Source organism: Microchirus variegatus (assembly GCF_963457635.1).
Source record: "Microchirus variegatus genome assembly, chromosome: 6".
NCBI classification, from domain to species: Eukaryota; Metazoa; Chordata; class Actinopteri; order Pleuronectiformes; family Soleidae; genus Microchirus; species Microchirus variegatus.
Window position 1 is genome coordinate 6116872 of NC_139807.1, and position 503063 is coordinate 6619934.

General features: G+C 40.6%; 7 protein-coding genes across 8 annotated transcripts; 2 read left to right on the forward strand and 5 right to left on the reverse strand.

The window, feature by feature from the left end:
* Positions 1-3715: 3715 nt before the first annotated feature.
* Positions 3716-10678, reverse strand: aurkb (aurora kinase B). 2 transcript variants are annotated; one of them, XM_083891258.1, is made up of 10 exons: positions 10572-10678; positions 10369-10444; positions 5842-5880; positions 5644-5725; positions 5520-5562; positions 5229-5417; positions 4639-4777; positions 4374-4522; positions 4096-4270; positions 3716-3967 (listed from the first exon to the last, which is right to left on the reverse strand). In XM_083891258.1, exons 1-10 carry the CDS (start codon positions 10670-10672, stop codon positions 3794-3796), a joined length of 1167 nt encoding a protein of 388 aa, XP_083747384.1. In that variant the 5' UTR covers positions 10673-10678; the 3' UTR covers positions 3716-3793. The 2 variants fall into 2 exon arrangements, with proteins under 2 accessions (XP_083747384.1, XP_083747383.1); XM_083891257.1 differs by lacking the exons at positions 3716-3967; positions 4096-4270; positions 4374-4522; ... (3 more) ...; positions 5644-5725; positions 5842-5880 and adding an exon at positions 7610-9712.
* A 310-nt stretch (positions 10679-10988) lies between these two features.
* cops6 (COP9 signalosome subunit 6) lies at positions 10989-14686 on the forward strand. Its single transcript, XM_083891642.1, has 10 exons — positions 10989-11037; positions 11867-11988; positions 12074-12205; positions 12329-12417; positions 12588-12650; positions 12743-12790; positions 12901-13015; positions 13109-13201; positions 13699-13799; positions 14286-14686. Exons 1-10 carry the CDS (start codon positions 10991-10993, stop codon positions 14424-14426), a joined length of 951 nt encoding a protein of 316 aa, XP_083747768.1. The 5' UTR covers positions 10989-10990; the 3' UTR covers positions 14427-14686.
* Positions 14687-20649: 5963 nt separating this feature from the next.
* mcm7 (minichromosome maintenance complex component 7) lies at positions 20650-30559 on the reverse strand. The gene is made up of 15 exons (XM_083890926.1): positions 30458-30559; positions 27636-27715; positions 26473-26637; positions 26232-26356; positions 25394-25574; positions 25176-25313; positions 24937-25086; positions 24727-24841; positions 24507-24638; positions 24226-24309; positions 23450-23661; positions 23094-23359; positions 22813-22981; positions 21568-21677; positions 20650-21122 (listed from the first exon to the last, which is right to left on the reverse strand). The coding sequence occupies exons 1-15, from the start codon at positions 30486-30488 to the stop codon at positions 20897-20899; spliced, it is 2184 nt and encodes a 727-aa protein (XP_083747052.1). The 5' UTR covers positions 30489-30559; the 3' UTR covers positions 20650-20896.
* Positions 30560-31876: 1317 nt separating this feature from the next.
* Positions 31877-47101, reverse strand: stag3 (STAG3 cohesin complex component; the record flags this gene model as incomplete). The annotated part of the gene is made up of 31 exons (XM_083891408.1): positions 31877-31927; positions 32289-32382; positions 32480-32581; positions 32978-33182; positions 34131-34303; positions 34837-34959; positions 35311-35444; positions 35577-35678; positions 36282-36415; positions 36520-36688; positions 36960-37052; positions 37625-37705; positions 37923-38010; positions 38107-38174; positions 38424-38624; positions 39327-39419; positions 39579-39671; positions 40336-40439; positions 40618-40720; positions 40820-40916; positions 41300-41407; positions 42315-42394; positions 42823-42921; positions 43225-43422; positions 43890-44041; positions 44583-44781; positions 45103-45179; positions 45484-45580; positions 46271-46492; positions 46767-46863; positions 47073-47101. 31 exons carry the CDS (start codon positions 47099-47101, stop codon positions 31877-31879), a joined length of 3666 nt encoding a protein of 1221 aa, XP_083747534.1.
* Positions 47102-49432: 2331 nt separating this feature from the next.
* On the forward strand, positions 49433-60864 carry gpc2 (glypican 2; the record flags this gene model as incomplete). Its single annotated transcript, XM_083891045.1, has 11 exons — positions 49433-49610; positions 51924-52082; positions 52936-53070; positions 55296-55471; positions 55573-55653; positions 56090-56255; positions 56869-56999; positions 58125-58271; positions 58780-58916; positions 59283-59455; positions 60587-60864. The coding sequence occupies 11 exons, from the start codon at positions 49433-49435 to the stop codon at positions 60862-60864; spliced, it is 1761 nt and encodes a 586-aa protein (XP_083747171.1).
* Positions 60865-63682: 2818 nt separating this feature from the next.
* On the reverse strand, positions 63683-71825 carry LOC310928768 (integrin alpha-6-like; the record flags this gene model as incomplete). Its single annotated transcript, XM_083891409.1, has 25 exons — positions 63683-63769; positions 64167-64292; positions 64373-64477; positions 64600-64710; positions 64798-64899; positions 64985-65161; positions 65266-65368; positions 65457-65531; positions 65604-65683; positions 65764-65847; positions 66806-66962; positions 67060-67181; positions 67265-67411; positions 67518-67663; positions 68362-68426; positions 68530-68619; positions 69209-69336; positions 69423-69511; positions 69593-69789; positions 69892-70105; positions 70235-70354; positions 70436-70697; positions 70800-70879; positions 71452-71573; positions 71656-71825. 25 exons carry the CDS (start codon positions 71823-71825, stop codon positions 63683-63685), a joined length of 3159 nt encoding a protein of 1052 aa, XP_083747535.1.
* A 98851-nt stretch (positions 71826-170676) lies between these two features.
* On the reverse strand, positions 170677-429216 carry slit3 (slit homolog 3; the record flags this gene model as incomplete). Its single annotated transcript, XM_083891564.1, has 38 exons — positions 170677-170930; positions 171021-171226; positions 172317-172474; positions 172865-173025; positions 173480-173634; positions 185499-185629; positions 186926-187166; positions 187607-187744; positions 188172-188265; positions 190065-190204; positions 195025-195122; positions 197343-197467; positions 198318-198398; positions 198481-198563; positions 198672-198743; positions 201249-201320; positions 202444-202515; positions 202663-202731; positions 204756-204888; positions 208242-208405; positions 211621-211764; positions 213975-214118; positions 215262-215336; positions 217277-217427; positions 221581-221744; positions 222077-222220; positions 225106-225177; positions 226172-226243; positions 227234-227305; positions 231423-231567; positions 232895-233058; positions 236439-236510; positions 263233-263304; positions 280256-280327; positions 400450-400521; positions 405711-405782; positions 412003-412074; positions 429026-429216. The coding sequence occupies 38 exons, from the start codon at positions 429214-429216 to the stop codon at positions 170677-170679; spliced, it is 4617 nt and encodes a 1538-aa protein (XP_083747690.1).
* Between the last annotated feature and the right edge of the window lie 73847 nt (positions 429217-503063).

Genomic DNA, 503063 nt, shown 5'->3' on the forward strand with positions numbered 1-503063 from the left:
TGTATGTGCTGCAGATCAGATAATTCACTGTAACTCAACTGTAACCATTTAACTTTGAATATTTTGATCAAGTTAATTCACTTAAATAAACAAACAAAAAAAAATTATATTTCATGTGACTGCTATTTCAAGTTGTGATTACATCATTAAAACACCCACTTGTTTGATTGGTGGACAAAAGAAACAAAGACATATATATTTTTAAAGATTTATTTAAAACAGACCACAAAAAGTGCAACAAATATAACAAAAATAGAGTTTTCACAAAACTATTTAAAGTAAACATACTTCAATAAACGACATTGGGGCAACAACTAAACTAAACTTTACAATGAAATCAACTATTTACAATAAATATAGAGAGAAATACAAGTAAAATAACACAAGTTATCAACCATAAAACAACAATTCACAGCAAAGAAAACACACTAATTCTCTGATAAAACTATTTCAAAATATTTACAATATAACCATTGGATGGAATTAAGTGTATTTTCATGTTGCCATTGCATATTAATGAAATAAAAGAACATAAAAATATAGAAATAGAATATAAAAATGAAAAAAAAGACCATTAACCCTTACTCCCTTTACACACACAGTGTAATTATGATTTTGTGAGAAAACTATTTTACACTAAATAAAAGTCAGTCTACAGAGACGAAAAAAGTGTTTCATTGAACATTGCTAAATTAGTACAAGTGCTAACTTGGTTTAACACACGTACAAGTCAGCTTGGCCCCAACATTGACAACATTAACGTGAGCAAACGCCAACAAACAACACCATGACAGTCACATCATTTAACACAACGGCTGAAATGACTTCTCTTTGTAACTTTTTATTATGTACAGTCGTGTAGTTAGCGTGTAAATACTCACCATGTTGCTTCGTGTCCGCCGTACTGTAAAATGACGTTAGCAGCATCGCTCGGCAAACATCGTTACTTCCGGTCACGTCACTCGGCAGTCCAACATTTCTCCGCCCTGATTGGTCCAATGTTGAAGCAGGGCGACGGTGATTGGCAGGAGAATGTTTGAGCGGCGCTTCTGATTGGCCCTCACAGTCCAACATTCAGCAATGTTAGACGGCCGAGTCGTCGGATGCGTCTGTCTGCGAGGGGGAAGAAGGGGGAAGAGGAAAAGAGAAGAAAAAAAGAAAAAATTGGAAAATATCACCATCTCGTCAACATGTAACGTATTTCCAGCTGTTTTAACACAATTTTGGAACTTTTTATATTTTGAAGTGTTTTAGATTTGCCACGGCCGGGATTCGTACCATCTGTGGAGGGCAGTCACACTGTAACTGGGAAATACATCAAAATGCAAATAAATCATTCAAATAACTGGTTTGAAGATTTGTACTTTACAGAAGTTCTTAGTTACAGTCTGCAAATGAAGATAATGTTGTTGTTCTTTGATAAATGCAGAACGTTTTCTTGTAAAAACACAATTTGCATTTGTATGTGCTGCAGATCAGATAATTCACTGTAACTCAACTGTAACCATTTGACTGTTACTTTGAATATTTTCATCAAGTTAATTCACTCAAATAAACAAAAAAAATAATTATATTCCATGTAACTGTTATTTCATGTTGTGATCACATCATTAAAACACCCACTTGTTTGATTGATGGACAAAAGAAACAAAGACATATATATTTTTAAAGATTTACTTAGAACAGACCACAAAAGTACAAAAATATAACAAAAAAATTGAGTTTTCACACAACTATTTACAGTGATCTTACATTGGGGCAACAACTAAACTAAACTTTAAAATGAAATCAACTATTTACAATAAATATACAGAGAAAAGTAAAATAACACAAGATATCAACCATAAAAACAACAATTCACAGCAAAGTAAACACACTAATACTCTGATAAAAACTATTTCAAAATATTAACAATATAACTATTGGATGGAATTAAGTTTATTTTCATGTTATCATTGTATATTAATGAAATAAAAGAACATAAAAATATAGAAATAGCGGCTGAAATTTCCTCTCTTCGTGACTTTTTATTATGTACAGTCGTGTAGTTAGCGTGTAAATACTCACCATGTTGCTTCGTGTCCGGCGTACTGTAAAATGACGTTAGCATCGCTCGGCACACATCGTTACTTCCGGTCGCGTCACTTGGCTGTCCAACATTCCTCCGCCCTGATTGGTCGAATGTTGGAGCAGGCGCTTCTGATTGGCCCTCACAGTCCAACATTCAGCAAAACATCCCTTCTTCCACCACGGATAGGCTATCAGATAACACACACGTTCATTTTGAAGAAATACAAGTCAGATTTTTGTTGTTACGTCGTTAAACACGAAACATAGCTTTTACCGTGCGAACGAAAAGATGATGGCAGCGGTGGGATTCGAACCCACGCCTCCGAAGAGACTGGAGCCTTAATCCAGCGCCTTAGACCGCTCGGCCACGCTACCGTGAGGCCCTGTGGAAGCAAGCATCTAATATATGCTCATACTACAACTCAAATAAAACTGGTCTTTGTAGGAAAATTACAGACCACCCTAGATATGCTCAGCTTCTTCAATTTCTCGTTGATTTACCGTCATATTGTTTAGAGTTGGAAGAAGTTCACAAATGAAACTGTTTTCCAGCTAAACCTTTTCAAAATGGCTGCAAAGGGACCCATTGTTTACAAGCAATACCAGGGTCTCTGCAGGTTTCAACACGTCTTTTTAAGAATTTTTTAAGACCATAAAGAATAAAATTTAAGACCAATTTCACATCAATAATGGCATGCACAAAACACCAGCTAGTGGTGCTCGATAAATACTCACCAGGCAGCACAGGTGGCCTACTTGTAGTTGTTATGTTATCGCATCCTCAAAAATCTAAACATTTCAAAGCGAGACTGAAGGTTGAACATTAATAGATTTTTTAAGACAATTCAAATTTTATTGAAGGCCTTTTAGGAGATTTTAGACATTTTAAGGCGTTTAATTCAAATTATTGGATTTTTTAAGACCCCGCGGATACCCTGAGTACCCAATATATGTTTTGCAGTTCACTTACAGGTAATGAGAAATACAATCAATATGACCTGCTGATGTTGGCACGATTGGCTGTGCAGCAGGGGCTGGTTTACATATTTCAGAAACTGCTGCTCTTCTGGGATTTTCACACACATCCAGTCTATGGTTTAGGGAGAATGGCCCGAAAAAGAGAAATTATCCATCGAGTGGCAGTTCTCCGGAAATGCCTCCTTGGTCAGAGACCAGCCAGACAAAACATCAGTCCGTGAAGCAGTTACAATAAAGGTACACATAATCATAATACCTCAAGACTTGGCCAGTGAGTATATATGTATCCATTAAAATTTTGACAAATCCTTTAATAGCATTTATTAGAATATTGAAGCAAGGACTTGAGGTCAAATAGGAAATAGACTTTCAACCACACCCCTCAAAACCAAAAACATCACTGTTACTATTTGAGAATATATTCAACTTGAGGCAGTCTAATGATACTTAGATTTGGAGCACCATCAGATACAGAATAACAAAACAGACAGTTTACCATCTTTAAAAGTCAGAGAAGAAATAACAATAAAATGACAAACAATTCTAAGCAAAGTACTCGACATTGAAAATAACGCCACACTGTACAACATAAAAAGAGTGGGTACACATGGATACCTAAAATTGTGCCAGTATAATGGAGGTGCAAACCACGTGGCAGTGAAGCAAAATCATGCTGGCCCAGTGTCTCTTGTGGAGAATATAAAAGACCCATTACGAGGGAGGTAAAAGGGCTAAACGGGTGGTTTCAGTGTTTCTTGGTAGGGTAGCTTGGGGGTAGGAGTCGGTGAGAGTTAGCACGCACCCACGGATGGTCCATGACACTCTGTAATGAGAGGCGATCGATGGGGTTGTGGCGGAGCAGCTTGGTGATCAGGTCCCGAGCACCATCTGAGACGATCTTTGGGAACTTCAAATCCACCTGTAAATGGAAAGATGACATTTATTGAATTAAACATATTTAACACTAAAATAAAGTACACTTAAAGTACATTTTTTCTAGATTCTACTTTGGAAATGCTCACAAACCAAAGGGGAAAAAAAACAAACCTTCATGATTCTTTTGTATGTATCAGAATGGCTGGCAGTTTCAAACGGTGGGTTGCCAACTAGGCATTCATAGCAGAGGACCCCAATGCACCACAGGTCCACCTTCTCACTGTGGGTATGCCCCTCAATCATCTCTGGAGGGAGGTAGTCCAGTGTCCCGCACATGGTGCGACGTCTAAGAAGATTTAAAACAAAGTGGGTAAAGACACAGTGATGAACAGACTTACAGGATATTGCAGATTTGTACAGACGACGGAGCAGTGACAATGGTTTCTCACCTTAAAGAAGGTGCATGAACAGACCAACCAAAGTCAGCAATTTTTAGCTCTCCACGATAGCCAAGAAGCAGATTCTCTGGCTTGATGTCACGATGAATCACTTTTCTCTCATGGCAGTACAACAGAGCATCAGATATCTCCTCCATGTACTGCAAATTAAGTTTAAAAAGGACTTAGCACAGAGTTATAACGGAAAAATGCAATACAATACAAGCCAATACAAGCCACGTGTTGACTTGTTTAACACATTAGTTTGAACTCTTACTGTGGCAGTACGTTGGTCATCAAATCGTCCACATCGCTGTAGCTCTTTGTACATTTCCCCACGGGGAGCATATTCAAGTACTAGGAACACTCTCTTGCGGTCATGGAAATAATTGTAGAAGCACAGGATGTTGGGATGTCTGAAAAGAAAAGTGATTTAATTTTAAATTGGCCAGTTGTCGACAGCATTTCCAGTCAAAGTGTGTTCATAGAACAACTTTAAAATCCCAATAACAGTAGTTTTATTTTTAAATTCAACCGTTTTATTATATCTGTGAAAATGGAAAACATTAGTATTATAATCCAGCTATGTTACAAAGTTTCAGTGACTGTTTCAATTTGTAATTTGCAGTTAACTTAATTAAACAGCTATAAGCAGCTGATGACCGAATGCAACTATTAAGATATACATTATTTTAAATTTAAGTAAGACTTTATTTCCAAGGTTTCATTTGTGATCATTATTATAGTAATTTGACTGTGTGCTTTATGAAACTGTTCAAGATTGTGAACATGAGTGACTTACAAATAGAATCTATGTGACAAGCAGCTGAACACAACACACAAGAGATGATAACAATTTAAACTCACTTGAGATGTGCCTGAATCTCAATCTCCCTCCTGAGCTGATGCTCCACACCTTCCTTTTCCATCTGTGACTTGAATAACACCTTCAGTGCAACGATGGTCTGTAGCTTTTTTACTTTTGCAAGGTAGACATTACCAAACTTGCCCTTCCCCAGTGGTCGACCGATGTCAAAGTCATCAATGGTGATTTTCCTGAAGAAAGAGCAAAGACAAACATTCTCCTGTTTAACAGTGAACTAACATGGCATGCAAAAAAAAAAAAGATCTCAAGACGCAACTTGCTATTACACCTACTTTGGTAAGCTTGAGTATGAAGGAACACCTTCTCTCCATGGGCCTAAAAAAATGGAAATACAGTGAGAACAGGGAGACTTCATAGGGCTTGAATGTCATTTGTATGCTAGCAGAAAGTGGTTACCTGTGACAGAACTTTTGTCCATTTCTCCTCTTGGCTTCACCAGAACACGCTGTGGTCCTCCCAACAAACTTGGGGTTGCAAACTGTTAGTGAGAAGCAAAAAACACAAATATGCAGCTCTTAAGTGGTTTACTGACACAAATGAATCAATAAAACAGCCAATGATAGCGAAACATGTTCAACAACTTCAGACACTTACCGGTCTTTGGAAAACCCGAGGCTCAAAATTTTCCTTATTCTGTAGAGAAATAAAAGCACATAGGTCACGTCTGGTTTAAGGTTAATTTCAGCGACTGCGACTCTCGTCACTCAGCCTTACATTAGTTGTGTTATTTGTTTTGTACCACACTCAGGAGTAATTGCCCAGTGTGGGAACTGATAGAGTTCCTCTATCTATCCATCTTTCTATCAATGATGTTGACGAAAACACAGTAGGTGCTCCAGTGAGTTCTCGTTGGTGTTTTACAGCAGGTGGCGTTAGTACTGAAACTACTGTTTCATTCCTGCCTCCTTCTACTCCTGGCTGTACACACCTTGAAAAAACTCTAGATGGCACACTTTCTCAACGTTTTAATATGTTACTGTTTATTTGCTCTATAGAACAAAGAAATCATTAAAACTGAATAATGTTGGCTTGTAGACAAAACAAGACATTTGAGAACATAATTTACATGTTTGGAAAAAAGCTATAAACATTTTGCGGACCAAACAAGTAATTGAGAAAATAATCGACAAATTAATCAATTATAAAAATAATGGTACGTTGCAGGCCACAAAACCTTTATGTGCAATAGTCGACACAACGAGCCTTATCACCACCGCAGTCACAAAATAGTAAACCACAACAGTATTTTCTTTTATCAAAAAGTCGTTCTCAAATACAGCAAATCACTGTAAATGGAAGCCAAACCAAATGACAGTGAAATCGCCTTTGTGGCACAACGTGAAATCCCTCGCGGCGCCAGTACCACTCATTTCACAAGACATGTTCGAATTTACGTCCAATGAAAGTTACATGGCGTTAAAATTCAAATGTGAAATGTTCCCCTTTAACCTATTTGGTCGTGTACGCACATTAAATCATGTTTGTTGCCGTCTTAACTCAAGTTAACAACAATACAACGGTGTGCTACCTGTTAGCTATCTCGGTGAAGCTAGGACATGTAGCAGACTATCCCAACGTTAGCCACGAAAGCAACAATTGAGAGGAGCAGTTTTGTGTTGTCTATTGTCACCCACTTCACCATTGCTAACAAACAAAAACACATTCAATACTGTATTACCTGCATCGTTATGAAGATATTTAGCGTTAAATTTCCAAACGCGTAGAGTGCAGCCTTTACCAGCCTTGTTCCACTTCCTCAGCCGCCAACGTTTTCAAAATGCCACCCTCGACGAATGTAATTGGTCGGCTTGCTTCGCACAGAAGGCTCCCATTGGCCAGAGCAGCTGCAAGACGACGCGCGTTATTGGTCAATACCGACGTCACTCAGACATGGACCCGCCTTTTTTTCTTGTTTTCTTTTTCGTCAATTTATTGAATGTTTACGTTAGCTGTGGCTTCGCCAAGTTTTTATTTTTTATTTTTAATAAAACTGAATTAATGTTTATGTTCCTGATGTCGTCACTCTTGTGAGATTTCTTTTCCTATAGATATATAGACAGACAGACAGACAGACAGACAGATAGATAGACAGATAGATAGATAGATAGATAGATAGATAGATAGATAGATAGATAGATAGATAGATAGATAGATAGATAGATAGATAGATAGATAGATAGATAGATAGATAGATAGAGACTAAAGTCAGTCAGTTTGGTTGAAAAAAAAGATTTTTAATGATGTTTAGTATATTATGCAATCCATTTGAATTACAATATACAAGAGGAATAATACAACCTTCTTTGTTTGTTGAAAATATATTTATTTAAAACAGTTTCTTCTTTAAAAATTCTACCTTCTTCATATCTTGCCTTGGGGATGTACAGCGATGACTTCCTTTCCTTTATTCTTCATACAATCAACAGATATCTACAATTTACATTTCTCATTTAATTATTTCTAAATAGCATGTAAAGCATACTGTTTTTTTTCTGTATCACCAAAACCAAACACCTGCTTGTGACAATTTAACTGTTTTTCTTAACATACATAAGAGAACAGGAAACAGCTGCATCATTGCCAGCAGTTAGTTTCAAACCTATACCTTTGTAGCCGACACCTGCTTTTGTATTTACAGTGTGGCAATGACAGTTCAATATTGTGTTGATGTGACTGAGTTTAAAAGGGTATGCAAAAAAAGAAGAAAAAAAAAAAAACTTAAACCTTAAAACTTCCATATCAGTTTACAAGTTCTTGGCTTTTTCATATGAGCAATTTGTTTAAAAGTAATCAAAAGACACTGGGCAACAACACTGACAATATCACTGACATCATGTTTTTGTTATAAATAAAAACAAAAAACGTTTTTAAAAGAGCCTGATTTAAGTTCATAATGTCTCATAATTGATAATTATTTGATGCAGTTGGGGAGAGAGACAGACAGGCCTGTAAAGTCCAAATCCCAATAAAGTTCTGAAATTGCTGTGTGAAAATCTTAGTTGGCAATGACAGAAAGCAGTCAGCAAACACAGCACATTGCAGTTTGCCGTGTATGGGTCAGTGTAGCTTTACACCAGTCAGGTGCTGACCAATGTCCACTACAATAAGCACCTTAAATTGGAATGTGAGCACCAGAACAGGGTTACGGATCACTCGAAGCAGATGGCCTTGTTTTACATCATGTGGGCATTCAGATGTGTTTAACGCATCTATCTGCAGAAAATATGGTAGCAGGATGCACTATAGGAGGAAAACAAGCATACCTTGTAAGCCAATGCTGGATAGGTAAACTTATTTGTATGAAACAATAAAAAAAACTAATTATTAAAACAGTAATGATGTGTAAAATTACAGGCTTGTGAGAGTGAGAATCTCTTTTCAGTCTAACCGTAGCTACATATTTTTTCTACAGTAGTGGAGTTGTCATTCAGTCTGCATTAATCTGAACAGAGCAGTTGGTGAAAACTAGAACGCAGGATGGTAACAGGACAGCCAGTGAGCGACGCAGACTAGGAATGGGATCCAGTGTCTCATTGTCATCGTCGCCGTTATCTCCTGCTTCAGCAGCTTCCTCACCATTCTGCTCCTCTTCAGCATCACCCTCCCCTTCCACTACTGGAGGACACTGACGAGGCTGGAAGACCACGTCCAAAAACTCTAACTGACGGAGTCCACGGAGAAGCCGGCAGCTTCGGACAATCTGCATCTCGCTGAGGGTGCAGGCCCACAGGCACAGTTGCTTCAGGTCCTTCAGACGGCTGGCACAAAGTAAACCTGGCCCCACCTCTTTACCACCCAGGCTCAGTTCCTCCAGTCCAAGCCAACCTGCCCCCAGACCCAGGGAGGCCATCTGTAACTGGTAGCCCTGCCGGCCAGTGATGCCTATTTCCAAAAACTTAAGCTTGGAAAGCCCTTCCACACCACCGACACCCTCTTTGGCAGCACAGCTCCTGAGCCCATTGGCTGTCACACGAAAGGTGTCACGCAGCTCTAGTCGACTGAGTCTCTCCCATGATGTCAGACTCTGCAGGTGCTGGTCCGTGAAAGAGGGCACATTGTTAAGCACTAAGGTCTGAATAGGAATTCCTGATGGAGAGCTAAGCTGTTTTCTTTTCTGACCCCGCCCTTGATGTTGAGCACCAACACTAGATGTGGCTTCTGCTCTTTCTTGAGCAGGTGAAGTGGGCAGTGTTTGGTTGAAAAAGCCACGTGGAAGCTCACAACCACACAGTTCCAACACCTGCAAAGATGAAGGTAGGAGCTGGGAACTGGACAGAGTTCTCAGGTCTGTGTGCAGAAGATAGAGCTTACTCAAGCGAGGGCACTTTGTGGACAAAGCTTTCAGCCAAGACTCAGAGAGAAAGGTGCCACCTCGGGCAGAGAGCAGCAAACCACGCAAACGTAGGCACCTGAGTCCACATCCCAGGTACTGACGCAGCAGGACCCAAAGTATGCGGGATGTCACCTTGCACACAGTAGAAGGTCCGTGAATGTGTGCGTGTGTTGGGAGTGGATGAAAGGAGGCAAAACAAAGAGTTTCTGTCAATAACTTCACAGACACACAAAACCCATATACAACAGTGTTTACTTCAAAGAACTCATGGCAAAATCAGTTCTCAAAAATTATGAATAAAAGTACCCTTCAAATTAAAACATTAACTATTTAAAAGAAAAAATAGATATGAATAGAAAAATAGATAATGGTGGATTTCCCCAACAGTACTTATTTACATGCTGCAGTACACAGTGTACTGTATTTATGTGTTAAAATGTTGACCATTTTAGATCAACAAGATCAACTGGAAACTAGTACAATAGCTGGATAATTTGATTGAGCACTGCTTTCGTAAGACGTATGTAATCTCCTAGTCAATAAAGGTGATCAAAACAAAATGTGAATTTGTAGACTGGTCGATGTTAGAGTCAAACTTTAACTTATTACTTCAAGACTCCTGGTTTTGCTTTTTTATGTTGTCAGATAATCTTTATTTCATGTATAAAAGTATATTTTGAAGTAATGTATTTACTGTGGACGTGTTGTGTAATTTGGAGAACACCGGTACACTAGGTAAAGATACATTAATTACAAAAATGGACAAAGGCACGCTGTCAGTAACTTACTCCTTTCCATGCGGTCAGATCGACAAACCTCCACAATCTCTGATCTTTAACAAGGCGTTTCCACCTCTTACATACTCTGAAAAACACCGTGAAATGAATCAGACAACTTAATCGTGTGACTTGTCAGAACAAAGGCAAATGTGGCAGATTTCTGTTTCACAGGGCGATTAACAGTGACAGCAAAAGTTGGATTACTCTCTTACCTTCCAGCTCTGACGAGCTCGCGTACGCTCAGAAACGAGAGCACGTCGATTAAAATGTTTTCAGGAAAATAGTCCAAATCGCAGGCTTTAAATTCTTCCATTTTGTAAACAAAACTCTTCAAACCTTCGACACGGACCGATATCCGGACGTACAGGAGTTGCGCCCAAGCCAGCGATCCCCCGGAAACAGATGCACATTGACTGTAGGACCTAGCGTTAATATTACGGTTCACTCAAAAACGCTTCTCTATTAACAACGTGACGTGTCTTGAAAAAAAAACAGTAATTAATTATGGGGAGCACTCGACAAAAACAGTAAGTATGTGATAACGGTTATTTTAAAACATCCTTATGTGGCGACGTTGCCGCCGTAACGTTAGGTCAACAGTCCACTGCGCCTGCGCGGTTTACCGGACAAGATGGCGACCAGCAATGGTGGAGGAATGGAAGTGGATGGGGCAGGCGAGTATTTCATACGTATTTCACTGATTCTGCCGGCTATTCACACCATCCTGTGTGCAGCCCGTGTCATGTATAATATATTCGTCTAATCAGTGGCGGTTAGAGACGATTTATGTTAGGTGGCAGGTCGCGGGCGGGCGAATACAGGCGGATTAACGTAAAGTACATCTCATGTGAAAGGTGTCAACAAATCAATCACTTTGAATGTTTCATCACGTTTCCTCTCATCTCCACTTGAGCGTGTAGGTTTAATGAAACACTTCTTACAGCCTGGCTATAGAACAACACCCCGGTGTCAAAGTTAGGCTGGCTTAAGACGCCTCATGTCTATGAGATACAATATTATACCAGCCTATCTGCATTATGTAGTGTTCAAATATCCCCAGACACGTTTTAAGACATTTAAATAAATCGGCTTTGATCAATACGGTTGGGAAGGTTCACAAAAAAACCGACAGATATAAATATACATTTTTAGCACCTTTAAAAAGTCCACAATCTGCTTAAATAGTGTTTGAATGAAGTTAAGACACTGCTCAAACCATTACAGCTAAAGGAAGTTGGAAGACGCAGTTTCCCACAAGTCAAAACACTAGTGGTGATTTGTTTCTGAATCACCAACCAAACTACTAACTATGTCTTGATTGGACCGTCTGTCTGAAATTGTATTCAAACTCTTATCTAATTTTTGATCTAAGCTAAGTTGAGTTGCTGGGGCCAGCTGTTTTATGGCATCTTAATCTTTAAAATGAATATTGTATTATAATATTTGCTATAGAGTAAAAAGAAAACAAACAATCCTTGCTTGTGTGTGTGACTCTGATTGTAGCCAGCCCCAGTGTTATGGCCTCAGGAGTCACTGGGAGCGTTTCCGTGGCCTTACATCCTCTGGTTATTCTCAACATATCCGACCACTGGATACGTATCCGCTCACAGGAGGGACGGCCGATGCAGGGTACGTCTGCGTTCTACTCATCTTAATATTGTGTTGTGATTGAGAGTATTAAAATAAGATAGTTGTTGTTTTCTCTCCTGTTTAGTGATTGGAGCCCTGATTGGGAAACAGGAGGGTAGAAACATTGAGGTGATGAATTCTTTTGAGTTGCTATCTCACACCATAGACGAACGGGTGTTAATTGACAAGGAGTATTACTACACCAAGGAAGAACAATGTAAGTGGTAAAATGTATGATAAATTGTTTTTCTGAAATGCAGTGCAGCCAGTTTTTTTTTCATCCTTCCAAGAGAGCAGATGTCTATATAATGCCTCTGTAACCTCTCATCATCTTTCTCAGTCAAACAGGTTTTCAAAGAGATGGAGTTCTTGGGTTGGTACACCACAGGCGGTCCACCTGACCAATCAGATATCCACATTCATAAGCAGGTAAATGTACAGTAAATCTAAATGTCCTCACCTCCTTGGATATTGTCACATACTGGCATAAGACTGCTGTGCACAACCAGTCTGAAACCTAAATAAAGAGACAGACATGTTTATCAACTTTAAATTTGCATTGTACCTGTTTTTACTTTTGTTTCCCCTTCCTCCCCCAGGTGTGTGAGATCATCGAGAGTCCTCTCTTCCTCAAACTCAATCCAATGACCAAACACACAGATGTGAGTCGCTCTAAATTTTCATGATAGTTACACATTTAAACACAACTGCTCTAGTCTAAACCTATTTTGTGTGTGTGTGGGTTTTTTTTCAGCTTCCTGTTAGTGTTTATGAGTCTGTGATTGACATCATCAATGGCGAGGTACTGTTCATGTATTCAATCATTTGCATATGTTTTCCTGCGTAGAGCCGATTTCCCCTCAGCAATTATCTTCATCTTGTTTGTTTTCTGTTTTTTTTTTTTGTTCCTAGGCAACCATGTTGTTTGCCGAGCTGACATACACGCTGGCCACAGAGGAAGCGGAGAGAATCGGTGTCGACCACGTAGCTCGAATGACTGCCACTGGCACAGGAGAAAACTCCACAGGTCTGTGATCCTCAGATTCCTCACTATCACCGAACATGAATTCTGTTTAAACAAAGTTTTTTTAACGTTGTCGTTTTTTCTGTCTCGTGTCAGTTGCTGAACACCTCATAGCTCAACACAGTGCGATAAAGATGCTCCACAGCCGGGTGAAGATCATTCTAGAGTACGTCAAAGCGGTGGAAACAGGTGAGAGGAACTCACATGGCTTTTTAATGATGCAGTGAGAGCGAAGAACAAGAATGTGGAATTAAGGGTGGAAAACAGCTGTTTTTAAATTATACGTTCCCCTTACTTGTACGCCATTGAGGGCCCCTCGAATACTCATCCATAATTACAGGTGCCTGTTTGATAGCATCTTGACAGTATCATCTCCCCTCACTGGTTAGTCTATAAAATATGCTATGGCCAATAAGTCACACACCTGTATCTGTTGTTGGGACCGCCTTTAGCTTTGATTATGACATGCATTACCACTAACGGTGCTTTGATAAGTTTATGCAATGTAATTTACATTTTTTGGGCACATGATGTCACAAGATCTGACCAAGTGAAGCTAGCCCAGATCATAACACTGCCCTGCAGGCTTGTACTCTAGTTACTAAGCAAACTATTATGAATATCTGGCTTTGTGTACATTAAACATCTCTCTCTCTTGCATCTGTATCTACATTCACGTACTGCAGGAGAGGTGCCATTCAACCATGAGATCCTTCGAGAAGCAAACGCCCTCTGCCACAGACTTCCGGTCCTCAGCACCATAAAGTTCAAAACTGACTTCTATGATGTAAGCAAGCTTTGTTCACTCCCACCTCACACTGTAATCAATTGATGAAAACCACAATATTTTAAATTGTAGGACAAAATGGAACATCAGTCAGTCCAAAAAAAAAGTCCTAAACCAACAAGGCAGTGGTCCATCTAAATCCAAATTGCAAAAGCGACAAGACAATATTATAGGAGGAAATTTGGGGTTGAAATTGATGTTTGAATAAAGTATTTATCTTTTCTATTGATAGGCCGTGACAAAAAGGCAAGTCTTAAAATAATTTATAGTTGTAGCAGACCAGTTTGTTCCAGATTTGTGGATCATAGAAAATAAAACCCTGTGCTTCCATGTTTTGTTTTAACCCTGTGAACAGAAAGAAACTGATTCCAGACAAAAAAAATAGTATACTTTATGAAATAAATCATCTCTGTTGTCGTCGACTATAAAAGTGTGATTGCTAAACAGATGCTTTCTTTAACTATGCCTCTGGTTTCTCCTCTGCAGCAATGTAATGACGTGGGCCTCATGGCCTACTTAGGAACTATCACCAAGACGTGCAACAGTATGAACCAGTTCATCAACAAGTTCAACGTCCTGTACGACAGACAGGGCATCGGCCGGAGGATGAGAGGACTCTTCTTTTGAGCTGGCGGTCAGCTGAGCCAGAGACAAACAAGCACTGCAGTTTCTTTTTCTCTCGGTTTGGTCTTTTGTTTTTTTTTTGGTTTGTTTTGTATTTTGGTTAGCTGAGACAACATTCTATCAACAGTAGCTTTTCAAACCCAGTGTTCACTTTGAACCTCCCCTTTGTGCATCAACGAGCACTTGATTTACACCAGTCAGTAAGAGATATGTACAAAATTACTCGACAGAAAGGAATCCACTGCACATCATCGTTATTATTATTTTACCCTGTTTGTTTTATCGTTTCATGTTTCTGTATGTAATAAATGATCTGCTGATTTTCTTCATGGGACTTCCAAGTGATTCTTCTTCCTCCACTTTTAAATGAATGCATCAGCAATGACTTTACAATAACGGCACAGGGATGCTTCCGCTAGGTTAAAAAGTCAGAACTGCACTTTTCAAACAAGCCTATGAAAGTCAGCTATGTGGAGCTTAAGGTTTATTGTCAGGTGTGTTTTTAGTTAAATCATCTTTTGAAGGCTGTTCCTGCTGTTCCGTTGCCCTGGGCAATGAGGGGTTATAGCTGCAGAGTTGGAGGTCTAACTTGAGTCAGCATTTATGTTAACTAGACAACAATCCTCTGCTTTATTAGTCTGCGTTATCCTCACATGTGGCAACACCCTCTTTTTTTGTATTTTTTACACCGTTGTGGAAGTATAATCAAAGTCCAAATACAAATCATTTCAGTTTTGTCACATTTTATTAGTAATTACTCAAAAACATTTGCATTACATGCTTGTGTTGACTCTTTTTTTACATGTTGACAGTGATGTTGAATACAGTACGTCAGGGATTTAATTCACCGTTGCAGCTTATCAATGCTTTTACAGGCTGTTTTCAGCAAAAAATGAAAAACCAAGATGTTTCCAATTGAAGTTACCTCTAAGTTTTAAAAGAAACACGTGACACGCCCCACACTTTTTACTGTTTTTACTGACTGGCCTCCTCAGGCTCTTCAGCAGGATCCTCAGGTACTGGGTACTTGAAGCGGATCGGGTCGTACAGCTCGTCCCTGGGGTCGTACTGCAGCGGGTAATAAAGATAAGGGTAGTGGGCTGGTTTTTTTGCCATGGGTACTGGAGGTTCTGGTTCCAAGGGTTCCTCCTCTTCCTCCTCCTCCACCACAGGGGGTGGTGGGACCACAACCTGTCCTTTGACAGGCTGGGGTGGGTGGTCAATCAGGCAGTCGGGGTCCCAGTAAGGGTCACAGTCGTACTCCATGGCCTTGAAGCTATGGATGGGGAGAGGAGGGTACTTGACGTAAACCGGTGGAGGTGGACCGGACTTCATTGACGGAGGTGGACCGGACTTCATTGATGGAGGTGGGCCGGACTTCATTGACGGAGGTGGACCAGACTTCATTGATGGAGGAGGGCCGGACTTCATTGACGGAGGTGGACCAGACTTCATTGATGGAGGTGGAGGTGGGCCAGACTTCATTGATGGAGGAGGGCCGGACTTCATTGATGGAGGTGGGCCAGACTTCATTGACGGAGGTGGGCCAGATTTCATTGACGGATAGGGATAAGGTTTAGGCAGTGCAGCATTATGCGGGGTGCAGTGGGGGTTAATGCGGGGGTCGCAGAGCACTGGCACCGCGCCGCTGGGCAGGTAGACGATGTGAGGCTTGCACAGCGGGTCGTGTTTGTTGCACAAGTACATCACATCAGCCTGGGAAATAGATGGCGCAGCAGGGGGAGGAGGAGGAGGGGTTTCCTTTGGGACCCCTTTCACTGGAGAAGGGATGGGTTTGCAATTCTCGTCTTTAGCCGGGTCACACGTGACCATTGGCAATCCCAGTTTGTTCTGATAATAGGCGGCGTTGGGGCCGTAGGCGTTTTCCAGTTGCCTCATCTGCTGGTAGAGCATCCGCAGTTTGTCAATCTCGTAGATCTGAACGGTGGAACAAACAGAGGACAGATGTGACTGAAGGGAAAACAAGTGGATTCAGTTTGTAGTGTGTACAATCATTCTTCTTTGCCAACAAGGATTAAAGTCTGTACTAAGAACTGTATTATTTACATATTTTCAGTAGGCAGGGAATGACCTTGATGTATACACTACAGTAAAATATCTTATCACTGATAAACGTAGTGATGACGAAGATATGTACAGACTGTTACAAGTTAGTGCATCCAAGGTTTATTAAGAGACATCTCTCTATATCACACATTTGTTTCAAAAAACATCTACACATTTTGATGAATCTTGTTCCTAAACATGATGCATGGTTTTTGGTCGCGTCTAAAATCAGATTCAGATTCAGAAATGTTATTAGTCGCAGCAGATCTCTCACTTTATAAATACTGTATTATCATGAATTTCTTTGTGCTTTTGGAATCTTTTATGTATTCCTTTTGTATTTCCTGTGCATTGTTTCTCATTTTTTATTTATATATACAGTAAGTCCATAATAATCGAGTTGAATTCTTACCCCCTCAGTGTGTCCAATGCTGCTGTAGTATCTGTAATAAGCCTGGAAGTCTGGGTTTGCTCGGTACCATTTAGGGTCCGCGCTGCGTTTGGGTCTGGAGTGAGTCAAGAAGTCGTTCGCCGTTTCCGGGTCATATTTAAGGTGACTGACAGGAACCATTTCTGTGGGAAAAAAAAAAAAAGTAGTTGATAAATATGTTACTTTTGGGGGGAAAAATTGAATTAAGAAGTGACTGAATTTGTGTGCACTTACCGTCCTGCTTGAGTGAATTCAGTAATGATTTGGCCTCCAACAGATCTGCAAGAAGAGAAAACAAATAATTTGTCAGCTGTTAATGTCCTGAAATAATTGACACATTTGTGTTTAAGCAGGCTTGCAATAAAGAATCGGAAACTGACCTGGGAGCAGTGTCAGGCAGCAGAGAGCGCCCCCCAGCCATAATGTCAAAATCATTTTTGATAAAATACTGCAAGATTAAAGGTGAGAAAAGTCAGCTTCAAATCATGAAGTTTCAATTTCAGTCAAATAAATCAACCAAATTCTAATAAGTTTGAAATAAGAGTTAAAATAAAACTAGACAATTACACACAGGCACATATTTATGTAAGGATTACACACATTTTAATGCAAAGAAACACTGTTAAATTATAAATGATTAGAATTATACTGTATGAATAATCGCAAAGACATTTTAAAAAGGTAAACACCAAAAACTATGAAATACACTGTAAAAACAGCCCTGCTATAAAGGAGCCAAATATTCTTAAATTGGTTAAAAAATAATTGTCGTTTTCAGACAAATAATCTGTCAATGGTGTAAGAAAATGTTGCTTGGCTCAAAATCTTAAAATGAGCTTAAATCAGCTGTAATATTACTTCAAATTTGGAGAAAAAATGGTCAACAACTGGACAGAATTTAATAAAGTTGTATACGTTTATTACAGAAAAGACATTGTGTCATGTACTGTAAGAAATATTTTCTGCAAATTACTGGTAAATAAAGCTTACATTCAGCTTTTTAGGCAACTTTAGGTTTAAAAACAAACAAACAGCAATTTCCCTGATTTTACCTTCTTTCTTTCTTGTATATTATAATACAAAGTAGAGCTATAAGTCTTAAACTCACCTGGCTCAGGAGGCCGTCTTCTCTGCACCCAAGATGTCCAGTAGTGGTTTAAATACACAACTCTGAGTCAGTCTCACTCAAACAGAATCATCTTCCGTCCAATGAGATCTCACTCACGTCCACAGCAGCAAACTCCTGTCTCCACCTCTCTCTCTCTCTCTCTTTCCTTCTCTTTAATACCATTTAATGAGGTGCTTTTGCCGCCAATTAAGATTAAAACAGCCGCTGGACTTGAGCAGTGAAACCGTAAAAAGGGACAGACTTCAAATGGAAATTCCTCATTAAGTCTGCGAGGAAAGCGTCGCCTGCTGGGACGACTGCAACCGTGGAGAAAATGCTGCCGACGTGCACAATATTCCGGGCCAAGAAAATAAAAAATCACGGATGACAACTCGTGGACCCTTTAAATTACCTTTATTATGTCTCGCACAATAAAGGTGCCCTTAGCCCCTAAAGGTGGTTATTATATATATATATATATTTTTTTTACCCAGAGAACATCTGCTTTCTTATGGACTCTGACTTTTCTGTCTTGACACGCTTGTGATCAAAATCGTGCTTGGAAGTCGTCAAACACTCTTTAAGGGTGATGCCATAAAAAATATAGTTTAAAAAAAAAACTACACAGGGATGGGACGATACCGATCTGATATTACAAACTCGAGTATCTACTGATGCCGAGATTAGTCCGTTTATGAACTTACGAAGCTGTTAACAGGAAAAAAAAAAGAAATAAACAGCCCAAACATGACTCAGCTAACATTATTTTGCTGGTTTGCATAGTGAAACAGGCGATATACAGTATATCGTTACTGGATTTTACAATTTTATCGGTCCGATAACCTGACTGATACCGATAATGTCATACTCCTAATAAATTTTCAGAATCTTTATTTATTCCCCTGTTGGCAATTATTTCTCTGCATTTAACCCATCCTTCCTAGAAGGAGCAGTGGGCAGCGACAATGAGCAGCACCCAGGGAGCAATGGAGGTTGGGTAACTTGCTCAGGGTTACCCCAGCCCTTTGGCCTGGTGGGAACTCAAACCGGCAACTCTCCCGTTACAAGCCAAGTTCCCTTTCCACTTGGCCACCCAAAAAAAAAGAATAAAAAAATACTCCTCCAAGTCTGCACAGCATTCTCTTTAACGCCACTTCAATTATTTCAACATATTTATGCAATACAGTTAAAATGGGTAGATTAAATGAGGAGTTATGCTTTCAAGTGTTAACTTTTGAACTACAAAAAAAAGAATTAAAAAAATACTCCTCCAAGTTTGCACAGCATTCTCTTTAACACCACTTCAATTAGCCTTCAACTTAACCAGTTCTTCAGAAATGAGGTTCTGCCTCAATAGAAGGTTTGGTTTTTGAAGAAATCAAACACACATCCTTTGTGAGTCACTCACTCATAGACAATGCATTCTCACTACAAAAACCCTAAAACCAGGTTTTAATGCTGAAAATGCCTGTGAAAGTTATCTGTAGCAAAAACCAAAATGTCCTCACAAAGATAGGTTTGCTTAGCAATTGGTCCACACAGCCTACTAAAGACACACACATCTACATGCCTTTACTGCATTGTGGGGACCAGGTTCAGGACCGGGCATAATGTCCCAACAAGGAAAAATGTCCCGACAAAAGGTGTTTAGCCAAGGGGGTGGTCCACACAAGCATAGAAAGACAAGAGAACACACACACACACACACACACACACACACACACACACACACACACACACATTAATGGCGTCTGGTATCTGCGTTTCTAATAAAGCTCAACACTTTCTCCTTTGCATTTCAGACACAAAATACTAAAGAGACAAATCTTTGGTTTGAAAAAGCGTCTGCACTTCACTTTTGCAGCTTAACGTTTCCTTATTTTACAAGCAACGTGTGTTAAAGGTGGATTTTGAGAGCTACACTTACTCCACAGAGCAGCTCCAGTAACATACCAGAGCTCTGTTTCAGTGAGTAGGTGCAACTTTTAACAAAGTCTAAGACTCGGTGAAACTTGAGATGGGAAAAGGAGTTTTTGGTGGTAAAAGAGAAAAGTTTCACACAGTTTCAACACATTTATGCAATACAGTTAAAATGGGTAGAGTTATGTAATAGGAGTTATGCGTTCAAGTGTTAACTTTTGAACTACAAAGTTAACATACAAAAGAAATGGCACTGAGCTGCCTTGGCGGAGTTCTGCGCTCTCCGAGTGCTTTTCTAGTACTTTTTTTATTACTTGGAAATGTTGGTTTTCATTTCAAAGTAATAATGATAATAAAAAAAGAAAAGAAAAGATTATTGATTGATTATTCTTAAAGAACATGATGGTAAGAACAGGTCTTGGATAGCAACGTATAATCCAGGCACAATAGGGTGTTTAAACTCGATAAGGACACATGAAAACAGTTGAGCAGCACATTCATCATATTCACCGACTGGTTAAACTTATCTTTTTCCCCCCAGTAAATCAACTTTAACCGAGACATTTGTTCACGTATTATACAGTTTTCTGTGCAGACGGGAGACAAAAATCGACCAAATACAGCTTCGTAATGAACCACCAATTTATTATAACTATTGTCACAACACAAGGCTCAACGATACTTTCCCTTGCCCTATTTTAATTTCTTAATATAAAATGTACAGGAATGCTCAATATCAGCTTTAAGCTCTTAACTGCCACATCCAGAATCCATAAGTTCCGGCACATATTTACAAGTGTTTCACTGGCGAACAGGAAATCTTAATCATAAAACACTTAACGATCTTCGACAGCAAAAAATAGCCACGCTTAAAAAGTCTGCAGAAAAAGCCACAGCTGAGTTTTTGCCCTCAGGTGGAAATGCAAGCGCGTATGAAGACGTGTTCCTTCAGACAAAAGTGACGCGTGTGCGCGCCTGGTTGACCTGCCACACGTTCAGCTCCTCGTACTCCTCCAGAGCCTCCTGGAACTGGGCGGGGGTGAAGCCGCGAGAGACGCAGCGCTGCTCCGCCTCGGCCATGCGGACCACGCCGCCGGCCCCGCCGCGGCCAGACACGCCCTCTGTGGCGAGCTCGCGCACCAGCGAGAAGATGACGTCGGAGGGACGCTGAGCCCTGTTTGCAGGAAAGGTGGAGGGTTTAGACTTTAATGTTCACAAATGCAGAGATTATCATCAAGTGTTGAACAAATTCCAGCAGTCAAGCCAACAAATGTGACGAAAAGAGATTAAAAAACATCAATGGCTTGAGATTTTAAGTCTAATGTAAAAACTTGGATCGCTCCAGATTAGATCGTTATATAAAACCCCCCCAGTAGTTTTTAACCCTTGCACTTTATGGTAAAGGGGCGTGAGTGCGTCTGCAGTCTCAACGTCTATGAAGGTAGCGCCATAAACCCCCCCTCAGTTTAAGTTTAACAGCTTCCTGCAGGATATGCAGCTCCTGTTACTGTATATGAGAGACTCGTTAAAGCGGAGAGGCGTCCGGTCACTTATGATGCCGACATCATCGCGTCATTAAGATTAAGAGTCCCGACGCTGCGGCGTGAGCGAACACAAACCTGGTGCTGCTGGATTTGTCGGCTTGCAGCGAGTCCTTGGACATCTCCATGAGTCTCATTGCCTCGTTGACATCCTCCTTCTCCACGGTGTCCATCATGCGAAGACGAGCCTGGAGGACGGGACACCGAGAGAGGAGGAGTCAATACTCTCCAAGTAAAAACGTACACTTGAAAAAAAAAACAGTTTGATGGCAGTTTCCATCTCCATTAAGTAGGTTGCGCTGTGCCGGCACTGTCAGACCGAGACAAGTGCAATGCTCTCTGGGATGGTCAGCAATTGCCCAAGTCTCCGCCTCTCAACACCAGCTAATCTCTCTACACGTTGACATGAGAACAGATGAAAATGCTCACGATGCACATGTGAAAATGGTTAAGTGAACACCCACTTTAAAAAGAACAGATTCAGGGACTTTCTTTACAAAGGCCGCCATCTTGTGCCACCATGTTTCTCCGGCAGCTCCAATAGACAAGAGAATGGGTTCTGCATTTTGAAGCTGACCAAGTGAACAACATTCTGTTTATGGTTTGTGAAGAAAACTGGAGTGAGAGTGAGGATTGAGCCTGAACATACTTTACAGAGCTAAATTTCACACATTGAAGACAGCTCTGCTCATGGTCAGTTTTGCATGGGTTTGCACAGCTGCACCTAATGCACAAGGCTGACTGCCCACCCTGCAAAGCTGGTCAGGAGCAGAAAGACCACTTGAAGGTTGAACACATTGCTGAAGTTGCAGTTCCTCTCACACACAGGTACACAGCTGAGGGGAGTAGTTCGCCCCCTTGTGGAAGACTTGTGGAGCACATTGCCGAGCCTGTCTGCCTGAAGTGCTGGTTTTGCAGTAGGTGGGTGACTGCTACCTGCACAAACAGCACTTTTGGCAACCAGGGGCCAAAAACATCATCCACTAATGCTCTAATCATTTCATTTTTCTCTTTGCAGCGACTCACTTTGCAGAGACAGACTAAAGCAATACAGTGCTTTCATTAATACGAGCGTGTATCCCTCTGGTGAAGATTAATGTGTTTTCGGTGCAGACTGTTTTCGTCCAGCGTGAGAAAGAAGTGCTCACATTGCAGTAGGCCAGGTTATCATCACTACCTGCACTGTAAGCACTTTACCCCACACAGGACCGCTGAGGGCTCGCAGGAGGACGAACACAATTAGCTCTTAATTTTTCATGTCAATGGCACAAAACACACAAGTCCCTGTGTGGAGACCTGGAGGAGTTCACGGTCAGTTCTCACCAGAGCAGTGGACAGACGCAGGATGGAGAGGAGGGTACGGGCAGACGTAAAAGTGGTGTCTTTGCTGACTCGGGCCTCTTTCCTCATCTCCACATAAGCAGCGGTGATGTAATCGGACAGCACCTCTGGAACCACAGGCTGCCGCTTCTTACACACAGCGATGTAGCGTCTGAGGAGGGACATAATCCGTTATATCATTCCTAGCGTTGTTTTTTTTTTCATACAGCATCATACAGCAGTTAAGTGAGAGAGGTTGTTGCAGATTAAATGCACATCGTCACCTCATCAGCTTCATGTCGATGGGGGTAAAGTGCGTGGGCGGCTGGCGGCAGTGCTGGTGGACGTAGGTAATGTGCTGGGCCAGACGCAGGTCAGCGTCGGCATCCGGTTTGTCCTGGATCAGCCAGAGGAGATCGAAACGGGAGAGCAGAGCGGCCGGCAGCTGGATGTTCTGCTCGATGGTCTTACGGGGGTTGTAGCGGCCGTAGGCGGGGTTAGCCGCGGCCAAAATGGAGCAACGGGCGTTGAGGGAGGTCATGATGCCCGCCTGGCGAGAGGAGCGACAGGTCAACATACGGCTCGCGAATGTTGCGTTTCAATTTATCAACCACCAGTTGGGAGTCGTGCTCCCGCTTACCTTGGCGATAGAGATGGTCTGCTGCTCCATCACCTCGTGGATGGCTGTGCGGTCGGCGTCGGCCATCTTGTCGAACTCGTCGATGCAGCAAACGCCCTGGTCAGCCAGCACCAAGGCTCCGCCCTCCAGGGTCATTTCTCCAGTTAGGGGGTCACGCATCACTGCCGCTGTCAGACCGACACCTGAAGATCCACGGCCTGTCGTGTACTGACCTGAAAGACACAAGATGATTTTAATGGTATACATTTAGTTTAGAAACGTTTTCTTTAAAACTTAAAAGGTTAAAGGTCCCATACTATGCAAAATCAACTTTTTAATCATTTAAATCCTTGCAGATGCAGTCATGTTTTTGTAGTCCTCCTCAGTCCAAGTACAGGAAATAAAACACGCGATATTGATTCCGCGCTCCTTGGAACGTCACAATGAGCTAAATTCCTGGAATTGTTGTTTCGCGGAGCTCCGCTTTGTCCATAAAAAAATGCGAGAGTGCTGGCGAGGGCAACGGCATCCGAAAACCGGAAGTGGGAGAAAAGTTCTATGCTTGGCTCCACAGTGCAGCACAGAGTTCTACACAAACTACCAGCCTCAGAGGATTTATCTGTCCAGTGGATACATGTTACATATGACAGCAATCTCACAGACATGTTCATTAGGACACCAGGGAACTAGGTTAACTTGGAGAAATAGGATATAATATGGGACCTTTATTACTTGTCATCTCTAATGGAAAGAAAATGCTCGAGAGGATAAAACCCACAAATTGGGACTGTACTCACTTCGAGGAGCCAGGCGGTCGATATAAGACAGCAGCTGAGACTTTGCGACTCCTGGATCTCCCATCAAGCAGACGTTTATGTTGCCTTAAAAAGGGAAAACAGGATGAGTGTTACAGCTATTACAACATTTTAATTGGGAAAATTAGATGTTTGGATGAATAATCATTTCTCAAGCATCCAAGATGAGGGATTTTGATTAAGATTTAACTGTAACAATCCCCACTCAGATTAACCAAAACTGTTAATTAGAAAGAGTTTAAACGGATCATGCAGATGCTCACCTCTGATTTTCATGCCTTTAGGCGCCTGTTCCACTCCACCAACCAGCAGCAGCAGAAGAGCCTTTTTCACATCTTCATGTCCATAAATCTCTGGTGCGATGGACCCGGATAGTTTCTCATAAAATCCTTCATCTGTAATAAAGAGCATTGTCATGTAAAGTCGATACGCACGAGGACAGTATTTGAGGTTTTAGGGTTTAATTTAGGCGGCGACTCCTACCTGTGATGCCACGCAGCTCTTCCTCCGTCAGCTCGTCGTTACCGAGCTCGTCGTCCTCCGTCTTGTTCATGAGCGTGATGCTGTGGGCCTCCATGTAGGTTTCTGACAGAAGACCCTAAAACGAATAAAAGAAGAAGATCTTAATAAAAAAGGGGAGTCCCAGAATTAGACAATCCTGAAGTCCCTCTGTTGATGTCAAAAACCACTTACCTGAACAGTTTGACTGAACCCTGTGCGCAGCAGCGGGAGAAAGACTCCTGTGATGGCAACATGGTCTCCAGGCTGGGCCAGTCTTGTGTTTTCTCCTCTGGCATAAATGGACATGCTCCTTGGAATATTGCCAACAGGCACCTGGTCGCTCTACAGAGAAGATGACAGAATACGCTGATAAGAAAGAAGTGACATGCCCTGTTGTACGGCAACAAGTTTTAAAGCATATAGTTCCTTACATGTTCTTGAATACGAAGATCCTGGAATTTCACAAACTTGGAGCCTCTGGTCTGCAAGTACAGACGACCTCCAGATTTGTTGGTGACACACTCTTGACTGGGACACATGATGAGAGGCATGAAGGTGGAAGACTGGATCTGAAGGAAAAGGAATAATAACCATGAAGCTTTTGTTGAGCATTTTTTAAAGGGTCCAAATTCATTCGATCAAGTCTTACTGGTTGATAGGTCTCAGCACCACACTGGTCACACGTGTAGGTCGCTACGGCCATCATCGGTTTGACCTCCGTGGCGCGGGTGACGATGCCTCGAACGTTCACCAGGTGCCCGATGCTGTCAGCTCGTATGTCGCGCACCACCTTAGGTTTGGAGGTGGTGGGAGACTTGAAGTACAGCTCACTGTGGACGGAAGAGAAAGACCATGAGCACCCGCAAAGGAAAACTTTACATAATTATTACACAAAACATAACAAGACAGTGGTCTCAAACGTACGGCCCCCAGATCAATTGCATGTGGCCTGCCAGTGAATATCAACTGACAAGTTTGGAGCTGAAAACAATTACTAAATTAATCATTAACTATTTTGATAATCAGTTCGAAGCTTTTTGCATTATTAAAACAAGACTTCTGATTGTTTTAACTTTGTAAATGTGAATATTTTCTTTGCTCCATATAACACAGAAATAATTAAAACTGAATAATTTTGGTTTGTGGGCAAAACAAGACATTTGAGGACATCATTTTCAGGATTGACAAACATTTTATGGACCAAATAATTAATAAGAGAAAATAATCGACAGATTAATCGATAATGAAAATGATCCTTGGTTGCGTTTATAGTCAACTTTTTTCATTCCATATCAAAACAATCACTTTTAATGCGAAATATCATCATAAATATTATTTCCATGTCTTTTTCTCCAAATGTAGCCCTTCTCTGGCCCTCGACTGACCAAACTAGACACTCTGTGGCCCCCAGGTCATTCCAGTTTGAGACCCCTGACTTAAGAGTCAGCTGGCACACAAACGGCCACATATGTTGAAATAGAACTTACAATCTCCTCATGAGTTCAGGTGGATACTGGTTACGAGGGTCTCGGGTGTCGGCGGGGTCGCGACCCCTCTGTTCCATCATCAGCCTGTGCTCAATGTACACGTCCAGGGAATCTTTGGCCACAGTCTGAATAGATTTTTTTCATTTTAATTAACTTTTTGATGGTATTCATGACTGAATATTATGTTCAAATATCAAACACTCCGTACAGGACCAGCAGTGCAAATACCGTATATACGTACATCTCTCTCTTTGTACTCCGGCAGCAGCTCGTGGATGGCGTCGGCAAACAAGCCCGTGTAACGTTTGGCGTTTTCACAGATGCTCTCGACGAGCTCAGGGTCTTCCTCGGCCACGTCGTCCAGGTCCACAAAGACAGACACCTGCTCCCGGTGAGCCAGCGCCACCTGTGCACACAGACAGGTCATTAGATGAGCCACTTTCCAATTACAGGATGTGTGATGTCTGCACAGACACTGTTTGACAACAACAACATAGATAGCGCTACACTGGGCAGACTGAGACACTGAGCATAGGTAAACGGTGTACATATGTTCACCATTTTAATATGAATTACACTTCTCAATCTGTAATATAATCAAAGGTTCTGCTTTTTATATGGAATTTATAGTATGATATTTTAAATTCCATTGCACCACTGCTAAACCCATAAAACCAAAACCTTTAGTATTGGGTTGAACAAATGGCCATTTTGAAATCACTCAAAATAACAAAATAAGCAAATTGCAGAAATCTGTCAGTTTAAAAAAGTTAAATAAATACAGCTATACATAAACATACATTTAAGTTTTAATCCTTAGAGTATTGCAAGATAAGACGGAGCAAAGATAAAATATAAATAAACATGCATTTTCACATCTATGAATGCACAATATAGAATAATATTGACAATAAGATTGTAAAAAGTAAAAACAGAATATATACAGTAGGGACTTGATATTTACAGTATAAACATGTATATTGCAAATTACATGTGTCATTTTGCAATTCTCCAACTTCTTTTAAAATCACAATTGTGAAGTTTAAACTGAAATTGTAGTTTCAATTTTTGCCAGAAAAAATGCAATTAGATTTTTTTTACACAAATCATTCAGCTACATTTTGTACCAAATAATTTCCTTTCCCTTTCTAAAGAAAAAAACTAAACATTTCAGCCTCCTGAAGTCATCACATTCAGTGAAAAACATGAATTATACACATATAAAAATCACAATACTTGGACTCAAATAAAACTAATACAATTTTAAGACAAATTAACCGTGCCCCAGTATTTATCTAAACAAATTGATCATTTAAAAATGTAATAATACAAACACCCAGTGCCCAAAGCAATAACTATGAAAGCGACGCCCATTCGAGTAACACATTTGTTTACTGCACTTACAAGCTGAACTCCATATTTGAACACCTTCTTCCCGTTGTCATCCTCTGAGTAAAACTCCTGCAGGAACCTTTTGCATTTCTCTGCAAAAACAGAAACACACATTAAGTTTTATTACGGACACCACAGGGGAAAAACAACAACAACAACAAAAACAGGCCACTTGGTGGAGATAACCAGCTCCATGGCCACACAAAGAAACCTCTATTCTATAAGAAATAATAATAATTAAATGTGGATTTAAAAGCAGTTGTTGATCAACAAGCGCAGCAGCAGTAGTTGTAGTAGTAGTAGTGATGATGGGCCTCAGATTGGGAGCTAATCTGTTGCCCTGCGACGACCCCCTTTGTTGAGTAACATGGCATCCTGTAATCTCGATGAGTCACTACTCCTGAGCGAAGCGTGAAATGCCACTGTTGTATCTGCGTAAAGCACATTTTTAATCCTCGAGCGCGTCCACTGTCACAGTTTAAAGGTAGAAATTAGCGAGAGATAACGCAGCTGTGCGCTTCGCGTCCAAAGAACGTAAATAACAAACAACATGCGCGCGCTCAGTTCAGTGTCCATTTTTTTCTCCCCTTTAAACGAAAACATCCTGCACTTCTCGAAAAAAAAAAAAAAAAAAAAGAAGCCACAAACAACTGCGGAAAATATCCCAATTCCGCGCTTTAAACAAGCGAAACTGTGACAAAACACGACGGTAAAAGCGCCGCACTTACTTTGACGGAGGAGCGGAAAAGCAGCAGATGTGTTTTGTTGTTTCTCTGTTCGAGGATGTTTTTGTAAACAAAGCAGCACATGGCTTTGTGCCTCGTCACGCGCATATCACTCCGCCGGGCGCTTCCGCTCAGAACAATATAGTCCCCGTGACTGCCGTTTCAGCCATCTTGTCACGTCGTTAAATCGACAATTTAGTGTTTGAAAAACACAACTTAACCGAATTTAAACATTAAAAAAACCCTCTGTAATTAAAAAAATGGGGACGACAATAACTGTGACACTAACCCGCCAACTGAAACAAACAAAGCGTCATTCTAACTGCGACGAACACGTAAAACAGTCGAATAATTCGTTTGTTTTTATGACAATAAAATGCAATAAAACCGATAAAGTGATAATTTGTTTTCCTTTTTGTTACAGGACTAAACTATAAACCAAAAAGCAAACATTCTTACAAATGTAAGGGGAAAAACAACCAAAAGATAATATTATTATTATGCAACACTTTAATAGTTTATTTTATAAACTATTGTTATAATAATTGATTACCAAATCAATTGAAATGTATTAAATTTGAATAGTTTCTTTGTGTTCCTCCGTTTTCTAAAAAAAATAAAATTTAAAGATGTCAGAAGTTTGGGAACAGTGAATTTTTTATTTATTCTTTACTCATATTTCTGTGCAGATTAAATAACCACTAGGATAATTTTGGGGGAAATTATCAGAGTAATCGATGATGGTGAGAATCATTATAGAGTTTATAAACAGACTGTCAACATGGCATAAAAAAGATGATTTCCCAGAGCCTGGACTGAGCAATAACTCAATATATATTGTGATAATGGTGTACACAATGTGTTGTGTTGCCACAATGGCTGTGAATGTTTTGCCTACAATCAACAGTTCCGTCAAAATTCACTCAGTGGCAAAACAATTTAATAACTATATTTGATGTAGATAATGAATGTTAAAAGGCCTGATTTGAAATGTTTGGCCTCATCACTCAGCCCTTACCAGTGCACTTAAACATGAACACAGTTAACAACTTATATGCAGGTTTCTCGTTGTTCCTCAACCCTTTTTCGTTATGCAATATTTATATGTACAAATAATGATGTAATCTGCATGCTCTTTTGCCCTGATCAGATCAATAAAAACACCCCAAATCATCTGTAGATCTACAGGCAGTCACACAGTAAATCACATTTCACTAAACACTAAACTTCAGTTTGGTGAAAGAAGAACTCATTTGTTGTCACTTGAAACATCTGAATCAAATGTATGCAAGTTATTTAGCAGACAAGACAACTGGCTGGGGCATCATGTTGGACAACATGTACCGTAATTACCATAATAAGGTGTCCTGGGTAACTTGGAAAACACGCTCAAATAGTGTTGTGTAGCTCCATGAGTGTAAATATTTACTTTGACTGTACACATGGACACATCTTTAGACATACTTAAATTTTTTTTATATATATATATTTGTTATTGCATGATGAGTTATGAGCTGTTGGTCATGTGTGTGAGTAAACACGGTATAGTAATGTGGATACTATGTGTGTATGTGTTTCTCTCTCTGTGTGTGTGTGCGTGTCAAAGATAGATTTTAGAATAGTTAAAACAGTCAATAACAAACACTTGTGAGCCTCAGGAGTGACTCATAGACTCAGACATGTGCTTGAACTGGCGCCTGCTCCTTTGTTTAAGCTGATCCATCCGGGTCATTGTGTCGTCAACAGCCTCACACACACACACACATACACACACTTAAGAGTTACCTACACAAACTAGTCCCCAACAAGTTAACTAGCGATGATGAGGAAAAAGTTTGCACAACCGTCAACAGTTAAGTTAAGTGACCACATTTGCATGCACACTGTGACTCTGAGCATAAGTATGGCCTGTGTTAGCAGAGTCTGTTATCAAGGAGGGAAAAGAAAGTGAGGATAAAACACACACACGAGTGACTGGATGTCAGATTATTAAGCTGCACCAGACACACATTATAGTAACGCTTATACCACTACACTCAGAATAGTTTGAATGACTTTTGAGCTCAACCTGTTGCTGCCTTGTCGTCACACAGTGAGCACATTTCTTACCTTTCTCTGCGGCGTAATCCTTACGAGCCATGGCTGCACACAGCGAACCTCAAAGCGGGAGAATCCGAGAGTCTTACGGGCAGCAGGGGGGAACAAAAGTACGGTTTTAAACTCGCGCTTTGTTCAGGTTTACAACGTAAGCGTTCATTCACTCGGCGTCTTCGCTGCTCGCTGGTGCTGCGTGTGCCCGTGTGTGTGCAAGAAGTGGCGCGAGTCTGACGTCTGCGGCGGCCAATCGCGTCGCTGCTTTCCGCGCGGGGAGGCGGGATTTCGCGGTGGCGCGAAAGCTGTGGGCGACGCTGGGTCACGTGTCTCAGCAAACTTCCGCCCTGTTTGCAAGGAATGGCGCGAAACGGGATGATTGGATTCTCCACAACTGAGTGACCCCGGGGTGAACCGGGGAGAGGAAGAGGAGGGGTCCCCGACACTTAAAGGTCCAGTGCGGGAAGTTATTTTAATTTGGAAGATAGTGAAGATAAAAATAATCATACTTTTATACGAGTCCACATTCTGTTGTTTTCACGAGTTTAACTTTAAATGGTTTTCTTTAAAAACCTTGCATTCACACATTCCATTTTATAGAATCAGACATATTGTCATATAATTTAAATGACCATATTTAATTTATGATCATTTCAACTTCACATATTTTGTTAATTTTGAATCCCTGAGTGGCATCTTAATTCGAAGGGAGCAAATGTGACACATCCAGTTTCTCCTGGGATTAATAATCTACTCTGATTCCGACTAACTGGTAGAGGGAGAAGAGTTACTAATGTCATCCACACACACGCACACGTTTAAACAGCTATTCTTTTTAAACTTAACCAGTAAATGCTTAATAACTTGAACTACAATTCATACCATAGCACTAAACTTAACCAGTTCCTTAGAAATTAGGTTCTCTGTCATTTGGTCTCCAATGATGACGACTGGTCTAGACAAGGTCTGTTTATGCCAGAAAACACACACCTACTCACATCCTGGCAAGTATGCTATGAACTGCATTTATCTCACTAATTTGTGCCATTTAAATTCCTCTTTATCTTAGATCAAAAAATTACACATACTCAACTGCATATTTTTTTTAATAAACTTCAAATTAACAAGACCCCAAAAGAACAGGTGCCACAAGATGAGATACTTTCAAATGTTTCCATCAGACAGTGATTGAACAAAAAAAAACCAACATTGTCTTTTTAAGCACTTGGAATAATACTAAAAGTTCAAATTCAGAACCAACTGTACTCTAAACAAAACAAAAACATCTTCTAACAGAAATCTCTGACCTAAAACTGATCTGATCAGTGAAAACTCAGACGTCGCTCTAACACTCAGGAGACTAAAATGTACTCAAACACGATGTTGAACAGATGTATTATCCAAAACCAGCGGGCGATGATCCAGGTCTTTGTGCCTTCAATCGAAGAGTTCATCAAGGGCACTGATTGAGGTGTGACGTGTTGAAGGCTGCAGAACAAAAAAAATAATGAGAGTTTTGACTTGTTATATTCATTTTTTAATCCTGACATAAGAAAAATATTTTATCTGATAAAAAACACCCATACAAACTGCTTTCCCCTGTATTTTATTCATTATACTTAGCTGGTAGAAGTGCTGCTGTTATGTATCACCAATGGGTCTGATGTCAAAAGTATGTGTTTTGGTCTGCATTATATTTATAGTTCAGGTAACCTGGTTTAAAATGGCTGGCTATTTAAACTGAGATTTAAAGCTGATGGATCAATTATAAATGCACAAAGAACACTATACCAGATATAAATGAGTGTGTACTTTGACCAATATGCGACACAATGTTTTTCTTTGTTACCAGTGCATATGAAGATTGATGGTCAGAGTCACTTTCGTACTCCTCGATCTCAGCCTCCTCTCTCTCCGCTTCATCATCCTCGATCAGAGACAGCCTGGGAATCACACCCGACCATGTTATCTATATGTGGCTGACGAGAGTCAGTGTAGCTATCATGACATGAGACAAGACGACATAGATTTGTGTCTTACAGGTCGATGTGGGGCATCGGGTCTGGCTGATTCAAAATGGGGTCAGTCTCGTCGGAGGTAAAACTGCTTCGTTTGACTGGCTTCACCTTTCGCATGTGGGACCTGGAGAACAGCAGCAGGTCAATTAACAGCTAATATATCTGCATTGACTGTGTCCGAGCATGCGTTAGGACTCTTATTTTTACAGAAAGAAACATCAGGAGGACCTTTCAAAAATCATATTATTAAAATGATTCTGCAGCTGCAACATGAAGATGAATTTGCTTTGTCAAAGATGTAATACATAACATGTTTTTATTCAAATATCAAAAAATATGCATTTTGTTGAGCAAAATTAAATTAATTAAGACTCTTTAATCAATTTTTTAAAAATCATTCCAAAAGGCCGCTGCATGACTTTGTCGTCGCAGGCATTTGCAGGTTCCTGGCTGTAAATTCCATCCTCTGGAATAGAGATGTCGACAGTGCAGATGTGCTGACGATTAAAACTCAACATACCCTGCAGAGAGCTCATCCTCAGACTCCAGCTCAGTTATACCACTGCTGACATCGGACTTTGTTGCCGTGTGCGCCCTGGTGGGCAGCTGCCTGGTGGTCAGCTGCCTGGTCGGCTGTTTGAGCATAGTTGAGGTCATGGCCGGAGTGGGAATGTCACTGTGGAGACTGCTGCTGTCCAGAAATGATCCTTTGGCACTGCTGGACACTGAATGTGAAGGACAGGTGTCACAACACAAGGTTTCTATGATATTTGGATAAGATCCAGCCAAGTGTTTCACAATTAGAGCTTCATTTCCCAAGCAAAAGAAAGTAAGTGATTTGAATCATAAGCCAAGAGGAAAAAACAAAATCTCAAACACTCACCACATTTTTGCCTATGGAACATGAGAATTTGAAGTTTAATCTCTGTTAAATATTACAGTGAAAACATTTGGTCTAAATTGTCTGTATTTTATCATTAACAAGTATCAATTTCAACATTTTGCAAGTACTGTATTAAGATGCAAGCAGGCACTGGGAACCCAGGTCCCTTAATTAAATATTCCTTTAGCTTTAATATAGTTTAATTGTTTGAAACAGATTTACCTGCACTCATGCAGGCAACTCACTCTACTCAATAAAAAAAAAAAAAAAAAAATCATACGGTCTTCACACGGACCCTAATTTAAACCTCGCACATTGCTAATGAGAGGAAAGCTGCCATTAACAAACTCATGTGAAGTTGTATTTCACTTGAGGGCCATTCAGTGAAATTCATTTTAATTGAAAGAAGGATTGATGATTGGATGTAGACGCTAGGCGAGACTCCTCGCCGCCAACATTAGGTTATTATTCTATATAGCTACAAGTCTTTCAACAGAGAGCTGGTCAGGGCTGCCTGTACACGAGTATACCAGGGACCTCATAGGATTATTTCTTATTACTTTCTTGTACAATTAAACAAAAGTCATAAAATGATTCACTCAATAAAGAAAATGATCTTTGGCTGAGGAATAGATATAGAGGACTCTCTCCTAGATTTGACCTCATTTCAATAAGGATATCAAAGACAATTTTCACATCATTACCACATCATTACTCTTGCAGTATTAAAATATTACTGGTAACATGTATTGTGTTTTCTCCGTCTTCTCACAATTTGAGCCTGTCTCACCTCGAGAGGTCGTCCTCTTGCGTTTAGCCACAGGAGTCTCAATCGAGGAGACAGCGTCACTTTTCTCCTGCTCTCTCGGCCTTGTAGAGCGAGCCTCCAAAGACCGCTGATACACACCGACTGACGGCCAGGAGAGGGCAGCACGGGGACACACTGATTTCAAATATGCAGCCCTGGGAGGAGACGACACAGGGACGAAGACAAAGACCAAAGAAATCTTTGTCTTTCAAGATTCTGTATATTTTGATGTGGTATACACATGAATAAACAACTAACCTATAGTAAGAATACTCCAGTTAACTGTCATGGTGCATATATAACAACATTCAGGGCAAGGGTTTAAACAGAGCTCCATATATTCATTACAATAATGAAAACACAAACATTACTTCATGACATAATTAAGCTTAAAAAAGAAAGCTTATGTTACACAATAGCTGGGTTAACCCACCGTTTAGAATATTAATTAAATGGGGCTTAATTCAACCTTTGAAACAGGTTTTGCTTTTGGTTGATTCTCACAAAATACTGAAAGTTTCCATAAAGGCAGAGAATTAACTTTCTTTGCAGTTGTGTAATAACTTAATGTACCTCAGTGATTCTGGAGAAAATGAACACGCCTACCTTTATTGAATAATTCTAACAGAAAAAGTCAGTTAAGACATTGACACTGGATTCAACAAATGTGTGTGTTTTAGTTTCTCACAGCATGGTACGGTCCTGAGGCAGCAGCTTAAAACTGAACTCGCTCAGGATCTCCAAGAAGAGCACTTTCTCCATCTGCTCCTCTTCCTCCTGTTGGTCTCGGAATGAAAAGTCTATACCGTCCCTGAGAGCAAACAAAGGCTAATCTTGAATGTATATAAAAAAACATATTCAGGAACACACGTTAAATAAAATATTTAGCAATAGCTAGATGTTTCATTTACGGAGCAACTTTAACACAAATAAGCTTTTCCTTGAATGGATATTAAGTGACATGCTATACCATCCAAGGTGTTTGAAGCTGCACTCACAGCATCCTCTGCTGGACAACTTAGTCATATACTTCAAACAACTCTCATGCACTTGTAGGCTGTTCATTTTAAAAATATCATCCCCCAAAATGTCAAAGGAATAACCGAATGGGTTCACGAGTAAAACGGAAGAAGTACGTGTCATTGACATGTGTTATACTGACTTGTGTAGAGCCACCATTGGTTTGCGGACACGTTGAAGATCGATGCCAAAGCTCATGGCGAGCCTCTTCGCCAAGTCTCTAATCTCTATGAGATCCTGCGAGCTGTATAGCTCCGTAAGCATCTCTGAGAGCAGCTGAATACACACGACACACAAAACTTTATGCAACTCATGTACATACCGTTTTACCTGTTTGGACAGGGTTAAAAATACTTATTTTTGGCTTTTATTAAAAAAAAAAAAAAAAAAAAAAAATGAGTTGCACACCTGCTGCAGGCTCAGACAGACGGTCTTGGCGCTCTGTACGGGATTGATGAGCTTGCTCTTACTCACAGTCTCTTTTATGATGTCACCAAAGTCTTTAAAGTGCTGGAGGAAATCGGAAAAGACAGTGAGAAAAGAAACGTTTGTGTTTTAACATCACAGTCTCAGTGTCTAAAAATGCTAAATATGATACACTTTGTTCATCTGTGCATAATTTTTTGCCACTGCGCTGACTCATTCTTAGCACCTCCCTGGTTGTAAAACAGATCCTCTCACCCTCCTCCACTCTCTGTCGCAGATTCTCCACTATTCATTTTCTCCATTCGATGAACAAAACAAAATGTTATTTCTCCAAATAAAATGACAGTCAAACTGAAACTCTTAACTATCTGTACATAATTGTGGCACACAGCCAGATGATGGGCTATTGAACCTAACAATCCCCTTAAGCCTTTGGCTGTGTTTCGATTACCAGGATTAAGTGACTCTTTCCTTAGATTCAATTACATTTTCTGAAGATAATGTGACTCAAATCAGATTTTGTCAGGGCTGTGAGGACACAGAAATCTGATCACAATTTCCATTTTCAATCTAGATCTGAATCTCACTCATAAATTTGCAACACTAGCATCCATTTCTGAATTCTCAATAAAGCTACTTTTGTCAGTGGCTGGTAATCCGAACATTATTCTCTGTGTCCACCTCTACCTTGCTGTAATGCTTGAAGACGTCGGTGGCGGCAGTGAGGTCCAGCACCCCATAGATGACCAGCTTACAGTAGCCAGCCAGCTGATTGCGTTTCCTTTGGAGAAGGGTTATTTTCATCTCTTCCTCACCCTCGACTACAGAGAAGAGCCAGAAAAAAGGACAGAAAATCGGTATATCAGAATATGTAGAATGTAACAAAAGAAAGACAGTAGCGGCATGTGATGTCACACAGACTTACAGCTGATCTCGTCATCGCCAGAGTCAGTGAAGATGAAGTCAAGTAAGAAAGCAGCCATCTCAGAGCGCAGGGAATTGGAGGGAACGTGCACCAGTGTTTGGAGAGCAGGTTCAGAGCGGACTGAACTTGTACTGTACAACAGCAGCAGGTCACACAGTAGCTCGAATGCCTGCGAATGGAAAGACAGACCATCCACAATGTACTGGCTCTCAGTGAAGATTTCAATCAACGTGATATTAATGCTAATGTTACAGTTATTTGTGAACACATGTTAAAGACATTATAGCCAGTCTCATTGACTATTACAGGTTTAAGCTAAATTTCCTTCACTGTTTCACTTTATCCTTTCACACACAGAAGATTAAAGATTTGAAACATGACTAGACACCAACCAAGTCAGCTAAATTAAGCTCATGGATATTTGAGTAACACAAAATTACCTGATCTCTGATTTCAGTTTGGGTCAGAGACAAACATGTCTGACAGACTCTGCAGAACAAACGCACATCACTCTTCAAATTCCTCAGTTCAGCCTGGAACATAAAGTAACAGGAGCGCAAAGAGCACAGATTAAGATACAATCACTTCATCAGGTGCAATGTGCTAGTACCAGTTTGGACAGAACTGCCTTAATTCTTCGTGGCATAGATTCAACAAGGTGCTGGATTATGTGGATTTTTGAGACCTTGGTCCATACTGACATGATATAATTACACAGTTTTGCTGCAGATTCATGAGAATTTCCCATTCCACCACATCGCAAACTAGCTGAGGAGGGTCATTGAGTCATTGTTAAAGAAAAACACGAGAAACAGACATTAAAAGAGCGGAACCAGGAAATAAATATGCGAGTGTCTTCACAAACTTGGATGCAAATAAACAGATTGCCATGTTAAAAGCCTGCTGTCAGTGCATCTGGTGGACAACACAGGACAGAAGAGCTTCACAACCACACAGGATGGGCCAACAACATGGGTCGGGCTGTGATGTGACATTGGAGTATTATTCGGCCAATTAACAGCATGAAAAGCAGACAGAAGGTCAAACCATTTCAAAACAAAGCAACATGTTTTTTTTCTTTTATGACAACAGATGCATTGTCTACCTCAGCTGGCTTGGAGTTCACTGCATTGACTTTGGCCCACATCAAGTGGAAAGCTGCACACCTCAGAGCCGACACCAGGAGCTGAAATTAAACGGAAATATGTTGAAAAATCTGCTACTGAAGAGACGTTGCTGCAACCTGACAGTTATTGTCCTAAACCTTGATTAAATAATTGAAAATACCTTGATCAAAACAACCTGCTCAAACATGTGGCTCAAATTTTAAAAATGCCTTTCTCCAGGATTTCTCCAGGGTTTGAGACAACGTAAGATAAGGCATTAATTATCACGACACAAACCTCTGTGTCAAGATCTCTGGACTCCAGCTTGCTCTTCAGCAGTTCAACACACTTGTCAAAGAGCTTCCAGCCTGTTGGGTCTTTGGCACTGGATGAGCACACACAGGACACACAGATATAACTTCAGTGTAAAAAAAAAAAAAAAAGAATAGAGACTTTGTGTTTTATAAGAATGTACACGTACCCGCTCAAAGCAGCGATCCTTTTCAAGGCAGTGGCTGCATTGTATGCATCATTGTCATCTGCAGTGCCCTAGGTGCACAAACACAGGCTATTATTAGATACTAAGATTTTTTTTTAATATACTTTATGACAGCAATAAAAGTAATGTTTGGAGTCTTTGAAAAACTTGCAATCCTATGTTTCTTCGTGTTCAGTAAACTACAATTACACAATACATCATTTGGAGTTCATTTTGACAAACCTGGAGCATGTGTGCCTGCATTTACATACAATACGTGCCATATCTGTCCATGTGTAAACATTGACAATGTCACCCACCTGCTGCAGGTCACTTAAGTACGTGTTGAAGCACTCAGTCAGGTCGTCCAATAGCTGGCTGAAGGCCAAGTGCGCTCGGGAGGAGAATGTGTACGCGTCGGAGCAAAGCGCGATGGCCAGGTTGGTGCAAGCCTCCAAAACAGCGGCGTCCGTGTGCTTCTCCACTATACCACATACCTGGGACAACAGCTGGTCCAGATGCTGAACAGCGAAGAGGAGGGAAGAACGGAGGAAAAAGAAGATAAGTAAAATAGTATTTTATCCTTGTTAATTTATAGTGCCAACTCACTCCAGAACCAGTAATGCGTTTTCATATTTGAGTACTTTAAGAGCTCTGCGTCTCGTATAAGTGGGTGAGACTATGTGGGTGCACATTTTTTTGTCGCATTAAAATTAGCCACTCTTTTATACTGTTGGCCCACCTCGCTGCTGTAATGCATGCATACCCACTGTGCACTTTAACACCACTTGCTCGCTTACATTGTCTCTAAAACCTCTTGTGGTGATGGTTTTCCCCCATGAGACATGAGAACAAAGTGTGTATTCATTTTAATTCATTTACACTCCCTGCTGGTTTTCCATTATGAGCCTGCCACACCAGCAACGCTTCATCATCTGCCACAGGTGAGCTCATTACAAATTCACTTCAAAAAGAGAGGAAATTAAAGTGCGTATATGAGGACAAGGTGAAAAGTTCTTATGCCAATAAAAAAACAACTGCATTGATGATTATTTAGCAGTTATTTATGCTTCTTAAATGTGTATATGTGTATTGAATATCTTTGGGTATTGTGGACAAAACATAACATTTTGGGATGTTGTCACTTCAATGTTTAGGAAACAAACATTTAACACAATTTTCTGCATTTCATAAACTAAACTAATTGTCTGCAGTGCTCCTACCTTCTCCAGCCACTGAGCGCTGTTATACATGTCCAGGTTGAAGTAGAGGGGAGCTTTGAGAAGGGCGGCCATCTTCCCACCATCTGCAGAGTACTGAAGGTCCGGGAGGGAAGGAGGAGATTGTACAAGCTCACTGTTATTTAATTATAAAACATGAATGTACATAAACACTTCAAAATATTTATCCTCAAAGAAGAAATAACTGCTTAAACATTTAGCATATTGTAACTGAACATTAGTCATGCGCAGTACCTTAGCCAGCAGTGACGACAGTAAAGGGATGAAGTGTGTGGTGATTCTTCTCCGGTCTTTCTCCTGGGTCTTCTTGTCCTTCATACTAATGATCTAAGCACACAGGGGAGCAGTCAAGACTTATATAAGCACATGTATAAGTGCATGTACAAGTGCATGTAAATATTTAAAATGCATTTGTTCTAAATATCTGTTAATGCATTCATATGCAGCTGTATATATAGTATTTTTATTATCCTTAATTATACAGCTAGATATTCACTTTACAGTATTATTAGATGCTGGTGGAAATATAATTGGTTAACGGGTCTTATAATTCCAGCATTTATTGGCAGAAATAAAAACATTTGAGTGCTCAATGCCATAATATGCGCTCCCTGCAAGGGCTACGCTTTTCAGAGGCCACCATCGTACGCTGCCATGCTGGCTCGTATTAAATGAGCTGTAACAGAATATATGCAACAATGATTCAGTCTGTTTCTAAATGAGATCTGACCTAAGACTGAGGTAATGGAGCATCAAATTAAGGAAACACTTCCACACATACTGGATAATCCTGGATCATTGTGGCTTATCTCCTCATTTCTTTTTGGTGCTGCAGATTTTAATAGTTGCAGCTTTTAAACTACGACTTTGATTGATTTATAAAACAAATATATATAACAAAAAGAATGACAGCATCAGCTGTATTAGTGTCCGTCAGCTCTGTGTGTGTGTGTGTGTGTGTGTGTGTGTGTGTGTGTGTGTGGGTCACCACCTTCTTGCCCTGAGTTCTCCCAACAGGTGGGGTTGCCTGTGCTGCCTGTCTCATGGCACACATCATAACCTCAATGAGAGCCCCCTCCTCCTCATCCATCAGCACTAACAACACAGAGTCAGGAGTAGAACTGAGTGGCTGAGGGTTGAAACGACACACAGCAGGAGCACAGAAGAAGGAGCAGACACTCGAAGCAGGAGCAAACTTGACATTTTATTTGCACTGTGATTGGAAAGATTTATCACTTAGACTGTGTGCACAGTCTAATTTGATTCCTCTCACCAGTCTCATGTAGCAAGTATGTTGTCATGGTGTCCCAGTCTCTCAGCTCAGATCCTGCCACACCCCACAGACTGTCCACCAGGTAAGCACCATGCTCATGAAACTACCAAAGAACAAATTAACGGATTCAACCCAACTATACACAAAGATATTCATCACATTGTTAAATTATTGAAAAAGACAAAGAGAGAGACAGACATACCTCACTCTGAATGTAGAAGGAGATGAGAATTTGAAAGAAGGCTGCATTGTCACTTTTTTTATTCCCCTGATTCTTACTGGAAACCACACTTTTCAGTCTGACACACACACACACATGAAAAACGATTAAATTAAAGTAACCAAAGATAAAGAACTGAGTAATTATAGATTAGATCAACGTATTGATTCGGCATGCAGGAAGAAATAAAATGCTTAATTACAAAGAAATAACTACCATATGCATTGCCATACAGTTAACACTGCTTGTTCATGTACAAAACAGTGACTGTTTGCTTAGGAATAATCATGTTTTACTTTAAACTGTCCTCAAAATCACTGCAAGTAATTATTTTCCTCTTGGTAGAAAAAGGAATGAATAACTGTTTGTCATGTTCATAGTGAGTCACACACACACGCACGCACACACACACACACACAAAGCAACACATTAGTCTGTGGCAAAGGAAGGAGGAAGATGTACTTGTTGTAGAGAAAAACGCCAGCTGCAGACGCCAGGCCTCGATGTGAGGCGTAAACCAGGGGATAGATGTGGGCGCACTCCTCCTCTGTCAGGGCTTCCTCTGTCCTCCTGCAAAACATAGAAACGCATTCAAGGTCGTCAGATTTTCCCATTAAAAACCAAGGTGAAAACCATTTTGCAAAGCCATGTTAAGAAAGCAGCCCAGTTAGACAATCAGGAAAGGGAGTGTGTATTTCATTTTTTAAAAAGGGAGCTTACTATAGAAATTAAGAGGAACAATGTTCTCTCTGGTATGTGAAGGCCACCAATTCCCAGAGGGATGAAAGAAGTCATCCTCCATTCAATACAATCTGCAGCCTTAGGATGTCACTAATTCTTCCACACTAACATTCTGTATTGATATTTGTTCAGTCCCCGGCTCCTGTAGGCTACATGCCGATGTGTCCCTGAGCAATCCCAAATTTCTACTAGCAGGTATGAGGCAGAAGGTGAACAAGGCATGACAGAAAAAGCAGTCCACTGACACTCACCAGGCACTACATTAGATACATTAAATTAACTGCTTGTTCACACAAATATAAAATTAGCCAATCGAATGGCAGAAACTAAACGCATTTAGGCATGTAGACTTGGTCAAAGTGACACACAATCTATCTCTAGGTTTCACAAAGAATGGTCTGAAAAAGAGAAAATATACAGTCAGCTGCAGCTCTCTGGGTGAAAATCCACTGTCGATGTCAGAGATTAGAAAATGTAACAGATAACCACTCCTTAAAACCAAGGTATGAAAAAAGATCATCCTTGAACGCACCACATCAGGTACCAATCCTGCTTTCACTAGGTGTCCTGTGTACCTAATTAAATGACCAGTGAGTATAGTTGCACTGTATGAATGTGTGTATAAAGAGAAAAAAATGGCTAGATGTTTTAATCCACTAAAATTAAATATCTGCACTGTATGTTGACAAACAATGGCATTGGAAAAACCACCAGAATCGGAAAAACAATTCCTCACTGTTGGATCAGCATCAACAAATTGACCACTTCCACTGCCACCTCTGGGTCTTTGTCCATCACCATGCTGAGCATCCGGTCCTAAACAAACATTAAAATTAGTAGAGGCGCACACACATATCAGACAAATGCAGGATCAGGCACGCAGACAAACAAGGCATAAACAGGACTTGCATAAATGTACCCACATATTCACAAACACCCAAACCCAATGATTAGCCACAAAGCTGCAGCATTAAAAACATTTATCTGCTGCGGCACATGTGGCTTAAAAGGGGTGTTTTGTGTTTGAGAAGTGCTTATTACCATCGGTAACTGGCAGCAATTAAAATACCCAGACAAAGGAAGACATTCTAACACCAAAAAAAAGACAGACAGGCAGACAAAAAAATAAATACGCTGAAACAATACATTAAAAAAAAAAAGACTGAAGGAGACAGATGGGGGGTAAAAAAGGGAGAAAACAGGAATTAAATGAGGTGCGAGTCCAGTCCAGTGGGATGTCTCACTTTAAATCTGCTGGTGAAAAGCTCCAGGCGGCCAATGAATCCCTTCTCTTGGTACAGAGGCTGCAGGGCACGCACACAATGCAGACGCACTGGACTTTGCTGAGGTAAAAAAAAGAGGAGAGTTCTGTTGCAGTTTCTCTTTGATTGCATACAGACTAATTCTCAAGTGTGTTAGCAGTGAAAATTACTCTTTGAGCAAGTGTGGGTATAATCCTTGAGTCTGTGTGCAGATATTCTACTAATGTTTGGTATAACTGGAGCATTAACAATTCCCTGTGCTCCGCAGTCCTCGTCACTGGCCTGAAGTAAAGTACAGACGTATGCCGTCTCTGAGATACATGGTAATGCATATTTCATTTTGTAATTCATTTTCAACCGTGTAGTCTTATGTGTGTTTTCAACCTTATCATGCAGGGTCCACCCCAGGTATTTGAGACAACCATCATTCAGGAATTGTTCGGGATCCGTCTTCAGCCACACACCCAACTCGTCGACGCACGCCATCCGGATCTCAGGAAGTCGGTCCCGGTAGCGATGCACAAACACTCCGCGGAAGGCGACGTTCATCATAGAGGAAAGCTCCTCTCTTTTCACCAGCAGCTGGGACACAAATCATAAATGATTAAATCAGCAACTTAGTCAGACAAAATCAAGTACATGTCTTTAACACTCTCTGCAGTACAGTGGTTTACCCGGGGCAATATTTGACTTACGAGGTGTATTATTGCCATTACTAGAACCTCTTTTAAAAAGGTACTAGAAAAGAGATCTATTAAATATGTACACATTCAACCACTAGTACACACATTTTTGCCCATGCCACATTCAAAGCCACTGAAATCACCTTTCTTCCCCAGTTGAACAAGAGTACATAATGAAATGGCCATGAGTGTATTACAGTTTAAATAATTTAACCGCTCTGCTCCTCTGCAATGTTCTTTTTATAACTTCACATGAAAAACAACATCATCCACAATTTCCCCATTAGGTCTATGTCAATTCATCTCCTTAATGTCCTGACACAAAATGAGTGCACTGATGCTTGTGGGTGTATATGTAGGTGTCACCTCAGCGATGGTGGCCTGCAGCTCTTCCAGTCTGGCAGTGGCTTTGTTATTCGCCCTCTTGCCGTTTTCCACGTCGTAACGCCGCTGGGTGGTCTGCATCTGAACAGACACCGTCACAGCTACTTCCACCACACCAGTCATCAGCTTCATGGCTAATTTAAAATAAAGATAGCAGTGGACATGGTCAATTGGGAGACTATAGTATCTAGTGGAAACATAAAAAATGTTCTTGGAAAAAGCAGACCGTCTCTTTTAATAGCCAGTTTACACTAATTAGGTTCACCAGTTTTACAAAAGATTTTACAGTTTTAATTATGCTGCACTCACATGTGCAGTCACATTTACACAAAGACCTAATTGTACTAATCACATTATGGATTAACTGTTGCATTTAATTCTGTAGCTTGGATGAGAGACGGGAACAAATTATGAGGTTAAGCAGGGTGTGTAGAAGACAAAACGAAACAACAAAAGAAAGCTGTGTAGCAGAAGTACGTTGTGGGAAAAACAAAAGAACCTGTCTAGCAAATAAAACATGTGTCAGCTGAATGGAGCAATTTATTCTGAGGCCCAGAAAAGCAGAAAAAAGGCTCTGGTGTCTCAAGCATGGAGTGTATGCGTTTTCACTATTTTCACCACCATTTTAGAAGTGTCACTCATTTACATACCCATTTGCTTTACCAATGTGCTTACCAAGCAAGGTGCTGGTGTGTCTGAAGGCTCGGACCTGGGAGTCTGAGAGGCCAGTGAGCAGGGACAGGAGAGAGTTGAAGAGGTATTCATCGTAAAGGATGCTGTTCCGACAGGAGTGCACCAGAACCCGAGCAAACTCACACAGACCATATTTGAAAAGCTTCAGCTGCGGAGAGCTCAGAGGATAGTCCACTGAATCCTAGAGGAATATGACAAACAAAACAAAAGGCGTCAGCATCCAACTCCGTGCTTAGTGCAATTATGTCAATCAGAGGCCTGTGGTTTGTTCTGCTAAAGACAAATATGCTAGAAGCAAAACAAAGTGATTAACACATTAACGAGTCAATTTATCAGCATCAGATCTTAATTAGCATGTTCCATCATGCTGTACTACAACCGGAGAATCATAATCTCCTGATGTGGGATAATGAAGTAATTTGAGTTTCTCAGTTAATTCAAAAATTATCATCTAAACAAATATGAACTATTCCTACAATAAATACAGTATTAATTTCCTCACCTCATTGAACTCTTTTGTTAGTCTGCTGATGATCTCAGCATTCTGCATGCTGTCAAGCATCTCTCTACTAACAACACCTGAACAAAACAACGTCAGGTTTACATGAGCATACAAGAACAGTAAAGCTGGTTCTTGCACTTAACCCAAAATCATGTCATCACATTGTATGGTTTCTTTCTGTTTTAATTCCACCCACACACAATAGCGATATACTGTGTTGTCAGGGGCAGGATTAACACAGCATCGTTGCATCGATAGCATGCCAGGAGATCAATATCAGACTGCTGATCATTGCCTGAGCTGAAATTGGAAAGATAATCTGTTGACCTTTGACCCACAGCCCCCCCCGCCCCCCAACCCACTTCCCTCTTGACTGCTGACCTTTGCATCCACAGGACTGAACAATGAAGTTGATGAGCACCAGCAGCCCCACCTCACGGCTTCGCTTGTAGCTGTCCAGCCATTCATCCACCACCGCCTTGAGATTGACAAGGAGACAAGAGACAATGATGCAGTCGCATCAAACGCTACAGGCGCTTCAAACACGACATTACAGACTTCAGGCTTAATTTTCATACCTATCACTTGTAGTCTTTGTTTTATTTGTAACATGTGAGTGAATAATCCCCGTCTTTTATATTTTATGGCCTTCCAGTTTGATTCACCAACTCTTTTACATCATCGTTTTGTCAACCGTTGCACTGCTATACATACAAACACACTCCTTCAATACATCTGTTGTGTTTATAATAATGCATGTGAAAGAATAATGAAAACAGGCCTGAAGCTAGAATTAACATCTGATTTGTTGTTGCTCTACACCGTTTTGTTTAATTCAAGATCTATCGGCTGGGGTTACACTTTTCTAGTCCTCCCCAGAAAAGACTGGATGCAGGACAATAGTTGGGATGGACGCGTGCCGTCAATCATTGACTACACAACCCAATGTGAGCACTCCTTCCTCTTTGCGTATCAAAGGCAATTCTGTAGGGTCACATCAGTCAGCCAAACTGACAACACATGATAATCTCCCTCACTGTCAGCTCTATAGAGGCTCGATTCTCCTTTCACAACACCTTCCTCCTTCAGCACCTCCCTCTTTTCATGCATTTATCTCTCCAAACCATTCCCCCTCTTCCTTCAATGTTCAGCTGAGGGTTTTGCTCACCACCATGGCACTCTTTCCAAAGCAGACTGCGTCATAGAGGTCCTTCGCTGTAATGCCATGGTTTCCCTCATTCTCTCTTGATGCAGGTCTGGGGGAGACTGGCCTGGATGTCCCCTGAGACCTCTGCTGCCTAGGGGAGGGGTCGACAGTCGCGGGGCTGGACCTATTATGGGGGCTCGAGGTCACCCTTGATGCAGCTTTACGCCTAGTTCTCTTGGGTGGCTTGAGATGAAAAGAGGGATGGGAGGGCAGCTCAGCGGGAGATTTAAAGTGAATTGATGCAGTCAAACAAATCAATGGCAGCTACAGCACAAAAGGTGTAGAATTTAACAAAACACCAACTTCACTGTTACAATACTTACGCCTTCTGACTCATTCACAATAACTGAGAGACACTGTGGCTAGCAATGATAAAACTGGGCAAAAGAATCAGAAACTACATCTACTTTCTGGACAGAAATCTAAATGTGAGCCATTTAAATAAAAGATAATTCACCTGTGGTCCTGGTACGGCCCGTTTTTTCCGCTTCTTGGCGTTAATCGAGGTCTCATAATCACTGCCAGAGTCTGTGAAATCATCCAGCTCCTCAACACTATGAAACAATGAAAGACCAGCATTAACAAATCATCATTATCTTTAATGGTGATTATGTATGCAGCCACAATAAAAAGTGGCTTCAATTTGAGTATTAGTTGGGCTTTGAAATAACATATATTTTATTGAAGTATTTATTATAATGTGAACAAACTACCAACTGGTGTCTTGAAAGTTGAGCTAAAACAGTGAGAACGATAACTTTACCTTTCCAGATCTGAGTATTCAGAGGCCATTTGAGTGAGAAAGGCTGAATGATGACTTTGAACCACTGCCTTAGCCGCACTTTGCTAGCACTGTTTCACACACACACATACATACAGACACGTTAGCATCAAAACTAGCTAGCGCCTAGCATAAACGGGTTACTGACACAGTCGTATTTTAAACGTGTAAAATCGACAAACGACAACATACGTCTGACAGGCATGTGTGACACGCTTATGAAACATATATACGAACCGAAATATTTGATTAAAAACAAAACTTTGCACGATAATGGATCTTATAGTTAGCCGTGTCATAGCACTCGATCCTTAACATCCTAAGGGGCCTTTAAGTACGCTTTAAAGACAATTAATATTCAGTAATCATTATCAGCACACCAATTATACAACCGCCCGCTTACAGTTAAATTATTAATATGTATGTACCTTCCTTTATTGTTGGTTTATCGGTGCTTTTTTTGCTTTCTTCGACACCCGGTCAGAGACAAGTGCGCAAAAGTTTTTTTCCTAAGTCATTCCGGACGTTGATTGGTCGTTTCCGTGGCGCATTCGATGACTTATGGTAATTTACTACACACAGTTCACCGAAGTCCAATTACATTAGCGTGTAGTTAATGCGTGTACATATTATGGCATGTGGTTTTAACATTTAAACGGTAGGCATGACATTCAGTACAAAAATATCTGCAACGCCACTCTTACAAGTCAAAACACAGTTTAAGATAACTGTAATTCGTGTTTTTACGAGTCAAAATGACGTCACGTTTGCCATTCATGTGTACGGGGTTTGTAGATATCGCTCATTCCAGTTCCAGGCATATATATATATATATACATCATTACGACCAGTCATAATTCAAGTTCATGTCTTTATTTATCCTCAGTTGAAGATATCTACTTTTTAGATATCTTGAATTAAGTTTCAGATGCATCTTGAATTAAGTTTCAGATGCTAGTCCTACTAACGTTGTAGATATATATAACGACAAACCCCGCACACATGAATGACAAATGTGACGTCATTGAGACTAGTAAAAAACTGATTTGCATAAAGTGTCATTTCGATTAATACTAATGACGTCACAGATATATGTAACGGTAATTCCAGATAGTCAAACTTGGCGATACAATGTTGAAAAGGTACAAGACCGTACCACACCTTTATTATATTATTTTTCCTGACTCTTCCTCTGCATAATGTCTTTATTGAAGTCTGTCTGCCGACTGTCTGTCCAGTTTTTAGGACCCTGGGGTGTTTGTCTCAGCTGCTGTCCGCCCTCCTCACCCTCTCTCTCCCCCTTGATGGTCCATTGTTCTGTGCTTACGAGTTCTGACCGGAGTCAAACCGGACGGAGTGACGCTCACCATTTCCGGTTGCATCCTACAAAAGTAAAACCTGGTCTTTGTTTCACAGCGTTTCATGTTGATGTGCGTGTTTTGAGAGATGGAAATACTCACATCTAACAAACAAGGCATTGGTCCAGGTGTTTTGAATTGCAATTGCAAAAAAGTTGACTTTATTTCTAGAGCACATTTAAAAATAACCATCGTTGACCAAAGTGAGTTGAAGACACAGCAACAAGGCATAAAACATAAAAGTCAAATAGAAAAATAAAGAAATAATAATACAATATTAAAAAATATAGATTGAAGCAACACACCGAGTTTATTTTTGGGGTAATGGTGAATGAGGAAAATAATCCATATTTCATGTAATTGACTTGAAAATGCTAGTCCCAGGGATTTATTTTGAAGTCTGCACCTTTCCATTTCATTTCAGGATCCCATGATTTATAACAATCTCATTTAATATTCTTTCTTTGTATTAAGTAATATATTTTGTTAGCACCAGTTATTTTTTCTTATATATATATATATATATGCAAATTATGTTTTTCTTGTCTGGATAAAATAGCCTGCTCTTATTTTTTAAAACAGCCACATTTCCGGTATGTCTTCCTCCAATTTCCGTTACCTTGACGGAGTTGGGCTATGGTTGGAGGATGCTGAGGAACGGGAGTGTCCCATTCATGCTCCCCTCACACTTACACACAACAGCGGCTCCCAGTGAGGACATTAACTGCACACTGTAGATGGAAACCGATGAGATATAAAAACCGAATGCAGTTTAATCTGCTAGTTTCCGACAAAATTATGTTTTTATTTTTTAAAGGATGACTATCTAGGACAGGATTACTCTTTTTTTCCCCACTTTTGCGCTCATCGTTTAAACCGGTCGGTCAGTCACTCACACACCCATTCATTCATTAATAAGCTGCGTGTGAGTCACACTGAAACCAACCCCCCCTCCACTGCTGGATGTTTTTGGGGAGTTTGGAGATGGATACCCGGCTACCTTTCTCCAGGTACCCGTTGCTGGTGGTTCTCTGCGCGGTCACTGTCCTGCTGGGAACCCGGAGCCCGGCGGCTGCTGCGGGGAGGAGCTGCGCCGACACCCGGCAGGTGTACGCGGAGAAGGGCTACGGCATCAGCACCGCACCGCTGACTCAGATCTCCGGTAAGACGCATGAACCATAAGCATGAAATAACCGGACAGTTGATGAAACTCATGCACATCAGAAGCCCCATCGTTACATTTACATATAAATATGAATATTATTCAAGTTTATTAAAACACAAAGATGCATGTCACAACAGTCAGCAAGGGATGGTACAATACACGATATTATCGTGTTTACAGATTTTAAAAAATCGTTAAAATTCCACGTGAATTAAGTGATATTGCTGTTTTGCTCACCAACATACAGTTGTAGTGATTTATTTTGAAGTGCCACAAGGGGGAGCTTTTTACCATACTGGTTGCATTTTTAGTTTCTTGAAATTTTAAAAACATGAAACTTTTAATTAAAACATTTTATAATTATGACATGTATTTTTTTTTGTAATGATAATGACAATTTAGTAAGAACCTTGCAACACGTTTCTAATGACATTTGTCAACCTGTACACAATGAAAGTAGATTATATGTATAATGTATATAACATTATGCAGTCATCATGTCAACATTTAAGCAAAAAAATATTTCAATATCGCAGAAACTCTACAAACCATGACAGGAAAGTCAAATCTAAACCAACAAGGTGGCTCAAAAACTCAATATTTACCATAAAACACACGCTGTAGGGAGATAATGGTGTGTGTTCCTTAATAGAAACAGTGCAGCGTGCTTTAAAACAAATTACACCACCCCCCCTTCCTCCCCTCTGTGCTGTTTAAATAGGATGATTAAGGGGATGAGCAAATTGCCAACACCGTTGCAACAAAGAACCTCGCCCCTAATTAGACTTTACCGACTGGCCCTCTGAGTGAAATCTCTGCATATATATATGTATATATATGTATACACACACCCACAGGCTCTGCTCGCTGGTGATAATCTTATCTGCTCAATGAAAAGATAACATGTGGATTACAGAGAGTTGGGTTGATTGAGGAAAAAAATAAGTTTTGGTAACCGGGGAGGAAGAGGAAGGAAAAGAAGAGTAGATCCTGGAAGGGAATTTTGATAAAATATGAATGAATGACTGACCATGTGAGCAAGTGACGGAGACACAGTGAAGATGTAACCCACTTCTTCAGAGGTTTTATGTAAAAGGTGATGATGTGTGTGTGTGTTATAAACCTGCAGCTTTTAGTTGTCAAAGGAACGCATTTAAATACTACTTCAAGTTAAATTAGCTGTGTGGGTAAAGAGGAAAGTGCAATATTGATTGATTTTATTTTAGTGTGTGTGTGTGTGTGTGTGTGTGTATGTCACTGCCTCAGTCTTGGCTCACTGTCCCGTGGGCCAGAGGAGCAGATGGCTGGGAGAGTAAGGGATGAAGAAAGGCAGTTTAGAAATGGAAATAGAGGGATGAGAGAGGGGTAATAGTGAGACACACAGAGAGAACAAAAGAGGCGGAGAGGAACGTCAGCGTGGGTGGAGTTGGGAATGAGGTTTTCAACTGCATTAATTACAGTTATATTCTTTTTTGTTTTTTTTAGATGTTAAAAATTACAGAAACATAAGATTCAAACCTTTTTTGATGGTGGTTATGCTATTTCCCCCTCCTGGTTGTCATTTGCATATCATTACCTCTGACATATCAAAGAGCCAACCTGAGCGGACAAAGAGAGACAGATTGAAACTGAATAATTCATGCAAGGAAATTACAATTTTCTATCACACGTTTGTCTTTAACAAGATTTCCCTATAGTAACAAAGTGATTTATAAGTGGAGGAATTGGCTCTTTCACTAAAAAATATCTGGTAATAGAGAGACTGATGTTATTGGTTCACTTTAAAGGGATTTTTTTTGTTTTTTGTTGTTGTTTTTTTTGAAGTGGGGTTGTATGAGGTACTTCAGCATCTTACATTCAGCTGACTGTGCTCTCCAGGGACAGGCAGGTGTAAGTGGGAAAACAAGGCTGCACACAGGGAAAAAAAAAGAAAACAACACACATTTAACCATTGAACAAGTGTCTAGCCTAATAAAAGCTGCATCAGGTGAAGTGTTTGTTAAAGTGGATGCGTGTCGCTTTATAAACTGCACAACAATGTCCTTAAAAAATAGATAAATTATGTTGCAGGATGATCTACTGCTGCCTTGCTTGGGAAGTTTGTGTTATTGCTTATTTGTATTATTACACAAGGAATCTCCCTTGTTCTTTGAATAGTGCTTTGTGTGGCACCTCTAATGTTGAAATACAGCCCACAAGTGCTTTACATACGGCGCTGATTCAAAGCAGAAGCACATACGTTTTATATCAATTATCACATAATTAATGATCGGTCCTAACCTCTCTTTTGTTGGCCTCTCTTGGTTTCAGGTGAGCACCTGCGGCTCTGCCCTCTGGACTACACCTGCTGCTCCAGCCAGATGGAGGAGACGTTGGCCCTCCAGAGCGAGAGGGACTTCCTCAAAGCCATCGAGGACAACAGCCAGTTCCTTTTGACCACCTTCAGCCAGAGACACCGCAGGTTTGACGGTGAGAGGCCGACTCTGAAGCCGGCGGATCTGTCGGTCACATTCACAGTCATTTGAAACGGCTCCACACGAGTGAGGAAAACTTGAGATTGCTCTTCGACCGTCAGATTACTGCGATGATTGAAGTCAGTGTCGGAAAGGTGCAACAGTCCCAGAGATTATGAGATTAAATACGCCTTGGTTTAGCCTTTGAGATTAAATATATTTCTCCAGAGAGATCTGGCATGCTCTCGATTGATTGCAGCAGAGGCCAAGATATCCTGACACTAGAAATCTGATATTTCCCATAATGAAACTCACGTCATAGCTTCCTATTTATTTTTTTAACTCCACATTTCCAGTGAGCATCACGTTTTATGCTATAAAACTGATGTTAGACTTTACAAAATGTGTACATTACAATAGTAAGACCATCCGTGTTCTATAAACTTCATGTGTACATTTGTGTCAGGCAGGTTTAGTGATTATTATAAAGCATTTAGTCCATATTTCTCAGATTCTATATGTATCGCTGCAGGTTTTTCAAGTTTTTCTCTCCCCCTCCTACCTGCTGTGACCCTTTTCACTCCTCAGCCGTTTACATAACGCATGTGATGAATCATTCAATAACGCCTAAGGAGTGGGAGACTTCTTATGAGTCTTAAAGATGGATTTTTCTTTAAAAATAAGTAGACATTGTTGCACTCATTTGCTGGTGTGCGTGATCTGATGTAACTGTCCTTATGAGCTGTGAATCTGTGGTGTGGCGACGCGAGTGCCTACGTAGAAACCTGGCCAAGATATTACACGAAAACAGGTGGGTGCCAAGATATGTAATCTGCCTTGTCGTCTACCTCTCTTCTGACTCACTGCAGAGTTCTTCAGAGAACTTATAGAGCTGTCGGAGAAGTCTATGAACCAGATGTTCACCAAGACCTACGGACGGCTCTTCACCCAGAATGCGCACGTCTTCCAGGAGCTGTTTGTGGAGCTGCGGCGATATTACTCTGGTTAGTTCAGTGGCCTGAGACCCACCTCAGCTGCTCTTACACAGGAGATGTATTTAAAAAAAATATATGCATATTCATTGCAAAGTGGTAACTGCTGGTTGGATGTTGTCAGTGAAATGAGTAGCCAGATGGTTTAGTGGTCTCAGATGCTCACCGTGTAATTACAATGTTGACAATTCCAGCTGGGGACCTTTTTTGGCACGTCTCCTCCGTGCTCTCTTCCTCTGTTGTTTTGTCAGTAAAACCGTTCGTCCAAAATCCAGTGTTGAAATCACTGGATCGGATATGGGAAGAATAAAAATTTAAAATCTGATACAATACAAACATCCTTTATATCACATTCATACATCACAATTGTAAACAAGACAATCAGAGATGGCAGACTTCATCCCATTCAAGCAACGAGCCTCTGGCGCCCTCTGTTGGTCATAGTGGCTAGTGCAGCAAGTGCGGAAACACAAACCGCAAAAGGGTTTTAGCTGAGTCATGTTTGGGCTGTTTGTTTCATCTTTTTTGGGAGAACAATATTTGTTACACAGTTGGAGAATGATGTCTTGGGAATGACTCAGCACAAATGCATTGCTCACAGCTTCATACGTTCACAAATTATCTATAATGACGGTATCGGACTAATATCAGTATCGGTAAATACTCGAATTTGTGATATCGTATCGGTATCACATCCCTAGTTGAAATTAGCTAAGCATTAATGTCTGAAATATAGAAGAATAAACACGTTTATACGTTTATTGCACTACTACTAAGTTTAAAGGTGCATTATGTAATAAATCTAAAGCAACTGGCCATACAATCCTCCTAATATGTCACAGAGACTAAGGAATAATGTTCATATAACAAACTGAACTCACCAACAACAACAGTACAGACAAAATATTTGCATTAAAAAAACAATTTTACAGACTGCAAATCATGTTTATGTTTAAAAATCATGTTTTTGGCATGTGGCGCCACCTACCGCCCTCTACCAATCATTGCAGTCAGAGTCTCAGCTGCCGAGCAACCATGGGTTGCCAGTTACGTCAGAAAACGAAACTTCAAAGACCTCGGTATTTTGAATTTGAATGTAGTAACCGTTTTTGGCCACATTCCCACATATGGCACCTTTAAATGAAATGCTAATAACCACATTTCAGAGGCGGAAAAGCAGCACGAGTGCTGTGCTATTGATTATGTGCACCGCACCTTTATCATTAAAAGAACGAATGAATAAATGCAGATTGAATAAATGCTTGTTGTAGAGTCCTGAAGATTACGCTTTGCTTCAGCAGCTCAGTAGTAAAAAACACACAGCAGCTCGGGACAGCGTTGTCGATGCTTCGATGCGTAACGAAATAATCCGACTGGAGGAAAAAAAAAAACGCAGAGGGAGAGAACTAACATCACACGGATGCCAGACTGTTTCTATTTCAGTTCGTATTTGCTCTGGTTTGGCTCGACAGCCTCTCGCTGGCGAGTCTATCTGCAGGCTGTCGCTTGCTTAGTCATTCTGTCTTTGTCTGCCAAACAGCACGGATGGCTAATTCGGGCACCGTGTAGTAGACTACAGATTGGAGAGTTGCATATTCCGTCTATGTCCTTCCAGTTGTCGGATTAACAGGAAGAAATAATAGTGCAACGCACGCACACAAACACAGGATTCATTTTCCCCCCGCTTAAATTGTATTTGATGGAAGTGTTTCGCACCAGCAGTTTTAGGCAGACAAATTAAACTGTGTAAAGATAAAGAAACTCAAACTCAAAGCTTAAAATTCCCTCACGACTGGAGTAAAAACCTTTCTGTGTCTAATATCGTATAAAAAATGTCAGGCAAATTTTCCCTCTTGAATGAATTGCATGTAACGTGATCATACAGGAGGCACAGAATGAGAATAATGCTTAACCTGAGCGTAGGTTTATTTATCACGGTCTTTCTCCTCAAATTAATCCTGTTTTACAAATTGTAATTTGCACAAAAAAATGCAGGCCACAGTGTGTGGATTGTTTACTGAGCTCAGCAGTACGGTTGATGTTGTCGTTTCATGTGGATTAGTCCATTATATGGGCCCCTGGGGCCTCGTAGTAGCACACTACGAACGGATTTGGTGTTTAAATGAAAATTCAGTCCTCTGGAGCAACATTCTGTTCAGCCTTTCTGCTAATTACAAACTCACCATTTAGAAGAACACCACGTCGTCAGCTGTTCATTGTCGCTCTCTTGTCCACAGGGGGCAGTGTGAGTCTGACAGAGGTTCTGTCAGACTTCTGGTCCAGGCTGGTGGAGCGGGTCTTCTCTCTGGTCAACCCCCAGTATCACTTCAGCGACGACTACTTGGAGTGTGTCAGCAAGCACGCCGAACAGCTGCAGCCGTTTGGAGACGTGCCGCGCAAACTGCGCGTACAAGTGTGTGCCCCCCACCCCCCCCCCCATCCCCCATCCCCCATCCCAGATTCATAAATCCACATAGTGTCGATCCACTTGTGACTGATCTTATTTCTGTTCAGGTGACAAGGGCTTTCATTGCAGCGAGAGCACTATCTCAGGGCCTGGCCACTGGTCGGGACATTGTGAATAAAGCAACAAAGGTGAGTGGTTCTTGTCGAGCTGGTTGCATTTTATATTATTAAAGGTGCATTATGTAATAAATCTAAAGCAACTGGCCATTAAATCCTCCTAATATGTCACAGAAACTCAGGAATAATGTTTATATAACAAACTGAACTCACCAACAACAACAGTACAGCCAAAATATTTGCATTAAAAAAAATATTTTACAGACTGCAAATCAGGTTTATGTTTTGAAATCATGTTTTGGCATGTGGCGCCACCTACCGCCATCTAAAGTCATTGCAGTCAGTAGAGTCTCAGCGGGTTGCCAGTTACTTCAGAAAAACGAAACCTAAAAGACCTCGGTATTTTGAATTTGAATGTAGTAACCGTGTTTGGCCACATTCTTACATATGGCACCTTTAATGTTAGTACAGTGATCTCTTACCCATCCTTTGTGCTTTGTTTTCACAGTTGACTGCAGATTCAGAGTGCGTGCGTGGCCTGATGCGTCAGTGGTACTGCCCCCTGTGCCGCGGCATGCCCTCCCTGCGGCCCTGCCGCTCCCTGTGCCTTAACGTAATGAAGGGCTGCTTAGCCAATCAGGCCGACCTGGACAACGAGTGGAATAATTTCATTGGTTAGTAAAAGTTGAAGGATGAAGACCTTTATACCAGTTCAGAAAAAGAAAAATAAGTCCAAATTATATTCAGCTGCTCTCTGAATTATTAACATATTAAGCTCAGCGTACCCTAAAAGTAGAATCCTTTTATTACACATCTGTCACTCTTTTACTTTACCACTTCCTCCCCCCCCCAATGAATTCCCCCTCCATTAATCATTCATGCTTCTCGGCTCCTTCCCAATTGATCTGTCTTCCTGTGTTCCGCATCACCTTTCATCAAACCCACACATTCCCTGCATTTTCCTTCGTTTCATGTGCAGTGGTTGCTCTCCACCTTTCATCGCTCCATCCATATGCGCAGCACCCAAACCCATTTACCCTCATGTACCCTTTTCTCCCACCACCGTTCTTCTTTCCATTTCTTTCTTCTAAATTAAATGTAAATGACATCTCTTCAGCTGGTTTGCCACCAAGAGACTCCAGACTCTTTCTTGATGTTAATCCAGATCTACAATATGCCGCAGACAGGGTGTTCTTTTCTTGCTTGAATATCGTAGCAGTGAGCATTTGGACATGACCCGATCGTCTTTATTTCCGTCTCTCTCTCTCTCTCTCTGTCCTTTATCAGATGCTCTTTACCAGGTGTCAGAGAAGCTGGAGGGGCCTTTCAACATGGAGCTCGCAGCCGACTCCATCTCTGTGAAGGTGTCAGAGGCCATCATGCACATGCAGGAAAACAGTGTCACCATCTCCACCAAGGTAAACAAATACATATGTATATACATATTTATACATATAGTGATTTTCTGTTGCTTTTCCAAACTTTTTGAATTTGGCTGTGGCACTGACTGCATAAAAAAACAATTATCGACCATACATATACATACATATATACATATATACACATATATATACATACATATATATACACATACATACATACATACATATATATATATATATATACACACATATACATAATACATATGTACACATACATTTATATACACGTATATGTATATATACGCATACATATACATATATACATATACATATATACATATACACATATATATACATATACATATATATATATATACATATATATATATACATATATGTATATATATATATATACATATATGTATATACATATATGTATATATATATATACATATATGTATATATATAAAGTGATTTTCTGCTGCTTTTCCAATCTTTTTGAATTTGGCTGTGACACTGACTGCATAACTAAAACCAATTATAAACCACATTTTTAAAACATCACTCCCAGAAGTCAAAGCCTTCATTTTGATTATAGTAAAAATTCGAAATGGTCCTAATGAGACAACATGCAGACAGAAAATGACAGAACGAAGAGCACGACTGCCTCGCAGGAGGATTAAAACATGGCAGGGTTCCTAGGAGCTAATCCGCCACAGAGACACCCACGTCTCCGTGGAAAAAGAAAAAGCTCCTGAAGCACTGCTAAAAGGAACACGGGGCTCTCTTATTAGCATTGTGGTTTTTTGTTATTTTCCACGACTATTATGAGGCTACGGTGCTGAGCGTTGACCCTGATGTATTGCAAATTTCATGGTTTCTTTATTGACGTTAACACAAGTTTTACATGGTTGCAAGAGAGGAAAAGGACACATGAGCTCTTCTCTGTTCTCCAGTTTCCTCCCACAGGCCCAAAAACATAAAGATTTTGGGATTGCACACTCTAAATCAACTGCAGTGTGAGGGTGAATGGGTGAAAGGGTTGTGTGTCTACATAGACACACAACCCTTATGTGGAGAATAAAGCAGTAGAAGATGGATGGATGCAGATGAAGGATATCACTTATGACACTGGTGTTGTTTTTGTTGTGTTTACCTCAGGTGTTCCAGGGTTGCGGAAGCCCCAGACCGGCTCAAGGACGATCTAAACGCTCTCCCAAAGAGACCGGAGGAAACAGGAGGCCTTTCCGCACTTACAGCCCTGAAGAGAAACCCACCACAGCTGCAGGCACCAACCTGGACCGCCTGGTAAGACAGAGACATGCTCTGTTTTAGCTGCTTTTCCATTGCTTTAAAATAAAAGTCAATTTACAATTTAATAGTATAAACGGTGATCGTTTCCACACCACTGAATGTAATTTGTCTTATGTGTGAGTATCTTGGAACAATGATAAAAAGACACATACTGGAACACTGTCTGGACTCTGTACTCTCATATTATTTGAAACCACAGCGATCAGAGCCCAGACTGTGTTCCTTTGAGCCTGCAAGACGCGCTCCAAAATAAACCACACTGAGAGCAGAGGCGAGAAGAAAATTGATAGCTGGTATTTCTATCTATTCATAAGACATAAAAGACGTGCGTTTGAAAAAACTGACCCCAAAAAAACGGTGTCAGGTCAGCTTTTGACTGTGTCCAACGTCAGCACTGCTGCTCCCGTATGCTTCTTCTCTTCAGCGCCGACCAAACAAGGATATTTTTTCGAAAAACCGCTCTCTGAGTCACCGCCAGTTTCCTTTCCGCCTCCGCACACAGGTTACCGAGCTGAAGGAGCGACTGCGGCCGATGCACGGCTTCTGGGTGTCCCTCCCACACACCACCTGCAACGATGAGAAGCTTGCTGCCGACGTCACTAATGAAGACCGCTGCTGGAACGGACAGACCCGTGGGAGGTGAGTGAGATAAGAGCAGAGATGCAGGGAGGGAGGGGCTCTGCAGAGGCGGAGGTGGAGTTAGTGTAGGTACAGAGGTGGCAGGATGTTACAGATAGAACGGAGATTGCTTCATTTTGCCACCGCCAATCACCCACATGCTCTCTGTGAAGGTCTTGCTTGTGTTATATGATACAGACATTTATCCATATCAGTTTATCTGGCTGATTTAGAAACAGTGCAGCATTATCCTGTGTCTGTTTTAACCAGAATACAATTTTTTTAATGACTATACTTATCATGTGAGATAAGATGGTACAGCTTATATAGCCAAAATTTGAATCAACAAGTTAACAGCCCTGGTTGTGTGTGCCCGCGTTTGCTCAGGTATCTCCCAGATGTGACCGGCGATGGGCTCGTCAGCCAGATCAACAACCCCGAGGTGGAGGTGGACATCGCCAGGCCAGATGTGAGGACCAGGCAGCTCATCATGGAGCTCAGGGTGGTGATCAACAAACTGAGACATGCTCAGAGCGGACAAGACATTGACTTCATGGACAGTGAGTGTTCTCTGTTCTTGACAGTCAATATCTATGTGTACATAGATATTGACTACACTTTAAGTGTTAGTGCTGGAGAATTACACCTCCACTCAACCATCCTTTTCAGCAGCACATCAGGGAATTACAGTAGCCTTCAAATGCCTGAACGGATGGAACATTTTTATTTTTTTTATTTTAAAGTGATTATACACAACACAACATTTCTGCCCAGAAATCGTCATAAATGGAATTTAGCTAGCGTGGGATCATGGGAATCGTTCAGATCCTCCGTGGGTTGGCTCTTTACGGGGAGAGTTTCATTGGCAGAGTGTGAAGTAGTCGTCAGGGAAAAATACACACAATGAAATGAAAAGAACTAGTACAGTAGTACCAAATATGTCCTTTCTCACTCCTAATCCTAAAGTTATAGCAAAAATAGTAAAGGGGATGTTGTCATAAAGGCTATTTTTGGATTTAAAGAATTTCGCAAATGTTTTGGCTAATACAAGCACACTGTTCAACAAATAATGTAACATTATTCTTGTTGTTTTGAGATATTTGAATTCAGAACTATGGCTGGGCACTAGGATAACGCATGACGCGTTTCCACAAAAAGACGCGCCGTTTAGACGTTTACCAGTTAGCTCCGTTAGCTGCATTAGCTTGTTTAGCGCCGGTTAGCGTGCCTACGGTCGAACTGGAGCGGTCTGTTTCTTAAACGAAAAGAGCAGCGCTACAAATAACCAGCGTACTTGTGTACTGCCTATGTTTTTAAAGTTTAACGTTACTTTAGAGACTAATTTTAACAACCTGGTAATCACATAAACGTAACGTGACGTCACGTGCGTCTTTTTCCTGTCAGTTGTTGTGCGTTAACGTTGTCAACAGCCGTTAACGCGCCCAGCACTATTCAGAACTATTCCATATTATGTCTTTAAGCGGGGTTTCTCAATCCTGGGGATCAACTCCGCTGCATGTTTTAGAAGTGTCCAACACACCTGACCATTTGAATCAGGTGTGTTGGAGCAAGGACACTTCCAAAACATGCAGCGGAGTGGGTCCCCAGGATCAGGATTGCGAAAACCCTGTCTTTAAGAACATGCCATTTCCAAGCTGTACGTTCCACAAATATGTTCTCCCTTGTTCCAGGTGAGGAAGGCAGTGGCTCAGGGGGTGGAGATTACGGTGAAAGGTACAATGACGATTGGCCAGGCTACGGGCCTTATTCTCCCCCCTACAACAACAAACCCTCTCACACGCCGGCCTCCAACCCCGCGAAGCCACCTCGAGTCAGGGAGAAAAGCGGATCCAAGAAGAACAGAAAAACCGGAATGGTTCATTCAGCAGCAGCGAGCCCACTCACCTTCTCCCTGGTTCCATTGTTGTCTTTGCCTATCGTGGTCACCGTTGCCCCCATGTGGAGATAGCTGGTTATTACAGCGTGGAGTTGGGGGGGGAGGTGTTCCGTCATGCTAGTCTTACTGTAAGCACATTATCAAGAAGAAGAAGAAAAACCATCCATTAATTACACCAGCAGAGAGGGAAATAAAGATAAAACAGGTTAATTTAGCAATAATCAAAAACCTGTTTACAGCACAAAAGAAATCACTCAAAATGAATATTTTTCTTACTGGCCCCCGAGCCACAAAAGAGTAATTACCAGACACACATGATTACAGCCAACAATCGATAAGTACTGCCCTGTTTTTAGTGCCAGCCACTCGTGTGATGTTTGGGTCCCGTGTGAAGCACATATTTACTCCTGGGAAGCTCAGTAATGCGACAGAAAACGAATTAGCGACGTGTTTTGGGGTCCTGGAGCCGACGGTTCTCATGGGTTAATGGTCTGTGAGAGAGAGATTAGTCATGTTGATTAATTACTGTGTGGTTTCAGTGAACAGCTGGAACAGTGGGGGTGATTTTTATTTGCCGCGTTTGTCACAGAGTTCATGTAAAATGGTTTCATTTGGGTCTCGTTCCGGTTCATTTTGTTCCGTTTTGGCTCTAGTGGGTTTTTTAGTGAGATGTAACTTAATCACTTCACGTCTGCGTTTTGCTTGGAATGTAAACAAAAAAGAAACGGCGGCATCATTTCTGAAACACGGGACGCATTTTGAATGTGAAAAGTAACGTATAATTTAATAATAGTTTAATTTATTTGTAATATATTTCACTCTTCTTGTTTTATTTACTTGAGGCAAAGAGTGTTGTCATCTTCTAAAAGAAGTGTTTTTCTTTAACTTCCTCTGGTTTCTGTGGGTTTATTTATTGATGCTTTTGTAAACCAATCATTTAAAAACAATATTACACTAATTGCATTAATTATGATGTGAATTTGAATTTCCCCAGTGTTAGCCAGAGATTGTTGGTGTGTGAATGTGTTTGTATGTATGTACAGTATGAATGTGTGTTTGTTCACTGTTTGTTACATGTTGTGTTTTCATGTTATAGCTCTGAGGTTTTGGTAAGATTATGCTGGGGATGTTTTTAATGGTGTGCTTTTATACATATTTTTCCTGAAAGCAACAAAAGACGATGAAAAGTGCGAGTGGAAAAATTGGATTTGAATTGAAAGTTCTGTGAAGAATTTTCATAGACTGAATGTGTTTTGATAAGATTTTTGAGCAAGTTGTGTGCTGAGTTTAAAGTAATTTGACATTTTGTGGAAGTGCTTCATTTAAAGGTGCAGTGTGTATAATTCCAACATTTATTGGTGAAGTCGCAGCTTCACCTTTCCCTTCCAAGTGTGTAAGAAAACCTATTAAGCGCCCAGTTTGCGCCAAAATTCAAATTCATACAATCAGGTGATACACTTATGAAAAGTTAGGATTAAAAATATCTTCACCTAAATGTTACACACTGGACCTTTAACTGATTGTACCAGCAGTTTAATGCCACTCTTTGTGTCTATGAGGCTTTTCCAAAGCAGCTGGTTTGTTGATCTTGGCATAAAAGCTGTAAATACCAAAAAAAAGAAAGAATGAAAAAAACAGCTTGCTTACCAGCACCTTAAAGTTTAAACATAGTTTTTTCTTTGCATGTGCCCCACGTGCTAAACCACATAATATGGAAATTATGCAGCACATCGGTGGCAAAAGATTCCTCAGCTGCCAGTTTCACAGATTTTAAGATGGTTTGGTTCCATTATTCTCCACCAGACTATAGTTCTCTGTTTTAAACTGAATATTTTGAGGTTATTGTGGACATAATTACCACTGGGAAGCACACAAACAAGACAGCTGCTATTTTGGAGCAGAATTTTGACTTTTTTTCTCCACAAAATACTGGCTTTTTTCACCTCAGAATTCTGTTGTTTTTTTCCTCTCAAAATTCTGCCTTTTTCTCCACAGAATTCTGACTTTATTCTCAAAATTTGGACCTTTTTTCCCCAGAATCTCTTTTTAAAGAAGCCTTAACACAATTCAGAATTGACAAATTCAAGTATCCTGTCAAGATTTCTGACTTTGATCTCAGAAAAAAAGCTAGATTCTGACCCCCCCCCCTCTGAATTCTGTCTTTTTTTAATATAAAAAATTCTGACTTTTTTATTTTTTTAATTTTGTTTCCCAAAAAAATAATATGTGGCCCTAATGAAGCCCCACAGATGGGCAGTCAAATAATGTCTTGATGCCGTAGAAGCACACTTTTCTGTTGAACGAGTTAAATTGGCTAATGTCATGCCTCTTATTGCTCACTACACAGATCATCTTTTAAATGATCAAGTTGTTAAAAGTGGATTTCTCATTTCTAAATGAAACCCTTTCAAAGAAGATGGTAGGGATCTTGTACATAACTTCACACTGTATTATTTTGGACAACTACAACTGAGAGAAAAGTGTCATAGTATTTAAAAAACAACAACAACAGTATTGTAATCATAATTATGTGCTAATGATGATCAGCAGTCAGATTACACCACATTTTGCAATGAACTGTTCTTTAGTACAAACATTCTCTCGTCATTCCTGACTCGCACATTCCTTCATTGTGAAAGTATCAGCATGTTTTCATGTTGCTGTAACGACTTTTTGGTATCAAACGAGTGATATTTTCTGCTTCATTAAAAAAAAAGAAAAGAAAGAAAATGACTTTTTTCATGTGCCTTTTGCTTTCCTTCATATGTATAAAAAAAAATACACAAGTTATATATTTTTTCCCTAAATTCCATATCCAAATCCACATAAAAAAACAGATTAATGGACTGACATGGTATGAGGCATCATTGTGCCTGTATAGTTTCTCCTTTCAGCTGTTCAGAGGTACAGTCTCTGTGTTTGGATCTTCATTGTGAGAGGACTTCTTGTTTCGTGCCAGAGAGCGGATGTATTCATTCTGACAAGAACAGGAAAATAAGCACAAGTTATTTTCACCTCAATTTTTTCCACATAGAATTTATTATTATAACCTTATTTAAAACAGGGAGGCTCGTGACTCTCTGTTGGATGATTTCAACATGTAAAACAACAAAATAGCTCACAATTTCAAAATAAAGGCCATCGATGAAAAATATGTGTATTATTCACCAAATTAGTTGTAACTTTGAAACATAACGTAAAAATATAAAGCTGAAAGTGTGTGTACTATGATCATTGTTTTAAATGGACTTATTGGATTCTTATATGCAGTACCTTACTGTTATAACTTTGTTTGATTTTGCGGTTGAGTGATGATTCCCTCCATAAGTTATTAGCATGGTTAGGTTAAAAAAAGAGTTAAAGGTAAATTTTACCTTCCACATCAAGTAGGCAAAAACCACCAGCAACAGAAGCAAAGCAACAACTGTCAGCAAGATTATCCACCAGGCAACTTTGACCAGATATTCCACCTTTTTCTCGAAAAACACGGTCAGTTTTACCTGTGGACAAATATGGTTTTCTGTATTATTTTGCAATTCAAATTACTTTCTATAAGAAACAACTCTTTTTTGGTGGTTACCGTCGTCCCAGGCTTCTCTCGTTTGAGTCCAATGTTCTCTGGAGACTTGGTTAATTTAAGGGTTGCATCGAGAACAATGTCCAGATAGTTCAAAGAGCTGTAATCCTACATTGGACAGAGAAAGATAAATTAATAGGTTGTTTTTAGGTTAAAGGATAAAACAATAAGTTGCTAAATTGATTGGAAAGCATCTCAACAAATAAGAAAGCTCATTTTAGGCAGCAGACCTCAGTTAAAGTGGTGTTCCAGAGGTATGAATGCAGGACCACCACTGCATTACTGTCTAAATCCGGCAGAGGGCAGTGTATCTCCACACAATTCAGTCCATCTGAGCAGGTCTGAGGAGAAGAAAACTCACATTCTTCTTAACTGATTTCAAAGTGTGTGTTTTTAAACGGTTCGTATCTTTCAAATAAATGCCTTACCAACGTTTTATATTTCCTTGTTGGAAGAATTGAGAGCCCATCGTCAGTGGAGAGGGCCTCGGGTTCAGCTTCACGCCTTTTCCTTGATGAGTGGTGCCAACCCTTGATGTCAAACATCATCAAGTTACACGGAGTCAAATGCATTTTTAATGATAAAACTTTACAAAAAGTTAGTGGTATTTATTACCTTAATGTGTTTAAGTGGGTTGACTTCATTCGCCGGTGAGCAAAAGACGGACTGCACACCTTCTCCAGTGACGTGAGACAAGTACAGAAGCCATTTTCCTACCGAGTTCTCCTTTGGCCAGTTGATGATAAGTGACACATTAGCGAAAGATTTCAGTGGTCTGCCCAGATTTGTGATCTATAAAAAAACAAAAAAAACAAAAACAAATAAAATGGTTTTGTAAACCGTGGTTGTGTAAAAAAAAGAAGCAGTTTTTGCAAGGTTGCAACATGACATCTCACCTTAAATTCATACAGAATCCGGGAACCAATTTCTTCCATCGAGTTTATGGCACTTTCCCCTTTAAAGTTTTCGGTATGTACCACCTGAGATGGTCTGGCTTGTCTTGGAAAAAAAAAGGAAAGAAAATATTATTTTTTTTCTCCACACAAAAGGAGAACAATATGACACAAAAACAGAAACCCCTACTGACCCATACACTTGCAGTTCCAGCTCAAAAACCACTTTGGCGGAAGCTTCAACTGGCTGAATTGTCTGCTCACTTGTCCTACATCACAAAAGTCACCATTACGATCTTGATTTGTGATGAATAACGGGCACGAGTTGTTGTTTCACTTACGTTTCCAGTTGCAACGTGACGTTGACGTATTTCGTACTCAGTGAAATGCTGGACGTCGCGAGAATGACGTAAAAAGTCAGCTGAAGGGAGCGGCAACAGTCACCAGCCGACACGCGCAGATGAAGACACAGACGTGTAGAGAAAAAAGTGAAAAACTCACCTCAGCGTCTCTTTGAAGTGGGTTTCCCAGCTCACAGTCTATTAATGTTCCTTTGTCGTTGGCTGTACAAGTCACTTGTGTTTCCTATATGGACGCAAACATACACATCAGCTTACAGTGGGGTACAAAAAGGACAAATCACTGTCCTGTGAAAAAACGATTTTTAAAAATGAGTTTACATTCTGTATATGTAATTTAAACATATACACAACTTTAGGTGAAATTATGTTTATTTGGTAGAAATTGAATATAAAGTAATAATATCAATTTAATAATATCACCACATGATGGTCTCGGGGGTCGCTGGTGCCAATCCCAGCTGACATAAGGCATAAGGACAGGTCGCCAGTCCATCATAGGTCCCCATAGAGACTGTCCACTAAGTGTCCAATTAGCCATATCCTCAAATCTGCATGTTTTTCATTACCCCAGAATAAGCCCATTCAATCCAATCCAACTTTATTCATAAAGCACTTTAAAAACAACAAGCTGAAACAAAGTGCTGTGAGATAATTAAAATATAGAAACATAATACCTAAAAGAACCAACAAATAACAACAAAATGCTGTAGAAAATATTACAAATATAAGATTGGACCTCCATGTTTTAAAGGTGCATTATGTAATAAAGTTTAAGCAACTGGCCATAAAATCCTCCTAATATGTCACAGAGACTCAGGAATAATGTTCATATAACAAACTGAACTCACCAACAACAACAGTACAGACTGCAAATCATTTTTTATGTTTTGAAATCATGTTTTGGCAAGTGGCGCCACCTATCGCCGTCTACCAATCATTGCAGTCAGTAGAGTCTCAGCTGCCGAGCAACCATGGGTTGCCAGTTACGTCAGAAAACGAAACCTAAAAGACCTCGGTATTTTGAATTTGAATGTAGTAACCGTTTTTGGCCACATTCTTATATATGGCACCTTCAACAACAGCCAAATAATGAACAAACTATGAATATCTTTGCTACTTCCACTACTTTCCACATCTTTACCTTTAATTCCTGAAAAAACTGTTTTCCTTCATGTACTCACTGCAGGGGTGTTGTGGATAATGGAGGAGTAGCGAAGAGTGTCTGGAAGCATGATGACCGAGTGACTCTGGTGTGCGTCGTCCCCGTTTCTGTTTGTCACAGTTACTTCTAAGGCTAGATCTTCCTCAGAGGGAGTGATGACAGGTACACCATCCTCACTGCAGACGTAACATAATCCCAGATCAGTATTCACTTTGGGATTACAAACGTTTCGATATTCAACACGTGTATTGAATTTCATTGTTTTTACCATACCTGGCTAATGGCGTGAAGACGTTCTGCTCATTGTGTGTTTTTCTGGAGCAGAACTTATACTGTAACTCTAGGTTACTTTGGCAAACGTTGTCACTGCCACAGCCTTTATTTACTAAGACGATCTGTAAAAGAGTTATATAATGAGACACAATTTCCAAAATTCTACGATGACAAAGTAAAACAACAGAGGGACATGCGTCAGTACCTGTGAGACCGTGGTCCTCTGCTGGTAGAGGTTGAGGACAGGAGTGACACTGGGCAGATCTGCACTTGCCCTGGATGTCTCACTGGAGCTCCGCAGAGACACAGTGATGGAGACGGGGACGCTGTGCAGCCTGTCCTTGATATCACGCTGAAACAGAATTTCATCATGTATAAATGTGTGCTATCCCAACAGTTGGACCCAGAAACTGATGAAGCTAAATTAATAAATTTTTACAATAACAGAATAACAATACCACAAGACGTAGTTTGGTGTCAATACAGATTTCTCTCCCTTGTCCTGTCAGCTCCAGTTGTCCTCGAGATGAACCCAGAAGATTGACTCGTGCAGGAAGCCTCTTTTTTTTCCTCTCAGCGTCGCCCACAACGGTGTAGTTAAGCGCTACAGAGAAAACATGTGAGATTATTAGTACAACAGATTCAACGTCAGTCTGATTATTACTTCTCTACATTCTGTTTCTGCTCTTATGACCACAATGTCGAAAGACAAAATATCTTGCGCACACACACGTCTGATAGTTTTGCTTGACAGAGCCCATTTTCAGATGAAGGATGCAGCATATAAATATTATGACACCCTTTTTGTTCACAAAGACCTTTGTAAATAGAAAGTCTCCTCTAGCACAGTTTTAGGGCGCATTCACACCAGTATAGGTCCATTTGGTTTGGTTCATACTGCACTTTTGGAAGTGGAGCAAACCTCCTGGACAGATATTTGGGGCTTTATTGCACGAAATGAGCACTGGAGGAACAAAGGCATGAGGAAGAAGGAAACCCGGCCAGGACTGAAAACAGAAATCCATCCCCGTCAGCCGGCTTGTTCACCACAAAAACATGTATGCAGTCCTGAGGTTTCTATTTTTACTTTGGTGTTCAAACCTAATAGTTTTTTTTGCACAAGAGGCAGCAGGTGAGGAAGTGAGATATCCTCGCTTCCTCTCTTAGGTTTGCTGGATAGTCTGTCGTTATTCCACCAGCTATGAAAAAGTTTCTCTGTAGGTTTGAACTTGAGTTTGAAATGCACATGTTATATGACACCAAATGTAAAAGGTGAAAAGAGCAGACGGAATGAAAACTCACTCAGTTTGGGGTTGAACGATGGTGGATGTGCTGTGTAGGTAAAGCAGGCGTGGGCTGCAAAATGACTTCACAGACATCATGTGTTGAGAGACACTGGATCAAAGACCTGTAAGCCTGCTCGTAGATCAGGTTATATACAGTTTAATTGGGTGTTTTTGTACATCTTACCATGTGCTTGTATCACATTGTTCCTTTGTGATGTCTATTTTACTTGGCGTCACCTGTAGAGTGCTGTGAATAGTGACCACTGGTCTTGCTCTGCAAGAGGGACAGCAAAAATGACAGTAGGTTAAAAAAAATTCACTGGTTTGAATTATGATAAAGAATCAGTTGTGTGAAACATGAGAAAGTATAAAAATCATGTAGCCCTTTCAGAACAGTAAAGGGGGTAAAGATATATTTATTTAAATAGGTAACAAGCCAAAATTAAAGGACTAATAAACCCATAACTCTGGTTTATGTGAATGGTAAATGTTAAGTATTTATATAGTGCTATTAGTCTACTCCTAGTCTTGATGACCAAAAGTAAACTAAAATGTTTACATTCACCGAGCACACCTTGTATGTGCTTTATGAATGTATGAACAGCTATCATTCATTCACATGATGCCAGCATAGCCATGAGTAACAACATGGGAGTCAAGTGTCTTGCAGAGGGACAAGGAACTGAGAACACAACCTTCCAATTGAAATAGAGCTAGTTTTTCCACTTATCCACAGCCGCCCAAGTATTTCAGAAAAGTTCTATGTTTTACATAATTTTTCAAAAAAAAACTTGATTTGAATTAGCAGCTGCTAAAATACTAAGAATATAAATGTTGTGTTTGTGCCATAGCTGTAAATTTACCTGAAAACAAAAACAGAATCCGAGAGAGCTCCGACGGCCAGATCAGGATACTCATTGTCGTCCACGTCCAAGTTTCCAGACAGAGAATATCCAAACAAATTCATGTTTTTGGATTTTGACAATAGGACCTGAAAAATGAATAATAATCAAAATATAATAATAATAAAGGGATTCGAACTTTGACAATTTGGCATCTTTACACACACAACCTCACCTGTGCAGGTTTTTTGTTGATACCATCAGAGGAGCCACAGTAAATATAAACCCGACCAGAACCATCGTATGGAGCTCCAACAGCAATATCTGTCAGCAAAGTATAGCATTAGGACATTAGGGAATTTAGAGTATCCGTGAATGATAATTCATACGTTAAACTGTGACAACCTCCATAACCGTCTCGATTGGTGTCTCCTATGTTTTCCACTGCAAGGCCGAACATGGAGTCGCTGTGTCCAAGAAGCTGCGTTGGAACAACGTCCTCCCATTGTCTTCCTTGCTTGTTGATATAGACGTAGACCGCTCCTCCAACCAAACCGTCTTTGACAAAGAACTGCGGTGCTCCCACAGCAAGATCCTCCCAGCTAAGAACACAAGGCCACATGAATTATTGTATAGAGAAAGAGGGGAATATCATTGCATCGTCTGCAAACCGTGAGATTTCTCGGTAGATTTGTTAAACCCACCCATCACCATTGAAATCCACCACTGCCACATCGTAGCCAAAGGAGGAGGCTAAGCCTGGACCAGAGAGGACGACTTCCACAGACAAATTTCTCCGAGCCACAGGATCTGCCTTGAGAAATGCCACCTGGCCGCTGTAGCCTCCTCTGGGTGCCCCTGATACAATTGTCAGCTCACCCTTTCTGATCAGGGCCATGCCAGAGTCAATGGAGAATCCTGGACAGCACAACTAAAATTATACTTCATATTTAGAACTCATCGAGTTCTATAGATTTGGTTGACAAAGCAGAATAGAATTTTACCACAATTTAACAGCTTGACAAGATGTTCATACTAGAAACTGACCAAGGTAGCTGTTCGACTGCAGAGGAATGAGCTGTGGGTTCAGCAGGTCTATATCTCCGGTTTCACGTGGATCTTCACCCAAGATGTCCAGGTTGTTCAAGAGTTCCATTCTCACCATTCCTGCAAACAAACAGGAAAAAACATAATTCAAGAAAACCATTTTGTTCCAAAAAACAAGCTCATTTCAAGCGTTTATTCTACCTTTCCAGCTATAAGCACCAGTTGCCCCAAACAACAGCGATTTGTTGTCCTTGGCAAAAGCTGCTCCGTGACCCTGCTGACAGTACGCAAACCAGTCGTGGTTCTTGGGACGTCTGGCGAGGTGCTCTGCATCACATACAACCCTCCTCCACGTTCTCTCTTCCTTTCCGACCTTCAGGTCTTCTCCTAAGAGGTAGCACTGACCTGTCAGCAGGTGAGGGACATCACTTGGGCTCCACTGTTGGTAGCGATGAGCACAGGTCTGAAGATGAAGGAGGAGGAAATTACAAAAACTGTCGACGGATTGGATCCATTTTGATCTTATTCTTTCACTGTAGAGTTTTTTTTCTTTTCGCTTGCTTACCATTACGTTTTTACCCGGACCTTGGCTCGTTACTCTGATTCCCATCCACTGACCATTTATGTCTTTACTATGGAGGAACTCTGGAAAAATAAACAGCCTGAGGTGTTATCGTGTTGACACAATGGAAGAGAATAACAACCATTTCTCAGATCTTTCATTTAAAATTCTACTCTGATAAATGCATGCAACGAATTTGGTGAAACGCAAATAAGACCAAAAGCCACTGACTTTGATGTAGGGTACCAACAAATCTCTTGTAATACCCCTGCTTAAAGTATCATGATGCATTGTTCAAGTGCTGCAGTAAATGTTCTCATTCAGTCCAATGACTCTCAGTCTAGGAATAAAAGAAAAAATAACCTGCAGCAAATCTGAACTGCCTCTCATTACATGTTTTTATAAAATGTTGGGTACCTAGACTTTTTTGCACAGTACAGATAATCACTTTCATCGCCATCTGTGACTAAAGGACCTAGAACTAAGGACCAAATAATAACTTACGTTTAAGCCTTATCATGCATTTTGTATGTACATACATATAAAATTACAACTACACATTTTCATAAAATAGCAGTAAACTACTACAAGAGTAAATGTTCTTTATTTCCCACCATTGATCCTATTAGTTTAAGTAGAAAACTTGTGCACAAACCTTCACTGTTAAACTCAATGGGCTGACAGCGCTCAGTCTTTGTAGACAGATCACATTGGTAAACAACGCCCGTAACGTTTACCTGGTTCTGGTGTTTTGATCGAGGAGCACCGACCAGCAGTCTGCAGGGAGACACCTCCGGTGATAAGACACAGACTCTTAAAACGTCTGCTTTAAATAACGTATAATAGCGTTTTCACTCACAGGTTCTTCCTGACAGGACTCAGCTGCTGGTGAAGGGCTACAGAGAATCCAAACAGACTTCCCCGATCTCCATTTCTCTGCAGCACATTCTGAGTATCCAGGTTGAATGCTGCAACACTCAGGGCCAGGAAGTGACTCCACAGATGCACCATGTGCCAGTGCTTTGCCATGATTAAAAATATGGACATCGGCTGTGTCTTACACCGTGTCCAGGTGTTGCCGTGAGCACAGAGGGAATGTAAGGCCTTTATATAAAAGGGAATGGCCCCGGCAAACAGGTGCTAACTGGTTCACACACACACACACAGGGTGTGGTGGTGACAGAGACGGTGATTTATCACCAACTCCACTGGACTTCTCAACTTTTATGAGGTTAGAGCTAGTTAATATTAACCAGCTCCTGCTCTGACGAATGTTAGAACGTGAGACACACTGACAGAGCAGAGTGTGTTGATAATTGACAATCCTAGCTGAATAGTTATACAATTACCGTACATAATGTTGCCTTGTTTCATTCACACAGGACCTTGTAAAAGCACATTTTTGTTCCATTACTTTCCGAGGAACTGTATTCTGACATTTTTCATTTTCATCCAGGGGACAAACCTGAGGGAAATTTTAGGAGACTATATCTGTTCTTTGAGTATTTGTTGAGGGTTAAATAGGGACGCCATACCTGGTGCTAATTGCAACTTGATCACATTTAAGGTGGTTTGACTTTAAGGTGGACTGATTGAAAACTGAATATTAACATGTCATGGGGTGTTTGGGATTGGAAAATAAAGACATGATGGGTGTTTTGACATCCATGTGGTGTTCCAGTTAACGAACTCGAAAGCTATCACGATTAAAGTAATTTTATTTATTTGAATTTGTTTCTATTTCAGTTTTCAAACTATTTAAAAGTGACTGCGGTTGCTTTGCATGGGGTTGAGTGGTGGAAAATAGATGTGCACTGATGTGTTTGTGAGCAGTGCAAGTAGAGGAAGGCAGACCTCAGAACTGACCATAGTTCTGCTAAATTTAGCCAGCAGAGACTTCTTGTAAGCAGTTGCATATCCTGTTGATGTTAAAGTCACATACATTCTGAGTAAAAATAGCCGGTGGTCTTTCAGAAGCGAGGCAACAGCCAACCGCAGCGTACATCTCACATCTGACTGTTTGTTGTTTCTCTGAAATGTTCATTATGTGGTACATTCACTCGTCTGTGAAACAACAAAAAAAAGTGCAAAGGTGTGATAGGTGTTATACTGGGCTACTGGTTCACTCCAACTCACACACGGTTACATAATTCACTCAGCATGTTGAATATTCCTCCGTACAACTTCACAAACAGGAGGATTTTCCACTGATTTTTCATCCATCGAGTTGGTCGTTTGAAACTGCAACCATCGAAGTTTGGTAATCGGTGGCACATGGTTTTGTATTTTCAGAGAAAAGACAAGCTCTATCTATGAAGTGTCTTGCTACTCACAGGGTTGCTGAGATTGGAAGGTGACACATTTGCTCTGAAGTGGTAAGACATCAGAACACAGTTTCGGCTGCATGTCGTAGCGTCGTTTGAGGAGCAGGAAGAATTATGTAGGCCGTTTCCACGTTCTCTACTGTGCTGTCAAAGGAAACGTGATAGAGACAATGTTCGACACAGAAACAAACACTGCTTCTACAACAAAAACCCCCACTCAGTTGTTAGTTAGAACATTATGAAGATCATTTGAGTGCACATGAACGTGCAAATAAAAAGTTTGCATTAATGTGACCCTTCCATATCAACCTGTTCTCATAAACTTCCGCTCCGTCACGTCCCTCAGCATCGTCTCACAGGCTACCCTTCTGTGTCTGAAAAAGGAAAACATATACTGTATTATTTATAATTATGTTTGATCTAGTATGTGATCGTGGATATGCTGATGATATTAATAGAATAAAAGTATTTTCTGGGTGTGAGCCAACAGTGAATATCCACTAAGCCTAACCGTGGTTTTCAGTCGAGTCAAACCCGGTTTGTCTCTTTCAGACGTGGAAGAGTCAGTACCTTGTGCGTCTGTCAGGTGACGCCGAGGGACATGACGCAACATCTCCAGAAAGGGTTGTCCAAGTCGGCTCCTTCCCCCTTCATCGTCCTCCGTTCTTAACGCACTTCTTTTGACAACAAGCAGAGTCACCCCATGGTGGCTAATAGTCGGAAGTCGGAATTTTCAAGTACCTGGTAGGAAAAAACTTTGACATAGGATTCCAAGATGGCTGCCAACTCCCTTTGGCAATAAAAAGGCTGCCTTACTTTTACTGAATGGCACGTCTGTCTCGTTTTACATTTAGTTAGTCACACGTAGAAGGGTTCCATTTGTATCTGTGGACACGTTTGTGTGCAAAATACCATGTGAAGTGTTATTGTATTTTCTTGTTTATATACAATTTAGAAACATTAAGTAGAATTGGTGTTTCCATTGTAGCCTGAGGGTCAATTTAGTTTTTAGTTAAACTTCCACCAATGCCACTCAGTTACCCACAGTGTCTAAGGTAAAGTGTCAATCAAAATGATTTCCACTCTGTGCTATAACCCACATCCCCAGAAGATAACATCAAAACATGCCCTTTACTTTTTGAGTTTGGCATATAAAGCAGACAAAAACTGAACAAACTTTTGCCAGAATACAAAACAAAAAATAAACAAATAAATAAAAAACAAAACAAACAATAAAAGCGCCAGTGAAAAAAAATTAACAGTAAATGAGACAAAGCAAACACAGTAAAACAGGATGTGTAAGGCCAGCCAATCACCGCGATCACTACTGTATACTGTATCACACTTGTTTTAAAAAAAAACAAAAAAAAACGTCCCTTTCAGGTGGGAAGACACCAGTTGAGCAAAAGACTGCAAATGTACCACAATGATCCAAGGACTGACTGCTTTGATTCTTCTAACTGCAGTGTGTGAGTGTCACAATTCGAATTATTATAGGTTACTTTTTTTTTTAATCCTGTCATATTGTAACTCTCTGTTTATCTTTTTCCCCCTTTAGCTCTGACTCAAACTGCAGAGGTTCCACAGCAAATGTCTTTGGTCATGGCTGAAGTCGGCGGTAACTTGAACTTGACATGTCGCGTCTCCAGTGAAGAGCTCTTTTTGTTTTTCTGGTATAAGGTGAAATTTGGATATATGATCCAAACTGTTGCTAAAGGAACTGAACTTGATGGGCAGTTTAACAACCCGAGATTCAAATTCATACAAAATGGGGATCTACACACACTGACGATAGGAAATGTAAGCAAAGAAGATGAAGCAACATACTACTGTCAATCAGGAGAGCCCTACATGATTCCATCATTTAATGGCACAATTCTGGCAGTGAATGGTAATTAATAACTACTGATTTTATCTTCTTATATCCATAACGCAATATACAGAATTATTAAAGTGAATTCCCTCTGGTGCTCTTTTGTGAACCGCACAGATCATACAAATCTGGAGAAACAAATCTATGTGAAACAAAGTCCAGAGTCTGAGTCAGTGGACCTGGGACACTCGGTCACTCTCCAGTGTTCACTTCTCTTCACAAACAAAGAAAACGCAGTCCAGTGTCCAGGTGAACACGACGTGCACTGGTTCAAAAACGGATCAGGAGGATCAAACCCTGGCGTCCTCTACACAGAGAGCAGCAGGAGGAATAAACCAGAGGAGAAGACATGTATCTACAGTCTGTCCAAGACCATACACAACTCCGCTGACACTGGGGATTACTACTGCGCTGTGGTCACATGTGGACAGATTCTATTTGGTGAAGGAACCAAAGTGGAGACAAGTAAGTTTTTAAATTGTAATCTTATCATATATTTATATTATTCTTATCTTATATATAATCATATTCTGTAGAATATAGATCTGTATTGTGCAAAAATGTACCCCTAAAAATCATTCAGTGATGAAATTCCAATTTTGTTCATCACTTTCTCACAAGTGTCTTACCGAGAGAGATGTCCTTAATTAAGGAAAGTAATTTTCATTAAAATATTTTCATTCAAATGCAAGATAATGTCACGTCAATCATGTTTATAAGCAACACATTAGGCTGAAATAAATATAGTAGGACATTTTTTTTAATAATATCACAAACAGGGAGGAAACGGGTGTAATTTACATGGATTATATTTAAATTATAGACTTGAAGATTTTATAAAGATTAATATTTCTGTCATTTAGTTGACTCAGTTCGGACATGTACGTGGCGTGAAACAATTGTAAATTCTCTTCGAAATGTCGTTTTGTTTTTCCAGAACGGTCAGCGCTGGTCATTGTGCTCTGGACACTGGTGTCCTGCTGTTTCCTTGTGATTGCGGCTCTAATTCTCTGCAGAAAGAGAAAGCCTGTCTGTGAACATTGCAAAGGTAAAGAGGTCATTTATTCATCACGCAAGCAAGATTTTAACGGCAGTTTTTGTAGTGCTATTTATTTATGCCTTCAATCAATTTAAATCTGCATCTGCATGACTGCATGTTGTTTCAGAGAATAACGGAAATACAGTGATTGAGAGGTAAAAGAGTTTAGATGTAGCGACAGACTCGTTCTTAGACACAAAGTTTCTATAGACAATATTTTAATGATAATAATTAAAAATAGTTTATTGTTTGTTAAATGTATGCATAGTTGTCCAACAGTGTTAAGCACACTTTTGGTGAGAAACACAGGAGAACCAGAATGTGACATATAGACATCGTTTGCTATGAATTGGGAAAAAAATTAATATCTATACATTTGTACACATATACATACATTTGCAGAATAATTTGATGATTTTCTTATTGCAGATCTGCTGCAGCAAAACACGGGATGTGTCGAGAAAATATAGTGTTTGAGAAAAGGGCTATCAAATATTCAAATTCTACAGTTCTTTCACGGGGCTACAACATATTCTCACATTCTCTGCTGTCCCCATTCACAACAAAACGATGACTAAATAAATCCAGTTCTATTTCAACACGCAACATACGGCTGCTGCAGCAGACATTTGGATGGCTCTAATAGCCAGATATGTTAAACTGATTTCATGAGCCCCCCTAACTACTATTGTGTGGTGTATTTACAGCCATTTTGTACCACTGTCAACGGTAGCGTTGTGTAATTTAACAAATCTTCAGTGAAGACCTACATTTTTTTATGCAGCAACCCTACCCATCAACCGTTTCCTCGACTTCAAAGGACACTACGTTCACTTCGGTTCATTTCCTGGAGACTTACTCTCATCTTACGCACATCTACGACTGAAAACATACAACATGAAAACTGTACAAACAAAACAGAAAACTGTAATTAAGTAACCTTTTCCTGTTCTGTTACACATTATGATACATCATAAATTAAATAGTCTTGCAATGACGAGAGTATCTCAGAATCACTGTATCGTCATGCCATCGTTATCAAGGAAAAAATTGTATTGTAGGGGAGTTGTGTGTCCTCCTTTTTTGGTGCTATGCAAATATGAGTAATACCTGGAACACACACATTTGCGCTTCATTCCCTCATAGACCTAATAAATTCCTTAGTCCGTTACCTTAACCATCACACTAAATGCCTAACCCTAACCTTCATCCTTACCTTAACCTTAACCCCATTCTAACCCTAAAACCTGGTTTTAACATCCAAAAAGCCCTTTACCAAAGTGAGGACCAGCTGAAATATCATCAAAACGTCCAAGGACCAGGCCATAAAATCTTCCTAATATGTCACAGAGACTCAGGAATAATGTTCATATAACATACTGAACTCACCAACAACAACAGTACAGCCAAAATATCTGTATTAAAAAAAATATTTTGCAGACTGCAAATCATGTTTTGCCATGTGGCGCCACCTACCGCCGTCTACCAATCATTGCAGTCAGTAGAGTCTCAGCTGCAGAGAAATCACGGGTTGCCAGTTACGTCAGAAAACGAAAACCTAAAAGACCTCTGTATTTTGAATTTGAGTGTAGTAACCGTTTTTGGCCACATTCTTACATATGGCACCTTTAAATCTGCCAATGAGCACATTTCAAAGACACAAAATGACTGAGTGATGGGTTTCACAGGGACGATCAGACACTGACCAGTGTTAGAATTATTATTGTTTTCCTGTACTGTTCACACAGTGTGTTTTGAGGCCTACGCTCACTGTGTTTCTGAACACTCAGTCATTTTATTGACCATCGCTTCTCAAACTTTCTACACAGGCAGTGGCTTCTTATAGACGACAACCCATCGTGACCAAATTCACAACATTGAGACAAAAGCAGATTTGCATATACTGTAATATGTGCTGCCAATTATGCAACACCTACTTTACTTGAAAAAGATAAACCTGACTTTTTGAGCAAACAGCTGCAAAAGCTGTGGATCCTGACAGTTTATTGGAATGAGTGTTATTTCAAGAACAAGGAAGTGTGGAGTGTGACGATGCAGATGATGAAACAGTTGTTGTGATTGGAGCCAGTGTTGGAACTGCGACATCTAGTGGCGTCATTGTTGTACAACTTGTTGCTCACGCTTAACTGTTGTGTTTTATTTTATGAACAGAAGACATAGCTGCCTCCAACCTCGCTCGGTATGTCAGATCATCTGAGGATCAACCAAATGATGAGGTAAATATTCAATGAATGTGATTAAAGAGCAGGTTTGCAACAATGGAGCTTTTGGCTTTGGTTTTGGTGAAGAATAGATGAACAAGACTTGTCTTTTTTATTCATTTCTTTTCACTTTTCACTCATAAATTGATTAAGTGTCCTGGTCAAGAGAGGAAGCAGTACAAAACATACGTTACGGCATAGATAAAGTTTAAAGTTAAATGTAAAAACTTTTAGATGTGGTTTCAGAGTTTTCATGTCTAACCTTTAATTGTTGTATTGCAGGATGGTGACGCAGTGGAAGTGAACTACGCAGCGCTGGAGTTCACCCCGAGCAAAGCTAAAAGATGCAAGAATAACAGAGATTTCCCACAGGAGTGTATATACTCAGGAAAGGGAGACGATGAGTGAAGTGTAGAAAATCACTGAATGTACTCACATCAAATTATTTTGTTGGAGCATAATCATTTATGTTTTAATAAATGAAATGGACAGCTTTTTGTTGTAATTTCATTGTTAATTATACAGATCATGGATGTGTCCTATTTGAACCAAGAATATTTATTTCATAGGTGATTTAAGCTTATTACCTCAAACATATAATGTAAAAAAATAAAGTCAAATGATCTTTCTAGTCATTAAAAAAGTGAAAAACAATGCTATATGTTGTGGGTTTTTTTTGCATTTCCATTAGCGATAGTACCTGGTACGTTTTTTAGTACCTGCTCCGGTGAGGTTCCAATCAAGCTTATGCGATACTATGCGTGATGTGGTCAGACTGCTGGCCACTGATTGGTCAGAGTGCCTTCACAGGAAGAGACACTGCTTTGCTTTATCAGTCTGACGGCCCATGACGAACAACCGCGTTTGTGCAAACTTCCACGGAGGCCTCTCAGTTGGCCACAGTGTCTAAAGTAAAGCGCACATCAGCACTAAAATAATTTCCACTCTGTGCTATAACCCACATCCCCAGAAGATTAGATCAACATCCTTTACTTTTTGAGTTCGTCAGAGAACGCAGACAAAATCTGAACAAACTTTTGTCAGAATAAAAAACAAACAATGAGAAAAAAAACACACACAAACAATAAAAGCGTCAGTGGAAAAAAACTAACAGTAAATGAGACAAGATGCAAACACAGGAAGTGTAACGCTAGCCAATCACCACGATTTCCACTGTACTCACACTTAAATAAAAAATTTGAAAAAAAAAAAGGTGGGACGACATCAGTCGAACAAAAGACTTCAAATGTACCACAATGATCCAAGGACTGGCTGCTTTGATTCTTCTAACTGCAGTGTGTGAGTGTCACAATTTGAATTATTATAGTTTTTTGTTTTTTATAATCCTGTCATATTGTAACTCTCCGTTTATCTTTTTTTCCCCTTTAGCTCTGACTCAAACTGCAGAGGTTCCACAGCAAATGTCTTTGGTCATGGCTGAAGTCGGCGGTAACTTGAACTTGACATGTCGCGTCTCCATTGAAGAGCAATTTTTGTTTTTCTGGTATAAGGTGAAATTTGGATATATGATCCAAACTGTTGCTAAAGGAGATGGACTTGTTGGGCAGTTTAACAACTCAAGATTCAAATTCATAAAAAAGGGTGATCTATACACACTGACGATAGGAAATGTAAGCAAAGAAGATGAAGCGACATACTACTGTCAAGCAGGAGAGCCCTACGTGACTCCATTATTTACTGGCACAATTCTGGCGGTGAACGGTAATTAAAAAATAAATGTTGATTTTATCGTCTTATATCCATAACATAATATACACAATTTATTACAGTGAATTCCCTCTGGTGCTCTTTTGTCAACCGCACAGATCATAAAAATCTGGAGAAACAAATCTATGTGAAACAAAGTCCAGAGTCTGAGTCAGTGGACCTGGGACACTCGGTCACTCTCCAGTGTTCACTTCTCTTCACAAACAAAGAAAACGCAGTCCAGTGTCCAGGTGAACACGACGTGCACTGGTTCAAAAACGGATCAGGAGGATCAAACCCTGGCGTCCTCTACACAAACAGCAGCAGGAGGAATAAACCAGAGGAGAACACATGTATCTACAGTCTGTCCAAAACCATACACAGCTCCGCTGACACTGGGGATTACTACTGCGCTGTGGTCACATGTGGACAGATTCTATTTGGTGAAGGGACCAAAGTGGAGACAAGTAAGTTTTTAAATTGTAATCTTAGCATATTCTGTAGAATATAGATCTGTATTGTGTAAAAATGTACCCCTTAAAAATGATTTTGTGATGAAATTCCACATTTGTTCATCACTTTCTCAAGTGTCTTGATGTCCTTAATTAAGGAAAGAAATTGATGAACTATTTTAATTCAAATGCAAAATACTGGCATGTCAATAATGTTTATAAGCGACATATTTCATTAATTAGGTCAAAATAAATGTAGTAGGAGATTAAAATAGTTCAATTAAAAATTGTAAGGGTTGGAATATGAAGGAAAAATCACAAATATGGAGGAACTGAGTCTAATTTATGTTTAAATTATTGACGTGAAGATTTTGTTAAAGATTAATATTTGTGACATTGTGATGACTTTTCTCAGTTTGGTCATGACAAGTTCAGTCTTTATATCTAAAAGACAAAAAAGGCAAAGCAGATGAACACTGTCGTTCATTTAGATTCTCTACGTAATGTCATTTTGTTTTTCTAGAACCAGAACTGTCACCACTGATCATTGTGCCCTGGACACTGGTGTCCTGCTGTTTCCTTGTGATTGCGGCTCTAATTCTCTGCAGAAAGAGAAAGCCTGTCTGTGAACATTGCAAAGGTATAGAAGACATTTATTCATCACGCAAGCAAGTTTTTAATGGCAGTTTTTGCAGTTTGGTTCATTTATGCCATATCACATCAATGGGTTCACATTTAATCTGCATGTTGCTCATTTTGTCTCAGAGAATAATGGAAATACAGTGATTGAGAGGTAAAAGAGTTTCCTCAGTAGCGACAGACTCCTTTTTAGACATATTAAAATTTCCCTAGACAAGATTTTAAAGATAATTAATATATTGTTTATTGTTTGTTTTTTGAAAGGAGGTGTGTTATATTTCCACATAGTAAGCGTGGGACAGCACAAGGCTAAACAAATAAAAACCTATACATGTGTACACAATAATTTGAAGATTTTCTGAGTGCGGATCTGCTGCAGCAAAACACGGGATGTGTTGAGAAAATATAGTGTTAGAGAAAAGCAAATATTATTCAAGTTGTACAGTCATTTAGTCTATTTCTTCATTTAGCCTCCTTTCACAGGGCTACAACATATTCTCACATTCTCTGCTGTCTCCCTTAACAACAAAACAATGACAAAATAAGTCCAGTTGTCTTTCAACACGCAACATGCTGAATTACGGCTACTGTAGCAGACATTCAGATGGCTCCAACTCTGATAGATGTTAAACTGTTTTCATGCTTTTTGTCCTGTTGTATTTTTAAGAGCACTGTTTTCCACCAAACCAGGTTTTAACTCTGAAAAAGCACTTTAACAAAGTGAGGACCAGGCAAAATGTCGATGCCATGGCAAAACCAGCAACAGAAACTGGAGCACAGATACTATTTTGTGAGCTACACATAACAATATATAAAAAACTAGACCTTTGAAATTTTAAATGAAATAACTTGTAAAATGTAAGGTGCGTGGCTTATTCCGTTATCATTTCTTGTCCTTACACTGGTGTAGTCATATTTCCATCAACTGTTTTTGTTGTTTCTTTTCTTTTCAAAATAACGGTTTGCAGTGCATCTGCAGTAAATACAGTTTCATCGTTGCATAGTCCATTTTAGTCAGGAGGCTACATTTAGTTGAATATTTAATTTTTAAATTTTATATCCTGGCCATGCATACATTAATCGTTTCATTTGTCTGTTTCAAAGATGTCAGCCCCCTACCCCTGTCCTGAAGGCCTCAAAATCTGCCACCAATGCCTACAACAAACATTCATAACCAGCATAAATCAGTTTAAGGCCCCATAAATGCTTGGGCCAGCCACTGGAGCTAGCTAACAAAAATGTAGCCACATTTTGAAACGCACAGTGGATTATTAAAATACAGCGTCTAGCACGAGAAAACATTTTTTAATTCCTGTATGTGACTTCGAATGAACACCAACGTAACATAGATTACAGACGTTAATGAAAACTCACCCCATAAGAAGATGGAAGGTTAATAAGAGGTTCGAGGTGCTGGCGTCATGTCATCATTTGAGAAGTAACGACTGTGTCTGTTCTTCAAGGTGTCCACTTATTCCCATGTGCTGGTCTCTTTCGGTCGCTAAATAATCCATCCGTTTGTTATATATAAACTGTTAACGGCTAACTTTTATGCTAACGCTTTAGCATAAAGTCCGCTAGCTTAAATGCTATACGAGAGGACGTGTTAGCATTTATGCTAGCGGACTTTATGCTAACGTGAGATCAGCGTCCGCATGACCAGAAGCTTCTGTCTTCGCTGAGATGTACAGCCACGATTTAGTTCTTCTGTATTTTTCCCTTGTCTATCTTCATTCAACCGTGAACACACGCAGCCGCTTCTAGAAGCAGCAGCCTCTCGTGTTTTATCTGTAAGAGCAGCTGATTGGTCGAATAAATAACAATAGCATTGGAATGTGATATCACCAAACCCTAACAGGGAATCGATTCACAGTGATTAAACAACCCTAATTCAAATACAGAGTTTATGATTTTAAGAATTTAAGAAAATATAGAATGTAGTGGTTTCTTGGAAGCTTCAATTTGCAATATTTTGGAAAAAAAGAAAATTGGTTACTTGGTTTGCGCTGGGCCGACTTGTTGCTACTTTTGCCGGGGAGGGTCACAAATATTGCCAAAATGTCCAAGGACCTCACTTTCTGGTCCTCACAAAGCCACAAATACAGGAACACACAAGCACACTAGAGCTGCTACAGCCACCATCTGACCCGGTTCTGCTCTTCAATCTGCAAATGAGCATATTTTAAAAACACAAAATGACAGAGTGATGAGTGACGGGATCAGACACTGATCGAGTTCCCCAACTTTCTACACCTTCACCTGTGACCAAACCCGCCGTGACCAAATTCACAACATTGAGACAGAAGCAAATTTGCATATACTGCAATACGTGCTGCCATTTATGCAACACATACTTTTTATTTAAAAAAATAAACAAACAGACATTTTGATTAAATATTGAGTACAAAGCTGCAAAAGCTGTGAATCCTGACATAGTTTATTGGAATGGGTGTTATTTGCAGAATAAGGGGAGGAGAGTGTGGAGTGTGAAGATGGGGCTGATGAAACTGAAATTGTGACATCTAGTGGCGTCATTGTTGTACAACTTGTTTCTCACACTTAACTGTTGTGTTTTATTTTATGAACAGGAGAAATAGCTGCCTCCAACCGTGCTCGGTATGTCAGATCATCTGAGGATCAACCAAATGATGGGGTAAATATTCAATCAATGTGATTAAAGAGCAGGTTTACAACAATGGAGTGCTTATGGTTTTCTTTTATTTAACCTGGAATAAAACTCATTAATTGATTAAGTGTCCTGGACAAGACAGGAAGCAGTACATATATAGGTTACGGCATAGATACAACTAAATTTCATCTTAGCTTTATAATGCATGTGGTTTCAGAGTTTTCATGTCCAACCTTTAATTGTTGTGTTGCAGGATGGTGACGCAGAGGAAGTGAACTACGCAGCGCTGCATTTCACTTCGAGAAAAGCTAAAAGATACAAGAACAACAGGGATTTCCCACAGGAGTGTATATACTCAGGAGTGAGAGACAATCAGTGAAGTGTAGAAAATAAGTGTCACATGAAATTATTTTGTTGAAGCATAATCATTTCTGTTTAAATGAATGAAATGAGGACAGCTTTTTGTTGTAATGTCATTGTTATTGTTATTCAGCAGACCGTGGAGGTGTGCTATTTGAACCAAGAATATTTATTTCATAAGTGATTTTAACTAATTACCTTTAACATATGATGTAAAAAAAAGAAGATGTAAATAACCTTTCTAGTCATTAAAATGGTGAAAAACAATGGTATATGTTGTGTTTTTGCGATAGTACCTGGTACTTCTTTAGTACTCTGGTGAGGTTCCAAGCGAGCTGAAGCGATACGATATACTCCTGTGCTGTCACAGGAAGAGACATGAGCAAGACACTGCTTTGGTTTATCAGTCTGATGGCCCACGGCTAACAACCGCGTTTGTGCACTCAGAGAGTGCAAACATCCACGGAGGCCTCTCAGTTACCCACAGTGTCTAAGGTAAAGTGTCGATCACCCACCAAAATGATTTCCACTCTGTGCAATAACCCACATCCCCAGAAGATAACATCAAAACATGCCCTTTACTTTTTGAGTTAGTCAGTGAAAGCAGGCAAAAGCTGAACAAACTTTTGTCAGAATACAAAAAAACAAAAAGTTAACAAAACAAAACAAACAATAAAAGCGCCACTGGAAAAAACTAACAGTAAATGAGACAAAATGCAAACACAGTAAAACAGGAAGTGTAAGGCCAGCCAATCACCACGATTTCCACAATTGTACTCACACTTAAATAAAAATTTGAAAAGAAACCCCGTCCCTTTCAGGTGGGACGACATCAGTTGAGCAAAAGACTGCAAATGTACCACAATGATTCAAGGACTGACTGCTTTGATTCTTCTAACTGCAGTGTGTGAGTGTCACAATTCTAATTATTATAGGTTATTTTAACCCTGTCATGTTGTAACTCTGTGTTTATCTTTTTTCCCCTTTAGCTCTGACTCAAACTGCAGAGGTTCCACAGCAAATGTCTTTGGTCATGGCTGAAGTCGGCGGTAACTTGAACTTGATATGTCGCGTCTCCATTGAAGAGCAATTTTTGTTTTTCTGGTATAAGGTGAAATTTGGATATATGATCCAAACTGTTGCTAAAGGAGATGGACTTGTTGGGCAGTTTAACAACTCAAGATACAAATTCATAAAAAAAGGTGATCTATACACACTGACGATAGGAAATGTAAGCAAAGAAGATGAAGCGACATACTACTGTCAATCAGGAGAGCCCTACGTGACTCCATTATTTACTGGCACAATTCTGGCGGTGAATGGTAATTAATAAATTTTGATTTTATCGTCTTATATCCATAACGTAATATACACAATTAATTACAGTGAATTCCCTCTGGTGCTTTTTTGTCAACCGCACAGATCATAAAAATCTGGAGAAACAAATCTATGTGAAACAAAGTCCAGAGTCTGAGTCAGTGGACCTGGGACACTCGGTCACTCTCCAGTGTTCACTTCTCTTCACAAACAAAGAAAACGCAGTCCAGTGTCCAGATGAACACGACGTGCACTGGTTCAAAACGGATCAGGAGGATCAAACCCTGGCGTCCTCTACACAAACAGCAGCAGGAGGAATAAACCAGAGGAGAACACATGTATCTACAGTCTGTCCAAAACCATACACACCTCCGCTGACACTGGGGATTACTACTGCGCTGTGGTCACATGTGGACAGATTCTATTTGGTGAAGGGACCAAAGTGGAGACAAGTAAGTTTTTAAATTGTAATCTTAGCATATTCTGTAGAATATAGATCTGTATTGTGTAAAAATGTAGCCCTAAAATTAATTTGTGATGAAATTCCACATTTGTTCATCACTTTCTCACAAGTGTCTTGATGTTCTTAATTAAGGAAAGAAATTGATGAACTATTTTAATTCAAATGCAAAACAATGCTATGTCAATAATGTTTATAAGCGACATATTTGGGGAATTGGGCTTAAATAAATATGGTTGGGGTTTGAAACATTTTTAATAATTTAAAACATCACAAATGGGGTGGAACTGAGTGTAATTTACATGGATTATGTTTCAATCATTGACTTGAAAATCTTGTTTCCCCAGAACCAGAACTGTTACCACTGGTCATTGTGCTCTTTGCAATGATGTCCTGCTTTGTCATTGTGATTGCTGTTCTAATTCTCTGCAGAAAGCCCTGCTGTGCAAAGGTATAGAGGTCATTTATTCATCAAGCAGGTTTTTAAATGGCAGTTTTTGTCGTCGTTTCATTTACATTACATCAATCAGGATCACATTGCTCATTCTGTCACAGAGAATAATGGAAATACAGCGATTGAGAGGTTATAAGAGTTGCGTTTGTGTTGAGAAAATGTTGCGATATCTGAAAACATGGCAAACTGTACAGTAAACCCCCCCCCCCTCTTTCCTCTCCACTCATCTGTGCTTCATTTCAGTGACTCCATCCCTGCGCTGAGGAGAAGGCATCATCCTGGGGACGGAAGTTTAAAAAGGAGAATCTACAGCCTTTCCTCCATCTTTAGATAGTTTTTTTTTCTAGCATTGAAATGTCTTTTGATTTTTATCCTCAGTTGCAATTTCACGCTTCAGTTGGTTGGAGGTTACTATGGCAGTCCTATTATCGAGTTTCGTTTATTTCATTTATTTGGGGACGCGCTGAGTCTAGACCCTATCCGCCTTTTCTTACCGGGATCTCCAACCATTTTTTTTTGTTCACTTTGTGGCTGAAATGACGAGCTTACTAAATAAAAACAACGTATTAATCAGGTCATTTTGTGGCGTCCTTTTGTGTTCGCTCTCCGATTGAGCCACGCTTGTATTCTTTAAGGGAGAATAGTGTTTTTTTTACAGCACAACATTATTGTTGTGTAATTCAACGAAATCTTAAGTGAGTTAAGATGGGTTGGCAACCCCCAACCCATCAACCCGTTTCCTTGACTTCAAAGGACATGTACTTCGATTCATTTCCTGGAGACTTATTCTCACCTTACACACATCACAGGCCACACACTACAGGCCTGACCTCAGCTCTAACGTCAACTTGACCTAAGTGAAAGCATACACAACATGTCTCCACCTTAAAATGTAGGGTGTTAGGCTTGTTTTTCCAAATAGACAGAAATATTGCAGATAAACATTAGACATTTACTGTGTCTAATGTCTATTTACCTGGAACATGAGTAATAAGTGGAACACACATACACGTTTGTGCTTCATTCCTTCATAGACCTAATGGATAGCCCCTTACCCTATCCTTAACCATCACAACTGAATGCCTAACCCTAACCTAAACCCAATTCTAACTCTAGCCCTAACCCCCTAAAAAGATCCGGCTGATGAAACAGTTATGGTTGGAATTGTGACATCTAGTGGCTTCATTGTTGTATAACTTTTAATAGTCAACAAGTTGAGCTGTTGCTCACACTCTGTTGTGTTTTATTTTATGAACAGGAGACATAACTGCCTCCAATCACCCTCGGTATGTCAGATCATCTGAGGATCAACCAAATTATGGGAGAAAAACAGATTAACCTGACTTCCTGGACAAGACAGGAAGCAGTACATATATAGGTTACGACAGATTTCCAACAACCCAAAACAAAACGTATACATAAAACTATTTGTGGGAATAAAAAAGATTATTTGCACCAAGAATCTCTGTCACTCAATTAAACCTCTGAATCAGGTTTAATTGAGTGCTTTATGGATCAGTTATACCTTTAAGTATGTAGTGGTTCGTGTTTCCCCGATTTTAGATTTCAACATGTTTAGGCAACAACATTAAAAAGGTCATGTCACATGATTACGTTGTTTTTGTTGTTTTTATTGTTAGCACATGACATTGTCATGGTTTTGGTGTAGATACGAGACACTGACGTAGTACAGACACACACAAACACACACAACTTGAGATGAACTCTCCACAATGATATACACTACCGTTCAAAAGTTTGGGGTCACCTATACAATTTTGTTGTTTTCCATTAAAACTTTTAATGATCACTTTAATGAACACTTTTATTCATCAAAAGAGTTGCAAAATGAATAGAAAATATAGTCAAGTTATTGACAAGATTAGAAAAAATGATTTTTATCCAAAACAAAACATTTTGCCCTTCAAACTTTGCTTTCGTCAAAGAACCAGCAGCACTGTTTTCAGCTGTGCTAACATAATTGCACAAGGATTTTCTAAACATCCAATAGCCTTCTAACGCCATTAGCAAACACAATGTACCATTAGAACACTAGAGAGATGGTTGCTGGAAATGGGCCTTTATACACCTATGTACATATTCCATTAAAAAACCAGATGTTTGCAGCTAGAATAGTCTTTTACCCCATTAACAATGTATAGAGTGTGTTTCTGATTAATTTAATGTTATATTCACTGAAAAAAGTGCTTTTCCTTCAAAATAAGGAAATTCCTAAGTGACCCCAAACTTTTGAACGGTAGTGTATATGATATATATACGGCAGCATATGATCCCAGTAGGTTAAAGCATGACAAGTTATATAACACAATATTACATTTAAATCAATTACCGGCGCTTGAACCAGTTGTGTTTTGATTATGGCAGACTACTGTGGAGTAGATACTTTCGTTTTCTGCTGATTTTGCGTCTCTCATCTCTGCTTTGGCGACGTTCCTTATGAAGGCAGGTGCAGAATAAATCAATGAATCCTCATCTGTCTGGAGAGACATGACAGAGGAATGGAAGATGGCAGATGTCAAGTATGGACATTTTCTTCTATGTCTCTTTTTAATGCAGTTCATTTTACCTGCTGGTTTTCCTGAAAACCGCTGGCCGCTGCATTTGTTTGCAAAAGAATAGCAGCTGTATTTTATTAACACAAAAACACACGGTTACAATTTATGTAGCTCAATCAATCAATCAATCAATCAATCTAAGAATGACTTTACTGACCTTGAGTCTTTTTCTTCAGATTCTTGATTGATACGACGAGACAGACTATAATCACCAGACTTACAGCCAGAGCAGCACATAACAGAGAGATTACTGTGTTGTTCTTCTGCAAACAGTTTTCTGATGACACAAAATAAAGAGTAAGTGCCCCTGATCAATCACAGAACTCTACTTTCCACTATGTATGAATTTGATGCACATACCTTCATTGTTGAGTTTCGATCTGTTTCCGGGAAGTATCTCTCCATGCGCGTTCTCGGCACAGCGATGAGTCCAAGCATCAGTGAAGTTCCTCAAGAAGCTGCAGAGACATTTCTCTGTGGACAGATTCTTGTCCTCTTCATAAATGCTGCATCCGTGAGTGTAATTAAAACACAGAGGAGATTGATGGGGTCCAGCTCTCAAACAGCAAACACACTTCTCCTCTGGACACATTTTGTCCTCAGTGTCAGAGAGGACTGAACAAGGGACAGACACAGGGTCTTTTGGAGGGACCAGATCATTTGTGGGAGCTGCTGTTGTATGAGAAGTTGGTCCTGAGAATTAATAATAAGAATACGTGAAACATTGTACATAAACAGTTTTTTGAACAAAGATATTTTGAATCTGTTCCAGTATTTACCTTTAACTCTGAGGTCTTTTGCTTCTAAAAATTCCAGTGTGCCTTGATATGTTTTCATGCAATAGTAAACTGCAGTATCACTTAGCTGTGTGTTTTTAATACGCAGAACAAATGATTCATGTTCTTCCTTGGTTGTAATGCGAGAATCAGTCTTATAAGCGTATGTTTTACCCAAAAATTCAGGAATAGTTCGAGAAATAATCCTGATCCAGAAAATGGCTCCAGTGGACCTGCGATCACACGACATGGTCACAGGTTCTCCAACACGAACTGTTTCAAATTTCAGCTTGCCTGTGCATCCTGAAAAAAAACAAAACATTAATCAGATCAGTAAACAGATATATATATATATAATTGTCTATATGACTGCAAAAAGGAAGATGACCTAAGATATAAGAGACAATGTTTATACACAACAGACTTTAGAGCAAATAAGGCTTTTCTTCTTGTACTTACGGCCGAATGTGAGCATCAGCACCAGATACAATACGATCAGCATGTTCTGGTTATTCCACTTGAGATTGGTAAAGAGTGGACAGCAATGATTTGTAATGATTCATCTAAAAGTGATATATCAAATGAGAGGACACACACAAGAGTCGTCTGATTTGCCTTTCAGTACGTTGGCGTTTCAGTGACGTACCCCAGCGGAAATCAGCATGTGAGACATTTTTGTTCTGTGGGGAGTTTAGGTTTCAGTTCTAGACTGGGTGAGTTCTGATGTCTCTGTGAAGAAAGGAAACAAAAACATTTTTTTTTTCACCTCATGACAAACAAATGACAGTATTTATAGTGAATTGTTTTGTTCAGTGGCTGCTTCATCATTTCATATGCTCTTCAAATGTTCTTGGATGTGATGGCGTATCTGTATACAAAAAAAATACAAAGGCAATTTAAATGTAAACCTGCATCACCTGTAGAAAACACTTTGGCATCCACACAGAAATGGAACCAAATGTAAATCTATTTGTTTTTCATTTTGAAAAACCGTTTCAGGAAATGTTTTCATCCACAACAAATCTATACGCCGTAGTACATAGGGGGAAAATAAGGAAATAAACAAAAGGAAATAAAAGTTATCAATGATAAAGATAGCAAGAAAGAGGTGGGACTATGGCATTATCACACTCTCCATGTGGACAAAATCCTTTCAGACTTTAATTCACTCTTACAATCATAGTCTACAGTGTCCCATTTAAAGGTACAATATGTAGTATTTATGGGTTTATATAACCCAAAATCCACTTTTTTATACATATTATGTGCTCCTGCATTGTCTAGTCGCTGTATAATAGTTTTTGTTTCATTTTCGTAGTGTTTCAAAAAGTCATGTTAAATAACATGACCGCGGATCGCGGTTGCATTGCCACTGTTAGCAGCGAGACGCCATTTTTCTACTGGAGCCTGTAAGGACAAACGCGAGGGAACAAAACAAGCGTCTCTTTACTTGTAGCGGAAGTCCCGCCTCCTCTTTCTCCGCTTCGTCTGCTACGGCCGCGGTAGCTCGCCCTCTCCCTCGCCTCACGAACCTCATCTGCTGACACGGAGAAAGACGACGAGGACGACATTTGACCAGCTGCAGATACTGTAGCGCTCAGGGAAGGGAGGGGGTGAGCAGTGGAGCAGGTCTTTGTTGTAAATTTCAGCCTCTCCTCTAGATGGCACTATAAACTACTTATTTCCCCTTTAAGGTAGGGTTGGAGATCCTGGAATACCAGTTAGCGCAGGCTACATTTAGAATTTTTCTTCAGACTACGGCTTGTAATGGCAAATTCAATTTCTTTGTGTGTCAGAGCTACAGCTGCCTATCACCCCATCATCCTTTTGTGTATTCAAATTAGGAAGTTGAGACTGAACTTGCACCTTCCTACAACATCCATAGGGAATAGACAAAGAGGTGTGAAAACACGGCCTGGAAAGGCAGACTCCTTTGTCTATTGTAGGAATGCGAAAGGGGAGTTGCTTAGGTATAAATATTTCAGGTTCACGATGCTCTGGGTCTTTTCTCCAGCTAGGACCAATCGTGTGCAGATTGACCTTTTCTTTGCAGAGAAAATAAAACCTTGTCGGCCGGCAGAAGTCTCTATTTCACAACGGGAACGTGCAATGAACACGGATGCACAAGCACTGCGTGGCATCGGTAACTTTGGGCACTTTTCGGTGACGCCAAGTCTTTTTTTGCATGACAATGTGATGCCGATAAAACAACACATACTCTCTAAAGACCACACAGACAAACTGAACCTACCTGTGCAGTAGAAACAGTGGTTGTCACCACTGTTCAAACGCAGCACCGATGTTCACTCTGGTCTTGCATTGCTCTGCATGAGCCTTTTTCTTGGCAGTAGCTTTCCCAAAAAACTTCTTTTGCTTGCGACCGACACCTGTTGTTGGCGCCTTTTCTGTCGTAACGTTGCTGCAACCGTCTCGTTGGATTAAGCGAGCTAGCATAAGCATTGGCATTGTGTTCTGGTACATGAAGAGGTATACACAAATGGCGGGTAAAAAAAAATGCCCCACGCCACCTTTAACCTCTGCATGTTTTAGGACTATGGCAGGAAACCGGAGAACCACAAAAAGGCAGGGTTCACTTTGGACAGAGACATCACATGGACCCATGACTGCTTTCCTAGGTTGTACAAAGTAAGGTTTGCAACAAATATCTGTGGCCATTTACATGCTAAAAGAATTGAAAAAAAAAAAAATCTTTGCAAAGTAAATGCCTTTCACACATTACAATATCACTGTACTTGACACCACACAGACACAAACTCTGAACATGTGTGTAAAATGTGTGACATTAAAACAAAAGCCCTGCAGTAAAAGTCACCATAAAGTATCATTTGTAAACTGCTTAGTGGAGATCGTCTTCTTTGTGTTCAAAAGGCTGCTCTCATCTGACACACAGGCGCAGATAAACACATTCTCAGTCATTAGAGACAAACAAATGATGCATGGAAACTTAAACACTGTTGTGGCTGAGCTTTTGGACTGAGGTGTGAAGCATCAAGGGCTCGACCACGTTTGGTTTTCATGTCAGGAAGCTGCTAAAGTATAGTGTAGATATCAGTAATTCACTCTGTGAGGCTGGTTGTAGCTACTCAGCATCACTGCAAAACTTTCACAAATAACAGATCGCACCAACAACTCCTGTTTGGTAAAAGAAAGCTTGTTTTATTTGTTTATTTAACAGACATGACACATGTATTGTATCATTTATGCAAATACTAAATAAAAACACAGTCAGTGAATTGAGGCCAACAGTGAATATTAATATTAAAGCATTTCTTGCTTCTCCTACCACAGGCCTGGTAGCCTGAGATTCCTGCACAGTATCTTAAGCCACTCTACCAGTTTGGGGGTTACAGCCTCTAGTGCTTCCATCATCACTGTGACCACAGTTGTTCTTTACCCCCCCTCCTCCCCTTCAGCCCATTTCTCAAGATTCTCGTGTCACTTCTTCTTGGTGTACCTGTTGCTTGAGATGAAGACGTCCATCACCACTGCTGTTTATCAACAACCACCTTGTTCGTCTATTATGACCTTAGCACTCTCATTATACTGTATATATACACACACAATCAAATCAACAGTTTGACTTAAGGTCTTGGAGAAGCCCTGACTTTAGTATAGATCGTCTCTTCCTCTGCTGCGTTTCCATTCCCTCTCTCTGCTTTGCCAGCGTTCCTTCTAGTGAAGGTCGGCACAGAATAAACTAATGAGTTCTCATCACTCTGAGGAAAGAAGAAAGCATGTTATGAGGAAGAAGATAACTTTTACATGCAAAGTAAATGAATACATTTAAATTAAATTGTTGATCGTTTTACAATCATTTCCTCATAAACCTCACCTGCTGAGTTTGGTGGTTTTTGCCGACTGCTACGGTCTCTGTAGGTGTATGAGGAAAAAAATAGAGATTTTTACTTTTTTATCTTTTACTTAGAACTTTAAATGTTACTCTGTTATGTTAAAAAAGCAAACCATGTCCTAATTAAATTAACAGACAATTAAGCCTTAAAATATTAAGATATGTATGAATAGAAGGTCACGGCAGGAGCCGGAGTTAACCTAAACCCTGGACGGGTGTTCAGTCCATTTACTTTAATCACAAGAGCATTTCTTATTTTACTTTTGTATACAGTGAATGACACCAAAGTATCTATGAAATGTATGTTATGATTCCACAAGATCCTTAATTTTAAAGAAGAAAGACGTAACTGGGATAACAAATGTGGAAAAAGACACCAGTTTAACAAAGTATGTAATACATTGGAAATGTCCATATTAAACATAGATAGATTAAAAAGGATAACAAAACATTGATATAATGACAGAATGCTTTTTACCTTTGCAACAATCACTGCTTTGCTTCTTGATGAAATAAATGAACAATGCATTAACAATCAGACTTAAAGTCAGTGTAGCACATAACAGGAGCAGGGTTACAGATGTACACGGTGCTGAAACAAAACAAGAAGCAAAGAATGAAGGATATTTAAAAGGTTGTGTATGATTTTAAAAACTCTGCAAAACATAAATGCTTAATGAATTATTCACAAAAGTATCCATATCTTAAAATAACAAACATGTTCTACAGTTACCTTCTTTGTCCAGTTTGGTTCCACGTCCAAATAAAACCTGTGCACATGTGGAAACAGCACAGTAGTAAATCCCAGCATCAGAGGAGCTGACATTCTTACAGAAGTTGAAGACACATTTTGGGGGAGAGAGAGCTTCAGGGCCATTTTCACATTCATGGCTGCTGGCTCCATGAGTGGAAATTAAACTGGGATTAGACCCATTGGATTCAGCTCTGAACCAGTACACTCTGTGATATTCTGGACAATTTTGGCTCTCAGTGTTGTCGGACAGGACTGAACACTGCAGTGTCACTGGGTCTCCTGGATCGACGGGATTAGATGGAGGAACTCGAACGACCGCAGTGATATTGTTATCTGGTTCTGGGATTTACAAAAACACAGAAATAAACATGCTTTAATTATTGTAATCAAAATATATTGCATTGATAAAGAATTATAAAGGAATGTGAAATATCTGAGGTTTGTTTGTCATGTACCTTTAATACTCAGGAGAGTTCCTTTTAAAAACTCCATGGTTAAAGGGTGAACTACACTTAAGCAGAAGTAAACTCCAATATCACTGAACTGTGTTTTATTAATGTGCAGAAGAAAAACTCCAGGCTCTTTCTTAAGTGTGAAGTGAGAATTCTGAATAATTACACTACGGTCAAAGTTATATGCTCCTCCTAAGGCTTCAGGCATGTTTCCAGAAATAAACCTAATCCAAAATAATGTGTTACTCCCACTCGCCGACATCTGATGGTGACACGTCAAAGTCACATCTTCTCCAACAGCAGCAGTCTTTGTCTCAAAGTTCAGACCTAATGTGTGATCTAAACATAAACCAAACACAGCAGTGATCAATAACAATTGATATAAATGTAATAAAAACACTGTATTTAAAATAAAAGGAGATAACTTACGTTTCAGGACGAGCAGCAACACAAAATAGAAAATGATCAGCATTTTCCTGTTAACGCACTAAAGACGACTCGTAATAGATGCCATTATGAGACGATTCACCTTAACATAACTCTAAAAAGTGGGAGGGAACAATGTTTGAGCAACCTGATTGGCTTCTCTTTGTTACAGAGGAAATAATATCAAGTCTTTTGCAACACCACCAGCAAGCGTGTGTTTCAGGGTTTCACAGTGGTTCTTTTATCACCTGGAGTAAACACATCAACTGCAGTAATTCAATGTCATCATTTTTTTAGTTTATTACGCAAATATTTAAATTTACACTGAGAACAAAATCATTCCATGTCATCTTGTAGTTTTCAAGTCTCCATTATCGTGCTGGGAGGAAACCGGAGAACCAGGAGAAAACCCAAAACATGCAAACTCCACACGAAAACCACTACACCGCCTCACGACCCTGCTCTATGGCAAATTAAATTATTCAAACTTTATTATTTAAAATTACTAGATGAAAAATAAATTACTATCCATCCACCAAAATATTTTTTACTTGCTTACGGACACAGTAAACTTCTCCGACTGCATAATGCGCTTTCCAACTGCGTAACCACGGAGACCCCTCGAGCCTTCATAGTTCTCCGTTGTGGTGCCAGATATGCACTGCAATTTTACGCCTGAACAGTAGGGGTCACTACGCAAGGTTGTTGTGCATCTTGCTAAAGTAGGAAATGGATGAATGGCCTCTTTCTCTCTATGTGTGTGTGTATATGCATGTGTGAATGCATGTGTGAATGCATGTGTGTGTGTGTGTGTGTATGTGTATGTGTGTGTATGTAGTAGGCTCTGAGGAGACATTTTAATTTAAATCCATCTTTGCAAAGTAAACAGACCACAAGCAAAGAGGTCAAAACTATTTAATCTTCCACAAAACGACACGAGGGTCGTACCTTCCACACATTACAATATCACTGTACTTGACACCACACAGACACACACTCTGAACGTGTGTGTAAAATGTGTGACATTAAAACAAGAGCCCTGCAGTAAAAGTCACCATAAAGTATCATTTGTAAACTGCTTTGTGTTCAAAAGGCTGCTCTCATCTGACACACAGGTGCAGATAAACACATTCTCAGTCATTAGAGACAAACAAATGATGCGTGGAAACTTAAACACTGTTGTGGCTGAGCTTTTGGACTGAGGTGTGAAGCATCAAGGGCTCGACCACGTTTGGTTTTCATGTCAGGAAGCTGCTCAAGTATAGTGTAGATATCAGTAATTCACTCTGTGATGCTGGTTGTAGCTACTCAGCATCATCAGTAAACATCACTGCAAAACTTAAGCCACTCTAAAACAAGCTATGTTAAGTTATGGAAAGTGTTTGTAAATCTAAAGTTTCACAAATAACAGATCTCACCAACAACTCCTGTTTGGTAAAAGAAAGCTTGTTTTATTTGTTAATTTAACAGACATGACACATGTATTGTATCATTTATGCAAATACTAAATTAAAACACAGTCAGTGAATTGAGGCCAACAGTGAATATTGATATTAAAGCATGTCTTGCTTCTCCTACCACAGGCCTGGTAGCCTGAGATTCCTGCACAGTATCTTAAGCCACTCTACCAGTTTGGGGGTTACAGCCTCTAGTGCTTCCATCATCACTGTGACCACAGTTGTCTTTACCCCCCTCCTCCCTTTCAGCCCATTTCTCAAGATTCTTGTGTCACTTCTTCTTGGTGTTCCTGTTGCTTGAGATGGAGACGTCCATCACCACTGCTGTTTATCAACAACCACCGTGTTCGTCTATTATGACCTTAGCACTCTAATTATACTGTATATATATGTACAGACAAAAGCAAATCAACAGTTTGACTTAAGGTCTTGGAGAAGCCCTGACTTTAGTATAGATCGTCTCTTCCTCTGCTGCGTTTCCATTCCCTCTCTCTGCTTTGCCAGCTTTTCTTCTAGTGAAGGTCGGCGCAGAATAAACTAATGAGTTCTCATCACTCTGAGGAAAGAAGAAAGCATGTTATGAGGAAGCAGATCATAACTTTTACATGCAAAGTAGATTAATAAAATTAAATAAAAGTGTTGATCGTTTTACAATAATTTCCTCATAAACCTCACCTGCTGAGTTTGCTGGTTTCTGCCGACTGCTACGGTCTCTGTATGTGCATGAGAAAAAAATAGAGATCAAAGATTAAATAATTCTTGAACAAAAAACTTTTAATGATATTCTGTTATGTTAAAAATAAACAAACCATGTACGACTTAAATTAACAGACAATTAAGCCTTAAAGTATTAAGATATGTATGAATAGAAGGTCACGGCAGGAGCCAGAGTTAATCTAAACCCTGTCCAGTCCATCACAGAGCCATTATAAATATTGTACAGAGTTGTATTTTATTTTAAATCACAAGCACATTTCTTATTTTCCTTTTGTATACAGCGCATGACACCAAAGCAGCTATGAAATGTATGTTTTGATTCCACTAGATCCTTAATTTTAAAAAAGAGAGATGCAACAGGGACAACACCTATGGACAAAGACATCAGTCTAACAAAGTATTTCTGAAGCGACAGTTTGCAACGATACATTGGAAAAGTCCATATTATATATGAATAGATTAAAAGGGATAACAAAACATTGATATAATGACAAAATTCCTTTTACCTTTGCAACAATCACTGCTTTGCTTCTTGATGAAATAAATGAACAATGCATTAACAATCAGACTTAAAGTCAGTGAAGCACATAACAGGAGCAGGGTTACAGATGTACACGGTGCTGAAACAAAACAAGAAGCAAAGAATGAAGGATATTTAAAAGGTCCTGTATGATATATGATATAATAATAGTCCAGAAAACATAAATGCTTAATGAATTATTCACAAAAGTATCCATATCTTAAAATAACAAACATGTTCTACAGTTACCTTTTTTGTCCAGTTTGGTTCCACGTCCAAATAAAACCTGTGCACATGTGGAAACAGCACAGTAGTAAATCCCAGCATCAGAGGAGCTGACATTCTTACAGAAGTTGAAGACACATTTTGGGGGAGAGAGAGCTTCAGGGCCATTTTCACATTCATGGCTGCTGGCTCCATGAGTGGAAATTAAACTGGGATTAGACCCATCAGATTCAGCTCTGAACCAATACACTCTGTGATATTCTGGACAAGTTTGGCTCTCAGTGTTGTCAAACAGGACTGAACACTGCAGTGTCACTGGGTCTCCTGGATCGACGGGATTAGATGGAGGAACTTGAACGACCGCAGTGATATCGTTATCTGGTTTTGGAATTTACAAACACAGAAATAAACATGCTTTAATTACTGTAATCAAAATATATTGCATTGATAAAGAATTATAAAGGAATGTGAAATGTCTGAGGTTTGTTTGTCATGTACCTTTAATACTCAGGAGAGTTCCTTTCAAAAACTCCATGGTTAAAGGGTGAACTACACTTAAGCAGAAGTAAACTCCAATATCACTGAACCCTGTTTTCTTAATGTGCAGAAGAAAAACTCCAGGGTCTTTTTTAAGTGTGAAGTGAGGATTCTGAATAACTTCACTAGAGGCATAAGAATATACTCCTCCCAAGACTTCAGGCAGGTTTCCAGAAATTAGCCTAATCCAAAATAATCTGTAACTCTCACTCGTCTGATGGTGACACGTCAAAGTCACATCTTCTCCAACAGCAGCAGTCTTTGTCTCAAAGTTCAGACCTAATGTGTGATCTAAACATAAATCAAACACAGCAGTGATCAATAACAATTGATATAAATGTAATAAAAACACTGTATTTAAAATAAAAGGAGATAACTTACGTTTCAGGACGAGCAGCAACACAAAATAGAAAATGATCAGCATTTTCCTGTTAACGCACTAAAGACGACTCGTAATAGATGCCATTATGAGACGATTCACCTTAAAATAACTCTAAAAAGTGGGAGGGAACAATGTTTGAGCAACCTGATTGGCTTCTCTTTGTTACAGAGGAAATAATATCAAAAGTCTTTTGCAACACCACCAGCAAGCGTGTGTTTCATGTTTCACAGTGGTTCTTTTATCACCTGGAGTAAACACATCAACTGCAGTAATTCTAAGTCATCATTCTTTTAGTTTATTACGCAAACATTTCAATTTACACTGAGAAGAAAATCATTCCATGTCATCTTGTAGTTTTCAAGTCTCCATTATCGTGCTGGGAGGAAACTGGAGAACCAGGAAAAAACCCAAAACATGCAAACTCCACACGAAAACCACTACACCGCCTCACGGCCCTATGGCAAATTAAATTATTCAAACTTTATTATTTAAAATGACTAGATAAAAAAAGAAATTACTATCAGTCCACCAAAATATTTTTTACATGCTTACGGACACAGTATACTTCTCCGACTGCGTAATACGCTTTCCAACTGCGTAACCACGGAGACCCCTCGAGCCTTCATAGTTTTCCTTCGTGGTGCCGGATACGCACTGCAATTTTATGCCTGATCAGTAGGGGTCACTACGCAAGGTTGTTGTGCTTCTTGCTACAGTGAACAATGGTTGAATGGCCTCTTTTTCTCTCTCTCTGTGTGTGTATATGCATGTGTGTGTGTATGTGTGTGTATGTAGTAGGCTCTGAGGAGACATTTTAATTTAAATCCATCTTTGCAAAGTAAATGCAGACGACACAAGCAAAGAGGTCAAAACTATTTCATCTTCCACAAAACAACACGAGGGTTGTACCTTCCACACATTACAATATCACTGTTCTTGACACCACACACACACACTCTGAACGTGTGTGTAAAATGTGTAACATTAAAACAAAAGCCCTGCAGTAAAAGTCACCATAAAGTATCATTTGTAAACTGCTTAGTGGAGATCGTCTTCTTTGTGTTCAAAAGGCTGCTCTCATCTGACACACAGGTGCAGATAAACACATTCTCAGTCATTAGAGACAAACAAATGATGCATGGAAACTTAAACACTGTTGTGGCTGAGCTTTTGGACTGAGGTGTGAAGCATCAAGGGCTCGACCACGTTTGGTTTTCATGTCAGGAAGCTGCTCAAGTATAGTGTAAATATCAGTAATTCACTCTGTGATGCTGGTTGTAGCTACTCAGCATCATCAGGAAACATCACTGCAAATCTTTGCTGTGTAACATTCTCTCTGTCACACACAAAACACCCAAAGATAAACAAATGCACTACTCTGAAAGTGGAACATGCAACTTTCAGCAACAATAATTTATTTACATGCAGAGTCTTATGTCTTTTTTTCAGGTAACTACAGTGTGCCGGTCATGTCAAGGTGTGCTCACACAATTTAAAAAAAAAAAATCCCATCTGCCAAACCAAAGTGGAAGATAGTGTAATGTATTTGTCATGTTCATAAAGTAGATTAAATACTTCGTAAAGATTGTTAGGTGTCAGCTGTTATAGCAAGTGTTTGTAAATCTAAAGTTTCACAAATAACAGATCACACCAACAACTACTGTCTGGTCAAAGAAAGCGGTCTTATTTGTTTATTTAACAGACACATAACACATTTATTGTATCATATATGCAAAAGCTAAATCAAAACACAGTCATTGAATTGAGGCCAACAGTGAATATTGATATTAAAGCAAGTCTTGCTTCTCCTACCACAGGCCTGGTAGCCTGAGATTCCTGCACAGTATCTTAAGCCACTCTACCAATTTGGGGGTTACAGCCTCTAGTGCTTCCATCATCACTGTGACCACAGTTGTCTTTACTGCCCCACATCTTCCCCATCAGTTCCTCTTTCAGGACCTTCAAGCTTCTCGTGTCACTTCTTCTTGTCTGTCTATGATGACCTCAGCACACTCTCCTTCTCATATACTGTACAAAAGTAAATCAACAGTTTGAATTAATGTCTTGGAGAAGCCCTGACTTTAGCCGTGATCGTCTCTTCCTCTGCTGCGTTTCCATTCCCTCTCTCTGCTTTGCCAACGTTCCTCCTAGTGACTGTCGGCACATAATAAACCAAAGAGATCTCATCTCTCTGAGGAAACAGGAAAGCATGTTATGAGGCAGCAGATCCTTACTTTTAAATGCAAAATTATAAATACATAAAAAAAAATGTTTATAGTTTTCCAAAAATTTCCTCAAACCTCACCTGCTGAGTTTGCTGGTTTATGTCGACTGCTCCGGTCTCTGTAGGTGTATGAGGAGAAAAAGATATCAAATAATTATTTTAATATTATTCTGTTATGCTAAAAAACAAAAAAAAGTAAAACAAACGTACTACTTAAAATAACAGACACTCAAAACAATTAAGCCTTAAAATATTAAGAATATGTATGAATAGAAGGTCACAGCAGGAACCAGATATAATCTAAACTCTGGACTGGTTTACCAGTCCATCACAGAGCCATAATCAATATCGTACAGAATTGTATTTTATTTTAAATCACCAGAGCATTTCTTATTTTCATTTTGTATACAGCGAATGACACCAAAGCAGCTATGAAATGTATGTTTTGATTCCACAGGATCCGTAATCTGTCAAAAAAGAAAGATGCAACGGGGACAACAACAGTTTGCAAAGATACATAAGAAAATCCATATTATATATGAATAGATTAAAGGATAACATAACATTGATATAATGACAAAATTCATTTTACCTTTGCAACAATCACAGCATTGCTTCTTGATGAAATAAATGAACAATGCATCAAGAATCAGAATTGAAGTCAGTGAAGCACATAACAGGAGCAGGGTTACAGATGTACGCGGTGCTGAAACAAAACAAGAAGCAAAGAACGAAAGATATTTAAAAGGTCTTGTTTGATTTTAAAAACTACAAAACATAAATGCTCAATGAATTTTTCACAAAAGTATCCCTAGCTTAAAATAACAAACATGTTCTACAGTTACCTTCTTTGTCCAGTTTGGTTCCACGTCCAAATAAAACCTGTGCACATGTGGAAACAGCACAGTAGTAAATCCCAGCATCAGAGGAGCTGACATTCTTACTGAAGTTGAAGACACATTTTGGGGGAGAGAGAGCTTCAGGGCCATTTTCACATTCATGGCTGCTGGCTCCATGAGTGGAAATTAAACTGGGATTAGACCCATTGGATTCAGCTCTGAACCAGTACACTCTGTGATATTCTGGACAATTTTGGCTCTCAGTGTTGTCAAACAGGACTGAACACTGCAGTGTCACTGGGTCTCCTGGATCGACGGGATTAGATGGAGGAACTTGAACGACCGCAGTGATATTGTTATCTGGTTCTGGGATTTACAAAAACACAGAAATAAACATGCTTTAATTATTGTAATCAAAATATATTGCATTGATAAAGAATTATAAAGGAATGTGAAATATCTGAGGTTTGTTTGTCATGTACCTTTAATACTCAGGAGAGTTCCTTTTAAAAACTCCATGGTTAAAGGGTGAACTATACTTAAGCAGAAGTAAACTCCAATATCACTGAACTGTGTTTTATTAATGTGCAGAAGAAAAACTCCAGGGTCTTTTTTAAGTGTGAAGTGAGAATTCTGAATAATTACACCACGGTCAAAGTTATATGCTCCTCCTAAGGCTTCAGGCATGTTTCCAGAAATAAACCTAATCCAAAATAATGTGTCACTCGCCGACATCCGATAGTGACACGTCAAAGTCACATTTTCTCCAACAGCAGCAGTCTTTGTCTCAAAGTTCAGAACTAATGTGTGATCTAAACATAAACCAAACACAGCAGTGATCAATAACAATTGATATAAATGTAATAAAAACACTGTATTTAAAATAAAAGGAGATAACTTACGTTTCAGGACGAGCAGCAACACAAAATAGAAAATGATCAGCATTTTCCAGTTAACGCACTAAAGACGACTCGTAATAGATGCCATTATGAGACGATTCACCTTAACATAACTCTAAAAAGTGGGAGGGAACAATGTTTGAGCAACCTGATTGGCTTCTCTTTGTTACAGAGGAAATAATATCAAGTCTTTTGCAACACCACCAGCAAGCGTGTGTTTCAGGGTTTCACAATGGTTCTTTTATCACCTGGAGTAAACACATCAACTGCAGTAATTCAATGTCATCATTTAGTTTATTACGCAAATATTTAAATTTACACTGAAAAAAAATAATTCCATGTCATCTTGTAGTTGGGAGGAAACCGGAGAACCAGGAAAAAACCCAAAACATGCAAACTCCACACGAAAACCACTACACCGCCTCGTGGCCCTATGGCATATTTAATTATTCAAACTGTATTATTTAAAATTACTAGATAAAAAATAAATTACTATCCATCCACCAAAATATTTTTTACTTGCTTACGGACACAGTAAACTTCTCCGACTGCGTAATGCGCTTTCCAACTGCGTAACCACGGAGACCCCTCGAGCCTTCATAGTTCTCCGTCGTGGTGCCGGATATGCACTGCAATTTTACGCCTGAACAGTAGGGGTCACTACGCAAGGTTGTTGTGCATCTTGCTACAGTAGGAAATGGATGAATGGCCTCTCTCTCTCTCTGTGTGTGTGTATATGCATGTGTGAATGCATGTGTGAATGCATGTGTGTGTGTGTGTGTGTATGTGTATGTGTGTGTATGTAGTAGGCTCTGAGGAGACATTTTAATTTAAATCCATCTTTGCAAAGTAAACAGACCACAAGCAAAGAGGTCAAAACTATTTCATCTTCCACAAAACGACACGAGGGTTGTACCTTCCACACATTACAATATCACTGTACTTGACACCACACAGACACACACTCTGAACGTGTGTGTAATGTGTGACAAAACAAGAGCCCTGCAGCAAAAGTCACCATAAAGTATCATTTGTAAACTGCTTTGTGTTCAAAAGGCTGCTCTCATCTGACACACAGGCGCAGATAAACACATTCTCAGTCATTAGAGACAAACAAATGATGCGTGGAAACTTAAACACTGTTGTGGCCGAGCTTTTGGACTGAGGTGTGAAGCATCAAGGGCTCGACCACATTTGGTTTTCATGTCAGGAAGCTGCTCAAGTATAGTGTAGATATCAGAAATTCACTCTGTGATGCTGGTTGTAGCTACTCGGCATCATCAGTAAACATCACTGCAAAACTTAAGCCACTCTAAAACAAGCTGTTATGGAAAGTGTTTGTAAATCTAAAGTTTCACAAATAACAGATCTCGCCAACAACTCCTGTTTGGTAAAAGAAAGCTTGTTTTATTTGTTAATTTAACAGACATGACACATGTATTGTATCATTTATGCAAATACTAAATAAAAACACAGTCACTAATTGAGGCCAACAGTGAATATTGATATTAAAGCATGTCTTGCTTCTCCTACAACAGGCCTGGTAGCCTGAGATTCCTGCACAGTATCTTAAGCCACTCTACCAGTTTGGGGGTTACAGCCTCTAGTGCTTCCATCATCACTGTGACCACAGTTGTCTTTACCCCCCTCCTCCCCTTCAGCCCATTTCTCAAGATTCTTGTGTCACTTCTTCTTGGTGTACCTGTTGCTTGAGATGGAGACGTCCATCACAAGTGCTGTTTATCAACAACCACCGTGTTCGTCTATTATGACCTTAGCACTCTCATTATACTGTATATATACACACACAAAAGCAAATCAACAGTTTGACTTAACGTCTTGGAGAAGCCCTGACTTTAGTATAGATCGTCTCTTCCTCTGCTGCGTTTCCATTCCCTCTCTCTGCTTTGCCAGCGTTCCTTCTAGTGAAGGTCGGCGCAGAATAAACTAATGAGTTCTCATCACTCTGAGGAAAGAAGAAAGCATGTTATGAGGAAGCAGATCATAACTTTTACATGCAAAGTAGATTAATAAAATTAAATAAAAGTGTTGATCGTTTTACAATCATTTCCTCATAAACCTCACCTGCTGAGTTTGCTGGTTTCTGCCGACTGCTACGGTCTCTGTATGTGCATGAGAAAAAAATAGAGATCAAAGATTAAATAATTCTTGAACAAAAAACTTTTAATGATATTCTGTTATGTTAAAAATAAACAAACCATGTACGACTTAAATTAACAGACAATTAAGCCTTAAAGTATTAAGATATGTATGAATAGAAGGTCACGGCAGGAGCCAGAGTTAATCTAAACCCTGTCCAGTCCATCACAGAGCCATTATAAATATCGTACAGAATTGTATTTTATTTTAAATCACCAGAGCATTTCTTATTTTCATTTTGTATACAGCGAATGACACCAAAGCAGCTATGAAATGTATGTTTTGATTCCACTAGATCCTTAATTTTAAAAAAGAGAGATGCAACTGGGACAACACGTGGACAAAGACACCAGTCTAACAAAGTATTTCTGAAGCAACAGTTTGCAACGATACATTGGAAAAGTCCATATTATATATGAATAGATTAAAAGGGATAACAAAACATTGATATAATGACAAAATTCCTTTTACCTTTGCAACAATCACTGCTTTGCTTCTTGATGAAATAAATGAACAATGCATTAACAATCAGACTTAAAGTCAGTGAAGCACATAACAGGAGCAGGGTTACAGATGTACAAGGTGCTGAAACAAAACAAGAAGCAAAGAATGAAGGATATTTAAAAGGTCCTGTATGATATATGATATAATAATAGTCAACAAAACATAAATGCTTCATGAATTATTCACAAAAGTATCCATATCTTACAATAACAAACATGTTCTACAATTACCTTTTTTGTCCAGTTTGGTTCCACGTCCAAATAAAACCTGTGCACATGTGGAAACAGCACAGTAGTAAATCCCAGCATCAGAGGAGCTGACATTCTTACTGAAGTTGAAGACACATTTTGGGGGAGAGAGAGCTTCAGGGCCATTTTCACATTCATGGCTGCTGGCTCCATGAGTGGAAATTAAACTGGGATTAGACCCATCGGATTCAGCTCTGAACCAGTACACTCTGTGATATTCTGCACACATTTGGCTCTCAGTGTTGTCAAACAGGACTGAACACTGCAGTGTCACTGGGTCTCCTGGATCGACGGGATTAGATGGAGGAACTTGAACGACCGCAGTGATATTGTTATCTGGTTCTGGGATTTACAAACACAGAAATAAACATGCTTTAATTACTGTAATCAAAATATATTGCATTGATAAAGAATTATAAAGGAATGTGAAATGTCTGAGGTTTGTTTGTCATGTACCTTTAATACTCAGGAGAGTTCCTTTCAAAAACTCCATGGTGAAAGGGTGAACTACACTTAAGCAGAAGTAAACTCCAATATCACTGAACTGTGTTTTCTTAATGTGCAGAAGAAAAACTCCAGGGTCTTTTTTAAGTGTGAAGTGAGGATTCTGAATAATTACACTAGAGGCATAAGAATATGCTCCTCCCAAGACTTCAGGCAGGTTTCCAGAAATTAGCCTAATCCAAAAATATCTGTGACTCTCACTCATCTGATGGTGACACGTCAAAGTCACATCTTCTCCAACAGCAGCAGTCTTTGTCTCAAAGTTCAGACCTAATGTGTGATCTAAACATAAACCAAACACAGCAGTGATCAATAACAATGACTTAATTGATATAAATGTAATAAAAACACTGTATTTAAAATAAAAGGAGATAACTTACGTTTCAGGACGAGCAGCAACACAAAATAGAAAATGATCTGCATTTTCCTGTTAACGCACTAAAGACGACTCGTAATAGATGCCATTATGAGACGATTCACCTTAACATAACTCTAAAAAGTGGGAGGGAACAATGTTTGAGCAACCTGATTGGCTTCTCTTTGTTACAGAGGAAATAATATCAAAAGTTTTTTGCAACACCACCAGCAAGCGTGTGTTTCAGGTTTCACAGAGGTTCTTTTATCACCTGGAGTAAACACATCAACTGCAGTAATTCTAAGTCATCATTCTTTTAGTTTATTACGCAAATATTTAAATTTACACTGAGAAGAAAATCATTCCATGTCATCTTGTAGTTTTCAAGTCTCCATTATCGTGCTGGGAGGAAACTGGAGAACCAGGAAAAAAACCAAAACATGCAAACTCCACACGAAAACCACTACACCGCCTCACGACCCTATGGCAAATTAAATTATTCAAACTTTATTATTTAAAATTACTAGATAAAAAAAGAAATTACTATCAGTCCACCAAAATATTTTTTACATGCGTAATACGCTTTCCAACTGCGTAACCACGGAGACCCCTCGAGCCTTCATAGTTCTCCTTCGTGGTGCCGGATACGCAATGCAATTTTCCGACCGATCAGTAGGGGTCACTACGCAAGGTTGTTGTGCTTCTTGCTACAGTGAACAATGGCTGAATGGCCTCTTTCTCTCTCTGTGTGTGTATATGCATGTGTGAATGCATGCGAGTGTGTACGTGTGTGTATGTGTATGTGTGTGTATGTAGTAGGCTCTGAGGAGACATTTTAATTTAAATCCATCTTTGCAAAGTAAATGCAGACCACAAGCAAAGAGGTCAAAACTATTTCATCTTCCACAAAACAACACAAGGGTTGTATCTTCCACACATTACAATATCACTGTTCTTGACACCACACAGACACACAATCTGAACGTGTGTGTAAAATGTGTGACATTAAAACAAAAGCCCTGCAGTAAAAGTCACCATAAAGTATCATATGTAAACTGCTTAGTGGAGATCGTCTTCTTTGTGTTCAAAAGGCTGCTCTCATCTGACACACAGGCGCAGATAAACACATTCTCAGTCATTAGAGACAAACAAATGATGCGTGGAAACTTAAACACTGTTGTGGCTGAGCTTTTGGACTGAGGTGTGAAGCATCAAGGGCTCAACCACGTTTGGTTTTCATGTCAGGAAGCTGCTCAAGTATAGTGTAGATATCGTTTATTCACTATGTGATGCTGGTTGTAGCTACTTAGCATCATCAGGAAACATCACTGCAAAACTTTGCTGTGTAACATTCTCTCTGTCACACACAAAACACCCAAAGATAAACAAATGCACTACTCTGAAAGTGGAACATGCAACTTTCAGCAACAATAATTTATCTACATGCATCGTCATGTCTTTTTTTCAGGTAACTACAGTGTGCCGGTCATGTCAAGGTGTGCTCACACAATTAAAAAAAAAAAAATCCCATCTGCCAAACCAAACTGGAAGATAGTGTAGTGTATTTGTCATGTTCATAAAGTAGATTAAATACTTCATAAAGATTGTTAGGTGTCAGCTGTTATGGCATGTGTTTGTAAATCTAAAGTTTCACAAATAACAGATCACACCAACAACTACTGTTTGGTCAAAGAAAGCTCTTTTATTTGTTTATTTAACAGACATGACACATTCATTGCAACATATATGAAAAAGCTAAATCAAAAAGCAGTCACTAATTGAGGCCAACAGCGAATATTGATATTAAAGCAGGTCTTGCTTCTCCTACCACAGGCCTGGTAGCCTGAGATTCCTGCACAGTATCTTAAGCCACTCTACCAGTTTGGGGGTTACAGCCTCTAGTGCTTCCATCATCACTGTGACCACAGTTGTCTTTACTGCCCCACATCTTCCCCATCAGTTCCTCTTTCAGGAGCTTCAAGCTTCTCATGTTACTTCTTCTTGTCTGTCTATTATGACCTCAGCACACTCTCCTTCTCATATACTGTACAAAAGCAAATCAACAGTTTGAATTAATGTCTTGGAGAAGCCCTGACTTTAGCCGTGATCGTCTCTTCCTCTGCTGCGTTTCCATTCCCTCTCTCTGCTTTGCCAACGTTCCTCCTAGTGACCGTCGGCACATAATAAACCAAAGAGATCTCATCTCCCTGAGGAAACAGGAAAGCATGTTATGAGGCAGCAGATCCTAACTTTTATATGCAAAATATATAAATACATAAAAAAAAACTGTTTATAGTTTTCCAATCATTTCCTCAAACCTCACCTGCTGAGTTTGCTGGTTTATGTCGACTGCTCCGGTCTCTGTATGTGTATGAGGAGAAAAAGATATCAAATAATTATTTTAATATTATTCTGTTATGCTAAAAAACTAAAAAAAATAAAACAAATGTACTACTTAAAATAACAGACACTCAAAACAATTAAGCCTTAAAATATTAAGAATATGTATGAATAGAAGGTCACAGCAGGAACCAGATCTAATCTAAACTCTGGACTGGTTTACCAGTCCATCACAGAGCCATAATCAATATCGTACAGAATTGTATTTTATTTTAAATCACCAGAGCATTTCTTATTTTCATTTTGTATACAGCGAATGACACCAAAGCAGCTATGAAATGTATGTTTTGATTCCACAGGATCTGTAATCTGTCAAAAAAGAAAGATGCAACGGGGACAACAACTACAGGAAAAGACACCAGTCTCACAAAATATTTCTGAAGCAACAGTTTGCAAAGATACATAAGAAAATCCATATTATATATGAATAGATTAAAAGGATAACATAACATTGATATAATGACAAAATGCCTTTTACCTTTGCAACAATCACAGCATTGCTTCTTGATCAAATAAATGAACAATGCATCAAGAATCAGAATTGAAGTCAGTGAAGCACATAACAGGAGCAGGGTTGCAGATGTACGCGGCGCTGAAACAAAACAAGAAGCAAAGAACGAAAGATATTTAAAAGGTCTTGTTTGATTTTAAAAACTACAAAACATAAATGCTTAATGAATTTTTCACAAAAGTATCCATATCTTACAATAATAAACATGTTCTACAGTTACCTTCTTTGTCCAGTTTGGTTCCACGTCCAAATAGAATCTGTGCACATGTGGAAACAGCACAGTAGTAAATCCCAGCATCAGAGGAGCTGACATTCTTACAGAAGTTGAAGACACATTTTGGGGGAGAGAGAGCTTCAGGGCCATTTTCACATTCATGGCTGCTGGCTCCATGAGTGGAAATTAAACTGGGATTAGACCCATCAGATTCAGCTCTGAACCAGTACACTCTGTGATATTCTGGACAATTTTGGCTCTCAGTGTTGTCAAACAGGACTGAACACTGCAGTGTCACTGGGTCTCCTGGATTGACGGGATTAGATGGAGGAACTTGAACGACCGCAGTGATATCGTTATCTGGTTCTGGGATTTACAAACACAGAAATAAACATGCTTTAATTACTGTAATCAAAATATATTGCATTGATAAAGAATTATAAAGGAATGTGAAATGTCTGAGGTTTGTTTGTCATGTACCTTTAATACTCAGGAGAGTTCCTTTTAAAAATGTCATATTAAAAGGTAGAACTATACTTAAGCAGTAGTAAAGTCCATTATCACTGAACTCTGTTTTCTTAATGTGCAGAAGAAAAACTTCCGGCTCTTGTTTAAGTGTGAATTGAGGATTCTGAATAATTTCACCATGGTCAAAGTTATATGCTCCTCCTAAGACTTCAGGCATGTTTCCAGAAATTAGCCTAATCCAAAATAATCTGTAACTCTCAGTCGAAATCTGATGGTGACACGTCAAAGTCACATCTTCTCCAACAGCAGCAGTCTTTGTCTCAAAGTTCAGACCTAATGTGTGATCTAAACATAAATCAAACACAGCACTGATCAATAACAATGACTTAATTAACATAAATGTGATAAAAAAAACACTGTATTCAAAATAAAAGGAGATAACTTACGTTTCAGGACGAGCAGCAACACAAAATAGAAAATGATCTGCATTTTCCTGTTAACACACTAAAGACGACTCCTAATAGATGCCATTATGAGACGATTCACCTTAACATAACTCTAAAAAGTGGGAGGGAACAATGTTTGAGCAACCTGATTGGCTTCTCTTTGTTACAGAGGAAATAATATCAAAAGTCTTTTGCAACACCACCAGCAAGCGTGTGTTTCAGGTTTCACAGTGGTTCTTTTATCACCTGGAGTAAACACATCAACTGCAGTAATTCAATGTCATCATTCTTTTAGTTTATTACGCAAATATTTAAATTTACACTGAGAACAAAATAATTCCATGTCATCTTGTAGTTTGCAAGTCTCCATTATTGTGCTGGGAGGAAACCGGAGAACCAGGAGAAAACCCAAAACATGCAAACTCCACACGAAAACCACTACACCGCCTCACGACCCTATGGCAAATTAAATTATTCAAACCTTATTATTTAAAATTACTAGATAAAAAATAAATTACTATCCATCCACCAAAATATTTTTTAATTGCTTACGGACACAGTAAACTTCTCCGACTGCGTAATGCGCTTTCCAACTCCGTAACCACGGAGACCACTCGAGCCTTCATAGTTCTCCGTCGTGGTGCCGGATATGCACTGCAATTTTACGCCTGAACAGTAGGGGTCACTACGCAAGGTTGTTGTGCATCTTGCTACAGTGAGAAATGGATGAATGGCCTCTTTCTCTCTCTGTGTGTGTATATGCATGTGTGAATGCATGTGTATGTGTATGTGTGTGTATGTAGTAGGCTCTGAGGAGACATTTTAATTTAAATCCATCTCTGCAAAGTAAACAGACCACAAGCAAAGAGGTCAAAACTATTTCATCTTCCACAAAACGACACGAGGGTTGTACCTTCCACACATTACAATATCACTGTACTTGACACCACACAGACACAAACTCTGAACGTGTGTGTAAAATGTGTGACATTAAAACAAGAGCCCTGCAGTAAAAGTCACCATAAAGTACCATTTGTAAACTGCTTTGTGTTCAAAAGGCTGCTCTCATCTGACACACAGGTGCAGATAAACACATTCTCAGTCATTAGAGACAAACAAATGATGCGTGGAAACTTAAACACTGTTGTGGCTGAGCTTTTGGACTGAGGTGTGAAGCATCAAGGGCTCGACCACATTTGGTTTTCATGTCAGGAAGCTGCTCAAGTATAGTGTAGATATCAGAAATTCACTCTGTGATGCTGGTTGTAGCTACTCAGCATCATCAGGAAACATCACTGCAAAACTTAAGCCACTCTAAAACAAGCTGTTATGGAAAGTGTTTGCAAATCTAAAGTTTCACAAATAACAGATCTCACCAACAACTACTTTTTGGTAAAAGAAAGCTTGTTTTATTTGTTAATTTAACAGACATGACACATGTATTGTATCATTTATGCAAATACTATGTAAAAACACAGTCACTGAATTGAGGCCAACAGTGAATATTGATATTAAAGCATGTCTTGCTTCTCCTACAACAGGCCTGGTAGCCTGAGATTCCTGCACAGTATCTTAAGCCACTCTACCAGTTTGGGGGTTACAGCCTCTAGTGCTTCCATCATCACTGTGACCACAGTTGTCTTTACCCCCCCCTCCTCCCCTTCAGCCCATTTCTCAAGATTCTTGTGTCACTTCTTCTTGGTGTACCTCTTGCTTGAGATGGAGACGTCCATCACCACTGCTGTTTATCAACAACCACCGTGTTCGTCTATTATGACCTTAGCACTCTAATTATACTGTATATATACACACACAATCAAATCAACAGTTTGACTTAACGTCTTGGAGAAGCCCTGACTTTAGTATAGATCGTCTCTTCCTCTGCTGCGTTTCCATTCCCTCTCTCTGCTTTGCCAGCTTTTCTTCTAGTGAAGGTCGGCGCAGAATAAACTAATGAGTTCTCATCTCTCTGAGGAAAGAAGAAAGCATGTTATGAGGAAGCAGATCATAACTTTTACATGCAAAGTAGATTAATAAAATTAAATAAAAGTGTTGATCGTTTTACAATAATTTCCTCATAAACCTCACCTGCTGAGTTTGCTGGTTTCTGCCGACTGCTACGGTCTCTGTATGTGCATGAGAAAAAAATAGAGATCAAAGATTAAATAATTCTTGAACAAAAAACTTTTAATGATATTCTGTTATGTTAAAAATAAACAAACCATGTACGACTTAAATTAACAGACAATTAAGCCTTAAAGTATTAAGATATGTATGAATAGAAGGTCACGGCAGGAGCCAGAGTTAATCTAAACCCTGTCCAGTCCATCACAGAGCCATTATAAATATCGTACAGAATTGTATTTTATTTTAAATCACCAGAGCATTTCTTATTTTACTTTTGCATACAGTGAATGACACCAAAGCATCTTTGAAATGTATGTTTTGATTCCACTAGATCCTTATTTTTATAAAAGAGAGATGCAACAGGGACAACACCACGTGGAAAAAGACACCAGTCTAACAAAGTATTTCTGAAGCGACAGTTTGCAACGATACATTGGAAAAGTCCATATTATATATGAATAGATTAAAAGGGATAACAAAACATTGATATAATGACAAAATTCCTTTTACCTTTGCAACAATCACTGCTTTGCTTCTTGATGAAATAAATGAACAATGCATTAACAATCAGACTTAAAGTCAGTGAAGCACATAACAGGAGCAGGGTTACAGATGTACACGGTGCTGAAACAAAACAAGAAGCAAAGAATGAAGGATATTTAAAAGGTCCTGTATGATATATGATATAATAATAGTCAACAAAACATAAATGCTTAATGAATTATTCACAAAAGTATCCATATCTTACAATAACAAACATGTTCTACAGTTACCTTCTTTGTCCAGTTTGGTTCCACGTCCAAATAAAACCTGTGCACATGTGGAAACAGCACAGTAGTAAATCCCAGCATCAGAGGAGCTGACATTCTTACAGAAGTTGAAGACACATTTTGGGGGAGAGAGAGCTTCAGGGCCATTTTCACATTCATGGCTGCTGGCTCCATGAGTGGAAATTAAACTGGGATTAGACCCATCAGATTCAGCTCTGAACCAGTACACTCTGTGATATTCTGGACACTTTTGGCTCTCAGTGTTGTCAAACAGGACTGAACACTGCAGTGTCACTGGGTCTCCTGGATCGACGGTTTTAGATGGAGGAACTTGAACGACCGCAGTGATATTGTTATCTGGTTCTGGGATTTACAAACACAGAAATAAACATGCTTTAATTACTGTAATCAAAATATATTGCATTGATAAAGAATTATAAAGGAATGTGAAATGTCTGAGGTTTGTTTGTCATGTACCTTTAATACTCAGGAGAGTTCCTTTCAAAAACTCCATGGTTAAAGGGTGAACTACACTTAAGCAGAAGTAAACTCCAATATCACTGAACCCTGTTTTCTTAATGTGCAGAAGAAAAACTCCAGGGTCTTTTTTAAGTGTGAAGTGAGAATTCTGAATAACTTCACTAGAGGCATAAGAAAATGCTCCTCCCAAGACTTCAGGCAGGTTTCCAGAAATGAGCCTAATCCAAAATAATCTGTAACTCTCAGTCGAAATCTGACGGTCACACGTCAAAGTCACATCTTCTCCAACAGCAGCAGTCTTTGTCTCAAAGTTCAGACCTAATGTGTGATCTAAACATAAATCAAAAACAGCACTGATTAATAACAATGACTTAATTGATATAAATGTGATAAAAAAAACACTGTATTCAAAATAAAAGTAGATAACTTACGTTTCAGGACGAGCAGCAACACAAAATAGAAAATGATCTGCATTTTCCTGTTAACGCACTAAAGACGACTCGTAATAGATGCCATTATGAGACGATTCACATTAAAATAACTCTAAAAAGTGGGAGGGAACAATGTTTGAGCAACCTGGTTGGCTTCTCTTTGTTACAGAGGAAATAATATCAAAAGTATTTTGCAACACCACCAGCAAGCGTGTGTTTCAGGTTTCACAGTGGTTCTTTTATCACCTGGAGTAAACACATCAACTGCAGTAATTCAAAGTCATCATTCTTTTAGTTTATTACGCAAATATTTAAATTTACACTGAGAACAAAATCATTCCATGTCATCTTGTAGTTTTCAAGTCTCCATTATCGTGCTGGGAGGAAACCGGAGAACCAGGAGAAAACCCAAAACATGCAAACTCCACACGAAAACCACTACACCGCCTCACGACCCTATGGCAAATTAAATTATTCAAACCTTATTATTTAAAATTACTAGATAGATTACTATCCATCCACCAAAATATTTTTTACTTGCTTTCGGACACAGTAAACTTCTCCGACTGCGTAATGCGCTTTCCAACTGCGTAACCACGGAGACCCCTCGAGCCTTCATAGTTCTCCGTCGTGGTGCCGGATATGCACTGCAATTTTACGCCTGAACAGTAGGGGTCACTACGCAAGGTTGTTGTGCATCTTGCTACAGTGAGAAATGGATGAATGGCCTCTTTCTCTCTCTGTGTGTGTATATGCATGTGTGAATGCATGTGTATGTGTATGTGTGTGTATGTAGTAGGCTCTGAGGAGACATTTTAATTTAAATCCATCTTTGCAAAGTAAATGCAGACGACACAAGCAAAGAGGTCAAAACTATTTCATCTTCCACAAAACACGAGGGTTGTACCTTCCACACATTACAATATCACTGTACTTGACACCACACAGACACACACTCTGAACGTGTGTGTAAAATGTGTGACATTAAAACAAAAGCCCTGCAGTAAAAGTCACCATAAAGTATCATTTATAAACTGCTTAGTGGAGATCGTCTGCTTTGTGTTCAAAAGGCTGCTCTCATCTGACACACAGGCGCAGATAAACACATTCTCAGTCATTAGAGACAAACAAATGATGCATGGAAACTTAAACACTGTTGTGGCTGAGCTTCTGGACTGAGGTGTGAAGCATCAAGGGCTCGACCATGTTTGGTTTTCATGTCAGGAAGCTGCTTAAGTACACTGTAGATATCAGTAATTCACTCTGTGATGCTGGTTGTAGCGACTCAGCATCATCAGTAAACATCACTGCAAAACTTTGCTGCGTAACATTCTCTCTGTCACACACAAAACACTCAAAGATAAACAAATGCACTACTCTGAAAGTGGAAAATACAACTTTCAGCAACAATAATTTATTTAGATGCAGCGTCTTGTCTTTTTTCAGGTAACTACAGTGTGCCGGTCATGTCAAGGTGTGCGCACACAATTTTTTTATTCCCATCTGCCAAACCAAACTGGAAGATAGTGTAGTGTGTTTGTCACCTTCATAAAGTAGATTAATTACTTCATTAAGATTGTTTGGCGTCAGCTGTTATGGAAAGTGTTTGTAAATCTAAAGTTTCACAAATAACAGATCACACCAACAACTACTGTTTGGTCAAAGAAAGCCGTTTTATTTGTTTATTTAACAGACATGACACATTTATTGTATGATATATGCAAAAGCTAAATCAAAACACAGTCATTGAATTGAGGCCAACAGTGAATATTGATATTAAAGCATGTCTTGCTCCTCCTACCACAGGCCTGGTAGCCTGAGATTCCTGCACAGTATCTTAAGCCACTCTACCAATTTGGGGGTTACAGCCTCTCGTGCTTCCATCATCACTGCGACCACAGTTGTCTTTACTGCCCTGCATCTTTCCCATCAGTTCCTCTTTCAGGACCTTCAAGCTTCTTGTGTCACTTATTCTTGTCGGTCTATGATGACCTCAGCACACTCTCCTTCTCATATACTGTACAAAAGCAAATCAACAGTTTGAATTAATGTCTTGGAGAAGCCCTGACTTTAGCCGTGACCGTCTCTTCCTCTGCTGCGTTTCCATTCCCTCTCTCTGCTTTGCCAACGTTCCTCCTAGTGACCGTCGGCACATAATAAACCAAAGAGATCTCATCTCCCTGAGGAAACAGGAAAGCATGTTATGAGGCAGCAGATCCTTACTTTAAAATGCAAAATTATAAATACATAAAAAAAACTGTTTATAGTTTTCCAATCATTTCCTCAAACCTCACCTGCTGAGTTTGCTGGTTTATGTCGACTGCTGCGTTCTCTGTATGTATATGAGGAGAAAAAGATATCAAATAATTATTTTAATATTATTATTTTATGTTAAAAAACAAAAAAAAGTAAAACAAACGTACTACTTAAAATAACAGACACTCAAAACAATTAAGCCTTAAAATATTAAGAATATGTATGAATAGAAGGTCACAGCAGGAACCAGATCTAATCTAAACTCTGGACTGGTTTACCAGTCCATCACAGAGCCATAATCAATATCGTACAGAATTGTATTTTATTTTAAATCACCAGAGCATTTCTTATTTTCATTTTGTATACAGCGAATGACACCAAAGCAGCTATGAAATGTATGTTTTGACTCCACAGGATCCGTAATCTGTCAAAAAAGAAAGATGCAACAGGGACACCAGTCTAACAAAATATTTCTGAAGCAACAGTTTGCAAAGATACATAAGAAAATCCATATTATATATGAATAGATTAAAAGGATAACATAACATTGATATAATGACAAAATGCCTTTTACCTTTGCAACAATCACAGCATTGCTTCTTGATGAAATAAATGAACAATGCATCAAGAATCAGAATTGAAGTCAGTGAAGCACATAACAGGAGCAGGGTTGCAGATGTACGCGGCGCTGAAACAAAACAAGAAGCAAAGAACGAAAGATATTTAAAAGGTCTGGTGTGATTTTAAAAACTACAAAACATAAATGCTTAATGAATTGTTCACAAAAGTATCCATATCTTACAATAACAAACATGTTCTACAGTTACCTTTTTTGTCCAGTTTGGTTCCACGTCCAAATAAAATCTGTGCACATGTGGAAACAGCACAGTAGTAAATCCCAGCATCAGAGGAGCTGACATTCTTACAGAAGTTGAAGACACATTTTGGGGGAGAGAGAGCTTCAGGGCCATTTTCACATTCATGGCTGCCGTCTCCATGAGTGGAAATTAAACTGGGATTAGACCCATTGGATTCAGCTCTGAACCAGTGCACTCTGTGATATTCTGGACAATTTTGGCTCTCAGTGTTGTCAAACAGGACTGAACACTGCAGTGTCACTGGGTCTCCTGGATCGAAGGGATTAGATGGAGGAACTTGAACGACCGCAGTGATATTGTTATCTGGTTCTGGGATTTACAAACACAGAAATAAACATGCTTTAATTGTTGTAATCGAAATATATTGCATTGATAAAGAATTATAAAGGAATGTGAAATATCTGAGGTTTGTTTGTCATGTACCTTTAATACTCAGGAGAGTTCCTTTCAAAAACTCCATGGTTAAAGGGTGAACTACACTTAAGCAGAAGTAAACTCCAATATCACTGAACCCTGTTTTCTTAATGTGCAGAAGAAAAACTCCAGGGTCTTTTTTAAGTGTGAAGTGAGAATTCTGAATAACTTCACCAGAGGCATAAGAATATGCTCCTCCCAAGACTTCAGGCAGGTTTCCAGAAATGAGCCTAATCCAAAAATATCTGTAACTCTCACTCGTCTGATGGTGACACGTCAAAGTCACATCTTCTCCAACAGCAGCAGTCTTTGTCTCAAAGTTCAGACCTAATGTGTGATCTAAACATAAATCAAACACAGCACTGATCAATAACAATGACTTAATTGATATAAATGTATAAAAAAACACTGTATTTAAAATAAAAGGAGATAACTTACGTTTCAGGACGAGCAGCAACACAAAATAGAAAATGATCAGCATTTTCCTGTTAACGCACTAAAGACGACACGTAATAGATGCCATTATGAGACGATTCACCTTAATATAACTCTAAAAAGTGGGAGGGAACAATGTTTGAGCAACCTGATTGGCTTCTCTTTGTTACAGAGGAAATAATATCAAAAGTCTTTTGCAACACCACCAGCAAGCGTGTGTTTCAGGTTTCACAGTGGTTCTTTTATCACCTGGAGTAAACACATCAACTGCAGTAATCCTAAGTCATCATTCTTTTAGTTTATAACGCAAACATTTCAATTTACACTGAGAAGAAAATCATTCCATGTCATCTTGTAGTTTTCAAGTCTCCATTATCGTGCTGGGAGGAAACTGGAGAACCAGGAAAAAACCCAAAACATGCAAACTCCACACGAAAACCACTACACCGCCTCACGGCCCTATGGCAAATTAAATTATTCAAACTTTATTATTTAAAATGACTAGATAAAAAAAAAAATTACTATCAGTCCACCAAAATATTTTTTACATGCTTACAGACACAGTATACTTCTCCGACTGCGTAATACGCTTTCCAACTGCGTAACCACGGAGACCCCTCGAGCCTTCATAGTTTTCCTTCGTGGTGCCGGATACGCACTGCAATTTTATGCCTGATCAGTAGGGGTCACTACGCAAGGTTGTTGTGCTTCTTGCTACAGTGAACAATGGTTGAATGGCCTCTTTTTCTCTCTCTCTGTGTGTGTGTATATGCATGTGTTTGTGTATGTGTGTGTATGTAGTAGGCTCTGAGGAGACATTTTAATTTAAATCCATCTTTGCAAAGTAAATGCAGACGACACAAGCAAAGAGGTCAAAACTATTTCATCTTCCACAAAACACGAGGGTTGTACCTTCCACACATTACAATATTACTGTACTTGACACCACACAGACACACACTCTGAACGTGTGTGTAAAATGTGTGACATTAAAACAAAAGACCTGCAGTAAAAGTCACCATAAAGTATCATTTGTAAACTGCTTTGTGTTCAAAAGGCTGCTCTCATCTGACACACAGGTGCAGATAAACACATTCTCAGTCATTAGAGACAAACAAATGATGAGTGGAAACTTAAACACTGTTGTGGCCGAGCTTTCAGACTGAGGTGTGAAGCATCAAGGGCTCGACCACGTTTGGTTTTCATGTCAGGAAGCTGCTCAAGTATAGTGTAGATATCAGTAATTCACTATGTGATGCTGGTTGTAGCGACTCAGCATCATCAGGAAACATCACTGCAAATCTTTGCAATGTAACATTCTCTCTGTCACACACAAAACACCCAAAGATAAACAAATGCCCTACTCTGAAAGTGGAACATGCAACTTTCAGCAACAATAATTTATTTAGATGCATCGTCATGTCTTTTTTTCAGGTAACTACAGTGTGCCGGTCATGTCAAGGTGTGCGCACAAAATTAAAAAAAAAAAAAATCCCATCTGCCAAACCAAACTGGAAGATAGTGTAGTGTATCTGTCATGTTCATAAAGTAGATTAAATACTTCGTAAAGATTGTTAGGTGTCAGCCGTTATGGCAAGTGTTTGTAAATCTAAAGTTTCACAAATAACAGATCACACCAACAACTACTGTTTGGTAAAAGAAAGCTGTTTTATTTGTTTATTTAACAGACACGTAACACATTTATTGTATCATATATGCAAAAGCTAAATCAAAACAGTCATTGAATTGAGGCCAACAGTGAATATTGATATTAAAGCACGTCTTGCTTCTCCTACAACAGGCCTGGTAGCCTGAGATTCCTGCACAGTATCTTAAGCCACTCTACCAATTTGGGGGTTACAGCCTCTAGTGCTTCCATCATCACTGTGACAGTTGTCTTTACTCCCCCACATCTTCCCCATCAGTTCCTCTTTCAGGACCTTCAAGCTTCTCGTGTCACTTCTTCTTGTCTGTCTATTATGACCTCAGCACACTCTCCTTCTCATATACTGTACAAAAGCAAATCAACAGTTTGAATTAACGTCTTGGAGAAGCCCTGACTTTAGTCGAGACCGTCTCTTCCTCTGCTGCGTTTCCATTCCCTCTCTCTGCTTTGCCAACGTTCCTCCTAGTGACCGTCGGCACATAATAAACCAAAGAGATCTCATCTCCCTGAGGAAACGGGAAAGCATGTTATGAGGCAGCAGATCCTAACTTTTACATGCAAAATATATAAATACATAAAAAAAAATGTTTATAGTTTTCCAATCATTTCCTCAAACCTCACCTGCTGAGTTTGCTGGTTTATGTCGACTGCTCCGGTCTCTGTATGTGTATGAGGAGAAAAAGATATCAAATAATTATTTTAATTTTATTCTGTTATGCTAAAAAACAAAAAAAAGTAAAACAAACGTACTACTTAAAATAACAGACACTCAAAACAATTAAGCCTTAAAATATTAAGAATATGTATGAATAGAAGGTCACAGCAGGAACCAGAGCTAATCGAAACTCTGGACTGGTTTACCAGTCCATCACAGAGCCATAATCAATATCGTACAGAATTGTATTTTATTTTAAATCACCAGAGCATTTCTTATTTTCATTTTGTATACAGCGAATGACACCAAAGCAGCTATGAAATGTATGTTTTGACTCCACAGGATCCGTAATCTGTCAAAAAAGAAAGATGCAACGGGGACAACAACAGTTTGCAAAGATACATAAGAAAATACATGTTATATATTAATAGATTAAAGGATAACATAACATTGATATAATGACAAAATGCCTTTTACCTTTGCAACAATCACAGCATTGCTTCTTGATGAAATAAATGAACAATGCATCAAGAATCAGAATTGAAGTCAGTGAAGCACATAACAGGAGCAGGGTTACAGATGTACGCGGTACTGAAACAAAACAAGAAGCAAAGAACGAAAGATATTTAAAAGGTCTTGTTTGATTTTAAAAACTACAAAACATAAATGCTCAATGAATTTTTCACAAAAGTATCCCTAGCTTAAAATAACAAACATGTTCTACAGTTACCTTCTTTGTCCAGTTTGGTTCCACGTCCAAATAAAACCTGTGCACATGTGGAAACAGCACAGTAGTAAATCCCAGCATCAGAGGAGCTGACATTCTTACTGAAGTTGAAGACACATTTTGGGGGAGAGAGAGCTTCAGGGCCATTTTCACATTCATGGCTGCTGGCTCCATGAGTGGAAATTAAACTGGGATTAGACCCATCAGATTCAGCTCTGAACCAGTACACTCTGTGATATTCTGGACAATTTTGGCTCTCAGTGTTGTCAAACAGGACTGAACACTGCAGTGTCACTGGGTCTCCTGGATCGACGGTTTTAGATGGAGGAACTTGAACGACCGCAGTGATATCATTATCTGGTTCTGGGATTTACAAACACAGAAATAAACATGCTTTAATTACTGTAATCAAAATATATTGCATTGATAAAGAATTATAAAGGAATGTGAAATGTCTGAGGTTTGTTTGTCATGTACCTTTAATACTCAGGAGAGTTCCTTTTAAAAACTCCATGGTTAAAGGGTGAACTACACTTAAGCAGAAGTAAACTCCAATATCACTGAACTGTGTTTTATTAATGTGCAGAAGAAAAACTCCAGGGTCTTTTTTAAGTGTGAAGTGAGGATTCTGAATAATTACACTAGAGGCATAAGAATATGCTCCTCCCAAGACTTCAGGCAAGTTTCCCGAAATGAGCCTAATCCAAAAAAATCTGTGACTCTCACTCGTCTGATGGTGACACGTCAAAGTCACATCTTCTCCAACAGCAGCAGTCTTTGTCTCAAAGTTCAGACCTAATGTGTGATCTAAACATAAATCAAACACAGCACTGATCAATAACAATGACTTAATTGATATAAATGTAATAAAAACACTGTATTTAAAATAAAAGGAGATAACTTACGTTTCAGGACGAGCAGCAACACAAAATAGAAAATGATCAGCATTTTCCAGTTAACGCACTAAAGACGACACGTAATAGATGCCATTATGAGACGATTCACCTTAACATAACTCTAAAAAGTGGGAGGGAACAATGTTTGAGCAACCTGATTGGCTTCTCTTTGTTACAGAGGAAATAATATCAAAAGTTTTTTGCAACACCACCAGCAAGCGTGTGTTTCAGGTTTCACAGAGGTTCTTTTATCACCTGGAGTAAACACATCAACTGCAGTAATTCAATGTTATCATTCTTTTAGTTTATTACGCAAATATTTAAATTTACACTGAGAAAAAAATAATTCAATGTCATCTTGTAGTTGGGAGGAAACCGGAGAACCAGGTAAAAACCCAAAACATGCAAACTCCACACGAAACCACTACACCGCCTCGTGGCCCTATGGCAAATTTAATTATTCAAACTGTATTATTTAAAATGACTAGATAAAAAATAAATTACGATCCATCCACCAAAATATTTTTTACATGCTTACGGACACAGTAAACTTCTCTGACTGCGTAATGCGCTTACCAACTGCGTAACCACGGAGACCCCTCGAGCCTTCATAGTTCTCCGTCGTGGTGCCGGATACGCACTGCAATTTTATGCCTGATCAGTAGGGGTCACTACGCAAGGTTGTTGTGCTTCTTGCTACAGTGAGAAATGGTTGAATAGCCTCTCTCTCTCTCTGTTTGTGTATATGCATGTGTGAATGCATGTGTGTGTGTGTGTATGTGTGTGTATGTGTATGTAGTAGGCTCTGGAGAGACATTTTAATTTAAATCCATCTTTGCAAAGTAAATGCAGACGACACAAGCAAAGAGGTCAAAACTATTTCATCTTCCACAAAACACGAGGGTTGTACCTTCCACACATTACAATATCACTGTACTTGACACCACACAGACACACACTCTGAACGTGTGTGTAAAATGTGTGACATTAAAACAAAAGCCCTGCAGTAAAAGTCACCATAAAGTATCATTTGTAAACTGCTTAGTGGAGATCGTCTGCTTTGTGTTCAAAAGGCTGCTCTCATCTGACACACAGGCGCAGATAAACACATTCTCAGTCATTAGAGACAAACAAATGATGCGTGGAAACTTAAACACTGTTGTGGCTGAGCTTTTGGACTGAGGTGTGAAGCATCAAGGGCTCGACCACGTTTGGTTTTCATGTCAGGAAGCTGCTCAAGTATAGTGTAGATATCGTTCATTCACTATGTGATGCTGGTTGTAGCTACTCAGCATCATCAGGAAACATCACTGCAAATCTTTGCTGTGTAACATTCTCTCTGTCACACACAAAACACCCAAAGATAAACAAATGCACTACTCTGAAAGTGGAACATGCAACTTTCAGCAACAATAATTTATTTACATGCATCGTCATGTCTTTTTTTCAGGTAACTACAGTGTGCCGGTCATGTCAAGGTGTGCTCACACAATTTAAAAAAAAAAAATCCCATCAGCCAAACCAAACTGGAAGATAGTGTAGTGTATTTGTCATGTTCATAAAGTAGATTAAATACTTCGTAAAGATTGTTAGGTGTCAGCTGTTATGGCAAGTGTTTGTAAATCTAAAGTTTCACAAATAACAGATCACACCAACAACTACTGTTTGGTAAAAGAAAGCTGTTTTATTTGTTTATTTAACAGACACATAACACATTTATTGTATCATATATGCAAAAGCTAAATCAAAACACAGTCATTGAATTGAGGCCAACAGTGAATATTGATATTAAAGCACGTCTTGCTTCTCCTACAACAGGCCTGGTAGCCTGAGATTCCTGCACAGTATCTTAAGCCACTCTACCAATTTGGGGGTTACAGCCTCTAGTGCTTCCATCATCACTGTGACCACAGTTGTCTTTACTCCCCCACATCTTCCCCATCAGTTCCTCTTTCAGGACCTTCAAGCTTCTCGTGTCACTTCTTCTTGTCTGTCTATTATGACCTCAGCGCACTCTCCTTCTCATATACTGTACAAAAGCAAATCAACAGTTTGAATTAATGTCTTGGAGAAGCCCTGACTTTAGCCGTGATCGTCTCTTCCTCTGCTGCGTTTCCATTCCCTCTCTCTGCTTTGCCAACGTTCCTCCTAGTGACCGTCGGCACATAATAAACCAAAGAGATCTCATCTCCCTGAGGAAACAGGAAAGCATGTTATGAGGCAGCAGATCCTAACTTTTATATGCAAAATATATAAATACATAAAAAAAAACTGTTTATAGTTTTCCAATCATTTCCTCAAACCTCACCTGCTGAGTTTGCTGGTTTATGTCGACTGCTCCGGTCTCTGTATGTGTATGAGGAGAAAAAGATATCAAATAATTATTTTAATATTATTCTGTTATGCTAAAAAACAAAAAAAAGTAGAAGAAACGTACTACTTAAAATAACAGACACTCAAAACAATTAAGCCTTAAAATATTAAGAATATGTATGAATAGAAGGTCACAGCAGGAACCAGATCTAATCTAAACTCTGGACTGGTTTACCAGTCCATCACAGAGCCATAATCAATATCGTACAGAATTGTATTTTATTTTAAATCACCAGAGCATTTCTTATTTTCATTTTGTATACAGCGAATGACACCAAAGCAGCTATGAAATGTATGTTTTGACTCCACAGGATCCGTAATCTGTCAAAAAAGAAAGATGCAACGGGGACAACAACAGTTTGCAAAGATACATAAGAAAATACATATTATATATGAATAGATTAAAAGGATAACATAACATTGATATAATGACAAAATGCCTTTTACCTTTGCAACAATCACAGCATTGCTTCTTGATGAAATAAATGAACAATGCATCAAGAATCAGAATTGAAGTCAGTGAAGCACATAACAGGAGCAGGGTTACAGATGTACGCGGTACTGAAACAAAACAAGAAGCAAAGAACGAAAGATATTTAAAAGGTCTTGTTTGATTTTAAAAACTACAAAACATAAATGCTTAATGAATTTTTCACAAAAGTATCCCTAGCTTAAAATAACAAACATGTTCTACAGTTACCTTCTTTGTCCAGTTTGGTTCCACGTCCAAATAAAACCTGTGCACATGTGGAAACAGCACAGTAGTAAATCCCAGCATCAGAGGAGCTGACATTCTTACTGAAGTTGAAGACACATTTTGGGGGAGAGAGAGCTTCAGGGCCATTTTCACATTCATGGCTGCTGGCTCCATGAGTGGAAATTAAACTGGGATTAGACCCATCAGATTCAGCTCTGAACCAGTACACTCTGTGATATTCTGGACACTTTTGGCTCTCAGTGTTGTCAAACAGGACTGAACACTGCAGTGTCACTGGGTCTCCTGGATCGACGGTTTTAGATGGAGGAACTTGAACGACCGCAGTGATATTGTTATCTGGTTCAGGGATTTACAAACACAGAAATAAACATGCTTTAATTACTGTAATCAAAATATATTGCATTGATAAAGAATTATAAAGGAATGTGAAATGTCTGAGGTTTGTTTGTCATGTACCTTTAATACTCAGGAGAGTTCCTTTCAAAAACTCCATGGTTAAAGGGTGAACTACACTTAAGCAGAAGTAAACTCCAATATCACTGAACCCTGTTTTCTTAATGTGCAGAAGAAAAACTCCAGGGTCTTTTTTAAGTGTGAAGTGAGAATTCTGAATAACTTCACTAGAGGCATAAGAAAATGCTCCTCCCAAGACTTCAGGCAGGTTTCCAGAAATGAGCCTAATCCAAAATAATCTGTAACTCTCAGTCGAAATCTGACGGTCACACGTCAAAGTCACATCTTCTCCAACAGCAGCAGTCTTTGTCTCAAAGTTCAGACCTAATGTGTGATCTAAACATAAATCAAAAACAGCACTGATTAATAACAATGACTTAATTGATATAAATGTGATAAAAAAAACACTGTATTCAAAATAAAAGTAGATAACTTACGTTTCAGGACGAGCAGCAACACAAAATAGAAAATGATCTGCATTTTCCTGTTAACGCACTAAAGACGACTCGTAATAGATGCCATTATGAGACGATTCACATTAAAATAACTCTAAAAAGTGGGAGGGAACAATGTTTGAGCAACCTGATTGGCTTCTCTTTGTTACAGAGGAAATAATACCAAAAGTATTTTGCAACACCACCAGCAAGCGTGTGTTTCAGGTTTCACAGTGGTTCTTTTATCACCTGGAGTAAACACATCAACTGCAGTAATTCAAAGTCATCATTCTTTTAGTTTATTACGCAAATATTTAAATTTACACTGAGAAAAAAATAATTCCATGTCATCTTGTAGTTTGCAAGTCTCCATTATCGTGCTGGGAGGAAACAGGAGAACCAGGAGAAAACCCAAAACATGCAAACTCCACACGAAAACCACTACACCGCCTCACGACCCTATGGCAAATTAAATTATTCAAACCTTATTATTTAAAATTACTAGATAGATTACTATCCATCCACCAAAATATTTTTTACTTGCTTTCGGACACAGTAAACTTCTCCGACTGCGTAATGCGCTTTCCAACTGCGTAACCACGGAGACCCCTCGAGCCTTCATAGTTCTCCGTCGTGGTGCCGGATATGCACTGCAATTTTACGCCTGAACAGTAGGGGTCACTACGCAAGGTTGTTGTGCATCTTGCTACAGTGAGAAATGGATGAATGGCCTCTTTCTCTCTCTGTGTGTGTATATGCATGTGTGAATGCATGTGTATGTGTATGTGTGTGTATGTAGTAGGCTCTGAGGAGACATTTTAATTTAAATCCATCTTTGCAAAGTAAATGCAGACGACACAAGCAAAGAGGTCAAAACTATTTCATCTTCCACAAAACGACACGAGGGTCGTACCTTCCACACATTACAATATCACTGTACTTGACACCACACAGACACACACTCTGAACGTGTGTGTAAAATGTGTGACATTAAAACAAAAGCCCTGCAGTAAAAGTCACCATAAAGTATCATTTATAAACTGCTTAGTGGAGATCGTCTGCTTTGTGTTCAAAAGGCTGCTCTCATCTGACACACAGGCGCAGATAAACACATTCTCAGTCATTAGAGACAAACAAATGATGCATGGAAACTTAAACACTGTTGTGGCTGAGCTTTTGGACTGAGGTGTGAAGCATCAAGGGCTCGACCACGTTTGGTTTTCATGTCAGGAAGCTGCTAAAGTACACTGTAGATATCAGTAATTCACTCTGTGATGCTGGTTGTAGCTACTCGGCATCATCAGGAAACATCACTGCAAATCTTTGCTGTGTAACATTCTCTCTGTCACACACAAAACACTCAAAGATAAACAAATGCACCACTCTGAAAGTGGAACATGCAACTTTCAGCAACAATAATTTATTTAGATGCGTCTTATGTCTTTTTTCAGGTAACTACAGTGTGCCGGTCATGTCAAGGTGTGCTCACACAATTTAAAAAAAAAAAATCCCATCAGCCAAACCAAACTGGAAGATAGTGTAGTGTATTTGTCATGTTCATAAAGTAGATTAAATACTTCGTAAAGATTGTTAGGTGTCAGCTGTTATGGCAAGTGTTTGTAAATCTAAAGTTTCACAAATAACAGATCACACCAACAACTACTGTTTGGTAAAAGAAAGCTGTTTTATTTGTTTATTTAACAGACACATAACACATTTATTGTATCATATATGCAAAAGCTAAATCAAAACACAGTCATTGAATTGAGGCCAACAGTGAATATTGATATTAAAGCATGTCTTGCTTCTCCTACAACAGGCCTGGTAGCCTGAGATTCCTGCACAGTATCTTAAGCCACTCTACCAATTTGGGGGTTACAGCGTCTAGTGCTTCCATCATCACTGTGACCACAGTTGTCTTTACTCCCCCACATCTTCCCCATCAGTTCCTCTTTCAGGACCTTCAAGCTTCTCGTGTCACTTCTTCTTGTCAGTCTATTATGACCTCAGCACACTCTCCTTCTCATATACTGTACAAAAGCAAATCAACAGTTTGAATTAATGTCTTGGAGAAGCCCTGACTTTAGTCGAGACCGTCTCTTCCTCTGCTGCGTTTCCATTCCCTCTCTCTGCTTTGCCAACGTTCCTCCTAGTGACCGTCGGCACATAATAAACCAAAGAGATCTCATCTCCCTGAGGAAAGAAGAAAGCATGTTATGAGGCAGCAGATCCTAACTTTTATATGCAAAATATATAAATACATAAAAAAAATGTTTATAGTTTTCCAATCATTTCCTCAAACCTCACCTGCTGAGTTTGCTGGTTTATGTCGACTGCTCCGTTCTCTGTATGTGTATGAGGAGAAAAAGATATCAAATAATTATTTTAATATTATTCTGTTATGCTAAAAAACAAAAAAAAGTAAAACAAACGTACTACTTAAAATAACAGACACTCAAAACAATTAAGCCTTAAAATATTAAGAATATGTATGAATAGAAGGTCACAGCAGGAACCAGATATAATCTAAACTCTGGACTGGTTTACCAGTCCATCACAGAGCCATAATCAATATCGTACAGAATTGTATTTTATTTTAAATCACCAGAGCATTTCTTATTTTCATTTTGTATACAGCGAATGACACCAAAGCAGCTATGAAATGTATGTTTTGACTCCACAGGATCCGTAATCTGTCAAAAAAGAAAGATGCAACAGGGACAACAACAGTTTGCAAAGATACATAAGAAAATCCATATTATATATGAATAGATTAAAAGGATAACATAACATTGTTATAATGACAAAATGCCTTTTACCTTTGCAACAATCACAGCTTTGCTTCTTGATGAAATAAATGAACAATGCATCAAGAATCAGAATTGAAGTCAGTGCAGCACATAACAGGAGCAGGGTTACAGATGTACGCGGTGCTGAAACAAAACAAGAAGCAAAGAACGAAAGATATTTAAAAGGTCTGGTGTGATTTTAAAAACTACAAAACATAAATGCTCAATGAATTGTTCACAAAAGTATCCATATCTTACAATAACAAACATGTTCTACAGTTACCTTCTTTGTCCAGTTTGGTTCCACATCCAAATAAAACCTGTGCACATGTGGAAACAGCACAGTAGTAAATCCCAGCATCAGAGGAGCTGACATTCTTACTGAAGTTGAAGACACATTTCGGGGGAGAGAGAGCTTCAGGGCCATTTTCACATTCATGGCTGCCGTCTCCATGAGTTGAAATTAAACTGGGATTAGACCCATCGGATTCAGCTCTGAACCAGTGCACTCTGTGATATTCTGGACAATTTTGGCTCTCAGTGTTGTCAAACAGGACTGAACACTGCAGTGTCACTGGGTCTCCTGGATTGACGGGATTAGATGGAGGAACTGGATCGACTGCAGTGATATCATTATCTGGTTCTGGGATTTACAAACACAGAAATAAACATGCTTTAATTGTTGTAATCAAAATATATTGCATTGATTAAGAATTATAAAGAAATGTGAAATATCTGAGGTTTGTTTGTCATGTACCTTTAATACGCAGGAGAGTTCCTTTTAAAAACTTAATTTTAAAAGGTTCACCTACACTTAAGCAGTAGTAAAGTCCAATGTCACTGAACTGTGTTTTCTTAATGTGAAGAAGAAAAACTCCTGGCTCTTGTTTAAGTGTGAAGTGAGAATTCTGAATTACTACATCATAGTCAAAGGAATATGTTCCTCCCAAGACTTCAGGCATGCTTCCAGAAATGAGCCTAATCCAAAATAATTTGCAACTCTCAGTCTTCGGCGTCTGACAGTCACACGCCAACGTCACATCTTCTCCAACAGCAGCAGTCTTTGTCTCAAAGTTCAGACCTAATGTGTGATCTAAACATAAATCAAAAACAGCACTGATTAATAACAATGACTTAATTAACATAAATGTGATAAAAAAAACACTGTATTCAAAATAAAAGTAGATAACTTACGTTTCAGGACGAGCAGCAACACAAAATAGAAAATGATCTGCATTTTCCTGTTAACGCACTAAAGACGACTCCTAATAGATGCCATTATGAGACGATTCACCTTAACATAACTCTAAAAAGTGGGAGGGAACAATGTTTGAGCAACCTGATTGGCTTCTCTTTGTTACAGAGGAAATAATATCAAAAGTCTTTTGCAACACCACCAGCAAGCGTGTGTTTCAGGTTTCACAGAGGTTCTTTTATCACCTGGAGTAAACACATCAACTGCAGTAATTCAATGTTATTATTCTTTTAGTTTATTACGCAAATATTTAAATTTACACTGAGAAAAAAATAATTCCATGTCATCTTGTAGTTGGGAGGAAACCGGAGAACCAGGTAAAAACCCAAAACATGCAAACTCCACACGAAACCACTACACCGCCTCGTGGCCCTATGGCAAATTTAATTATTCAAACTGTATTATTTAAAATTACTAGATAAAAAATAAATTACGATCCATCCACCAAAATATTTTTTACATGCTTACGGACACAGTAAACTTCTCCGACTGCGTAATGCGCTTTCTAACTGCGTAACCACGGAGACCCCTCGAGCCTTCATAGTTCTCCGTCGTGGTGCCGGATACACACTGCAATTTTATGCCTGATCAGTAGGGGTCACTACGCAAGGTTGTTGTGCTTCTTGCTACAGTGAGAAATGGTTGAATAGCCTCTCTCTCTCTCTGTTTGTGTATATGCATGTGTGAATGCATGTGTGTGTGTATGTGTATGTAGTAGGCTCTGGAGAGACATTTTAATTTAAATCCATCTTTGCAAAGTTAATGCAGACGACACAAGCAAAGAGGTCAAAACTATTTCATCTTCCACAAAACACGAGGGTTGTACCTTCCACACATTACAATATCACTGTTCTTGACACCACACAGACACACACTCTGAACGTGTGTGTAAAATGTGTGACATTAAAACAAAAGCCCTGCAGTAAAAGTCACCATAAAGTATCATTTGTAAACTGCTTAGTGGAGATCGTCTGCTTTGTGTTCAAAAGGCTGCTCTCATCTGACACACAGGTGCAGATAAACACATTCTCAGTCATTAGAGACAAACAAATGGTGCATGGAAACTTAAACACTGTTGTGGCTGAGCTTTTGGACTGAGATGTGAAGCATCAAGGGCTCGACCACGTTTGGTTTTCATGTCAGGAAGCTGCTCAAGTATAGTGTAGATATCGTTCATTCACTATGTGATGCTGGTTGTAGCTACTCAGCATCATCAGGAAACATCACTGCAAATCTTTGCTGTGTAACATTCTCTCTGTCACACACAAAACACCCAAAGATAAACAAATGCACTACTCTGAAAGTGGAACATGCAACTTTCAGCAACAATAATTTATTTACATGCATCGTCATGTCTTTTTTTCAGGTAACTACAGTGTGCCGGTCATGTCAAGGTGTGCTCACACAATTTAAAAAAAAAAAATCCCATCAGCCAAACCAAACTGGAAGATAGTGTAATGTATTTGTCATGTTCATAAAGTAGATTAAATACTTCGTAAAGATTGTTAGGTGTCAGCTGTTATGGCAAGTGTTTGTAAATCTAAAGTTTCACAAATAACAGATCACACCAACAACTACTGTTTGGTAAAAGAAAGCTGTTTTATTTGTTTATTTAACAGACACATAACACATTTATTGTATCATATATGCAAAAGCTAAATCAAAACACAGTCATTGAATTGAGGCCAACAGTGAATATTGATATTAAAGCACGTCTTGCTTCTCCTACCACAGGCCTGGTAGCCTGAGATTCCTGCACAGTATCTTAAGCCAATCTACCAATTTGGGGGTTACAGCCTCTAGTGCTTCCATCATCACTGTGACCACAGTTGTCTTTACTCCCCCACATCTTCCCCATCAGTTCCTCTTTCAGGACCTTCAAGCTTCTCGTGTCACTTCTTCTTGTCTGTCTATTATGACCTCAGCGCACTCTCCTTCTCATATACTGTACAAAAGCAAATCAACAGTTTGAATTAATGTCTTGGAGAAGCCCTGACTTTAGCCGTGACCGTCTCTTCCTCTGCTGCGTTTCCATTCCCTCTCTCTGCTTTGCCAACGTTCCTCCTAGTGACCGTCGGCACATAATAAACCAAAGAGATCTCATCTCCCTGAGGAAACAGGAAAGCATGTTATGAGGCAGCAGATCCTAACTTTTATATGCAAAATATATAAATACATAAAAAAAAACTGTTTATAGTTTTCCAATAATTTCCTCAAACCTCACCTGCTGAGTTTGCTGGTTTATGTCGACTGCTCCGGTCTCTGTATGTGTATGAGGAGAAAAAGATATCAAATAATTATTTTAATTTTATTCTGTTATGCTAAAAAACAAAAAAAAGTAAAACAAACGTACTACTTAAAATAACAGACACTCAAAACAATTAAGCCTTAAAATATTAAGAATATGTATGAATAGAAGGTCACAGCAGGAACCAGAGATAATCGAAACTCTGGACTGGTTTACCAGTCCATCACAGAGCCATAATCAATATCGTACAGAATTGTATTTTATTTTAAATCACCAGAGCATTTCTTATTTTCATTTTGTATACAGCGAATAACACCAAAGCAGCTATGAAATGTATGTTTTGACTCCACAGGATCCGTAATCTGTCAAAAAAGAAAGATGCAACGGGGACAACAACAGTTTGCAAAGATACATAAGAAAATACATATTATATATGAATAGATTAAAAGGATAACATAACATTGATATAATGACAAAATGCCTTTTACCTTTGCAACAATCACAGCATTGCTTCTTGATGAAATAAATGAACAATGCATCAAGAATCAGAATTGAAGTCAGTGCAGCACATAACAGGAGCAGGTCTGGCGATGTACGTGGTGCTGAAACAAAACAAGAAGAAAAGAATGAAGGATATTTAAAAGGTTTGGTGTGATTTTAAGAAATCTGCAAAACAAATGCTTAATGAATTTTTCACAAAAGTATCCATATCTTACAATAACAAACATGTTCTACAGTTACCTTCTTTGTCCAGTTTGGTTCCACATCCAAATAAAATCTGTGCACATGTGGAAACAGCACAGTAGTAAATCCCAGCATCAGAGGAGCTGACATTCTTACTGAAGTTGAAGACACATTTTGGGGGAGAGAGAGCTTCAGGGCCATTTTCACATTCATGGCTGCTGGCTCCATGAGCGGAAATTAAACTGGGATTAGACCCATCGGATTCAGCTCTGAACCAGTGCACTCTGTGATGCTCTGGACACTTTTGGCTCTCAGTGTTGCCGGACAGGACTGAACACTGCAGTGTCACTGGGTCTCCTGGATCGACGGGATTAGATGGAGGAACTTGAACGACCGCAGTGATATCTTTTTCTGGTTTTGGGATTTACAAACACAGAAATAAACATGCTTTAATTATTGTAATCAATATATATTGCATTGATAAAGAATTATAAAGGAATGTGAAATGTCTGAGGTTTGTTTGTCATGTACCTTTAATACTCAGGAGAGTTCCTTTTAAAAACGTCATTTTAAAAGGTAGAACTACACTTAAGCAGTAGTAAAGTCCAATATCACTGAACTCTGTTTTCTTAATGTGCAGAAGAAAAACTCCCGGCTCTTGTTTAAGTGTGAAGTGAGAATTCTGAATAACTTCACTAGAGGCATAAGAATATACTCCTCCCAAGACTTCAGGCAGGTTTCCAGAAATGAGCCTAATCCAAAATAATCTGTAACTCTTAGTCGAAATCTGATGGTGACACGTCAAAGTCACATCTTCTCCAACAGCAGCAGTCTTTGTCTCAAAGTTCAGACCTAATGTGTGATCTAAACATAAATCAAAAACAGCACTGATTAATAACAATGACTTAATTAACATAAATGTGATAAAAAAAACACTGTATTCAAAATAAAAGTAGATAACTTACGTTTCAGGACGAGCAGCAACACAAAATAGAAAATGATCTGCATTTTCCTGTTAACGCACTAAAGACGACTCCTAATAGATGCCATTATGAGACGATTCACCTTAACATAACTCTAAAAAGTGGGAGGGAACAATGTTTGAGCAACCTGATTGGCTTCTCTTTGTTACAGAGGAAATAATATCAAAAGTCTTTTGCAACACCACCAGCAAGCGTGTGTTTCAGGTTTCACAGTGGTTCTTTTATCACCTGGAGTAAACACATCAACTGCAGTAATTCAATGTCATCATTCTTTTAGTTTATTACGCAAATATTTAAATTTACACTGAGCAAAAAATAATTCCATGTCATCTTGTAGTTGGGAGGAAACCGGAGAACCAGGAAAAAACCCAAAACATACAAACTCCACACGAAAACCACTACAACGCCTCACGACCCTGCTCTATGGCAAATTTAATTATTCAAACTGTATTATTTTAAATTACTAGATAAAAAATAAATTACGATCCATCCACCAAAATATTTTTTACTTGCTTACGGACACAGTAAACTTCTCTGACTGCGTAATACGCTTTCCAACTGCGTAACCACGGAGACCCCTCGAGCCTTCATAGTTCTCCTTCGTGGTGCCGGATACGCACTGCAATTTTCCGACCGATCAGTAGGGGTCACTACGCAAGGTTGTTGTGCTTCTTGCTACAGTGAACAATGGCTGAATGGCCTCTTTCTCTCTCTCTCTCTCTGTGTGTATATGCATGTGTGAATGCATGCGAGTGTGTATGTGTGTGTATGTGTATGTGTGTGTATGTAGTAGGCTCTGAGGAGACATTTTTAATTTAAATCCATCTTTGCAAAGTAAATGCAGACGACACAAGCAAAGAGGTCAAAACTATTTCATCTTCCACAAAACAACACGAGGGTTGTACCTTCCACACATTACAATATCACTGTTCTTGACACCACACAGACACACACTCTGAACGTGTGTGTAAAATGTGTGACATTAAAACAAGAGCCCTGCAGTAAAAGTCACCATAAAGTATCATTTGTAAACTGCTTAGTGGAGATCGTCTGCTTTGTGTTCAAAAGGCTGCTCTCATCTGACACACAGGTGCAGATAAACACATTCTCAGTCATTAGAGACAAACAAATGAGTGGAAACTTAAACACTGTTGTGGCTGAGCTTTTGGACTGAGGTGTGAAGCATCAAGGGCTCGACCATGTTTGGTTTTCATGTCAGGAAGCTGCTCAAGTATAGTGTAGATATCAGTAATTCACTCTGTGATGCTGGTTGTAGCGACTCGGCATCATCAGCAAACATCACTGCAAATCTTTGCTGTGTAACATTCTCTCTGTCACACACAAAACACTCAAAGATAAACAAATGCACTACTCTGAAAGTGGAAAATGCAACTTTCAGCAACAATAATTTACTTAGATGCGTCTTATGTCTTTTTTTCAGGTAACTACAGTGTGCCGGTCATGTCAAGGTGTGCTCACACAATTTTTTTATTCCCATCTGCCAAACCAAACTGGAAGACAGTGTAGTGTGTTTGTCACCTTCATAAAGTAGATTACTAACTTCATTAAGATTGTTTGGTGTCAGCTGTTATGGCAAGTGTTTGTAAATCTAAAGTCTCACAAATAACAGATCACACCAACAACTACTGTTTGGTCAAAGAAAGCCGTTTTATTTTTTTATTTAACAGACATGACACATTCATTGCAACATATATGAAAAAGCTAAATCAAAAAGCAGTCACTAATTGAGGCCAACAGTGAATATTGATATTAAAGCATGTCTTGCTTCTCCTACCACAGGCCTGGTAGCCTGAGATTCCTGCACAGTATCTTAAGCCACTCTACCAATTTGGGGGTTACAGCCTCTAGTGCTTCCATCATCACTGTGACCACAGTTATCTTTACTGCCCCGCATCTTTCCCACCAGTTCCTCTTTCAGGACCTTCAAGCTTCTCGTGTCACTTATTCTTGTCTGTCTATTATGACCTCAGCACACTCTCCTTCTCATATACTGTACAAAAGCAAATCAACAGTTTGACTTAAGGTCTTGGAGAAGCCCTGACTTTAGAATAGATCGTCTCTTCCTCTGCTGCGTTTCCATTCCCTCTCTCCGCTTTGCCAGTGTTCCTCCTAGTGAATGTCGGCGCAGAATAAACTAATGAGTTCTCATCTCTCTGAGGAAACAGGAAAGCACGTTATGAGGCAACAGATCCTAACTTTTACATGCAAAGTAAATCAATAAAAACAAATTGTTGATTGTTATCCAATAATTTCCTCAAAACTCACCTGCTGCGTATGCTGGTTTCTGCCGACTTCTACAGTCTCTATAGGTGTACGAGAAAAAAATAGAGATCAAAGATAAAATAATTCAACAAAACACTATAAATGTTACTCTGTTATTTTAAGTAGCATATTTGCTTTATTTACTTTTTTTTTTTTTTAAAACAGAACAGACACTTGAAACAATTAAGCCTTAAAATGTTAATACAAGGTCACGGCAGGAACCAGAGTTAATCTAAACCCTGTCCAATCCATCACAGAGCCATTATAAATATTGTACAGAATTGTATTTTATTTTTAATCACCAGAGCATTTCTTATTTTACTTTTGCATACAGTGAATGACACCAAAGAAGCTATGAAATGTATGTTTTATCCTTAATTTAAAAAAAGAAAGATGAAATTGGGACAACAGCTATCGGAAAAGACACCAGTCGAACAAAGTATTTCTGAAGCAACAGTTTGCAAAGATACATTGGAAAAGTCCATATTATATTATATATGAACAGATAAAAAGGAGAATATAACATTGATATAACGCCAAAATGCCTTTTACCTCTGCAACAATCACAGCTTTGCTTCTTGATGAAATATATGAGGAATGCATTAAGAATCAGACTTAAAGTCAGTGCAGCACATAACAGGAGCAGGTCTGGCGATGTACGTGGTGCTGAAACAAAACAAGAAGCAAAGAATGAAGGATATTTAAAAGGTTTGGTATGATTTTAAGAAATCTGCAAAACAAATGCTTAATGAATTATTCACAAAAGTATCCATATCTTACAATAACAAACATGTTCTACAGTTACCTTCTTTGTCCAGTTTGGTTCCACATCCAAATAAAATCTGTGCACATGTGGAAACAGCACAGTAGTAAATCCCAGCATCAGAGGAGCTGACATTCTTATAGAAGTTGAAGACACATTTTGGGGGAGAGAGAGCTTCAGGGTCATTTTCACATTCATGGCTGCTGGCTCCATGAGCAGAAATTAAACTGGGATTAGACCCATCAGATTCAGCTCTGAACCAGTACACTCTGTGATATTCTGGACAATTTTGGCTCTCAGTGTTGTCGGACAGGACTGAACACTGCAGTGTCACTGGGTCTCCTGGATTGACGGGATTAGATGGAGGAACTTGAACGTCTGCAGCGATATTGTTATCTGGTTTTGGGATTTACAAACACAGAAATAAACATGCTTTAATTATTGTAATCAATATATATTGCATTGATAAAGAATTATAAAGGAATGTGAAATGTCTGAGGTTTGTTTGTCATGTACCTTTAATACTCAGGAGAGTTCCTTTTAAAAACGTCATATCAAAAGGTAGAACTACACTTAAGCAGTAGTAAAGTCCAATATCACTGAACTCTGTTTTCTTAATGTGAAGAAGAAAAACTCCCGGCTCTTGTTTAAGTGTGAAGTGAGGATTCTGAATAACTTCACTACGGTCAAAGTAATATGTTCCTCCTAACGCTTCAAGCATGTTTCCAGAAATTAGCCTAATCCAAAATAATCTGTAACTCTCAGTCGAAATCTGATGGTGACACGTCAAAGTCACATCTTCTCCAACAGCAGCAGTCTTTGTCTCAAAGTTCAGACCTAATGTGTGATCTAAACATAAATCAAACACAGCACTGATTAATAACAATGACTTAATTGATATAAATGTGATAAAAAAAACACTGTATTCAAAATAAAAGTAGATAACTTACGTTTCAGGACGAGCAGCAACACAAAATAGAAAATGATCAGCATTTTCCTGTTAACGCACTAAAGACGACTCCTAATAGATGCCATTATGAGACGATTCACCTTAACATAACTCTAAAAAGTGGGAGGGAACAATGTTTGAGCAACCTGATTGGCTTCTCTTTGTTACAGAGGAAATAATATCAAAAGTCTTTTGCAACACCACCAGCAAGCGTGTGTTTCAGGTTTCACAGTGGTTCTTTTATCACCTGGAGTAAACACATCAAATGCAGTAATTCAAAGTCATCATTCTTTTAATCTATTATGCAAACATTTCAATTTACACTGAGAAGAAAATCATTCCATGTCATCTTGTAGTTTTCAAGTCTCCATTATCCTGCTGGGAGGAAACGGGAGAACCAGGAGAAAACCCAAAACATGCAAACTCCACACGAAAACCACTACACCGCCTCACGACCCTATGGCAAATTAAATTATTCAAACTTTATTATTTAAAATTACTAGATAAAAAATAAATTACTATCCATCCACCAAAATATTTTTTACTTGCTTACACAGTATACTTCTCCGACTGCGTAATGCGCTTTCCAACTGCGTAACCACGGAGACCCCTCGAGCCTTTATAGTTCTCCGTCGTGGTGCCGGATACGCACTGCAATTTTATGCCTGATCAGTAGGGGTCACTACGCAAGGTTGTTGTGCTTCTTGCTACAGTGCGAAATGGATGAATGGCCTCTTTCTCCCTCTGTGTGTGTGTATATGCATGTGTGAATGCATGTGTATGTGTGTGTATGTAGTAGGCTCTGAGGAGACATTTTAATTTAAATCCATCTTTGCAAAGTAAATGCAGACCACAAGCAAAGAGGTCAAAACTATTTCATCTTCCACAAAACAACACGAGGGTTGTACCTTTCACACATCACAATATCACTGTACTTGACACCACACAGACACACACTCTGAACGTGTGTGTAAAATGTGTGACATTAAAACAAAAGCCCTGCAGTAAAAGTCACCATAAAATATCATATGTAAACTGCTTAGTGGAGATCGTCTTCTTTGTGTTCAAAAGGCTGCTCTCATCTGACACACAGGTGCAGATAAACACATTCTCAGTCATTAGAGACAAACAAATGATGCATGGAAACTTAAACACTGTTGTGGCTGAGCTTTTGGACTGAGGTATGAAGCATCAAGGGCTCGACCACGTTTGGTTTTCATGTCAGGAAGCTGCTCAAGTATAGTGTAGATATCAGTAATTCACTCTGTGATGCTGGTTGTAGCTACTCAGCATCATCAGGAAACATCACTGCAAATCTTTGCTGTGTAACATTCTCTCTGTCACACACAAAACACTCAAAGATAAACAAATGCACGACTCTGAAAGTGGAACATGCAACTTTCAGCAACAATAATTTATTTACATGCATCGTCATGTCTTTTTTTCAGGTAACTACAGTGTGCCGGTCATGTCAAGGTGTGCTCACACAATTTAAAAAAAAAAAATCCCATCTGCCAAACCAAACTGGAAGATAGTGTAGTGTATTTGTCATGTTCATAAAGTAGATTAAATACTTCGTAAAGATTGTTAGGTGTCAGCTGTTATGGCAAGTGTTTGTAAATCTAAAGTTTCACAAATAACAGATCACACCAACAACTACTGTCTGGTCAAAGAAAGCTGTTTTATTTGTTTATTTAACAGACACATAACACATTTATTGTATCATATATGCAAAAGCTAAATCAAAACACAGTCATTGAATTGAGGCCAACAGTGAATATTGATATTAAAGCACGTCTTGCTTCTCCTACAACAGGCCTGGTAGCCTGAGATTCCTGCACAGTATCTTAAGCCACTCTACCAATTTGGGGGTTACAGCGTCTAGTGCTTCCATCATCACTGTGACCACAGTTGTCTTTACTGCCCCACATCTTCCCCATCAGTTCCTCTTTCAGGAGCTTCAAGCTTCTCGTGTCACTTCTTCTTGTCTGTCTATGATGACCTCAGCACACTCTCCTTCTCATATACTGTACAAAAGCAAATCAACAGTTTGAATTAATGTCTTGGAGAAGCCCTGACTTTAGTCGAGACCGTCTCTTCCTCTGCTGCGTTTCCATTCCCTCTCTCTGCTTTGCCAACGTTCCTCCTAGTGACTGTCGGCACATAATAAACCAAAGAGATCTCATCTCCCTGAGGAAACAGGAAAGCATGTTATGAGGCAGCAGATCCTAACTTTTATATGCAAAATATATAAATACATAAAAAAAAATGTTTATAGTTTTCCAATCATTTCCTCAAACCTCACCTGCTGAGTTTGCTGGTTTATGTCGACTGCTCCGGTCTCTGTATGTGTATGAGGAGAAAAAGATATCAAATATTTATTTTAATATTATTCTGTTATGCTAAAAAACAAAAAAAAGTAGAAAAAACGTACTTCTTAAAATAACAGACACTCAAAACAAGTAAGCCTTAAAATATTAAGAATATGTATGAATAGAAGGTCACAGCAGGAACCAGATCTAATCTAAACTCTGGACTGGTTTACCAGTCCATCACAGAGCCATAATCAATATCGTACAGAATTGTATTTTATTTTAAATCACCAGAGCATTTCTTATTTTCATTTTGTATACAGCGAATGACACCAAAGCAGCTATGAAATGTATGTTTTGATTCCACAGGATCCGTAATCTGTCAAAAAAGAAAGATGCAACGGGGACAACAACTACAGGAAAAGACACCAGTCTAACAAAATATTTCTGAAGCAACAGTTTGCAAAGATACATAAGAAAATCCATATTATATATGAATAGATTAAAAGGATAACACAACATTGATATAATGACAAAATGCCTTTTACCTTTGCAACAATCACAGCATTGCTTCTTGATGAAATAAATGAACAATGCATCAAGAATCAGAATTGAAGTCAGTGAAGCACATAACAGGAGCAGGTCTGGCGATGTACGTGGTGCTGAAACAAAACAAGAAGCAAAGAACGAAAGATATTTAAAAGGTCTTGTTTGATTTTAAAAACTACAAAACATAAATGCTTAATGAATTGTTCACAAAAGTATCCATATCTTACAATAACAAACATGTTCTACAGTTACCTTCTTTGTCCAGTTTGGTTCCACATCCAAATAAAATCTGTGCACATGTGGAAACAGCACAGTAGTAAATCCCAGCATCAGAGGAGCTGACATTCTTATAGAAGTTGAAGACACATTTTGGGGGAGAGAGAGCTTCAGGGTCATTTTCACATTCATGGCTGCTGGCTCCATGAGTGGAAATTAAACTGGGATTAGACCCATCAGATTCAGCTCTGAACCAGTACACTCTGTGATGTTCTGCACAATTTTGGCTCTCAGTGTTGTCAAACAGGACTGAACACTGCAGTGTCACTGGGTCTCCTGGATTGACGGGATTAGATGGAGGAACTTGAACGACCGCAGTGATATCGTTATCTGGTTTTGGGATTTACAAACACAGAAATAAACATGCTTTAATTGTTGTAATCGAAATATATTGCATTGATAAAGAATTATAAAGGAATGTGAAATATCTGAGGTTTGTTTGTCATGTACCTTTAATACTCAGGAGAGTTCCTTTTAAAAACGTCATTTTAAAAGGTAGAACTACACTTAAGCAGTAGTAAAGTCCAATATCACTGAACTCTGTTTTCTTAATGTGCAGAAGAAAAACTCCCGGCTCTTTTTTAAGTGTGAAGTGAGGATTCTGAATAATTTCACCACGGTCAAAGTAATATGCTCCTCCTAAGGCTTTAGGCATGTTTCCAGAAATTAGCCTAATCCAAAATAATCTGTAACTCTCAGTCGAAATCTGATGGTGACACGTCAAAGTCACATCTTCTCCAACAGCAGCAGTCTTTGTCTCAAAGTTCAGACCTAATGTGTGATCTAAACATAAATCAAAAACAGCACTGATTAATAACAATGACTTGATTAACATAAATGTGATAAAAAAACACTGTATTCAAAATAAAAGTAGATAACTTACGTTTCAGGACGAGCAGCAACACAAAATAGAAAATGATCAGCATTTTCCTGTTAACGCACTAAAGACGACACGTAATAGATGCCATTATGAGACGATTCACCTTAACATAACTCTAAAAAGTGGGAGGGAACAATGTTTGAGCAACCTGATTGGCTTCTCTTTGTTACAGAGGAAATAATATCAAAAGTCTTTTGCAACACCACCAGCAAGCGTGTGTTTCAGGTTTCACAGTGGTTCTTTTATCACCTGGAGTAAACACATCAACTGCAGTAATTCAAAGTCATCATTCTTTTAGTTTATTATGCAAATATTTAAATATACACTGAGAAGAAAATCATTCCATGTCATCTTGTAGTTTGCAAGTCTCCATTATCGTGCTGGGAGGAAACCGGAGAACCAGGAGAAAACCCAAAACATGCAAACTCCACACGAAAACCACTACACCGCCTCACGACCCTATGGCAAATTAAATTATTCAAACTTTATTATTTAAAATTACTAGATAAAAAATAAATTACTATCCATCCACCAAAATATTTTTTACTTGCTTACGGACACAGTAAACTTCTCCGACTGCGTAATGCGCTTTCCAACTCCGTAACCACGGAGACCACTCGAGCCTTCATAGTTCTCCGTCGTGGTGCCGGATATGCACTGCAATTTTACGCCTGAACAGTAGGGGTCACTACGCAAGGTTGTTGTGCATCTTGCTACAGTGAGAAATGGATGAATGGCCTCTTTCTCTCTCTGTGTGTGTATATGCATGTGTGAATGCATGTGTATGTGTATGTGTGTGTATGTAGTAGGCTCTGAGGAGACATTTTAATTTAAATCCATCTTTGCAAAGTAAATGCAGACGACACAAGAGGTCAAAACTATTTCATCTTCCACAAAACACGAGGGTTGTACCTTCCACACATTACAATATCACTGTTCTTGACACCACACAGACACACACTCTGAACGTGTGTGTAAAATGTGTGACATTAAAACAAAAGCCCTGCAGTAAAAGTCACCATAAAGTATCATTTGTAAACTGCTTAGTGGAGATCGTCTGCTTTGTGTTCAAAAGGCTGCTCTCATCTGACACACAGGTGCAGATAAACACATTCTCAGTCATTAGAGACAAACAAATGATGCATGGAAACTTAAACACTGTTGTGGCTGAGCTTTTGGACTGAGATGTGAAGCATCAAGGGCTCGACCACGTTTGGTTTTCATGTCAGGAAGCTGCTAAAGTACACTGTAGATATCAGTAATTCACTCTGTGATGCTGGTTGTAGCTACTCGGCATCATCAGGAAACATTACTGCAAAACTTGCTGTGTAACATTCTCTCCGTCACACACAAAACACTCAAAGATAAACAAATGCACTACTCTGAAAGTGGAACATGCAACTTTCAGCAACAATAATTTATTTAGATGCGTCTTATGTCTTTTTTCAGGTAACTACAGTGTGCCGGTCATGTCAAGGTGTGCTCACACAATTTTTTTATTCCCATCTGCCAAACCAAACTGGAAGACAGTGTAGTGTGTTTGTCACCTTCATAAAGTAGATTAATTACTTCATTAAGATTGTTTGGTGTCAGCTGTTATGGCAAGTGTTTGTAAATCTAAAGTCTCACAAATAACAGATCACACCAACAACTACTGTTTGGTAAAAGAAAGCTGTTTTATTTGTTTATTTAACAGACACATAACACATTTATTGTATCATATATGCAAAAGCTAAATCAAAACACAGTCATTGAATTGAGGCCAACAGTGAATATTGATATTAAAGCATGTCTTGCTTCTCCTACCACAGGCCTTTGGGGGTTACAGCCTCTAGTGCTTCCATCATCACTGCGACCACAGTTGTCTTTACTGCCCCGCATCTTTCCCACCAGTTCCTCTTTCAGGACTTTCAAGCTTCTCGTGTCACTTATTCTTGTCGGTCTATTATAACCTCAGCACACTCTCCTTCTCATATACTGTACAAAAGCAAATCAACAGTTTGACTTAAGGTCTTGGAGAAGCCCTGACTTTAGAATAGATCGTCTCTTCCTCTGCTGCGTTTCCATTCCCTCTCTCCGCTTTGCCAGCGTTCCTCCTAGTGAATGTCGGCGCAGAATAAACTAACGAGTTCTCATTTCTCTGAGGAAACAGGAAAGCATGTTATGAGGCAACAGATCCTAACTTTTACATGCAAAGTAAATCAATAAAAACAAAATGTTGATTGTTATCCAATAATTTCCTCAAACCTCACCTGCTGCGTATGCTGGTTTCTGCCGACTGCTACGGACTCTGTATGTGTATAAGAAAATAAAAATCAAGTTCAAAGATAAAATAATTCTTTAACAAAACACTATAAATGTTACTGTTATTTTAAGTAGTATGTTTGCTTCATTTACTTTTTTTTTTTTTAAACAGAACAGACACTCGAAACAATTACGCCTTAAAATGTTAATACAAGGTCACGGCAGGAACCAGAGTTAATCTAAACCCTGTCCAATCCATCACAGAGCCATTATAAATATTGTACAGAATTGTATTTTATTTTTAATCACCAGAGCATTTCTTATTTTACTTTTGCATACAGTGAATGACACCAAAGCATCTTTGAAATGTATGTTTTATCCTTAATTTTAAAAAAGAAAGATGTAACTGGGACAAAAGCTATGGGAAAAGACAACAGTCTAGTATTTCTGAAGCAACAGTTTGCAAAGATACATTGGAAAAGTATGATATAGTTGCTATAACGCCAAAATGCCTTTTACCTTTGCAACAATCACAGCTTTGCTTCTTGATGAAATAAATGAGGAATGCATTAAGAATCAGACTTAAAGTCAGTGAAGCACATAACAGGAGCAGGGTTACAGATGTACACGGTGCTGAAACAAAACAAGAAGCAAAGAATGAAGTACATTATGATATCCTTGGTCCTGTATTATATAATAAAAGTGAACAAAACATAAATGCTTATTAAATTTCACAAAAGTATCCATATATCACAATACCAAACATGTTACAGTTACCTTCTTTGTCCAGTTTGGTTCCACGTCCAAATAAAACCTGTGCACATGTGGAAACAGCACAGTAGTAAATCCCAGCATCAGAGGAGCTGACATTCTTACAGAAGTTGAAGACACATTTTGGGGGAGAGAGAGCTTCAGGGCCATTTTCACATTCATGGCTGCCGTCTCCATGAGTTGAAATTAAACTGGGATTAGACCCATCGGATTCAGCTCTGAACCAGTGCACTCTGTGATGTTCTGCACACTTTTGGCTCTCAGTGTTGTCAAACAGGACTGAACACTGCAGTGTCACTGGGTCTCCTGGATTGACGGGATTAGATGGAGGAACTGGATCGACTGCAGTGATATTGTTATCTGGTTCTGGGATTTACAAACACAGAAATAAACATGCTTTAATTGTTGTAATCGAAATATATTGCATTGATAAAGAATTATAAAGGAATGTGAAATATCTGAGGTTTGTTTGTCATGTACCTTTAATACTCAGGAGAGTTCCTTTTAAAAACGTCATTTTAAAAGGTTCATCTACACTAAAGCAGTAGTAAAGTCCAATGTCACTGAACTGTGTTTCCTTAATGTGAAGAAGAAAAACTCCTGGCTCTTGTTTATGTGTAAAGTGAGGATTCTGAATTACTCCATCAATGTCAAAGGAATATGTTCCTCCCAAGACTTCAGGCATGCTTCCAGAAATGAGCCTAATCCAAAATAATTTGCAACTCTCAGTCTTTGGTGTCTGACGGTCACACGCCAACGTCACATCTTCTCCAACAGCAGCAGTCTTTGTCTCAAAGTTCAGACCTAATGTGTGATCTAAACATAAATCAAACACAGCAGTGATCAATAACAATGACTTAATTGATATAAATGTAATAAAAAAACACTGTATTTAAAATAAAAGGAGATAACTTACGTTTCAGGACGAGCAGCAACACAAAATAGAAAATGATCTGCATTTTCCTGTTAACACACTAAAGACGACTCGTAATAGATGCCATTATGAGACGATTCACCTTAACATAACTCTAAAAAGTGGGAGGGAACAATGTTTGAGCAACCTGATTGGCTTCTCTTTGTTACAGAGGAAATAATATCAAAAGTCTTTTGCAACACCACCAGCAAGCGTGTGTTTCAGGTTTCACAGTGGTTCTTTTATCACCTGGAGTAAACACATCAACTGCAGTAATTCAATGTCATCATTCTTTTAGTTTATTACGCAAATATTTAAATTTACACTGAGAAAAAAATAATTCCATGTCATCTTGTAGTTGGGAGGAAACCGGAGAACCAGGTAAAAACCCAAAACATGCAAACTCCACACGAAACCACTACACCGCCTCGTGGCCCTATGGCAAATTTAATTATTCAAACTGTATTATTTAAAATGACTAGATAAAAAATAAATTACGATCCATCCACCAAAATATTTTTTACTTGCTTACGGACACAGTAAACTTCTCTGACTGCGTAATGCGCTTTCCAACTGCGTAACCATGGAGACCCCTAAAGCCTTCATAGTTCTCCGTCGTGGTGCCGGATATGCACTGCAATTTTACGCCTGAACAGTAGGGGTCATTACGCAAGGTTGTTGTGCTTCTTGCTACAGTGAGAAATGGTTGAATAGCCTCTCTCTCTCTCTGTTTGTGTATATGCATGTGTGTGTGTGTGTGTATGTGTATGTGTGTGTATGTAGTAGGCTCTGGAGAGACATTTTAATTTAAATCCATCTTTGCAAAGTAAATGCAGACGACACAAGCAAAGAGGTCACACCTATTTCATCTTCCACAAAACACGAGGGTTGTACCTTCCACACATTACAATATCACTGTTCTTGACACCACACAGACACACACTCTGAACGTGTGTGTAAAATGTGTGACATTAAAACAAAAGCCCTGCAGTAAAAGTCACCATAAAGTATCATATGTAAACTGCTTAGTGGAGATCGTCTTCTTTGTGTTCAAAAGGCTGCTCTCATCTGACACACAGGTGCAGATAAACACATTCTCAGTCATTAGAGACAAACAAATGATGCGTGGAAACTTAAACACTGTTGTGGCTGAGCTTTTGGACTGAGGTGTGAAGCATCAAGGGCTCGACCACGTTTGGTTTTCATGTCAGGAAGCTGCTCAAGTATAGTGTAGATATCAGTAATTCACTCTGTGATGCTGGTTGTAGCTACTCAGCATCATCAGCAAACATCACTGCAAAACTTTGCTGCGCAACATTCTCTCTGTCACACACAAAACACTCAAAGATAAACAAATGCACGACTCTGAAAGTGGAAAATACAACTTTCAGCAACAATAATTTATTTAGATGCGTCTTATGTCTTTTTTCAGGTAACTACAGTGTGCCGGTCATGTCAAGGTGTGCGCACACAATTTTTTTATTCCCATCTGCCAAACCAAACTGGAAGACAGTGTAGAGTGTTTGTCACCTTCATAAAGTAGATTAATTACTTCATTAAGATTGTTTGGCGTCAGCTGTTATGGCAAGTGTTTGTAAATCTAAAGTCTCACAAATAACAGATCACACCAACAACTACTGTTTGGTCAAAGAAAGCTGTTTTATTTGTTTATTTAACAGACACATAACACATTTATTGTATGATATATGCAAAAGCTAAATCAAAACACAGTCATTGAATTGAGGCCAACAGTGAATATTGATATTAAAGCATGTCTTGCTTCTCCTACCACAGGCCTGGTAGCCTGAGATTCCTGCACAGTATCTTAAGCCACTCTACCAGTTTGGTGGTTACAGCCTCTAGTGCTTCCATCATCACTGCGACCACAGTTGTCTTTACTGCCCCGCATCTTTCCCACCAGTTCCTCTTTCAGGACCTTCAAGCTTCTCGTGTCACTTATTCTTGTCGGTCTATTATAACCTCAGCACACTCTCCTTCTCATATACTGTACAAAAGCAAATCAACAGTTTGACTTAAGGTCTTGGAGAAGCCCTGACTTTAGAATAGATCGTCTCTTCCTTTGCTGCGTTTCCATTCCCTCTCTCCGCTTTGCCAGCGTTCCTCCTAGTGAATGTCGGCGCAGAATAAACTAATGAGTTCTCATCTCTCTGAGGAAACAGGAAAGCATGTTATGAGACAACAGATCCTAACTTTTACATGCAAAGTAAATCAATAAAATGAAATAAAATAAATTGTTGATAGTTTTCAATAATTTCCTCAAACCTCACCTGCTGAGTTTGCTGGTTTCTGCCGACTGCTACGGACTCTGTACGTGTATGAGAAAATAAAAATCAAGATCAAAGATAAAATAATTCTATAACAAAACACTATAAATGTTACTGTTATTTTAAGTAGTATGTTTGCTTCATTTACTTTTTTTTTTTTTTTTTTAAACAGAACAGACACTCGAAACAATTAAACCTTAAAATGTTAATACAAGGTCACGGCAGGAACCAGAGTTAATCTAAACCCTGTCCAATCCATCACAGAGCCATTATAAATATTGTATTATATTTTTAATCACCAGAGCATTTCTTATTTTACTTTTGCATACAGTGAATGACACCAAAGCATCTTTGAAATGTATGTTTTATCCTTCATTTTAAAAAAGAAAGATGAAACTGGGACAAAAGCTATGGGAAAAGACAACAGTCTAACAAAGTATTTCTGAAGTAACAGTTTGCAAAGATACATTGGAAAAGTATGATATAGTTGATATAACGCCAAAATGCCTTTTACCTTTGCAACAATCACTGCTTTGCTTCTTGATGAAATAAATGAGGAATGCATTAAGAATCAGACTTAAAGTCAGTGAAGCACATAACAGGAGCAGGTTTGGCGATGTACGCGGTGCTGAAACAAAAACAAGAAGCAAAGAATGAAGTACATTATGATATCCTTGGTCCTGTATGATATAATAAAAGTGAACAAAACATAAATGCTTATTAAATTTTACAAAAGTATCCATATATCACAATACCAAACATGTTACAGTTACCTTCTTTGTCCAGTTTGGTTCCACATCCAAATAAAATCTGTGCACATGTGGAAACAGCACAGTAGTAAATCCCAGCATCAGAGGAGCTGACATTCTTACAGAAGTTGAAGACACATTTTGGGGGAGAGAGAGCTTCAGGGCCATTTTCACATTCATGGCTGCCGTCTCCATGAGTTGAAATTAAACTGGGATTAGACCCATCGGATTCAGCTCTGAACCAGTACACGCTGTGATGTTCTGCACACTTTTGGCTCTCAGTGTTGTCAAACAGGACTGAGCACTGCAGTGTCACTGGGTCTCCTGGATTGACGGGATTAGATGGAGGAACTGGATCGACTGCAGTGATATTGTTATCTGGTTCTGGGATTTACAAACACAGAAATAAACATGCTTTAATTGTTGTAATCGAAATATATTGCATTGATAAAGAATTATAAAGGAATGTGAAATATCTGAGGTTTGTTTGTCATGTACCTTTAATACTCAGGAGAGTTCCTTTTAAAAACGTCATTTTAAAAGGTTCATCTACACTAAAGCAGTAGTAAAGTCCAATGTCACTGAACTGTGTTTCCTTAATGTGAAGAAGAAAAACTCCTGGCTCTTGTTTAAGTGTAAAGTGAGGATTCTGAATTACTCCATCATAGTCAAAGGAATATGTTCCTCCCAAGACTTCAGGCATGCTTCCAGAAATGAGCCTCATCCAAAATAATTTGCAACTCTCAGTCTTCAGCGTCTGACGGTCACACGCCAACGTCACATCTTCTCCAACAGCAGCAGTCTTTGTCTCAAAGTTCAGACCTAATGTGTGATCTAAACATAAATCAAACACAGCACTGATCAATAACAATGACTTAATTGATATAAATGTAATAAAAAAACACTGTATTTAAAATAAAAGGAGATAACTTACGTTTCATGATGAGCAGCAACACAAAATAAAAAATGATCTGCATTTTCTTGTTAACGCACTAAAGATGACAATACAAGCCATTATAAGACGATTCACCTTAATATAAGCCTTAAAAGTGGGAGGGAACAATGTCCGGGCAACCCGTTTGGCCTCGCTTAGATACAGCGGAAATAATATCAAAAGTCTTTTGCAACACCACCAGCAAGCGTGTGTTTCAGGTTTCACAGTGGCTCTTTTATCACCGAGAGTAAACATCAAATGCAGTTACTCAAAGTCATTATTTTAGTTTATTACTGTAATATTTAAGTTTAGGGCTTGTGGTTTTCATGTCTCCATTATCCTCCTCCAAAGAGATGAATTGTAAACACGACATCTTTATTTTGTTTTAATGTCGTTAATTTTCTTGTTCATTTTAAAATTGACTTTCATTATCTGATGTGGTTATTGGTTATGGGATTATTTGACAATGTACAGACTCAAATGATAAGAAGTTCCATATCAGTAGCAGCTCCCTGGTGGACATTAGTGGTATTGCAGATGCGCCACAGCCTGGCCCATAAGAACCCTCCAATGTACACATTTACAGTTGTTTGGAAGAATTATATTTTCAAATTGCTTATTTTAACACTTTGTTGAAAGTATAATAAAACACAATATGGCTTCTCAGTTATCAAAATCACAATAGTTTTGTTCAATGTGGAGATAATCTGTCATTTTTCAGCATTGTCCAAGAACACATTGGCATGTAGACAACTGGAGGCAGGAATCGAATCCTCAACCCTTTCAACTAAGAGACAACTCACTCCCATCCCTGATCCACCATTACCAGTACAACCACCACGTTTAAAACAGAGGTCACTTTCCATTTGAGGGGGGAGTCTTGATGCAGTATAGTCTTTCACATCCTCCGTGTGACGATGACCCTCCCACTCTTCATTTCCCACTCAACAGAAAGATAATGGCGGGGAGAGGTGGATGTGGTCACATCATCAATTTCCCCTCTACTTGTTTCATTTCTTCTAAAACAGCAGAACACAATCCCTCCATATCACATTCTCATGTTTCTGATTTAACCATACATGCATATTTAATATTTTGAGTCTTTTTTTAGATTTGATCGAGTAGAATTTCAGCTACGGCAGAGAGCATGAAGACTTAAAAATAAATACTTACAGGGTTAAATGAGGATGTGTGTTTGTGGCTGACAACAACATCACTGTAAATATGAGTGTTGAAAACCTACCTGACCTCTATCTTATATGAAAAAACCTCACTCTAAATATTTGAATTTACTCAGCACTGTCATTTACTTCCTGCTTTCTTTTTACTTCTCATACTGCTGCTTACAGACAGACCGACACCAAGCAACACATGATTAATGGAAACTTTCAGACTGAGGTGTGAACGCACAGGGGCTTTTCATTCTCTCACTTCTTTGTCACACACCAGGGGCTTATCATAAAAAGAAAAAAAAAGTTGGACTCCGCTGCATTTCCCCCCCAAAAACAAAGTATAGATTAATGCAAAGGTAATCCCTTTTCCTATTGTAGTTAAAGAGTCAATTGAAATTATATATATAAAGAGTATTGTTACAGTGACTGGAAAAGCTTCTGCAAAAATGGACAGTGTTATTGCTGCTTTCAAGCAATCAGAGTTCAAGTTCTATGGATTCAGCAGCAGACGTCATCCCACACCTACTGTAATTCCACTTCGACTTCATTATAAAAGCATGGAAAACAAAAAAGATAAAGTTGGTATCTGTACCTGATATGAAGTGACCACGACACATGCAGAGCCTGTGTTGCCTGTAGATTCCCGTTGCTTTGTCTTCTGTGTGTTTTATGGTCGTGATCCAGCTCTTGGGATCTTCAGGGATCTCCCATTTTCTTTTTCGCAACCGTTTTGTCACCAGTGGCTACGGCGAGTGGCAATTCACCATCTTCACTTTTTATGAACACGGCAGGCAAAGTTGTCTGAGTTGTCTGACATTTTACATGATATAAAAGTGTCTTGTGTACGGTTTTGAGAATGGATTGTTTGACGTCAGATAGTGGAACTTACTTTACAGTTTTCTTCAGTAGTAATGGCAGACACCGCAAGAAAAGCTACTTAGGCTAAACACACACGAGTGCACTCTGGTCACTCATGGGAACATAGTGAGATTTGCTTAGAACTGAGGATTCTGACAAACTAACCTGCGAGATCTATATTGTTGAGTTTAAAATTTGATTACGCGAGACATCATTGCAATTTTTGTCCCATTTTGAGTAAATTTTTCTACTATTTTAGGGATAGGCCCTGATGCAGAAAGAAGAAACGCTGGCTCAGTCTGTTGCTACACATTTCCACACAGCATTTTACGATTGTGGTCTTGTACACAGGAATTCTCATTGACATAATCACAATAACGACCAAAAATGGATACAAATAACGTACTAAACCATTTTCATAATAAAACATGGCCATAACCTTACACAGAATCAGCAGTGGGCTCCCTCGCGAGGGCTCATTGTCAAGGTATCTGCCCCGCACTCGTGCTACTGCACTAACATGACTGACGTAAACGGACGTTAGCTGCTAACTGGCTAATCAACACCGTTAATGCGGTGAACCGCTCAAACAAACATTTCAAACATACACAGGGTTACTCGCGTACACTGTAAACTTTCTCTAAACTCCACGCTCTAACATAACATATCCAGCTTACCTGCACAATGCAAGAATAGGACTTATATTGACAATTTCCACACAGCATTCTCCGATTGCGGTCACGTACGCGGGAAATCTCGTTGTCTGACGTAATCACGTAATCTCCCGCACCTATGCTGCTCCTGTAGCGCGTCTGACACCTACTGGCGATTTATGGTTACTACACCTTCAAAATTACAGTGGCAATATAAACAATGTACTGCATTTTTAACCAGAAAATAATGACTCTCTTTCCATAACCGAATACAAAATGTCTGGTAAACTTTTAAACTTCACCACACAAGGGAAGGAGGGTTAACGAGTCACAGGTGTAACTAATTAGGGTGGAGCAGACAATCAGCACAGGTGGAGACAGGCAGGGAAACAGAGTCGAGAGCAGGAAGTGACTGATATGAGACCACAGTGAGTACAAAATAAAACAGGAAATGCACAGAAACGGAAAACCTCAAGCATGAGCGGTGATGTGTATATTTTTCTGACTGTGGTTTCCACATGAGCCCCACACCTCACCCATACTTTTTTTTTTTTAACTTGATTTTTTTCTTGTATGTGTGTGAAATTAATAAAATAAAACATTAAATAAATGCCTGCATACACATTCACAACGTTGCCGTGCTCAGCCGTCAGGAACAAATGTCCAGGATTTCCAGAACCTAGAATCTTCCCCTTAAAGCTGATTAATACAACGTATTAATGTATATACATACAGCAGGTATTTTACATTTAATACCAGCATCTGTCTATTTGTTACTTCACCCCATGGAGTGAGAGTGAAGTATTGTTTGTGGCAGCTCTGTGCGTTTGTTTATTTGTTTGTTTGTTTGTCTGTGTTTCCGCACTTGCCTCTTGCCACTATGACCAGCAGAGGGCTCCAGGCTTCTTGGTCAACAAGAAACAGGACAAGTGTTAAATTGGAAATTGGACTGTCCAACTGGATCATGCTGATTTTATTTTAACCTCCATCTACTGTGCTGATCTTGTCCGTTTTATTTCACCTTAATTTTACCTAATGTGTTTATTCTTCTGACTGTGGTTTTCATATACATTTCTTATACTATACTGTCATACTTACATTTTTTTTCTCTTGTATTTATGTGTGAAATGAATAAAATAAATAAATGCCTGCTTATGAAAAGTGAGCATGGGTGTCTCTCTTCACTAACACTTTATGTTTTTAATGTTCATTTTCATGAGGGAAACACTCACATACACACACCTTCCCAATCATACTACAGTATGTTAATGTTATGTTAATTTCACACCACTTTTTTAATTTATTTATTTTTTTAACTTTGATGATTTTCATTGGCTGCTTTTACGAGAGGGTGGAGGTGTGACTGACTGACTCACATTCTTGACTTTACTTACTTATATAAGTGTTGAAATGTAGCATGGCTTCAGTTATGAGTAAGGTAAAGAAAAAGTCTGCCCCCTGTCTGTTTCATGGAGGAACAGCTGCCACACAGCAGCCTTCGTTTCTTTTATGTCACAAATGATTGTTCCTCCTGTTCACACTGAGAAACAGTCTCATCACTGTATTTGTGATGTTTGTAGAAGTATTTGTGATACAATACATGCCCTATACACAAGAGGAAGGAGAATATACTGTGTATATATATATATATATATATATATATATATATATATATATATATATATATATATATATATATATATATATATATATATATATATATATATATAATGTCACTTATTCTCATCAAACTATGGAATAGTATGGGAGAGGAAAAACTTCCCTGTTTCTTTTTGAACAAGTGTCATCTTGAGTTAAGTTTGATTGAGGTTTAGTTTATTTCAGTTACGTTGTTATTTCTTGTTGACTCCATGTTCAAATATTATTTGTATATATATATATGTATATATATATACATATATATATGTATATATATATACATATATATATATGTTTCTTTCGACACTGAATCAAATCAAATTCAAAAATTAAACAAAAACAAAACACTTTTATATATGAGGGTTACAGATACATAGTCTACTAAATTTTGTAGATGGCTTCAGCTGAATTCAGTCCCTTCCTTTATGTGACATATCGGTTTGTAGCCATGCAGCCTGTTCTGAGTAAACAGCGTCAGTGGTTGGTCGAAGGGCAGAGAATCGGCCCACCGCAGCCTCCATCTCTGAGAGGAGCTGCTGTTTGTGGTTTTGCTTGTTCTTCGCGAGGCACACATGTCGGTCTGCATGTTGAATTTGCAAGGAAACACACACACACACACACACACACACACACACACACACACACACACACACACACACACACACACACACACACACACACACACACACACACACACACACACACACACACACACACACACACACACACACACACACACACACACACACACACACACACACACACACACACACACACACACACACACACACACACACACACACACACACACACACACACACACACACACACACACACACACACACACACACACACACACACACACACACACACACACACACACACACACACACACACACACACACACACACACACACACACACACACACACACACACACACACACACACACACACACACACACACACACACAGGCATTTTTCAAATTAGAAAAAAAGAAAAAAAAATCAGATGCAAGGTCCAGGAGTTTAAAAAGGTTCAAGAAAACCGTTTCACAAAATGAATTTGATGATCAGTAGATCTTCACATCTTTGCCCCTTCTTTCTCGCTCTCATTTTTGCAAAAATACTCCCCTCAGTTTCTGTCAGCAGTTCTGTGTCCAGGTGCAGTAGATAAAAATTAGATTGAAACCAAAGTTGAAAGATGTTTCTCACACACAAACTAATCAACAAGGTCTAGGTCCCACTTCCAAAAAGAGATTCTACTCTTTGCTTCCTCGCAAAATCAACGTTAAATAAAAAAAATTTAAACTATCACTACTGCAACACACTGCACTTATTGGTGTTTCGAGTGTTCTGGTCCTACAACCACAAATCCATCTAATTTCATATTTACAGGATACGTCCACGATGACAAAGAGACACAAAGAACACGCAGCAGGAGTTGTTTCTTTTTAAAATGACAAATCGTGTACGTGCGACTCCTCTACAACACTTTTCTGTGTGGTTTTGGTGACATTTCCTTTTGTCTTTTGCTCCCCGAAAAAAACATCTGTCCCTCAAACCCACAGACCTCCTCCACTGCAGCTAAAATGCTTTTTCTCTGCTCATAGTCTCGACACCGGGGGGGGGGGGGGGTCTAAATGTCACTGAAAACTGAATTATAATGAAACCTAACTCAACTTAATACAAATAAATACAATGCATGATAATACAATTTACCCAAAGAAGATAAATTATTCACATGCTAAGGGACAAACGACACAAAGACTGTGTATTACAGACCAAATAGCGGTGAATGCCAACGACAAATGCATAACTGTCAATGACTTGGCTACAAAGTCTATTTTTGCAGATGTTTCCTCCCACAGCAGTCAAATTGAAACTCAACAAGGACATGAGATGGTTGTCAAAGTGACCTCATTTGTCTGGTGTCATGTTTAAAATGCAAGTTTTCCTCTGTTTCATGGCATAACAGGTTTTCCATAATAATTGTATAATATTAATGGACTGGTATAGAAACACAGAGAAAGAACAAATTAAAAGCCAGTCACTGGCTAAACTAAAGAGAGCTCTCTGCAGGGTCTTTGCCTGCAGGTTTAACCTCAATGCACATCCTGTCGAGGCCCATAGTCAGAGCTCTAATCTGAGTAAACAACCTCAGCGGTTGGTCAAAGAGGCAGAGAAGTGGCTCACCACAGGCTGCATCAGTGGGTGAGTGGAGCTGTTGCATATATTTTACTTGTTCTTGAAACAGATTATGCAGACATGAGAGCTAGAATTATTATTATTATTATTATTTAAAAAAATATTAGACAGTATTCTTATTCAGTATTTGATGCGTATCATCATATTCAGGCTGTGTTCCAAATAAAGCCAGATTCTTAGTGCTATTCTGTGTTTCTAAATAATACAGTTTCATATAAGCATGCAGTGCTCTGTTCAGCTGTCAGGACAGTGTGAGCCAGCATGCACTCTAAGGAAACTTTGATTATTTACACAAACGGTGACCATACTCACACTTTCCATCATGTCTTTCCATTGCTACCCTGCAGAAGGCGCTACAGGGCCCTGAAGTGGCACACACCACCACACTGGGGAACAGCTTCTATCCCTCGACTGTCCAAGGACTTAGTTCTCTGTTTCCCTGTCCTCTACCATGAGACCTGTTCTAAATGTTGTTGTATTGTTCTCAATGCAATGATAATAAAGACATTCTATTCTATTCATGGTCTGTATTTATATTAACGCTTTTCAATCACTCGCATTCACGTGGGGGTTAATTGTCCAGGAATTCCAGAACCTAGAATCTCCCCTTTAGAGCTGATAAACACAACATATTAATGTATATAACATACAGCAGTTATTTAACACTTAGTACCAGCATCTGTCTATTTGTTACTTCCTTTGTTTGTTTGTTTGTTTGTTTGTGCTTCCACACATGCACTTGCCTCTATGACCAGCAGAGGGCTCCAGAGGCTTGTTGCTTGAATGGGGTGGAAATGTACTATTTTGCTTCATTTACATCAGAATTAGCATGTGTAAATGTTTTTTTTAATACACAGGTAAATCTGCTACTTACAAAAAGGGCAAGACTCCTTTCCCAGTGCAAGTTTGCACTTTGTGATATTTTCCTTTTGTAAAAGAGGTCATTAATATGAAAACTGATGTACATTTAATCTACAGTTGTTGTAGTTTATGTCACAAACAAACCTGCAGTTGCTCTGGTTTATGCATATTCCCTTAGCACTGTGAGCCTATCACTTCATTTTGCATTTGTTAAAATAAAACTAACTATTAACTATTGTAAAAACAAACAAAAAACAAACAGACAGGACCTCCACTGTTCCAGCTCCACTTTCTGCAGAGAAAGAAAACCTCCATTTTGGTTGAATTACGAACAGATCCGTGTGTTGACCAAGTTTAAGGGGGGAAGTGCAGTTTCAACGTTTCAGCCAATCAGGTTGTTTTCTATGTTTTATAGCTTGATCTTCTTACCTTCTTACCTTCTATTTGGGTGGAAAGCCATGAGTAGGTCAACGTTATGTTGCTGCACCACAATGATCGGAGGACTCGCGGCTTTGTTTCTTCTTAGTGCAGAGTGTGAGTGCGTGTGCTGGAAAACATTCTTTGGTGTTCTACTACTGCGTTGCGTGTCCACGTAGTTCACATATATATTGTGACATTATCTCCTCATGGCAATGTATATGTTTTGAATTAACTTTGTTATTTTTTTCCCCCTCTTTTGTTCAGCTCTGATTTGCACTGCAGAGGCTCCTGCCCTGGTCTCTTTGACTTTGGTCAAACTTGGAGACAATGTGAATTTAACATGTCCAGCCTCAAGGGACAGGGACGTATTTAACTGGTACAAACAGTCTCCTGGACACGTGCTGCATACGGTTGCTTCAAGAAGATTCAATGAGGAAATTAAACAACCCACTGATACACGTTTGACCTTAAAGAAAGTGGATAATCAGTATTTTCTAGCCATCACAAACGTGAGCAAAGAGGATGAAGCGACATACTTCTGTCAAACCGGGACACTGTATAAAAGTACTTTTGACGGAGGCACATTCTTGGCTGTGAACGGTAAAATACAATTCAACTATCTGGATCTGTGTGAGAGTGCACAAAGTTCTGAAGTTGCACCTCGCCATTTTTTCTGCTTTAAATTCCTTTTGGTTTTCTAAATCTTGCAGATGAGAATCCGGAAAAGGTGTCCGGCCGCCCAGGACAACAGGTGACTCTGCAGTGTTCACTCGTTTCCAAGAGCAAAGGAAACAGAGTCGCGTGTCCTGGTGTTTTCTTGTTCAGAGCTGGCTCAGGATCAGGACTCTCCCAACCCATTTACGTTCACAAAAACTCTGACGATAATGGGACGTACCACTGTGCTTTGCTCTCATGTGGAAAGATCCTGTTTGGTGACGGGACCTACGTGAATACAAGTAAGTACAAACTTGTTTTCATTTAACTTAAGTAAATCCCAATACACGCAATATACCTTTAACAAACATATTTAATGTCTCGAAGGAAATTGCTCCAAAGCAGGATCAGCACTGGACCGGACTGTCCCCGTGCTCGGTGGACTGTTGGCCTGCTGCGTCGCTGCGATTGTTGCCCTTATTTTCTTCGTAATGAGGAACCAACGTAATGTTTGCAAACACTGTAAAGGTAGGTCATGACAGAGATGCTTCTTGTTCTTTATAACAAAATCTGAAACCTGGGAATTAAAAAGGATTTTTTGTTTTGATTCAACTTTTCATTAAAATCCTGAATAAAAGTCTATGTGCGCACTCAAGCAATGCAGAATTGTTCCATACTCGTGTAGACCATCTGTGGAGTCAGTGATGAGTTAGAATTAGAGATTTTATTGAAGACAGCTCAGCTCCGAGGAGAACTCAGACCATGGCTGACATCTGAACAGTTTCTGGCGAGCAGCGTGCCAGGTCTGATATGTGTAGTTAGTAATCCTTGAGATAGGGTTTGATGTCAAGATGCCTTGGTATCTAGGGAGGGAATCTAGTTTGTGGTTATAAGAATATGGGAGTAATTCAACTTAAGGATGGCTGAAGATTACAATCACAGTCTTCTACTCCTACTTTCTCTGACCTTTCTCTGTAAACCGTAGAGACGAAAAATCACCTTAGACGATGCTCAGTTCGAATGTCAACACGTCGTTTGATACCGTCATTTGTCAAAAGAGGCCTCACATGATTCTGTGTGGTTTAGTGCATTACAGCTAATGGTACAAACTTTGATTTTACAGGACCAACGAGTGTTTCCGATCACCGTGAAAACGACAGGTCAAGTCTGGAAGTGTGGAATAATGTGGTACGTTTAAAAAAAAAACAAAAAAAAACGCTGCTACAATCGATCTTTTTACATCGACAACACTTCAAATACATGTTTGTGTCGTTTTGTTTGTAGGACGGTGAATCGGGGGCTGTGAACTACGCGGTGCTGGATTTCCCTGCAAGGAAACCAAAGAGAGGGAAGGAGAAGCGAGAAGCTCCACCGGAGTGTTTGTACTCTGCTGTGGAGTACAGATGAGCAGCATTAACTCAACATCTGCTGTAAATGGAGATTGTCTGCAGAATGACTGGCGTCACATATAACCAAGCGTAGAATACATTTAATAAAACATAGTTTTATTATGTTCTATTATTTACTGAACTTAAATAATAATACTCCTATATTCCCTGTAAAAGAGACATTAACGCAGAATATGTTGTTTGTTTTCAATGAATTTTGTTTTATTCCTTATTTGTTTATATGTTTTTACTTCCCACCTGTCTGTGTTGCCCTAAATTAAAAGCATTGGTAATTATCAACATTTTTTGTTATGTTTCTGTAATGGTTAAAGGCGCCATATGTAAGAATGTGGCCAAAAACTGTTACTACATTCAAATTCAAAATACCGAGGTCTTTTATGTTTTGTTTTCTGATGTAACTGGCAACCCGTGGTTGCCTCGGCAGCTGAGGCTCTACTGACTGCAATGATTGGTAGACGGTGGTAGGTGGCGCCACATGCCAAAACATGATTTCAAAACATAAACATGATTTGCAGTCTGCAAAATATATTTTTTAATGCAAATATTTTGTCTGTACTGTTGTTGTTGGTGAGTTCAGTTTGTTATATGAACATTATTCCTGAGTCTCTGTGACATATTAGGAGGATTTGACGGCCAATTGCTTTAGATTTATTACATAATGCACCTTTAATACACCAGTATGTAGAAGCTCTTTGACATATTTTTGATGCTTAAATATAACTATTTTTGTTATCCATGACAAAACAACTTGGGAAAAAATAAAGCACATGATTATTTCTTGATACAGATGTCAAATTATAGTCATTTACTTGCATTCCTGTATTAAATGTTAGGCTTGATTCTCAGACAGAAGCAGCTCAAATGTGTGTATAAAAAGGGTGAAATCAACTTGTCATTTGCCAACTAAATAAATAAATAAATAAATAAAATGTTAAGTTTTCAAACAAGCTTTTGTCAGGATTTCTAAAATTTAAATCTAACCCGTTGACATGAACATGCATCATTGCAGGATGATCAGTGGTAAGTAAAAGCAGAAAAATCAAGTAGAGCAGATTAAAAATGTGGAATACAATTAACTGTAAGCTTAGGATTATATACATACGTTTCCTGTATTTTGTGGATGTGTTCCAATAAAGTAAAGAGCAATAATTATACTGTGCATGTATGGTCATTATAGCTTTACTAAAACAACATGACTTTTGTACAATAATGTATGAAACTCTGTTAAAGCTGACAAAGCTTAGTACTAAACAAACAGTTCTCTGAACTCCTTCCAAATCATGTCAAAGAACAGAAGCTTCATAAGTGTAAAAAGGAGTAAAGGTCTCTTCTGTATCTCAGATCACATCCTGTTGCAGAGGTGAGGTGAGAAGCCTCAGTGGTTTGGTCAGAGGCAGCGAGGACGGCCGTCCGTGGAACCGTCGCATGTGGCTTTGCTTGTTGTTTTTGATGTAAGCTGATGTTACAGAGACACAGTGATCGGCTCACACACTTTTTTTTTTTTTTTTTTTTTTTAAATTGACACCAAAGAAAACCAAATGTAGATAAAAGATAAAAAAAAAAAGCTCACCGCTTCTACTCATCATCCAAACATTAACCTCAGTTTATCTCAGGTCAGTTGTGGGGATTGCGTTTGAATTCTGATCTCTTTTCCAGGAGGCAGAGCCGGTCGTCTTTAAACCAGACGATCACATGTTAAACCTATGGCTCCTCCACAGTCTGTTTGCCAAAAAGTGTCCTCAACCCTGAAGTAATGAGCTGGCCGAGTGTCAAACTGTCAAAATATGCTGATCATGAAAAACAACTAATTGGTATTTTTTAAACATGAATAATATGTATGTATGTGTATGTACATAAAAAAATATTGAGAGGGGAGACAATTATTCTAGTAACAGCTGCAAAGTCACATTTTTTTTTAAAAGGTAAACAAATATACAAGTGAAAAAGTTTATCTTAAATATTCAGTTTTCTCTTAAAATAGATATTTTGACCTCCAAACACCTCTTTTATTTATTATTTCACTTGCTCAGCACAATATTTTACATAAAAGCTCAGCAAACGGTGAACACATGCTTTTATCAAATTATATGATAATATTCGATCTTTATGACACATTCTTCACGTGCAAAATGACACTTAAAATAAAATAAATGTCAGGGACACTGTGTGGGTTTGGTTTTCCGAGTAATTTTGGTTAGCTTGCAAAAATAAACCAACCTATGTTTAAATTTGTTTCTGATTATTTATAATTTCATTGATTTTCTGTTATCTGTTTTAATCTGATCTGTATTTGGAAGTGACAAGTATCAGATTAGGATTTACTGTAACAAGTCACTATCAAACATATGATGTGTCTACAACTGCAAAACCTTTTTATATTTTCCCCTTGTCAAGGCAAAAAATTAAATATGACGCCTGAATTTTTAGCCCCAACAGAACTGAATTTTTTAAAAAGAGCAACAACAAAAAAGTGCATTTTAAAGTCGGTATGTTGAGTCTTGGATTTGATTTATTTTTAGGGGTGGGAGTGGGAGTTTTCTGCCTTTCAGCCAATCATGAGGATTTCCACCTCGAATACTCTGAACAAATGTTGAAGAAAAACCTAAACTTTCATTTAGGAAGGAAGAGAGAACGGTGATTTACCACGATGATGCCTATGCAGCTGACTACACTGACTCTTCTTATTTCATTATGTAAGTTCAACTTTGGACTGATATGAATATTGTGTTAGTTTAGCTCCATCGAAATTCATTGATAATTGATAAATAATAGATGTTTATTGAGCTTTCACAGCTCCTTTTTCTAAGATGCTCAGAAAAGTTGTAAATAAATAAATAGGAAATAAGATTTTAAGAAATTAAAATGAATTTGCAGATTTTTGTGTCTTTTGTTTAGCCGCAGCCGTTCCTCGCCAGGTCTCTGTGATCGTGGTGGAAACCGGCGGGAATGTTGACTTCCCGTGTCCCGTCTCCGAGATGGAGGGAAAATTCTTCCACTGGTACAAGCAAAGTCCCGGATACCTGATGGAAACGGTCGCGACGGGAACGTTCTCCAAACAGACGCTTCAGGGCTCGTTCCAGAGCTCTCGTTTCAAAGTGACAGAGGGGGATTCCAATTATATTCTCTCGATCACCGATGTGACCAAAGACGACGAAGGGACATACTTCTGTCAGAATGGAACGGCGTATTCTCAGAACTTCGTTTATGGCAAATTCTTGGCTGTGAATGGTATTTTGAAAACCTTTTTTTTTTTGTCATTTGGCAAATTACATCAAAATGTAACACAGCAGAACATATATTGCATTTGTCATATAATGATGTTCGTCCATTTTCACGTCTTTTTCCTCACGTAGATCAGAGTCGGCAGAACGCAGCCTTTGTGAAACAGAGTCCAGAAACGGCCTCGGTCCACACAGGCTTCTCTGTGACGCTACAGTGTTCACTTCTGTTCCAGAAAATAGGAGAGTGTGTCGAGTGTCCGGATGATCAAATGGCCTACTGGTTCCGAGCCGCGTCGCGACACAGTCTTCCTGGAATAGTTTACACTGACACCAGGAGCAGAAGTGCGGAAAAAAGGAGCTGCGTCTACACTCTGACTAAAACTATCGCGGACTACACTGACGCTGGGACTTATTACTGCGCTGTGGCCATATGTGGAGAAATCCTGTTTGGAGAAGGAACCAAAGTGGAGATAAGTAAGTTTTTACAGACGTTATGTTTATATGTTCAATAAAACGTCATGTAAAGTTATTGTTCTGAAGGATTTTAGAGTAATTTAGAAGATAGGTGTTCCACAAGGATCCGTTCTGGGCCCTGTAGTTTTCTTTTTTGTTGGCCCACTCTCGTAACGTATTGGGAAAATTCCAATGGTTTCTGAAGTCACAAAAGCCCACGCATGGTTATTACGGTAATTTCACTCCCGCTGTTTCAGGAAGCTGGAGAATCTTTGCATCTTTGTCGCCAGGAGAGGAGAGAGTGGGAAGAACGCCTGTACAAACGTTTCATGCTGTTCAAATTTCAAGGTTACTACAAAAAAAATCTGTTGTTCGTGTACCACTGCAGCATTTTTCTATATAACTTCATTTTAAATTGTTAATAAGCATTTTGACATGCAGTAAATTGTGAATAACTGCCAGATATTGGAAGTTATTCAAGAAAAAATGTCCAAAAGAACTTAGTTACAGGACATGTTCTGGTAGTTTTTGATGCTAAAATGTTTAAAATAAAAAGGGCTTTGAGGTTTAGGTGTTGAAGGATTATCTCAGGAATCTCAGTGAATTTTGCAGGATAAATAGATTTTTAAGTGTTTTTTTGTTAAATAAATATATATTTTTTATATTTTCAGGTGAATATTGGCACATTGTTGTCAGTGTGCTCGGGGTTCTCTTGGCTCTCTGTTTGATTGTGATCGCCGTCCTTGTTTTCTCAAGACACTGAGGTCAGGTATGTTTCAGTGAAACGTGTCTTCTCTATTCCTCGACAACACTGCCTCCCTATGGCGATCGTTGTATTGACCGAATGATAACGTTGGCGAAATAAAGTGGTTGAGTTTTTGATCTAAGATTACATGTGAACGTCATCGTCTACTGGAGAAACGATGAGCTGGAGCATCACAATGACAGCAGTTATGGTCGACAAGAAACAGGACAAGTGTTAAATTACTCTGCTGGAAATTGGAGGATAAAGAGTTTCCCCAACAACTCTCCCACAACACGTCCGGACAACAACGTCACTCTCTACCTTCAAATCCCAACTTAAAACTGATTTATTCAGTTTACCCTACACATCATGACCCTCCTGCTGGACTTTGAATTAATTAACCACAACTGAAGTCACTGTCTGTAAAATTACAGTAATTGTTGCCATTTTTGTTCATGAAAAAAATAAAAATAAAAATTGCCAGTTAGCCTATAGTCCTAATAAAATATGTTATACATACAGGAAATCACATTTATTTCACATTTTCTGTAATAACATTATTTGAAAACTAAACACATGAAAAAAGAACTGTTCATTGTATATTATTTCACAAAACAAAAGTTTTAAAGTTATTTCACATGTGAAATCAAAGTCTAATTTTATAAATATATTGATATTCTCACGTATCTTAAAATACCAGGAAAAAGTATGTAAAATATACTTTTTTTAAATTATAGATTTATTATTATAATTTCTTTTTACAGTGTAGCCACAGTTTGGGATTCGCCGCTTTAAGAGTCACTGATAAATCTGGGGGGGAGAAGACTTTAGTGTGTGAATGTTTCTTCAGCTTCTGTGTGCATCACTGTGTGTAACCAACAAACCCACAACCAAGGTGGGTTTTTTTTTTTTTTTGCTTTCTTCTTTTATTTTTCCACAGGATGTTTCAGGTCGCATTTTGTTCTGAGAATTGATTTACGAGTGGTTAGTGAACGTAACCGTGTTTGATTTAAGATTACGGAGAGACAGTCGTCAAGCCGTGGTTAACACTTTATACTTAAACAGTATTACTTATGATTTCTATAAATGAAAAAAAGATGGTAAACCACTGTGGAACAATACACAATACTAATCATGACGGGAGCAAATTTGTGCATAATACGTTTCTGAATTTTGAATTCATCAACATTTTAATGCAGGTTATTTGTATCTTAAATAAAAGGTTCCCACACTCACACACATTAAGGTCAGAAATCCCAAGTCCTACCCAGTCTCTGAGGCCACATTACAGACTAAATAATGTCTGTTTGTTTACATTTACGGCAACTTTTCTCTTTTAAAAAAGCAACTATAGAGACAAATCTACCAACTTTCTGTCATATGCCTAAAAGCACAATTTTGCTGCACGATTGAGATCCATCTAAATGCATTTAATGCGGAAGGACAGTAGATGTCACATGACCCATTCTCTTTACACCACCATGTTGGCAGAGAAAGCTTCTGTGAGTCAGTGCCGGTTTAAAACGATCAGAGTTCACTCCACACTTTAAATCAATATCTGACCTTTAAAAGTGCCTTTTTCACTGTGATGAAACAGCAGGAGCAGTCACTTCAACTTTGATATAAATTTACTTTTCTAGTTACACACCCACTCACACTCTCACTTTCATACAGCATCGAACACACCGACGTGTGTAGACTAGCAGAGCCAGTCATTTAACACACAACCTTCGAGGTCAAATCAAAAAAAGGCAATAAAAGCAAAAGATATTTAAGTAAGAAGTGTTTGATTCTGTACCTGATGAAGTGATCATGTGAAGTGATGAAGTGGAATCCAATCAAATCCAGGGTCTTATAGCAGTAATCCAACTCTGTTGTTCATTCTACTGGATCGAATGTTCTCCCGTTTTCTTGTCCCGACTGGTTTGGTATCTTGAGACAAAAAAGCTATATCCACCATCTTCACGTCTTCTTGAATTTTGCATTCAAGAAGAATGCGACGTATTCAGCGATACGTCGCTGAATACCTAATTTCCTAATTTTTACGTCGCTGAATACCTAATTTCCTAATTTTTCTTAATCCACCAAATTTACCCCCCTCTCCAGAGATTAATCAAGTACTTTTCTTTCTGGTTTCAACAGCTTACTGGCAAAATGTCTTTGTTTGGCTTCTGATGGTTGCATGATGTCAGCCACCGGCATTGTGTGTGTGTGTCTGTCGTTGTGTTACAGGTGTGTAGCTGAGGTGCTTAAGCTGATTAGAAACACCTCAGGGTCAGGGTTTTTAATTAGAGACTTGATGAAGACATCAGAGACCTCCTCCTCCTCCTCCTCCTCCTCCTCCTCCTGCTGCTGCTTCAGTTTTCACATTTACAAAAAAACAAATGCCTGAAAAAATAATAGGAATTCACATTGCAGTATATGTAGCTTGGCAGAAATGACAAAACCTTCTTAAGAAATAAAAAAATCAGAGAGGCACATTTATATGATTTTTCTTCATAATCAAGACTCCAAATATTTAATTATACTTAGTATGTTTATTATTGAGTGTTAGAATCTTCTATTCTATTCTATCTGCTCGTACACTTTGAAGGTGGAGGGCTGACTAGAGTTTTTGATCATCAATAAACCTGAAAATAAATAAATAACTCTCCAACTAATCCAGAAATAATGAAATAAGGTCATGGCTTTACAGTGTATGTACCAACGCTGTAGAGGTGATAAATAATGGTTATACAATTTATATCAGATATTAGATCTAATCTTAAATAATAATAAAAATAAAATAGATACCACAAACTGTTAATGATAGACACTGGTACGCAGTAGGAATTGGTCAAATTGAATGGAAAACAAATGCAACAATGGTGAAAGAGTTTCAATTCAATTGGATTGGGATTTTGGATACAGACAGACGATAATCTATAATCTGGATTATACTTTAAAACTGAAGCCTGAATAAATCAGTGCAAATGATAGACTCACTCACTCCACTGCACCTATGCTGAAAAAAGCACAAATCAAATTGTAAAACCTTTGTTAAATCTGTTACTGCAGATGGCCTCGGTTTATACACTACTGCCATCTGGTGGTGACCAGGAGACACACAGTATCAGGTGTGTTTTCTTTGATGTATGAAGGATAATCAATTTCTAATGTAATGTAAATATTATGTTCAGATTGAGTAGAAACTTATATACAAGTGACATTTATGATTGCACGATCAGAATTAGATATTTGTCTTGAGACAGATTTTGTATGTGTTCCCTCACGGCTGTAAATCTGTGAATGAATTAGTCAAGAACGCACGCATGAAGATGGACGTAGTTTCAATGGTAGTTTAATTTTTTTTAACATTCAACTTACGTATCAATCATCACTCACATATTCATGTTGACTTGGAAAACAGGAACAACTGAGTTTGCTTATATTTGTCCGGTCAATGATAACTGAGGTGTGTTTTTTACGCATTTTCTGTTCACAATGAAGAACTAAACCTGGAGCGTAGAGGAATGAAAGAAGGGGATGAAAACAGGAATGGAAAGAAAGAGAGAGAGAGAGAAAGGGAAGACGGAGCAGAGTGGACATCATGGTTGGCATGGTGGACAAAAGACAGAGGAGGACAAAGGATGAACCCGACTTTCATAACTTTGCACATGTTGGAAACAAAGCAACTATAAACTAAACAGTACAGTAGTAGTTACATTATAGTATTACGCCATGTTTGTTATTGTGTTAGTTATTGGTCCAAATCTGAGTCTTTGCCGCGTCAAATCTTTTTTTGGAGCTCTCTGTATTTACATCGTGAGACTTTTACTTTGACATTCACATCATTAACATGTCACCAAACCTTTCCAAAGTAAATGCTCCAGGTTACCTTAAAGCACATCGTGTTAATTCACCGACAACAACAGAACCCATGTGTCACACATTAAAGAGTAAAAAGAAATGTTTTTGTCGTAACTGCTGAAATTTCACATTAAACATGAGGAAAAAAAAAATACTGTATCTCACACCTTGAGGACTGTGGCACGGTTAAGGCTTCTCTCATTTATTTGGCACAACTTCTTCTTTGTTTGCTTTGGGATTTCTATACATTCCATTAAACCCTGTTCTCAGGAGAGAGGGATCATTTAAAGGCCACTGTTGAATTGTCGATTGTGTTGTCATGGAGACGAGTGGGAAGTGAAAAAAAACATGCATCCAAACATTTAAAATAACAAAAATGATTCAGGTGTTTGCACTTCAGCTCACAGGCACTTGGACTTCAAATCCACACATGTTGACTCCGTTGTCTCTGTTGTGGCTCGACGACACACTCGTGCAACAAAGGACACTTACTGAAAAAGTGAACGTAGTCTTCTGGTTTACTCGGTGAAGACAAGCAGGAAGTAGGAATATACTCAATAGCCACCAGGGGGAGACTCTGCTGGTTTGAATGGAAGTCTGTGGCTATGTGAGCTTACTTCTTGTTTGATTTATAAAGTCAGTAAACATTTTCCTGAGCAGTTAATGATCTCAATCGCTAGTTTTGGGGCAACATGATGTCAATTATGTAAATTATGTTCCCATTTAGAGAAAATAAGAGAAATAAACATGAACACTGGTGTGATGGTGACCAATTTCCGATTGCAAATTAGAGCGCCGGCCAAATCGAGTATTTGGAGGCTTCAAAATGGGAGCTCAGATTCTTAGGGGTCAACAAAAACACCCAGCAATGATACACACTTGTTCAACCAGGGAGCACAGTGACACAAAAATGATACTTCTTTCTTATTCCAAAGGTTGATTTCATTAAAAATGACCTAAGCAGCTTGCAGGTGGATGGATAAAGCTACAGTAGGCAGGATTTTTTTTTTTTTTTTTGCCGGTATTGATCCCACAAAAACAGCCTTTTAGCATCATATTAATATTAAAACGTTATTTGACTCTGCACCTCTTCTGTGATCTGTTTAAAGTCTGACAACTAAATCTGTAGCACGATGGGAGGTTTTGACCAATCACAGGACAGTACAGAGAGACACAGGAGGTGCTGTTTCTTTGGATGATGAACAGAAAAGAAAAGGAAGTAAACAGTCCTGCCGACTGCAGCTTTGAATCCAGATCCGTAACGAGCTGCTGATGAACGGCGATGAACGTCTTTTCCACAATTTCCCACGTCGTCAAAAAGGTCACGCGGCTCCGGGTTGAGGTTCTGTGCAGCAGCAGCAACAACAACTGTGAAATCGTCTCTACGGACAGAGTCTTTTTTGTGAGTGTGTTTTTTTTTTTTTCTGGAAAAACTCACATGTTGAGGATGACGTCCATTATATAGTGAAGCAGGTTAGCGAGGCACATACAGTTCCCTCCAGAGAGAGAGAGAGAGAGACAGGGCGACAAGAGCGCCACCTTTCTCCTCACAGTGGAATCCACGGAGCCCTCGTCCCTCAGTGTCCACAGTGTCCTCCCCTCACATCAGCACTCACATTAACATCATGCAAATACACTTAGAAATATAAAATTCATTGGGTTAGGGTATATATTTATATAGATTTATACATACATATAAATTCATATACTTTTAAGGAATGTTAATCTTGTGGTGTACTTTTTTTTCTTCTTCTTACAAGGTACAAAATTACTTTTTTTTTATACTATGCAACACATTATATCATCAACATTTTAAAAAAAACAAAGTCATCAGTCCTTTTATCATCTTTTAGAAAAAAAATCCATAATAAAAATAAGTTCTATGTTTTTTTCTTACTTATATCTTACAATATATTTTCTCTCTGTCAAAAACACGCACACATGTCCCCATTTTTTTCTTCTTCTTCTTGCTCTTTCTTGTTTGTGGTTTCTCTTGGCAGCGAATTGGCAACGGTGGAACTGAACGTGGAAAAACAATGCGTCACATGTTGCTCATCATCAGGGCGGAGGAAAAAAAAAAAAAAAAAACTCTCAGAGCGACAGCCTCGTTTGAACGTGTAGAATTCACAAAAAAATGGCAGCGGTGGGTGTTGCACGAAACAAACAAACAAAAAAAACAAAAACAAAACAGCCGTGCCGTTACAACGGGCACTTGGAGCAGCCGCACTCCAGAGCCGTCTCCATCTCCTCCGAGTATGTGGTGCCGTCACTGCAGCGGAAAACCACCTTCCTCCTCCTGTTCTTGGTGACGCCGCAGCAGACTCCAGGGGGCGCCGCAGCCTGGCAGGATCGGGGACAGTCCATGCGGGGGATCTTGCTGGTGGACGTACACGTTCTCATGGGGTGGTGACGCTTCAGCTGCTCCCTCACCATCTCCCCTTGACACGTCAGCTCTGGACGGAAAGAGAAAGAGAAGCTCGTGAGATGTGAAATCCGCCTCCATCCATCCTCTCCTGATCTCCATCTTTTTTTTTTTATCTTACCTGTGTCACAGGCTGCTCCGCTGTATCCAGGATGACACTGGCAGACCGGCTCTCCCGTCTCCGACACGCGACACTCTCCGTGTCCGCAACGCTGCCCCCTGCAGGCCACGGGCTCCTGTCGCCGGTCACAGTACTGACCCTGGTATCCTTGGCTACACTGACAACTGTAGGACTGACCCTTTGCCACACACACACCATGAACACACCTGGAGGAGGAAGAAGAGCATGGATGAGAATATTATATTTACGACCAGCCGCCTCTGTCTGTCGCTGTTTTTATCATCCTGATCATTCTTTGTACCCATATTTTGATTTAATACTGGATGGATTTGATGGAGTAAAAAATAGCAACAGGAAGATTATGTTTTAGTCCAAACTTCTGCATGGAGATGGTGATGGAGACGATTACTACTTGACAAAATATGTCTGAAAACACGACGTGAAGATTTTTTCCCACCAATTTCTGTTTCTGCAACATTAAAAGGTATAAACAGAGTATAAACCAGGCTTCACTGTGCATTTACACGATAAAAATAAAAAACATCACAAACAGCTGTTCATCTCCTGTAGAGCTGAGGAAACTATGATTCATTTTAGCAGAGCAACAGAGTCTCACTACTTTAACCCTTAGTGCTCACAGATGCCACAGGTGCACCCTTGATAAATTGCTGTGGGAATAATACACAATAATACACAACTCCTAGGTCACATCTTCAGGCTATACAAAATGTGTTTTTTCGTCTTCTGAGTCAAAGTTATGATTGATTTGAAAAAAAAAGAAGGAAATACTGGTGCAGAATTCACAATAGACCATTTTTGTTCATAAAAATGAGCCAAGCGTGCTTTGAAATGTAACCTATTTCTAAATTTCACGAATAAAATGTTTGTGTTTTTTGCTTAGGTGTGTTTATGTAGAAAAAGAAAATCAGAGGCATCAGATTTGCCAATGTTGTGCTATAGGCTCTGTATATATGTTTTAACATAGTAATGGCCTCAATGCTCTGTGTTCTAAGGGTTAAAGGGAACTGACTGAATTACAGTACATTGAAATTAAAAGAAATTATGCAACTGAAAAAAATAAAGCAAAACTTAAAAAAATGAAAATCTCCTCCAGCTCCTTTTTCCAAACTATTTTTTAAGCAATTTGATAAATGGAATTTACCCATTGTGTCTACAAATGGTTACACAGAATAATTAAAATATTTAATTTTAAAGGCTCCACCCATCATGTTTAGTCCTTTAGTTTTTTCCAAAAATGGAGGCATCATGAGTGATTGACGGCTCGTGTCTGCTCACCTGCTGTTCTGACAGGGGTTTGGTGTTGTCATCTGTTCGCACAGCGCCCCCGTGCGGCCTGGAGGGCAGTCACATGTTACTCCCATCTCCCCTCCCTCCCTGCACATGCCCTGTGCGCACACAGTGCAGGTATGGCAGCCTGTAAGAATACCATCAACCTGCGGACACATCGAAAACAAAAGAGGAGAAAATACTGTCAGTGACACTTTGGTACGTGTTGATGTTGCATGAAAGTGTTAATGCAGCCATTTTGACCTGTTTTAGCTGCAAAGGTACAACTGAGGTATAAATGTGACTTTTAAAAAAATTGTTTTCATGAATTAATTTACTACTGTGCAAAAACCCTATTGACGAGCAAGAGCTGCCACTATTTTGGCCTTCCTCCTCTGCTTGAAAAGATGTCTGCCTGCTTTTGGACACATTTTTTTTCGTTCTCTCTTGCAAAACAGACCTTTACTGAATTGGTGGTAGCTTTGGTAACAGAGCAAACGTTTGCCTGAAGGGGTTTCTATTCTGCAGGACTGAAGCATCTCTCGCCGTGTGATTACCTTGACGTTGACTCCTTGCGGTCGCCCTCCTGCCGTGGCTTGGTTACTCAAATCTTGAAGCTCCCCGTTGATTTGGACATTGTGGATGCAGCCGTTAAAAGCCTGAGGCGAACGCTCAGGGCCTGGACGTAAGCCTGAGGCCACCACCTGGGACGGGACGCCTGGGTGATGCGAACAAAGAACAAGAATAAAGAAAAAGTCCAGTTTAGAAAAAGGACAATAAAATGATTGAAGAATATGAAGCAAAACGAGAGGGCGGTTGCACTCATCGACAGTATCACTGCTTTCTTTCTTCATCAATACCTACAGCGAGAAAACCACACCACACCAGAGGCTCTCGCTGTTGCACAATGCCATGTTTTCTTTCTCTTTACTTTGCTCTGTTTTTCGAGGAAAAGTTGAACAAAACAATTGTTTTTGTACCCCTTGCTGGGGATGCAAGCGTGTATGTGTGAGTGCGTGTGTGTGTATTTTCATTTTGCGGGCGACCGTACCGAATGCGTGACAAATGTGTTTACAACTATGAAAGAGCATCAAAGCGTAAGCAAAACAAAGGCAAATCTGAAAGCCAATTTCTGCGTCCGCATACATGTGTTTGGCTGTGCGCGCACGTACCTCCTATGTACAGCTGAGTGTTGTGGTCGACAGACGGCTGGCGTGCCAGCTTGCCCAGACTCTTGGGGGCTCCGTTATCCACCACCAGGCTCAGCGAACGGTTCTGAATCACCAGCTCGACCGTGTGGAAAAGCCCGTCATTCACCGATTCAACACTGTTCGGACAAACAGGAGGGAGAAAGGATCCTATTATCATGAGTTACAGTTGAGTTTTTTTTTACCTCCAGACAGGAGGACTTGTGAGGGAAAAGCATGACGGAGCAATTTGAAAAGCGGCAGACACAAAACAGACGTCAAACATGTTTTCCCTTGTTTTGTTGTGTTTGTAAGTGGAGACCAAACCTCATGAAAACAAGATTGATTTGTTAAAGATTTGTTTTGAAATGTTATGCTCAGATATAAAACAGATCAATTAGATCCTCATTACAATGGTCTTTTTTTTTTAGAAGAGATTAAAAACGTGCCCTTGATTTTAGTCATGTTTTCCAGCAACAACGCTGATGTCCAGAACTGATCTCCATGCAGCCGCTTGCTCATTCTGATGGATTTGTTCCTGGACAGTGAGCGAACATTGATAAAATCTAATGGTCAGAGTCAGTTAGTTTAGACCCATGTGTTATAAAACAATTTCATTATATTTTTTTTCAGTATAGGAAATAGTAACTTTCCACTGAAGAGGAGCCTGCAATAAACCTGGATCATGACCTTTTTGCACCACATCTGACCCTAGAAACAAAATGTGTGTGTTTGTGTATAACAGTGTGTGTCAGAGATTTCCCACTAAGTGGTTTTTTGCTGGAGGGGATACAGACAGCTATAGAGACAGTGGTTTGGCTCAGCCTGGGGGGTGGGGGGGGGGGGGGGGGGGTTCTCGAGTGTGCCTTCGTTCACCCTAGTTCCTCCGCCTCTGAAGCCGGAGAAAGCAAGCAGAACATCGGGAACACAAAAGAACAAGTGAAGCCACTCTTTTTCGTTGGTGGTCTGCTCCGGACTCCCACAGCTCCACATCAAGAAGACAATACATCGCTTTGTCTGCAGCTGCTCATCGGCCAAATTAACCAAGGACTCTTGGATTTTGACTGACAGCTGTTCACAGCGTGTTCAGATTACAGTGATGCTGCAGCAACATGGAGCAGAGGGATGTGGGATGTGAGGGCTGGTCAAAGTGACTTATCAAGATGTAGACAACGTAAGTGTTGAAGATGATGAGGACATTTATCGTCTAAAACTGACTATGTTTTAATCAGAAATATGAATCCAAACAGACTTTTTCCCTCAACAAAATAAATAGAAGACGTGATTACCATGTCAAGATAGACAGAGGCAACAGTAATATTATATCTGTAAAACTAGACGGCTGGAAAGTTGGGTGTACGACTGAAATCACAAGTGTCTACAGGTCGTTCTAAACCCTGCTCACCCTTGCTCTGCTGTTGGATACACAAGAACGCTCCCTCTGTCAGGTCTGATATTTTGCTTGAAAGATGGAGTACACAAGTACGCTGTCAATCAAAAAAGTGATTCTGCCTTTCAGACAGTACACGCCCGTCCGCTGCTCCATTGACTCCCAGAGAAGCTGAGCTTCCCTGGAAGTGACGTTTTTTTGTTCTACTGCTTTTTAATACATCATGCTGCAGATGTACGAGAAGAAAATTGCGTCAGATGATCTGCGATAAACAGCTGACTCTTCTCGCGTAATTTTAGTCATTAAATGTAAATACAACAGCTCGTGTTTGACTCTTTCGTTCATGACGTTTTAGAGGAGGCAGCGCTGCCACTGAGCAATCGCCTCTGGGTCAGATTTACCCTAACATGTGACCTTGTGTCTAATCCGTTTAATCCAAAGTTTAAATAAATCCCCATGAAAGTTTCCCAGGCCCCGAAAACACGCGTTGCCCTGGTAACTTGGTCACACAGACACAGAAACAAAGCCACTTATGCAATCAGCTGTGGCATAAAACCCACTGTTCTCCTGGACATGGGTCCAGTTCAACATTTAGCTGGCGGTTTTCTAAAATAAGAGATGCTGCTTCATGGTTCAGACTCAACAAAGACACAAACATGGTTTCCATTAGGAACCATGTAATTTAATAATGGTCTCAAACAGGCCTGCTGCTACGGAGTAAAATGATGGTCTGTTAGCTTGAAAGATTAGTTTGCTACCTCATCTTCTCCCTCTTCTATCTTTACTTTATAATCTGTTTTATATCTCCTATTATATCCCTTATTTTTTTTCACCCCCCCTCGCTCGACTTCTTATTTTCTCCGTAATTTATCCTTGTCTGTTTTTGCTCTACTCTCTCCTCCTTCCTATCTTAATATCATCTGACAGTTATTTCTCCTTCTTTCCCCCTTTTGTTTTTTTTTTAAAGGTTCTCCACTCTTACCCGTAAAGCTCTTAATCCTCGATCAAATCTGTTCAAGTGTCTGGAAATTTAAATAAAACACGCAGACAATCCTCAAATTGATTTTTTTTTTTCAGCTCAGCTTTGCACACACACAAACTTTTTTTTATGTCTTAGTGAGGACACATCATAGACATAATGCATTAGCCCCTTACCCTAACCTAAGTGCCTAACCCTGTGGTCTTTAAGGCCCTGGTATACTTTCGGGCACATGCTGTGTGCGGCGAAGTGCGCGTCGCATTGCGTGGACCCTGATATACTCGCGTGTCAGGGTCCTGTAGTATCGGACTTCACCATCGGGTGGCGGTACAAGTATGGAGGCAGGGAATAGGTTGCATTCCAACCAAAGAAGAAGAGAACGATGCTACAGCTCCCTCAGACACGGGGAGTGGGACTTAATACTCCACCTACTTGTTGGGCGGAAGTTCATGCATATGCTGCGCATGGAAGCATACTAGGGCCTTTGACCCTGAAAAAGCACTTTAAAGTACACATAATAAACACACAGGTTTGTACAGCTATTCTACTGCATTGACTTCTATGAATTCCTTTGGTCAACCTTATCCAACAAAGCCTTCTCCCTAACCTTAATTCAATCTAATTGTATTTGTATTGCATCAAGTCTCAACATACATTATCTGAAGGCACTGGACTGTACAACAGTTCACACAATGAGCAAGCACTATAGGCATCAGTGGAGAGAAAAGAAAAGAAAAACCTCCCTTTTAACAGGAAGGAATCTCTGACAGAACCAGACTCAAAGATGTGCAGCCATGTGCCTCGACCGGTTGTGGTGCAAGGGGGAAAAATGGGGGACAAAGGAGAGGTGGGGGAAGTTCTGAATCAGTTATAACATGTTTATAGTAAGCAGTAGGATCGATTGTTAAAAAAAATATACTGATATACATTTTAATAATAGCATAATGATGACAATACTACTACTGCCAATGATAATAATACTAATAGCCTCAACCATAACTAGTTAATACCTAACCCTAACCTTAACCACAATATAATCAGTTCCTCAGAAATGTGGTTCTACGACCAGATTCTGGCCCTAAATAAGGACTATTGGTCCTCACAAGATCAGTGTTTATGCACTCACACACAGTACATCTGCTGTGACACCAAAGTTACACCGGGGGGCAGTAGATGACAAATGAACACTAAGTAAGTGCCTGGCATGAGGATGTTTGTTTCTTTGTGAGTGAAACCAGCAAAATATAAATATCGTTATATTAACACATATGGTTTGTAATTACTCTACATAAATGAACATGTAATATGTTTATATTATGAGTGTGTGTGTGTGTGTGTGTGTGATTTAGTTTCTTTCTGTGTCTGTTGTTAAAAACACGTCATTATGGATGTTCAATAACAACAAACACACAACCAAAGCAGATATAAACGCCTCCTCTCTCTCTCACTCCCACTGGGTTCGGTTAAACCCACATGGGGATGTCAGTTTCCTGTCAGTCCAGAATCAAACACACCCTCAGTGAGCACATGCACATTACACACACAACAACACACTTGCCAAATAATGAACTTCTTTCAACCAAAAGTTGGCTCCTGTTCATACAAATGAATCAAACGAGTAATTACAGGTCATTGACTTTATCTCAAACTTGGAAATCAAACAACAGCAGATCCACTTACACTTAAATCTAATTAAGCACCGCTGCTATTCACTTACTGTGTTTCTAAAACCACATTGTGGTACAATATGTGTGTGTGTGTGTGTGTGTGTGTGTATGTGTACGTGCACGTAACACTGAAGCCTCTGTGTTTGTAAAGGTTTTTCTTTTGTTAATGTGAAGTTAGGGAGTTCATGGAAATGTGGGTTTTTCTCTTTTTGAATAAATCTATGCACACACACACACACACACACACACACACACACACACACACACACACACACACACACACACACACACACACACACACACACACACACACACACACACGCACACACACACACACACACACACACACACACACACACACACACACACATTTCTCTATCTGTCCATTGTGTCTCCATTTTTAGATCAAGCTTGTGAATATCTATTTTTTTTTTTTTATGTTTCTGAGTCTGGATTTGTGTCTGTGCATGTATGTGTGCTTGGTAGACTAATTTGATTAAAATGATGTTCAACAGACGAGCCACCAAGTCCCATATTGCCTTTGTAACCCCAATTAGTCACTGCTGAGACGGCAGCTACTGAACAACTGCTCCTTCTGTTTTTCTTTCCCCTGTTTTCTCAGCTTTCATTAAACCAGAGCCACCGCTTTGGATGGAAGTCGTACGTTTTTCAGCATCGTGTTCTGACGTTTTCGCGTCCGGGAAACAAGTGCTTGTTGTTTCAGGGCTGTGAGGTTTCGGTATTAGAATGTTTGTGTTGCCGTCTAAGTGTTTTTAAAGCTCCAATGTTCAGAGACGGTGTCTCTTTTTTTTTTTTTTTACCGCAGCTCTGTGGTTTTTAAAAGCCGAATTGAGGTTAGACACACAGGCAGTCACTCTGCTGATGTACAGTACGTCTGGACACAAAATCATTTGTAAGACCTGTAGAACTTGGATTTACTGTGACAACCAAAATATAAATGTGCATATCATAGCTCTGAAATGTATAACCTCAACATTAGTTCTTATTATTGCACATATTTAGGGAAAACACCATTGGGTTGATTTGTCAGTGTGTAAAATAATAAGATACAGAAGCTCAGCTAAAGGTTATTAAAGTTTATTTTGGGCAGTGCAGCTTGTGCGGTTCATCTCAATCGTGCCCTGGTTCATACGGAACACATTTGCAGGACATAATCCCTCCCTGGCTTGATTTTGGCTGTTGCTGTTCTGGCTCTTCCTCGATATGATATATATGTGTATACTTTCATTTATTATTCGTTTTGAAGCTGTCATTGCTTCACTTTTCATCGTCAAAAGGAGTGATTATGTCTATCAGCGATCAGCGCTACACGACTCTCAGCGCCCAACAACACTCTCACCACAAGTGAAAACCCAAACACTGCTGCTGCTGCTGCTGTGTAATCACCTCAGTCAGGTCTGATAGTATTGCCTGACACACCCACTTTTCAGATGACGCATGAGGAAACTACATGTTTCTTCTCATGAGGATCAAGCAGAAGCAGCATAACAACATGATTCAATGATTAATGAAGGTGCAAAAAGGGCAAGACTGAGAGCTGGGACGTCAGAAAAACAGAGCACGACGACAAGCATTCAACAATATACCACGAGTCCAGGAGAAATACTTTCTTTGGAAGTAAAACCTGCGTGTCCTGTATTGTCATTCACTCTTCTAAAACCTTCCTCTCGCCACCCCCCCCCCCCCAACAACAACCGTCTCTGTAGCTCTTTCCATCATCCTTTTTCCCAACTGTCCATCACCATCATCATCATCATCATCCCTCCCTCTTTCTTCCATCTTCTCTCTCTCTCCATCCTTGCTCTAAAACCCCTCTCTCTGTCCGTGAACCCGTTCATCCCGGCGTCCACTGCCTCTGTCACTTCGCTGATGAATAACAGTAGATGTGCTGTCTTTGACGCGATGTGGAGATTAGTATGGCATTTAGTAAAGGGCAGCGCATTACTATGCGACAAACACATATTCTTCACAGTCCACCCATTAACCCCAACATACACACATGCACTTTACTTAATTTTGTAACTTGTGGGACTAGTAAAGGATAATTTTTATCTTATCTTATCACACAGTTCCTTTCTTTAACACTAGGCATGCATAACCTTTCATCTTTTACTTATAATAGCGCAGAGAATGTCTTGTACTGTCACTCATTCTCACACTTTCTCTTCTGTTTTTTCTTGTCTTTCCCCCTCTACCTATATACATCTATACATTTATTGCATTCTTCAGTATAATTCACCCAGGTTTAAACCCCTGCATCGTGAGATTTTTCCTCCAGTTATGAGTTTCTCCACCTTTCAGTGGACAGGTGTGCATGTACATGCATGTGGATTGTCTGTGCATACATATGCTGTATAACTGCAGGCCTTATTCAACCAGGTCTTTTAAATTGTATATATATATATATATATATATATATATATATATAATAGTCTTGCAAATGGTTACACGCAGTGATTTACAGGCGCTGGTAATGTGTCAAGATATAAAGCAACACAGCAACAAGGGCAGTAAAGATGAAGAATGCGCCGTTAAAGTTAACAATGCATGGATTGGAAATGTACCTGAAGGTGTGACTTTTCAAATTGCATACACTATATGGAAGGAAATGCATCCACATTGCAATTAATTACCTTAATATTTGACCGTGTGCTCTTATCTTACCTTAAAGCTGTACGGAAAAAAAAATATGGCAACTGATAAACATTAGTTTATACTGCATTATGTTTCATCCCACACTGCCCTGGCAGTCTGGATCCTTGAGAAGAAAACCAAGTCAACCAGAGTCAACCGAAGGAACTGGCACCGCTCCCTGACTCTCAACTGTCTCAACCACAGCAACTGCATGGCCGGTGCCACATTAGGGATCTGCCAGGACTGATGCGCTCAGTTTGTGATGGTTAAATTGCTGCAGTTGTCGGCGGCGGGACATTGTGCCACCGTGAACTGCTGAACCATGTGGTTTGAGTCGGTTTACAATGTATTTCCAAATTAGGAGAGATAAGTTTGGTCATTTGCGAAAGCTCAGACTCGTGCAATCAAACGATGGCACATACCAAGGAGCACATAAAGGCCAGTGGTAAAATGAGTACCAGGCTTGGAGCTGGGCCCCCGTTTCCTCCTAGTCTGCTCACGCTGAGCAAAACATATAGGCAGCTTCGGCTCCTTTTTTTTTATTCTTTCTTTCACATTTTTTTTCCTCCCAGCTTCTTACCCTCTGTCTGTCCGTCCTTTCACCCCCACCAGCCGTGGCAGGTGTCAAGTTAACAAGACCAGACAAGGCTAATTCCCTGACTCACTTCGTGGTTTACTTTGCCCTTCTTTTCATCCCTCTCTTTCACTCCATCCCTCTGTCATCCCTCACTCCTCTCTGTTTTTTTTTTTTTTTTTTTTTTTTAATTCATCCTGCCGTTCAACCATGTCTCGTGGTCTTTTCAATTCGGCAGCTTCTATCCATCTGTTTTGCTCCGTCTGTTTCTTCTCTGGCAGGAAACCGGCTTTACCCAGTTATCTCTGTATCAAGTTTAGATGTTCCTGTACCTCTACCCTGGTCGCCTGTGCCGTTTTCTCTCCTTCTTAACATTTTCAACCGTAGCCTCCCCCCTTCCTCATCCATACCATAGTGTCTATATATCCTTCGTCTCGAACTATCCCTTCCTAGTGTTCTCTTCTTGCCTTTCACACTTTGATCCCATGGCAATATTCACGTTAACACCATTTCTTTTTAAAAAAAAACAAGAGGTTTCTGCACATTACGAACCAATTTCTTTTACGAGTAGAAACATAATCTGGAAAGTGGAAATTGGAAAGTGTCCGGGCTCCAGCATCTACACGCACATTTGATAGACTTGACAGGGAGACAGTTGTTTTTATGACCAATAAACCTGTCGTTCTAAACAACCGATGATTTATCGGCGTACATCTGCCCCGCTCAAGTCTCCTTAACAGGTCACATTCTCGACCGAGGGCTCTACACATGTCTGACCCTGAGCTGCATTCTCCCTGGAGGAGGATAACGGGAAATAAAATCACCTACACGGTTCAATAGGGCATCGCTGCATTGATATATAACGTCGCCGTTTGTCAGAGGTCACTGGCGACAGCAAAGGTCGTACCCACCAACGCTAGGATATGCTAACCTAATCCCAACTTTTAATTGACTGTTGAACATTTTTGTCACATTTCAATGCTAAATATATCACTGTAAAAGAGGCAAACTCTTCAAAAATCATAGTTTTTATATAACTAAATGAACTGTATTTGTCCAGTGTATCTTCAATTGACCTTAAAATCAAAATGACATGCAGATTTTATCAAATTCCCCTGAGAATGATATCAAATTTGATCAACAACAACAACAATAAGAAATTACGAAACTCCTTATTCAACCTTGTTTTATGAGAAAAGCACCACTTTATATAACTTCTCACATGTTCGCCATAATAAACTCAAGTGTTCCAAGAGAGGAAGCCTTAAACTATTTTATCTTCTTCTTTGTGAATCTATCCAAACAAGAAAAAACAAAAAAGAAGCGAGGGTTTAAATGAGTCATAGCCGGAATAAAAAAAATGTGTCCTTGATATGCAGAAGTGTGGCTTCAATTTTATTCTTCGACAGCTACTTGCAAGGATTTGAAATATGAGGTAACATCCAAGTCCTACAGTCAAATTTGTTATGAGCAGACTGCATATTATTCTCAAACGCTGAGCGGCTACATGTGCGCCCCCTTTTTCCTGTGACCTTGTCTGTAACCGCGGGGACAACAGAGCAGCGCGCAGCCGAAAAAACCACAAAGCAAAACAGAAAGAAGAAAGGAAAGCAAATGAAGAAGAAATAATAACCCTCTCACTTCTTCTCCGCAGCCTCACTCTCTCGCCCTTAATTCATTCAATTACTCTAACATCTGTCTCTCTCCCTCCCTCCTCACTGCCTTCACTTGCAGCTGGCATTATTACGAGTGCAATGATCCTTCACAACTGATTTTAAAAAAAAATGCTACTTTTAAATATGTATATAATACTGTAAAATATATTTTCATACCTTTGGTAGAACTTGACTCACTGGTCAAAATGATCTCATGTTATTTTTTAGTTTTTGTGCTCTACGTTGGCACCAAATATCCACAAAACTTGGCTGTTTCCTAAAGCAATAAATATTTTTGATTGTTCACTTTCAAGTTTTTATTTTTCAGTTCGTTTCCTTTTTGGGCGATATGCTGGAAGATATTTTTCCATGAGCCTTAAACACCTTCCATTATTATTGCCACCTCCAGAAACTCCTGGAAACTTCAGCTGTACTTGGCCTGGCAGAGCAATGCCCTCTGCGTGACTTTTAGGTATAAAATACTAAATTTTTTTTACTTAGAGAATTAGTAAATAAAGTCTATGGTCCTTTATTTGACTCCATCTAACGTCCAGAGGCTTGTAGCCAAGCATTTATCTATAAAGCAAGCTGTGTCTGTCTGTCTGTGACAGGCATATCTCGCTGACCGTTAGTCAGATCCCCCTAAAATTTTGGATATGGGTTGAACATGGCCTGATGTTGTGCATCCCTGATTTTCACATTTTTTGAAGTAATTTTAATTTTCGCTGATTTATCACGCGACACCAGGGAGGCAGCAGCTCATCAGCAGTAGCTGCGCTGTCTGGAGCAGGGAGGTGGGAGTGAAGAGGCTGTCCTCGCGGTGGGCGAGACACTCAAGGTTCACCGCAGAACACGGTGTTATACTGAAACGACAAAGTCGGTGTCTGTCCACCAATACGCAAGCACATATTTATTTAGCATTAGCATGCTACTATTTTGCGGCTAACTTGGGCGAAACCTGTTTCCAAAGGTAAGCTAGCGAGGCTACGATCAGCATTAGCTTAGGGCTACACAAATGTTTTAATTTTCGATTAGCATTAGCGTAGCAAGCTGTTGTGACGGTCAGCCACGCCATGTTAGCCTTTACGTTCCTTATCATGCATTACCATAACTGAAAAATCTTCTTCTTGAAATTATTGTTGGTGTGTTTATTTTGAAAATACGCTATCATACATATCACGCACCCCCTCTCACATCTTTTTTATCCTGCAAGGCAGCGTAGACAGAGGGTCAGACAGGATCAATAAGAGCCAATCACCCACAGACAAAGACGGACATGGACACTGTCTTTCACTGTCAACTTTAACAAAATGCCTGTGCACCGTCTCCCTGCCTTTTGTTCAGTTTCCCCCCCTCTCCTTTATGTTTTTCCTTAATCTGTCTCTCTTTGCAGCACACCTCTCTCGCCCCTCTTGACCTCATTCTGTCCACATGTCAGTCAGTTTTTCATGCTCCACTAAAATGGCGGTCACAGAGGGAGTCAACAGTGTTTTTCTTTTGCAGCTTATAGAAAGACAACACGCTGCAGAATTAATGTGGTATGCTGTGATTGTGTATTACTTGCTCAGGCTGAATTTTTCGAATTTTAAACTCTCGAAACCATCACCATATTTCACCACAAACAGGTTTTGTGAGGTGTGTTTGAAAGAAGCTTTTCTTGAGTTATGAGACATGGTGGTCTTTTATGAGCTGGGAGAAGTCCATGACCCAACTGGCTCATGCAATGGCTAAGAAGCCCTGACGGCAAAAACAAGTTTATTTTAAAAATAATCTTTTCATTTCATTCTGTGAAAAAAAGGGGCAACATTTGGCTGGTTTAGTATATCATGTGGTTGTTATATAAGTATATTATATGGCGTTTTTATGGGATAGTTATATGAACATGCTGGGTTGTGGGTTAAGAGGACAACATATAATATATTTGACGTATGGAAATAATAGTTAATCAAGCTTTTTTTCCCACATATTTTGTATGCTCATTAAGGTTTAACATTTTAAGGTGTGGTGGTTTGCGTTTTCTCCATGTGCTCCGGTTTCCTAAAGACATGCAGACTAGGTTTAGATTAATTGAATTGATGTAAATGAGAGTGTGTCCATTTGTTTTTCTCGTTGATGGACTGGCAACTTGCTCCTAAAGTGGTAGATAATGGATAGATGGATTATAGTGTTGTATTAAAGGATTTCTCCAATTGTCTATTACATGCTTTGGTCCAAATACCATGAGGATGAAGCACCACAGCACTTAAGGGATAGGAAATGACATCAGCCACAGAGGCTACTGGGAGCTAACAGCAGTTATCATTTGCAGGCTCTAGGAAGCACATTGCCGTCATACATGTATCCACTGGACAGATAAATCCTCTGAGGCTGGAAGGTTGTGTAGAACTCTGTGCTTCACAGTGGAGCTCCGTGAGACAACAATTCCAGGAATTTAGCGCATTGTGACGTCCCAGTGATCGCGGAAGTCAACATTATGTGTTTTATCTCCTGTATATAGACTGAGGATGATCACAAAAACATGAGTGAGTCATCATTTTTCACACTTTGCCGACTGATAGGACCTCCAGAGTCCCAAATATAAGGATTTTGCATAATATGGGACCTTTAAACTTGTGTAGGTGGTCTTTTATGTTTGTTTTGTTTGTTTGTAAAACAACTTGGTTTACAACATGGTGGTAAGGGCTTACAATGGCACACTGAGTAAAAGCGTTAGTTTCCTCTGGTGAGAGACTTTTGTTGTGTTTCTGTCAAGGACATGAACGTCCACTTTGGATTGTAAAGGAAGTCCATGTTTGTTCATAGAAGGAAGTGCTCAGATATGGATCTGACACTGTGTGTGTTTGGATTTTGTGTGTTTACATGGGAAAATGAGCACCTGCTGGAACATCCTTAAAGAATTACGTAAAGACCTCGAATCGCTGTTGTATACTGTGAGTAAAATTGAGCCAATGTAATATAGAATATATATGCATGTGTGTGTATATTTCTTTTAGAGTGTTTTTCATTTAACTGCCTTTATTGCTTCAATCTAATGCATACCAAAACCTTAATTTGACTGCGTGTGGAAATAAATTAGTTGCTTACCTATACACAGTGGTTGGAGGGTAGTTGGCGATGTCATAGATGAGCCGTATGTGTCCCTGGTAAAGCTCCAGTGCCAGCGGGTCATGGTCCTCTTTGTACAACAAAAGGCCATTGTCTTTCTCCGTGGCCACCTGGAGACACAGACGCGTGGATAAAGAAATAAAGACAAAAATATTTTATGTGGCGCTTTCAGCAGGCAGTTATAATTGTACAGACAGATGTCATAAATGCCGATTTCAGCAGCGCACATTAAAGCCGTGAAGTTTCAGCGCCATTGTTTTCATATTGTTGGTATACTTTGGACTGACTCACACCCATACACCCCAGTGAGCTTGCATTGGTCATAACATAACAGAAACCAGCTTGTTTTTTTTAGAAGCTTTAAAACATGTTTTGTCTACTCCTGTGTTCCACGTCTTAGCTATGTGGTAAATCCACACCAGTCTGGCCAATCTACATAATGGGGAACACAGCTCTTAATCAAGAAAAAAAAACACTATACGACAATGAGGAGAGATTGCAAATCCCAAAACAAGGTCACCTGTGCCTCCCTCCCTCCCACACACACACTTGACATATCACACTTTCCTCCGCTAAAAGCTAACTAACTAGCGAGTAGAAATGGGGTCGAGGGGCCAAGCACTTAACACTCTGGATTCAGTGGAGCATAGCCAAGTCAACAACTCCTAACGAGCAAAGAGGAGAGCGAGCGAGACCAAGAGGAGACGAGGAAGAGAGAGATGAGGAGAACAAATCTGAGGGAGATGGAAGGAAGGAGTGAGGTATAAAATGGGTTGGTGAAGATAGAACTGGGCAGAAAAGAGAAGAAAAAGTGTAAAAACAGAAAGTGATTTATGAAGTGCCGTGGCCCTTTCTCTCTCTCTCTCTCTCTCAGTCAGGGCCTCTTGGTGGAGTTTTAACAGCTTTGGCACTGACATTGAAAGCTCCTGGCAGGAACGCAGAAACACATTCGCACACGCTCACACGGATCCAAACAGGTGGTAAATATCAATTAGACTGCCCTCCTTTTCCCTGTTTCTTTTTCACCCACTTACTTTCTCATTTCCAACAGGAGGAAAATATGTCTCTATTAGGACACAACTCTCAGGTGTCCAAAAGGCATGGTCTGTGTGAATGAGCGTGTGTGTGTGTGTGTGTTGAAGCATGAGTGCTCAGTGTAACATGGAAAACAGAGGGTGTAGCAGATGTTCGACTTGCCTCGTCGGCACTGAGCTGTGCAACTCTATAAGCTTGATTTGAATGACTTGGAGCTCTATTTTAAGAATCTCAAAGGCATTTTCCATGTACCACAGCAGGATATGGTTTTTGTACTTTGGAACATCGAAACATTACAAGGTACGATTTTTGTTTTTTATTCTTAACGAGAACAGAATATTGTGACATTTTAAAGGTACGCCGGACCGTACCTGTAATGAAATGTGAGCCGTGGGGCGAAGCTTGGCGCCTGGCAGCTCCACGAACCCGTCGCGGCCCAGGAAGTGAACGGTGGCCATCTTGTCACACTTGTTGCCGTAGAAACCGGGCAAGCAGCGGCAGACGGGCTCCCCAGAAACCAATATGCACTGGGCGCTGTTCTGGCAATCCGATTGGTCACAGGGGCTGGTCTGCAGCAAGATCATTGGTGGGGGGTTCTCACAGAACAGGCCGCTGAGGGAGAAAACAGTTCAAACAGAAGATTACACATCCACACATCCTGAGAAATAAAAGTGCTAAGTAAAACCATATGAGGTTCTTCGGCTTGTCCTCATAGGAGAACCCTTTTTGGCTCCAGGTGGAACCTTTCACCAAGAACCCTTTTCAAATCCTTTATTCAGGAGAGGGGTTTTAAAGGGTTCTCTGGATCAAAATGGTTCTTACTGGAACCATTAGTGTTACCAAGAACCCTTGAAAAACACTTTCTTAGGGAAACGGTTTTTCAGAAGCTCAGAACCTCGGCCCTTGTAGAAGGACCTTTTTGGAACCCTTATTTCTAAGAGTGTTCCCATCTATCTATCTAAAAACTGTCTCTGCTGCAAACCAGACGTATACACACATGCGAGTCAAGTGAAGCATCATCTGCATCTCCTCCCACTTCACACGACTCTCACCTGAAGCCCTCTTTGCAGACGCAGGTGTATCCGTTGACGGCGTCCACACACTCGGCTCCATGTTGACACTTGTTCTCCAGACAGTCGTTATAGTCCTGCTCACACTGTTGGCCCACGTAGCCCGGTAAACAATCGCACCTACGGTGACAAGTAGCGACAGCTTTCAGACCTTTTTCTGCAGCAACAACAGTTTAACTTTCTACTCTTTCGCGTTCCTTTTGCGTACGCAACACGCAACATATCTCTGCAATTTAGCTTTGCATAATTGAGAAACCTGCAAACCAAATACGTACGGGGAGAATTGCTGCAATACAAAGTATGTCGTCAATATGGTTTGTGTTAGAGCATGTGTCACAGTTTTCTTGTGTTTATGCTGGCCCGTATTCATGTGTATTTCTATGAGGACAGCAGTGTTTAACAATAATCACTCAGATTCCTCTTGGCTCAAAAAAAAAAAAAAAAAAAGAGTCAGCTTTTAACCCGTTGACCCGGCTGCTCCTATCACTGTCAATAGTTTGACCTCTGATCCTTTTAAGAGGCGATCGTCAGCGAGGCTGTCACTCACCTGTAACTGCGGCCGACGTGGACGCACTTTGAGTCGTGCTGACAGGGGTCGAAACCATGGAGACAAGGGTCAACCATCTCTTCACAGAGGTCACCTGGTGACAGAGGGAGAGAAATGTATTTCTTTACTTGAATTAAATGTGTAAAGAAAGAAGAAAAAGAAGAAAAAGAAAACAGAGAAAGGGAAAAAGGATCATATATATGCGTGTGTTTGGGAAGTTCAAGGTCTCATAAAATGCAGGGTGTAAATCTGCACACATGGACAAGAGAAAAGCTTTATCAGCTTTTTTTTCCTCAGAGTTGATGGAGAGACGGGTTAATAGGCTGTGTAACACGCACACGCACACACACACTCATAGGTTTATAAGGGTTAACAGTGTGTGTGACGTTAAAAGCCTGGACTCGAGTTGGTCGTTTGAAGGCAGGGGAGATCTGCTTAAAAAGGTCAAACAAATTTCCATCATTCTTTCTCTCCCAGCTTTAATCTTATCCTCCTGGCTTTCTCTCCCGCCCTGTCTGTCTGTCTGTCTGTCTGTCTGTCTCCACCACCTTTATGTCAAGTCGCTTCTAACTGTGGCCTCACAGGCCAAAGGAGCCTGGAAGTTTGATTCAACAGTCATTAAGCAACGTTTAAGTGAAAGCCAAGAACACATTTTAGCATTTAGCATAGAAACAAGGACGGCAAACACTGACACTCGTAGCTTGGTATATGAACAAGTGAGCCTCAAACACTGGAAATGTGAATCATATCATATTTAAATGATACAGACCACACACTGGCAATTGTGTTTATCGATTTCCTAATCTCTTTTGCCCCTGTTGGATGGATTTCAAACGAAGCATTAAAAATATCACAAGTGTTGTGTAATTTTGAGTAGTGTATTTACATTAGCTGAAACGTTTCCCCTCATTCAATCCATATATAAATCCATATTTATAATGAAGCTATCATAACCTCTGTTTGGCTCCATGTCTGCACATCCACATTTTGAACCTACTCTTTACTTCCAGGGCAATATCTGGTTCTACTGATACTATGAATTCAAGCTGCTTCTCTTACATACTGTGCATTGACTATATTATATATATATATATATTTTTGTAAATGCCTAATGTTCCTATGACCCCCTCCTCGTGACCCTCTGTCATTCTCAAGCCACACTGACATTTAATCTGTTGAGCACAGTCAGGCACACGTCCATTTCCTTTTTTTTTGAGGGGCGACGTTCTCGTTTTCTCAGTTGTAGAAAACGTTATATCAGCTGTTTAAAAAGTCTTGTGACCTTTAATCTTGATTTATTCCCACTGGTAAAAAAAAAAAAAAAATATATATATATATATATGTAACATGACCATTCCGTTTGCTGCGTTTTTGTACGACACGTTTAATGTGACACCTGATGATTACGCCGCGGTCCACTGAGCTGCACGGACGTTCACATCCACAGGAACAAGCTGTGAGTGAGCGCGAGTGTGTGTGTGTGTGTGTGTGTGTGGTGAAGAGGCTGGCAGTGTGTGGGCTTTCTTTATGCCAACAACAATAATGACATGGTGTGCATGTGCATGTGTGTGTGTGTGTGTGTGTGTGTGTGTGTGGGACACTGTCACAGACAGAAAAACTTATTTTTCCAGTCAGCATTTGAACTTGCTGGACTCCACCAAGTGAGGTCTCTCTCTCTCATTTTGGTCTCTTCTTTACCCTTCTCCTTACTGTGTTTATTTTTCCTCTCCCTTGTCGGAACATTGCGATTCCTTTTTCAGACTCCTGTCGGAGTGAGGAGTTGAAAAAGTATGATTTTGTACGTGTTTGTAAAAAAAAAAAATGGCGGGACCTTTCAGGGGACAAACACTGAGGGGAATCAGGAACATGGACGTTTTGAAACAGAGCGCGTACCTGTGTAGTTGGGCGGACAGATGCAGGTGTAGTTGTTGATTCCGTCGACGCAGGTCGCGTTGTTCTCGCAGTCGTTGTACTCGCAGTCGTCCGGGTTGATCTGACAGCGAGGGCCCGCGAATCCGGGCGGACACACGCAGCTGCACGCGGGAAATGCGCATTGTTAGACGGTGACACGGTGACACACGATGCATGAATAAAACCCATCAGCCAGATCAAACAGCCAACTGCTCGGCTTCACTTCCTCTCAAATTGCACTATGAGAGCTTTACAGAAGAAAAATAACTTCATCTTTATTCTACCGGGGCTTTTCCCCCTCGGTTCACTAACACACACCGCTGGAGCCTCACTATGTCTATATTTACTGTTCCGACGAGAGACACCATTTCAAGCATCAGTGTACAGAAGAAATGAAATCTTTACCATTCAAAGTGTAAACCTCTGCCACAAACAGACCCTCCCTATATCTCTTGTCTGCACTAAATTTTAGTCTCGTTTGAGTCACGTCAGGAGCCAAAGTTCCTGCAGCTTCTGCTGTGTAATAAGATACAAGAAAAAACATCAAATCACTCAGGCCTTAAAATAACAACAACAAAAAAAAGCTGAGATAAACTTAGTTTGATGCCACTGCTGTTGGACACCGCCCACCTGGGACACACTAAGGGAATTATCAAAGCCTCCTCCCCTTCGATTCATCTTCCTTCCTCCTCTCACTCTCTTTATCTCACCCTCCTCTGTCCTTGCCAGCTCTTGAACTCTCTTACCGCTCTTTGTATCTCAGTCTTGGTTGACTCCTTTAACACAGAGGTAAAACACAAACAACCGCATGGAGACTTTGATCAATTGGACCACAGCTGCCTCGAGCAGCTCCGCTCACAGAGTCTTCTGCACAAATCAAATCGACTTTTAGCGATTTAGAGGGAAAGTATTTTGCGACAAGGTCATATCACTGAAGTGCTTTTTTTTCTTTATTTTCACTTTCTCAAATGTGAATATTTTCTGGTTTCTTTGCTCCATATAACAACCAAAGTAGAGAAAGTCATCATTTTCAAGTTGATCCTGAAAATAATCAAAAAAATTAATCGATCCACTCCCACACCTGTAAAAATTATTCTCTTGTTATTTTTCATTCATTTCTTTCCACTGCCCTCTCTTCTCTAATGTAACGTTTGGTGCCACACAAGCGTTTTCCCACACTTATCTCACTCCCTCGCTCTCTTCCCACACCATATATGATAATCGGTGGTTACCTCCACCCAGGGGCAGAGACATTATCAACAAATGAAACACATTTAAAACAAAAAACGTGGGCTGCATGCTCCTCCAACACACATAAAACAAACATCCCACTGGAATCAATGAACAGTGTTCAGTCGATTTTTCTTGGTTTATCAAATACAAATGAAAAGGAAAAACATCTTTTCTGCTTCTTGACCAATCTTTTTACTGAAGTTGTGAGGAGAGGAAGAAATAGTTATTGCACAAATTTAGTCACATTAGAGCATCAAATATTGTGGATTATAGAGATTTGAAAAATACAAAAATAACGCAAGAAAATGTCCATCTTTGAGAGTTACGCAACACAAGTTAAGCCTGTTGCATCTCTTTCAACTGAGAAATCATACTATCATGCACTCGCCTTCTTTGAATGCGGCTGGGCTCGGAGCCACTTTGCTAAATGCAGAAGTTATTCCACGAGTAAATAATCATTCTTCTACAATATCTGCTGCTACCGGTGGAGAAAGAGAAAGAAAGAAAGACCACAGAGAGAGGAGAAATAGTCAAAATAAACTGCAGTATGGGAAGAATGAAAGGAAACGGAAAAGTACTAAATACTCCCATATGAGAGAAATAACAATATATATATATATATATAAATGATAACTTTGCAACCAGAACTGACTGTCAGACCGTGCTATGGTCCACCAATCAAATCTCAGTTATGACATTTAAACGATATAGTTTGACAAATGGGTCCTCGCTAAGAACAAAGGCTAATTGGACTTATTGAACATCCATAACTGATTACATCACCGGTTCTCCACTCTCTCTCTCTCTCTGTCTTCCTCCATCTCTTCCTGTGTCTTTCTCAGAGGGCACCGATATCTACCTGTGTCTGCATTAATGTTGGTAGAAGATCTGTAAAAGGGTAAAGACACTCCTAATTGCATTACCATGTAGGACTTTAAAGGTTAGACGCATATGAAAGCCTTCAAAATGGCAAAGGCCTTGTTAAAGGGGGGCGCTGCGCAAAGGCAAAAACCTGGTTACGATATTGTTAATGACAATTGTTTCGTTCAGAGCGGCTGTTTGTTATGAGTCTGGGACAAAGCGGGACTCTTTTGTGGACAGACGCCAACGACGCTGGCAGACACATTCAAAAGAAGGACACAGACAAATATGAAGTTATTACGAGCGCAGACTGAATTATACTATCATCTTTTTTAAATATATACAGTGCCGCTGAGGCTGCCTCCTTGGTCCTTTAAAGAGTTTTAACAAGTGTGAAACGGAGTCTTTCATGTGGTTTGGTCCGGTTTTAATACGTAACATGGCTATTCGGAGAAACATGCCTCAAATAAACGTGTCATACATGACACAATGTGTTTTTAATAATGTGTTATATTTGTCTTTTGGCACCAAATTTATTTGGACACTACTTTATTATTATGTGCTCGGCCCAACAGGACTTCTTCATTCAATCGCAATGAAATGGGGGTGTTTTCTATTTTAGGTCATGGCGACAACTCTATGAAACATCTGCAGTGTTTTTCCGAGCTGTCAGATTGTGCACCAAAATGCAACAAATAAGAGCGAACCGGAGGTCGTGGATCAGCAGGGAATAGATGGCGGGCAAAGCAGCAAATGATGAGCGATGCTCTGCTCCGCACCCGCTCGGGCGACTGCCACTGAGAGGCTCTTGACCCACGCTGTGTCCAGTGGAGCTGTTCTGCAGCCACGAGTCAAACACTGTGATTGTGTTGGGCAGCTCCCAGCTGTGCGTGTGCGAAGCCGTACGACTGTGAAGCAGCGAGAGTCTGCAAATGAGCAAGCAGGTTTGCGGATGATTGTACTTTGAAAGTGGCCTTTTGCTGATTCGGAATATTTTTCCACCACACATCAATGTGAACTCACGAGGAGGGAAAGTACCAGTGACTTTAAATAGAGAGCGTCAACGTTATTATCTTACTTTTTTTTTTTAACAGTTTGGATTTAGCTGTTAGATTATACCAAATGACTGGTCACTGGCTACTTAATGTTTGCTTCTTAATCCAAATATCCAATCGGCTAATCGCATGGCAGGAACTCAGTACATTTAGAAATGCAGTTTAATTTAAGTGACTTTCAATGCGGCACAGTTGTTGATGCCAGATGAGGAGTATTTCAGAAACTGCTGATCTACTGGGATTTCCACACACACACAACCATTCATCTATCTCTAGTCCTACAGGGAATGATCTAAAAATGAGAGAATATCCAATGAGTGGCACAGCTCTCTGGGCAAAACTGTCTTGTTGATGCCAGAGAAAAACAGCCAGTTCTTTCCTTAAGAGAACGGCACAATGAGCAAAAGCTGAGTTTTATTCTAAACCAGTGAATAAACAACGGTGTGTATACCGACAGAGGTTTTAAGTGTTCCCTTTAACCCTTTAAGGTACTACTCAACTATTTGGTCGACGACACTTTAAAGGTGCATTATGTAATACATTTAAAGCAACTGGCCATAAAATCCTCCTAATATGTCACACAGACTCAGGAATAATGTTCATATAACAAACTGAACTCACCAACAACAACAGTACAGACAAAATATTTGCATAAAAAAAACATTTTGCAGACTGCAAATCATGGTTATGTTTTGAAATCATGTTTTGGCATGTGGCGCCACCTATCGCCGTCTACCAATCATTGCAGTCAGTAGAGTCTCGGCTGCCGAGCAACCACGGGTTGCCAGTTACGTCAGAAAACGAAAACCTAAAAGAACTCGGTATTTTGAATTTGAATGTAGTAACGGTTTTTGGCCACATTCTTACATATGGCACCTTTAACACTAAATCTCATTGAAAAATGCATCAAGCTGAACTCAACCTGAATGAGCCATCTCTACCATTTGGTGTAGTTTTGCAATGCAAAAAAAAAAATCCACTAGATGGCACTGCGTCTGTGAGCAGTTTGCCTTTACAGCATTCCTTCAAACAGCAAGTGACACAACGAAAATTCACTCGTCCTTTGACGACGCATATCGGCAGAACTTTCGAAGGTAAGTAAAATAAGTCTTATAAGGGTCAAATAATTTTTTCAAAACATGCTAGGTAGAGAAGCTAGCTAATGTTGGTAAAATAAGGGCGGGAAAGGGGTTAGTGTTGTTGAAATTGTTAATTTATTGATCAAGAAATTGCACTTAATGTGACTTTTCTGAATGTTGTACTTTTATTATGAACAGACATCTCAACCGTTTGGTAGAGGACTGTATCTGAAATATTGTAGGGTCTAATTTAAAAAAATATATATATATGTATATATATATATATATTTATATTCATTGTCGTTATTTTTTTTCCGCGCGTACCTTAAAGGGTTAAGAGAAGAGTTCAGAGCTGGTATAAGGATTTAATGAGCAACCCGAATGGGGCTTTCCTCCTTTGAAATGTCTGCTCTCTTCCTGTCTGACCCTCCAACCCAAACCCACCCCACAACATAAGAGGGAAAACACATCAAAAAGGGTCAAAGTAAGCTCTTATCTTGAGTAATGCATTGTCCAGTAAAACAAAACTGTCCCCTCTAATCATGCTATCTTTATATCTTGGGGTCGAGTAAAGAGATGCTCCCACTATTAGAAGGGGCAACAACATTTGAACCAAAGACTCAGTGGATTCCTGATTCATACATAAAAGTTGGGATATGAGACACAGGATAGACTACACACAAAAACAAAAAGAAAGTAAAGATATAGTTGTACCTGAACTGGTCTTTAAGACCAGGCACAATGTGGCAGGTTCCTCCGTTCCAGCAGGGGAAATGAATACAGGCATTAATGGGTATTTCACAGTTTTGACCCTGAAGGAAAAAGAAAAGAAGGACAGAAAGCAAAAACAAAGAGGTTAATAATTAAAAGTAAAATGCATATTTTTTTTACGACTTACTACAACTTCTTCACTTCTCCAGACTCAGCAGAACAACTCCTCCCTATGGCTCACTGCTGCGTTCTCCTCTTCTTTAATAATGTTTATCACTGACATCCAATAATAAAAATCATGTATTTGTTTTGTACTTTGAAATGCCCATATTCTTTTTCGGTCAAACAAAAGTGAGTCTGCAGACAGACGCTAATGCATGCGGTTAATCTAGAAAATGCAGCGATTTTGTCAATCTACAATCTTTCCTAACGTTGTTTTTCCCTGCTCACACACACACATGAACGTTATGTCACAGCCTTACACCTCTTTGATTCATTGCTCTTCCAACCGCACACCTGTTTTCTGAATAAACAGCTTTCAGTGGGAATCAGAGTTTCACACCTACACACACACACACACACACACACACACACACACACACACACACACACACACACACACACATGCTGAACCCTGAGGCTGTAGATTTCATTTTCAACCACCGAACCGTTCGCCGGCAACACACCCACTTCCTCTTATCAAAGCCGGGATGAGAACGTGTTCTCGTGTTCTCCGTCTCCATCCATCTTCATTAATTTTTTCCATCTCTTTTTTTTCTTTTTTCTCATACTCGTACATTCGTACTGCTCTTCCATCCATTATTATTTAACACATTTACATTTGAGTTTCCTCTCACAGCACCATTTCCAACTACATTTCCTTCATCCCCTCTCCCTCTCAAACCCTCATGTCCTTCCTCCTTCTTCCCTTCTTTTGTCCTCTGCTGCTCCCTTTTGCTTTATCTATCACATTTTAATTAATGTTGTCTGAGCGGAAGCCAACACGGAAAGAAAAAAAAACCAACAACATACACACAGACATGTACGAGCGCAGGCGCGAGCACGCGTGGACGCGCGAGTCAATGTTTCCCAGTCGGTGACCTTGGCAAGTGATGTTTTAATTAAAAGGGAGACGGAGGCTTTGTCCTCCTGTGAACGCCTAAAGGTTGTGAGGTGTCTGTGCACATGAGATCTTAAGTTTCCTTTTAATGTGGGTCCATACACACACACACGAAGACATGAACCCACTGATCTCTCTATAAATGAGCATATCAAAATGTGGCTAATCCGTCCACACACACACTAACATACATATTCCACATTCATTACACAGTGCAGCACAATGCAAATACATGTTTCCCCCTCCAGTGCTGAATTTGCATGTCTTTCCCAATGCAGACATTTTTCTAGAAATGATTACAGCCTTTGTCTTTTGATCGGTCAATACCTCCAGTGCAGCCAGGCTGTTGTCATCATTTCTCTATTGATGGACAGATATTAGTACATTATGCATGCAAGGCCAATGCTAAGCCACATAATACCTCTAATACCACAGGCTTATGCAGCGTGGCGATCCATCGAGGGTCTTTTTTACGCACATATTTTAGAAGCTTCGAAAATACAGATGAACCTCTAAAATAATGGTTTATTATCATGACGAAGGAAGGCTGGTACAGGGGAACAGGAGACGACAACATCGCCAGGGTTCAAGCACTGATATATATTCTTTTGTTTTACATGGATGGACTTGCATCAAAACAAAGACGATGGCAGCATCGATGTGCCACAGCAGTAAATGACTAAAACAGCCAATTTACTGTCTGTAAACAGCTTTGTGCAGTTTACCTCGCTGGGTATCTGTGGGAATAATGAAGCCACATTTAAAACTTCCAAGACCTTCTTTTCAAGGACATTTTGATCAAATTTAAGACCTTACAATCACAAAATATTTATCTTTTAATAATATGAGAGACAGAGCAGATGAAAACGTGAGCTGACAATTGAAAGTGAACGGACCGAGACAACAAAGCGGCTTTGATACCTGCGCTCAATCACCACTCGTAATAACAGCTTTATGCTCCTTACTCCTTCATTTCTGTCCCTGCTCTTGTTTATATTCAGCGCACTCTCATAATAAAGACAGTTGAATGATGTCACTGTTCTCCTCATTCTAATATCCGGTGTGCGAAAAATGCACTTACACTAATTGCAGATTCTTTGCAATGCTTTCCAATGAAAGTTTATTGTGTTCGTGGCATTTTTAAGACAGGATTTGAGGATTGATCGGACAATTAAAGGGAATTAATCGACTCGTGTCTCACCTTGAATCCATACGGACACGTGCAGTGGTAGGATCCAGTGGTTTCAGAGACACAGGTACCGTTGTTTTGGCATGGTGTCGCCAGGCAGGGGGCACATTTTGACACCAGGTTGATATCTACTGGACCTGAGGAGGAAGATGAGAGTGGCGGAGGAACAGAAAGACAGAAAGGAAGCAAAAGAGTGTCAGTTGGGGACGACGTACATATTTATTAACGTGCTAAAAGACTCCAGTGCAGACTTTCTTTGATGGATGGCGCAGGGGGAACAGGCCACGAAGATAAAAGAGTATACGCAAAAAAGAAAAGGTGATGATCTGAGATACCTTGACTTTTTATCTCAGCACCTGACCCACAGTTGATGTAAACACAATCGACAACTTCATGCTTTAAAGCCGTCGACTCATGAGCTTATGTATCTGAATTTATTCCCATATTTGGGGAATATTGGACACCTGTCCAGGGTGTGACCCCTCCTTTCTCCCAGCTCAGATTGGCACAATGTGGAGGAAAAAGTGGTAGGACATGGATGGATGGAAGTTCCAGAAATAAGTTTTATACATTGTCTGGGCTGCACTCTTAGAAATAAAAGTGCTAAGTAGAACCATGTAAGGTTCTTTGGCTCGTCCTCATAGGAGAACCCTTATTGGCTCCAGGTAGAACCTTTTTATAAAGGTTGCACCTGGAACGCTTTTGGAGAGTTCCACCAGGAACCCTTTTAAAACCTTTATTCAGGAAAGGGGTTTTAAAGGGTTCTTTTTGGTCTCTCTAACCATTAGTGTTATCAAGAACACTTGAAAAACCCTTTCTTCAGGGAAAGGGTTTTTCAGAAGCAAATGGTTCCAAGTAGAACCTCAGCCCTTGTAGAAGGAGCCTTTTGGAACCCTTATTTCTAAGAGTGTAAAAGCTGCCGAAACTCACATCTAATAACAAAGGAAAGAAGTTATAAAGGTGAGCAAAATAAACTTTTTTTTTTACCTTTACACTGAAATCTGTTGAGTGGTGTGGTGAGCAGCAACCTGTCAGCCATGTCAGGAGGTCCAGTACAACGAGCGATTCCTGTTGGGAAAACACAATGACATTTAATACAACATTTCGCTTACATTTGTTTTCTGATGATATCTATTATTTATCTCCTTACCAGGCTCTTTAAAGCCAGCCTTGACCCATTGGGAGAGCCAGCGCAGGTCACAGTTACAGTACAGGGGATTCGCACCAAGAGCCCTATACACACACACACACACACACAAACACAGGGAATTTACAGCAAAATCCACAACACTTACATTGAAGATACTTAATAGACATAGAAACACACATGGCTGTGCTTACAGGTGGGAGAGAGCGGTGAGGTGGCCGAAAGCCCCTTCAGGGATGGTTGAAAGGTCGTTACCATGAAGAGTCCTGGAGAAAAGGGCGAGAAGGAGAAAAACAACATTTGCATGTGTTGAACTGAATAATGACCTTGTTTAAAATTCAGGAGGTTACTTATTGAACCACTGCTAATTTCACTTTGTAATTAATAAAATCGATCCAGATTTGTTTTTCTTACTGTTTTCATCACACGTGTTGCATTAAAAAAATAAACTTAACATTTTTGTATTCTGCTATGTTCTAATCTACATTCATACTATGGACAATGATGCCAGGATTTCTTCTTCTTCTACAACCGTGGAACAGCTGCTAATATTAAAACGACTGGTATTTATTTAAATGGAAACCTTGAGGCTGCGTTGAAGACCTGCCCATAGATGACAGTACACAGTATACTAATCAAACAATGAATATTTTTTTCGGGTATCACATCCATCACATTAGAGCTAAATGAAACCGACAGCCCAGCTGCATAACACTCTACATGCGGGGAGATGATACAACCAGTCCAACTCTGACTCGCCTCACGCTAAATTATTCAAATTATTTGTGGTTCCTCAGCTGCAGACACGCCATCGCCCTCCGTTATAATGGAGAATAAATACATTATTTATGAAAGCATAACACAAAATAAACAGAAAGCTTATTTTCATTGTTGGCCAATAAAGCTTGCCCTGGTCTCTGAATGGAATATAAACTGTCTCATATGGTCCCAGTGCATGTGTGTGTGTGTGATGTGTACCAGTGTAAGGACTCGATTTCATGTTTCGTGCCATTGAGTTTTTTTGTGTACACGTTTGTACGTTTAGATGTGTTGTTTGTGCGTCTCAAACTTTTGTCTCCGGGGCTTTCAGGGACTACAGAGCGTAGCATGTGTATGTTTTGTGTCTCAGTGTCACAATCGGAGTGCGATGCCTGCTGGATATAAGTACACATTCCATTAGAGCACAGGGGATGTATAGCAGGGGGACAGCTCAGCTATCAAACCACCATGACTGGAAAAAAGTGTGTGTGTGCTTGCATTTGTAACCTCTTTAGGACCTTTCCTGGCAGAAACACTGACATTATCAGGACCAGTCGTCCTCACGGAGACTAAAACCTGGTCCGTATGGGTCAGAACCTCTCATAAGTGTGGTTAGGTTAAGGATTAGGTTATATATCAACTGGTTATGGTTAAGGTTAGAGATAAGGCTTTGATTAAGGCGTTTAAATGAATGAAAGTCAATGCATAGTGTCCTAAGAAGGAAGGCTGCACAAACCTGTGTGTGTGTGTGTGTGTGTGTGCACATATTTTGTGTCTGGTCTCTTTTTGAAAGTGTGTGCATGTGTGTGTTAATGTCTTTACATGTCTGTGTGCATCTCCGAGCATCTATGTATGGTGGTCGAACTGCCCCCGCACAAAGCTTGCCCAGAGGGGGTTGTGGGTAATGAGGAAGTGACAGTGATGGCTGCCTGGCAACCAGTTGCTATGCGGGGGCAGACAGGGAGCAGTCCCAGTGGCAACATCAACGAAAATGAAGGGAAGGAAGGAGAGAAGGAGAGAAGGATGAAAAAAAAGAAAACAAAAAAAAAGTGATCACTAAACTTCTGCAGGGTGGAAACCTCAGAGACACAGTCAATATTTAGAGAAAAGGCCAGAATCTATGCTGAGGCTGAAACACTGAGTCTTCTTTTTTTTTCTCCCCTAACCAAACAGACCAAGACCATGTCCACAGAGATGAAAACACAAGGTACAAGGATGAGACATTGTATCGTTACCTCGTGTTGACAGTTGCAAGGATTATGCAGCCGCTGTGGTCTCAGAACTAACAATGCAAAATAACTTATTTCTATCAAAAACAATTAAAGAAAATGCCTCAAAACACACAACTTTATTGAATTTGCGGTGTCCAACTTCACCTTACGTCCACTTTGGAGTGGAAAAACATCTGTGTGAACAGACACTTTAAAGGACCACGCTTGCCACGATCTGAATTCTAGACTCAAAACCCCAATTTCAAACGCTCCTATGAAGAGTCACGCGTACATTCTTCCAGCGAGATTCTATACGTGTGAGAAGACGGTCAGACTTTCAGTGTTTATGCGCAAGTCTGAGCCTGAGCGTGTGTGTGCGCTCGTGTGGGTTTGCGAGACAGAGGGTGGACAAGCAGATGGATGACTGAGGACACAGAGGCTGAAGGTCGATTCATCAAACAGAGCATTGGGCGGAGAGAGAGAGAGAGAGAGAGAAAAGGAGGAGAGGATGGATGGATGGAGGAGACAGTAGGAAAGACAGGAGTGGAGGGACAGAGGTGGAGAGATGAGTGGGAGCCTGCAGACAGAGGGGAGTATTAAAGAGACGATGAGAGATTGTCACTTTTATCCCTTTTACTGCCCTGAAACAACACACGATTGGGCGGCTGCGACTCATTTTGTGACTTAACATGGCCTGACACCGAGGGAATGATTAAAATTTAATTTAACCCTACAACCGGCAAAAGGGAGTGATGAATATTGAATCTAATGCGGCACTGGAAGATGAAGCTCGGCACTCACAGCAGGCGGAGCGACTTGAGCCCGTCGAAGGCGTGGACCGGGATGCAGCGAATCTGGTTATAACTCAGGATGCTGAAAGAAAGAGCACATTAAACAGGGTCACAATAATTAGCTCGTAAGACAGGGTTGTTGTTTTTGTTTTTTCCACATTATTAGCTCATTTAAAAAAAAAAATGTTTTCCTCTTTTTTTGATTGCATTCTTGAATACATAAAAACTAATGTAGAGGGACTGAGGGGATTAAAGAGGAAAAGAAGAAAATACAGTCACGCAGTACAGAACCAGTGGCCCCTGTATGTAAAACAATGGGTAATTAAAAAAGCCTGGGGAAAAACAGACCTGCTTAGAATAATGCAATTTGAATTAAAAGTAGGGAAAAAATTTGATGGACAAAAGGTGAAGAAAGAAAAAAAATAATACAATTTTCCAGTATTAGTTTTATAAACATGAAATTAAGAGGTCTTGCATCCTGCAAATTCACACAAAGACTGGGAAAAACACCCTTCTCCACCTTTACCATGTGACCTCATGGCTTGAGTAAAGTAAATGCAACAGGCTGATGTAAAATAAAAATCCATGTAATTTACTTGAGGTAATAGCAAAAAGAAAAGGATACAAACTTAAGAAAAATGATCATATAAGATAAATGTTTCTTATCGAGAAAATAAAAACAGAGCTGAGGATAGTGACAAACGCGTCAACGCCGTTTAACAGCGTCAACCGCTTTTAACAGCGTCAACCGCTTTTAACAGGGTCAACGTTAACGCGCGCGTTAATGGATTACACGTTTACGTGACGACTGACCGGAAAAAGGTGCGCGTGACGTCATGTTTACGTGACTCCCGATTGTTAAAACAAGTCTCTAAAGTAGCGCTAAACTTTAAAAACAGAGGCACACATACACAGTACACAGGTACGCTGGTTATTTGACCGCTCCAGTTCCACTGTAGGCCCCGCTAATGGCGCTAAAAGGAGCTAATGCAGCTAACGGAGCTAACTGGTAAACGGTGCCTGGACTCTGGTGTCGAGGCACGTAAACATGACGTAATTCGCGTCTTTTTCCGGTTAACCTTTTACACAGCACTAAAACTATACAATACAAGAAGACACATAATGTTTTTTAAAACAATAATATGTAGGCCATTTACAACTATTAACACACAGGCATGTGTGTGTGTGTTGCTGCTGAAACTTACAGTGTGGCTAGTTGCGTCATGTTGCTGAAGGTGTACTGGGCCAGTGTGCTGATGCTGTTGTTGCTCAGGTCTCTGCGTAGACAATACAATAAATGCACACAGTGAAACACAAACATACAGTATAGCGTGTGCCTTATATACGCACACACACATTGGTTTTTAAACTGTCTGCAACGTGGCTTCGTCAGGTGCATTCAAGGTTAAGTGAGTAGTACGTACACCAGTGACAGCTGCTTCAGGGATGCCAGCTCCTTGGGCACAGATGTCAGCATATTACCCTCCAGGTAACTGCAAGGAAAAGGTGCTTGGTTAATGCAGAATGTACACACACATACACAGAGTGTGTGTGTGTGTGTGAGAGAGAGAACACTTGCAACACTTGCATTGTGGTTTTTAGATTAGGATTGATTGTTTAATTATGTAAACCTTTCAGCCTTGGAGAGAGAGAGAGAGTTGCTCGCTGCTTTCATGCTAAGCTAAACTAATTTTGAATGTGGTTTGATACCGAAAACACAAACATGAGAGAGGCATTGATTTTCTAATTTAATTCTTCTTTTCACGGTGGACAACAAAAGCCAAAATGAAGAACTTCTCCTTTAAATAATCATCTCAAGGGCTGTTCACATGCAGGAGGAAGCCAAAGGTCTTTTTTTCTTTCCGCCACAGTGATTGTGCTGTGAATTAACACATTAAAAAACAACAACAAAAAACACCCCCCAAAAAACTTCAGCTTCATCTACACCCTGAGAAATAAGGGTTCCAAAAGGGACCTTCTACAAGGGCTGAGGTTCTACCTGGAACCATTTGCTTCTGAAAAACCCTTTTTCGGGAAAGGGTTTTTCAAGGGTTCTTGGTAACACTAATGGTTCCAGTAAGAACAATTTTGACCCAGAGAACCCTTTAAAACCCCTTTCCTGTATAAAGGGTTTTAAAAGGGTTCTTGGTGGAACATTCCAAAAGGGTTCTACTATGAGGATAAGCCAATTAACCTTATATGGTTCTACTTAGCACTTTTATTTAAGAGTGTAGGTTATTTTTTTGCTATTATTTTACTAGTGAGTTTGACACCCCTGATTTACATGATGGAGGTTCAACATTTATTTCAATGAACAAAGACCAGTTTGACCTACTTCTTTTCCACGACTATCAAAATATTCCCTAAAATCGATTGCTGCGTTTTCGCGCCGTTTGTGCACAAGATGCTGCACGTGCATGACCCCTAAAGTGATTACGAATACACAAATACAACTATTATTACTGATATAATATGTGTGAAGGAAGCGCACACACACACATATGAGCTGCTGTCTCTAGTGCTCTCTCTCTGTCTCTCAGGTCATAAGTAGGTCATGCAGACAGTATGATGGAGTGTCTTCTTCAGTCTGATCAATACCTAATCACTGCTATTGACCCCAAAGAGCAGACCTATTTCATAGCTAGCAAGTTTGCCGTGCGCGTGTGTGAGTAATAATTCACCTTCGCTACCAGACATTTTCCTCCGACGACTTTCCAAATCCCCACGTATCTTAATGACTTTATATTATTTTTAATCGTGCATGAACTGAAATGATTACCACCATTTCCTTTATTAGGCTCCCTCATCGGCACGAGGACCGTTTACAAAGACGTAGTAAACCGGAAAACTAACAGGCCCAAATTAATCTAATCTTAATAACTGTATTGTATCATTTGAAACACAAACATATTATGCGTCTCTTGTCAATGTCTCGCGGAGTACAATCAACATAATGATAATAATAATAACAGGATTGTGTCGTCTTTAAAGGCCTCTTTGGCATTGCAGTGATTGAAAATTAACATTTTTTTTAAAAGCAAACAAACGCAGCGGTTGCTCTTTCTTTTTTTGGGAAATAAAGTAGCACTCATTAAAACTGCCTGCTGCCTGTGTATTGTACACAAGCCACAAAGGTATTTTAAACACCTGAAGTGATTACAACCGAGCGCATGGACACGAAAACCTGCAGCACTCACTTTTGTTTAGTGTGTCGTTCCATAAAGATGTGCTATACTTTCCCCTGAGCTGCAAAGGACAAACTGCTGCATTGATATTGCACTGCAGCAACGTTTGAATGTGTGTGTGTGTGGGGGGGGGGCTGTGACTTTGCATGTTATTTGGGGAGCACCAACAAAAATGCCTAGTTGTGTGTGTGTGCAAGTATGTGCATGCACTTCCTTTTATCTTCTTTTTATCTGTATAATTTGATCATGTACAGCGGATTCTTAAATTTGAATAAGTGTATGAATGTGTGTGTGTGTGTGTGTGTGTGTGTGTGTGCACATGCATGACTCACAGCTCCGTGGTGTCCTTGGGAATGCCCTTGGGCAGAGAGTGCAGCCCTCTGTTGCTGCAACGCACCACGCTGTCTGAGCACGTGCAGGCGTCAGGACAGCCAGACGCAGGAAGACAACCATTATCCTCATCACCTACAGAGAGAAAGAGAGAGAGAGAGAGAGGGATATTAGATAGGAAGGAGGCAGCGAGGGTGAAGGAAGAGAGGACAGATACATTTAAAAGTGGTCAGAGTTTACAGAGATGAGAGAAAGGAGCAACAGATAAATAGAACAGAAAAAAATGGAAAGGCAGAGGGGAAGATTTAAAGGAGTAGATGGACATTAAAAAACTAAAGCGAATCCCGCCGAACTCAGCACTTTTTACACTTTGTAATTCCTACCAAATGACTACAGAGGCTGTTAAAAGTCAGCTGCACTTGTGTTTCAACATCTGGCTCAGGACCTGCAGGCGGGTCACAGTAGGTTAATACCAAGATGAGGCTGGATAAATACTGAACAGATGTTAATACAATGGTCTGTCACATCTCTGAAATCTAGTGTAAATAGAGAAAAATGAAAGCTGCAACATCCTGCAGTCATCTGTCAGTGTGCTGTACTGCCAAGATGATGATTTTACACTCTAAGAAAAAAAAAAAAAAAATCACATTTATCTTAAAGAAACCAATAATTGTCGAGGATTACCATGCTTCTTTTCATGTTTTAATTCACACTTTGGCTCTCACTGTGAGCCGTTCAACAACGTTCAACAAAACAACAACAAAGTGCTTTTAATCAAGACTTTGAGATAAGAAGGATCAGAGAGCACAGTGTTGTTCTTGGCTTTAAAAACTGCTTCAGTTTTCTTTACTGACACAACTCACACACACACTCACACACACACACAGCTTTAATCTAGCACCACAGAATGTAAATAGTTGAACTGTGGTCCCAAATGTAAAACATGTTGAGTTAAACCCATAATGAGGGATAATGAACAGTGGACACGACGCCAATAATAACACAACTGTGATTTGAGTTGGAATGCGTGGAGAGAAAGAAGAACGACAAAGGAAACGGCCAAGTTTATGATTATGAACGTTCGTAATACTCTACTTTTTTTTTTTTTTTTTTTAACGCCTCAGTGCTGCCATGCGCCGCAGTGACATATGTATGTATAAGCTGAGCATTCGCAGGCTTAGCTCGGTGCACATTCAGTTTGTTAAACAGCCATCGCCTTCTGTCCTTATGGCCATTTTCCCATTCGCTTTGTAGTTTCCTAATTGCGCTAATGTCTAAATGTCGACCAAATGGCCGCTTAGGCGCCTGAGAGTATAGTGTGCGATGTGAGAAAGCGTACACGCCCACTTCTTATCTGACGTGCGTCGGGAGCGAATCCACGGGGGGGGGACGCGCTGCATCGCCGTGAGCCGACTCGCTCGACAGTCGGCTAATTGAACTAACATCTAAATGTTGGCTAAATATCTTTTCACAAATTCAATTAACTTTACCTTTCCCCCCGGCTGCCTCTGGACAACTTAACAGCCATTTTACTCAGCTATAAATAGACTGGACACGGGGGTCCTCTGTTGGATGTGTGTATTTCTGTGCTTTTGTTGTTTTTTTTGTTAGTTTGTCTACTGTCAGCTATAGTGTGACCTGATGAGCTTGTCAAAGCAAAGGTCTTTGAGATAAAATAATCAATATCAAATTAAAGTAAGAAGAGATTTCCTCTAATTTAGATCTGTATGATACAGTTCCACATTTTTATACAACAAGTTGTTAAAAATGTGACATTTACCCGAGCCATTCCATGTGGAATTAAGTGTACACATTTAAGTCTGTGCAGCCGAGGGTGAAGATAGACGTTTATGCGTTTGTACACGCGTGCACAAGACACAATATTGAGCTCTGATACAATCTTAGCGTTCCCTTGCTTGAGCCAACCCAGCTAACTACTTTCCAAAACTCATTTTCAGTAAATGGTTGCAGGAAATTAGAAAAGTGTAACAAATTCAAAGAAACTCCGGGCAGAGCGGAGGGGAAAGAAAGAGAAAAAACGGAGAGAGATCCAAAAGAAGTGTAAATCCATAAAGACAGAAAATGGGTAAAAAGAAAAAGAAAGATGTATTAGACAGAAGAGCCAGACCACACTTTGCTTATGCCGTCAAAATTTTGGGTCGCCAAGCCGACGGTCTAAGTAGCTATAGGCAGGCATCGTCGTGGTAACGGCAAACGTCACCGAGGAAACCACAAGCTGATGTCATCTGAGGCTGCTGTTTGCCAGTGGTTACTAATCATTCTGTCCTCACAATACCCAGCTGAACATGTGTGTGTGTGTGTGTGTCTGCTGACATAAGACATGCAATAATGGAAGTTCCTGCAATAATCTGGAAGGATTGTTACAACAACAAAAAAAAAACTAGAGACTAAATGGTAGATATGTCCACTTCAGGTGATTACAAACCAAAAGAGCTGAAGTACCAGATGTAAAATTATATCCCTCACTTTAACTTACACTGTGAAAAAAACCCCATTATGTAATGTCTCCGTAAATACAGTACATAATAAGAATGATCTGTTGACCTTTTTGTCACCACTGACGCTGCTCTGCAGTAGGAAATTCCAGGCCGTTATAAGCTTCACCAGTAATGTAGGACTTTGCGTCATGTTTTGTGAATGACTTTAAAGGTGCATTATGTAATAAATCTAAAGCAACTGGCCATAAAATCCTCCTAATATGTCACAGAGACTCAGGAATAATGTTCATATAACAAACTGAACTCACCAACAACAACAGTACAGACAAAATATTTGTGTTTTGAAATCATGTTTTGGCATGTGGCGCCACCTACCGCCGTCTACCAATCACTGCAGTCAGTAGAGTCTCAGGTGCCGAGCAACCACGGGTTGCCTGTTACGTCAGAAAACGAAACCTAAAAGACCTCGGTATTTTGAATTTGAATGTAGTAACCGTTTTTGGCCACATTCTTACATATGGCACCTTAAAAGGTGCAGCGTATAAGAATTAGTGAGAATGCAGACTCAACTCTCTGTTTTCATTACAGGCGTATACTTTGAAAACATAGTGCAAGATGTCAGCCTCCATAAAGCAAGCTTCTTGCCTAAAGTACATACAAAAAAAGCCTACAAAACTTTCTGTTTCTGTACATTCATATAAGTAATTTCCTCTCAACAGTCTCCGATGAATGCCTTCAGTTATTGGGAGTAAACATGAAGCGAAGACATTTAATTTACCTTTCAATCACTTGACTTATGCTCTTATCTGTGAAGGACACATGGCTGCTCACTGACACTTCATCTGTTTCAAGGTTCAGCCTGTCACATTTTTTTGCTTCCCTGAAACTTTCAAACACGTATTGAGAACTTGGCGAAATTATATAGTAAAAGTACAGGTGTCATCATCAACCGCGGTGAAGGTTTATATGCAGTTTATTTCTCAAATTGTTCTTCTGGGAAAAAGCGTATCAATAAAATGAAAGGCTCACCGCCGCAAGTGAAGTCCGGCGTAGCCACGTCCTGAATGGGAATCTCCTTTAAAAAAGCAGGTTTCTGACAGCGAGGGTTTCCACTGACCACTCTGGTCTTCTTCAGCCACTGACCCAACCAAGACAAGTGACAGTCGCACACATATGGATTGGACAGGAGGTTACTAAGAGAGAGAGAGGGGGAATCATTGAAACAGTGTCAACACATGAAAATATTACATTTATCATGAAAATGTCTCTTTTTCATTCCCTTACAAACCACACTCACTACAGATTTACAGGTAGAACATTCTGAGGCGTATAAACTAATACATCTTGGGGCCAATTCCAATTCCAATCTTAACCCTTAAGCTCAACCCTTAATCTTAACTGTCCCTCAAAACCAAGTGTTGAGGGTTATTTTGTCACTTAGAAATGGGACACCCCTTAAATGCAGATACGTCTTCAGACTGTAGGGGGCAGAATAACGCGAAAGTTGTGTCCAGTCTGTCAACTCCAAAAAAAGAAGAAGAAGAAGAACACATTTACGTCATGATTATTTATTACGATCCGTTTGTCAGTCAAGTTATTAGGTTGTCAGTTAGTTATAAGATGATACTCATATTATTGAAAAGTAAACCATAGCAAACGATCGCTTGTCCGCACCGGATCGTAAAATAAAAATAAATGTTACGCAACAATGACGTCAGTAATCCATAATATGGGTCTAAACTAAGATAATACAATGGTTTTCATCATTTTTATATCTCTATTAACAAAGAAAATACTTAATTTGTAGCATACTCGTTTCGCTGCTTTCGGCGCCATCTTTGTTATGTCAAAACACGCAATGCATTCTGGGTAGCCCTTGCTCCCAAGGGTGGTCTTAGAAAATCTCAATATTGAGGGCGATACAGACCTTAAACTTGCCCCTAAACTTAATTTTTCTTAGAATCGGGACAGCACATTTTTGAGATTGAGGGTTAAGCAAGGAATTGGAATTCACCCCAACACTGACAACACCAAAAAAAAGAAGCAGCCGTTGTTGTTTTGGGGCAATAATAAAAAAAAGCAAGAATATATTGAAATTGAAGACAAAGAGGAGAGAAAAATATAGAGGAAGAGAACAAAAGAGAGGCAAAGAGAAAAGGTTATCAGATATTGTTATTCACTTTGTTAAGTAAAAGAGCCGGGGAATGACAAAAGAAAGGCTGGCAGGGTGAGAGAAACCATGAAAGAGGGAGAACAAGAGAAAAGGTCATGTGTCCACTTTATTCATTTTTGATCAACTCTCATCACATTCCTGTTGCTTTAAAAAAAAAAAAAAAAGAAACTCCTCATGTGCTATTCACGCTGAACCTCATTTGAACCGAACGCGGTGAAACAGCGTCGGCATCGGCGGTAAAAGGTTGCAGCGAGATTTCCTCAGACATCTTTACCTTTTTCTGGCACATCCAGGCGTATAGAAAAGGAACATATTTGTCTTTAATGATCAAAGTGCCTGAGAAACTGATGTGCAAGTGCAACGCTGCCTTACACCATGTCTACAGCTGAACTAATAAACCCGAAATGTTGCCGTTTGTGTGAAAATATTAATGGCGCGCTGCAACAAAAGGGGTCGAGTTATTTTCCCTCATTTCCTTGTAATGAATCGACCTCGCTGCGTGGCTACCAGACCTAAGCGAAATCCCTTCCTTCCTTTTTTTAGTGTGTTAATCTTTTAATTAAACGGACAAAGTCTGTTGGGAAACAATGCACTAAAGTGAGCGCAGATATTATAAATTATAGGAGTAAGAGAGCGGCAAAAGGAGAGAAAAAACAGAGGAAAGATAAGGAAATGAAGACAGGATGTAGACAAGGAAATGTAAAATAAAAAGTCTTTCTCTCATGTCTCACAGCAGGCAGGTTTTACATGGATGAGTAAAAATCACAGTGACAATAAAGATTAGGGAAACTTTTCCTTCCATTATTGAAGTAATAATCACCCACAGCCCCACTGAGCACTGTACCTCCTCCATCCTCCAACTCTCATGTCCCCATTTCCCCTCTCTTGTCTTTCACCCTTCCTCCCAAAAGACCCCGAGAAGAAGACACTTGAATCAAAGATGACGGGTACAGAGAGCGAGAACAGAAGGCGGAAGGAAGAATGAAGTAAAGACAGAGAGAGCAGATGGGATGTGAGGAAATGTGTGTGTTTTTTTTATGTGTGTTACCTGGCATGTCTCTGTTCATAGAAAGGAAAATAAAAATCCACCTGTGAGGGTTTTATTGACCTGGTATCTTTTAACCCTATAAAGCCAAACGTATCATATGTGATACATGAGTTTTTGAGCCCTCCACATGAGCAGTGTGACAATTTTTTTCCCTGAAAAACCCGATGTATAAAATTATGGGAAACCTGACAGAGATGCAAGCACTGAGTAGCCCACTTTGCCCATGTGTACTGTGAGAACAACTGTCTGAACAACTGTTTTCAAACCTACCATCACTCAAAATATAAAGGTTGTGAACCACAAAATGAGTAAAAATAACTGAAATGCTATATCTTCCAGACTTCCACCTTGCCAGTTCCATTGCTGCATTGTTTTTGTTGGAATAGTTGGGTTTATTGGTGTATTTTTTGTTCAAGAAAATAGGGTTAGGGTTAGAAAAAAAAAAGAATCTTTGAGCATTGTGACACGCTGTATCAAATATGATACACATTAAAACTCCTATACGGATATTGATATTTGAAAAAAAAAAAAAGAAAAAAAAAAAGTTTGTTCCGAAGGACCAATAAAGGCTCCAGTTTCAAAGAATTGGAATTTTCTGTCAACTATTCTGTCAACTTAAAAAAACATACTTCTCTCTTGCCTCTCACTCTCGTGCATTATGTAATAAATCTAAAGCAAATGGCCATAAAATCCTCCTAATATGTCACAGAGACTCAGGAATAATGTTCATATAACAAACTGAACTCACCAATAACAACAGTACAGACAAAATATTTGCATTAAAAAAATATATTTTGCAGACTGCAAATCATGTTTATGTTTTGAAATCATGTTTTGGCATGTGGCGCCACCTACCGCAGTCTACCAATCATTGCAGTCAGTAGTGTCTCAGCTGCCGAGCAAACGCGGGTTGCCAGTTACGTCAGAAATCGATACCTAAAAGTGTACCTTGGTATTTTGAAACTGAATGTAGTAACAGTTTTTGGCCACATTCTTACATATGGCACCTTTAAAGTTTTTCCATGAGACATTATTGTCTGTGCTTTTCAACAAAGACTGAACTTCTCACGAATGAGAGTATGTTGCTTTTAAGCAGCCACTGTAGGCGTGGCTGATAAATTGGTTAGATGAATAAATAGTAAATAAATAAATTGGGACGCACACTATAGACAGCGAATGTGACTCACATGGTGGAGAGGGAGTGTAGGGTGGAGAAGGCTCCCGGGGCGATGCTGGAGATCCTGTTGTCGTACAGCGAGAGCAGACGCACCGAGCTCAGGCCCGTAAACGTGTTGTTGTCGATGCAGCTAACCTGGTTGCTCCTCAGCATTCTGCAAACACAAATATCAGACATTAATAAGTGAATTGTTGCTATATTTGATTGCACAATTTTGAGGTTGCAGCAAAAATGTTATTGCACCGAGTCCAAAATCCCCACCCAGGAACCCGGAATAGATCAGGCCGCTTATTTTCTTTGACTTCCACTTGAGGGACAGTCTTAGTGTATACATTAGTGCATCAAAGCTGAATATAAAGTACAACATTTACATAATTTGGATGGATAAAAAGAGACAAAGAGGATGAAAGAACAAATCCCATAATGACATGGACAAAAGATAAAAGAGGAGGCAGGGGGTAAATTCAAACCAGTCGCCATAAGAAAAATACAACAGACTCTGGAATACGACATTAGCTTTTGACATTCAGTCATGCGGGACCAGGCTAACTGAGTTAGTTAGCATTAGCAATATCTGGGACAGGCTAACCTAGTTAGCAAGGCTATTAGTGGAGCAGGGAGCCTCTTAACATAATACAGAGACAGCCATGATGCCATTAGAGAGTCATTAGTCTGTATAGATATATACACGATAGCATTAGCTAGTCATTACTGGGCAAACAGAGACGACATTAGCTCTGGATTGTGTGCACACTATCCTGTAACCTTCTAATTGGACGCAAGCCTATTTTTTGATGGGTGTCCAAGTTATGGTGTCATTAGCTTTTAATTCAGGTTGAGGGAAGAGACCGACGTGCTTCCTTCTTTTTTTTTAGTTTAGGGAGGAAAAGTTAATGTAGTTCACCACAACTCAGATGTGAACACAAGTCAGGACAACAACAACATATGCTGGACATTTTATAACAAAAAGTGAGGTCAAACAGTCAAAGGATGTATCCAAACAATATACTCTGTTGTCCAAATGTCTTACTAAGAACTTTAAATGAAACGTGGCTACGGAGAAAAGACTGGTGTACTATCACCAAAATCACATATATAATACACCAAATCACAACATACACCACCGTTCAAAAGTTTGGAGTCACCGATACCATTTTTTTTGGTGTTTTCTATTAAAAGTCACACTTTTATTCATCAAAGGAGTTGCAAAATGAAGAGGAAAATATAGTCAAGACATTGACAAGATTAGAAATAATGATAATTATTCCAAATAATAATTTTGCCCTACAAACTTTGCTTTCGTCAAAGAACCAGCAAAACTGTTTTCAGCTGTGCTAACATAAATAGCCTTCTAACACGATTAGCAAACACAATGTACCATTAGAACACTGGAAATGGCAACCCCTGTACTACTATTTTGTGTTGCATGTACAGTAAACGGACACAAATAGATATAAAATGTTTTCAATTATTTAGCACTTATTTATTGATATTGCTGCTAGTTTTGCGCAAAAAAGTAACAAAACCACCAACATTCAGGTACAGTGCAATTTGCATATAGTGCAAAAAGGTTACAGCTACAGTAGCAGCAACATTTGGATAAGGCTCTTACAAAATTAGAGGTAACAATATAAACAACATTAAGGTGCAATGGCCACAAAAGGCTATTGTTTGCAGAAATATAAGTAACAGTACCAAAAATATTCTGTTACAACTGCTACAGTTGGAGTTTAGTGCAAACAATAAAAGTTACAGTACCAACAAGACACAGGTACTGCTACAGTTGGCTAATAGTGCAAAATATTCTGGTACATACATAGGCCGCCTACAATTACAGCTGCACTAGTATTTGCCAAAAAGGGACGCAAAGTGTGACAAAGTGCCAGAAATAGGTGAAGCTATGGTTTTATTGGCTTTTTAATAATACAATCATTATTTATGGGTTAATGGTCCGCGGGCCGGTCCAAAGTGCTTGACGGGCCTGATCTGGCCTCCGGGCTTTAAGTTGAATAGCCTTGGTATAGAGTGTATTTATGATTAATCTAATGTTATATTCATTGAAAAAAAGTGATTTTCCTTCAAAAAAAAAAGGACATTTATAAGTGACCCCAAACTTTTGACCGGTAGTGTACATTATCTTGAGACACTGTTTACAAATTAGTAAGGCAGAAACCTTTATAATATTATAGAGAGAAGAGAAACCCAGCAATTCACACAATGAGCAAACACTAGGTTTCAGTGGAAGAATTCTCTGACAGAACCAGTCTCAAAAATGTGCGGCCATCTGCCTAGACCGGTTGGGGCGAAAGAACAATATGGGGGACATAAGAGAGGTCGGGGGACAAAATCTTGTAGCACACTTACAGAGTTTTGAGTCCAGTGAGGCCTCTGAACATGCGTCCCTGCAGTCCAGTTAGCTTGTTTCCCGTGAGCAGCAGCTCCAGAACTCCAGCGGCGCCATCGAACACACCCTCGCGGATGTCCCGCAACTTGTTATTGCTCAGGTTGCTGCAACACGGACAGAGGAGATGACGGTATTTCATTAACAACCTGAGCCAACGTAGTCGCACATACGCACAATATTTTCACTTTAATTGCGGTCATTAGTCATTGTCCCAAATGTTAACTCTTCTCTCTTACATCTTAATGTCTCTGTCTAATAGATGCGCCGATAACAGCTTACAATAATTAAAGCAAACACACACACACACACACACACACACACACACACAGATGCATGAAAACATGCATTCATGCTCACAAATGAGTCAAGTGGTCACAGACGAGAGAGAAACGATGATTGCTATCTCGCTTCCTTGTACAGACAATAAGGAAAATGAAAATGAAAAGAGAGCGTTTGGCCAACGGGACAATAACTTGAGACGATGCTATCACAACTACTGTAGCTTTCATTCATAGCAATTTTTGCGCTTTTCGCGTATCAGTTTAAGTGGAGAAGAGAGGAAAGAAGAGAGAGAGAGAGAGAGAGAGAGAGAGAGAGAGGAGGGAAAAAAAGTACACAGCCAATATCAACAAATGTGTTTGCAGACAAACCTGAGCAGCTGAGCAGATGGTAGACGGGTACAAGGTAAGGAAAGGAGGTGAAAAGCGGAGGAAAGGAACAGAGAGAGAGAGAGAGAAGGAAAATGGAAATGAGTGCTGGCCGAATCTATATTGTCAGTGACACTGCTCGATGGTTAGCAATTTCCTCTCCAATAAATCAACTGGTGCTCTCTGCTCTGTCCTTCTCTATCTCGCGCTGACACATGCGTGCACGCCTCTGCATTGACTTCCATTCGTGTGGACAGCCTAATAAAGCATCGCCTAAACTTAAACTTAACCACAATTCAAATCTTAGCTCCAAACTTAACCCATCCCCTTTCCTCTCCATCTGTCTTTTTGCTTCTCTTTTTTCCTCTGTGTGTCACTTCCATTCCCTGGCTTGTCATTCCACCACCCTCCTCCACCACCCCCTCTCTGTATCACCTTCCATTACCTCCATTATTTTTTCCTTCCTCTTCACTTCTAGTTACTCACATGTTCCTTAAATGTCTATTCACCTTCCCGCATCTGTTCTCAGCGTGTTATTATTTCAGTCACGAGACAAAAAAAACATCCCAGACAGACAGACAGACGTAGATCCACACGTACATCTTCCTCAAGTTAGGCAGCTTCTTAAACGTCCCTGCAGTGTCCAGGATGGCAATCTCATTGTCGTTTAACCGCCTGCCGAGAGAAAGATAGAGGGAACCGGTTAGACATTTATTCTTTCATGAACCCAAGTGCTTAAAGTGAACACACACATTAACACAGACACACACACACACACACACACAGAGATGCAGCAAGTCAGGGATGCATGACCGCATGAAGGTGAAAAGAAGCAAAGAGAAGAGAAGAGAAATCTTTGCTATGTGATCATCAATACTTAGGATGCCCTAAGCCAGGAGAAAACAGTTTGAGAGATAGAATGCTAGACATCTGCTTTATTGAGGTAATTTGTACTAAAATGCTGGAGCTAAAAAGAAGCTCTTCATGTGTGTGTGTGTGTGTGTGTGTGTGTGTGTTTGGTGCATACACAGAGTAAAAGAAACTGGGCAGAGGAAGTTTAAGGTTCAGCTGGAGGGGGGCGACGCACTTCAATGAGTGACTGAAGACGCTTAAAGATGGATCAACCTGGATGACAGCAAATTAAAACAACACAATGTCTTAAGTAGATTCTGGGGAAGGCAAGGGCATCATAACGCCTTTACTGCTTGTGTTGCTGTTTGCATAATATAAATAAAAACCTTTTTTTAATCTCTTTACGTTTGTGTTTTTGGAATATCAATGTCTTTGCATTTTTACTGAGTGCATATATATATATATATATATATATATATATATAGGTCTCTTGGCGGATTCTAACATGCTTATTGAACACAATCAAGGCCGATGTCAAGGATTTTTATAGCTTGTGGGAAGAATCACACAAGACGACAGAATGACAGACAGGAGAGCGAAAGAGAGCGAAAAACATATATAAGCCTTCACCTCGGCCATAACCTCGACTGATTTCCCCTGATAAAGCAGGTTACAGGGCACAACTGTCAGCTCGCGTGAACGTGTGTGTGTGTGTGTCTGTCTGTGTGTATGTTGTGTTTTTCCGACGAAAGAAAGGCAGGAGAGAAACTCTGATGTGCCCTCTAACCAACCACGTAGGACAAAGTTGATCATTTTTCTCGTGAAGCACCACGAGGAAGAGACCGAGGGTAAAGGAAAAGGGAAAACTGGAGGAAAACAAGTGTTTTTGCGGACAGAAACAGAACTAAAAAACAAAGAGACAGAAGAATTAGGAGCTAATGGCCTGTGTAATACTAACATTATTAGTGGCACCCATGGTTGACTTCACCATTATACAACTAACCTCCATAATTAATTCTGGGGCAAACATTATGCATCTGCTGCAGCGGCTTTTTTTTTTCTTTTCTTTTATTCTGCTGCTTTACTTTCTTATATTACCCCAGTAACAGCACTGACAGGAGCTCTACAACCTTCACCTACTATTTAAAAGCTGCTTATGAGTCAGAATTATTGAGCAAAAAAACTTTGCTTCTAGCTCGATTCCCATTTCCTGTGTGGAAATATTAGCTTATTGAATATTCTATCAAGGGCCAGGTGCTGAAAGTAAAATGGGGGAATTAATGCTGCAACCCTACTTTCTTGAGTTGTAACTTTTTCGAACATAGCACCACATTTTAGTGTTTTCTAAACACGGTTGTTTCCTTGTATTTTGAATCGTGGTGTCTTTCTGTGGCAGATTTTCTCTGCGATTCTGACTCGTAACACTCCTCACACTCAGATTTGTTACTCCCTATTTAATTTTTTTTCAGCAGTGTAATGAATGATCGAAGGAACGTGTCGGTTTTCTTAGTGTGAGGCTCTTGGCCAGACACAGTGATGGCTCTTTTGGGACTAGGAGGGCGGTGGAAAAGACTGTTGGTCCGGGAGCTAAAAATGAAGATTGGCACAACAAGGCTGCAAGACAGAGAAGTTGACAGGCATTTTGGCATGCTTAAGATGCACATATTCTACGTGCATGCATTGCCTTTTGCGTACGTCGGCACTAAATGTATGTAAGAACACACGCGTGTATGTAAAAAGTGGAGGCAAAGCAGCAAACTTACAGGTCTGTAGTGTGTTCGGGGATGTGTGGAGGTATACGGGCCAATTTGAGGTTGGAGCAGTCCACGACAGTGCCTTCACATCGACATTTCTCTGGACACACCAGGTCCTGGAAACACTCGCCGCTCAGACGGCTGCGATAGTCTTCTTGACCTGCATGGGAGAGGAGGAGGAGGAGGCCAAAAAGAGAAACCGAGGTATAGGGGGGCAACATAGGGGTAAACAGCAGGTAGAAAGAGGCCGGGAAAATAAAGTCAACACAGGAGTAGCAGACAAGAGGGAAAGGGAAAAAAAAGATGTAAAGAAAAGAGGAAAAGACACAAGAGACACACTGTAAGATGTTATTGTATGACTTACAAAATATCTAGTCTAACAATTCTTACAGGCTGCCTACGGTTGTAGAACATACAATAATTAACCACCTGGTAATTTGCGAGATATACACGTGCATGGTTTTTTCATACCAGACATTTCCACGGACATCGCATTACATACGCGTTAGTCACGGAGCTGACGCAGAGGGAGGGCTAATTTTTGCACGGCTACCACTGTAAATAAAACGAACAAACAGAGAATCCAGGTGGTTTTATGGAATCATCTTACAGATAAATGCGGTTTGACCCCGGATGTTTCGGTTTAAACCCAGCGAGCCAGAGACCACTACTGTGATTTAGATATAATGTGCGTGGATATTATTGACGTCAGGAGCCTGTGGAAAAGACCTGGTTTACATCATGCAGCACACATACGCTCTTTTCATTTCTCACATCACTGGCTTTTTTTTTTCTTCTCCCCTCTTCTGTTTTTCACTTCCTATTCATTCAAGAATATTACGGAGATTGGTCACTGAGGAGCCTTGATCTGAACCCATATGATCACTGCTCATCGAACGATGTCCCTTACGGGATGAGATGAGTTACAAGGATATTTTCGGAATTACATCGATGGGCTGCTGCAAACCTTGTCTGCTGGCTGGTTGATAGAAAGGGAAAATCAAGGGAGAGAAAAAAAAAAGAGCCAGGTATGGGGATGGTGATGTTTGAGTTTTTTTTTTTCAAAGTTCATATGTCTTCATGTCAGTTGGAGCAGAAAAGGGTAAAAGCGGTCTGCACAGGGATGGTGAATCAGCCATGCCAAGCGCTGGAACACCTAACAGTGGGGAAAGGTTTACCAAGCATTTCTCTTTATATAGATTAAAACCTTCTTATATATATATATATGTATATATATATACAAAATATTTAAGAAAACATGCTCCAAAGCAAATAACACTGGGTAGAAAAAAAGTATCTGTTGAAAAACATCAGTGTAGAGTTTAAATTTATGCTATGAGTTGTGCAGTCAAGGTTGTGTTGGTCCTTGTGAGTCATTAAAGGCCACCCTGTGGAGTTTATGATGGCAAGCACCGCTATGAGCCAGATAGGATTTTTATGTGCGGGTCACTGTTGTTTTTGCATTGTGCATGCACATTATTATACACACATTCATGTCTGAGCACACATCCCCGCTGCTGGTTTCATTTCCATTCCTCCATTAAAAAAAAAAAAAATTGGTTGGCGGTAAAGTAATGAACGGAGTGTAGTGCGGCAACAAAATGTGAGCGAGAAAAGAATGTGATGTGGACAAGGCACTCTGTTAATAAAAAAAAATTGGTATAAAAACGTTTGTAAGGAAGTGTAATCTCAGCTGACATAGGGCTAAAGACGGGGGACACCCTGGACACATCGCCACTCCATCACATGTCAACATATAGAGTCCGATTTTACCTAATCCCCATATTGCGTGTTTTTGGACTGCGGAAGGAAACCGGAGAACCATGAGAAAACCCATGCAAACACGGGGAGAACATGCAAAATCCGTGCAGAAAGGAACCCAAGTCTTCTTGCTGCAAAGGCAAGAGTGCTAACCCCTGCACCAACTGTGCGCAACCCTGTATAGAACACATTTTATTATAATACACACAATTGTGAAAAACTCCACAGGGCACCAATGATTCACCTTAAATGCTAGTTAAAGCTGCAGTAGGCAGGATCATTAGGGAAAACACTTGACTGCTCAATTTTTTTTAGGTTTCTTTGCAGTGTAGGCAGGGCTGACCAGCGATGTATAACCTGGCCAATAAAGAAAACCCTCTCTCTGGACTGTCCTGTGGCTAAAAAGAGGCTAGAGGAGGTTTAAAACTCTAGTTCTCTCTCAGATCGCTCAGTTTACTGCAGATTATAATTGATTAATGCTCAATAATGCCAAATGTTTCCTGCCTACTGAATCTTTAAGTATTACTCACTGGCTGACATAGTGTTTCGACATCTCGCTTTCTGCGTACGGGCTCATTTATTTCAACACAGCATCACCAACATGTAAAAAAAGGACCCACACATGAATGCAACAGAAGAGATAAGCCCCCCCCCGAGTTTTTTTTTGCTCCAAGAAGTGTGATTGATTGGGAGAGGCAGGTGGGTGTGTGCTCGGCGGTCCCTGGCGCTTGACGGAACCATGTGATGTCACAGTAGGCGGGGCCACATGGTTAGATCAAGCACAAGAGACAACTGCACGAACCAGTCAGAATGCAGGTCCACATAGGAGGAGGAGGAGGAGGAGGAGGAGGAGGAGGAAGGCGGGGCAACAGAAAGCTGCACCAATCAGTCAGGGTTCAGGCGACAACAGATAATAGCCGCAGATCCACACAAGAAGGGAAGGCGGAGCTAAAGAGTGCCGTCCACCAATGGCAACACTGTTCACATAGCTCCATAGAGGAAGAGGAGATGCAGGGAGAGGCATGGGCTGCAGAGAGGAGGGGCTGAAGCAAGGAGCACTGCCAGAACCAGCTTTAGGTGCATTTACAGTCCAGGGGTTTGATTCTAACTGAGGCTACGTTCACTGTAATCTGCGTTTTTCCTTCTTTTAGCCGACGTTTAAAAAATGCTACTGGCTTAATTTACTTTTGAAAACTCCTGGGCTGCATTTTAGTTTAGTCTGAATGGGCAGAAACTGAGACGTTTGAAAACATTTACCCACATTTACTCCCAGAATGGTTCTTATCAGCCACAACTCCACTATTAGCCGTGAAGGAAAACGCTCTGCTGAGACTTTCTCTCGGTTTCATCTTCACCTCTTTGTTGGTCTCAAAGCGTCCGTTTTTTTTAGTGGGACTTTCCGAGAACTGCAAAGGGGGAGAATCCACTTTCTGTTTACACTAGAAAACACACACACGTACAGTCCGCTGTACCCGAACGGTCAGGTGATACACTATATTTTTCAGAAAATGCCATTTTAAAATGTAGCCAAAAGTGTAGCCTGATCCTAAAGCATTCACTGTTTAAAAGTATTGATTATGTTAACAATAGCGTGCTCAGTTTAGGCGGTGGCACCGTCTTTGCAAAAACAGAGCGGGCGGAAATATCACTGAATATTCAGCTTTTTTTTTGGATACAATATTCACATTTGTATTAAAACGTGACACCGTTGTTGCTCTTAGTAGCAACAAACAGCTGAACATTATGCTGTTGACATTTTCCCCATGCTGTGCTGCTTTGGAACATTTATGCTAGTATTTTAATAATTCAAATAGTTTGTAAAACAATTGCAAAAGGGGCTTAAAACAACTAACCCTCAAACCCCTAACCCTAACCCAACTCTAACCCTAACCCTAATGACCCTAACCCAACTCTAACCCCAACCCGGATCCTAACCCTAACCCAACTCTAACCCTAAATCAACTCTAACCCTAACCCTAAATCAACTCTAACCCTAACCCTAATAACCCTAACCCAACTCTAATCCCAACCCTAACCCAACTCTAACCCTAACCCTAAATCAACTCTAACCCTAACCCTAACCCAACTCTAACCCTAAATCAACTCTAACCCTAACCCTAAATCAACTCTAACCCTAACCCTAATAACCCTAACCCAACTCTAATCCCAACCCTAACCCAACTCTAACCCTAACCCTAAATCAACTCTAACCCTAACCCTAACCCAACTCTAACCCTAACCCTAAATCAACTCTAACCCTAACCCTAATAACCCTAACCCAACTCTAACCCCATCCCGAACCCCAACTCTTACCCTAACCCTAGCCCAACTCTAACCCTAACCCTAATAACCCTTACCCAACTTTAACCCTTGACCCCCAAAAATCATGAAAAAGACACATTTGAAAACAATTTAAGAAGACGCCACAAGAAAAGATAGAACAGAGAGGTTTTTATACACACTTTTAAATGCATTTGTTTCCTTGATTTGTGTCCCTGGATGTTTTCTAAGTGTGTGCGTGTGAGTGTGTGAGTGTTTACTGGATGCCTTACCTGTGCACCTGAACTTCTTGCCTTTAACCTGGCTAATTCGTTTGTTCGCCAGCCTCCTGGGGTGGCTGCAGCGAGCGCCGCTGGTCTCGATGGGATTCTCAAACAGGTAGTCAGCCAGCCACTTCAGGTGACAGTCGCACATAAATGGATTCTGAGCAAGATGTCTGAAAGAGGGGGAAGGAACAGAGAGAAAGAGAGAGACGGGTTTGTATCGTGGGTACAAGTAAAGTAGAGGGCTGCACGGTAGCGACAGCAGGTTTTCATGTTTTAGTCGAAATGCACCCGTCTGCATCTCTTCTCGCTGCTGATAAATGCAAAATCTTTTTACGAAAAAACCCACATGCAAAGTCAGTGGTGAAGGGCGTCAGAAGTCAATAAACGTTTCACTTTGCAAGCAGCAACAATAGAGCGGGTCCAGCAGTTGCTGAGAACAAAAGTCTTTCACTTGACAGCAGACTTTTTTTTTTTCCTGCTTCTAAAGTTCATATATACTCACAGAGTCTTGATGGAGCGCAGAGGGGCGAACAGTCCTTTGCTGATCGTTTGCAGCTTGTTGTCATAGAGCGAGAGCAGGTTGAGGTTCTGTAGGTCTTGGAAGGTGTTGACGCGCAGACAATTAATTTTGTTGGCATTCAGAAGCCTGAAAGAAAGAGATATATCCAGAGTGCGTGTTACTTTTTTCTGCATCTGTCTCCACTTATCGGAGCTTCATTATCTCGGGTTGCACTACACAAAGCAAAGATAAACACGTATGCAAATAATGAGATTATTTATCCTTATCAGATGCAGCTCTACTGAAAAACAACCTGTGTCCTGTACCTCCTTTCCCATTCTATACATTCACAATTATATACTTTCTGACCCATAAATCTAAATGTTTTGTACACACCTTCTCATTTGGAGCAGGAGCAGTTAATATCTTATTTTGATGGTGAGAGGGGGTAAAAAAAAGTGGCAAGGGAGAGACGAAAAAGAGAGACGGGATACAGGAAATAATGGAGTGAGACAGCTGAATATTTAATTTGTCGTGACACAGATATACATTTAAGTGGAAGTGGCTGACAGGCAAAATGGCGGAGAGAGCGGCAGATACGGAAATGAGAAATGTGATTGAGGGATTAGGTAAATGACAGGAAGGCTGCTCGCCTCCGCCCCTTTTCCTCCATCTCTCCTCCATTTTTTCCATACCTGCACTCATTAACTAATACATCTCGGCTGACAGCTTTCCCCTGTACTTTCCTCTTTTATTCCCACACTTTTTTTCTTTCATTTTTTGGGCATTTCTTTATCTTTTCCACTCACTCTAGGTTCTTTTTTTTTTTCCTGCCTCTTATCTCTGTTTGACAAGTGACTAACGGTCTTGGTTACAGCAGCTCCAGCGTAATCACCTAAGTCATACTAACGAGCTGCTACACCGGCTCAACTCGGCGACACCGCACAGAAACACAGTCTCTCTTACACACACACACACACACACACATGCTGCTCTGCGACATATCCACGCCTTATTAGGCAGCTCACAGGGGGAACTAATTACTTGAAACTGCAGCAGTAAAACAAAGCAGCGCACACAATACAAACAGCGTACTGGTGGCGATATAAAGCAATAAACAAATCTTCGCCCGACGAATGTTGACACGGTGCTTGATTCACCCGGCGAAATCCGATCTAGTATAAATCCTAATTATTGCGCCGCACAACAGAACAACGCTATCTGGAAATCGTCGATCGCATTTTCTGCAGGTTTTTAGGGTTCACGCACACGCCTCGCTCTAAATTAAATGTCACGTTCAGGCACTTTTCAAGCACTTTCAAGGTCAAAGTCATGTCTATACCGGCGACCTTGAGTGTCTTGAAAGGCACCTTTAAATATAATGCATTATTATTATTATTATTATGATAGAAAAACATACATAGTCAGAAAGACATGAAAATAGACTGTATTAAGCTATAAATAACGCACACTTGTGCTTTGTAATAGTCACAATCACACACCTACTGTAAGCAAGGTCAATGTGAAGCAGTTTCCATTTAGTCTCTCCAACTTTGAATATATGTCTGAATATACAGTATATACTAGTATAGTATAATATAAACTAGTATATTAACTCATAATTTAGTACTAAAGTCATTGATTATCGATTCAGGAGTGCAACAGCATGACATGAGTCTGAAGGATTGGACTTGACTCTTTTTTTTTATTTACAATTCTATCTATCCATCCATATTCCCCTCCTCTATATTCACCTCCCATCCCTCCCCCCATCCCTCCCCCCCCCTCTGTGTGTGACTATGCACCATGCATCCCAATGATCCACCTCGGCCCGTAAAAAAGGTGTTTGTGGGTTACATTCACTCATCCTCATTTTCTCCGCTTCGCTTCCCCCTTTTACGACGTAGAGAGAGAAAGCCCAGAACATTAGCAGTTTTCTGCAGTGGACTGCGGCATTTTTTTAAGGGGACCATATGCCACATACGATACCAAAATAGCCGGTATAGGAGCCAGATTTTTTTTTTCTTCTTCTTTTTTCTTTACTGTATGCTGAGCCACAGCTGCAGTCTGAATCTGTGCCCACTGAAAATGAATAGTTTTCCTCCGTGAAGACACTAAATACTAGAGGAACCGTGGAGGGGGATGACAGGTTTTTTACCACAGTACACTGTGTAGGTTCTTGTTGAACATTTAAGAGCAGATGGAGGGTTAATGCACGAAGAAGGGACTCTACAGTACCCGTTACTGCACTATCATGTTAAAGGTGCATTATGTAATAAATCTAAAGCAACTGGCCATAAAATCGTCCTAATATGTCACAGAGACTCAGGAATAATGTTCATATAACAAACTGAACTCACCAACAACAACAGTACAGACAAAATATCTGCATTAAAAAAAAATATTTTGCAGACTGCAAATCATGTTTTTGGCATGTGGCGCCACCTACCGCCGTCTACCAATCATTGCAGTCAGTAGAGCCTCAGCTGCCGAGCAACCCGGGGTTGCCAGTTACGTCACAAAACGAAACCTAAAAGACCTCGGTATTTTGAATTTGAATGTAGTAACCGTTTTTGGCCACATTCTTTCATATGGCACCTTTAAATATGGAGACTATTACTTTACTAGCCGTGAATATGGTTTGGAGGTAATGCGTTCTTGACTTAGTACAAGAGTTGCCGATGCAGCAAAAACAACAAACCTTCTTACTACACTTTTGTCTACACTGTAGACTTTTTGTTTTCCCCGGATATATTAAATAAGTAAGACAAGTTTTTATAGATTACGGTTATGGGATCTCGCCTTCAATTAAAGCCACAAATAAGTTTCCCCCCCCTCGTTTTTATAATAAATGACCAACAGGAGTCAAATGTGGAGGATGTACAGAAAATTGTCCTGCAGACCTATTTTTCTTGGTTTGTTTGAGTGTTTTGTTGTTTCCCCTTGGTCAATAATGCACTTCATTGCTTTCGCCATGGGCAACACTCTTGCACGCAGGTATACACACAGACGGCGGTTACCAAAGTACTCACAGCAGCTGCAGGGAAACCAGTCCATCAAACAATCCCTTGGGCAACTCGGTGATCTTGTTGCCATAGAGCACCCTGGAAGGACAGTTAAAATAAAACAAAACAAAACAAAACAACATGGAGGTTATTGCGTTTACGAGGCTTAGCTTACACAAATGGACTTATGTTGTCTAAAGCTGGCTATTTCGATAAAGTGAATATCATTGCTGGCATTATTCTGGATGTGATCAGACACTAGGGGAAAGGACAGTGGTCTGAAAGTGTTCCAGTGCACTTTTCCCTCATGACTTTGGCAGTTTTTACGACGCCACAGAAGTGATAAAACAAAATAAACTGACCAAAAACGACACTGATTCTTATTCCGAGTAGTTTTGTTTTCAGGTTCATATTGTATTGGGTTTAATATATTATTTAACTGTGTATACATTTCCATATAAATCACACAGATAAGGAAAATAAGGTGAATTCTTCTCAGTGAGAAGAATTGAAGCGTCAAGAAACATTTTCCGAGCTAAAACATGCATCCGTCGCAATCTCTTCTCGCCGTTTTGGGCGTTCAGCTCATTTGACTGTCGTGAAACTGAAATTATATTTGAGATTTTGCTTCCAGTTGCGATCTGGTAATTCACTTGAGCATCGTAATATTGTGTTACCTTACGCCTCAGCTGCAAGAGCTCTGCGTCTCAGCGACATCCCCGTTCACCTGACTTGACTGTACGTGCTCGTGTGTGCGTGTTTCTGTGTGTGTGTGTGTGTGTGTGTGATCAGCCTCAATACAGAGGAGAGTTCACCTTGTCTGCCCCTTCTTGTCTGACTGTCTGTCTCATTTTCATGCTCCAGATTGAGTCAAATTAAACTGTCCTTCATGTTATTATCACCCCCAGAGACACACAAAGCCACATATACAAAGATACACGAACACACACACACTGCACTGTCCTCCAGTTATTAACAACAGCAATGGCATTATTATCATCATCCGCTAAAAGGGTCTTTTCTCTACTTTCTACATTCTTCTCTTTATCAGGGTACGTGTACACACGTCTGTGTGCGTCTGTGTCATACTTACAATGATGTGAGTGCGCGGAGGCCACTGAAAGCATCGGCCGCTATGTCAGAGATCTGGTTCTTACTCAAGTCACTGAGGGAAGAAGAAGAAGGAGAAGAGGGAGGGGGAAAGAGGCAGACGATAAGTGCATTCACTCTAATATGCAATAATGGGGAGTTCATCCTGTGTGAGCGTCCAAAGAAGTGACTGACAAATGATCATGAGAGAATACATCAGCAGAGGTCAAGGCAAGGAGGACGGATCTAAAAATATAAGAGGAGCAGGATGTGTGTGTGTGTGATCGAGAGAGAGTGATGGACAGGGTGAGACAAAAAAGTGAAGCAGAAAAGGGAGAGGATTGGAAGCAGTGGCATGTTAAGTGCAGTTCATGTCAGTCACTTCCACCAATGTACGATACATTATTCAACATTTCTCGAGGTTAAGCTTCCTGTGTGTGTGTGTGAAAATGACAGATTTGCACAGTCTGGTATTTTCAGGTATTTTGCACGATTATTTATGAATAATGACAAGCTTTAATGTATGTATGTCTGTCAGTGTGTGTGTGTGTACTTGTATTTGTTAACTCCTTTTTTTTTGGCCTAAACACTGACCTTGTCAGGACTAGTAGTCCTCATGGGGGACAAGAACCTACAGTATTAGAAATAAGGGTTCCAAAGGGAACTTCTACAAGGGCTGGGGTTCTACCTGGAACCATTTGCTTCTGAAAACCCCTTTCCTGAAGAAAGGGGTTTTCAAGGGTTCTTGGTAACACTGATGGTTCCAGTAAGAATCATTTTGATCCAGAGAACCCTTTAAAACCACTTTCCTGAATAAAGGGTCTTAAAGGGGTTCTTGGTGGAACCCTCCAAAAAGACTTTTAGGGTTAACCCTAACCCCAACCCCAACCCCAACCCTTACCCTAACCCTAACCAAAAAGGGTTCTCCTATGACGACAAGCCGAAGACAGGCAGAAGCTACCAGTTATGGTTAAGGTTGGGGAAAATCCTTTGTTCTATCCAAATGAATGGAAGTCAATGCAATGTGCGCGTGTGTGTGTTTGCAGGTAAATCTAGACATACTCACATCCTCTTCAGCTTCTTGTAGGCAGTAAAGGCTCCTACTGGGACACTTTTAATCAAGTTCTGCTCCAAACGACTAGAGATAGATAGATAGAGAGATAGATGGAAAGAGGAGAGGAGAATAAGCATGTTAGTCGAACCCTTTCAATTTTTATCTCAAAAATGTCATTATTAGAAAAATGCTCTCCTCTAACATGCAATTGGAAAATCTGAACTGGGCTCCAGCTGCATGAGCATAATGGTTACCAGTCGTTACCATTAAAGTATTTTCTTCGCTTTAATTACACCGAGGATGGAAAAAAAAAGAAAAAAAATCATTGGTGATCGTAAAGTCCTGTTTATCTCAAATACGCACATGTGCACAGAAAGTAAAAAAAACAAAACATGGTTAACGTGGACATATTATTACTGCAGCTTTGTCAGTCGCCCTGCAGCAGGAACCAAGAGAAGGTCACTCCGTGTGAAACGTTCGCATTGGGGTTTTTTACGCAGCACAAGTCGTAATGAGTTTACCCAGGAACCTGCTCCCCCCTCTGGACGTGTGAATCAGACGACCGGGTCTGGGAAACCGCAGCCAGTGCAGCAGCGTCTCACATGTGTATGTTGTTGACGATGGCCCGGTGCACTGTTTGACTTAACATTAGCCCAAATCAAACAGGGAGTGAGTTTGAAGCACTCGGCAGAAAAATATCTGCTTTGCTTATTTTACTCAAAAAAAAAAAATGTTTTACTTTCTTGTGTTTTTGCACCCTTTTCTGGCAACATGGAAACTGGCTGCTGCCACGACGACGACGACGACAACGACGACGTGTCCTCATTCGTCAGTTGTCATTTTTCGCAAAGTTAGAAAACACACGGTTGCTTCCTCCCGTTTGGCAAGAGGGCGAGTGACATCTGTCATCGCTCACTGGGTTTTGTGTCAGTTTTAAGTGCACCCTTCCCGTGTTGTAACACACTTTTTTTGTTTTTTTAAGTGGGAACACACTCATGCACTGTAGAAAAATGAGAAAAGTGGAAGTGGGACAAGTGAAACACAAACTGGTGACCGTTATGTTTGTTTAATGGCACTTTGTGAGGCTTAAGCAGTCATGAGGTTGCCATCCACGCTACTCTAGCATTTTGGAAATCTATTTGGAGCTCTATCTTCATTTGAAAAATTCTGGAGACCTTTGGAAACAATGAGGCAGGTATATATACGCTTTCCCTTCATGGTTGATTCATATCACAGTTGAAAAAACTTACTTTCTATTACACTTTGCCTGAGTCTGATAAAAGAAATGTTTTTTTTTTTCTTTCCACGGTTTTTGTTTCTCATTTGTAAAACTCTCCGAAGCTACACAAAAACAGCAAAAGGAGCGATTTAACTTCCCGTTTACGCGGCCACACTCACGCCTTAGTGCAGCTGAATGGTCAAGTGATGTGTTTTTAAGCATGGGAATAAATTACTTCTGAAAATGAGTTAAAATGTATGTGTGCAAGTATGGATTCACACAGACAAACTTTAGTTGATTAAGCGAGCATAAAATGTGATTGAATAGATAACATTCAGCGGTTAATGCGCTCGTATTTAAAAACCAGGCATTCCTCCTTTCTCATTGTTTAATCGAAACGAAAGCAGCAGAGGTTTTTTTTTTTTTTTTTAAAGTTAAGAAGGAGCAGGGCCGTAAAAACGAGTGATGTACAGTAAGTGTGGCACACTCTACTCCCCCCCCTACAGAACTGGAGTGAAAAAGGAGGGCAACAAAGGAGAAATCAAAGAAGTGGAAAAGTGCAAACAACTTGGGAACAGGTAAAATCAGGAGAGGGGATGCGGTGAGGTCCCAAGGCCAGCCAGAGGGTCAGCTGTCAAAATGATAAATGGAAACTAATCCACCTTTTTTTCCCCCTCTGTCCTCCTCCTTTTCAGAACCCACTAAGTCGTGCTTTTGCCCTAAACCCACCATCCATCTATCTATCTATCTATCTATCTATCTATCTATCTATCTATCTATCTATCTATCTATCTATCTATCTATCTATCTATCTATCTATCTATCTATCTATCTATCTATCTATCTATCTATCTATCTATCTATCTATCTATCTATCTATCTATCTATACAGCTTAATTCAGCTACGGGGTCAAATTAAATCAAGAATGTATACATATCGACAGCAACAATGTGCACGCACAACAAGTTACAAATTATATCAAGGGGGAAGTGAAACAAGGTTGGTACAAAGACACTTAGGGGAGGGTGAATTAAAGGGAAGACATTTTAAGCGGCTATATTTAAAAAAAATAAAATACAATCTATAGGGCGAAGAGCTGATTAAAGAACAAGAGGAGCAGGAGATGGGTTTGGCAGGAGCACACACACACACACACATACGCACACATTTGGCAATGATTCCTGCCACCAGCATGCAGAAAGATGACTTTGTCCCATTTGGAGGACTGACAATACATCATCCTATTATACTCTATTGTTTCTGGCTGCAGCACCAACATTTATTATAATGGATCCAATGCAAACCACCCTGCCTCTGCTCTGTGTGTGCGTGTGTGTGTGTGGTTGCCTTCAAAAGGTTTCTTTTTGGTTCATGTGGCTTGATCAAAATGCATCTGACCCTCCAAGAATGTGTGTGTGTGTGTGGGTATAATGTTTTTTTGTGTGTGCCAAAGTATGTGTTGTGTTTCTGCAAACAAAGCTGCTGCATCTGCATATGCACGTGTGTGCGCGATTCCATTAGTTATGCCGGGGAGGTGCAGCCGCATTGGTGTGAGCCTGGCACGAGAGGATTTGCTCCTTGACTCGCGGTAGCGATCGAACAGCCGTCCTCGGTGCAAACAAACAGCTGGTTGAGGGATCGACACGGGCATCAAACTCATCCCACTGTGGGGTACGTGTGTTTAAACGTAACGCAAGAATCCCAAACAAAGAGTGCGGATGAGCCCCGGTTCATCCATCTGCTCGGTCACACGGAGCGACTAAAGGTCCAAGTAAAACTCGGTGTGTTGAGTAGCAACAACCGCAATGTTCCATTTATAAACGCAGGTCCCCGCAATGCGAAATTGCTCCAAAGAACAAAAGCATTAACGCTCAAATTATAGGGTTTCTTTCCTACTTTCATTCAGGAGCTTGGTCTTTAGCTCAGGAGGTTGTTATTTATTCATTTCGCGTTCACATTTTTGTAGAAATGCCTGCCATTTCTCTGAAACAGGCCCGAGCTTACGTGCAACTGAGACACACACACACTGCTGTAATCCATGTCCACAAATATGACTTTACCAAATCAAGTCGGAAAAAAAAAGAAATAATAATAATAATAATAATAATAATAGGACCATTAAAATGATTTTACGACGCATGCTGGCGAGCGATTTGCTGAACCTGCTTTAACAATAACTGCCTGTATTGAATGTCGAAAGAAGCGAAGTGAACATGAGAGGTTGGTCAACGTCGTGCCTGGCATTTTGTTGACTGGGGAGTTTTTTTGTTTTTTTTAACATTTAGGGGGTCATTTCACTAAAATGGAGCTGAAGTTTGAGTTCATGAGTGCACAGACACAGTTTGAACAAAAGTGTTAGGACTCAAACTGAGGCACCCGGACATTAAAGCGGTTTCCAGAAGGGGGAGCTGCGCTTCTGAGAGCTTGTGTGTTAATTATGTCACTTCCGGGTATTGTTCCAATCACAAGACAGTGGTGAAGGCTCTACTCTGGCTGGCCAATCACAACACAGTCTGTCTTCTGGGTGTGAGATTTCAGTCTGAAACACCGCGGCTGAGGAGAGCGTCAGTCAGGAGAGATTTCTATCGGCTCGTTTACAGCAACTAGGAGGTTTTTGACCACAAAAACAAGTTAATGTATGTAAGTAGACCTCCATAACTAACATATATGTGCAACAGGACCACTCTACATGAGCTTTAATGTGGGCAAGTTTCTGTGAATATAATATTTACTCAGATTGGTGACCCGAAACTACTATATTCACTGATTATTTTTCTACCTGTGCTTTCAATTTGAAGTTGGATTGTATTCTATGGGCCACCTGTGAGTCTGAATGTCTACTATAGCATAATTAGCGTAGAGTGCACATTCTAAACATAATAAATACAACAAGAAAATGTGAATTATATTAGCCGGTCAACTTACACGACACTGAACAGGGGAAATGAGTGCATAAAACGTTCAGTTTAAGGTGGTCTTACATCTCCACGATGCCCTCGGGGAGATTCGCCGGTATTTCAGTGATCCCTTTGCGACGGCAATCCACTATGTTGTTGTTACAGCTGCAGCTGGGCGGACACACAGCCACCTGTGGTACACACGTCCTGGACTCTGTCTGAACTGGACCTGTAGACGGCAAAGAACAGATTATTGTTCACAGTATTTCTTAAAAAAAAAAAAAAAAATGTTACATTCTACGCTGTAGTCTATTTTTTATCTTGAAATTTCTCCTAATGTCACTAATCTTCCATTATGGTTGAAGGGACTGGGAGCTTAGTGAGTTAATCTCACTAAATGCCTTTTACACTCAGGATGGAAGAACTGGAGGCGCGTTCCCAAGATGTCACTGTTTTAGAGGGATGTTAAAAAAAGGATGGAGAAAGAGAACGAGAGGTCTGATGTGGAGCTGCTAGGCAGGAAAGAAAGGGCTAATAAAGAGGGAGCAGCTTGACAGTCTATTAGCACAGAGAGCTGAATCAGAGGCCTATAAACATTACCTATACTATCAGCAGCTGATAACACCGCTGCTCTTACACTGGCCTTTTAGCTGATTATGCTCTCTACAAGCTGTAATTCTCTCAGTGGTATAAACTCAATGCTGAGCTGTCTGAAGAAGATAACAATGGTGCTTGCAATAATAACGGCCTTCAGGTTTATTACATTCTTGGTATATATGTAAAAGAGTCGACTGTTCAGCTGTGAATATTATGTTTTTTGTCTCTCTCTTATAGACTGTGAAACAAAATCCTGTTTTTGCCCGGGCCCAGGTTGACATTTTCCAAACAGACGATCACAGACGTCACCTGTGTGAGATGAGATTGAAGCAGCGCTTCTTCATTTCTCATCCAAACACCTCAGCACTGCCCTTTAGTGAGTCACCTGCCAAGTTTGAAGCCGGTCAAGCGAACTATTGGATTTTTGCCAATTTAATCCTTCTTGCAACCATTGGAGGTCGCCCCCTGGTGGCTAACCGTCCTACTTTTCAAACCAGAATACTGGGGTCAAAAATTTAAATCAGGATTATTTCAAACAGTTACTCAGTGACTCGAACTTGAAACAAACAGAATGTGTTGAAGGTAAAAAACAACCTGGCTTTGAACATGAAAATAACTATACATTATTTTATATTGTATATATCTTTACTCACGCTGCATGTTCAACTTTTCAGAATAAAAGCCCTCCGTTTTGTTCCAATGATTTTGTAATCGTTTGGGCCCATGATCGTAATTGAAACCCAAGTTTAGATTAATTGCACAGCCCTTTAGATACTACATCCACTTTTACACAGAGTCTATGCTCTCTTTCTACATCCATCAGAGTGGCAGAGAATGTATTTCATTCTCATGAAAGCACACGTCATCAGTCTTTAGTCTCATTTCAGGTGGATCTTCAGGGAGTCCTTGAGCCAGAAGCTCAAAGCTCTGCATGCGTCCGTGCGCAGATGTTAACTCACCATTGCAAACAAAATCCTTCTTCTGCACATCTGGGACGTTGAGGCCCCTCATGTGGGCGGGGGCCATGCACTGCGTGAAGGGAGCCAGGCCCCGTCTGGCTCTGAGCCAATCAGAGAGCCAGGAGAGGTGACAGTCGCAGTGGAGGTTGTTGGAGTGCAGACGACTGGGAGAGGAGGCGAGAAGAAGAATGGAATGGAATTCAGTCGTGTTATCGGTGCAAAACGACACACATTAACATGATAACTTTGATTATGAAATGCTGAGAGCGTATGTAATTGAGTCTGCATTCAAACAGGTAGTGTGTGTGTTTTTACTTGCCCAAGATAGTGAGACCAGAGCGTAAGTGAAACACACACACACACACACACACAAACAGGCGCTGGCCACACAAGCACACAAAGTAATATCCTCAGCTCTCATTTCCCCAAGGTCTGTGACAATATGACTCCCTCCAGAGAGAGAGAGAGAGGACACATACGGCTAAATCACAATCTATTCAGAACGAACAGAGGCAGAGGTATGAATGAAGACGATGGCCAGAGAGGAGGAGACGGAGAGGATATGCAGAGAAGTGGACACAAAGAGAAAATTCAATCCTCCTACAACCAATTATGTAGTGAAAATAAATGAATCATTGCTTCATAGAGGCTCAGAGTGACATGACATTTTCATGGGCATGTCCTCTAAAATGTCACTGTTCTATCTATCTATCTATCTATCTATCTATCTATCTATCTATCTATCTATCTATCTATCTATCTATCTATCTATCTATCTATCTATCTATCTATCTATCTATCTATCTATCTATCTATCTATCTATCTATCTATCTATCTATCTATCTATCTATCTATCTATCTCATTTTCACTGAGGGCCACATCAGCATGGTTACCCTCAAAGGGTCAGATAATAACTGTCATACAGAATAAATGTAACTAAATGTCACCAAATATGATGTAAAATAAAGGTAACTACTCCGTAACACATTGCTAAATAACTTTTACAAGTATTTATTACTTATTAAATTTCACTCGTCGCATGACGCATGATACAACGACACACTGCGATCTAGTGGCGGTGCCGTCATTTTGCGGGTAACGCGATCGCCATGCATTGTGGGAAATGTAGTTTATGGTCAACGCACGCCTTAAAGCAGCATAGACTTATTTTAACACAGATTTTTTTTTTAAAGACCAATTAATCACTCACGGGGCCACATAAAATGACGTGGCGGACCACATCTGGCCCCCGGAGCCTTGAGTTTGACACATGCGATCTAGAACCACAATTTAGCAAAAGGTTGATGGAGAAGGCACAAAAATAGCGCTTTATTATAATGTATAGGCTGCTATTCTGTGCAGGAAGCATCAGGTGATTTTTTCAGAGCTGTTACTCTGCATGAGTTACACTGGCTGGGTTTAAGAGAGAGAGAGAGAGAGATGAGGAGGAAGAGGAGGGTAGACGAACAACAGAGTGTCTGGTCAGCGCATTATACGCCAGTCGGGGATATCTAGCCTTTCAGGAGACAGGCCTCCTTTTGTAATAAAGCAGAGGACAAATCCTGTTATGGAACAGAGATGGGCTCATTGATGCTAGCAGCGGGGGCAGCAGGTTTTAATACCATTCTCCCATTATAAATCCAGTTTATAGTCAAACCCCTGCCTGGAGATATCCACGTCCTGCCCCACCCCCGGCTCAGCCTTAATTACTGACAAGTAGGATTAAAACAGAGGGGAGAATGGAACAAGCAGGGGGGGGTATGGAGAAAGTGTGTGTCGCTGCAAGTCTTTGATAGTATTTTTTTGTACCTATTAGATGTGTGTGTGTGTGTGTGTTTGGCGTATCAGTCTTTTTTTGTGTTTGATATTTTCTCCAGAGTGTTACCAAGCACATCTTTAGCGCAGTGAATTACACAAACACACAAGCAGTGGGAGTTCTAATCTGTTCATTGGTTCAAGTTTCTGAAAAAGAGGCACCATGAGGCGATTTCATTACTGCTGAGAGAATAAAAGGGGATACTTCAGGAGGGAGAGAGAGAGAGAAAGACATCCTTATATTGATAGATGGACATCTAACGGAGACTCTACTGTACAGTGTAGTATATATATATATATATATTTCTCAAACTTCACTGCTAATGAAATCAGGAGGATCTCTAACCATTTGATTGAATGAGTCATCTTTTATCAAAGCAGCAAAGTCAATAGTGGGATCTGAGGTATAGCAGCAGAGCAGCAGAGACAGCGAGTGGAGGATGTAAGACGGAGATGGAAAGAGTGACAAAAAGATAAAAACGAACGATAAGAAGAAGACAGGTGAAGAGGAAGAGACGGCACCCGCTGGATCACAGTGGACGAGGGGAACTCAGAAGTCATAGAATGAATTGAATGAAGACATCTCACTGAATAATGAGGGAGGAAAGAGGAGGAGGAGAGCGGAGAGAGAGAGAGACAGGGAATGACAAAGGGGGATAATTTAGCGCGAGAAAGATGCCGACAATAAGGAGGTACGAGGAGAGATGAAAACTGGGAAGCGGAGACGCTGAAGAGGGGACAAGGAGGACGCCGGAGGAACGAGGAAATCAGAGGGCGGCAGTCACTCAGTGTTGACAGAAAACAGAAGAGGACGAGGGCTTCTGATTAAAAGATATTGGATATTGGTAACTCTGCACTCAATCTCCTGGCAACTGTGAAGTTGTGCTGCCTCCTGAAATCCAATTTTAACAGGCTGATTTTGAGCTGCGTTGCCACTGAAGCTGCAGAAATGTGCAGGGGGAAATATCGCGGCGCTGCCATGACACCGTTGATCAAAATTTGAATAGAAAAACACTCTTCTTGTATTTACTTGTGTTGTGCATTGAGAAATCCCCATGTCTGAATGTTGAGTAGGCATGCACGACCACACAAAGTGCCTCTACTGTAAAAAAAAAAAGGCAATTTTGGGGAGGGAATCCCAATTTTATGAATGCTGGTTTTGGTGGAGTTCTACCCCAGTGTGGCCAAAAGGAATGTAACCAATAGAGTAGTTCTCAGACAATCCCGTGGGATTATGGGTAGCCTTCCTTTAAGATGTCGCGCCAGGGTCGTGACAACTGTAAGATTTTCCTTCACGCAATTAAGATGGATACACAAAAATCAATCAATCACACAATTAGGTCAGGGTTCATGTGTGTGTGTGTGTGTGTGTGTGTGTGTCGCACATCAGTTACATCATTTTGTGAGAGCGAGTGAATCAAAACAAATTAACTTTTTAGCCTAAAAGTTTTTTTTTTGTGGTATTGATGAAGTTACTATTACTCAAGTGTGTGTGTCTGTGTGTGTGTGTGTGTGTGCGTGCGTGGGGGGATAATGGCCACATGATTATTCACAGTCATGAAACAATAGAAGAGTTGGTCTCCTATTATGGCACGATTAGATGATCACACACAGACCCTGTTGCCATGCTGTGTGTGTGTGTGTGTGGCATGTGTGTGAGATAGTCAACACTTCTTCTCTTTTTCTCAGTGTGTGTGTGTGTGTGTGTGTGTGTGTGTTGTACTCACAGCGTCCGCAGCTTGGGCATGTGGTTGAAGCTGGACAGCGGGATGAGGGTGATGTTGTTGTTGTTGAGGGTGCTGAGCAGAGAAACACAGAGAAGGCAACACAGAGAGCGTTAGAAATGAAAAATGAAACCTTCGGTGCCACTTATCGATCTGGTGTAATGCACATCAGATTACATTCTAGCCAACGCACGGGCTTCAGTGTTCTTATGGATTACCGGTTAGTTTCATCCCTTTTTTTTTTAATTGAGCAATATCACTTATCATAGTAGCAGTATTGTAATAGTGTGAACACAGGTACAAATGAACTATGACCAGGATGTTTTTGAGAGAGAGAGGTTGGCCTTTGTTGCTTTTGCATGGTGCAGAAATGGTTAACGTGAATGTAAATTTTACATTTCAAACATCATCAATACTGCAGCAAACTGCTCTGGCGAATCTTAACCTTCTGTCCAAGGTGTCCCCAATGTGCCAAGTCATCCCGTAACGTTTCAAATCATTACTTATTAATACACACACATACACGCACATGCACACACACACAGAGAGGTTTGTGCAGCTATTCATCTTCAGTCACGACATTGACTTCCATTCATCTGGACAGCCCTTAAAAAAAGCCTTATTCCTTAACCTATCCACACTTTAACTGGTTCCTCAGAAGACCAGGTGTAGGTCTCAATGAGGACTAACGGTCCTAAAGAGGTAATACATACAAAACACACATACATGTATACGCTCACACTTGATCCACTTCTTACTCATAAGCAGGTCACCGCTGTCTGTGACTATTAGTTCCCACATAAACTACATTCTGTCTTATATGTAATATCGACCTGGAGTGGAATGAAAAACAAGGTTGACCGTCATCACACACACACACACACACACGCGGGCGCAAAAGCGCTGTGTTGAAGAAACATAACGCCTATTGATTCTCGGCGGTTCTCATGTACAGAAATGGAGACAGAAATGAGAGGAGAGGGGGAAAAAAATGGGGAAAAAGCAGCAAAAAAAAAAAAAGACGGTTATTCCATCGAAGAAATCTGTGGGGGATCGTAGCGCAATGACAGACGAGTAAAAGCTAGTTAAACTGCACATAAAAAGCAAAATACATCAGAACACAAACGGGTCCCCGGTGGCTTCAGCGGCGTGCACATAATATAATATACACTATGACATACAGCAAGACATAAGACAAGCACATTACACAGCATACGCTCATAATGCAGCCATGAATTATTCTTTTTATGTACAGTGGGGTTATGTGAGGGCAAAGGTATTTTGGTTTTTAAATTTTTTCCCCCGATCAAGTTGACAACAAAAAAAAACATTATGCATTATTTAAAACGTCACCCAGCTTCTTCCATGACTCATTTTCAATACATACGCAAGTTTCCTAGTGATTTGGGGGGGAAGAAAAATGTAAGAGTAATAATTATAACGTGACATCAGGTCAAAGCCAACGCTGAAAACACGAGAAATCCATGTTAAATTAAGAAGATTAAATAAAAAAAAAATGACACCACTGGGTTTTGTTTCTTCCAACATCAACACGAGCCAAATCGACCCTTTGCTTTGTTTTCGTCCAACTATTCATGAATCATTAATTTCGACGGAAAAGGGAAACGAGGCTAGTTTACGTTACATATCACCCGAAACCTTGTGTATTCAAAGAGTCATTGTTTTAGGAAGAATAAAAGACTCCGGAGTCTTTTTTTTTTATTTTTTAAAGATTTTATTTTTTGTTTAAATACGCAAAACCCATTAATTTTTCACATTTGACAAGGTTGCTTTCACAAAAAAAACCAAAAAAAAAAAAAAAAACCTTCTGACAAGGACAAGGCCAGCTTTCACGGAAAAAGGTCCACCAAAATTCGAGTTGAAGGGATGTTTCTTTTTCACCATCTGCAGCTCTGTTTGTGCCTAAGTACACAGCGCTGCACCACGCGGTCAGATTTCGCCGGCAAAATCAAGGAAAAGTTTGTCCCGCGCTCTGTTGTCACAAGTGTTCAAAACAGGCTCATTACAGGGCATTCGCCGTGTTTTCACTAACACCCACTCGGCCTTAAAATAGAACGTTTTTTTTCGCTCGCCTCTGTTGACGTTACTACTTTTCTTTCTCTTTAATTTCTCTCTCCTTTCCGATTCTCTTTCTGCAGCCTCCTCTCTGCCAGTGTAGCCTCAGTGGCCTTGGTCGGCGGATCAAGTTTCACACTCACTCTTACACACACACACATACACACACACACATCAGGAGTGCTGCTCTGGTCAGCGCTGTCAGGGGTGATTCCACGCAGTATATATAATTTAATTGTGGAATAACAATAATTTCCCTCTGCAATTTCCCTGTCAATTATTCTCCCACTCACTCCGTTCAAACCTACCGTCCTCATCTCTTTGCCTTAATAAAGTAGTGACTTGAACCGACTTCAGCCAAGATAAACACTAAAAAACATCATTTTGAAGTCCACGACTGTAATTTATATTGTGGCTGTTTTTTTCTCCCCCACCCCACAGCTTATTTTACACTACTTTGGCCATGATCTGCTGCACTCGGTAAAAATCATACATAGTCTTGATTTTGAAGTGATCATAAAATATCGATGTGCATTTTGGCAAAGACGGGAATTGATGAATCGCTGTATTCATTTTTTTTTGGTACGAAACGTCAAATCATCGCTTTGTTGAACTAGTAAATGATAACAATTTTTTTTACAAAACTTTACGGATCCAATGTGCGACAATTCTTCTTCCAACGCTAGTTTAGCTTCAAGCGAACCAAATGCAGAGAAAGTGGACTACAACGCAGGGCATTGTGGGTAAACACAACCAAAACATACGCGCGTGTTAAACGCTAGCCGGGATAAATGGCTGAGCCTGTTGTTGCTGCATTGATGTGTCGTATCATCCGTTTTGCTCTTATGTGGCGGAAACAGGAGTTTTTTCTTATTCGTTGTTTTTCTTGTCTTCTCCTTCAGTAATTCTTGATGCAGCGCCCCCTCAGGTGAGGGGGGGAATACGTTATTCAAAAGGTTTGGTTTGTTTCACACTGTGAGAATGTGCGAAAGCAAACTCGGAACCGGCTGAATCTTGCAACGGCGAATTGTACCAAATCTGGCGGATTATTAGGTCTGAAAACAACCTTAGTGACATCTAGTGGCGAGACTGCAGATCGCACCAGACGGAGGACTCCACTCACAGTCAGGGAAGTACGGTGGCCTTCACAGTCCAGAAAGGATTACAACAATCTTTCAGAATGTGAAAAGCATGTCAATTCAGGTTGCCGAATAAACAAAGCTGCTTCTGAAAAGCTTATATATAAAATGTTTATATATAACCATGTGTAGTATATTCCACTTCTGACAATAACACCTTTAGCCTCCGTTGGAAAATTACATTTAAAAGTTTTGTGCAGCTAAAAAGGGAATAAAACACCCATATTACACATTGTGAATTTCTACATTTAGGTCAAGGCTTTTGGTTTTACAATTTTAAATAAATAACCGGTTCAAACGAGGACTTTCCACTGGTTGTGCAGTGCTCCACCTTGTGTCAGTCTAAACGTTATAATCCTGCAGCCTTGAAAGCTCCCAACACACCAAACTGGCCACAAAATCACACAGTGAAAACCCAGCGAATATTTTGGCCGGGTGTTCACGGTCCCATTTACAAAAAAATGTTAACACAACTGATGTTACAGGGTTAGGAAAATATGTTGCGTACTATGTATAAGCGGCGTGTGCTGCAACCCTTTCCTTTTACGCTACCGACGATTTGTTCCCGTTTGTAGTGTTTTTACGGCTGATTTCAGAGCTGATGTTATATTTAATCCCACTTTATATCCTGACAAAGGGGGGGCAGAGTCACAGACTTAAGGTTAATGCTTCACATGATTTATAGGTTAAATAAACTGACGCACAGATGTGTCTAGTGGCACTTTGCCCGATGCTATTCAGATTCTAGCACTAAAGCACTAAAGCGGGATTTATACGGAACTGTAAGATAATTAATCAGTGACACTAGCAGCAGGTTCTAACCAGGAAATACTTTTACATTCTAATAGATATTAAAGATATATATATAGAGAGACAATCTTTTACTAGTCTTGCTGCTTTGCATGTTTATTATTCGAGGTAAAGGTTGGTTTTAAAAGGGCTCGGTTTTGTTTACAGTCACAGTAAAAGAGCTGTTTAAATAGCGTTCGATCCACATCAGCCTCTTCACTTCTATTTCTCTTTTAAGAGGCTGCAATGACACTGCTGGACAGATCCATGACGCCCAAGTGTGTGTGCATGTATGTGTGTTTATGACAACCTGGTCCTTGTGAGGCAGGACCTCATTTCTCGTGGAATTCTGGGATACAATTTAAATCGCGGATACGTTAAGGTTATAAGCATTAATTGGTTATGACTTGTTCAGGCTGTGCAAGCCCGTTTTTATCTCCCCGTATTCTCGAGAGCCACCGACTGACTGCGTGTGCTTGAGTCAGCAGCAGCACGTATGCAGCAAAAGTGCATGTCTGCATGCAATGCAGCAGTCTCCGTTGCAGTAAAACGGGGGCCTCCGCAGTCAGTGATGGAGGAGACTCTTTAGTGGCAACGCACGAGGGAGATGCTATCGTTTGTGTTTGAGTGTGCGCGCGCGAGCTCGTATGTTTGTGGGGTCCGCGCGAGACAGACGAAGACAAAGAGTGATGTTATCATATGTGCCTTTGCTGCAACCTACACACTCAGGTCAAAGCCGTTCTCGTCAATCTCTCCTTAGCACACACACACGGACGGACACAGACACACACATACAGGTTCTTGGTGTTAAGCCAGGCATGGAAAATACCTTAAATAATAAATACTGAGCTCCATAACAGCTCTAGAGCATGAGGTCGAATTTAAGTATTTCACAGCATTAATGTAATTAAGAAGTCGTGACCTGCAGAGACTTGAGCACGTGGCTGCAATCACTGGAAATTCGATTTTGCAGGTTTATTGAGGACTAACAGGGGAGTTTAGCTTCCTGTTTATGTGGCTTTTGCCTTTAAAAGACATCAGTAAATTGTACATTTCCAATTTAAGGAAAGTAGATTGGAGGACATGCAATTTTGATATGCTACAGGCAACCACAATATCTTTTTGGAGGGGCTGGAACTTAAAACAAAAGATCAGAAAAGCCTCAGTGACACTCATTGAGGTTAATGACTATGTTGGTTATTTAGCCATTTTTGGAAAAACAATATTCAAAATACTGTCAAAACCCAATTTTTTGGCATTATGGCAATTGTGCACATCCACAAAGTCTGAGCCGCCACCGTTTGTGTGTTCATGTGTGTGTGTAATAAAGTGAATTCTCTATTAGTCTCTGTTATGCTCAATCAGCCTCAACAGGCACTGATCGATACACGGACACAATGTCTGAATTACTACGGCCACTAAAACACGACACAACAACTTGTGTAACTTTATGACTGTGATTACAACTGATATTGACTTCACGTTCAATGCGATTGTTCTCCTCTCATAATCACGCACGTTCGTTATCGTCCGTGTAAAGGAGAACACAGATGAATCGGCAATTACATGGTCAAAGAAATCCTAAAATATGCTTTTATGTCACAGGTTCAAAAGGTCATTTCTGTTTTTTTGGTGCAAATTTCTTAACTCAAATTGCAAAAGAACCAGTGTCAGATTCACTGGTCCCGCCCCCTGTTTGTTCATTATAACATAATTTATACACTGAAAAAAAATCAATCCACAAAAACGCTGAACATTCATTATTGGATTAAATCCCAGCGAAGATCATTTTGTCAGGATTTCTAACACACGAAGATCCAGTTGACATAATTGTCATCAATTTGCAAACCAGAGAGGGTAAAAAAAAAAACAAATCTCAAGCATTGATGTTTCATTTTAGATGGAACTCCGAGGTAAAAAAAAAACCCACCAGTGCATTTGGACCAACTCTGAAATCTCGGATCAATGCTCTATTGTGTGAATGAAACCACAAACTGGAAGCATGACAATTGGTTGGCTCTACTTACATCTGCAGTGTAGCAAAGATCAAACCGACTCTAATAACAATAATGACATTATAGAGCAATCTTGAATGCGACTGAAGAAAAAAAAATTCCAGAACCACACATTGGTTTTATCATGGCCTTATTAAATGACGACATCACTGCTACAGTGACAATTTGTCTCAGTTTAATCACTGCGCTGTTGTTGTTGTTGTTTGCACGGCGGCATAGCTCGTATATAAAAGTCAAAAAAAGTATTTGCTGGTTTAAGCTATTCAGACGTCATTCCCACCAGGGGGCGACACTGAGCAACCTTGGGACACATTTTCCTGATGAGTTATGTTCTCAATCACAAAACTGGTCAAAATATCATTTAAGATTCATTATTGTCTTGAACTATGCACATGATATTCTACAGACTGATGAGAATGTCTTTGTTTCTCACAGATCTGTACAAATATCACACAGTAATCCTTTTAACTATGTTTTTTCTCGAATGAAAATGAGAATAATGGTATAGAAATGACCATTCAACCATTGAAATCAAGTCACAATCACAATCCAAAATCATTAATTGTCTTAGTAATAATGACTTCTAATAATGATCTGCAAATATTACTCACAGTTTAATCTAAGTCTTAAGGGCAATTGTTACTTGTAGGTTGCAGGAAAAAAGATTCTTTATATATTATTATTTTTTGACATATTGGAAAAAACATCAAAAGCTGCGTAAGTAAACAAATACAGCTCAGTACATCAAGAACATGTTTTGATTTTGTCATTCTCTGCCTTTACGCCACTGTGGAAACCAACTCGTGGTGATTGAAAGAGTGTGAACTTAACCTAAGAATACCTAAGAATAAAATGCATAAGAAAGGTTATGTTGTTATTAATAGTATCAGGTTAAATCATGGCTCTGTTTTTTTTTTTTTTTTTAATTGGATCTTTTCAGGAGCAAAATTGAAATTCCTGCTCTGTGACTGAAAAAATCCCCACCATATTGATTGGAAAGATTAAAACGTGTTGTGTTATTTGGCATAAAAACAGTGCATATATATATATATATATATATATATATATATATCAATATGTGGAATGTGTAAACATTGATTTTGGAAGTGTAAACACATTTAATTCATTCAGTGCCTCGGCGAACACTTGTTGACCTTCGAGTGTAATCTGCACGAACATGTACAGGTATCAGGTTAATTCAAAATGTGTGAAAAATCTCAGAAACCAGCTTGTTTTGTAAACATATGATGATTGTCCCTCTGAAGACGTGTGAATCCTAATCACTAAAAATGCAAAGGTGGATATAACGTGGTATAATTCCTCACTGATGACGGCTACAACTCAAGCAAACAGGCTGATTTTCCTTCTTTTCTTAATTAAATTGTATTCTATGCTGAGACAGAGTAGAAGATGTGGTGTTGGGATGATTCAGTATCTCTATAAAAAGTGTGTGTGTGTGTGTGGAGGGGAGGGGGACGGCGGGGAGATGTTTCTTGGCCAGGTGGAGTCACTTCCTGGAGTCTTTTCATCACTACAACGGTGTCTGGCACCCAGCCGCTTCCCCCGATGGTTTCCCTGAACCTGGCCAAGAAATAAATCTGGCCCATAACCACATTAACACCGCATTACTTCCAGTTTTGTTTTTTTGTTTTTTTCCTGTTGATTAAACAAACAATATATAGACCTTCAGAGATGCTGGGATGCAGATTGTGTAATTACCTGTGACGCTGCGCTAACCCAAGCTATACTGTAATTTGCGGGTTAGGGTTACTCACTCACTCATTCACAGGCTGCAGTTTGAATGGTTTTTGTGTGCATGTTAATCCCCTCCGACAGACCAGACACACACTACTCCACTGTTTTCATTTAAAAACATGCATGCATGCACACTCGTTTGAGAGCAGTGAAAGTGAAAGTGCACGTGGCTTTGATTTGGGTTTGAAAACTGCAGGGCATCGATGACGCAGGTGCCGCTGTAAATGTACCTGCGTTCACTTCTTCGCTGGTTCTCAGTGACCACAACTTGACTCTCAGCTGAGAAAGTACGAGATCTAACTTTTCTCCATTGTTGTTGTTGTTGGTTATACTTGATCACTGTGCCTGGCGTTTCGTCTGGCTCACTTTTCATTCGGTGTCTGCAGATATATATGCACTGGCTGACTATGATTTATAAGGCTTTTCTTGGTTTAGTTCCCTCCTATTTATGTATCTATTCTGCAAAGAACTAAAAGCCACTACACCTTATGCTAAAGTGACATCTTTCATTTGAGTGTTAGACATGTTTTGGACTGAACCCTCTAACTCTCTACTCTCTGATCTGAACCCAAAATGACCAAACTAATTTCATTTGAAGCTTTTCTCTCCATATGAGACGTGTGATACTGACCTCTTGGCCAATGACATCCAGATCTCAACTGGTCTCATAAATAAAGGTTAAAGAAATATTTCTGATCCATAGCTGAACCCACCAATCGTCTATTACTTAGTTGTAGTGCTTTTTTTATTTCTGCAACAGCTTTCCCACACAGGTGCTGTATGGGGGCCAACTATTGAAAGGCCTAAAAAGACTCTTTGAGTTGTGTTAAGAGCCCTCAGAATCTTCCCCCCAGGCCTCATTACAGCGTTAAGGAGAGCAGACAGCAAGGCGAGGTGCAGACACTTCACTCCTAAAAGGGCTCATTTATTTAACCCATTCACACCTAACCTTCACCCTTTCATTAGCGAGAGAGAGAGAGAGAGAGAGAGAGAGAGAGAGGGCTCCAAAATATGCTTAACTCTTTCTGTCAATCTGTTCACATGCTCATTAAGTCCCCTTTTTTCTATTCATTTTGTCACTTCACCGCATAAGAAGTGGGAGAGAGGGGAAATCAGTGTCGATTTTGAGATACATGAGTGCATGTGTGAGGGAGATTATTTGGGCATTCGTGTGTGTGTGTGTGTGTGTGTGTGTGTGTGTGTGTGTGTGTGTGTGTGTGTGTGTGGTGGGGGTTGGACAGCAGTATTCTGTCTTGCTGAGTCAGACAGTGAGACTCAACGACCCTTGCGGTAATCACTCATTGCTGAGCCACACGACGGCGCGGCCTGATGCTATGGTTTTGTATGCACAGGTGTGTGTGTGTGTGTGTGTCACCACTGGACTGTGTAGGTTAGCCAGAGAACAAATCCATACACACATTTGTCCATCTGTGGCTTGTTTGCTGGAGAAGGACAAACTTAACCCTTCTGTGACCATCTGGCATCCGTACTTCTCATTACCGTAACTCCTAGACCAGGGGCTCTCAAAGTTTTGATACCTGAGGGCCAATTTAGGGAACCCAACGTTGGACTGAGGGGCGCCAAAGGAAAAAAAAAAACTGAAAGAAATCCCATTCGTAATAATTTTAAAGACCAGATTGCAGTTCTACAGTTTACACTTATTGGTCTGTATCCGGTAATGTCCAATAAACACCACCGCCATTGGCCCCCGGGCCACACTTTGAGAACCAATGTCCTAGACGGTTAATGATATGTAGTAAAATTCAAAATCTATGGACTGGCGATCTGTCCACGGTGTGATCCCCAATGTCAACGGTTGAATAACTGCCAGATATTGAAAAAGTCAACGTTATCTTGGGGGTAGAAGCACATTGAACATTTTTTTTTTAATTCTTCAGCCGTAAAATCCAAAATAAATAGTCTTGATGGTCATGAGAGGGTAAAGGTTTATAAGGAGGTAACTGGATGAATCAAAGTCTTTACAATTGCATGGATTCTTGCGTGTGGGTTAAGGTTCGGGTTTGGCCAGTTGTCGTTATGGTTAAGGTTAGAGTAAAGTCTTCAGGAAATGAATGTCAATGTAATATCCTCTAAAGTCATGGAAACCAGACTCTGTGTGTGTGTGTGTGTGTATGTGGTGGGGGTACGAATGAAGGCTCTCGTCCTTCTTTCAGCGAGTGTTTCTTTTGATCTGGAGATTTCAGCACCGCAAGTTGAAGTGATTTTTGACCCTGTTGACTTTAACACTGAGCTCTATAGTTCCACCAGGTCTTCAAACCTGCTTTAAGGGCTTTTAGGTAAGAGAGTTAAGGGCTTTTAGCAGTGAATTGTTTCGTGTTTTTTTTTACTTTCCCACGGGGTTTAACGCCTGCTTTTTGCTGCTTTACGCTGGCAGCCTGGTGCTAAACTGTGTTGTGTGTGTGTATGTGCGAGCATGTGTGATTCCATCTGTGTGTGTGAGACTGTGCTCGTTTAATAAGCTCTCAAGTGTTTGAACAGCCAAAGTTGCACAATTTAGTCCTCTTATCTCGGAGAAAATTTCCACAGGGTTGCCATTGGAAACCGCCATGGGAAAGTTCAGCTGTTTACAACCAAAACCAGAAAAGGTCTGAGTTGAAGATAATTACAAGCTAAAGTAAGCTAAATCCGTGCTCCGCCTTATTTAAGGTCTGAAATTATGATCGAGATACTCTCTGTGAGGATATAAGCGAGCGATTTTCAGGTGATATAAACACATTTTTTAAAAGCAAAACCTTGACTCTTGTGTGGCAAACGTGTTTACACAAATAGAGGCGAGAGCGGGCTTCTGTGTCAACGCCTCAGTTAACCTAATGACGGATGATTGCGCCGCTCCTCGTTCCGAGTCCACGAAGGTGCTGAGCACTGCAGGCTTTTAAAATTACCCTCAAGGACAGAGCAAGAAACTTTGTCCAGCCTCGCCTCGAGACAAATTATGACAGATTCACACTTGAAATATGAAGGTGAAACGTGTGTTGGGCTTTTTCGAAGAGAGTGGAGTGTAAATAAAAGCCTGCGGAGTCGAGGCTGAAGCTGCTGCTGCTGCTGACTTTATATGATAGGGCTGTCACTTTTGATCCGAAATTCAGTTGGGATTTGAGAAAATTGTAACTCAAAATAAACTGCCTACAAGTGCCTCAGACCATGTGATGATGTAAGATGAGTGTTTTGCAGTGTCAGACGAGGACATGAACCGCCTTAGATGCCCGCTAGAGTGGACAATCGCACAACTTTTTGTGATTTTTGTGATTTTGTGGGATTGGCCCCTCCTCCACCTGACCAATTGTATAAAATCCCGGTTTGTCAATGGAATGGCCACCAGGGCCGTAGCTCGCGGAGACTGTGAGGTGCCACGCAGGTGCGCTACTTTTGTACGGTCCACATTTTCAGTCATTGGAACTACACATTGGAACGCTTTACCGCTCGACAAAAGACCCTCACAATCATATGTCTCCTTCATATTCCGTCTTAAAAACTGGATGAAGGAAAACCAGAGCTGTCTTCATCAGTAGATTGTCCACATAGTGCCGTTTCTGTTTTTGTTTTATCTTCTGTTAAATGTATCACCTGCCGAGGGACTACAGACGAAAACTAGCATCGTTGCTATAATCTGGCATATTTACATCCTCAATTGTTGATGTTCATTAATATGCATTGTCCCAAATCAAATAAAAATGAAATAAATAAAAACTAAAACATATGAAAGCGGCGTCGTGTGGAAATATTTCCTCATAAAGATGTTCTGATTGACTACAAATGCAGAATCACAAACTAAATGTATGGATGGAATGAGCAAATAAACCCCTCATTCCATTCATACCCCGATGAGGCCATTACACCTTAAATGAGAATAGATTAGCCTGCATATTGCCTCTCAGTTCCTCTTCTCCCCGCACTCACTCTCTTTTCTTCCGCTGCCCTCTTATCTGCTCCTAATTGTCTTTTAGCTCTGCCTGGTTTCCACCTTAAACCGCTTTAGTCTCTTCATCCTCCACCTCCTCCTCCTCCTCCCCTTGCTCATCCACTATCTCTCCTCCTCCTTCCTTCCTTCCTGCCTGCCTGCCACCCAGTGGGATGTGATGAATGGTGTGTGGGTCAGACTGCTGGCACTGAGCTCTCTCCGTATCTGATGCTGCTCTCATCTCTCTCTGCAGAAGCTCTTTCTCTCTCTCTCTCTCTCTCTCTCTGTGTTTCCATGTCGCCCTCCCTCTGCGTGAATCTGCTGCTGCTGATGACTTCAGGTGTTACCTGGTGTTAGCTCCGCCCCTTCTCCTGCAGCAAAGTCTTACATCAACTTTTGTTGGGGTGTTTCTCTCCCTTTTTTTTTGTTTTTAAATGTGCACATTCTTTACTTCTCGCTAACTCACAGATAACATTTCAGTAATACAAATATTAGCAAATTAAATGAATGTAAATGTGACATTTACTCGTGTTTATAATCAACACTGAGATGTCACACAGTTATATAATAAGATCCGCTGGGTCCAGGGTACATAATAATGTTTATTTTAAACAAATGACGGCTTTAAAAAAAAAGAAAAAAAAGAAAGAAAAAATGTAGATTTGGTGATTAAGCTCTTTGGTTCGGGTCTTTAAAATCTCAGTTATGTTTAAAGGTGCCATATGTAAGAATGTGGCCAAAAACGGTTACTACATTCAAATTCAAAATACTGAGGTCTTTTAAGTTTCATTTTTTGACGTAACTGGCAACCCTTGGTTGCTCGGCAGCTGAGACTCTACTGACTGCAATGATTGGTAGACGGTGGTAGGTGGCACAAACATGATTTCAAAACATAAACATGATTTGCAGTCTGCAAAATATTTAGGCTGTTGGTGAGTTCAGTTTTTATATTAACATTATTCCTGAGTCTCTGTGGCATATTAGGAGGATTTTATGGCCAGTTGCTTTAAATTTATTACATAATGCACCTTTAAGTGAAGTGAAAAGGAGTAAAGATATTTATTAGCCTTTTTTTTTTTTTTTTTTACAGCACACGATTACTATAAGAATAAGAACTTGGATGGTAATTTACACATCAGACTCTTATAATCGTCTGGTGAGGCAGTCTGATATTTGTCATTAGTTACTGTCAACTGATGACATTTTCAGAAGTTGATATCAATCCTGCAGCTCCTCTCAGCGTCTGACTGCGTGACATTAACCCGTGGTCACAAAGCAGTGGAGGCCATAAAAAAAGAAGAAGAAGAAGAAGAAGAAATTGCTTCCAGTTTAAAATTCCCACTGTTTGAATGGCAGATAGTACATGTGGGAAGTCAAGAACAAACAGTTCTGATGAAACTGCTCATCTTTTTTGTGTCATGTGACCTCAAATGTGTGGATTTTCTAATGTATTAAGATAAAAAAAAAAAGCTTATGATTAATGTCTATTTGCTGCAGGTTAGTATTTACTTCACTTTACTTAAACACAGACTGTAATTTGCCAAAGGAGGGTAAATACAACTCTTAGAAACACACATTTGATCTGAAGTTGACAAGTACAAACAACATAAAGTGAGAGCTCAGCTCTAAGTTCTGCCAAACCAAAGACTACAAAAGTTCTGACACATACAGTATTAGTGTGAATGTGTTTGAATTAAGAGAGCACTTGTAAAGTCACTTATTTTCGGTGTTTCAGAAAGAATATGTCGACGTTTTAAATTTGTAAGAGTGTAAATGTGGCGTCAAAGCTGCTGTGATCTCTGTCACTGTGACTCCCCCTCGCTCCTTTCTCACTGCCACTGACTCTTTCTTCCACTTTCACATCTGTTTACCTCTCACCCTCCCTGTGTCTCTCAAACCTGCAAACTTTAGGCCCTATATGAACCCACTATGTTTATTTTCCCCAGCAAAAAATTCAACTCAAACACTTTCTTGTGTTCTATATCTCTTCTTCTTATACATGCACTCCCATTCCCCTCACAGGTACTTTCTCTAAAAATGCTGCAATTACTACAAATACAGTCGCTCCCATATTATCTCAGCTGCTCTCTGCAGACGTACTTTCCCTCTCTCCTCTTTGCTCAGATTTTATAAAAATTTGTGGCTGACCCTTCCATCTTGTCTTCCCAATTTCCCTCTCTTTCCCACACTGCCTCATTGCTTCTCCGCTCCTCTCTCTCTCTCTGTCAGGTCAGGCCCTCTGTTTTTCGCCAGGGCGATGCCTGTTGCCATGAGTGTGATGGCTCTGCTGAGCCCGCTGACTCAAACAGAAGCCAAAAGGCCAGCCAAACCCAAAATCACTGAACAGCAGAAATCGTCTCTCTCTCTCTCTCGCTCCTGACCCGTCACACACACACACACACACAGACAGATAGATGTCACGTGACCTTATTCACGTACGAGAAGATGCGGTCGATGGCGGACAAGAATTGACAAAGACACTTGGAAACGCGCAACCATTTAAAGAGAGATTGGTTCCTCTGAGACCACTTTGGTTTGAGACGCACACACACACACACACACGCACAGCCTGTCTATTACAAAACTTTAGGTTCAAGAAAGGTTTATTTTGGGTGGGGGGGGGGGGGGGGTTTGATCCAGTGCCCCTGCATCAGGGATAGATCTGGAGGCAGCATGCGACCACAGAAATTTAATCTGGACTGGGGGGTGGCTAAGGGGTGGACACACACACATACACATATACACACGCACACACGTAAATGGAACCCTATGGTCATATAATTTTCTTGGAGTCTTTTACAAATGGAAACACGATGAGGATGCTGTGCATTGAGGGAAACGATATAAAGCGCAATTTAGGGAGATGAGCGTGATCATATTTGGAAAATATCTGACAGGGGGGGGGGGGGGGTCACAGGGTTGATTTATAACCTTTATGCGTTTTATACGACATTTATTTGCTTTGAATCACACGTTGTGAGGTCACCGCTATTCCCTAGACCGTAAAAGTTAATTATATACAATATTATATCTCTATTATGTCCGCCCTAAATGTGTTATGAACATATTAGATAAGCTCTCCCACTGCTCATCATTCCCATGTCGCGTAATGTCAATTGTCTGTATTTATATAGCACTTTTCTAGTCTTGATGACCACTCAAAGCTGCACGACTCGCTCGACTTTGTGTGTCTAAGAGAAAAAAAACCAGTACTTACTTATGATAGCGTAGTTGGAAATATCATTAAAACGTATAACGCTAGCATTCCTTCTCATTCCAAAAAAAAAAAGTATATTTTCAAACATGGCATCTGGCAAAGGAGTAAGAGAGTTTGCGGAGTAAAGAGAGGCCCGCTCGAGGTGAGGTTTGAGAAGTCAACAGCTCAGCGGGTGAAAATAAAATTGACTGCCTCCGGCTTACAAGCTCGATACACGTCATTCTATTTTTCTAGCTGTTCTTCTCCCTTGATATAATGGAGGGGGGGGGGGGTGGTTGGGAGCAGCGGTAGAAAAGGTTATTCTGGTCTCAGCGCTTGGCTGAATGATCAGTGAACTAAGTCGAACCGGTGATGTCAGAATAAAGTCGCCTTCCAATTGGATGCAAGAAAGTTGTAAGTCATTGTCCCCCCCCCCCATGTTTTATTTTCTTCAGCAGTGGATTTTAGTGACCGCAATAAAAAGGTGATAGGAATAGTAGACGAAGTAGGGAGGAGGAGCCAAGGAGAGATGGACGTGAAGGAAGAGATGAGTGGGGGGAAAATTGAGGAGGAAAGGGTATAAAGAGGAGACGTGAAAGGAGACATTTTGGTAGATAGATAAACAGACAGACAGACAGACAGACAGACAGACAGATAGATAGATAGATAGATAGATAGATAGATAGATAGATAGATAGATAGATAGATAGATAGATAGATAGATAGATAGATAGATAGATAGATAGATAGATAGATAGATAGATAGAAAGATAGATAGATAGATAAGTAGTCAAGCAAAGACAAGAAAGAAAGACAGTTACGAGGTACAGCGTGAAAGTCACCTTGTAGAGCCACAGTGCACTTTAGTTATTCAGTCCGTCTTCCCATATGAATTATGACAGTCAAATTCCCTCTGCCACACACACACACACACTCATCACACCTCCTCCATTGCTTCCTCCCTCTCTCCTGTCACAGTGGTGCACCCTCGTCTGAAAAGAGCGTCTTGGTGGAGAAACGCGGTTCATAAAATATGCAGCTCCTCAGATGCTTTTTAGAGTCCGTACACACCGACCCCAGGGCCTTTTCCCTCCCGCATACGAGAGCGCGAGTTCTGGCCGCCACGTGGTCGAGGTCACGTAACGGCACCAGCACTGAATCCTCTCGCTTTTCCCGAACCCGTTTCTTCTCTTTTGTCACATCGCAAGTTTTCCGTCTGTCCTACGCTCAGGAAAGAAAAGAGGGAGGATTCATTTCGGTTCAGCGGACACCGCAGCCGTGTCATCACACCTGCCACTCAATCACTCCTGCTTTCTTTCTTTCTTTCTTTCTTTCAAGCTCAATCCTTTTTTTTCTCCCTGGTCATTTTCCTGTGGTGTCAGCAGAGAGGTCAGCCTGTCCTGCAAGATGCCTTCCATCTCCAAGAAGGAACAAAAAAACCAAAAAAAACCACATTGCTTTAATCTGAACATACAAAGGAGGTTATTAGCAAAGGTTTTCCTCTCATCATAGATTTTTTTTTTTCATATGCTTCTGTCTAGGCGCCATAAAAAGTGCAGACTTTGATTCTGCACTGATATCAGAATTCAAATTGGGGTGAACTACAGTGACCTACAGGATATTGTATTCTGGGATACACGTTTGGAAGTGAGCTTGATTTCCAGTAAATAATAATCAAAGATTATGGATAAGGTAGTTCTTGCTGCATCCTGATGGGCTCATTATAGTTTAACATGATCAGATTTCTGAGGATATTGAACCTGCATTATCCTCAAGTGGCTTCAGAACTCAATAATGCCAATGAACAAATATTGCTCTCAAGTCACATGCCATTCAACAAAGACGTGAGGAACAGTGGCTCTCATGTATATCAGTACACTCTTAGAAATAAGGGTTCCAAAAGAGTCCTTCTACAAGGGCTGAGGTTCTATCTGGAGCCAGTTGCTTCTGAAAAACCCTTTCCTGAAGAAATAGTTTTTCAAGGGTTCTTGGTAACACTAATGGTTCCAGGAAGAACCATTTTGATCCAAAGAACCCTTTAAAACCCCTTTCCTGAATATAGGGTTATAAAAGGGTTCTTGGTGGAACCCTCCAAAAGGGTTTTACAAAGGTTCTACCTGGAGCCAAAAAGGGTTCTCCTATGAGGACAAGCCGAACCTTATATGGTTCTCCTACTTATTTCTAAGAGTGTACCTCTTTGGGGCCAAAAAAAAAAAGAATAAAACAGATAAAAGAGGTCGATTTTTTCTTATTCTGCAAACAAATAACAGTTTGTGAGAAGCAACAATCCTCTATTCCCTAAAAGGTGCTTATCTTTTTTTCATCAATCTTCTCTGTCAGCAGCAGCAGCAACAACAAAAAAAACAAATACAAAAAAAAGTTGAGGAAGAATCAGTGAACAAATCTACTTCAGCTGGTGGAAAAGTGTTCTATGAATAGTTATTAATCAATCACTTTCATATTAGCTCGACGTCGCTGCTCTCCACTACTCATCTAGCTCTAAGAGGAGCACACGCACACACACACATACATGTGCACACATCACCCAAAAAGTGCCTCACACACTGATGCAAAACCAGCCTACACACGGTGTGTGCGTGCATGTAGGGGTGTGTGCTTCCCAACCAGAACCATTTGTGAATTTCTGATTTTGTATGCATGCATTTATTAAAACCCTTGGGCGTGTTTTTCTTCTCTCTCTCTCACTGTGTGTGTGTGTGTGTGTGTGTGTGTGTGTGTGTAAGGGTGCCCTTTCCCCAGCTCATTGGGATGCAAGGCGTGAGCCGTCGGGTGAGAGCTGTCCAGACTAGCTTTGGAGTCATTAGCGCGCTCGTTAGTCCAGTTATGTTAAATCTAAATTACCATTCATCATCACAGAGGGACCCATCATTTATTCTGAGGTGGCCTGGCAGACACATGTGCTAACTGGACCGACTCATTCAAAGACACACGGACGCACTCGCTAAAACACAGTGGAATTCCAAATTAGGTGTTAGCTATTTGGTAAGTGTTTTCGAATAGATTATATATGATCGATTGAGACATTGCGGCGCATTAGTAATGATTGGTTTGCCCTTGTGGAAAAAAAAAAGAAGAAGAAAAAAAATCAATCTACAAACTGTCTTACTACAGACAAATGCAACGGAAGAGGAAAAAAAAAATGAAATGGACAAGATAAGCTCTACAGTTCCAATTTTGTTTTTAATCTGTGTTCATAACTAAAAAGTCGCGAGGTTCTGTCGTTAGCTCCCACTTGAATTGTACTGCTGAGATTGAGCCGCTCAGCCGTCTACTGTGAGGATACTTTGACACGCTGACAAAATCAAATCAAACCATCATCCTTCCGATTAGTGGATTAGCTGCCGCTCGACTGCCCGATCTGCAGCAACCCAAGCTAAATCTAACACAAATTTATACCACAGATTAACACTGAGTAGAGTTGCTGCAGTGTAATTAAGATACAAGAAGTTAAAAGCCCAGTGTGTAACATTTAGGAGGAATATTACCATAGATAATGCTTGTACAGGTTTTCTCCAGGTTCTCTGGGTTCCTCCCACAATCCAAAAAACATGCAGATTAGGGGATTAGATGAATTGGTCACTCTGAATTGACCGTAGGTGTAAGAGTGTGAATGAATGGTTGTTTGTCTCTATATGTGGCCCTGCGATGGATTGGCTAACTGTCCAGGGTGTACCCCGCCTATCGCCCCATGTCAGCTGAGATAGGCACAGCACCCCCCACTACCCTCCGGTGGAGGATAAAGCGGTAGATTACGGATGTATGGATAATGCTTGTACAAGTGTATAATCTCTTAAATCTTAAAAGGCGAACGCAAACAGTGATTTTTTCTTATCCGTTTTGGAAAAGTTAGCCCCGAAAACAAGGCACCGCTTCAGGAAATGTCTCTATCTACGCGGAACTCCATCCCCAAAACAACTCAGAGCGCTGTAGTACACACACCAGGCCTGTAAGTGGTGCTGTAGGGCTACACCAAAAACAGAGGGGAAGACGCTTTACGCCTCGAAGCTATAATAACAGAAGAAAGACAAAATATAAGTTATCGTAAAGTAAACTAGACTTCGTCGCTGATGACGACAACGACGATGAAGATAGGGTAACTAAAGGTGTGTTTGTCATCTGCACAAAAACGCAAGGTCAGTCTCACCATTAGAGGGCAGTCTAATGATAATTCTCACACAGTGGACCTTTCAAAAAACATGTTATTTCTAACTTGTTGGAGGTGAAAGGACAGCTCCAGCTATTCAGCGTTCCTCACTTACTGTACATAAATGAACAATAATTAATGTCAAGGCTTTTTGTTTAGGGTATAGTGAACGAGGGCATGCCTGGAATCATCAGTAGCACTCAGCGTTTAAACGAGCTCTCACCAAGTAAGAACACACAGGCGCTAGCGCACACACACACATACAGCCATTAGTTGCTGCAGCAGGAATGCAAACCATCTGCGCTGACGTGATTGCACAGGCGAGAGCGAGAGCGAGTTCTCGGGAAACCGGAGCGACAAAGTGGATCAAGAGGCTCGTCTCCCAAATAAAAAAAAATACTGTGTTTATCACATAATTACATTTCCACTTCTGCTCTGTTTATTGCCCTTTACAAGTTTGAGCACATGTAGCTTTCACCATCAGAGGCATTAAAAAGGTGCAATCATAGTATTAGGAGAAAAGCCAACTGCGGGGTAGTCGGGTTTAACAGTCGCGTTGCTCTCCTCAATCATGCGCTAACGGAAAGTCGTGTTTTCGTTTCCCTCGGTGTGTTTATGTCAGCATCACAGCAGAATGAAATGGAAATATTAGGAGGAAAAATTGTATTTATTTGTCCGTTAATCAGCGCTAATCAGCGCTTTCTCATGGGAACACCCCGTTACAATTATTAAACGCAATCTTTTGACGACACGCAGCTCCGAGCAGGGTATGACCTGTGTAATAATTACACAAATCAAAGACTCCCATCACTTCCAAAACACACACGAATGTGCTAATGAACTTTAGCGGCGAGGATCTGACGCCTTCAGAGCTCGTGTTCAGATGAAAAGGCTTGTTGAGTATTAAGATGAATGCTTTTTTTGCGTTGAACATCAACGACTTCACCGGTCATGCATCGATAACTGTCGTCATTAGGAAAATCGCTTGTTAAGAATTATCATGTAGCTTTTTGATGGCTGTTTAATGACAGATGATGATAAGGCCGCCTCGCTCCACAGTCTGTGAAAGAATAACGAGTGAACTTTCGGTCTTTTTTGCAGTTGACAGATTTCCTCTCTCTCTCCTATGGTATTTACCATCGCTATAGCTTTGTTAATACCTTTGAAACAACAGCTGTTTTTTTTGTTTTTTTCTTATCATGTAATCAATATTACTAATTCCTGGAAGAGAATCACAGAACACAAGGCTGAGGAATATTGATTCGTCCAGTAAAACAAAAGTCATTTTTCTAACTGCTCTACAGGTTGCTGGGCCTGATTGTGGCAGGTCGAGATGGTTTATAAGATATTATTAATGGAAGAAAATCTGCAATAAGATTCATGCAATATAAAAGCTCTTTTTCCATCATGGTACAGTATGGTAACAGTTTGGAGTGGTAAAACCCTCGGTCAAGCTTGCATTTTGACTGAGTACAGTTCATTTACTTGGTAGGTGGCGTGTGCGCTGATACGTAGCGTGAAGTTGCACCGACAATGAAAAACGACATTGAACACAGCACAACAAACAACAAAGGAGGACATCCAGCAGCTCGTTTTTTCTCCCACTCGGTATATAGCTGTGGGCGTTGAATAAACACCAGTAGCAAGGGAGTGATGCTTCTCTGTTGCCCAATCAGCTGACTGTCATGGGTCTAGCTGCACCCTAGCTCAACCCTCTATCGTACCATTACTCTGGTACTCCAAGGGAAGGGTAGTGAAAATTTGAATTTGAAAATTTGAGTTTCTTGCTGAGAAATTGCTTGCGTGCACATGCATGGATCGCTAGACTGTTTGAAAATGAATGGAACCAAGGGTTTGTACGCTCATGTAGAAAAGACCCCGCCCTTATTTGTTTGCTACTGTAGCGTACATTTCAAATAATAGTAACGCATGAACACATTTGTGATACGGCGTCTTTGGGCTTCGTCCTAAATCTTTGTTTCTGTGTTAAAAAGGCGTCCAAATGTCCGCTGCAGTAATTCTGTTGAAAAATGTAAATATCATAATTTTGGCCACAAAGGTGAAAGCAGTGATTTGTTAGCACACTGGTCTTTGTAAGTGAGCCAAAAAAGTTGTTTTTCAGAAAATTGACTGGCAATATCCCAGCCAAAGACTACTAAATCTAATCTTCAGGCAGAAGCACCTAGAATCACCAGAGTGTGCTAATTTCCTTTTTTAATTTTTCATCGTGGCAGAGCTGGAGTTTATCTAAAAAAAATAATAATGACTGAGCGGATATGAAGAAAAGAGAGAGACGATGACCTTCACAAGAGGTCAAGTTAGACTCAAAGTTGTTTATAAGACAGGAGATGATCGATGACACACAAAATTGTGATTATTGTATTATACTACGCTTGGTAACACCTAAATCAATTAAGTTTATTCAAACTAAATGGAGACAGATTACATTTTAGTTAGTTCAGGTAAGAAAAAGCCCCATTCTAATAAAACATATATGTAAAAAAAAATTCACACACACACCAGAAGTTCACGTCAGGAACTTCAATCTTACTTTGAGAAAAGCTGCTTCCATCTGACAGCCTTGGTGGTCTGGAAACAACAAAGGGCCAAATTGAGTCAGTCAGACATTTGTTCCATCAATAATTAATGCCTCCCTGCTTCCCTCCCTTTGATTTAATCTATTTTCCATCTCTATTCTTTTATTCCTTTTACCAGCCAACATCACACCAGTGTTTCTTCTCCCTTTTTTTTGTTCTCTCATGACTTTCATACCTCTGTGTCCTATACACCTATTACTTCTCACCTTATTATCTAACTGCAACAACTTGACTCTTTTGTCCTAACTCGTCCGTCCACTTTATTATCGCTCCACTATCTGCCTCTTATCTTCAATCTTATCCAGCCACACATCTCTCTATTTCCCCTCCATCCATTCCTCTTTCATCCTCTGCATAACCTGGGTTCTCCTTCCATCCCTGAGTGCAGATGAATAAAGGATGTCCAGAAAACTGACAGGTTTTACAACACCAATACCACACTCTTCCTCTCTTCATATCCCTCTCTTTTTTTGCCCTTTTCCGTTTTGTGAACACTCCACCTCCCAAAAAGAGAGAAAAAAAAAAAAAAATCTCTCTTGTGTCTTGTCTCTTCTGGCAAAAAAAAAAAAAGAGAGGAAAGGATAGTAACCGCAGTCCTTTTGAGTCTAAATAAATCATAGCCCAGCACTGCCTTGCTTTTACAACACCGATCCTCCACTTTCATCCTGGCAGCCATGAAAGAGAGAGCAGAGACCGGAGAGGAAGAGACTATCTGAGGACATACGAGTAAAGGGTAGCGGATTTCAAAGGAAACGGTGAATGTAAAAGTGTCTTCAGTCGCTTCCATCTGTCTTCCTGAATTACTTCATGGTGTCTGTCAAACCCAAACATGGAGATTAAGAGTGATTCTAATTGGTTAGAGAACATAGAAATGAGTTGTTTGTCAAGCACCTATTAACTAATGATTAAAAGTGTTGGATATATATATCTAAAGACATTATTTCTCTTAAACTACATGAGCGTCAGACTGAGAATATTAGCTCCAACATCCCTCCACTTCTCTTGTGATGGAGAGTTGAGCTCATGCTCATCATCTCATCTTCGTACGGTGTTGAGATTTTCTAACACACTGAGTAACAGCAACCAGGACAACCTGGTTCACTAATGCTGCCTTCATGTGTTATTGGAATTATGGTAAATTCCAGAGTTCCTGACATGCAAAATGCACATAAACGCCCCCTCATGTGGTGAAATTGGGACATCATTTTGATAAACAAGTACTTGAGTGGAGGTAACCTTTGATATTTTGATCATTATGACTAAAATTCCTTTTTATTTTTGATTGTGTTCAACCTATTTACACTTCACATCTTATAAAAACCGCCTTAACCGTTTGCTTTTTAACCAAAGAAGCAGGTAAGGGCGAACCGCGTGTCAGCCACTCCTCATTTCGCTCCAACGACAACAACACAAAAGCACTTCAACGTAACGCCCTCGTAGTTCCGATCGCACAAATGGGAAGAATCATCTTTCCGATGAATATTACCCCCGCCGTGATCTGTTTACTATGTGACATTACGGTCGATGTCGTCTCCATGTTCAACCCAAATGAAATGTTTTTTTTTTCTCCTTCTCCACAGTTACATACTTAAACGCGTATATGTGGGGAACGTGCAAAAACGTCGACCTAAGTAGAAAAGGTCTGCTGTCAGGAAATATAAAAGCTAACGTAGCTAGTAAAATGTAATTTTGCTGTCGCCAAACGACTGCACAGTAAAAAACGCACCGACAGTTATTTGCTCACTGGAGTGCATTAAATGACTGTAAGACTAGTCAAGGAGGCTTTTCAGACGCCTGAGCTGACTTCAAGCTAGTGTCATTTTTTTAATATAAAGACATCCTTCTCCTTTCAGAAAATGAACATCATTATATGTGAAAATTAAGATTAAAAACGTGATAAATGTATCACTTGGCACAAGCGAAAAAATAAATGCCAATCTCGCCATTTTAACACCAAATTCTTCATTTTGCTCCATGTTGAGAAAAAAAAAGTGTTTTCAAATGTCTCATCATTGTAAAACATTGTCTAATTTAATAGTAATTCAAAAACACCCTTCATTTCCACACCAATTACAACACGATTAATAAAACTAACACAACCGAAATCCATTTAGCATTTTTTTCCAAAACTAGCCCCGAAGCCTCGGCATTCAGCTTCGACTCGTCAGCGCTGCAGCTGCGAAACATATTAAGCGGCGCAGATAAAAAAAAAACCTAGTCCACCACGAAACAACGGCTAATTAAAAACGACTAGATTAATTAATGTGGAGATTTGTCAGAAGCGCACGCTTTCAATTAGCGCGGACTCAGTCAAAACACAAATGACAAACACGCAGACGCTCGCTCGCTCGCACACGATCCGTCTGTCTGCCAGTCTCTTGGACAAGAAAACGACATTAAAATAAAAGTGGATTCACTTAATGCACATGTATACATGTATGCAGACAAAATCCATCACGCAATAAGACAAAAACACACAAATATACAAACTGATGTGTAATAAAAACATGGGGATTGATGAATATCCACCACAGACCAACAAAAAGTCATTAATTTTGCAGCTTATAACAACTTACAACTACATGATTGATCCCGGCTGCTAAAGTAAAGCTTGATCAGCTATTGATCATGATTGATTTGAATGATTTTATATCTAAGACCTGACCCTACATCTTAAAATAAGAATTCACAAACTGAAAATGTTCTCACAATAAATTGACTGACATACAAAGTGGTCCTCATTCATGGAAGACAGCCCAGGTGTACACACACACACACACACACACACACACACACACACACACACACACACACACACACACACACACACACACACATACACACACACATATAGACCTACCTGATGGTGGTCACATGAGCTCCAATCACTGTTGGCTCCATCCCATGTTTTACCGAAATCACAAAATCAACCCCAGAACTGGACAGATGAGTATCTGGACCAGTCCAGTGGCAGAATTGCTTGCTGTCATTCATGCCCTTTGCACACGTGCACACACACATACACACACACACAAACACACACACACACACACACACACCTGTCTTTATTAAAACATCACACTCACTGAATATACTGTGTGCTGTCACGCTGTCTGCTGAATGGGAATGGCTCCACATTTACAGTGAATTGTAAATCTTGCCGAGCACTCAGCTGTCAGAGTCTTATGAATTGCTAATATGTTGTATCTCACGCTGCCTAACCCCCCCCCCCCCAACCCTGACGCCCCCTCTGCCTGTCTGCCCCCCCCATCACTTCCATTGTGCGTTGAGCAAAAATGGAGGCAGGGGGAATCAAAGAGCACTAACTTTGCTATAAGGAAATAAAACACCGCGCAGAGGAGACGTGACAGGGCTGAATGAAAGGTGGTAAAATAAACTTTTTTTTTTCGCAGCAACAAAAGCGAGGGTATAAATAAAAATGTTTTGCGGGGCACGAAGACATATCTTAACACCATTTTGATGCACAATACATTTAAGGTGAGTAGTAAAGAAACTGGAAGTGGCTTTGCTCCAACGCCAAGAATGTTTACCACTGTGTCATCTGTTCTCTTGAATCATTCATGTAAGTGCATCAGGCAGCACAATAATGCTGCTGCACCTGCTGCTGCTGCACCACCACCAGTCACACTTACAGCAGAACATACATTAAGATGTTTCAATGCAAATAATACAACATGAGGTTGTTTTTTTTTAAAGATGAAAACAAGTAATTCATACATTTTTCATGTATTTCACAGCTGCTTCGCGTCATGCCGAGAGCACAATTTAATTTTACATGATAATCTCTGCTTTTAATAACCTGACTCACTGTGTATAATATTGTTTCCCCCCCAGATGAAACCATTAAGTGTCTAATTGATATAAAAAAAACACACACGATGGCAACAATCAACAACTTTCTCCATCTGTTCTGCACACATTTACAGTGAAGCACAGTTTTTCTTTTAGCATAATCAGGGCTGTTCTTCTTACTGAATGGACCTGAACCATGTCCACTTGCAACGATGGACCCTCATCTGCTCCATGTAAAGTGAATAACGGCAATCTTCTCTTATTCTGCTCTCACTCTTCTCCTCTCTTTGTCCTCCTCTCTAACATCTTCTCCCTTTTCTAATATGCTGAGCAGTTTTTACCCTTTTGAAAACCACATTCAGTAACAATGCTGCAAAACCTTTTTCACCTGTCATCGTCCCCACAGCAGCCAACCAACAAAAGAAAGGAGAAATCTTAATCAAGTCCTTTCTTTCTCACAGATTCATCTTCATACAGCCTTGTGTTCTCACACCATGTTGTGGGATATTATACGTCCTCTGACAGCTGAGCTGTTGCAGTGAGCTGAGGCTAACGTGCACAGAGCAGCATCTGCTTTTGTGCAAGAAGACACACACACACCCACACACAGGCAGACACACACACATGTGTGAGAGAGAAGGTAGACACCATTCCCAACACAATACACCGTTTCCAGTCACACCTCTGGAGCATAGTGACAAATGTGGACAAATCAGAGACACGCACAAAAACTTACACACACACACACTCTTTCTTACAGGAAAAAACACACACACACACACAGAGCCACAAACACAATCACATACACAGCTGGAAGTGGACACACTATGGAGCATTAACGCCTTTCTATATGCAGAGGGAGTCACCCACATGCATTAAACCACAGCAGGTGACAGATGCACTTTTCCCGACAGTCTCTGTGTGTGTGTGCGAGTGTGTGTGTGTGTGTGTGCACTTCAAGGACAACACATTCCCCGGTGAATGAACAGGTACACTGAGCTTTTACCTTGTAAGCAATGCGCACAATACTTTAATACAACACTGATGATGATAATTTGCAGAAGCATGAAAAGAAACACAATCTCAATAAAACGGCACAAGTTTAACCTTACTATATTCAGAGATACAGCAGATAAAAAAAGAAGAAGAAGTGTGCATGGACAGAATAAGATGCGAAGAAGTGATTGAGAGAAGGAGGAGAGTGCAGGACAGATCCCTGCTTAATAGACCGCACATGGAAAAGAGGAGAATAAGAGACTGATGAGAAGAGGAGGCAGAGGAGGAGGAGGATGGAGGAGTGAGAGTGAGAGGACCAGGGATTGTCTCTACTTACAGTATCTCCAGATCACGCAGCGCCCGGAAAGCTCCATCTTCGATGCAGCTGATGTGGTTGCTGTCCAGTTGCCTGCACCATGCGCACACACACACACACACACAAGAGAGAGAGAGAGACAGAGATGGGAGAGAGTCAGCGCAAGTCGGCAGGGTCCTGCACAGCTGGGGGAGGGACTAACAAAAGATAGGCTCTGTGAATCTGAGAGAGTGTGTGAGTGTGTAAGGTGATACCTCAGAAGTGGGTTTTTGTTAAAGATAGCAGGTACCTGGCGTCAACTCTTTTCCCAACACACACTTTCACACAAACACACTCACACACACACCGTGGTGGTGGTGGTGGGGGAAACCCGGTTCCAGCCACATGGTGAAGTCTCTCACCTCAGCGCTGATATGGCCAGCCGTGAGGAGAGGAGAAGAGGAAAAGAGGAGCCGAAGAGAGGAGCCCGGTGTGCGCCGTAGTGGCCTGTCTGGCATCAGCCTATCACCTCCCTTCCTTTGCCGCACGCCCAACGCACACTGGCCACCGCGAGAGAGAGGGACGAGAGAGGTAGACGCACTGAAGAAGAGAGCGAGCACGCCGTAGCTACTAAAGCCCACCCTGCTTGTCTGTCCTGTAAATATTAATTGCATTTTCTCCTCTCCCATCCTCCTCCTCCTCCTCCTCCTCCGCCTCCTCCTCCTCCCTCATGTCCTCTTTTATTCTTTTTTTTTTCTCTCTCTGTAGTGAAAGAGGGAGTAATTTCATTACATTAGGCCAGCCAATCCATTAAGGGCCTTTTACCGGCTCTGTCACTGAAACAATTTCATTAAAAGGAAAGCCTCCGTAAATCAACCAACAGTCACGACTCGGCCACTTTTACCCCCCGTTCCCGTTCCTTCCTTCCTTACTTCCATCCTTCCTTCCTCTCTCTCCTTGGTTTTCTGGTCGCCTCGATCACTGGACTCCCTGATGCACTCCGTGCCCCTCCATCATCCATCCTTTGCCTTTACTCAGGTCTAAAAGGCATTCAAACCCCCCCCCCCCCTCCTCACCAACATCCATCCCTCCATCCATGAACCCAACAACCCTGAAACCTTCACTCCTCCCTTCCCTTCTTCTCATCCATCCATCCCTCTGTCTCTCCTCCCCCTCTACTCTACTTCTGTGGAGGAGCAGATGGATGTATTGCAGTCGGAAAGACACAAAGGGCATAATTTTAAAAGTATCTTCCAATTTTTTCTTGGAAGGATGAGTGACAGCCTGTTGAGCATATATACAAACATGCACGAGGACACACACCTGCAGACACACATGCAGGACACAGAGCATGGCGAGATACGTCTGCTTAGAAGCATTTCACTTCACCCTAATGTTCTTCTGCTCCCATTCCCCATCTCATCTTTCTTAAAACCCTCCATCCCTAATCCTTTGACTTTCTATCTTCTATTTTCCTTTGTTTCTCCCCCTTGTTTCAGAGCATCCATCTCCCACGATTGTTCGTGTTTTCGTCCTCTCTCCGTTCATAATCCATTTTTTCTCCCTCTGGTGCCCTCGTGTCTCCTCTCCTCTCCGATTCCCCTTCACCTTTTCTCCTCTCGCACTCCCATCTATCCATCGCTAATCCACTTCTTCCCCCTGTTTTTTTCTTTTATTGACCTTTTGAATCTCGTTTTCTTCCTTCCTCCAACCTAGCCCTGGTGTCTGCTGGGCACGCAGCAGCACCTGTTGTATCAGTCATGTCCGCTTGAAAGCCCGAGGACAGTGGTCCCCAAAGCAGGAGCCGGTGTTTTTACTGCAGGGCAACAGAAATTGCATTTGGGCTTCAGGAGCAACATACAGTATTCATGTGTTTGTCTTTATATGTGTATAGGAGGGATTTGTATTGTACTTTGCCGATAACTAAGAGGTGTATTTCAACATGAGGCCCTATGAACCGTCGTCATTATCTTAAGCTTAATTGATTTTAGTATTAACCTCTTCTTCCCGGACCCTCTTTTTGGAGTCCCTGCTCAAAAATGACATGCCCAAACTAAATTGAGTAAATCTCTGAAGTTACAAGCTCTATATGAATTATCTTGGTATCAAAATTAAGATAACACTTGTGAGATTCCACCAGAGGTTTAAGTTTCACTGTAGATGCCACTGTGTCAGAGTAAATGTACATGGAACACAGCATAACTGAAGGATTAAAAAAAAAAAAAAAAAAAAAATAATTATTGCATTTTAAAGCAAATATCACCTTTAAAATATGCAGTAGGAGCTTGAAACACACATGGAGGTCATGTAACAACGTGTGGACATGAGCTGTGCAAAGTCTTATGCTGTTGAAGTGAAGCAGAGTAAAGTTGCAAAGGTTTTAGTAAAGAGGTGTCTAGGCGCTCTCTCTTTTGGCACAGTTTGGCACCATCTGTGCCATTTAAGATGTCGTAGGTACCAAATTATTAAAACCCATCTAATTTAATTTACATGTCACTATTGGTCTAAAAAGAACTTGTTTTGAAAAAAAAAAAAAAAAAGGTACGAAAACTCACTGTAAATGAATGCTCCCTGTGCGGTGCGTAATAACAACTCTGTGACTCTGCAGCGTCTTCAGTTACGAGGCACCATAGCTCTGGCTTAACTAAACTCTAGTAATAATTACTTCCCTCCTCATGTAAAACTAACCTTATCTGAATAGGGTCTTAAAGGTAGATGATGTCTTTCTTCTTTGTTTGAGTAATAAAGGTCCACTCCAAAAAGGCTGATTTGTCTGTTCAGGCTGCTGTTTAAAAACGGTAGCACAAGATGGCTGCTTCCTTATAGCAAGGTCCTTACTTATAGTACATAAAAAAAGTCTACAAAAACCAAATGATTTTTATTTTAAAGCAATTATACACTTTTTCCAATATACGTCTGGGTAGTATATTCAATGTCTGCCAGTCCCTCCTAAATGTTACCCACTGGACCTATAATCAAGTTATTTTTTGACTGCTGAAATATATCAACATGTACAGCTACATGGTGACAAAATGGCGCCACAATACTGTGATCCTGCTTGGTTGAATCATGTGCTCTTACTTTTTTTTTACATTTTCTCAGTGCTGGGGAAAGTTCAGGTTCATTGGAAACACTCCACCCCAGTGCTGTGCAGCAAAAGCACATTTTTCACATGTATTTCTCCATGATATTGACCAGCTGGTCGCGGTTAACAACTGGCATGACTTCGGTTTGGACTCGAGACGGTAAATATTAAACAACCCCGGTGCCCACAGGCCAGGTTTGGCTCTGAACATAATTATTTTCGGCCCTCCAAAGGATTCTAGGAACTGAGGAGATGTTTTTCATCTGCTTTGAAAGTAGTGATGTTTTAGAGGTGACTGGGACATACGTTCTTTCCTGCCATGCTGCGCTGATTGATTAATCGGGCACAATTTGTACAGTAAGGGTCGTAAACGTGAGCTACGATCGGTCTGTTGTATAACAATGTAAAAGAATTGCACTCTTGTGAGAAGCTGGGATTTGCTTCTAAGATTATTATTTTCTTTTTTTTTCTTTTTGGGTACTTGAGCTGTGAGTGTGAGCAGCTGTTACATGACTGGACTCTAAAATATAATCAGTCTAGGAATAATACCAGCATATGGCTGTGCCATATTCGTGTTTAATGTAATTAGAAGGCTTATTTAAAAAAAATAAAATAATAAAAAATCATAGCAAACTGGTACATCCACTTTAGCTTCATGGAGACACATGACACAGCCATATAAAAGGCTTTCTTTTGTCAATAATGTCATTTGTATAAAGCAGACTTTAGGTGGGTTTCTATCAGCCTGGTTTTATGGGCATTTTTGATTTCTCCATAAAAACCAGGCTGATGAAATTTGGAAAAAAGTTTTGAAATACAATGAATTGCGCTTTAGGGAGGTGGAAAATTTGGCATATCAAAAAAAATGTGAAAACAAATGAGTCCGGAGGAAAAAAGATTTAGCAAATAAAGGATGACATTTGAAAATCACATGACTGAAATGCCTCTCCAGCTTCCATGAGAGAACATATTTGTGGATGAAAGGATTTCTCAAAATTGTGCACGAGGCAAATATTTGTACAATATAAAAAAATTTTTTTTCCAATGGAATTTATGTCATCAAGTTGCACCTTTTTATCCTTTTGTGGTGACATTTTAATGGAAACCTAGGTTTTGATATGAAAAGGGATAAGGTTCTGCCATTCTTATTGATCAATCAGAATATGAATACCTTTATTATCCTGGAGGAAATTGTTGTTACAGTTGCTCCATTTTTTTATATTCCATATATCCATTTGCCCTGATGCACTTTGACAGTGAGCTGACGTTCTTAAAAAAACAAAAAGTATCTCGGAATGACTTGAAATTTACCATCATAATAGTCGGCATCGCCCTGAACAAGGATCCCTTGAAAATATTTGCAAATCTCTTAAGGAATATTTTTAATGAATTTTTGAATTTCAGGAAATGATCCACTCGCCCTGATGCACTTTGACAATGAGCTGACTTTCTTCAAAAAAACATTATGCACATATGCGTTGTGCCGAATGAGGTTGCACAGTGTATTATTTTAGCCTGTACGTTCCTTATCATGCATTTTGACTCAATAACTTAGAGAAGAAGAAGATGTCCAATACTTCAAGTCAGAGCTAGTCCAGAAGGTTGGGCTTCATTTTTGTGGTAAGAAATATTGTCCACATTTTAATAAATCATCACTATGATTTTTCCCCACACTCATTTTATCTCAGTTACCTTTGGCTTATTTGGTTTAAAAAATGACTTTGGTGAGAATCTGTGTTGCTGGATGAGTAGTTTTTGATGGATTCTCTCTTGTACGGCTCTATATGCAACACACCTCATACGCCTCGGTGACATTAATGGTTTCTTGAAGTCCAGACACAAGATACCCTCCTCTCTGTTGACCCAATAATGAATGTATGTCACATAAGTGGGCAAACATCGTAATGGCTTTGAGAACAGAAGCTCGTCATTTCTAATTTTCCTCGTACAGAGAATAACTGGTGCATTATGAGTTGCCACACACTTCATCTTCCATCACCCTCCTCAGTAAATGATTCCATCATCGGTAATATGATTAGTTTTTTCTTTTTTTTCTGACAGCTTTGTTCACCAAGCACCCTGATGAGCAGTGACATGATTGGTAAGAATCTGAGACGAGGGTTAACTCTGCGTGTGTTCTCCTTTCTTTGTGCGACTGCGTTCAATTCACAGGCCTCGCGTGCGCTTCGCTGTGTGCAGATTGTCGCCGGGTAGAACAGGTGTGGAAAAATGTATTTCCCTTCCATACAATTAGGTTGTTTAATCATGTCTATCATAAGGCCTATTGGCAGACTGACTCAACTCATCCCTTTGCTCCAGATGGCGGCAGAAATAGGTGCGCACACACACACACACACACACACACACACACACACACACACACACACACACACACACACACACACACACACACACACACACACACACACACACACACACACACACACACACACACACACACACACACACATTCTTGCACTTGCTGCATACTGAGGACCGGGTTGCTGACAAAGTGAGGACCAGCATTTTCCACTTCATAAATCAACACAATTACAAATATTTACTTCATGAATGACAAAGAACTACTGGTTGCAGTACCATAAAATGTCTGTAGGTAGCGCCCCAGAGCAAGAAGGGCTGGAAAACTTTTTTTTTTTGGTCCAAAATTTGACATAAACGTCATACTGTACTATATAATAATAATAATGCATTATGTTGTCCAAAATTTGAAAAACAAAGTCATACTAAACTATGTCATCCAAAATTATTTTATTTTTTTTGAAAAATGGAGTATAGCATGTTAGCCAACTTTTTCGATTCTTTATTTTTTTTTATTTTTTGGTGCAAAACTTTACAAAAATGTCATACCATACAATGCCGACCAAAATTTGAAAAAAAAATCTGACCCAAAATTTTTTTGTACAAAACTTGACCCAAATTTTTTTTGGTCAAAAATGTGAAAAAAAAAATTGAAAAAAAAAATTAAATTTTTTTTAGAAAATCTTTGACAAAAAAAATTTGAAAAAAAAAATGTGACAAAATTTTTTTTGAAAAAAAAAATGTGACACAAAAAATGTGAAAAAAATATGATTGAATTGAATGAAAAATTGGTCCAAAATTTGAGAAAGAGATATACTATACTATGTCATCCAAATTTTTTTTTTTTGACAAATTGAGTATAGCATGTTATAGCAACCTAAGGAAGTGATTTCAATGAATACAAAGTGAGGACTAGCCAAAATGTCCTCACTCCGTAAAAATGACCTCACTTTGTTGGTTAAAAACCCTCACTGGTCCTCAGTATGCCACAAGTACAAGAACACACACACACACACACACACACACACACCCACACACACACACACAGCACTTGATCAGAGAGCAACTGGGAGGATGGTAGGGAAGACTGACTACTCCATATAATAGAAGACATAATGGTTCATTAAATAAGGAGATTTTCAAATGGGAATTGTAAAAAGATTTTTTGCTTTTACCAGAGGAGGTAAAGAAAAAGTTGCATATTTAGTGTATTCATTATTGTTTTGTGGGACTCTTTCACTGCAATACTGTGTTTGGCAGTTACAGGAACTACTATATGACACATGTGCAAAGGCAAAGCAAATAAATTGCTGGAATTAGTCGTTGTCATGTGAAAAAATGAGCGCACATTTGACGTGTTTGGATTTACTGAGATCGTTCTTATTAGCACCAGCGCTAGCCTTCTGTCATTTTTCTGTCATCAAGTGAAAACACAGCAAATCGTGCATTTTTGTTGTTACTGTGATAGCGAAAGAGCCGTGACACGGACAAGACAACATAGGCACATGTACAAATGGTGGAAGGATTCAAAAGAACAACAGGGGAGTGAATGGTATGAGGATGAGAAAATAGGTGTAGACGTGAAATGAGGGCCACGCCCCTTCTAGCCTTCCAGACGGGATATAGGACCTTGGTTCTCAAACTGTGGTAGATGTACCACCAGTGGTAGGAGAATTTCCTCTGGTGTTAGGAGAAAATACTGTTCCCCTGTATATACCAGGGTGTGTGATTGGAGTGGTTCGGTTAATAAGTACGGTCACCTTATCTCTCGCTTCATCTTAATCTAATTTCACTACACCAGTGTGTGAAGTCAATGCGAACACATCTGCCTCCTGTGCCGTCTTTAATGTTGACGATAACGGTGTTACTTCGGGAGATCAATATTTTCTCTTTTCCTTGTTGGTACTGGGTATAAAAAGTTGGACAGCTGTAGGATACGTGCAGCAAGACATTAGGTAAATGAGAAATTGGGTGTGTCAAAGATATACTGCTCTGCTGGAGAGTTTCAGACCAACACAATTGTCTGGGGGGACAAAAGGTTGGAGATTGAAAATGTATGAATGGGAAGACAAAAAAACAAGACTTGACAAGAAAAGATGGAGGGCTAAGTGGAGTAAGTGGACAAATGATGACTGGTTCACTTTAAATGAACTATTCTAACATATTATATATGTATTATTATCATTATCATATTATTAAATTGCAACATACAGCATATATGTTAGACAACTGATTCTGGTTGTCGTTCTGATGGATTAGTTTGAGTCCTTGATAAATACCATTAATGCAAAGTGGACGCACATCCGCAACGGCGGCCGCTTCATGTAACCTTAACTCAGTAAATGGTCTTTCATACAAAAAGGGTTTTTGACTTGCAAATGATGAGTCTGCTTTTAATGATGCTCAAGGATAAATGATGTTTTGATTGTGTTCTGGACTGAGACTGGTACATGAAGTCAAGGATGGTAAGCGGCCTTTATTGTAAAATCAGTCAGACTGAATAAAACATTAAATATTCATAAAATGAATTCATGATTATAATTTTTTTTTTTGAAAGACGATGGATACATATTAGTCAAAGGGTCATTTTAGTCAAATTAAAGCAACGATACAAAACTCTAAACTGTCAATTTAAAAGGCTAACGACTACTCTTGCATAGATTGTCTTTTCCACAACATAAGTTTGAGTAAACGTTACCTTAAAACTGAATTGCAAATCCAATCATTGTCATGAAAAATAGGGGAGTTTGTTGGTTGGGGGGGGGGGGGGGGGTGCTGTCAAGCTAAATTTATTACAAAGAAGACAAAGCTATTGACATTTCTTCTTTCCTGCCTCGTCTGATCACAACCTTTAATGAATCAGTGACATCCTGCCAGTAAAGGAAGTGTGTAGGAGGTTTGTGCCATTCAAAGAAAAATGAGAATCTGATTTCAGGGAAGATGGCCATCATATATTTTTATTCCTCATCTCTATATGATGCTTTTTCAGATTTCCACAGGCTGCATTTATACGCCTGACTCTTTTGTCCACTGTTGGAATTGTGGTAAACATAAAAGTAGCTGAGAGTAAGCATCTGCAATGACAAAGACACACAACAATGCAGGTCAGAAAGTGTGTATTTGTGTGCACGCAGACACTTGTGTGTGTGTGTGCGAGCGCACGCACAGCCGACACAATGTTCTCACCTCCCTCTAAGGCCCTGTTGTCATAATTCAAACAAACGGCCATCGCTGCACTGCATTGTGGGTAGGGAAGCGTGAAGCATGGCGGCGTTTTATGAGTGAGAGGAGAGGGGAGAGGATGACAGGGAGGAGAAAGGTAAAGAAGTAAAGCCATGGGGTGTGTTCCTTTTTGCTCTGTCACTAATGAACTGGACGGTTGCATTGGTGCAGATATTGCACATCACACACTCTTGAACACATTCTTCCAAAACCACCTGAAGCTGCTGTGAGTGAGTGGATGTTGAGCATGGGCGGACCCACTGGGAGAGATGAATTAAATTTCATCACAATAAAAAAAAGTGTGTGTGAGAGCGAGAAAGCAGGCAGATGGAAAACAAGGTACAGTGCGAGGACGAGATGGCCACGGAAGATAAAAAAAGTGTGTCTGTGTGGGCTCTGAGGTGTAATGTGAGCGCATATGAAACGGCTGTACCTTATCTGATGGGTCCATGCTTCTCTCTAATCCAACTGCGGCCACATGCCTCACGGCATGAGTGGCTTTCATATGTTGTGATTTAAGCATGACTATGATTTTACATACACATACACACTATCAGATCACAGTTATCTCTGTCTCTCTCGCTCTAGTAGAAAGCATAAATACTGAATTCAAGTGTAAAAGGGGTGTGCGTCTCTCCCTTAGAAAAAAAACATTCAGTACGCATATGTGATACAGTATAATACTTCAAGAAAGATGTTTTTTTAAATTTATTGTGGAATGATTTGATACTATTTAATACAATATAATCTTTGTTTAATGCTGACGTTCGTTTTTCAATTACCCATAAAAACAAACCAAATCTGCCATTGCTTATTTCTGAGCTTCCCCTGTCACTGTGTTTATACGGAGCCCCCGAAGTGACATGAGAAAAAAAAAAATTCAAAGTCGAGATCTCGACTTTTAGTTTCCCAAAAAAATCTGAAAAAAAAAATAATAATAATTTTTTTTTTTTTCATATTTCTTTGGGAAACTCGAGATCTCGACTTTGAAACTCGAGATCTCGACTTTGAATTTTTTTTTTCTCATGTCACTTCGGGGGCTCCGTACCTGAAGTGACATGAGAAAAAAAAAAAATTACGAAAAAAAAAAAAAAAATTGAAATCTCGAGTTTCCAGAAAATCTATGGAAAAATTTTTTTTCCCACATTTTTTGGGAAACTGGAAAAAAAAAAAACTACTGAATGAAGCAAAATTTACCATTATAATAGTCGGCATCACCCTGAACAAGGATCTCTTGAAAATAGTTGCAAACTTCTTAAGGAATAATTTTCAAATAATAATTCAGGAAATGATCCATTTGCCCTGATGCACTTTGACAGTGAGCTGACTTTCTCAAAAAAACCAAAAAGTATCTCGAAATGACTTGAAATTTACCATCATAATAGTCGGCATCGCCCTGAACAAGGATCTGTTGAAACTATTTGCAAACCTCTTAAGGAATATTTTTAATTCATTTTTGAATTTCTGGAAATGATCCATTTGCCCTGTTGCACTTTGACACTGAGCTGACTTTCTTCAAAAAAACATTATGCACATATGCGTTGTGCCGAATGAGGTTCCACAGTGTATTATTTTAGCCTGTGCGTTCCTTATCATGCATTACCATAACTGAAACATCTTCTTCAGCTCCCACTATAGGAATACATACTTCCTACGGGCCCTGCACTAGTTATATCAATACTGATTTTTGTTGCACCTCTATAATATAACATTCTCATTAAATGGGGGTCAGACAAATATTATTGCATCATGGTCATTTGTATGCATGGATTTGTATTTTGTTTCCATGGAGCACACACTCCGACTGCAATTATAGCATTATCCACTGTGTATGATGAGTCATCATCAAATCCATCACCTGGATAAATTCCCATTTTATTAGTTAATTCATTTTTTAATCGTGTTGTATCACAGCTACATGAATAAATAAGACATGTTATGGCTTGTAAGTTTATGAATTAATTGTTGGGATTTTATGTTGCAAATTAGCTTGCATCAAATTGCCCCCCTCAGGGATGAATACAAGTTAAATTGAACTAAATTACTTGGATAACAATTCTTATTTCAAACTGAGGTTTTTGCAAAAGCTGAATACAGATGTACAGTGTTTATATTAATGCTAAAAGAAATAGCTCACTGGGGTCAATGTTATGCACACAATGACTACACTGGATTTACTCTGGATATCTGAGCAGCTCTCCCTGTCGGCTCATGACCATGGATAAGGCTCCTATAGCATTCTCTGTAAATGAAATGCTCAGAAAACAATATTTCATAACTGATGAGTAGTTTTGCTATCTGGAGTGGTTGGTTGGAAGTTGTCCATCGCCGTTTTTAAAGTGACTCACAAACTGTAAAGATGAGAGGAAGAGCAGAACGTACTTCAAAAACAGTAGATGACTCAGTCAAGGCCTTCAATAACGCATACGTTCTAAGACCTACACGCTTTGACAGCGTTAGACCAAAGAGGCAGTAACAGTTCCGAGGAAATGATTCAACTTCAGTGCTGTGCTGACTAAAATGTACTTCTCTTTTTGTCTTACAGCGTGGGCGGTGTGGCGCAAAGTTAGTTCTCAGTTTTCAGTTAGGTCAGTTTTCAGAGGACTGACAGCATTTTCAATGCTGCTTTGAAGCTTCAAAACATTTGGATTTATAGGGTTATAAGTGTTGATGTATTCCAGTGTGCAGAAGACAACCTCTCTTGCACTATATTCCTCCCTGGTTTTAAGATTCGGGAATAAATTAAGCAGCTCTTCTGCATTTTGGTTTCTTAAATGGAATTGGACATTTTCTCCACTCGACCCAGAATATAAGAAAAGCCAACGAACTGAGAAATAAACCAGAAATGTTAGGACAGGGGCCACAGTGTGCAGGGTGTGGTGGCTACGTCACTGATCTGCTGCATCTTTTAAATCTGCTGTTCACACTGGGAGCATATCAGCTGCTGCTGTTTTACATGGAGTTTGCATATGAAAAGTGACATTAATAACATACTGTTAAATGCCACTGTGCTCTGTACTAAATGCCAGAACTCTTAAAGCGACACTGCGTAGTATTTATGGGTTTATATAACCCAAAATCCACTTTTTTATACATATTATGTGCTCCTGCATTGTCGAGTCGCTGTATAATAGTTTTTGTTTCATTTCCGTAGTGTTTCAAAAAAAGTCATGTAAAATAACATGGTCACGGGCCGCTGTTGCATAGCCACTGTTAGCAGCGAGACGCCGTGTTTCTACGGGAGCCTGTAAGGACAAACCCGAGAGAACAAATCAAGCGTCGCTTTACTTGTAGTCCCGCCTCCACTGACGGAGCAGGAAGTCTGAGGTATAAACAAAGTGGAAAAGTACTGGTCAGCTGGAGAGAGCGCTGAGACGAGGCTGAGAGCGGATCTTTTTACGCGTTTAGAATGGAAGACCACACGTATTTTACAGCGATATACAAAAGACACACTTACACATCTGAATATATACTAGAACCTCATCTGCTGACACGGAGAAAGACGACGAGGACGACATTTGACCGGCTGAGGATACCGTAGCGCTCAGGGAAGGGAGGGGGTGAGCAGAGGAGCAGTTTGTTGTTGGTTAGGGTTATTTCAGCCTCTCCTCTAGATGTCACTATAAACTACTTACTTCACCTCTAAGTAAGAAGCCTGCCAATACTTCAAAATAAAAGCCTGGTTGAAAAGGAACACTTGGGCGCTTTTACTTTTGACATCTTCAACAGATAAAGATATTGAAACTGTGGTCAAACATATGTTTTACCGTCTATTTTGCTTTTTATTCTCAAGGAAAACAGCGCACCTACGATGCACAGCTCACACGGGCAGTGTGGCTGCTCTAATCCGATAACGTGTGCCTAAATGAAAAGCAAGCTGTTCCGCGAACACAGATGTACTGCTCATGCTTCCAGTGTGGACCCAGACGAAGCAGACTTTTTTTGCTGAGGCAAGACAAGACAAGGATACAACTACACGTGACATGATAAGATTAAATAATGAAAAGGACATTAAAAAAAAAAAAAAAACTGACCAGGGTATCAGCATGTCGGATGCAACATTGGTACAACCACAAAATACGTAAAGTGTCTTCACAGTGCTTTCCATCCATTCTAACTTTACACGTGCCTTTATCATCTGTAGTTTGACTGACGGGTTGAGTTTAGGGGAATGACAGGACCAGCAGTCAGCACACTGTATGGAGAATCTCACACACAAGCATCTACACACAGACGCATGGCATGCACATGTCTCCTCAGGTTAGCGGGTTGGCTACGATAATCGTTTGTGTCTGCTTCTTGGCAGTTTCAGCAAGGCAGTCAATCTGATTGCAGGGGTCGAAAAGTGTCCGCGAGTGTGCACGTGCACGTGAAGGGGAAAAAAAAAGTGTAATAATTGGCATACAGTGCAGCGGTAGCCACCGGAAGGCAAGGAAGGAAACATCTAAGAAAGAAAAGAGAAGAGATCCCATACCTCTGAGAAACATGGTGAGCGAGTGAGAGAGAGAGAGAGAGAGAGAGGGAACGAGATTGAGAATGACAGAGGGAGTGAGAGGGAAAGAGCGAGAGGAGGAAGTGAGAGCGAGCAGGTGAGAGACAAAGTGAGAGGGAGCCGTGTGAGAAAGTCAATGCTGTGTCCACCAGGGACAGAATGTCAAGATGGCTTTTTTTCCATCAGCGGTGTAATGGAGGGTTGGGGCCTTTTACTGCAGGAGTCACCTTGTCTAATGCGGGAGGGGATGGAGCGAATGAGAGAAGGGGGAAAAAAGAGGGCGAGAGGGAATTTAAGGCAAGGGAGGCAGGGATGGACGGAGGGAGGGGGTGGGGGGAGAAGGAATAGATTCAAAAAGACAAAGAAAACAAAACTGACAGACTCAAGAGAGACCATGAGGGACAGAGAGAGGGAGGTAAGTAAAACAAAAAGAGAATAATAGATAAATGCTAAGCCAATTTGGTTGTATAAAGGATAAAGAATGACACAATGACAGATGAGGAACTACTGGAAGATGGAAGGAGACGTAAAGGAAAGTGGAAATAAGAGAAACAAATAGTATGGAAGGAGGGGTGAAGGGAGGAGGTGTTGCCAAATGTCAAAAAAAAAAAAAGAAGAGGGTGGAAAAATTAATGATCTTCATGTACCGTGATTCACTTTGTAAGTCAAAGCAATTTAGTGTGAAACATTTTAACGAGTGCAGAGACAACTTGATTAATACGGCTTTATGGCTTTGGCACAACGCAAAGAGTTGTGTTAAAACAGCGAGTGTCGTGTTAAGAAGGAAACGGGCAGAGTGAGAGCAAACTCTGGAAACTTGGGGCCAATTCCAATTCCTATCGTAACCCTCAAGCTCAACCCTTAATCTTAACTGGCCCTCAAAACCAAGTGTTGAGGGTTATTTTGTCACTTAGAAATGGGACACGACTAAAATGCAGGTACGTCTTCAGACTGTGGGGGGCAGAATAACGCGTCCAGTCTGTCAACTCCAAAAAAGAAGAAGAAGAACATATTTACGTCACGATTATTGATTACGATCCGTTTGTCAGTCAAGTTATTAGGTTGTCAGTTAGTTATAAGATGATACTCATACAAATACCACAACCACGGATATATTCAGCTGACAGTTACCACACACCACAGCTTATTAAAAAGAAAACCATAGCAAACCATCGATTGTCTGCACCGGCCGACTATTGACAAAAGATCGTAAAATTAAAATAAACAACAATGACGTCAGTAATCCATAATATGGGCCTAAACTAAGATAATACAATGGTTTTCATCATTTTTATATCTCTATTAACAAAGAAAATACTTAATTTGTAGGGTACTTGTTTCGCTGCTTTCGACGACATCTTTGTTTTGTCAAAACACGCAATGCATTCTGGGTAGCCCTTGCTCCCAAGGGTGGTCTTGGAAAATCTCAATATTGAGGGCGATACAGCCCTTAAACTCGCATTTTTCTTAGAATCGGGACAGCACTTGCACTAGAGGGAGCACGCATTTTTTAGATTGAAGGTTAAGCAAGGAATTGGAATTCAACCTTGTACCTACAGTACAGTCGATCTGTTCAGAGACACAGGCAGAAGAACCAACAATGGTGAAAAGAAAGAGCAGGGACGATGGGAACAAGAAACTGGGGTCATTGGATTCAAAAGTCCGAGTTTCTGCACATCCAGAACAAAATGTAGTCCTGAAAGTTTCCTTAAATCAAACCAAAGCCAGCAGTAATTTTAAACTGTCTCTAAAATGGCAGATTGATGTGTTTTAAAACAAAAAGCGAGCAGTGCGGATGTAGCCTCAGCTAACCCTTCCCAGGATAAATACAGGTTAAATGCACTGACATCGATATGTAAGGTTTACGTCCCCCACTGCAATAAAAGATGTGATCTATTCTGCAGTCGGGGTCATTTCTGGGCGCCGGATTTGAGTTAGTTGTGAAACACTCGAGTGCATCTGGGGTGAAAGACGTAAGGTCGTGCTTGTGTTGAGTGTGAAGTGCTGTCCGTCGTGAGACGGGAGAGTGGATTAGATGATCAGAGGGCCAACCTTAACTCAGAGGTTTGGAATCCAGCCATGGGAACTGACACTCGCTCACTTAAATACGCACAAACACACACACACACGCGCACTTTCAAGTCCATTTAACCTGCGAGCAATAATGTGGCAGCCATATTGAACTTTCCATCACACATGGGAAAGGAAACTGACCGGGAGAGCACACGTGCACGTCCGAGTTACTGTAACACGATACACATCTATCAACCACACCGATCTGTACCGTTCAAGGATAAGTACGTTTTTAAGTTGACGTACGGCAAATATTCAGACGATTGACCTCGGACAGAGTAAACAATGTCATATTAAGGCTCAAAATTGGAGCTTCACATCCTTTTTTTCCAGGAATGTGAGACATATCACTTTTTTTGTGAGCACTTAAACAACTTCCTTATCTATATTGGCTCCAAAGCTGAGGGTTTATTTTCATTTTTTTGGGCCGTTATAGAGCAGTTGAAAAAAAAAAAAAAAAAATCAGTTTAGGGGGTAGCTTTTGATTAGCGGAGTGGAATGACTTAAATGTATAAAATATGACCAAAGGAGACTGGCTTGATATCAAAATATGATTTGATTTAGCGGTTGGTTTAAATCCCTCTTTGTGTAAACGTATTAATTAAGTGTCCTCGCATAATTTAAAGGGTAGATCACTATTATGTTTTTGCACACTGTAATAAAAAATACCATAAATAAGAAACCCATATTTTTTTTTTTTTTTATCTAATTAAGCCAAATTATATTGTTTCGTTCCATCACTCATTTTGAAACTTGAACTTTGAAATTATGCTTTTGATTTATGTCAAATTCTCCTCCTCTGTCAAAACACCAGAGAAAATGTGTATTTCCACAAAGAAAGACACAAATCTATTCTATTCTATTGTTTAATTTGTTCTTTTCTATCTAAACCAACTGTATATATTGAACACTCCGCGCACCGAGGACATGTTTATTCCCGAGAGTCTATGGAAAAGCTTCCAGTGCAGCACCAGGCAGGATTTATCAGCCATTATTGACGAGCGCCATTGATTCGGCAGCATATTGATTGCACTACTGGTGATTAGGACATCATGAATAAATGACAGGGCGGTATTGAACACTTGATGAGGATAAACCCTCTTATACCCTGGACAGGAAGGGAGGAAAGAGTTTAAAAAAGTGGGAATATTTGAGAGAAAATAGGACAAACCTCAAGGAACTGAAAACTGAAAGTGATTTAGAATTTAGTTTTTCTCAAATTAACGTCTTAACTATAAACGCCACAGATATTGTGGGTAAAATCCTTCATTTTCCTCAAATGTATAAGCTTTAAATTTCTCCTCTAACTCACCATGGGAGCCATCTGTATTCGCCCACATATTGAAATTTACAGTGACGTTTAAACCACTAAACCTCATGGTCGCAGGCACCATCAATACTACACTGACGCGCCGTGGCGTCGTCACAGACAAATGTGACGGTTCTGGAACGTCTTCGTTCATTCTCGGTGGTCGCGAGACAGGCCAACCAATCAGACGACCGCTATGCTCGCTCGCTCCCCCCTCCCCTCCCCTCCGTTTAGAGAAATTACCGTCCAGTTTGTTTAATATTGTCTCGTAGCAGATTTGACAGACCCACATCACTGGTCCATCCATCTTGGTTGTTATAGCGGCACGGCTCATATTAGTCACGCTTCTATCAGTTTGCATCTCACAACGATCTCATGTGAAGTTGTGTTTCCCATTTGGAGCCAACATTTCTTGAATTATAAAAAAAAGGCTCTTTGTGGTTTCGGTCCAATGCAGTATAAAAGAAAAACAAAAAGGGATGGGCAAAAAAAAAAGATGTGTGAGAGGGAGGGAGTAAAAAGAAAGAAGATGGAGGGAAGGAAGGAAGGAAGTAATTGTGCTTACAGGTTCTTGACGTTGGTGACTCCTCTGAAAGCTTTCCTCGGAACCGACTGAATCTGGTTCTCGCTGAGGTCTCTGGAGAGAGAGAGAGGGAGAGAGAGAATGACGCAAGACATTAGTTGAGGTATCCCAAGCACTCAGAGATGTACAGGTCAGCTGATAAACAAAACCACGGAAATGTGCAACACGTGCACACAGGATCAGCCTATATATGTGTGTGTGTGTGTGTGAACAGAAGAATATATATATATATATATTCTTCTGTTCTATTTCAGAAGAACAAAGTCAAAGAGGGAGAAAGAGAAAGGATGACATGACATTTATGATCAATGGAACCATTTTCAAAGACAAAAATACATATCAGAGCTGTAGCATGTGTGTGTGTGTGTGTGTGTGTGTCTGTGTGATGGGGAAACAACATGGAATATGGAAGACACACTGGTTTTAATGTAAAAGATTAAAAAATAAAATAAAAAATAACATAACTTGCCCTCCTACAGTGCAAAGTTCCTCTGTTGGAAAAGATGAAGCAATCGCACGTAAACACACACTTTTCCTTGCTTCTTGTACGTGCACACACACACGCACGCACACAGCACATCACTAATGAAAACCTATATGAGTGAAATGATTTCTGACATGACACAATGGCCTGGCCTTAATTCTATTAGTGCTGTTTGTTGGGGGGGGGGGAGCCTTGGCAGGCGGACAGCGCTCCGAAAATACAATGTAATTAGATCGAGAGAAAGAGAGGTAAGAAATATCAGGCGAGCTATTCACCGTTTACTCCTGCCAGTCAGGTCTGAATCATACAAACATGCACCAACACACTGTGGTAGATAGTGGACGCACATTTTAAAATGTAAATAGGCAGCACTTAAGAGCAAAAGAACTCTCCCTGGACTTTTCTGTTTGACCTTCACGTACACACACACACACACACAACTGTATTAATGTAAATTATACACTCTAAGCTATAATTTACATTATACACTCGCTAAGTTAGACTTGAGGAAAAAGAGGTTGCGAACGTTAATCGACGAGTCCGTGCTCCGAAAACAGAAAATTAATTCCGATTCGTCATTCCGGTTGTTTCTCTTTCAGCTTGTGTGTTTTTCTGGCTCTTTCCTTTTGTTTGACAAGAGATGAGCACGACTCGCCTTTTTCCTCCCCACCAAGGCCTTGATGGGAAAAAGTATGTGCCTGGCATCGCGCACTGTTTAGGCAAATTAAATATGCGAAATGTTGCTTTGCGCTCGTGGAACTGAAGGAGCAGGAAAAGAGGGGAAGCGTTTGACGGACAGGAACGGCACTATGGTATTTTTAATATGCAGCGCAGCGAGAAAATATCCCTCAGATTGTTTTTGTTTTCTCTCTTCGCTGCAGCCATGCTGATGTTTATGCTAGTAAACAGGAAGTACATAGTTCTCATGTATCGTTTTTAGCAAAAAATGACAGAAAATGAGTATTGTCTGATTTCTTTACATCTGGTGCTGTTGTTAACCCTTGGGTACACACCAAGAAAAAAGCAAAGCATTTTATTTTACTATTTTATTTTATTTACTTATGATAACAATAATGAATATATATATATATATATATATATATTTTTTTTTTTTGTTAAACCCTACAATATTTCAGATAAAGGCCTCTACCAAACGGTTGAGACGTCTGTTCATAATAAAGTAAAACATTCAGCTTGATGCACTTTTCAATGTGATATAGTGACTTAAAGTGTGGTCGACCAAATGGTTGAGTAGTATTTCAAAGGGTTAAAGTGTGTGAGGGATTAAATAGGTTGCATGGCCACCATATTGGAAATGATTCATAAGAGGACAAGGACATCAACAGACGATGGTGTGAGACTTATGCACAAGCCAATGTGCTAATATCTGTCAAAGTAAAGGGAGCCTTAATTGGAGTATTCTGTACTTCTCTATACAGAACGTGACCCACTTATGGCTTATAGAGAAAAAAAAAAGCCACATGCAGAGACTTAATGTGGCGTGGCATAATGCTGGAATGAGTCTGCACCTTAAATTGCCAAGATGGAGTCGTGCCAGTCAAGTGTTGAGGTGCCGACCTGCTGCACCACATTACATCAGGTTTACATCCACACTGTGGAGATACTGGCACTGCTGTGTATACACAGTATATATATATATATATGTGTGTGTATTTGCACTGACATTTTTCACATGTCGTCTATCGTCTGAAAACATTAAAAAAGTCGCATTTCTTAGTGGTTCCATTGCCAAATAAATCTTTTATTGTTTTGTTTACCAGGCATGATATTTATTTCTTATTTCCTCTAACAGAAGGAAAAGCCATCCGAGTCAAATAAAATCCATTATGAGACCATGTGTGTCTTTGTCTTTTATGACTGCACCTGAGCGACTGACACCAGTTCCGGGAGTTCACAGTTTAAGCTGCCAAAATAATAATAATAAAAAACAAAAAAAACAAATGCGTCAAGAGGTTTTGAATGAGGTTTTCATTATATAGGTGGTCACTGGTTGTCCATTTGTGTGATTGCTTTTCGGGTTATGGAAATGTTGTTTCTTTTATAGTCGAGCTGCATCCAGCACTCTCACTGTCGGGGTGACATTTTGGGACACATAAAATGTGTTTATAGTGAGATAAAGTATCCGCCTGATAAATGTGTTTGTGGTAATTGACTAAAGGTGCACACATGTGCAACCTTTTTTTTTTTTTTTTAGTACAAATACAAAGGCCTTATTAAACTAAAAGTGAACATGTGCCCTTTAAGAAATACCATACATCTCATTTAAATGTAAATACATGTGTTGATCACAATCATCTCAACGAGCATGATTCATGGATAGGGATCCCTGAAAACAACATGACAACTGTTAACCGTCTTGGCTTTTTTCCATGTCACATTATATACTTCCCAATTTAAATAATAACGGTGTGCGCTAACGTAATGTATTACCTGCACTTTCAGCATGCAGCGTCGGGCTATTTCTTCATGTAAACAGTTGACATCTCATCTCTCTGTGAGTCACACCTGCCGACCTTTGAGCAGAGCAAAGGCCATCGCCAACAGGAGATTGGCTTATGATCCTTGAAAAGGACACTCACTAATAGACTCGCCACACAAACACACACAGGTACACAAAACCGGGGCCGGGATGGTTTGCACACCAATGCCGAGCAATCTGCTCCCCACATTTCAATTAATGGCTTTAGCCTTTTTGGCCCTCCTCTATTGCTAGAGCATTTTCAGGAGGCGGGCAATTAATCTCCAAAAATTCTATTAAAGAGACAGATGGCTATTTGAATTATACATCAGCTCCAGTAGAATGACAAATTCAGTGAATTTTACTCGTACTGAAACAACTGCATATGTTTTTTAGGACAGGGGGGGTTTTCAGGACATATTCATTCATTCATTCATTCATTCATCTACCGCTCTATCCTCCACATGAGGGTCACAGAGGGTACCAGTGCCAATCCCAGCTGACATAGGGCAAAAGGTGGGGTAAAACCTTGACATCGGTCCACCACAGGGAAACACAGAGACAAACAACCATCCACTCTTAAGCCCAATTTATACTCTTGCGTAAAGTGCTCTGCGTAGGCTATGTAGAGACTCTGCATCGACGCAGAGACTGTCGAAGAGCCTCTGCGTCGTCTCCGACTGCACGAAATATTTTTTAAGTGTCCGTCACTCCGTCAAGGGACTACGGAGACGGCAAGAGCTGCGATTGGTCCTCAGGACAGGCTGAGCGAAGCTGCTCTGTGCCGGCTCTCAGTGCGCTCCGGGCGTCCTGACAGAGGCGGAGCTGATCCCCGCCGATAACGCCGCGGCCGAACTATAAATACGTCATATCTTAACACACACAGCACATGTTTAGACCCTAAATGGCCAATTTCTCGCCTCAAATTATCTTAAAACTGCGTTCCGTCACACAGAAAAGTGAGAAACGGCCACTGTTTCAACAACAACAGTCTTTCTCTCTCTTTCTTTCTCGGACGCCATTGCTCACTGTAGCCAGAAGCACAACAACCTTGCGCAGCGACCCCTACTGATCGGGCGGGAAATTGCAGCGAGTGTCCGTCACCACGACGCAGAAGTATAAATGCTCGAGGCGTCTCCGTGGTGACGCAGACGGATAACACATACGCAGTCGGAGAAGTATAATGTGGCCTTTACACCTACGGTCAATTTGCCTAATCCCTGAATCCGCATGTTTTTGGACTGTTGGGAGGGGGGGGGGGGGGGTGACTCTTTGCAGAAAGGCCCTTGTTCGGTGTCTTCTTGCTGCAAAGGCAAGAGCGCTAACCACTACACCAACCGCATGGCCTCAAATAGTTTATTTCAGGGAAAATTCAATTCAACTAAAGATATTGAGAGACAACACCAAAATATGAGTGAGTTTACAAGAGTTGAAGAAAGCCATGTTTGGCATACGCAGGAACAGGAGAACATAAGAAGAGAATGAGTGGGAAGAAAAGGAGGAAAAGAAGAAGAACTCCAACAGCAACAGCAGCAGATGAAGAAGAAGAACACGAAAGGGCACTCTTCCATTATCCATTTCATGTTTGTCATGGTTTCCTAAGTACTGTAAAATTGATTGAATTCTGACCAAATGTCTTCCAGACCTTCTCCCTTTCACCAAAAAAAAAAGACCCCCCACTCTTTATTAGAGTTTCCCAGGCGAGGCGTCTCCTCTCTGGGCATGATGACTCTCTGTGGCCCCTAGAAGTCTTGGGGGGGGGGGATTGAGAATGACAAGCAGTAGCCTCGTCTGGTCGGGCTGGTGTTGGTGGTGGTCATTTTGGTGTGTGTGTGTGTTTGCTCGCAGCTATCACCTCCTCCATATTAACTTCCATTATTCATGTGAGGAGAATAATAACACTTGCCAAGTCACCCTTTGTCACTTCAGATATTACTGTTAACCCTTCTACACACACACACACATGCACACAGACACACACACACACACAGCGCAGGGACGTTCCATTGTGCCTCCTTGGTGGGGCTGATCTATTCACTTTCAAATCAAATTTGCATTTTGAAATGACGCAATTAGCAAATTGCAAAGGATGCAATTAATCAAATTATATGTTTGATTGTGCTAGGCCAGTTTAAAAAATGCAATGCAGAAATAAATTGATAGATAGATAAATAGGGAGGTAGGTAGGACCAGAAAATGTCGTGCGAGTAAGTGCTTTTGTCCGTTTTTCAGAATAACTTCCAATATCTGGTAGTTATTTGCAATTTACTGCATGTTAAAATACTGCTTTAACAATTTAAGATGAAGAAGAACAAAAAGGTTTATTTAGACGAACACGGCAGTCGTACATGGACAACAGATTTTGCGTGCTAAATTTGAAATTCAAACAGTATAAAAACACATTGACAACGACATTGTTCCAGTGTGTGTGCAAAAACAGGCAACAAAATGGAAAGTATAGACGTTCTTCCCACTAATCCTCTCTGGCGACAACGACGCCGATTCTCCGGCTTCCTGAAACAGCGGGAGTGAAATTACCGCGATATTCATCACAGTGGGAATTTTTCCAATAGCGCAAAACATTGCGTAACTACGTTAAAGGCGCCATATGTAAGAATGTGGCCAAAAACGGTTACTACATTCAAATTCAAAGTACCGAGGTCTTTTAGGTTTCGTTTTCTGACGTAACTGGCAACCCCTGGTTGCTCGGCAGCTGAGACTCTACTGACTGCAATGACTGGTAGATGGCGGTAGGTGGCGCCACATGTCAAAACAACATATTTTTTTAATGCAAATATTTTGTCTGTACTGTTGTTGTTGTGAGTTCATTTTTTATATGAACATTATTCCTGAGTCTCTGTGACATATTAGGAGGATTTTATGGCCAGTTGCTTTAGATTTATTACATAATGCAGCTTTAAAGGGTTAAAAATATCACACTGCAAATTGAAGCACATGACGTGTTGCAAGTAAATGTTATAAGTGGAAAATAAAACTACACCTAACCTTCATACACACACACACAGACACACAGTGATCTTTTTTCCCTGGGCATCTCACCCTGCACTTTTCCATGTAACAGTAGACACCAGATATTAGACAGATCCGCCCTCAGGCTGATCCAGATATAAGGAAAGGGTGGTTCAGCCCAGAAACCATTAACCTGCAGACAGAGGAGTGGAGGAGCAAAGCCTTTTTGATTTCATACGACTCTGTGTGTCAGTCTGCATCACAGGAGGTCTCGGTTCAACAGAAAATGACAAGGAGGGCTGGCAAAAGGTGTGTGTGCCTGTGTGTCAGGTGGAGACTGTGAGTCTCTCTGTGTGGAGGAAAGCAGCAGGAGTGAGAGTGGAGGGGCCTAACTACAATGTGGCCGTGCGCATCTTTGTGTGTGTGTGTGTCTGTTATTAAAAGGCGAGCGACTGCTGCAGAAGAAAGAGAGAGAGAGATGACCTTTGGCTGGGCTCCAGGGGTGAGATAAAAAGGGGAAAGCAGATGAAGGAGGAAAAATTGTGGGGAAGAAAGAATAGAGAAGGAAGTCAGAGGTGGCACATTTTTTATTTTTTTTGAAACCCCAGAGACTGATGGTTACCGCTCTTTCCATCTTTCCCGTCTCTTCTATCACTTTCTTATTCCACCCTTCTTTGCTATCGTGCTTTCTCTCTCCGAGTCTCTGTCTGTCTCCTTCTCCCCTCCCTTGAGGACTGTAACTGCATTTAATATTGTTCCATAAAGAGAGTGATAAATATCGACTGCTGCGCAGCTCATATTACCCTTGTTTTTAAGGCACTCCACTGTAGGATAAGACCAAAGTCATGCAGCAGGTCTCACCGTACTGTGGAAGCCATTCAGCATCCTGTGGTATCCGTAACCTTGGGAACAATTTAAATGTCCTGTCTGCCATTTTAACTTACTATTAAGTATTGCCTTTAAGTCACAATAAATATGTAGTGAGGTTTTAAAGACTGGGGAAGTGGATGTTTTGAATGAATTCCCGCTAGCTTTTAGAGCAGAGTAACTCTTTCAATTCATGTTATGACTTTAAGTGGTGAAAAGAAAAGGGAAAAAAACAGCACTTTTTCTTTTTCCATTAGGATATTTGAAAGTCAACACTTGGATAACACGTATTTCTGGATGGCAAGAAATAGCACAGTTAGAATTCATATGATCTCATGGAAGAATGCGTATTCCAGTGCAACGGCAAATCGGTACATTAGAGCAAATAAGTCCAACTCAGCCTTTAATGCTCGAGCATTTATTTAGTTGGGCAACTTTAAACGGAACATACAGGAAACTTTTCAACCTTCATTCATCCTACGGGCTGTAAATGCTACACTTTTTTTTTTGGCAAAGCCGCAGATGAACAGCTCTATGCATTCAAAACTGGAACCTTCCCATTACGACCACGTCTTTGCTACAGAGCCACTCTACTTGAGTGATTCTTACTCGTGCCAACAAACTGAGGGAATATATTATCCAACATGCTGACAGAGCTTTGCAGAAAGCAACGCTTGCTCCGTGGGACTGGGATTTTTTTTAATGCATGTATATCAAGCTCACAATTTTAATTTGTCCATAGTTTGAGTTCGGGTAGGATTTCCAAAAGATATTAGTGCATTCTACTTTTATAGTTCTTCGTTCTCAGTTACACTTATCCAAAAATAAAGTCTGCAAGAGCAGAATTTACTCCTAATAGAGCGGTTTCCCCCTTGTTTTCAAGCACGCTCCCCTGGTTCTTGTGGCCAATTAGCAATCAGGCAAGGTTTAGCAATTTCTGTGCATTTCTCTGTGTGTTAAGAGACAGGAATTACTATCATCTTCAGCCTCTGACAATTTCCTCCAGGTTATTTCCTCCTGAAGCCAAACAGGAAGGGAAAATGTATTGAACAGCCACCAGAAGGCGACCAAGAAGTCTGGGGAAAATTAGCCTATTTTGTCTTAACCCTAGAACACTATCGCTCAAATTCAAAACACCATCACTAACGCCGGGCGATTTTTACCCGAGATAATAAATATACCCAATAAAAAGTACTTGTCATCAAAATATATCAAAACATGACAATTTTGAGTAGTGTTCTTTTATTTTAAACTGTGTCATGTCTAACAAAAGGAAAGAAAAGCATCATGAGGGGACAAATATAAAAATGCTCCAAAATGACTGGAAAATGAGGAATTTGGGAACAAAAAAATAAATAAATAAAAATAATGAAGATGAAAACTTGGTTTTCATGAAAATCACATACATTTATTTGCACCCGACCATGGTGTTCTAGGGTTAATCATGAGTTTTGGGTCTTCTTCAATGGCACATGAAGTCAATTCTGTAAATGATGTTCCCATCCCCAATCTCGAGGCTTCAAAACACATTCAAGTTCAGATTCCTGCGGATGTTCCATTATGATGGAGCAACAACTGTATTTGATATGTCTTGAATAAAAAGTTGGATCCAACCATGGAACCAGCTTCCCATCATCATGTACATGCAGCCTTGCAGTGTGTCCTCTGTGTGCTGCTGCAATTAAGTACAATTGAGGACACACTCAATGGACTTTGCTGCCTTGCTTATCCCAGTCTTTGTAATTCCTCATCAGTCTTTGGACTCGTTGCCCTTGCTTGGTCTTGAAATCCCCTCCCCTCCACTCCCCCGCCCGCCCACCCCCTGCTCCACTCCCTGTGATTTAATTAAGTGGGTGCTTTATGAATAAAAACACTGCCCCCCCCCCTCCCTCTATTGATCACGGTGGACGGGGGAGCCTGACAGCAGCAGCAGCAGCAGCAGCGGCTGGGACAGGACGGGACAGGAGAGCCACTCTCCTAACTCGCTCCATTACACTGATCTAAGTAAGTGTGTGTGTGGGTCTGCGCGTGGGCGGGCAGTTGTGTGTCCACGAGCGACACTCGTAAGATTGTGTGTGTGTGTGTAGAGTGTAGACTACTGTGTGTGTGTGTGCGTGTGAGTGAAACAGCCATCAGGGAGCTGTAGCATCTAAATCAAACTAAGCGTTCTCAAAAGCTCTCATGGGCCCTTGCAAATCCTTCATTAGAGACGCACACACACACACACACACACCTACACACACGCGCGTGCTCCTCAAACGCCTCCTTTGATACATACACTGCATCAGCATTATAAATGGACATTGTCTGCACTTTTCGTTTCCCTCTCTCTCTCTCTTCCCCGTTGCTCTTTCCCCTCCTCTACCCATCGCTCTCCGTACGGCTGTAAGTATCTATTATGTTTTGTCGATACTGTAATTAAATTGGACAGCTTAATGCAATTCTCTGTGATCCATAGGCCTTTATGGATATAAAAGCTTTTCTGGCTCCGCGCCCGAAAGATGTCCAACAAATTTAGATGAGTTACTATGGGGGGGGGGGGGGGGAGAGAAAAAATTGTTGCAGAGGTTAAGGCGCACATGGTCATTTGTTATTGGCTAATTTACTTTAATGTCCCCGACGCCATTTTGTTTTCATACATATTCTCATTCGACTCGGGACTAAGTGATATTACTACTCCAGCTCCACTTTCCTTGTACGTCTTACTTTTTCTCCTTGTACTTTAGCAAAGCCATTTATTAAGCTAATAAAAATCTTCAGCAGCCAGTGGTCAAGAGACGTAGATTAGATGTACACGCAAAGAAGTGATAGATGGACGGAAGAGGGGGAAGAGGGTGGATTAACAGGCGGGAGGAGAACATGTGGAAACATCGTTATAGATGCAGTGATTGGAAAGACTGGAGATGGATGGTTGTCTTAGTGGCTCACATGTAAGAGGAGAAACTGACTCTTAGTTCTGACCAAAAGCGAATTTGATCGATATCAGACTAACCGAGTCCCACAAAACTCGAGCTCTAGAATAATATTAATTATTCACATGATAGCGGCTACTCAGTAAGCGATAGCAGCAACTGTTGCAGAGTCTGCAGAGTGTGTTTTTTTTATTTTTTTCATTTTTTATTTCCCAAACACACAACTGGCTCTTTTTCAATTAAAATTCAGACATGAAAAAGACAAATGATGGAGTTTATCTAGTCTGGGAATCAGGTGAAGTCTTTCATAAACCTGACAAGAACAATGTAATTATAGTTGTAACGAGTAAAAGGGCGGATAATCTATGTGTGTACAGTATAATTAAGAGTGAAAACTCGCTGACATTTTGTCACAATCGCATACGAAAAACCTGTCACAATTCTTTGTGTTTATTCTGACTTTAAGGGCCCACGAACTGATCAGGTGAGGCGAGTCATCGCGATCAATTATTAGACAGTTAATCTTCCATCATAAATGAGTTGATCTTAAAGCGTCACAAAGGGAAGAAGAAGAAAAAAAGAAGTGTGCACTGACATCTGATTGAGCTTATTCACGTTTAATTGACACGGCAACGGCATTCCAGTGTAATAGTGTAATGCATCAAAGTGATGAACTGATAATGGATTCTCTCACGTGAAATAAATGACTCCAGGAGAGACATGAATTACGCTGAGCTGCGAAGTTGACGGGAGGATTTTTAGTTTGAGATTTTGATTCCGAGAACAGCCCGTCGTGCCTTTATGCAAATGATTTCAAGAAGGGATGTAAGTAAATACTTGTGTCAATACTTCGAAAGGCTGTATTGATATGACGGCGGTTGTCTGACGGTGATTTTGAGGCTTTTGAGAGTATTTGCTTAAAAAAATACACTTTGAAGGGGAGAAAACACAAAATATATTGTATTATATAAAGATATCTATTGTATGACTTGATTCTTGATGATACACAGCCGTACTATCAAGTATTTCATTTAAAAAAAAAAGCACTGCAGAGCATCTTTTCACCTGGTATGGGTTGGGAAAATCTATATAGAACATGGGGAAACGAGGTTGAATGGTTGACATAGGAACAGGGGATGGATGGATGAACCCGACGACCCGAGTTTGACTCTTAACCAGCTTGACCATCACTGGAGGAGAGATGGACATGTTCTGGAGAAGTGGGTTGTTAGAGGGGACTAAAATAAAGAAGAGGAGGCACGAGGAAAAAGGAAACGGAGGAGAGAAAACAGGACGGTCGACAGCAGGGTGAAGTAATGAGGAGGGGGATTTGAGGCTGACAGGTGATGGAAAGAAAAGAGGTGACAGGTGAAAGGGGAAAAAACACAGAGAGGGAGAGGTTTGAGTAAAAGTATATTTGGGTGAAGAGTGATGGGGAATCACAGGAGAGAGACTTAGGTGTGAATAAAGAACGCTGACTGTGGTGTTTTTTTTGCCTTTATAAGCATCTGGGGAATACCTCCACAGCCATAAATAATACGCCACAAATTAGCAGATTGGACAGAAGAGGAGGGCTTTGTGTGTGTGTGTGTGTGTGTGGTTGGTTTGTGTTTAAAGATGAAAATTCACTTGTACACCGCGTGTCTTTGCCTCCGCGTCCACATCTGTTGTGTCTTTGCCGAATGCAGAACGTAAGTCATCTCTGCGAGTTCTGATCCGTCTCTCAGCAGGTCAGCGTTGTCAAGGCTACCGCAGGCCATTTTGCCAGCAGGCCAATTAACTTTTTCGAACAGAAACAGAACAGAACAGCGCAGGTGTCTCAACAGTGGCGGGGTTAGAGAGAACAAGAGAACATGTGTAATGTATGTGGGGATTTTTTTATATATATATGTTGCATTAAAAGAAACCAACAAGCAGAGAGAGCGGACATGTGAGATAAAAAAAAAAAAATGAGTAGTACAGAAGAGAAAAGGAACACAGCAGGCCTTTGTTGTCTCTGTGTGGCTGCATGGCCTTTCATGCTACTGAGAGACGGATACAACCGAGGGTGCAATGCGAGAAAATGTGAGCCAGATCACAAGGGGGGGGGAAATAACAGATTCCAGACTCCTGTATTGGCGATGACGTGATGCTTTCACATGAAAAGACGGACTCAAAGATAGTAGCCTTGAGTCTAGTGTTAATGAGACCAAAATCTTGCAAAAGTTGCATTTCCACCGAGCAGGACAGCGGTGCAGTCGAGCTGAGTTTGGAACGGGAAAATCTGATCTGGCTTGCGTTTCCACCGCAGGGGTGTGTGTGCGGGCCCGTATATAGCTGCATCGCTCTACGTAAGCAGCAAGACATGATACCGGCACAGCGCGGCGTAGCCTGCCAGTAAAAATCAGCGAAGAAGAACAGCATCGCAGTAAAAAGAAAGAGCAGCAGTGGCGGACGTCCAGCATTTCATGTTCTTTTGGACTTTAATCCCGTCTCTGACGTTACTGCTTTGTGTATATAAAAAATGGTTTGTCAAGTCTTTTTTTTTTTCCTCATTCCTGTCCCGCTGTAGTGATGATTATCTGTTGACCAATCAATGACAGCTGCTCCACCCTTTTGGTGCTGTGCCATACTTAAACAGAAGTGTGCCAAAAAAAAAAAAAATGGGACAGTACAGATCCATCATTTTGGAACCCTTCACAACTTTTGACAATCCTGATACTGCATTGATGCTGTGTTTAAGGGTGAATTCCAATTCCTTGCTTAACCCTCAATCTCAAAAATGTGCGCTCCCTCTAGTGCAAGTTCTGTCCCGATTCTCAGAAAAATTAAGTTGAGGGGCAAGTTTAAGGGCTGTATCGCCCTCAATATTGAGATTTTCCGAGACCACCCTTGGGAGCGAGGGCTACCCAGAATGCATTGCGTGTTTTCACATAACAAAGATGGCGTCGAAAGCAGCGAAACAAGTACGCTACAAATTAAGTATTTTCTTTGTTAATAGAGATATAAAAATGATGAAAACCATTGTATTATCTTAGTTTAGGCCCATATTATGGATTACTGACGTCATTGTTGCGTAACATTTATTTTTATTTTACGATCTTTTGTCAATAGCCGGCCGGTGCGGACAACGATCGTTTGCTATTGTTTACTTTTCAATAAGCCGTGGTGTGTGGTAACTGTCAGCTGAATATGTCCGTGGTTGTGGTATTTGTATGATTATCATCTTATAACTAACTGACAACCTAATAACTTGACTGACAAACGGATCGTAATAAATAATCCTGACGTAAATGTGTTCTTCTTCTTCTTTTTTGGAGTTGACAGACTGGACGCAGCTTTTGCCCCCCACAGTCTGAAGACGTATCTGCATTTAAGGGGTGTCCCATTTCTAAGTGACAAAATAACCCTCATCACTTGGTTTTGAGGGCCAGTTAAGATTAAGGGTTGAGCTTGAGGGTTAAGATAGGAATTGGAATTGGCCCTAAGACTACAACACTGCTCTTGCAAGTCCCGTCTGTGGAGTTTTGTTGCTGCTCTTCCTCAAACGTCGGGGCATTGATGTTCTCAGGTTGTTCTGGTGGAAATTCCTGCCGCTAAGCTCGCCGCGTCGCACCCTCTGATGTCTAAAACAAACTCGGTGGTTCGTATCGCGGCGGTTGAAGCGAACGCTCGGGAGAAGCGAAGGGAGCGCTTTTTTTACAATGTTGTTCCTGTCTGAGTGAACTCGGTGAAATAAAGTGATTGTGATGGCTAACACGGCCCCACTGTCATCCTCCCTTCCCATGCATAGGCTAATTCCTCTGACAGACTTCCACAATGGCTACTGGCTGCTATCCTCTTAGCCTTGGGGCCTGTCTGGTGGAGAGAGAGAGAGGGATATGAAAAAAAGAGAAAAGAGACATTGAAGAAAAGCACTTTCATGATCATCTGTCTGAAGGTGTGTGTGTGTGTGTGTGTACTTGTATGTGTGACCTCTGTAGGAGGCATGAAAGTTAACACACCCCTTTTTCCCTCCTGTGGATAAATAAAGTATTCTGATTGTGATAGGAAATGACCTTGTGAGGACCAGATTCCCAGTCTCCATGAGGACTACTGGTACGAACAAGGTCAGCGATCAGGCAGACTCTAGTTTCTAAAGAACTGGGCCTAAATTGCAAATTGTGCTTATGTTATAGGTGGGGTGGGAGCATTTTTTTTAATGCATTGCTTAAAATCCTCTTCACAACCCGATTGTCACCGATTAATTATGGTAGAAAAGGTGCCAACAACAGGTGTCAGGTCGCAAACGAAATACTTTTTCTGGGAAAAGCTACTGCCAAAGAAACGGGCTGATGCAGAGCCATCCAAGACCAGAGTGAACATCGGTGCTGCGTTTGAACGGTGGCGACAACTAAGAGCTGAGAAAGGGCTGCAAAGTGATGCCATGGCCAAGTATCCAAAAATGGGGGCTTGGACCTTTAAAATCTTCAACCCTACCTTTAAAAATATGGTTAGGGATTATCTGGTTATGATTAAGGTTCGGGAAAAAAAAAACATTTTGCTTTGAATGAATGAATGGAAGTCAGTGCAGTGTCCTGAGAAGAAGTGCTGTGCAAACCTGTGTGTGTGCGTATGTGTGTGCGTATGCTTGGTTGCTATGCTGTCTCTAGGCCCTAATCTCTTTTGTAAGCCCCATGATTCAGTTATAAACGGTGAGTGGGTAATGTCAGGGCTAACTGGAAGAGAGAGATCTATGTGTGTGTGTGTGTGTGCGCGTGTGTTTATATTTGTTTGTGTGTGTGCGCCCGTGACTGCATCCATATTATAGTTGAAACTGCAGCCTTTACCTGTAGACAGTGGAAAGACGTTTGTTTTTTGCTGGTTCGATGAATGTTATCGTGCAGGGAACCGTATCTGTTTGGCCTGTGTTCTGTGCATGTGTGTGTGTGTGCGCGAGTGTGTGTGTTGCATGGGTGTGTCTGAAAAGCAGCAGTGCCCATTAAGGCTGAGAGATTAGATTGAGTGAATCCAGATTCTGCACTATTGTTCCAATGCAGCAGGGGTTTCTCTGTGGACTGAAGAAGAAGAAGAAGAAGACAGGACAGGTGCAGGAAATGGATTTCGAGGTAATTTGCCTGCTTAAATCAAGGTTAAAAAACGAAGGGAGAGAAAGTAAATTAAGTTTAGCATATGGTCGTTACCGAGAGGCTGCAAACACACAGCAGCGATTCCCGTTAGTCGGCCGAAGATTTAATACAGGAAATAAAGCAGGAAATTTAAAGAAAAGAAAAGAATAAAGATTATTCTGCTGCATTTAGTATTTACCAAAGATTTATGTCTGGACGCTCATAATACATAAACACTACTGCTTCCTGAAAATAGTAATTAATCAACACAATGACTGTCCATTATTGAAAAGGACTATAGAACATTTAAAGGCGCCGTATGTAAGAATGTGGTTTCTACATTCAAATTCAAAATACCGATGTCTTTGAAGTTTTCGTTTTCTGGCGTATAACTGGCAACCCGTGGTTGCTCGGCAGCTGAGACTCTACTGACTGCAATGATTGGTAGACGGCGGTAGGTGGCGCCACATGCCAAAAACATGATTTCAAAACATAAACATGATTTGCAGTCTGCAAAAGATTTTTTTTAATGCAAATATTTTGTCTGTACTGTTGTTGTTGGTGAGTTCAGTTTGTTATATGGACATTATTCCTGAGTCTCTGTGACATATTAGGAGGATTTTATGGCCAGACCCAAACCCAAACCCTTTGTTACATAATGCACCTAATAACCAGATGATGTTATATCTTTATATGTCAATATGAACTAGTTTTTTCCAGAAAAGGGAACGAAAAATTGACCACAAACTGGAATTCAAACAATCCTGGATCTAACTGGCATGTTCATGTTTTCATTAGAGCTGTTAGGAAGAAAAAAAATCTGCATTATTGACTCAACGGAGGCGTTGACTGTTCAATATGAGTGCGTAAAAGATTGATCCGAGTTTTCTTCTTCTTCATAACAGTAATTTTCCCTCTGTTTTCCAAACGGCAATGACTTTATTCTGAGCAAAAAAAAACCCTGAATAGGCTGCGCATTAGCTCAGCGTGTGATCGTATTTAATGTATGGTACGTTCAGCACAGGCATGTAGATGAATGTTGTAAATGTGCTCGATGCTGTCGTGGCATGATTAAACTGGACGCGATGATCAGCAGTTTTGTCACAGAGGGTAAAAGTACAGCTAACTCATCCGCTGCCATAATAAACGATAAGACACTACGGGAATGATGAACACTCGGGAGGAAGCGGCCGCTCGCTCACTCGCTCAGACGCATGCATAAATATCACTGTTTTTTTTTTTTTTTTTTTTTGTTTTTTTTCTCCAATGTCTGCCTCCAACTAATCTTTACATCCGTCTCTTTTTCCCTGTACACGAAATATCCCTTTGAAATTCGCACTATTCTGCTCTATAACACCTCGTATAACAGCATGTGAGCGCCTCAAATGTTGCAAAAATGAAAACCATTCACGACCAGGGTTCGGATATATGAAGAGGAATAAAGGATGGATGGATGCTGATGGAAAGTGAACCAAAATTCTCACCTCCCACCCGAGCGCACTACATCACAAATCACCGGCCCTGCTGCTAATTCAGGGATGTTATGGTGTGTGCGGTACAGGCCTCGGCATATGGCATACGGTGTGTGTGTGTGCGTGTGCAGAAATGTGTGTTTGCATATTATAGTTATAGGAGAATGAGAGTGAGAGAGAGAGGAAGAGAGGGAGGGAAAAGATGATTTAGGAGTAATGAGAGCTGGTAAAATCATGCCCAGCGGCATTATGGGACTAAATCTAATCTGCTAATGGAGAGGAGGGCGTGGGCTGGGGTGGGAGGGTGAAGGAGGGGGTGGAGTAGGAGAGAGGAGAAGAAGAAGAAGAAGAAGGGAAAGGACGGCAAAGACAAGGATAAAGTGAAGAGGAATAGATGGATGGTTGAAGGGCAGGGAGAGTAAGGAAGAGTTACCAAGGGAAGGAATCAAGGGAAGGAAGGCTGTTGGATGTTGAAACAGCAGCAGCCGCTATGAAAAGGGGGGAAAAAGTAGAATGAAATATAAAAGTGAAAGACGGAAGGCGATAAAAAACCGCCAAGACGAGCAAGGAACAGGAGAAGCACTGAGATAAAGAAGAGAGGGAAAACAAAGGTGGAGGCAAATGAAACTCAATAAAAGATGAGTCAAAAGAGATACGCGGGAAACAGTCAAGGGTGTGTGTGCGTGTATTTGTGGCTTTGTGAGGACCAAAAACCATACAAACCATACAGAATGAGGACATTTTGGCTGGTCCTCATATCTTAAAAGGGCTTTTTAGGGGTTAAGACCGGGTTTTAGGGTTAAAATAGGCATGCAGAGGCAAGACGAGAACCTAAAGTACTAGGGAATGCATATGAGGGTCCTCACTGTGAATGAAGCACAAACATGTTAATGTGTGTGTGTGTGTGTGCAGTAATAACCCGGGGTGGAGGCATCGGGAGGGCAGGACCCAGGAGCGCACGATCAGCATATATCACATGGTGCAAAATTCTGCCTTTCTTTCTCTTTTACACACAAACACACATAAAGAGACGGAAAAACATAGAGAGAAAAAACACACAAAGACCCACACTCAACAAAGGGGGCAGCCTTTGGGAGGTAATTGCCCCAGATTCTTAATGTTTTCCAGGATAAAATAAAAAAAAACTGCACCAGTCTTTACAAGGCTGGACTAATCTCAACAACTTTTATGTCTTTACCTCAGCAAAATGGCTGACGACCACATGACAACAGCTCCAAACACACACAGAAGGAAATATATTCCAATAATTATTCATTTTAAAACACTATGTGATACTGAGTGATCAAGTACTGACACAGTTTAGAGGATTATTTTCAGCTGGGGCCACCCATGCTGAACGTGTTCATCCCACAAAGTGCTTTGATAAAACATTAGCCGCCACATCCTCTGATACACACAGAGCACCACAAAAAAAAAAAATAGTGAAGTAATGTCGTCGTGTTGTCTTGAAAGGACGACCGTGTGGTTTCGCAGCTTTTAATGTTTTCATAGCGGGCTCCAGAAAACAGATGAACTGCACAAATGTGCAAAAATTGCTGCTGTCAATCTGGAATATGAGTCATCTATTACGCTGTAAAAATACAATTTATGTGATCATGTCTAATCAATCACTCGGTAAAACAGGATATGCCATTTAGATCGTGTGACGCTGAGCGTCTGGAGTAAAAAACTGTGTAAACTCAGAGCTGGGTGGCCCCGCTCTGCAGCGAGGAAGGCGATCGTCAGGCTGTCACGAGCTGTTGCGTCGTAATGCATCATATCATATTGTTTCGAAATCATTTTTATGACTCACGTGTCTGTGATCATTTTCGGTTTACAAATACAATCTGTGATTGGAAATTGAACCGGCGGTAAACTCCTACGCGGGTTTTTTTTTTTTTTTGTAACCCAGACTGCACCGAAACTCCGACAATCTGCTGCGAACAACACAAACGGATCGAAGCCACATGGCAACTCCATTATCTTGATAGTAAACAGGACCCCAGCGCCACAAATTACAGTATCTTAGCTACAGTATCAACACACACACACACACACACACACAACAACTGCTCACACTGAGAGGTCCAAACACATCATGTTGTGTATTTGTGTAAAAATGTGTCACGGCACAAACGCTCACTCGCTGCATTTCTTTATGCCGGACCATTTGTGTCAAAAAAGGAACATTAACATATTAAATGTAACTCTAATTCCTAAATTAGCCCGTTCATTTCCTATGAAAACAACACCACTTCCCGTGAAACACTTTCCACTCGGGGTCCAAACTCGCAACAAATCAAACTTAGCTGAAAGCCAAGCGTTATTTTGGCAATGATACTGAACAGCAGTGAAGGCGCAGCGTCCAGCTGTAACATCTCACAGGTCAGTAAAACAAAACACAGATGCAACATTACGCCGCAGCTTAGACAATTACGCCAAATTACGCCGATGGCTCTGCGATGGCTCATGTCTTTTTTTTTATGAGGTAACGTACAGTTTTGAATACATCTACGCAATCATAACCGTGTCCTCTTACTCACTCTGGTCGCAGGCGAGCTGCTGCAATCAAAGAACTGTTATAGTGCTGAGGAAAAACAGACGAGGGACGGTGGGGTCAAAAGCACCGAGTAGTGAATAAATTATCATTTAAAAAAAGTTGAATTTGTAGATGAAAGGGCATAAATATGATGTAAATGAATACTTATTAAGACTGAGTGATTTGGCAACAAGTAGAACAACTTAAAATCAGTCTTTAGTTACAATAATATGCTTAAAATATCATAGAACGTAAGTTCGACCCATGAAGAAACCAGTTTACATCAATATACTGAACATTTAATTGTTTAAATTAACCTCAAGTATTGTAATTGAATTATAATTCAGCCCTATAATAAAAAAAAATAATATTTTTATTCAGAATACACACACATAGATGTGTAGAAAGACGCCCAGTGAAGCTCAGGCTTCACCTATAGAGCAGGTGACAGCGTGTGCCTGTCAGATGAGGAGAACATGGGGAGTTTCCTGACAGTAGATGGCGCTGTAATGCTGCTCAGCTGTTGCTTTCGACCACACAATCAGATCACTATCAAACACATACTGTACACGGGCTGCTCATCGACAATCACCGGTTGCCTGCAGGTCACTGAAGCAGGACTCTGAGACAGGTTTGGAATAATTAGACACATTCATTTTTTGGGGGGAAATAACAAGAAAAACTAGTCGATCACCTGTGATATGAACCCGTAGCAACACATTATCAGAGGAGATGAATACAAAGGACTTTAGATGAAACACAGATAAAAGTCGATAAATAGACTCTGCATTTAAAGTCAGTATTAGATCAGTTCACAATCCAAAGGCTGCACTGGATAACTTCCTTATTTCTCATTAAAGGCCCCTCTGAATGTGTCACTGGCGGACGTGAATCACACTGACGCGTAGTTCGTTAAGTGAACTGATGAAAGGCAGAGTTGGCACCGAGCGGCGGGAACAAAGACAGAAGAGGGACGCCGTCGTCGTCGGCGGCGTATGTTTCGTCTCAGCACTCAGAGTGAGTGTGTGTGTGGGACGTCTCACTTTTGTCCCTCTGTCCTTTGCAACTGTCAGTCTGTCCTGTGTATCTGTCCTCTCTCTCTCTGTCTACCCAAGGAAAAAAGACAGATACTGGAGCGCGGCCTGCTAGTCATTATTATCCGCCGCTCACCCCGTGACATCGAGAAGCTAATCGGCTCCCAACAGGGAATACGTGTGTCTTGTTTGTGTGCGAGGCGGAAAAAAAAAAACACACATATTTGTACATATTAATAATCACATTTATTCTGTATTTCTACTACGACTGGTCCTGGTTCACGGTTGCGTATATATGTGTGTCTTTACATTTTGTGAGTGTGTACACTGGACACACACTCGGTGTGTTGTGTGTGTGTGTGTGTGTTTGCGAGTGCGTGTTTCTCATTTCCGCCCATGTAGAGATTAGGGGCAGAAGAAGAGCAGCATCATCAGACAGCTGGAAATGAGATCTCAGTCGGGGACACGGCTCTTCTGCCTGTCTCGTCATCCCTTCTTCCACACCTCCTCCCTCCCTCCCTCCCTCCCTCCCTCCCTCCCAGTGTCCCTCTGTCTCATCCACCTCCACCTCCCCCCCTCTTAAATCTTCCCTTTTACCTCTCGCCGCAGCTTCTCATTCCTCTGTGTCACCAAATCCCTTTCCACCTCTTACAGCGTGTTTACTTTTGTCTCTTCTTTTACAAGCTTCCCTTCTCCTACCTGCAGCTCCCTTCCTTTTGCTCTCATCTGTCCAACCATTCACAGCTGCAGCTATTCCACCGCTGCGTCCCCCGATTAAAAAGAAGCCAGTCCCTGCCAAATTTTCTTTCCATATGCTTCGTCTCAGCGCTGAGGCTCCAATGACGAGTGCAGAGAACGTCAATATCCCGGAATCAGTCTTTACAGCAACGATTTGGTTATTATTATAAAACGTCGGTTACACACTTAACTATTAGTGTGTTCAAACATGCCATGCATGTGTCACTGTTACTATTATAGCAGTTAAAGTACTTTCTCAGGACACATTAACAACATGTCAGAGGACATATTTCCTTACCGACACAGCATGATATTTATAAGACTGTGTTTGCCTGATAATATTATTATTTTTCACGTATCCGAGCAACATTTGAACCTTTCAGGAACTACATAAAGTATCGCAAATTAGAAACAGACGTCACGCGAAACGCGAACACGACGACGAGCTGTGATCTCACTAAGGCTGAGCTGTTTGGGATAAGGCGATTTCCTCGTGCCGTTCTTTTCATCGTCGTCTCCTCCTTCTCTTTGTTCTGTTGGCCGGCTCGTGTCGCCGCGGCAACGGCAAAACAATTGTGACACGAGTCGCTGTTTTTTTTTTTTTAGATAAATGCCAGTCATTCTGTCAGGGAAAAAGTTATAATAAACCGATCTTGAACAGTGCGTTGGACTTGTAGGCGACTTGATGAAATTCTTATTTTAACATAAATAAATGTACATTTAAACGTGACAATTACAGTTTCAAATAAATTGTGGCTAAATCAAAAGGCGGTTCACTCGAGACGAGAAGACAGAGCAGGTCACGAATTGGCTGAATGAGGATTGGATGTCTGCAAAGCTGGAAATGGAAGCTTTAAATAACAACACGGTATATATGTATATATTCATCGTGACACTGGACGTATACAAACGTATTTAAATAGAAATTAGAAACCCGCCGCAGTCGTATATATATATATATATATATATGTGTGAGTACATCACATGGGTCAGTGTCGGGTCTATTGGGTATTTCCAGGAAGTGGTAGCCAGACTGAGTTTATTATCTCTCTTCCTCAATCAGATCAACGAGAGTGAAACATGTAGAACAGGACACATTTCCTGTTAAGTCTCACACACACACACACACACACACACGCAAACTCGCTGTTATCTCGAGTGAAACATCTACCACGTGTGACCGTGGTGCGAAAGAGAGGAAATCCTTTTGCAACCCACACCGTCTCAGAATCTCTCTCCGTGTGTGTGTGTACATGTCATAAATAGGATGTGACGACCAATTGTCAAACAAAGGACATGTTTGACCTTGTGGGGACATTTTGGGGTTAGGGTTAAGGGTTAGGCATGTGAGTTATGTGATGGTTAAAGTTGCTATATTTTGAATATTTTGAAAAATATGCCAAGAGCGTGTTACTGTATACACATTCCTCTTCTCTCCTCTCTTGATGTGAGTGTCATTCCGTGGTAAAGACGCCTATCTTGTTACATTCACACATTTCATTTGTATCTTTCATATCTCTGTATCACAATCACCGAGGACACTTAACATAGCGTCGGCACTTGTGTGTGCACAAAATATGCCTGAAATAGTGTGTTTTGCGTCCCTGCGCTTGTGCACGTGAACATGTATGTATGTATGTATGTATGTATGTATGTGTCCTGCTGTCCATTTGTCAGCGCATGAGTGTAAATGTCACACGCGCTCCTTGGAGACAAGGGGGGCTAAAGGTATAAAGCCACAGAGATTACATGTGGCGCCGCCGGCTGTGTAGACACTAATCAAATATACGATCCTCGTGTCAGGTCTCAATGGTCTGGTAGAGAAAGAGAAAGATGAAGTGTAGCAGGAGCGAGAGCGAAGAAGAGACCTGAGCTGGCCAGGGTTAGTCTGACCTGGAGAAAATTAGAGAGAGGGACGCACACACAGGTTTGTAGAGCTATCCTTTTAAGGACTCTGCACTAACACTAACCTTAACCATAACCAGTCAATGCCTAACCTTAATTTAAAGGTGCATTATGTAATAAATCTAAAGCAACCGGCCATGAAATCCTCCTAATATGTCACAGAGACTCAGGAATAATGTTGATATAACAAACTGAACTCACCAACAACAACAGTACAGACAAAATATTTGCATTAAAACTAAATATTTTGCGGACTGTAAATCATGTTTATGTTTTGGAATCATGTTTTTGCATGTGGCGCCACCTACCGCCGTCTACCAATCATTGCAGTCAGTAGAGTCTCAGCTGACGAGCAGCCACGGGTTGCCAGTTACGTCAAAAAACGAAACCTAAAAGACCTCTGTATTTTGAATTTGAATGTAGTAACCGTTTTTAGCCACATTCTTACATATGGCACCTTTAATCTTATCCTCAGATATTCTACCTCATTAGGACCAGGTTATAGGACCAGACGTTCCCTCGCAATAGTTTTGCTACCCAGAGCAAACGTTCCCCGGATCCCCACAGTCCCCTGCCCCAGGCCAGCACTCATACTTCAGTCAAAGCTCCACAGTTCCAATAAATGGAGCTACAAATAAGGTGTAACCCAGAATAACTTGTGTGTTTCCTCCATGGAGCTTTCCGACTCCCCCCTGTGTCCTGCCTGGCCATGCATGGCACAGCGAGAGCATGGGAGCTCTGGGTAGCACCGAGGGAGGGAAAAGTATTACATGGGAACACAACAAAACTATTGGTCCTACTGGTCCCCCGGACCAAACAAGGTCAGGGTTACCAGAAAAAGTAAAAAAAAAAAAAAAAGAGGCAAAAAACTCACACTGATATTCATTAATATCAAATGGCACCTTTGAGCCTCTGCATTAGTGCACCTTAAGCCCCCATTTCTGCTCTGCTTCACCGTTCGGTTCCATTCGGGCACACGTGTTTCTTAATGTTTGGAAAGGTATGATTGAAAACTGCACCACGGTGAGCCGAGCTGCACTGAATCACATTGTTTGAACAAGGCTTTAGAAAAGTGTGTCAAGCAGCGGAACACTTTGGGACCAAGTGATGCATCGGTTCATTTCATTCACAGTGAAACTCAATTCTTGTTTTTTTTTTTTCTCGTAAGGTTCAGATCAGAAACATTATGTAGCCGTATTGTACTCTTGTTGCAGAGAGTGACCTATACCTCAGATTTAAGCACCAGCGAGGGACAAGCTGTCGAGCTTAAATGGACCCAATGAGTATTTTACCATTTTTGCCTGGTGGAAAAATTAATTTCCTTGCATTGCAGATATTTCTTTTCCTGGTCTGCCGAGTGTCCTCTGAGGCTGATTAAACACTCACAATGTCACTTACAGAGAGGTGGTCGGGTTAAGTGGACCAGCTGAGCATTAGACAGACACGGCTAAATTGCTACAATGACAAACTACTGCACTGCTTCTACGAGTCCCACGGAGCACTGTGACATGGTCGCATGTGTGTGTGTGTGTGTGACTGCTCAGTCCTAACACAACACAGGCACACTGTGAAAAATTGAGAGCGGGGGGGGGGGGGGGAGATCCAGTCAGTCCACCTCAGTTATCATGACATCATGACGGAGGCGAGATTTATACGCACGCCACCACGCTGAGGAGGAGCATATTCAAACAAATGTGTTTGTGGGTGTTGAACGCGTGGAGGGGGAGGAAGCTGCTGGTGGTACGTGTGGAGGAGAGCCCAGAGACGAAAGGTATATAATGAGGATAAGAAATGAGCGAGGGGAGGTGAGGATAGAAGGGGAAGTGAGGAGTTATGGAAGGAGAAAAAAAGAAAAAAAACACACTCACATATATGCTGATGGAAATAGATGAGGTGGGGGGGGGGAAAGAATAATGACAGAGGAGAGGATGAAAGGCGGAGAGGGAGGCGGAGGGTCATAGTGTGTGTTTATAGGAAATTAATGAATGAATGACCTCCACGTGCACATATTTTTTTGCCCCCCCCCCCAGCTGAGCGTATGATTAAGTGTAAGTATATATGATCCATTTACATCATAACCAGGTGTATTGTGCTGGCTTATCAAGGCAGGTCACCCGTCGTCCTCTATTCTCACCTCGCTGCATGTGGCTGTGTGCTGCTAATGTGTGTGTGTGTGTGTGTGTGTGTGTGTGTGTGTGTGTGTGTGTGTGTGTGTGTGTGTGTGTGTGTGTGTGTGTGTGTGTGTGTGTGTGTGTGTGTGTGTGTGTGAGGAGGATCTATGTCTGCATGCATCTCCCGCAGGCACAGGGCAATAAAAGAGAAGAAGAAGAAGAAGAAAATGAGAAGGTATAGTTATGCTAATGAAGCTGAAAAGACCACAGGTCCCTGCAGTTGAATGTGACTAACTGGATTTGACATCTCAAGCCAAGATAAGATAAGATAAATGCTGGGTTCTGTCTACGTTTACTCACCGGCTACTTCATTAGATTCACTCATCCCCACTGCTTGTTAACGCAAATATCTCATCAGCCAATCACGCGGCACGGCGACACAGTTAAGACGAGAAAAAAGGTGATTTAAGTGACTTTGAATGTGAAATGTGTGTGTTTTTGTTGGTGCCAGACAGGCTGCATTAAGTATTTTTTTAAGAAATTGCTGGGGTTTTTTTTTAATGCACATCCATCTCCTGGGTTTTTACAGAGAATGGTCCGGAGAAGATAAAATAATCCTTCGAGCTGCAGTTTTCTGAGCGAAAATTGCCTCGTGTTGATGCCAGAGGAGAATGAATGGACTGGTTGGAAATTGACACGCTCGATACAACCAGCGTACACAGACGACCGTCCCTAAATGCACAATGTGCCACGCCTCTGTACCTAATAATGTGGCTGTTTACATTCAGACACATTACTTTTATTTATTGAAAGGATCTTTCAGACATTACCGATTGTGTTTGATTCCCGACCAAGTATATCGAGGTATCGCTACCGGGAAGTGAGACTTTATTTTTTATTTTTGTAACATCTTTCCTGCCAGGGACAACACAAATCTTTCCTCCTGGCGGCCTCCTCTCCACTCCTCATTTACCTCCTTTAACATCTGGACTAAATGCTGGACTCAAAGTCAGCCATTGGCTGTGTTTTGCGACGCAACACTGACTTATATTTATGCCTTGACATTTGGTGGACGTCCACTATTAGGAGGTTTTTTTTATTGTCTTCACAGTAATTACACTTCTGTGCTTTTGGTTTTAGTCGGATTCTATATTGCCAGGCAACTTGGCCATCCTCTTTCGACAATAAGTCAATAAGTTCAATTCGGACGGGAGCGGAGATGGAAAAATACTTTACACGAGGACTGCATGAAACCTGATGTACTCCGTTTTTGTAAACGTTCATTACGCCTAACTCATATTTTTACAAGTTTGGCAGGCGTCACGTGAGCTGGTTACATGGCAATCAAAGCATTAATGCAGCTGCAGTTTCCCTGCAAATACACACACACACACACACACACACACACACACACACACACCCTTCTGAAACGACATAATCTGATGTTTGAAGAATTTACATGAGTGTGTGGGTGCATGGACAGAAAAACAGCTACTAACTACACACACATGCACAGGCACTGTAATTCATTAAAATGGCTCATTTCACCCCAACCTCAGCCAACACACACACACACACACACACTGCTGCCTGATCTCAGAGCAACACACACATAGACCACAGGCTTAGCCACAGTTATACACACACGCACACACACACTCACTGATCCATGACAGTGTCACTTCCCAGTTTAATCCTGTTTATATTTTCCTTTTGCCGTCTATCTTTATCTCTTCCTGTTATTGAGGTGCGGAAAAACACATCAAAAGAAGAAGAAAAAAAGAAGCTGAAATAATACTGTAACCAAAACTAAAAAGAGAGCCGGGTGATCAATTTAGAAACCTTGAAGAAAGTTGGATTTAACTGTAATCTACTTGAAATGTAATATTAGACATATACACAGTGTGTAGTCTTTAATATGTATGCTTGGAAGGTGAATGTTACACGATTGTCTCTGGAGCTTGTAGAACTCAGAGGAATTGGTTTGTTAGCCGACGTTAATGTGTTGATGTTTATTTGAAATTTGTTAAAATATGGTTACCGCCAACTTTAACACCTAGCGTATCGCAGACGACACGTAATCGCAAGCACACTTTGCATTACCGCAATTACGCAACGGTTTGTGCTACGTGTGGTTATTACGATAAATTAGCTACAACTACAGTGTTTTATATACAACTTTTAGTTTTTCTTCATTTTAAATTAATGGTAACGCTTTCTTTTACAGTCCCCTAATTACCTGGTATTTAGCTGGTAAATTCATGGTAACACTAAAGTGTTGCTAGGTAATTACCAAGGGTAATAAGATAAGTAAATACAGTGAAACCGTTGCCAAAATACTGGGTAATGCACGGTAATGTACTCGGTAAGTAAAGTAAAACTGTACTGTAAAAGAAAGCCAAGCTTGTTTCCATGTAATTACACACATTTTTAGGGTTAAGTTTGTTAGATTACCCCTTGGGTAAATCGCTAGTAATTAGGGGACTGTAGGTACCTGCTTATTACCAGTTTATAACCCAGTAATACACTTACATTTACCATAGTTTTGCCATAGTTTAGCTGTACATACCTTCTTATTAACAGCAGTAATAACACGCTATAATTAACTATATAGTTACCAGGTAAATGCCCAGTATTTTGGCAACAGTTTCACTGTATTTACTTTCTTATTACCATTGGTAATTACCTAGTAACACTTTGGTGTTACCATGAATTTACCAGGTAAATACCTGGTAATTAGGGGACTGTAAAAGAAAGCGTTACCAAATTAATAATACACCATTTTAACGTGCAGTAAATGGTTAATAATTGTCAGATATTTAAATTTAATCTAGAAAAAAAACACTTTTTCTGACCCTTTTCTGGTTATAATAAGCAAACAAAAGTCCAGATAGACATTTTGTGGTGTTAAAGCCTTAAAATATACAGGAAGACTGTCATATCTATGTATATTGGTTGGTTTATTGATTACCAATAGTACACCAAATGATAATCTGTGTCCATCATGCATGTACCATGTGGACATACAGTACATAATCGTTAATGCAAACACGGTCATTCTAGGTCACCAAAGATAATGACTCGCAGACATTCTGGAAGTAATATCTGGAAGTTTAGATCTTGTGTTACAAAAAGGATGAATCATTGGATCGAATTGTGATTTTAGCAGCAGTAACAAGCCATTTTTATTCCCCGTCTTCCAAAGTAATGAGAGAAAAAAGAGAAATGAAAACCGTCCTGCGCATCACAGCATTTCAAGTGTTTCATAGAGGCGTTACTGAACGGCATAGACTGAACTGGAGTCGTGTTCAATCAGTCAACAGACGGTGCTGAGAAACTGACACTCAGAGAATGAATCGAGAAGTGGAACGTGTTGGTCCTGCAGTTAAAAGTGAGACAAAAGACTGAGAGCAAAGCGAGGCAGATGAGGAGAAAACAAAGAGATTATATCAGCGGATGAACCTAATCGAGAAAAAACTCAACAAAGACGGAATCTCTCATCACTCGAGCCACTAAGGAGAGGTGGCTTTCAGTCGTTCTTTCACCTACTGTTTTCACTTAAACCACAATTCAACAACAATTTCACGTCCACATGGTAAAGCTCAAACCCTTTTGTCTGATCAGTCTCCATCTGTTTAATCCCCCGTGCTTTATCTTTGCTTTTTTAATGTTATTATATAGCTTTTTACGATGCACGGTGTTGAAGAAAAAAGACATTTTAAAGGTGCACTATGTAAAAAATCTAAAGAAACTGGCAATAAAATCCTCCTAATATGTCACAGAGACTCAGGAATAATGTTCATATAACAAACTGAACTCACCAACAACAACAGTACAGCCAAAATATTTGCATTAAAAAAAAATATTTTGCAGACTGCAAAGAAGTTTTGGCATGTGGCGCCACCTACCGCCATCTACCAATCATTGCAGTCAGTAGAGTTTCAGCTGCCGAGCAACCACGGATTGCCAGTTAGGTCAGAAAACGAAACCTAAAAGACCTCTGTATTTTGAATATGAATGTAGTAACCGTTTTTGGCCACATTCTTACATATGGCACCTTTACGATATACTTCAAACGCGAAAGGGATTTTAAAAGGATCGTAGAAATGATAAGTAACACAATCGTAACTGTCCAGATATGTTTAATTTAATGTTTCTAGTACACGTTTCCTACTTGGTTTAAGTGACTTTTATTCTGAAATATGTCGAGCTACTGTATTCAACTGTGTTTGGCTCAAAGAAAAGAGATTTTAAAGTTGCGGTGGTTTGTTAATACAAGGCTGCGAGCGTTTGAGTTGTGCGGGTGACATTTCAAATTATAGAGAAATAAATGTTCATCAGTTGTACGAGCCAAAGTGACCATTTATATGATGGTGTACCTTGAACGGCAAAGTTGAAATAAAATGTTTCGCAGCCTGCGGCGCTCCTCACTCATTATATACACTTAAAAACTTAAACACCAAATAATAATACGTTAATACTATACTTGGAAATCCGAAGATTAAACCCCGCGTTTATTGTACTTGGCCAATGATAAAGTCAACCTCTGAAAATGTTTTCTCTGCTGCATTAGTTCATCCAACTCTGCCTGAGTGAAGGAAGGAGACTCTAAAGCTCAGTGTCTGTCAGTCAACCTTAAGCCCTCGGATAGAAAAAAAAAAACTCCTGATATTTCTTTTAACCCCCCCCTCCAAAAAAAAAACCAAAACCATGAAATCTCCTCCTTCTTGATCCAATCTTTCCTTTAGGTCCCTGAAAAAACATCCACCACCTCCAGGCCTCCCAGAAATCTGGTTCCAGTTTGAGGCAGCGTTGAGTTTGAGGGTGACGCTGAAGTTGAGGCGGCTGATGCTTATAAATAAATAATGAGAATACAACATATCCACATCTGTATTATTTTTTAGTGTGGCTTCTTCTTTCTTTCTTTAACTTGATTTTTTCCCCCCCGCTGGCATTCGTTCAATGACATTATTTTGTGTCTATGATCCACAAGAACACGGAAAAGATGGATGACGATGTTAATACGACACAGAGAGTTCGTTGTTATTCAGATTATTTGGTGCCTGCGCTGATCTCTGCGACCCAAAGGTATAGTAACCGTGATGATCTGTGACCGCTGTTGTCTTTGTGGTTGTCCTCTCGCTCACCTCACAAACATCGGACTACTTGGTGATTGTCTTGGTTATGCATTGCGAGAAGAAAGAGGGGGGAAAAAAAAGTGGTATTACTTTTATAAATCCTAGGGTTAGGGTTATTGCCGCGAGTTGAACGACAGCTAATCTTGCGGATAAAAGCCTTCTTTGAAGTGATCTACAGAATCTACTGAACTTAGGTCACACACACACACACATTGGTCTTGACACCTTTATGGGACACATATGGCTGAAGAGGCATGCCAGCGCGAAAACCACGTCCCGCAGCATCAGCATAACCACTAATCATGTCAAGCTCCGGACACTTAACCTGCGCTACCAAATATGTATTCATATGAAAATCCATGTTATAAACTAATACAAAACAGACTCTGTGGGCATTGGGAGGAATAGTACAACCATTTCAGACACTGTTGGTTCTATATGAAGGGTAAAATGATTAAAGGTGCATTATGTAATAAATCTAACAGGCCCTAAAATCCCCCTAATACGTCACAGATTCAGGAATAATGTTCAACTCACCAACAACAACAGTACAGCCAAAATATATTTGCATTTAAAAAAATATATTTTGCAGACTGCAAATCATGTTTATGTTTTGAAATCATGTTTTGGCATGTGGCGCCACCTACCGCTGTCTACCAGTCATTGCAGTCAGTAGAGTCTCAGCTGCCGAGCAACCACTGGTTGCCAGTTACGTCAGAAAAACGAAACCTACAAGACCTCGATATTTCGAATTTGAATGTAGAAACCGTTTTTGGCCACATTCTTACATATGGCACCTTTAAACATTGGGGATTACATTTTCAGCGATGGTTAAAATAAAAATTACAGCTCCGACTTTGAAAATATAGTGAAAGTGCCAAATGTAACACGCAGATCTGCGAAAATTTAAAGTATTACAATATTTAATGGTGTAACACTGTGTCAGTTGTTTGAGTTGCTGTGTTGATATGGAAATATTCTTGACAGAAAGTTTTCCCGATAATGGTTTTCTGTTGAATTTAATCCTCTGACCACTAGTTGGCAGCATGCTTTTTGACCATTTTGCATCCCCCTCCTTCCACTCTCCCTAGACAAAGAAAACTACATATTGTTCATGCATAGAACATTGGTATTATTATTACTATAAGAGTTTCTTCTATAGTACTATAATATCACTACAGTATTCAGATATGCATGGCATCATCACCTTTGCAAAGAGCTTCCCACACAGTTCTGAAGGAAGAGGAAGTGGACCATTGGCGTAGAAAAGCCTACAAAACATGGTCAGACCTAATGACCCTCTGTCACACTGTGGGTGGGGGCTGAGAAAATCATTAGCGGAGAGGAGAAGCTGCTGCGTACAGTAGGCTGTGCTCACATTACATCCAACACCATGATCTGCCAGCCAGAGGCAACATCATATTGACATAAAATGGTTCTCTCTGGCATTCGGGGTAACAAATTCAATGTGCTTACATTTTGTTTTCCAGCTCTGCGCTCGTGATCGTTTCACTCCACAACCTCTACTCCGCATATGCCTATAGCCTGGTGAGCATGAATGACACCTGTGAGACATACGGTGCATAGCAAAGCTGTAGTAGAGGTCAGGTTACCATGTGTTGGATGTTGGTCTGACACCTAAGCAGGTCCCACATGGGGCTTGTATAGAGTCATACAGATTGGAGCTGAAGTACAGTAGTTTTCACAGTCAGCCATTGCTCCCCCATATGGAAGCCATATTGAGAGAGAGAGAGAGAGAGAGAGAGAGAGAGAGAGAGGGAAGCTCTGCTCCAAAACAACGTATGTAGTAAAAACAGCAGTGGCATAAGTTGAGATGGGATGCATGCGTGTCAGTTTGTACATGTGAGGATGCCGTGGTGTCTTTAGTATACGAGTGAAGTCGAGGGGGCAAAGTGGCTAACAATTCAGAGAAGGACATGACAGGAGCTCATCCATTTATGTTTCTTTAAATCCCCATAGACAATCTTTTTTTTTTACCGTCTCCTCTCTTCATCCATCTGTCTTAACTCGCTTTTCATCTTCCTTTTCACCTTTTTGCTGCTCTCACATGCCATGACTCTACATCGCTTCTCTTTTTCTTTCATGTGAGCTGCTGATCTACAGCAGACAGACAGGCAGCTGTTGTGTGTGTGTGTGTGTGTGTGTGAGAGAGAAAGGGGGGGGGGGTAAATATATATATATATACACATATATAGAGAGAAAGGGAGTGAGAGATAACGTGAGAGTGATTCTGGGGGGTACTTCTCTGTGGTCTCCAAACGGTAAATGGTAGCCAGCCAATGGCTCCAAGATGCACTCTAATGATGTAGCTGATAGAGCTGTCACTTTTTATCTGCACTTTGGACATCCACTCGAATTTGGGGGTGGGGGGAGTTCAAACTATAAAAACCAATATGAGTTCAAAATAAATAGCCTCAAAGCCGATCACACCATCTGAGGTAATTGAGGCGTCTAAGTGAGTGCAGCTTGGCCTTGCACCCGTGTTGAATCCGCCAGAAAAATACGACAGTGGTGTTTTTCTTGTCATAACCTGATCAGTAATACAAACCCAATTTGTTTGCATCTGAGAATTGCAGCTACTTCCTGTCGAAACCCTAACCCGGAGAGTTTAGCCCCAAAGTGGCCCAACGTTGGCCAAATGGATCGGATCAGGTACACTCTTAGAAATAAGGGTTCCAAAAGGGTCCTTCTACAAGGGCTGAGGTTCTACCTGGAACCATTTGCTTCTGAAAAACCCTTTCCCAAAGAAAGGGCTTTTCAAAGGTTCTTGGTAACAGCAGACACTTTTGTGGGTGGAAATTAGGGCGTATCCAAGTCGTCTCGAAGGAATAGTCATGATTTTGGAAAATGAGTCTTAGCAGCTGATCGTTCATCGCCTGACAGACATTTCTGATCCAACCAGCGCCAAAATATGTGTCTGTTTGTGTTCCTAATGTGTGCATGTGTCTCAGCCAGGTGGAAATGACTCACAATGTCAACAAAGTGCGATCAAAAGGACGTCCGCTTTGTCAAAAAGAAGGTACTCCCACTACTTGTATGTGCCTCTGTGACCAGTGATGCTTGAATGCAATGCTGTGAAAATCTGGACATCACTGTGACACCGGAACCTACTGCTAAGACCTAAGTCTTACGCCTCAGAATTATACTGCCACGCTAGCACTGTTCAACAATATTGCTTTATGTGCGATTGTGGGGATTTCACTTTTCTACAAAGCATACCAAAGTAAGTTGTTTCACCAGGCTTGTAACACAATTTTACAATCGCATTCCTTATTTATCTGTTATTAATGAAATCACTCAAAAACGACATTCCCGGTGGTCAAAAAGCCTGAATAATCCCAGGTTTAAATAGATCTTTGAGCAGTGGGAACGTGTTTAATCAGCATTCACTCCAGGGTCAAATAACTGCGATGCATGTCGGTTTATATTGGCTACGCTTCTGATCGGCATTAGTGGGAAAACAAGACCCAGGTGAGCGCGCTCATTGTTTTCTTCATCTGCTTAATATTTGGCAGTGATGAAAATTCTGACTTTCTGGTAACAACACGATGATACAAATTAATCTTCTGGCGGCAAGCATATAGCAGGGTTCCCACACCTTGGCTGACATCAAATTCAAGGACTTTCCAGGATTCCCTCAAATTCAAGGAGCTTAAGATGGGACTTGTAAGAACTGCTTCACTGATGGCATCAACTTTTATTGATTTGCAGCATGCTCTGCAAAATGTCCAAGTGATCGTCCTTGGGATCTTGGTCAAAGTCTGTTGTTATTTTCTTTGTTGAGACAGAGATCTTGGAATTTTCATTTCCCCAGACATCACGTCATTTGCTCTCTCTTGCTTAACGTTACTCGCTCATTTTTCCGCATGCTAAAGACAATGGACGTTGACCAAAAAACATCATTGCTGTCATATATAACATGTATCCACTGGACAGATAAATCCTCTGAGGCTGGAAGATTGTGTAGAACTCTGTGCTGCACTGTGGAGCCAAGACTTCTGGTTTTCGGATACTGTTACTCTCGCGTGTTTTACAGACAAAGTGGAGCTCCGGGAGACTCCAAAATTCGGAATTTAGTGCATTGTGACGTCCCAATGAGTTCGGACATCAACATTGCATGTTTTATCTCCTGTACTTAGACTGAGGAGGACCACAAAAACGAGTGAAGAAATGAGTGAGTCATCTTTTTTCACACGTTGGCGACTGGTAAGGCCTCCAGAGTCCCAAATATAAGGATTTAAATGATTAAAAAGTTGATTTTGCATAATATGTCCCCTCGCAAAACTTTCAATGACTCATGTTTAATTAGGACACGATTTCAAGGATTCCAAAGACCTATGAAAACCATGGCATAGCCATTAGCCATTGTTGTTTTTTAGCAAAACTTTTAAATCATCATGTCATCAATTTGCCAGCAAGTTTGAATAAGGAACAGAAGTAAAGGATACAAAACATTATAGACTGTAATATTGTAATATTGACTGTAATAAAGTGTATAAAAACAGCTGAACTTGAGGCACAGTGCTTATGCTACTGGTACAAAACACTGCTGTTACACACTACACTACGTCAAGGATCAGTGTGTTGACATCTGACAGTCGTAAACTAGTCATGGGGCTTTTCCCAACAAGAAGAAGGAAGAGCCCGTTGCCGTCTGTGCCAAAACTGTAATCTATGGTTCATCAAGAAGACTTTTATCTTCCGTCTATGATTGAAATATACATGTCCTCGTCCAGGCACGATGATGGATTATCTGTATTGGATATCTGGCCAAAGATCAGTGTTTGGCTTTCACTTTTATTTACAGCCGGCTATAACCGATAAATGAAAGAGACAAATAACCGAGACAAAAAGTTTACATCTTCTTCTATGATTGTCTGATTTATCATCATTTTAAAACGTATTTAGAATAAACTGCTCTCTGTGTTTCTTCTAAATGTCTCCATTACAGCTGGCTGTATTTATGATTAGATGATACAGAACCCCCCCCCACCAGCACACACACACACACACACACTTAAACACAGTCTTTTGTTGGATAAAACTGTTTCATGTCCGTCCAGCTCCATCAAGTGTTCCCAGTCCTCCAAAATTTCCACAGAAATTGTTTAATTTTTGAGTCAGCACTACACGGTAAACACATTATCATAGATTATCTACGTGTTGTCAGGAAAAAAAAAAGAAACACACTTTTTATTTATGTAACTGATAGCTACTGTTGCTATAATAACACGGTAGAAACTTCTTCTTTTTTTGTCATTTATGCAGAAAGGGCTCGCTTGACAAGTGCCAAACCGACCAAAATGTTCTTTAAGAGAAAGAAAAACGACATCAAAAAATACTGCTGCTATGAAAACTGACCAGATCTCAGGAATTCCTGAGCATATGACTGTGTGGAAATGCAATAAAAGGAACATTGTGTCAGAGCACGTTGCCCGAGTTCTTCAAAGGATGGAGGCATTAACCTTTGGACCCATGGGTGTCCTCAGTGTTTTACTGGGATATCGCGTTTTAGTGTCATCATAAGAAAAATTACGGGGATGATTCATTCATAGATGGATGGATAGATTGGTGCAGAGCAAAACACAGTCACAAGAAAATGTGCGAGGGGGAAAAAAAGGCCAAGAAAGACTCAGGATCAATAACGATTAAAGCGGATTCAATTAAGAAAAGCAGTTACTTTACAGGAATTAGCGAGATGAAAGTAGATAGATGGATTAAACAACTCGCGAGGACGTTTCTGTGACTGTTGTTAGTTATTCTAGGCTCTGTTTACTCCACGGCTCTGATAAAGTGTGACAGGCCCATATGTGATGCTATGTTTGCATTAGGATCTTAATGGTCCAGTCCATGGCTGATTTTTATTACCATTCCAACCTCTGGTCTTAAAGATTTAAAGAGAACAATACACAAACCAAGGAACGGCTAATGATGGTGACGAGTGGTATTTGGAAGCCCGGGTCCGCTCCCTCTGAAGTCTGTATCTGTTTTTTGTCGCCTGCGGCGGCGCTGCCATGGATACATACTTAAAGAGGAAATCTACGACACACATATGGTCATGTCTTCTCCTCCTGCCAAAGTCTGAAAGGCTGAAATGTTTATCAGTCAGCAGGTGTCCTCCTCCGCACAGCCTTATCGATGCAGGCTAACGCACAAGCAAACACACAAACCCTTTTTTTCGCGATTTCCCACTGTCCAAGTTGCGGCAACACATCCATCTTCCTCAGCTGTCACTCGACTGTCACAGACCTTTTAACAACACAGTTGCACACATACATGCATACATATACACACACTGGCCTTAATAACCTCACACAGAACACACAGTCCCCACATGTGCAAAAAAAAAAAAAAAAGACCCATTCTATGTGTGAGTGAGTGAGTGATGTGATGCCAAAGGAGAAGAGGCCGCTCCAAAGTTGAGAATGGATGATAAACACTGCATGGTACGTGGGCATCATATGGGCACAGAAAGCCACTGGGCAACCATTTTCCATCAGTCATTCTCGCGCCAATGTGTCTCCCCTTTGTCTCGCTCATTTTCCCAAACCAGGTGTTGAAAAGGAACATAAAACATTTCTGTTCCACCAGGCCACTGCTTTCATGTCAAGACTGTGTGTGTGTGTGTGTGTGTGTGTGTGTGTGTGTGTGTGTGTTCACGGTGTTTATGACCCAGTGATTTGAGATGTTTTATGATCTTTTCCCTGTGATTCTCCGTGTTTGCGACCACCTACAGTACAACCCGCGACGTAACGCTCCGTCTTTTGCAACGTCAGGGTCACGGTAAACGCACGTGCAGCCCTGCATCAATCATCTTGACCAAGCCAGGGCAAATAATGAAAGTGGCACTGCTCGGCATTCCTGCTCACGGCGTTCTTAACACCGTGTTTTTTTCCGAACCCCGTGTCGGTCAAACGGTGTGACCCTCTTTTTTGCTCGACCTGCTTTGCTCACAGGTGGCACTCTTTTTTTTTTTCTGTTCAGCCATGGCAATTTTCATGTTAAAATTCCAGCTGCCCAATACTGTTTATTCCAAACAAACCGCTTTTGCTTTGGCTGGAAACAAAAAAAAAAAAGAAAAAAAAAAAGTGTTGCACGTTTTTGTTTGCCAGAGGTTTTTTTTTTTAATGGAAATATTCTGTTTCGACTACATGGAGCAGATGCCCAGACAATGATTAAGGAATATCCACAGAAAGCCTTGGATACACCTTTTTCCCCCCCTGACATAAATTCTATTCTGGAAACAGATTGCGTCATCAGAATGTGCACATAAAAGTCGCAGATTGCGCATCTGATGTTTTTGAAGGTGCGACTGCAGACGACGGTTCATGGGCACACATGGTGGATTAATGGCAGCAGCCAAAGCATTGCAGTCATACATATGTCACTGAGTCACTGAGACTTTTTTTGACTATGTTCATTCACGTTGATATTTCTGTCCATGTGCACAGTTGTTTACGGTATCGTCTTGTGGCGGTGTCTTGCATTCAGATCAGCTATTGGCAACACTGTCCTCAACTGGCCTCACATCAGATGTTAACAGTGAGTGGCAAAACTCTCCCTATGTCCCACATTAGGACTTTTTTTTTCCAGCAACCACAAAAAAAAAAAAAAAAAAATCACTGAAGCCCAGTGCCAGCCTTGTGAAACTTAAACGTGAGAAACTCGCTTGCAACAAATCGCTCCGAGTGGGGATCTGCATGTGACGGTCACTTCTGATTCACACACACATTTCCTACACTGTCATATCCACACAGGCCTGTCCTGCATCACTTCACTACCACAGTCCCCAGAGTAATCATCGCTGTGTGGGACAGAGAGTGTTAAATTACTGCTATGCCACATTGGCTTCCTGGTCATTACTCGTGACAACAGGTGACAGCCATTAAAAGAGGCGGCGACGCTGACATGAGAGAGGAAGGAAGAAAGAGAGATGAAGAAAAAAAAAGAAAGCAAACGTCATTGTTTATAGATATGGCCAGGATGTGAGTATTTGGAAACAACAACCGGATCATGTTAAAGATTGACAGAGTAAATACACGGTGAGATGAAGAGGGGATTTAAGGAGTGCGGGCGCAAAGTAGAAACAGAGAAAACCACCCACCGTTCACAAATTTGAAGCCAAAAAGGGTCACACACACATACACACACACCTAACCCAGACATACACAAACACACACACACACACACACAACGAGCCAAGAAAGGTAAAAACTTAGAGAGGATTCAGGCCTGGCTGTCCTCCAGAAGATGTTATCAGAGCCTCCATCTGAAACTAAAATACTTGACCAACAGCAGACACACACACATACATGGATGCACACACGCACTGTGAGCTAAGTAAAAGCAGAACATAAACTCGATGTTCTTTTATTTTTCCATAACAAAAGGGTCTCTGAAAACGGAAATAATAAGTGTGCTTAATATACGTATACATATACATATATATATAAAAAGTAACATGTTCATAGTGCAACTGAGAAGTCTACAGTATAAAACATATATAACATTAACACTGTGAGGTAAATCCTCTGAGGCTGGAATTTTGTGTAGAACTCTGTGCTGCACTGTGGAGCCAAGAATAGAACTTTTTCTCGGATTTCCGGTTTTCGGATGCAGTTGCCCTCGTCAGCTCTCTCGCGTGTTTTACGGACAAAGCGGAGCTCCGCGAGACAACAATTCCAGTAACTTAGCGTCTTGTGACGTCCAAATGAGCGCGGAAGTCAACATCGCGTGTTTTATCTCCTGTACTTAGACTGAGGAGGACCACAAAAACATGACTGAGTCATCTTTATTTTCACACTTTGCCGACTGGTAGGACCTCCAGAGTCCCAAATATAAGAAGTAAAATGATTATAAAGTTGATTTTGCATAATATGGGACCATTAAACGTAAACGGCCTGCATTTATATTGCACTTTCTGGTCTTAAAGAACTCTCAAAACATTGCCATTCACCCATTCATTCACTCTTACATGCATGTGCATCTATCGTACCTTTTCAAAGTCTTTGGGTCAATTTAGTTAGTTTGACCCGCAGTCAGTGTGGGAGGAATGAATCATGTTTTCAGAGAATATTGTAGTCTACCTGTGTGTGTCAAACACAGAGAGGAACTGTGTTTGTCGCTGAAACAGTGGCAACACACAAGTGATTTATCTACTGTGTGTGACATCACTCAACACTCAACACACACACACACACACGAACCTCATGTAGCAGTTCATATAGTAGTGTAAACTCTTCTGGACTTCTGAGCATCAAGAAGTGACTTTAATGAGGAGAGGATACGTCTGGATGAGAACATCTACTTCCTGATTGTCTCAGAGGAAACACAGAGGAGCACAACTCATTGCCCTGCTTTGACTTCCATCGATTTGGACCACGTAAACAAAGCATTATCTAACCTTTACCTCAGGACACTTTGAAATCTTAGCCATAAACTTAACCAGGTCCTCAAGAAATCAGTATCTACCAGGTTTCTATCTCCATGAAGACGACTGGTTCGATAGAAAAGTCGGTGTTTATGCCAGAAAAAGGGTCCTAATATTGTGTTTCCACCATATTTCAGTTTCAAAATGATTATTTGACAGACAAATATGTTCTAATGCAGTGATTCCACAGATAAATGTGCTCCCGTCATGATTTGCGTCGCGGTTAAGGTCACAGTAGTTTGTTTGTCTTTAGAAAAGTGGGTAATTCAAATCAAAAGTTTCTGTTGTAATGCAAAATAGTCAGGACAAAAGGCAGGGAAGAAAGAGCGGGCGAGACAGGGGAAAGAGACCAAGTTGTGCCCTGGAACAAAACACTAATTAAATCCAATCATTATTGAGCTTAATCCTCCAAACTAATTAGTTGGCTGTGTACCTGTCTTAACCCACTACACACACACACACACAAACACACACACCCCGACGGATGTGAACTCAGACAGTCACAAACACAAATGTTTTTCCTTTTTAAAAAATGTGTTTTCTTTGTCTCTCGTTCTGCCTTTCTTTCTTTTCTTTTTTAAAAAAATCTGCACTTTCTTTGAGCACATTTTCTGCTGGATTAGCACAGACGTTACCAGCAACATTAAGGCGGGCGCCGTTCTGTGCAGCTGTCGCAGTAAGCCGCGATAATGTGACGGCGTTTCGGTACGCGCGCGGAACCGTCCTCTCCCTGAAAGTGGAGAGCAGCGAAATGAATTCAGCCATCATTAATTTTTATTGACACCATGTTTTTTTTTTTTTTTTCTATAAAAGACTCCTGTCCATCTCTTTATGTCTCGTCTCTGTCTGTACTTAATGTTAATGTGAGTCTTATTTGCCGAGCAAGACGTTCACCCACAAAGACTTTATGATGTGTGGGGTTCAAAACCCAGTCAGACATGTTATTTATGTGTGTGTAAGAAAGAAAGGAAAAAATAAAAAGAATCCTGGATATTATAGAGTTTCAATTAGAAAACTACTTTTTTGTTTTTAGGCCTGCATCGTTCATCCTTCATGCCTGGTTTTTATATCCTTTCTTCTTTGACTCAGCAACATTTTAAACAAATGTTTTTTTCATGTGTGGGCTACTTTTTTTTTTTTTGTTCTTCCAAATGTCTACAAGTAGAGACACAGACGTCCAATTAGGTTTTTACCTTTAATGCGAAACAAAACTCTGCGTGCGTTTGTGTTTCTTTAACCGAGGTAAGACGGCAATCATCAGCTTTACTTCTCATTACACATTATGATGACGAACGTCTGCCCCGGTTTCTGGCAATTTAACCTCTCGACCTTGGGGTTTTTCATTGAGCATAACCCATAACAAAGCGTAACATCTTTCACTGATTTCGCTGAAACGGTTTTGTGTAAATGGACAGATACGTGTAACCGATCCCTGATGGCTCTCGTATAATGAGGGCGGACATACATGCGGCCGAATTGCTATTTAATAAAATTACCGGGGAATAAGAGGCATTTTGGAAGCACATGCTGACCAGCTTTGTAATAGCAGGACAATATGAAAGAGAGACGGAAGGGTGAGGAGGGGGGGGGGGGAGAAAAGAGGGATTTATGAGAGGAGAAATCGCAGTACAAGAAGTACAAAAGATCAACTTTATATGTTTTCTAACAAACTGGATGGAAAATGATGAGGAGAGCTGGAGGATAAAGCGTTAAAGGTGCCATATGTAAGAATGTGGCCAAAAACGGTTACTACATTCAAATTCAAAATACCGAGGTCTTTTAGGTTTAATTTTCTGACCTAACTGGCAACCCGTGGTTGCTCCGCAGCTGAGACTCTACTGACTGCAATGATTGGTAGACGGCGGTAGGTGGCGCCACATGCAAAAACATGATTTCAAAACATAAACATGATTTGCAGTCTGCAAAATATTTTTTTTTAATGCAATTATTTTGTCTGTACTGTTGTTGTTGGTGAGTTCAGTTTGTTATATGAACATTATTCCTGAGTCTCTGTGACATATTAGGAGGATTTTATGGCCAGTTGCTTTAGATTTATTACATAATGCGCCTTTAAAATATAAATGAATGGGTGAATTGTGTGTCCATATCCATGGAAAATATCAACACGTGACTTAAATAAATACAACAAACATCACGTAACTGCACCAGAAGCCTGAAGTGTGTAATAAAAAGCACAACACAGTGAGCAAATGAAAGGAATGGAGGTTGAAAGATTTGGTGATTCAGAAGATTTTCCAATGATGGAGCAAATCCACTAGAGTACAGACTTAGAGATTTTCCTTACATACTCTCATGTCATATATAATAAAAAATGTTAATTACATTGTGTTGTTTTAATAATCCATTAAACAAAGACTACATTTAAACTTGATCTATCCATTTTTTACTTTTGGCAATCTCGCCAGTATGAGGTCGCCATGTTGTGAGGTTTGCTCGGCTCCAAGACATTTGACAACTTGGTATGGTTTTCTGGCTTTTTCATTCTTTTATAGATATGCTTTTTTTTTTTTTTTTTTTAGGAATGTGGATAAGAGAAAAGAGAAAATGATTTGCAGACAAGATTTGCTTCATTTCAAATATCAGATGTTATGCAGAACCTTTTTTTTTTTTTTTTTTCAATCCAAGACATTGTCAAGAAGCAATGCAGTAAAGAAAGTATGCAAACGCTCAACCATTCCTTGACCGAGTTAACCGTGGATTGTATGGCGTATTTATGCATTTGCACAACTCTTTATGTTCATGCGGTCAATTTGGTTGGTAAAAAGCTCTTGTTCATACATCCATCTATTATCCGTTAAGTGAACATTTCTGCAGCCATTGTCAGATTTTTTACATCATTTTTGGAATGGACACACGATGAGTGAACCTACGTCTACATAAAGAAGACAAACTTGTGTCTTTAGTCCGTGGTAAATGCATCTGTGCGGCACTTTCCTGAACTTAACGACCACTCAGAACACCCAAAAGTGTGCTCTGCAGCTTTCAGCCGCAAAACAAGATAAATAGTAGCATCGACATGTTGAGAAAGGGAGTGAGATCACACGCCTTTTTCCGACTTGTCGTTATGGCGACCATGTTTTGGTAGCCGTTCCGTCTGTCGCTTTTTAGTATGGCTGGATCGCTGTTGTGTATTCACGATGTGTTAACGTTCAAGTTTTCTGAAAGACGTCAGAGCTTGATGAATTTCATTTGAGCAGTTGGTTAGATGACATTAGAAAAAACACATATGACGTATAATTCTCGTGTTTGTCCGACGATAAGCGCACTTTAAAACTGTTTTTGGTAAAAAGAAGAAGAAATTGCATTGGGACTGATGTGGAGACCAAGTTTATTCTCTTCAAGCTCAAATAATCTAATCCATGGACAGCAGATTGGTGCTCAACATGCTACCGACTAGCTGCCAGCTATTAGCATAACCCAAAAACATCTGACAAGGCTAAACAGAGACGCATCGCCACCTAGTGTAGCGGAAGCAGACACACGTCTCTCAATAAACTGATTTCCAGCGACCGCTTTTAAACCAAGACAAAGACAGAAGCCCCAACGGGTCGAGCTCCGACCTTAGCTCAAATGAACCGTGCGTGGAAATGGACTGAAAGGGAAGTGGCAGAACATTTTAAAAAAGTGTCCAGCTAAAGGTGACGACCCACGGGAGATGTAGCAACTTGATGAAAAACACATGTTGCATGGACTGTTCTCAGGTTGGGATGGCTAACTCCAAAGCCAGTTTTTAGAAACCAGGTCTTGTTTTCTTTGTTCCGCCATCTGATAAAATATAATATGTCAATTATTATCATTATTAATAATAACTGACCGGTAAATAATCATTTGCACACATACACATCGACGTACTGCATACTCAGCAGGGAAGTTACACATCATTCACTCATTGCTGGTGCAGTGGTCAGAGGCAATTTGAGGTTCAGTGTCTTGCCCAAGGACATTTCTGGAGAAGCCAGGGATGGAACCACTGACCCTCTCTGACCCCAACACAACCTCCTGGGCAACAGCCATGCAATGTAATTTAAAGTTAACTTAATATTTACTTAGCGCTGGCTGCAGCATGGTAAAGAATTTGTTGATGTGGCTCCTTCTATTTTTTTTGTTGTTTTTACATCAAACAGTCGACTTTAGTGGCCCTGTGTGTGTGTGTGTGTGTGTGTGTGTGTGTGTGTGTGTGTGTGTGTGTGTGTGTGTGTGTGTGTACACACTGCAGCTCGACAAACCAACGCGGCTTACCGTCTAAAAGAGAAAACTGTTCGAGCAGATACGATTTCAGTTGACCAACATGTTCTTGGGTTGACTACAGCCATAAAAGTCATAATGAAAAACAAACGTACCACCATTGCAATACAAATAAAGAAAAAAAAGAAAAAGCCTCCCACACAAACCCTTGCGCACATAAAACTGACAAAAAAAATCAACATGATGTGTTGTCTCTCTGCCAGCGGCCGAGCGCACGTCACATTGATCCAATCACTTTCTTTTTTTTTTTTTTTTTTTTTTACTTCGAATCCCTCATAGGCTGCAGGAATCCATGCTGAGTTCACTGGAAATCCCCGACTCCTCTCATCGCCTCTCTGCCTTTTGTCTTTTTATTTCTCCGTTTTATCTTTTATGTAATTTCTCTATTTCTGTGTCTCATTTCCTTTCACTATAATTTAGAAGTGGTATGGGGAAGCTATCACTCTCTGTCACTCTGTCTGCCAGACGACCAATTTGTCCATCTGTTCGACTTCCCCTCCAGCCCCCCCCCCCCCCACTCTCTCCATTTGTATTGCAGGAACTGTTTCGGTGATAGATCAGAGTTTTTGTTGCTCCTATTAAAATACCATCTGATGTTTCTGGTGAAAGCACCCAGAGGACACAAATCCTTGATTTCCCAAAGATGTCCTTACACGGTGCGGCACTAAAATATGCCTTTTTTTTTTTTTTTTTCCTGTGCAAAAAAAAATGATGACGACCTTGGCCACGGGACAAAAAATCTGCAACTAATCTGATTTATGGTCCTTTTTTTTGTTTTGTTTTATTGAGTACCATTAATTGTTTTTATCGTTAATGTGAGCAAATGAAGCAGAGGAGGGATGGAAGGAAGGAAGGAAGGAAGGAAGGAAGGGGAGTGAATTATGAGGAGAAAAGAGGTGAAAGAGACACAGATGGGGGTTCATGCGTCAGATGTGTTCAATCACGAGGACGGATTTCACAAATACACGCACGCACTTTGTGTTGATTTTGACGGAGTTTCTTAGCCGCGAGTTCACGCCGATACACATAATACACATTATACCTACACATGGACGAAATCCACAACTCCGACACAAAGACGTTTCAGATGCAGCTAAACATCAAGAGAAATAAAAGCCCTGATTCGATTAATGCCAGCTTCTGGAATCAGGCATGGGGTCGAGTCATGTTTCATATTTACATGTGGATTACGAGGCGAGGCGATTAAACAGGCTCGCAGTGTCTTCGCTCGGCAAAGGGAGGAAACGACACAGAGCAGCAGAGAAACAATAAAACACTGAGAAACAGCAAAGCAGAGAGGGTCATGTGTTTTTCCACGCTGGCTTAGTGAGCAGACCGACATTAAATCCTCTGCATCTGTTCACTCCTCTTCACTTTTCAGCCACACAAGAGACTTTAACCTGGAAGGAGAACGTGACTAAGTTCACTCTGCAGAGAGAGGAAGGGACAACACTGACACATCCTCAGTGCACCACCTGTCCCCCCCCTCCTCACCCACCCCTCCATCATGAAAGAGGGCTGGAAACACTACAGCACAGCGCTCCCTGGTGGAGACAACCATAAAGCACAACTATACTCACCCAGTGAGTCACAGAGTGATGAGTTTAAGCCTGCACACCTGCTCCATGTCACAGAAACACAATGATTCAGATCCGGAAACATTAGGGTTGCGTCGTACTTAATTAAGTTTTGGAGTGCACCGTATATATATATATCCTTTTAAACTTTATGATCTGTCAGCTTTGTACCTACGAGGAATGTGATTTTACCATGCTGAAAGGCTTTACAGAGAGGTTGGAAGAGACTGGGAAGAGACTAAAGGGGACTTTCCCAAATATCTTTAACCCTTCTGTGAACATTTGGCATGTGTACTTCTCATTACCGTAACTCCTGGACTGTTTGTGATATCTAGAAAACTCCTGTCCGAGGTTTTCCCTTGCCATTCGCCCGATGTCAGTCGAGATTGGCACAACTCTCCCCCGTCATGATCCTCACGTGGAGGGTAAAGAGATTAAAGATGGATGGATGGATGGATACCAGAAAGCTGAAAAATTGAGCTTTGGGCCCATATACTTATGGTAGCCCTTAGGACTTCCGTGGACTGACCACCCAATCACAGATAAGATTCAGCTTCAGTACCGCACTTCCTTAACAGTTGAATAACTGCCAGATATTGAAAGTGGACGTTTGGAAAAAGGTGCAGAAGAACTCACTCATTGAACATGTTTTTAGACAATTCTACAGCCATAAAATCTAAATAAATCCAGACAACCTGAATATCGTGAGGATTAACCAGTCAGTGCCACAAAGTAAATACGTTTTAAAGCAATTTACATTCATAAAACTCGGAAAAAGAAAATACAACTCACTTCCTAAGGGACAACGTGACATTTACATGGTGCAAAGAGTGGGTAAATGACGAATAAATTAAAACCAGGACAAAAAAAAAAAAACACTTTCACAGGTTCATTCATTTGCTGAGGCTTCATTTAGAGCCATAGCCCATTTTGCCAAGGTAATGTTTGCATTAATGATTGCCAAAGGCTAATTATGACTTTTTGCAAGTAAAGATGAAGACATTTCTTTTTTCTTTTTTTACTAATGAGGGAATGAAGAAAAAAGAGCTGAAGTACTAACGCAGATGTGCTTGCAATGATTCTGCCACACAAGTGCGTAAAATAGACACACACACACACACACGTGACCTTGGCCACCAGGATGACTGTGTTTATCTAAAGCAGTCTGTTTCTTATCTTGCTGTAGCGTCTCTGCGGACATTTTCTCTCATCATGACCTGGACTCACGTGTGTGTGCGCACGCAAACACACACACACACACACACACACACACACACAGAAAGAGACACACACACACTCCGAAAACACCTCCCGATGGTGAGCATGTGTGTAGTAGATCATATCATCACCTCTTGCCCTAAATTCAAGGTGACACGCAAACCTAAAACGAATTTTCCACATAAATCAAGTCCCTTTGAGTAAATATGAGCAGTGGTTTTCTCTTGTTGGTATGTTCTACTACTAAAAATACAAAAAAAGTTTATCTTTTAAAGTTTGCATTCAATTCAGAACAAATTAAACCCATTTTCACAGTAGGATATGACTTCAAAATGTTGCTTTTATCAATATATGTTTGGGATTTCTTTACCCAGGGAGTCACTTTCATTCATGGCATCAGTATTCAGTATTCTACTGAACATGATAATGACGATCGCACTTTTGAAATGGAAATAGTTGAATAGGGAGAATACTGGTGCATGTTTTATCGCCACAAAGTGTGTTGGCCACACAACGTTGTGTAATTAAAGAAAAGTGCCGGAGCTAATACGCGTCCTGTTCTTTTTCACACATGGAACAACGTGATCCGACCGCCGTGGTTCGAGGTGAGACGAGGAACCACCTGCTAACTATTCCGACTGCCATCAAAGTGTCCTGATACAGACACACACACATGGAGACACACACACACTGGGAAAATGAATGGGGTTTCTGCTTTTCATCAAGATAAGCCTCTTTCTCCAGCTCTAAGCAGCAGTTGTGTCTCTCTCTGTGTCTTTTCAATCCTTTCCCTTCACTGTGTATTAAAGTTGTCTTCACATTAAAGTGACAGAGCGTCCGTTTGATCCGATCCGACGCTGCAGTGGCAGCGAAAAAATGTGCCCTGATTGGTCCAAAGCAGCGGGAAGTAATCAAATCAAAGCCTCCATCATGCTCCACTGATTACACCGTCTGACAACATAGTCTAGAGAGGCATTTAATGTCTATTGTTCCCGTCGGAAAACCTTTGTACAGTTTGTCAGAGGGAAGCAAGCGGCGGTGGTGACACCATAAATCCTCACACAATTAATACTGGGTTCCATATGCTGGCTTTTCATAGGAGCTGCTGACTTTGCTCCTTATTTCTCGTCAGAAGCCGAGCTTTAATCACATTTAGGAAGGAAAACCTCGGTACCTCCTCGAAAAGATTAATAGATGTCTGCTATTTGTTAAGATGCCGCGTTGTGTGCGAGTCACAGAAAAGAATCAAGAAACACGAGCGGAGCTGACGTGTCGAGTTGTAAAAATAAACCCGAGTAATGCGAAACAACTCTTCAACGATATAAACCCCCGGTGATGACGTCACGAGGTTTACACAGACTCGTCGTGGGAACAGCTGGGTTTACCCATCAGGATTTAGAATTACATTCAATACAAGCAGTTCAGGGAGCTTAATGGGTTTTTTTTTTTTTTTTTTCCTTTGCAAAAATGAGGCTTTGAAATCATTTTAAAAAGCCAGAATAATACAGCTCAATACGAATCATCATCGTCTTATCCGACTTTAATCACATACAAATATTGTTATAAAGTCAAGGGGATCTTTGGAAGCCTCACCAGTGAACGCTGAACGCTGACAAAATGATTGAATTATCAAAGCCTTTACCATTGTCCTCATATTGTTGTGCTTATACAGCCTTTTTTTTTTTATTGACATGCCTATAAACTCATTCCAGCATCACTGGCCTCACGACATATGGAGCTGACAACTGGAAACCTGTTGATTTACTTCAAACGCATGAAACCATTAGTTATTATTAGTTTTTATTATGAGATCTTTCTGGAGGGATTTGCAAAGAACAGTCCGAATCATATTGCAGATAAATAAGTTGTGCGTTCTGCATTAGTCCCCACGATGACATTCAGCTTTATCCATTTAATGTTAACATTTCACTGTATTTGTATTCCTGCAGAGGTCACTTAAAGGTGCCATATGTAAGAATGTGGCCAAAAACGGTTACTACATTCAAACTAAAAATACCGAGTTCTTTTAGGTTTCGTTTTTCTGACGTAACTGGCAACCCGTGGTTGCTCGGCAGCTGAGATGCTACTGACTGCAATGATTGGTAGATGGTGGTAGGTGGCGCCACATGCCAAAACATGATTTCAAAACAAAAACATGATTTTGCAGTCTGCAAAATATTTTTTTTAATGCAAATATTTTGTCTGTACTGTTGTTGTTGGTGAGTTCAGTTTGTTATATGAACATTATTCCTGAGTCTCTGTGACATATTAGGAGGATTTTATGGCCAGTTGCTATAGATTTATTACATAATGCACCTTTATGCTTTTGCAGCAGTAAGAGCTGACTAGAAATCCCAATTAACAAACCTAATCCTATATTTAAATGTCCATTAGGCCATTGTGGTGCATATAATAGACTTTAAGCATGTTTATGTACGTGAAGGAGTATAAGGAAATGTGTACGAGCTGATGGCACAGTTTTGAATCGGTGAATTCATGGACCGTGTGTCAGGTTTGGCAGCAGCGGTGCCATCTGCTTGTCATTACAATGTTGACAGAACTGTTGCCCAGGTTAATTACCATGGTAACAGGTTAATTATAGCCAATTAAACATTACTGGGCATACTGGGGGGGACACTGCCAGTGTGTGTGTGGAACAGCAGGTATGTGATGAAAGACACCGAGGGACACAGAATAAAGCAGAATTATATCAGGAAGCTCCCGTTAGAGCGAACGGTGTTGGTGATGAATGAATGGGACGTCTATGTGTAGAAGAAGAAGAAGAAGAAAGCGTCTGTGTTGCATCTGACAGGAACAGGAAGTGGACAGGAAGCATCTGACGGGTGAAGGTGAGCTTTTAGGGGCCGAGTGGTGCACGACCTACAGAGGACTGGCAAGTTTAGAGAGTGTCAGTGTGTGCACTTGTTGTACTTTGTACCTCTTTTCTGGCAATAACAGTGACCTTGTTGGGTTAGATTGTCCAAATGCATGGAAATCAATGTGAGTCATGTGAAAGGATAGTGTGTGTGCGCATGCATGTGTGTGTGAGAGAGACACCGAGAAAGAGAGAGCCTCATGGGGATAATCCTAAATGGAACCTCATACTGTGTGGCTCGTGGATATCCCTGAACCTTGTGGATTACGGAAAAGTGCTAAGTGTCTGTCTCTCACACTCACACTCTGGTTCCCACGGCTTCAGAGGACATTGCATTGACTTTCAATCATTTCCTGGAGACTTACTTAACCCTAACCTCTGCACCTAGATCTAGACCGGAAGTTCCAATTAACGCTGTTTTAGTGTGTATCTGCGTCATTTGCGTAAACAAACAGTTTACAGTCTCGGGCTCAGCGAGATCTCCCTTCTGGTTACGTAAACAGCCTTTCTCCTGAACAGCGGATCCTTCTACTCCGGGTACTAGTCCGGGCAAATCCGGTTGCGTACTTTGAACCGCAGAAGAAGAATAACGTCCGTTGTGGAGGTGTTTCACGAGCGACAGTGTCTTCTGACTCTAGGTCTGAATCCAGGTCAAAGTCATAAAAAGGACTGTGGCGGGGAGTTGTGATGAAGCTATTTTTAAACATTGTTAAAACAATGTTTTGATAATGAGTAGCAGTGCATCCACCGTTCCAGAAGGGGGAGCTGCGCTTCTGAGAGATGGTGTGCTAATTATGTCACTTCCGGGTATTAGCCAATCACAAGACAGTTGGGAAGGCTCTACGCTGGCTGGCCAATCACAACACAGCCTGTCTTCTGGGTGTGAGATTTCAGTATGAAACACCGCGGCTGAGGAGAGCGTCAGTAAGGAGAGATTTCTATCGGCTTATTTACAGCAACTCGGAGGTTTTTGACCATAAAACAAGTTAATGTATGTAAGTAGACCTCCATAACTAACATTTTTTTTAATTTATTTATTTTATTTTTATGTTTTTAAATTAATTTGAAACAACAAAACCTTTAAATTGACTTGATTTTTGTCCCCATAAGGAAAACTAGTCCCCATAATGTGACCGTGTAAACAGATTCAGGTCCCCACTACACTACAAGGAATACCAGGTACACACACACGCTGAAAGACAGAGACATATAGAGTCCAACTGGTATTCCAGATTTTTCCTTCCTCCCCACTGGACCCTCACACACATGATTGACTCTGTGTGTGTGTGCGTTTCTGTGGAAGTGTGTTTCCCTCCCACTGCAGGACGATCAATCTGCATCAGTTCAATGTGGAAAAGCTGAACCTGAAGGGTTTATCTTTCACTCCGTGGCACACTGTGGTCAGATAGGGGGTCGAATTCTGCTGACGACGTTCGGCCAGCATTTTAGGCTGAATGTGCTTCAGTTCAGAAACACAGCACATCCAGTCAGGTAAACAGATACTTCACTTACAAGGCACTGGTCAACATTTTGCTCTTAAATGGAAGCAAAGTCTAAATAGTTTGGCAAGAGATGTTTTCTTTTCAGGGTCAAAGGAAAGATTTAAAGTCAAATCCAGTGAATATTTTGTGACTTAAAGACGTCAAAACCTGTGATGTGAGAAGTGTGTAATTCTGCATAGAAAGGCTGGTGCGTGTGATTTATCAAATTCCTAAAATATGAATGACTGCAGCTTCGAAAGATGCAGTGATGTCAAATCACAGCAGCCACTTGCATATAATTCTCCCGACATATTTATGATGTCAGGTCGTTTTTATTTTCATAAGACTTGGCCAGACATGACAAAAATGTGGTGGAAATCAAATTTTAAAGGTTGATACAACTAAAACGTTGACACACACACACACACACACACACACACACACATTTTCAGTGCGTTCATCATTAAGCTTTCATCATAAAATCCAAACAGTGCGAGTTATTACTATGGGTTACCATGGACTCGGGCTTCTTTCAAAAAGAAATGTCTTAATGTCACACGAGTATCATTAAAACAACCACCATTTTTTATCCTTTACTTCCACATGAATTTTCCTCTCTCCTAGCCTTAAAGGTGCCATATGTAAGAATGTGGCCAAAAACTGTTACTACATTCAAATTCAAAATACCAAGGGTTTTTTGGTTTCATTTTTTGACGTAACTGGCAACCCGTGGTTGCTCGGCAGCTGAGACTCTACTGACTGCAATGATTGGTAGATGGTGGTAGGTGGCGCCACATGCCAAAACATGATTTCAAAACATAAACATGATTTGCAGTCTGCAAAATATTTTTTTTAATGCAAATATTTTGGCTGTACTGTTGTTGTTGGTGAGTTCAGTTTGTTATATGAACATTATTCCTGAGTCTCTGTGACATATTAGGAGGATTTTATGGCCAGTTGCTTTAGATTTATTACATAATGCACCTTTAAAAATACAAAAAAAATCCATACATTTTGACATGTATTCACTGAAAATCTACAAACGACAGTGTTGACCAGCGGACTAAAGTAGTTCATTAAACTTTAAAAGAAATGACGGGTAATCGTGCTCTCTCTCTTCTCCCTCCATCTGTCCATCTTATCTCACCATCATCTTCCTCCACTAAGTGGCAGTGTGTTTATCACTTCCTCCACTTTCTTCACTTTCCTTTTTTTCCCCCTTCCGACTTCAAAGCCTGCCTCTTTTCCACCACCTTGCAATTCCCACATAGTCAAACACCAACCACCCATAAAGCTCTGCTCACTTTAGCACCAAACAAACTGCCGGCCCCATTACACAAGCTAATTGTTATGTTTCCACTCTTTTTATATATATATATATATATATATATATATGCAACTTTTATTTTGTTTCTTTCTCGCACAACATTTAAAAAGTTGAAAGCAAAGTGAACAAAACGATCATTAAGGATGACAAAGACGTTGAATTTCTTTTCCGAGAGAAAGCTTTAGAAGTTACTTCCAAATAGACCTCTAACAAACGATTATTTTTCTAATCTATTAGTCGGTCGATTATTTTCTTTCTGGTCCATAAAATGTTGAAAAATGTTGAAAAAAAAAACACCTGAGGTTCCTAAAGCTCCCATTTGCTGTTTAATCTGAGGGATTTTATGTCACTTAAATGGAACATATTATACCCTATTTCTCCAAGTTAAACTAGTTCCCTGGTGTCCTGTGTCTGTGGAAAAGTGATCATTTGCAGCCTCTAGCAGGCACATTGCCGTCATATATAACATGTATCCACTGGACAGATGAATCCTCTGAGGCTGGAAGTTTGTGTAGAACTCTGTGCTGCACTGTGGAGCCAAGAATAGAACTTTTTGCGGACTTCTGGTTTTCGGATACCGTTGCCCTCGCCAGCACACTAGCGTCTCGAGTTTAAAGGACAAAGCGGAGCTCCGCGAGACGACAATTCCAGGAATTTAGCGCATTGGTCCCAATGAGCGCGGAAGTCAACATCGCATGTTTTATCTCCTGTAGTTAGACTGAGGAGGCCAACAAAAAAACATGAGTGAGTCATCTTTTTTCACACTTCAGAGTCCCAAATATAAGGAATTAGATGATTAAAAAGTTGATTTTGCATAATATGTCCCCTTTAAATTTAATAATGGGTTAATCGAATTATCAGCGCATCCTTACTTCTCAAAATGTGTATATTCTCTTTAGTTTCCTCGACAGTTGACTCTTTTCAGTGTCCTCTTTTTGTAAAAGTTTTTATTTAATTGTGCTTATCCAACCTGAAAATCCACTAAAGATGTAAAAGGAAGTGAAAGTTGTTGCTTCTCCAGGTTTTCCACTGGTTTCCACTGACAGATTTAACAAACGGTTAATTTTGTGGCGACGAGCAATTTGTCCCGATGTGGAGGATGAGTCACTGCGGCGTCACGAAAAAAAAAGAAGCACGAGCGCTCACACGAGCCCACAAATGCAGTCGCGGCATCATTACAGGAATTAAAGATATCCGCACTATAGCATTTTGTTTCCCCATGCACCATTTCTCTCTCACACTGCACATAGTTCATTACGTTAAGTGAAGCTGTTCCACTGCATTAGTTCTCTTTCAAGAAACAACATTCTGTCATTAATGAAGTCTATGTGTATGTGTGTGTGTGTGTGTGTGTGTGTGTGAGACAGAGCTGGATGGTTGTCCTGTTTTAGTGCGAAACTATTTTTTTCTGCTGCGCAAGGTGTTTAAAATGTCACAATCGATAAATTAATTAGCTCACTTTACACTTATGTGTTTAAGAAAAGAGCGTCTGGACTGTAACAAAGAAACCTGGTCTGGAAGATAAGAAGTTTAGAATCAGTGGGGACAAAAAAAAAATTAAAAATAAGATGCAGAGAAACAAAGAAGGAAAAAAAGAGTAGTAATTGCACGTGTGGAAAGTCAGGAAGTGTGAAGTCTATGGGGAATAATTAGTACGAATGGTCTGTATATAGGAACTCACTGAAGAGACTCAAGGGTTTTTCTCTATTATGAGTATATTTTCATTTCTGAATATAATTTACCTGCAGCCACAAAAATAAGAATAAGAATAACAAGCGTTGTGGTGTTATATGTCTATATTTACACAATGTGCAATCAGTTTCGGTGTCAGGCTAAATATTGAGTATTTATGTATCACGTATAGGGGGGTTTTTGTTAAAAAGAAGTGTAAATGATTCTTTCTTTCTTTTATGAAATTTGAACAGAGTGAGTGAAAAATTATCATTAAAGGTGCCATATGTAAGAATGTGGCCAAAAACAGTTACTACACTCAAATTCAAAATACCGAGGTCTTTTAGGCTTCTTTTTCTGACGTAACTGGCAACCCGTGGCCGCTCGGCAGCTGAGACTCTACTGACTGCAATGATTGGTAGACGGCGGTAGGTGGCGCTATATGCCAAAACATGATTTCAAAACATAAACATGATTTGCAGTCTGCAAAAAAAAAAAAATGTAAAGCACATATATTCTGGCTGTACTGTTGTTATTGGTGAGTTCAGTTTGTTATATGAACATTATTCCTGAGTCTCTGTGATATATTAGGAGGATTTTATGGCCTAGATTTATTACATAATGCACCATTAAGGATGACAAAGACAGATTCAAATGACATGACGGGTGTTCGATTTCTTCGCTAACAAAACGTTACTTCCGAATAGAGCTGCAACTAACGTTTATTTTCATAATTGATGAATCCGTCAATTCTTTTCTTTGCTTTACATAAAATGTCAGAAAACGTTGATCGACGTTTCCCAAACCTCGACATTATGTTGTCGAGGTTGAGGGTTGTATTTCAGGAGCCGTTGTGCACCTTTGAGTGTTACCATAGAGAACAGCTAATGTCATATTATATTGGTAATTGCAATTTATGGCTCATTAACAAGGTAACGTCCAGGCACGAGGTTAACTGCGCACTTGCCTCGTCCATTGTAAATATTGTGGTTTGTCGCCTACACCAGCTCCTTTTTTCTTAATATCTATTCCTCATAACGCGATGGCATTCGCAGGTTTCACGAGATACACACCGACACCGAATAAGACCGACATTACTCACTCGCCGCAGTGACAGGTGATATCTGAGGTGTTAATGCACTGTTGAGCAAAGTGACAGCCTCATAAAAAATACTGCACAGCAATCACAGAGTTATATACTATTCATTTTCTTCTCCTCACTCCTTTGTGTTTAAATCATGTCATAAGTGAGCAGTGAGCACATTATGGGTCATTTTCTTCTTCTTTCTTTCTTTCTCGCTCTTTTTTTTTTTTTCCTTGACTGTCTGAAGATTAAAGGATTAATGATGTGGCCACCATCCATTTCAGAGAAGCACATGAGTTTGGCATTAAAAAATGTCTCTCCGGTCCAAGAATGCTTTTTCAGGTGCTTCAGCGGACCAGTGTGTGTGTATGTGTGTGTGTGTGTGTGTGTAGAAAAAAAAAAAACACAAAGGTCTATATCGTCCTCCTGAAGATGAATAAGTGCAGTTTCCATGCAGGGTGTTTTCATCACAACATCTTTAATGTCTGATCTCACCTCTGGGCTGAAAGGAGCCAGCCATGTCAGACAAAAATGCACCCCGTCTGTAAATGTGTGTGTGCGTGTGTGTGTGTGTGTGCTGTACGTACGTACGTATACATTATGTGCATGTGTGTGTGCTTCATATGTTATCTTCAAGGGTGAGACCGTGTTGTTCCAGCAACTCATAGGTCCCAGCCCCATAAATCACACCTATCATTCTTGTGTGTGTGTGTGTGTGTGTGTGTATGTATGTGCATGTGTGTGTGTGTGTGTGTGTTTTTGAATTCAGTGCCAACACCTGCTACTAATCACTATCAATGAGCAGCAGAGAGTGGAGCGGGGGTGATGTGTTAAATTTTTTTTTTACACATTTAAATGCACATATGTGCTCCTATATGAACACACACACACACACACACACACACACACACACACACACACACACACACAGAGACACACACAGACACACACCAGGGTCAGGTTAAACGTTGGCGAACAAAGCGCCGATGATTGATACGTCAGTGAAGATTAAGCCAACACACCAAAGGAGACGAGAGAAAATAAAGACAAGGAGGCAGAAGAAGAAAGAAACACAGGTAGGTGAACTGCACAGAAACTGAACGATATTGATCGTATGGTTTTTTTTGTTTTTTTTCTTGCTTTCATGTCAGCCGAGGGGAACCGAATTAAATTAGAAAATGAAAGAAAGCAGAGACTGAGACGTAAGGAAAGACAGATATGTGGCGAGCGAAGAATGTAGGAAATAATGAAGACATGCCCTTCCATTAGTCTGCATCACTCATATATCACAATAAGGAAAAGAAAGAAAAAATGTTTCCGAGGCAAGATAATGTGCACGCGTGACGTCACCGTCCTGCACCTATCTGCGCTGGTGTTTGATATTCATTTTTCCTTTCACCTTTCTCTTCCCCCTCTCATTTCCTCTCCCTCTCTTTTCTTGATCTCTTTACCATCTCATGTCAACATGTGCTAGTCATCACCTTCTTTTATCATTGTCGCTAAAAGCAAGTTAATCACAGCTACTTTAATGGAAAACAGTTCAATTTTTAAAAGAGAGAGAGGGAAGAAGAAGAAGAAGGAGAAGAAGAAGGGGAGAGTGGGGTGTGTGGATAAGAACGCAGGGATTGGATAGAGAGAGAGAGAGAAAAGCGGCCACTTTATGCAGTATGTGATATATTATTGGCATATGGATCACAGATTGATGGATGGACGGAGGGATGTCAGTGAAGATAAAGGGATGAAAGCTTTCACCGCAAAAGTATTTAGGATGAAAAACATTTATAATCACTTCGTCCCACGAAACTATGCGATATTGTTTCAGAAAACGTGCGTCACATGTTGTGATTTCCCAAACGACACTCCCTCACTTTTGTTCCGTTTTGACGTAGCCTCGCCGTGTTTCGAAAAATACCAGACTCTTGATGATGTTTTTTCAAACAGTGGAATCATCTCCATCCCCCCCCAGCACCCGCCCGCCCCCAAACATTTCACAGAGAAGTCGAAAAATTATTTCTGACATTGTTGATTGAATCTCCTCTTAATCTTGATTGTTGGGGAGTATACAACGTTTAGGAGATGAGACGCAGATTCTGACGAAATCACAACCAGAGGGTGTGGATGAAAGGGTTCGATAAAAAAAAGAAAAAAAAAAAAAGAGAGAGAAATGAAGGGGGCAGATGAATGAATGTGTGTCAGCGGAGAAAAATGAAGTGATGTGAGTAATATAAGGAATGAGCAGCAGCAGCAGCAGCAGCACAGCTGTGCGGCGCGTTTTCCTGGGACGATAAAGGGGTGAATGATCGCGGGGTAACGTTGGCCCACGGAGAGAGAGGAGCTGGACGGACAGGACGAGGAGTTTGTTTTACCGATATGTTGATAAATGACAAAGAAGGAATGAGTAAGAGGTGACGGACGGACAAGAGAATTGCTTCTCTAGTCGAGGTGCTAGACGAATTGGACGGATTGACGTATAGACATATGGATGGATGGATGGATGGATGGATGGATGGATGGATGTCCCATCTGCGGGACAAGAAATCAGAACCTGATGTCCAATAATAGTGCAATAAACACACTCAAATATTTGGATTATTACGGTCGCCCTTTCATTCCTCCCTTTGTAACGTCCGCCCGCTTTCTCTGGGCGATGAATTACCTCAACGCACAATCTCTCACATCTCCGCTCTTATCCCACTTTCTCTCGGCCTCTCCATTAACTCCTCATCTTCTAGTCCTCCTCCTCTCCCTCTCTCGCTCCCTCTCTCGCGCTCTCTTTCCTCCCCGTCTACATCACAGCTCTGCGATCTGCTCCGCATTAGTTCTGCCGGTTTTAAAGCGATCAGCATGCATGATCACTACCAGACCTGACCTGAGGAGAAAGTTGGAGAGAAGGAGAAACGACAGATGAAGGCGGGGAAAAAAAAGAAAAGAAGAGATAAAGAGCAGAAAGACAAAAGAATATTTGACCGAGGAAGAAAGAAAGATAAGGATAACGGAAAGGCAGGGAAATATTTCACCCTTTTAATGTGTTTATTTCGAGTAGAAGAATTTGGCCAATTATCTGACATAGGGAACACAAAAGTCAAACATATATGGTTTTAGGTTTGGCATGATCGCTCAATGAATAGTTCAATTCGAGTAAACCAACATGCATTTATAAGTGGTGACCAACTATTCCCTATAAAAACCTTCTCTAAAACTTTATATCTGCTCTTGCTGCCATGGAGAAGTCCCTTATTGTGGCTGTGTGGCTATTAGGTGGTGCATTAGAGCGCTGCCAAGTGCCTCTTTCTCTGATATATAAAAATAAAAGAATAAAACTTGCCCCCTAACTACCAACACTAATGAAATCTTGAAAAACAATTTTCTTTTCTCGTGGAGCTGTTTATGTCTGACACTAATTTGTGACATTTTAGCCGCTTTAGAACGCACGGTTTTTTGCGAGATTACAAACATTTGCTCGACTCTTTCACGGAGGGAAAAAGTTTAGTTTAAGAAAAAAAAAAGAAATGCAACAATAGGCAGAAATCTGGTGAGTGTAAATGTTGTGTTTGATCAAATAAGGCCTGTCTATGCATCCATGACTATATCAGAAGTGGTGTAAGGGGTTCACATATACTATTCTGGGGAGGATGACACCGAATTAATGAGAGTCTAATTCAGAGTGCATTGTTTTCTCTGCCCACACAAAACATCCATATTAGGCCACCCCGTACCGGCTGAAGAGCTCAGCGTCTTAGACGTAGCGTGAAGCAGCTTAATTTGAACCGTATTGGTTTTTAACTGCCCCCACAAAACAGATGGGTGTTAGGTTACATATGGCTCAATCAGTTAGACATAGAAAATTGTGTGTGTGTGTGTGTGGGTGGGTGGGTGTGTGTGGGTGTGGGGGGAGGGAGACAGATGTTGAAATGGGGAGACAGACGGTTCGGCAGGTGGTCCAGTGGGCCGATGGATGGGCAGGTTGGCCTGTAAATGAGCTACGTGACCTGTCCTTTCCGTTGGAATCCTCACTTTCTTGGGCTCAAGAATGAATAAGTGACTCGAGAGGGCAGAGGACAGAAACATCGTTCTTAACAGATCGCAGGAGTCGGTGTGTGCAACCCTCACTCCGTCAGGCCCGCAGTCTATTCTCAAAAGTTTGACGTCTCCTTGAGACAAATGTACGGAGCCCCTGAAGTGACAGGAGGAAAAAAAAAAGAAAATGAAGAAAAAAAAAAAAATTTATCTCGAGTTTCAAAGTCGAGATCTCAAGTTTCCTCCAAAAAATTTTATTTTCATATTTTTTTTTCCAAAAAATTTTATTTTCATATTTTTTTTTTCAAAAAATGTTTATTTTCATTTTTTTTTTTCAAAAAAAATTGTTTTCATTTTTTTTTCAAAAAAAATTGTTTTCATTTTTTTTTCAAACATTTTTTTTTTCATTTTTTTTTCATTTCTTATTTTTTTTATTTTTTGGAAATCTTGAGTTTCCAAAAAAATTATGAACATTTTTTACTTTTTCAATTTTTTTTTTTTTTTTTTTTCTCCTCATGTCACTTCGGGGGCTCCGTACAAAAGGCCACAAACTGTACCATTATGAAAACGCAGCTATGCTGAAGCACTGATCATTAACATCTCTGTGTCTGATGCCTCGTGTGAGTACAAACACAGCTTTAGTCAGTTTATGAACACATAAATGTCACCCTTTCACCAACACACATTTCCCTTTGTTCCGTGTCCAATCAATGTCATCATTTTTTGCCGGATTCTTGAAATCTTGATTGCAGTGTTTTATTGCCGTCGACTGCCAGTATTTAGTTTTTAAAGGTTTGTTTTTAAGTCAAGTTTGGCTGCGGTTTGTGCATCAGTGCTGTCCTTCAGTATGTTTGCCTTTATTATTACAATTCTTTTATTATTTAAACTCCAAAAGATGACAATGCTGACAGCAGCGTGCAGTTGTCTGGTGGATTTTTGACGATTGATGGGTATCTTATAGAGTGATTTATGAAAACATCTGAGTGTGCGGTTGATGCAGTCAGCAGGACGTCCCCGGGTCAGTGCGACTGCTAATGTTTTCCTACTTTACGAGGAAGAAAATCCATCCGAGCGTCTGCGAGTGCATTAAGTGACAAAGATTTAATGTACACATACAGTGACTGTGTTTGCTTACAAGAAAAACCACCGCAGGGAACATTTTATGATTGCTTTTGAGGTCGGTAACAGAATAGTACAAATATTGCTGCATTTGTCACTGCAGATCACAAGTTGCATACCTATCTCCCATTTTAGCCATAAAAATCCTTCATGAAATACTGCACGTCACCGAGCTTTGGATAGATTTATGCACTACAGGTATATTTTTACTTCAGAGGAGAGAGAGTTATAGCCTTTTTTTTACAAAACCAGCTCCTTTCCAGGCTGTGTGGCATCCACCACCACCACAAATGTGAGGCCATCGCTGTGATTGATCGGCATCAGAGCCCAAGAGGTCAGCGAGTCCACTGGTCAGCAATGTTGGATGAGACTGGTCCTGATGTCCACCATCCATAAAGACAATAAATGGAAGGCAGACGTGACTGCGAACTACATCTGGAGCACAGCTGTCTACACTGTGTGTGTCATCAGAAGATCTCCACCCTGCCATACACCTCAACTCAGTGAAGCCACACACACACACACACACACACACACACACACACACACAAATCTGAAAACACATGTACCATATATGTGAGGGCACATCTTGGGAATTTAAAGAGAAAGACGAAGAGGGTGATAGAATTTAGTGGCAAATATTCGGAGTGTTAAAATACTTTTTTCCTCCCAAAACATAAAAAAAGATGACCTCAACCAATGGCAGCATGAACGTCCAACTAAGCTGTTGCACACTCATATTAAATTAATGGATCGCTTCAACTAGTTGCCAAAGTGACTTGCCCCAAATACCCACCCTAACCACACACACGTGTGCGCGCGCACATAAACGGTGCACAGTGGGCACGCTCGCCGTTGTCATGGAGATGTGTTGTTTTTGGGGCGACGCCAAAACACATGTTTCTGATGGGTCAACTCGTCAGACATGGTGGTCAGCGGTGCTACGATGCAGAAAGTAGCTCCTCCCAAAATATGCTGTAATTACCTGTGGGCTGACACACACACACACACACACACATACATGTGCTCATGTTTCTCTTTCTGTGCCCTTCTTCTCTTTGAATCATAACATAATCTGTAATAGCTGAACCATTAGGGAGTGGAGAGACGCATTCAGCAAGCGCTCGATAGCATCTGGTAATAGGACTCACGAGAGGCTGAGGGGGAGAGGTTTGAGAAATATATGTCTGTGTGACATGACAGAGAACAAGCGTGAAGTAGTAGAGAGTGAGTGAGAGGCTAAGAGTGACAGGAGAGAGAGAGAGAGAGGAGGAGGAGGAGGGGTTAGTGTTTCAAGGCGATTAACACTGCCCCCGCTGTGTTTTAATAATATGCTTCTATGTGTATTTTTAGTCAAACATTAGTGAAATGACACTAATGACAGAGCGGGGAGTGAGTTTGACTGTGAAAAGCTAATCAGACTTGCGTTGCTGCAGGGCAGGGCTGCTGAAAGACGTCCACACACTTCAACACACACACACACACACACACACACACACACACACACACACACAGAGACGTTCACTGTGGTAAGATTACATTAACATGAGTCTGGGATTTTGGGTCCAGACAGGATGCAAGTTTAAGTACAGAGCTTAACCACTTGTTAGAGGAAGAAAAAAAAAAAGAAACTGTAGAGTCAGTGAAGTAGAGGACAGTCATGTACTGTATTTAGCCTTTTGCTTGAGTATCAAATGAAATTTGTATGGTTTTATGGTTGGGGTGTTGCACAGCAGCTAAAGCCAAAATTAAAGAAGAAAAAAAAAAAAATAAGTGGACATAGTCTTCCGGTTGCAAAACAAACCACCATATGCAGCCTCAAGGTTTTAGCGATTTGACCAGCGAGTGGAAGTTCACAGGTCACTCGATCAGGCTGCTATTGGACAAGCTGTCAATCACTCATATTTTTGTATAAATGGAAAAAAAAATCAAAAATGTACATCATGTGTTGCTAATGACCTAAAACAAATGGGGCGATAATTATGTTTATTTACATTATTAAAGGTGCTTTATGTAATAAATCTAAAGCAACTGGCAATAAAATCCTCCTAATATGTCACAGAGACTCAGGAATAATGTTCATATAACAAACTGAACTCACCAACAACAACAGTACAGAGAAAATATTTGCATTAAAAAAATATATTTTGCAGACTGCAAATCATGTTTCTGCATGTGGCGCCACCTACCGCCGTCTACCAATCATTGCAGTCAGTAGAGTCTCAGCTGCCATGGAACCACGGGTTGCCAGTTACGTTAAAAACGAAACCCAAAAGACCTCTGTATTTTGAATTTGAATGTAATAACCGTTTTTGGCCACATTCTTACGTATGGCACCTTTAATCAAGTGAGGTCCTTTTCCCATAGACATCCATTCAAACTCTTTTCCCAACCAGCTTTACTGCCCCCTGGTGGCTATTATTATATATCATTGTTACTTCTTGTTAAGATTGACCGTATAAAATGGAAGAACATGTAAATTTTTGTATCCATGGTCTAAAGATGAAAGCAGCATTCAGCCTTTAGTTATGTTCAATATCAAAGGAATGGCCTAAAAGCATTAAAAAAAAAAAAAATTGTTTGTTTTTTTGGACTTTGTTGGAATTCACCTTCATTTAGTGCGCAATATAAATCAGTGCTGTTTGGGATTCGGCCATAAATCAAACTCTTAATGAAGACAAAGTCGAGGGGAGACTGATGCGGCTCATGGTCACAGCTGCAACAAGTTAGAGGATCCCTCCATCAATAACACACAGAGACAAACTACCACAACACACACACACAGACACACACTCATCCTCATCCAGACAGCTCTATCCGTCTGTGGGGTCAGGCCATCGGTCGTAAAGTCACACGTCTTCATTCCCATTTGATGTCCGCTGCTTAGCGAGGTGGAGAAGGGAGCACTCCAGTTTTATAACGAGGATTTAACAGGCGTTTGCCGGTAAACAGCGGGCATGTGGAGCGTATTGAGGACCTGGTCTGTAAACATGACACACCTCTTGAATCAGATCCGGCGCCAAAGAATAAAAACAGCTTTGATAAGTGCAGGCAGTAAAATGTTGCCGGCGTGTGTTTGTGTGTACGTGTCAAAGGAGGGAGGGGGAGGTTGGAGATTTCACAAGGAAATAACATATTGTTTTGATCAGTTGACATGAAAATTAAATAGTGGTTGTCAGGAAAGCAAACATGAAATCACGTTTTTGTTTCAAAAAACACATTGTTTGTAATAACTTGGGAAATATGAGAATAGCCAGAGGCTTTTTGACAGGGCTGAAAAATGCACAGAAAATGCTGCCTGTAGGTTTCCTGCTGCTCTACAGAGAGTTTAATCCAGGATTCAAATGAACTTGTTTGTTGGATGATATTACACCAATGCTCTGATAAAAGAGATCATCTGGCACTTGAAATCGTTTCATTAAAAAAAAAAAAAAAAAAATGTTAATAGTGTTGCCAAGGTGTTTTTCCATCCATCTGTTTTTATGTTTGTTTCTGACTTACACATAAAAAACAATGAGTGGAATTGCTTAAAAAAAATTGGAAAACAGTCTTAATTTTCACAGAAATTGCTGGTTTGCTAAGATGGAAATGCTGGCATGTCAATAAAGACACTAGGCCATAAATGAAAAATGGAAACAGGTGTTTCAAAGCCCTTGATGTTGGGAGTACCTGCCTCTGCTTTTTTCTACTGTAGACAGAACATCCATCATGCCGCTAATCACAACTGAATGCTATAAAAAAAAGACTTTAACCAATAGCATTTTCAGGTCCACATGAGGACACATGAGACAACTGTGTGTGTCCCCAGAGTCTTAAACATCACAGCGACACTGCAGCAGAGCTGACGGGGTATTTACGAGGCAAAGACTGTCCGATGGATGGGTACTGAGTGTCAGTTTCATCATGTCAAACACACGATCTATTGTTATTTGGAACGTAACTCGTACTTGAAAAAGACATTCAGCATGTACTGGTTTATTTGTGACATTGTTGTCTAAATCTGTCTCATCTGGACCTCACAACTGTAGAGAAAAGTGACACTCGAGTATGACTGCTGTTTAAACATGTCGTCATATGGAATATCAAATGACGTTTGTCACTAATAACTGACTGATAATCTGTGATCAGTCTTGTATAAAGTACTTTAAAGGGATACTGGAGTACATGTATGTTACCAGAAAATGACTTTGGTAGAAGTTGAAGTCACCTTTTTATAATACTACGTAAGTAAAAGTCTTAAAGTGTACAACATTAACTGTACTGTACTGTGGGGTGAGTTGTCATTCTACTGGAAGGTTGTGGGTTCAATTCCTGGCTCTGCTGGACTATATGTATCCATTGAGACATGTTGAACGTGTGTGAATGGGTATGAAAGAAGCAGATCATCAAGACTAGAAAAGCACCAGACTATTATACCAACTCTTCTTCTTCTGATTTTATTCGGTAGTAACGAGTTACAAAGATAGTTAGAGGAAGTGTAGTGGAGTAAACGTCGCTAGAAAAACCAAAGTACAGATGAGTGAATTGTATACTTCCTTCGTTATACAGTAACGAAGCATTTGTACTTCGTTATAATACAACACTGACTGTGATAAAGTAAAAGCTTCAAATGCAGCCACGTTAATACATCTGTATTAATGTAAACACACGATGAACCAATCAGATGACCTGTCTTTTAACGTTATCAAAGACATTCCAAAAAAGCTGCTGTTATTGTGCTGCATCTGCAAACTCTTACATAAGATCACAAACGAGGGCCATAGCTCTGGAATTATGTATTCGACATGAACTGAAAACAAATAATTGGATTTGTCTGATCTTCTATGAAATAACGTGTAAAGCAGTTATTAAAAACTTACATTAAAAGGAATTGCACCACATAGAATAGAAAAGTATCTTCTCCGGACAATATCTCTATTTGTAAAGAATGGTCCATGTGGATCACCTCTGAGTGTTAACAGTGTAAATGACCACTGGTCCGTGCCTCATTTTATTACTTTCAGTTGTTGGAACCAGCCCGTGATAGTTTGTGACAGATGAAGTGGATGTAGGACCTTGGCACTCTGACCTCTCTCTCTCTCTCATAGATCAAAGTGAATCCAGCTGCTAGTGATGCTAACCTTCATGTGGCGAGATGTGACCTGCCAACCCTCCAAAACACACACAGTGGTCCGACAACTAAACCGTTTCTGTCTTTCTTTCTTTCTTTCTTTTTTTCTCTGTCTCGCAGAACGCTCGAGGGCGAGCATGTGTGTGTGTGTGTGTGTGTGAAAAGGACTCGAGCTTCCGTACATGTGTCTGTGTAAGTGTGTTTGTCTCTGAACCCTCGGGTACCTTTTCACCTTGAGGTCAGAGGTCAACAGAGCAATCAAAGCCAGCTTCCATCTGCTCCCTGCCTTGACACGTCCTGTGTGTGTGTGTGTGTGTGTGTGTGTGTGTGTGTGTGTGTGTATCTGCCTGTTTATGTGTGTGTTTGTTTTTCCCCTACAGCTATCCATTTCTAAGAGTGTCCATGACTGTGTGTGTGTGTGTGCTGGCATGTATGTGACCTGTTTAGATTTGTTTGCCTGCATGTGTGTGTGTGTGTGTGTGTGTGTGTGTGTTCCCCCCCTCCAGCGATAGTTGCCCTGCTGTCCGCAGGAATTCCTCATCAAAGAGTCGGGAATGTTGGAGGTGTCTGGATCGTCAGACCCTGCCGGCAACTTCTAAAGCCGCCGCCCGTGTTCGTAAAGTGATACGACAACTTAGGGATGCGCACTCGTCGTGACACACAAGCAGATAAAAGCTGAAGAAAGAATATTTGATTAACGGTTTAATCTCTTTTTTTTTTGGGAAGTCTCCCCGTGGGTGAGATCTTTTGGAACACATACAATGATTAGGTGGATTATGGAATTTGATTTTTCAAGCAACACTTGATCCACTTTGGAACACTTTTTGATGACACAAGCAACCCTTTATGAATTGAGCAAAAACGAACCATAAAATTCAAATAGCGGATGAAATGTTGATTTAATCAATCAAAAACATTGTATTTTATCTGTTTGAAAATACACTTTTTGTTTGAAATGAGCAGAATTTAGTTTGCGTTTACGCCGTGGTTTTTTGTTAACGATTCTGACCATGGGCAGGCCTTAAGAAGCTGTCTGCTGATTGGCTACTGAGTTTTGGAGTGGACCGGAGGTAGTCATGTGCTTGGAGTTGCTCTCCGTCTGGAACTCGCTCCCCAAGATTTCCCGTAAAATCCGATCAAAGAATTGTTAGTACCTAACGTTTGTTCCAGATGGACAGCGACTCCGGTCCATTTAGCTGTCGTTCCAAAACTCAGTAGCCAATCAGCAGGCAGCTTCCTAAGTCCCACCCACGGTCAGTATAGCAAACAAAAAACAATGGCGCAAATAACAAACCAGGGAGCGCAAACCCAAGATAGTAAGAGCAAACAAAGTTCGGAATATTTCTATCAAAAAGTGTATTATCAGACAAAATAAATAAAATACAATATTTTCAAATGATTCAATCGATATTTTATCTGCAATTTGTATATTTTGAGGTTCATTTTTGTTTGCTCAATTCATAAAGGGCTGCTTGTGTCATAAAAAAGTGTTCCAAAGGGGATCAATTAAGATTAATATTAGTGGATTAATATTAAATATTACAATACAGGGCTTGTTGCACATTCACCTCAAAAGCATTCCACCTTAAAAGCCAGTTCTTGTCATGATAAAGGACACTGTAACTGGTAGGACGCCCAGCTGTTGGAGGTCATAGGTAACCAAAACTGAACTCGGCAGTTATGTAAGTGTAATGCAATTTGGTCATATGTTATGGTAATTTACAGTAGCAATATCCTAGGTTACAGGTTACAACAGCTCATTAAGCTCTTTGCCCGTATTAAATTGTTTATTCATGGAATTATAATACATTCAGGGGCGAGAAAACTGATACACAACGGCATAATGTGGCAGACGGCGCAGATACAAAGGGAGCAGGAAATTGTATTTAATTATGTTTACTTCCAGTTTGACATTCAGTGAAATGTTGTGTCTATGTTGGTGATGAAATGAGAGGCACCACATCCCTCATGGGGGGGGGGGGGGGGGGCGGGGGGCAGCACACTACGAGTGCAAAGGTATTATTATCGAATCCACGGTTTTGACTGTGTTCAATGAGGAACAGGTTTCCATGAAAATGAATGTGTTAAAAATGTGAGCCTCTGAACTTGGGTCAGGCGCTGTTGCTCGAGGGGAGATTGGTTCCATGGGCTGCTCCGCGGGGCTGTGATCTGCCAGGAGGTCGGAGGTCAACATGGCTGCCGACTACTATAAGACGCTGAGGGTAACGCGTCTCCAAACCAAGACGGAGTTTCACAGAGAGTTCATTCGACGATGTTCTAATCATGTTTGAAGCTCGATGGAGCTTTGCCAAAAGACTCAAATCTGAATCTATAAATCATACTCGCGAAGCTGAACGCAGACTCCACAACTTCATTTTCTTTAGTTTCTTTTCTCATAATTTAACATTACATTGTTTTATTGTCTATACCAATACAACTACAAGATAACCAGGCTTGCTAACAATCAATGAAAAAGCCAACTAGAAGCCTGTGGATGGGGAGAAATGTTCATACAGTTCAGTTCTCTCTGTCTCTGTCTCTCTCAAAACAGGATCTTAATTAAAGCAGCCACAGTATCATCTTACCATAAAGTTTAAGTGTGTGAAATAAACCAAACGACTTTGGGTGGTCTTTGAAAACACACATGCTTGGGTTGCATCAATACTGCATGCAGTATTGTTCCAGAGTTGCCAGGCAGCAAATAACGAGGTCCTCACAAGTAGAACAACACACACACACACGCACTTGTACAGCAGTGTAAGCGAGGACACACACAGACATAATGAATTCCCTGATCCTCACCTTAAAGGTGCCATATGTAAGAATGTGGCCAAAAACGGTTACTACATTCAAATTCAAAATACTTTTAAGTTTCGTTTTCTGACTTAACTGGCAACCCGTGGTTGCTCGGCAGCTGAGACTCTACTGACTGCAATGATTGGTCGACGGCGGTAGGTGGCGCCACATGCCAAAACACGATTTCAAAACATAAACGTGATTTGCAGTCTGCAAAATATATTTTTTTAATGCAAATATTTTGTCTGTACTGTTGTTGTTGGTGAGTTCAGTTTGTCATATGAACATTATTCCTGAGTCTCTGTGACATATTAGGAGGATTTTATGGCCAGTTGCTTTAGATTTATTACATAATGCACCTTTAACTGTCACAATGAAATGCCTAATCTTGACCCTTATTGTAACCCTAAAAAAACAGGTCTTCACCCCAAAAAGCCCTTTAAAGTTGCAAGAACAGGTATGTGTCCTCATAGCTTCATACATACACGTATGCACACACACTCACCTTCGTAAAAACCCCTAACAGGTGATAAGGTGGTATTCGTGCTATAATAAAACACACATATTAGCACCTCAACTCCTCTTATTCCACACGTTATAGGTCTGTAAAGTGTGTGTGGCACAGTAAGGCTTCATGGTTACATTATGTTCCTCTTGATAGGTTGTTTTAACATGTGTATGCAAGATAATGCATGAGCATATGTCATATTCTGAAGTATATGCAGACTATATTGTGCATGCATGCAAGTGTTTATATATACATGTGTGTGTGTGTGTGTGTGTGTGTGTGTGTGTGTGTGTGTGTGTGTGTGTGTGTGTGTGTGTGTGTGTGTGTGTGTGTGTGTGCCACTGGGTACCTGTGTGGGTGTAAGTCTGCAAGTGTGTGTTACACCCTAAAGCCAACATTTGCGTTCAGATGGGAGGCGGGCCAGTTTTCTCTAAAGGAGCCCAGATGTTTCTCATTTGTCCATACACATTCATGAGCCATTTGTGCATTTAAAAAAAAAAGAAAAAAGGAGAAAAAAAAAGGCTGAGCGTAACAAGAAAGGAGGATGGAGAGAGTAGAGATAAAAAGAAAGAGAATATTCCCCATAGAGATGTCAGATCAGAGCTGGCTTGTTTCACAACCAGCCGGGTTAGAGGAACTAATATCCAGGACCTCACAGAGTTTACCTCTCTCTGTATCTCATTTACTCCCTCGCATTTCTTCTTGCTTTCTGCACGGCAAAAAAAAATATGTATTCTTTATCCACACACATGGGAAGGAAAAACGTCTCACACTCGCGTAAACACAAGCGTGCACACTTGAAAACAGACCGCACACAAAAAGTTTGGGGAGCTAGCATGCCCCAAGGACGTGGGGGGGGAGAGAGGAAAACTAAAACCATACGCAACCAGGGAGAGAGAGAGAGAGGGATGAGGGCAGAAAGGAGAGCGAGAGGAAGAGATTGAAAGATGGAGGAAAGGGAAATAAGAGAAGCCGTTTGCCAGCAACGTGTCCCAGCAGCCTTGTTACCAAAACCAAAGTGAAGGAAATATGTGATTCGCTTTGACCGTTTGAGTGTGTGTGTGTGTGTGTGTGAGATAGAGAGGGTGAGAGAGGGTGAGAGAGAGAGAGAGAGAGAGAGACCACATTGTTCTAAATGCCTATACAAAATGCTGTGCGGTGCGTGGGTCAAAGTGTGTATAAGGATACAAAGCATGTGAGTGTGTACCCGTTGGTTGTCAGTGGGTACATGTCTGTAACTCTGTATGTGTGTGTGCAGTTTTACACGCTAACAGGCTACAAATCAGCCAGCAGCCACATCTACATGCTCTGTATAACCCCGTGTGTGTGTGTGTGTGTGTGTGTGTGTGTGTGTGTGATAATGTGTTTCCTCTTTTTGGGCATAAACACTGACCTTGTCAGGACCAGTAGTCCTCATATGGAGAGCAAAACCTGGTCCAAATGAGGCAGAAACTAAGGTTTGAATAGCGGTTCGGTTAAGGTTTTGGGTTAGGAAATTAACCGGCTACGGTTATGGTTTTTGCGATAACGGTTTGCTTAGGCTGTCCCAACGAATGGACGTCAATGCGGGGTCCTGAGAAGGACAGCTGTGCAGACCTGTGTGTGTGTGTGTGTGTGTGTGTGTGAGTGTGAACAAGCAGCAGCTGGTGAAAAGTGAGGGAATGACAAGGTGTTTAAAGGGAGATAAAGACAGACGTAGAGAGGAAGGAGAGAATGAGAGATGGGAGAGAGACCGGCACACACACACACACACACACACAGAGAGAGAGAGAGAGAGAGGGCGTGGAAATGTTTTTGGACTATAGGAGCGACTTTACCTGCCAAACACACAAACACAAACACACACATATTGAGTGACTGAAATAAAAGACGCCACCTTTGTGCCACCCACGCACAAAAAAAACACACAACGGGAATGTTTTTCCCTCGTTTAAATTAAGCATAGGATGGAAACACACACATTCCTCTGGTAACCAATATGAATTTTCATGGATGTGTGGAATGTGTGTGTGTGTGTGTGTGTGTGTGTGTGTGTGTGTGTGTGTGTGTGTGTGTGTGTGTGTGTGTGTGTGTGTGTGTGTGTGTGTGTGTGTGTGTGTGTGTGTGTGAATGTGTGTTTGAGCCTCTACCACATTCATATTTCCATATGGATGTATGAACATGATGTCATATTCCTTGTTTTGTGTTGTTCTTGTGTGTCCTCAAAGTTCAAACAGCAGCTTCTTAAGCGGTTTCGAGAAGTCTTGAGCAACAACAACGCTCGTCTGTGTGTTCTAATGTGTTGCACATTCACTTCAGAGTGGATCCGCGTGGTCTTCGCATGCATCCACGTGTGCGGCAGTGGCTTTTTCTTTACCCCCCCCCCCCCCCCCGTCACCCCCGAGTTCAACTCTTTTCATTAAAAGACACAATGAAAACACAAAGGTGGGAAAAGTGAAGCAGCTTTTGGCGTTATTCTCCGCCAGTTAAGACACACGGGAAGAGCGGAAATTGTCCTGGGCGTGAATGAAAGTGCATATCTATTAAATCTGCCTCACTCGAAAACAGATTAAGTGTGTAATGACAAGCAGCCAGAGTAATTACAGCAACGGCGTTAATCTGCCTCAATATTTGTGTCACCGTGAAAGTGGATCTGTCTTCTCTTCCCTACAGGAGCCTGTTAAAACAGCAGTCGAGAGTTATTACAGCAAATAAAACAGGGGGGCTGGATATTATTTTTCGGGGCTAAAGACGTGGCTCCAGCCAAAGACGTGTGGGTAAAGAGAAGCTGGGAATGAGAACGTTCAGCTCATATTGAGTTTTTATTGTTCTCTGCTCCGTGCCTTTCATCTCATCGGCGCTCAAAATGAAGTCCAAAAGGAAAAAAAAAAACTCTACTCCATCATTAAAGGACAATTCAGGGTTTTTCCCAAAAAAAAAAAAAAACTGGAAATCTCCCTTTTTGACCGTCGTATTTGTAGCGTTGTTAAACAGAGGTCTAATAGGCCAAGGAAAATAAACAGTCAGAAATAAAAACCCTGTTGTCCAAAAATGGCCCGATAAATTTCATGGACGGCCTGTGTTTGAACCAAAATAGTGTTTTAAACCAGTGCAGTAACAGGGAAGAGGAAGAATTCATCATTCTTACTATTCATACTTTGTTTTGTCCACCAAATCAAACCTCTTAGCTCTGCAGTCACAGAACAAATGGTGTATTTTTTTTCGGGGGGTGATTTACTGACTCTGGGTCATTACAATGGAGCAAGGCAAAGAGCAGCACAGAGATAAATGTGTGCATGTTGAGAAACACAGTGAGAAAAAAAAAAAAAAAAAACTGCTCAGGATAAACTGATTAAGGTCATTAAAACGCAATTACGAAGAATTACAACCAAGACCTTTTCGGATGTCCTGTTTGCCCGCGTTGTGCGCGTGTTAATGTGCATAACTTCTACATCCTTACACGTCTGAGGATATTACAACCGGACCAGGTGCCAAACCTCTCTTGGATATTTTAAAGACGGACAGAGGGCGGAAAAGGAAATGAAAATACAAAACCGATGAGAGGAAGAACAAGAGAAAGTGAAGGGAATGCAGGCGGTCAGAGCGGCATCTGTTTAGGTCATCATGGAAATCTACCTGTCGCTCTTTGGACATGTATTTGTGTGCGCGTGCTGCTCTGGAATGCCAAGAATCTCCTCTCCCTCAAAGTGTCGGTACACGTCACACGGTTTTATCAACTCCTCTCATCTCTGCGTCCACGCCTGCTTTCCTCCTTCGCTTTCTCTCTTTGTTTCCATAAGCTTGCAGAATCATAACAAACGGGTCAGGGGTCGATCTTATTCATCAGCATATAAAGAGAGGATGGAAATGAGAGAATAATAACGGTGGTGGAGAGAAACTGAATAATGACCTCCATTTGCATTTTACATGAGGGCCTACAGGTTGTTTATTTAGCCGACACTTTAAAAAAAAAAAAGTGAGTTATAATTAGACAAATGGCAGAACGAGCTTCACCTCTATTACTACGACAAGCAGCCGGCGGTAAAACATGGACAGGGTCAGGACCGTATCAGTTAAAATAATAATCCTGAATGTTTTCACATTAATTAACGTCTATTTCACTGGGTCTCTGGTGCACGGAGAGATGAGTTTATGACCAGCAGGAGCAGAGAGGAGATTTGTTTCGGTATAAGACGACGAGGCGGCTAATTAAAGGGGCACTTGTAATTTAATAGAGAGGGCAACCATTAGGGCTGTGTATTGGCAAGTATTTGATCTGATAGAGGGTTTATGTATTGATATACTGCGATATATATACTATATATATCCTTCCATCCATCTTCTACCACTTTATCCTCCACATGAGGGTCACGCAGTCTCCGCAATCTCAGCTGACATAGGGTGAAAGGCAGGGGGTCACTGGTGGACAGATTGCCAGTCCATAGTTTTTGGAATTGTATATATATATATCACAAATGGAATAGGAGTTGCTGTAATGACAAAGTTCGCATGCCAAAATCCTGTCGGCGACGCCAGGATGGTAACAGATGGGTTAAGGAGCTGCATAGAGTCATATTGTTGAAGGTTTGTGGCCAACTAGTGGTCAGAGGCTTAAATACAGCACACAACCACAGCCAGAAAACTCAAATATCACATTATTTTAGTGCCTTGATAGTTTCTTAAACCCCCATTGTAAGCAGTAGCATATTTAGCCACAACAATATTCCGCAATAATTGTGTTTTGTCCAATTTCTACACTCAGAGAACAGAAATAAGGGTTCCAAAAATGTCCTTCTACAAGGGCTGAGGTTCTACCTGGAACCATTTGCTTTCTTCGGGAAAGGGTTTTTCAAGGGTTCTTGGTAACACTAATGTTTCCAGTAACATTGATCCAAAGAACCCTTTAAAAGCCCTTTCCTGAATAAAGGGTTTTAAAAGGGTTCTTGGAGGAACCCTGCAAAAGGGTTCCAGGTGCAACAAGGTTCTACCTGGAGCCAAAAAGGGTTCTCCTATGAGGACAAGCCAAAGAACCTTCACTTAGCACTTTTATTTCTAACAGAGTATACTCACAACTCAGTTCCGACTTTTTAAAATTCAAATTTCCCTGAGTAACATTTGTGCAATAATTAAGTAATAGTTAAAGAAGTGTTCAAAGTTGCCCTTTTGGGGTTTACTGATTGTTTTCGGATTAGAAAAAAAAAAAAGATGACATTATGTCTTCAAACACTTCGCCTCCATCAGTGTTTGCTTGAACTCTGCCGCCCCGACGGAGTGACAGAGTGATACTACTTAAGCGTGTTTGCCTATGAAAAGTGAGAAGCTGCAGAACGCTCCACGCTGGGCGACGCAAGGGCGAGTCGTTTGTCATCCACTGACAAGCCGCGCAACAGAAACGAGCTGCGTTTGGCCAACGTCAACAGAGGGACGGCGCTGAGCGAAAGAAGGGAAAAGGAGGCGGAGGGCGGGGGCGGGGGGGGGTGTTGCAAAGAGAAAGGCAGGAAAGAAGTGACAGAACGGAGAGGAAGGAAGGAAGGAATAATATTTGAGAAGGGAAGGGTAGAGACAGAGATAAGAAAGAACACAAACGACCAAGCAAGAGGAAATGTTAGAGGAAAAGAGGCAGAGCTCAGGGGGGGACGGGGAAAAAACGTGATAAAGAGATGAGATTAACAGGGACAAGAGAGAGGAGAGAATTTTATCTTGGTGAGAGAGTCCCTCAATCCTCCTGTTGACTGACGTTTCCTCTTCCCTTAAATACCTTCATCTGAATTGCTTTTGTCTGTTGTGTGTGTGTGTGTGTGTGTCTTTCAGTAATCTAAGGAGGCTTTGTGCTGCCATAGCCAGGTTAAGTCTTTCAGAGCCGTATTAAATCCACTTGTTGAACATAATAATGTTACAAGTGGCTCTTTTGAATACGACAGGCACAGGAAAGCCTGAAATTGTTTATCGTTCACTTCCCAAATCCCTTCCCTTTCCTGAGCTTGCACCTTCGTTTCGACCCCTCTTTCCTGTCACGTGACACGCTCCGCTTGACAGCCAACCGACTACTGTGTTAAAATGAAAAAACGTGGACCTTTTCCGCGCCTTACAGCGAAAAGGATCGACGACGGCAACGCGCAGGAAAAACCTCAACTTTATGCGACTTGACAATTGCTAGGTGGCCCGATTCGTCTCAGCATCTCGACGCGGTTCAACTCAAATTGCGGGGTTTTCACGGGCAGAAGACAGAGCGAATGTGACAGGACCGTGTTCTGAGGCTGTCACAAGGCCCGACGAGTGGAAAGGAAGCAGAACAAAAACACTGCGGGGAAGCGTATGTTTTTACTTCTGGCCCAGCAAACTGTTTAAGGACTATACTTTCACGAGGAAGACATCGGCCAAGACAAATCCTTGATGCAAAGTTACTCACTTTCCTGATCCAAAATATGTATAAGTATGCTTTAAACAAAAGTTTAATGTTTGGATCTGTTTAGGATTATTATCCAAGCCTCTCTACATGTGAGAATAAAACTGTTTTGGGTCAAACACAGGCTTTCAATGAAGGTTTTATAGGCTGACAGTTGAAGCTGTGGGAATGGCAGTCTGAGCAGTTAGGTCTTGATCAGTGATGTGAAGGTCTGTAATGATGTCACAGTTCCCGGTGTGTTGTGTTGTGTTGTGGGAGTTCCAGGGGGTAGGGGCGGCGTCGGCTCGGTCCCCCAAGGTTCGGTGCTTGGTTCTGGTGATGGGGGTCAGGAGGTCGGAGTCAGCAGATTGGAGACGGCGGGTGGGGGGATTACGGTCAGCGAGATAAGAGGGGGCGAGGTTATTATGGGCTTTGTAGGTGATGAGGAGGAATTTGTCAGAGATGGCTGAGGACGTTCAGCTCAGAGATTGCAGATATGAAAACTTTTTTCTGGCAAAAGTTCCTCTCCAAGAGCTTTTTTGGTGCATCAAATAACACAATTTAAAATTGCAGATTAAAATTAAAGAGGTTTGCAAAAATAGAATTTCCATGCAAAACTCAAACTCAAAAACTCAAAATTATACCTTTAGGCATAATTAAGGATCCTTAGATGTCCTTCCTGGCAGAAGTAATGACTGAACATGTCTTCCAGGAAGTGATAAAAGCAACTTAAAAAAGACAGATAGCGCAGTTGACCCAAAAGCATGAGGTCCATTGGGAGTGCCAGTGGCCCAGTCATCCAATCATAAATTAGCAGCAACAGGCTATTATTAAAGGGTTCAAACATCCGCCCGGCAAATGTTCAATTCACGCTGAACTGTGATTGGCACGACTGCCCCGGGGCACCATGGTAACGACGGGCTGTGCCGGTGTCGACATCAGCTCGGGTGAAAGGGCAACGGAGAGTGTGTGTGTGTGTGTGTGTGTGTGTGTGTGTGTGTGTGTGTGTGTGTGTGTACCGTCACATTCAGCCACTCTCATTAACTGCAAGGCTGATTTATTACCGTTCTAATTACAGAGCTCTGAATGTCAATCAATTAAGAGCCTGACCTACGACCTCTGACTGCAGCCTTCCAGAGGTTAAAGTATGTGTGTGTGTGTGTGTGTGTGTGTGTGTGTGTGTGTGTGTGTGTGTGTGTGTGTGTGTGTGTGTGTGCGTGTGTGTGTTGGTTAAAGCAGGAAGTGCTGCAGACTAAAGCCAAGGCTGTGTTTTTTTTTTTTTTTAAAGTGGAAGGACTCGCAGCCATTCTACTTCTCCTAATGGGTTCTTTATTAAGTGGCATTACACTCTAACGACAGTTGTGGTCGTAATTGATGAGGTAACACACTTCATGTACCGAGATCACAGTGGGGAGAATGTTGGCTTGTAACTTTGCAACTGGGAACACTAAGCAGCTAATAACAGACTGTGTATTCACTCTGGAGTCATTTTAACTGATGTACGGTCCTGATTCAGACAGTTTGACCTAACGCAGTGGTTCTAAATCTTCTCATACCAAGTACGACATGAGAACATATCGAGCAAAGTAACATGATTATCGCAAACGTGTAAATACAGTGGTGTAAACAAGTACCACAGTTTGAGAACCCTGAATGTAAAGTATATAAACAGTAAGGAAAACAGGTGGAACATTGGTATTAAAACTAAGTGAACTGTGCTTCAGCAAGTGTTGAAATGTAAATAAGAACAGTGCATCCTTGACAGCCGAAGCATAGCTTAAATTACTATGTATAAGATTATTGGAATGAACGACATAAATACCTAAATAAATGCAGAATTCCCTGTAATTTATACTGTGAGCAAGTCTCCCAGGAAGACGTACAACCCTCACCCAGCAAACTCATCCAATAACCAACTAATGGTCCAAGATGCAAATCTCCATGACACTGTAAGTTAAATGAAGTCCCACTGCTATTGATTTAGTCATTCCTTATCAGACTCCTATACATCACATTTGTGTGGGGCGGTAGTTAACGGATAATGAGCTATCTATATGCACCCACTATATCACACATAGCCGGTTCCTTGGTCACACCAAGAAAAAAGTAAACGGGTAAAATTGGTGTAAAACAGAGGAAACATGATAAAAATGAATGAGTAATGTGAAAACAAGGAGCAGAGAGAGATGGAGTCACATCCAAAATCAATACTGTCACATTCAATCATGGATATTAAAAAAAAAGAAATTACCGCAGAATAAAAGTGGCAAATAAAGGCTTAGTCTTGTTGATTTAATATGATTGAATCACTTGCTATTTGAATTCATTAGGATTTATCAAAAACACACACACACACACACAGACTTCCATCTATCTGTCTGGTGTTAGTGCATCACTGCAGCGTCACACATTCCATTCTGTATGAGTTTACTTTCCCCCTTGACTGGCTTGTGTGCAGGTGCGTGCGTGCGGGCGGGTTTTTGCGCACATATGTTAAAATTTCACGTACTTTGTGGTCACAAACGTGTGTGTGTGTGTGTGTGTGAGTACGTAAGTGTGTGTGTGTGTGTGCGCAAACTCATGATGCACCGACACGTCACTTGCAGGTGAATTTACGGGGATGCGTGAGACATACAAACGAGTGGAACGGCAGAATACGAGAGAAGTTTATCTTGTGCCTCTTTCACGATGCGGGCAGGCTTTTGTTTTTTGGACACCAGCTTAGGGGCTTCACAGGATAATGTGTCTGAGTCATAATTCACTTTAGCAGGGTTTGGATTTCATGTTTGCAAAACTGGAGCAGGTTTGGTTTCTTGGCATCTACTTTATGTTGCTTGGGAAAAAAAAAAAACGACTGAATTTATTTGAGCTTAAATCTCAAAAGAAGTGGCTATTTCTTAAGTGAATCGATGGTGAAGAGCCTCGGGAATGACGCTCAACAAACGCGCCACATGTTAAACCGGAAAGCGGCTAATACTGACAAGCTGAAACGGGGTGTTTTCGCTCCAACCATCGCTCAACTCGTCTGTTCATGGAAACGTACGGACTATAGTAAAGTAAGAGCCGTGTCTCTGGTTCTTGATAAAACACAATCCTTCTTTAATACTTGCAATGTCACAGTCATCAAACTGTCAAGTAAATTAAATGCTGGTTATCCAACAAAAAGCCATTAAAAAACTCCCCCCTCGCAGCGTGAGTGTGTTCTCCTGCAGAGTTAAAATCAAGCTAACATCTGTGTATATAACAGTAGGGAGGCATGGTCTCACACCTGTGACTTGTTGTCACACCTGAGCGCTTTAAAGGGTCCAGTACTTTAGCTGAAGGCTGAGTTTAACAGCGGTTGTTAAATGTCAGGTTTGAGTGTTTGTTCACTCGTGTCCAATCGGGTTTTTCACAGCAGCTGAAGATGGGAGCCAGTGGTCGGTCAACTGCCCATTATTAAAGGTGCATTATGTAATAAATCTGAAGCAACTGGCCATAAAATCCTCCTTATATGTCACAGAGACTCAGGAATAATGTTCATATAACAAACTGAACTCACCAACAACAACAGTACAGCCAAAATATTTGAATTCAAAAAAAATATTTTGCAGACTGCAAATCATGTTTATGTTTTGAAATCATGTTTTGGCATGTGGCGCCACCTACCGCCGTCTACCAATCATTGCAGTCAGTAGAGTCTCAGCCGCCGAGCAACCACGGGTTGCCAGTTACGTCAGAAAACGAAACCTAAAAGACCTCTGTATTTTGAATTTGAATGTCGTAACCGTTTTTGGCCACATTCTTACATATGGCACATTTAACAGAGGAACCTTCACAGGTCCCTTCATTTATGACGATTTTTCACTACACAGTTCCAGAACGACTCGATTCGTTTTTTTTTTGTGCTTTTCCATGTGGGATAGTACCAAGTACCTGGTACTTTTTTTAAGTACCTGAGGTTCCATGCGAGCTGAGCAGACTGTCGACCACTGATTGGTCAGAGATTGTCGTCACTGGAAGAGTCAGGAGCGCGACGTCCAACACAGAAATCAAACCGAACAATGCCGGAATGCACAGTTCATTTAAAAAATACTTAAAATCCTGAAAATACGCTGCAACATATTAGCGAGGGCTTTCTCAAATCTCAGTATCACTGCCAAAAGTCGCGAGCAGCATCACATCCCGTTTCGCCATATTTCGGTTCACCAAAACAACTGCAAAACAAGTCACTACTTTGTGTCGTCATCTAGGTCATTTAAACAAGCTGTATGTCAGAAATGCATCGCATCTAAGTCATAAAATATGTTTTTAAGGAGATTAAGGCAACAAATAAAAGGCTGACTTCAGAGAGAACAATATTCAAAAAGACAATATTTGGAATCTAATAGCCTACAAATTCTGTTTATGTTTTGGTAAAGGGGTATGTAGATCTTAAATTAGGACTGCACTACCCATTTTTTCCCAAGTGCACAGCCTGAATCAGACACCATAAATAATAAACCATGCCTGCTGATTTCTAAACTCAGAAAAATCCACATTTATATATATATATATATATAAAAGTTTTTTCCGCTTTCATATTTCTACAAATTTCTCCTTCTTTCTAATGAGTCACGCTGAAACTTGAGCAGTGCACGTTAAGAACTCATTCTTCTCCCAAAAGAAACATTTTGCCTCCAAAGCTTCATGAAACATAGTTTCAGTCAAACTTTTTTTTTTTTTTGCAAAACAACGGTTAAAAAGTATGTTAAAAAAAAAAAAAAAAAAAAAAAAAGTTGAATCCGCCCCAAACTGAAAAATTCAGACTGAGGAAACATATTATTCAGAATGACAAATGTAATCCTGGCTTCCCTTAGTCTCTCCCTCCTCCACTCTTAAATCTCTCACCGTGCCACTGTCTCCTTCTTCTTCTTCTTCTTCCCTCGATTCCCATCCTTTTCTCCCATATCTATGATGTATTTTCGCAACTGACAAAGAGAAAGCCAGCTCCATATATTATTAAATCGCTCTCTAAAACAAAAAAGAAGCAGCTTTTCCCAATGCACGTCATGATTTATTCATCGACTGTACACCTCTACGTTGATCGACGAGCAGCTCTCTGCCGAAAGATTTGGAGGCAAGGGGAGGAATGGGAAATGAGGGATAAACTGTGTCAAAAAAACAAAAGAAAGTTGAGGAAATAACAATAAAATTCAAATGGAGGAAGCAGTATCTATCTATCAGGATTTTTACTTCTATAGTATAGAAAGTGCATTGCAACAAAATGTGTTGTATGATAGCAACTCCGAGGCTAAATCACAGTTTAAGAACGGCACAAAGCTAACACAAGTCCCTGAGAAACATCCACAGAAGACTGCAAATCACTGCAAATCAACTTCAGATGATGTTTTATCGTTGGGCCAAATGCACTTGGAAAAACAATAGATGTTCCTGCTCAGATTAAATGTGACATTCAGCCCAAAAAAAAAAAAACCCTCGTACAATCTTAAATCGAACTCTCTCTGTGTGGTGGATGTTTCTACAGTGGCATTTAGCATGTGAGCATATACTGTATATTGTTTCCATTCACCATGTACACAGCCCAAATGTAATTCAGCTGCATTTTTGTGGAACGTTTCAATCTTTTTTGCATGAAATTCACTTGACAGCGAGATGGAAATGTAGCCAAAGAGAAAGAAGAGAGAAAACAGGGAGAGAGAGACAGAGACGGCGAGAAGGGTAAAGAGAGGGTGACATGATTGGCATTGCTGGGATTCCTTTGAAGAGTTTTGTTGTTTGTGGGCACGCAGGCATGTGTGTGTGTGTGAGTGTGTGTGAGTGTGAGACAGAGAGAGGAGGTCACAGTTGGAAATCTCTCACTCTGGGGCAAATTTAACAAGGCTTACTTAACTTCACTGACAACTTTAAGTTCCCAGTGAAAGAAAGCCAAATGAGGAGTTGGGGGGGATGGGGGGGGGGGCTTTTGTCCCAGAATCCTTTTAATGTCAGCTCATATTTATTTCGTGTACGGTTCTGCACCCAGTTTGAATTACAGCCATCATTTTAGCTGTAATTACTACTCGCTTTTATTCGTATGGCGCTTTCCAAAACATGGTCGCAAAGTGCGTTACGGTGCAAAATTAAAACAGAGCGCACACGTCAATTCGAAATGCACCGCGTCGCGTACGATCGGGATTAAAAGGACCAAATAGAGCATCATGTTACGATTAAAGCACCCATTTGTACTGCGATTGCTAACAGTCATTATTCCATACTTGGTGCCACTATCATTATTGTATGAGTGTAATACTACTATTACTGCACGTGTGCTGTAATTAACCATCACATCAACCACCATTACTGTCATGATTGTGTGCAATGTGTTCATCTGCTGTTTGTTGACCTCCGCCAGGAGGTATATGTTTTTGCCAGCATTTGTTTGTCTGTCTGTTAGCAACAGAACTCGAAAAGTCACAGACGGATCTGGCTGAAGTTTTCTGGAAATGTCCGCCATGGGACCATGAACAAGTGATTACATTTTGGGGCGTGATCCGCTATCACTATTTTTATCGCTGTTTTGTGGTTGGCCGCGCTGCCTTGGCAGAGGTCTGTGCTCTCCTGTTCTCTCCTGTTCTGCTTCTAGTTTTTGGATGAAAACTTTCGTTTTTTGGGGGTTGATTTGTTCTGAACAGAACAGAGGGTATAAGAACAAGGACCACCAAGGTTAAGTGTGATTTGTGAATTCGAGACATACAGATCAAACTGATTTGATTTAAACCGAAGAAAACAAAAAAATCGTCTAACATTTACTCCCATATTTATCCGTCCTTTGGTCTTTCCGTCTTCATTTCTGCATAGCATCGGATAAAAGGATGTGTGTGTTTGTGTGTACTTTTATTTGTTACCAATAAAAGACCAAAACCTCATCCTAATGAGGCTGAGCGATTGAGTTTAGGGCTAAGATTTGAAGTGATCTCAAGTGGGCTGGACCAGTAAAATAATAGCATATAAAGGATATAAACAACAAGAACTACATCTAATGAAATATCTTTTTATAGCATTTAGTCACAGGTTTCTGGAACTGAAAAATATAGTGTTATAATTGCTATTGTGAAAATTTCACAAATTCATCATGCGGGCCGGATTGGACCCTCTGGCGGGCCGGTTGTGGCCCACGGGCCTTATGTTTGATAACCCTGAGTTAGAGTAAAGGGTTATAGTTACTGTTAGGGATTAGCGCAGTAATGATTAAACGATTATTAATTGCGTACGAGATGACTAAATCAGTCTATTTTGAGTGTTTTTCTGAATATGTTTTGGTGAATTTGCTCCAAATAACAAAGAAATAATTGTTTGTTTGGTGGACAAACATCTGTGGATGGCATTTTCCTGATGCTAAACAACTACTAATTAATATATTCAAGAAAATAAACAACAGATTTTTTGATTAGGACAAAAATCGTTAGTTGCAGTCTTATCAGGGATAATGCTTTGTTTGGGCCGTGCAAATAAACTGAAGTCAATACAAAGTCCTTAAAAGGACAGCTGTGTGAGCCTTTGTGTGTGTGTGACATCCACACAGATAGTCACTTGTTGACAGACGGCACCTGTTAACTTTTAATGAACAGGCTGCCAGACAGACTGAGAGATGAGGGAAGTGGACACTTATTATGTTTCACTACCGTTTCGTCCACATCTTTATTCACTTTTCGAAAAAAACCTTCCGCGGACGTTTGAGACGCTGCATCCTGGGATTTCAATGAGGTGAATCCATCACTGTAATAAGAAAAGTCCTTCAAGAACAAAAGAACATCCATTAGTTTCAGGTAACATGTCACATTATTTCATGTTTCCTTTTTTTGAGGATGAAGGAGGGAAACTGCTCTGATTTTCATTTATATTGTAAAAAAAACAAAAAAAAAACACTGAGTCACGGTTATGAAACGACCGGGAAAATAAAAAAAGAAAATTGTGGAACTTATGAAATAGCATTTTGGACAGACGTTTTATGGTGTTTGGATAACACCCAGGGCTCTTTTCAAATGTGGTGCAAAGAGAGCGAACCAGCTGTGCTAAGTGTGTGGTGTCATTTCTTCATTAGACATAAATCAGTGTCATAAAAAATTTAATTTACGCTCATTTCACAGTATCCGTATTAAAAATGTAAAAAAACACCAGTGATGCTGAGGAAACGATGCTGTTCACTTCTCTCTCTTTCCGTCTTATTTTTTTTTACAGACCGCGTCTTTGTCCACTGTTCTCCCTCCCCCAGCCAAACTAGTAAGGAATGCAATTGTTGAGGATTTTCAAGTCTGTGTGTGTGTGTGTGAGTGTATTATGTAGGGGCACGCACCTGCAGGGCACTTGAGTTCACAGGGTCACACACACACACACACACACACATACTTTGCAGGACACGCATGACTGTGCACCAACTACCTGTCGCTCTCTCCATCTTTTCCTCTACCTGCACTCTGCATAGTTTCGTCCAACCTTTTCTTTCTTTCTTTTCCTCTTTCTTCCTTTCTTTCTTTCTTTCTTTCGCTGAAGCCCCCCAGAGTGCAATCACTGAGAAAGTCATTAGCAATAGTAGTTTGTACTAGGATTAGAAAACTAAGCTGGTAAATACAGCCTGGCTTTCAGCTGGCAGGAGACTATGGTTGGTAGATACAGAGGGACAGAAAAGAAATGAGGTGAAAGTCAGGAAGACAGACAGACAGACGGAAAGATGCGATTAGGAGCCACTCTGTAGAATAAAGAGAGCAGCCTCCCCCTCGTTGCTCATTAAAAGTTGAGGGAACTCAAACAGAGCTGGTGGCAGCTTGCGGTCCTTCTGCTGCAAACCAAACAGAGCGAACGGAGTGAATGGAGAGGGAAGAGAAAGGAAGAATGACTGAGAATGGAGGTCCTTAGTTTTCCCAGTCGTTTAGCAGTCGTGTTGTTGTCAGTCTTTAGAGACGCTTAGAGAGGACGGCCATTCACCGCGGGGCGGGTGGACACAGCTGCGGCTCCAACACACACACACACACACACACAGAGACACTACTCCACACGTAGAAATACATATATTTACAGTTTGGTTAATATTTTATAAGGTTTTCATAAAGAATGAATTAAGTGTGTCTGTGTAGGCTGGAAATTGTGGGCAGGACAAGAGTTTGTATGGAGATTTTTGTGATCATTTCCTTGGACTTCCAGCTAGTGTGACACTTTAGCCGCGTCCAAAAAAAGGACATATCAAATATTACGTGAGAAAAGAGACAAGTCTTGTGACCCATGTAAAGTTTTAACCACATCTCTACGTTAAAGTATGGCGACACTGTGAGACTCATGTGAATGTGGAAGTTCTTCGCCATTAATTGTGATTTTTTGTCGCCATGGATGTGTTTTCTTTCCAAAACTGCAGGACAAGCTACGTGGGAACTATTATTATTATTATTATTAGGAAGAAGAACAATACTTCTCATTGCCGTGCATTGCTAAGCGGGCACTCTAAGGGTAGCTTTGCCCGACAACGATCTGAACACAAAGACGCAAAAGCGGCGTTGCTTTCCCACTTTTTATGTCGCGTTCAGGCGGGCGTCTTTGGGTGGAAATCTGCATGCACATTTAAAATCGTGTGAAATTTGATGTAGTATGCATGCCAGGTGGCTAGGTGGCACTGTGAAGCTCTGTTCTCTCTAGTGGCGTGAAGTAGCCCACAGTCGAAAACCAAAACATTAACTCAGCTAAGGCAACTTGAACGTCCGACTGATGGATATAATCCGACATAATCTGACGTCAACTTGTACGGGAGGATAGCCAGCGTGAGCAGCTTAGAGCACACTTTTGCGTTTTCAACCCTTTAGACGGGTGGAGCGTTTTTAAGATTTCCACTCTGGAGGGTGGGTTCGTTTTTTAGCGTTTTTAAGCCCCCAAAAATGCCGTCGCCGTCTAAACGAAAGGCACTTCTGATAAAATATTTTGTCAGTTTCACCCCGGGAGCGTTGTCGTGTAAAGCCAGCCTAATAAAACAAATAGCTGTGGTGTAAAAAAAAGCATTGAATGTATTGTATGAGGCAATAATTACTTACTCAAGAATCAGAATCTCACACCAACTGCGACTTGTTAAATGTCACTGAGTGTTTCTCATACACTCACACAATGTCTGAATCAGCCACTTATGGCTGAGAGACCAAAGGTCTTTTGGTTAGCGATGGAATCGCCGAGTGACAAAGAGCCATCTATGGATGTCGGGATGTGGGTTTGGAGGGTGTGAAACGGAGGAAACAACAAAGGGGAAGACAGTCAAATGAAAAACGAGTGTGTGTACAGCGACATTCAGAGGCCCTCCAGGCCAAATGAAACGGACCCTCTGTGTGAAGAGCTGAAAGCTTTTAAACAAACTGTTGAACGAGGCGATGCAAAAGGGAAGCTGGACTCAATATCTGCAGGGAGACGGACAGATGAACCGAAAGAAAAGATTTGAGCCAAAATAAAAGTTTTGAGAAAGATGGAAACACATAAGAGCACTTGGAGGATTCCTTTTTTCCCAGGGAAGAGGGAAACAAAATCCAACATTCAGACATGTAATGAGGGGCAATTTCAAAGTTAACTTGCATCAGTTGGATCATTTAACTTGAAAAACAAAGTCAAAATGGCCACAATGGGAGGCAGTTAAGCTTAATGTCAGTGAGCGGCCCAGCAGCGGGCTAACTGTCCCAGCCTTTATGGTCGGTGGAGTCAAAGAGCTTTAGGTGCATAATTACACTGGGGTACATTAGCATTAGTCCCACATGTTTTTATATGTGTTATTGCCTCCATTTATGCAAACACACTGAAGGAGACGCTGAGAATCAGGTGAGAGAGTCTGGGAATGACACCAGGCAGGAGTCAAACCAGGGACTGCAGGCATCTGTGTGGTACTGCAGCCATATATGGCAGGAAGGATTTTGCTCTTTACTGGATGAAAACTAAAGTAAGGACTTGTTTTAATCACCGATGTTTGCAGGCTACGATTTTAAGTGACAATATTCCCGGTCTCTGTTCCCAATGTGAAGCAGATTTTAACTACATAACAATTCACCTCCTTCAACTGAATTTGTTTAGCGAGTAGTTTTTCTTCTTCTTTTCGTTTGAACGGGGGGGTTCTGGTGCGGCATGGGTCGAATATATTTGCATTATTGATGAAAACCACAAAAATCGGAATCTGTTTTCTGTACCAGAGTCACATCTGTTTTACAGAAATGAAAGCATCTCATCCACAAAGTATGAAAACTTAGATGCATAATGGGTCTAAAACAAAGTCTCCTTTGCTGCTGCTGCTGCTGCTGCTGCTGCTGCTGGTGGTGGTATGTGTGTGTGTGTGTGTGTGTGTGTGTGTGTGTGTGTGTGTAATTTCAGTTTAGCAGACAGTAAAAGGAGGAAGCTGTGGGCAAATCGGCTCCTCTCTTTATTCTACGTGGTTTGGGTCTGTGTGAGTGTGTGTCTTGCTCTGATCATGGGTGAGTAGAAGGGCAAGCATACTGTATGATGTGTGTTTACTTGGATTTGTCACCTCTTGAGGACCTTTTCTGGCAATATCACTGATCTTGTCGGGACCCGTTGTCCTCATGGAGACCAAAACTTGGTCCTAATGAGACAGACTGGATAACGTTAGGGTTAGGCATCAACTAGTTATGGTTAAAGTTAGGGATGACGCTGTCCAAATGGATGAAAATGTATAGTCCTTCAAAGGATAGGTGTATGAACCTGTGTGTGTGTGTGCTCTTGTCTTTCTATGCTTGTGTGGACCACCCCCTGACAAATCACCTTTTTATTGGGGACATTTTTCCTTTTGAGGACATTGTGCCAGTCCCAAACGTGGTCCCCACAATGTGGTAAAGACATGTAGATGTGTGCATGTGTGTGCGTGTCTGTGTGTCTGTGTGTGTGCTCTTGTCTTTCTATGCTTGTGTGGACCACCCCCTGGCAAAACACCTTTTTAGTGGGGACATTTTTCCTTGTGGGGACATTATGCCCAGTCCCAAACAAGGTCCCCACACTGTGGTACAGACATGTAGATGTGTGTGTGTGTGTGTGTGTGTGTGTGTGTGTGTGTGTGTGTGTGTGTGTGTGTGTGTGTGTGTGTGTGTGTGTGTGTAATGACTCTGCCTTTCCTTTGCCTTCATATCATAAGAGCGTGGGAGGTTTAAAAATTCTACATCAAGCCAGCAGCGCAGTCCAAATATGTATGTGAGCATGCATGTGTGTGTATGTGTGTGTGTGAGCAGGACGTGCATGTGCATATAGATTTCCCAACCCGCCTATTTACAGCTAAAGGAAAACTATGATGAGAGAGCACGAGAAAGAAAGAAAGAGAGAGAGGGAGAGAGGAAGCCGACTTAAAACTCTCTCCATCTGTCCTAGTGGTGGGCCTGCTAGAACACACACACACACACTGTCACACACACACACACACACCCGGATGAAAACAATGCTATTTTTCTTGTTTTGTTCTCTTCCACGGTCATAAACAATACCTCACAAAACAGCGTCGCCACAAACACACACACACACACACACAAAAACACAAGCATAAATATGCATTTCGACACGCATTCAAACACATGGATACAAAACACATGCACAAAAATGTCAAGGCAGATTTACAGACTTCACACACAGGCTGATAAACAAATAGACCAACACGCAGACACACACACACACACACACACACACATAGACGGAGACTCCTCTGAAACAGTGGCTTTCGACTTTGAGGCGTCTCAAACCAAGAACCCTCCAAAAACCCACAATGTTGGTGGGTTAAGGGATTGGGTAACACACACACACACACACACACACACACACTTTCATGGTCCTATTACAATCGTAATACCAACTTAATCACTGCAGAGGTTTCCAAACCCCTTTTCCTGGCCACAAAGAGTCTTTTCCTTTCCCCTAATAAAGACGATCTCTTCTCTTCTGCTGCAGTTGGACAGAGAGCGGCGCTACAAAGGATTCATTTATCAGTCTGCGACCTTGGTTTAATTCAACAGCACATTTACAGTACCGAGATGAAGGGGGGGGGGGGGGGGGGGGTGCCGCCTTAAGGACCTGTACACGTGAACCTGTAATGAACCTGTGAATGCTTTATCACGAACATTAATGTTTTCATGAGCTAAACCACTTTAATGTCTTATCTTCAGTCTGCAGTGATACGCTGATGTAAAACAGACAGATACCTGGCATGTTCTATCTCCATAATTTAACTTTTTAAAGTTTATCTCCCATTGTCACGACACAGACATTCAACGTTTCTCAATGTTTCTATTGACAGCACCATATAATTGGATGTGGGATGGAACACACCTCACCACTAGTTTTCTCGACAAAATCAAATTTCAGATCGAAACGACCGGCCAGAGAAGCTTGTTTATTTTTCCGTGCGTTGCATGTGATATCTGAAACGCTCCTGAAAGGGTTTTAATGAAGTTTTGGAGCGAAACGATCAGACCATTGTTGTTTTTTTGCAGCAGCATTTGGAAAATTGTAATGGTTACAAAACCACTTTTGATATCAATTGGCCCAGTTAAGCATAACATGGCCACATAATGGCTCATATGTGAGTGAGTAGCCCTGTTTCTTCTTCTGATGATGAACAAATGCATTAAAAGACAGTTGTGTTTCAAGGGTGAATTCATATTACGGATTACTTACATCCTTGTTGCGTAACATTTATTTTTATTTTACAATCTCTTGTCAATAACCGCCCGGTGTGGACAAGCGATCGCTTGCTATCGTGGTTGTGGTATTTGTACGAGTATCATCTTATAACTAACTGACAACCTAATAACTTGACTGACAAACGGATCGTAATAAATAATCGTGACGTAAATGTGTTCTTCTTCTTCTTTTTATGAGACTGGACGCAGCTTTCGCGTTATGCTGCCCCCCGCAGTCTGTAGACGTATCTGCATTTAAGGGGTGTCCCATTTCTGACAAAATAACCCTCAACGCTTGGTTTTGAGGGCCAGTTAAGATTAAGGGTTGAGCTTGAGGGTTAAGATAGGAATTGGCCACAAGTCACAGCGATAGTCACATGGCGATACCATGTTGTTTCTACTCAACTCTCTTCTGTTCCATCCATCCATTTTCTACCACTTTATCCTCCACATGAGGGTCATGGGGGGTGCTGTGCCAATCTCAGCGGACATAGGGCGATAGACGGGGTACACAATGGACAGATCGCCAGTCCATCATCCATTTGGACTGCGGGAGGAAACCGGAGAACCCGAAGAAAACCGACCCAAAGATGGGGGAGAACATGCAAACTCCATGCAGAAAGGCCCTCGTTCCGATCGGGTCTCAAACCCAGGTCTTCTTGCTGCAAAGGCAAGAGTAGTAACCACTACACTGATTTAAAAAACTGTCTAAGAAAACTAAAGGGAAAAACATCTCAATTCACCATCAAATATGTTTAAGCGCTGTGAAATAACATCCCACGACAGACAGGGGGGTTTCACCATACGTCCCCACGTCTGGTTTATTGCTCAATCAACTGCATGCATATGCTAATGCCGGTGGCTGTAAATGAGCTTACCAGACGTATTCTCTTAGAAGGAGTTAAGAGTCTCCTGCTGTGCTGCTAATGGACTGGTCAGCCACACAAGGCAGGAGCTTTAAATGACTAAGGGACATCGCAAATTAATCTGTGATGACAGGTTTAAACCTGAGACAATCCCATCAAGCAGGGTTGGGTTTCATTAAATGCACAATACACAAACAGATGCAGCAGCAGCAGCAGCAGCAGCAGCACACAAACACTGTTGTGTCAGGCCGCACAGAAAAAGAGAGGAGTCTTCTGATGACAGACTGGAGGATGACTGATGGTATGTCTGCGCTGGAGCCTGCACCGTAAAACAAATTTCACATCTGTTATGTCAATGAGCTTGGACAGCTGGGATGAGATTTGGGGGCAGACACCAGTTTTCCCTAAAGGTGATGGCACGAGAGGCCGCAGCTCATTATCAAACAAGCTGGAGCCGCTTCATGAAGAAAAAACGATAGCAAAGACACAAGGGTTAGGGTTTGTAAGAGCAAGTATCATGTGTACTCTCACATCGTATCCTGTCAAGTTATACATTTTTTTTTTTTTTTTAAACCCTAACCCTTTTAGTGTATATAATACTCAGTTGGCTGCCATACTGCTAAGACAGCAATTTTTCTGCATGTGTCCAATAATCCACTTCCAAAGACAGGTGGGAAAAAGGCAGCCGACAAAGGCAGACAGGAGAAATAACGTAAAAGAGATAAAAATGGAGAAAGTTGCCAAAGCCTTGCCCTTTTACAGATTATACTGTGTGCTCAGAGAGATACAGTGAGAAGGACAAGAAGACAGAGAGAATATGTTTTTTCTGTGAAAATGCTCTATGGAGTCGGACAAGGTGTGTGGAAACAGTAGAAATAGTGAGATTTTTTAAAACCAAACTCCTCAACTATGCTACCTGGAAGCGTGTCCTTGACTCTTGTCAAGGACAAAAGTGACTCTTCAGGTTGCAAGCATGGTAGCAACTTGGTAACGAGGGAGGGACTGAGTTTGTTCATGCAACCAAACCTGCTTTGTCTAATTTCCTAGCGCTTTTTTTGAAGTTGAGCAACTTCCTCTGAAGGTCTATCACTATGCATTGTATACATTTTTGAATCGAGAATCGTTTGAATCGAATCGCGAGCCACCTAAAGATTCACATCCCTAATACATATGCATTATATGTTGTTTAGTGTACGACTCGTTAACAGACAGTTTAATTTGAAACTTTACTCGTCTTTGCTATAACTTCCAGAGCAAAGCCCTTGAAGCATCAGAGCGAGGAAAGATATACTAGTTCATCAGTGTGTTGTTTTCATTTTATTGACTGTATTTATCACTAACAGATCAAAACTACTCATTACATCACTTGATGTTCTGCCACCAACTCTCACTCTCTTAAGAGCAAACGCAAAGGGAACCAAACAATCTCAACATCCCATGCTGCTTTCCATGCTTTTTTTTGTTGATTGAACAAACCCTAGTGGCAGAAATGCTGTGCGTTTAATGTTCGCCAAAGAAATCAAACATAACGCTTCTGTATTTAAATATTAATAACTTAAATTCAAACCAGTCCAGATCTGAAATCAATTTTGATTGTGGTTGCACGACTGTTTACCGTGAAATCAGCAACATAAGCTGATACCAGTTCTGATTCATTATACATGATTGAAAAATATAGCTCTGCATTTTGAGGGTTTTCTGTTTTTTTGCTCCGAATCGGCCCGAGAGACAGCGAGTCAAAGCCACTGAGAGCGAACGAGGGAGGAAAAAAGACAGAGATGAGGACAGAAAACAGACGGAGGGATATTCTCTTGCGGTCTACTCCAGCGCATAGGTTAATTCTATTATTGCAGGTCTGCAGAATGGAGTAAAAAAAAAAAGAAAAGAAAAGAAGACGATGCTTTAGATTGAAAACAAATGTCAGAAGAAATGAGTTTCTGGCTGTCAGCGTCGAGTGAATGCGAGGAAAGAGAGGAGAGCAAACCCTTCCACTGACGAAGGACAGACATTAAGAGTCTGAGGTGACAAAGAGGAAACACAGCTCTGTGTATATAAAAAAAGATGCTTTACCTTCCAAGTGGTGAAAGGAAAGGCTGCGTTTCAGAGCTACTCGCTATTTTTAATAAAACTATATGGAGTGTTTCGTCACACGTCCTCGCTTTTTACACTTCCTCTCCTCACACGTCTCACTGTTTGTCGTTTTTTCCCGATCCAGGTGCTGCGCAGATTGTCCTCCCTGTGTCCTGACACATGTGGACACGTGAAAAGCAAATGACTGTCAGATAGATTTGTCAGGAAGAGAGCTGATATGTGTCGGGGGGGGGTAGAAAAAAAGAAAGAAGCCTCTTTGAGGTTTTCTGAAACAATGAGAATAAAATCGTTCATTAAACGGTCACAGATGGCACCGCAACAAAACCAGATCTGTACGCACACACATGAGCGTGATTGCTAAACGATTGCACCATAACTATAAATCAGCGTTATACATCGCGGAGTGGGGATTAAGTGTGAGAAAAGCGATGTTGCCATGCACAGGCTGAAGACACTAGTCTTCATTTTCCAAAAACAAACTCCTCACGTCACCTGCACAGATTGGACAACCCGACTCACATGTGTCCTATAAATTAGACCATAATTTACTTAATTGACACCATATGCTATTGAAGAAGACGTGAAACTAGTGATTGACACTTTAACCCCTTGCTCACTGATGTTATAAATCAAGTTAGACGGAGTTGACCCGGTACTTCCGTCCTACTTCCTTAGCTTGATTTTTCAAACTACACCCATTCTATATTAGGGCTGCAACGAATGGATTACGACGTAATCGTAATCTATTAAATCGTAATCCCGGAGCCGCTGTATCATCACGTACCGAAGAGAAGTGAGTTTGCAAATAAACGTTAATAGCTCGTAGATATTTTTAAATCACATGCTCAATTATTCATTAGCCATCAGCCTATGATGCAAGTACATCATACGTTTAGTCTATCAGTGGGAAAATCATGGAAGAAGAAGGTAGCTTAGCGAACGCTAGTTCACTTATGTTAATACGTACATTTACGGCAGTAATCGATGAATTACAGGCAAAGATGCTTTGACCTGTCGATACTAGCGTTCATAATGAATTGTAAACCTCTTTCACTGATCAACTGTGTGATTTGGAGCATATTAATTCGATATTTAAGCTGTGAGAAATCTGTGATCATTCGTTTCAGGTATTTAACTGTGATAAATGTCATGTTATTATTAAAGCACACGAGAGTCCGCTGTATGTAGGTTAAACAGAAGTCCAAAATAGGTGCTAACGGAGATAATTGTGATTAGTCGACAACAAAATAATCGTAAGTTGCAGCCATATTCTATGCATTTTACTCCCAGCTTTGGGAAATTAAATTGAAGCTCGAAACAAAAAGCTGTGAAAGAGGATAGAGAATTGGGCGTAAAAAGAAAGCAGGGAGGTCTGGATGTTGGCAAGGAGAGCAGAACGTTTGTTTTCAGGCTTCAGAAATCACGTTATCTCAACATACAATGTTGTCAGAGTGCAGCGAAGTCTATAAGGGACTCAGGTGTCTACCTATGCACGCTTGAATGTTGAGGATAAACAACCTGACAGGTCTGGAAGAGCACTTAGACAAAACGGGTTGAATGGCAAAAAACTTACTGCAGCCTTGACCCGTCACATACACAGGCACTTTTTTTTTTTCTTTTCGGCTCTTACTTCTGTTAGACTCACAAGGCAGACGACCACTTAATGGCTTTTTGGGTCAACACTGACAGCCAGGCATCATGGGAGCCATACGTTTACCTTCCTGGCGTCTGCTCTGCTGCCTGCTCTTGACCTTTCACCCCGAGGACCAACACCTCAGCTTTTGGAGTTTTGTCAAGTCCAGTTATGGTGACTGTGTAAAAAACTAGAATGTACAAGTTTTTACTCATCTTAATAATCACAGAGAGAAACTGAACTGTGAATTATGGTTGGCAAGATAATCCTTTTGTCCTGATTCTAATGTATCGCGACATTTGTGTGCCGACTGATTTACTTTGTGATTGTGATTTATGAGGATTTGTTTTGGTATTCAGCAGAATTAATTTTCCCTTTTCTCCATATTGCCAAAAATCAGTCTGACATTAATCTAAACTGTGCATGTAAAACATTAATGATTTTTTTGTTTGTTTTTGTTTTACCATTGCTGCTCCTGCTAATAATTAAATAAATACAATCAGGCCAAGTAGAAAATAAAGTGTGTTTTTGCTTTGCCTACTCAGTGTTATAAAAGCGGTGGTGCCAACACTGTGTGGAGCCTCTCACAGAACATGACACAGCACAAAACATGAGCCTTCAAATAAACATGCTTCGAATTAAACTGGGAAAAAATGTCTTCCCCGAAAAAAACCCTCTTTTGCAGATAACACCGATAAACACAACTTTCAATACTTGTTGAGGTTGTACTTGGCTCCTGTTCTTTTAAACTGTTTATGTTCTTCAAGCCAGTAGAAATGTGGTGATTCTGGAGGAGAAAATAGTGAAATGTAACCCTTCTTTTACCGTCCTGTCGTGGCCAACTGGATTTGGCATTTGGACTGGCGATCTGTCCAGACTGTGACCCCGTCTTTCACCCTATGTCAGCTGAGATTGCACCCACACAGCACCCCGTGTGACCCTCATGTGGAGGATAAAGTAGAGAAATAGAGCCTTGCACCCGTATACTTGTCATTACGGTTGCCCTCAGGACTTCCGCGGAACAACCGCCCAATCACAGACAAGATTCACCAGCTTCCAAATTCCAAAACGGTCGAATAACTGTCCAAGTTATCTTGGACAATTCTACAGTCATAAAATCAAAATAAGAGCCTGGAAGAGGGTTAAAAGTGCATCGAGTGTCTTGAAAGGCGCCTTAAATATAATGCATTATTATTATTACGTAATAAATCTAAAGCTAAACTAAACTGGCCATAAAATCCTCCTAATATGTCACAGAGACTCAGGAATAATGTTCATATAACAAACTGAACTCACCAACAACAACAGTACAGGCAAAATATTTGCATTTTAAAAAATATTTTGCAGACTGCAAATCATGTTTATGTTTTGAAATCATGTTTTGGCATGTGGCGCCACCAATCATTGCAGTCAGTAGAGTCTTAGCTGCCGAGCAACCACGGGTTGCCAGTTATGTCAGAAAACGAAACCTAAAAGACCTCGGTATTTTGAATTTGAATGTAGTAACCGTTTTTGGCCACATTCTTACATATGGCACCTGTAATATAACAATATATAACCATTTACATTTTATTTTCCCAGCCCTATACTGTAAAATAAGTCATTTTCTGTTATGTATCCTGCACAAACTAAAGAAAAAGGTCCCGGGGAATCAACTCAAATAGAAATCCACTGACAGCAAAATCCAGAAGTCGCTGAAAAGGTCACACCCCAGTGCTGGAAAATAACAGCTGTCTAGACAGAAGTTTAAACAGAGAGAGAAAGTGACCACACACCTACACTAACACGTTTACTGGTCGACCTGACACTTTAGGAGCAATACACCTTTAAAACTAAATAGATAACACTAACCCCAGATGTCTGTATACATGCTGCACATGTATTTTTAAGTAAATTATAGTTTTGGTCAATAAAAACAGTCGGGGGATGATTGGGCGAGTTCTTTTACATGCTCTGAAATCAGCGGAGGAATGTGAATCTTTAATAACGCGTCACCTCGAAAGAAGTAGAAGAAACAGGTGTTTGGACAAAACACCAGAATAAGTCCTTATTCTTTTTAATATGAAACGGGTTGTTTTGACAAAATAATAAAAGAAAAAACGCCAAGGTCTCCCAGGGCAGTAAACAAACAACAAGCCGCGGCGACTGAAAAGTTTACTGCGTTGCCGTGGCAACTGTTTCCAAAGTGGAAGTTGTCACAGTTGTGATTAGGCCTATTTTTCGGGCTGAAGGCTAATTATGGGATGTATTTAAAGCCGTGTTAGTGAGCGGCTACAGTAGCTTACTCGCTCTGAGGTAACACACACACACACACACACACACACACACACACACACACACGCACACACATGGAGAGAGGGAGGAAGAGAGAATGAACAGGAAGCCTGTACTTGTCGCATGGCTGCTGTTCACTGACCCAGTGAGGACAGCAGCATCGTCAGGTGTGTGTGTGTGTGTGTGTGTGTGTGTTTCAGGATATATATTTCAATGAAAAAATTCTGTGTTCTGTGCGTAGACCCCTTACCAACTCATGCGTATGTGTGTGTGTGTGTGTGTGTGTGTGTAGTGGCCCTTCCTCCCAGTTCAGTTTTCACTCAGCAGATTTCATTAACGTGGCTCCTCCAGGACTCTTTCATCTCGCAGGCTTTTTCCGGTAAGGTAGAAAGGTCCATTTACTAGCGAAGCACCACCAAAAACACTGACACCGCTATTATAACCATACCCTCTTGAATCAGACGAGAGATTAATAGAGGGTCTGTACGCCTGTGTACAGTGTGTGTGTGTGTGTGTGTAGAGTAGGAACCCTTTTAACGAGGGATTATCAGATGGGAAGAGAGATGCTCCTTTTATTGCCCATTAAGGTTTTTTTTTTTTTTTAAACCTCTTTGTATAAACACACTGATACTTTTAGGGCTTTTGTTATCACAGCACTTCAAATAGAAAGTGTGATTTATTACATTAAGGACAGGGCAAGTGGTGGTCGTTGTGAGAATAAAAAAAAAAAAAAAAAAGATGTTTTTATGAGAATTAAAAAGGAAAGACGCAGTTGAGCAATATTTATATTTTAGTCTGAGTGAGTTGTCCGGGAACATGAGACGGGATGGAATTCGCGGCGAGCGGAGCGGTATGTATGGCCCACTTTCTAGGAAACAGTCGGCTCCATTTATTTATAAAAAAAAATGTTCAAAAACAACAAATGGCCCAAATGTGTAATACAAGGCACTTTGTGAAAGTGAAAACCCCTTACTGTGTTTATAATAGAATACTGAATGTATATCTGTGCAAGAGACTGTGGTTCATCATATAAATGTGCAATGTTTTTACACGTCTTCTGTAAATTGTAACACCAAAGGCAGGCGGATAAGAAGCTTGTTGACAGAGCGGCGCTACTGTGGGACGCGGCGCAGCAACCTTTTGAACCGGACAAACACACTGTGGCCTGGAAGGAACTTCACTTATTCCAAAAATCCCACCGGAGACAACTGAGGGGATTGTATCAGGGGGCGAGATTGCGGCATAGGCAGCAAAAAAAATATCTCAGTGATGTTAACCACTCACTCCCATGCTGTTTAAAATGACTACAGTGGAGATATGAACAACGAAAAAAGACAGAAAATACAAGTGTAAAGCAACACGCACCTGTAAAGTATTCCCGAAATCCCAGACATACCCTGGTGAAAGTGACGAGTCGTCTGCGGGACAAATACCGCACGACAAAACCCTGTCTGTTTTCAGGTGATCTATTGCAGCCCACATGTTTTTCCGTGAGCGCGAGAGCATTTCCAACACGACCTATATCTTCTGAAATGTCAGGACAAACATGGTGTAGGTGGTGACCTGCGCCTCCCCAGCATGTCAGGCCCCCCTGGCAACGAATGTTTGCGGAGACAAAGAGCAGAGCAGAGAAGAACAGCGGAGGAAGAAGAAGACGACAAGGATGGTGATTTATGTTGCTATTGACTTTTGGACTTCTGGATCTCACTCTCATTTCTCCGTTCCCTCCCTTCATTCTGTCATTCATCTTTCAGTCCTCTCTCCTCTCCCGTCTGTCCGAGTCTGGGGCTTTAATTTAACGTTCTCTCTCACTCACATACACACAGAAATGTGTGCAGCTATTCTATGTAGTACTTCTATTCCTCAAAGTTCTACCTCTTTAGGACCAGGTATTGGGAATGTGTTGGAGACAGAATATTTCAATTAAAGCGGAACTAGACCGGAAGTTCCTATTATCGCTGTTTGTTTTGGTGTGTATCTGCGTCATTACCTTGTTTATGAAGCCTGACGGTTCGAAACAAACAGTTCAGCCATTGCTGAGAACGTTGTGTTTTATTGTAATCTCGGGGCTCAACGAGATCACTGAAAATCCTGTAATAGTTACGATAGCAGCGGTTCTCCTGAACAACCGATCGTCCTGCTCCGGGCGGTAGTCCGGGCACATCCGGTTGCGTACATTGAACCGCAGAAGAAGAATAACGTCCGTTGTGGAGGTGTTTCACGAGCGACAGTGTCTTCTGACTCTGGGTCTGACTCTGGGTCAAAGTCATAAAGGGACTGCAGCGGGGAGTCGTGACGAAGCTATTTTTAAACGTTGTTAAAACAATGTTTTGATAATGAGTAGCAGTGCATCCGCCGTTCCAGAGGGGGGCGCTGCGCTTCTGAGAACGGATGTGCTGGATAGTACTGGCCAATCACAAGACTGTCTTCTGGGGGTGAAAGTTCACTCTGAAATATCGCAGCAGAAAAACAGCGTCAGAAAAGAGGATTTCTATCGGCTAGTTCACAGCAACTATGAGGTTTTTGACCATAAAAACAAGTTAATATATGTAAGTAGACCTCCATAACTAACATATATGTGCAACAGGACCACTCTATGTGAGCTTTAAAATCATTTTTGTACCTTTAATTTCATTTTAAAGTGTTGGTACTTTGCTTTATGTACAGAATCATGCCAACACTTGGGTTAGTCAACGATGTCAGCGTTAACGCATGATGCGTTTCCATGACCAAGAGGCGCGCGACGTCATGTTTACGTGATTCCCGATTGTTAAAATGAGTCTCTAAAGTAACGCTAAACTTTAAAAAACAGAGGCGCACATACGCAGTACACAGGTACGCTGGTTATTTGTAGCGCTGCTCTTTTTCGTTAAATAAACAAACTGCTCCAGTTCCACTTTAGGCGCGCTAACCGCCGCTAAAAGGAGCTAACGCAGCTAACGGAGCTAACTGGTAAACGGTGCCCGGACTCCGGTGTCGCGGCACGTAAACATGACGTCGCGCGTGTCTTTTTTTCCGGTCAGTCGTCATGGAAACGCGTAGTGCCCAGCACTACATAAAACATCACGAATGCAAAGTAAATGTTTATGTTTTAAATCAGCGTCAGGACAGCAGAGGTAGTCCAACATCTAAAAAGGCCTGCTCAAAATTAAGCACAGGGCATGTTTGAGTTCAAAATAATAGAGATTTTAAGGGTCTTTAACCCTTAATATTGGTCAAGTGACTATAAATGTAAACTACTGCCAATATCCAAAATGCCATAGCTATGTGGCCCAATGAGTTTGGAAAATCACATGACTTATCGCACGGTTAGGGTTACAAGGTTAGGGTTCCCTAACAGCAACACTAAAAACAAATGTTCCTTTAAGTTTATATGTGTATTTCTTATACTTTTAATACATGCATCTTTTAGAAAATGTTTTACCCTAGATGGGAAATTTTCGGTATGCTAACTTCACTGATCGTGATTGATCTATATGAATCTAGCAGTGGCATTAAAAGACAAAATGGTCTACACAGTCTAGCCTATAGCCTAAGATATAACAAACAAACAAAAAGGATCAAAAGAGAATCACTAATCAAGAGGCCGATGATATTAAGCCAAAACACAATCTTGAGTTTTCTAAATGAAGCACTAAAACACATCAATTGACTCCAGAAGATGTTTTTGGCAAACTGAAAGCCTGTAATTACGTTGCACACCGATATGTTTTAGATGACGAGAGCGCGACTCGCAAACACAAAACACATTTGCGCTCGTTCGCGCACACACGCATTAGCGCACATGTAACGTCTGCCACTCCAGACTTGGCACGGTTCTCAAAGAGCGAGGGCCCCCAAAGTGTGTGTGTGTGTCTGTCTGCGCGTGTGTTTGTGTGTGTGTGTGTTAAAAGCCTTATTCCCATCATTTTAAGCATAATCCTTATGAGTGTGGTAGGTCCACAGTGTTCCAGGAAGGCATGTGTAACTGTGTGTGTGTGTGTGTGTGTGTGTGTGTGTGTGTGTGTGTGTGTGTGTGTGTGTGTGTGTGTGTGTGTGTGTGTGTGTGTGTGTGTGTGTGTGTGTGTGTGTGTGTGTGTGTGTGTGTGTGTGTGTGTGTGTGTGTGTGTGTGTGCGTGCGTTAATGAGACTGTGCTAATTAAAATCAGAGACAGTTCACAGCGTCGCCTTGTTCGTCATGCGTGGCGTTATTGCAAGTCATCACACAATAATCAAATGTTAATTACAGTCAAACACACACACTGATACACACACAGATCTCTGGCATCTCTGTGGTCTGTACAGTCAACGATGCCTCCCACAATCCTTTATATGTGTGTGTGTGTGTGTGTGTGTGTGTGTGTGTGAGGTTGTGACGTCAGCGACGCCTCTTGATTTTCTGTCCTCCTCTGATTGTCTGATTGTGCCGAGCCTCTTCTCTGATTTCTGGCTTTTATAATTCAACCTGAAGATGAAAGTGACTTTGACAAGATAGTTTAAGTAACAAAGTCCAAAGCTGCATAAAAAAAAACGCTTTTTCTCCCCCCCCGCCCCTTGACCTCGAAACCATCCGATGATGGCAGCCATTACCGTCACATGCTGTAACGCTCATCAGCCGAGATGGAGACGTTCATGTTTCAAAATTGGCGAATGATGACATGAAACATGAACGAGAATTTGACATTTTTTAAAGTCTTAAAAGTGCTGGGGGGGGGGGGGGGAATGAGAATTTCAACATCCACGGCACAAAAAAAAATGTCAAGACAACTGGCAAAACTGGGCTGTTTTTCATCAACGGGGTTTAAGTCATTCTGGACCACAAAGAACACAGAGGTGACATAACTTTGGCACGACTTAAACCATTTAGCCTCATCAGGTTCTGGCACAATCAAAGTCATTTACACTAATGAATTTCAAATTAGCTACGAGGGTTTTCCTGGTGGTTGAATCGAGGGAGACTCGGAATCATGTGAGTGAAATGTTTGGGTTCAGCCGAGGATCTTTTTGTCGACACGTTGATCACCACCCTCCTCTGTTTATCCAGATTTCCTCTGCTGCCTTTAATTAACACTTAAAAGAAGAAAAAAAAATCCCATTTCGTCAGGTACTTCCTTGTGTTTTGATGACATAATCCTGACAGTGAGATTAACTCCGCCGTTGTGTTCGTTACTCATTAGGACATGACACAGACAAACATTAAAGTTTACCCACAACAACAGCGCCCGGGCACCTTTCATTACAACAAAACAACCACATGCTGCGCAGATTTCTGGCGACGTGCGTCCATATGTTCCCCCCACCACCACCGCCGCCGCCGCCCAAACCCCCTCCATCTGTGTTTGCATATTTGTGCATTCGTTCATCTCAATAAACGCTACGAAGGCGCTCTGATCTAAGCCACATGTCTGTGTGACTCAGGCTCCATGCAGTCACAGCAAATATGGAAGAAATGCCAAATATGCCGGCGAGGGCAAACGAATGATGAGAGACGACGACGACGACGGAAAGAGGGAGTGAAAGTAGAAAAGAGAAAGAACTGAGATTTACAACCTGTGTTTACCAAACAGCTCAAAACCCTGATTGTTGATAGCAGCATCTTAAGTGCATAAGTAACCCGATAAATCGAACTAAAAACAGGGGTTCTTCCATTCTGACTGCACTCATTCTCTTGACGAGATTATTTAACAGGTTTGGCATTAGCGTATAGAGCTGTGTGAGCCAAAGTTGTGCGGTGGTTTCATTGGCTGTGAATGTGCACCGTGTAATCCAGTGTTTTTTCAACCCGTGTGCCGTGAGAAATTATCCAATTTCCCCCAATTGGTCTAAAAACATTTTTTGAAAACAAATAATTCATTATCTGCAAATAATATGCCATTGTCGAGTGTCTGCGCTGTAGTAGAGACCGGCAGAGTAATCATGTCATACTATTGAAGTGTTCTACTACCTTTAACACCACATTGTTGTAGCATTTATGTTCAAGCTGTATTTTTAAAGTGGACATGTTGGGGTCGTACCTATGTTCCCCGTTTTCCCAAAAAAGGTCCTATGTTCCCCACTTTGTATGTGAGGGTTAGGGTTAGAGAAAGGGTCCTATGTTCCCCGGTCACATACAAAGCAGGTGACATAGGACCCCGGGAACATAGATACGATCCCGACATGTTAAGTGCACTTTATGTTTGAAAGAAGATATATAAAAGATGATTCGTTCATTTATTTGATTCATATTCGAGACACTTCGATAAGAATGACTAAATTGCTAATATAGGCTACAGAGTATCGTTTTTTAAACATTTTTGTTTGGTGGTGTGCCTCGTGATTTTTTCAATAAAAAATATGAACCTTGGCTCAAAAAAGGTTGAAAAACACTGAGACAGAAACGCGCACATGTGGCAGCAGGATCACGGAGCACCTTGTCAGTGAAGTGACGTGAATGTGTTTATATGCATGTGTACATTTGTGTGTGTGTGTGTACGTGTGGACATGTCCATGCTTGTGTCACCCGACAGCTTCTCAGCCAGCGAGTGCGACACCTTGTAAAGAGCAGACGGCGGGGCGTCTCCTCGGAGAGACGGCGACACGGCCGACTGTTTTTTCTTTTCTTTTCTTTTCTTTTTTTGTTCTAAAATCGTCTTTGAAAAGTGTCGTAAAAAACATCGTCGTGATGCGTTGAACAGCAGCAACTCCGCGGCAGTTGCGTTTGATTCCTTTCATTTCCTGCTGGACGATCACCAAAAAAACGAGCAGCGCTGCAACATGTGTCCCCGATGACGGCGTGTCACCGAGGACGTCCGTGTCCAGAGGAACAGGACGGAAAGTCATTAATGTATTATATCTATAAACCTTGTAATTTGAAACGATTTAAACTGAGAAGCAGCGAGGGGAACCGACAGTCGCTGTGATCCCCCTTTTGGTTTTGATGAAATCTGGTGTAAATCCATTTGTTTTCGTGAAGAACGACGAGCCGTAAAACAGTTGCAGCAGGCCAGTGGAAACGCAGCCAACGGCAGTGGCCAGTGACATCATCGCTTAAGTGACCACATGAAAGTGGCCACTCGGCAGTGGGTGGTGTTGACTTCAGTAGCGCCCAGCATCACTTGACGCCTGTGGCCGTTTATTTAGCTTAGTCTCTCCCTCATACTAACTGGTGTGGGCATTTGTTTGCGCTCCCTCTCTCTTTTTGTTTCCTGATCCTCCTCCTCCTCCTCCTCCTCCTCCTCCTCTCTCTCTCTCTCGCCTCTCGTTGTCTGTGTCTCGCAAAGCTCGCTCTGTCATTTCCTGTAGGCTCTACACTGCAGCAGCATGTGTCCCTCCCAGACATTCTCCGTGTCTCATTCTCAAACAACTTGATTATTTGTTCTGGGCTCTGTGTTTTCGAGCTATTACACGCTCTCTCTCTCTCTGTGTGTCTTTTTCTGTCAGCCTGTCTGTCTCTCTGCATCTGGTTCCCTACACTCACTTCTTTGTTTTGTCTCTTCATATTGGTCTACGAGCTCAGTGACGCAAACTCAGTAACTAAATACAGTCTGCCGTTTTCAAACGGTTCGTCAACGAGAGACAAACTTAAAGCTCCCATATATTATGCAAAATCAACTTTTTAAATAATTTTAATACATATATTTGGGACTCATGAGGTCCTATCAGTCGGCAAAGTGTGAAAAAAGATGACTCACTCATGTTTTTGTGGTCCTCCTCAGTCTAAATACAGGAGATAAAACACGCAATGTTGACTGATTGGAACGTCACAAGACGCTAAATTCCACACCTGAAATACGGAAGTCCACGAAGTCTGTGAAAAGTTCTATTCTTGGCTCCATAGTGCAGCACAGAGTTCTACACAAACTTCCAGCCTCAGAGTACTTTTTGTCCAGTGGATACATGTTATATATGACGGCAATGTGCCTGCTAGAGCCTGCAAATGATCACTTCCCCAAATGCTAACTGCTGTTAGCTCCCAGTAGCCTCTGTGGCAAATGCTCATAAACCGAGCGTTCTGAACAGGGCTGTTTTGGCAGGGTGACTGAACTGCTGTGGTGCTTCATCCTTATGGTATTTTGACCAAAGCATGTCACAGACATGTTCATTAGGACACCAGGAAACTAGGTTAACTTGGAGAAATAGGATATAATATGGGACCTTTAAACAGTTCCTCAGAAAACAGGTTTCACCTCATCAGGACCAGGTTTTAGTCCCCATGAGGACTACTTGTTCTGACAAAGTCGTGAAAAAATAAAATATTGAGCACACTTTTCTACCATTAGTCCAACAATGGAAACAAATGAATATTGACGATTTTCTGACTTCCTGTACAACTCAAATCTCTCACTCTTTCTTATTCTCTGCTTCTTTTTCCTTCCTCCATCCCCCCCTTCATGCCTTCTTTCACCCCCTCTCCCCGTCTGTGTTTGTAAGGTGATCATTTTCCTTCTTCCTCCCTCTCTCGGTATGTATCCCTATCTCCACAGTTTATTTCTCTTTTGTCAGTGTTGGTAACTGCAGTCTGCTGTTTATTGATGTTCAGTGGGGGAGATAAACTTTTCCACACATCAGACATCCCCTCTGCCATCATCCTCGTCTCCTGCTGGCATTTGAAATTTGTTTTTCTTTCTTTCTTTTTTTCTCACAGATTTATTCTCCTTTTTTGTTGTTTGCGGCCAAACACAGAACCTATGGAAACGGCTTTTCTTTCCTGTAATCAGAGTGGATATCATGAATACAGTAAACAGTAAAGATTGACCAGAGGGTTTGTGTTATTTTCTTCATTAGTTATAATTATGTTATTCTTATGTGTGAGGGCTTAAAGGTCCAGTGCATATGGTCACAAACAGTGGACTCCTCCATGCATCAGGGAGCTACAGAGGCCTTCACATGCCAAAAAGGATGTCATTAAGGGTTTGTCCATTCAAGCTGATGTGGAAACATGTTGGTCGCAAGCTGGTGGTCTCCGTAAGCAAGGCCGTTGACTAAACTACGTATAAAAGTGTCATTCTTAGGCTCCTTTTGTATTTCAAAGCACTTCTACATATCCATTTTGGGTGTTCTATCCACTTTCTTTTAATAAATCCTCCTCAATGTTTCACACTGGACGTTTCAAGCATAAATCCTCATCTACTTCTCTAAATAATATGCATAACCACGCACACGTGCAGAGATCACTACTTCTTTTGGCTGTAACAAGGCAACAGCTTCTACCACTTAATGCAGCAGTAAATTTATGTTTATTTTAAGCTTGACAAAGTTCCTATTGAATCCAACGTGTAATGAACAATCTGGAATGTGTTTGTGGCATGAACGCAATAATGGACTCTGAGCTGAAAATAAAAACCTGTTCTCGGAGTCACAACCCTCACCCAGATGGGATTTTATTTCCGTCACGTTTTTTTTTTTTTGCTCATTGTTTTATTCAACAATGTCGCTGCCGCACGCAGTCTTCGAGAACCGACCGAAAGACTGAATTCTGGCAAAACACGGACGCACGATGCACCTCACCGCAGCGGTGTAGCGTTTCTAAAATTATACAAATTACCCCAAGGGAGATGCCATAATTATAGCTAAAAACAAGATCCCCGACTTTGTTTATAGCAAAAGGCTTAGAATACAGGTTTCAGTAGAGGTTTAGTTTCACACTGAAACATTTCAGACTTAAGGAATCAATTCTGTGGGAAATATTGTCAATCTATTTACTGTAAGTGGCACAGAATCAAGGGCAACTTGAGCAAAAAAGCAGCAAAAAAAAACTGTACAGAAATTTATAATGGCTGGATGTTCAGCAGGCCCATTTCAGTATATACCGGAGAGGCTTTGGTGACTTGTTGGCCATAAAGTGAAGCTAGGAATTAGCGGGCGGGCCACTGGAGCCTATTGTCTTTGATTGAAACAGAAAAGTATCACAGGCGCACTGAGATATGCACACATCTATGGGGTTATACCGCAAGCGTGACGCTGCGCTTGTAAAAGTGACCGAAATTCAGCATGACAAGTTTATAGAGAACAATGTGTGTGGCTGAGGACTCGCATAAAACTCTTTCTTTGCCTCTGAATGCAGATTTGTTTCTTTGTCTTTTGCACTCATGTAAAAAAAAAACAACACACACAAAAAAAACAATGTGCTGTATGATTTTGGGAAAAAAAACCTGCCATTCCAATAACATTCCATAGCTCTATTCTGAAAGATGTGAATACGCTTCATTATCACATTAGAGAGTGACAAATTAATGTTGAACATTTTTTGCCACCAAATTTTCTCTCTTTTTCCTGTCATTTGCAAGTTCTTTGTTAGTCTGCTAGCAGTGTTAGGAGCCACTTACCGAGAACTGTTGAATGGGATTTAAACGATGCATCAGACTGCCTCGTGTACACAGATTAGCGACGTAAGTGAGAACTGTGCGAGTGAAGCTGTAGCATCCCAGCATCCCGGGTCTAATACTTCTCAATGTATGTTTTATTAACGCTGCACAGCTCCAAACCAAGTGAAGAGCTAAAACAAAAACATCTTGCACCAAATGTAAAGCTGTAGTGTGTAACTTTTATATGTGGAGATGCAGAATGACGCCTTTCACATCATGAGAGGGAAATAAATGAATGACAGCAAAATGCTCACCTGATCTAATCTGCAGGTTAGCAACATTAGCAGTGTTTTGACGACAGAAGTTACACACTGAAGCTTTAAAATCAACTTAGACAGCAAGACAGCGTCTGCTGCTACTGTAAAACACACTAATGCTTACATGACGCACAAACTCGCACCGCCGACATGTTCTTAGATCCCTGCATGACATGGCGGATTTATTTGTTGACCTTTCAGAATTGAGGTTGTGTAAAAGATTAAAAAGACAGAGCAGCAGATAGGAGGGAAAAAAGAGAAGGAAACATTGTTTCATGGTTGCATATTTCTTTTTTCTTTTAACCAAAATTCACATTCCTGCTTCAATTGTTCCATTCACACAATCAAAAACAGCTAATACTGTTTCTCTCGTACACACACACACACACACACACACCACAATGACGTCTGCACACATTTTATTTTGCTCAGTCGTGAGAAGAATTTTTTCAACCCAAACAAAATAAATCCTCATGTTTGTAACTGGGTTTCAACAACATACACAACCTGTCACGGCTTTTTAGTATCTTTAATTATCTTTTTTTTTTTGTTTCCCTGACCTAAAAATAACCATTACTTACACAGTCCCACTCTGTTATCTTTTCACATATTTTCCTCAGAAAATAAACCCAGTGAAGTTTGCCTTTCTGTGGCTCGGTACACTTATAAACATCTATTCAAAGACAATGTGAATGTTAGGAATTAAGGATTTTATTCTGATGCTGACAAAAAAGTAAAAAAAAAAGAAAAATACTTAAAACTAAATTTGAGGTATTACATTTCAAAGCTTAATGTTGCATAATGATGTCAAAGAGTCATGATCTGGGCTAAGGGCTAACTGACCTCTCTGTGTATTTGTGTGTTTCTATATTAAGCTGTGTTTCCATCATACAGTCATCCATCCATCATCCATACAGTTTGGAATGGTAAGCCCTAGAACAGGCTTGTGCTTCGTGCGACATTGAATGCAACAAAAAAAGACAACAAAGGAGGAAATCCAGCAGCTCGTATTTCTCTGCTGGATTTGTGGGCGTTTGTCTCAACAAGACGTCGAGCTTTGTATGAGAATAGACTGCGGGCATGGAAGAAACACTGCCGCTCCAATCGGCTAATGCCGCGGGTCTAGGTGTGTCTTCATTACCGTACCATTACTCGGGAACGGTTGTGGCCCGGTTATTTTTGTACTTTACCAAATGGAAACGCCAAAAAATATGTACCATACTGAACCAAAACTTTCCACTCGGTAGAAACTTGCCACTACAAATGTAAACCGTTTTCCAAACATGATGGTCCAGACACGTAAGCACACTACAGGAGATTGTTTATGTCGGATTAATTCTTACCGACAGGAAATCCTCGGGAAAGTGTCAACCAAAGAAGTATACTGTCCCTACCCTTTGTCTTCAAGATCATTCTCCTCTATTCTCTTTTTACGACGTCCATCATAGTTTGCTCTAGAAAGCTGCTGGCTTTTAATATCTGGGTCATTTGTGTTCATACACGACACGGAACAATTATCACAGTAAAGAGAAGGAAAAAGAGGCAGAAACAAACACGGAAACTTCAAATAAGGTCAGAGTATGTGTGTAAGTCTGTGTGTGTGTGTGTGTTGGTGAGTGTTTGTGTGTCGTGTATAAATATATCTCTACAGGTTTTAAAGTGGCTTTGCGGTGCTCTGTATTTAGAGGAAGCCTGGTTAAATCTCCTCTCACCCCATTCATGTGGCTGACTCTCTCTCTCTTTCTCTCTCTCTCTCTTTTTCTGCTGAGTCTTTCATTTCCTCTGTCTTCATTCTCCCTCTCTCTGTCTCACCATCACATCATTCCAGTTCTCTCTCTCTCTTTGTGTGTATTGTAAATACAAATCTCTGTGACATTAATCCTTTCATTTTCCCACTCACTTCATATTACCAAATAATCTGTATTAATCTTTATTATAGACACTTTATGTAGTACAGGGTAATATAAAGGGATTAGGATTAAATCAATATTCAATATACAATATCCATACATACCAATACAAAGACAAGTATAGATTGTGTTAATCTAAACAAGTTGATCCACTTATACCGTAGCATCGACTGCATATGTAACACTAGAAGCAGCATTACGTATAATCCAACAACAGAAATCTGCACAAATCACTCTATAAAGCTATTTAAACCAACACACTGAACTCATAATACTCATCAAAACTGAGGCCTTGGTAAGTTACCATGAAAATCAAGATGACTGATGCTGATTCGGGTCATAATCTGCGGTATTGTTGACGGGTTAATGTTCTAGCCCTGTGACATAAACGCCACTGCTTACATTTACAAAAGGGGATCTTTGGCCGTTCGGTCAAAGGCTTTCTCTTAAAAGGATAATCAGGTTGGAAGTGATTTATCAAACATTGTTTACTCATTCTGTCTGCCGGCTAAAACTCTAAAACAGCTTTAGCTCCGTTCCCCAATTCCGCCCTCTAATTTGGTAACGTAAAGCAATCCAGCAGACTGAAGCCAAATCGACAAGGTGGCACACGAGTCTAAAGCTGGCTACAAGCTGCCAATCTTCCTTTTTTTTATTTGCAGTGTTTATTCTAATGTTTCAGCCTCAATATGGTCGTGATTTAGCCAGAGTTAGAATGTTGCATGTTGCAACTGATGTTAGTTATTTTTGCTGTTGAGTCATCTTAAGTGGTACATGGACGATGATGATGATGATGATGTAAAAGCTTCCAGAGTTCGTTAGCTCTTTGTAGCCAACATGTTACGCCATAGTAACATAATGACAAACAGGGCAGAACGTTTAGATTTGTGGCACTGTGCAGCTCACTCCACGACACTGCCGCTATTCCGGAAATATTTCTGACTTTAGATAACGTGAGGATGATTTAAGCCACAGTAAAAAAAAAAAAAAAACTGTAATTAAAGACAGGAAGATATGACCGCAGGTTTCTGATTTAGGACCTGTGGAAGGGTAACTGCTGATCTTGATTCATGCATTTGTTCGTCAGTCACTTGTTTATTCTCCTCAGAGGACCTGTGTACAATGAGACATACACAACAGGATTTACACCACACCAAGAGACATTTCTGGAAGGCTGGAAGGAAATATTGCGGCCTACTTCTCGTCAATATGTCGCGAAAGCAGTTGGCGTCGTGCATGTGAGCATCTGGTCTTTGCGTGAATGTGAATGTGTTTGTGTGACAGCGGGACAGACGAGGAGCGCAACGCAATTGGTTTGTGTTTGTTTGTGTCTCGACGGTGCGACGTGTGAGTGCATCTGCAGCGTGTCTGTTAGTGTGCACGAATGAGATACGCGAGTCATTCGGTTTGTGCGCGAGTGTGTTCGACTCTGATTACACACAGTCGCAGGTTGGGTTCATTTGTAACAATCAGACTTTAGTTAAACAGAATAAATCACAAGTCTAAGTTCCTGACACACACACACACACACACACGACCGCATTCATGCACTCATTTAACTTGCATGAACATGCCACTAAAAGTATGACTCTCTAGACACCTACATGAGTACGCTCACATGGCCATGTGTGAGAGTGACATTAGCCAGTTCTGCCTCGTAGTCATGTAGCCATAATAATGGTCAACAAAGAAAGCAGTAGCTATGAAGACCTCCCACAAAGTCAAAATGTGACACACAAGCACACACACACACACACACACACACACACACACACACACACACACAATCCACATTCTCCTATGAGAGGCCGTTTGAGAAATAATTCAGTCTTGCGCTCACGTTACATCATAGTCTCTCACAAACAGTACTATAGTCACGTACATTTACTATCATACTCTCTCACAAACAGTACTTTAGTCGCATACATTTACTATCATACTCTCTCACAAACAGTACTATAGTCTCGGACATTTATTATCATACTCTCTCACAAACAGTACTGTAGTCACGTACATTTACTATCATACTCTCTCACAAACAGTACTTTAGTCGCATACATTTACTATCATACTCTCTCACAAACAGTATTATAGTCACAGGAAATTTATTATCATACTCTCTCACAAACAGTACTGTAGTCACGTACATTTACTATCATACTCTCTCACAAACAGTACTATAGTCGTGTACATTTACTATCATACTCGCTCACAAACAGTACTATAGTCACGGACATTTATTATCATACTCTCTCACAAACAGTAACAGTCATGTAATGATGTAATAGTCAACTATTTCTCAAACCGCCTCTCATATTCTCCCTAACTTTCATTCATTAAACTTCAGGCAAATCATTACTTACATTACTAAAATCCTTGCTTTCTGCAGTACGTCCAGTACCCCTACGGTGTGGTAAATCTTTAAGTAAAGTTTACCGTATGGATTTGTGACAGGACATAAACTCTGGATCCCATCCATCACCCATTTGGACGTAAACTATGGTGATACTGGGCTGTTTAGGGACATGATAGTGGATGTAATTTCCTGACTGTGAAGCTGCAACGAGGAGCACAAGACCATGTGGGAGTAGAGTTCACTCATTTTTTGAGCAGCAGTTTATACCGACTTTACGGCCACATGACAAATAACAGTTAAAAAAAAATTGCACCATTCTACACCACTCTTATAGCCTAAAGATATAAAATCTGTGATGCGAGATTATGTTAATCAATATTTTGACAATCATAGGTCAATCAGCATTCGAGTAGAGGTCAGATTTCAGCTGTTGGCATAAGATAAGATAGTCCTGTGTCACAGTTTACAGCAGCAAAGACAAAAAAAAACATAATATATAAAACATTAGGCTAATAAAAAAACACAAAAACACAATAAATGGTGTATCCTTAAACGCCAGTGTTTGACCCCCTTGTGTTGTGCGTATTTTTTTTTGTCCTCCAAACTCATTGTGCTGCCCAGGAAACTATGTCAGCGTTGGAAAATATGTTTAAAACAAGCAGTCTGGAGTTTCCCCATAAAAAAAAAAAAAAAACTGAAGTAGTTACATAAAACTGAAGGTTTTGTTGAGGAAAAGCCTCTTCTATCATCTTATACACATGATTGTAATTATAGGGGACATTACATTTGTTTAGTGGTTTGACTTTTGTTAGTGATGGAGTGCAGAGTGTATACAGCTCCATTGTGTATTTACTACTGAAACCCACTCGGTCAACACACACACACACACACACACACACACACACACACACACACACACACACACACACACACACACACAGGCATACATACACACGCAGGCCAGAAGCCAGTTGCCAGGTTTTTAAAACATCCTTGAGGAAAAATAAAGCATCTTAAATCAGAGCCAGATCATTAGTCCGGTCTGCGAGAAGGAAAAAAAAAAAAAATAAGTCAACAATCAACAAAAGCTTCTATTCTCTCAAAGATCCAACTCACAGAATCTATTTTCTCCTCCAACCTCCTGCAATCGCCGATTTTCAATTTACTCCTGTCCTTATTCCCTTTTGTGACCTCTCACCAAAACTTTTTTTTTTACCCCCCCCCCCCCCCCCCCCCCCCAATTCCTGCTCACATCCCCACGTTCCCCACCATGCCTCCCCATTCACTCTCTCCCTCCCTTTTCTTTCCCTCCCTCTCTCTCCCCTCCTCTTTCTCCTCATGCAGCTTTCCAGGGAGCCCAAATCTGTTTTTGATTAGCATTCTTGTGTAAACCTAAATTGTGATTAAACACTGTGCGAGTGCGTTTGGCCCCGTATCAAGTTTGCTTCTCCCTTGAATTTGCGTGTACATACGGACGCATTCAGAGACATGGATGGAAGCAGACATGGACAAACAACTGCAAGACACAAGCAGAGACACGGATTACTCTGCTATGTATACACACACGAAGCGTAAAAGATCATATGTAGGAATTTACTGCACACTCGCATGCAGATATGCAGTATATAAACTAATTTCATACATTTAAGATCAATCACAATTGTTGACATAAGCACAGACGCATACAATGGACTCAAACGCACACAGATATGTTCTTTCAGACATCGTCGTCCACCACAAAAATAATAGTAAACAAAGACGTCATTGAGCAGTGGTTCTCAGGTTTTCTAGACCAAGCACCACCAAATAACATATTGAGCTAAAATATAGTGGTGTAAATAGGCACAGGAGGCAGATTTATTCCCAATAAGATCATTTGCTTTTTCAGCATCTTCGTCTTCAGCACATATACTTCACACTCTGGTTATAATCCCTCAGCTTCACTCCTACCGCATACCCTGGTTTATACAGTAGAACACTATTTTCCTCTAAGTACCACCAGAGGAAAACCAGCGTACCACTGGTGGTACACGCACCACAGCCTGAGAACTAACTGTGTACAAGAAGCTCTTTTGCTACTTCTTACCTTTTATTTGTGTGCAAGATTAAATCACTACCATATGCAGCCTCTGTGCTATTTTGGTGCAAAAAAAAAAAAAAAAAAAGGTCTTTACCACATTATTAAAGAAAAAAAATCTACAGGCCTCCCACCTCCTGCAAACATTTCATAGGTTGTGGCCCCGCGGGCTAACAACAAGCTACTAAAGTAGGCAGCTGAAAGGGAAAGGTGTTGCCGCGTTGAACTTGGAGACTGCTTATAGACCGGTAAAAACGCCCCATGACTTCTTCTCTTCACACGTCCATATCGTGGGACAACACTTGCAAAAGCAGTTTTGCCTTTTTACTAAAGCCCAATTTATACTCCTGCGTTAAGTGCTCTACGTAGGTTACGCAGAGTCCTCTGCGTCGACGGAGAGCCTGTCGGAGAGTCTCAGCGTCGTCTCCGACTGCACAAAATATTTTTTAAGTGTCCGTCACTCCGTCAAGTGACAACGGAGACAGCAAGGGCTGCCCAGATAACGCTGCTCTGTGCCGGCCACTGTGCGTACCGAGCGTCCACAGAGGCGGAGCTGATCACCGCCGACAACGTCGCTCCCAAACTATAAATATGTTACATCTTAATACACAAACCACATGTTTAGACTCTAAATGGCTCATTTCTCGCCTCAAATTACCACTGAAATGGCCACTGTTTCAACAACAACAGTCTTTCTCTCTCGGACACCATTGCTCACTGTAGCCAAAAAGCACAACAACCTTGCGTAGCGACCCCTACTGATCGGGCTGGAAATTGCAGTGCGTATCCGTCACCGCGACGGAGAAGTATGAAGGCTCGAGGGGTCTCCGTGGTTACGCAGTCGGAGAAGTATAATGTGGCCTTTACAGCGTCCAAAGCAAGAACAAACAAAAAAGCAGGCAAATGAGACAAAAAAAACAATGTAAATCAAAGTTTTAGTCAAATAAATTATTCAACGTTATTCATAACAAAAAAAGAATAGTATTCAAGAGACAGATTTGGACCTAAGGGACTGAGTGTGGGCCAGCCAGATCTCAGCGTTAAGCTGCATCCACAACAAAGTAAGACTGCGATGCTGTCACAGCAACATTGTTTGTCCTGCACATGCATACTTTACCTCTAAAAAAGCCAATTACAGAGCGAGAGTGTAGATGTTTATGAGAGGAAATCTAATTGGGGAAATGAGGTTTCTTTAGTCCTCCGCCACGATTACAGAAACAAGTTGTATTGTTTAGCTTTGATGCAGAAATCCAGCAGATACCAATTTACTTGGAGGGTATGTAAATGCAGTTATCAACTTTAGTGATAAAGAGACCTTTCAGAGCGCATGGAGGAATGTATAAATATAAAGCTTTTGTACGTAAACCTCTCGTGGGTTTTCCAAATGTTTCAAATTATCTCAATATCATTTGCTCTCACTCTCTCTTTCTCTCTCCTTCTGTCTCTCCTTCCTGGTTTTCGGTATCTCTCCGCAGTGTGTATTTATCTAAATATGTCTTGGGACAAAATCGCACTGCCGTCTGGGCTGTGGGAAACACACACAAGCCGCTAAGAGCAGCCTTCTTTTAAAAGGGCTCTGGTCAGGTTCCCTCTCCGTAAATGTCTTCCCTTCCCAGTGACTTTCAGTCAGGGGGGGTTGGGCCCTGTGGTGCAGCTCCGTCCTACAGCCCATGGGCCTCCTGGTGGAGCTTCACGCCCAGAACGACCGCAGCCAATTCCGACGATGTTATAGGAAGCAACAAACCCAACTATTATTTCAAGAGTGAAGGTAAGTGAGATTGATCAATTCAACAGAGGTGAAACATGTGCAGTGCTTATGATGCAGCTGCATGTCTGGTCCAAAGAAACCTTGTGGTGCAGCTGCATCACAGGGATTGAACTTCTGAGTCATGTTTAATTATTAAAAAGTTATGTCGTGGGCGTGTGGTTTCAGCATCAAGTTTGGAATGCAAAAATAACACACACACACACACACACACACATACACATATACACACACATCGACACTGATGGAACCCACACATGCAGACCCACAATTCTGCATCCAGCGCCTGTGGTGTTAAATCAGCAGCAGAGTTGGTATGAAAGAGTCTTGATTTGTGTGTGTGTTGTGTTTGTTACCCCTTTAGAAACTTTTCTAGCAAAAACACTAACCTTATTAGGACCACTAGTCCTTATGGGGACCAAAACCTGGTGCTATAGTGAGTTGCTGGTTAAGTTTAGGGCTAAGATTTGAATTGTAGTTAACATTAGGCATTAACTGGTAATAGTTGTGTTTGGGGAAAACACTTTGTTAAGGCTGTCCAAATGAATGGAAGTCAATGCAGTGTCCTAAGAAGAATAGCTCTACAAACCCATGTGTTGGTGTGTTTAAGGCTTATTTGTTTCTTGCCAGCACCCAGTGGCGTGAAAACCAAACAAAGGACACTGGGACTATAGTGACAAGAAAACAATGTTAACATTCCTGACAGCTTTACAAACAACAAAGTTGTGTGTTTGTTTGTTTATTTGTTGTGTGTGTGCCCATATAGAAAGAGAGAGTCAAAGTACATTCACCATTCCTACCAATCGCCACTGAGGCCACATCTGTCGCAGCCAATCACCAATCACACAAACGTACGCTCACTTTCTGTAACACAAACCGTAACATTCCAGCAGGTAAACTCTGGCAGTCGCCTCTAAATGGACAATTAGCCAAGATTAAAGGCAACCTCCTCGTCTTTCTCCATTAACTTAATTAGGAGGAAAAGACATCTCAAATGACCCCCTCTTCCCTTCAGCCTTCCCTCCCTCATTCCTCTCTCCGTCTAGCTTCTTTTTTTTGCCCCCCCCCATCACTTAACCAGCAAAAAGTTGTATTTATACAGTAACAGCCAGGGAGGGTTCCGCCTACACCTTCACATCTGGGAGCTCCACTGAGGCACACGCAGGTTAAGTGCCTTGCTCATGAGTAATGAAACGATGCCAGTGCAGGGATTCAAACTCAATCAAGGTCGTGATTTGTTGTGGAAGTGAATCCTATTACCCAGCGTCTTTCTGGAGGCCATCTTGGATGCAATCCTACACCAGAGACCCTGTGGACAGTAACTCACTACTCTTCCCAGTGCAGATAAAAAGTCTGAAGGTTTTGGTTGCTTGTATCCCTGCTGTGATGCATTTTTATGGGAAGGCGGTGGGAGGGAGCAGCAGTGAACGAGAGTAGTAGGAAGAAAATGAGTACCAGACATGACAGAAAGGACGCTCTGTGAGACTAAAACGTGAAGACTGGACTCTTCAATAAAAAGTTATTTTGTTACTTTTTATTGTGGATGTTTTTTATGGCAAACTGTCCCGATACGATCTTCTTCTTTTTACGTTCTTGGGAAGGTTCAAGAAACGTCCTAACGCACATGAGAAACCCCAAAACAACTCTAAAAGGCTGCAGTTGCAGATACACAGCATGGACGGATACAGCTTGGGCAGAGTGTACAAAGAGGAAGAAGTTGACAATGACAAAGATGGTGACGGCTAATGCTGAGCGAGAGAGAGGCGGGGCTATGACGTCACCGTTCTCCCAAAGTTTGCATATTGGTGCGCATGAAAACACAAGGGTGAAGTTTTCACAAAACGGCCTTCCAAATGTGGACAACATGCTGATGCGATACAAAACTTTTGTGAGATTTCAGTCTGAAACACCGCGGCTGAGGAGAGCGTCAGTAAGGAGAGATTTCTATCGGCTCATTTACAGCAACTAGGAGGTTTTTGACCATAAAAACAAGTTAATGTATGTAAGTAGACCTCCATAACTAACTGTATGTGCAACAGGACCACTCTATGGGAGCTTTAAACTAAAGTAAGTTGGTTGCGTGACTGAAGAACTCAAGTCTGACCTGTAAAACCAATTGCACTTCTGCATATTTACATTAAGACACAACTTTTATTCCAGTAATCCATGTTGACATTTTTTTCAAAAAACCATCTCTTATGTTATGCAACGGCGAGCGTCTGAGGCCCCACTGGACCTGCAGTGGTGAAAGAAAAGAGGAAATGTCTCTCGTGTCTGACGCGACTCTCGTTTTCTTGCGCTCGTCTCCTCTCATGCACAACAATCAACTGTAACCTGAACTCCTTAATGTGGGAGAATGATCGGTGCACCAGCACTGGCTGGAATGACAGAGCGCGCACACACACACACACACACTGACACAACTCCACAGACACACTCATAAAACATGTCCAAACACTGACAAAACTCCCAGGGGAGAAAGTGAAGATAACGGGATGAGGCTTCGTCTTATTAGACCGACTGCCATCGAGTCACTTAACAAAGTAAACCTCGCCGACGGACTGTGACGTGCAACGATGCGCAAAATCCCCTCTAACCGATGGCGTGCATATTTCCGTCCACGCCGTCAAACTCTCGCTGCCTTTCGTGAAAACGTATTCTACTTAAAGCCAGAGCTTATTGTGTGTGATACCGTGTGTGTGTGTGCATGTGCTGCGAGACCACAGTCTCTGCAAACTGTGGGGGGAAAAACGACCACAGACTACACACACACTGAAACCCACAGACTCCAGTCCCCCTACCACCACCACCACCACCACCACCCCCACTGAGCACCTTAGAGGGGCCACAGATTCCAATCGCTTCATCCATCTACCCGCAGGCTTCATCCACCACCAGCATCCTTTCATCCATCCGCCCCCCCCCCCCCCCACCTTCACATGACCGGCCCCCCGATACCCACTGTTCATCCGTCTCTGTCGAGGCGTCGCCAGCCACACTTACGACTCAATTACAACGTTTTCTAATGAGAGAAAACCCTCTATTTTCCCCCTTTAAACCCAATGCCTGTGTACATGGCCACAAAATCCAAGACGCTGGTAAAAGCTATTATCCAGCATGATACCTCTTGCTCCAACCTCCCACCCTCCTCAAAAGCGAAAAGTCCGACCTATTCCTATTTTTCCCTTAATGCTCGTCCAGCTCCTTCCCTCCCCTCCATCTCCAAACCTCAGACCACAGAGCTTTAATAGGAGGGTTAAGAGGTAATTCCTATCACACTGCCATCATTTAATATCTAACCAAGGCTGACAGAGAGGAAGGTTATGAACCTAAACCAGAAAGCCACTAGCAAACCTCCCTGTTCTTATTCTTATTCCCTCTTCCAGCCTCAGTCCCCGTGACATAAGCTCTCTCATTTCCACCTCTTCTGTGTTCCTCTCCTTCTGCGCTCTCTGCCTGGCTATTTGCACGTCTGACACTCTATTTGCAAAAAAAAAAAAAAATCCCAGTGCGGGACGCGATAAAACGTGCCGACAAAGAGAGAAGGACGAGAAAAAAAACGAGAAAAAAAAATAAAGAGCAGGCGGAAACTCCAGACACTGTAATTTAAACGGTGCTGATGGCAAAGTAGGGATATAAAGAACATGAGATTTATAATGTTAAGTTTGGAGCACGTTCACCCTTTTCCATTCTCTGACTGAGTTGAGCACGAGAGCTCCGTAGGGATCCGTATTCACGCGGCGATAAATAAAAGCTATCGAGACCAATTAGTGGTTTGATGGAATAGTAAGCCAGGCAGTGGAGGAAATAAGACTGTCACTCATGAGCAACAAGAGAAAGGGTTGGAAAAGACAAACAGTGGGATGTGTCACATCTGTGTGTGTGTCTTTGCATCTTTCACTGTGTTTCCTGATGTTCACATGTGGGGATTTTTCACTGTGTGTGTGTGTGTGTGTGTGTGTGATCCTGCAAGCGACAGATATAAATGACAACGTGCTCTCGGCTGGAGCAGTCTATTTTGCTGTCTTCGGCAATAAATCACACCTCACCACAAATATATGAAACACATGGTCAGTCAGTCTGCGCTGAGTTCTTAATACGAGGTTCATGAGGTGTGTTTACATCCAGCTGGTTTTTATGCACATTTTCAATTTGCACATTTCCAAAAAAAAAAAACGAGGAGGATAAGGAAAAGTGAAAAAAAAGCATCACGTCTGTCTGGGAGACGCAGAAGCGCTGATGTAATGATGAAAGGTGAATGTGGCGTCACTCAAGCTTCCACGTGCCCTCTGGTTGACTTTTAACACCATCACTATTTGTTTTCGCAGGGATAGAAACCGTGTACTACTTCTTTTTAGTCATTTAAAATGATACATTTTCAGTTTCATTTCTCTAAGCTCTTTGTCAGATTAACACATCCTTTGTGTTTTCTTTTAATTTGAGGTTACAATAGTACAATAGCACCTAATTGAAGATTTAGGCCCAGTTCCATTTCTCCCGCTTAAAATTTCATCTTGGTTTGGACTGCCCTCAACCGTAAATTCCCCTCGTTGAGGGAAGTGGCTTCCCTATGGAATTGGGACACCACTATATGCAAATTAGCGTAGTGAACGTAACGAGTGTGCTAACCTACGTCACATGTGGACAATTCTACCGGTGGAGTATGCTTCTATTTTCATTCAGGAAAATTGTTGTGTGTTGTTTTTCTCCGCCAACGTCAATTTTTCTCCGTCCTCGTTAACGCTATATCACCAATGGGATTGAAATCTGACAAGTCCAGGGTATTCGTGTTCAAGTCAACGGCGGTACACACATCCAAAACACTGAAAAAAACTACCCAGATGTAGCAGAGCTAGCTAGCGGCTATTTGCCGAGTGCTTCGAGGCAGTTTGCACGTCATGTAGAGCTACATGATGGGCATAATCGCTCTTTAGCAGCTAGTTAGCTAGCTGCTTTCATAAATCGTTAGTTATTTTCCATCATTAGTGTTCAAAGCTCAAAGGTCCTTTGGATGTATATCAAACCAACATATTCAAACACATTTCGACATTGTAACATGCTTATTTGCAAAAATATATTACACCGTGTTCCTCTACGAATGTGGCCGCCATTTTTGTTGAAAGAAAATCAGACGGCTCCATGAATTTGCAAAGCATCATGGGTAATTTCATCTTCCACTTTGTTTTAAGCCCGCATCAGAGCTCACTAAATTTTGAGGGTTGATTATAAGGGCAAAATCACACTCCCCCTTGCTCCCCACTACATGTGAACGCACAAAATTTAGGGTTAGGGCAAACATTTAGGGTTAGGGGAGGTATTGGGACGGGGCTTTAGTGCTCGTATCTGAATAATGAACCCACAGTAGATGTAAATGTATGTAAATTCTTAGAAAATTGTGATACGGTTGGATAAAAACTTAAGATCCAAGTTAATTTCAGAAGAACCAAGAGCTGACGCACTGTAGTTCTTGTTGCTAATTTAAATACAAGCTTGTCATTTATTAATTTTGGCTCATTCTGACTCTTGAAGAACACGTGAAGACGATAAACAGGGGCATATTTTCCAAACACGGAAAAGTTAACGTACCTTCCAAGGCATTTTGATTTATGAAAACATTATTGAGGAAAATGAGAGAGGTGACAAGTTGAATAAGCCAGCGCTGGTATTCCCACGCAGCACGCACACGCAGAAACAAATACAAAGCGTGTCAATATGATGAATGCACGTTTGCACGCATACAGTAGGTACATCATATTTAAGCTCAATACAACAGACGCATACAAATACCCCAGAGATACACGGACGAGCACACCTTTAAAGTCACTTGCAGGCAGCCCAATAACAACAGCTATAAAGTTTCGAAGGTGTTTCAACCTTCAGCCCGAGCTGAAGGAGACTCTGTGAGGATAAAACAACGAGAAAAACCCGAGAGGAGGAAAGAAAAAAGTGCAGCCTGCGAACGTGAGATGAAAACGAGAGAGCATTTCTCTGCATCGGCGTGACCTTTGAATACTCTGGGAAAACTCCATACGCCCAAATGGACGTTCCCTCACCAGTCCAAGCAAAACATTCACTCCAGGCACACTTTCACCTCTGAAAATAATGTCACACACTCACAATCTGACACTCACAATCTTTTTCACCTCGCCGCGGGAGGACAGATCATCGCCGTGTCACCTGGCACGGTACTTGAACCCTCAACCCCCCCCCCCCCCGGATAAAAGACTTGACATTGCACCGTGACCGTGTTTTTAAACGGATCATGTGTCATATCAAAAGAGCCAGAGAAGAGAGGGAGAGAGGGGAAGATGGGAGAGCTTGAAGGAAGAAGGATCGCTGGACGGTGAGGTCATAAAACAAGGATAGGTGTACTCACAGTCGTCCGAGTTTGGGGTTGGACTGGAAGAGGAGCTCCGGGAGAACCTGCAGTTTGTTTCTGTTCACGCGACTGCAGACAGAAAAGAGAAGGGAAAAAAATGTGTATTAGGTAAAATAGCTTGACATTGTAAAGAGAAACCATATGTACGCCACACACTAATAGATATACAGACTAATAAATCAGTCGGATTCATTCTTTTGTGAGAACCATCACCAACAATCAGCCTCACAAGAGCTTCACCTTAGAGGTCAGTGAGTTCATAGTTCAAAGGTGAAACTCATGGGAAAGTCTGCCTGGTTTCCCGTGATCGTGACCCACAGGTTATCACGGCGTGTTCTGTGTGTGTGTGTTTGTGTGTGTGTGTGTGTGTGTGTAAGTTACAGGCTATCAAGCTGTAAGCTCTTTAAAGGCAGTTATCACTATCGTTCCAGCATGTGCTCCGACCTGGGAGTGACAGAACATTTCCTGGGATGTTGCAAAAAAAAAGATAGATATTGTGAAGACTAAAGTCACCATTCGTCAAGGTTTATTTGGGTTTGGACTGTGGAATAGACAAACTTTGACTTACTGATCTACATTTTTCTGATACGGCAAAAATGCACAAAATGCAAGATCCTTGCCCAGGAATTCCTACTTCATTTTGTTTCACATGACTCTGAACTGATAGCTTTTCCATGCTGTGTGTCTGTGAGGGTTCTCAGTCGTCGGGGTCATTGTAGCTTCTGAAAATATCCATCCTGTATTAACCGGCTAATACTGGTCAAGATAAACAAATATGGGAGGCTTTGGGCTCTTAAACCCAGGCTTTTCTAGAAGTAGTTTCAGGTGTGTGTCGCCAACATAAAAGTGTAAAAAAAAGAAAATGCCAACACACTGATGAAAACATAATGAAAAGCTTTTAAATGGAATAACTGATTTTATGTGCAACAAAATGTGGGAAAAAAGAGACAATTACATGTATTTACTGTGTTATTGATCTATAACAAGATGTACAATAAAATATTAACTACAATGCCTGTTTGCAAAAGAAGAGGACTTAAAGCTGCAGTGTGCAACTTTCAAATTAGTGCTGGGCGCGTTGACGCGATAACGACGGTCAACGGCGTCAACGTTAGCGTGACGTCATGTTTACGTGACTCCGGATTGTTAAAATGTAAAAAACAGAGGCACACATACCTACACAGTACACAGGTACGCTGGTTATTTGTAGCGCTGCTCTTTTCGTTTAATAAACAGACCGCTGCGGTTCGACTGTAGACGCGCTAACAGAGCTAATTCAGGTACCGGAGCTAATTCAGCTAACGGAGCTAACTGGTAAATGGTGCCTGGACTCCGCTGTCGCGGCACGTATTTTTCAGGTCAGTCGTCATGGAAACGCTTCGTGCGCTAACCTAGTGCCCAGCACTATTTTAAATACAAATAAATTTGTTACACTCAAACCATTGTCATGAGTTTACTAGATGCTAATTAAGTCACATGACTCTCGCCATGTTTCTCAATGTCGCCGTGCTTTTCAAGTGTGTTCATGTCTGCGGTGACACTGAGTGATGTACTTTAAATGACAACTGATGGAGGGAAGGTCAATCAAACTTTAGGTTAAGGAATTAGCCCCTGACCCTTAAAACACGACTAAGGAAGGAAATGAATGTTAGAATGTGGACTGGAGTCGTCCTTTCAGAAAAGTTCTCCAGGCTCACCTGAGGTGTAGGGTGAGTCTCGGTTGGTAGAAACCATGACAGTGTTGTGGCGACAGAAGTTACATACTAGAGCTTTAAAGATATGAACTGTTACATATGCATTATATTTTTTTTCACTAGCCGATTAAAATGCAAAAAGTTTGTTTGGGACTCTGTTTTTTAAAAATGATTATATCATATATCAGGGGTAAATATAGGACTGTTCAAGACCTCATAAACATATGTAAAATATTATATTTTTGTTTAAGGAGAACTGAACTAGAAATGAACACATGGCACTTATTTAGAAAGGAATGAGAGGGAGAAGAAGATAGAGTCAGTAAAAAATGGGGTTGCGTTGGGTGTGTGTACTTATATTTGTAACATCTCAGGACCTTTTTCTGGCATAAACACTGACCTTATCAGGATCATGAAGACCAAACCCTGGTGCACATGAGGAAGAATCTAATTTTTGCAGGAATACTTGAGTTTAGAGCAAAGATTTGAATTGTGCCAAGTTCTAAGGTTAAGGTTTAGGTAAGGTATTATAGTTAAAATCATGCAATGTCCTAAGAAAAATAGCAAATGTTTGTGTGCGTGTGCGAGGGTGGGGTTGGCTGCGGCAGAGATAGATGAGAACAGTGCGAGGAAAGGGAGTGAAAGTGTTATCAAGCTACCACGGCATTTGGCTGAGAGACGAGGCGTGTAGAGGAAAAAGAAAAGAAAAGGAGGGTGGGAAGGTCACGGGGGGTCACAAAAAACAGTCTGTGTTGGAGAAGACACAGACAGCAACCTTTTAACCGCTGGCGATAATGATAATAAGACCATGACTCCTGCGTGCACCAACGGAGGAAAAAAGTTGCAGTTGGACTGAAAGTAAAAGTTCATGACCGCCTTCTGTTACATTCAGGAGTCGTTTTAAGACGTTAACTCACCATAAATGTTGTTTATTTTGCATGGAACCTTTGAAATATCATCAAACCACAAATCAAGGAGTATTTGAATGTTAAAAAAAGTACAATGATTAAAGGTTATTATCACAATTAAGTTGAGGTAAAAAAAAAACAACTCTGAGAAAACCTGTGTTGTCTTTGGAAAATATCAATCAGTTAACACAACACACACACACACAAACACACAGTAAAAGATAAGCCAATCAAGATATTGGTTTTTCAGGCCACCTCTGAGTCTTTCACATGAAAAATGAGGTGAAATGCCCGAATACACAACTTTATAATTCATCCTTGACATAAGCGCCATGTTTTTCACATTGTGACTCCATAAATCACACGGACTCAGCACCAGGCCCCTCTCACCCCTGACCTTTCACCCTGATAAGGCACAACATCACAGATTCAGTCAGTAACGCATTTAGGATGTCATGATTCTTCTCTGTTGTTTTTGTCCCCGAGGGACTCTAAAATGGAATGATCCATATTTCAGTGTTTTCGAGACTGCAAAATATGTCAGAACTGCACAAAAACTACTTTTAAATGGAGTGCTATCTTTTCCGCACAACTATTTTGGCCCCTGAACTCTCGCTCCCTCGACCTCTGACCCTCCCTGACACAGGGATTTAAGGAGCCTTTTAACATGAAAGCGGCCCCCATCACCTCACGCTTTCACTATCAGATGTGTGATCTCCATTTAAAGTCAAGATACACATGTCGCTGCCACTCAACGTCTCTCAATCCAGTGTGGGTGAGGTTTGCTTCTTTTCGTCTCGCTCCTGTATCTAGATTTGAGACATAAGAGTTAGAAATGTACAAAACTCCTCACGTTTTTAAATCAAAAGGCAGCAACATGTGCCTTACAGTATACGGTTACTGGATATTACGACAGCCGATGAAGGCGAGAGGCGATTTAGAAATCCCTCCTCTGGCGAGATAGCCAATCGGATGACATTAAACGGCGGATACATCACGGAGGAAAACGCTCAGCTCAAGTCCTAAAGCAGCGATGTCGGCTCGACGCGGCTACACTTGCCAAGTCATATGTCAGGAAACGCCGCTCTCGTCAGTTGAAGACCTCCAATATGGCGGCCAGAAGGTGTATTAAATCACCTGAAGGCTGCCTATAAAAACCTCCTATAAAATCCAGCTGATTTTTCAGGGAAAAGAACATCACGACTGTCCCAGAACTGTAGTGAAAAACAGACAGGCTCGCTCTTGTTTTATCGTCGGAGTGCATTAATTTATAAAGCTAGATGTACGCTGGCTACTTTACTCCTGTTCTTGCCCCTAATAAAATGCATTAGTGTCACTATTTCTTAGTGTTCCTCCTGTTGACTGTTCTTGGCCACGAGAGCAGCAGTGGATCCAAGCTCTATTCTGCTTACAATTACTAACTTCCCTCTTAATAAACAACGATTTTAACTACCTACACTTCATCAGTATTCATTTTTATGACCTGCCCATAGCTGTCAGAAAGGATAGAAAGAAAAATAGAGCTTAAACAGTTCACAAAAGTCTCACCTGGTAATATCTACACCAGATTAAGTCCAAGCATAAGAAGATTCAGGCGGAATCAACACTTTTGGTTGTGACCGACACAAGAACAGAGATAAGCCTTCATCTCATTTGACTTATAATGTATTAAGTAAACGTTTTCCTGAGGCGTTAACGGTCTCCATCTTTAGTTTCACTTCATCTTATGAGACAAAACTCATGTTGTTTCATCCCCGAGACAACAGGATGTCAGTCCCCTGTCCTAATCATTCCCCCACTGACTCATAAACATGCAGGTGTGTGTGTGTGTGTGTGGTAAGTGTTGAGCCCTCACACCTCTATTCTATTGACTAGTGTCTTGGTGTAAACTGACGGACACACACTCGCACTAACGGGACAAGGCAATATCTGTGGGTAGATTCCGAGGGAGTGTGTGAAGCGGACGGACTCGTCTGTCGTACCAGGTAAGACACTGGTGTGCTTTACAGAAATGGGACAGACATTATTAGGCAGCAGGTAGGAAGTCATCTGCATGTGTGTGAATTAGGGATGGGGCTGATCCGATCCAGTATCGGTATCGGGTTCCGATACAGACGTAATTGACGGATCGGAAATCTCCATAGTTGGATCGGAAATTTTTCCGATCCGTCTTCGTGCGAGTCTGCTGAAATGTCTCCACAAGTGATTCCCTGGGTTTCCCGAACTGAGGCGTGTCTCGATGAGACACGGAGTAATGATGCACGACTCCGTTCAGGAAATCCATTCCACAGTTTACAGCCAGCTAGCAGGCGAGCATGACTGACCAGGAGTTAGACCAGGGGTCTATAAAGTCGCTGTAAACGCTGTAAAAGTCGTACATATCATACTTGCCTGTATAAAGGAGTTTATTAAAGCCTTATAATCAAAATGATGATAATTATATTAAAGCAAACAGAGCATCCATATCGGAATAGTAGCGGTAGATCGGCAGATATCCAAATTCAGAATATCGGAAGTGAAAAAAAGTGGATTGGTGCCTCCCTAGTGTGAATGTATCTTTGCAGGTGTGCATACTTTGGTCAACTTTGTGTACATGTATATAGCTGATGGTTTTCTGTTTCTCTCACACACACACATGCAGAGACGGTTTACTTACAGCCGCTCCAGCAGCCTGAGGTCTTGGAAGGATCCTCGCTCGACGACACTGATTTGGTTGTCCTCCAGATGACTACAGCGATGAACATAAAGAGACAAGAAAAAAAAGGAAAACAGATGTAGTTACTAACCTTTTTAAAAACAAATCCAGAATTCACTTAACAGAAACACTAGCAGTGTTGGGGAAAATTGCCAGTCAAGACAAGGTAGAGAAACCCAGACAGCGCCAACGGAGGCAATGAAAATATCATTAACTTTACATGCAGAGACAGGAGGTAATTCTTCAAAACCCTGCGACTTAAATATAACACTGAGAGACGACCAGGTGGTTGACAAAAATCTATCTCCAGTCGGCTCCGCTCGCTGACCCCGCGAGTTCACACCAGAGGAAGAAACACCAGATAAATCTCATTTTCTGGCCAGTGCAAACAGCGAAAACCAGCTGCCTGCCAGAATCAGACATTTCAAACATCGAGAAAGACACCTTTTAAAAAAGAAAAAAAAAAAAAACGTTGTATAAACAAGCAATCAGCGAGACGGACAAATGAATCTGCCGTGAAGCAGAGGTTTCATGGACACGCAAGCGTTTCACAAAATGTCACAATGGAGCCAGCGCCCAAAACAAACAATCAACCACCTATTCCTCTTCCACCCTCGAATGGATATCATCTCCATTTCTCTTCTTCGGCCTTTCCAGGGATGATCCCAGAGTAACACACACACACACACATTCCTCTATTTACCTCTCAGCTCTCCGTGGGTGCTGTAATGTTTTTTAGGGCAATCTAAGGTTTTCCAGATGGGACGGCAAAAAAAAAACACGAGAACATCTACACATATGCGTGTTTATACGTTCTGTCTGAGGACGTTAGAGAGGCTGGAGGCAGAGGGAGAAAATAAAGAATCCAAGGATGACTGAATAGATTGAGTGAGAGATAAAAAATTATAAACAATCTAAATAGGGCCAAATAAGAGGAAAGGAGACTGCAATATTGACTTACAATCGTTTTTGGCAAATGTTCCGTGTCTAGACAGGTAACTGTCATAACTATGAATTCATGGTCGGTCGTAACACAAATACACGCATACAGAGTACGATATAATGGGCAACACACACAGTTTATTGCATATCCGCCTCTGATTTTGGTTGTTTTTCTGATTACTTGAAGTACAAAATTAAATTGATATTGTAATTTGAAACGACGCAATTAGCGAATTGGAAAAGCTGCAGTTTAACCGGAAACGATCGATATCTATGAAGATGTTATCCTTCCCACTGGATACAGAGACGTTAATGTTTTGACAGTGTCGTGTTCAATAACCTTTTAAAACCATTCCTCTGTGAATATTGGACTTAACCTTGACTTGTATTAAATTATAACCCAAATCAGATGACAAATGCAATATCGTATTATCGAAAATTAAACATTTTCCCCCAAAACTGACTTGTAGAGTTGTAATACTTTATTTTTCCAACATATTCCCTTTGGTTTACACTTTAAAAAAAACTATTTTGTAGAGTTGTAAAATGATTTAGTGACATTTTTTTAAAGAAAAATCAATCAGCTAAGTTTAGTTTATACACAAACGCGCTGGTAGCAAGCTGATCCAAACACACACACACATAATAACCACATGCGCAGTCGTGACTTCAGCTCATCAGTCATAATTTACAGTCCAGGCCGCATTAATGCGGCATGTTTATTCCACGCAGCTTATGCCTTTTCTTCATGCTGAGAGAAAAAAGCCCAAATCAAGACATAACTTTGAGTAACTATTGGGTTTATTTGTCCAAACGAGGGATCAACCGACACGCTGATTTACTGAAGAAAGCTTTAAAAAAGGCAAAGGATCACAAGCCACATGGTGCTGAAAGTTAATACAGGAATATAGTTCAGATGAGGTACTTTTTTTTTGTATATTAGTCCGTATTATTCAGTCGTTATTCATCAACAGAGACGGAGAAAAGAAAGAAGATATACCGCATTCATGTGTGTGGGGCCTGGCGTGTCTCATAACTTTCATTCAGCCATATTAGAGAGTCTTAGCAACCATTATATAAAAAAAAAAAAAAAAAAAGCACAATGATGTCATGCTACCTTGTGGCAAACGGCGAGCTCCTCTCTCCCTCTGAAGGGAACACTTCAGGGAATATTAGCTTCACTTGTTTACGCGAAGAAAAAAAACCCGAGTGAAACCGCTTTAATTCTCCCGCAGCCAAATGTTTAATATCAAGCGAGAGTTTTCACCTACGTCTAAATTTGTTTGGAATTACTCAATTTCTCCACAGTCTGGAAGAAATCTTTGCGAGGAACAGCCTGCCAAGGATATTATGGTACAGTAAGTGCTGTGTCCTCACAGAGACGAGCTGTGTGCGTGATTACAGAGATCAGACCAAGAACACACAGATTGCCCAACTGGATTAGGCTTCTTTTTTTTTGTTTGCGAATTAATATTTAACCAGATAACAGCATCACTTTTAATTTGAGACACGGACACTTTAGTCCAAATTAATAACATTGTGTTTTAACCTTTAGTTCCAGAGGTGTTGATGCATAACCAGATCACTTAGTTGTTGTTGTAAGGGTTTTTGAGGGGTTGTCATGAACTCATGTCTTCAGAGTGTAGGCATCCCTCTGCAGCTATTGGCTTCTGCTGGGTAAGAACGCTATAATCGTTCAACTGAATGGAAACTTTTTCCAGTTTGCATGTTTGTGAGTGTGTGTGAGTGAACGAGAGAGACAGAGAGGGAGAGGCAGAGTGATATAAAGATAGAGGGGGAGGTAGAATAAAGTAACAGTTAGAGTCAAGGCTGCACCGCTTTTGTTCATCACTTGTTGCACGTGTACGTGTTTGTTCATGACTTTGTCAGAATGAGTAGTCCTCATGGGGACTAAAACCTGGTCCTGATGAGGTGGAACCTGTTTTCTGAGGAACTGGTTAAAGGTCCCATATTATACCCTATTTCTCCAAGTTAACCTGGTTCCCTGGTGTCCTAATGAACATGTCTGTGACATTGCTTTGGTCAAAATACTGTAAGGATGAAGCACCACAGCAGTTCAATCACCCTGCCAAAACAGCCCTGTTCAGAACGCTCTGTTTAGTAGTATCTCTTTTTGTCCACCTTAAAGGTCCACTTTAAAAAAAGTAAAATGAAACTTAAGGGACAGCAAATGACATCAGCCACAGAGGCTACTGGGAGCTAACGGCAGTTAGCATTTGGAAAAGTGATCATTTGCAGGCTCTAGCAGGCACATTGCCGTCATATATAACATGTATCCACTGGACAGATAAATCCTCTGAGGCTGGAAGTTTGTGTAGAACTCGGTGCTGAACTGTGGAGCCAAGAATAGAACTTTTCACGCACTTCCGGTTTCCGGTTGCCCTCGCCAGCACTGTTGTGTGTTTTACACACAAAGCATAGGTCCGCGAGACAACAATTTCAGAAATTTAGCATCTTGTGATGTTCAAAGGAGCGCGGAGGTCAACGTTGTGTGTTTTATCAACAAAAACATGAGTGAGTCATCTTTTTTCACACTGGTAGGAAATCCAGAGTCCTAAATATAAGTATTAAGATGATTAAAAAGTTGATTTTGCATAATATGGGACCTTTAAGTTTAGGGGCTAAGATTTGAATTGTGGTTAGGTGAAGGTAAGGGTAAGGCATTAGCTGGATATGGTTGCGGGTTGGGGATAAGGCCTTGCTGTACAAATGAATGGAAGTCACTCAGAGTCCTTAAAAGGATAGCTGTGCAAACCTATGTGTGTGTGTGTGTGTGTGTGTGTGGTTGAAAATGCACTTTCTGCTCTCTTTCCCAAGCCATCTCCTTCCCATTTCTTTAACAGATTTGGAGTGGGGAAATGTCACAGCAGTTTATCACCAACCACATGAAACAAGCTGCTGGCCCTCCCCAAACAAACACACTCTCTCACTTACACACAAACACACACACACGCACATCCTTGTCTCAAGTACACAGGATGCACTTAAATAGAGGTCTCACTCTCTCCTCTTTTTCTTTGTCTAAGCTAAAACACACACAAACACTGATAAAACTTAACAGACTCACTGAACATGAACTCCTAAACTCACCGTGGTCCCTTTAAGTACAGTTACAGAGTCAAAGAAAATGCAAAAACACACACACATGCACACAAACCTATAGGTCCAGTACTCAGTGTAGTTTGTGATGCAAGTGTATTTTTATCTGCCCGGTCTGGTTAAAACAGAGTGAGGAGGGAAGCTGCATGCAGCCAACAGTGATTATAGTTATTACAGGCCTCTCTCTCTCTCTCACACACACACACACTCACTCACACACACACACACACACACACATTTTGAGCCACTTGAGTCAGAAGAGCCGGAGAGCCCTTGAAGTCGTCGGGACAGCAGAGAAGACACGAGGAGTCACACTCTGCAGAGCGAGGCCGTTTAGACACGATGAGTAAGACAAGTTGGAGTAAGATAAGTAATGACTTAAGCATATGGAGGATGTCTTTTTTTGGAAACGGTGAAAACAGGCAAAAAAAAAAAAGAAAAAAAGCACAGAACGAGAATATGTTCCAGCTGAGATGTTCACTGACACCGGTATGTCACCTGCATTCACTTTAAAGCTGAGAGTGGTTCTATAGCACATATAGTTATGGAGGTCTACTTACATACATTAACTTGTTTTTATGGTCAAAAACCTACGAGTTTCTATAAATGAGCCGATAGAAATCTCTCCTCACTGAAGCTCTCCTCAGTCGCTCTGTTTCGAACTGAAATCTCACCCCCAGAAGACAGACTGTGTTGTGATTGGCCAGCCAACGGGAGCTTTCCCAACTGTCTTGTGATTGGCCAATACCTGGAAGTGATGTAATCAGCACCACCAGCTCTCAGAAGCGCAGCTCCCCCCTCTGGAACGGTGGATGCACTGATACTCATTATCAAAACATTGTTTTAACAGCGTTTAAAAATGGCTTCGTCACGACTCTGTCGCAAGCGAAACACCTCCACAACGGACGTTCTTCTTCTGCGGTTCAATGTACGATGTGCCTGGACTGCCATAGGATCCGCTGTTCAGGAGAAATGCTGTTTACGTAACCAGAACGGGTTTTTTCAGAGATCTCGCTGAGCCCGAGATTACAATACAACACAGCGTTCTCAGCAGTGGCTGAACTGTTTGTTTCGAACCTTTAGGGCTTCCTAAACGAGGTAATGGCGCAGATACACGCCAAAAAAAATAGCTTTAATTGGAACTTCCGTTCTATGGGAGCTTTAAAACATAGGCAAATTTAAAACTTTTAGTAAATGAGATGGTTGAAGTTACCATTTAATACACAGCTTTGTGTTCAATAGGAGCTGTAGAAGATAATCTGAAAATGTGAGTATCAAATACACATTGTGAACCTTGTCCTTGCTCAACTTCAATGACACTGGTGTCTCTGGCATTCCAACTATTGCACAAACTTGGGAAATTCAGCATAACTATCTCTGCGAGTCACATGAACACTTGGAGGTCAACGGTGAACAGTAGCATTATCTTTTTCCTCCTACAGACAGACGGTCTGCGATGAGTCACAATTTCTTGGGAACAACTGTGAGGAATGTCTAACGTTACTTTCCTCGACCAGTTTTAAAACATCTTGTTGTGTTGCTTGTTTAACAAATGGGAGTCTTGCTGCTTGTTAATGCCACGTCAGCTCACGATATATCCTTGTAAATATTCCGCAATTACGACACAGGCTCCTCGGATAAGAAGCGCAATGAATTTCCCTTCTCTCCCCCCCCGAAATTCCCCTCATTAGGTTGAGAAACTGTATTTCCCCTATAGCATTGTACAGGGCTATTAGGTAAATATAGCGTTTGTCTAATTACTCCAGCATGGAAGCTTTTCTGTTAATGGGAGTCCTCATAAAGCAACAAATACAAGACACAACAAGGAGGGAAAAGAATAGACCCGTAAAAAAACCAGTGGATTCAACCGATCTGTAATTTGGTGACTTGATTGTATTGCTTGTTTAAGAACACAAAAATGTTTAAACAAATTGAAGATGGATTCCCGTCTTCCTTATCCCAGGGCTTTTGTTTAAAACCACCACATTTTTGGAAGTTTTTTGGGGGCTACGCCTCAGATGTTTTCACCAAGGTGAGATTATATGTACTTTTTGTGGAAAAAATACCCAGAATAAATGTTTTTTATATGATTTGATGACTGATCTGTCATATTCCCTTAAGAGTTTTAGAAAAGAAAACCTAGAAAATACACACAAATTGTAAAGCAATGACAGAAACAATCAAAACTTACAGGATCCTTAGGTTCTTGAGGCCAGAGAAGTCCACTTTAGTGATTCTGGTGATGTTGTTTCTGTTCAAATCCCTACAGGAGGAAACACAGAGATTAGAAATCAAGTTACACATACAGTTAATGACACTAATAATAAGCAAATGAGGATTGTGAGCAGCTACTATGTGTGTTTTGTACAGTGTGCTGTTGTGTTCAAAGTCAAAGGAATGAATGCTGCAGTTGCACAAAGCACGATGATGCCCTGCAGCCATCGAGCCCACACACACACATATAAATACAAACATCCAGGAAACCAAAACACTCCTGCTGCACAGGGCAACACGAGATTTTATGCACACAGATTTTAACGCCGCCGTTATTTATCGAGGAGCTAATTCCCCAACGAGGAAAATAATTAGGTGCTATGAAATTATTTTTTTCTCTTTCCATCGCCGGAGTTTAAGAGCTTAGAGTGTTTCCTGGCTGTCATTCAATCTGTTTCAACAACGTATACACACTGCAATATGAACTGACCGCACGAGTGTGTATAGACTGGTTTCTTTTTTTATTCGGCGATGATGTTTATTGAAACGCTGTCGCACTGGAGGAATTAGAGCAAAGAAAAAAAAAAAACTCTCTGTCTCTGTCTCACACACACACAGACAAACAATTTTCTCTCTTGTTTCACACACACTCTCACATGTGCGCATAAACACAGTCTGGTCCTGCCGACGCGGCCCACGTGTGTTTTTCATAATACACCTAAACATTTATAAATCTGATTTAAGACCATATTAGGTTTCAAAAGGCTTCCCCAAGCTTAAGGACCTCTAATAGGAGACATACCGCTGCCTGACGCAGGGAGGGCCGAGACATCGCTTCCTTAAAGTCTCCCCTGTAAAGCAATTGCAGAGTTTCTCCTCTTCAAACAATATATATATACGTTAGAAAATAGTGGCTAAGAACATGTGAATTAGATTACAGCTGCAGAGTTTCTCTCCGGTCTTCTGTTCAGGGTTTTTAGGCATGTCAAAAATACGGCTTGATGGTGCACTGTACCTATAGTTATCATATCAGCGATATCAGCACACTTTATCAACGATTTACCCATTCACTCTTGAGTAAATGCACCTGCTTCTACAATTACTGCTTGAGGTTAAGCTAAGATGTCAGAGCTACACCAGCTTCTGTGTTTATGACTTCTGTGATGCAATAAAAGTGGTGACAATGGTTTGATACTGGAGGATTTACATGAATATCCTGTACAAACACTGACAAACAGCAATGTTTACAGATGTTGGTTGGTCCCCACTAAAGTGAGTGGGCCAGTATGTGTGTGTGGCAGTGCATTAGGAGGAGAGGACATGAGTCTTCCCTCCACGGTGGCCCTGAGGTGCAAAACACAAAGGCAAATCACAAAACGTTGTGTTTATCTGCGTTTCCGTTTTGAGTTAATGATTTTGTGTTTTCTGCTTTTGTGTTGCGTTTTGTGATTTGAGTTTCCGCTTTGAATTAACGTTTTTGTGTTTTGTGATTTGCATTTGTGATTTGTGTTTTTTGATTTGTGTTTTTAAATGATTTGCATTTGTATTTTTCATTTGCGTTTGTGTTTTGCACCTCAGGGCCACGGACGTACATACACCAAAGCAGGTAAACGTTGCTTGTCGTCATGGTTTAGTGAACACGACGTTTCATGTTTTAATACAAAACATTTGGTCTCACTGTTTTTAGCTTATCGCACAAAACTTCCCACTCCCAAACACAACAGTCAACAATGTAAGGGACCATGTGACCAGGTTAGCTTGTATTTAAGGTCGTATCCACACAGAAAAGGCACAAAACATTTTGCCGTTTTGAAAAAAACTTTGCCTGTAAAAAACACAGCATTGTTTCAGGATTCACACGGAACTCCCCAAAAAACTACTCAAAACACAGAAGCGACGATGAAGTCTGCTAACTTTTATGCTAGCGCGTTAGCATATACCAGAGCTGTAAGTGGCGGTGTCACTTAAAGGTAATGAAGAAAGAAAATATAAAAGTTATCATGAACCATATCGACTAAACAACAGTGTTGACAACTTGGTGACTTTTTCGCTACATTTAGCGACTTCACAGGCAACTTTGTTTGCGCAAAAAAAGCAACTAGCGACAAATCTATCAAGTTGTGACTTTCCAGGATAAACTGTGAAAATACATTTTATTTTCTCCTACCCTTATTTTACGACTCTGTTTCACTGTTTATCTTCAACACTTATTTTTTTACTTCAACCCGAAACACCAATGCGCAATTGCGTTCACCTGTTTCTCTGTGGACGAGGAGATGCTGGAGGAGACCAAAACAGAGCTAAAAGAATATGTGCTACCTTGGATTTACAGCCAAGACGAAAAAAGACAAAATTATTTCATTATTTTAGTAATTATTTTACTTTTCTGTCGACGACCCAAGAAAAGCATAAATGTTTTGGAACATGAAATGACTGAAACATAAGCAAAAAAATCAGGAATGATTATGTTTGATGATCAAATATCAGCCTTGAAATGTTCTGCTGTGAACCCCCCCGGACCATACACGGAGCCAAACATTTGGACACTGCAAAAGCATGAAGAAAACTCTGAAATGAAACGAAATGAAATGAAATTCATGGCTCTGAGTTTCATCGACATTGCCAGATACTTATTTGACAGCGAGCGGCTCCACCATCATCCAAACTGGATGCTGCTAGTTGTTGTCACAGGCGATTGCTAGCTGCTTTGGAAAGAGCGGCAGCTTGATGAGTCCTCTTGGATGTGATGAAAAACTCAATGCTGCATTGATTTATCATGTTTCATCTTTGGGAGAGAGGCGCTTTCACTGCGAAGAAACTGATTTTTTTTTTTTTTTGATATGTTATATCATATATACTTTCCATTTTGAGTGACTCTGAGGTAGTATCCAATCTGGAAATTTCTGCTCCCCATCACTCGACCTCTATCCATCCTCTCCTCCCTGTTCCCCTCTGTGATATATGTCACTCCTTATCTTTTCGCATTTGGCAACAACCTCTCAGTTTTTCCTATTTTCCCCCCCTCTCTACTTTAATCTATCTCACATCTGTCCTTTCCCTTGTCACTGATCTTTAATGTCAATCTGTCAGTCCTTCAAAGCCTGCCTCAACCTGTGTTCCCACCCTTCCTCTCGACTTTTTCTTTTTAATCTCCCTTCTTTTTCAGCGTCTCCCCTTCTCTCGATCTCTCATGTCTTATCTTTCACTGTTTCACAGTTGACTAAACTGTTTTTCTTTGCCTTCCTCCGTTTTTCTCTCTTTGTGTAATCTCTCCGCTTTTATCTCAATCTTTCGCTCTTTTATGGTCGGCCGTGTTTTTTTTCCCCATACCCTAATCTCTCCGTCCTTATCTCCATCTTTCTCTTGTTCGCAGTGGAAACTTGTGCACTCACCAGGGGAACCGCTCTGTATGCAGTCAAACAAACAGTGAGGATACAGGGCCAGGTGGAGAGTGCAGTGACATCATCCTGTCGAAAAAAAATCACTGCATCATATCTCAGACAGTCAGAGGCACTGCCAAGGAAAAATGAAATGTGATGTGGAATTAAATTATAAGTAGAAGCCGATCATTTTACTGTTGTCTGAAAGTAAAATGTACATTTTTGTGACACGCTCCATATGGTAAACTTAGAGTAAGTCATAAAGTTATGTATAACTCTCTGATAAAATATAAAACAATAGTCATATATGGTAGCTGGTATCACTCTGGCTTGCTTATTGGACTCTACATGAGCTTTTAAAACAGCAGGTCAATGACGGAGATAAGGTGTTGATTAAGATTCTCATAATCTTACACCTGCAGGAATATAAATTTAAAGGATGAGTTAAGTGTAGATCAGTGTTTCCCATCCCTGGTCCTCAGGGAACACTGCCCTGCCATGTTTTAGATGTTGCCCTGCTCCAAAAACACCTGATTCAGATGAAACATAAATGTTTTTAACAAAAGTTGAAACATTCAATTTTTATTATTTTTTTAGAGAAAAGTAAAAAAATATATATATTTTAATTGACAAAAATTGAAACATAAATTTTTTTGAAAATATTTTTTTTTAAGCGACAAAATTTAAAACCCACATTTTTTTTTAAAAATTGACAAAAGTTTACTCTTTTTTTCTTTAAAAAAATTTAATCTAACATTAAAAAAAAAAAAAATACAGCATTACAAAAATTAAAACATAATTGTTAGATTTTTTTCCATAAGTTGAAACATTTTTTTTTAATTGTCAAAAGTTGAAACATTATTATTATTATTATAATTATTATTATTTAAGTTGAAATATAACATTTAAAAAAAATAATTTTTTTTAGATTTTTTTATTTTTTTTAAACAAAAGTTGAAACATTGAATTATTGGAAAAAAACAGGGCAACATCTAAAACATGGCAGGGCATTGTTCCCTGAGGACCAGGGTTGGGAAACACTGGTATAGATGACTCCTCAGCATTAAAGAAACGAGACATAAGTTGAAATACAGAACTCAGTATATTGACATATTGAATGTTGAGTGATCGTGCATTGGAATGAGGACAGATGCAATCAGGCCTCAAAGAGAAGTTCAGATGAAAGTCACTGTATTGGAAGACAACGTAGAGCGACTACAAAGAAGTTAAACTTCAAATGTACAATATATAATCACCATATTTTCCTCATCGTATGATGATTAAACATTTAGAGCCAACAAACTCAACAAGCCTGATTGAAGACGCAATGCAAAAATTAGGACTGCTGCACAGCGTTTGAACAATGTAAAGTAAGCAGGGCGGGCTCTGCATATGCATCTGGAGAGCTGAAGCTCGGAGATCCACTCCACCCAGCAGTAAAGCTCAAGTTAGCTTTAAATTTAACCGACCAGCTGCGGGGGCAGAAAACGAAACAAGAGGCTTTCGCACATAAAGGCTTAACGACTGTTTGTTTCCATTACGGGCCGATGATAAGGTGTGCATGTGTGTGTGTTTGCGAGAAGTGGATAAGACAAGAATGCAAACAGCAGGTGCTCGGGGGGGAATTAATATAGCATACAGCATGCACACACAAAAGGCACAGACCAGTGAAACCAGCGAACCCTATATGTCTGTCTGTCTGGCTGTCTCGAGCCAACCAACCATTATTGCTTAGGCACACAGAAAATGTAAAAAGGTATGTAAGAGGTGGGGTGACTCACTTATAGCAAGGGCTGGGTCATATGGTTAAAGTCTACTTGACATGGCTGTATAACAATTCATGACCGAGTATGCACTGAACCTTTGTGAAATTGATATTTAAGAAAATTATATAGTGATTATATGTTGTGTTTGGATTACTGGTTGCCTATGTCACAACAACTGAGATAAAACAATTCCTATCCCATGGCCTCTCCCAACTCTATGGGACGGACCACATTTTCCACATCCACATGTGCACAGAGGTCCACTAGAGTCCACATGATGCCGACCCTACGCAGATTACCACGAGTCTGCAGAAACCATACGCTCCGACTGCACGTGCTGCACGAAGAAAGTACGTAACCAAGGAAGTTTGCTTCAGGTTATACGAGGAAATCCACTGTTACCAAAACATGTACGACTCTAAGTAAAGAAGGACATAGAAGTGAAGTTTGAACCCCTGGTGAGAAATCGCAGCTACTTAAACTTAACAAGGTGAGTACGAGAAAACATGCACGCAACACAGGCCCACAAATGCAGAAATGTCAAAACTATGGTTAACCATAGGGAGTTAAGGGACACAAAACTTTCTTTTGGCAAGTGAAGTTACGGCCTTTCTCTATTCTTTGTCCCCATTGTGCACATATTAGCGTCTGTCAAGGTTTTTACACTTTCTTGACCTTTGGCGTCTTTTTCCTGTATCTGGGGGCCAACAACAAAGAAACAGCGAGTAAGTATCGCAAACTGCTTCCTCTCTTTGTTCTGCCTCGGTCTATCCGTCTCTGACACCGAGACATTTCCTCTTTTTTCACTTTTGCTCTCGCTTTATCAGCCGCTGCGTCCTTATCTCTCCATCCCTCCGTCCCTTTTCCCCCCTTTCATCCTCCGCTGCTCCGCACAGAACGCTTCGTTTCCGAATGTGTTCATTTCCTGCGCTAATCTCCTGTTATTTTTCCACAACGCTCTTGTACCTCTTCACTCTTCACTCATTCCCTGCCTTCTTGCTCTCCACTCCGAGAGATAGGTATGCTCAATTTCGCTCTCGAAATCTCCCAGTTACGCAAAGGAATCCTAATTGGCTTCTTCCTTTTCCTCTGCTCTCCGTGACAGTGTCGGGCCAGCAGAGGCGGGAGGGAGGGAGGGAGGGAGGGGGCAGTCAGGCGGGCATCGGGAAATTCAAAAATAGCCTTCTGTTCTCCCTCGTTTACAGTAATTGTAATCTCGAAAATGAGGTGCGAATAAAACAGTGACAAAGAAATCACGAAAACATGAAACAAGAGTTAAAACTGAACCCAAATGCAAACAAGGTTCTGCCGCAGTTTCATGAGGGACATCAGTCTCATCACAGTCTGTGATGTTGATAATTATTACGTCCCGTCTCAGATTCACGAAGCTGCTTTAATGAGGTAATCACATACATGATCAGTTGGTATAGTCCAAAGATGATTTGTGCATCCCGTATAATGTTTCCTCCGTTTTGGGTCGAGGAAATGGGGTGCAATAAACCTTTTATATTAAATACATCTCAATTCTAAGCAAAAAGGCAGAAAGAAAAAAGCATCGACTCTCATTTTGTCCATAATGGTGCGGCCCTAACACGAGTTAGACCAACATTTATTGTAAAAATGTCGGCAACTTGAAAATAACTCGGCATCGGGGGGAGAAATTTATGCTCCTACTAAAGCTTTACGAATCTGCCTCATAAACCAACGGAGACAGAAAAGGGAAAGAGAGTGAAAGCAAAGGGGATACAAATGAAGTGGACTTTCTGGTGAACTTCAAGTACACACTGTGTTTATAATACACTACCACACACACACACACACACGCTCTCACACACACACGTCTTTTAATATCCGTGTGGTCACAGATCTGACAAAAAACGGTTTAAGCACCAATGTCACTTTCGGAGAAAAACTGCTGGTGAGTTCTGCTATATTTCTATAGCAACAACTGGGGTTGCTATAGGAACCAAAATCCAACTGCTGGATGGCGGCATGTTTCTGGTATTGAAATTACTGCGAGGAACTCATTTTACGAGGAGAAACATTGACCGAAACAAAAAGTGCTGTACAAAAGATCAAATGTCACACGAACGCTATACAATCGAAAGATGTAAATATGGAAAGTGTTCAAAAAGAATGACACCGTCTCTGTTTACATGTCATATATTATTGTCCACATGAGTTTACAAGAGTGTACAGGTTTTGGAAAATTAGGCGGAGGGGGTCGGTTGTGGAACATTCGTCCCCCCTGTGCGATCGTTTACCGCTGTTTTGACTTTCTGTCACAGTGATGCTAATGGATGGTGAACGCTCCTCTATTACAGAAGTGCTCTCTGGGATACACAGCAATCATCACCGAGAGACTTTGGTCCTTCACACACACACACACACACACACACACACACACACACACACACACACACACACACTCAGTTAAAGGCCGGTTACACATGAGAACAGGCAAATAAAGACACAAACAAAAGGTCAAGGGAAGAACTTAATGACCCTCCTGGAATCCACTTGTTTTGCTTCATTTCTCTCGTCACCTGTGACATCAACTGTTCCCTTGTTTAGACCGACTCATGTTGCAAAAGACCTCTCTGGAATCATTTAGCACATTAAAGAAGAGGTTTTTTTTAAAAGAGACGCTTCTTCTCGAGCATCTCGGGTTAGATGACCCTGCAACCGCGGACGTCAAGCATGTTGCACTGCCTCAAATACACCGTTTTCGTGTTAACACATCAACTCGCAACTACATCTTTCCACAATAAAAGTCACTCTGTTTTCTCTCAATTTGCCAAGTCTGACGAAACTTTCCGAGCACAACGTCGCACATAATCGCCCGCCAATGGGCGTCTCCGCATCAATACCGGGACGACTGGGAAGCGTAAAATGCTCCCGAACTACCGTAGTATGTTACACAAATCGGATAAATATTGATAGCTGTATAGTCGCTGAAGGTTCTCAGTCATCCAGGTCATAATGATCTTCAGTCGTTAGCTGTGGGCGACTGGATTTGCTTGAGTTGAGTTGCTATTCAACTCAACTCTGGTTTCATACCATCCTCGGTCACATGCCTGATGAGCTAATGAGCTTATGAAGTTCATCAAGTGACCCTTCTGAGGAAGACCACAGGAAGTGACCGACAGGATGTCACGGTAATCTAAGAACATAAGCTCAGCTGTATAGTTTGTACATTATCCTTATAGATAATTTGGTATTGACTGATGAGAACCTGGTTCAACACTCGTTTCTGATCCAAATGCCCAAGTAGAATTCACGTTTCCTGACAAAAAAAACAAGGGAGTTTGGAAAACAAAGGTCTGGTTCATGTGATTTGTGGTTTATTGCCACTGCAACCAAGACAGTGACCCCTCTGTTGAAGACTTGTAGGCTATGCAAACATCCTGACATTTGACATTCAATATTCTAACCAGCCTGCGTTCCTTGGTGAAAATCTCCCTCAATACAGATAAGGTACTGACCCATTCTAGAATGCTACAAGGAACATACGAGTAGGAGGATTTCTCTCCCAAAAATAGAGATGAAAGCAAGAAGAACAGGAGCAGACATTGACAAAGGAAACATTTGAAATATTTTCCCTGCAACCGGCTGAAGGACACTTATTTTCACTTCATGAAGGAAAATCCTCTTCGCAATACAGGACCTTCAATTCAATCTGTACTTTACTTCTTGTATTCTCAATGTGGATTAATCTCAATCTGTCTACCTTGATTGAATTTTGTTTAAATCTGATGGAGATCAAGTGTCCCCCTCTTTATCATCTGTATCTTGGTCTGTCACGATGTGTATCGCTGGCCTTCGCAGTCTCTATTCAGTGTTAATGCCACTCAGCCTCAGGAAAGTCAAGGCTTGGTGTTACTTTTAACCACGCAGACTCGACCACATTAGGGAGACGCCTGCGAGCATAGCTTAACTGAAAATTGGACCGAAAAGGGACAATTATGGTGTAAGTCACACTTTCGTACTGTACACACGTAACGCATGCCACATGCACAAAAATAAACACAAGTATATATATATAGAATTCTCAAATATAGAGGAAGGGTACGCATTGAAACACCCGGAGAAAAGTCCCAGCAGTGGGGATATAATCTGTTGCTTTGGTGACAGTGGTTTAACAACACAGTGGCACAGCTTGTTAACATCAAAACGACTCTAAGCACAAACAAAGAGCGCAGTTTTAGTCTGACACACACACTGAAATCAGCTCTGATGGCTTCTGTTTGAGCAAAGAGTCAAAGAAGGTCATCCATGACTTGGGATTCCACCTAAAGTCATCATAGTGCACTGTGAGCGTATGTGTATACGAGTATGTTATGTACATTCTGTGCATTTAAACTGTTTATATGTTTGTTCAGGATGTAAATATACCTTTTTTTTTCCCGCATACGTGTGCTCCTGAGCTATCTTTGCAACGACTTGTTTTTAGACCTTTGAGGTTGGAGATATTTCTGCAGAGCTTTGGCTGGTCCTCACTTCTTCAAAGGCTCGTTTGAGGGTTAAAAAGTTAATTTTAGTCACATGCAAACCGGGGTCTTATTTTAGCAGTTTCGCTTGTCAAATTATCATTCCTATCTGTAATCACAACAGTCCGACATAAGGGAAAAACAAAGTCTAAAGCAGAAGACAATCACGCGGGTCTTCAACTCTCCCTCAGGTTATCAAAACTTACTTTGAAGAGGAAGCGAAGGCAAACCGTGAAATAATCACCCAAAGTGTTCGCTGCAAACATCCATCACGGTTAAGAGACTATTTCAGTGGAGCAACTTTGACCTGCCATACTTTGAGGAGCGATAATCTCAGACAGCAACACTTAAAGGTGCCATACGTAAGAATGTGGCCAAAAACGGTTACTACATTCAAATTCAAAATACAGAGGTCTTTTAGGTTTTGTTTCCTGACGAAACTGGCAACCCCTGGTTGCTCTGCAGCTGAGACTCTACGCACTTCAACGATTGGTAGACGGCGGTAGGTGGCGCCACATGCCAAAACATGATTTTAAAACATAAACATGATTTGCAGTCTGCAAAATATTTTTTTTAATGCAAATATTTTGGCTGCACTGTTGTTGTTGGTGAGTTCAGTTTGTTATATGAACATTATTCCTGAGTCTCTGTGAATAAGTTATGGCCAAAAACAGAAGCAACGGCCACAACTTCAACAGTAAAACAACATTTATGCATTATGACAGTCAGAGTCGGCAATTAGCGTATGTGTACATTTATGCATGTGCAATTGTATGCCAGTGATTATGTGCACCTCCTACTCTCTGCATTTGTTTGTGTGTTGTGTGTTATGTTGCATTCAGCTTACTTTCACTTCCCATAAGGGCAGTGCCCAGCGTCAGTGCCAGCTGGCTGCTCCTTTGGCAGCCTGAAAGTCATTATATGAAAAGGTCAACTGCCCACGCAGTGAAGAAGCATGATGAAGAGAACATTCACCCACTGACCTAGAGCTGGAGCCTAAATATTAACGTACCCTACATCTGTGCCATTTGGCACGTCCTCATAACCGTAGAAGAGCACGAACCTGTTGCCGCAAAGGTGACGACAGGTGTGACACACGGATGCCGTCTGAGCAGAGCGAGCTTATATTGTGGTTTCAACTCGGTAGTTTGGACGCGTCTATCACAGCAATGACATCCAGCTGCTCCTCGCATGTATTACATCATCAACACTTGAACCGCTAAAGAGTAAAGAACACTTTTCAATGAATGGTGGCTTTTATTCAGCAGTTGCTCAAGTCTGAAGCGTTCCTCAAAGACGTGTACTAACAAAGCGCAGAACAAAAATGTGGCTAATCAGGCTTAGTTAGGAGAACTTCATTGAAAAGTTCAACACAGTGTTGTCATGTATCTTTAACTACTCTGCTGTGGTGACCAGTCAAATTAGGGTCAGCCCACTCTACACACGTCCAGACTTGGATTTCTGATGCAGTACTATTGTAAATCCAGTCTGATTTATAACTACACGTTTCAGAATGACTTGTGAACAACATCTTTACGAGTTCAAATCGCACAGGCCCTGATTGGAGCCCGTATAACCCAACAGAATATTATTTGTAATGCCTTCAGGCAAACGCTCAGACCGCAACTCGAAGCAAGTCGGGGCCAAAACTGAAGCAAACACAAGAGTTCTTTCGGTGATTACGGATTCATTCCTGATCCAGTTAAATGACTCTGAATGGAGAGGGAACGTGAACTGTGTCGGCCCAAATTAGAACCACACATGCACAGAAATGTGCCCTTCTTCAGGAACATTTAGGCCTAGGTAGATATGGTCAAGATGATCGAGGACACTGCATTGAACTCAGATAAATGTAGACTGTTCCTTCCTGGTGCAGTTTAGCTTCAAACGTCTGCAAGTTTTTTGTCTCTATGTGAGCAGCTGGCATCTGTAACGTTGCATTAGTGCCTTCTTCTCATCTTTCCTTTGCCTCTTCTCGCTTCCTTCTTCACTTGACTTAACCCCGAAAACACTACGTACCACCAATTCATGACTAACGCAAACCTCAACCTGACCTCAGAGATGATGTTTTGCCTTATTAAAGCCAGACTCTGGTGCCCAAGAAACGACATTACAAGGTCAATGTTTACACCTGAAAAAGTCTCAAAGAAGGAACACACACATATATATATACAGTATATGCGCCTACACCAGTCCCACTATGGAATGCTATTTCATAGCTGAGGGTGTGGTGGTTACAGCATCAAATAACCAATCAACACCACACTCTGATATGAGCCAGAAGCAGATGCACACCCACACACACACACACAGTGGCATGATCCCACAGTTGTGCGCACCATGGGTTGGCAAACTGAGGGGAAATTAAAAGTCTATCCTGAAGAGATGTTGGCACACTAAACGAGTGTGTGTTTAAGGGGGAGGTGGAGGCGAGACTGAGCGGCGAAGAGATGTAAAGAGAAGGTGGAGGTATGAGAACAGAGACAGAAACAACATTGGAGGAAAGATGAAAAGTTTGAGAGGGAGAAAAAAGAAAGAGAGGGAGAAAAAAGTCAGATGAGGCTAGGGAAAGTAGAGAAGGTGTTGCTCATAAAAAAAAAAAAAAAACACTTGCCAAACGTGGCATTAGTGAGGGAACACACAAAAAAATAGGCTGTTAAAATCAGAATTAATCTGCATAAAGTTGGCTCTGGAAGTTCCACTTCCAGCAATGAACTCATTCAACCGCAAACGCGGACGACGTCAATACAAGCGCACTGCGTTTGACATGCCCCACACACGTCGTCTCCGGTGTCGGAGTATGAAGATGTGATCATGCAGATGTTTTTATAGCCCCCTAGCAAAAAAAATTCAAATGTATAAAATCAAAACACATACATACATAAACACCATAAACTCAAACGTTTCCCGATTGCAGCCCCGAAGGCCCCTATACTTGACTCAAAATTCAATTTCGCCCAGACGTTATATAAGCAGCTGAGGCTACAGTTTGGAAATCCACAGTTGAGTTTGTGTCTGTGTGTGCATTCCCTGTAGGGCAGGTGTGAATTGGACTCGGGAGAGAGAGAGAGAGAAAAGCCAGCACGGTTTCTCCAATTCATTTCAGTCAGCCTCGTTAAGTCTGTTAAGCCTCCCCCCCCAAAGCCCTCCACTCAAATTAGATGCAAATGAGGTCTCAAGTGGTTTCCCAAGGAGGGCATTACAGAATTGACTGGCCTGAGGTAATCTGCAAGGCCGTCTGCATGAGTGTCCGTGTGTGTGTGTGTGTGTGTGTGTGTGTGTGTGTGTGTGTGTGTGTGTGTGTGTGTGTGTGTGTGTGTGTGTGTGTGTGTGTGTGTGTGTGTGTGTGCACTTGCACTTGTATTTGCTACCTCTGTCGGACCTGTTCTGGCATAAAGACCAGGACCAGTTGTCCACATGAGGACCAAAGTCAATTCTGATGAACTGGTTGAGTTTAGGGCTAACATTTGATTTGGGTTAGTACTTAACAGATTGTAGTTCAGGATAATGCTTTGTAACACAGTGCAAATTAATGAAAGTGAATGCAGGGTCCTAAGAAGAATAGCTGCGCAAATCCCGTGTGTGTGTGTGTGATGAGCGAGGGGTTGAGGCCACCACTGTTTTTCTCTCGTTAACCTTTCCAAATGCTCTGTTTATAATAGCGAAAGGAAATGGGGCTTTCAGGGAGTTCCATTCTGTGCTTATGACAGGTGGACTCTGGCTCTGGATATCAAACTCACCCTTCACGTCCAAATGTAACAGAAGCGAGTTATAATCCTGCGTGTCATAAAGAGAGTAAGTAGGAACTGCCTCTAAAGTTTAAATGACCATGTTTAACGCTTCACAGTGCCAGTTATTTTCCAGTTTTCCCTTCATATAAGCAGCAATGGAAACATCCACACGTGAGCTTTTACAGGGTTGTGTATTAGTGCATCTTAGCATTGTTTAAAGGTGCCATATGTAAGAATGTGGCCAAAAACGGTTACTACACTCAAATTCAAAATACAGAGGTCTTTTAGGTTATGTTTTCTCTGCCATTGTAGCTCAGACGTACTGCAACTGACAACCCGTGGTTGCTCGGCAGCTGAGACTCTACTGACTGCAATGATTGGTAGACGGCGGTAGGTGGCGCCACATGCCAAAACATGATTTCAAAACATAAATGTGATTTGCAGTCTGCAAAATATTTTTTTCAATGTGAATATTTTGGCTTGACTGTTGTTGTTGGTGAGTTCAGTTTGTTATATAAACATTATTCCTGAGTCTCTGTGACATATTAGGAGGATTTTACGATCTGTTGCTTTAGATTTATTACAAAATGCACCTTTAATGAACTTTATTTCATCGCTGTACCCAAATATCACCATGACCCTGTGTCGTGTACTTGCTCACTGAACAGTGATTCTCTACATTTGGTTTCAGTCCCCTCCACAGAGTCTGAACGACTTTGATTCGGTACATGTGGCTCGAGACTGATAAAGGAAGCAGCGGAGTAGTAGCCCCCGAAAAAAAGATTTTCCACTCAAGATAATGTGAAAGACTTTGTCCTTTACTCAAAACAGCATGTCTTTAAGTTTTCGTTGCACTTGCATTCTAGCGTGGTGAGACAACTGTATCTGTTCGCCTCTATGGGATTTCTCCTCGTGTAATTGTTTGAACATTTCTATGAAAAAAAAAAAAGAGAAAAGGAGTGAGCTTTGAAAGAAAAACCTCCAATATTTCCTCATGAGACACATCTACACAACAAAATACTGGAAAAGAAACGCAAGTTAGATCATCGGCTAAAAGACGTCAGTTGCAGGACACAAAGCTAAACAACAACCAAACTCAAGTGGTACCAAGGTTTAAGAATATTTAAGACTCTCTACAGGCTTTTTTATTGACTTCCCCTTCACTAGAACTCACTGGAACACATTCAGTCTGAAAGCTGCAGACTTTTCAGAGCCATCTTTCAAACCTTCAAGGTGCGAGCATTCTATCCAAAACTTGGGAGTCCTCGTATTCTTTTAAGCCCGTGTGCAGTTTAAGGCCAAACTGATGCATACCAGCCTTCAGCCAATTACCGCAGCGTTGCGACATCGCGTTGCCTTTGAACGTTACGTGCGTCCCCCGCTGCCAGGAAACTTCTGAACTAACAGATACAGCGAATCGAAATAGATTTGCGACTCTAATTTTGATGTCGACTGCCAGCTTTCGTTTGGCGCAAAACAGCCACAAGTTATGCCCCCGACGCCGACAATGTCATAACAAATGTCGGATTAACCTTTCGCTTCGGCGGTGACGTAAAAAGCTGATGAGCTTGTGAATGTTTTAATGTGTAATTTAGCAGCGTTACACCGCTCTCCATGTGTGTGTGTTTATGATTACACTAATCCTTTATGGAGTACTACAACAAGGAAACGTGCCATATTACAACAATATAGTCTCTAAAATAAGTATAAAGACAAACCTACACACGAGAAAGAGTTATGAAACCTCAGACATCAGCAGGACCTTTTTGGACACGCTACTCTGATGCAACGTTTGTTTGTTTTTTTTACTCACACAGAAACAAACTTGGCACCCTGGTTGCTAGAATCTGCCGTCCACATGCGTTTTTTTTTTTTTATTCCAGCCATCAAACCCCAATCCCTCCTCGTGGTAATAACGCTCATGTCTCTTTTCCTAAAAAGTTTCCCCATCTGCCATAACCTTTAGAACTGGAATCTCATCCATTTTAATGTCTCCCATCGCAGACTCCCTAAAATATATCTGCCGAGAGAAAGAGACATGAAAGCAGAGGAAGAGAACGAGGGAGGAAAAGAAAGCAACTCTTGGCCAAAGTCGCAGCTGAAACACTGATCTGGATAAATCAGGGAAACATAAACACATAGTTTTGAGACCGAAGGCAGTGGGAGGGGGCACTACTACCCCAAATATTCCACTCAGGGGACCCCGGAGAGAAGCAGGGGACCCCCCCCCCTTATCCCACCTCACCATCTCAGCCAGCTCTAATTATTTATTTTTCTTGGGTGTAAATGCCTTGTGGGGATTGCTACGTAAAAGCCAACAGGTCCTGGGAGGTCACGGCAGCCCGGTGGGATAGAAGAAGTACGGTGTTTTGTTGTTCACACTTATAATACGCAAAAAAACAGACGCAAAAACCACAGATATAAACAAATGAGAGAGTAAAAATCCATATACAGGTGCAAATCATGCGTCTATAAGCCAGCAGTACCCCCCACATTCACACACACACACACAAATAAAAAACCCCACTTCTCTGTGCAGAACCACTGATTGTGTTTGTTGTCTCAGGGCTGGGTCTGTTGTTGATCCCCCGCGGGGCTTTTGGCCACTACGTTATCATGCATAATCACTTCCATACCTTAACAGCATAGGTGTGTGTTTGTGACTGTGTGTGTGTGTGTGTGGCTACAGGGATGTATACATGTCAAGATTATAGGCTAGAAGTGGCAGCAGCATCTGTCACGTCTGCCTCTGCCTTAGGAATAAATATAATGAAATATAAACTGACATCAGGGTCAGAAAACATTAAAGTTCGTCACTGAGAGTTTAGTTAAACTTTTGGAACATGTGAAACAACATGAGTATATATATAAAAAAAAGATTTAAGGACCCTGCTACTTCTTCTCACCTTTCATTGCGATCCATTTAAAAGCTTTAATAGTCAAGTACGCTTTGCTTTGGGGCTGTTTTTCTTCACTGCCTATATTCATTTGGTTCACTGGTAGAATTTCAGGGGCTCGTTCTTCTGCAGCCTCTTGGCTTTCAGACACAAAGTGATGTTGCATGGAAGCTACTCTGTGTTTCGTATTCAGATAAAAGTAGAATACATGCATTATTTTGGTTTTGAAAGCCTTTACCCACATAGATTTATGGACTGGTGCATGTCTAGATTGGACTGGATCTTGTCATGCAAATTAAAAACTCTGATCAAAGTTTTTCCCGAACATAAAATGACCCATTTAGTGCAAAATCTGCAAAAGTACATCTGATTTTAAATGCATTTTTCAACTAAATTACGCAAATAGGAGCCCAATGGCATTCATCCACCAAAGAAAACATGGTAATGCTCGAGCAGCAGGTGAATCCAATTATTTTAAAACATGTTTAAAAGTCAGGTGAGTGTTTAAAGTTTGTGATGATAATCGATCACATCCAATAATCTCCTTAACATCAAATAATATGTTGATTGAAAATGCATAAACATAAAAATGTAACTTTTAGACATAGTTTGATAAAGCGTGTCCAATCAGTGACGAATTCACTAATCCCGTTGTAATCAGTCCATGAATTAGAAGTTCTCTATACATTTAAACTACTGCGCAAAAGGTCCTTGATGAAGCTGAAATCACACTTACAGACGCTCGGCATTCCTCGGTATTCCTTTAGGCACAGTCTTCAAACCCAGACCCTGGCAGTCCACATGAGAGCCGGAGCAGCTGCACTTGTGCGGGCATCCATTCACCGAGGCGACGCACACCAGCAGCGCGAACACCAGAGCCCAAAGCCGGCAGAGCGCAGCCCGCTTCTCCGGTCCTGTCGGAGGCATGATATCCACTAAAATAACTCCCAAAACTGAGGTTAATTGAATATCCGTGTGCGGAACGATGTTAGGATCCCCGGAAAAAAGGTCAAGAGAGGTCGTTGTAGAGATTTTAAAAAAAGAAGAAGAAAGTGATGGAAGGCACAAAAAAAAGTGATGAAGTTCAACAAAGTTTCTCTCAGGAGACTCGAGCAGTCAAAAGCTGCTTAAAACGCCAACTTCCATTGAAGAAAAAGGGAATAAAATGAGAATTTGGACGTGACACTTTGCAAGGACAGCGTTTTCTGTTTAAAACATCTATCCGTGCGTCACGGAGCTGGATGCGTAAAAGTCAAACGTTGCCCCCCATTCACAAGAAGTTATCCGCCTGACTCGTGAAGTTTTCCAAGGTGAAAACGCTCAGCTGGGGTGTGAACCTCTTTCCTGGGAACATCCCCATCCGCTGCCGGGGGAGACTGAGAAAAGCGAGAGTTTTCACGGGAGTTTTAATTAGAAATGAAAAAGTTGAGAGAGCAGAGGCGCAACTCAGACTGGTGCGCCAGGAGGTTGTGAGAGAGGCAGATTTAGGTTCCCCCCTCCAAAAAAAACCTCCCTCTGTCTCTCTCTCTCCTTCCTTCCCTCTCTCTCTCTCTCTCTGTGTTGATGTCACCAGAAAAGTGAGCAAGCGAGCTTCACAAACTTTCACTTGTCTCTCATCTTCCTTTGCAGAAACACTTTTTTTCTGTATAAACTCAGCCACTTTCCCACACATGAGAATATAAAACCTCTCAGCCCAGTCCAGATCCAGCAGTGTTCATGTATGTTTTAGCCAATTTCCCGCAGCAGCTCTTCCTCTATTTTATCATGGCTCATTCATCATGTTAATGATCTTTATGATGATACACTTTCTTTTAAGCCAAGACCCCTTTTTTTGTATGAGCCATTTTCTCCGGCTGCACCAATGCATCATCCTCGGGGAGTCTGTGTGTTGATTAATGCTCTAAGAGGCAGCAGATGACACCAAAATGCTGTCTGATCAATCAGTCTACCTCGTTTCATCAACACAGGGAGAAAGAAGAGAGAGACACTAGTTGTGTTCTTGTGGCAAAAGCCATCAAGTAGAAAATGGATGGAAGTTACACAGCAAAGCTTTTAAAACAAAAACCTTAAGACATTAACCTCCAGACTGAAGTGAGAAAGCACATATGTAATGCACTCTTTTAGAGTCATTGCTCATTGAGATTTCTAAGTGTTTCCTCTGGTTTAGACCTAAGTGAAAAAGGCTGCAGATCCTCAGCATGCTCTCCCACAGCACATAATGTTGCATTGTCACGGCTGCCCTCTATTGGTCAACATGAGAACTAACAGAGTAGAGACTCAGCATTTTTTGCCTGTCAATTCCCCCCACTTTTCAATAATAAATGAGTTAATTCGATTCATTCAAGGGGGGGTATTTTTTTTCATGCATTTTTAAAAAAAAAAAAATTTGAATAGATTCCTCTACCAGCCAGCAGCACATCAGTTTGTCTAATGAACAGTGGGAAGATTATAAATATTGTAATATCTTATTTCCAGACCGAGTAATTCACTGTCGTTGTGGGACTCGACAATTAATTAAAAACTGGTTCTACTGTCGTGTGGAAAAGAGCCAGACACAGACATTTGGCCAGCTAGTTGTTTATAAGCATTTAATGGAATGTTTATGAAATTGTGTCCCCCTTATCTTTTGTCGCAATATGTGTTAATGGTTTGTTTTTGTGCGTTTATTCACGTCTGTGGTACAACAGTGTTGTCCGTGCTGCCTGATCACACACATCATCATTACAGAGGAGGAGGAGAAATCACAACAATACGACTGATGTCAATATTATTGCGGTAAAATCCGACTAGAGGTGTTTGTAGAGTTTAAAGGTGCATTATGTAATAAATCTTATTGGCCATAAAATCCTCCTAATATGTCACAGAGACTCAGGAATAATGTTCATATAACAAACAAACATATAACAACAACAACAGTACAGCCAAAATATTTGCATTAAAAAAAATATTTTGCAGACTGCAAATCATGTTTATGTTTTGAAATCATGTTTTGGCATGTGGCGCCACCTACCGCCGGCTACCAATCACTGCAGTCAGTAGAGTCTCAGCTGCCGAGCAACCACGGGTTGCCAGTTACGTCAGAAAACGAAACCTTAAAGACCTCGGTATTTTTAATTTGAATATAGTAACCGTTTTTGGCCACATTCTTACATATGGCACCTTTAAATTTCTTTCCCTTTGTTAAACACAATGACAGTGTCTAATTCAACCACCAAGTGCAGATGTGTATCCTGTGTATAAAGACTTTACATTTTCCAATATTCCTTTAAGACATTAGCCATTCAACACATCCAATTTTTTTATATTATCGTTTCTTTCTCTCTTCTTTTTCACGGGAAGTTCCCTGTTTGGCTTCAATAAGTTAATTTACTATTTAAGGAAGAGAAGAAAATCGAGATGCTTGGAAACTATTTTCATTTGGATGGCAGCAGCAGCAGCAGCAGCAGCAGCAGCAGCAGCAGCAAAAGCAACACAGCCTTTTTTTTATTTTTTTCCCAGACGCTAACTCCTCTTGGGAAAACTGCCATGTGCCCAATGTCATACAGGGAATTTAAATCCCTCCAGAGTTTCATTGGTCTATAGGTTTCCTCCTCACTGGCTGTGTGAGAAGGCTGTTAAGCCCAAGCGTCTCTGAGGAGGAAACCTATTTCTGCACCTGTATACTTATTTTTTTGTATTAGCATTAGTATTGGCTTTAAGCCTTTTGTACTAGCAGGAAAATATAGGTCATTGATAACAACGCGTCTGTTTGTTTTATGTACTTCAGAACAGTGAGTCACGTCCAGTCCGAGGAAGTTAAATGGATCATAACTTTGATTTGTGTGCTATTCCTACCGTAACCTGTCTAAAGGCCTGTTGACTATCAGAACACACATTCCTAAATACGGACACGCATGGCACAATTTACACAGTGTAATCTCAATGTTGGTGAACCATTGTGCTAAAGGGGAAATTACACTGGTAGCATCAAAAGAGCATGCAGTATCAACCGGATTCTACCTTCATCATTGCTTTTATGGTTTGTTTGATTCGTTCTATGTTTGTTTTTTAACGACAGAAGGTGTCAGTGTTTAATATATTTGCAATCATGAAAAGATAAGAGATTACTAGAGATTAGCCAAACACTCACCTCAGCCGTTGTGAAGAGAATCCGTCCACTTGTGCGTATTGTTTTTCAAGTTGGTCAAGTAAACTGTAAACGGTGAACAGATGTTGTGTTTGAGCAAAGGTAATACAATTCGTGTGGTTATCTATAAAAAAGCATGTTTTAAGCCACATTTTGCCCATAGTAAGCATCATCATTTAATAATTTTTGAGATCAACATTTTCCAACATTTGCTGATATTTTACAGAACCAACAAAAACTTAATTAATCAGGAAAATAATCAACAGATTTAAATGATTATAAAAATAATGGTAAGGATGCAGGGATTTCTTAACCCTAACCCTAGCATTCACCTCAGAGAAGCCCTCTGGCCACTTCCGTTTGGATTGTTTGAAACTGTCCTAATTTAAGTTGGACTTTATAGCCTTTCTCAGACATGGACTCTGGAAAAAATAGGGTCCAGACATTTGTCGTTCACGAGTAAAGAACCCAGCAGGAGACCGTCTGGGTCAGACACTTTCAAAACAGCAGGGACATTTTGCAGAATATTCAGGTAGAAGGTGGTGCCTGCATGGGTCAAGTCTGCAGGAGGAAAGACAGTCGCTTGACTTGGGAATTTTATCAGGGTTTTCCCTCGTAGGTGGAAATATGGCTTAGGGAGGGTGGTGGTGTTCCCCACATACAGCCCTTCGAGATCATTTCAGGAACATGTTTGGACTTCAGTCACTCATTTTCTTATAAGTGGTAGAGATACCTGGTTTTCCTCCGGGTTCTCTGGTCTCCTCCCATAGTCCAAAAACATGCAGATTTGGGGGATTAGGCAAGTTGGACACTCTAAATTCACCATAAATGCAAGAATGGATGGCTGTTTGTCTCTATGTGGCCCTGTGATGGACTGGCAACCGTTCCAGGGCGTACCCCTTCTTTCAATCTGTCAGCTGGGATTGACACCAGTGCACCCCGTGACCCTCTTGGAGAATAAAGGGGTAGATGATGGATGGATGGACGAATGGGTGGAAGAGATATCAAGCCTTTGGGGCCGCAGTACACATTACTTGTATTTTCACACATTTGCACAGGTGGGTGTTCCTTTACCCCCATGCTGCCATTCAACTGCAATTAACTGTGTCCAAATGTAGTAAACAAGATGTGAGAACATTGGTCAAAAGTGAGATGGGTAAATAGTGACTAAGAATTTCTTCCATGAGGTTAAAATAATGCTTAAAAAAAAAGGTCAATTGGAAAACGTATGTGTTTGAAGGGTTGAGCAAACAAATGATGAAAACCAAAAAAAAAAAAAAAAAAAAAAAAAGAGTACAACCACAAAAACAACACACTGAATCAAAGATGACTGAGCGATCGTCTCTTTTTCCTGAGACAACCCACCACTTATGTGTGTACGAAACCACTCTCTGACGGCTTTGTTTGGGCTCATTGGGGATAAGATGCATGTCATTAACTTTTTGAGGTCGAGGGTTTGAAATTTTGCTCAGGATCTTTGATTCATGATCCCTTCTCGAACCATGTTCACCCGGACTTCTTCTCTGCTGCGTTTTAGTGAGTGAGGCAGAAAAACCAAAAACACGCAGAGTGCCTTTGTGTATTGAACAGAGTTGGCTGAGGCCGAGCTTCTTACACCACATAACTGCTGCCATCCTTTCCCTCTCTCCGACTTTCCTTCCTCTTTCTTGCTCGCGCCATTCCCGCGGTACCGCTTTCAAACGTCCACCTCACTGTGTCTGCTTTTAATCCTTGAAACGTCCTCTCTTTCTCTTCCTGCCATTGTGTCTCTCATAGACACATCGGCAATTTATTTCTCTTTTCCTTCCGATCATCCGTCGTTCGGTGCAATTATCCTTTTCCCCGATCCCATTCTTTATGTTTTTATGAGCCAATGACACAACCTTACACTTACACACACACAGGTTTCCTGTAGACCAGAGGCCTTAAACTTGCAGCCACTTAATATCAAGTTATAATGAGTTATTTCTGTATGTTTCGTTTGTATTCATAGATTTATTTTGCATTATAAATACATTATTGTTGGCTAGTTATCATTCCACATCAAAACAAACACTTTTATTTTGAAATATTATTATAAATATTATGATTTTGATGTATTTTTCTCATAAAGTTTGACTTTTTTCACTTACTAATCAAATTGGACACAGTTTGAGACCCTTGCTTTAGACCAGTGGTCTCAAACTCGTGGTCCGGGGGCCACATGCGGCCCTTCAATTGATATCATGTGGCCCGCCACTTAAATGTTTGTTTTTGATATTTACATATTAATTATTTACATATTTTATATCATCAATGTGTTTTTTTTTTTATTGTCAATAATATGTCGTTGCATATCAAAACAAAAACCTTTTACTTGGAAATGATGTCAAATATTGCCACAAATGTCGTCGTAATATCAGGATGATATCATTTTAAGCTAACATCGACTCAACAGTTGTTATTCCTCACTTGACTGCCCCCTACTGACCAGACTTGAACCTCATGTGGACCCAGGTCATTTCAGTTTGAGACCCCTGCTTTTGACTTGCACAGCTTAATCAAATACTTATCTTAGCCTAAACTTAACCCCAGCCTACCTCAACTATTCAAATTCTAGCCCTAAACCTTACCAGTTCCTCAGAAAAATTAGGTTCCACCTCATTGGAACCAGGTTTTGATCCCTGTGAGGACTATTGGTGAAAATGCTCTAACAAACACCAGCACACAAACACACACAGAAGCAGTGAGGCACAGTGTTGTCACACAACATTTCCTCCTCGTTCACCAACCCTCTCTCACATGTGCGCACAACCGAGAGACATAGTCCAGCTCGGATTCTCTGGTAATTTTATTAATAATGAACAATAGCTGGAGGCGAGTTCTACAGACTGTTTGGTGCGTTTGTTAATGTTGTTGTTGTTAATGGAAACCATACTCTTAACTACATTCTGCTCTGCCACACATAGACGCTCAGCTGCTGCTTTATTAGGCAAACTGCAGCTTGAAAATATTACAGCAGGCCTGCAATTTGTCCACATTATTTGGTCAGTTTTTTTTTGTTGTTGTTGTTGAAAATGTTCACAGATCTGCCGATTGCTCACGTCATTTAGCCTATATGCTGAGTAAACAACAACAATATTTAATGACCTGAATTAAAAAAAAACTAATGCCAATGAGTTTAAAAAGCTGGTAAAACTTTATATTAATGAACACATAATCACTATAGAGGGTTACATGCATATAATTAGCATATTAGCCCTTTATTAGCAAATATTAAAGGTGCATTATGTAATAAATCTAAAGCAACTGGCCATAAAATCCTCCTAATATGTCACAGAGACTCAGGAATAAAGTTCATATAACAAACTGAACTCACCAACAACAACAGTACAGACAAAATATTTGCATTTAAAACAATATATTTTGCAGACTGCAAATCATGTTTATGTTTTGAAATCATGTTTTGGCATGTGGCGCCACCTACCGCCGTCTACCAATCATTGCAGTCAGTAGAGTCTCAGCTGCCGAGCAACCACGGGTTGCCAGTTACGTCAGAAAACGAAACCTAAAAGACCTCGGTATTTTGAATTTGAATGTAGTAACAGTTTTTGGCCACATTCTTACATATGGCAGCTTTAAGCACGTATTAACACCTTATTTAGGAGAAATCTTAATTCATGTCGTAATAAAGACAGGGAGAATAAGGTTATGTCGAATAAGGTGTTAGTACATGCTTAATAATTACTAATAAATGGCTAGTATGCTACTTATACATGTTAGTAAGCCCCTAATTAATGGTTAATATGTGTTCCTTAAGATAAAGTGTTACCAAAAACCTTCCTAGATCTTCATTTTCCTCCCTCCTGTTCCCTCCTCTTCCCTCCTCTCAGCAATGGACAGATTGGAGAATAATTGGTGGAAAAATGTGGATTGCTTTTCTTACCCTGCGCTTCATCATGCTCGGATATCTAATGGTACATTAATGGTGGTCGCGCCGCACGGCTACGTGTGCGTTTGTGTTGCGTTGAGGCCGCGCCGGTATTAGCATCGGTGTTTGTGCGTCTAATTTTTGGATGTCATCGATTAAGTGCGTCCTATTCGTGTGTGTGTGTGTGTGTGTGCGTGGTTTCACGGATCCTTTAGCCAGACATATCTTTGGCTGAGCTCTACTGCTATTATCTCCCCATACACTGTGTACACACGTGTGTGTGTGTGTGACACAGAGACTGGGGGAAATAAAAGAGGAGAACGCTGACTGTTTAAGTGGACAATCATATCACTATGTCACTTTGAACACACACATATAATTATGCTTATGTGTGCTGACAATGGGCCGCATGTGAAGCATTTTTGGGCAACACAAAAAAAAAAAATGGGGGGAAAACCCGTGTTCAACAGTACATCCCTTCTTCCCCTTTGTGTCATCTAACTACTCTAACTTTATTGAGGATAATCTCTTTCTCTCTCTCTCTGGAAGGTTTGGTTTATTACTTTCCCGGCTTGAGCAAGATTGTTGAATTATTAAAATACTCAATGCTGACATTGACATTTATTGTGTTTTTGCGTGGCTCTCTTTTGGACTGGGTTAGTTGGACTTATTTGTGCATCCGGCACCGTGGAAAAGACCTTTATGAATGAACGGAGCGAAAAAGAAGCACTCGCTCTTTTACGCGAAGAAGACAATTTAGTTGTGAGGCTGTAAATGGAGCCCAGAGGAGGTGTAAAAGTGGAATTTTTCCTCTCAGATACCTCGATTTACATAATATGGACAACATTTGTCTGAACTCTGCTCGAGTTCACAGTAACTGTGGACGAAATAGTCCGAGTAGATGATCATAGTGTGACTAAAGGACACATCCTCTTACGAAATGTGGGCAAACGGCATGAGCCAGAACAAACTTCATTGAGGAAAAACACCAAATTTTCAATAGACTTTAACCTCCTCTGTCACACAGATCTACTCTTGTTGTTCCCCCTCTGCTATTCTTAGAGTTACCATATTTCTAATCCCTTATCCCATGAAAACTAACTTAAATTCAAAACTTCTGGTGCAGCTCGACCCACTGCTGTTAGAAGTAGCTCTGATGATGTTACTGAATGGACTCCTTACGTTACGATGACAGGTCAAAAAAGTCCACAGTTGAATAATGCACAGCCCTTTTCACAAGCACAGTGATACAACAACTTGCAAACACACACGCACACACACACACACACACACACACACACACGTGTTTCTCAATCGGCAGTTAAATAATGCCATATGTTGCTCCAGTGCTTTTGTTTCCCTGCAAGCGTTTTTGGAGTTTTTTTCCTTGCTGCTTCCCATGTTGGATTTGATTGATGGTCTAATTTATAAGAATATTACACTGACACACACACACACACACACACACACACACACACACACACACACACACACACACACACCAATACTATCACACCAACAGTGCGGTGGTGTGTTCGAGGGGCTACTTTGCCCAGATCCAATCCAAATGGCTGTGGACAGCCTGGGTTATAGCGATACTCTTATAGTGAGGTTCACCCTTTGAAAAAATAAAAAAAAAAATACTGGAAGAAAAGTTTACCTAAGTCCTAAATCATCTCGAGTTACAGAGACGTGAATCCTTACTTCCTTTCTTCTTTATCCTTCATTACTTTGTTGCTCGGAAACTCGGGATAATCTCTTAATCTTTTGGGTCAATTTTTTGTACATTTTTATTATAGTAAGACATTGCGTGCTCATTTAGAAAAACAAATAAAACCAAAAACACCTGCCGAGTTGATAGCACCGCTGCGTGAGTTGGCTGAAACAACCCTCACTGTACATTTCCTTAAACAAATATATTAGCTATCTTAGCAAGGACATAAAGCTTTACCCTAACCCCTAACGTTAACCTCAATGTCACAACCCTAACCTTAACTTAATTCTAACTCTAACCAACGTCAAAACCTATAAACAGCCCAGACAAAAGTGTCCTCTCTTCCTGTGGTTTTCGTTGCTTGGTCCTCACAAAGCCATGTTTGCATACACAAGAACACACGCCCCAAACTCAGAAGACCTGGAAACACTTTAAAAAATAGCCGCGCAACACACAGTTCTATAGAGCTATTTGTCATTTTGTCTTGGATACAGTACACGCATCACACTCCAAGTATAATGGCTGCGCAGCCATGTGTTTGTGTGATTCAGGGTTCAGCAATAATAACTCATTAAACTCTAACCTCTGTGATTAAACTACTGATTGAGCAGCAGCAGCAGCAGCACATCTGCACAGCTGACCCCCTTCTTTGTGCGTTTGTGTGCGAGCGGGTGTTCCAAGGCTTGTGTTGCGCCGCAGCTCAGAGCCGTTTACTGACAGACGCAGACGCAGCGGCATTTATCTGCAGACAGGAAGACAGGAAACAGGTCTCCGTGAGCCGGCGTGTTTGTGTTTGTGTTTAAAGTCGAACACGAGAGGTGAAACAAACACGCGTGGACTCAGATTTTTTTTTTTTTTTTTTAAAAGCCACGGCTTGTTCTTCTCAGTGAATGTTTCGAGCAATACATCAGCAAAAATGTATTCGGTGATTGCTTCAAAGCCCCGAGGGAGACAAAACAGAGACACGGGCTGAAAAAAGGATGGCACATACCCAAGTAAAATATCTTTGTTCACGCTATCAGACATTGGAAAAACCTGCTACACACACACACAGACTTCCACAGCTATCCTTCTAAGGACTCTCACTGGCTTTGAAGAGCCTAAATAAGAATTCATCCCCATCCTTAACCAGATAATGCCTGACCCTAAACCACAACTCAAACCTTAGCCCTAATCTCGCCTCATTAGGACCAGGTTTTTGGTCTCTGTGAGGACTACAGAGGGGCAGTTTTAAAAAATCCAGGCTATCTGAGAAAGTGGAGCTTAACCTATGCTACTGAGTTTATCCTGGCTTAGTGCGTAGCATAGAATGCCAAAACCCGGGATGAAAAAGGGACGGCTTGGTCAAGCCAGGTGTAACTGAGCCTTCGCTAAGTGCTCATTCATGGCTTTCTTTTTTTAATTTTTTTTTTTAAGTATTAACCCCTGAGGCCTGATGCAGAAACGGTGAGGACGCGTGCGGCATATTTGTTTGCCGAGCTCACAATGGAAACACACGAAATAGGTGAAACACACAACAACAACAACAACAACAATAAAAAAAGGAGATTATTAATGAGATCAGAGAAGAAGCTTGGCAGACAACAGCGGAATGCACGAGACGCCCAATATAAATACTTACAGAGATCATTGGAGCAGAACAACTGTTGGTAATATCAAACTGAGGTTGCATGCATTGGACTACAATGGAGTTTCATATGACAAAATAGAGGAATCCTAATAATAAAAACACTTTCTGTTTATAAGGAGTTGCACATTATTCTTTTTTTTTTCTCTCTTTTATGTAGAAGGAATTTCTGTGGCCAGGGAAGGCGATGAAAATACGTGCCACTGATTTTATAGCCAATTATACAGTGTACAGTTCAGACAGTGAAGGAAATTGTGACTTCATTCAGATTCTCTAATTCTCTAATTGAATATTTGCAAATTCTGCTTGCAATTTCCCATGCTTAAGGTCCATGTAGTACTAGTAGTACTAGTGCATCCTAGTAGTTCTACTAGTGTGGCAAATTGTCTTACTAGTACAAGGACCTTAATTCTGATATCAAGGATATCGAATAAATGCTCAAACCGCTTGCCATAACGGTGAGTGATGTTGAATTTAAGGCATATATTATCACTGGAAAATTGATAGCTCTCATGCAGGTTCATGCCAAGGAGTCTGACCCGTCCCAAAATGCTCTTTCTTTCCCATTGGAAAAGCCTCCAAAGCATCAAAGCTTCGTCATCTAAATCAACGTCCAAAAATGCCATTGCGCAAGAAACACAGACGACAGGAGCAGGATTTTTCTTATTGCCCTCACCACTGACTTAATTAAAATCCTATTTGCAACCTCAGCTTTTTTAATCATCTTGACAGCTGCACAGAAACAATGTTTTGATCAAACCTCAAGCAATACCAACAGCGGTCTTCGCAAGAGCAATAATGACTATCACAATTAAAATAACATCGACTGAGTCTCAATTTGTCTAAATCAGGCTTCAAAACTGGTGGTAAAACATAGAGAAGAATATCACGTTAGTGACAGCTGACGGAGCTGATGAAGAAGCAGGATTAACAAAATAAATGCTTGTTGTGTAGCCCAGGATAACTGCACAATGTAAATCTCCATGGTAACGTATGCACCATCCCTTATGTTGGTTTAGTGCGACAAGGCTCTGGTCCTGGAAAGGTCTGTGTTGATGACAGAGAATGTCCTAAACTGGTAGTACACACACAGACTTGTTTTTTCAATCTTAGTTAGGACACATCATAGACTTAATGCATTCCTAACCCCTTAGCCTAACCTTAACCCAAACCCAATTCTAACCCTAACCCTAATACCAGGTCTTAACCCTGAAAAAGCCCTTTAAAAACCTGTTACCCCTTTAACGCCAAGCATATCACAGACAACACGCGCATTTTGCATTACCGTAAATATGTGACGGTAATTGTGCTGTCGAAAAAAAAATCCAACATGTGCTTATTACGGTAATTTTATAGCCAATTTCACTCGCGCTGTTGCAGGTAGCCAGCAAATCAGCGTCACCAGAGAGGAGAGCGCCGGAAAAACACTTATTTGTATACAGTTCAAATTTCAAATGTAACACAAAATCTGAAGTTCATGTGCAACTACGGTATTTGAAACTGTTAATACACAATTTTAACGTGCAGTTAATTATAAATAACTGCCAGATATTCAACGTTTTTCTGGAAAAAAAAGGGCCAAAGCACTTACTCACAGGACATTTTCGGGCCCTTTTATGGTTAAAGGTGCATTATGTAATAAATCTAAAGCAACTGGCCATAAAATCCTCCTAATATGTCACAGAGACTCAGGAATAATGTTCATATAACAAACTGAACTCAACAACAACAACAGTACAGACAAAATATAAAAAAAAATATTTTGCAGACTGCAAATCATGTTTATGTTTTGAAATCATGTTTTCGCATGTGGCGCCACCTACCGCCGTCTACCAATCATTGAAGACAGTAGAGTCTCAGCTGCCGAGCAACCAGGGGTTGCCAGTTATGTCCAAAAACCTAAAAGACCTCGGTATTTTGAATTTGAATGTAGTAACTGTTTTTGGCCACATTCTTACATATGGCACCTTTAAAATAAGCAACAACAAAAAAGCCCAGATGGACATTTTGACGCTTAGGTGTTAAAGGGTTAAAATGTCCCTGCAAATATATAAATACAAGTACACACACCGATCCTTACAGAACAAGACGCAGCTGAATAACCAAAATACTGTGTGGGTGTGTTTGTCTGACAGCTTTCCTTACAGCGATTTTTAATATGCAAACATAAATCCTAAGGAGGAAATGATGTGTCCCCTTTTCCCCTGATAAATACATAAAAGCACACCTGTGATGCTTTAAAGGAAACTACATCAACAGCAGTCTGTGATTTTTTTTTTGTTGTTGTTGCCTGAAAGACTTATGAGCAAATGTGACTTATTTCATTTGCCCTTCATTAACCCGGCGCAGTTCAATTAGAGACGCGTTCATTTGTATGAATCTGTGTCGTCTTCGGCTAATTTGAAGTGAAAGCCAATTATTTAGATGCAGATTTGTAATGTGCTCGCTGCGGGGGGGGAAGCCGCTCTAAAGAAATTGCACGCTCGCATGTAAATGCATGTGTGTGTACGTGTTCAGAGCAGAGGTTAACCTCTTCCTTTTCCTTCCCTAACAAGGCACGGTCAGAGGTCACGATACAAATGGAGGGAGGGGAGGGAAGACGGATGAAAGGATAAATTGTAAAAAAAAAAGGAGGCAGGGAAGGAGACTTGAGCCTGATTGGAAACCAGATGTCTAATAAGGCCTATAAATAACCAGGTGACAGCTGACACGGAGCCCCTGAGCGGCTCGTTACTAAACAAAGTCTTGACCCAAGATTTCAAAATGTTTCATATAATGTTACTTTTTTTAATGTTTTTAATGTAGAGCTAAAAAGTGGACCCTGATCAAGAAACCGCTCCTAAGGCTACGTTTACACTAGCTGGATTTTTTTTTTTTAAAACAGATATTTTCTTACCTCTGTTTTCCAAAATAACTTTGTGCACACATCATCGTTTTCAAAAAAGTTTCCGTTTATATTAACCCGCATAAATAAGCTGTCGAGAGCCGTCATAGCTACGCCAAGCCTGTGGGCGGCAGTGTAGGAAGAAGGAGAAGAGCCATACAAGCCGATCAGAATCCTTATCGACAACAACAACAACTGACCTCTCACCCTCGATGTATGGACGCAACTATACAAGTGACAGCAGCGATGATCCAACAACATCCGCAACATCCTAAAATTGTCACGCCACTCCTCCAGGACAATAACCTCATTCTCAAAGTTCTACCACCTGACAGCATTCCGCCCAGGTCGGACCCAAAACCGACGATGCTGACGTCTCTGCTCCTCTATGTAATACAGGAGCTGTATTTGCAAATGCAAACATGTAAAAATGATCATAACCAAAAGTAAAAAGGTCGCATTTTTGGAGCGTACATTGCCTAAAACTCTGTTTTCCAAAATCTCCACTTTTGCCGGAGTGTGCTAGTGTAAACGTAGCCTAACACTGCCTCACAAAAATGATGTTCTCATGTGTTTTGTATGATGTTTTTTTGCCCCAGATTGAAGAACTGTTTGAGGCAAAACCCGTGGAGTGGTAGAAAAAAAAGAGCAAATCAGAAGACTAGAAACTGAGTTTTGTCTGTGTGTTTCACTGGGAAATGTCCACCACTTATGGATCAGCATGGGAACATGCAGTCCTGCACATCTCATGACCAGGAAATGGTTTTTAAACACGCTCGTTTCTTCAGAACGACATAAGCACCACTTTAACTCTAACCGTCTTGACTCTCAACTAGGACAGCTCACTCGCACAGTAGCTCGGACAGATTCAGAAAGGAAAATATTCACTTTTAATGCTGTAAGCTTTTCTTTCATCCGACCTCCGTCCCGATGTCTTCCTCTTTCACGTCACACTTTCTCCTCGTCTGTCCTCCCTCCCTCCCTCCCTCCATCCATCCATCTCTGCACTTTCCTCTCCGTCTATCATACATTCTTGTGTATCTGATAGCTGCGGTGTTATCAGTGTCGGAGGTGCTGAGCACTGAACTACTCCACAGCTCCACCGTAACAACAACACATTCCTGCCCGCTATGGGTCCATGTGTGTGTGTGTGTGTGTGTGTGCATGTGTGTGTTAGTTTAAGATATGAAAGTGAAGTAAACGGATGTGTTGTAGTCTACGTGAGAGTGTCACTGGGACAGAGTGTGCCACTGGTGTGTGTTTTCAACGATATGAAAGGGATGCAAAAATACACTCGGTGTGTACGTGTGTGAGTGTGTGTGTGTGTGTGTGTGTGTGTGTGTGTGTGTGTGTGTGTGTGTGTGTGTGTGTGTGTGTGTGTGTGTGTGTGTGTGTGTGTGTGTGTGTGTAGCGCGGACACATTCCTCTTCGCCACCTCCAATTCCGGGGGCTGACTCTGCTCCAAAGGCCAATGAAAACAGACATAAATCGCTGCTGGATGTAAAAGTCATGCCAAGCAAAGTGTGCACGTGTGCACACGAGAGAGAGAAAATATAGTCCCGTTATAACTTAATTAAGCAGCTAAAACTGAAAATTACATGTTTATACTGCCGAGTCGCTGCCAAAGCACGCACCGTATTCGCAGTTATTAATATAAATCTCGTGACTACATTTATCAATTTAATGTACCGTGTAAAAATAATTGTGTAACGATTCCAGACTTCATCGCGGGAAAAAAGAGGAAAAGTTGCACAAACGTACGAAAGACGATTTTTAATATATTATTTAATTGTATTAGAAGTGTATCGCGTTGGTTTTAGAGATACAGAAACATCTCTAATGCAACTGGACACTTGTTAAACGCTTTGACACAAATCTGAGTTGACTTTAGCCCGCTTAACTGCCAGCATGGATCATTGGCTAATTTACAGCATGTTACCTGATCCACCAGGGGAAAACCATCACAGGTGCGGGTGTGTGTCGGAGTGTGTGAGTGTGTGTGTGTGTGTGTGTGTTACAGGCTTCTATGGTAAATGCTTTTAGCCTGTCAGCATCTCATTTCCACCCCCAGCTCTGTGCCTGTGATGCTATCTGCTCCAGTTATAAAGCTATGATTACAAACATGCAGCTTTTCAGCCTGGTATGAAACAAGCAATACACGCGCACACACACACACACACACACACATAATACAAGAGTGTTTTCATTGTGATTCTCAGCAGTGGCCTTATAATCTATGATGTGTGTCTCAACAAAAAAATAAATGCAGGACTAAAAATAAGGTAAGATCTATGTGTCCAGCGTGGGATAAATCAATGAAATGAGTAAAAGTGTGCAAGATAGAGATGTTTTGATTACGCTGCAGTGTAAGTGTGCTCTGAATAATGAGCAAATTACTCAAGTTTTATTAAAGCCTGCGTTGCAACCGATTATCCGACCCCTCCCATCTGCCTTTAAAAACACATGATCATACTCTGCCTGACAACTGCTCAGACCTGAGCTGAGGAAAGAGTGTCTTAAGTCCGAAACCTGCTTTATGCTCGGCACACGTGGCAGACATGACATAAACGCGACAAACGTTGGGCACAAAGGCTCCAAAAGTTGTCACGCACCTCAGAAAACTAGCCAAGCACATTTGTCTTTGTAGATTCATCAATAAATATGCAAACCGGTGGAAGGCGAAAGTGGGAACTAAGACTTCTCAGACCTCCGTTACTGATTAGATGTGCAGCAACACATGGAAATAAGGCTTATCCTATCCTAGTTTCCTTCTACGCCACCTTACAGTTCAGATGGAGCGTCTCACACGTAGAACATAAAAGCCTCTGCGGCCGCTCCTATACGGCACGTGCCGTCTGCAAACGCCTGTTTGTGTCTCCTGCAAGTATAAACCACGTTTAAATCATTTGGAAGAAAAACACTTCGCATTATCACAGACCGACTGGTCATTTGGCCACAGGTTCACCAGCGAGTGGTTTCATTTCAGTCCAAATCAAGTCATCAGCATTGTCAATTACGGTTTTTGAGAGTCGCAGGCACAGGATTTTAAGTGTTTGAGACAAATTACAGCCTAAATCACATGTGTCAAACTCAAGGCCCGGGGGCCAGGTGTGGCCCGCCACGTCATTTTACGTGGCCCGCGAGAGATTAATTGGTCTTAAAAATATGTGTTAAAATAGGTCTATTCTGCTTTAAGGCGTGCGTTGGCCATAAACTACATTTCCCACAATGCATGGCGATTGCGTTACCTGCAAAGTGACGGCACTGCCACTAGATCGCAGTGTATCATTGTATATGCATCATGCGACGAGTGAAATAAGCAATAAATACAGAAAGTTATTTAGCAATATGTTACAGAGTAGTTACCTTTATTTGACATTATATTTGTTGACATTTAGTTACATATATTCTGTATGACGGAATAATGGAATATGACCATTATGCTAATGTGGCCCTCAGTGAAAATGAGTTTGACACCCCTGGCCTAAAGAGTTAATATTATCAGAAAACATACAAATTATATACATTACCCCTAACCCTAACCTTATCCACAGAAAAACACAAGTATTTTATAGATTATAACCATTGTACTGACAACAAACATTACTGACTACTTACAACATGCACTCAGATATCAGAGATACACAAGATAAAGTGTGGGAAATTAAAGCAAATATCCACAACTGCCCTTTAGTCAGAGCAATCAATGTGAAAACACTGTTATCAGGTGTAAATTTCCGCAAAAGAAAATGTGTCTGTGAATGTTCTCAGTCGTCAGATCACATGACTGGACTTGTTCCAGTGAAAACAGCCAGGAAATGAAGAAATAAACAAATGTGGTTCATTATTGATAACCCCCCCATCAATGTCTTTTATCAGAGTGATTCACAATCATTTTGAATATTCCTGATTCCTCCACATATCTCCAATCCTCGATTCTCCGAACCTGTCGCACAACTTTTTTCTCCCATGAACATGATCTGCAGAACACTTAATACCTCACCATTTACTACAAATAGCCGTTTTATACCAAGGCGATTCACACAGTGTGCCTTGGCTGTAATTCATCTATGCCCACACACACACACACACACAGATAATAGCCGAGTCACCGGGTAAGAAGCTGCTCTACACATTAAGAGAAAATGAGTTTCTCGCTCAAGGATATGGCGACATGAGAACATTATGATCAATGAAGCACAGCTGCCAGGACTCAGACGAGTCAGAGTTACTGCACAGATAGGATTTAGAAACGTAGATATGATTTCTGTCAGATTAAAGTGTTCGACTGCGACTTGAAGTAATTCCTGACAGAGAAACCTATGCTTTTCCCACTGTTTAAAATACCAGAACATGACAAAACAATGGAAATATCCATTTGCCGCATTGCATCGTCGCACAACTTTAATCAACGATTACCGTCCTGAATGGTTTAACTCAGTCTCAGCTATACATGTAAAGCAAAGACCATGATAACCACACATTTTGTAATAAAAAAATAATCAAATGATTGCAGAATAAACTCCACAGCGTCAGTGTCCATAACCAAACCATATACCTTTCACACCAGCAGCAGAATCTTAAGAGAATCCAGGTGAAAGCATCTCACCCAGAAAATGTCCTGGACAAGTGGACACCTCCGGCAAAATGCCCCCCCCCCCAAAAAAAAAAAAGTGTGATAGTGGCTGAAAGAAGAGCAGGAATAACAAGTATGAAAGAAAATCCCGAAAATGACTTAGTTATTTCAAGGCTCGAGAGACGTCAAACCACAACTCAAGATCCGTTCAATTAATGTTTAAAGATTTGCTGCAGTAGCTTGAGGACATTCTGATGTGTTGTTAAGGAATGCTATGAAGCAGTAGCAGCTGCTGGTCTTTAAAACGGGGGAAGCCCATTTCAGGTCCAGTTATTTATACACAAATTCTAACTTATGAATAACTAGAACAAGGAAACACATTTACAGTGTATGTACAAAGGAAAATGGGCTATATCTCCGTTGGGCTATATCTGTTTCTACAAAGCTATCAATAAAAAACTGGTTCTGCCTTTCCGACAGTTCCTCAGTTCCGTCCGCGCCCGTCTACTGCGCCGTTAACTCCCAGAGAAGCCGAGCTTCCCCGGAAGCAACAATTTTGCAGCATTTGTGCAATAACTGTCGAGCTATTCTGTGCCGTCCCATAGAGAACAGTTGAAGCTGAGCCTCAAGTGGTTTTAGGTTGCTACGGGAATACGAAAAATCACTTAAGACGATCCGTCTAGTCACAAGTTCTAACCACGTTCGAGCCCACATTGTGTATTGAAATGTATAAAGAACGCAAGACACATTTGTTGACATTGCTGCCTTAGAGGAATCGCCGCTGCTATGAAGAACAATCATGATCTTTTCGGAGCCTGAACTAGATGCCTTTTTGTGGTTCAGTGGTTCAAACAAGTAAACAAGTAATTTTGATTGCGAATATGTAATGTAATGTAAACGAGAATGCAGTGGATCGGAACCAAATTTTTGTGTGGACGAGCTATATTAAATACACTCTTGATGTAATTACCTGTACTGGAAAAAGTAAATAAATAAAATTACCAGTACCAGACTGATGGATATTTATATTTATAGAATATGATTACGAGACACCAATTGGTGCAGATTTGACTGAAAAACACGGATCAAATGACATAGGGTTTCAAATTACGTCTGGTTGATCAGTTTCAAAGTATGAGGCTGCCTGCAGAGCCTTAATGAAATAAGTCAAGCTGTACTGTAACGTCTGCAGTTATTTTTACTCCAGCAGTTCCTGAGACACTGAAGCTGGAACATCAAAGCTAGCTGGCCTGCTGGTAACAAGCAACACCAACTCACCAGAAGTCAAGCTCCCATGGTAAGACCCACACACACACACACACACACACACACACACACACACACTGGCGTACGTGAACATGCTAGGCTCCACGCTGCTCGCTTATCTCTGATCCGCCATCTCCCTTCCTGCGGTTTGAATCTGATGAAGCCCGTACTTCAAAAAGCTTGTGTGTGTGTGTGTATGTGTGTATGTGTGTGTGTGTGTGTGCATGTGTAATGGAAAGCACCTGCACTCATTGAGGCAGGAAAGTATTTAGTGCGAAACAATGAGGAGACGTGGATGGATGAATGAACGGATGGATGGAGAGATTGAGGGAAAGGGTGAAGAATGGATGAATGAAAATGTGTCATTTTTCATCTTTAAAGGTGCCATATGTAAGAATGTGGCCAAAAACGGTTACTACATTCAAATTCAAAATACTCTTTTGGGTTTCGTTTTCTGACGTAACTGGCAACCCGTGGTTGCTCTGCAGCTGAGACTCTACTGACTGCAATGATTGGACGGCGGTAGGTGGCACCACATGCCAAAACATGATTTCAAAACATAAACATGATTTGCAGTCTGCAAAATATATATTTTTAATGCAAAAATTTTGGCTGCACTGTTGTTGTTGGTGAGTTCAGTTTGTTATATGAACATTATTCCTGAGTCTCTGTGACATATTAGGAGGATTTGATGGCCAGTTGCTTTAGATTTATTACATAATGCACCTTTAAATCAATTCTCAAAAAGGCTGTTGTGTTGGTAAAGCTTTCGAAATAAAACGACTTGTTAGAGAGAGGGATAAAAAAAAAATAGTGGGGGAACAGAACATCCACATGGGGACGGGCTTCCTGTGGATAAAACAAGGGGATGAACTGAACGCCAGCAGATTGGAAGCACGGAGGGAGGGATGGAAAAACGTGAAGAAGAGGGGATAAAGTAGACTGAAAGAAGGATACGAATGAGCATATCAAGCAAAATGAAGATGAAAATATCGAGTGCAGAAGGGAAAGAATAAAAGAGGGGATTGAACACACGGACACACATGCTTTAAAAGTAGACAGGGTGATGGATGCACGAGCAGTTGAGGCGGCAGATAAGGCAAGTCCTCATGACAGGAGATTTAAAGGATTTGGAGAGGTTTGAAAGAGTCTGAGGTGCACAGCAGTGCTCTTCCATATTACTTTATTAGTCTCCTCAGTGGGGATTTTGCTTTATTTCACTGTGGATATTGACAGGAAATAAGGGGCACATTAATCCCGCGCCAAAAGGTCAAACCTCTAGTCTTGTAAATAATGTGGAATGTGCCTCGGCAGACGCCCGATGCTCTGTGCAATTGTGAGAAAGCGCTGCTCGAACGCGGACTGAATCCACGGGTCTCGTCTTCCCGGTGAGACGGAGCTAATTTGGTGGAAAATGTGGTACAAGGGATTTAAAGCTCAGAGGCAGCAGGGGACTAGTCTTCAAGGAGAAGCTCTTACAGTTTCTTAAAAGCGAAAGAGAACAAAATACAATTGGACAAAAAGACCTCAGGGAATTCATTTTGAGATCTTTTAATTTTATGGTAATCTGAAGATTACATTTGCGAAGTTAAGGTGTGATTTCTGGCTTGGTATGATAAAAAAAAGGCAAAAACGCCAACAAAGGTATTATGGTTTATCTTCAAAGGACCATGAATAACTACATTACACATAATTATTGACCACAAGCAGATTTAGTGGAAAAAAATCTTTCCTATCTGCTGTTAGACTTAAAGGTGCATTATGTAATAAATGTAAAGCAACTGGCCGTAAAATCCTCCTAATCACAGAGACTCAGGAATAATGTTCATATAACAAACTGAACTCACCAACAACAACAGTACAGACAAAATATTTGCATTAAAAATATATATTTTGCAGACTGCAAAACATGTTTATGTTTTGAAATCATGTTTTGGCATGTGGCGCCACCTACCGCCGTCTACCAATAATTGCAGTCAGTAGAGTCACGGGTTGCCAGTTACGTCAAAAAACGAAACCTTAAAGACCTCGGTATTTTGAGTTTGAATGTAGTAACCGTTTTTGGCCACATTCTTACAAATGGCACCTTTAAGATTTCATGTATTTATACCCACATTTCAAAGTTTTACATACACAGTGTAATCCTCCATCATAGTTTGTTACTATTTTTGATTTCTTAAGCTCGACGAGCCGTTACACATGACTCCAGTGGACACATAAGTGGTGGAGGCATCAACATAAACACTCTACACAGGCCGACATCAATCACTGCCAAATTGTGGCTCCGTTGCTTCCCTTTGCACGTGTTCTCTGCTGCGGAAGTTGAAAAATGTCCAGTCTTCCAAGCAGCAGCCAATTAAATCACATTATGCTAATATTCAAACACAGGCACTGGCCAGTCAAATCATCTTAAAGCTCAAACAGTGCACCATCCAATCTCAGTCACCTAACAGAGGTGAACACGTATTATTATCTACACTTTCATTTCAATGTTCTTCTGTATGTTTCTCAGCTTGGAATCAAACAAGCTGAACAAAGCAATTAGAGAAAAAAGAAGACATGAAAATACCTGAGGACACAAGGAGCTGAAACACAGGGAGCAGGACCAAGGACCAGGGACCAGAACTTAGGAGCAAACAGGATGTAATCGACGAATTCACTGTGGAGCACAGGTGAACCACATCAGGACAGGGCAGACAATCACACAGGACAGGCTACAGGAAGTTAAACCAAACATGGTACACACCCACTAGGAAGGACTACAAAATAAAACAGGAAATGAATAAGTCACAAGGAAAAAAAACTAAATAAAGAAAACAAAAATATCTAAAAACAGAAACACAACTGATATAAATTTCTAACAAGTGCTTAATGTCCAGGAGTCATGACTTTTTCTCTTCACTCACACACACACACACACACTCTTAGATTGTACCCCTCATAATCACAGGGGTCAGGAAGGTCACAGGAAGTGTTGATGGATTATAATTCGATCTCACTTCCCAGAAAATAATCAATTGAATGATTCACACACACATCAAATGTAAACATGAGAAGATAAGCAGACAGTGTTTGTGAGTAATGAATATATGTGAAGAGTCTGTTATTAAACTGCTTTTGTGTTCCCGGAATGAAAATGAGTTTGCTCTAAAATGTGCAACTTATTAAGAAACTAAAAGCCATGCGAGAGCAGCAGCAGCAGCCTCTTCTTCCCGTGCCAAAACTGAGATGACTGATACCATTAAACATCAATAGAGGCCTGTGAGTCACAGATCCAATTAATAGACGTGATGAAACACAAGCCCATCCACACACACACACACACACACACACACACTCACTGCTTTTCCTGAGGGTTGCTGTGGGGGTGTTTGTTTTAGAGCGCGAGAGGGTGAAAGACAGATGGAGAGGAATGAGTGTGAAGGCGAAGAAATGTGGAAACCTCATCCAAAAGTGAGTGGGAAAAGGCTAAATAACCAACATTCATTTGACAGAGCAGGATAAAGCCTTTTTTTTTTCTTTTTGAAAATGGCTTATTAGATTTCACTGTACTTTGCTTTTAAAAAGCCAGGAGTTTTTTGGGACAAAATTATATGTTTCAGAGCACTGTGAGCAAAAAAAAAATTCTGCCTGGAGCAGCAAAAGCAAAAGACGTTTGTCTCGACGGCAATTCATTTTGAGCAGAAACCCCCATGTAATTTACTGCTTTTCCCAAGCACAATGTAAACTAAATTACAGGTTGTAATACAATGCATGGCTTACATTGATAACAAGGCCATTTGGCTACGACGGGAAGAGTCAGAGGGTTTGGCCTGTGCCCATGTACAACACACAAGTCACTGTCACACACACACACACACACACACAAGTTTAAACTTTGCTTTGAATCTCTCTCTCAGGGTCAGATGGAGTGATAAACTTTGGATTAGTTTACTTCAGTGAGCACAGAGCGTTCAGGTCTTTACAGTTTTAACCAAACATTTGTTAGAATTATTTGAGCTTAGAGAGGAGACTTCAGGGGGGAGAGAGAGAAAAAAAAGAAGTTTACATTGCCTTTCGCCCGGGCCCTCGATTTCCTTTCCCAGGATATTAATGAGGAAATGACACACACTTGCAGAAAGACCGAAAGAAAGAAAGAGAGAAGAAAAGGAGAAGGAAGAGGAGAAAAGGAACGAGGGAGCGAGGGACGCAGGTTTCAGAGGGACGACGAGGACGGGGACTGGTGATTAATTTTCGCTTTGACTCGACTCCGCCGGGAATTCCATCAAAAGGACGGAGCAAAGGGGATTTTAATTGCTGTTCCCCTCCACGTTTCCCAAAACGCTTACCTACCTCCAGCCCTCCCGTCGTACACCGACCCCCCCTCCCCTCCCTCCACCATCCTGGTGAGGGGAGGGGGGGGTCGCCTTGGAATCCGGCGGGCCTCTCGTCACACACACACACACACACACACACAGACTGAGAATTACTTTCAGATGTGTGGTGAAAGCAAATGTAGGTGTGTGTGTGTGTGTGTGCATGCTTTAAATGCCACCTCACCCAATGTGCAGTTCCACATTTTTTATTTTTTCGTGTGTGATCGTTAAACACGTGTTTGTCTTGCCGTCACACGTCTCCACGTTGAAAATCCCCACCTGTATTCTGTTACAGTATAATCCCGCCAGAATAAAATCTATCGACCCCCGCTCGGTGTATTGATAACCTAACACGGAGTTGACTGACCTTTTCCGTGGCTGTCGCACCTTTTTCATGTTGCTGCCACATCTGGTGGACGTGTTCCATCCTTCTGCTGCAGTGACTGTTTTGGAGTGGAGCCTGGAGACCCATCAGCGGTTGGCTGCGCGGAGTCCTGCGGCTCCTCAATAAAAGTGAAGAACAGTTTCATTTCAGTATTCTTTCACACACCAGTTAATTAAATCAGAGAACACTAACTACTTCCATGCAGCGAGAGACACTGCGGGTCTATTCTGTTTGGGCCCCCAAAGTGCCACTTAATTTTAAGATTTATGATATCTCAAGCATTACGGGAGTTCTTCTGAAAGGGCACTCATACAGCGCCATCACACCTGGGTTGAAGACTGCAAAAGCTTTGTCATATACTGTAGTACGGGATGTCAAGATTGTGGTCATTTTCTAGGCAGAGGACATCGTATATGAAAAATTGTCACGTATTTTGGGAAATGTAAGCTCTGGAGCTTTTCCACTACATGGTAGCGGCACTGGTGAGGTTCCTAGAGAGCTGAGCCGATGTGTCTTCAGACTGCCGACCACTGATTGGTCAGAGTGCTGTCATTGGAAGAGTCATGAGCATGACGTCCAGCACCAAGAATCAAAGCGAACGATGCCGAACTGTAGATGAATTAAAAAGAGCTATTTAACAGAGGAGTCTGGTGTATTTTAGCGACAGCACTGCTGAAAGTCAGCTATCGTGAGCGACGAGCAGCATCACAAACCCTGCCGCTGTATTTCAGTTCAGTGACTGTGTCGGATGGAGTCTGTGCTTGGGTCATGAAGTACTGAACAAATCGTTTTTAATTAAAGATGCCATATGTAAGAATGTGGCCAAAAATGGTTACTACATTCAAATTCAAAATACCGAGGTCTTTTAGTTTTTTGTTTTTTTTGACGTAACTGGCAACCCTTGGTTGCTCGGCAGCTGAGACTCTACTGACTGCAGTGGTTGGTAGACGGCGGTAGGTGGCGCCACATGCCAAAACATGATTTCAAAACATAAACATGATTTGCAGTCTGCAAAATATGTTTTTTAATGCAAATATTTTGGCTGTACTGTTGTTGTTGGTGAGTTCAGTTTGTTATATGAACAATATAATGATATTATTCCTGAGTCTCTGTGACATATTAGGAGGATTTTATGGCCATTTGCTTTAGATTTATTACATAATGCACCTTTATAATGCACGTTTCATGCAGCGGTGCTGTGATGACCCCGCCCACTTTTAGGTTGTATTATAGTAATGGAAAAGCTAGTTGGAAATTCTAATGATAATCAATGGCAAAATATTCTCATACAGCAAATTAATAGAAGGTGACAAGGATACACACTAAGAAATCAAAGTACGAGACTGTACCTAAAAAGGTACAAATGCTTTGTCGCTCCAGTGGTACCCTATCAGGGTAAAAGCACTGTACCTTTCTCAGTGTGTACCAATCAGTACATTTTTGTACCAGGACATAATACATTTTTGTCACTAGGGACAAACAAGCAGGTACAAAAATGTACTCATTTTAAAGGTACAGTGCTTGTACCCTGATAGGGTACCACAGAAGACAAAGCATTTGTACCTTTTGAGGTACAGTCTCGTACTTTGATTTCTTAGTGTGTTTGATGAAATACAGATTATCCTGAGACAAACATATGCAGTAAGAAATAAGAAAAATGTGGCAAAATCGTAAAAAAAAAAATGTGTTAGATTTACATTAAGCTGTTAGATTTCAAAGTGAGTATAATTTTAAGTCTCTGGTCTGTGGCAGCACCACTGCTCTGTCGTATTAACTGCTTGTGCATGGAGTAACTGTTTAAAACGTCATGCTGTACATAATATCCATAACCTTTTACATTCCAGGGATTTAACTTGTGGTGGAAAGCAGAGTGATTTCTAATGAGTGGGGGGTGGTATCAAGTTAAGTGTCCTTCTCAAGTGTCTTCATATCTGCGGGAGGTGAACGATGTTGATGTCCAACACTGGGACAGTGTAAATTTATCACCATGATCACAAATGTATGGAAGATTACAGTCATTCGTTCATATTTGAAGCAAATATGTGGCAAAGCCAAGTACCCCCATCCTCCGACTCACCTCAACTTCCTCCTTGACTTTTCCCCTTCGCATCTAACAAGATCAAAGCCAGGAGTTTAGAGGAGGGGGGGGTCTTTAAGTGGAGATAAGATGGGAGTGTTTGATTTCGACCACAGCTAGAGGTCTGACTGTCATGTCATGGAGAAATGACTCTAACAAACTTCCCTCAGAAGAAACTTTCAGGGCAATGAAACGTACCTCCCTCTGTGGCGTCATGTGGCCTTGGTTAGTGATAAGAGAAATTCTGAAATGTCTTCAGGAATTGTCCAAAGATAGATTTTAAAGGGCTGCCGTTCGGGGGGGGGGGGGGGGTTAACACATAACTCCTGTTTTTTTTTAATGATATTAAAACCTGTGATAAATTGACGATCATTGCTGATTTACTCAACATAACGTCCACGAGCGGGACAAAACCTACTGAATATTATCCTTAAAAATGTGACAATTCGACGAGATGAATAAAACAAAACAGAGCTCTGAGCCAATTACAAGACTGTAATGGATGATTAAATCCAGAAGAAGCCAGTCAAGGAACATTTACGGATGCCAAGTGCCATAAAAACGCCAAAGAAGAAGAGCAGGAAAGCAAGAAAGAAAAACATGGGTGTTTTTGGCATTTACTGCCTGAGCCTTACTTACACTACATTATATAGTCATTTTTATATACAGTATCATATTTTTTTTACATCAATACACATTTTTCAAAATGTCAAAATGGTTTTGTTTTATGTCACACTTTTTTTTTTTTTTTTTTTTAATCACAGTGAAACACATCATGAAGTAAAGGCAACGCTCTAGCCAAACGTTAAAGGAACAGCCAAAACTTCTGGGAAATAGACAAAGTTTGGATTCTACTCCTGTGTTCTATAGAAACTAAACCACTAAACTTAGCCACTGGTCAGACACCAGGATGTCACTGTACATTGTCAAGAATTAAAAAAAAAACTAAAACCCAGATTTTAGCCACTGAACAAAAGGCTCATTGAGTAAAATCTCTGCCAACTCAAGTCCATGATGTTTCTCACCATTATGAAGCCTTTTCTGGACAGAAACTGAAGTCGTAAAAACCGCTCTCTGCCTGCAACAAAGTTCAAGACAGAGACAAAATCAGGGCACAGAGAATCTGTTTTCCCTCTCTCTCTGCTGGCAGTGAGTGTCCAAGTCAGACTGGTTCATGGAAACAGAGTGAAAGTGTTGATAATGTGTTAATACATTTGGAATATCTTACATTTCTTATACCAATCATTAATTAATTCTACACTCTTAGAAATAAAAGTGCTAAGTAGAACAATATAAGGTTCTTTGGCTTGTCCTCATAGGAGAACACTTTTTGGCTCCAGGTAGAACCTTTCTATAAAGGTTCCACCTGGAACCCTTTTGGAGGGTTCCACCAAGAACCCTGTTAAAACCCTTTATTCAGGAAAGGGGTTTTAAAGGGTTTTCTGGATCAAAATGGTTATTACTGGAACCATTAGTGTTACCAAGAACCCTTGAAAAACCCTTTTAGAACCATATGCTTCTGAAAAACCCATTCTTTGGGAAAGGGTTTTTCAGAAGCAAATTGTTCCAGGTAGAACTTCAGCCCTTGTAGAAGGATCCTTTTGGAACCCTTATTTCAAGCCCCAAAAACCTCATACAAGCACATTTCAGGAATCCTGAACTATTCATGTAAGGTCATTTAGGTACAGACCTGTGTTTACAGCTATTCTACATTTGTTATTCGACTACATGACTTTTATTAACCTTTGCACAGAAGGGCTAAAAGCCTGTCCATCATCCATCATCCATTTCCATATTTCTTTGAAAGAAAACTTGAAAAATGTGCCTTTATTTTAAAGGCAATAACTGGTGTCAGTGCACATATATTTACCGTAAATGACCCGAAAAAAACAAAAGGTCACCACATGTCCTGAAGTCAAATTCTTCTGCAAAAGTATGGGGCAAGATGGAAAAAAAACTGTATCTAAACAAAACCTCATAATTTCTTCGTTTCATGTGTGGGAAAAACCACCGCGAAGGAACATATTATTCTGCTTTTGCGTATAATAGAAAGCGTATGGAGTAAAAAAAAAAAAAAAAATCTTGTGAGAGTGAGTGGAAACACAAGTCATATTCTTTGCAAATACCCTCCAGAGGGATGTGTGTTATCACTGCGGCTGCAGGGAAGTGATAGCACACATTTGTTTTTCCTCCTCCGCAGAAAGCAGACAGAGTTAACACCATGCAGGACAGAAAACGTGGGACGGACGCGGCGACACATCTAATTAAATACAGCCACAGGAAGTGAATATGAGACACGAAGAGAACATTATCAGTGTGATCACATCTACAAATTTGCATTGATAGTAGGATAAGAAGGGACTGGGATGTTCTGCCCCCTTTTAAGTCAACACAGTGGTTTTAAAAACACATGTTAAATCGTTTAAAAAAAAAAAGTACAGCGCGATCGCCTCGTAAGAACAACACACATCGGACAGCGGGACTTTGTTTACAAGGCTGCTGTTTTTGAAGCCTTGGGTGGTCCCGAAATCTTTCAGTCTGAGTGATCGGATATTATTGGAAAGGCAAGTCATTTTTTAAATGCATCACATAAGGAGTTTAACTCCCTCCTGCTCTCTCTCCCCTCTCGGTGTGTCAACTTTGCTTTTAGTCTGACTTCTAGTTAGCAGCCGACGAAGAGTGTCAGATCATAATCAACACGACACCTGCTGGGACTGTACCCAGAAGCCCCCCCCCCTGCCCCTCACACTCACACTCACATGCGCCACATTACCGCTCCCTCTAATTGGTTGGATTCCTTGTGAGAGATTGTAATTGGGGAGGTTTGTGAGTGTGGAGCGCAGTTTGTGAACAGGCAAGGCAGGCAACTGCTTGGGGCCCCGAGCTGATAGGGGGCCCCCCGACACTCGGAGCCTGAGGGCTGTTTTTACTCAGTCCCCCTTAAAAAAACAATGGGCGATTTGCAATGACATCTCAGTAGGAAACCTCCCTAAAGGGGCCCCACCTCACTTTAACCTGTGTGAAGTTATCGTTCTGCAAGTTGGAAAATGAAGAGGATTATTTATATAGTTTATATATTGGTTTTTTTCAGTTATTTACAGTATTTTATTGTTCTATATATTTATATTGTTTTATAATGTGGGTTCTTTACAGTGTAATGTATTTTTTTTTACTAAGTTTATATAGTTTTTTAAAAGCTATTTACAGTATTTTATTGTTCTTTACGTTTATATGTTCACATACTTTTTAATTACAAGGTTTTTTCCATGTTATATCATTAATTTCGGAAAAAAAAATATTCTGAACTCATACATTTTCCGTTGGTGTCAGATTATTTATAACATAATGGTGATGAACACTGGTTGGAAGGAAGGGCCCCCCCAGGGAATTTTTGCTTAGGGCCCCTACAGACTCTAGAATCGCCCCTGCGTGCAACTTTGAGGTAACGTCTCAAGGTGCCGTTTAGAGAGCAGCGCTTGTTGTTTTAGACAGACAGAGGTTTTTGGTTTCTCATGGAAAGCGGGAGAAGAGATGGCATCAGGCGAGAGCTCGGGAACTCGACGCCACTTCCCCCCGAGGCGGTAGCCATAAGCTGCGGCCTCATAAAATGTCAAATGTTGCTACATCATTTGTTTTGTGTTTTTTTTTCCGAATGATTTTTGCACCCGATAAAGAAAGAAAGTCTCTCTCTGTAATTTAGACCGCCCTCTGCCAACCTCCTCGGTCCATCCCATGATCCTCTGGGAGACATTCTCTGTAGCCCTCAAACAATACCAGGCTGGTTTTTACAACCAAATGGTGTTATGGGCACACAACAATGCCAAAACACATTGTGCGGGGGGGAGGAAATACATGCATGTTCTGAACTGTACGTTCACACACACACACACAAATGTACACACAATAAAAGTCAGCAAAAGTGTTTTAGGACGCTCAGGAGAGTTGAGGTTTAAGACTCTCTTCCTGCTTTCACTCCTTGATATCCAAGACTTAGGATTTCAATTACTATCATTCTGCTGAGTGTGTGTGTGGTGTGTGTGTGTGTGTGAATTTGTTCCTCCACTTCTATCTGTGCATGTGTGTGTGTGTGTGCAGTCAGTTCCTACAATCTAGAGCACAATTAATGACCTCTGTTCTCTGGTAGCCGCCAGCCAAGGTGGAATGGTTTGAGTTAGAGGAGAAGAAATGGTGTGAAAAAAAAAGAAGTCTAAGGGAAAAAGGAAAAAGAGAAATAGAAGAGAAAGTTACACTAAATGATCTCTGGCTCCTTCTGCGGCAGTGAAGGCTGAAGCTCTTACAAGCCTCATTTCCAGCCCCGGCTTACGCACTAAATTTAATGCAACACTTGCAGAATAAAGTGAGTTTTGTTTCTCAACTACTTAAACTTCACTTAACTTGCAGCGGTTTTACACGAGAAGCGCATAAATCAGCGCGGTTATATATTTATTATTCGCACGTCTTTACAACGCAGCCTTTCGATAATGTTAGCGGCGAGAGTGACACACTTGATAAAGACGTGTTTTTATTCCTGTAACAGAAAAAAAAAAGTGTGTGATTATTTAACTGTCAATCAGATTCTCTGAGGAAACCAATTTTGTGTCCTTATCTTCTGCAGATTCAGTCAAAATACAATTATTACCTTGAATTGAGTTCATAGCAGTGAAGGCAAAGTTTGCATGTGCTACTACACACTGAGTTAATCACACTTTCTATTAACTTTTATTGGTTACACAAATTGAGGAAAATGTAGAATGGTTTGAGGGCTTATTTGTTTAAAATGCATTGTATAAACCTTTTATTTCCATCTAATTATGCCTGGAAAATTAATAATGGGGAATTTACAGCTTGGAGACAGCAGTAAGGTTTTTTTTGCATTTTTTTTATCTGACGTGAAAATAACAGAAAAGTTAGGTTTGTAATGCACACATAAGAACAAGCACCAGATGAATTGTCTACTGTGTGTATATAGCAAAATGCAAATTTCCAACATAAAAGAAGAAAACATAGAACATATAAAGCACGAAAGGCTTCATTAAATAACACTTTTGAATAGAGAACAAACACTATCAGTCAAATGATTAATAAAAAGACAAAAGTATAATAGTATAGTATAACGTAATTTTAAACAGAGGTATTACCTGCGCAAAAAAGCAAATAACCATGGTTTCTCTTTACAAATCCGCAAAGCCGCAAACTCAGAATTTAAAGGTGCCATATGTACGAATGTGGCCAAAAACTGTTACCACATTCTAATTCAAAATACCAAGGTCTTTTAGGTTTTGTTTTCTGACGTAACTGGCAACCCATGGTTGCTCGGCAGCTGAGACTCTACTGACTGCAATGATTGGTAGACGGTGGTAGGTGGCGCCACATGCCAAAACATGATTTCAAAACATAAACATGATTTTCATGATTTGCAAAATATTTTTTTTAATGCAAATATTTTGTCTGTACTGTTGTTGTTGTTGGTGAGTTCAGTTTGTTATATGAACATTATTCCTGAGTCTCTGTGACATATTAGGAGGATTTTATGGCCAGTTGCTTAAGATTTATTACATAATGCACCTTTAATCACTAAAATGAATATTGTGTCTTGATTATCCATCATGAATATTTAGGATGATATTGCACACCATTTCACTACAAATAAAAACATATTAATGATGCAAAATATGTCTATATGTAGATAATTGTAATAAAAAACTAGATGTGATGAATATAACCTAATGTACTGTTAATATTATAAAATATCGTATACCGTTGGTCAGTTTTCATTCAGATTTTATAGAGTTCGAGACCCCTGACTTAAATGATCCTGCTTTTACTCCATCAATTACCTCTGGCTCTACTGGAACTCTGCTTCTGGGTTCAAATCCCTTCAATTTCAAAGAAACTTGACCATAAAAACATTAGATTGTGATAAAACTAATCTAAAAGTGAATTATTTTTCCTATTTAATAACTATAACGCTGTTATAAAGCGCAAAAGAACAACGCATATTCTGTTTACTAGACCCTTTCTAAATGGTTAATGTACGTATAATTAAAAGCAGTCACAGTTTATGACGCGACTAACGTACAGGGAGGTTTTAACTTTACATCACACAAGTGGAATAAGTCATCATGAAGACAAGAGTCGTGACCTGCGTGTCATCCCAGAAAATCTCGTAAAAAAGCAAGGGATTAACCTGTAATCTTAAAAGCACGGTGCTCCGTCTCAGATTATTCCCGTCATGTCGATTGGTCATAAAGAGGTCTTCGTACGAGCCAATCGGCAATCAGCGTTGAGCCGACCCCCCCGAGCCCCTGCCTGTCAGAGAAAGTACAAATCAAGAGGACTCATGTTACGAGCATGAAAAACGCTCATGGGTAAAGTTTAGGTTTTAGTCGGTGATTCATGAGGTTGTTCTTAATGTGACGTACGTCGAGAGGAAGTCAACAGAAGACGGAGAGGATCAGAGCGCGGGAAACAAGGAAGGTCACAGAAAAGATGAATGAGGAGGTGAAGAAAAACAGGACTTTATGACCACGGTGGAACAAGGAGGGTGACGTTTTCCCTTCTGTAATTGTTGAAATTAGTCTCAGTTGTAGTCGTAAATTAAGAATGTCTACAGCCGTGGTTCTCAATCTGTGGTGAGTGTACCACTAGTGGTACGTGAGCTTCCTCTGGTGGTACTTGAGAGGAAAATACCGTTCTACTGCATAAACCAGGGTATGTGAGTCAACTTTAAGTGAGTCAATTTTATTTCTAGAGCAACGTTAAGACATAGCAGCAAAGTATAGAACATAAAAACAATAAAAACTAAATAAAATTGTAAAAATCTAGATGTCCAGGTTGGTTTTCATATGGTGGCCCAGAGGTGTCAGGCCAAATACAAAAGCCACAACACAAATACAAACGCCACAACACAAATACAAATGGCACAAAACAAATACAAACACCACAACACAAATACAGGAGCCACAACACAAATACAAAAGCCACAACACAAATACAAACGCCACAACACAAATTCAAATGCCTCAAAACAAATACAAACGCCACAACACAAATGCAAAAGCCACAACACAAATACAAAAGCCACAACACAAACACAAAAGCTACAACACAAATACAAAAGCCACAACACAAATACAAACACCACAACACAAATGCAAAAGCCACAACACAAATGCAAAAGCCACAACACAAATGCAAAAGCCACAACACAAATGCAAAAGCCACAACACAAATACAAACGCCACAACACAAATACAAAAGCCACAACACAAATACAAACGCCACAACACAAATACAAACGCCACAACACAAACACAAGCTACAGAAAAGACTCCATCTCCCCAAGGTTTTAGTGGGATTTTATCTCAAACCGATCTGTTATCAGACCTCAGAGCTCGGGATAGGATGTGAAGATGAAGGAGTAAGATGGCAGCCAAACCATGAAGAGCTTTAAAAACCATCAATCACTTTTTTAAAAGCGAGAGGCACGGATACACGCTGGTACATCCTGACCCCAGGGTCACGGGGGTCACCAGGTTAACCGATCATGTGACCGCAATACTAACCCTAACCCACATTTGCTTCATTTGAAGCGAGGCGAAGCGTAAAAGCGTGGCTGGATCGTATCAGTGCAAGAAAACCTAATCATGACTAAATTGGGTGTCGAGTGAATCGTGTTGAGGAACAGCTGGGCTGTCTGTCCCTATCTCTGTCTCCGTCTCTGTCGCTGTCTCTCTGGACCGTCAACCGCAGATGTTTCCAAAAAAAAAATCAGCCGTTTGACGTAGAACAACTGGACAGCGGTGTACAGCCTTGAGGCATGAATGAATGAAACTGCACCGAGATACAGCGATGATGATGAATAGCCAAAAAAAATGGTATTTGTCAGAATCCACTCTGTGTCCTGATAAACGCAGATTAATTTAGCTTTCAAACTAACAAACTCAATATCTCACAATAAGAGAGTGTGACAGCAGAAAGTTGACTCGATAACCCACCTGCTAATCCAAAATTAAACTAATTTAGTTTCCGTTTAAAGCATTAAAATGTTGTTGTTCTTTATGCATTTGGAGTAATAGGATGTGATACATGCACACTCTGTTTAATTTCTTTGTATTTGTACTTTTATTCAACATGTCATGTGCCTAAAACAGTTCTCTGTGTCAAATCAATTCAAACCCATCTCCTGGAGATTCTATTTATTTACGACTAAACAGAAAAACACCATCTCTAGGAAACATAATCCCTGTCCAGATTAAAGTCACTTGCACTGTGAGCGTCGTGTGTGCTACATTTCATGATTTGAATAAGAGAGGAAATCTAATTTCCTTTTGTAAGAGGTACTTTTGTTGTAGATGAGGAGTTGACAACATTAACATGTTGGAAACAACCGTCGAAGAGGGAGACAGTGTTTCTCAATCCTGGGTTCGGTCTTTTTTTTTGCGCCTGGAGACCAGATTCATTCATGGTGAAACTGATTGAAAAAGAGCGCAGTAATTTGCTCTAATCAGAGCTGCTGTTGTTTCAGCAGCCTCCTGTGTTCTGCTCTGCCATTCACAATTCTTCATGGTTTCCTCTCTCCCTCTCTCTCTGTGTTTGTCTGTCTACACCTCTCCCTTTTCCTCCTCTTGTCATTGTCCTCTCTTAACTCCATCCCCGCCTTTCGTTTTTTACCTCAGTGGGTCTGTTCCTTGTTGTCTGATCACACACAATGAACATTTTTAAAGAGCCACATCAGCTCACATCTGTACCGTCCACTCTCTACTCTCACTTTTCCTCTTTTTCCGCTTCATCATAGACCCCATGGTTCTCAAACTGTGGCACGTGTACCACCAGAGGAACACAAGCTTCCTCTGGTGACTTCCTTATTGTATTTAATTCACCTATTCCTGCAAAAAGAAGTCAATTTGAATGGAAGTCTACTGCTCACTTGATTGATATATAAAGGTATGTTTAAAGGTGCATTATGCAAATCTAAAGCAACTGACCATAATACATAAACATACTGAAATCACCAACAACAACAGTACAGCCAAAATAGTCAAATTAAAAAAATAATTTGCAGACTGCAAATCATGTTTTAGCATGTGGCGCCGTCTACCACTCATTGCAGTCAGTAGAGTCTCAGGTGCCGAGCAACCACGGGTTGCCAGTTACATCTGAGCTACAATGGCGGAGAAAACGAAACCTAAAAGACCTCAGTATTTTGAATTTGAGTGTAGTACATGTTTTTGTCCACATTCTTACATATGGCGCCTTTAAGGTATTAGTTGCTTAGTTCGTTCAGGTCTTTATTGGAAGCACATGATGTTAATTTTGTAAATTTTGTAGGAAAATAGCGGATGAATCACAGCACATATAAGTGGACATTGAGACATTGATCACATCTGTTGTTGTTCTTGCCAAATGTAAATTCTCAAGACTTCACAACAGGACATTTTTAAAGTGCGTGGAACCAGAAGACTAGATCCAGTTTACCTTCTAGTTTATATGTTTTATCAATGTTTCAACTTCTCATTTTACTCTTTTTGTCCTTTTTTCCCCCTCTCATCTCCATTATCAGAAGATGATTCCTGGAAATCAAACATCAGCAAAAGGATTTGCTTTTTCACTTGATGTGCTAAATATGTAGCTATGAATGGAACGGCTGACCACGTGATGACTCAGAGGAATGCATTTTTTTATTTATTTTTTTCAAATAAAGCCTTTACGATAAATTCACTTAAGGAGTACCTGACACGTGTGCAGTGTTTGTAGACCCTCTGTCTTTATGTTTCTCTGTGTCGGTGCCTTTCTCTGACCTTCTCCCTCCATCTCCCTATTGCTGGAAACGGTGCTTTGTAAGAAAGCTATTTGTTTGTCTTTCGCAGCACCATCCCTCTCTTTAGATGATTTATTTGACTGCATTGCAGCGCTCGGCTCTAGTTTCAGGCGGTTTTGGCCAACGTAAACCTTGTCACAACTCTGAATTCCTGACAAGGCTACAGCTTCCAGGCAGAGCTACAGTGGATCAGCGCTGGATAAATAGACGAGATAAGCAGCGCCAGAGCCATGCATAGCACATGAGCTGGGCTAAAAGACAACCCCCCCCCCCCCCACCAAGACCACAGATGATAATGCACAGAGGGGCATGGATGCTTCATCTGACAGACCACTGGGATCAGTAACTTGATGAGGAGCCATCGTCAGTCTTTGTTTGGGTCCGTGTCATCCAATGTCTCTCAAAAGACGAGTCGGGTGATATTTGATATGGGTTTTCTTTTTTTTTGTAGTGTCAGTAAATCCCATGTAAATCCCCAAACCAGAAATAAATTGATGCCACAAACAAGCCATAGTCTGTTTATTCAAAGCCTAAATCAGCTTATTCCTCTGTCAGATAGACCCACATTTGCCGCCGCACAGAAACTTACAGTACAGACTCAAAATGTTAGACTCTGAACAATAACATAATTTTAAGTGTTTTTTTTTTTTTTTCCACATTTAAATTAGCCACATCGGTGGTCAATGAAAGGGTGCAAGTTCTCTTTATAAAATATAAAATTATTGTCAGTCAGCATCAACAGGGCAGCTTATTATGGCCACACATAATGTATGCACAATTATTTTGCATCTCTGTGTGTGTTTATGGTTATACCAACATGGGAAAAAAAATATTTTAGAGGGTTTGCTAATATTTTCAATGGATCCTTGTTCAGGGTGATGCTGACTATTATTATTGAATATTTCAAGTCATTCCGAGATACTTTTGTTTTTTTGAAGAAAGTCAGCTCACTGTCAAAGTGCATCAGGGCAAATGGATAATTTCTTAAATTTCAAAAATTCATTAAAATTATTCCTTAAGAGGTTTGCAAATATTTTCAACGGATCCTTGTTCAGGGCGATGCCGACTATTATGATGGTAAATTTCAAGTCATTCCGAGATACTTTTTGTTTTTGAGAAGAAAGTCAGCTCACTGTCAAAGTGCATCAGGGCAAATGGATCATTTCTTAAATTTCAAAAATTCATTAAAATTATTCCTTAAGAGGTTTGCAAATATTTTCAACGGATCCTTGTTCAGGGCGATGACGACTATTATGAAGGTAAATTTCAAGTCATTCCGAGATACTTTTTGTTTTTGAGCTTATAGTCAGTTCACTGTCAAAGTGCATCAGGGCAAAATGGATCATTTCCTGAAATTAAAAAATTCATTAAAATTATTTCTTAAGAGGTTTGCAAATATTTTCAACGGATCCTTGTTCAGGGCGATGCCGACTATGTTGAAGGTAAATTTCAAGTCATTCCGAGATACTTTTTGATTTTGAGAAGAAAGTCAGCTCTCTGTCAAAGTGCATCAGGGCAAATGGATCATTTCCTGAATTTCAAAAATTCATTAAAATTATTCCTTAAGAGGTTTGAAAATATCGGATCCTTGTTCAAGGCGACTATGCTGACCATTATTATTTTTAAAAATCAACTCATTCCAAGATACTTTTTGTTCATATCAGTGTGTGCCTTATTCGGAGAAACACTTTTGTTTGAATCACATCAAAACTGTGAATGTGGTCGCTGTTTTCCTTTATTCTATTTTTATAATTCTGAAAGGTTGATATCATTTTTAATAGAACTGCTCATATCGGTTTCATATAAGCTGCTGAAACGTGTGTTTTTCTATTCTTGTGTGGACCAAAAAAAAAAATGGTACAAATCTCTCTTCATGGGGATACTTTGACCTTGTGGGGACATTTTGTCTGGTCCCCACGAGGTTAAAGGGATTTTTCAGGGTTAAGACCAGGTTTTAGGTTGAAGGTTAAATTAGGTTATTGTTAGGTATTTAGTTGTGATGGTTAAAGTTATGTCTCGGAATGTCCTCAAGGGGACAGAAAAACAAGTTCCTGTGTGTGTGTGAGTCCACTTACTGTGCTGGGTCTGAGTTTGCCCCTAAGACCTGAAAGCACCCGTTTTGTTTTCCTTCCAGTGTTTGATCAAGCTGACAGGAGACCTTTGTTAAGGGCCCGGCTGGTTAAATCATCGAGACCGCGCGCCGCGCTGGCAGGAGAAATTGCATTTCTGAAAGTTAAGATACACAAATGATGGCTTAGATTTAGTTTTTTCAACATTTCTCATTCTGCGACCTGCACAAGACAAGGCACTGACCCCAGAGCCAGAATAACAGTAATAACAGTGCTTTTGTTATTCAGGGAGCTGCACCAAAGCACATCTCATGAGGCCTATATGACATTTTTAGGTCTTGAGGAACAATGGCAAAAAAACAAAGACAGTACAGAAGGATAACAAAATGAAATAGTGATATTTATAGGTTATGTTAGTCCGTGATCTATGAGTGATCATCGGACATAAAAGTCACATAATCCTCTAACTGTGGTGGAGCCTGGAACAACATGTGATTAAATATCTGTAAATCAGAACTGTGGATATATTTATTTAAGTTATAAACATAAAAGACCAAACTCTCTTTGTCCAAATGTTTGAAGACAGATATTGGTAAATATCACATTTCTAATTTGATTTGAACAAATATATTTTTCAGTTGTTTCAGTCATGAGGTACAGTGTTTACTAATATCAGTTCAATGATTAATTATTATTCAGCTGAAAACCAGCACCTATTACCTCACTATTTACCACGACGACTGCCAATACATTTCCACTTCTGGCAAACAAAAATCACGTGGCGTAAGTTTGGAACCACACAGGCAGCTGCTCAAAGGCACTTAATTGCTCCTGACAGTGGGAAGACAGCATTATTCACTCTCTTTCCGCCCCACATAATTAAACATTTATGCCATTTATTAACGATTTCCACAAACATGTTTTCTTGGACTCAATTTCATCATTCATCTATGTGGCGTTAGTTACGTTTCTGATTCCAGAAAAGACGTGCAAACCACTGCATTCCGTGTGATTAGACTGTTCCCATAGGGCTGCGATGGAGCGTACATGGTGTTCCTCGCGACTGTCTCCTGAAAGATATAGTACCACGATGTGTGGTCAAACGCTGAGTGTCACGTGTTGAAAAGCCACATAATTTCTGTAGAGCTCCAAAAGTTCTCATGGGAGCTGTCATGGAGACGCTCAGTTCTTCCGAGGCCAGCTCCCATCCTACACGGGTTAAGCAAGAGTGCGGTTCAGAGTCTCGGTTCTCCCTGGAAAGCTCAGACTTTTTCAAGATTTGTCAGCATGAAGGTCTGAAGTCAAGAGCAGGTTAAAGGGCGGCTGAAAATGATCTTGGCCCAGTGTTAGAATCATATGTTTCTGATTAAAGCTGCTGTGACTTAAAACTTAAACTCTCTAAAACATTTTAAACCTTGGTCAAATTAGTTCACGCAAAGCTGATTAGGCAGTTTGACTCTCTGAGTTTCACAGTATATCAGTTTTATGTTTTTGAGTCTGGGACACACACTGTCCCACAGCACACAGTCAGAGTCATGCATTTTACATTATGACTTAGATAATGACTGCTGGTTGTTTCTATCTATCTATCTATCTATCTATCTATCTATCTATCTATCTATCTATCTATCTATCTATCTATCTATCTTTCTATCTATCTATCTATCTTTCTATCTATCTATCTATCTATCTATCTATCTATCTATCTATCTATCTATCTATCTATCTACCTCCTTATATATGTACCTACCTACCTACCTATCTATCCAACTATCTACCTACCTATCTTCTTCCTTCCTACATACCTACCTACCTACCTGCCTATCTACGTACCAACCTACCTATCTATCCAACTACCTACCTACCTACCTTCTTCCTTCCTATCTACGTACCTACCTACCTATCTATCTATCTATCTATCTATCTATCTATCTATCTATCTATCTATCTATCTATCTATCTATCTATCTATCTATCTATCTATCTATCTATCCTGCCTTCCTCCCTACCCACCCACCCACCTACCTACCTACCTTACTACCTACCTACCTACCTCCTTATCTATGTACCTACCTACCTACCTACCTACCTCCTTATCTATGTACCTGCCTACCTACCTATCTACCTACCTACTTACCTATCGATCCAACTATCTACCTACCTATCTTCTTCCTTCCTACATACCTACCTACCTGCCTGCCAATCTACCTACCTAACTACCTCCTACCGATCTACGTACCTACCTACCTATCTATCCAACTATCTACCTACCTACCTCGCTCCCTACCTACCCAGCCATCCACCTACCTACCTACCCAAATCTAGGTTATTCAGGACTGCAGTGTTTTGGTAATTACACAGAAGTCCACAGGAGGGCAATAAAGGTTCCGCGCCGCAGTCTCAAATGCAACAAATAAAACTCATGTGACCTCCGAACAAATGACCTGGATCTGTTGTGCATGTACACAAGCGTTACACAATAGGAGGATCCTCCAGTCTGACAGTGTAATGATCAGTCTGTGGCGTCCGTAGCCAACAATCATGGCCCACCCTGCACAAACCACTTCCACTCCACCACAATGGACAGAAGCAAACAGAGGAGATAAAAACAAACTGGGATTATGTCAGGGGTCTCTCTCTTTCCTTTCCCTCTCAGTCCTTGATTATAACTGAAGATCATCAGCTTTCAAAAGAAATCATGATTTCTTTTGACACTGTGGCCTATATGCACAGAAAATGAAAACCATGTGGGGAGTTTTTGGAGCAGAGATTGAGTAGTTTGTTGAAGTTTCACGTGGTGAATTGTTATCCGTCTGCTTTTCCTTCATGTGACCAAACGTCACATGAGCTGACCAGGATAAGGGCAGAGCCTCAGTGGAGATGAATCTGCGAGGCAAACGCTGGGATGTTTTCGATTCTCTTTGTTGATTTGTTGAACCACAACCACAACCTGTTCGTCTGTAGTGACTGCAGGGGTTACCTGCCGCCGTCAAAACAAAGCGAGAGCATTACTCACTTTTTCCTGCTGGTGTGGTATTGGCGTTCTCCCAGGTATGAACCACATGGGCAGGCTTTACTGTGTAAAAAAAACCACTGGTGTTAAGTTGGCACTCATAAAGCATATTAATGGTGCTACTTGTGTAACATTTTTTGCCTCTCAAAAATCAAGACCAGCTTTCCCATAAACCATGATGCATCCTGTGGCACGGTGTTTTTTTTTGAAAAGTAAGAAGAACGACAAGAGGCAGTGGCTGCGTTTGATTAGAACAAGAACAAGAAACTGTCATTTTGAGAAATCCGTGTGATTCAAACACGTTTAAACTGTTATGTGCTCGAACAACAATTTATCTTGAAGAAACCAGAGGTGGAAAGTGACGAAATACATTTACTCATGTTACTGTATTGAATATTTTTTTTGTGTAATTTATATTTTTAAGTACAATTTAAAATTAGGATTTTGTATTTTACTTGAGTATGTATGTATTGACTCAAGTACTTAGTTACTTTATAAATCCTATCGGTTACTGAGTAAAAATAACAATTCTGCACAATGAAGACCTAGAGGGTGAAAATATACGCCAGAACCAGACGAATGATGATGATGATGATTAGCACCAGCACAGGCGCGTGAACAGAGAGGGCGCACACCAAAAGTGACGTAATATCCTGTGTCGCGCCGGGAGCGTGAGCTCCAAAATAGTTTTGGATTTCTGACCCCTTGTCATATTTCTACTACCCTCATACCCCACGCAAAGTAACTAAGTAACTTTTACTTAAAGTACATTTCAAATTAACAACTTTTTGCTTCTACTTGAGTACATTTTCAGATGACTACTTTAACTTCTACTTGAGTAATATTTCATCAAAATATTGGTACTTTTACTTTTTTCCACCTCTGGAAGAATCCGAGCACTTGTTCTGCACCAAAATACATTTCCAAGATGGAAACATTGCATCAGATATAAACATTGTTATTGTCTAATGATTCTTATTTTTTTACATGAATGCACCACAAATCACTTAAAATCTTGACTTAACTTTGGCTAAATTGATGCTACAATGCACTGCAGGTCCAACAGAATACCTTTAACCGCTACAAAGCACACTCACCTTGTTAGAGTCTGACGTGAAACTTTAAAAAACACTGCTGCACATTTCATCCTCAGCATCTTGTTTCTCAATCCTGGTCCTCGTGGAGCCACTCACTGCCCTGCATGTTTCAGGCGTTTCCATCTTCCAACACAGCTGATTCTAATGGTCAACTCGTTATCAAGCTCTGCAAAAGGCCTTATAACGACCCATTCATTTGAATCAGGTGTGCTGGAGCAGGGCAACACTGTTGGATTATCTGTTGCTTTGAAATAGGAAAAAGGGCTTTTGTCCATTGTGCATCATTTAACATGCAGCCGATTCATTGGAAAATGAATAGAATTTCTTAAAGCCTATACCCCACACTCAAGGTTTTAATCCTGAGAACAGCACAGACTAGACCACATGTGTCAAACTCAAGGCCCGGGGGCCAGATGCGTTGACCATAAACTACATTTCCCACAATGCATGGTGATTGTGTTACCCGCAAAGTGTGGGCATCCTGCCACTAGTTCGCAGTGTATCATTGTATATGCGGCAGTGAAAGCTCACTTTATTGTGGCTGAAGAAATCACCTGTGCTTCAAAGTCTTTTTCTGAGGGTGCGCTTTTGAAGCAGTGCATGCTGAAGGTGTGTGAGCAGGTCTGCCCCGACCAGATCCAGACTTTTAAAACTGTTTGATTGTCAAGAAACACCATCATTGACCAGGTTACATCTATAATGCATCATATTTGTAACTTGAATAAGTAATAAATACAGAAAGTTATTTCGCAATATGTTACGGAGTAGTTACCTTTATTTTACATTATATTTGGTTACATTTAGTTACATTTATTCTGTATGACAGTTACATCTGGCCCTTTGAGGGTAACCATTATGCTGATGTGGCCCTCAGTGAAAATGAGTTTGACACCCTTGGACTAGATGATCCATTCAAGACTCAGGACCAGGGATTTGGGATTTCACAGAAACAGAAACGATTTAACAAGACTTCGGTTGTGATACGTCTTGCAGGACACATAATGTTGCCATAAATCCACAAATTTGTCTTGCTCTAGCGTCTACCGTGCTTCAGTCGTAAATATATATGCCCGATACTTACGATTTGAAACCAGGAAGACTGATGCGCTCTATGACGCTAAAATAGTATGTGTTGATAACCCTCTCACACTACAGGATAATTTGGCCAGATAATCTGTTCAAATCAGCCCAAAATCGGAAGGTAACCACGATTTGTCGGAAGGACCAGATCGGGACAGATAATCTGGCCAATTATCCTCTAGTGTGGTGCAGGCTTTACACACCGAGATAATGGACTTGGACGTCAAACTACCACAACAAGTATAGTTTTGAACTCAAGCTGGCCTGGTTTTAAACGAGGCTAGTAAACAGAAGGATATGACAACAGTGACAAAAACATGGGGCAAAAGCCAGACTGGTGAGGAGAACACTATTATGTGCTAAATTGATGCTAGAAGGACTTGGAAAGGCGCTCGACATGCTAATAACTAGCCACCAGCTTAACCTTTTTGCTAACCACTACACCCCCCCGTGCCATGTATCACCATATAGAATCAAAAATTGTAAATCAATCCCAGCAGAATGTGGTGCATAGTCCAGCTACAACTGTAGCCTGACTTCACTGTGCATGGAAAAGTACTGAGTGTTTCTTGTCGCATTGAACTTCACAACAGCGCTGCTGTAAAGTTCCTCCACCTACGCAGTACGTTTTATTAGTGGAAAAGCCATGAAAATAAAATGAAATTATCACAAACAAGTGTTTCCTATCAGGGTTCATCGTGTTATACGCATTACGACAGAAATCCTCTCACTCAGGGTCGTCATGGGAATGTCCACTGTCGGTGTTTTGACATGAATTCTCACGTTTCCATCAGCATTACATGAGAGGATGGCTGCAGCCTGATTAAAGGACAGTTGATAGCCCAACATCAGTTGGTTGCCATGGCACAAATTACCCAGAGTGTGGCGGTCATTTCCACGGTGAGCGCTTTGGGAGGTCACAGAAGCCTACGGTCATTCCAATTGATGGAGCGTCCTCAATCAAGTCCTCGGATTACTGGGACTATACGGCCTCAGCCTGTTGAGAATGAAAAAGAGATTTTCATTTGACTGTTTTTCTAATTTTTGCATCACACTTGTGTTTCATCCATATCTCATTAAAATACATTTAATCAAATGTGCGTTTCTATCATTCGTTGTCCCCTTTTCAACGAATGTCAATTTCTCCCTCTGTGTTTAATGTGTGTCTCCCACTTCTCTCCTTCATCTCAATTTCAACTTCTCTTCAATCTCTCACCAAGTTTTAATACATTCGTATATTTATTCATTCATTCCTTCGTTCGTTCGTTCTCTGGACTCTTCCTGAATATTTTTTCACATTCTTCCTCCTCCACACCCCTCTCTGTTTTTGTTTCCCCTGCGCTGGGTTTTGCAGAGAAACAACAACTGTTTGCAGTGATATATATTTTTACAAGAGGAGAGTGGTGAAAGAAAAGGAGGGAAGACGGAGAGTTGATGCAGGAGCAAAAGCATTAAGACAGAGAAAATAGAGAAACTTAAACGTGTGATGTACAAATGAGGAATAGTGGAGGGTAGGAAATGAAACGAGGGAGGCAGACACTGCAGCAAGAAAGGTCAAAATGCTTGTAAATGTTGGCACTTTGTCAAAAGCCCAAAAACGGGCACATTATCTTCCCCTTTGACGTATTATTTAAGACTGTTTGTAGTATTAAAATATGTGAAAAATGACACCGCTGTCAAAACATTTGTGCAGGAAAATGTTTTTTAAGAATGATGGCTGCGCTTGCCCGCCTCTCCCAGGGAAAAGATTTAATGTGTGCTGATGTCGGGATGACTAATGATGTTTCCATCATGACTGAAATAATTTTTTTTTTAAAGTGCAGCTCTCCCTCTCTCTCTCTCTCTCTCTGAGTGTCTTTTTGTGCATTTTCTGGCTCAATTTCAAAGCTTTCTAATCTGTATCTGTCTGAGTGCAGGGCTTTACCCACACACACACACACACACAGAAGAGTTGGCAAATAAATGAAAACACGCATGTAGAAAATACACAGTCACACATCATCATAACACCCACACAGTCGGTGTTGCGAAAAAAACATGAGGTTGCATCTAATGCGCTGCGTGTTGAGTGATACAGACCACATAGGAAGGGCATGTTTCTGTTTTACATCCATTTGAAATAATGAAAAGCCCACACACACACGTTCACTATACGTCTCTCCTCGCACTCATATCTTGAAGTGTTTTCTGATTTTATCGTGATTTGTTTATTCTGTTGCGGTGGGTTTTTTGGGGGGGTTTTTTTTGGTGCTGACCTCATTTCAGTCAATCTATATTCTGGCTTTCATTTGTAGCCCGGCTGGAGATTATGTTGCCGGAATTGACAAAGACGTACGAGCTTCAGATAACAGAAGTCCGATCGACGGTACTTGTTTGTAAGATTTGAACTAACGCAACGCGTTTCCTCGCAGGTGATTTTCGGACTGACTCGACAATTGAGAGATAAGACCAACAGGAGGGTGACCATTTTTTTCCAGAAATTCAATACAGCGAAAACAACCTTTATTTTGAGATTTGCATCTCTTTTTTAAACAAAAGTTAAGGGGATTGAGTGGATCTGAATAGATATGTTTATGGAACAATCACATTTGAATGAAGAAGCTGAAAAACTTCCTTAAAAAATGAAAGAAAGAAAGAAAGAAGAAAAGAAAGAAAGAAAGAATGGGCCCTGAGGAGCAGAGAAACAGATGAGGCGTGTGAAGAACTACAACGCATTTAACCCTGTAAAGCTCAAACCATTAAATAATTGACAGAAAATTCAAATTCTTTGAAACTGGAGCCTTTATTGGTCCTTCTGAACAAACAAACACATTATTATTATTATTTTATTTTATTTTTTTTCAAATATCAATTTCCATATAGGGGTTTTAATCTGTATCATATTTGATAACAAATCAAACAAAAACAACGCAGCAATGGAACCGGCAGGGTGGAAGTCTGGAAGACATAACATTTCAGTTATTTTTACTCATTTTGCGGTTCACAACCTTTTTATTTTGAGTCAAGGTCGGCTTGAAAACAGTTCTTCAGACAAAGATGCACTCTGCAGAAGCAAAGTGGCCTATACGCAGCCCTTGCGTCTCTGTCGGGTTTCCCATAATTTTATACATCGGGTCACACTGCTCATGTGGGGAGCTCAAAAACGAATGTATCACATATGATACGTTCGGCGTTACAGGGTTAAGAGGTGACTGGTGGTCGTAAATTAAAATATTTATTGATTGGAAAAATTCAATAACTACTACAACTGTTTTCTCCGTCAACAATGGCACTATGAATTCACGTCGCATGCAAACGAAGTGGACAATAATTATCGGGTAACGATATCGTGACATAACGGAGGCTGTGACGTGTCTCTCAAAGCGCTGCAAATGCCTGTAATCACCTCAAAACCTCAAAGGGCTTCACGCGATCCAAATTATGAAATAATACAGGGTTTTTTTCATCTTCTAAAGACTATAATGTTGGCTAAAATCCTCCACAAACAAACTCACCACCGTGATGGAGAAACTTAAATCCTGTACAGCCTACACCACATGTTAGTGCAGGGCTCCCATGTGTGTTCACTGTAAGGCCAGAGATTGCAAAAGAAAACCCCCCTCAAAACAGAAACCTGTATTTGTGCAAAAGGCAGATGGTCAGTGAGAGGTTAAAGGTCAGAAGTTGCTAAGACATTATCTTTGCAGGTCATCAAGTCTGAAGGAAGACTTTGAAAAGACTTGACCTCGGCCAAGTGAAATTGTAAAAGCGGCTTTAATTGGACACAGGTTTGAAAAACATAATTAGCACGCTAATAAATCACATCGCAAAATACCTTTGGAGTGGACAAACAACCACCGCCGCTGCTCATTATCAGTAGCACAAATTATTTCAGAATTTCCGACATTGGCCGAAACTGCCAGGAACATGTTATTAGTTTGACTTTAAAAAAAAACAGGCGCGATGTGATCAAAAAGTTTTGAACCAAAATGACCACTGAGACTCCATCAGCCCAGCAGCTAATGACTCATTACTTACTCGGCTCATGATCCTATTTTCATAAAGCATATTTTAAAGATAATACGATACATAAAAAGCACAGATGAAGGGGTCGACAGATGGCCCGGGCTTCTCAAGAAGTGTGCAAACCGTTCCTGGAATCATTAATGCTGGTACCTCTGCAGTCTGCAATTTAAAGAAAGAAAGAAAGAAAGAAAGAAAGAAAGAAAGAAAGAAAGAAAGAAAGAAAGAAAGAAAGAAAGAAAGAAAGAAAGAAAGAAAGACGAAAATGCCAAAAAAAAAAAATCTCTCTTCAACCACGAAGATTAAAGCGGAGAACAGAGTCAGACGGACAAGTACAGGAACAGGATACAGAAAAAGAGAGATCATTTAATACTTCAACAGGGAGGTGATGAGATGAAATAACCAGACACAGAACAGGATTTCTGCTCCATTTATATTTGATATCTCCTACAGGGAGTTTCCTGACCACCCAGCCAAGAGTTACTCTATCTATGTCAGAGAGGTAGGTTTACATCAGCGCCTCAGCAACTATGTGGAAAAATAAAGGACTCGTATTCTTGACACAACAACCGTCATATTTAGAGGAGTTGCAGCTGGCTGGTAGGTCTCCCTCTCCGGATCGGGGGGGTGTTGATTTTTTAAACTTTTTTTGGAGACATTTTTGGAATCAGAGTTTAGAATTTCTCTCATTTGTTTGTGGTAACGTTGAGTAAAGTTGATGCCGCATAACAGCACAGTCTGGTGTGGATGGTAACCTTTTATACTGTCATAACTTTTGTCACCAAACACACAAACGCAGGGTGAGATTCTCAAAAAAGCAACCAGAATAAAAGATTCCCAAATTAGTAAAGTAGTTGCTTTTCTTGTGATAAACGTGCTCAGACGAGTTGGACCCCGAGAGGGACAGCAAATTCAAATTGGCCGACTTCCTGTTGAGTTGAGGCCATGGTCCCAATTGACTTTTTTGTTTGTCTCGGGCTATAGCATCTTCCCACCATGTTTCATGAAATTTGGTGCAACTTGCTTGCTCTATCTGTGTTAGTTGTGTTGTGTAATAATAATAATAATCTGAAGGACATCAATGGGTTATTGGCTCTTTTACACGCTGGCCCTAATAAAGAAAATTTCCAAATGTAAAATTAGTTGCTTGCTTTGTCTCAATAGCTTGTATAAATTGATGCATTTGATTTTTAAGTTGGTATAAATGTGCTCAGACAAGTTTGTTCAATTACGAAGCGCGCAAATCCCCTCGATGGATGCCAAATTCAAAGTGGCCGACTTCCTGTTGAGTTGAGGCCATGGTCCCAATTGACTTTTTTGTCCGTCTTGGGCTATAGCATGTTCCCACCAAGTTTCAGGGAATTTGGTACAACTCAGTTTTGGCTTCACCTTGACCTGACCTCCATACAAGGTTTCCAGTTTTTTTGCATTTTAACCCTGTCATAAATCACCACAAAGCCACGGAATAATTTTCCAAATGTAAAGTAGTTGCTTGTCTTGTCCCCGATAGCTACAAATCAATCAAAGACAATCCATGTTTTGTAAATGGACTTTCAATGGACCTAATAAGAAAACTATTGTGCTTATTGTGTTGTTTTAAGGATTCCTTTTTTATCTCTTGCCTCCAAAATGAAATGCAGCTTCTCTCAAAGTGTGAGATTACGGAGTTTTTGAGGCGAACACAGTGATGAGCAAGGACTCGACGCCGTGCCGATGATTTTGTTCTTCTCTCCGAGTGACTCCGTAACACAAAACAATAAAGTGTGAACAAACAGACGAGGGAAATTAACATTTTGAATGCACCTCGCTGTGTGCAGAGAGGCAAAGTGTTGAAAGAAAAGAAAAAGAACCCGGGAGAGAAAACACGACACGTCCTGTATATTCAGCGCGCTGGAAAAGTGCGAAAACGACTGAATACACAGCGAAAGACGATCGGAGGACGTGTTTGTGTCAAACGTGACGCACGTGAAACACGGAATGATTAAATGTATGAGCAGCTGCAGGTGCCGAAACAGAACCTGCTCCACATTTATATTCAAATCACATTCATTGTCACAAGATACGTGTTTTTCTCTGCTTTTTTCCCCCTCGTGTTCCATTTACTTTTTTTGTCGACTTGGACAACTCGTCCAAGATTTTTGCTGCATAATCAATGTGGACAAAAAGGAATTAAAAGAAATATCTCATCTTACGTCGTCGTCCCGCAGGAAAACGTGCCACTAACCACTTTAACCCTCCTGTTATCCTTGAGGTCGATTTGACCACATTCGATGTTTCATGAAAATCATCATCATGATGATCATTTACATCAAAAATTACTTCATAGTACAACAAAAAAATGTCCAACTGTCCAACTTTAGCTCAATCAATGAGATTATATGGTGATGAGCCCAAAGATTAACTGATTAACATAACATTTGAGGAAAACAGGAGGATTAACTAACTTTGAATGGTCAACAAAAAGTTGCGACATGTTCATACACTTAGGAATAAAAGTGCTAAGTAGAAACCATATCAGGTTCTTCGGCTTGTCCTCATAGGAGAACCCTTTTTGGCTCCAGGTAGAACCTTTTATAAAGGTACCAGCAAGAACCCTTTTAAAACTCTTTATTCAGGAAAGGGGTTTTAAAGGGTTCTCACTGGAACCATTAGTCCAATTACTTATTATTAAGAAGAACCCTTGAAAAACCCTATCTGGAAAAGGTTTTTCTGAAGCAGATGGTTCCAGGTAGAACCTCAGCCCTTGTAGAAGAACCGATTTGGAACCCTTATTTCTAAGAGTGTATTCAAAACCTCTGAATATTCAAAACATCTTCTGTTTGGAAAACGCACTGAGGGTTTTTATAGTGTTATAGTGTTTAAAAGCGTGAGTCATGTTAACTATAGCTCCAGTGCTTCATCGAGCCATTTTTTTTAGACATCAATAACAAAATCCTGACCTGAAGACTGAATAGAAACTGTTTTCATTCTTTAATTCTTAACCCTAGAACACTATCGATCAAATCCAAAACACCATCGCTAACGCCGGGTGATTTTTACCCGAGATAATAAATACACCCAATAAAAAGTACTTGTCATCAAAACATGACAATACATGACACATTTGAGTAGTAGACCATAAAAAAATGACTGGAAAATTTGAAATTTGGGAACAAAAAATTTCTAAAAAATAAAAAATAATAATGAAGATAAAAACTTGGTTTTCATGAAAATCACATAAATTGATTTGCTCGTTTTCACCCGGCAATGGTGTTCTAGGGTTAACCAGGGGTCACACAGTGGTGCACGTGACTATCACTGTTGCCTCACAGCAAAAAGGTTGCTGCCTGCATGTTCTCCCTGTGTGCATGTGGACTTTCTCCGGGTTCTGAGGTTCTCCGGTTTCTTCCCACATGTCTAAAACCATGCTGAGGTTAACTGGACGCACTAAATTGCCCGTAGGTGTGAGTGATTGGTTGTTTGTGTCTCTATGTTGGCCCTGTGATGGACAGGGTGTACCCCCGTCTTTCATCATATACGTCAGCTGGAATTGGCACGAGCAGCCGCACACACGCCGACGGTGCATGGATGGATGTTCTCAACCGGTGTAGAAAATCTCCATTTTGCTAATAGTCCTTGATTTATAACCACTTCTGCAAACAAACGCTGCACACGTGTGCACCTTTAAAAACAATACACGTGTCACACTTTAGGTTTTGACAAAAAACACACGAAACAGAAACGAAGAAAAAAAATAAACGAGCCGAGCTCAACAGGTAGACTCTCTGGTTTCATCGCTTCCCACCGCTTCTCACCTTCAAAGCAAAAACAACAGATTACGCCCCAGATGTAAGCACTCAGAGTTAAAGAGGCGGGATGGATACGACAGATTTTTACCAGATTTACTCGCAGTTAGAGAAACAAAAATATCAGATATATCCAAGTATATGACATCACTCTCCCTCAGAGGCTCGGATAATCCTCGAAATGTTTTGCAGAGTGAGGGGGGGGGGGGGGGGGGGCAACATTTAGTCCAGTTAGTTAGGGAAATTTGAGGTAATATAAACAAATGGTACATGAAGTGCTGTTCGTTAAAAATGCACATTATGAAGCAGTTCATTGCACAGCAACAGCTGCTCTGAAACAATCTAATAAAGCAGAAAGAGCATAAATTCATACATTAAACAAAATAATATCAAAGCAGCCACAGCGTGGTACAAATGTGATTATGTAATGAGAATAGAAGCGTGACTCGTGTACACTTATACATACAAAACGTACGATTACGAAAAGGTTTGCTTTGTGAAAGAGCAGAGATAGATCTGCTGCAAAAAGTAAGTAATAAAATCTGTTATAAAGTGGAATTATATTGCATTTCTTTTTGCACGTCTGGTGTATTTCCCCCATTGCTCTCCTGCAGAGACTGGTCATCGCTGCTGGGCTGGAGGCTCCTTGGCTGCTGCTGCTCACCTGCATCTAATCTCCTCGTCACCAGCAGCTTATAAACGTGGTCTTTTCCTCCTCTCAGTGCCAGACTGTTTCGCTTATTCACTGTGGTAATGAACGGTTGCGAATCTCCGACAGTGACATCCAAGAGTTGGTGTTGTTTTCTTGTGCCGCTTCCTGCTTATTTAACCTGCGCCCCTTCATCAGTGCTACGCCATCTACCAAGTCCAAATTGGATAAACCTCTTCCTGCTCATTCCCCTCTCTCACTGACCAATTTTGTGCCAAGGCTTTTAAGCCATTCAGAAAGAAAGAAACACAAAAATCAGTGTGTTTATCTAATGTTTATCAAGAGTTTGTGTGGAGAAATGAGGAGAAGTTTGAGGCAGAAAAGTGTGATTGTGTTCATGTAGCTTTTTTGTGTTTGTTTGTGAAAGACAAACTGGACGGGGGCAAACTTTTCCACCCATTTCATATTAGTAGTGACGCCAAAAAACATGAGGCTTTTTTAATTTAGTCAATTCTGCGAGCACAGAAGACAATATAACAATATGGGTACTTTCCACCATGGATTTAATGGAAAATGTGTGTGTGTACTTCTTGGTGAGGACAATAAACAAGGACATCTGCAGCTGTGTGGCACTCTCCAGTGTGACAATGCTAGCTGGGTTAAAGGTGCTGCTTTACCTGCAGAGGAGGACGGGTTGGGACGTCCCAGACCTGGAGGATGGACGGCCATCATTCTGAGGCTACGTTTACACTAGCTGGATATTTTTAAAAATTGATATTTTCTTCCATCTGTTTCCCAAAATAACTTCATGCACACATCATTGTTTTTAAAAAGTAGTGTAGCGCAGTGTAGGAAGAAGGAGAAAGCCATACAAGCCAATCAGAATCCTCATCGACAACAACAACGACTGACCTCTCACCCTCGATGTATGGGCATAACTATGCAAGTGGCAGCAGCGATGATCGCGACATCCTAAAATTCCCACACCACTCCTCTGGGACAATAACCTCATTCTCACAGTTCTCCCACCAGACAGCATTCCGCCCAGGTCGGACACAAAACCGGCGACGCAGACGAGGTCTGACTCATGACAGAAGAAGTTCTGAAATTGCTGACCTCCGAGCCCTAATACGTCTCTGCTCCTCTACGTAATATAGGAGCTGTATATGCAAATGCAAAAATAGCCAAAAGGTTGCATTTTTGGAGCGTAGATTGGCTGAAACTAATTTTTTTTCCACTTTTGCCAGAGTTTTTAGAAAGAATCGTTTTCAGAGGCGAAAATCGCTGTTCAAACGAAAGGCACAAACGCAGGGGAAAGTCTTTAAAAATACCTGTGCTAGTGTAAACGTAGCCCGAGTCCATCTTTCAGTGGTTCTCCTCCTGGTTCTCTGGTCTTTCGGTTGCTAAAAATGTCCTGGACAGATTAACATTAACCTACTGATGCTTAATGATGTAGACATTGTAAGGGATTTGATTTGACCTAAATCATCAATGCCTTCGAGAACCTGAGCCAAATGACACAATGCATCAAAACAGAATCAGTTGCAGACAACAACAAAGCAGACTATAGGGGTGCTTTTTTTTTTTTGCTTTTCCATTAGGGAAAGTACCTGGTACCTGATGCCTCCTCACTTCTCCTGGAAACAAATCAGAACAGCAACAGATGAGTTGACCGTTCTGTGTGAGGCTGTTTAAGTTAATTCCGCTTCACCTCCAGGTGTAAACAAAGATGCTGCTTTCATGATCAAAGGGGTGGTCGCCATGGAGACAGCAACATCCACACACACACACACACACATCAAGGTCTTCTGTTTCTTTATCTGGCTGTAGAATGCATTGTGTCATTATCTCTGTGTATGTATGTGTATGTGAGACCCTTTTCTGGCCTTGTGAGGACCAGTAGTCCTCATGCAGCCCAAACTTGGTCCTAATGAGGCAGAACCACATTTCTAAAGTAATTGGTTACGGTTAAGGACTAAGAATTTAATTGTGGTTAGGTTAAGGTTAAGGTTATAGGTAGATAATGCTTTATTCAGGCTGCTCAAATGAATGGAAGTCACTGCTGTGTCCTTAGAAGAATCGCTGCACAAATCTGTGTGCGGTGTGATTTCATCCTGTTCGAGCATGTAGCGAATCTGTTTTTGCCTTTTTTTAAAACTCAACAAAACAATGACATAAGGTGCCCGTTGCGTGCAGCGTTGTTCTCCACTCGCTTCATTTTATTTATTTATCCACTTATTTGTTTAGAAATGCACAGAAGGTCTTTTTCATAATTCATGATGTCATGGAATTACAAAGTGGATCAAGCCAGTGTTTCCCCCCGCTGTATTTATTCCACGCTGTGGCGTTCGCTGTCTCTTCCCTCTCGCTATTAAATATATGTGTTTTGACTTAGTGGCTGATGAGTCACGAATCACACCGATGAGTTTAAATCACCACGATTATCAAGACAAAAAAAAAGACAGAGATGTTGTTTGTTGTGTCTGAAGCATCGACAGAACGTTAGGCATTAGTTACAAAGTCGGAAAAATGAAGCTATAAGGAAGATTGCAGCTTAAAGATGTTCAAGATAGAGACAATAACCTTATTTCTACACCAGTATAACGTCAATAAACATGATGTTTTAGATGTTTCTAAAATTTAATAAGTAAAAACTCTTTTGTAGACAGTGGATATTGTACCAAAAATCATATTTACAGTCTTATAACATATAAAGTACTTGAGTAGGATACTACTACTACTACTGCAGTGCTCGTAGGAAGTATGTATTCCTATAGTGGGAGCTGAAGAAGATTTTTCAGTTATGGTAATGCATGATAAGGAACGTAAAGGCTAACGCTAATGAGGTTGCACAGTGTTTGTATTATGTTAGCCCTACGCTATTGCTAATCGTAGCCTCGTTAGCTTACCTTTGGGAACAGGCAAAATTGCCGTCAGACGCGCTGCCTGGTGTAGCGTATAGAAGATCAAGGATGCACACCACCGGGCCATGCTCAACCCATATCCAAAATATTAGGGCGATCTGACCATCGGTCAGCGAGTTATGGCCGTCACAGACAGACACACACACACAACTTGCTTTATAGATGGATTACTTAAGTTAAGTCTTAAAGTAAGTAATTTCCTGACATAAAATGTACTTAAGTTTTAGAAGTAAACGTGTTAAAAAAGTGAGGTGTTAGGATTGAGCCATGGTAGCTCAGGGGTAGGGTGCGTTGTCTTTCAACTGGAAGGGTATGGGTTCAATTCCTCGCTCTACTAGACTCTATATGTGTCCTATATGAGTTAAAGCATTGTGTGAATGTGTACGAAAGATCATCGAGACTAGAAAACCTCTATATAAATAAAGAGACCATTACCAACTATTCTTCAGATTTTATTTGGTAGTAATGAGTAACAAAGATAGTTGCTAGTGACCTTTAATTAAATGAACATATCTTTAAGTGCATGCACGTATCATCCACTGTGTACATGGGTGATAATGTATAAATTGTCAGAAGTGGCAGATGGCGTGGTCTTCTGACCATCTGCTTCAAGGTCTGACGTGGCAAACGTCTTCGCAGATGCGTATCACCGATGTGATGAGTGGTTATTTGAGTTACCGTTGCCTTTCTGTCATTTTGAACCAGTCTGGTCGTTCTCCTCTGACCTCTGGCATCAACATTTTTGCCCAGAGTCCCCATTCTCTAAATCCCAGAGAGGGCTTTGCATACAAATCTGAGTGGATCAGCAGTTTTCTGAAATACTCATACTGATCCCGTCTGCCAATAACAAACCAATGGCACATTCAGAGTCACTTAAATCAGCTTTCCTCCACAATCTGATACCCGGGTTTGAACTTCACGAGGTTGTGTTTCTACACGTCTAAATGCACCGAGTTGCTGCTATCTGATAAGATATACTTTGAACTGGTATATCTAATAAATCGAACAAGGATGTTTTCTTTTAGTTGTTGCAGATTAGCTCTATATGAAAGAAACATGGTCGACCAGTGTGGTGGAGCATGGATTAACCTTCACTCGCTGTTATTTTATCACTCTGCCTTTTTCTGTCTGCGCTCTTTTGTTTATGCATCCGCACAATGTTTGTGTTTATGCAGATGCCTGCTACTGTTTCTACGGGGTCACTACACTTCAGAGGGGAGGAAAATAAAAAGGATGTTTTTCGAGGCGGTTGCCTGGCAACTATCGCCGCCGCCGCCGCCAAGCACAAACAAGAGTTCTATTGTGAGAGGTGTGGCGCTAAGGAGGCTGATCTGTGAGAAAATAAGGATGGTATCAGACGAGAGATGTCCATCTCGCTGCGGAGAACAGAGTCTTTGTGTGGATGTTTATGAACGCGGGCGAGAGAAAGTGAGGAAGTATTTGTTGGCTGTGTGCGAGCGAGTATGAAAAACAGAGAGTTTTTTGTTTGTGATTGTGTGCAAATATGAGGGCCAGAGGTGGAAGAAGGAGATTAGAGCTGTGTGCAGCATCACATCATTCACGGGTGGGTTTCCTGTTGTTTCTTGCCAAGTGTAAAGAAGGATTTCATATTGATGAAAAGTAAACAAACACACGCAGAAACTGCACTGCCCTCATGCTGAGATTAGAATAAATAGACGGTTTTTAATCACAAGAGTGATGAATATTTCATTCCAGAACCATTCGTCCATGTTAAAAAAAATCCATATTTTGAAATATCTCTCCTCAGTATTTCGGAATATCGCTGCAGGAATTTGCCCTCGCTCAGACACAGGAGCATTGTGTTGAGGCTGAGCGCTGATCTTTGGGTGATAAGGCCTGGCAAGCAGTCAGCATTCCAGCTCGGCTACATAGCAATGAATGGTCGAGATCAAGGGTCTGTGCAGGGCAGTCATGTTTCTTACACAATGAACTTGAGAAACGGCTCTGCCAAACCGTTAATGACAGACGCCGTTTAGATATAATATGTGGACAGGCAGGTCCTTCAGTTTTCACCAGCCAGCCTGAAAACTGAAATCACATGTACGATATTCGAGCAGATGTTGCACCAGCATCTCGGACCAAAATAAATACTCATCAATTTATAAACATTAGGAGGTTTAACAGGGAGGGACTCACACACACACACACACACACACAAACATGTACACACGGCCAGACCAGCTACCAAAACAAAGAACAGAGAAGCTCAGATCACAACACACAAAGACGGAGTGTGACTTCATTCTTCACTCAGGGCGCAATTACTCAACTATAGTCTTCTCATGCAAAGCGGAGCCATGGCATCCTCGGCCCTGATTTTCCTGTTGCCCAATGCGGACCAAGGTGTTTGTTTTATTCCAAACCGCAAGATTACTGAGTACAACATTGGCAAACGCTCGCTGGAAAAAAAATCACAAGAAATTATTAAACACAAGAAATATGTATTTAAAGCTCGGTTGCGTAACTTCTAAATATAAACGAAGGATTGCGAAATGCATGCGACGCTGATGAAGCTCATTGTTTCTGTTGCCGTGCTGCGAACAGAATTATGCATTTTTTGCATCACGGCCGAAGTGATTTGGCAAAAAAGGCGGCAAACTTTGGGTCAAGGTACGAACCGCGTCTCAGAGGAATGAGGACTTAGAATGGGAAACGTCTGATGTCACTGCTCGCCTCCTTGGCTGAAAGGGTCAGGAATTAGTGTCTTAACCCCTGACCCCTGTGAAGGTCTGTACATACTCCACAAGAACAGAGAAATTTGAAGCACAAAGTTAGTTCTGGCCAGGACATTTCATACTTCACGGGAAAACTCGAGTGCACAACCCCTGGGAAGTCCTCATAGGGAATGACAGCATTTCCCCCAATCGCCCCAATAGTTGCCGGACACCACGCAAGAAAAAATCTGGGTTCTGCCCAGATGATGTGTCAAGAACAAGCTGCAAGATCTCCCAAACAAATAATGACGCCATTCTTTTCTCGCAGCCATGGGAGAAAGAGAACAATTTACTCTTTTCTTACCCTAACCCTTAACCCTAACCCAAAGTCATGAAAATGTATCCTCCTAATTCTCATAGTCCTGACTCATACGCAGACTGGGAGGTAGTGATGCTAGCAGTGTTTTGGTGGACAGATGTTACACACTGGAGCTTTAATACAAACAATTATGTTCTGTTTTTCCGGCCTTTAGTCATTTTGTTTCTGCAAAGCAACAGGGTTCACGAGGAACTCCATGGAGTTTGCTTGTTCTTTTTGGGTTTTCTCTGGATTCTACAGTTCTAAGTGCGATGGAGCGGTGTACTGTGTACCCCCCCCCCCCTTTCACCCTATGCCAACTGGGATTGGCATCTCCGACCCTCATGTTAGAGCTTAGGTCGGGCCCAAAAAATCAAGCCCGACCCGAGCCCATGAACATTGTGTCCGAGCCCGACCCCGCCCGACACATTAATTGTAATTACGAGTCCGATTTAAACCATACCTGAGCTGTAAATGTACATGTACGTCCACCTCCTCCCCACAGCGGGAGCTTGTTGTACCTGCCGCCACAGTCTTATTTACAACAACAACAGAGCCGCTGAGATTCGCTTCCATGAACGCATATATTGCTATTGAGGATACACTTCCTGCTTTTTAAATGATGCGTTCACGGCATGGATGTATTATATGGACTGGATAAAGCACCGCCCCTTGCTTCCGTTCATTCCCATGAAGCTGCTCACCCAGTGCATATGCCCAAAAAGTTTTTTGACTTCCGCGTTTATTTCCGGGTTATGGGGCCCTGTGTCCATGTCTCGAGGTGTCCTGTGGACACTTTTACAGGCGTCTCTTTTACTATTGCGGTCAATGGGAAAATTGCTCTAGGGCTCCATGGGGTTTTCTGTTGCAGTACCCACAGTGGCCACCATGTAAAAATTGTCTTCAAGGCAGAGGGGGCGGTGCTCTATCCAGTTCATATTATACATCCATGGTTCACGGCCGCAGGTTTTTACACCTTCACACAATGCGGCGTGCTATAACCACGCGAACGCGACGAGGGGAAAAAAAACAAACTACAAATGCTTGATCAAGGGCCTGACCAGGCCTGAGAATCTAAACTCTACCTCATGTGGAGGATAAAGTGGTAGAAGATGGATGGACGGTTTCTGCAAAGCACCTTCACAATTGTTTATAAAGAGGGAAACCAAGCTGTTTTAAGACATTTCTGTAGTAAAATGTTTAAAAGTGACACGACTAGTCATGCTCCGCCTCCTTTCTCTACTGCATTCATCTCTGTATGCAATCAGTTCACCTGCGGTGGGAGAACACCTGCTCCCAATTCAATCATCGAGCTCCTTGTACTTATTCCCTGGTTCTCCAGTCACTTGTCGCCAGATTGTTACAGAGGAAAACAATATTCATACACATATTCTAGTGTATAATTATTGCTTGTTTCCATCTCGTCTGTTAACCCGTTCATTTGTAAACGGCCTTCTGTCTGTCAAATGAAGGAAGCCTCTGTTATAAATTAAGGAAATATCCTGTTGTCTTTTGACCTCAAGTGGCTGGAAATAAAACATTTCATGGGGATGAGAAAGCAGAGATCTAACTAACGCGTAAGGCTGCATCTTTTCAAAAAAAAAGAAGCAAGGAAAGCATTTAAGACATGACTCATATTTCAGACCACATACCTGACCTTATTAAATAAAAATTAAAAAAACTTGAATTTATGTGCGACGACAATAAAAACAAGCCATTATCAAAATTCCTTACAACTTTTGTAAATCAACTTATCCACGGACTCGTCGAGCACTTTTTAGGACCGTGTCTTAAAAACAATAACTTCACCACAAATGTTATTTTTCCTTGTCAAAATTCCTCCACCGTATCTGCCTATCTATCTATCTATCTGTCTGTCTCACTGTGTGACTGTGTCGTTCAGATGTTCCATAAACTATGAATTATTCACCAACCAATATTAATCCAAACACACGGCTGTAAATCGGTGCTTCTGCCGTCAGCGAGGAATGTAAAAACTTTTTTATTAAAACAAGCTTTGGACTCAAAGTGCAGGGCATGGGATATTAATGGGGGGGTAGCTCTACGGTTCAGACCTGGCCCATAAAACAAAGTAAGACATAACAGAAACCTGATTGTAAAATAAAAAAAAATGAGAATACTGAAATACATACAGGCAGAGGGAACCTGTAAATCACCTGATTAGGGTTCTTTGCAGAGATGGTAAACAGTATAAAAATTTACGGCGCTCTGCATGCGCTCATGTGTGTGACCTAACCCTACGTTCGTGTACTTTCATGTGTGAACCTTGCAATCGTACACGTGGGGAGAAACAGGCAGTAAGTCATCGTTACTGTATAGTCGGACCTGTGGCTGCGTTCAGTGTCGGTAGAAGTGTGGTCTTGTTAAACTCTGACTCAGATTTACAGGTGGACAAACAAGGTAACTCGTAGGTGAGAGACTTCTGTGTTCGAGTGATGGGGGGGAAAAACCCCCGAATGAGATTAAGAGCAAAATTTACGAGTTAACAAACCTCTAAAGCAGTGAGGGAGGTGGTTGAGTTAACTGCAGTCGGGTCGTCCTGGATGTGCTTTTCTGAACTGACTAAAATACTAAGAAAGCCTTTATATTTAGTGATTCAACTACTTTGAAAAGGTACAATATGTAGTATTTATGGGTTTATATAACCCAAAATCCACTTTTTTATACATATTATGTGCTCCTGCATTGTCTAGTCGCTGTATAATAGTTTTTGTTTCATTTTCGTAGTGTTTCAAAAAGTCATGTTAAATAACATGACCGCGGACTGCGGTTGCATAGCCACTGTTAGCAGCGAGACGCCATGTTTCTACCGGAGCCTGTAAGGACAAACGCGAGAGAACAAAACAAGCGTCTCTTAACTTGTAGCGGAAGTCCCGCCTCCTCTCTCTCCGCTTCGTCTGCTACCGCCGTGGTAGCTCGCCCTCTCCCTCGCCTCACGAACCTCATCTGCTGACACGGAGAAAGACAACAAGGACGACATTTGACCGGCTGAGGATACCGTATCGCTCAGGGAAGGGAGGGGGTGAGCAGAGCAGCAGGTCTTTGTTGTAAAGTTCAGCCTCTCCTCTAGATGGCACTATAAACTACTTATTTCCCCTTTAAACACAAATATCGAACCAGCCAATCACGGGTCAGCAGCTTCAGACATTTAAACATGCAGACGTGGTTAAAGGAGGACCTGCTGTTGTTCGGAAATGTGATTTTAGCGACTTTGTTTACGTGAGCAACAAATGCAATGTTGATGACTGAGGTCAGAGGTCAGAGGAGCATGAACACACTGGTTTTAAAAGGCAACATTAACTAAAATAAGCATAGGTTAAAGCAGATGGACTACAGCAGCACAAAGTGCTTTCATTATTATTGTTTTATAATATTTTTTATGATTATCATCATCACTATTCCATGTCAGTTAATGATTTCTGGGCAGTATTGTGACTGGTGGACTGATCTACATACGCAGACGGCTCCATAGTTGGAAAGACATGGACATTTTCCATATTTTTTTCCCTTCCAATATTTTGGTTTTAGTGGTAATAAAGTAGTATGTATGAGTTGCTGTACCCCTCAGAATAAATCCAGGTGGGGTTCACTGTCATCACATTTCACATAACAAACAGTGCACCTGCTTCTCCATCAGCAATATTTTGTCACAGGTGGACATATCCACTGGTTGCCATAAGAAAACAGTACAAATGTCTGAGACAACTTGATTTATATCACCAGTAAACAGGTAATAGTCTTAATCTCTAGTTTCAGGTCCTACTCAAGAGAAGATGAGGGCAATTTGTTTTTTAATTGGGTTCCAGTTTAGACAACTGATGGTGAACCACGGCACATGAGGAAAACATGAGTTGGTATCATCCAGTCGGTGCCTGTTACTGGTGACATCGGTGAATTTTTGGTGTCAAAATCAAGCAAAAGTCCTGTTAAATCTCAAGGCTTCACAATGAGCGTGTGTGTTTGCAACCAGAGGACTATGTCATTTTTAGTGCCATGGTTTTCAAACTGTGGTACGTGCACCGCCATCAGCTTCCTCTGGTGGTACTGTCTTACTCTATATACCAGGGTATGTGATCAGAGTGGAGCTGAGGAACTTTAACCAGAGTGCAAATAAACTTAACCATATCTCTCGCTTCATCTTAATCTAATTTCACTCTACCAGTGTGTGAAGCATGTGTGAGGAAGAGGAGGATGGTGGCGTAATATCACGGCAGGCAGCGACATGATCACATGATACTGAAGTCGATATGCCTCAACCACAGATAAACACTTAATAGCCTATATGCTACTTTAATTTGATATATATTTAATATATAATTTGGAGAATGAGACTGAAGAAGTGAGGAGAAAAATGTAAATCGAGAGTTGGAATTGAAAGCAGGTGGCAGGAGCGGGGAAAAATATAATTAAAAAGACAGAAAGTAAAACATACTGAGAAGCATATAAAAAAACTTAAACTTACAGTTTCCTCCTAAAAACCCAATGTAAACAAAGCATATCTCACATCTGACTCGGGTCCAGCTCATTTTAGAAGCAGAAAAAAAAATGTTTTTACTACTTGATTAACAACAAAACGATCAACAGTGTTTTAGGTTTACAGTAAATCACGGGCCAGGAAACTATACGACTCCAGGTTGTAACAAAAGTTCAGCGGGCCAAGAGAAAGTGAGATATATAAGAAGTGAGTGTATGAAAGTGCGGTGGCGGAGGGGGGGTCGAAACATGAGCTCATGACTGCAGCATTAGTGTAACATTAGTGTTAAGTGCTCATAAAAATCCTCTTTGCTCTGCGTTACATCAGTGTCAGCGAGAGAGAAACGAGACCAACAACACAGCTGTTATGAAAACTCGGGCGTTTTTTTTAATGTTTTAATGACAAACGACAGAAGAGAGCGGAGGAACACGAACCAAACGACGCCTCGGACGCTCACCGGCTCAACCCCCCCCCCCCCACACACACACACACACACACACACACACACACACACACACACACCCTCATATACACCGACACACAAAACTATTTACAGCAGCACTAAAAACACTAAACATAAGTGCGGTGCCAGTGGCCCACACAGGCACAACTGGCATGTAAATACTCAACTGTACATGCAGTCATGGTTTCTGCCTCCTTCTCTGTACTTAAAGAGTTTCATGGGAAGATTTTCTCACACAGTTCTCTAACCCCTCTCTTTTTTTCTCTTCAAAGGTTCGAATGAACAAGAAATGTCACATTTTGAAAATAGTCAATATCAGTCAGATCTTCAAATTGTTTAAAAACAAGTTTTTGTATTCATTTTAAACACCTAAAAGAGACAATCCAAGGTGTTAAAACACAACTTCATTAAATATTTAATACAAACAAATGTCTTTTACATTCAAACTGCTATCAAACTCACTCCCACTCCACCTGCCCTTGTGCTGCAGGTGTATACACACAAACGCCACCTCAGTCAGGTCTGATAGTATTACTTGACAGAGCCTGTTTTAAGACGAAGAGAACAACATACAAATAATTAGTGTGTTTGCATGCAAAAGTCTGATTTTAGTCAGACTAAGACAATAATTTGGTTTTCTTAATGTCATGTAAACACGTTAGTCTGACTAAAGTCGAGCTAGTCTTAGTCAGACAATAATTTGGTTTTCTTGATGTCATGTAAACACGTTAGTCTGACTAAAGTTGAGCTAGTCTTAGTCAGACAATAATTTGGTTTTCTTAATGTCATGTAAACACGTTAGTCTGACTAAAGTCGAGCTAGTCTTAGTCAGACAATAATTTGGTTTTCTTAATGTCATGTAAACACGTTAGTCTGACTAAAGTTGAGCTAGTCTTAGTCAGACCAAGACAATAATTTGGTTTTCTTAATGTCATGTAAACACATTAGTCTGACTAAAATCGAGCTAGTCTTAGTCAGACTAAGACAATAATTTGGTTTTCTTAATGCCATGTAAACACGTTAGTCTGGCTAAAGTCGAGCTAGTCTTAGTCAGACTAACGTACCTGGATAATGCAATTCATAGTGATGTGAAGGTCAACTGAAACTGATTCAATTTGCACTAGGTTTATAAAGCGATACAGCGCCACCTACAGAGGCGGAGTCAGACGTACACGGCCAATAAACGGATTTTCTCCTCCGCATGTATACGGCGACACACTGCAGCTTTAATCATTAAACATTTTCGTTTTGTAACCAAAGAGACTTTGGGATAAAGCCTGAACGGCCCCTCACTGAGTCACTGTCATTTGGGAATCTCAAACACTCCCATTACAAGCTGCTGTCACGCTTTAAAAACCGACGTCATCATCGCGGGGCAAATTACGGGAAACGCTGACCTCGTATCAATCCCGTCTCAGGTCCAGTTACGCCGAGTCACACTAGGTTTAGGCAAAGTCCTGTCGTATTCCGTCCTGTACCACTCTGTGCTTTTACAGCTGGCTTCATTACATTACACTTTTTATTTTCCCAGTCTGGGGGCGAAATCTCCCCGTCCCCTCCCCCCCTCCGTTAGCTTAACTGGCCCCCATGGTCACTTGGACCAATAAGTGTAAATGTGTGTGTCTGTGTGTGTGTGTGTTTGAGTGCAGCGGGGGGTCAGGCTACCTGGCATCCAGATGTGCCGCTTGAAATGCAGCTATTGTTTCCGACAAACTGTACAACGTTTGTGAAGCAGCTCTGGATATCCTTCATGATGGGATAATACTTTTGTATTTGTGTGTAATAGAGGATTGTCGATTGGCTTTTTGTTGGATATAAAATGGTAAATGAGGTAAATGAATGAACATTGTATTAAAATGTGTTTAGGACATCATAAAAAACATAATAAGCAGATTAAATACTATTTACTAAAGTTTCCGTGGCCACTTTTTTTCTTATTGGCTTATTTATTGAGAATTTACAGAAACAGTAACTGTTATAAAATGTTTGTAAAAGGCAGAAAGAGAGAGGCAAATGCATCCTGTCACCGAAACGCTTTAAAATATAGTATAGTTTTAGCGACTTGTTTATAAAGGACGTCACAAAAGGTGAACAGAAAATGTTCACAGTTTAAAAACAGATCGTAAATAAACCAGAGTCTTCAAATGAAACCCTGAGTCAGTCCTGCTTGAAGCAGACTCTGATGCCACGTTTATGAGACTCGGTGGGATTCATGGGGGTTGGACTTCTGAACTTATATAGATGTCGTGCCCTTTTTAAAAAAAAAAAGAAAGAAAAAAAAAAAAAAAAAAAAAAAGGTTTTCAAATTTAAATACCCACTTATTTTGTTGCTGAGTTTGTTCGCAAGGAAATAATAACGCTATAAAAGAAAAATCCCCAGAAGAGTAGATCACAAAAACATACTGTATTCTGTAAAAAAAAAGGGAAGTGAATCTAAAGGAAGCCAAAAGCCTCTGTCTCACTCGTCCAGCTCTCTCTCTCCCTCTCTCTCTCTCTATCTGCAGCCGTTTTCCATTATCAGTGCCCAAACCAGCTTGTTAAAAAAGAGTGAAACTCAAACCACGGTTTTGAAAATTACAGAATTCCTTCATAAATGCCCGACCCTCCCCACAGCTACACTGAGTTCAGGCCTGAGGTGAGGCCGCCGTACTACAATAGACACAAACACACACACACACACACACACACACACACACACAGAGAGACAGAGTCTGGTTTCCATGACTTCAGAGGACATTATTGACTTACATTCATGTCCTAATGTTTAACCCCAGCCAACCGATCTAACAATCTAACCTTTACTGTAACTACGATTGGCCGAACATGTCTTCACCTTAAGAATGTGATAATTCATGTAATGGGGACTTGTTTTTTGTCCTTATAAAGAAGGGTTAGGGGTCCAAATAATACCTGGAACACACACACACACACACACGTTGGTGCACCATTCAAAGTGAGGACCCTGATCCATAATGCATTCCTTAGCCCCTTACCCTAACCTTAATAATGCCTTAAACCAGGTCTTAATTCCCTTTAAAGATGTGTGGACCAGCCAAAATGTCCTCACTTTCCCAAAATGTCCCCAATCCATATGGTTTATACAATATTTAAAAAAACACACACAACTAACCTTAAACCCTTAATTTAACCCTAATCTAAATCCATTTCTAACCCTATATTTAAAACCAGGTCTTAATCCTCAAAAGGCCTGTTAAAGTCGTGTGGAGCAGCCAAAATGTCCTCACAAAGATAGTTTTGTTTGACAACTGGTCCACACAGCCTATTTAAAGCATGTACATATGTACACACACACACACACACACACACACACACACACACACACACACACACACACACACACACATCAACAGTAGACTGTTTAAAGAAATGCCAGACCACCAAAACCAAAACTGTCAAAACTGAATTAATATTTGTATCCATTAGGACCCAAAAAAGAAAAACACAACAAAAAGCAATAGAAAACATTTAATTCAATGTCTTTTATCGTTGCGCAGTTTTCAAACTGGGCTTTTGAAAAAAACTTGTTGAGAGACGATTCTGCGACCGCATAAAATGTTTACCTATCCAACAAAGGAAACCCACAGCCTGCGTCAAAACGGTTTCTGACGAAAATTGACTGTGACATGAGTACATGTTAAGGCTTTTTGATGTCTGTCAGAAAAAAAATGGATGGTTCAACTTTTATGGCACTTAACTATATGGCGCAGCAGGATCGAGTTGGGACACTCCAGATACCAGAAACAGGCTGCTATGAATGACACGCTGCCCCACTGCTCCACCGCGGCACCAGATGCAAACTAACCAGTGCTCTGCTGGTTTTATTGGATGTTTCTTTCTGAGCAAACTGAGACTGAGGGAGGAGGGTTTCTTTTTAGCAGAAAACGTATATAATCAAGTTTTATTAATAAGCTAGAGATTGTTATTCATCCTTTTGGGTCCATGTGTGTCTTCTATTGGAACATAACTGCCCTAACAGCATGTATACAATAGAAAATGTCATATTTGTGAGACCACTTACTATTGAACCAGGAGATAATGCAAGATAAGGGCTAACATTATTGATGATCAGGGGAGAAATTCAGAAAGACCTTTTGAAATAGCCTCAAATGCTGTCATATGTTATTGCAAGAAAAAGAATGCTCTACAAAGGTTTCCTAAAGGTTGTGACTAAAGTAACGTTGGATGAACATCAATGCAACTAAAAGAGGATGTTATATAAAGGTTGAATTCAGGTTGTGACAAAAACTTTCCAGGAAAACCATAGGACAACGTAGGCAAACCTTCAAGGAACGTTCCCGCAACTAAAAGGTATTGTTCTCAGTATGTTCTGGCTAGCCAGAAATTGGCATGGGTTTCAGATATGAATGTTTTAATTCATGTTGCAGGAGAGTCACAATAAACCCAAAAATCTGATGAGTCTCTTCATCCTGGTGATCTAAATGTAGCCTTAATTACCTGAACCTCAAATATGCAAAATGTTGAGCCATTTTTGTCAGAGATGTTTTATTTGAAGCATATTTCCTTGGATTTAACTTAAAGGTGAAGTAAGTAGTTTATAGTGCCATCTAGAGGAGAGGCTTAAATTTACCACAAAGAACTGCTCCTCTGCTCACCCCCTCCCTTCCCTGAGCGATACGGTATCCTCAGCCGGTCAAATGTCGTCCTCGTCGTCTTTCTCCGTGTCAGCAGATGAGGTTCGTGAGACGAGGGAGAGGGCGAGCTACCGCGGCCGTCGCAGATGAAGCGGAGAGAGTGGAGGCGGGACTTCCGTTACAAATAAAGAGACGCTTGATTTGTTCTCCCGCATTTGTCCTTACAGGCTCCGGTAGAAACATGGCGTCGTGGCAATGCAGTAGCGGCCCGCGACCATGTTATTTTACATGACTTTTTGAAACACTACGAAAATGAAACAAAGAATATTACACAGCGACTAGACAATGCAGGAGCACATAATATGTATACAAAAGTGGATTTTGGGTCATATAAACCCATAAATACTACACAGTGTCCCTTTAACTTAAGTTAAGGACTTTCTCTTTCTCGTGCTTTCCGATGCTTTTCCATTGATTCGGTCCAACAGAAGAAAAAACCCGGGGACCATCTTTGGCAGGTCAACTTTGGCCAATAGTGGAAAGACATTATAATTGGACCCTTAAGACGTTTTCAAGTCGTGGCTTTGACATTATGGGTAATTTGCTGCTCTCCCAGTCAAACACCTGCAGGTCAGTTCTCGGCGAGAAAAGGAAAAAAAAATAAAAAATTAAGTGAATTCTTCAAAGGGTTTTTTCCAACTGATAATTAGAGGATGATAAAAAGCATGAGCAGCAGTGGACTGCCAAACACATGACATCACATACCTTCAACATCAGATATAAAAGCTTAACGTTTAACCCCTTTAAAGCAGCCCGAGTGTCCTCGCGATGGGGTTTTCAACCACTTAAATGATGTTTTCAAGCTATACCTTCAAACGTTTAACACTTAAACACTTAGACGCAGTAGTGCACAAATGGTCAGAGAGAAAAAAAAAAATAATAAAGTGCTTGTGGCGACTTCTCTCTGAACTTTCAGCAAAGCTGCATAGCAACTGGTCCGACTGCCATAGCAACAAAAACCACAATCACTCTTTACACATTCACATTTTCTGTTATTTTTAACATAGTTTCAGGTGTTTTAATGTTATTTATTTGCGGAGGGCGGAAAAAAAACAAACCACATTATTAAATCTAAAAATTGCTCCGCTTCTACACACATATTTGAATTGGTAGCTGAATTTCGCTGATGCTGCTTTGCGAATTTCCTAGCGTATATGTGTGTGCTACCCAAATATCACAAAATCTTCTCCAACGTGGATAATAAATTGTAATTACTCTCAGCTGTTTCTACACGGTAGAAAAACGGTTACTTCGTTCAAATTCAAAATACCGAGGTTTTTTAGGTTTCGTTTTTCTCACGTAACTGGCAACCCGTGGGTTGCTCGGCAGCTGAGACTCTACTGACTGCAATGATTGGTAGACGGCGGTAGGTGGCGCCACATGCCAAAACAGGTTTTCAAAACATATGCATGATTTGCAGTCTGCAAAATGCTTTTTTTAATGCAAATATTTTGTCTGTACTGTTGTTGTTGGTGAGTTCAGTTTGTTATATGAACATTATTCCTGAGTCTCTGTGACATATTAGGAAGATTTTATGGCCAGTTGCTTTAGATTTATTACATAATGCACCTTTAAATTGTTGAAATATATCAGGGTTCTCTCTCACACACAGCTGAGGTAAGATTTTAAGTAAAAGTTGTACGTTAACTGTCGTTTTTTAAAGTCTTGAAGTGGAGAGATAAAGGATTTGATATCGGACAATGGACGAAGAACAGAGCAACACCAAACCACAAGTGTTTCACACACACACACGCACACACACGCACACACACACCACTCAGCTTCACTCTCCATGAGTGATTCTGTGTTTTTGCTTCGCAGGGAAATTGGTGCACTTTGGCCATAATTGTTTCAAAACTGCTCGCTAATTATGACCTTTTGAAAACAAAGTGTACAGATTGAATGTGACATTCTGCTTCGCCAGGCAGAACTCAAACGCCCTCGCGCACACTGGCTTCAAACCACAGACCCAAAAAACCTAACGATGATGTGAAAAAAAAAAAACCTCACTGTGTCCTGTGTTGCTTTTACTCAACCCGGACTGCTATTTTCACAGGTTTCTTTCCCACTGACCTGTACGGAAACAAAACACAGAGGAGAGGAGATCACACGCTCTGACGGTGTGTGTTGTGCTTGTATCGTGTTGCCACGGTAAAGTGATGAAAAGATAACGGTTATCTCACCAGGTAAGTGAACGCATACGGTGTTCTTTGAAGTCTCTAACAATAAATCACGCTCGCGTACAGTGTTGAGGAAACATAGTACTCGTATCGCACATATATGTGAGTTATGGAGGTTACATACTTACTACTTACATACATACTAACTACTTACATACATTAACTTGTTTTTATGGTCAAAAACCTCCCAGTTGCTGGAAACGAGCCGATAGAAATCTCTCCTCGCTGAAGCTCTCCTCAGCCGCGCCGTTTCAGACTGAAATCTCACCCCCAGAAGACAGAACTGTGTTGTGATTGGCCAGCGCGACGACTGCTTTCCCAACTGTCTTGTGATTGGCCAATACCATGAAGTGACCACCAGCTCTCAGAAGCGCAGCTCCCCCCTCTGGAACGGTGGATCCACTGCTACTCATTATCAAAACATTGTTTTAACAGTGTTTAAAAATGGCTTTGTCACGACTCAGAAGACACTGTCGTAAGCGAAAACACCTCCACAACGGACGTTCTACTTCTTCTTCTTCTTTTACGGTACAATGTATGCAACCGGATGTGCCCGGACTAGTGCCCAGAGCAGGAGGATCCGCTGTTCAGGAGAAATGCTGTTTACGTAACCGTGGTTTTACCCGAGATTAAAATACATCAAAGCGTTCTCAGCAGTGGCTGAAATGTTTGTTTTCGAACCTTCAGGGCTTCATAAACAAGGTAATGGCGCAGATACACACCAAAAAAACAGCATTAATTGGAACTTCCATTCTAGGTCTGCTTTAAAAAGTCATAATGTTACATTACTTATTATGTTACTGTATTCTTTTTGATAATATCGTAAAAAAGTGATGTACAACAAGGTTCTTTTGGAAATAAAAGTCTATTAATGTAGCAAATCTGTGTTCCTTTGCTTAGCATTTGTGATGTAATGGCTGTTTTGTTACTTGCACTCCTTCGTTACGTCCATCATATGTTTATCATACTCGATTTTAAGTCAACATCACAGTATAAACTGCATTTATTTCATCAATTGTTTCGCTAAAATTGAGAAAACATCTACTGATAAAGACCACGTTTCAAGTGGAATGTTTCTGTCCATATTTGGTGAAATATTCTCTCACTTTCATGCGTCGTGTTTTTCATTAAACAACACGCTCCGTACTCTAAACACATCACGCGGTACGTGTCAGTCTCGATGGAGCTCAGCCGCTGACAAAAGCTAATAAACAAGACACCACATCGTACGAATGTCCAACACTGTCGAACAAACAGACGGCTCAATGTCAGCCTTCACAAAATGTACACAAGAAAACGTCCTTGTTTAATTAACAACCAAACACACACACGTTTTTATTCATGTACAAGTACACAAAGTGCAAACACGACGCTGCACATGTGTGAATAAATGTAAATAACAAGTGCATCTATAGATAATTCACCGTGCAAAGTACAAAACATATCAAGTGACTTGAGGTGTGAATTTTCCACTCTGTGATTGTCCTGTTAAAATCCCTCTCCACAAACAGCAGGGGGCACTGTCGGTCAGCATGAACACGGCATGTTTGTCAAATCAAAGTTTAGTATAACTATAAATCTACCCCATAGAATGTGATGTGTGGCAAATTAAGCAGATTTTTTTTTTCCCCCACATTTTTATTCTGTGGACAATTTTCAAAGATGGAAACGATCTGTCCATCAAGAGAGAAGAAAAACATGCAGCAGCTCTGCATTAATGAATTGACGTTTTTTCCCTCCAAAATTACACGGATCTTTCCTATAAAACATGTGTTTGTGTAGTATTTGAATGTGCTTTCTCTACAGCGGAGTTGTTGTCACACGCACACACACACATAAGCATGTATGTAGCGAGAGAATAGCCTTTAGCAGAAATGGTTCCAGCCTGCTGCCTGTCACAGTTCATGGATTTCAATGGAGCATTTTTTTATTTTTTTCATAAAACCATATTCCCACCATCTGTTGTGAGCATTTGAGAAAAAGAAAAACACAGTTTAGTTTTCACTTTTATATCTGTTCTTAGTGTAGTGTCAACATGAAAGAGTCTGTTATGCATGTGCATATGTGCCTATGTGTGTGTGTGTCTGTTTGGGAATATTTGTTGTAAACCTCTGCTGCCATCTAGTGGACACTTTCTTTTAATTTTCCAGCTAAGATTGATTTGATCTGGAATCTAAGGAGGCAATTGTTGAAATGATGTTACAGACTTTTTGGAATCTGCATGTTGTTTTTATTATTCTATTTCTTGTGATAATATGTGATAAAATGTATATATTTTATAATAAACAGAAATAATAATTAAAGCTTAGATGTTGACAACATTACAGTGACATTTTGAACTGTTGCACTGAACTCACTTCTTGTCTTTTTACCAAAAAAAAGATATTTTTTGGGGTAATTGTGATATGTGCTTGCTAAAAAAATTGTTTTTTCTTGTTTTACAAAAACATTCAAATATGAATTATGCAACTATGCTGTTAGGCTAACAATATGACATTGAAATGTAATTAAATCACTGAATTGTGGATTTCAGACATCTAAATAACTTAAATTAAGCTATTATTATTATTTTTACATTGATTTGTAATGGTCATTTTTGAGTGGGGGTTAACCTGCAAAAACTCTTTTCTAGCGCCCCCTAAGGTGGAAAACAGTGCCAAAATTTAGTTCCACCAAATTTCCCAAAACTTGGTGGGAAGATGTTCTAACCCAAGACAAACAAAACTGCAAATCGGAACCATGGCCTCAACGCAACGGGAAGTCGGCCATTTTTAATTTTAACGTCAATTTTGGCGGTTTGCGCCATTTAACTGGTTAACTTATTTAAATTAAATTCAGTATCGCCACACATAAAGTGCCTCATTTTGAATATAAAAGTTCAAATTAGTACGAGACCACTTTTGTGATTTTAGTTTTTAAAACAAACACTAGTGACACTGATTTAGTGTAAACAACATAACTATAATTAATGCAATGTACATTTTATCAATAATAGTCAAGGCCAAATCAAATTCAGCTTAGGGCCCCATAAAGGCTTGGGTCGGCCCTGGTTTCATTTAATTACAATGTTTATAATTTTTGTCTTGTAAAAAGAGAAGAAAAACATATTCTCTAATATGAATAAATATAGCAAGATTTACTCAGCTGTAAATCATGGTTCTTTGATTAAGAAAATAACTAATTCAGTGACCTTTCTCAAACTGTATTTTCAGTGTTTGCTTTCATAACAGCTTTTTCCTTTGTAATCTGTTGTTCCACACTGATCGTGTCAACAATGTCATCACTTGCACACCACTTTCTGTTGTTTTAAATCAATCTCCCTACTCATTTCCAGGTGAATTAAATGCTCATAAGAGTCTCAGGTTTGCCCTCCATAAATCTGCAGAGAGGCTTTATTTGGTTCCCAGCTCTGTGGAGTTTGCTCTGCCTCCTCCTGACGCTGAAACAAAACAGCGGTTAAAGCCATGCAGCTGGAACACGGCCACAGACAATACTCTGCTGTATTTTAAAGTCGAACCAAATCATCATGTGAGACGGCTGCATCAAATGACTGTTTTAACTGATATAAAAGGTCAGGACGTCATAAAAGGTTCTTCAGTTCACTTCAGGCGACCTACTGAGGGGCTTTTTGAGGACAAGTCACTGCGAAAAAGACGATTTTAGTTTAGTTTTATAAACGATGAGAACAATTCAGGCCAGTCTTTGTTGATTTTGTATATGTAAAATTGTGATTTTCTTGCCCTTGTCCAACAGATGCAAAGCGGGGACAGGTAAAAGAGCAGATTTAATGATTATTCTTATATAAGATAATAATATTATCTTAATTTTCATGTGACTCACCACCAGTAAGTGCATTACCTCGCCACGAGGTGGCAGTATTGACACACACTGTAAGTTATACAGGCTGCTCTGGACCAATGGTGTCCTCAGTGAGACTCTATGAACTATTCTATTCTGCTATATTCTATTCTATTCAGACTTATTATAAAAGAAATCAATGAATTACTTAATTGTTTTGTTTTTCCTTATTTTTGCACATCATTTTTGTGATCTGATGTTTCTATTCAATGTTGAAATAATATTTTATGTTACATATTACGTAACATACAATGATAACAAAACACAACAAAAATTCTAATAACAAAAATAAATAATAATTAAACCTATAGTCAGTACATAAATCTCCATAAATGCAGTTGAGTCCCTTTTTGAGAACTTCACTTTAAATATCAAAAAAACAGAATAACTTCATAAACTAATGTATGGGTATTGTGATGGTTATAATGAATAAAATAACATAAATAAGAAAATATATATGGAAAAAGCATTATTTCTCTTTGGAATTTAAAAAAAAAATGTTTAATTATCTCTCAAAAAACAATAAATGATGTGATGTTTCTCATGTACATGATATTTATTAAAATCACAGTCACTCTGGATCATCCTCTCTCTCTCTCTCTCTCTCCCTCTCTCTCTCTCTCTCTCTCTCTCTCTCTCTCTCTCTCTCTCTCTCTCTCTCTCTCTCTCTCTCTCTCTCTCTCTCTCTCTCTCTCCAGCCTGAACCGCTCCAA

Bases quoted from the DNA above. Each gene is read 5' to 3' on its own strand.
- aurkb (XM_083891257.1), bottom strand. From the start codon at position 10,672: ATGGAAGAATTTAAAGCCTGCGATTTGGACTATTTTCCTGAAAACATT. The intron at 10,445-10,571 runs GTAAGAGAGTAA...GGTGTTTTTCAG, and splicing joins GAGCTCGTCAGAGCTGGAAG to AGTATGTAAGAGGTGGAAAC. The intron at 9,713-10,368 runs GTAAGTTACTGA...ACTGTGTGCAAG, and splicing joins ATCTGACCGCATGGAAAGGA to GTGACATCCCGCATACTTTG.
- cops6 (XM_083891642.1), top strand. From the start codon at position 10,991: ATGGCGACCAGCAATGGTGGAGGAATGGAAGTGGATGGGGCAGGCGA. The intron at 12,206-12,328 runs GTAAGTGGTAAA...CATCTTTCTCAG, and splicing joins CTACACCAAGGAAGAACAAT to TCAAACAGGTTTTCAAAGAG. The intron at 12,651-12,742 runs GTGAGTCGCTCT...GTTTTTTTTCAG, and splicing joins CAATGACCAAACACACAGAT to CTTCCTGTTAGTGTTTATGA.
- mcm7 (XM_083890926.1), bottom strand. From the start codon at position 30,488: ATGGCTCGTAAGGATTACGCCGCAGAGAAAG. The intron at 22,982-23,093 runs GTGACGATGTGC...GTCCCTCCTCAG, and splicing joins ATCGACATGAAGCTGATGAG to ACGCTACATCGCTGTGTGTA. The intron at 21,678-22,812 runs GTGAGAACTGAC...CCCGTCCTCCAG, and splicing joins TGCGTCTGTCCACTGCTCTG to GCTCGTCTTCGCATGATGGA.